Source organism: Dasypus novemcinctus, chromosome 17 (genome assembly GCF_030445035.2).
Source record: "Dasypus novemcinctus isolate mDasNov1 chromosome 17, mDasNov1.1.hap2, whole genome shotgun sequence".
In the NCBI taxonomy this organism is placed as follows: Eukaryota; Metazoa; Chordata; class Mammalia; order Cingulata; family Dasypodidae; genus Dasypus; species Dasypus novemcinctus.
The window spans coordinates 6,790,366-7,323,641 of NC_080689.1; the positions used below are offsets into that span (position 1 = coordinate 6,790,366).

At 48.2% G+C, this 533,276-nt stretch overlaps 3 protein-coding genes, 1 long non-coding RNA gene and 2 pseudogenes across 16 annotated transcripts; 3 read left to right on the forward strand and 3 right to left on the reverse strand.

The window, feature by feature from the left end:
* Nucleotides 1-174,889: 174,889 nt before the first annotated feature.
* Nucleotides 174,890-340,996, forward strand: NPAS2 (neuronal PAS domain protein 2). 7 transcript variants are annotated; one of them, XM_058278198.2, is made up of 21 exons: nucleotides 174,890-175,494; nucleotides 252,811-252,864; nucleotides 272,031-272,179; nucleotides 279,294-279,385; nucleotides 284,291-284,380; nucleotides 293,822-293,942; nucleotides 294,960-295,070; nucleotides 304,815-304,933; nucleotides 305,602-305,684; nucleotides 306,337-306,443; nucleotides 308,961-309,108; nucleotides 311,547-311,631; nucleotides 315,101-315,239; nucleotides 316,447-316,550; nucleotides 318,262-318,351; nucleotides 328,469-328,615; nucleotides 333,949-334,146; nucleotides 335,725-335,909; nucleotides 336,067-336,159; nucleotides 337,673-337,847; nucleotides 339,663-340,996. In XM_058278198.2, the coding sequence occupies exons 1-21, from the start codon at nucleotides 175,475-175,477 to the stop codon at nucleotides 339,834-339,836; spliced, it is 2,484 nt and encodes an 827-aa protein (XP_058134181.1). In that variant the 5' UTR covers nucleotides 174,890-175,474; the 3' UTR covers nucleotides 339,837-340,996. The 7 variants fall into 7 exon arrangements, 6 of the variants coding, with proteins under 6 accessions (XP_058134181.1, XP_058134182.1, XP_058134183.1 ...); XR_011646070.1 differs by having other exon boundaries at nucleotides 174,943-175,494; nucleotides 336,067-336,361; XM_058278199.2 differs by having other exon boundaries at nucleotides 174,943-175,494; nucleotides 336,067-336,150.
* Nucleotides 309,493-343,529, reverse strand: LOC139436739 (uncharacterized). Of its 5 annotated transcripts, none has more exons than XR_011646073.1 (7): nucleotides 343,448-343,529; nucleotides 340,124-340,221; nucleotides 337,398-337,482; nucleotides 319,616-319,754; nucleotides 317,612-318,023; nucleotides 313,926-314,045; nucleotides 309,493-312,918 (listed from the first exon to the last, which is right to left on the reverse strand). It is a non-coding gene; the product is annotated as an uncharacterized lncRNA (long non-coding RNA). The 5 variants fall into 5 exon arrangements; XR_011646074.1 differs by lacking the exons at nucleotides 317,612-318,023; nucleotides 343,448-343,529 and adding exons at nucleotides 339,090-339,120; nucleotides 343,289-343,443 and having other exon boundaries at nucleotides 313,060-314,045; XR_011646071.1 differs by lacking the exon at nucleotides 317,612-318,023 and having other exon boundaries at nucleotides 313,060-314,045.
* A 39-nt stretch (nucleotides 343,530-343,568) lies between these two features.
* Nucleotides 343,569-352,815, forward strand: RPL31 (ribosomal protein L31). The gene is made up of 5 exons (XM_004471752.5): nucleotides 343,569-343,670; nucleotides 344,028-344,134; nucleotides 350,717-350,842; nucleotides 352,264-352,376; nucleotides 352,748-352,815. Exons 2-5 carry the CDS (start codon nucleotides 344,028-344,030, stop codon nucleotides 352,777-352,779), a joined length of 378 nt encoding a protein of 125 aa, XP_004471809.1. The 5' UTR covers nucleotides 343,569-343,670; the 3' UTR covers nucleotides 352,780-352,815.
* A 714-nt stretch (nucleotides 352,816-353,529) lies between these two features.
* TBC1D8 (TBC1 domain family member 8) lies at nucleotides 353,530-468,673 on the reverse strand. Of its 3 annotated transcripts, none has more exons than XM_058278196.2 (20): nucleotides 468,475-468,673; nucleotides 425,551-425,706; nucleotides 401,406-401,524; nucleotides 398,815-399,043; nucleotides 394,930-395,170; nucleotides 386,446-386,653; nucleotides 384,578-384,772; nucleotides 383,587-383,760; nucleotides 382,046-382,196; nucleotides 380,257-380,471; nucleotides 379,306-379,423; nucleotides 376,629-376,914; nucleotides 375,821-375,950; nucleotides 375,551-375,649; nucleotides 374,449-374,517; nucleotides 365,676-365,916; nucleotides 365,043-365,108; nucleotides 356,895-356,984; nucleotides 356,376-356,473; nucleotides 353,530-354,593 (listed from the first exon to the last, which is right to left on the reverse strand). In XM_058278196.2, the coding sequence occupies exons 1-20, from the start codon at nucleotides 468,599-468,601 to the stop codon at nucleotides 354,138-354,140; spliced, it is 3,468 nt and encodes a 1,155-aa protein (XP_058134179.1). In that variant the 5' UTR covers nucleotides 468,602-468,673; the 3' UTR covers nucleotides 353,530-354,137. The 3 variants fall into 3 exon arrangements, with proteins under 3 accessions (XP_058134179.1, XP_058134180.1, XP_071064839.1); XM_058278197.2 differs by having other exon boundaries at nucleotides 425,596-425,706; nucleotides 468,475-468,672; XM_071208738.1 differs by lacking the exons at nucleotides 425,551-425,706; nucleotides 468,475-468,673 and adding an exon at nucleotides 425,472-425,550.
* Nucleotides 468,674-483,811: 15,138 nt separating this feature from the next.
* On the forward strand, nucleotides 483,812-484,643 carry LOC101422527 (large ribosomal subunit protein uL1m-like; annotated as a pseudogene).
* Nucleotides 484,644-505,105: 20,462 nt separating this feature from the next.
* On the reverse strand, nucleotides 505,106-505,904 carry LOC101423404 (four and a half LIM domains protein 1 pseudogene; annotated as a pseudogene).
* Between the last annotated feature and the right edge of the window lie 27,372 nt (nucleotides 505,905-533,276).

The window sequence follows — 533,276 nt, forward strand, 5'->3', positions numbered from 1 at the left end:
ATTATTGTACTTTTTTTTCCGATTAAAAAAAATTAAAATATTTCCATGAGCCTCTAAAGCACCGTGGACCCAACTCTGCCCCCTGTCCCCTGCCCCGGCCAGGGGTCTTGGGGGAAAGTGGGGCGGGAGCCCCTGGAAGGAGAAGGCACGCGGGACCTCCCGACGCCCAGCCACAAGGACGCCCGGGAACCCCGCGGATCTCACGGTCACTCCGTGCCCGGCCCCTGCTGGCGGAGTGGCCCCCCGGCGTCTCTCCCTGCCCTTCAGGTGGGTCACCCCCCACTGTCCAGGGCTGCTGTGCCCGGGCCCTCTTGCTGAGGGTCCCAAAACAGTTGGTGAGCCCGACAGACCAGGTCACCAACGTGGGCGGGAACTGGTGGGGTAAGCTGCTTCAAGTACCCTCTACCGCAAAGCAGGGAGAAAAACAAAGCATAATAAAGGCTGCAGATGCAGGCATTGTTTCGTTTTTATGACTCAGTTTAGGAAAGTGACTGTTTGAATCAGTAGCCCTGGTAGGGTCCCCTGAGCTGATTATTTGGCTGATGAAAAAGGGTTTGTAGAGGAGTTCCTTTTGGAAAGGCGCGTTTATGGACGAAAGGAGAGAAGGCGAATTTCGTGTATGGCAGAGCCATGACTCCCTGCGTGGAACATTCGGGCTTTTCTCTCCGAGGAGAGGGCAACCGTGTCAGCAGCAGCAGCTGCCGTGCACATCTCGGTGAGCACAAACTGTGTGCAGGAGTGGGGGTGTCCCTGGGAAAGCTGGGGGGTCTGAAAGTCACCATCGCTGGTGAGCTTCTTGCTTTGTCAGTAATTGAGCTGTGTGACTGTCACCCTCACCCCCCGTTTAAATTCTGAGATGACTAATGAGAGTATAAAAAGACCTTCTGGAGTGATAAAAGAGGAAAAGAATTTTGCTGGAGCAAATCTCCAATTGCCTCATCTTTTGGTTTCAGTGAATAGTTTCAAGCCCCAAACTGGCAGGCTTTTCACCTGGAAAGTGGTAAATCCGGCAATTCCAGACTTTCCACAGAGAGTGACGTAACCTGAAGCTGATTCCACGGTCACTTTGGAAGCATTCCCAAGGAGTGAGCACGCTCCTGCCGATGTCTTCCGCCGCCTGGAGCCTCTTGGGTGGACCCTCTCCATGAAGGAGGCGACCGCGCAGCAGGCATCTTCAGGACCTGCCCCTGGGTGGTGACCCTGACCCCTCTGCCAAGCCCAGGGGGCGCACAGCCCCCGGCACAGACCCAGGCACCCCGGTCACAAGGCAGCGTGCCCTGATTTGGGAGCTGTTGGAAAAGTCATGTGCGCTGCAGGTGGGTCTCATGAGTCGCGCCTGCTTCTCGTTGAAATCAGGGGTTGGCTTTGGAAGGCGAGCCCGTTGCTCCTGAGCTCAGCCACTGCACAAGCCACTCAGATCCTCATGTTTGCCCTGGAGCAAAAGCGGCTTCTAGCTGTTGAGGCCCAGAGATCAGATACACTTGGACTCCATCACTCAGTGGCCCCCCCCTGAACTTGACCCCCTCTTCCTGTTTCACCCAACAGCCACCCGACCTTGACCACTTACTCCTGCACCACCCAGTGGCTGCCTCCCCTTGGCCACCTCATCCTCACCACCCAATGGCCGCCTGACCTTGGTCACCTTATCCTCACCACCCAGTGGCCACCTGACCTTGGCCACCTTGTCCTTACCACCCAGTGGCCACCTGACCTTGGCCACCTCGTCTTCACTACCCAATAGCCACCCGACCTTGACCACTTACTGCAGCACCACCCAATGGCCACCTGACTTTGGCCACCTCATCCTCACCACCCAGTGGCCACCTGACCTTGGCACGTCTTCATGACGACACCACCTTGTGGCCGTTGATGGGGGCATCCCAGCCGTGGAGCCCCCAGCGCTCACATTCAGCCGGGAGGACGCTGAACTGAACATGACATCGCACCCACCAGCACCTTAGGACCGGCCAGAGATCCAGAGTTTCCCGGCAGAGGAAATCACAGACTTTCTGAGAATCTCATTCCAAAGCCAGCAAGCGGACCATGCCGTCGGGGAGGCGTCTTTTCTTTGTTTCGCATTCGTGTACGTATTTAAAGAGCGAGATCTCAAAATGCTCTGTCCAGTCCACTTTGATTCCCATGCAAAATTTGAAATGTGTTTCAGTGTAGCTGAGCTGGGTCCAGTTCTCAGACCAAGGGGTGCCAGCTCTTATTCAAGTTTTATCAACATAAGATAGAAATCTAATTTGTTCCTAATTAATCATCAGTATAAACATTCTCTGAATTCTGAGGACAAGATAACCTGAATCTGCTACCACAGTCATCTGCTCACATTTTCAAGAAGAGACGGCCAGGGCCATTGACGGGAGATTATTATGATGATTGCCATCTGGGCTTATTTGGATAAAATCATTTTCTCGTGTAGGAGTGCCCTGCTGAAAGTGTGATGTCATTCACTTGAGTCTGTGATTCTCCAGGTCTGGCACATGCCCACCCAGAGCCTGGAGTGATCGGGTCCACCCAAATCATGGGAACGGAGCATGGGAAAGAGATGGTGCGGAACTGGAAACTTGGGGTGCTCCTGCCAAACGAAGGTGGAGGGGATGCCGGGCAGGCAAAACTAACAGATGGCCCTGAAGCTGGCCAGAGTTTATTGAGAATCTGCTCCAGACGAGGCCCTGTGCTAAATTCTGCCAAGGATACAAAATAAGTAAGATATGGCCCTCAATTTGTAAAGCTCTCAGTTCTTTTCCGTGCCTCATGGTCACGGTGCTTTGGGTTAAACCGTGTTCCCTGAAATCATGTGTTGGAGTCCTCGCCCCTAAAACCTCAGAGTGTGACCTTGTTTGGAAATAGGCATTGCAGAGGGAATTAATCGCTAGGATGAGGTCATACTGCATGACGGTGGGCTGCTGTCCAACAGGAAGAGGAGACCCGAAGAGACACAGCGGGAGAAGGTCAGGTGAGATGGAGGCAGGTACAAGCCGTGGAACAGCACGTGTTGCCGGCAACCCCAGAAGCAAGGCAAGAAGGCTTCTTCCCTGGAGCCGCCAGGGAGAACGTGGCCCTGCTGACGCCTTGATTTTGAACTTCTGGCCTCCAGAACTGAGACAGAACATGTTGCTGTTGTTTGAAGCCCCAACGGGTTGTGGTATGTGTTACAATAGCCCAAGGACATGGAGACACCACCGTGTGTGTTGGAGACACCACTGTATATGTGTTGGAGAAACGACGTCTTTGCTGGAACGCACTTGCCTCCTCCTTTAGGAAAGAGTGAAGGCACCAGGGCAGCCTCCCAGGAGCCTCCTGGCTTTTGCTGAGACAGGTGAATTGTCCCTATGACCTTCAAGGGAAGGCAGCTGCAAGGACAGTGTTCATTGTCGTCATTGTAAATGTGACTGGGTACAGGGTGACAGCTCAAAGAACATGCTTGCTCACCTGGTCTTGTGTCCTCTCTCTCCAGGGCCGGCTTGCCCAACTCTGAACCAACGCCGTGACCAGCTGGTGGGACCACGCGATGGGCAAGGTTGGGGAGTCACAGCTGGTTTTCCTGACACCTCCAGTTTTCACTTCCTGTCAGGCCAAGCACATTTAGGATTTCCTTCAATGCTTTCCCCCCGATTTAGACACGCACGTTCTTAACCTGTGCATCCGTGGATGTGAACACGTTGTAGACAGGCTCCCTTGACGATGTTGATTTACTTAAGGTGTGGCCCAAATGCATGGGGTGGGTCTTACTCAGATTCCTGCGGTCCTTTAAAAGAAGAAGGCATTCAGACAAAGAAGCCACGGGGAGGAGCCGGGAGCTGGAGCTCAGTGGGGACCTGGAAGAGGAAGGAGAGGACATCGCCCCGTGATGGGAAAGCCACGGGACCCAAGGACTGCCGTGGGCCAGAGCACTGCCGCCCCGGGAGAACGCGAGCCGCCGGGCCTCTGGATCTGAGAGCCAGGAAATCCTCGTTCATCAAGCCAGAACCAGTTTGTGGTGTGTGTCACAGCAGCTGGGAAACCAAGACACTAAACACTCATTGTCTGTCACCTGCGATGGCACCATAAAGCTCCTTGCTGAAGTGGAAACAAAGGGGCGTCCTGGAGGGAAACCAGTACTGGGAAGTACTAGGGAACTGCCTGCGGAGGGTTTTCTGTAGCCAAGCCCACCCCTCGTACGAGTCTTCCTGCGCCTGTCTAACAGCCCCTGAGTGCGCACGCTGGCTTCCCCGCACCCCTCCTCCGCACCCACCCTGGGGGGCTCGCCGCTCCGTTCTGTCCCATCTGTTCTTGGCTGCGGTATTCACTTCTGACTGTCTCGAGTCCCCAGTGGGACTGGTGGCTCCTTGGGGACAAACCCCTTTGAACCTTGCGCCCTGTGTAGTCCCGCACCATTTGGTCTGCCCTGCACCGTGTCAGGAGCGAAGAGGCCGTGGACACTGGCTCAAAGCCAAGAGGGCGACCCTAGGGTTCTCATTCACCCTGGGACACTTTGGAACGCGGAACTGGACAACAAGTGGGAGGTGTGGAGCTGCCCCTGAGTGTTCCGCGTGCCCTGTCGCTCATGCAGCAGCAGCTCCCGGCGGTGAGGACATCCATCCCATTGTGCGGATCGGACACTGAGGCTTCAGGGAGGGCAGGAGCTAGGCCAAGGTCATGTTGTCCGTAGGCGGCAGAGCCGGCAGGTCCATCTCAGGGCCTGAACATGTGACCGCTCTGCTGACCTGCTCTCTGCTCTTGGAGCCTTCAGATAGACACTCGCCACACCCCGAGGAGCTCCTACGCGGGGACCAGGTGCCGAGGCTGCCAGGTAATCCAGAAGCCTGAGCCCCTCGCCGGCTGGAGTGGGACGGCCGTCAGCATGCTCTGTCTGGCTCCGCGTTGACCTCTGATGCACAGGTGCTGGTGAGAGCCGACGACCCTGGCCCTGGGGCTACGGCCCGTGACCCTGGCCCAGCAGCCCTCCTGCCCGCAGGTTTGGTCCAGGAGTTGTCAGCTTTCACCTAGTTCCGCGGTTGGGGGCTTGTCCCCAGCCAGGGGAACGGGGAAGAGCTCAGGCAGTTCTCATTCTTGTCCAAGGCGGGGATCGCCGTGGTTTGCACAGTGGCCTCTGCGGCCACCTTGTCAATCACCTTGACTGGCAGCAGAGTCCGTCACACTGCAAAGCCGGAGCCCTCCCTGCATGTCCCGAAAACAAAGGCTCCCGGCACATCTGTCCTGCAGTCCACCTGCTGCCCTCTGGCCAGCTCTGCCCTGCTTGCAGCTCTCCTTCCCTACCTGGTAACCAGGCAACCAGAGGAGCAGCCTGAGTGAGGGCTGGAGAGACTGGAGCTTCACGGGGCTGGGAGCCCCCGAGGTCTTCTGGAAATGCACTTAACCCACCGGTCAAGGTAGCAGTGCAAAAATGGAAAAAAGACACAAAGAAAGACCACAGTCTTACATCAAAGAGGGTGACAGGCCCTTCTCTTCACACTACATTTCTAGACAAGTGAGAAGGCGTCCCATTTGGAAATTCTTTTTCTCTGCTACACACACCAGTGCCATCCTCCTGGCACGAGGTTGTTTTTTGCTTTTTTTTAAAGATTTATTTCTCTCCCTCCCCCCCCCCCCCAGTTGTCTGCTCTCTGGAGAGCTGTGTGTTCTTCTGTGTCCACTTCTGTCCTTATCAGCGGCACTGGGAATCTGTGTCTCTTTTTGTTGTGTCATCTTGCTATGTCAGCTCTCCGTGTGTGCGGCGTCATTCCTGGGCAGGCTGCACTTTCTTTCACGCTGGGCGGCTCTCCTTACAGGGCGCACTCCTTGCACGTGGGGCTCCCCTATGCGGGGGACACCCCTGTGTGGCAGGGCACTCCTTGTGCGCATCAGCACCGCGCATGGGCCAGCTCCGCACGGGTCAAGGAGGCCCGGGGCTTGAACCGCGGACCTCCCATGTGGTAGACGGACGCCCTAACCACTGGGCCAAGTCCACTTCCCTGGCACGAGGTTTTAATTGCTTTCTGGGTAGGATATGCCATTTTAGTCATCATAAAGAACATCCATAACCAAAGACACAATCCAAAATATCAGGCGCCTTGACATTTCGTATTGCCAGTCAGTTCTGGATTATGAGGATGACGGACAACGGAGAACGCCCCACGAGGCAGAGCTCATTACACACAGCTTTGAGCAGGCGGCGTGGCTCTCCACAAGCATTTCCTGCCCTACTACATGATTTCTTTCCTTTGTTTCATCATCATTAGTAGGAGCGAACACATAAAGCGCCGACTCTGTGCCGGGCACTGCCTTGATTATGTTACATTTAGCTCCAGTGCCTTGTGCGACTCTGTGAAGTGGGGTTTCGGCGAGGATGCCGAGAGCTGTTTGAAGGAAGGGACCTGGAACCGCGGTGGCTGGGCCAGGCGGGCGCTGGTCTCCTCCGAGCCCGGCTGAGTTCCAGGCGAGGGCAGCATGGTGGGGCCGAGGGCAGCTCTCCGCTGTCCTCCGAGGCCGCCCGGCCCTGCCGCTCGAGCTCCAGCAGCAGGCATGGAGGAAGCAGGCTGCGCTCACGCTGCCTGGAGAAGCCCGCATCCTTTCCACCCCCTCCCTGGAGAGGACTCAGCCACGTGGCCCCACTGCAAGGAGGCAGGTGGGCACGGCCACCTAAGGAAGGGGACAGCAGTGACCTCCACCACGAGGGGTACTGTCTTCTGCCATTTGCATTACAGATAGGGAAACTGAGGCACAGAGAGGTGAAGACACACCTCAAGAACACCGGTCATGAGTGCCGCTGGGATTCTGACATCGTCTACCCCAAGTTCATGCCTTCACTCATCAGGCCAGGCTGGCTTTGTAAGAGGCTGTCACATCTCCACCTTCCACCTCGTGCATCCTCTACCCCAGAGCATCAGAGCCGCTCCCTGCCCAGAGAAGCCGCTTGAGCGCGGGCCTCGGAGAACTACACGGCGCCCGGTGCCTGAGTGGCGTAGCCACCGGGACTCGGCGGGGTGCCAGCCGCCTGCCTGCCGCTGGAAGGGGCTGGGTGGACAGCGGCCACCTCCCGCGGGGGTACCACTTAGAGGATGCAGCCTGAGAGGGAGGGAGCCTCAAGCAGGGGGCGCTCAGGTGCCTCAGGAGGAGGCAGTGGTGGGCTGACGAATGCCGCGGTCAGCACCAGGCAACCGTGTGGGCCCTGGACGCGTAAGGATGCGGAACCTTCCGGAAGAAAGCACACTGCAGGCGGGAGGGCTCCTTGGGCGGGGAGTGGGGGTGGAGGAGGGGGCAAAGGGAACTCCCTCTGCTCGCTCCTGACGCGGCGTGCATGCACGACTGGTGTGATTAAAAAAGAAGACGTCCCCGAGGGGCGGGCTGTCTTGTGCGGAGAGGCCTTCTCCTCACCTGGGCCTCCTGCCGTCCACAGAGGTGCCCCGGCTTCGCCGTCTCCCTCTTCCCGCAGGAGTCTCCCTCGGGCCGCCGTCCCTCCCCCCTGACCTGGTGACCCAGTCCTCCCCCGGCACCTCTGAGTCACAGCATGATCGCACACCTGTCACCTTTTCTGCTCCCTCCAGACCAGCTCACACGCGCCGGAGAAAGTCAATCCACAGTCGGCTGCAGCTTTCTGTGAAGATATAAATATAACGCGACACCGTGACATTTGCAGCCGACTGCCACACTGATTTGGTTTTGTCTGTGATGGTTGCTTTCTCAGGGAGCATTTTCCAGAGCAATCTCAGACCCTGGTTTTGTGCAGATGATTGAAGACATTCTGGAAATTTCTTTCTCGTTAAAGGACCCGTTCTACCCCAGACATCCCAAGCCTTTGAAGCAAAGCAAACACGACCAACACACTCACACGCACACAACTTTTCAATCTCTGCCAAGACGAGTCTCAGGGTAAATGAGCCAATTTGTTGTTCATTTAAATATGAAGATGGGAGAAGTAAGCCAAATGAACCTGCAGGAGAGAACACTGAGCCTTCAACTGGTAAAGAAAAAGCAAAGCTGAATCTGTTCTCATGATAAGTGACGTTTGCACGATTGAACAGAGCCAGGCCTGCGGCCGTGGACCCCTCGACATGTTATCTTTTCATCTGCCAGTGCCCTCGTGTTTCCTGTCACAGAATCGAAACGTGACAACCCCGAGGAGGGGAGTTTCCACTTTGCAAGGCTGCTGAGTTATGCCATGCAGCCAGAGAAGTAGGTCAGTGGGTCACCGTGCAACCTGCACCCAAAGGAAGCTGGACGGCTGCGGAGCCCAGAGCTCCAGTGCCCGTGGGGGCTGGCGGGGACCCTGTGGGAGGCTGGGCGCGGGGCAGCTGCATCCAGGGGCAAGGAGGTCCCTGGGAAAACCGGAGGAGGCCGTCGGGGACCTGGGAGCAAGTGTGCAGGTGGAGCCGAAGGGCCAGGAGGGTCCCGCGCACGTGCCGCCCAGAACGGGGTGCCCACGGCAGGGGCTCGCTGCCTGCTGTGCACGTGGTTCGGAACTGTGTCAGCTCTGCGTGCTGCCCTACAGAGTCGTGGGGCAGCCTGGGGCTACAGGGCTCCACCCTCCACCCAGAGCAGCAGTGGCTCCCCAGAACCCCTGGTGGGGGGCTGAGCATCCAGGTCCACCAAGGAAGGGTGGGTGCTCAGTGGTGCGTGGGGCCCGTGGTCCTTGGCGCCGCTGGGCCGTTCCTTCCCACGTCGTGCTGCAGGTTGGGGCGGGCCGGGGCACCTGCCTGTAGGGCCTCTCACCCCACTCTCCACCCCCAGGGGGGTGGGTCTGGCTGGCCTGCAGGAACAAGCGGCCCCCCCTACCCCCACCCCGCCTTTCTCGTATTCCGTGCATGCGTCTTCCACGCCAGGGGCTTGCAGGACAGCCTTCCCGGGTAGAGGTGTTACTGGATTCTGTCGAGGTTCTTGGCTATGCTGCAGAAATGAATTTCAAGAAAACACCGGGTGAGTTAGGTCAGTAATTTATTCAGGCAGGGAGGGAAGAGAAACGGGAGAAAATAACAGAGCAGGGGCCCAGGTAGAGAGGAAGGGATAAAGGGATAAAAAGGGTTGATTTACAAGCTACAATTCCCCGTTATAGATGATAAATCCCCAGGTTTACTTGTGTGGCCACATGGCAGAGGAAAAATGGCGAGAGCGGTGCACAGAGGACAGGACGGGTCCGGAGGCAAGAGAGCAGGGCGGGCGCACGCTCGGGCCTCACGGTTTGCTTTATAAACTATTAATCATTCCACCCCTTTCTAATGGCAGGGGAGGGGCTCCAGCTGTTGGTGTTTGATTCCCCCACCCATCAATCCCCTAGTGAGGACCCAATGGCCTAGGGAACATCCGGGGCTTTCCTTGCTCCCAGAAGAAGTCTTTGTTCTGGAGAGCAGAATACCAGGGGTGGGGGTCCTCCAGCAGCCATCTTGGGGGTTGCCTACGTCCACGTGGACTTTGCCAGGTTCCAGATCCGTCTATGAACTCCCTATCTTACTAGCCAGCTTCAGAGGCACTGCTTCTGGGAAGCTCACTGCATCCCCCGTGGGAAGCTGTCAGCAGGGGCTCGAGGCTACCCCCGCCCCTCAGCCCCCCAGGTGGCCTCCGTGGGTCCTGCTTCTGTGCTTGGAGCCGCACCGAGCAAGTGTCTTCCTCCCCCTCCCAGCAGCCCGTCAGCGCCCCTGCTCTCCCCGTTCCCAGGCCCACCTGGTCTTAGGCTCCTCCACCGTCCTGGGCACCTCCTGGCCTGGCTGCGCCCCCTTTCAGCCCCCCAGGCGGGGCCAGCCCAGCGAGAGGCTCCCTCCTGCCTGACCAGTCCTCGCCCAGCCCCAGGAGCATGGGCTTGTTTTGCGTTTCGTGTGCTTGCTTTTTACCAAATGGGGGACATTTTAAGCCTCGAGGAAGGGCCTGGACTGGGTGGCAAGGGGAGCTCCAGGGGCTTCCCCGGGACAGGCTGGGGGCGGGGAGCATGGCATCTGCAGCTGCCCCCGGGGGCGGGCATGTGCTGGTCTCCTGGACACTCTCAGCAGTGGAGGGAGGGAGGCTGGGACATCCTGGACCCGGGAGGCCCTCTCGAGGCAGGGGCCGGTCTGGCTTGTTTCCAGTCTGGGACCCTTGACCTTCTCTGGGTGCTTTGGGGGTGACATTTTTTTTTTAGGATTTATTTATTTCTCTCCCTTTCACCCCCCATTGTCTTCTCTCTGTGTCCATTCGCTGTGTGTTCTGTGTCTGCTTGCATCATCTGGTGGCACTGGGAAACTGTGTCTCTTTTTTGTTGCATCATCTTGCTGTGTCAGCTCCCCGTGTGTGCAGCGCCATGGCGGGCTGTGCTTTTTAAACATGGGGCAACTCTCCTTGAGCATGGGGCTTCTCTATGCGGGGACGCCCCTGCCTGTCATGGCACTCCTTGCACGTGGCAGCACTGCGCGTGGGCCAGCTCACCACACAAGTCAGGAGGCCCTGGGGATCGAACCCTGGGCCCTCCATATGGTAGGTGGGCGTTCTATCCGTTGGGCCACGTCCTCTTCCCTGGGCGTGACATTTTGATTAGCAGTGGAGCCTGTAGGCCCAGAGACGCTGGCTAGGGGCAGAAGGGAGTTCCTCTCTCTAAATGAGGAATCCCCCTTCAAACCTGGAGAGAAAGTTCCCACAGCCCTGGGAGAGCACGTTTTTCTGAGATGGGGGTTGGCGGCTGGGGCGGGACCCCTGACTCCAGAGAGAAGAGGTCCCACGGCTGGCACCCCATAGCTCGTGAAGCCTCTGAGGAGGCAGGGATCCCCTCACTCTGACCTCCAGCCCCTGCCCTCGGGGCGGCTGCCCCCAGGCCACCAGCCACGTCCTGGCCTGCAGGCTTCCTTGGCCAGTGAGCGCCCAGGTTTCCCTGGGTAATCACCCTTGTTCTTAGCCTTATAGGGCTTCTGGCACTTCCTAGGCTTCAGGTTGCACAACTTGAGAAGCTGCAGTTTCCTCACAGCTGTTTACCTGCAGGGGCCACACACTGCCCCCAGGACAGGTGGGCTTGGCTTGAGCCCCAGAGCTGGTGTCCTGTGCAACCTTCTGAATCAAGAAAGCAAACCAATGACCTGTCTTCCACTCCGTGATTATTCCTTCCGGGAAAAAAATTCCCTCTTTATCATTATGTTCAGACAAAATTTACTAGGACTTAAAACTGACAATTTCCAGTTTTCATCTCTGATTTTAAGCTCCTGTTTATCCTCTAGCCCCCCCAACTGAATATCTGACGAGGACTGAAACAGAACAAGTAAGGCTCTGCTGAGTTCTGGGGCCAGAGTTGGGGCTCCTGACACAGAAGGGGGAGCCCCAAGAAGCTGTTTAACCCCAGGACAGATGAGTCCACAGAAGGCTGCACCCTGTTTCACAGCACCCCACAAAGCTGACTCGGAGCAAGTGCAGAAAAGAGGCTTTGAGCTGCGAGATGCCATCTCTCTGCAAGACAGACCCCAGCGGGTCCCTTTCCTGGGACCGGCATCGTTCATGGGGAGCCAGGGACCAAAGGCGAGGTGACCTACAGGACAGCCCAGAGAACGGGCCTCCGCTGCGTCTCTGCGAACAGCCCTGGTCAACGGTGTCCTGCGCCGTGGAGCCAGGCACGGAGAGAGGCACCGAGGTTGCCCCTGCCCTGCCTGTCTCAGCCCTTGTCGTGCTTGTCGGAGCGCAGTGGCCTGTGCAAAAGCTGACCTCGGAGCAAATCGCAGCCGTGCCTGGACCTGAGTGAGGCCGGGACGCATGGGTCGGAGAGCACCCTGGCCTGGTGCCCTCCGGCATGCGTGGCTGAGAGCAGCTGGAGCGGGCCCCACGTGCCGCCCATCTTTTCATCCCACCCGCTCAAATAATACCACGCGCCTGCCACGCCAGGCTTTGCGCTAAGGAGGGCGCACGTGCTCTCTTTTATTCCCCACGCCAAACACGCCGTGGTGCGTAGGGCTTTCCTGCTCTCAAGGTGGGGAGCTGGCCCAAGACTCGCTGCTGGTGCTGGAGAGGCAGGCAGGTGACCCTGCGAGGACCCGCTCCACCGCCGTGGCTCCCCGCTCCTTCAGCAAGCCCTCCGCCCCTCCCACCCCACCACCGCCTGGTCCCCAGGGCGTGCCTCCTGGTGACCACCAGGGTCAGTCTTTTACTGTAGCACTTTGCACAAAGACCCTCCACGCTCTATTGTCAGCTGCCTGAGAGCAGGAGCTATTGTTTAGTTCTTTTTATTTCCCCGAGAGACCCTAGTTTAGTGCCTTGAATATGGGAAATGCTCAAAACTTGTTCAAATGAATCGAAGGTGTTCATCTCTCATCTGGTATAGACAAGCCCCATCTAGGGCTCTTGAAACATAAACAGCCTTGATCATCAGATTTTCACCGCGCTGTGCTTGGTGATAGCTGAAAGATAAGAAAGAAACGTACCCCTGGTAGAAGTTGGATAATGAACGCGGGCTTTGTCCAGTGATTTTACAGCATTTGTTGTTTTTGATGCAGTTTGGTGGTTGCCATGAGACCCATCACTCAGGTCACTTGCCATCCCATAGCAATCGCACAGTTTGTGCAGTTGTGCTTGCGATGTGTGTGTCTAACACGTGCAGAAGAAATATTGAGAACGTGCCCCAGTGCTCTTCACCGTACCGCTGCCCTTGGAAAGGGTAAATACCAAATAACCGAAACGCTTCCAGGTACCTTTGGAGAAGAAACCTATGACTTCTGTGCACCTCCTTCATCAGGAAATACCATCAGTTATAATGCGGGGTTCCCAGGCTTCACCGAGAGCCTCAGGGCGGAAGGTGGTCCAGGAATCAGATTCCACTCGCTATGCCGCCTTTCCCCCAACGGAGCATTTTGCAAAATGATAGTATCTTATTACAACCCAGACACATATTTTTAGGAGGTACCGGGGATTGAACCTGGGACCTTGTACATGCGAAGCAGGTGCTCAACCACTGGGCTACACCTGCTCCCCACAACCAGGATATTGACACCGATACAATCCACTGATTTATTTAGATTACCCCAATTTTCCCTTGTACCTGTGTGTGTGTGTGTGTGTGTTAGGTGCTATAAACACTTTTATCACCTGAGTCGGTTTGTGGGTCTACCCCACCACCAAGCCCGAACACAGTTTCAACACCACAGGATCACTGACAAAGCCCTTTAGTAATCACCTGCACCTCCCTCCTGCCCCCGACCCCTTCCCAAACCCCAGGCAACCCCTACTCTGTCCTCCTTTTCTAACTTTTTGTCACTGTTTAAATGTTATAAAATGTTATTGCATTATCAGTTGTCTGTTCCTTTTCATTGCTGAACGGTATTTGATGGAATATGTGTCCTGCATGGTTAACCATTCACCTACTGAAGGTCATCTGGGCTAATTCCAGTCTCTGGCTAATACAAATAAAGCTGCTATGAGTATTCGTATACAGGCTTTTGTGTGAACACAAATGCAAATTTTCATTTATCTAGGATGAATGCCCAAGAGTGCAATTGCTGGGTCGTATGGTAATTGCATGTTTAGTTTTAGAAAACATTGCAAAAATGTTTTCCAGAGTGGCTGAACCATTATAGATTCCTCTATGAGTGATCCAATTTCTCTGCATCCTCGCCAGAATTTGACGTTTTCATTATTTACTTCAGCCACTCTGATAGGTGCGTAGTGATATCTCATTGAGGTTTTAATTTGCATTTCCTTGAAGGCTAGTGATGTTGAACATCCCTCTGTGGGTTGATTTGCCACCTGTAGATCCTCTTTGGTGAAGTGTCTGTGCATGTCTTTTGCTTGTTTTCTAATTGGTTTGTTTTATTACTTTTGAGTTTTAAGTGTTCTGTCTATATTCTAGATGTATTGTCTTTTGTTGGATATTTTTTCGCAGTCTGTAGTTTGTCTTTTCATGCTCTTCCCCCTATTTTTTTCCTAAACGCTTTAGAATTTTGCATTTTACGTTTAAGTCCATGGTCTATTTTGAGTTAATTTTGTATAAGACGTAGGTTTAGGTAGAGGTTTATTTTGGCCTATGGATGTCCAGTTCTCCAGCACCAGTCATTTAAAGGCTCTTCTTCCTCAGGTGAGCTGCTTTTGCACTTTGGTAAAAAATCACCTGGGCATGCTTGTGTGGGGCTATGTCTGGGTTTGCTGTTTTTCCATTGGATCTGGAAGTCTGTCCTTCCACCAAAGCACACCGTCTTGATTACTGTGGCCATATAGCAGCTTAATAGCAGGTAGAGTGAGTTCTCCCTTTTACTCTCCTTTTTAAAGATAGTTTTAACTATGCTAGGGCCTCTGCCTGTCCATGCAAATTTTAGAATAAGCTTGTCTCTGTCTACAAAAAATCTTGTCGGGATTTCCATAGTGACTGCATTAAACAGATAGATCGATTTTGGGAGAAGTGATACCTTTACTATGTTGAGACTTCCAATCTATGAATTCAGTTTCTCTTTCCATCTTGTTGGATTCTTTTGTCAGCATTTTGTAACTTTCAGTATAAAAATCCTCTACATATTTTGTTAAGTGCATGCCTAAGTATTTAATTTTCTTTGGAGCAATTATATATAGTATTATGTTCTAAATTACTGTTCGTTTTTTGTAGATAGAATTGAGATTGATTTTTGTTTGTTGATCAAGTGTAATTGACCTTACTGAGCCCACTTATTAGTCTAGATATCTTTTGTAAGTTTATTAGGAATTTCTATGGAATTTCTATTCATCTGCAAATAGATATCATTTTAATTCTTCCTTTCCAATCCTCACATTATATCTCTTTTAGTTCTTATTTTTGCCTTATTGCAGTGACTAGCACTTCCAGTACCAGGTTGAATAAAAGTGGGAAGAATGGGTGTTGTTGCCTTGTTCCCAATCCTAGTGGGAAAACCTTTAGTCTTCCCCATTAATTACAATGTCAGCTATGTGGTTATTTGTAGATATTCTTTATCAAGTTGAGATAATTCCCATTCATTCCTAACCTGCTGAGAGTTTTATTATGAATAAGTATTGGATTTTGTCAAATTTTTTTTGTTTTTTTTTGCATTTTTTCTTCATTTCTTTTAAATGTTACATTCAAAAAATAGGAGGGCCCTATATACCCCCCAACCCACCCACCCCAATCCTCCTACATCAACAACGTCTTTCATCACTGCAGCACATCCTCTTCACCCGGCGAATACATTCTGGAGCACCGCTGCAGCACATGGACAGTGGCCCACATTGAAGTCCACACTCTCCCCCAGGCCACCCAGTGGGCCACAGCAGGACACACAACATCCAGCATCCGTCCCTGCAACACCACCCAGGACAACTCCCAACCAATCCTGAAAATGTTTTTTTGATGCACCTGTTGATATGATCATATGATATTGCTTCTTCAGCTTATTGATACATATCTAAAATGATTGATTTTTTGATGTCAAACAAGTCTTGCATACCTGGAAGAAATCCCGTATGTTTAATATTGTTTGTGGTGGATAAATATTTTTCTAATTGGATTTGCTTTACCAATACTTTTTTTCATCTGACTTTATGAGAGTGGTTGATCTACAGTTTTCTTTTTTATACTGTCTTTTTCTGGCTTTTGTATCAGGCTAATACTGGCCTCATAAAATGAGCTGGGATTATTCCCTACTGTTCTGTTTTCCAGAAGAGATTGTATAGAATTGCTGCTAATTCTTCTTTAAATGTTTGGTAGAATTCTCCCGTGAAACCATGTAAATGTTTGGGAAGAGGAGGCTTTCAAATGATAAATTTGATTTCTTTAATGGTTATTGGGCTATTCTGATTATCTATTTTATCTTGGTTGGATTTTGGTAGTTTGTAGTTTTTGAGGAATTAGTCCATTGCTTCTAAGGTTTGAATTTATGAGTATAAAGTGGCTTATAGTATTCCCTTGTACTCACGATGATGTCCCCTCTTTCAGTCCTCTGATATTGGGGATTTTTGTTTTTATCAGTCTTGCTAGAGGTTTATCAATCTTATTTTTTCTTTTTTTTCTTTTCTTTTTACAAATCAGCTTTTCACTTCATCAGTTTTCTCATTGTTTTCCTATTTTCGATATCCTTGATTTCTGCTTGATTATTTACTACTTCCTTCCTTTTCCTAATGTGGGATTTATTCTGCTCCACTTTTATTAGTTTCTTGAGGTAGGAACCTAGATTATAGATTTGAGATCTTCCCTTTTTCTAATGTGAGTATTAGTGCCATAAATTTCCCGTCAGCAATACTTTAGCTGCAGCTCACAGATTTTGGTATGCTGTGTTTTTGTTTTTATTCAGTTCTACACATTTTTTGGTGGAAACATATATGTATGTGTATATTTAACACAAAATTTCCAATATTGACCATCTGTACCTGCTTCCTGGTATTAATTACATTCACAATGTTGCACTACCCTTCCCAAGACTGCTTCCTGGCCCGAAACAGAATCCCTGTACCTATGTAGCAGTAACTCCACACTCCCCCCTCCCCAGCCCAGGAACCTAGAATCGACTTTCTGCCTCCATTAATTTGCTCGTATGAGTAAAATCATACAATATTTGCCCTTTTGCGTCTTGTTTAGTTCACTGAACAGAATGCTTTTAAGGCTCACGCATGTGGCTGCATGTATCAGAACTTTATTCCTTTTTGCAGCTGAATGATCGTCTATTGCACGTAGAACTTCAGTGTGTTTACCCCTTCTTCTGTTGAGGGACGGGTGCGTTGTTTCCATCTTTCGGCAATTGTGAAGAATGTGGCCGTGAACACTTGTGTATAGGTAGCTGTTGGGAGTCTTGGTTTTCAATTCTTCGGGGAATGTATCTAGAAGTGGGATTACCAGGTCATTTGGTAATGCTCTCTTTAACTTCCTAAGGAAGTGACAAACTGTTTTCGCAGTGGCTGCACCAGTTACAATCCCACCGACCATGTATGAGGGTTCCAATTTCTCCACATCCTTGCCAACACTTAATCTGTTTCTGTTTTTGTTTTTGTTTTATCATAATAATACCCACCCTAGTGGCTGTGAAGCGCTATCTCACTGTGGTTTTGATCTCCGGTTCCCTAATGACTAAAGATGTGAACATTTTTCATATGTCTATTGGCCATTTTGTTGGAGTGGGGAGGACAGAGACCAGGTTGAAGCAGTTTGGAGATTTTTGTGTCAACAGCAGTTCAGGGTGCAGGGTTTCCAGCATGGAGGCCGAGAAGGGAAGGATGCCTGTAAGTCAAAGACATCTCTTTGTACCGACTGAGGAGGAACTAAAGAAGGAGCAAAAGAGTCTGCGGGCATTTCCACTAAAATCAATGCCTGCGTGACTTCTTTGTCCCCACTGTCCTCTGCGGTCATCTTTCCACCTCTGCTCCGACTCTACTCCTTTTTAGTTATTTAAACCAATTAACTTTGATGATACATATTAATAAAGCTTACAATTTAGCCAAAGTGTACAATCAATGGTATTGACACAGTCATGCACTCATCACTTCAATCATTATTAAAGCATTTTCATTATTTCAATAATAATAAAGAACAGACAAACAAACAAGAAAATTCCTCACATCTCAATCTCTCTGCTTTCACTGCTGTACATAGCTGCTATTCTTGCACAGTTATTTGTTTATTAAGCAGTTTTACTGAGATATATTCACATATCATATGACCTACCCACAGTGTATAATCAATGGTGTTTTTTAAAATGTTAAAAAGTCCTTTATTGTAAAATTGTAAAATAAATAGAAAAATAGATTGAAAGAAATTACAAATTTTAAACGAGAGTGCATGGTCAGGTTAGAGTTAATATAATCAATTATAAAAAAATAGATAGCATAGCAACAAACATTTATAAATGTAAATAATAATTCAAACATAATAGAAATTAATTATAACATAATTCTAATTTTTATATGATGGCTATAACTGTTGGACATAATGATCTCTAAAAATGAAATAAATTATTGGTTTAGTTATTTGATTTCCAGTTACACCATAATTCTTTCTAAATAGTCAAATTCCTAATACTCGACTCTTGACTTCTGGGCTCAACATCCCCGGAGCCCTTATAAGCGATGCTGCTGGATTCATCACAGGATTGTGGAGTGCTCCCAGAGATGCCGCTGCATAGACCATGTGGTCACAGTGCCCCCAGCGATACCCCTGGATTACCCATAGGATCACAGAGTGCTCCCAGCAATGCCGCTGGATTTACCACGTGGTTGTAGAGTGCTCCCAGTGAGGCTTCTAGATTTACCACATGGTCAGAGTGCTCCCTGCTCTGGCCTGTCGTCCCCTCTGAACCGTCCAGGTTCCCATTTTACACATCAGTTAGTGCAAACGTTTAAATAGTGCAATAGCTATTTTTAGAAAGGAATCATCCCTAGAATTATTTTCAGGGTCACTGCCTTTTTAAGGAACATTTGTTGAGAGAAAATAAAATCATCAATTTGGTCTTCCCTGCACAGCAGTTTTAAGAGACATTGGCTATCCCAACCAGCTCCAGAAAGCCTCAGTAAATGCTGGGAAAGAAAAATGATTAGCATTTTTATAGATTTAGTATAATAAAAAAAGTGAGCACATTGATTTTAGTTTGGCCAACTGCAGGTAGAGTTCTCCTGCATGCAGTAGGAAGACTTCATAGCCATTGCAACAAATGTGCACACAGTGTACAACTATCCATTTTTTAAAATACTTTTTTATTATATATATTTTAAAGAAACTTAGATTACATAAATGTTACATAAAAATATAGGAGATTCCCATATGTCCCGCTCTCTACCCCTCCCACATTTTCCCACATTAACAACATCCTTCATTAGTGTTATAATTGGTGAGCACATTTTGGAGCACTGCCACTAAGTGTGGATTATAGTTAACATTGTAGTTTACACTCTCCCTGCACAATTTTGTAAGTTATGACAAGATATATAATGGCCTGTATCTGTCATTGCAATGTCATTCAGGACAACTTCTTAGTTGTCTGGAGAGTAGATGTTGCAACTCTGTTGAGATTTAGGGCCCAACTGGTACATGGAAAGCCCACAGATTTAAGTCTCTTGGACACACGCCTATCAATTCTGGTACTAACTATAGCTTCAAATAGAAGGGACAAGGAGCCACATGTAGGGAAACCACAACTGAGTCCAATTCTGTCACACTGTGAAGCTTAAATTCCCAAGTAGAGCCCACTGGCAGGGCACCAAACTCCTGAGCTATCTGCCCTGCCTATAGCATCTGGATTTCTCCAGAGCCCTCAGGACCCCTGCTATTTGAGGCAATATTTACTTTGGCAGTCAATGAGATCCTGCTGAGATGTGCATAAGCATAACCTCTGGAATGATCTCCCAACTCACTTTGAAGTCTCAGTCATATAAACTCATTTGTCTTTATCCTTTCCCCCTTTTGGTTAAGGTCTTTTTCCAGTTGCGTTGCTAGTTGGTACTTGGTAATAATTTCTCGGTGCCAGGGAGGCTCCTTCCTGGGAGTCATGTCCCACCCAGTGGTGGGGAGAAAGTAATGCATTTATATGCTGAGTTTGACTTAGAGAGAGGCCACATTTCAGCAAAAAAGAGGCTCTCAGGAGGTAACTCTTAGACAACCTATAATACTAGGCTAAGTTTCAATTTCAAAAGTAAATGTTCATAAGTACAATCCAGGGCCTGTCAGTGGTCCATCCTTCACTAATCACTGCCCCTGTACTCAGGAGATTCTTGCTGTCCCATTAGAGAATGTGACAGAGCTCTCCAGGATGGGAATTTGATATTCTTAGAGTTATTGTGTGAATCTCCATCCACCATGATAATACCCCATAAACACTTAAACAAATTCATATGACTTATAGGTTTGCCCCAGGTGAAACTCCTCCCAGGCATCCCCCATCCTTGACACCCTGCACCAAAGATCCTTCCCTGCACAGTTGTAATCCTTCTGTGATCCAAAACTTCAAAAATGAAGCCAACAAAATAACCAAATAAAATTAATAAGAAAATGAAATAATAATGACAATTTTAAAAATAACAAATAAAATACAAATATTTAAAATTAAATTTGGAATAATAAAAAAATTAAAATTAAAATGTTTTGACATGATGTCTTTCATCACCGGAAGTTGTGTTTTCTTCTATGTACAGTGACATTTTCTTCCATTTATTCCCCCAGCATCTAATTTTTTTTCATTTTGTCTTTAAAGAAGCTTTGAGTTACAGAAAAGTTACATACAGAATATAGGGGATTCCCATATACACAACATCTTAATCCATCCCTATTCCCCTTTTCCCTATTAATAGCATTTTACATGTGGATGGTACATTTGTTATAATTGATGTTCACGTATTGAAACATTTGACTTACATTATGGTTTACATTTTGGACCATACACTTTCATAAATTTTGATGAAATTTACCATGGACTGCATCCATCATTGCAAGATCATGTAGAACAATTCCAGTGTCCCCTAAATGCCCCCTGTTGCATCGATTCTATGCCTCCTTCCCCTCCCCTCAGGACCCACGGCAATTGCCAGGCTTCATTCCTTGAAGAACAAGATTCGTAGTTACTTGGAACAACATTGAGGGCTTGATGTACTGGCCTGTCCTCCCTATTAGGCACTGCCGATGCTCTTGAGAGCCCTTCACTCCTCTATGTGAGAACGTAGCAGGTCTCCCAGGATGGGAGTCCAACACCTTCCTGCTCATCATGTGGGTCCCCCCCACTGATACAACACACGATGACAAGATGAACACTCACACACTCCTAGAAGCCTGCCCCAGGTGCGCCCGTGCCAAACGTCCCCCCACATCCAACACCCTAAACCAGTAACCCTCTCCTGCCATATTGCCAAAAGACCACTCCTCGTGTTGCAGCACACTGCCCATTTTTAAGGGTTTTTTGTTGTTGTTGTTTTAAAGATTTACTTATTTATTTATTTCTCTTCCCTCCGCCCCCCCACCCTGGTTGTCTGTTCTCTGTGTCTATTTGCTGCATCTTCTTTGTCTGCTTCTGTTGTTGTCAGCAGTACGGGAATCTGTGTCTCTTTTTGTTGCATCATCTTTTTGTGTCAGCTCTCCGTGCGGGTGGCACCACTCCTGGGCAGGCTGCACTTTCTTTCATGCTGGGTGGCTCTCCTTATGGGACATACTCCTTGCGCGTGGGGCTCCCCTACACGGGGGACACCCCTGCGTGGCAGGGCACTCCTTGCGCGCATCAGCACTGCACATGGGCCAGCTCCACACGGGTCAGGGAGGCCCGGGGTTTGAACCGCGGACCTCCCATGTGGTAGATGGATGACCTAACCACTGGGCCAAGTCCACTTCCCATTTTAAGGGTTTTTTATGTGCGGTGAAATGGAGAGTGCTTTTGACTATTCGGAAATGTGGGTTCTCGTTGCCACGCGGTACCCATAAAATGAGTTCTTGCAAGTATCTTAGGTAATTATCTGGATCTTATTCATTTGAAGGAGTGGATTGAATCGCCCCTATGGGACTATTTGCCTGGAATAGTGTGAGATTTCTTCCCACAGGCTTGCACTCTCTAAAATGCTTTAAGAGTTGGGGGACTCTGCCTCCAGCTGCAGCTGGCTGTACTTTGCTTCCTCAGCCAGCCCGCGCAGGGACGGCCTCTGACAGCCCCACGCTGCCAGGAGGGGCCCCTGGGGTCGGGCTGCTGCCCAGGGAAGGGGCCACACAGCAGAGCGGAGGGCTGGGCCAGCTCTCCCTCCCTCCCTGCCTCTATGAAAGAGGGAACGTCAGGGTGGCATGAAACAACGCCTGTGAGCCCCTGGCACAGTCAGGCAGGTCAGCACGGAAAAGCCCGGCCTAGTCACCCGGTTACCGGTTACCTCCCAGGCATGCAGCAGCAGCCTGTGCTCAGCCAGCGCCTCTACACCCGGGGCAGCCCGGGGGTGCCCGGCTCCCACCTGCACGCCCAGACACCCCTGGGCATGCCCCCGCCTCCCTGCACCCCGCCTCTCGTTCAACCCTACCTCCCGCCGCCCCAGAGGCCTTGCCTTGGGCCAGCCTTCCCCCAACCCGCAGCCTCGACCCCCACATGTCTCTTATCCCCCCACATGCATCCATTTCAGCAGCAAACCCTCCGGCACAGAGTGATGCGTGTTGGAGCACAATCAGATGGGATAGTTCATTCCAGAGGCTGGGAATTTCTGAGACTCCTCCGGATGTAGTCTGCCCACAGCCTCGTTCAGACCCGGAGAGGCTGCCAAGACGTCTAGCTCACATTTTTCTCGCTCTTTCTTTCCTGTCGGTTTCCAGAGAGTTCTCCAAGACCTCTTGTTCCTCTTTAGCGGGGGGCCCTCGAGGTGGCCTTGGTAAGTATAGGAACTGGGTTGGGAGGCTGTTTGTCGCACGGGGCACAACTGTCTTTAAAACCTGGGTTCTGTGTCCCCTGTTAACACGCTAAAGGCTCAGGCACAGCAGCTGCTCTGGCACGACCTCCTCCCCCTGTTAAAATCCAAACTGTGCTCATCGCGTGCAGTGAATGTGCCATGCTAACAAAAGGAGTCGTCGACGTGGGAGGAGTGGGGGGTGTGGGGAATGGGGTATATGGGAACTTCTTATATTTTTTATTGTAACATTTTGTGTGATTTAAGTATCTTAAAAAAGAAGATAATAAAAATAAATTAATTTTAAAACATACACACAGGGAAGTGGCTATGGCTCAATCAGTTGGGTTCCCACCTACCATATGGGAGATCCTGGGTTCACATCCCAGGGCCTCCTTGTGAAGGCAGGCTCACCCGTGTGCCGCGGAGAGCCGCCTGGCCCGCAAGTGCTGCGGCGAGCTGACTCAGCAAGGTGACACAACATAAAAGGGAGACGAGCAAAAACACAGAAGAGTGCACAGCAAACGGACACAGAGAGCAGACAGCAAGCAAAAAGCCACAAGGCGAGGGGGATGAAAGAAAACACAAAAAACCACACACCAAAAAAACCCTCATGCAGGTTCCAATGAGCTTCTACACAATGCTGTGCTTCCCTGGAGGCTGCTTAAAGCCTTGGCCTGCTTGCTCTGGCTATGCAGGACACCTAAGGAGTAACGGGACTTCAGAGGGAGCTTCGTGGAGCCACCCTGGCTTCTGCTGATGGCTTCCAGCAGGCCCTGGGAGGCAGGGGTCAGGGTGGGGGGCCGTTCTGGGCCTGCCTTCCCAGCCGTTGCTCCTCCCCATCCAGGAAGTCTGCAGTGCTGCGTGGATGAGCTCCCTGCCAGGAGCAGGCCTGGGCTGGGGCCAAGAGGGGTGGCTTTGGAACCACTCAGATCCAGGTTCGAGTCCCACTTCTGACAGCCATCTGCTGTGGGGTCATGAGCAGTTGACCTTCCTGTGCCTCAATTTCCCCACCTGTCGAGTGAGGATAATGCTTTAATAAGACCTCCAGTGTCTTGAGAGCTAAAGATAATTGATGCAAAACTTCTTACCACATGGTTTGCCCTCAATAAACGGTAGCTGTGGCTCTAAGAAGACACGGGCCCTGCATTCAGGGCGATGGGGACATCCATAGCACACACTTGGTGGTCCTCTTTGTGCCTTATTGGCATCACTGCAGAACCAGTTTGCAGGAGGCGTTGACTGGCAGGGGAACAGGGAAGCACAAGTCGAAAGAAGAGCGAGGGGCATTGGTGCTGGAGCCAGCGCTTCCACCCAGTGTATCATGGTTTCATTTTCTTGGTGGATAAAGAATCGAGGGCGCCCAGGAGGCTCTACCTTGTTTCATTCCTTCTGTTTGGTCTGTAGTGCTGTCAGGGGAAACACTGGAAAAAGAGGGAGGCAACGAAGCAAATGTGCGTGTGCTCAGTAGGCTTAGAGGACAGCCGTTGGCCCCAGCCAGGCTGATTTCCACCCACAAGTGGAGATGGTTTCCTCCCGACTTTTCTAAGGTGTTTCTTCCTTTTTGGTCCACAGATCAGTGGCTCGCCTACCTCCCCTGTGTCTGTGCACACTGTCTCCCTTACCACCTCCACCCCTTTAGGCCCACCCCCTGGGAGGTGGCCCAGACGAGAACCCCACACTCAACAGGGTTCAGCCACTTTTTTCCCACCTTTGATCTCTGCCTTAGCACTGTGCTCTTCTCAGAAGCTGTTTCTCTCCTTCCTTGGGCTGTGAAAGCTCTTTCACCGATGCATTTGATCTTTGCATTTGGTGGGGGCGGGGAGGAAAGGCTCCTTCACTGGGTCTGCTCCTGGCTTTAGACCTGTTTGGCTTGATCTGTGGGTGCCTTTGATCATCACATCAGCATGTGACAAGGGTTATTACCTGGTGTAAGCAGCCACACCGCCCCCCTCCCCCACCGTGGGCTGCACGGGGAGGGGAGATGGAGATCCAGAGACCCCAAAGAGATGACGTTGACCCAAGAAGAAAGGGCACAGGTTGTTCAGGAGGCAGACAAGATTCTTGGCGGGGGGGGGGGAAGGGGCAGGGTAGAGAAAGCGGGGTGCGGGGAGCCAGAGCAGGCCCTTGAGGAGTGTGACTTGGAGGAGGGGTTTTAGGAGGGCTTCCTGGAGATCCCACTGGCTGCTTCATTACAAGGCTCTCAGGGCATCTCTTGGGCATTGGGTTTGCGTTTCTCCCCTACCCCCCCCGCCCCCCCCCCCCAAGATGACTCCCTCATCTGTTTGCTCACTGGTTTGTTTGTTTGTTTGCTTTTTAAAGATTTATGTTTATTTATTTCTCTCCCCCCCCCCCCGCCCAGTTGTCTGCTCTCTGTGTCCATTAGGGAATCTGTGTCTCTTTTTGTTGCCTCATCTTGCTGCATCAGCTCTCCTTGTGTATTGCACCACTCCTGGGTAGGCTGCACTTTTTTTGCACTGGGCGGCACTCCTTATAGGGTGCACTCCTTGTGCATGGGGCTCCCCTATGTGGGGGACACCCCTGCATGGCAGGGCACTCCTTGTGTGCATCAGCACTGTGCGTGGGCTGGCTCACCACACAGGTCAGGAGGCCCTGGGTTTGAACCCTGGACCTTCCATATGGTAGGCGGACGCTCTATCAGTTGAGCCAAATCTGCTTCCCTGTTTGTCTCCTTTAGAAGGCACTGGACACTGAATCTGGGACCTCCCGTGTGAAAGGCAGGCGCTCCATTCCCTGCTCATCTGCTCATTGTTTGCTTGTTGTCTTGCTCGTTATTTTCACTTGTGATCTCCTTGTTGCTTTTTTGCTCATTGTCTGCTCATTGTTTTTTTTTTTCTTCTCTGCTCATTGTTTTTGCTCGATGTCTGCTCACTGTTTGTCTTCTTTAGGAGGCACCGGGAATTGAACCTGGGCCCTCCCATGTGGGAAGCAGTAGCTCAACCGTTGGAGCCACCTCTGCTCCCTTGTATCTCTTTTGGAGGAGTCAGAGTGCTGGGGCTGGACTTGAAACCACCCGTTACATTCAGGGATAGTTTTATGAGTGAGGAAACTGACGCTCAGGCTGACGAAGTGGTGGCTCACTGGCGACTGACCCAGGCACCCGGTTCAGGTTTGTCCAACTTCAAAGTCCATTTTGCCGCCTGGCACACAGTTGGCGCTCAATCTGAGCTTGTTTGATTCTGTTGGCTTTTCCTGTTGGACCAGTTAGGACCCTGGGGCTGATGAGCCAACTGTCCCAGGGTCAGCCCGCTGTCGAAGGCCATCCTAGGAGAGTCAGGGCCTTGTCCCGCTCCGCACACACCGGAGCTCTCTCCATGCACCATGCAGCGTTTCACCAGTTCCCTGCGTCTCTGTCCACCGTCTCTTCTCACCTGGGTCTACAAAGTGGACCTTCAGTGGGCTCAGCCCTCAGAAGGAGCCGTCCCGTCGGCTCTAGGCCGTCGAGTTCCCCGTCTATTACTCTGCATGTGTGCCCACGTCCCACGTGTTCCCAGCTTGCTCTTTATCAGCGATGGGTTAGTAAGGCTCCCTTCATGGGGTTCTGTGTCCAGGGAGAAGAATGGAAGCTTTGATTTTCCCTGGCAGATTGGCCAGGAAAAAAATGTCCTAAAAGCCAGCATTCTTTAACCTTGATGGTCATGATTCTCATTCCTTATTGGGTTTTTGAACCACAGGGCCAGGTTTAAAAAACTAAGCAAAATATACCCCCTAAACCGAAAAACGGTGAATTTCATATGCAGAGACCTGTGGGAACGAAACCCTCCTGGGAGCAGCTGAGGCCTCCCGCGCTACCGGCTGCTGAGCTGGAGCCAGTGCTGCTAAGGCCTGCGCTCGCCTCTGAGGGAAAGGGCGGTGCGAGGAGGCACGGGCTGTATCTGGGGGAGGGGGGAGGTGTGACTGTCCACACAGGGCCAGGCTTAGGAGACAGCAAAGAGCGAGTTATCATTTCAGGGCTGCTTGGAAGATTCCCTCCACAACCCGAAGGCTTTCCAGCATTGCCATGAGCAAAGTTTGTTTCTTCGGTGAAGAGACGCTCTCCCATCGTGGTGCCTGCATGCCCCGGGAGGGGTGTGTGCCTATGCAAAAGGCGACCTAGTCAGCGATTAGTGGCCTCGTCTTCCACTTGCAGTTTTGCAGGGGGCCCAGTCGTGTGTGAAGCAGTGTGTGTGGGGTGGTGGGAGATGCTGGGGGCTGGAGGGCTGGGCCCAGGGACCTCCCATCACACCACGTGGTGGACTTCCTTTCTGCCTCCTGAAGGCCCAGCCCTGACCCAGCCCCCTCCCCAGCACTGCCAGAGGGCTTAAAAGGCAACCCAGGGGAGCAGGTGTAGCTCGGTGGTTGAGGGCCTGCTTCCCATGTACAAGGGCCTGGGTTCAATCCCCAGTACCTCCTAAAGTAACCCAAAAGGAGTTCATTCCACAGTGCTGGAAACTTTAAAAAAGAAAAGAAAAGGAAAGCTGCCCCAATGAGCAGAGGAGTGACTAAGCAGTCCTGGGTGTGACTTTAGCCTTGTCATTGAGGTTGGAGGTGGTGCAGTTCCATCAATGACTTTGTCCGCCATTTTGTGCCTCAGCTTCTTCATGGCTACGTTTATGGAGCTTATATGTTTCTTGAGCACGTGCCATGCATCAGGCCCTGTCTGGCTGTAATCACCTCCTAACTCCACAGGCTGCTCCTGTGTTGGCCCCACTTAGAAAGGGGGAAGCTGTGAGGCACAGATGGGTTAGCTAGCTTTCCCAAGATTGCACAGCTAGGAGGACAAAGTGCTGCTCATATCTGAGCCCAAGGAACCTCACTTCAACTCCCTGGACTCTAACTGCAGGGGGTGGGTACCCCTTGTCCCTATTCCCAGAGGATGTTCTTTTTTCAAAGTTTAAAAACCTTCCAAATGTATGACCTAGTGCTTGGCTGATGTTCCATCACAAAACCATGCCCTCCCTGTCACTTCATTTCCCGCATGTGAAACGTTACGTTCTCACGTTTTCAGTATTCCTGGCAGGACTTCTCTGCACGGTCCACCAATCCCTCCCTGCCCGGAGGTTGGTGGCTTCCCGGATGGATCCCACGATCGAGAGTCATCCCCAGTGGCATTCTCTGCTCGCCATCCTTGGGGTGGCTGCCACCTGAGGACAGTAGTTGCACTGGAGACTCAGCAGAAAGGGTGCCAGGCAAAGCACGGGACACCCAGCTAAAGCTGAATTGCAGATAAACAAGGAACATGTTTTTAGCATAACTATGTCCCATGCATTATTTGGGATATACTTAGGCCCAAAAAAAGCATTCCTGGTTTATCTGAAATCCAAATTTAATTGGGCACCCTATACATTTATTTGCTGAGTCTGGCAAGCATGTCTCAAAGGGCTTTTCTCTCCCTGCAGTTTTAACCAGCTGAGCACTTGCTTTGTGTGTGTGTGGCAAGCAGGGCATGATCAGCCCTTTCTCGGATGGGTGGCGTGGTGGAGGCTGGGCATTTCAGGAACGGGAATGATTCGCTGCGGGTGTCTTTTGCCTCGGAATGCCACTATTACTTCCCTCCCTGGGTCCTCGAGCTCGGCCCTGCCTGGGTCCCCTTCTCTCCCTCCTTGGGGGTGTTTGCTTCCCCTGGGGTTGGGTGCTGGGCTCTGCCCCGGTGAACCTGCCTCCCAGTTCAGGAGAGGTGGGTGAGGAGCATTCCAGCAACCCTCCAGCACTGGAACCCCATCTGGTGGCCCCTTAACTCGGGAATCACAGGACCTGGGGGTGGGGTCCTCCAACCAGCAGAGAGTGGGGAGAATGGAGAAGTTGACACCAATCAGAGGTAAACGGAGGCCAGGGAGGCCAGGTGGTGGCATTGCCTGGTTCACCTGGAGCCCTCCCAAGTCAGATGTCTCACTCAGGGTTCTCCAGAGAAGGTAGACCCGTCAGGGTACAAAGACGAGCACCATGTGACTGGGCGGTGGCAAGCCCGAGTTCCGTGGGGCAGGCTGCCAGTTTGAACCTCCAGTAAAGGCGATGCTGAAGTAGAGTCTGAGCTCCCCGGGGGAAGCTGGCTGCCTGACGTTGAGGCAGAAATTCCTCTTTCTGATTTCTGAAATCCTCAGTTCTGGCTTCTAAGACCTCCAGCCGACTGGGTGGGGAGACTCCCACACTGCTGAGGACAAACGCTGCCGTTGATCGTAGATGCCATCAGCCACAGATGCAATCGACTGATTAGAGATGCAAGCCCACCTACAAAAATACCCTCACAGTAACAATCAGGAAAGCGCTTGCGTGGCACAGCAACTGGACACCATCGCCCAGCCAAGGGGACACACGGAATTAACCGTCACACGTTCACTGCCAAGAGGCAGGGCTCCGGGAAGCCTCTCCTGGTAGGAACGGTGGTGCAGAGCCCCCCCTCACCCCGACCTTTAGCAGCATGCACACACATGCCAAGGATGACCCGGATGTGTCTCCACGATGACAAGACACGGGACCATCCGCCCTATGTCGGGGCAGGTGAAAGCATCTGTACTGAGCACCTGCTCTCTCCTATGCTACAAAGATGAGAAAGGCGCAGTCCCTGCTTTCAAGGAGCCAGGTGGGAGAGAGACCCGGGAAGAGGGCATTCCCACCCTGCGAGGTGGGTGCTGTGAGAGCCGCATGTCCAGGGCTTTGCGGGTCTGGGGAGATACACCTGGGCCGGCCGCCTGGCCTCAGAGCGTGAGCTCTCTCTGCACGCAGCTGGTGGACACGGCTTCCCTGCACCCCAGGCGGCAGTCCACACATGCCATTTCAGATCAGGAGACTGAGGAGAAGATGCTTTTTAAAAAGCCCACATTTTAGACATTAACTGAGCCCAGCCTACCCAGCTCCTATTGTCCACAGAAATCCAACCCAAGAAGCCCTATGTTCGAATGTGAATTAAACGCATTCCTGGCCAGAGCTCCTGCCATCCCTTCTTCTCTTCCCCAACAAACGCTGTCTGCCTGGGCTGGTTTGGGCTAATTACGGAGCAATAAAGTGCCTGGTTTTTACATATTGGCTCTGCTCAGGGCTGCCAAAAGCATCGAAAGTGGGGCCTGGGTGGGAGAGGGAAACATGTTGTTTCTTCCCCCCATTATTTTACCTACAAGATTCATTTAAGGAGAAAAAAATGGGCTGGTTGCTAGCTAGTTGGATGGGAACAAATTCCTCATTAATTTAAAATATGCCAGCTGGAGAAGGCTACTAGAGTGAGAAAGACTAATGAACAGTGTTCCTTGGAACAGACGAAAGCACACACAGGAACTGGGATGGGGTTCCTGGAAGTTGCTTGGCATAAAAACAGCTCCCCGCTTACTGGCTCTGCAAGGACAGAAGGCTCCGGAGCATCGTCCAAGTAGAAACACAGATTCTCATTCATGTGGCCAGGTCAGCTGGTGATTACTCGACCACGATCAGACGTTGGGAGCCAGGGATGAAATACTGGAGGCTCCTGGCTTTGCCTGGGTGGCCTTGGGAGGGCCAAGATGAAGCTGAGGGGAGCAGGTGCCACTCAGGGCTTATGTGGGGCTGTCTACAGGCAAGATTGAAAGTTTCCCTTGAACTCCTTTACCTTTAAAGCAGGCAGGTCTGTGGTGTATTCAGAGCAGGACGGCTGGTTGTGGCAGCCCCGGCTTGTCAAGTGGCTTAGAGCAGCCCCTCGGTCCCCGAGACCCTGTACCTCTACCTGCAGTGTGGTGGGAAGGGCGTGGGAAGGAAGCGGCAGGCAAGGTGGCCTCTTCCTCCAGCTCCATTGCGCCAGGCCTCCAGGTTACCAGGGACTCCTGGGGGTCCCCTGTGGGCGTGTTTTCTGTCTGCTCAGCCACCAGTTTTGGACCCAGTCCTCCTCATTCTCCGTCCAGGTGATTCGGGCCGAGGGTCAGCCCATGGCTCAGTCCAGGGCAATCAGAATTGTCCATCCTCCTGTGTGTGACTCAGGCTGGACCAATCCGAGTAAGTTCTCAGGCTCTTCTGGAAGTATTGGGAAACAGAGACTCTTTTCAAGGGATCATTCAACTGGTGGAATATAAATTACCTTTGTCTTCATTTGGGAAGAGCCTATTGCAAAAGAAGGCAAAACTAAAATTGAGAGATGGATATCTGACAATCTGGATTTAGGTCGAGCTGTGTCTGAAACCCTCAGGCTTTCAGATTTTTGAGCCGATGCACCCTTTTTCCAGCTTGGATTTTGTTTCTATAATTTATAACCAAATGAGCTATATTTAATCTAAATATATAATCTTGGACAAGTTATATTTCTTTTCATTTTTCCGCACAGGTCGATGGAGGCTAAGGATGTCCTTTGCACAGATGTCGAAGCGAGCCAGCCTAGAGCCCGAGGGCTGGCCTTTCCTTGGCTGCGTTGCCGTTTCATGCCCACTTCCTCTCGAGAAACAGTGCTGGCTAGCAAGACCACTCTACCTCCTCGGAATGGGCATGAGAAAATGGACATGGAAAGGAATTTGGACAATTATACGGGAGTATTTTCCCCAGGAGTAATGGCATTTTAAAAAAAAAAACACCAACTTTTTATTTTGAAGTGATTGTAGATTCCCATGAAATTATAGGAAACAATACAGAGAGATCCCCTGTGCCTTTCCCTCAGAATACCGCAGCGGTAACACCTTGTAGAGCTGTAGTACAATATCGGAACCAGGAAACCAGTAAAGTCCTCCAACTTCACCAAGATTTCACTTGTTTGTGCGTGTGCACTGAGCCGCCCTACCCTTCTCCTTAATTCCTGGAATCCTCTGGTCTATTCTCCATCTCTATAATTTTGTCATTGGTAGTATGCCGTATAAATGGAATCATACAGTATGTACATTTTTGCCTTTATAAGAGGAAGTTTTATTGTTAATTATCTAAATTAGTAGTGTCAGAAAGAGGAACAGATGAGCTCAATCCAACATGACTGGCAGTTGGCAAACTCTAGTGAAGTAAGTGTTCTGATTGGTAAGGATTTCATTTGGATGCTTTTAGTACTTAGCCAGCCAACACTTCAAACATAATCCAGAATAAAACGCATCATTCTCCTTCCCTTTCGCTTTCATACCCCACCTACCTCGTCTCAGCTCAGAAACATCTCCATTAAATACGATTCCCAGTGGAACAACGTTGCCTGGAGAGGGTAGCCATGAGGACAATGCTGAGAAAGAATTCAAAATAAAACTCTGTATGATAATTACCAGTCTAAAGGGGGAAACTTTTCCAATAAAACAAATAAATCCAGCTACAAATGCACTAGCAGGTCTGTGTGAAGAATTCTGTATTAACTGTAAGCAGCCGGCTATTCACAAGGTACGCTGGCGGCGGGAACAGCACAGGGGGCCCGGAGCTGGCCCTTAGATGCCGAAAGCGTTCTCTCTGCTGTGGGCTGCGTGCCAGAGTCCATCTTCATCCTCTTCCGTCTCCAGAGCTGCCCCGCAGTTAACCCGGACCTTGGGCCTTCTTATCCATGAGCAGGAAGGTCGCCTTTTCAGAAGGAAGCTGGATCCTCTAGGACACACATGAACTGATTCACAGGGAGGTCAGGTGGATCCTGGTACTTCTGCTTGTCAGTGTCAACAGTCTGTGAGCATGGTAATTGCTGGGCTATATGCTAAGTCCAGTTTTAGTTTTTAAAGCAACTGCCAAACTGTTTTTCCAGAGTGGCCGTACCATTTTAAATTCCCACCAACAATGTATGAGCATTCTAGTTTCTCTGCATCCTCACAAGCATTTGGTGTTATTATTTTTACTTTACTCTCTTTGATAGGTATGTAGTACTACCTCATTATGGCTTTAATTGGCACTTCCCTAATGGCTAATGATGTTTTCACAGGCTTATTCGTCATCTACACATCTCCTTTGGTGAAATGTTATCTGTTCATGATTTTAGCCCATTTTCTAGTTGGATAGTTAATTATTTTACTTTTGAGTTTTGAGAGTTCTTTATATAATTTAGGTACTAATCCTTTGTTGAAAATATGATTTGCAAATATCTTCTCCCAGTGTTTCACAGAGAAAATGTTTTTAATTTTGACGAGGTCTATGCTTCTATACATCCGCCAATAATACTGTAATGCCTTGATTACTATAGCTGTATAAGAAGAAAGTATTGGGAAGAGTGCTTCTTCCCATTTTATTCTTCTTCATCAAAATATGGCATTTCTAGTACCTGTGCCTTGCCATATGTTTTAGAATAAGCATGTCTACATCTACAAAAAACTTCGCTGAGATTTTGATGGGAATTACATTAAACCTACAGATCAATTTAGGGAGCATTGCCATCTTTGCTAGGTTGAGGCTTCCAATCCATAAACACAGCATGTCTCTCCAATTATTCAGATCTTCTTTTATTTCTTTCATTAGAATTTTTCAATTTTCATGATATGGCTCCTGGACATGCTTTTTTAGATTTATAATTAAATATTTTCTTGTGAATAATTATAAAGGGTATTACATTTAAATTTTTACTTTCCATTTGTATATTTTCCATATATAAATGTAATTGATTTTTGAGTGTAAATTTTGTTCCCTGCCACCTCACTGAATACACTTATTAGTTCTAGGATGATTGTGGGTTTTTTTTGGCAGACTCCTTGGAATCTTCTAAGTAGATGATCATGCTATCTGCAAATAGAGACAGTTTATTTCTTCCTTTCAAATCTGTGAGATTTTATTTCTTATTTTCACTTTATTGCAGTGGCTGGAATTTCCAGTACTATGTTGGATAAGAATGGAGAGCAGACATCCTTGCCTTGCTTCAAAACTTAGAGGAAAAGTATTTCATCTATCACCATTAAGTATGATGTTAGCAGTAAACTTTTTGGAGATGCACTTTATGAGGTTGAGAAACAACAGTTTTTAGAATGACTGGGTGCCGAAGTTTGTCAAATGTTTTTCTTCTATGTCAGTTGATATGATCATATGATTTTCCCTCTTTAGCCTGTGGATATGCTGAATTACATTGATTGGTTTTCAAATATTCAACTAGCAACACACAACTGGAATCAATCCCATTTGGTCTTTGGATTTATATATGGCTAGATTTGATTTACTACAATTTTGTTGAGGAGTTTGATCCATTTTCTATTTCAATTGTTTGCTTTTCACTGTTGAGTTCTGTGAGCTTTTTATATATTATAGATACAAGTTTTTTTGTCAGATATGTAGTTTGTAAATATATTCTCCAGTCTGCAGCTTGTCCTTTCATCCTCCCCACATGGTCTTTTGTAGAACAAATTTTTAAAATTTTGATGAGGTCCAATTTATCAAAATTTCTTTTTATGATTTATAAATTTGACGTCAAATCTAAGAACCTTTTGCATAATCTGCATTTTAATAAGAGACATAGGAAAACGGAAAAGGTTTCAAGTCTCAGGGAAATAACCATCTAATTATGGACTTTCGGGCTGGTAGGAGGAAAGTCAGTCTGTGCCCGCAAAGGGTCCCTTCGCCCCACTATCACCTCACACGCGAAACAGCCTTGCTGGCTCCTAGCGACGTTAAAAAGTGAGAGCTGTGTGAAGGCCACCATGGTAACTAGAAGAGGCACAGGGTCCTCACGTTGCTATGGACGCTTGAAAGCGGGGAGAGTGGACCTAATTAAATGCAACTTCCCCTGGGGAAAATCATCCCCTTCTATGTCTGAAATTTCTTTCCGTTACCATTATCCCAAATGATCTCCGTTCCTTTGAGGTAAAGCAACTTTGATGGCCCATTTTACAGAAGGTGGGGGCGGGGGCTAGACAAGTCAATGGAAATCAGCCGTGACAACCGTAGTCAGCTGAGAATTGTCTTCTGGAATTAGCTGCTGCTCTCAAGAGTAACATAGAGAAACCCCCTGCGTTCATTTCCCAGGGCTCCCGTAACAAACTACCTCAGAGCTAGAGTGCTACAACAACAGGGATTCCTTCCCTCAGGGCGCCAGCAGGTGGGTTCCTGAGGAAGGGGGGCCCGTGCCCCTCTCCTGGCGCCTGGTGCCCGCCGCATCCCCGCGGTCCTTGGCTGGTGGCAACAGAACCCCAGGCTCTGCCTCCGTCTTCACCTGGCCTGGCTTCCTGTGTCCGAAGCTCACTCTTCTTTCTCCTGTGAACACTCCCGTCAGTGGGTCTGGAGTCCGCCCTAAGCCAGTACGGCATCATCTCAACTTGATTACCTCTGCAAAGACCCTGTTTCCAAAGAAGGCCAACTCTACCTGTGCGGGGGTTAGCCTTGCAACCTTCTTGGGGACACAGTTCATCCCACCACCCCTTCAGCTGGCTAGAGCCCCAAAGGACTTTGTTTCAGACAAATCCTGAGATGCCTCATGGATTCCAAGGCAAAGGTTTCTTGGGCCCCAGCTTTTTGGGGCGACATGGTGTCTCTCTCTGCTTCCTCGAACCCTTGGCTCCGTTTGCTGCGCCTCTGGCTGATGCTGTGTCTTGGTGGCCCAGGCTTGCCTCTGGAAGTGCTCAGGACCCATGGAACAGAGCTCCTGCGACGTGCCTCACGGTTCTTTGGGAAGCAACCAGGATTGGCCAGTCACCATAGCAGGGAAAGGAGAGGACTGTTCAGGTCCAGCTCCCAGCCTGTGATCCGCCCTCGCTTACGGGGACCGACCTGGGTTGACCCAAACGGAACTGAGCTGTGGGAAGGGGGTTGAACTGAAGTGAACAAAACAGACCAGGCTAAAACGTTCTCCCATGTTATCGATGTGGAAGCAGAAGCTCCTGGAGTTAATTCTCCACCTAGCTCCAAATCAGTTGACTTGCAGGTTCCTCCTCAGGCAGGTTGATCAGTTCAGGCTGTTCTCTCTGTGGCCACGATGATCACAACCTGCCCCTGAAACGGCCGATTGATTTCAGGGAAGAATTTCTCATTTGGAATTTTATGCCTTAAGGATAATGGCTTTAGCTCGGATGCTGGCATTCAGGCCAGTGGCTGGCCAATGGCACCCATGCAGAGGGGTCTTCAGTAGCAGTGAGACTGTTGGTGGAAAAAGAGAGCATCGAAGCTTAGAGAGTGTTTCTCAGGAATGTTTTTTTTTTTGGTACAAATAAACTGTTTTAATTTAATTATATTGTGATGTCCCAGGATGCAGCTGGCTCCAGGCATGGTGGAAAGCAGAGATACAAACAATGTTTTCCAACGTTACAGAAGCTCCATCTCTCAGCTCTTCCTGTCTGTCACTCTATTATTAAGCAGCCTCTCGCTGAGTGGTAGTAGAGGGGTCACTGGCAGCTCCAGGCTGTGTCTCAGAGCCATGGTGCCCAGGAAGAGAGCATGCCAGTCTCCAGAGCTCCCACACAAGCCCTGAGGTGTGATCTGATTGGCCCAGCTTGGGGCTTGGCCCATGCTGAACCGGTCAGCGTCCTGGGGGTGAGCAGGAGGTTACCTCATTGGCCAGGCTTGGGACGCCTCATCTCCAGTGGGCAGCAGTCAGCCAAACTACACGAGTGAGTTCCTCACAAGAAAGGGGACTCCATGTATTTCAATTCATAAAATGTAAGAAAAAAACAAGTGAGAAAATGACAGAAAGATCAGAGAAGGGTGGTTGTAGCTGTGCGTTGCTCTTTGACAGCTGACGAGTTGCTTGTGCCTTCTTAACAATCTCTGCCTAGTGCCTTCCAGGGTGTGGAATCTTAAGAACGTCCTGTTGTTTTGGGTGCTGGTGACACGAAGGTAATGTGGGTGCACAGTTTACCCCTGGCCTTCGGGAGCTGCCTGGCTGGAGGGAACCAGAGTGGATGAAAGATGTAACGAATGACACCCAAAGACTCTACTTCTGCAACAGCGTTCCATAGAAGCCACACCAGGTGAAGGTTCTGGAATCTAGACCAGTGGTTCCCCAGACTTTTGGGTTGCAAAATCATAACATTCACTGCCTTCCCCTCCAAAGTGGAGAAACAACAAAGGGTTGCCACCTCTTTATTATCTTTGTAAGGATGGTGTAAGGGTAAAAAGAAATATAAGCCTACCTTCTGCCATCATTATCCTTTCATAAATAGAGGGACATTCTATCTCCTTTAAGTAGAAAAGACAATCTCATCGTAAAGAACAGTCCTTTAAACGGGCAAATGTACTGTTTTGGAAAAGAAAACCAGGCATTGTTCATGATTGCTCCTCCTTCCACTGTGGCCCTGTGGGCACCGAGCTGCTACCTGAGCTTCTCATCTGGCGGCCTTGGTATGCGGTGCTCCAGGCCCGGTACGGCCAGTGGGTGAGTTTCAGCATCCTGTTTCACCCGAAGTATTAATCTGAGAGTATTTTCTGAGATGCTCCACCTCCCCTAGGCTGCCTCGGTGAATCCTGCCTGCCTCCACCCGGCCCCCACCCTAGCCCTGGGAAAAAAGCTCGCTCCTTCTGCACAGTCAGGTCCTGGTGAGCAAAGAAAAGGAGGCACAAGACGGGCAGGACGGGGGTGGGAGGCAAGCTGGGGAGCTGGGGAGGTTGGTGGCTGCGCTGTGTTGGAGGATGCCCACCTTCTCCTTTCCCTCAACCATGTGCAGACTGGCCCAAGGCCTGGGGTTCCTTCGTGTCTCCCTGCAGGACCCGAGAGAGAGCACCCTCAGGACATGTGATGCTGAGATGTGGGGCAGAAGGTCACCTAGTGCTGGGTGCTCCCAGGGAGGAGCTGGGAAGACACGTGCCAGGGCGAGGCTCTCCAGACACGGGTGCCTGCGCTCTGAGGTTGGGCCTCCCTCCGCCATGGCAGCCCTGGGTGCTCTAACAGTGAGAGGTACTGGGTGCCACGAAATCTGAGAAGGACATAAGAGGCATGAAGGGGCGTGTGGGCCCTGGTGCCAGCTGCTTCTCGGGAATGCTGGGGTCAACGTCGGGAACAAGCACCTAAAGCCAGGATGTCCTGAGCACAGCACGACAGTGCTCCGCAGTCACGGGGATTAAAGCTTGCTTGTAGAAATAGGTCTCTGGGAAATCCCAATGAGCTTTCACAAATAACATTTTCAGAAAAGAGGGACTTCAGTTTAAACTGGAAAATAAAAGCCTGGGTTTCCATAATGGCTGGGGTTTTTAGGAATAGGCCGCTCACTGTCATCCTAGGAAGGGAGCTTGATCTTCTCCAGCTAAGGCCGGGTGGGTAAAACGGCACTGTCTTCATGAGCAGCCTTTTTGGTTCCTTCAAAAAAGAGTTTCCCAGCACCAGCCAACAGCCATCACAGGAAATGACAATATGGGGAGGGGGAGAGGGAGAAAAGGGGGCGGGGGTGGGGTGAGGTGGGTGGCTTCCCTCCCTGTTTTAGGGATTTTTTTGGAATCATAGGATATCAAATTTGGAAGTTTCCTTAAAGATCATGCAGTGCTTCTCAACTCCAAATTGCACATTACAATCATCAGGGGGAACTTTTGAAAAAAAAATTGATATGTGGTCCCCACCCCTAGAGGTTTTGGATTTTAATGCTTAGAGTTGGGGCCCTGGCATCCGTGTTTGAGAAGCTCCCGTGGTGAGCAGCAGGGCTGAGCAGCGCCGACGGAGGCCTCTCTGACACATTGGCATGCCTTAGAAGATGCGGGTTGTAGAATTTCAGCCCCTACAGCCCAGGACATGTGGACACCTCTTGTCTCAGGAAACTCATCCCCTCCCCTCCCCCTCCAGGCAGCCTCATTGTAGTTCTGGTTGCATCTGTGGGAAACACCTTCAGTCTAACGAGATGGACACTGTGTCCCAGGAGCCTTCTGCTCTGCCCCGCTCCTGCAGGTATTAAATGATATTAAAACACTGTGCTCCTGTCCTGGGCCTTCTCCTGTGGGCCACACACCCTGATGTCTTCAGCAGTCCTCCAGATGGCATGGTTCAAGGCCTGGTGGGCTTTCCTAGTCAATATCCTTCCTGTAAGCACTTAGGGGTGATGTGTCAGGAAGCTCAGAACTTGGGGCAGGGGTCCCAGCTGGCTCAAACCTCAGCCCTGCTTCCCACTATCCATGCCGTTGGCCAAGCCAAGCCTCCCTTGGAATCTTTCTTCATCTGTAAAAGGAAGGGATGACATCCAAGTCCCCATCTAGAGCCAAGGACTTCTAACGGGCTGTCTGTGGTCAGCGCCCAGCTTGGGGAGAAGCAGCAGCTAATAGATAATAAATCACATTAGCACCTTCTACATATGCCATGCTTTTTCTTTTTTACACACATTTTCTCATTAGATACTCTCAACTGCCCATAGAAGTGGGTGCAGGGGTACCTGGAGAGGCTGCCTCACCTACTTCAGGAGCCTTGACCTTGGTTCTTTGTTCTCTGACTTAGCACCTCAATTAGAAAGCTCTTAAAAGAACTGGTTGTATCTTCTCTGTATCTTGATGGGTTCAACAAATATTCTATGGGGCTTTTACTGCCCACCTAGACTTGTTAGGATTCAAAGGCTTCTTCCCACAAGTTTTTCCCTGCCAGTGTGCTGGAGTCCTGGGCCCTGCATAAATATTACTTGAATTGACCAGATCTTACTCCAAGATTCCAGAAGGAATACCTAGTGGCCCGCAGAACAATCTGCCTCCAGGCATGAGGACAAGCGCCATTGCACCACTGGAGGAGGTCTCTTTAGCCCTAGTTGATTACTAGAAACATTCCGGGAGCTTTCCAAAGTACAGATGCCTGGGTCCCTTCCCAGACCAACTAATCAGGACCGTTGCAGGTGGAGCCAGGTGCCAAGTATTCGTAAAGCACATCAGGTGATTCCCACGTGATGGTAGGAATAAGAAGGCTTGAGCTGAAGCTGTGCTTCTCAGCTTGCACAGGCATCAGAATCACCAGGAAGGCTTGCTGGGACCCAGGTGGACGGGCCCCACTCCCAGAGCTTCTGATTCAGCAGGCCTGGATGGTGCTCAAGAATCTGCGTTTCTACCAAGTTCCCAAGTGATGCTGATTCTGCTGGTCCAGGGGCCACACTTTGAGAACTCCTGAGCCAAATGGTCATGTAAATGGTGAGGGGCTCCTTGTCAATGCAGGAGATGGCAGCACATCCTCTGCCTGGTCGAAGTGGTCACAGCGGCAGTGGCAGCAACAAACAATCAACAAATGCAAACAACGATCATTGAGTTCTGTGCATTTTACATACATCGTTCTATTTCATCTTCATGACCACCCTCTGAGATAGTGTTAAGATTTCCATTTCCTAGTCGAGGAAACTGGCAGGGAGAGGGAGAGGGAAAGGGAGACCTAACTCAGTGGAGTAGCTGCATCAAAATCTAGACCTAAGGGGGAGTGAATATAGCTCGTACATCTCCGGTAAGTCCTAAAAAAAAAAACAAAAAAACCTAGACCTAAGGCTCTCTGACTCCCAGATCCACGGATTCAATAATTTCCCAAAGAGGAGATCAAGGTTACTCATGGTCAACCAGCAAGTGAAAGTGGGGTTGGGACCCAGACTTGGCTCTCCTGGCTCTTAAGGCTTCCATATGGTTTCACATCCCATCTCACATGAACTTGCAGGTTAAGGTCAGGGTTAGGGCTACTGCATGTATGCAGGTAATTAAAGACGGCGATATCTAGTCCCTCAGAATTTAAAAAAAGTAAGGAAAAAAATAAGAAAAAAAATAAGGAAAATAAGGAACATTTGCATGAAAACTGATTAACAAAAAGAAAGCTATTTGAAGAATGGAGAGAAGAGTAATACAGGAGCAAACATGGGGTTTTCCAGGAAAGCAAGGAAGCCAGCATGTCTGATGAAAATGGTAGGAGAAGAGGAGGGCGAGTGAGCAGTGGGCAGATCTGAGGTCTTGCGGTTCTTGGTGGGAACAAGCCGCGGGTGGCTGGGTAAGGAACGGAGCGCGGGGCTGACGCAGCTATCAAAATCAAAGTGCGTCCAGGCTTGGGCTGGCCTTCAGGCTAAAGCACGCCTGTCCTTCAGGGGCTCGTGGCCAGAACCCTCTCACTGCTCTGCTCGCAGCATCTTTGCAGCCCCTGGGGAAGTGCCACTTCCTTCTCGGCAGTTTTGAAATGTGCTTGTTTGCCATTCAGCGGCTCTCTGGGTTATGAAGTGTCTGGCTTTGCTTCTCGGCCGGGCTGATGATTTCAGAGGAAGCTTCTGGTTGGGTGAGGAGAGGAAGGGACTCGGGAATTGCGTCTGGAGATGGGGTTCTATCCCTGAGGCAGCCAAAGGCTCCATGGCCAGACATGCCCTCACCCCAACTCAACTGCCGGCGTTCCTGCAGGCCCCAGCTTGCTCTCGGCTCCCCCTCCAAGCCCTCGGGGACCCCCGCAGCCCCCGCTGCTCTCCACACCCAGCTCCGTCCCCACCCTGGAGCTCAGAGGTTTACCAAGCAGGTAAGGTCCTGCCTCTGTTTCCAAATCAAGGGGTCTTGGGAATTTGTTAATCTCTCTGAGTCTGTTTCCTCATCCAGAGAAGGGGGCTGTTGAGAGTAAGAATTCATTTAATGCACGCAAGGCTGCCAAGAAGAGTCAGTTCATTCTCTGTCACTAACTCTACTTGGCACGGTCAGGTACATGCTACAAGTCAATGGCAGGGCTGTATCTCATAGCACCTGCTAGTCCTCCTCCTTCCCCCAACTGCCTCTCACAGAGCATAGAGCGATAATGATTATTAGAATCATATAAAAATGGCTAACAGTTATCAAGAAGTTAGTCTGCCTTTACCATACCTTATATCATTTAATGTGGGAAAAAGAGTTTCACCTGTTCTATTGTAGATGTTGCCTTATTGTAGATGTTGCAGTTGTTCCTTATTATTGTAGATGATGTTGCAGTTCTGATAGCAAACAGCGGCTCGGTAGTTTCGAATAAATAGGATGTGGAAACTAGGGTTAAGGCTCTCAGTTCCAGAAGCTGAGTCCCCTGGTCTCACCTTTATCTCCTCTCTCGTGTCTCCTTCTGTCCTTTATTTTGTAAAGTTCTGCATCGCCTTCCCTTCAAGCCAACCTATCGCTGAGCTGGTTCTCAGCAATTTAATCTTCACATTAAGTCATCGCATCTTCCCACCAATCCCATTCATCCCTCCTCGATGAGGAAACAGCCTTGGAAAGAGTAATTGACTTGTCTAAGGCCACCCAGCTAACGAGTCACATCTAGTATCAGCAAACCCAAGCTTAAGTCTGGCACCACCAGTTCTGTGACTCAGAGCAAGACCCTTCTCTTCTTGGGGCCCCAGATTCTCCATCCAAACTTCACGACGCTGTCACCTGTGTTGAGTGACCTAATGCCTGGTCCAGCTGTGTGGAAACAGAAGCCACTCCTGCTCCCTGCCCGTCCTGCAGGGGCAGCTGGAGGCTGGCACCTCCAAGGCCCCTCTGCCTGGCCCCCAGCCCTGTGTGTGCGGCCAGGGCCCTGCAGAGCCTCCAGCCCCGCCGGGGAGACTCTGCCGTGAGAGGGCACGTGCTGGGCAGGTGCCAGCCGCGCGGCCAGGAGGAGGCGGGCTCTGCCCCCCCTGCCTCTCCCCTGCGCCCGGCCTGGTCCCCAGGACGAGGTCTGCCCTCGCACTGCCAAGAGCCCCTGGGGAGCATGGCAGTGCGCGGGCTCAAGCCATCAGCCTCCAGCTGTCGCAGCCTGGCCTGTGGGGTGGCCCTGCGGGCGTCCGCGTCTCTGGAGCAGCCTTCCCCTCCTCTGTGCTGGCTACAGCGCCGTAACCACTCCTCTCTGTGGCCCCAGCGCCTCCTGGCACCCCCTGACATCCCCGGCACCTTCTGTACTTCCTGGCACCCCCTGACATCCCTGGGACCTTCACCTCCTGGCACCCCTGGCATTGCTGGCACCCTGGCACCTCCTGGCACCCGCACGCTGCTCTCGCCCCAGTGCCCCCCCGCTCAGGTCAGCCAAGCCTGGTGACCTGGGGTGCGGCTCGGCAGGCCTTCTCGAGGCCACTGTCCCGCTCCCATCACCGCAGCTAACACAGCCCCGCAGGGCGCGGGACCGCAAAGGCGCGCCAGGCCCCGGCGTTCTGTAAAGTCTTCGTTTCAGATTGAAACGCCCTGTGCCCTGAGAGAGGCAAGCGCACTTGAAGGCTTTTGGAAGTTTTCTGTTGCTCACCACCAAGTGAACTGGAAGCCGGGCCGCCAAGGGCACCCCTCCCATGGGCACACCCCTCGCCAGGGCTCGGGGCGGGGCGTCGGGGCGTCCCTCCTCCCGCGGGGGAGGAAGGCAGCGCGGCTCTTCCCGGCAGCGCCCTGGCTGGGTTTAAGCCTGGTGGATGTGGCTGCTGGATAATGCTTTCCTCTCGCTGGCTTACAAGCGGTGCCCAGGCACTTGTGGAAATCTTTGTTAGTCATCCCTATTTTTAGCCTTGAGCTGAATCAATTTGACGGCTTCAAAGGAGAGAGACAGAGAGAGTTGGGGGGGTGGGTAACCAGTCTGATATGGATACACTGTTCCACAATTTTCACTTTAAAAATGAACAATGGAGACCCCAGAAGTGGGTGTGATTTGGGGAAACTGATGTAGTCAAAGAAAATGATTTAGAAATCACATTTTGTTTTTCTTATTAATACAGTATTTGTCTTCCCTCTGTCAGATCCTGAGCCAACCACTTTGCCCAGGCTCTCTGGGAAGGTATAGGAAAAGGAACACACAGGGCAGACAAGACATGGGGGAACGAAGAATTCTGGGAGGTGGAGCCGGCCCCTGCCCATGGCGGAGAGGATGAGAAAGGCGTTTCATGTCTCTTACTGACCCCGGGGTGATGAGCTACTTCCCCTACTGGTCTGACTCAAACTACCATGGGAACAGCCTGCACCTTCCGGGAGGTGCTGCGGGAAGACGGCATCTGGCCGCCGCCCGCCCCCCAGCCCAGCTCCTGGGGCCCCTTCCTTGGCTCCGGCACTCTCAGGAGCCAGGGCACTCTGGGGTCCTCAGGGCATGCTCAGGGCAGTGGGCACAGGGCTGCAGGCTAGCAGCCCCAGGGCTGGCTGCTCTAGGGGTAGAAGCAAATCACCGAATTTAGCCCTTCTCTTCCTCGGGCTCCTAAGAATTCAAGTGCATCTGGCCAGACAACTGTTCAAAAGGACAAGCCCACAGCAATAGATTTTCTGGTCTGAAGCCCTTCCTTCTCCTCCCTCCCCAGCCCCCAGCTGCCCCCTCCTCTCTCAACGCGTCACTCCAGACCAGCGCTCCCCTGGAGGCGATGCCAGGAGGTTAGGGGTGCTCGAGGACCCACAGTGGGACGGGGGGCTGTGCAAGAGGGCCTGCTATTTCCCCGTACCCAGGATTTCCCCTTCCAGGCTGCACCGCCCCCCTCGCTCCTTCCATCATTCAGGCTCCATTCCCAGAGTACTCTGGAACCTGGAGGAGAAATTTTAAATCCTCAGGCCCAGGCCTCACCCTGACTCAATAAATATGAGCGTCTGGGGGCAGGGGCTGGGCCCCCAACCATGGTTAAAGGCTCCCCAGGCCTGGAGGTGCAGCCAAGGATGACCCACCTTGTCAGAGAGGCAGAGCTGAATGAGGAGCTAATCCCACCCCCCACCTCTGTGCTCCAGCCCTGGGGGCCCCGCTTTGCTCCCCTCCTCAGTCGCCTCCATCTATGCTCCAGACACAGCTCCCTCTGTGGGAATTTCCCGTTTTCACATCCGTATCCTCTTCTAAATGATACAGTGGTCCAGGGCAGGGGCCGTGTTTATTTTTCCACCCAGCACCCCATCTCCACTCAGTGAGCCTTTGTGTTTCCCACAGGCACAAGTCAATGACTGATAGGCGCAGCCTGCACCTGAGAAATCGCAGTCCAGCTTCCTTGCAGCGGGGAGCATTTTACGGTGGCTGGAGTCAGCCCGAGGCTTTTGAAAGTCTCAAGTCCAGCGGGCCGGAGGGCTGGACAGGGCTCCTTGCACCCTGGCGGTCTCAGCTCGCCACTGTCACTGCTTGGCTCAGTGCCATCTAGAGGTCCTCTGGGCCCCACCTCTGTGGCTCTCAGGGTTGCCTGCACCCCAACTTTAGTCTCAGCCACCCCAGGTGTCTCCTCTCTCAGCCCCCTCCAGTTCCCCAGTTGTGTCCCTCTAAGGCAGAGCTTCTCAGCTCTGGCTGTCCACTGGAGTTGCCTGGACTTTCCTTTGGAGACAGGCCCTTCCCTATGCAGCCCTCGGGGCTCAGGCACGTGGCTCCACTCTGCCCTCTTGACCTAGACTTGACAAGAACTGTTCAGGGTGAGCGTGGAATCTGGGCCAGGCCAACGAGATTCAGTCTGGACTTTTAATGGAACAATTAAAAGGAGAAATGCTCCTTTTTCTGGGATAGCTGGAACTATAAGAGTGCTGGAGTGCTGGCAGCCAGGTGGCCCCCAAGATCAGGGTCAACCTGAGAATGGCGTGAGTACAAAGCAGAGCGATGGTCCACGTGTCCCAAGGACAGCATCCTGGCCCGAGGACTCCCCCCACCCCGGGCCTCTCAGATGTATAAGCAATAAAACACACCCATTATCATCCAGCTGGAGTTGGGTTTCTGAAACATAGAACAGAAAAGGCTCTAGGACAGATATTAATCTCAATGTTCCTTTGTGCTAGCTGTTTAACTCGCTGTCCTCAGCTTTCGCACCTGTAAAATGAGAACAAAACTTCCTACTTCCCATGGCCATTGAGAGAATTAAATAAGAAAGCTCAAGTAAAGTGCTGGCAAGTGGTAGGTGCACAGTAAATGTTAGCTGCCTCCTCCCGGTTCCAAATATAAAACTAAAATCTGGATCCAAGAAACACCACATGTGGCGAGATTAAGAGAAAAGATGACAGTCTAAAAAAATGACCTTTGCTTCAGGAAACATAATAAAAGTTGGCACAAGAAGTTTAGTCAATAAGAGTCAGAAAATGGAGATCTCAGTTCAAAAAATCAGCAAATGTTTTGAGTTATCTTAAAGAAACTCCCATGGCTTAAATACACCAGTAGTATGCATTTATGCCATAGGTTACTCAAGGTTTTAAAAAAGAAGCTCCAGTGACATTTGCCCTGAAGGGTGTGAAAGTGGGGCAGGGAGCGTTAAGAGAGGGGCAAGGGAAGGGCAAACCCCGGGGCTACAGGGCTTTCGTTCCATTCTCTTTCATTCAGGTCTTTACCCAGTAGTGTTCATGTAGGTTGTTGTTGTTGTTATTGTTCCTTTATTAGTAATTTTTTTTTCCTTTCAGGATGTTTACTTTTTTTTTTTTTTTTTTTGATTTTGAGAAGGAAGGTATTTACTTTTCTATCCCTCTGGAAATTCAGAGGGATCAAGATATCAGATATCAAGAACAAAAGTAAGCAACTTGAGTTAATAAAATATCAATTTTGACTGTGATACTTGAAATTCAAGCTGGGCTGAACCCAAGATGCTTGTGGCAGTCATCCATGAAGCAGCTTGTGAGGTTGTGAAGCAGCAAATCAGTGAGGACTCCAAAGCTGCTTGAGCTCTAACTCAACCATCAATCACGCACATATCGGTGATTTGTCGAGCACCTATTCTATGTCCAGTGCTACGCTGAGAAATGTGTGAAACCAAGGAAGCATGAGGAGCTTCAAATCTAGATGGGCAAGGAAGACTCATTTTCAGAAAGTAGATAGAGATTGTTTCCTGGAACTGCTGACTTAAGTACAGCACAAGGTCAAAGAAGGTAGAGATTCATCTCTGCTGTGGGTGAGGAGACTCAAGGTGGATCTTAAAGAGTACATGAGATTTGGATACATCTAGAGGAAAAGGAATGTTATAGAGGCAGTGTGGAAATTAGGATCCAAAGCTTGGGAGCTTGGAGGCACAAGGAGAATGTGAAGACCAATGAGTTGTGTGGCCTGACAGCCATGGTAAGAGTGATGGCTTACCTGGCAGAGGTGGCATCTAATGCAGTCTGGGGGCAGCTGGGTCCTGGGTTAGGGTACCTGCTCAATAGGGCCATTGAAAACCCAAGTCTGTCCCTCTTCCACTGCACCACCGTCCAGCATGTTGCCTTCCATCCTCGGACTGGTCTCCTCATCCCACAGTATGACTGCCACAGCTCAAGGCACAACATACTCAACCACATTCAGACAAAGGGAGTGGCAGGTGACCAGACAGGGGTATGTTACTCTCTCTTGATTAATGAGGGACTCTTAGCAGAACCTCCTGACCAGAAGGTCTCCCTTTATGGGCCTGAAATGGGGACCCTAGCCACACTAGTTACAAAGAGGCTGAGAAAGTGTTATCTGGCATCTCTAGTCTTAACTGAGAATCCAGGCCCCGCCAGTAGGAAAACAAGGGCGGGGGATGGCACTCTGGTAGGTAATCAAGGGGATCTGTCTCGGTGAGCTCAGTGGGGCCACATGGAGATCGAAAGAGGGAATCAGGTCTTAGAAGGCCTTGAAAACCAGGCTGGGTTTTGAAAACCAGGGTTTTGGACTTAGGTTAAGCTAAAGGACAACGGTTCTCAGACTCAGTACCCATAAGAATTCTCTGAGGAGGTTGTTTAAAGTGCACTTGCCTTGGGGACCCCCAGGGTTCTGACTGACAGTGGGGTGCACCTGGGTGGCTGGTTGCCCAATGGGCACCGTGGCTCTGAAGCAGGCCGGGCAGCCTCACGTGGAGAGGGTTCCCTGGTCTTGGTCATGGTGTGGATCAGGAAGCCTGTGGACGGCAGTGGGACCCAACCAGAGGCCATTGTGACTGTCCAGGCAGTCACGGCGGGGCCCTAAAGAAGGGTGTTTGGCAGTGAATGCAGAGAGATGGTTTGCGATTATTTGAAGGAATAAGTGATAGGACCTAGTGGCACCTTAGATGGAGGAAAGGAGGAAGGCAGAGAGCAACAGAGGACAGCAAAGTAATGACAGCACATATTAGTCAAAGGGGTGCTGATGCAAAATACCAGAAATTGGTTGGTTTTATAAAGGGTATTTATTTGGGCTAGGAGCTTACAGATACCAGGCCATGAAGCATAAATTACTTCCCTCCCCAAAGTCTATTTGGAGCAAGATGGCTGCCGACGTCTGCAAGGTTCAGGCTTCCTGGGTTCCTCTGGGCTCAGCTCCTCTAGTTTCTCCACAAGGTCAGCTATAGACTATGAGGCTCTCTAGGCTTGCCTCTCTCCAGAAGGTCAGCTGTAGACTATCAGGCAAACAGCTCTGTATCTTTCCCCAGGGCTCCAGCTTAAGACTTCAGCATCAGACTCCAACATCAAACTCCAACATTAAGAACCCCTAACGCTGTCCTTTGCCATGCCTTTTGTGTGTGAGCCCAAATGATGTGGCCCAATCAAAGCCCTAGTCATAACTTAACCACTCCCAGGTACAGACCAGATTACAAACATAATCCATTATCTATTTTTGGAATTCATAATCACATCAAACTGCTACAAAGCATCACCTAAGCACGTGCGTCAAGCACACGCGTCGCTGAACGCTCTTGGTAGCCCTGCGGGGCAGTCCTTCTCACTCCCCTGCTGCAGGTGAGGAGACCAAGCCTCACTTACTCATGCTGACAGCGAGGAGCAGGGCAGAGTGGAGCCTGATCCCCCCCCTCCTACGTGGAGAGGCCACCCCTGAAGAAGCTACTTCACAACCACCTCCACATTTCCTTTGACAGGTACCCGGTCTCCCTTTCTAAGTCCCTGAGGTACCTAAGCAAGAAGTCATTTTGTTGGTCAGAGAAAGTAAGCTCATGTCTTTGTCAGAAACAATGGCGCTTCCCTTCCTAACAGCACTTCCCCCTTTAGGATGTAAGGTTTTTAAAACCAGTGGGTTTGAGAACAGACTAATTTTTTGAGATTCCTTCCCCCAGGACCTAAACAGCCAGATGTCTGTAAACAAATTAGCTGGAGGTCTCCCCTCACCCTTAAAAAGTGGACATTGTGTTCAACTGGAACGGGTGGCTGGTTAAGTGTGCTAGGAGGCCATGGACAAGCAGAACAAGATGCAGTTGAAATGCAGAGCCTTGAAACAAAACACTGGCCCGCCTGGAAAGCTGGGTTCTGTTAAGCCTGAAGCCCGCACGAGTGAAAGCCTAGTGGCTTGAGACGGTCGCCATCTTCAGCCCTGGGTACGGGCTTTGCTCTGGCACCAGCCGCCTCCGTCGCGCCCATCCCCCTGCCTTCCGAGGCCATCCTCGCCCAGCACTTCCTAACGAGGGCCCCGACAGCAGAGGAGCTGGGGATTCACAACTCCACATCGACTCCCATTTAGTGCGGGAAGGGGGAAAATCACGGTGGCTAGAGGAAGTACTTCCAGAGCTTCACAGTGATGCGGGCATACTAACACCAGGGCCTCGCCAAATGCCGTCGCCTCAGAGCGCTTTAATAAACCCAACAGCTCAAGCTGACCGCTTTCGGAGACAGGTAGAGCATGAGTTACCGGCCAGCTCACAGGGTGGGGGCCCTTCCTTGCGCTGAATTTAGTCCTCTTTAAAGAGCACTGCCTTTTTCTCCAGGCTGAGTCACTGCTGCTGGTAGTTATAGTAACTTAACCCTCAAGGAGACATGATCGAAAGCCACCGCCTGTGATTCATCATTTGCAGGGGCATGCTGGCTTCCTGGGGGTCTATTTTTAAATCTCAATGTGCCTTCCTAAGTCCTAGTGGCTCAGTGTGAAAATCAACTGACACCAAGGGTGAGGAGTAGAGGGGTGCTGCTCATAAGCCCATTCCCCTGGACCCCAGATACACCACCCAGCACCCTTTGAGCCCCTTAATCGTGGGGCCCTTGGGCTAAAGCTGAGGCCATGGAGCTGTCCCCTCACCCCCACCCAGGAATGAACTTCCTGAGTCCAGGGCTGAGGGGCAGTAGGTTGCTTGACTACCCTGGCAGATAGTGTCTCCCTCTGCCTTTGGGGAAGTGGGACCAGAACAGAGCAGGGTACCTTTACCTCCTGCTTCTGTCTAAGCCCAGAGGCCTTTGGTTCTGATTCAGCAATTGGGGCTGGGCTGCAACAGTCGGGGGCTGGAGCAAAGGGCAAGCAGGAACAGTTCTGCACTCCATTCCCAGCTCCACCACTTACTGCGTGGACAAGGTACATAGGCTCTGAGCTTTAGTGTTCTGATTTGTCAAAGGAGGATACTACATTGTGCAAAGAATTTGTTCTGAATATGAAATGACATAAACTCTACCTAATACAGGGTCTTTTAAACTTTTTGTAGCCACAAGTTATGGTAAGGGATAAGGTTTTTTTTTGTATGACCCAGTATATAAATGCGTGTACCTATATATGTATATATGCATATGTGTGAGTATTGGAGGCCATCTTAACTGTTTTTTTTTCCTCCTCTATACTACACATGTTGATTTTATTTGATTTATCTTTAAAAATGAAGATCTTGGCCCACTATATTGATTTAGCAACCTTAACCCATGGATTAAGACCCACTGTGATCAGAGCTGATGTCTAGGTTCTTGACTTCATGGTGAAAAAGAATTCAAGGGCAAGCCACAAATTAATCAGGCAAGCAAAGAATTTACTGGGGAGTAAAGCAAGAGAAGAGAAGAATGCCTTTAGAGTGTAAGGCAGCCATTCTCAAGGGAGAGAAATGTGAAGTGAAATCTGATTTATGGGGGTACAAGGCTCCAGAGTAGGCACTGATTGGCATATTTGAGACAAAACAGGGAAACTCTATTGGGTGATTTGATTCCCTTGGGTGAATAGGAGTTGCTGTCTGGTGGTGATTGTCTTCTGCTATTGCTCCTGGGCCCTGCTAGAATTTGCTGTATGAGGTGCTTGTGAAAATGGATGGGTAGTATGGGAATTTCCTGTTTTTTCCTTTTTTCTGCTGGGTGGACACTACAAGCTGCTTTCCCATGATTTGTTTGTACAGTCTATGGGCACAAGCTGCTGGAGATGTTTCTGTAGCTGATGGGTGAAAGCCTCAAGCTGTGTTCCCACAACTTATTTGTGCAGGTCAGCAGGCACCAGCTGCTTCCTGATAACTTGCTTATGTTAGTCCAGCAGGATGCTGCTCCAGTCTTTTCTACTGGGTGGTATTTGGGTGGAAATTTATTAGGTTTTGTGCCTTTCCTCCTTAGGACCCTATTCTATCCTGCCCCACCCCCATTTGAGAAATGCCCGCTGAGGGAATGCCCAACTGCTCAACAAACCCTGTGGCTTTCCAACGAGCCTCTATGGGCCAGGCAGATCAGGAGTTTTGCAATCAAGTCTGCTTCTAAAAATCTCAGCCCTTGTGTATGCATACCTGCCATACCTCTGGAATCAAAAGGACCCGTATCTTTTTTTTTCCCCGTCCAGGGCCCAGAGGCCAAACTTCTAACCTGATAATGCAACCCGTGCTACTGGAACAGTGGTGACTCTGGCAGGAGCTAGACATGCGTTCACAGCTGTTCTTCTAGGTGATGTGAGGTGTTAAAGTTACAAACGCTGGGAAGGTTTGGTCTTGATCATGGTTTAGAGGAAGGTGTTCTGTCTGCAGCCAGGTGGCCACCCCCTGGGCCTGCTGATCCTCAACCCCCTAAAGATGGTGTGGCAGTTTGAGATTATTTATGAATCCCCAAAAAGATAAGGAGTATGTTTATAAACTGGGCATGATACCCTTTGATTGTATTAGATTCAGCTGAGATGTCTTTGATTCTGTTAGGTTAAGATTAGAGCTTTGATTCCAACAGGTCAGTAGGGTGTAATTCAGGTCAAGTTCCCGCCCCCTTGGTGGGCTGATATAGATGGGCACTCACTCAGGAAGACACACAAGAAGACACGGGAAGGGAGAGAGCTCCATAGACACAGCAGAGGAGAGAACTTTGATCCTGGAGCCCCAGGGAGAGATGACAGAAAGAAACAACTCCTAGGCCAGCCTGCAGTTGAGAGAGAGGAAGGCTGACCCTCACAGAGATCGCCTGCCATCTTGTTTCAACACGGGGCAACTGACTTGGGTGAAACAGCAATGGTGAGTTGGACTCTTTAGGATCTTGTAACTGTAAGCTTTTACTCTAAATAAATACCCTTAATAAAAGCCAACAGATTTCTGGTACTTTGCATCAGCACTCCTTTGGCTGACTAATTCAGATGGTGAGGCAAAGCCCTTCAAGCTGGAACTTTCCCCTCAGGGAATGCAGCCAAGTAGGTCTCTCTGGGAGCAGCAGGGCCTGTAGTCAGCTGCCTGAGAAAGACAGTCGGAAAGGGGTCCAGAAGGAAAAGGCATAGGGATGGGGCGGGGTGTGCGGGAAGGAGCCTCAGCATTCTAGGGGAGGAAGGGATTCCAGCAAGAGAGCCTGACCTGTCAAACACACCACGCTCCTTTGCTAATTTTAACAAAATGCATACCCGTATTTTCAGGGGAAACAAATGAGCAGAATGTAGCTACAGGAATGGAGCTCTCTAGGATACGGTTTATTCAACTTTAATTCAAAGAGCAGCCCAAAGGCAGGGTAGGTGGACTAAGAGCTGAGAGCAGCTGGTGCAGGATTTATTGGAGTAGTTTGTAAGACCGTCCCAGATGATGCAAATCCATTTATTTTCCAATTTGTAAATCAAAAACGTTTGGGGCCAGGTAGGAGAGCTAAATCTGATACTAAGACTGTGGGGTATAAATCAAAAACAGGCTTCTTAAAATTTGTTGTCAGGCATTTAGTTTCTCTCCCATTTCCCCCCACAGTGAGTAGCCGTGCCCCGTGGCTCCCGGTTCTCAGCTTTTCTCTCCCTGTTGCCCTGAGATCGTCACTGCCGTGCCTCAGACGTTCCTACCGAGATCCAGCAGGGCTTTTGGGCTCCGAGTTCTGGGATGCATTTTGAAGTCCTGTCTTTATTCTGGGCTTGGAGAGAGTTACAAGCTCCAGGCTGCTGTCACTGTAGACTCAGGGAAGGCCGAATCGGTAGGATCCTTCCTATGCTGTATTGGCCTTCTGGGGTGGGACCTGCTCGGACAAGGCCAGTGAGGACCTCCCCGTGCCTCTGAGTTTCATAGGATTGTTAATGGTAAGGACGGGAGAAAGAAGGTGGGCAACAAGGACCCCAGCAGAGCAATCACAACAGCCATGACAACAGCATTTATCACACCCTTGAACTTGTGCCGGACACACCTCTAAGCATTTTACATGGCCTAACTCATTTAACCTTCAAAACAGCTCTAAGAATGTTCTGATTCTTTACTTTCTTACAGATAAGGAAATGGAGGCACGGAGGAGGCTAAAGCATCATCTCACTGACTATTGAATCGTCTCTGAACCTTGGTTAGATTCCAGTCTTGAGCCATTAGGTAAACTCAGGGCCATGCAGAGGGAGGAGATGGTCAGAATTCAGTCAGGTGTCCCAGGTCATTTTATGAGGCCAGTTATCACTCTGGCACTAAAATCAAACACAGACATGATAAGAATAAAAAGAAACTAATGGGGAAGCAGACATGGCTCGACTGATAGAGTGTCCATCTACCATATGGAGGGTTCAGGTTCGATCCCCAGTGCCTCCTGACCCATGTGGTAAGCAGGCCCATGCGCAGTGCTGTCACACACAAGGAGTACTGTGCCACGCAGGGGCATACCTGTGTAGGGGTGCCCCATGCACAAGGAGTGCACCCCGCAAGGAGAGCTGCCCTGTGTGAAAAAAGTGCAGCCCACCCAGGAGTGGTGCTGCACACATGGAGAGCAGACACAGCAAGATGATGCAACAAAAAAGAGATACAGTTTCCAAGTGCAGCCAGATAATGCAAGCAGACACAGAGGAACACACAGCGAATGGACACAGCAGACAAGTGGGGGGGTGGGGGGGTGGGAAGGGGAGAGAGAGAAATAAAATAAATCTTAAAAATAAAGAAAAAGAAATTAATAGTCTCTGAATACAGATACAAAAATCCCAAACAAAATGCTAGCAAATGGAATCCAACAATATATAAAGAGTTATGCACCATGAGCAAGTAGGATTTATCTGAGGAATGCAAGGTTGGTTTACTCTCTAAAAAATCAATCAATGCAATACCCTATATGTCTTAGTTACCCAGATGCTGTGACAAATAGCACACAATGGGCTTATGTAAACAATGGGACTTTATTGGCTAATGGTTTCACAGGTCAGAAGTCCAAATCAAGGCATTGGTTAGAAGTCTTGCTCCAGTAGTGTTCTAGCTGGCCATCCTAGGGTTCCTTGGTTTTCCCATCACATGGCAACGTCCTCTCCTATCTTTTCTGGATTCTGTTGATTTCTGGCTTCTGGCTCCTCCCTTCTGCCTTTCTCTGACTCTATCTGAATTTATTTTACTTATAAAGGACTCCAGTATCCAGTTAAGACCCTCCTTATTCAGCTAGACCACACTTTAACTAAAAACATCTTGAGGTGGGCGTATTAACAGTGGGTTTACACCACAGGAATGCAGATTAAGAACATGGGTTTTTGATGGTGCAGAATTCAACCTACCACACCAAATTAATACAATGAAAGACAAAAAAAAACCCACACAACCATTTCAGAAAAGAATTTGTTAAAATTCAACACTCTTTCATGATAAAAACACTCAACCAACTACGAGCAGAAGGAAATTTTATTAACCTGATAAAAAATATTTATGAAAAACTCACAGCAAACATTATCATACTTAATGATGAAAGACTGAATGATTTCCTTTTAAGATCAGGAACAAGACAAGGATTGCTCCCAACACTTTCATTCAATATTTTACTAGAGGTGCTAGCCTGGGAAATTAGGCAGACAAAAGAAAAGAAAGGCACTCTGATTGGATAAAAAGAAGTAAAACTATATTTGTATATAACATAATCTTGTACACATAAAATCCCAATGAATTCACTAAGAAACTGCTAAAACTAATAAATGAGTTCAGCAAGGTTGCAGGATACAAGATAAATATTCAATGCTCAATTTTGTTTATATACACTAGTAATGAACAACCTGAAAAAAAGTGAAAACAATTCCATTCACAGTAGCATCAAAAGAATGAAATAGTAAGGAATAACTTTAACGAATGAAATGCAATACGTGTAAATTGAAAACTACAAAAATGTTTAAAGCAACTGAAGGAATCTAAAGAAAAAGTAATATATTCCATGTTCAGGAATCAGAAGGCTTATTTTTGTTAAGATTGTAGCATTCCCCAAACTGATTTATAGATTCGTGGAATCTCTATCAAAGCCCCATCTGGCATTTTTTGGCAGAAATTGACAGGCCGGTCCTAAAATTTATATGAAAAATGCAAGGGACTCAGGATATCTGAACAATCTTGAAAAAGAAGAACAAAGTTGAAAGACTCAAACCTTCAGATTTCAAAACTTACTACACATTGAAGTAATCAATATTGTGTGATACTAGCATAAGGATAATGGAATAGAACTGAGATTCCAGAAATGAATTCAGATACTTATGGTCATTTGATTTTCATCATGGCACCAAGACAATTCAATGGAGGAAGGAATAGTCTTTTCAAGAAATGGCACTGGGACAACTGGATATAGACGTGTCTTAAATGAAATTGGACCCTACTTCACAACACATACAAAAATTAACTCAAAATGAATCAACAAGCTAAGTGTAAGACCAAATTATAAAACTCTTAGAAAGAAACATAGGCATAAATCTTTGTAACCTTGGATTGGGCAAAGGTTTCTTAGATATAGTACCTAAATACAAGCAACAGAACACGAAATAGAAAAATCAGACATGAATAGTAAAACTTGCGTGCTTCAAAGGACACAAAAGAAAGTGAAAAGACAATGCGCAGATTAGGAGAAAATATATGCCAACCATGTATCTGATAAAGAACTTGTATCCTGAATATATAAATAACTTTCACAATTCAGTAACAAAAAGACAACCTGATTTTTTTTAAGTGGGAAAAGGATATGAATGGGTCTTTTTCCTAAGAAGATATGCAAATTACTAATAAGCACATGAAAAGATGTTACATCATTGGTAATTAGAGAAATGCAAATCAAAACCACAATAAGGGTCTACTTCATGCCCTCTCATAGGATGGCTATAATCAAACAGACAATAGGGAGTGTTGATTAGGATGTAGAGAAACTGGAACCCTCATGAAATTGCTGATGGGAATATAAAATGGTGCAGTCACTTTGGAAAATTATTTGGCTGTTCTTCAATTGTTAAACACAGAATTACCATATTATTCAGAAAGTTCACTCCTAGGTATATATTTAAGACAAATGCAAATATATATCTAGACAATATGATAATATCTTAGACAAAATTGTTTATAGCAGCCTTCTTCAAAACAGTCGAAAATATGAAAATAACCCAAATGTCCACCCAGCGATGAATGGGTAAGCAAGATGGATTTAAAAATCTATACATTAGAATACTAATCGTCAGTGGAAAGGAATGATACACATTACATGAATGAACCATTTATATGAAATAACTACAACAAGCAAATCTAGAGGCAGAAGGTAAATTAGTGGTTACTTGTGTTGGCAATGGGAGGAATGGAGAATGACTGCTAGTGGTTTTTTTTGGGGGGTAGGGAGGATGAAAATGTTCCAAACTTAATTTGTGGTTATGGTTGCATAAGTTTGCAAATATACTGAAAACCACTGAATTGTATTCTTCAAATGGGTGAATAATTGATGACTTTCTCAGTAGAAACCACTGAATACACATGATCCCAATGGGCCATATATTAGAGGCAACCATTTCCATTGATACATCCTGTCCCCTAACACATCCCGTCACCTTCCCACAGACCCCTCTTTTAACTCTGTGTGTTCTATAACCCTTCTTGCCCTGGGACTCCTCTTTGTGGCAAATCTCGTTACCAAATATTAGAATTTTAAAAAGTGCTTAACATTAAAAAAACATGTTTTTAAAACTCTAAAAAGTTAATGAAGCAGAAATGTTCTCCATGGGAAAATATTTAAACGCATTTTAAACTGTAAAATGTGCTTCTAATGGTAGGCATCATGGCGATCATTTTCACACGTGGCCCCAAAGATGCCACGTGTGGGATCCATGTGCCTGCACCATCCCTTCTATACACGGGGCTGGCCCTGCTTCTCTTAGTCCCTGCATGTCCACTTAGCTAGGACAGCTTCACGGCCCTTCTTTAATTTTAATTTTTTGGTAGCATACACACAACACAAAATTTTCCATTTTAACCATTTTCATGTGAACAATTCAAAGACAATTACATTCACAATATTGTGCTACTGTCACTACCATCCACTGCCAAAACTTTTTCATCACCCCAAGCAGAAACTCTGTATCCCTTTAGCAATAACTCTCCATCTCTCCGATCCCCTAAACCCGTGGAGATATACAAAGATTTACGATATACAAATAGTCGCATAATATATAAACATCATGAGGGGCATATGGCTTCATCCCATCATTCCCTTCTAGCTCACTCTGTTTTTGTCCGTGTTTAAGCCCTCCTGACAGGCACACACCCCCACACAGCGACATGGAAACCTACACACCCCACGCACACACACACGTCCACACACCTATGCATCACCCATTTGCGCACATCCTGCTCGGGGCCTTCTCCCTCTGATAACCCCCTCTTCTCTCCAGTCTCTTGCACCCTTGGCACGTTGCTCCCCACACACATTAGGCCAAGGCTCTCCCGTGCAAAAACAATGGCTCGTCAACCTCTGCTTCCCTCCAGGAGCACGTTTCCTGGAAGGGTCACCTGCCCTTCCTCATCTTCTCCTTCATCTTCGTCGTCAACTGTGGCAGTCTGGATCTTGACCCCAAACTGCAAACGGTGCCCTACCCAACCCCTAACCTAAATCACAACCCACTCCCCATCCCGGGTCCCGGGTGCTTCCCTCAGCTTTTATTCTACTCAAATCCCAGCAGCCTGGCACGGACCTCTCCTCGAGAAACCCGATTCTCCTCTCTACCCGCTCCCTCCTCTCCCTGCCGCTGGTCCTCCCCTGGAGCCTCTTATCTCCTTTCTCTGCCACCTCCACCTGAAAGTGCGTCCTCCCTCTTGCAGCCTGAAGCACAGGGCTCTAAATGCAGCAAGCCCGGCACCAATCCTACCTGCCCGCCGGATGTTTCTTCCTGGAGACTGGGCATGTTTTAGTTACCTTGAACCCAACCTGTTCAAAATGGAACTTTTTACACACCCCTTCGACCAAGTACTGTGGTGTAGAAAAGGGACCCTCACACCTTCCTCTCTCTCATCTCCAAACAAGTGCCCAGTTTGGGGCTCCATGTGCATTTGCTGAAAATATCACCAATATTGTTGTTTCAACCAGAAGTGAGTGGAACCACAATGCAGATGGGCCACAAAGAGAACTAGACCCCTGACTGCTACTTTCCTGGGAAAAATATTTATCATGGCTAAAGACTCTCAAACTATTCTGTTTTGTGCCCTAGGAAATGACATGTTACAGTACTGGTAAATACCATCCAGTCATAAACTGATGCTTTGGTAGGATGAACTTTTGTCTCTGCTGTGTGCCAGCTCTCTGCTGCACAATCCTTTGCTCTTTCGCCACATTTTCCGACCATGTGTCCCTCCACGCTCTGTCTGCAGGGTGCTTCTTGGCCTGCCTCTTGTGTGGGTGCAGCACCCAGGAGCACCTGTTATTCAATTTGGAATTTGTAAGCCAGAACTCCAATTCCAGGTGTGCCTCTGGCATGTCGACGGTACTTCTCTTCTGGATCCTTGCGGAGAGGAAATGGACTGGGTTTGTTCTTGTTTTTTTGTCTGTATTAGAGAAGGGGAGGAAGGCAGAAACATATCCGAGTTCCCACAAGTCCCAGCACTTTCAGCAAGAACTACTGTAACAAGAAAGGAAATTCATTTTCTCACCCTAGTTGTTGGTACATGAGTTGTTTATTCATGGAGAGACAAACACACTGTATAATATAAAAAGTGAGAACTTGCAAAAGGGTTTGAAAATGGTGTTTACATTCTTTTAAAGTTCAATCCTGATGTCACAGCAGGAAGGCAACATCATAAAAGTACGAAATGTTCTTTAGAAATAATCCAGCTGCCGGAGCGAAAGAGCAGGCAGGGCCACTGGAGGGAGGGGGTGGCGAGAGAAGAGACAGGAAACGAAGGCGCAGGTTTGAGGAGAAAGAGAGAGCAACCTGCGCTCAGCGCCATACCGCGTAGGCAGTCTGAAGAGTCGAGACACAGCACCCGGAGGCTTACAGTCCATTCAGAGACGTTTAAACTTGGTGACTCTAGAAAGGGGGCTGAAGGGGCACGTCTAGTATGATCGTGGCAGGATTTAACAGCACAATGCGTGCAAAGTACTTAACCCAGTGCCCGGCAGGAATGAGGATGTGGGCCCTTCCAGGAAAACCCAGGGCATCGCAGTCACCATGGGAAGAGGGAGGCTTGGCGCTGTCAGCCGAAAGCAGAAGGCGCGTCTGCTCAGAGCCCTAGAAAGAAGCCGCGGAAGGGCCTGGGTGTTCGGCTTTCTTGTTTCGCTGGCTAGGACCCGGGCCCTTCCGCTCGTCGGGGTACAGCTCTCTATCTGATGGCCGCAGCACCCGAGGGTGGCAGTTGAACACTGAGGAGTGACTCCCAGCAGCCCTCGACTCGGGCTCCCGCTCCGCCTGGCGGCCTCGCAGGGATGGCACGCCCTGGACAAGCACCCTCCGTGCAGGGCGGCGCGTTTCCCCTCCGCCCTTGCCGAGACCTCTGGCCAGCCCTTCCAAGCCACGATGAGGACCGTCCCCAGCCCCCGGCAGAGGCCCTGCCCTCTCCAAAGGGCCCTCGCAGCAGGGTGTTTGCTGAGCCAAAGCCTCTCCCGGGCTGGAAGGCGAAAGAGAGGAAGCTGTTGTTGCTGTCACAAGCCAGGGGCAGTGGGAGATGTGCCTTAGGGCCTGGTGGCACTGTTGGCACACTCAACAGTCCCCGCCTGAGCCCCGAGGACGCGGCTTCTCGCCGAGGTCGGCTGGCCCCAGGGTTTAGAGTTGGGCAGGTGCCCCCGGACCCCACCACCTTCTCCAGGCTTGCGGCCGGTGCCTTCTCGTCACCAGAGTCTCAGAACGGGCACCCTGGCTGCAAGGTAAAGCTTCCCAAAACAGGTCCAGAAGCCATCCAGAACCCAAATTCCTGCGGATACTGGGTTTTTAAAAAAAGTTGAGGCCTCGGACGAACAGTATCGGGATGCCTTGGGGTTTGGGCCAGGAAACCTGCATTTCACTCAGTCCCCGCGGCATTCTGAGGTCCACGGAAGTCTGAGAGCCTCGGAGGCGGCCAGGGTGCCTCTTCTCACTCCCCTTCAGACCGTGACCCCCGAGTGGGGGGCAGACAGGGAGGGTCAGGCTTGCCCCCAGCCTGGGCCATCTATTTGGAGCCTTTGGATGAAAGGAAGGAAAAATGGTGCTTCCACTAGGCTGGCATTTCAGGAAAACCCTCGTTCAAACACCCGGAATTTTGAGGCCTGAAAATAGTTCTTACTTTTGCCCTCATCACCTTCTTTCCCTGTTTAAAATGTAATCCTCGTCAGAAGAAAACTTCGCTCCTCACATCTCTGACATAGTCCCGCACAATAGACCCCGAAAATAGGGCTCCGCTTCTGAGCTGCCTGAATTCCTCCAAAATTAAAATGTCTAGTACTGCAGGCCTGGCCTGTCTATTGACATCCATTTTGCCCCTTCTGTCCCCAAAATAACTTCCCCTTCCCTGCATGACCTCATTTTGCGACGTGTGCCAGGCAGGGAGGCGGCCGCTGTGCTCCCCGCCCCTCCCCAGCGCCTCTTCCTGGGGCTTCCGAAGGGACCCGCGCAGGCTCCACTGGGCAGAGCAAGGTGGCCCCGCTGAGCGCACCCGCCTCTGCCGTGGACGCGAGGACGTCGCCCCTGGCCTGCGCGGGCTGGCACAAACCCTGTGAGATCCAAACAATTAGGGACTTGAACCCAGGGTGCAGAGGGTGACAGCCAGAGCGAGGAGCCAACTCCAGCTCTGGACTGGGAGGTGAAGCGACAGAGAGGCGACCACAGAGTCCCGGCACAGCGGCGTGGCCCCAAGGTGGACTGCGGTCAGGCGGAAGGCCAGCGTCGGGAAAACGGGAATTTCGCGGGCACAGACATATCGCTGCCTTAGCATTGTGGCAAATTCCAGCCCCCGAAATAGCCCGCCTTTGAATCCTCCTGCTGGCACGGAGCCCCAGTGCCCACACCAGGACATGGCAGTGGGGCCGGTCTGCACCCGCCGCGGTGAGCTGGAACAACTTCATGCACTTTGGAAAAGAACATATATGGGAAACGAGTGCCTCTGTTACCACTGCGACGCGGGAAGAGGCAAGGGCTTTCACGGCATCACCTCGTCTCTTGGTGTCTCCTTCTGGGGCTGTGGTCCACGGTGGCTGTGGCACGTGCGTGGCAGAGGCCCGCAGGGTGGGGGTACCCGGGCCCTGCTGATGGGGTGCTCCCTCCTTGATCCCTCACTTGGTGGCAGCATGGCCTAGCCCTGCTGTGGGACTGCTCCAGGGCGGAGGACTCCAGCACTTCTGAAACCATCCTGACCGGACCTGGTGTTCTCCTTCCCACAGAGCTGTCCTGACCATTTCACCTGAGCCCTGTGAAATGGGCATAGGAGAGGGGTGACTCCACCATGGCCCTTTGTTTTGTTTTGCATAGTTTTTTGTTTTTTGCATAATAATGTTATAGAAACTCCATTCACAGTAACACCAAACTGGACACAATGCCAATACTCATCAACAGACTGGCTAAACAAATTAGGATATATTCATACAGTAGAATACTGCACAGCAAAAAAGCAAAGGTAAGGTAGGAAAGGAGGTGTGAGGTAGGGATCTAATTCCATTCTTCTGCATGAGGATATCCAGTTTTCCCTACAGCATTTGTTGAAGAGACTATTCTTTGCTCACTGCATGTACTTAGTACTCTTGTCAAAAATCAATTAGCCATACATCTGTGGGTCTATTTCAGTGCCATGGATCTATTTAGATATCTCAGCACTACAAAACAGCACTACACTGTTTTGATTACTGTTGCTTTGTAATACAATCTGAAGGTGGGAAGTATGAGTCCTCCAACCCTATTCTTTTTCATTTTCAAGACTGTTTTGGCCAGTTGGGGTTCCTTGCAGTTCCATCTAAATTTGAGGATCTGTTTTACCATTTTTACAAAAGAAAGGCTGCTTGGATCTTAATAAGGATTTCCTTGAAGTTGTATACTGTTTTGGCTAATATTGACATATTAACAATACCTCTTCTTCCAATCCATGATCATGGGATGTCTTGCCATTTATATAGGTCTTCTTTAATTTTTTTCAGCAGCATTTTACCGTTTTCAGTATGTAAGTCTTTTGTAGGTTTAGTTAAATTTATCCCTAAATATTTTACTGTTTAGATGTTATTGTAAATGGGATTGTTTTCTTAGTTAAGTCTTTGCTTTGTTCATTGTTATTGTATACGAACACAATTGTTTTTTTGTGGTTGATCTTGTGCCCTGTCACTTTGCTGAATTCATGTATTAGCCCTAGTAGTTTTCTTGTGGATTCCTTTGAGTTTACTACATATTAGATCATGTCATCTGCAAGTAGAGATAATTTTACTTCTTCCTTTCCAATTTGGATACCTTTTTATTTCTTTTTCTGCCTGATGGCTCTCATAAGGCCTTCTAGTACAATATGAATAGCAATGGTGGAAACAGGCATTCTTGTCTTATTCCTGATCTTAGGGGAGAAGCTGTAAGTCTTTCACCATTAATTGCTATGTTTGTGGTGGGTTTTTCATAAATGACCTTGTGAAATAAACAAGTATTTTTCTGAATGGTTTTAATCAAGAAAGGGTGCTGGATTTTGTCAAATGCTTTTTCTGCATCTATTGAGAGAATCATGTGGATTTTTTCCCTTCATTCTATTGATGTAGTGTATTAAATTGATTGATTTTCATATGTTGAAACACCCTTGTAATCCTGGGATGAATCCCACTTGGACATGGTGCACAATCTTTTAAATATGCCTTTACATTCAGTTTGCTAGTATTTTGTTGAAGATTTTTATACTTTTTTTTCATTAGGGACATTGGTCTGTAGATTTCTTTTTTTTTTTTTTTGAGGTATCTTTACCAAGCTTTGTATCAGATACTGCAGGCTTTGCTGGATGAATTAGGAAGCATTCCCTCCTCTTGAATTCTTTGGAAGTGTTTGAGAAGGATTTGCATTAATTCTTCTTTAAATGTTTGGTAGAATGTACCAGTGAAATCATCTAGTCCTGGACTTTTCTTTGGTGGAAGGTTTTTGATTATTGATTCAAGCTCTGTACTTTGTTGGTGTTTTATTTCTTCCTGAGTCAGTTTGGGCAACTGATGTATTTCTAGTAATTTTTACACTTCTTCTAGATTATTTAGTCTATTGGTGTGCAATTTTTCATAATAGTCTCATAGTCCTTGTTATTGATATTAATAGTAATATCACCATTTTCTTGTCTAATTTTAGTTATTTGTAGCTTTTCTCTTTTTTCTTTGTCAGTTTAGTAATGGTTCGTCAATTTTATTGATTTTTTTCAGAGGACTAACTTTTCATTTTGTCTATTCTCTCAAATTTTTAAAATTCTCTATTTCATTTATCTCTATTGTAATCTTAATTATTTCCTTTCTCCTGCTAACTTTGAGTTTACTTTGCTCTTGCTTTTCTAGTTCCTTAAGATATAAAGCTAGGCTATTAATTTGAGATCTTTCTTCTTTTTTAAACATAGGCGTTTATAACTGTGCACTCTCTTTGCTGCATCCCATAAGTTTTGGGATGTTGTGTCTATTAGTATTTCCTAATTTCCCTTTTGATTTCTTCTTTCATTCAATGGTAGTTAAAGAGTGTGCTGTCTAATTTCTATGTATTTGTAAATGCTTCAGTTTGCTATCTCTTATTGATTTCTAGCTTTATTCCATTCAGTCAAAGAGGTTACTTATTATTATTTCAACTGTAAAAAAAATTGTAAAAAAATTTCTTTAGATTCTCCTTATACCATAGCACACGGTCTATCCTAGAGAATAATCCATGTGCCCTTGAAAAAAATATGTATTCTGCTGTTGTTGGGTGAAGTGTTCTATGCATATTGTTCAGATCTAGTTGGCTTATAGTGTTGTTGAGGTTCTCTAGTTCCTTTTTGATCTTCCGTCTAGATGTTCTATCCAGTATTGAAAGTGGCATATTGACATCTCCAACTATTACTGTAGAACTGTCTATTTCTCCTTTCAATTCTGTCAGTGTTTTCTTTGTATATTTTGGCACTCTACTATTAGATGCATTTAAGTTTTTAACTAATAAATCTTCCTGTTTAATTACCTTTAATTGATACATAATGTCCTTCTTTTTCTCTTGTAACAGTTTTTGACTTAAATTCTTTTGCCTGATACTAATATAGTACTCTTTTTTGATTATTGTTTGCTTGAAATATATATATATATTCAATCCTTTTACTTTCAACCTATTTGTGTCTATGGACTAAGATGGGTCTCTTGTAAATAATATATAGTTGGGTCATGTTTCTTTATTCATTTTACCCATCTCAGCCTTTTGATTGGAGAGTTCAATCCATTTACATTTAAGACAATTACTGATAAGGCAAGATTTACTTCTGCCATTTTCTAATTATTTCAAGTCTTATACCTTTTTTGTCCCTCCTTTCCTCCATTATTGACTTCCTTTCTGTTTAGATAACTTTTATAATGATCCCTTTTTGAATCACTTATCCTTCCCATTTATGTAGATTTTTACGATATTTTTCTTTATGGTTTCCATGGGGATTATATTTAGCTACTATTACAATTTAGTTTGTGTTGATTCCAACTCGACTTCAATAGTCTATACATGCACAGAGCCTACATGCCTCCATCCCTCCATTTTATGTTGTTCTTGTCACAAATGACGTTTTTACACATTGTGTGACCAGTAACAAAGATGTTATGCTTGCTTTTTGCCTTTGAATTTTAAGCCTTACAAGAAGTAAAATACAGTATTATAAATGAAAAATAAAATAATGCTGGCATTTATTACTTATTTTAAAAAGTGATTACTTACACCAGAGACCTTTCTTTCTACATTCAGCATTGAGATTCTGTCTAGTGTCCTTTCCTTTCAACCTGGAAGAGTCCCTTTAGCATTTCCTGGAAGATAGGTCTAGTGGTAAAGATCTCCATCAGGTTTTGCTTGTCCAGAAATATCTTAATTACTCCCTCATTTAAAAAAAATTTTTTTTAAAGATTTATTTATTTATTTCTCTCTCCTCCCCACCCCCCCACTCCGGTTGTCTGTTCTCTGTGTCTATTTGCTGCATCTTCTTTGTCCACTTCTGTTGTTGTCAGCAGCACGGGAATCTGTGTTTCTTTTTTGGTTGCGTCATCTTGTTGTGTTAGCTCTCCGTGTGGGCGGCGCCATTATTAGGCAGGCGCCATTATTAGGCAGGCATTATTCTTTTGCGCTGGGCAGCTCTCCTTACGGGGTGCACTCCTTGCATGTGGGGCTCCCCTACACAGGGAATACCCCTGTGTGGCACGGCACTCCTAGCATGCATCAGCACTGCACATGGGCCAGCTGCACACGGGTCAAGGAGGCCCAGGGTTTGAACCAAGGACCTCCCATGTGGTAGAGAGATGCCCTAACCACTAGGCCAAGTCCGCCACCCTACTCCCTCATTTTTGAATGGCAATTTTGCTGGGCATATTATCCTCAGATAATAGTGTGGTATTTTTCTTTCAGTACTTTAAATATGTCCTCCCTCTGCCTTCTGGCCAAATGATTTCTTTTGATAAACTGGATGTTAATCTTATTAAGGATCACTTACATGTGACATGTTACTTCTCTCTTACTGTTTTTAAGATTCTGTCTTTATCCTTGGGAATTGGACAGTTTGATTGTAATGTGTCTTGGTATTGATCTACTTGGGTTCATTCTGCTTGGGATTTGCTGAGCATTTTGTATTTGTTTACAACTTTCATCAGACTTGGGAAGTTTTCTGCCTTCAAATATTTTTTCTGGTTCTTTATATCTCTCTTCTCTTTCTATGCAGCATATATTGTCATGATGGTGTCCCATAGATTCCTTGTGCTCTGTTTATTTATTTATTTATTTCATTCTTTTTGCTTTATGCTCCTCAACCTGGAAAATTTCAATCATCTTGTCTTCAAATTTGCTGATCCTTTCTTCTGCCTCCTCCAATCTGCTCTCAAACCCCTCTATTAAAGTTTTCACTTCTGTTATTTTACTTCTGAGTGTCAGTGTTTCCATTTGTATTTTTTTTAATATAATTTCTATCTTGTTACTGAAATTTTTTGACTATGTCATTTATTTTTTTTTTAATTTTTTTATTTTTTATTGACTTTGTAATAATATTACATTAAAAATATATATGTGAGGTCCCATTCAACCCCCCCCCACCCCCCCTCTCCCCCCCCCCAACAACACTCGTTCCCATCATCATGACACATCCATTGGATTTGGTAAGTACATCTTTGGGCACCTCTGCACCTCATATACATTGGTTCACATCATGGCCCATACTCTCCTCTATTCCATCATGTAGGCCCTGTGAGGATTTACAATGTCCGGTGAAGCACCATCCAGGGCAGCTCCATGTCCCGAAGACGCCTCCACCTCTCATCTCTTCCTGCCTTTCCCCATACCCTTTGTCCATTATGTCCACTTTTCCCAATCCAATGCCACCTCTTCTATGTGGACACTGGATTGGTTGTGTCCATTGCACCTTTATGTCAAGAGGAGGCTCAGATTCCACCTGGATGCTGGATGCAATCCTCCCATTTTCAGTTGTAATCACTCTAGGCTCCATGGTGTGGTGGTTGTCCTTCTTCACCTCCATCTTAGCTGAGTGTGGTAAGTCCAATAAATCAGATTGTAGGTGCTGGAGTCTGTTGAGGCTCAGGATCTGGCTATCACATTGTCAGTCCAGAGATTCAAATCCCCTAAATATATCTTAAACCCCAACATTAACTGCACCTCCAGCACATTAGCATGAAAGTCTTATGAAGGGAGATCCCATCTGAGTCCAGATTCATCACACATACACACCATTTCCAAAGAGGGGCCATCTGCCCTGGTAGTTAACCCCATCGGCCATGACCATAACTCCCATGGGTCTCTTTAGCCCTCAAAGGAACCAATATCTGGGGGTTGTATCTGCTTTATCTGTCTCTCTGACTCTGCTCAGTTGTGCATGAGGGCAAACCTTCTGCCAGCCTCCAGACTCTTTTTTAGAAACTCGTTGCCATATAAACTCATTTCTCCTTTCCATTTCCCCCTTACTTTAGGTCAAACAGCATTTTAAAGTCATGGTATTTTATGTAGACATGGATATTCTGCTGATCCGCATTGAACCTTCCGTATAAGGTCATTTTCCAGTTGCGTCATCAGTTGGTAGTTGATAGTGGTCCCTCGTTGCCAGGGAGGCTCATCCCCGGGTGTCATGTCCCACGCTGGGGGGAAGGCATTGCATTTACATGCTGAGTTTGGCTTCGAGACTGGCCACATTTGAGTAACATGAAGGCTGACAGAAGGAAATTCCCAGGCACAAAGTTGCTCTAGGCCTTGTTATTATTTTGGGTTTATCAGCTCACAAGCATAGTCATTAGTATCAGGGGCTCACTGTTGAACCCTCACTCCCTCCCGGTCCCCACCACTGTACCTGGGAGACTGTCGCTGCTCCCCTAGGGACCACGACAGAGCACCACTGGCCAGGAACCCAGTACCCCCCCTACTGTGGTTTTTAATTGTTGCCACTGTGAGTATATCCAAACATTACCATGCACCCTGGACATATGTTCTGTACAGCTCCCTGTCAGTCATATATCACCTGTCATTGGTATCCCATACCAGTATCCCTCCATTGCCATTGTTGAAACACCCTGTGATCCAGAACTCCCCGAAATTTGAAGCCCAATATAATGTCATGGTCCCTTACTAGGGAATGGCATATAGCGATGAGTTTAAAGGATAGATAAAGAACTTGGATAAAGTTAGATAAAGAACTTAGATAAAGAATGTTGACTTGAAAAAATTCCACATCCTATTTTTTTCTTTTTTTTTTTCCCCCCCCCCCCCCCCCCCAATTATTCAGCTTTTCTTCACAGGAGTCCTAGACCACAGCAATGTATATATATAATATACAGCACTCCCACACATCCACCAGAAAACCTTTTCCCTTCCACAGTGATACTCTTACGCCCTATTCATATCATATTTACTTAAAGTGATGTACAGAGTCTGAGACATTAGCTTTCTAACAAGGTGACATCTGTGTTTACATTATGGTGCATACTTTAGGATACACAGTTCTTTACATTTTTAGTTATCCTATGTTTTACATTATGGTTTACATTATCAGTCTGTCATCTCCTATATGTTATGGTGTAATATTACAAGTTTTATATCCATCCTTGTGTACTCTCAGGAAACTCCTCTCTTACCCCCCATTTACTTTGGTTCCACACATTTAACGTCCATTTTCCCTTCCACCTTGGTGCCCTCAGTGATAGCCAACCTCCGTTTCCTGAGGAGCCACTTCCAGAGATAGATGGAATAGTGTTCAGGGCCTAACTTGCTCAACTGCCCCAATGCCCTGGGAGCCACCCTTTCTCTCGAGGGATACAGTTCCCTCTATTGGATGGCATTAGTCCTCCCCAGGATGTGGGTCCACCCCCACTCTCACTACTTGGGTTTCTACCCCATGGTGTCACCCACTCTGGCAGAATGAGCATTTAGACATTCCCCAGGAGCCCGTCCTGCATCAGACCCTCCCCTCCGAGCATTCTAAACAGGTAACCCTCTTTATTATATTTTGATATGATTTTCTCGGCATTTTACTCTCCACCAACACCTGACCCTCTCCTGGTTCGTATGCTACCCCTCCCTCCCCCCACTTTTGGGCAACGTTACCCACCCGTCCCTCCCCAGCCACCCTCAAACCCGCAAAGCCCCAAGCAAAGGCAACCCCTTGCCCCCCTTTTATCTCTTCTTTGTGTTCATACTTACCACCATCTCGTCTTAAATTCCACCCCTGCAGACATCGGCTCATATCCTTCCTCCACCCTCCGATTTCCTGCAAGCCTATCGTTCAGTCTCTTGCTATCTAGGGCAGCTTGTTTATTTCATATCATTGAGGTCATGTAGTATTTGTCCTTCAATGTCTGGGTTGCTTCACTCAACATAAGGTTCTCAAGATTCATCCATGTTATCACATGTGTTTGTAGTGTGTTTGTTCTTACAGCCGAGTAGTATTCCATTGTGTGTATATACCACATTTTATTGATCCACTCGTCTGTTGATGGGCATTTGGGTTGATTCCAACTTTTGGCAATAGTGAACAATGCTGCTATGAACATTGGTGTACATATATTGGTTTGTGTTCTTGTTTTCAGTTCTGCTGGGTATATTCCCAGCAGTGGTATTGCTGGGTCATATGGCAAATCTATGGCTAGTTTTTTGAGAAACCGCCATACTGTTCTCCAGAATGGTTGGATCCTTCTGCATTCCCACCAGCAGTGGATGAGTGTTCCCCTTCCTTCACATCCTCTCCAGCACTTGTATTCTTCTGTTTTTTTCATAGCTGCCAATCTTATGGGTGTAAGATGGTATCTCATTGTGGTTTTGATTTGCATTTCCCTGATAGCTAGAGATTTGGAACATTTTTTCATGTGCTTTCTTGCCATTTGTATTTCTTCTTCGGAGAAGTGTCTGTTTAAGTCTTTTTCCCATTTTTTAAATGGATTGTTTATCTTTTTATTTTCAAGATGTAGGAGTTCTTTATATATGCAAGTTATAAGTTTCTTATCAGATATATGATTGCCAAATATTTTCTCCCACTGTGTGGGCTCCCTTTTTACTTTCTTGACAAACTCCTTTGAGGTGCAGAAGGCTTTAATTTTGAGGAAGTCCCATTTATCTATTAGTTCTTTTGCTGCTCGTGCTTTTGGTGAGATATTCATAAATCCATTACCTATTACAAGGTCCTGTAGATGTTTCCCTACACTGCTTTCTAAGGTTTTTATGGTCTTGGCTCTTATATTTAGGTCTTTGATCCATCTTGAGTTGATCTTTGTATAAGGTGTGAGATGGTAATCCTCTTTCATTCTTCTACATATGGCTATCCAGTTCTCCAGACACCATTTGTTGAATAGGCCACTCTCTCCCAGTTGAGAGGGTTTGGTGGCTTTATCGAATATTATGTGGTTGTATATGTGAGGTTCTATATCAGAGCTTTCAATTCGATTCCATTGGTCTATATGTCTCTTCTTATGCCAATACCATGCTGTTTTCACCACCGTAGCTTTATAGTATGTTTTGAAGTCAGGTAGTGTGATTCCTCCAATTTCGTTTTTCTTTTTCAGTATGTCTTTGGCTATTCGGGGTCTCTTTCCTTTCCAAATAAATTTCATAGTTAGTTTTTCTAGTTCCTTAAAGAAGGCTGCATTGATTTTTATTGGGATTGCATTGAGTGTGTAGATCAATTTTGGTAGGATAGACATCTTAATAATGTTCAGTCTTCCTATCCATGAACAAGGAATAGTCTTCCATTTATTTAGGTCTTCTTTGATTTCCTTGAACAATCTTGTATAGTTCTCAGTGTATAAGTTCTTTACCTCTTTAGTTAAATTTATTCCTAAGTATTTGATTTTTTTATTTACTACTGTGAATGGTATTTGTTTCTTGATTTCCTCCTGATCTTGCTCATTATTGGTGTACAGAAATGCTACTGATTTTTGCGCATTGATCTTATAACCTGCGACTTTACTAAACTCATTTATGAGTTCTAGAATCTTCGTTGTAGATCTCTCAGGGTTTTCTATGTATAGGATCATGTCATCTGCAAATAATGAAATTTTGACTTCTTCCTTTCCAATTTGAATGCCTTTTATTTCTGGTTCTTGCCTCAGTGCTCGAGCAAGTACTTCTAAGACAATGTTAAATAGGAGCGGCGACAGTGGGCATCCTTGTCTTGTTCCTGAGTTTAGAGGGAAGGAGTCTAGGATTTCTCCATTGTAAACAATAATGGCTTTAGGTTTTTCATATATACTCTTTATCATGTTCAAAAAATTTCCTTGTATTCCAATCATTTGGAGTGTTTTTATCAAGAAAGGGTGCTGTATTTTGTCAAATGCTTTTTCTGCATCAATAGATATAATCATGTGATTTTTTTCCTTCAATCTGTTTATATGGTGTATTACGTTGATTGATTTTCTTATGTTGAACCATCCTTGCATACCTGGGATGAATCCCACTTGGTCGTGGTGTATAATTCGTTTAATGTGTTGTTGAATACGATTAGCAAGTATTTTGTTAAGTATTTTTGCGTCTAGGTTCATTAGAGAAATTGGTCTGTAATTTTCCTTTCTTGTGATGTCTTTGTTTGGCTTTGGTACTAGGGTAATGTTGGCATCATAGAAGGAGTTGGGTAATGTTCTTTCTGTTTCGATGGTTTGGAATAGTTTCAGCAGGATTGGTGTCAGTTCTTTCCGGAATGTTTTATAGAATTCACCTGTGAAGCCATCTGGCCCTGGGCTCTTCTTAGTTGGGAGATTTTTAATAACTGATTCTATCTCTCTGCTTGTGATTGGTTTGTTAAGATCATCAATTTCTTCTTTTGTCAATATGGGCTGTTTATGTGTTTCTAGGAATTTGTCCATTTCCTCTAGATTGTCATTTTTGTTGGAATATAGTTTTTCAAAATATCCTCTTATGATAGTCTTTATTTCTGTGGGGTCAGTGGTGATATCGCCTTTCTCATTTCTTATTTTGTGTATTTGCATCTTCTCTCTTTTTTTCTTTGTTAGTGTTGCTAAAGGTTTGTCAATTTTGTTAATCTTCTCAAAAAACCAGCTCTTGGTCTTGTTTATCTGTTCAAGTGCTTTCTTATTTTCTATTTCATTTAGTTCTGCTCTTATCTTTGTTATTTCCTTCCTTCTTCTTCCTGTTGGGTTACTTTGTTGTTGTTTTTCTAATTCCTTCAAATGTGCAGTTAGTTCTTCAATTTTTGCTCTTTCTTCTTTTTTGATATATGAATTTATGGCTATAAACTTCCCTCTCAGTACTGCTTTTGCTGCATCCCATAAATTTTGGTATGTTGTGTTATCATTATCATTTGTTTCAAGGTAGTCATTGATTTCTTTTGAGATTTCCTCTTTGACCCACTGTTTTTCTAAGAGTGTGTTGTTTAATTTCCAAATCGTGGTGTGAAATCTGGGCTTCTTTCCCTTGCAAATCTCCAGCTTGACTCCACTGTGGTCAGAGATAATGTTTTGTATGATTTCAATCTTTCTGAATTCGTTCAGCCTTTCTTTGTGGCCTAGCATATGATCTATCTTGGAGAATGATCCATGTGCGCTTGAGAAAAATGTATATCCTGCTGTGTTTGGGTGTAGCGATCTATATATGTCTATTAGATCGAGCTCCTCTAATATACTATTCAGATGTTTTGTTTCTTTGGTGATTCTCTTTTGAGATGTTCTGTCCAGAGTTGATAGTGGTGTATTAAAATCCCCCACTATAATTGTAGATGTATCTATTCTTTCACTTAGTTTTTCCAGCGTTTGCCTGACGTATTTAGAGGCACCCTTGTTAGGGGCATAGATATTTATGATTGTTCGATCTTCTTGACAGATTTTCCCTTTGACTAAAATGTAGTATCCTTCTTTGTCTCTCACAATTGTTTCACATTTAAAGTCTATTTTGTCTGATATTAATATAGCTACTCCTGCCTTTTTTTGGTTATTGTTAGCTTGTATGATTGTTTTCCAGCCTTTCACTTTCAATCTCCATGCGTCTCTGGGTCTAAGATGTGTCTCTTGTAGACAGCATATGGATGGGTCATATTTCCTTATCCAGTGTCCCAGTCTGAATCTTTTGATAGGTGAGTTTAATCCATTGACATTCAGTGTTATTACTATCAAGGAATTATTTGTGTTAGCCATATTTTGATTGGATTTGTGTTTGTCATATTTTGTTTGTATATTTATTTTTGTCTTTTTTGTTGTTGTTGTTGGTCTTATACTCTCCTCCAACTTTGCCTTTCCTGTTTTTTCCTTTCTTCCTGCAGAACTCCCTTTAGAATTTCTTGAAGGGGAGGTTTCTTGTTGGTATACTCTTTCAGTTTCTGTTTGTCTGCGAATATTTTTTTTTTTTTTTTTTCTGTGGGAGTCAATGTTTTTTTTTTTTTTTTTTTTAATTTTTTTATTTTTTATTGACTTTGTAATAATATTACATTAAAAATATATATGTGAGGTCCCATTCAACCCCACCCCCCCACCCCCCCTCTCCCCCCCCCCCCAACAACACTCGTTCCCATCATCATGACACATCCATTGGATTTGGTAAGTACATCTTTGGGCACCTCTGCACCTCATATACATTGGTTCACATCATGGCCCATACTCTCCTCTATTCCATCATGTAGGCCCTGTGAGGATTTACAATGTCCGGTGATTACCTCTGAAGCACCATCCAGGGCAGCTCCATGTCCCTAAGACGCCTCCACCTCTCATCTCTTCCTGCCTTTCCCCATACCCTTTGTCCATTATGTCCACTTTTCCCAATCCAATGCCACCTCTTCTATGTGGACACTGGATTGGTTGTGTCCATTGCACCTTTATGTCAAGAGGAGGCTCAGATTCCACCTGGATGCTGGATGCAATCCTCCCATTTTCAGTTGTAATCACTCTAGGCTCCATGGTGTGATGGTTGTCCTTCTTCACCTCCATCTTAGCTGAGTGTGGTAAGTCCAATAAATCAGATTGTAGGTGCTGGAGTCTGTTGAGGCTCAGGATCTGGCTATCACATTGTCAGTCCAGAGATTCAAATCCCCTAAATATATCTTAAACCCCAACATTAACTGCACCTCCAGCACATTAGCATGAAAGTCTTATGAAGGGAGATCCCATCTGAGTCCAGATTCATCACACATAAACACCATTTCCAAAGAGGGGCCATCTGCCCTGGTAGTTAACCCCATCGGCCATGACCATAACTCCCATGGGTCTCTTTAGCCCTCAAAGGAACCAATATCTGGGGGTTGTATCTGCTTTATCTGTCTCTCTGACTCTGCTCAGTTGTGCATGAGGGCAAACCTTCTGCCAGCCTCCAGACTCTTTTTTAGAAACTCGTAGCCATATAAACTCATTTCTCCTTTCCATTTCCCCCTTACTTTAGGTCAAACAGCATTTTAAAGTCATGGTATTTTATGTAGACATGGATATTCTGCTGATCCGCATTGAACCTTCCATATAAGGTCATTTTCCAGTTGCATCATCAGTTGGTAGTTGATAGTGGTCCCTCGTTGCCAGGGAGGCTCATCCCCGGGTGTCATGTCCCACGCTGGGGGGAAGGCATTGCATTTACATGCTGAGTTTGGCTTCGAGACTGGCCACATTTGAGTAACATGAAGGCTGACAGAAGGGAATTCCCAGGCACAAAGTTGCTCTAGGCCTTGTTATTATTTTGGGTTTATCAGCTCACAAGCATAGTCATTAGTATCAGGGGCTCACTGTTGAACCCTCACTCCCTCCCGGTCCCCACCACTGTACCTGGGAGACTGTCGCTGCTCCCCTAGGGACCACGACAGAGCACCACTGGCCAGGAACCCAGTACCCCCCCTACTGTGGTTTTTAATTGTTGCCACTATGAGTATATCCAAACATTACCATGCACCCTGGACATATGTTCTGTACAGCTCCCTGTCAGTCATATATCATCTGTCATTGGTATCCCATACCAGTATCCCTCCATTGCCATTGTTGAAACACCCTGTGATCCAGAACTCCCCGAAATTTGAAGCCCAATATAATGTCATGGTCCCTTACTAGGGAATGGCATATAGCGATGAGTTTAAAGGATAGATAAAGAACTTGGATAAAGTTAGATAAAGAACTTAGATAAAGAATGTTGACTTGAAAAAATTCCACATCCTATTTTCCCCCCCCCCCCCCTAATTATTCAGCTTTTCTTCACAGGAGTCCTAGACCACAGCAATGTATATATATAATATACAGCACTCCCACACATCCACCAGAAAACCTTTTCCCTTCCACAGTGATACTCTTAGTCCCTATTCATATCATATTTACTTAAACTGATGTACAGAGTCTGAGACATTAGCTTTCTAACAAGGTGACATCTGTATTTACATTATGGTTGTCTGCGAATATTTTGAACTCTCCATCATGTTTGAATGCTAGTTTAGCTGGATAGAGTATTCTTGGTTGGAAATTTTTTTCCTTTAGTACCTTGACTATATCATACCACTGTCTTCTTGCCTCCATGGTTTCAGAAGAGAAATCAGCACTTAATCTAATTGAGCTTCCCTTGTATGTGATAGTTTTCTTTTCTCTTGCTGCTTTTAGGATTTTCTCTTTGTCTTGAGCATTGGATAATTTGACAAGTATATGTCTTGGGGTGGGCCTGTTGGGGTTTATGACTTGTGGAGTGCGCTGTGCTTCTTGGATATGTACATCTGTCTCTTTCAGTAGATTTGGGAAGTTTTCAGCCATTATTTCCTGCAACACTCTTTCTGACCCCTTTCCCTTCTCTTCACCTTCTGGAATGCCTATAATACGTATGTTTGAGCGTTTTGCATTGTCATTCAGGTCCCTAAATCCTAATTGGATTTTTTCTATCTTCTTATTGACCCCTTCTACTATCTGTTTGATTTCTGATGTACTGTCTTCCACATCACTAATTCTCTGCTCTGTCTCTTCTAGTCTGCTGATATTTGCTGCAAGTGTATTTTTGATTTCTTGAACTGTGGTGTTCATTCCCATCATATCTGTTATGTTTTTGCGTATGTCTGCAATTTCCCCTCCAAGTGATGTCTTCATGTTGTTAACCTCTTTCATTACTGCATCAAATTTGTCGGTGATAAATGTTCTGAGATCTTTCATTGCTTGTGCCAAGTTTTGCTCCCCTTCGTGATTATTGGTTTGTTGATTGGATTCAGCCATGTTTTCCTGATTATTGGTTTGGTTCGTAGATTTTTGTTGCTTTCTGGTCATCTCTTTATTTTGACGAATTTAATCAGTTCCTTAGCTTCTTTGTCTGCTCTTGGAGGTTAATTAGTTGTTATTTTTGCACAGGTGTTATATCTTCTCTTTGTCACTTTTTTCTTCTTATTCTAGTTACTTGTTGTTGGTTAAGTTCACTTTAGAGGAAAGTATTAGTGTTGGGGAAAGGCAATTGTGTAAGCAAGGGAAAAGTGTAAAGTTGTATTGGTGATGTATGTTAATAAAGCAGGAATATGAGATCTGGAAGGATGGAGGTTAGATTCATGTAGATTGTATAGAGTTATAGCTGTAGGTAGAGTACCTTTTATGAAGTTGATGACTGAATTTGGGAGGAATATGGTATGAACTACACAGCTATTGTTTTCATGAGAGAGGGAAAAAGAAAAGAAAGGTAATAGTTTCAAGAGTGGATAATAGACAGAAAACAGAACAAAGGTATTAGAAATTAAGAGTTAGACACTTTGTGGATCAAAGAACGGGAGGTGGGGGGTGGAATATAGGAGAGACAGTAGATGATAGTGGATATCAAGATGCAGGGGAAGGGGGATAGTGTAGGTAGCCTAAAACAGTTCACACAGAAATGAGGCAGTGGAGGATGGGAAAACCCAGCAAATGTGAGGTGTTCCCTGTAGCACCTATTGTATACTTGAATTAAAGTAAAAATAAGTGGAAGATGAGGGACAAGAGGGAAAGAGAAAACCGAAAAAAAAAAAAAAAAACAAACTAACTATAATAAAGAAAAAAGAAAGGCAAGAAGAAAGGAAGAAAGAAAAAGAGGATGGGCAAACGGTGGGGAACGGATAGGGAGAAGAGAGATACAGGTACACACGTGTCACAATTGCAACACTATCTAAAACAACAACTTCCCCCCGCTTTGCCCTAAAACCCCCCCGTCTGTCTGCCCAAATGGGTCTGCAAGCACCTCCCTTCCCACAAACCCCCAATAGGCCGCCCAGGGCCCACGAACTCCCCAGTACTGCAGATGCTCAAAAAAAAAAAAAAAAAAAAAAAAAATTAAGTAAAATTAAAAAAAAAAAAAAAACAAAAACAAAAAACAAACAAACAAACAAACAAAAAAAAACAGAAACCCCTCCGCAGGCCCGGCTCCGCCCGCCGCGGAGGCTTGGACCGGCTCTGCCCGGCTCCTCACGCCGCCTTGGCCTGGCCTGGCTCCGCCCAGCTCCGCTCGCTACAGCGGCCCAGCCGGCTCCGGCTTGACTATGTCATTTAAAGAATCTGTGTTCATCTGTGTATCTTTCTCAACACTGGAGGAACAATTGCATTTGTTTTTAAAATTAGATGAAATTAGATGAAATTCGATGAAATAAAATTAGATGCCTGGACATAGCTTTTTAGGAGTAATGCTTCCATAACTTGTTAAGTTGCCTTTTTCTTGTTATCTTATTTTTTGAATTTGAAATAAAGTTTGAATAAAAAAGAAATTCTCATTTTGTTCATACATTGTTTTCCTGATTTCCTTTTATTTGTTCACATTTTCCATTAGTTCATTGATCCTACTTTTGAGAGTTGTTCTAAGATCTTTGATTAGTAATTCAAGAGAATGCATTTCCTCCAGAATATTTTCCATCAAATTCTTTTGTCCTATGACTTAACCATACTTTCCTGTCTCCTTATATGCTTTATAATTTTTGTTGTTGTTGTTGAGAACTGGACATTTCAAATCTTATATTGCAGTCACTCTGGAAATGTAATTCATTCTCCCACTCTTCAGTACACCAGACTAAGAATAAGAAGAAAAAATAGAAAGAAAAAGGGAAAGAAAAGGAAGGAAAGAAAGAGGGAGGGGATAAAAGAAAAAATACTGATGAACAGAAAAAACACCCACCTTCCTAAGTGTGTTAAATGCCAGTAGGAAGCCGAAAGCTGATGCATTTAAGGCTAAACCATAGGTCAGTGTCCCTGCTCATTCTTCAGGGATCTACCAGAACCAAAAATATCAAACAAACAAAAGACCAACCAACCAACAAAACAAAACAGGAAATGGAGAAGAGGAGCACTGGCTCCTTAGGTCTCTGTAGATGTTTGTGTGAGGCCAGAAGACACTGTTCTGAGAGTACCTGAAAGTTAGTGTCTACATTGGGCCCTCGAGGATCTGCCAGGCTAAACAACACAAAAAAAGGAAAGCAGACACCCAATCATGAAAAAGGGCACTGGGCCTTTAAATCCTGGTAGATGTTGGTGGAAGGCCAGAAGAGCCCCCTGCTGCAGAGAGGGCTGAGACCAAGGCCAGAGTCTATGCTGTGGCCTCAGGGAACTGCCAGACCAGGAAATGCCCACACACAGAGGGAAGAAGAGGGAAAGAAAAAGAACGTCCAGGGAAGCAGATTTGGCTCAACTGATAGAGCGTCTGCCTACCATATAGGAGGTCCAGGGTTCAAACCCAGGGCTTCCTGACCCATGTGGAACTGGCCCACATGCATTGTGTGCAAGGAGTGCCATGCCACTCAGGGGTGTCCCCTGCGTAGGGGAGCCCCACGTGCAAGGAGTGCGCCCTGTAAGGAGAGCCGCCCCGCAATATAAAAGTGCAGCCTGCCCAGGAGTGGAGCCGCACACATGGAGAGCTGACACAGCAAGATGACACAACAAAAAGAGACACAGATTCCTTGTGCCACAGAGAATGCAAGCGGACACAGAAGAACACACAGCGAATGGACAGAGAGAGCAGACAACTGGGGGGGCGGTGGATGGGGAAAGAAAGAAATAAAAAATAAATCTGAAAAAAAAGGAAAAGAACATCCAAAGAAAAGAAGGTGCCCTAGCTTTTTACCTCCAGGTGGACACTGGCGAGGGGTTGGCTAGCAGCACTGCTGCCCAGAGGCCAAAACTGAGGCCAGGTTCCGTGCTGGTCCCTCAGGGATCCCATGGACCCACCTTGACCCTCAACCCCAACATTAGGAGTTGGTTTCCTCTGCCAGCCCTGGCCCCAGAATCCAGGCTGAATGGTCTCTGCCAGCCACCGCCACGGGGCTGAGCAAGGGGGGCTGGCTCCTGGTTTCTGCTGACTCACGAAGCTGACCTCTCGGCGGCCTCTCACTTCTTCCGGTGCTCCTGCAGTTGTTCGCAAGGCCCATTCTGGTTCTGGGGTGACCACCCAGTTAATCCCAGTCTCTTTTTTCCAGCTCTCTTATTTTTCTTGTTTAAAAAATCTTTCAGTGTATGATCTGTTTGCTCTTAGAAGGTGACAGGATGAGGGAAGAAAAAGAAGAGAAGAGGAGAATAGAGAACGTTCTGACGTTTAGGAAGATTTGTAATGCTGCACTGCTGCTTATCTTCATAATTATACCCTCATATAAAACCTTTGGTCATCTGCTTCTTGAACAGAGCAATAGAGCAATAATAAAAGTAGCATGTATCTTCTGCTCTTCCTTTGCCTCTCGTCCACTTCCTGACTTTAGTCAATAATATTATCCATATTATTTTTACTTTGGACACTGAAATATGTGTATATGTCTAATATTTAATCCTTTAGCTTTACTAATTTCCTTTATCTCCCTGGCTTCATAGATGAGGAATTTACTGTAATTTCTTTCATCTTTACACCTTTGCCATCCCAGTTTTTGTTAATTTTATTATTTCTACATCGTCAGGCTCCTGACATTCACATTGTATTATGTCACTCTAATGCCCCCACCACCTTTAGTCTTAGCTCTAAATCTAAACCTAATCAATGCTTACAGATAGACTTTTGGCTAATTTCCCTAGGCGACTCTCAGTTGGCCAAAGTTCATTTTCTGGTCATTTCCTCAAGACGGGTTCATGGGAACAATACTTTCCAAGTTCTTCCATGTCAAAATTGTTTATGACAGCTTTATAATTATTGCACAACTGGAGTGATCTAAAAGTCTCGGTTTGCAGGTTTCTTGAATGTTTCCTAGGCTCTTCTAATGTTGACCATTGCTTTGGTGAAGTATGAGTTCAGCCTGATGTTTCCCCTTTCAAGTGACTTAATCTTTTATGTTTTCCTCCCCAAATGATGCCTCATTTCAGGCCAGTAACTTTACTTGGCTACATCTCCTGTGGAAGCTGTTCTAAAGCAGGTGGCCCTGGGAAGCGTTGTCATTCAAGTAGTAAGTGACCAAATAGTAAGTAGATTCTAATCTTCATTTCAAGAAATCATCTTGAATTACATTCTAAAATGTATAATTCGTTCTATTGTTTTGGGTTCTCCAGTTTTGTATAGATTGGCTTTCTCTTGCCTGCTGTCATTATTATTTTCTCCAGAATCCTTTTACATACCTTACCTCTATTTCATTTAGTTTTTGCATGGCAGACTTATTTCCTTTGCTTCCCTTAGAGTGTTTTCTGCAGTAACTTTGCTCTTTTTCTCCTTCTGATGGTGTCTTTGTGTGATGGATTAATTTTCTTCTACTTCTTTCCTGAGGCTTCTCATCCTGTCTCATGGCTTCCCATTTGCCTTGTCATCTTTTATTTGAGTTTCTTCATTTGTGCTTTGTGCTTTTCCTTTAGAGAGGGAATCGGTTTTGTTGAGGTTTCTTTGTTTGTTTTGTTTTGTCTTGTTTCTAATTCATGGTGGAATGTTTGATCATAATTTTCATCTCTTCCAAGCCACATTTTTCTGGTGTATGTTCTACTGTCGATTTACTGCTCTGTGTGTTCTATTGTATTTTTGTATCAGATTTATCCCATTTTATTTTTAATTACTCATAGAATGTATGGATTGAGTTCTCCTAGATCAGCTTTGTGCAGGATGTTCTAACCAGGCATGGGGGAAGGATAGCATTCTAGAATTTATAATCCCCAAGGAACTCTCTTTCTGTCTCCACAGTTAGACTGCTTCCTGGCAATGGGTGATTCTTTATAGAGCTCTGCCTCCTCAGCTTCTCTGAATCAAACCAGGTCCATGAGGGTGTCTGCTTCCAGTTCCTTCACCTGCCCGGGAAACCAGGGCAAGGGAGCACCACGTCTTCAGGAAGTGTAGATTTGCTTGCACTTTCTAAGCTCTGCTGCCACCGCCCCCTCCCAGACAGTCCTTGCACCTCTTCCTGTGAGGTTTCCGCTCTTGCCAGCCCTTGCACATGTTCTGGAGTCTGCAGATGAAATTTGTCTCTAAGGTTCAGTGCAAATGAAACTCCTCGACGCCGTGTAGGATTGCCACGAGAAGGAACCACCTCCGCCATCTTCATTTCCAAATTCGATACTTTGGGGGGATTGACACTCAGCTTCCAGAGTGTCCTTCCCAAGGCTTCTAGCAAGCTACAGTTGGAGTCAGGATGGAGGCACAGCCTTCCTCCACTCCTTCCTCCTCCTCTCTGGCCCCTGCAGCACTGCTCCAGCAGGTCATGCGGAGGCATACAGAAGTGAAGCGAGGCACTGAAGACAAGGAGGAGTGGTGGGAATTGTAGAAAAGCGAAGGGCACAGGTGTCATTTCAAAGCACTCAACGCCATTTAAAGGGAAAAGAGTGTGGGCCCCGTAGGACGACGTGCGTGCTGGCCCTGGGGGCGCTGCTCTCTAGCGTGGGCCCAGGGCCCCTCTCTGTCCTCGCGTCAACCACCCTTCCCCACCGTGGCCACCTGCTGCCTGGGCGCCTTCTCCGCCCCTCTGCCGTCCCTAGGGCTAGCACTGGTGCCGGCCCCATCTGTCTCACAACGTGCTGGTGAGGAGCACTGTTACTGGGGTGACCCCACACCCCACCTTGGCCCTGTTCCAGGGTGATATCTGCCTTTGACAGGGTCCTTCTCACAGAGCACGGCCTTGACCCTGGGTGGCTCCGGGCCGGCTGGATGTGGCCGGGGCTCAGGCACTGCCCTGGGTGCCCAAGTTGACTCCAGAGTTAAACTTTCACTGTCCCCCCCCACCTTCCAGTTCTCATTCCCACATACCACAGAGCTTGGGGACAGCAGGGTGGAGCAGAAGGCTCGGAGAGAGACGAGCTGGTTGCGCTGAAAAGAGGAGATGGGGAAGGCTCTCCCTGCTGCCATGTCCCAGTGTGGCAGGGCGCCCGGGTGGGTCTGGAGGAGGCCGAGGGCAGGCCCAGGAGGGGGGCCGGGAGCCCCATGGCTCACCTGGGGCTCTGTGTGGCGCGTCCTGGGCTGCAGCTGGTGGGCGGCTTCCGACCACGCTGGGAGGCGGCGGAAGGCTGGTGGAGAGCAGCCTTGGCCGGGCAGCAGCCAAGGGTTCTGGTCACTGACCAAAAATAAACAGACTCATGAAATCGAGCGAGAACCCTTTCCAATTAGGACAGTTGTGTCAGTTAAAAAAAAAAAAAATGTTCCTGAAATAGGAAAGGAAACAAAAGGCAAAAATCTGTTCTTTTCTTCTCAAAAAACTTTAAGTAGCAAATAAGCAAGGTGTCAGGACTGGAAAAGCCTTCTGTCTAGGCTCTGAGAAAATGAACTTGCCTTTTGGTATAGAGCTTGAGTTAAAATTAAACAGATGCATATGCATAGCTTGCAACAGAAATGATCCTGCAGGCAGCGCCTTAAAAAGAAATTGGAATATTTTTCTGAGTAGGGCAAGAAAAGAGAATCAGACAAGAGTTTCTCCTCTAGAAATCCATGAAAGACAGTTCCTCTCCTTCCACAGCAGAAGGCATCTTCCAGAGCGACTTTCCAAACGGCCTTGTGGTCTGGAGACGGATGGCCCAGAGCTTCAGCTGGACTTTTCTGGACAAGGTGCTCCTGGAGCCACTAGTGACCGAGGCAAGGGCTGTCTAGGCCCGCCCTGTCCACACCTGCCTGCGGAAGCACCTCCATCTTGTCCAGCTCTCCGGGCTGGCTCGCTTCTATGTGAATTTGAATCCAATTCTCAGTCTAGACTCTGCATTCTTGCCACCAAGAACAAGGCCTGGCTCACGGCTGATGCTCAGGGAACGTCAGCTGATGATGAGCCTCACGGCCACTTCCAGGCGTCGGGCTTCCTTCTCTTTCCTAATTTCAGCTGGAGTTGACCTCCAAAGAGGTCCGTTCACTTCCAGTACCTCCCCAGGTTCCACCCAGCAGACGGCCCCGCAGACTGTAGGGTACTAATTCAGAGCGCGTGGATGACACCCCCAACTCCTACCCCTGCTGGAAACACGACTTGCGTCAAATTTACTGGCGCGATGTTGGCAGATGCTAGAGACAGCCTGAGCAGCGCAGAGTAAGGATGCTAATCAGAGTCCCTCACTTTTAGAGTGAACTTGACCCCGCAGGCAAGCACAGGACTGGAGGTCTGTGTGCAGATGCCCCTGGCAGCCGCTGCGAGCAGAGCACACCCGTGCTCTTCGCCTGCCCACACACACAGTTGACTCTTCCCTCCCAGTGGTTACGTTCATCAGGTCCTCACGGGCCCTGCGTTAGCACGGTCATCAGGGTGAGGGCCCTGCGAGCCTCCGGGCACAACATCTTGGTCAACTGATCAGTAACTTTATTCTACGCACGTCTCTGTTTAAAGACACCTTATTTGAAATGCGATGTCGATTCCTTGACATTGACCTCAGTTAGCAGCTCTGGAGCTCAGGCATGAATGAAGCTAAACCACACACACATTTTCTCCATAAGGCACATCAGAGCCTGGGCACCACTTCAGTGCTACACTTGGAGCCATTTTCAATGGCAAAATCACCACCAACGAGCAGGAAAGAGTGAAAAAACGTGGCACTGAATAGTCGGTGGCAAGGACCCTTGTTTACAGTACGAGAGCTGAAACAAGAGGGCAGAGCGTGGCCTTATTTGACCCCAGTTGACGCCAGCTGGGACTATGTGTGTTGGCAACTCAAATGTGGGGCCACTCTATCGTGCCCACAAATGACCGCAAACATGCTGAGAGTTTCAAAGAAATTTTCACAGGCGGGGAATTTGCACATTTGGAACCTGTGAAGGAGGAGGCTCTGTACTTGTTTCATAACCCACAAATTCTCATGCTTTGGTTCTCCAATTAGACAGACCGCTTGAACCGTGTACAGACAACAAGGGTCTGGCTCGACTGGGCCAGGGCAGGGAGGCGCCCATCGTGGGCATGAGGAAGAAGAGGGAGCTCCAGGGCGCCCGTGTGGAGCACAGCTGCCTTCTCCCTGAGCATCCCCACGGAGTTGATTTCCCCCTGAATACAACCTGTCCACAGTCAGGCCCCAAGGAAGCTGCCACCAAAAGACCATTGACCCGAGACCCCCGCTGCCACACGGTGTATCTTCTGTCCATCACGAGCCCACATGTCCCCCGACCCCACCCCAGCACGGCAGCGGCTCTCTTTGGCCGTCTGGCCTTTTTGCCAGCAGAGAGGCCTGCCAGAAATGACAGTCCCCGCCGACATGCCCGTTCCGCTCCTGCCCTCTTGGATGTGCAGTCTGGCTCACAGACACTTTCCTTCTATGCTGCAGCGAGGCCTCTTCCCTCCCCTGGCAGCCCCCTCACTGCTCTCTTGCTCCTTGTGCCACGTAGCCCACGGGATGGATTCCAGCTGAAATCTGGTCAATGTGAAATTGCAGGTATAGGGAGCTGCTCCACGTGGTTGTGGGAAAAGCAGAGTCAAACCTTTCCCCTGCCCACCGCTCCAGTCAGAGATGCAGCCCCGGGGAGCGGCGCCCGCCTGCTCCTGGGCTCTGGTTTGGGAGATGAGTGCAAAGCCTTGACAGTTTGCATGACGTATCCGGTTCCGAGGTCTGCCAGTAATTTTCCAAGGGCCTGACTTATTTTCTCCAAGTTTGTATTTGCTTTAATTTCCATTCAATCCACCGCCTTGAAATAAAATGTTCTTAGTTAGGAATCTGCAGAAGTTCTTGGTTGTGGTGGTTGTTTTTAACAGATTCCAGTGCAAGCTAGCATGTGGGCAGCATTTCAGGGATTTCATTAGACTTGAGGCCAGAACTACAGTTCACAGAAGCCATGTTATGTATGATGCAGTTATCATTTCCATTATTGAAACCCCACTCATTGTCTTCACAGGGAGACCGCTCAAACCTTGCTGAAAAGGGATGTTAGGGAGCCATTCAGTGCACTAAGACAGCGCTTCTAAACTTTTCTAACCCAAGCCCCTTCTTATTAATTATAAATCTCACACTCTTCCCACCCCACCCCAAACTCTGAAAGGCCCCCAGATGAAAATCACTGTATCTTTTGTCTATTTCCTTATCCAAAGAACTTGTTGTGCTTTGTGTAGTTTGTCTGCTCAAATGAATCGTGTTTCCCCGCTCTGTAATCCTGAAATCCCGGGCACTCCCTCCTGGGGTCTCCCGCCCTCCGGCCAGCTAGCCCAGGCTGGAGAAGCAGCAGCACGACTTCCTCAGGCCTGAGGAATGGGTGCAGCAGCCTCGACCCTGCAGGTCACAGAGCAGCCCCGATCCCGAGGGAGAAGAAATCGACTCCACCTTTTGAGGAAAGGAACAGCAATGTCAGGTTGCAAATGCTGTGCATACAAGGAAGAGGGAAAAGAGGAAATATTTCCCCAATCTGCCACAACATTCTTCTGTTAAAAGAGTAAATTATCTCAAACACAGTTTTCCCATGGGGCCTCAATAAAGGTATTCACATTAAAAAATTTAAAAACCTGGTGGCGTGTGGCAGACAATCCTTCACTGCTCTGGTAGAATTAGAATTCGATGGTGTTTTATCAATCTCGATGAGTGGAGTAATATAAAATAGAGATGTTTGGGTCAAAACATGGCAGTCAAACTGGGATTCGCCTGGGCACTTGTTAAAGTGCTGATTGCTGGCTCCAGAAAACCGAATTCAGGAAAGCCAGGCAAAGGCCAGGAGTCTGTACCTCAGCAAGCATCTCAGGGGACTGGATGCAGATCCCGAGAGAGGCTGCTTTAAAGCGGTGCGTGACCCTGCGTGTGCGTGCGTGTGTGTGTGCGTGCGTGTGCGTGCAGGGCAGTAATATCATCCCATATCACAAAACAGCAAACTGAGGTTCAGCCTGGCTAGTTGGGAGGTTCATGGCAGGGCTGAGGCCAGCACGCGAGTCTCCTGGGGCTGGACTCTGGGGTCTGGTTTGAGGGGTGCAAAGGCCTTCCTCCTCTACTTGCTAGGGTGCCGAAAGGCTCCCCATCAGCCCCCCATCGCCTCTTCAAGATCAGCGAGACTTTCCCACCCCCTTCCAAACCTCGCAACACATCTAGAATTACTCGGGCACTGCTGACGTGGAAATGGAGTGAGTGGACAGAGGAGGGAGGGGGCAGATATGGAAACACCTAGAAGGCTCACACCGCAGCTTAAATCGATGGGTTGTGTTGGTTGTTGGCTCCCGGCTTCCCCCTGGGAAAGTGGCTACTTCCTCCTTAAAAAAACAGGCGATGAAAAGAGGGGAAGAGGATAAAGGATGAGGAGGAAAGAGCACTTCTAGGATCATTCCTCTCTGTGCACAGGTGGGTCCTCTTACTCTGAGGATGTCGATGCTGATGATGAGGATGACGATGACGTTGATGAAGTCTGCCATCACTGTACCCATTTTACAGAGTGGGGAATAAAAGCTCACAGAGGCTTCGCCCACACCCCCAGGGGAGACTCAGAACCTAGCTTTTCTGGCTCTCTTCTGAAAAACGACCGTTTGACAAATAGCAGTCCCCAAGTTGCTCTGATTTGGGTGGCTTCTGAAAACCTTGGTTTCCTCTGGAAGGAAAGAAAAGTGAAAAATCAGCAGGATACGTTAAGTCTTTAAGCCGAGTGTGAAAAGTGACACCCCAGGACAGACACCCAGCTGTGACTCTGCGATAGCACATCCCAACCTTATCTGGCACAGACACAAGCAAACACGAAGGCGAGACACGAAGGAGCCGGGTCTGTTCAGAACTCCAAGCACCAGCATCCGGACTCACCTGGGCTGCGGAGGGAGGATCCTCCTGAGTCTGCCACTGGCCGTGGTCCCTGGAGCTGTGTCCCAAGGCTCTGGGAGCATGGCAGATGGACAGGAAGTCTCCAGAAGGGGGCCTGGGGGCCTGGCGGGAGGGAAGCAGGACAGAGGGGCCGCTCACAGCCACAGCGGCCCCTCTGCTGACACAGCCGAGGCGGGATCAGGGCTGCCTGGCCTCTAGGGATAAGATGGGGTGGTTCCAGGCAGGAACCCCAGCAAACCCTGGCCCGTCCCTCCACTGAGGCACGTGTCACGTGTGTGCCTCCAATCACGGGCCCCGGCGCATGGGTGTGAGCACACACACACCACCTCCCATTCAGGTTTCCCTGGATCATCCTGGCTTGTCATCCACTGACAGTTGTGCCATCCTGAGGCCCCCGAAGCCTGGTGCCAGGAGGCTGACAGATGGAGCCAGGGACGGTCAACTGGGTGGTTGCAGTGGCACGGGGGACTGGAGAGCCTGGGGAGCATGAGAGTCCAGGGGAAAACAGGGAGGTGTCCTCTTTGTCCTCTCTGAGGACAGGAAGAGGCAATGTCTTAGCTGGCTGGCACTGCTTAAAATGCCGCCCGAACCAGTGCCTGCCAACCACATGCTCACTCTCTCTCAGTGCTGGAGAGCAGAAGTCTGAAACCACACTGCCGACAGGCCGTGCCCCTCTGAGGTCTGCAGCCAACAATCTGTCCCTGCCTCGCTCCTGGCTTCTGGCGGGGGCTGGCCAGACGCCCACAGTGCCTGCTGCCTCAGTCATCGCAGGGTGCCCTCCCCTGTCTGTCTGTGTCCAAATTTCCTCTTCTTAAAAAAACACTGGGGGAAGCGGATGTGGCTCAAGCTGTAGAGCTCCCATCTCCCACGTACAAGGTCCTGGGTTCAATCCCAGCCTCCGGTACCTCAAAACAAAAAAGGAACACCAGAGGAAGCAGCTGTGGCTCAATCAGTTGGGCTCCCGTCTACCATAGGGGAGGCCCTGGGTTCGCGTCCTGGGGCCTCCTTGTGAAGACAGGCTCGCCTGCACGCTGCGGAGACTGCCGGCCCAGGTGCCACGGAGAGCTGCCAGCCCGCAGGTGCAGCAGAGAGCCAACTCAGCAAGGTGATGCAACAACAACAAAAAAAGAGGGAAGCAAGCAAAAGTGCAGAAGAGCGCGCAGCAAATGACACAGAGAGCAGACAGCAAGCAAGCAGCAAGGGGGGGAGGGGAGATAAATAAAAATAAATACAGACACAGAAGAATGCAAAGCAAATGGATACAGAGAACAGACAGCACGCAAAAAGCCATAAGTGGCGGGGGTGGAAAGGAACACCAGGGGAGCAGATGTAGCGCCAATTGTTGAGCACCTGCTTCCCATATACGAGGTCCTAAGTCCCTCCCATACCTCCTAAAAACAAACAAACAAATAAACAAATGAAAAATCCAGCACTCACTGGGGAGCAGATGTAGCTCAGTGGTTGAGCACCTGCTTCCCACATACAAGGTCCTGGGTAACTCCTAAAAAACAAAACAAAATAAAAACCCCACCAGTCACACTGGCTTAAGGGCCCAATCCAACCCAGCCGGAACTTGTCTTGACTTGTTGAATTTCACGGGCAATGACCTTATTTCCAAGCAAGGTCCCATCCCAAGGAGCTGGGAGAAGACCTCAATATACCTTTTTAGGAACCAATTCAATCCATACCACATGGTGAAACCGTGGAGAGGGTAGTGGTTTGGGTGGTGTTGCCCACAGGTGGGTGGGAAAACGTAGGGGTGGGGGCTGGAGGAGGAGGGAGGAAGGTCTGAGAGGAGGCGGGGAGGGAAGGGTGAGGACCAGGGCAGTGGTGGACTATGGCCCCGGGCTCTGGAAACACCCAGCAAGAGGGAGCTGGAGGGGCCTGCGAGGGCAGCGCATCCGGGGCCAGCGCAGAAACACTGCCTGCCATTCCCTGGGTATTTCTGGCAACAGTTCTGTATCTTTAACCTTTGTTATCTGAACAGCTGCCTTGTGCAGCAGTAACCCAAGGTAAAATTTGATTGAAAAAAGCAAAGTGGAAATCTCTAGAGGGAATTCTGGACATGGGGGCTGGCTGAGGCAAGGTTGGGAGCTGGCAGCTGGACTCAGGCACTGTCCTCTGTCCTCCTGTCCCAGACAGCCAGGCCCCCAGGCCCGGCACTCTTTCTGCGGCTGGCCTAGCCATTGCCTGCCCTGCCTCTCACCTATGGAGGCCCTACTAAGTGCCAGGGGGGGCACATCTATTATTCCACTGAACCCTCACCAGAGTGCAGCAAGGGGTGATGAGCGCTAATATTCGTTGTGTTCTTACCGGGTGGCAGGTACTTTTCTAAGGTTTATATATAAAATTTAGGAACTAAAAGTCCCCTGTTACAGGCGTGGAGATGTGACATTCCAGCTCGAGACTCAAGCCCACCGCCAGCTTCAAGCGCCTGCTCGTTTCCTTCTGCTGTTCTTTGCAGCTGCTGGTTTAAGCCCAGAGGATGTCAGCGTCCACCTGGTCGACCTCCTTCGTGGTCCACAAGAAGAGACCGAGGTCCAGGGAAGCTGAGCCATCTGTGTAAGGTTGCAGAGCTGGAAGGTGGCTTCTTACAAAGGAAACTGTCCAGCCAAGGCCGGGTGGGGCCTAAGGGGGTGGGAGCCAGGAGAGAAAGGAAAGCTGTCTTGGTTCTGCCACAAAGACACACAGTAGTCCGGCTTCCTCACTAGGCAGAACGCTTAATCACGCACTCAGCAGACTTCTACAGGATCGGCCTTTCCCAGCCACAGAGTGATCGATGAGCTCTTAGGAGCTCTGGTGTGGAAGGAAACTTAGAGACCAGCTCATCCTGGACTGGCACCGCTTTGGCACTCTGCCACGCATCACCCTCCCTCCCCAGTGTAATCAACCATTTGTTCCTCCTTCCTCCACCCCACCACTGCTGAGAAGGGAGCTGGAATCCTTCTCAACCAGGAGCCCTGCAAACTGCTTCCATCCAGTTACCAGCCGCATCGGCCTCTCCTGGAAACAAAAGGCAGACCCCTCCCCAGACCTCCCAAATCAGAATCAGCATTTTAACAAGCTTCCAGGGGCTCCACATGCACCCTGGATTTTGAGAAGCACTGGGTTAAATCTTCTGTCCTGCCAAAACACAGATAAAAGTGCTGAAGAGTGATGGTCCAATTACTCTTGAAAAGGCAGTGTGGGCGAGTGGGAAGGTCAGTCCTTAATTAGCTGATGACCTGGGGTACGTCACATAAACCAGACTATTAGACTGAACCTCTCACCACCAAGTTCGACGACTCACTCACACCTGCTGCCCGGTGCTTAGATCATGCAGGAGCTCCGAAAATACCGGGGAAGGCATGTCCTGTGCTCTCAGTTTCCTCCTCCACCAAGGAAGGCGCACTGAACAGTGACTTCCAGCCCCCACGCCCCTGAGTCCGTGACACGCTGTGGACTACCTGGCCACAACACTAAGGGACACAGCGTCATTGTCATCCCACCAGGATAAAAGCCTCTTAATGTTTTGGTTTCTTGCTTCCATGCGAACCACAGTCACGAACTGATTTGATGGGAGGATCTCTTACCTTAGCCACGGGTTAGGAGCTTCAAACAATATTTGAAACATATTGTGAAACAGTATGATCTGGAAGGTCAACAGGTAAAAAAAATAAAGGTATAGCAGAATAGGCACCACAAATACATGCTTTCAAAGTCATCTACCAAGTAACCCGTTAAACTCAAAATACTTAACAAGTAACCAACCAATCAGAAAGCTGCTTCCCATCAGCTTGTGGCACCGGGAAGGCTGCAGTAGATGGCAGGGTTCCATCGGGCCGCAGGCAGGCATTACATGTGATTTACCTGCTAATTACCTGGGGCGCTGACTACAGGGTCTGCCTTCCCTGGCAGGTCTGTTAATGGAAGGTGAAACAATCAGGATCCCCAGGACACCTGAAAGGGAACTGACACTTCAGAGCTGACAGCAGGAGCGGGCGGGTCCCAGAGACCTGGCTCCCCGGCCTGCCGGGAAGGGGCCGTCCCGTCCCATGAGGCAGGATGGCTTACGGAGGTACTTGCCTCAGCCTCGTCCTCAGGCCTCACCACGCATTACTGTCAGTGCCCAGAGAGTCCACTTTCTTCTCTGCCCCTGGGGCCCGGGCTGCCCTTGCCGAAGGAGAGAGAGTTCTGGCCTCTGTTTCCTAAGCCTGGGCCTCAGGGAGCTGCGGGCAGGAGGACGGACAGGGGCTGCCGTGAGTGAAGGACAAAGGGCAGAAGGTCTGGTTCAGACTGGAAGGTTCCATGGGTGCTGGAGACCTAAGCCCCAGCTGGCCAGAGGGCCCCTCCAGGGGGCTGCCCCCGAGGGTGGTCCATGACCTTGTCTGCAGCCAGCAACTTCAGCGTCACCTGGTGGCACGTCAGAAAGGCAGGCTGCGTGGTGGTGCAGTGAGCGCCACCCTCATCGAGGGGCAGTGCAAGAACACGTGGTGGAAGAAGAGAGGCAAGAAACGGGCAGAAAGCCAGCGCGGCTCGATGCCCGTTTTCCTGCCTGGGAAGGCTGTCTGGGACGCTGGCACCTGTACATTCAGAACCAAGGAGGTGGGCAGGCAGGAAATAAGGCTGCTGCGCCCTGCAAGGCTGGCTGGCACTGCCGTGTTTAATCTACCCAGCTCGCTGCTTATTAACCTGATCTGAAGGTAGTGCGAAACACTGATTAATTAAGGGTTCACTTGTGGGGCTCTCCTTAGTCAAGATTTTCTTGATTGAATACAAATGGCTTTAATAAAAAATAAAAACATTCAATAATTATGAGTTAAAAATATTTAGCATGAATACAGAACACACTTTCTTGCAGAGAAGCTGCAAAGAAATATATATGGTATAATAGCTATAGCAAGGATGATGGCAAAATTTACTTAATGTTTACTGCGTGGCAGGCACGTTTAATCCTTACCCTCCGCCTTCACAGATGGAGAACCTGAAACTTAATTACTGAGCATGTGATTTTCTCAGGGTCCAATAGCCAGCCAGAGCACAAAACATTCTTGAACTGAACATCCCTGAGCCTCGGTTTTCTTGTTGACAATAATCCCACACCAACGCTATTAGAAATAAAGACAGTATGTGTAACAGCCAGGTCCATTGCAGTGCTTCTATAAATGAGGAAGAACACAGCTCTTCATCTGTAGCAGGAAGGCACGCGCTGAGAGCCATCCTCTCTCTAGGAAATGGGTTTAACTATTTTGGGAACTTCCTAGAACTAATAGCAGAGAGCCAAGTTACTAATGTCTTCTAAGCTTCTCCCAAAATAGCAAATGACGACTCGAAAACAATATTAAGGCAGAACTGAAGGTTTTCAAAGAGACAAGCACTGTGCTTTCTCTTTTCCCCATTAAGAGGGGTAGGAAGAAACAGAAAGGGTGGGAGGACTGGGAAGAAGCACTTGATTTTTTCAACCCTTTCCTGAAAGCTAGCTGCCAGGACTTCTGCTAGGCTGGGACATGGAGGCCGGCAGCCCCAAACACCCACGTGCCAGGGAAACCATCACCCCATCTTTGGGATCTAGGTGAGAGATGCCATTCTCACTGAAATCCATTTATAATCCTTGAAAACATGAAAAATACAAAGAATATGCCAGGATACTATGAGCAAGTTAGAAAGTCATCAGGATCAATTAACAGGCTGCCCTGCGAAGGGTTTTAAAAACAATCAACTACAGACTCCACAGGCATTAGAGTAATAATAATGAAGAAATTCTACCAAAACTCCACATGCAAAAATTCAGCATTTTAGATGAAATGGACCAATTTCTTGAAAACCATAAGCTACTAAAACTCATCAAGAGGAAAGAAAAAGATAACTTGAACTCTCTTATAATTTAGAGTTTAAAATCTTCCACAAAAGAAATCTCAAGGACCAGATTATTATACTGGCAAATTCTACCAAACGTGCAAAGGAGAAATTACACTAAATGTATACAATATCTTCCAGAAAATAGAAGGAACTCATTTCATGAGATTAATTTGTGATAAATCCCTCAGCAGGTTAGGTTAGGAATAGACGGAAATAACCTTGATCTAATAAGAAACATCAAAAAATCCTCCAACTGCATTGTAGAAGGACCGACTGCTTTCCCACTAGCATCAGGAACAAAACATGGCAAGGATGTCCACTCTCACCACGTTTGTTCAGCTTAGTATGGGAAGTTCTAGGCTCTGCAATAAGGCATATAGATTGGAGGGAAACACATAAAACGTTCCCTCTTTTGGAAATGATAGGATTTTCTACCTAGAAATTTCTAAGAAATTTCCAAAAAACCTCTTATGAATAATAAGTGAATTAAATCAGGCTCTTGAATACAAGGTCAATACACAAAAATCAGTTGTATTTCTACGTACTAGTAATGAGCAGTTGAAAGCCAAACATAACCAATACTATGTATAATAACTCATAAAAAATGAAATATGGGGATATAATTCTAACAAAATATACTGAAAATCTGAGTGCTGAAAACTTTAAAATGCTTATGACAGAAGTCAAAGAAAGCCCAAATAGATGAAGAAACATACCATAATAATGGATTGGAAGACTCAACATAGTAAAGATTCCAGTTCTTTCCAAACTAATCTATAGATATGAAGCAATGTCAATCAAAACCTGAGCATAATTTTTTTAGATATAGACAAGCTGATTCTAAAATTTATATGGAAAGATAAAGAAACCAGAAAGCCAAAAAAAATTTTTTAATGCAAAATAACTTTGGAGGAATTACACTACCCAATTTTAAGATTTCCTATAAAACTACAATAATAAAGACAATATGGTATTGGCAGAAGGAAAGATGGAGAGATCAATGGAATGGAGTAGAGGACCCAAAAATTGACCCAAACAAGCATGAACTGATTTTTGATGAATATGCAATGCAATTCAATAGAAAAATGATAGTCTTTTCAACAAATTATGTTGGAATTCATACCCAAAAACGTCAACTTCCACTTAAATCTCACACTTATACAAAAAGGTAAATCAAGACAAATCATAGTTCCTAATACAAAACATAAAACTCTTCAAACTTTAGAGGAAAACTTAGGAGAAAATCTTAGTGATTTGAGGTTACGTAAAGAGTTATGAGATATGACAGCAAAAATATGATCCACAAAAGAAAATATTGATAATTTGTACTTTATCAAAATGGAAAACCTTTGCTCTGTGAAAATCTCTGTTCAAGAGATGAAAAGACAAGGTATGGACTGGGAGAAAATATCTGCAAATCCCATATCTGCCAATAGATTTGTATCCAGAATATGTAGAGAACTCTCTAACTCAACAGTGAGAAAACAAACAACCCAATTTAAAACCTGGCCAAAGACTTGAAGAGATCTTTCACCAGAGAGGATATATGGATGCAGAACTGGAACTCTTATACATTGTTAGTTGAAATGTAGTGGAAAACAGTTTCTTATAAAATTAATTAAACACCTATCATACAACCCAGCAATCTCATTTCTTGGCACTTAGCCTAGAGAAATGAAAAACAAACAAACAAATAAAAAACCTGTACACAAATGTTTATAGCTGTCCTATTCATAATTACTCCAAACTAGAGACAATATAAACATCCTTCCATGCATGAATGGATGAACAAGATAGTAGGTACATCCATACAATAAAAAGGAAGGCACTATCAATATGTGCAACAACTGTTGACTCTCCAAGGCATTGTGCTAAGTGAAAGGAGCCTTTTGAAAAGGTTCCATACTCTATGATTGCATTTAAATGAGAATCTCAAAAAGATAAAAGTATATTGATGGAGAACAAGTAACTGATTGCCAGAGGTTAAGAGTGGAGAGAGAGTAACTACAGCAAGGCAACATGTGGAAGTTTTTTTCTGGGTGGTGGGTGGTATACAAATCTATATGTTTAAGTTCATGGAATTGTACCTACAAAAAAATCCATTTTGGTGTATGTTAATTTAAAATCAAAAGTTTGAAAAATTATATTTCTTGGGAAAGAGAGAGTTTTTAATAATAAAAAAAAGGCAGATAATATCTTTAATACCCATTGTCCCTTTCTTCTTTTCAATAACAGAGTCCTCTTTCTGGTTGAATTCTGACAGAGCACATGACTGTCCCGCCTCCCTTGCAGCTAGGTATGGACATAGAACTAAGTCTTGTCCAGTGAGATACAAGTACCTCCTTGGAAATGAAGCTCTTGTATCTCCTCTCTCCTTCCCTCTTCTCTTTGAGATGGTGCTGGTCAGCAGCTTTCAATTGCATGGAAGAGGACAACTGGAGCAGATGCCTTTGGCCAAAGGAGGGCTGCCACTGTTGAGTCCATAAAGACCAGCTGGCTGGGAACCTGGAGGACCTCATGCAACAGAGTCCACTTTTCTGCCCTGGACTCCTATAAAAGAGAAAAAATAAACTTCGAAGTTATATGGGCTAATGCCTTCTGGGGTCTCTCTGTTATAGCAGCTTAACTCTCACCATAACTAATACACATATTCATTATAGAAAAGTAAAAGGGATAAAATGAAAGTGCTCCAGAGACTCATCTCCCAAGAGAGATGCACCTTGATCTTCCCCAGGCCCTTTCACTGTGCTGGGAGGGTAATGCTTTAACACAGTCCATTAAAGAAGATGAGCTTGTCCAGCATCATGGTAGAAGCCTTGTGAACTCCGGGGTCTGGGTGGGGGGGCAGGGATAGGGACCCGGTCTCAGTGCCAGCCTAATGTAAGATCTGCAGCCTGGCTGCTGAGAGCCGCATTCCTGCACACCTAGTGAGTGGAATGGGTAAAATTCATAATTAAGTACGTGGTCTTAAATCCTAACCCTGCTTCTTACTTCCTGTGTCACCTTGGGCAGATGTCTCAACCTCTCTAAATTTCAGTTTCCTCTTCGCTAAAATGGAAATGAGTAATCGCACCTCCCTCGTAAGTGTTGTTGCCAGAATTAAATGTGATGATACACACACAGTTACGGCACGGTTTCTGGTACATACTAAGTATTTAACAAATGGGTGCCAGCCAATCATCCATTGATGTGACACATATTAATTAAGAGCCTGCTGTATGCCAAGTACCTTCCTGGGCACTGGGGCCATAACAGTGAGATAAAAAAGAGCCTCACATCCCCAGATCATACCTTCTAGCAGGGGAGACAGATGATAAGCAGAGTTTTAAATATAATAATAGATCTGGTGGGAATAAGATGGCTAGAGAGGGACTTGCTCTTAGCAATATTAGCGTTGGCACGATTGGAGATGTTGAGCTCCTGCTCCTTTCCTCGCATCTGCCAGGGTCCAGGCAGAAAGCGGGGCAGGGCGGGTGTGTCCACAGAGGACATCAGAGGACATCAGAGGGCTTGCACGGAAAGCCGGCCCGATGCACGACTCTGTGAGCTGTCTCAGGCGATGTGCTCCGGGGATTAAGTTCTACTCTGAGCCCAGCTGAAGCCTTTACCTGTGCACCCTGGGGAGGCTCCAGGCAGGAGGTGGAGCCCACAGCCCAAAGACAAGGGCAGGAGGCCTGTGGGGCTTAGATCCCCCGGGGCCCTCCTCCAGGAGCCCAGGTGGGCCCTTGGGGGAGCACTAGCAGAAAGGGCTAGCTTTCCCTAACTAAGCGATGGCAGCCTCTTTCTATTGAGGAAGGATTTCTCCATCCATGGATCTAGAACTGAACCCCGGTTCATCAGAATCGCTTCTAGAGCTTTTAAAAAAAAATTACCCAAGCCACTCACATTCCCAGAAAACATGATTTAGTGCCACTCAGTGACAGAGACCACAGTGACTTTGATGTGCACTTAGGGCTTGGACCTGCTGGCTTGAGAGTCCAGCTTTCATCCTTAAAGCCAATCACAGACCGCCTCTTGCCCCAGGCAGGATTAGTCTGTGATGCCATGTCATTGCAGGGCCAGTTTACCACGGCCCTCCCCGGTGCTGGGGAAGAGTGACCGGGATTGAGACAGAACTAGAAACATTTATGTAGGAGAAGCAGGTTGGCTCACATCCACATGGGGTTCAGGGGCCATGCTGTCCCTCTCTGGCCCAGAATGCTGACTCTTCCTCCTCCTTGAGGTCTCCAAGGTCCAACCAAGCTCCAGGCTCCTTCCTTCCAAACCTCTTCTTTGGCAATTGCAGCTCACAAGAGCCTTTATTTTCCTTGAAATTTGGCCCCTCTCAGCTGTAACCAGGATTTGCAGTTTTTAAAGTACCATTGCTATACTATGTCACTTGAAAGTCACAGCGCCCTGTGAGACACGTATTATTATTATTATTATTTTTATCTTTTACTGACAAGACTTGCAGTCCTTTATTAAAGTGTATTTTCTCTGCAGTGGTCTGACATGTCTGGAAATGACTCTCCTTTGTTTATAAATTAAGATAATGTGTATTGGACTGGTGACTTGTTATTTTTTTTTTTAATATTTATTATTATTATTTTTTAATTACATTAAAAAAATATATATGAGGTCCCATTCAACCCCACCGCCCCCGCCCCCCACTCCCCCCACAGCAACACTCTCTCCCATCATCGTGATACATCCATTGCACCTGGTAAGTTCATCTCTGAGCATCACTGCACCCCATAGTCAATGGTCCACATCATAGCCCAGACTCTCTCACGTTCCATCCAGTGGGCCCTGGGGGGATCTACAGTGTCCCGTAATTGTCCGTGAAGCACTATCCAGGACAACTCCACGTCCCGAAAATGCCTCCACATCTCATCTCTTCCTCCCGTTCCCCACACCCAGCAGCCCCCATGGCTACCGTTCCCACACCCATTTCACATTTCCTCTGTGGACATTGGATTGGTTGTGTCCATTGCACACCTATGTCAAGTGAGGGCTTAGATTCCACATGGGTACTGGATGCACTCCTCCCGCTTCTAGTTGTAGACACTGTAGGCTCCATGTTGTGGTGGTTGACCTTCTTCAACTCCATGTTAGCTGAGTGGAGTAAGTCCAATAAATCAAAGTGTAGGAGCTGAAGTCTGTTGAGGCTCTGGGCCTGGGTGTCATATTATCAGTCCAGAGATTCAAATCCCCTACATATATCTTAAACCCAGCACCAACTACAATTCCAATAAAGTAGCATGCAAGTCTTGTGAAAAGAGATCCCCTCTGAGTCCAATTCCATCACGCAGAAACACCAGCTCCAAAGAAGGGCCATCTGTCATGGCAGTGAACCCCTTCTGCCATGACCATAGAACCCGTGGGTCTCTTTATCCCTCAAAAGAACCAATACCTGGGGTTGTATCTACCTTATCTGTCTCTTAGACTCTGTTCAGTTGTACATAGGGGTATTCCTTCTGACAACCTCCAGACTCTTTTTTAGAGACTCACAGCCTTATAATCTCATTTCTCCTTTCCATTTCCCCCTTACATTAGGTCAAACCGCTTCCCGAAGTCATGTTATTATATGTAGACAGGTATATTCTGCTGTTCCGCATTGAATCTTTAATTCAAGGTCATTTTCTAGTTGCTTCTTCAGCTGGTATGTGGTAGTGATCCCTCGGTGCCAGGGAGGCTCATCCCCGGGTGTCGTGTCCCACACTGGGGGGAATGCATCACATCTACACGCTGAGTTTGGCTGTGAGAGTGGCCACATTTGAGTAACATGAAGGCTGTCAGGAGGAAACCCCCAGGCACAATGCTACTCTAGGCCTTGTGAGACACGTATTATTATCACCACTTTGCAGAGTGAGAAGCCACCACTTAAGAATATGAAATGATTTGCAAAAGTCCCTTAGCTCATAACTTCTTCCAAAGTGTTCTCTCTTTCTACCCTAGCCGGAAGACTCTTTCACGCTGTGTCCTACCACCTAACCTCTTAGTTGCCACAGGCATCAAGGTTGTTAGTTTAATCTTCCTATAAAAATAACATTTTGTGCTTCTCCCATGTTGCCCATTGTGTCAAAGTAGTTCATTCATGATAGTGCCCATTCAAATGACTTTATTAAACAGAGAATGTTGACCTACCAAATAATTGAAAATGATACTACTTAAGAAAAATTTTTTAACATTCATTTTCTGGAAAAAAAATGACTACTCAAAATAAACCACACTTTTCTTCTGTCTTTAGTTTTAAGTTCTATATTTAGAGAGCCAAAACTCTCTATTTAGGGAAGGCTGAACTGGCCCTTATTGGTTGGTTTGCAGCAAGCACAGGAGGTTCAGAAGCAGGGGTTTGTGTCCTGGGGTGTCTAACAATGCCATAAGCTTCTGCATTGGCAGGCATTTAGTAGACGTGCTGAAAAGTCTCAGGATAGCAGCAAAGCACTTTCTCTGGAAGGTCATCGGCCCCATCATTTTTAACTTTTCTTTTGGGAAAATTACAAGTGATTAATTGGAAATACAGAATCATGTGGAAGAGGCACTCAAAAGATTTGCATATTGAATAAAACACACTGTCTTTGCCTCCACCCCAAGATGAGTTTTCAAGCCCCATCACGCTAAAGCAAAATTATCAGAACTCAAAACATTAGGCAATTGTTCATTTCGTTCAGATCCCAAGGACATCAGCACAATAGGCTTGGCAAGAGACATTTCCTATTTTCCTCTCACATAGCTCAGATTTCTTCATCATTCACAGCAGTCAAGCTAAAAAGCTCTGCTGCATAGAGAGCTGGTGGGCTGCCAGCTGCAGCAGCAGGCAGACTGGGAGATACTTCTAATTAGACGAGAGTGGGAGGCTGCCTCAGAGAGAGGTGGAGGGTGATGACTCCCTTTGCACTACAAATGGGAAGAGAATCTGACCCCTGGAGAGGGTTCACAGTGGAGGAAGAACTGCATTCGCGCTGGGTTTCCTGCGAGGGGTTCAGGCAGCAGACCAGAAGGTGGACTCCCCGTCCCCGCTTGCTGAGCTGAAGCTGGACATGGTGAGCCCAAATGGAGCGCCTGCCCCTCAGCGCTGTACCTTTGCACAGTCTCCCCATCTCTGCCAGATGGGTTAGCAGCAGATTAGACACTGCAGAAGAAAATACATGGAAAGATGATGATGAAGCCAGAGCAAAATAAACTATCCAGAAAGTAGAACAGAAAGAAAAGGGCTTAAAAATGAACAAATCAACAGTGATATAGGGGCAGTATCAGGTAGTCTACTATACATATAACTGGAACACCAAAAAAAGTGGGGGGAGGACAGGAAAAAATAAATGAAAAAAATATATTTTTCAAATTTTATAAAAAACTAAACCCAAAGATCCACAAAGCTCAACAAACTCAACAAGAAAAACAAAGAAAAACACATCAAGTCACACTATAATCAAATTCCTAAAACCCAGTAATAAAGAGATAAACTTCAAAGCAACCAGACCAAAAAAAACTCATTTCAAATGCATACAAAGAAACAAAGATAAGTGTGTGGTTGCGGATTTCAGGTTAGGATTTTAAAAACACAGAAGAGAATGAAATAAAATACTTAAATAGTAAAATGGGGGAAGAAAGGTCACTCTAGAATTATATACTCAGTAATGATACCTTTAAAATGAAGACTTTTTCAGACAAACAAAAGCTGAGATACTTCTTTGTCAATAGACCTGCACTTTAAGAAGTGATAAGTAAAATTTTACAAGGTAAGAGAAAATTAGATCAGATGGAAGGCTGAGTCTGCACAAGGGAATGGGAAGTAACAGAAATTCAAGAATGTGGGTAAATATAAAATATTTTTCTTAGTTAAAAAAATAGTATGCTTCAAAGATAATTGACTAAAGCAAAAATAATAACAATATATTTTAGGATTTATAACCTAAGTAAATTAAAATCCATGATAACAATAGCACAGAAGATGGGAGAGTAAAAAAAGAAGGTTTTATGTAATATGGGAAGAAGTATGATATTATGATATCATTTAGAAGCAGACTTCGGCCATTAAAGATCAATATTCTAAACTCTAGAACAAAAACACACATACAAGGGGGTGGGGGAAAGGCATAGCTAATAAGTCAATGGTAGAGGGTTTTAAAAAAGAATATTAAAATATATTTAGTACAAAATAAGGAAGAAAAGAGGAGAAAAAGTAACAAAGTAGTGATGGAGAAAATAAAAAATAGAAAACAAATACCAAGATGGTAAAGTTAAAACCAATCATATCAAAAAGTACATTAAATGTAAATTATCTAAATCTGTCCTATACAACACACTAGCCACCAGCCATCTAAATTAATTTTAAAATAAATAAAATGAACAATTTAGCTCCTCAGTCACATCAGCCGCATTTCAAGGGTATAACAGCCACATGGTTAGCAACTAGCATGTTGGACAGAGCATTTACAATATTTGCACAATCATAGGAAGGTCTTTTGCTCATAACTGATGTAATCATTCCAAATAAAAGCAATAAAGATAAGACTGGGGAAAAATGCAGGAGGCCAGTATATGCTATCTTCCAAAAGAAAAATAAATAAAGATTAAAAATTAAGATAGATCGCAAGTGAAAGGATGGAAAAAGATACCTGACAACAATCGTGAGAAAGGAAGTGTGGTTATATTCCTGTCAGACAAAAAAAGACTTTTGAGCAAGGCATAGAGTCAAGGGTGAAGAGGGACATTTCAAAATAAAAAATAGTTGAATTTGTGAAGATGTTTGCTCCCTGTAGCAGGATTCACAATCCATGAAACAACAACAAGGCATGTGAAACAATGGTTTTTGAAAGCTTTGGGCGTCAGGCAACAAAGAAGCCTGAGAGACGAGCGGACCAGCGGTCATGAAGACTGCCCCACTGGACAGCCCAGCTGGAGTCCAAGGCCACCGGTGGGGATGGGGGCACAGGGGACGCCTGGTAACCTCCCTGCCTGAAGGAAAGGCCATTGAGGCCAGAGCAGCTCGAGGTTCCAAGACCAAACGCCAGGAAAGAGAGAGCCCCAGAGATCTACCGGCAGCAGAGAACACTGATCCATGCGAATGTGTGGAGAGAACCTCAAGAGGATGAGAGGAAACGTTCCCTGGCCCCAGTCAGGGTCAGGAATGGCGCCTGTTCCCAGCAGGGACAGGAAGGAGCTCGTAATTGACAGGGCATGGGGTGAAATGCTCAGAAGGTCTTGCCCCCCGAGCAGGCGAAAATTAGCCCTAAAATGGTTTCACAGGGATATTTGTATGTCAAAATTATCAAATTGTATACTTAAATACGCAGTTTCTTACACGTTAATCATTGCTCAATGAAACTGTTTTTAAGAAAGATAAGGATACATTATAAACAACTTTGCGCCAATAAATTCAACATAGATAAAATGGTCAAATTCCTTGAAAATTACAAATACCAAAACTGTTTCAAGAAGAAATCAGAAACTGGAGAGTTCTATATCTGTTTAAGAAATTGAAGTCTGATTAAATCATTCTCACCAAAAAATTACAAGAACAGATGACTTCACTGAAGAATTTTCTGAAACATTTAGGGAAAAAATAGTGTCCATCCTACTCAAACTCCTTCCGGATCTAAGGGGGCAAACACTCCCCGCGGTATTTCCTGGCCCAGGGTTACATGATACGAAAACCAGATGAAAATATTACAAGGAAAGAAAGCTGCAGACTCCTATCCCTCTTCTTTATCCATATTCTTTCTTAAAGAATTTAGAAAACAGATTTCAGTAATCCATAGTATTATCAAATAGAAAAAAGAAAAACTAACAGATGCAGGAAAATCATTTCATGAAATTTAAAACCCATTTATGGAAAATCTCTCAGCCAATCAGGAATAGAACTGCCTCGACCTGATTAAAGGCATCTGTGAAAAATCCACAACTAATGTCACAGTGAGAGCAGTGACAAGCAGAACAGTTCCTTCCTAATAGAAACAAGGCAGGGGTCCTCTTTCACTACTTCCACGCAATGTGCTGCTTGAGGTCATATTCTGGGCAGTAGAGCAGAGGACAAAAGGTAGAAAAGGCATCCAGACTGGAGAGGAAGAAGTGTAACTGCCATGATCAGGAGACAATATGTTTGTGTACATAGAAATTCTTAGAATCTGTAAAAGGCTCCTAGAACCAATAATTTGAGTTTAAGAAGTTCACAGGAGAAAGGTCGCAGGTCAATAAACAAAATGAATTGTATTTCTATATATTAGCAACAAACTATTAGAAATCAAAATTTGAAAACAATGCCATTTATCATATCATCAAAATAAATAAGAATAAATTTCAACAAAATATGTTAAAGATTTATACACTACCCACTATAAAACATTGCTGAGATAGATTAAAGACATTAAGGAATGCCTAAATAAATGGATAGTCACACAATGTACATGGTAAAAATAACAAAGACATTATTAAAATGGAAATTCTCCCCAAATTGGTCTATGGATTCAATACAATCCTAATCAAATTCTCAACAGACTTCTTTTGTAAAAATTAGTAAAATACTTCTGAAATGTATATGGAAACTCAAAGAACCCAGAATTTCTCAAAGATGTTGAAAAGTATGGTGGAATACTTACATCACCTGATTTAAAGACCCACTCTGAAACTTAGAGTAATTCAGGCAAGGTGGTATTGGTGTAAGAATAGACATATAGAACAACAGAAACAGGGAAAAGTCTAGAAATAGACCCATACACCAATTGATTTTTGACAAACTGGTCAAGGTAACTCAGGAGGAAAAGGAGAGTGTTTTCAGTATATAGTACTACAACAGTGGCATGTCAATGGGGAGAAAATGAAGCATAACCACTTCCTTCCAGCATAAACAGAGAAGCTCAAAACTTAAACAGAAACACTAAAATCATAAAAATTCAAGAAGAAGCATAGGAAAGTATCTTAAAAACTTGGGAGTGAGCAAAAATTTCTTACAACACAGAAAGCAATAATCATAAAAAGAAAAACTGATACGTTACACTTCATCAAAATTGTAAACTTCTACCTATTAAAGCTCATTATTAAGAAAATGAATAGGCAAACTACAGACTCTGAGAAATTATTAGCAAAACCTTTTTTCTGACAAAGGATTAACATTCAAGATGTACAAAACTCCTGCAATTATCAATAAAAGTAAAATAACTCAGGTTTTAAAAGTGGAGTCAAAATATATGAGCATACACTTTATTTAAAAATATATACAGGAAAGTGGATTTGGACCAACGGATAGGGCATCCGCCTACCACATGAGAGGTCCAAGATTCAAACCCAGGGCCTCCTGACCCATGTGATAAGCTGGCCCACACGCAGTGCTGATGTGCGCAAGGAGTGCGGTGCCCCTTAGGTATCCCCCGCATAGGGGAGCCCCACGCGCAAGGAGTGCACCCCGTAAGGAGAGCCACCCAGTGTAAAAAAAGAGCAGCCTGCCCAGGTGTGGCACTGCACACACGGAGAGCTGATGCAGCAAGATGACGCAACAAAATGAGACACAGATTCTGGGTGCCACTGACAAGAATACAAGCAGATACAGAAGAACAGACAGCGAATGGACAGAGAGAGCAGACAACTGGGGCGGGGCAGGGAAGGGGAGAGAAAAAAATTCAAGAAATAAATCTTTCACACACAAAAAATATACAAACGGAAAAGACAATCATTCCCAGATAAAAATCAATATTCTCTTCTTCTTATGAAAGAAATTCAAGGACAACTTATAGAAATAAATAAGAATAAAAGAAAATAAAAAGCATCTGTAATACTGGTGGCAACCAGTAATTTTTCTATTACTTTTAAAAATATACATACTTTTATTTAAAATTAAAAAAACAAAAACAAAATGCAACATACTAAAAATAAAAAAAATTTACTATTGATACTAATTCCTAGGAGTTTGCTGTGCTACCAAAGTCAAGAAATTAAAGAAACCATTAAATAGAAACACCATCAGTAGCCTTAAAAATCTAACTACATGGTGTAACCCCTCAAAAAGCTATACCCTGCATTTCATAAAAGTATTTTCTCTACAAAGAATCTTACCAGCTTTACAAAGATCTGTATAGTTTTATACTGGAGCTAATATCGAGCTGCACTTGAATCCACATTCTTAGCAAAACAACAGCTGAGCACACACGCACACTTCACCCATTGCAGGAGAGCCATTTCTTTTTCACCTTCATCCTCTTCCTCGTCCTCTTTGCTCTCTTCTTTGTCCTCCTCGTCCTCTCATCTTCTGGTTCATTCTTCTTCGAGCCTGTTGGTCTGCCAGGCCCTTCTTTCCGGCTTCTCTTTGGCCCTGGACATGGTCTGCAGCCATATTGCCACATTTCCCCTTTAGCTCAGCTGCTTTTGGTTCCTACAGCTTTTCATCTTTGGCTGACTGTTCAGTCCACAGTTCACCCAATTTTTTTTGCAGTATCCCCAATGGATAGGCCTGGGTGTTCACTTCTGATCCTTGGACAATGTTCAGGGCAAAACAGGAAGAAGGCAGATGATGGCTTTTAGGGGCATTGGGATCTGTTCTCTTTCCTTTCTTATCACCTTTGGGAGGAACATCAATTTTCATCTCCCTGTCACAGCGAGCTTTTCCTTCTGTGCAACTTCTCAACTCTTTCTTCCCCTGCGACAGCACATAGAGAAAAAAACCAAATCTTATAGATATAAACTGGTCTCCTGCTTGGATTAATTTTCTTCACCAAAACAGTGACCATTGCCCAGCGCCTGCATCTCCATGGAAACTATGCCCTTGGCCATGGACAAAGGTCTGCCTATCATGCAAGGCCTGGAAAGCGTCTGGGGGTCTGGCCACTTGTTTCAAATCCTGGTGCAGGGTGTTATATAGATTTTGTTTTATTTCTTCCAGTCTGCTGCAGCTGGTAGGCCTTCATTCCAAAATAAAATTTTTTCAAATGAAGTAGCAGAAAAAAACTTTACAGTTTTGTTACCCCTTCAAGCACAAAATTTTAAAAAGCCTGTGCTGCCATTACCTGCTTCAATCCAGTAGAGTACATCTGAGACCCACAGGCTACAGGAGCTGGAGAAGCTGACTTGTATTCTAATTAAAAATGTACTATGCTTTCTCAACAGCCAGGCCTTTGGCAATCTGATTTGCTTTATTCATTCTTTCCTGTAAACAATTTTCAAACGACATGTAGGCATCTCCATTTCTGAATATCTCCTGCTAATTTATAACAGTAACAGAAATGTACTAAGATTTTTTTCTTTCTTGCCAAAATATATGTATATATAGTGACAGTCTGAGGTTAATTATGAATCCCCAAATGAGAGATTATATTTGTAAACTGGCCTTTTCTCTTGGGTGTGATACCCTTTGAGTGCATTCGATTCAACTGACATGTCTTGATTAAATTATCTGCTAAGATTAGGGCTTTGATTGGACCAGGTCAGTAGGGCATGACTCAGGTTGAGTCCCCGCCCCCTTGGTGGACTGATACAAATGGACACTCACAGAAGAAGATACACAGGAAGAGAGAGAGCTCCACAGCCATGGCAGAAGAGAGAACTCTGATCCTGTGACCCTGGGACAAGAGATGAGCCATTTGCCTGATAGTTTGCAACCTACAGTCAAGAAGGCCTGGAAAGAAACAAGCCCTATTCCAGCCTGAAGCTGAGAGAGAGGAAGCCTGAACCCTCGCAGAGATCTTGCTTCAACATGTGGCACCTGCCCTCAGTGAGACTCTTTAGGGCCTTGTAACTGTAAGCTTTTGTCCCAAATGAAAACCTTTTGTAAGAGCCAACAGATTTCTGGTACTTTGTATCAGCACCCCTTTGGCTGACTAATACACACACACACAGCAAGTAAGCCCAGGAAAACATGCTCAACATCTTCATAACCAGAGAAATGCAAGTTAAGGCTCAATGACACAGCAGTCCATGCCCACAAGGAACACTAAAATAACAAGATTGACAATACCAAGTGCTGGCAAGGAGGTGTAGCGTGGCTAACAGACTCTGCGGTGGCTGACGACGATCCCCCCTCCCAGTATTCAGGGCCTTGTGCAATCCCCTCTCCTTGAGCGTGGATGGGACCCGTAACTTGCTGCCAAGGGACAGACGTGGCAAGGGGATGGGATGCCACTTTGGTGTTCCTATCACATAAGGTTGTAGCTCCCACCTTGCTAGCAGATGCCATCTATTGACTGCCTTGCTGGCTTTGATGCAAAAAGCTGCCCCATGGAGAGACCCACATGGCAGGGAACCAAGCGTGGCCCCTAGCCCGCAGTCCACAAGGAACGGAATCCTGCCAACAGCCACGTGAGCTTGGACGTGGATCTTCCTCTGTCGAGTGTCATATGTGCCCCAGCCCTGGATGATTCCACTTACAGGAAACTCTAGCAAATGCAAACCTCATCTGTAGTGACAGAAAGCAGACCAGGGGCTGCCTGCAACCAGGCAGGCGTGACTGGGGCGGCAACGGCGCATGAGGCTGGCAGTGAGGGGAGAAGGCTGTTCTGTTCCTTGATTGTGACAGGAGCTGAAAGTCACTGGTCAACATCCATTGCACACGTGATTAGATGTAAGTTGTTCCTCGAGACGACTGTTCTCCCAAAACAGGTCTTCAGGGCGGCCATTTGCATAAGCCACTTCTGCTGAGCCCAGGCCAGGTGGGTGTACCTGGGCTGTGCTCCCGGGGACCCCGAGTTTCCCTTCCTGCAGTGCTTTTCACACGTTCTCGTCACTGAGTGTCGATGAGGTGTCTCTTCTGAAAAGTCAGCTGAGGGCAGGGCTTGCAGCCATCCTGTCCTCCCAGTGCCTGGCCTGGAGCAGACACATGACCGATACCTGGAGACCAACGAAACCACACACAGTCCTTTTGCCATCGGGAAGGGCTGGCCAGTCTGCACCGAGCTCTTTTGTGATCGCCCTAAAACTCCCCACCAAAGACTGTGCCTTCCACTCCAACTGAGTTTGCTACAGACACATTTTTTGCCAAGGTCACTCCAGTGGACAGCGGCGAGAGAAGCTGGGGCGCCAGAAGGGGCCAACTCTAAGAACACCATCTCCCCGGTTGCCTCTGCCTGGGCGGAATTCGTCACACTCCACAGTTTCTGGCCCAGCCTGAGAAGAGCTGTGCTGAGCTGCTTTTCATATTTCGTTTTAGGAGAACAAGGAAGGTCCATCAGGGCCGTCCCAGCAGGGACTGGTAATGCCCCCTGGGACCCCAGGCCCTTTGTTCGGCAGCCTGGTGTGTTGTCAAGGTTGTTTGTGTGTCTGCTCTGGTGGAGTGGGAGCTCTGGGAAGGGGGCGTCTAAACCATCTTTACTAGCACTCATTTTATCATCTATTTCTGAATTTCTGCCGGTTGCAGAAATATCATCTAATAGAAATATCATCTATTTCTGAATGCCTGCCGGTTGCCTGTATTGAGCTAAACATATTCCTAACACAGTTTATTGGGCACATAGTAGGCCTTCAATAAATGTGTGCGGCTGTTAGTCTCTGTGGCAGGGAGCTTTGAGGCGGTATCCCCCAGTGTCTTAGCTTGCCAAAGGCTGCCAATGCAAACTTTCCAGAAATGGGTTGGCTTTTATAAAGGGAATTTATTTGGGGTGAAAGTTTACAGTTCTGAGTCTCTGAAATGTCCAAATCAAGCTCCCATCAGAGATGCCTCCTCACCAAGGTCCGCTGCTGGCAGACCCAGAGCCCGGCCGCATGGCGAGGCAAGATGGCGCCTCTCCACCGGGCCTCTGCCTTCTCCTCCAGGCCGCGTTTGCCTCAAGCTCAGCCGTGGGCGAGCAGGCACGTGGCAGGGCTGGCCTCCTCAGCTTTGCCCTGCTCCAGGGGTCTGGCCTCGCAGGGGCCTCTTTCCGTGCCTCTGTCCTCCGTTGAGTCCAGCCTCTGTCCTCACTTTCAGCTTCTCAGGGTTTCTCTCGGCCTCTCTCAACTGCAGCTGATCCTGGGGTCCTTTTCCACACGGCAGGGTAAAAACAGTCGCTGTCTTTCTCTGTGTGTGTGTCTGCTTCCACTTCTCAGCCTATAGAACACCCCAGCAAGAGGAAGAGGCCCAACCTGTGTCACGCCTCACTGACATAGTCCAATCAAAGGCCCTAAATAGATCTAATCAAGTGATCTAGTCAAAAGGTCCCTTGACTGAATCTAATCAAAAGGCCCCCATCTACACTGCATCCACAGGCACAGGAATGGGTTAAAGGACATAGCTTCCTGGGGTCCGCAAAAGACAAACCAGGACACCCAGTTCACAGGAAACCAAGGCTGCCACCATCCAGAACAGCGGCTTCTGCTGGCCTGCCCAGGGTGGCTTTGCAACTAAATAAAATGCAGTCATTTCAAAGATGAAAAGGAGGGCCCAGTGGCAGAGAGACAGCTAGTGCTTTCTGAAAAATCTCCTCCCCTTCTACTTCAGCAATAGAAACCAGATTTTACTAGGGCACATTCCCACCTCAAAAGACTGTTTTTTCCAGACTCCCTTGCAACTTGGTACAGCCATGTGATTAAATCTTGATGAATGAGTTATAAGCAACATTGTTATATCAATTCCAAGATCTCTTTAAAAGGAGCAGGCATGCCCGTCTTCACCCATCCTCATCCTGTTTCCTGGAACAAAGATGTGATCATTGGAGCTCTAGCAGCCATATTGGGCCATGGGGAAGGGCTAAATGTGGAGATGGTTAGAGGGGTGACTGGAAGGAGCCTGGCTTCTGAAGACTCAGTGAACTTCATGCCAGCCCTGAGCTAGCCTCGTCTTCCAAGTTAGAGAGAAATAAACGTCTCTGTCGTTTCACTCTTGTTTAGCCATGGTTATTTTGGGTTTCTATGAAGTCAGCACTCTTTCAGGAGTGAGACTTCAGTTCCATCTTTAGACCTTTTCTCTTTGGCTTAAGAATTTGTAACAAGTTAAAATGCAATTACAGAATTCTGCACATGTGCATGATGGTTTCATAAGATCACAACTTCTGTAATAAAAATGTATTTAATAATAGGGCAGATTGGAGGAAAAACATGCCAAATGTAAGATATGGACTACAGTTAGTAATATTTTGATGATATTCTTTAATAACTTGTAACAAATGTTTCACAACAATGCATGGTGCTGGTGGTGGGGTGATGTATGGGACCCCTGTATGATGTTATGCATGTTTGTTTTGTAAGTTCACAACTTTCACTGTACACTTATTGTTTATCTATGTTCATGTATGAATGATGCACGTCAATAATTTTTTAATGCTATTACAGAGACTTCTACTTGAGTCTGGAAGGTATCCTTTAACCTGAACAATATGTAAATGAAAAAGAAAATCTGCATATGCCAAACAGAGAAGAAAGGCATACATTGTGAGGGACTGGCACCTTACAATTGCTGTTGATGTAGATGTCACCGTCCCATGATGGTTAGGACAAAAGCACACTCCTTCCCCAGAACTGCAAGGCTCTGCACCCGCGGCCTCCTGCCTTCTCTCCAGCACCCACCCTGTTCACAAAGCTCCAGCCGCCTCAGTCCTCGTTCTGATTCTTGCAAGGCTCCGAGCCCTTTCCTGCCTCAGGGCCTTTGCGCTGGCTGTTCCTCAGATCTTCTCAGGGCTGCTCTGTCCTTGTCATTCAGGCTTCCACAATGCATACAATCACCCCCATCTGATATTTTCTCATTTGTGTGTTTATTTACTGAAATGTAAGTTCTACAAGTCATTTTATCTGCCCTCATCACCCCTGTGTCCCAGAACCTCCAGCGTTCCCTGGCATGGGAATCCACGGAACACTTGCTGATTGACTGACCACGAGACTAAATGAGAAGGACCTCCTCTCCGGGAAGCGGCTGCTCTCCTCTCCCTCATTCCTAGTTGTTTCCATTTTTAACACATCCTTTTCTGCATCTCAAAGTACTGTATTATGTGCCTAATGGAGCAATTTCTTTCACTCTGAAATTGCACAGACCAATTGTTCTGCCGTTCTCAGGGGTATCAAAACACAAGCCTATGGTGCGTCTGTCATGAATCATTTGAACATCAATAACAATGGCTTTCTAAGCATTGCCCCTGAGAATAGTTTGTAAGGAATAGGAGATGGAGAGAATGTGACAGCCTTGACCAACCAAGGGGAAGGAGCACCAGCAAGGGGAGAAAGTGCACAGAAAGAGGAGACTGAGACATAAAGGCTAATTGCCAACTCATGGCTTCACACGGTCTGTTAGTTGGGATAAAGGTTCAGCAGTACCTGACAGAAACCCCAAATACCAGTGGCCTAAAGCCCCCTGGGGGTTGACCAGCTGGCTCTGCTCTGTCAAGTCCTCAGGGACCCAGCCTCTTTCTCCCTGGTTGCTCTGCCCGTCCTAGGATGTTGCCCTCCTCTGCGGGGTCCAGGGCGGCTCACCACCAATGCAGCCCTTGGGAGGGGAGGGAAGGCCCCTCCATGCAAGACGCATGCGCTACCTCTGCTCACACCCCACACGGCCATGTCTAGCTGCAAGGGAGGCTGGGAAGTGGGTCTGCTCTCTGCATAGCCTGGGGACCAGCCACAGTAGGGGCTCTACTAACACGGAATTTGGAGATGGGGGTGGGGACAACCAGCAGCTTGTGCCCCACGCAGCATGTCCTTGTTGGGAGGATTTTCACTGAACAGCCCCATAGGCAGGATTTTATATATATATATATATAAAGGTACAGAAAATATACTCATTCACCTTTTTCTGCTAGCCTCTGCTTTCCTGGGAAGTCTGAGGGTGGTGAAATAAAGGAGATCTACCCTCTTTTTCACTCCCACAGTGCCTTGCTATTTGCGCTGGCGTGTAGGCGAGCAGCTTTTTCCCGGATTTCTCCAAGTGTTTCTGGGAACTCACGAGCGTACATGCAAGCATGCGTTTTCCCACAGCCACAGACTCGAAAGCATTCAAGTCCTAGGTGAATGGAGAGGCAAGAGTTCAAAATCGCATACTTCATATGCAACACAACACGACGTTTCAAAATTAACTTGAGTCTCAGCCGCTTCTGTGTCCTGACCGGTTAAGGGCAATGAGGTTCTCCCCCGTCGTCTTCTCATCTCTGGGCAGCTCCACGTCACCCGTTTGGCCCCTTCCCCATTCTGCCATGGGATGTTACTCAGAAAAGCAGCTGCTTTGCGGGCGCTGCAGTCTGGGGGTAAACAGCAGCAGCTCTGTGGGAGGCGAAGGCCGAGGCAGGCCCCGGGCGGGAGGCTGCGGTGTGGGAGGGAGCCCTCCTCCCGGCCGGCAGAGCCGTGCAGCCACGTGGCTTCCAGGCACACCTCACTCGTCTTAAGTGAAGGCTGTCGTTTTCCCAGGGTGTCGTTCAAAGTGAAAGGTGAGCACTCCCGCCCACCATGAGGGGGCCTGGGCACAGGGAGGGGCACACTGGGGCCCAGTTCTCTGGCCAAAAATGGTTTCATAGAAAAATGTGCTTTTCTACTCACTTGCTACTTGAGTCCCTTAATCTACTACTAGACACGTCCTGCCCTTACCTACCTCGGGGTTAAGGAGGGTGTCACACGAGGTGCCACAGCGGTCCCTGAGCCCTGAGAAGCGCTTGCTAGGAGTCAGATGGACCCAGCAGTGAGACAGCTGGACACCCGCGAAGGCCGAGGCCCGAAGACGTCCGGGGGAATGAGGTAAGCCAGACGCAAAAGGACAGCTACGGCAGGGGCCCACGGAGAGGAAACAGAATAAGCAAACTCAGAGAGTCAGAATCTGGACTGGAGGTCCCCGGGGCCTGGGGTCAGGTTAAGGCTTAAATGCACAGGGTCCCTGTTTGGGGGGCTGCGCAAGTGCTGGGAACGGATGGAGGTGACGGCAGCACAGCGCTGTGCATGTAGTTAACAGTCCTGAAATATATAGCCGATGTGGTTAAAAGGGGGAATGCTGGGTCATATACATGGTAACAGAGTAAATTTTTTAAAAAAATTCATGGAACTTCACTACACAATGAACACTAAATTAAATCATGGACTATAGTTAATAGCACGATTATAACAATGTGTTATCATCAGTTGTGACAAATGTTCCACACCAATGCAAGGTGTTAACATTAGGGTAGTATATGGGAATCCCATGTCTCATGCATGATTGCTCTGTAAACCCACAGCTTCTCTAATTAAAAAAAAATACACAGAAAAAAGATCAAGCCCACCTGAACTCGGCGCCCGTGTGTCGCCGTCACCTCCCACGTTTATTAGGCAGCTCTCCAGGGGCGGGGGCTACTCCAGGCCCTGCGGAGCCAGCGACCGACCAGCAGACCAGGCTGGCCCTCCCAGGCTCAAGGTGTCAAGTCAAACTACTCCACTCCCTCAGACTCAGCTCCAAGGTGGCTGAACACGGAAGAACGTCGCAGAGAAAACCCCTGGGCTCTCGCCCACAGCTGCCTCAATCCACGGCGTTTGTAACTGGCTCCTGTTTTCTTACCACCAAAATGGTGTCCTCCAAATAGCCCCAAACTGAAGGGTTTGGGGGGGACTCGGGACTTTCGGTGCTAAAAGCAGGACGTTCTGTGCTACCTGGGAGAATTGTCACCCTACCTCCCCAGGGACGATAGCCTTGCAGAGAAGGAAAGGCAGAGCAGAACCCAAAACCGTCTCTCACCTGGACGAGCGCAATAGCCACCTGCGCGCAGAGCCGCGGGCTTCCCCTGCGCAGCTGTGTTCTCACTCGAAGACCATCAAGGGACTTTCACAGGCTGCAGTTTAAACGAAACACTCCTCCGTGATGTACCGTCTCCAGGGAGATGCAGCTGGCCTGACCACTTTCCCCCAGCTCACCGTCACGCGCCGTCCTGGAGGCCTGGCCTCAGCAGCCCCTGCCCGTCCCGCCTCGCCCCGTCGTGGGGCAGAGTCACAGCGTCACCCAGGCCTCTGGACAGCGGCGCCCTCTGCCTGTCCTGCCGGCTCCGGTGGACAGCACGGCCTCGCCTGCCCCTCTGCCTGGGACCCTGTCCCTGAGGGAGGGAAAAGCTCAGGTGTGGAGCCGGGTGCACGGGGCTGATTTACATCTTCAGCAAAGACAAGGCATCTTTTTGTTCCTCTTATGTCAGAGGAAGAACTTGGAATTTGGAGCCTGGCCTGAGGCCCAATCCTGGCTCCGCCGGCACCCCTCAACCTTCACCACACAAACGAATCATGGGGGGACTTGCTGAGCAGGGTCTGATTGCAGGAGGCCTGGGGTGAGGCCTGAGACTCTGGATTTTCTAACAAGCCCCTAGATGACGGGGAGGCTGCTGGTCAGGGAGGCCCAGGGCTAGTGAGTCTCGAGAGCTAAGCGGCCCTGGTCAAGTCACTTGAACTGGCCGAGCCCATTTCCTCTAACGGGAAAAACAGGAGGTTGTAGTCCTGTATTGGCCAAGGCTGCATTTGACTCCATGTGTGAAGAACCAGCAAACCCGTGGCTCAAACAGGTAAGCGGGTTATTTTTCTGGCTTTGACAGGAGTCCAGGGCTAGAGAGGCCAGAGCGGGGCACCTGCCCCCGAGCCAGGCATCTGCGCTCCTGCCACTCCAACATCCGGGCCTGAGGGCTTCCTCCTCAAGGCTTCCAGACGGCTGCCCCATCTCTGGACAAGTCTCAGGTAGAAAGGAATGGAGCACGGCAAGGGACAAAAGGCCTGTGTTAGCTGGTCTGGGTTGGGTCACAGGGACACCCCCGGCGGAGCACGTGGAGGTGAGCATTCTAGCTGGTCCCATCACTGTCCTGAGCCACAGCAGGGCTGGTCAGTAAGAGAGCAGCGAGAAATGCACAGCGGGTCTCCAGCAGCGACAGCTGCAAAGGTCTAGCTTGTGGGATTGCAGCGAAGCCGAACGAGCCTCGAGGGGGCTCTACGCCCAGCAGGCGCCTGCCCAGAGCGAAACTCCACAAAGGCTACAACCTCCCTTTCTCTCCTGATGTCATCCACTCCGGGAAGGGCTGTATTTATGGTTTCTTCTCTCTGGGGTCCTGACTAGCCCCTGGGGCAAGGGGCTTCTTCCCTTCGGCTTTCCCAATTACCTGTCTCTCCTCGTCTTCCCAGCTTGCCCCTCCAGCCCCTGCCATCCGACCCACCTCTTTACCCATCACCTTGACCTCACATCCTGCACCTGCAGGGCTTTTTTTCCACCTGGCCCTTCAACTGCATTCTCAAAACTCAGAAATACCCCTAACCACTCATTCCAAAAGTGTCTTCTTAGTGTCCAGCCCACTGAAGCTCCAGGCAGTGTTTTAACATCCCTAGGATGTCCCTGAGGCACTCAGATCTCCAGGCTCCCTCCTTCCTCACCACATGCTTACATCCTTCCCTGGTCCTTCTCTGCCTCTGCCTTCAACGCGGTGTTTTCCAAAGTTCTCTTTAGGATGCTGTTCTCCCCACCTCCTCTTCCATAACGTCATGTGTTCCTGGGGGTCTAGACGAGAGGACGGCAAACTAGCCCTCTAGCCAAATTCCGCTCCTCCTCCCACTCCTGTCGCACCCCCAGTTTTGGAAAATGAAGTTTGTATTGGAACACGGCATACCCACTCACTAACACATTGTCTATGGCTGCTTTGCACTACAACAGCAGGCTTGAGTGGTCCCAACACAGACTGCCTGGCCCCAAAGCCTAGGATATTTACTCTCTGGTCCTTTCCAGAAAAAAAGTCACCAACATATGTTCTAGACTTTTCACTACCAACACTGTTCAAAGATCCATGATCTGCCCCTGCTGAAACTCGACCCTTGCAAACAAAGAGCTGTGAAGGGCCCCAGGTTCAGAGTGTCAACAGGTTCTATCCTGGACAGGGAAAAGGCTTTGCGTTTAAAAATCAGTATGACATGGCGGTGGACTTGGCCCAGAGGTTAGGGCGTCCGTCTACCACATGGGAGGTCCTCAGTGCAAACCCCGGGCCTCCTTGACCCGTGTGGAGCTGGCCCATGCACAGTGCTGATACGCGCAAGGAGTGCCCTGCCACGCAGGGGTGTCCCCATGTAAGGGAGCCCCATGTGCAAGGAGTGCGCCCTGTAAGGAGAGCCGCCCAGCGCGAAAGAAAGTGCAGCCTGCCCAGGAATGGCGCTGCCCACACGGAGAGCTGACACAACAAAATGACGCAACAAAAAGAAACACAGATTCCTGTGCCACTGACAACAACAGAAGCAGACAAAGAAGACACAGTGAATAGACACAGAGAACAGACAACCGGGGTGGAGGGGAAGGAGAGAAAATTGAATAAATAAATAAATCTTAAAAAAAAAATCAGTATGACATTCTCAAAAACAAACATACAAACAAAGGAAAAACTGCTCTTGAATTCAGATCATTTTTCCTTAAAATCTGGCTCTAATATCTGGCACTGGTGCACTTACTTTAACCTGGTGCCTTTTCTCCATGACTATAAAGGTGGTGAAATTCCTTAAACATGAGACTCACTTCTCTCTAGTGACCTACAGAGCAATCAATCTGTTCTGTCAAACTCAACATTTAAGTGCTACATTCCTAACTGCTAATCGTTTAAGGTAGCTGTGAAGCAGAATTAATATATCATTGAAAAAAATGTGAGAACCAACCTGTAAATAACCTCAGTCAAGTTTGCTGAAAAATTCAGAATTTTACTCCTTCCCTAAAAGGATACCCCTTTCAGTTGACTACTTCTCCAATTGCTGGAATAGAATGTACATTATGTGACTTATTCAAGTCTGCCAAAAGACCAAATGAATATACACAGATCTCCCTACCAGTGTTGGGATTCCCCTGGAAAATCTCTTTGAACTTTGCTATCTTTTTATAGACAGGATTCAGAATAGTTTCTCGGCATTAGCAAAAACAAGGAGCAGCAGTTGCTTGTCCTTTGATATCAGGCCACTTTCAGACATAAGGATACTGAAGTATTATATATGTCAGATTTAGCATTAATACATAGTGGACAATATCACTGACCTATAGTCTAAATGAAATTTTCATTTTGCTGTTCACCAACTTCACCCTGTCAGATGACCAAGTATCAGTATGACTTCTCTTTGATCCTCAACATTCTTTAGGCAGGGAGCGTATAGACCGATGGATATAGTAAACACACAGATAAAGATTTCAAGTGCTAAGCCCAGTTGCTTCTGTAGTTGCATTTCTTACTCCAACCCAAACATTTGAAGTTGATGAAAACTTCATTACAAGAAAGACAGACAACAAAAATAAATGAAACATAGAATGTGCAAAGGAAACTTTCACAAGACCAGGCAGAACTGATACAAGAGCAATTACTGCTTTGCATAATATCAAAGTGGACTTGAAATATCAAAAATCTCTGGTTCACTGACAGTTATCACAAAACTAAAAGATTAAGATTAAAAGATTAAGTTTTAAGTGAGTTTTTAATTACTTTTATTCTTACCAATTCCCATTACTGTAGCTGAGAAGAATATTTTAAAGTGAAAACTGATTTAATATCATTTAAGGAAAACTATGATGCAACAACTTTTAACAGAGTACCAAACACACAAATTCAAGCAGATAAAAAATGAAGTTGAAATGTATTGATGATTTTGCTAGAGCCAAACCATAACAAAAATCATTTTAAGTGTTTTTATTGCAAGTATTTAAATTTGTGTCATTGGCTTTAGTACATTATCTTTTTCTTTAGATACTTTAAACAAGAAATATTTCATCCTACATTCTATGAGGACAGCATTACCCTAATACAAAGCCAGATAAAGATATCACAAGAAAAAAATTATGGACCAATATCCATTATGAATATAGATGCAAAATTCCTCAATAAAATACAAGCAAATCAAATCCAACAGCACATTAGAAGAATTATACACCATGATTAAGTTTGATTTATCCCAAGTATGCAACGGTGGTTCAACAAAAGAATACCAATTAACGTAATACACATTTTGGAGATCAAGATGCTCTTTACAGCCCATTGTTAGCACCTTGTCCTATTATGGTATTCTGCTGAAGATCCAAACACTGGGCCTAGAGCATGAGAGGAATAGACTGGTTTAGCGTGTTTCTGTTTCCTAGCCAGCAAAAAGTGACTTGTATTCAAAAGGAATTAAAATGGCATTGAAGGGGGTGGGGAAACACTTGATCAACTCATTTTATGCAGGAGAGGCATTCGACAAAATCCAGTGCTGCTTCTTGATAAAAACAAAACAAAAACACTTAGAAAACTAGGAATAGAAGGAAACTTCCTCATGATAATGTACATATATGAAAAAAACCACTGCTAACATCAAACTCAGCGGAGAAAGATTGGAAGTTTTCCCCCAAAGATCAGGAACAAGACAAGGATGCCCACTCTCACCACCATTATTCAACAGTGTGCTGGAAGATCTAGCAAGAAAAAAGAAATAAAAGGCATCCACATTGGAATGGAAGAAGTAAAACTTTCCCTATTTGCAGAGGACACGATCCTATGTATAGAAAGTCCCAAAAAATTCATAACAAAGCTACTAGAGCTAATAAACAAATTCAGCAAAGTGGCAGGGTATAAGATCAACATGCAAAAATCAGTAGTGTTTCTATACAGTAATAATGAACAATATGAAGGGGGAAATGAAAAAAAAAATTCCATTTGAAAGAGTACCTAACAGAATGAAATATCTAGGAAGAAACTTAACCAAGAATGTGGAGGACTTATATATGGAAAACTATAAAACATTGCTGAAAGAAACCAAAGAGCTAAAGAAATGGGAGGATATTTCATGTTCATGGATTGAAAGACTAAATATTGTTCAGATGTCATTTCTACCCAAAATGATTTACAGATGCAGCACAATCCTAGTCAAAATTCCAACAGCTTTCTTTGCAGAATCAGAAAAGGTAATCATCAAATTTTTACAGAAGGGTAAGGAGTTCCAAATAGCCAAAGCAACTTAAAAAAGAAGAACAAAAGTAGGAGACTTGCTTCCTGGTTTTAAAACTTATTACACAGCTAATCAACACAGCGTGACACTGACACAAGGACAGACATGTAGACCAGTGGAATTCAATTGAGAATTCAGAAATAGAACCTCACATCTATGGCCAATTGGCTTTTGACAAGGGGGCCAAATACACTTAATGGGAAAAGCATAATCTCTTCACCAAATAGTGGTGGGAAATCTGGATGTCCATATGCAAAAGAATGAAGGTGGACCCCTACCTCTCATCATATTCAAAAATTAACTCACAATTGACCAAAGATCTTAATATAGGAACAAAAACTAGGAGAAAACATAAGGAAGCATCTTCAGGGACCTTGTGTTAGGCAAAGGCTTCTTAGATTTTACACCTAAAGCACAAACAAGAAAAAATAGCAAAATGGGACTACATCAAGATTTAAAACTTTTGGACATCAGAGGACCTTATCATGAAAGTAAAAGACATCCTACAGAATGCGAGAAAATATTTGGAAACCATACATCTGATAAGGACTTAACACCAGCATATATAATGAACTCCTACAACTCAACAACAAAAAGGCAAATAATGCATTTAAAAAATGGGGTAAGGACTTGAATAGATATTTCCCCAAAGAAGATATACAAAAGACCAATAAACAGATGAAAAGAGTGCAACATCATTAACCATTAGCAAAATACAAATCAATACCACAATGAGATACCATTTTACGCCCACTAGAAAGGCTTCTAGTTAAAAAAAAAAAAACAACGGAAAACTACAAGTGTTGGAGAAGATGTGGAGAAATAGGAGTTCTCATTTATTGTTGGTGGAAAGATAAAATGGTGCAGCCGCTCTCAATGACAGTTTGGCAGTTCCTCAGAGAGCTAAGTATAGAATTATCATGTAACCTGGCAATACCTCTACTAGATATAGACCCAAAAATATTGAAAGTAGGGACTCGAACAGATATTTGCACATGGATATTCACAGTGGCATCATTCACAGTTGCCAAAAGATGGAGGCAACCCCAGGGTCCATCAACTAATGAACGGATACAATGTGGTATATCCATACCATGGAGTGTTAGTCAGCAGTAAGAAGGAATGAAGTCCTGATGCACGCAACATGGATGAACCTTGAGGACATTATGCTGACTGAAAGAAGTCAGACACAATAGGACAAATATTTTATGACCTCACTAACATGAAATTAGAATAAACAAACTCATAGAGTTAGAATCTAAAATACAGGTTACCAAGGGATAGATTGAGGGTAGAGAATAGGGAGCTAATGCTTAATTTGTGCAGAACTTCTATTTAGGTTGATTGTAAAGGTTTGGAAATAGATGGCACTGATGGTAGCACATTATTGTGAGTATAATTGACAGCACTCAGCTACATAGGTGAAAGTGGTTAAAAGGGGAAACGTCAGGTCATATATATTACTAGAATAAAAATTAAAAAGATACAAGAAAGGACTGCATAACATAGTGAACCCTATTGTAGATGATGGACAATAGTTAATAGTACAATCGTAAAAATGTTTTTTCATGAATTATAACAAATGTACCAACCTAATGCAAGGTGTTAATGATAGGGTAGTGTATGGGGGGAAAAAATACACCCTAACATAAATTATGGACAATAGTTAATAGTACTCTTTTAATAATCTTTCATCCATTGTAACGATTGTTTTAAAAATACAATTATAAAAAAGTGCTATCATCAATTGTAACAAATGTTCCACACCAATGCAAGGCAGTGGGGGGGGCGGTATAGGGAACCCTGTATTTTACACACGACTGTTCTGTAAGCCCACAGCTTCTCTAATGAAAAGATGAGAAAGAGCGCCACTTGGCATTAATGAAGGTGTGTGCCTCCTGTGGCGAAACAAGCTCTTGAAGCCCGTGGGCCCCCGCGGACCTGCCTGGGCTCCTTTCACTGGCCAAGCCCTCGTTGAGCTCACCAGGCCCCAAGCCCCTGACCCCTCCCAGCCCCGGCTCCCCCACCCAGGGCTGCCCCCTGCCCTGCTCTTCCGCCAGCCCCTGGCCCCCTCTCCAGGCAGAGACCCTTCCCTACTGCATGTCGTGGCAGCAGCGCAGCATCTCTCGGTTCCTCGCAGGCGGAAAGGCGGCGACAGAACTCCCTTGCGGGGCTTTTCGTGGGGACTCAAGGAGACACCGGGTCAGGCTAGAACCCGAGGGAGGCTCCATCCGTGCCAGTTTATCTTCCCCTCGTTACTTCCCACCTGGACGGTGGGTCCGTCACCCTAAAGGGTCTCCAGGCCTCCAGCCGCTGCCCCCGCCCGCCCGGATCTCCCGCCCTCGGGCTCCCCCGTGGTCTTGCACGCTGCGGGTGTGCGGCCATGCCCCGCTGCCCACGGGCCCCCCGCCAACTTCCTCGGCAGAGCCCCTGGAACAGGCGCCGTTCCGGATACACACACGGCCTCGCTGCCCTTCGTTGCCTTCACATCCGCTCCTTGCTCCAGTGGCTCTGGGCTCTTTGGGGAGACCTGAGCCGGCCAAGGAGGCTCCCACCTCCAGCCTCGACCGGGAAGAGCCAGCCTCTCTCTCTGGGCTGGACCTCTGCTGGAGGGCTGCCCCCTTGCCCTCCGGCCTAGGGGAATAAGCCAGGCCCCGCTCAACACGCATCACACACTGTTTTTAGGGCCGTCGCCCCGAACTGCTTGGGCAGAGATTGTGAATATTTCCTCCCCCGCTAGACAACAGGCCTGTGGGAACCGGGCTCTGCTTCCCATCTTCTGTTTCCCCAGTGCCTGGCTCAGAAGGAGGGCCACTGAGTGACACTGAAACCCGGAGGAAAGGAGAATCCTGGTTAAGGAAGGAAAGGCACAAGTAAGGGAGCCCTGGGTGCTGTGTGCGAAGAAGACTAGAATTCCAGTTTCTTCCCAGATCATGGGTAAAAGGTGTTGGGAGAGGTTCTACCACGTGCTTGCTCCGCCAGTGGAAGACGACGGTGACCCATCAGCACGAGGACGGGGCATGGCCTCTGCGGCCCTGGCCTGGGCCATCTGGAGTCTGCTCCGTCCCCTCTGCTGCCCCATGTGTGGAAAGCTCCTCGACTCAGGGGCAGGCACGGGCGCACAGTGGGTGGCCTGTGCTTCCAAACAGCCCGTCATCACTGACATCGTCCTCGAGATGAAAAACAAGCCAAGACTTTTCAGGTTTTTGTTTTTAAAGATTTCAGATCTTTCCTATAATAACCCTGTCCTCTGAATGTCTGCGTGTTGCCCAGTTTCACTTGAACTAGTTTTCATTGATGACAAAGTGTAATTTTTTTGTTCTATTTTAAGGACATGAAAGACAGTTGCAAAGCCTTGGAAAACATCCTAGAAGGACAATGGAAAAAGTCAATTCCCTCCAATAACTTGACTTGCCCTTTCATCCCTCAGATTCCTGGGCACCTGCCGCTTGTCGGGACATGTGCTGGGCGCCAGGGATGCCAAGTAAACAAGGCGCCGTCCGGCCCGAGGACCTCACTGCACCTCCCCCGGAAGCCTTGCTGAGCCGCTGGCAAGGCCTGACCACTCTGCAAAACCAGACCCGCAGCACCGCGGAGGAGGGACACGCCAGGCCCTGGAAGCGACTTTCCCCAGTGACGGGGGAGCGAGTTGACCTTTCAAGGGCTTGTTTCTGACAAGGGCTCTATTTTTCCCTCTGTCTACACCACAGGCTGGCGATAAACCTTAGCCTCATCAGGAGGCAATGGCCACTCAAGACGGGCTCTTTCATCTTCAGGTTTCTGCACATGGGGAAGAAATCGTCTTTGTTACACGGGGGCAGTAGTCTTTGGCTCCCATGAGCTCTTGTTTGCATTTACACTATGGTCTGCAGTTTCAAAGTGCTTTATTTTTATTTTTTACTTATTTCTCTCCCCTGCCCCACCCCCCAGTTGTCTACTCTGTGTCCATTCTCTGTGTGTTCTTCTGTGTCCACTTGCATTCTTGTCAGCGACACCGGGAATCTGTGTCTCTTTTTGTTGCATCATCTTGCTGCGTCAGCTCTCCGTGTGTATGGCGCCATTCCTGGGCAGGCTGTGTTATTTTCACACAGGGCAGCACTCCTTGAGGGGTGCACTCCTTGCGTGTGGGGCTCCCCTACATCGGGGACACCCCTGCGTGGCAGGGCACTCCTTGCGCGCATCAGCACTGCGTGTGGGCCAGCTCACCACATGGGTCAGGAGGCCCTGGGGTTTGAACCTTGGACCTCCCATGTGGTAGGCGGACGCCCTATCCATTGAGCCAAATCCGCTTCCCTCAAAGTGCTTTAAATCATGCCCTGCCTTATCCCATCCCATAAAACTGTTATCAAGAAACAGAGGCTCAGGAAGTGTCAAAGGTTTGCCCTTGCAGCTGTGAGGAGGGGCTCTGGTGTGGGTCAGGCCCTGCTCCCTCCAGGTGAGCCCATCTTCCCACCTGTCCAGGAGTAGTCCCTGGGCCCCCATGGCGGCCAAGGCACCCGCTCCCCCGTCAGGTTACAGAGCCTGTGCTTGCCCTCTTACACTTCAGGTTTGAAAACAAGACTTAAAAGGGTAAGAGGAGAGCTTGTGATGTCCCAGCAAATCCCTCACCAGCCTTGGAGAAGGAAAAGGAAACGATCAACCTGCTGAGTAGCGCCCGAGGCTCTGAGGCTGGCTTCCCTCAGCCAGAGCTTCGGAAGGGGCTGAGGCTGGGGCCCCCGGGGGCCCTGGGCACAGCAGGCAGGTCCCCAGAAAGGCAGCCGCGGGCAGAGCGCTCGCCGCCACGCTGCCCTCGGCTCCTGTCCGCTCCCCAGGCCCGGGCCACGCTCCCGTGTTTCACACGCCCTCCTGGAGTCCCACCTCACGACTTCCTCCCACAGAACTAGAGACTCCTCCAGCTCTGAGCTGGGGGGTGGGGGGGCTGGCAGCCCGCCCTAATGCCAGCCGTAATCACCCCAAAGGGGAGACCCTCGCTTAGAAACCAGGACGTCTTCTTGGAAGTGGAGAACAGTATTGTCAAGCATAAATAACAAGGAAATCCCGCACGTGTCTTTTGTCTCAGGCCTCCACCAGAGGGACAAGGAGAGAGAGGTGAGCAGAGCAGCCCCTCGGGCACCCGGCTTGGGCCAGCCTCTTGGGGGGCGACCTGGACTTGCACGCGTACAAGTCAGAAGGCTTCTCGAGCAACTGGCCACCTAGATAGGCTTTTCCATCCTGGGGTTTCCATCGAAGACCTCAGCAAAGCCATCTTCGGAAAAATGTTCTCTTCTGTTTACCTCATCCGATTTGCTTAAATTAATTAATCTGCAATTGTCCTCGCAGCTGGAGGATGGGGAAGAGTTTCTAAGAATTGAGTTTCTTCTAAGAACATGAGCTCATCTGCTTATTTGATTTGTCAAATGCAGCAGGGGAGTATTTTCCCTACACTTTCCCAAGATTTATTACAGGTCTACTAATTTATTCTCTGTTAAATTGGGCGTCTCTAACCTGAGAAAGTTGTTAGAAAATAAGTAGAAGAGAGAGACGCGTGATCATACCGTGTGAATAGAGTTTACTCGAATCAATTGAAACTTTTAACAAAGTCTTCCAGAATTTTAAAAACACCAGTAAAACAATGGAGATGGAGCGTGAGATAATGCTGGGACCAACACCGGGGGTGAGCCTTCCTCAGCGACATGCCATCAGCAAGCCAACTCCACCTTAGTGCGCCCTTACCAAGCGGGCACAGAGTCAGGCATGCTAATTCACACGTCAGGGGGGACGAAGTCAGGTCCTGGTGGGACGACACCAAGCCCCTTCGTAGGTGGCTTCTCAGGACAGGCAGCGCTGCCCCCTCACGTCCAGGCATGGGGGAGGGAGTAGTGGAAAGTGGTCAGGGCAGAGGCCGGGAAGCCAGCCTGGCAGGGTTCAACCAGCTCCACCACTCACGGAGGACCTGGGCAGGTAACTTCACCTCTCTGCCTCCATTTCTTTACTGGTAAAATGAATATAATGGGTGAGAAGAGTGCTTGAGCTAACATATCTGAAGCTGTCTGGACAGTGCTGACATGTGCTGGCTAGTAAGCTATGCCCACGATAACCGAACCTAAGATAGTAAAGCACTGCTAAGAAGAGGGGCTCTGAGAGGCCCTGTAATGAAGAGATCACTGCATGCAGACATGACACTGCTATGGTGGAATTTGGTGTCTTTCTCTTAAGTATTTGGAAATTTTTTTAAAAAGTAGACTAGTCCTCAAACTGGTTTAGGTATTAATTTGCCTTGTAAACCCTTTTCCTTCGTGGGAAGTACAAAAATCATCACAAATTTCAAATCTTTGGGTTCTGAATTATGGAGATTTTGTAGGTTCCAATTTTGCCTGGTTTATATATGAGAGAGGATTTTGAAGCAGGGATGTGATCGCCATACACCCCAGAAATCACCATTGAATGGAATTTTCTTAAAAGATGCAGCTTATTGATTTTATTTTCACTATAACAGAAAATATGCCTATTATAGAGAATGTGGAAAACTCAGAAAAGTCAGTAATACAAAAGGAAAAGTAACTTGTAGTACCAGCTTCTAAGACAATTACCACAAATGTTGTGGATGGGTTTCCTTCCAGTCATTTTTCCATAAATAGATTTTACAACTTTTGTTGCTTTTATCCGACGGGAGTCACACTAAATATAAGATTTGCCATTTTAACCTTATAGCACAAGCACTTTTCCATATTAGTGCAATGCTGCAAATCTTCTCATATAACCAAGACCTCTTCCATTATAGATGAAAGTACAGCCCTGCTCTTTCCCCTGGGTGCATGGGGAAAGAGTGTGGCCACAGGCACAATAAAACTAGGTGAGTTCCCACCATCGTACATTCATCAGCATCTCAGTACAGGAGTTAAATTATACATGCTAAATGCTGTTTTAAATTGATAATGGAAGTACTGGTGTCCAAGGGGTCAGCCCGGTGGAGATGGTAGGCTCATGTGTCAACCTGACCAGGCAGTGGTGCCCAGATGTTTGGTCAAGCAAGCACCAGCCTAATTGTACTGTGAGGATATTTTGTGGACTTAAATCATCAGTGAGTTGAGTGTTGTCAGTGACTGATGACATCTACAATCAACTGAGGAGCTCACCTTCAGCAGAGAGGCATCTCATCCAATCAGCTGAAGGTCTTAAAAGGAGACGTGATTTCAGCAGTCAGGGAGAGAATTCCCATGTCTTCTTCAGACAGCCAGCTTCTCCTTGGGTAATTCCTCAAGGACCTTGGAGTCCCTGGCTTGCAGCCTGCCCTACAGCACTTGGACTCGTGCAGCCCCCATGGTTGTGTGAGATGATTTTATAAGTCTACTACCATGTATGGTTCTCCCTGTTGGTTCTGTCTCCCTAGAGAACCCTGACTAAAATGTGGAGCCCACAATGTTAGACTAATGAGTTGGCTCGGTTTTGTTTTAGGAGACAGGGAGTTCTCAGTGGCGTCAGATGCAGATCTAGAACAGCTGAGCACAGGAGTTAGGCCTCCTCAGCTCTCACACAGCGTTGGCTCTTAATGGGTAACGAAAGAGAGAAGCAAGGGTGGGAGGGACTTGAGCACACAGATCAAACACAGTTCTTCAGTCTGCTCAGGCCTCCCAAGACGTGAAGAGGAAGCTAAACATCCACGCTTTAGTTTCTAATTCAGCTCCTGAGTAATTGATCCTTAGACATAAAGAGGAGCAGTGACACATTTGTGCAGAGCTGGGGAGAAATAAAACATCTTACCTCATTTTTAGTCTAAGGGAAATTTTTTCCTCTCTTCATACGTTGCCTTCAAAAACATTTTATCAGGGAGTGGATGTGGCTCAAGCAGTTGAGCACCTGCTTTCCACATGGGAGATCACGGGTTCAGTTCCCAGTGCCCCCTAAACACAACAAACAAACAAATAAATGAAAAATTAACTCGGAGACGATGTGGCTCAGTGGTTGAGGGCCAGCTTCCCACCTACAAGATCCTGGGTTCAATCCCCAGCCAAAAAAGCAAAACAACAATAACAATAATTTATTGTAGGAGTTTAGTTTTTTTAATTAACAAATCAATTTTATTGATACATATTAATAAAGCATACAATTCATCCAAAGTGAACAATCAGTGGTATAATCACATAGTTGTGCATGCATCAATCACCTCAATCATCATTAGAGCAATTTCATTATTTCAATAAAGTATTAAACCAAACACAAACAAATAAGAAAATTCTTCACCCCTTGATGTCTCTACACTTCCCCTGCTATATATAGCTGCTATTTCTGGCTATTCTTACAAAATTATTTATTTATTAAGCAGTTTTATTGAGATATATTCATATATCATATGCTCAATCCAAAGTGTATAATCAATGGCTTTTTAGTATAATCACAATGTTGTTATGTTAAAACAATTTCATTACTCCAAAAAGAAAAACTCCACACCCCTCAGCACTCCTTCTCCAGCCCTAAATAACCTCTAATTTCATCTTTATAAATTGATTTATATTCACATTTTAGATAAGTGGAATCATACAATAAGTAGTACTTTGTGTCTGGTTTCTTTCACTTAGCACAATGTGGTTTTTTTGGTCTGATATTAACATCTTGTAGTGTTAGCATACATTTACCCATATTCATATTTCACATGCAGTTTTACTATGCTATATAGTTCCATGTTACACTTTTTTGGCTTTCCTTTTAGTAATATACATGACCTTAGACTTTCCCTTTAAACCTTTTTCATACCCACATAATAGTACTGCTAGCTATAGACATCATATTGGGCTTTCACCTTTTCTATCCATTTCCCAGATTTACACACATCCTTTTTACCAATTCTGCACAAGTTAACCCTCAGCTTTCCCTTCTCTAACATCATTCTATTTTCCGGTGACCTATATTCAAGTTATTAACTCCATGAGATGACACAGTACATTTATTTCATAGTAGTGCAATCATACAGTATTTGCTCTTTTGTGTCAGGCTTGCTTCACTCAACATAATGTCCTCCAGGTTCATCCATGTTGTCATATATTTTATGACTTCATTTTTTCTTACAGCTGCATAATATTCCATCATATGTATACATCACTTTGCATATCCATTCACTGGTGAATGGACACCTAGGTTGTTCCCATTTGTAATTCTTTTTTGGACAAATGTCTATTCAAGTCTTTTGCCCATTTTTTAAGTTGGGTTGTTTGTCTGTTTTATTGTTGAGTTACAGCACCTTCCTATATATCAAGGATATTAAACCTTCATCAGATATGTGGTTTCCAAATATTTTTTTTCCCATTGAGTTGGCTGCCTTTTTGCCCTTTTAACAAAGTCCTTTGAGGTGCAAAAGTGTTTAATTTTGAGGAGGTCCCATTTATCTACTTTTTTCTTTTGTTGCTTGTGCTTTGGGTGTAAGATCCAAGCAACCACAACCTACCACAAGGTCTTTAAGATGTTTCCCTACATTTTCTTCTAGCACTTCTTTTGGTCCTGGCTTTTAAAGTTAGGTCCTTGATCCATTTTGAATTGATTCTTGAATAAAGAGTGAGAGAGAGGTACTCTCTCATTCTTTTGGTTATGGATATCCAGTTCTCCCAGCACCATTTGTTCAAGAGAAGGTTTTATCCTGTTAACATGGACTTGGTAGGTTTGTCAAAATCCAGGTGACCATAGAGGTGAGGATTTATTTCTGGACTTTCAATTCTATTCCACTGATTGATGTGCCTGTTTTTATGCCAGCACCATGCTGTTTTGACCACTGTAGCTTTGTAATATGTTTCAAGGTCAGTCAGTGAAATTCCTCCCATGTCACTCTTGTTTTTTAGAATGCTTTTGGCTATTTGGGTGCACTTTTGCTTCCAAATGAATATGGTAATTGCCTTCTATTTCTGTATTAGGCTGTTGGAACTTTGATTGGTATTGCATTGAATCTATAAATCAGTTTAGATAGAACTGACATCTTCATGATATTTTATTCTCCCAATTCATGAACATGGAATGTCTTTCCATTTGTTTAGGTCTTTGTTGATTTCTTTTAGCATCGTTTTGTAGTTTTCTGTATATAGGTCCTGTACTTCCCAACTATTATTGTGGAGACGTCTATTTCTTCCTTCAGTTTTACCAGAGTTTGCCTATATATTTTGAAGCATCCTAGTTAGGTGCATAGATAATTATGACTGTTATTTCTTACTGGTGAATTGTACCTTTTATTAATATATAATGGCTTTCTGTATCTCTTATAACTTTTTTGCATTTAAAGTCTGTTTTGTCTGACATTAGTATAGCTACCCCTGCTCTTTTTTGGTTACTATTTGCATGGAATATCTTTTTCCACCCTCTCACTTCCAGCTGGTTTGTATCCCTGGTCTAAGGTGAGTCTCTTGTAGGCTGCATTTGGATGGCTAATGTTTTTTATCCATTTTGTCAGCCTGTGTCTTTTGATTGGGAGGTTCAATCCAGTCACATTCAATGATATTACTGTAAATGCATTACTTACTTCCACCATTTTATTCTTTGGTTTTCATATGTCATATCTTTTTCAACTGTCTTTTTACTCTTTTGGTTATCCTTTTTTGCTAGTCTTTCTTCTATACTCTCCTCCAAACCTCTCTCTCCTGTCTTTTTCTTTCAGGCTCTAAAGTTTCCTTTAGTATCTTCTGCAAAAGTGGATTCTTTTTTATGAACTCTCTTAGTTTCTATTCATTTGTGAATATTTTAAACTCATCTTCATATTTGAAGGACAATTTTGCTGGTAAAGAATTCTCAACTGGCAGTTTTTCTCTTTCAGTTTTCTAATTGTATTATACCACTGTTTTCTCACTTTCATGGTTTCTGATGAGAAATTGACACTAAGTCTTACTGGGCATCCCCTTTATGTGATGGTTGGCTTCTCCCTTGCTCCTCTCAGAATTCTCTCTTTATCTTTGACATTTGACATTCTGAGTAGTATGTGTCATGGAGTAGGTCTATTCAAATTTATTCTGATTGGGGTACACCATGCTTCTTGGACATGTAAAGTTCATTTCTTTCATGAGAGTTGGGGAATTTTTAGTTATTTCATCAAATATTCTTTCTGCCTCTTTTTCCTTCTCTTCTCTTTCTGGAATTCCCATGACACATACGTTGCTATGTTTCATGTTATCATTCAGCTTGCTGAGCCCCTGCTCAACTTTTTGCATTCTTTTCTCTCTTCAATTTCAGCTGTTCTATTTTCTGAATCACTTATTCTTTCTTCTATCATTTCAAGTCTGCTGTTGTGTGCCTCTAATGTGTTTTTTATCTCGCCTATAGTGTCTTTCATCCCCATGAGCTGTTACTTTTCTATTCATATTTTTAAATTGTTCTTTATGCTCACACATTGTCTCTCTTTTTTTTTTAAGATTTCATTTATTTCTCCCCCCTCATAGTTTGCACTTGTTGTGGCTGCTCATCTTCCTTGTTTCTATAGGAGGTACTGGGAAATGAACTCTGGATCTCTGATATGGGAGGGAGGCGCCTAACTATGTGAGCCACCTCTATTTCCTGCTTTATTGTGTCTCTTAATGTTTTTCTTCTTGTGTTTTTTTTTTTTTTTTTGCATCATCTTGTTGCATCAGCTTGCAGTGACTGCCTCTGCATCAACTTGCTGTCTTGCTTGTACTTTTTAGGAGGCACTGGGAACCTCCACTCCCTGCTTCATTGTGTCTCCCATTATGTTTTTCTTCTTTTGTCTCCTGTTGCATCAACTTGCCATGCCTGACCATTGTTCCAGCTTGCTGTCTTCTTTAGGAGGTACCAGGAATTGAACCAGGGACCTCCCATGTGGTAAGCAGGAGCTCAATTGCTTGAGCCACATCCACTTCCCTCAATGCCTTCTTGATGTCCTTTATCTCTTTAACCACATTGTCTTTCAATTCATTAATTTGATTTTGGAAATTTATGTGCATCTCGCGGATTGTTTCAAATCCCCACCTCTTCTGGGGCTTTGACATATTCCTTTCCTTGGGCCATTTCTTCCATTTTCTTAGTATGGCTTATTATTTTTTGCTGATGTCTAGACATCTGATTAGGATGATGAATTTACTCAGATGCTCAATTTCTCTTTCTTTCATAGGGATTCAATGGTGGGAGGCTGTGTTACTGCTATTCTTTGATTCTTTTTTAAACCTGTTCTGGGTCTTTAGGATTGTCCCCATTAGTTGCTAAAACCTGGACCCTGGACTCAGATATGGGTTGCAGACCTGCTTCCTGGGGTCTTGGGGAGGGAGTCTGTAACGACCAGGAAAAGCCTCTCTTACTTATTTTTAATTTCCTCTTGTGCACTTCCTTGGTCTTCCAGCAGATGGTGCTCTTTGGCAGGCCTCTCAGTTCAATGCCTGGATAGAGTGTTTGCTGCAATGTGATAGAGGTTCCTGCTTGGAGGCAAGGTTTCAAACTTTTTCAGAGGCAGTTCTTCAACCTTGCTGGCAGCCCCCTCCATTCTCCCAAGTAGGAAATAATTCCAAGCCCCTCTGCATCCTCAACAACCAGCCCCAGTCAGTAGAGGAGACTGAGAGAGTCCCATCTCTTTAGTACAGAGCCAGCTCCAAGGCAGACAATGGTGCAGCCCCTCCCAGACTGGAAGGGCTCATGGAACATAGCAGACCAAATTTTTGGGTCAAAAGCTGATTCAGCCTTGGACTGTGTCCCTCATTCCCCCTTTTGCTGGGAAGGTGGATCTCTGGGGCCCACTCTGTCTGTAGTGGCCAGCCCCGAGGCCTGAGAATTCAGGTGTCTATAGTGTGGGGAGGGTGGCAGCAGTAACAGCTATGGCTTTTAACTCACAGATCTGACATCATGAGTCTTTTCCTTTGTTCCTCTCTTTTCTGGGTGGTGTCCAGCCCTTCCTTGTTGTCCTACACTCTAGAAGATTTTTTTCCAGGCCATTTCTGTCTGTCCTTTAGCTATTTTCTGAGAGAGAAGGGAGTCCTGTGTATTTCTAGTCCACCATCTTCTATTAATGCCATGAGTTAGTTTTAAGAAGGAGGAGGAGGTAGTGAAGGAGAGAGAGAGAAAGGAGAAGAAAAAGGAAAAGGAAAAACACCCAGAAGCCATGGTCTTCTTTAAGTTTCTTCCTGCCTTTTGGGCTGCTAAGAGTGTAAGGATGGGGTTCACACACATTATTTCACGTAATCCTCCCAACAGCCTAGTGGGGTGGGTTTATCATCAACATTTTTCACTAAAGGAAACCAAGGCTAAAAAGGTGAAGGGATCTGAATAAATCACACAGTTATTAGTGGCAGAATCTGGGCCTGAACAGGGTCTTTGAAACCCACTGCCTTATTTTGCTCTACACTTACGTTGCCCCCCACCAAAGCACAGTCCCGTGTTGGGCTCTTATGTCTTTTGAAGAATAGTGGTGAATTAGGGGAGAACCATAAACTAAATGGTATGTGAGTTGAGCTCTACCTCAAACTATGTGACACTAGGCCCAGCCTTTCCTGTTATCCTGAGTTCTCATTTGAAAGGTGCACGAGATCATCGTGCACATCCCGTTATTTCTGTGTGATTCTATAATGTGAACACCTAGGTGAAGTTATGTGAAGTTCTGTGGTAGGCATAAAGGAAGTCCACATACCACTGAGAAGGTAGTGCCCTCCCAAAGGCACTATTTGGCAGCACTCTATAACACCTGCAGCTGAGTTCTAATGGGCATGTGGGGTTTTTTTTTGCCAAATCCCTACTCGGTGAGAGATAAAAGATAAGCTTTGCATTTCACACTTTTATCTCCATTTCACCAGGTCTGTTTGTGAAAGAACTCTAGGCTATGGACAGGGCTATGCTTTCTTAGACTCTGTTCCACCATTCATTTAACAGGCAGTTATTTACATTGACCACCTGCTCCATGCTAGCACTGGACCAGGTAAAGAAGATAAACCCATGAATTACAATTTGATTCTAGCCTCCACAGGGCTTGCCTTTGAGGAGGGGAAACTGCCATGCAAAGAAATGATGGAGAGGCAGGGCTTCCAGAATGGCAGATCTGAGGTTGTCCAAATAGACTGCCACAGAAGCAACCAAAACACTGGCAAAATGGTCCAAGTGAACTATTTTTAGACCTATGGACTTTCACAAAAGGCTTGTAACAATCTGAGAAGCACTGATGCGGGAAAAAGCAGCTGAACCTCAGTAAGAACAGCACAGTCTGTGCCACAGTGACTTCTTGATCTACGCCCATCCTTCTCTCCCAGCTCCACAGTAGCCTTGACAACCATCAGCCTCACCACCGTAATGGCTGTGCAAACGAGCAGCCCTGCAGCCTCCCGGGAGAAGACCAGGTTTGGAGCATCTCAAAAAGTTTCATTCCCAGAGCACCGCCCTGCCTCTTGCCTGGGCCTTCCCTGGAAAGTCCATTCACGGTTTTGTTGCTCTGACCTGACTCACAGCTTGCTCTGTGGTAAAAGTCTGACTCTCAATGCATTTGTTGAAAATAACTAGTAGCAATTGTTTAACATTGCAACTGCCTGAAGCTTCTATACCATTTGGAGCAAGTAAGAGCTTGACAAAACATTTAAAAGGGAGGTCTGCAGGAAGAGGTCTGTGGAGGTTGAAAAACTCTGAGGGATTCTGTTTCTGGGGACCTAGAAGGCTGCACTCGTGCACAGGTTGTGCGCATGCCTAGAAAACACCCCAAAGAGCCCCAAACTCTCATCTCCTACTGATACTGAGGCCCTGCACAAGCAGGAAGTGATGGATAAGGCAATATTAAACACCCTGAACATTGGAGGCATGCCTCAACACACACCCAGAGTCCCCTGGCAAAGGGTGGAAGACAAATTGATTCAAGGAAATCTCTAGCTAATCATTTGCTGACCAAAAAGCTAACCAAATAGAGATTTCAGGGGCCAAATACTACAGGGAATACAGGTTTTAATAAATGAGTCCAAGAAAATCATTAAAAATATAAACAGCAGCAATGACAACAACAAAAGAAGTTTTGGATCACAGAAGGGTCACAACTGTGGCAGGGGAGGATGATTGGTGCAGGGTGTCAGCGATGGGGGATGCAAAGGAGGAGGTTCACTTGGGGCATACCTATAAGGCATATGAATGTGTTCAAGTGTTCATGAGGCATTGTCATGGTGGGTGGAGATTCACACAATAACTTTAAGAATATCAAATTCCCATCCTGGAGAGCTCTGTCACATTCTCTAATGGGACAGCAAGAATATCCCGAGTACAGGAGCAGTGACAAGTGGAGGAGGATGGACCACTGACAGGCCCTTGATATTGATGACTGTATTTATGAGCTTTTACTTTTGAAATTGAAACTTAGCCTAGTATTATAGGATGCCTCAGTTACCTCCTGAGAGCCTCCTTGTTGCTCAAATGTGGTCCCTCTCTAAGCCAAACTCAGCATATAAATGCATTACCTTCCCCCCAGCATGGGACATGACTCCCGGGGATGCAGCTCCATGGCACCATGGGATTAGTACCAAGTACCAACTAGCAATACAACTGGAAAAAGACCTTGACCAAAAGGGAGAATGGATAAAGACAAATGAATTTATTTGGCTAAGAGACCTCAAAGGGAGTCAGGAGATCATTCTAGAAGTTACACTTATGGACATCTCAGCAGGATCATTGACTGCCAAAGTAAATATTGCCTCAAATAGTGGGGCTCCTGAGTACTCTGGAGACATCTAGACACTATAGGCAGGGCAGACAGTTCAGGAGTTTAGCAGCCTGCCAGTGGGCCCTACTTGGAATTTATGCTCCCCAGTGTGACAGAGATGGACTCCGTTGTAATTTCCCTACACATGGCTCTTCTGCCCCCTCTATTAGAACCTAGAGTTAGTATTAGAGTTGATAGGTTTGTGTTCAAGAGACTTAAAATCTTTAGGCTGCCCATGTGCCTGCTGGGCTCTGAATCTCAACAGAGTTGCAACACCTACTCTCCAGTTCATTGGATGGCTTTTATAAACGGGATTTATTTGGGGTAAATGCTTACAATCCCAAGGCTGTGAAAAGTCCAAACTGAGGCACCATAAGAGATGCTTTCTCACCAAAGTCAGCTTCTCTTGATCCTGGTGTGTTGCCATATGATGAAGCAAGATGGTTGCTGCTTTCTGTCAAGGTTTCAGCCTACCCTTCCAGTATCATTGTCTCTTTTTTTTTAAAGATTTATTTATTTATTTAATTCCCCCCCTCCCCCGGTTGTCTGTTCTTGGTGTCTATTTGCTGCGTCTTGTTTTTTTGTCCGCTTCTGTTGTCGTCAGCAGCATGGGAAGTGTGGGCGGCGCCATTCCTGGGCAGACTGCACTTTCTTTTCACGTTGGGCGGTTCTCCTCACGGGCACACTCCTTGCGCGTGGGGCTCCCCTACGCAGGGGACACCCTTGCGTGGCACGGCACTCCTTGCGCGCATCAGCACTGCGCATGGGCCAGCTCCACACGGGTCAAGGAGGCCCGGGGTTTGAACCGCGGACCTCCCATGTGGTAGACGGACATTCTAACCACTGGCCAATTCCGTTTCCCTCATTGTCTCCTCTTGAGCTTCTCCATGGGCCCAGCTTCTTGGGGCTTCGTGCTTAAGCGATCCTGTAGTCTGCTCTGTCTTATGGCAAGATCAAACATGGTGTCTTCCTTTTCCTGTGTCTGTCTGAGTGAGTCTCTCTCTGTGTTTCCTTTTATATCGGACTCCGCAACAGAACAGAGACTCAACCTGAGTCAGGCCACTCTGATGTAGTCCAATCAAAATCCCCAAATAGCTCAAGTAATCTAATCAAAGACCCCTCAAAAAATGTTGATGCAATCAAAGGGTATCACATCCAGAGGAATAGATTAGTTTACAAACATAATATTTCTCTTTTTGAGATTCGTACAATAATCTCAAACTACCACACTCTTTATAAAAGCCAACCCATTTCTGGTACTTTGCATTGGCAGCCCTTTGGCAAACTAAACAATCAATAAAGAGATAGAAGCTATTTTTTAAAAGATCCAATTCTGGAGTTGAAAAGTACAATTACTGGACACGATAGAGTCCCTAGAGGGGCTCAACAGCACATTTGAGCTAGCAGAGTTAAGAATCAGTGAACTTCAAAAAAATGTCAATTGAAATTATCCAGTCTGAGGAACAGAAAGAAAGAAGAATGAAAAAAAATAGACACAAAGAGGGACATTATATAATGATGAAAGGATCAATCCATCAGGAAGATATAATTATAAACATATATGCACCTAACAACAGAGGCCCCAAAAAATGCATGAAGAAAAACTGACAGAATTGAAGAAATAGACAATTCAACACTAATACTTGGGTTTCAGTTTCCTAGGCTGTTTAAAGCAAATACCATGAAATGGGTCAGGTTAAACTATGGGAATTTATTCACTCATGTTTCAAGACCAGGAAAATTTAGAAATTGAGGCATCATCAAGGCGACGCTTTTTTCCCAAAGATGCATTTTTTGAGTGGCAGCTGGCAATCCTGGCTTCTGTCACATAGCAAAGCACCTGGCAGCACCTGCTGGTCTTTTCCTTCTCCTCTGTGTTTTATGAATTTCAGCATCTTGTTTCTTGTGGCTTTCTCCCCTTCTGTCTGAATTTCACTCTGTTTATAAAGGACTCCAGTAATAGGATTAAGACCAGCCCTGACTGAGATGGGCCATGCCATAACTGAAGTAATCTCATCAAAAGGACCTACTTACACCTCCAGGAGTAGATTCTATTTAAGAACATGTTTTTTTCGGGGATACATATACCTCCAAATCACCATACTTGGAGACTTCAATACCTCTGTTTCAATAATGAATAGAACAACAAGACAGAAATCAACAAGGAAACAGAGGACTTGAAGAGTCTTTAAATCAACTAGACCTGGCAGACATATACAGAACTCTCCACTCAACTAGAGCATAATACATATTCTTTTCAATGGCAAATGGAACATTCTTTAGGATAGACCATATCTTAGGCCATAAAACAAGCCTCAATAAGAGTAAAAATCATATAAAAAGTTATGTTCTCCTACCACAATGGAATTAAATTAGAAATAAACAACAGGGAATTTGAGAAATTCACAAAAGTGGAGATTAAACAAGAGAAATGAAAACATATGTCCATAAAAAAATTGAACATGAATGTTCATAGCAACATTATTCATAATAGCCAAGATGGAAGCAACCTTGATAAACACATCAACAGGTGAGAGGATAAGTAAACCATGGCATATCCATATGAAGGAATATTATTTAGCAACAAAAAGAAATAAAGTACTGATACATGCTACAGCATGGACAATCTTTGAACACATTACACTAAGTGAAAGAATCCAGACATGAAAGACCACATACTGACAGTCTCATTTATATGAAATGTCTTAAATAGGCAAATGTACAGAGACAAAAAGTTGATTCGTTGTTACTGAGGGCATATAAATTAGATTTCAAAAAAGCTGTATAGAAGGAGTGAAAGGATAATGGCAAGCTCTGTGATAAGAAAGAAAAGGAGAGAAGCTGGAGACAATATTTGCTCTTCTTTACATTTTGTCTTGTCCGTAATTCCATGCCAAATATTTCTCTGCTCCCAGCAATCTGAGTGCCACAGAGATAAGAGGGAACATCATGCCGCAGAGCAAAGGGGATGAAGGAGTTGACTTTGGAGTTGGGATGTCCATGATGACTTATCTGAGAGGCAGAGAACATTCCAGATGAAGAAAAGAGCCCATACTGAGGAATGGAGCCTGGCAGGGATGAGATGTATCTAGGGAAAGTGGAAAGGCGGGGGTGGCTGGAAGGAAGGATGTGGGAGAGAGCAGCCAGACAGGGAAAGAGCCCAGGAGACCTGGCAAGACATGCTAAGGAGCCGAGGTGCTCTCTTGGCCAGGCAGAAGTCAGTCCTGGCTCTGAACATGAGTACCCCGTACAGCTTTGTGAAGGCTCATGCTGGCCTCAGAGCAGATGTTAATTTGAAGGGTGGAAAAGGCCAGGAGAAAGCGAGTGGCTGCTCTGACCTAATAAGAAGGCAGCCATCAAAAAAAACACATTCTTTGATAGTCATTCATTTATAAATTAAAATACATTGATGCCTATGAAGGGTGCTATTCAATTCCTTAAACCAAAGTGTACATCACTACTTGGATAAAAAGGCTTGATAGAAGCAGCTGTAATAAGAATATCATAAACAGAGAGAAAAAGCACTTCTCAAAATCCCCAGAGTTGTATTTCATTGGATACATTTAGAAGTTCTATCATTAAAATAAGTTTAAATTCTGTGATGGAAAGAAATGTCAGTGTCTTCACTGCTTTAATGGAAAGGCTCATTTTAGATGCAAGGAGTTGCTTTGACAAGTGAAGGAAGCTGGGCACCTCTAACTTGGGGAAGAGGGTGTGAATTTTGTAGGCCCAGTGGCTCTGGGAGACAATGGCCTTTATTTTTCTAAATGCTAAATAGATCATGGAAACTTATCACACAAAATTAAATAACATTGTGAGCATTAATAACCTTCCACTGGCCAAAAAAAGTGTGGACGCCAATAAATACAAGGCTACAACAAGACTACTGCCATCTTTTATAAAAGCCAGATTCCCAGGGAAACTAAAATTCACCAACGGGATTGTATGGAAGCTAAAGCAGGCATTCTCACTGCAGTAAACCCAGAAATAGAATTCTGACTGCTTTGAAAGAAAAGAAATCAGCTGTCAGAAAAATGCTGTTAAAGAGCCGAGCACATTCTTCAAAGTGAGGTAGCAAGACAAGGGAAGCAGAAGCATCAGGAACTATCATTTCCCTAAAGAGAAAGAGAACAACGTTAGACTCATGTTTTGATTTGTTCTGGTCAAGAACAGAGCACCACTTGAACGGCCTCAAGAAATGGAGGAATATTGATAATACTGTAATACTGTCCAGCGCTTTTGTGCACTTACCAGGTGCCAGAAACTGTCCTCAGCCCTTTCACTTCTCATTTCAGCCTCACAGCAGCCCTATGAGGTTGGCAGTCAAGGAAACCAAAGTTCAGAGACAGAGGGCCTTGCCTGAGGTCACACAGCTTACATGTGGCAGAGTCTCTACTCACATCCAAGTGTGATAGAAAAGCACTAGACCGCTAGGGTAAACTGCCTCAAGTTCTAAAACACACATGCCCTGGAGTTGCAGCAAGCAAACCTACTCCTAAGGACCTGGTGCTCAAAAGGAAATGGACAGCCAAAAACGGCACTGGGTGGACAACCAGCCTAGAGAATCAGAAGGATGTGTCAGAAGTTATCAACCTCAGTCCTCACCCTGCACCCCAGGCCTGTGTTTGCTTTGATGTCTTTTCTGGCAAGCCCTTGGCCCCAAAGCTCAGGTCTCCCTACACACCTCTTTGTCCCATCTGATCAGGCCTTGGATCCTGATGGTGTCGCTGTGATTAATCTCAGCCACAAGTACAACATGCTAAGTCCCCTGAGTCCTTCTTGAGTGTGGAGATGCCTGGGAGACCCTCAAAACCATGATAAATGCTAGGAAGGAGGAACACAGGTGATAGGGAGGAGAGCAGCAGGACTGAGTGGACACTGGGGCTCCAGAAAGGCCCTCCCCGGAAGTCCCACTTCAGCAGAGACCAGGAGAATGTAGAGAGTGTTCCAGATGGCAGCATGACCAGGGACTCTACGGCCCGGTGGTGCGTCTCAGGGCAGGAAACGAATCGGGGCCTCAGCGCTGCAGGCCAGGTGGCGGCTGGTGGCACCGGGAGGAGAGGAGGTGGCTCCAGAGCGGCCCTGAGCCCCGGTGGAAGGTTGGATTTTATTCTAAGCCCGCTGGCAAGCCACTGAAGGATGTTAGCAGTCGAGAAACACGATGGAGTCACCTTTTAATTCAGATGGTCGGGCTGCTGTGTGGAGAAAAGCGTCCGAGGTTGAAGCTCGGGGGCCGTGCTGTGCTTTCCGGCGGCTAAAACCAGTGACCACACGACGTGTTGGCTTAAACACCGGGAAGTCCTGGCTCCCGGTTTTGAGGTTAGGAGAAGTCCAAAGGGTCAGCAAGGCATGCTTTCTCCCTGAAGGCCGTGAGGCTCGGGCTGCTGCCGGGATCCTCGCTCTCCGGCTTTTCCAGCCCATCTCCGGGGCTGCAATGGCGTCTCCTCCTTCCTCTTCCGGTTCCGCTGACTTCCGGCTCCGGCCCCCCCTTGGCTTCTTTCTCCCTCTGTTTATAAAGGTTTCCAAAACTGGGCTGAAGTCCAAACCTGAATGCTTGTGGCCACAGAGTCGCGTCTTGAGGGTCTTATTTCCGATGGCCCGCGGGTCCCACCTGGGTCCGCGGTTAGGGCGGGGGCGGTGCCCAGAGGGTGCGTTCAGGAGGCGTTTGCGGGGAAGAGGGCAGGACAGCAGCGGCCGGTGGCCTCCCCGACCCCCGGGGCTCGTCTCGTTCCCACCTCCTGCCTCCCCCAGACGCTGCCTCTGCGCCCCCACCGCCTTCCTCCCGACCCCCCACCCGGATGTCCCAGTGCTGGTCCCCGTGATGGATGCAAGTTGCTGGCTGTCCTGTTTCAGAAGGACTGTCCTTTATTTTGACATTTCATTCTTCCTATTTTTATTCTGACCAGTGTTAAAACATCCTTTCATTTATGAAAGTAGAGTGGTAACTGACGGGAGTTAGTTGTGTGTGTGTGTCCTTATGAGACAAAATAAAGTTAGTCACCCACTTTCCTTTCCTTCCACACAAACCCTCCTTTTTAAAAAAAAAAAATCAGAAATCCTGGGGTCTGGTGACCACTTATCTCAGGGGTAAAGTCCCGGCTCCTTAGGCTTGCCCGGGCTCTCGGCAGCCTTGCCTGCACCCACCTGTGGCTCTCCAGCATCCTGTCTCCCCACTCTTGTACCCTCCGTTCCTGCCAAGGGATGGGGCCTGGGCTCCAGACCTCGCCTCCTGGACTTTCCTCCTTCCCACGTTGCCTCAGCTCAGGGCACGTGCTTCCTCCTCTCAGGCAACTCCCTCCTTCTCTTAGCACAGGGTTGGTTCCTCTCCTGTGGCAAATTTATCTTTGCTGCATTCCTGCTGGGTCCCCAACCCTCTGCTCCTGGGGGCTGCGACTCCCCGCGTTGCTGCCCCCCACCCAACACACGCAGCCCTTGGGAGGCGACCCCTGCCTCTGCTGCTTCCCTCCCTGCAGTGACAGCCAGGAGAGGAAGCGAGTCTCCAGGCTGGAAGGAGGTATGCAAGGTCTTAAGGAGGGAACGTAAGTCACCACCACTCCCCCTTGGTTCTCCAGTTACACAACCCCAGAGCTAAGAGGCCACTTCAAGGAATTACAGGGACAGTAATTTATGCAAATGAAAGCGGAGAATACAAAAGTTGATAGTCTCCACCTGTCAGGGAGGTCTTGGAACACAGTTTTGATGATTCTAGGGCAGTAGAAATAGTTCTATGACATAATTGTAGTTATGCAAGCTAGAATCATGATACATTTCCTTTAAAACGCAGATTTCGGGGTATAAATAGATGCATTCAAGAGATTAGAAAAGAACTTCCCACACAGGCATACCTGCTCCCCCAGTGAAGCAGCCTTTGGGAGTTTAGGAAGCTTCATTTTTCTCAAGGACTAGTGACTTGGCCCCAAGCAAGAAGTGAAAATAAGTGAATAAAAATAAAAGGCCAACGTGTGAACAAGGCAACCTTGTACCTAGCTCCAGATTATACGCTGTTAGAAATACAGGCTTAGTTCTAGTTGGGGAGGTAAGAAAAGAAGAGTAAACAAGGCCAAACTGCATAAATTTAAGTTCTTCCGTAAACTAGACCAGGAAGGCATTGTCTCTTGTGAAACTCAATGCCCTTTTCTTGAAGACGTAGTGATAACTGCTCAAATATAGAGCCAAGAAAGTGATTTTCTAAAAATATTACTATACACAAACCTTGCTCAGGTGAGGACCCCCTGCCCCTCGGCAGTGCACGGCAGGCTGCTTCCGGCCGGGGCGTGGGTCGTGGTTCCAGGGTGCAGCCCCCTCGGTCCCAGCTACTGCCCAGCCTCTTGGCTGCATCCCGCTCCCCAGCACCCATGGGTGCAGTGGTCACCCTTCCCCAGCCCCCCTTTGGATCTAAAGCTTCCGGCTTCTCCTTTGCCTCGCGCTTGCCCCCGGCACCCTCCACGGGCTGGGTCTTCCCCGTGGCACTAGCAACCTGGTGGTGAACTCTGCCTAAGCCTCCGTTGCTTTATCCACAAATGGGCCCTGCCTCTCTCGTGAGATCGCAGAGAGAGACGATGAGGCACTGGGGGGGCGACAGCGCCACAAGGAGGCTGCATCGTCGATGCCTGAAATGCTGTTTCTTGTCCTTTTAAGACGGGAAGACTTTGTCTCTGGCTTCCTTGCCAGACCTGCATGGTTCTGATGAAGCCGAGTTGGGTGGCTATTACACAACAGGCTCCCACGCACGAGTTCCTTGGCGGTGCCCGGCGCCCTGGTGATCTCATCTCCTCCTCACAGCGGCGGCTGAGGAGTGTTATTACTCTCCCCGCTCCACCAGGGAGGAGAGGGAGCTTGAGGAACTTGCTGGCAGTCCCAGAGCTGAGCAACTGAGCAATGGCACGGCTGGCTGCAAGGGGACGCGGATCTGATTCCACAGCCCACGTGGAGCCGCCCCGCGACAGCCAGGGCAGAAGCAGCTGCCTTAGGGCTGGGGCCTCTTTAACCCCCTCAGCTCAGGCAGGCCACAGACCCCTTGCTGTGGGTGCTTGCTTAAGAGGGGGCCCCCCTGGCATGGAAGATTCACCAAAAACAATACCAGAGACCAGCAAGGATGCCAGATTTAGAAAAGCCAATCTCAACCCCCAAACACACACCTCAGGTGTGAACAGCTAGCCTAATCGTGCCCGGTTACTCAGAACCTGTTCTGCTAATGTCACCTCAGATGTTTGTTTTTGCTTTCAAGGTGGGTGGCCTTGTTGGGACAAATTATTTTTCAGCTTCCACAGGTCAATGCAGCTTTCCCAGTTATTGAAGCTAATCTGCTGCGGTGGTTCTATCACAAGGCTTGCCCCGTGAGCTCAGTGCCTTCGTCCTGACTGAAACTCTTCAGCTGTAGAAAAATTCCTCCTCAACTTAAAAAAAATAAAATAAATCTAGTTGGTATTTTGCCAAATTTGAACAGCAACCAGAAAAGAAGGTCAGATTTTAAAAGAAGCAACACAGGATGGGACTGTAATTAAATTCTCTTTGGGCTGGGTAGAGATGATTCATTTCAAGTACATAACATTCTGGAAAGCACGTGACCAAAGGTATTTTTCTAAATAACCTCAAGTGTTAGTCAAGTTATTCTTTAAATTACATGCCAGCAGCATCTCTGAACTGGTATTTTGTTTGGCAGGCACTGAGCTACCACCATAGCCTGGATTTTCCTACTGGCAGACCCTGGCCTTGTTTTGACAGCCGTGCCTGCTGCTCTCCACTTTTGCCTGGGAGGATGGCTCAGCTGCTGAAACCCAGGGAGGGGCGTGCTCTGTGGGCTCCCTACTGTGCGGTAACCTCTGCTTGGGTAGAGGGTCTTCTCTGGGGCCCAAGGAGCTGGAACGACCAAGGCCCTCGGTGTGATCAATCCAGAGCCTTGGGTTTTCTCCAAATGGTGGCACTGCTGGAAATCTAGCTCTTCCAGAAAGCTCTCATCAAAACCCACCACAAGACCCCAGGCAACTCTGTGCCCCCAAACCCCTTTTTTATAGCAGCAGTCCCCCCATCCCACCGTGCCACACGCATTGTCCAAATGGTTACCAAGCCTCTTAGGGTTCTCCAGAGAAACAGAACTGACGATTTAGATTAGATAAATAGATGATGGATGGATGGATGGATGGATATGTAGACAGATAGACAGATAGATAGATAGAGTACTGATTACAAAGAATTGGCTCACACAACCATGGGGTGTGAAAAGTCTGAACTCCGCAGGGCAGGCCACAGACTAAAACTCTGGTAAAGGTGATGCCGAAGTCCTTAGCCTGAATTTGCCAGGGGAAGCTAGCTGACCAGAAATTCTGGTAAGAGCCAGTGCTGAAGATGAGTCCAAATTCCTCTTCTGACTCCTAAGATCCTCAGATCTGACTTTTCAGACTTCAAAGTGATTATATGATGACACTCCCCCATTGCTGAGGGCTGTCTCTTTGTGGACCGTAGATGCAATCTACTGATGATAGATGCAAATCCCACCTCTAAATACTCTCGTATTAACAATCAGGCCAGGACTTGATCAAACAGTGGACACCCCAACCTCACCCAGTTAATCCATGGAATTAACCATTGTGCTAAGTTTGCCATCACATTAGTACCCGGTGGCTCTGCCACCTGGACACCTCTGCTTGGTCCTGGCATAGTCACCTGACCCAAGCTGAGCTAGTCAGAGCCAGTAGTGGCCACTGATCTCAGAAAGAGAGGGAGAAATTATCAGATGGGCAGAAAGGAGCAGGCCTGAAAGTCAAGGGAGAGAGTTCTCATGGCATCTAGGTCCATGGTGCTAGTTTTCCCTATGCCAAGCTAGCCTCAGGTCCTGCCGACACCAGAATACCCTTAAAATTAGATGTTCTTCTCCCTTAAGCTAGTTCCAGTTTAGTTTCTGTCACTTGGAAATTAATAATTTCACCCAACTCTCCTTCCTTCACCACCTCACTATGGGTATTTTATTGACATCCCTCACTGCATAGCCATCTTGTGTTCAGGTGGTCTCACCTTAAGCTTGATGTATTAAAATACAAACAATCAAATATCCACACCCCAAAGAATTGTTTGTTCTGCAAAAAGAATTTGCTGGAAAGGGTACTGTCAATTACAGAATCCTACTGCTTTAAAAATATTCTTTTGAACCCAAATTGTCTAAATTCGGGACTAGTAAAATGAATCATGAAATATCCATGCAGTCAAAATAAAGAATGCAGTGTGTACATGTGCTGAGAGTAAAAGTCTCCAGGAATATTTCATGAAAAGCACAGTCATTTCGTCTGTATATTTTGTTGCCCTGTAAATTACATGTGTGTGCAAGTATGTGTGCATGGGCCTTGGCATTTATACATCTAGGTGTTTGTTTCTAATTTCTGGAAGGAATCAAGGAAAGTTCACAATAGTTGCCATTTTGAAGAGGGACTTGGGGAAGAAAGGAAGGAGATTTGTGCTTTTCTTTTGCACTTTATTGTCTTTCCATTTCTCTATCGTTTGACTCATGAAATGTGAGTGTGTATGTGTGTGCACTTTTCTTTCTTGTGCTCATCTGCTTTCTATTTAAAATGTAAACTCTGTATTGTTGGAAATAGATGGGTTGATTTATTCCTAAGTTTTCAGGGACTGATTTTATGTGCTGAGCAGAGCCCATATTCTGTCTGTACTTGCAAGCTCCTAAAAAGTTTTGTTTGTATCTCTCCCACCCATAGGGTGCCTAGTATGATCTGCCAGGAAATCAGAGCCTTTCTATGTGTTTTGGGACAGTGATGGGGCAGGTGGCAATGGGGGCAATGGTGATGATAATGAAGAAAATAGGGTTGTTGATACCTTAGAGGGCTGCTAGGGCTGCTTCCTGGATAGTGAACAAAAGCTTTTACTTGTCTACCAGATGGCCTTGATCAAAGGGCTTGGGCCGACCGTACACTATGGCTCCATTCTGATACTTGTGGGTTTTTGAAGGTCCTTGGAAGGAATGAGGAGGTTGGGATTCAGTGCATAATTTTTACTTTTCAAAGCTCTCTCTTCAGCCCAGTCTTTTTCAATGCCAGTTCTGGGGAAACAGTAAGCCTAAGCTCTTAATACAGAATTGATTGAACATAATCAGTTCACTTCTTTTTATGACCTAAAATGTTCCTAGCTATGTACTTCTTTTGGGAAAATTGAGAAAACAGTCACTTGGATTATGTTCTGACCCTGCAACCCTACCTTACAAAATCAAGAAGGAGTCAAGGTTCGCGGCAGCCAATGTAGCAGGTAACAGCCCAGCAAGAACTGTCTAGAGAGTTCCAGGCAACATCTGGAAAGCACATGCTACCTGGCCCACCCACTAGAATCTAGGCTGCACTGTCCAAAATGGTAGCCACTAGCCACTAGCCACACGACTATTTCAACTTAAATTTAAATAAAATTTAAAATCCAGTTCTTCAGTGATACTAGATATAGATCAGGTGTTCAATAGCCACTGTATCAATCAGCACCAGTTAGAGAACATCTTCAGAAACACAGAGAGTTTTATTGGGCATTCCTGAGAGGAGATGATTGTGAGATGGGCCCAGATATCGGCCCACACAATATCGAGAGGGGTCCATATTCGTCAGCCAAAGGGGTGTTGATGCAAAATACCAGAAATCTGTTGGCTATTATGAAAGGTATTTATTTGGGGTAGAAGTTTACAGAAGCACACGTTATTTCTCTCACCAAAATGTTGTCACGTGTTGCACCAGGATGGTTGCCAACATCTGCAAGGGTTCAGGCTTCCTCTTCCTTTTAAGGCTCCACGGTCCCAGCTTCTTCTAATATTAGCTGTAGGCTGGTATAAGTCTTGTCTCTCTCTCAGGGCTCATTTCTCTCTGGGCTCAGGTGCTCTGGTCTCGCCACAAGGTCAGCTGTAGGCTATCAGGAAAACAGCTCATCTCTCTTCCTAGGTGTAGCTGAGCGAGAGGGTTTCGTCCTTGCTCAGGCCCAAGAGTCGGGGGGGGCTTGCTCCTGCCGAACCACCGACGGGGGGTGCCCCAAGAGGGAGCACCGGTTCTCCAGGTGTGGGGGACACACGGTTGGGGAAAAACCACAGAGACCGCTTGAGCGCAAGAACAGGTCTGCTTTATTACGGAAGTACACTTAGCTATATAGGGTTGGGTAGAGGGAGGGGCGTGATGAAGGGAGGGTTGGCTAAGGGGCGGCTGTGGACAGGCTGAAGCTGATGGATAGACCTGAGGTAAGCAGTTACTGGGGAAGAGGGCAGATTGTGGGTTGGCAATATGGGCGGGACTGGCGGGAAGGACGGTGGGGGGGCTGGAAGGGGAGGAGGGGTGGAGAAAGGCAGCAACAATTGCTCCTTTTGTTTTTAAAAGGAAATAGAGGCAACAAGTTTTGGTGCGCACTGTGGGTGTGAATAACTCGGTGTGCGCAGCAACAAAAGACAAGGATTATGAGGAGGAGGAGGAAAAGGAGGTTATAAGGACGGGCACTGGAATAGGACAAGGGGTGGGGGGAGACCACGAGGACCGGCTGGCTGTGAGCGGACGACATAGCATCTGGCCAGGACGCATGTGCCCGCCATTAGGGTCGGCACACGCCGGTGCCTGGCGCGCGCCGAGCCTTGCCAGCGAAACAGGCTCGTGATGTCCCCGGAACCCCTGCCCGAGGGGGAGGAACAGTTGGGGAGAAGTGAGGGGAGGAAGACAAGAAGCTATAGGCGTGCAGTCTGGAGTAGGTGGTGCGGGCGGAAGGGGCGGGGTGGATGGCTGGGGGGGGACGCAGCGGTGGTGAGGCATTGGTAGTGGACTTGTACAAAGGAGCTGAACACTGCATTGGCTTGATCTTTGGCAAGGTGGACTATCCTTCTGATGGCCCAGGGGCCCACAGTGAGGGCTAAGAGGATAATGATAAGGGGGCCTAGGAATGGGAGCAGGTATGGGAGGAGAGAGTAGAAGAATGCGGAGGGGTAGCTCGCATTGTCGCATTCTCTTTGGCGTCGCTCCAGGCCTTCGCGGACCTTTTGTAGGCTATCCTCTGCGAGGCCGGTGGTATTGGCGTATACACAACATTCTTCTCCAAGGGCGGCGCAGAGGCCCCCTTCTTTGAGCAGGAGGAGGTCAAGGCCGCGGCGGTTCTGGAGAACGACCTGTTGGACGGCTTCTCGGGCAGCGGGGGTGATGGTGATGCTGCGGGTGGTTGCAGATGGTGGACTGTCCTTGGTTTGTAAGAGCTCAAAGAGGGGTTGCATCTGCGCTGTTGTGATGGGCAGTGCCGAGCGGAGCCAATTGATTTGTCCGCAAAGTTGTTGGAGTTCAGTCAGCGTCATCTTGTGAGAGACATGAATTTGTGGGCTTGTGGGCTGAATGAAGTGATGAAAAATGAAAGCCCAAAAATTGAAAAGGAGGTTGGAGGTTTATTTTGTCTGATTGCACGGTAAGTCCGAGGCTTGAAAGGTTTGTCATCACTGCAGAGAGCAGGTCATTGAGGAGCGCGCTGGAGCTCGCTGCTAAGAGAAGGTCATCCATATAGTGGAGAATGTATGTTTGCTCTGGATGAAACTTTGAGCGCAGCGGCTCAATGGCATGGTTGACATAGAGCTGACATATGGTTGGGCTGTTCCGCATACCTTGCGGTAGCACTCGCCATTGGAATCGAAGCGCTGCGCCCTGGTTGTTGGTGCGTGGGACTGTAAACGCAAATCGCGGACAGTCTCGCGGGTGAAGAGGAATAGAGAAAAAGCAGTCCTTGATGTCGATGGTCGCCGTGTGAAAATGCTGGGGGACTGCGGTGGGATGCGGGCATCCTGGCTGAGGTGACCCCATTGGCTTGATATGCTTGTTGATTTCGCGGAGATCGTGGAGAAGGCGGTAATTGCCGGTGTTCTTTTTGCTAATGACAAAGACTGGTGAATTGTAGGGACTAGTGGATGACTCTATATGCCCTGCTTGTAGCTGCTCTTCGACGAGGGCAGAGAGAGCTTGCAGCTTGTGAGCTGGCAAGGGCCACTGCTCGACCCAGATGGGCTCCTCTGTGTCCCATTCCAGAGGGATAGGGTCAGGTTTTGAGATGGGAGCAGTGGCCCCTAGAAGGGGGGGGGGGGGTAGCGCAGCTGAGAAGGCTTCTGTGGTGATTCGGGCCTTTAGCTGGCTGAGGACATCTCTCCCCCATAAGATGGTTTGGACAGACGAAAGGACGAGTGGGCGAATTTGGCCTTCGTGGCCTTCTCGGTCACTCCAAAGCAGAGGCTGGGATGTTTTCCAGGAGGTGGCGGCCCCAGTGGCGCCGATGACTTGAGGGCCAGTTTCCAGGGGCCAGTGATTGAACGCAGCGACTTCGAAGGGAACACAGGAGACTTCAGCGCCGGAATCCAGGAGCCCATGAAGCCATTGCCCATCAATTTTGAGCTCTAGTGAGGGTCTCTGGCGGCGCGTGATGGGCATTGTCCACATTATGGCTTGGGAATTCTTCTGAGGGCCTCTTGGGGGTGGGGCTGAGGCCTGCCCCGCTGGGAGTTTAAAGGCTGCTGGGAACTTTGGGTGGAACGGCAGTCGCGGGCCCAGTGATATCCTTTCCCACAACGCGGACACGGCATAGAAGGGCCCCTTGGCCGTCGCATTGGCGGGTCTGAGCGAGGCGCTGGGCCTGGCTGGGAGCACTCGCGGACGAAGTGGCTGGGCTGGCCGCACCGAAAGCAGACGGAAGTGGGGCCGGATGAAACAGCCATGGCAGAGGCAAAGGCAGTAGTGAGTGTTTTGACTTGTGGGTCGACGTCACGGCAAGCAAGGACCCATTCGTGCAGAGCCTTGTTGCGTATGGGAAGGACTACGGCCCGGAACGGCGCAAGGCACCCGACAATGACTAACTCTTTGGCTAACGCAAATTGGGCATCCTCGCTGGAAATGCTGGGAAGGTCTCATTGGAGTCCTGAAGCAGCTGCGCGAGCTTGGTGGGCTGCTTGGTGGAAACTAGAGAGAATGACCACTGGATGAGGACTTTTACCCGGTGCCAAAACCCTGGGTCAATTTCGAGATAAGAACGAGGGTTTGCATAATTGTTGGCGCCCGTGTATGCATCGGAGGGATCGAGGACGCCGGCCTGGGCATTTTCCACGATTTGCCGGTCAACAGCCGCTTGGTAATGGGCGCGCCATTCAATGAATTGAACCGGCGTTAAGATGGCACGGGCTAGTGCAATCCAGTCATATGGGAGAACGAGTTGGGTCCCCAACTCCTCAAGTAGTTGCTGCACATAAGGGCTGCCAATTCTGTCTTCCTTTACAGCTTTGCGGAGGGTCCTGACCTCTTCTGCTGTAAAGGGTAGCCAAGTTTGGGGTCGCTGCGGCGTGAATCCGCGGCTGCGGATTCAGCGGATACAGCTGGGGGGTTTGAGAAGACGTGGCACCGGGGACTGATGGAGCAGCCAAGGTAGGTGAAGGGCTATTGCCGTGTGGCGGCGGCAAGGGATAAGCGGAACACAGGTGAGAAAATGGCGGCTTAGCGGCTTCCAGGCGACAACAAGATGGCGGCGGGACCCTTCCGGGCGCCGGCCAAGATGGCGAAGCTGCGACATCCGGCAGCGGACAAGATGGCGCGAGGGGTGCTTCTGGTTTAGTGGAAGATGGCGACCACGCAGTTTCCGGGCCCGAACCGGATGTTGATTGGGCAGGAAGAGGTGGGTAGAGGCGGGAGGAGGAGGACACCGGCAGAGAAGAAGCCGGATGTGCGCCATCTTGGGCAGAAGTGGGGGAAGAAGGCGGAAGTCCGCCATCTTGGGGAGCGGCAGGAGTGGTTTCTGTGTGCTGCGGGGAGCTCGGGCGGGGAGGTTCGCTCTCGAGAGCAGCAGCAAGTTGGTTAGACAGAGAGTCAGTGTCAGCGGGCTCATCAGGATCACAGTCTAGAGGCCGTTTGGGAGAAGCTTCATAAACGGCTTCGGTCGGAGCGCCAAGGAGACAAGCGCGAATGGCAACGAGAACGGGTAAGAGGCCTGCTGGGAAGGTACGTTTCTCGTGCTCCATGGCGGAGGTGACTCGATCTATGAGTCGCGAGTATGTGTCCAGGCTCCAGAGTTGGCAGGTGGCGAGCCACGGATTAAAAGGGAGCAAGAGATCCCAGTACTTTTGGAGCTGCCACAAGGAGACGTGGACTCCATTGGCATCGAGCAGGGCAGCGAGGGCTCTGACTTGCGGTGCCTGACGCAATGACAAAGAGGCGCCCATGACGGGATAGGGACAGGACGACGGCGAGGGGTCCCTTGGGGCTCGTCCGGGCGAGGGGTCCCTACCTGGAGAGGAGGACGATCACAGCAGCAGCAGCAGCAGCAGCAGAGAGGGGCGGGGGGAGGAGCTGCCACGTTGGGCGCCAGTTGTAGCTGAGCAAGAGGGTTTCGTCCTCGCTCAGGCCCAAGAGTCGGGGGGGCTTGCTCCTGCCGAACCACCGACGGGGGGTGCCCCAAGAGGGAGCACCGGTTCTCCAGGCGTGGGGGACGCGCGGTTGGGGAAAAACCATGGAGACCGCTTGAGCGCAAGAACAGGTCTGCTTTATTACGGAAGTACACTTAGCTATATAGGGTTGGGTAGAGGGAGGGGCGTGATGAAGGGAGGGTTGGCTAAGGGGCGGCTGTGGACAGGCTGAAGCTGATGGATAGACCTGAGGTAAGCAGTTACTGGGGAAGAGGGCAGATTGTGGGTTGGCAATATGGGCGGGACTGGCGGGAAGGACGGCGGGGGCTGGAAGGGGAGGAGGGGTGGAGAAAGGCGGCAAGACCTAGGGCCTCTGCCATGTTTGATGGAGCCTTCTCTCTTTCCTCATGTATCTGCTTTTCGTGTATTTACTTCCCAGGGCTCCAGCATTAAAACTCTAACTTTCTTCTCTGCCTTGTCATTTTCTTTCAGGGACTGGACATCCTACTGACGTGGCCCAATCAAAGCCCTAGTCATAATTTAGTCAAGTAAAAGTGAAACCTCTGAATTCAATACAATCTAAGGGTATCACTAGCCCAGAGGAACAGACCAGCTTACAAACAGAATCAGTATTTCTTTTTGGAATCCATCAATAATATCAAACTGCTGTATTCCACCCTCTGAATTCCAAAATGACATTACAATATTCAAAACCCAAAATCAGTAACAATGCTAAGTCAAAATCATCTCACAATCAGTTTAAAGAAATACAGTTTGTCATGGGGCAAAGTCCCATCTGGCTGTAAACCTCTGAACCATACAAAACCATTTATCTGCCTCCAATACACAAATGGACAGAAAAAAGATAAATATTTGCATTATCGTCAGGAGAAGTTGGGAGGGAAACTTGAGTCATGGTTCTAGAACAGTTCTGAAATCCTGCAGATTATACTTCATTAGATGTCAAAGTCTGAGAGTCATTCTTAAGATGATGGTTTCTTCTTCCCTGGGGCCTCACGAGGACCACCCTTTCCACAGGCTTGCCCAACAGCCATTCTTGGTTCCACCCTCATCAAGCATCTGGGTGGTGGCCAAGCTTCACACCTTCACCTCCAAGTACCTTGGGGTGATGGCCACACTTTCCCTGACCTCTGGGGTAAAGTCTTAGCCCCTCTAGTGTAGTGAAGTGAAGACAACATTCTCCCTAACCTTTGGCATACAGGCCCAATCCTCTCAGAGCAACAAGTTGGTGACCTGGTCTTCTCTAATCCATGGGGGGCAGGCCCACCCCTCTCAGACCTATGGGGTGATGGCCTTAACCTCCCTAGTCCTTGGGAAATGTGCTGCACACTTTCTGTACCCTGAGGCAGCAAAACTCTCCCTGAACATTGGGTGGGAACATCTATTCTCTTTAACCACTCTGGCAAACTCACCCTGTCTGTACACATGGGTGGGGTTCCTCTCTTGGCCCAAGGCGATGTCTTAATTCCAGATCTCAGCTTCCATGATTTTCCTCTTTAAGCTGTTTCCCCTCCCATTTCTGCTATCGATGTCCATTTTTGTCCAAGCTGACAGTGGTTTTGTTCATACAGCTCTCTCAAAAAGCTTGTTGGTTTAGAATGCAGGAAGCAGGGGTCCAAGCTATCAGACAGTGAGACTTTCCACAAGTCTTTCCAAGATAACTGCATTTTCAAACCTGATTTACAAGTTCCAAATTTAGGTACGTCCTCAAATGGGGCACTGTTGTCTGGGAGATTGATTTGCAAAGCCTTGGAATTTACAGAATCAGATTCTGGTTTCTTTGTGCCTGACAATTCAGCAATTGCTCAGAGTTATGTTTTCCTCTTCTTAGCATATTAAAGTAACCTGGAAAATGTTTTGTAGAAATGTGTACACTCCAGCTCTTAAAATTAAAGTTATATTTTTTAAAAGTAAATTTTACTTACTAAAAAATAAATAGACAATACAAAAGTTCCAATGTGCCAGAGGCCTCACTCCACTTGCTGATACCCCTTCCCAAAAGACTGAGCTCCTTCAGGGGCCTGACCAAGCTGCTGAGCCCAAGCAAGGAGTGGGCCAGATGAGGGAGACCTGTCTCCTCAGGGCAGGCCTTGGGGCCATCCCAGGAAAGATGTGACTAAGTTTAGGATGAGTTAGGGGCTTTGTCTTCCCCTGCCATCTGGGTTACTTATGGGCTCTTGTACTTATGTCCATCTTGAATGGCTCTCATTTCCTCAAAGTTTAAAGACCTTGAAATCTTGAACAGATTCTGCCCTGCTGGAATTTAAGAGCACTATTTTCGCCTCTTAAGAACTGGGATGCTGGCTGTAACCAGGTCGGCCCAGGAACGGCACCTCTGTCTGTGGTTTTCCTGACCTCAGCTTGCCTCCTGTCTCTCTCTGAGTCTCTCAGAGGGAGAGGCATTGATGTGTTGGCATTTTAACAGGAAAGGATCCACTTCAGAGCAGAGTTGCCTTGTATCAAAAGATAATGCCCCCCAAGAAAAAAAAATTGCAGACCAAATTCTCTTATGAATATTAATGCAGAGATCCTTAACAAAATACTTGCAAACTGAATCCAACAGCACATTAAAAGATTATACACCATAATCAAGCAGATTTTATTCCAAGTATGCAAGGATGGTTCAACTTAAGAAAATCAATTAATATAATACACCACTTAGCAAATTATTATCTCTCCCCTGGCTTTAGCTGTTTGAGCCTTCTCTCCTCCGGCATCTATGAAGCTCTCTCTTCCTATGTGTCTTCTTGAGTGACTGTTTATATAGCCCACCAAGAGGGCAGGGACTCAACCCTGAGTCATACCCTACTGACGTGGTCAAATGAAAGCCCTAATCTTTTATCAAGTAAACTTATAGCCTTTGAATCAAATACCATCAAAGGATATCACACCCAGGGGAACAGACCAGTTTACAAACATAATTTTTCCCTTTTGGGGGGATTCATAAATAGTATCAAATTACCACAGACCCTATCTCACACCATACACAAAACAATTCAAAATAGATCAAAGACCTAAATGTAAGAACCAGGACTAAAATACTCCTAGAAGAAAATACAAGGCATCATCTTCAGGATCTTGTGTTAGGCAATAGTTTCTTAGACTTTACACCCAAGCACAAGCAATAAAAGAGAAAAATAGATAAATGATACCTCATCAAAATAAAAAACTGTTATGCCTCAAAGGACTTATCACAAAAGTGAAAGCCAACGTACTCAATTGGAGAAAATATCTGGAACTCACATATCTAATAAAGTTTTAATACCCACAATATCTAAAGAAATCCTACAACTCAACGATAAAAGGACAAACAACCAAATTTAAAAATAGGCAGAAAGACTTGCATAGATATTTCTCCAAAGAGGATATACAAATAGCTAAAAAGCACATGAAAGGATGCTCAACATTGTTAGTCATTAAGGACATGCAAATCAACACCACAATGAGATGCCATTTCAGTCTACCGCCATACCACCCTGGATGCGCCAATCTCGTCTGATCTCAGCAGGGTCAGGCCTGGTCAGTACTTGAATGGGAGATGCCATTTCGTACTCAATTGAGTTGAGGGGGGCAATGAGGAAGAGAGTTTTGATCAAGGGATGGAGTTACGTTACGTCTATATCCTGGGGGTCCCCAGAGTTTGAATGGTTTAAAGCAGGGAAGGATTTTAAACTTGGATAAACAGTCTGATTTATACTTTTCAGAGATCACCCTGGCTGCCGTGGGGTGAGGGGAGAGAACAGGGGCCCCAGGGCTAGACCCGAGCAAGTAGTGGTGCGGGCACGGCCCTGCTGGAAGATTAGATTGGCAACCGTGGAAGGAGTGGGAAGAGGGCAGACGAGCGAGGTGCTCAGGTGGCCAAGCCTGCAGGTGGCAGTGATGACCTTGGTCCTGGGGCGGGCTGCGCTTCCTGCCCAATGGCCACATGGTCCACATGCCAACCTCCAGCGCCGAGGGTAAGCTGAGAGGCGGAGCGGGGCCTGGCCTCTCCGTTCAGCTGCTCGGGAGTTCTGTTCCATGGAGCATCTTCAGGACAACACGGTCTTGTACAGACGTGGCGGGAGCTGCAGGGCATGCAATGTCTTCTTCAGGGAAACCTGCCTAGGGACCAGCTGAGGACCGTCTCCCACCCGGTGCATTGCTGGGGATGCGTAAACCCAGGAGTTCGCTTTCTCTCTTAGTAAGAAGGTCAGAGAGAGGGCACAGCCCGGTTCACCTGCTCTTCAAAGTCACCACAAGCATGAGCTCTCTCTGCCTCTGGAAAGGGCCACGTTTTGTGTGTTGACTTGTTTTTAGGCTTGTCGCTTCATGGTCACAGGAGGATTCCACGGCAACGCGTGTAGTTTCAACAACATCCAGCCTAAGGAGCGGGGCATGATACCTCTGCAGTTATCCAGCCGCTCACAGATACTGGCAGCAGGCCTACCCCGCCGGGGGACTGCCCACCTGGATGCCAGAAGCCTAACTCCGCCGTGCTCCCCGCAAGCCCGCGATGCTCACTGAGGGGCCGGGGCCGGGTGCTGGACGCGGGCGGACAGTGGGGCTGGCCATTCTTGACCGCCAGGGCGTGGTCTGGATTCTTCAGAGCAAGCGGCGCTTTGCAGGCACTTGTTGCCTTAGAAGTCTCCCTTGCTCTCCCTCTCACCGGGACAGATCTACTCACCATGGGCTTTCCAACAGATTCCTTTATCAAGAGCAATAGAAGAGAATCCCTGAACTACTCTGACCTTGAACTGCTCTCATCAGGGTGGTTTGTTCCCCAAAGCCTCATAGCATTTCAAGTTGCTGGTTTGGGACAGAGTAAAATGCACAAAATAATCCAAGAGCAGAACAGCTCACTGTCCCGTGGGAATAATGCGCAGCACTAGTGAGCGCCTGCCGCTCCCTGACCCCAGGGTCCTGGGGGCACGGCACTGGAGGAGGGTTGGGGGGTGGTCCCCTTCTCTCAGAGAAGCCTTTGGGGCTCCTCTGGGGTTTTCACCGGCTGGAAGCCCCTGGAGGCCTGGCCTGGGTGAGCCACTGCTGCCTGCCTTGGGTAGAATTTGTTGAATGAATGAATGGATGAATGGCTACAGCTCCCTGCCCATCCCCTCTCCTGGCCTAGCTAGTCTTCGTTTCCCCACAAACAGCCTCTGAGATGAGGATGCAGGTTCAAGGAGTTTATTGGGGAAGTGCTCCTGGGGACACAGGTAGCAGAGCGTGGGATGGTACAGAGAAGGAAAGCAGGCGAGAAAGGGAAATCAAGGCACCTCCTGCGGGAGCCTCGAGCCCACTGGAGCCCTCGGGGTAGCCAAGGCCCGGCGTTACCCCACCTGGGGTTCTTTTTTTTTTTTAAGAAGTTATCTCCTTTATTTATTTTAAAGATTTTATTTATTTCTCTCCCTTTCCTCCCCCCTCACCCGGTTGTCTGTTCTCTGTGTCTATTTGCTGCGTCTTCTTTTGTCCGCTTCTGTTATTGTCAGTGGCACAGGAATCTGCATTTCTTGTTGCATCATCTTGTGTCAGCTCTCCGTGTGGGCGGCACCACTCCTAGGCAGGCTGCACTTTCTTTCGCGCTGGGCGGCTCTCTTTACAGGGTGCACTCCTTGCGCGTGGGGCTCCCCTACACGGGGGACACCCCTGCGTGGCACAGCACTCCTTGCGCGCATCAGCACTGCGCATGGGCCAGCTCCACATGGGTCGGCCCGGGGTTTGAAGCGCGGACCTCCCATGTGGTAGACGGACGCCCTAACCACTGGGCCAAGTCCGCCGCCCTGGGCTTCTTTTCTTTGTTTTGTTTTTAGCATTGCTTTTATTTTATTTTATTTATATTAAATTGTCTTTTTTTTAAAGACACATAGATAAAAAATGTTACCTTGAAAAATATAAGACGTTCTCATATACCGCACACCCCGCCCCCCATTCCTCCCACTTCGACAACCCCTTTCACATCGTGGCAGCGTCATTACACTTGGTGAATCCATCTGGGAGCACTGCTGCCCCGCATGGCTTATAGTTTACATTGTAGTTCACGCTCTCCCCCAGTCCAACCTGAGGTCTTGCGATCCGGGTCCCACCCATCACTGGTGGAGCGCTGCTCCCAGGCCTCAGCGCTCTGCTGCTGCCCACCTGCCCCGCCTGCGGGCAGAGAGAGTCCCAGGACAGCCTGGGCACAGCCTGGGGCGGCCGAGAAAGGGGCCCCAGTCCCCTTCCTAGAGGCTGCAGCTGGCCAAGCCTGTCCTGAAACCTCCCGGGGGCACATCCAGGCTGGCCGGGGCCAGCCCTGCCACGGGGCGCAGCTCCTGCACTCGGCTTCTCAGCCCCTGCTCCTGTCCACCAACCTCAGTCAGCGACGGGGGCCAAGCCGACGGTCATTGGATGCAGCCTGGGAGCCTGGTGGGCACGGCGGCCAGCGGATGAGGGTTAGTTCTGGAGCGGCTGCCAGACGCCAGGTCTGCGGGTTCCTTCTGGGAAGCTGCGGGAAGCTGGAGGCCAGAGCAGCAGCGAGGAAAGAAAACAGCTGTCGGCAAGCTTGAAGCTCCAACGAGCTCCTTTGGGTGAAACAATCAATACTTTGAGGAAAGATGGATGCTCAACGAAGGGACCCACTAGCTCATTCATTCATCTGTTTTGGAACTGGGGCAAAGCGTTGGGTTAACTGTGCTCCTTGGCCCGTGGGACGCTGTGGTCACTGCCTGGGTCGAGCACCGCTCTTGTTTTGCCTATCAATTCCCTTTCCCCTTTCGCAGTCCTCCGTCCTTCCCGCCCTCTTAACTTGACACTACCTTTTCTTTTCAAAGGTGCTCACTCTGGGTGGGCCCCGGGAGGCCAGGCGTGTCTGGGGGCTTTGTGGGCATGCGCCTTAGTTTGTCCTGCCTCTGTTCTTACTTTCTTCCCTCTTCAATCTGCAGTGGAGGATATGAACTGGGACTGAGTCAAGACCGACCAGGAATACGATGTCAGTAAAGAGCAGAACTCCCCGAGGCAGCCAGGCCGAACCCGGGAGAAACGCCAGGGCCTGAGCCACGCGTCCTCCCACAGTCCTCCCATGTGGGACCCGGTGTCCCCACGCCTGGCGCACCTGTGACCTGCTGCTAAATGCACGTGGCCCAGGGGCCAGCAGCTCTGTATTCAGGTCACCAGGTAACGTGCCCTACTCCGTTTCAGGGTGACTCCGGCTTGTCATCCTGGTTTTCTGTCCTCCTGGAGGGGATTTTCTGGGCCTCCCCTTGCCTGCCCCATTCTCCTCTTCTCCCAGGCTCAGGAATGACCCTGCTGGCCCTGCACTGATTCCACAGGCTCCAGCCCCCAGCCTGCAGCACAGTTCCACCCACTAGGTCCCCCTGTCTTCAGCTTACCTACCATTATCAACGGATGTCCTTCCTGTGAGAAGAGAAAACCTCCCTGCTCTGTTGAACTCAAGCATTGTCAGGAGATTTAGCGTGGCCAGTGAAATGTGCACAAAAGTGGTATGTTCCTCTTGGAGAGAAACTTAAAAGCTGGCATGCTCTTTGCCGTGCACTCTTTTCCCTCCTCCACAATGACCACCAGGTGGAGGCTTGAGATTGAAGATGGCAGGAATCAGAGCCACAGCCAACGCATGGAGGACATGCCACAGGATGAGAAATGGGTCTTTGCCATGGTAAGTCACTGAGATTTGGGGGTACTTGTTATAGCAGCTTATGCTATTCAGCCTGGCTGATACCCTCTCCAGACCTGAGCTCCTGTTTCACAACTTACTACTCCCATTGGGGTTCCTATGGCTGATCAGTAATGTTTGCTGGGCACCTACAGTGCCCTTGACACTGTACTTGCATTCTCATGGTCAGTGAGAGTTCAAATTTCTTGCCATTTTGCAGATGAGGAGAGTAAAACCCAGGTAACTTAAGCAAATTGCCCAAGGTCACAAAAGCGGCAGAGCTGGGATTGGAACACATGTCTGACTCTTCAGCCCTGGCTCTTAAAACCATGAGGCTCTGAGACTCAGATTTCATCCAGAGCTGACAGTAGGCCTTTCTCTCACCATTTTGCATCATGACACTTCCCAACATCATCCCAAGGCATCTGGCTCATGACCTGCCAGTGGCAGTCTCATGCCTACATGTCCTCCTACTGCTCCAACTCTGCTAGGACGCCCACCCCGTGTCCTCCCTTTTCACTCTGGTGGAACTTGAGGATGCTGAGAACCTGCTGCTCTGCCAGACCCTGTCCTCCCAATCTTCCTGCAGATGGGTCCATCCCCAAGCCCTGGCCCCTCCCTGAGGACTCTGGTCCCCAGGACTTGACCAACCTCAACAGGCTGGCCCTGCCACTGACCTAGCTCTAATTCAGACACCAACCCTCACACTACTCCAACTCATTCTTCTACTCTGGCCAACCGTCTTCCACCACCACTAAATGTGGACATTTTTCATGTTTTGTGCTCTCCATATACGGTCTCTGTCAAAAATTGCATTGGCTCCCATAACTTCAATTCTCATTTCCATACAGATGCTTCCTAAACTGATATCCCCATCCTGACCTCATGCCTGAACCCCAGTTTTGCCGTTCACCTTCTGAGGCCACCATCTTTCTGGCACCTGGAGACATTTTCAACATTTCCAAAATGAAGCTCATCATCTTTTCTTGACTGCCACTCCAATTGAGGCCTCCTGTTTCCTATAATTCTAGTTAGAACACCACCAATCCCTTCATTATTGTTCATTCATTCATCAAACATCGCTGAGCACCCACATTCTGTGAGACCAAGAATGACTCGCTTGGTTCTTTCTCTACTCCTCACGTCGACTCTACCACCAGGTTCTGGCGAGCCTAGCTCAGAATCATCTGCTCTAGTCATTCCTTTCCTCTTACACTCGCAATATACCTCAAGCCGACCCTGTTCTCTGAGCAATTGTCACGCCTTCATTCCTGCCTCCCAAGCCTTAGGCTCCCCTCTTTAATTCTGTTTGTGTCTAGTTGTACTGGGTTTTCCTCTGTTTCCTTCGTATACTTCCTAGTCTTTGATCGTTTGGTTCCTTTAAAAGGAATGCTGTCCACTTGTGCAATCAGAATAATTTAGTCTCATTCTTCAGAAGGGGAAATCAGAAATATGAATCTCCATCAAAGAAGGAAATTAGTTTTAAATTGAAGGGAAATGATGAAACAAGTCACTTAAACTGAAAAGCACTTTGTTTATTTGAATGCTGTACTCTGAAGTTTCTTTGTCTTACTTTTAAGGAAGCTAATATATAACCTAGTGAATCAAAGAGCTTTGTTTAGCCAAGTAAGCTGTCTGAAACACAGGACTTTAAATCAGATTAAATGCTCTATTTGCCATCGTAAATTCAGGTTTTATATTTCTCTGTGGTGGTTTTCTTTCCACTCAGGAACTAAGAAGACTCTCTTGCTGGAAAATTGTCTTTTACTGGACTATATTTCTTTGCCTAATGAATTAAGAATCATATTGCTATAGATTCAAGATTAATGAGACATGCTTTAGATAACTGTGGGAAGTCATAAAACATAATTTTTAATTAGTTGTTAATCTTTACTTCACCCGAATCAGAACTTAACATGAACTTATTGTATATATATTTTCTTTTTTCCTGGGTGAGGCTAGCCCCCTTTATCCTCTAGTTTACTAAAAATTAATATGATTTCCAAACATTGAGACTGTCTCTTTGTACTCTTCATTGCTCTTGAACACTAATAAAAGTTTTGATGTCTTCCGGCAGTCTCTAAACTTAAAATACAACATGGAGGGGTTGTGTCTTTTTTTTTTTCAATATTTCAACATACCCCACCCTACCTCCTCAAATCTCACTTGACTTTTCAGGCTAGACCTGAAGCCTACCATTTTCCTGAGGACTCTTTTTTTTTTTAACTTGTAAAATTTTTATTAAATTGTCTTTTTTAAAAAAGATACATAGATCACAAAAAATGTTACATTAAAAAATATGAGGTTCCCACCTACCCCACACCCCACTACCCCACTCCTCTCACATCAACAACCTCTTTCATCATTGTGGCACCTTCATTGCATTTGGTGAATACATTTTGGAGCACTGCTGCACCACATGGATAATAGTTTACATTATAGTTTACACTCTCCCCCACACATTCATTGGGTTATGGCAGGATATATAATGGCCAGTATCTTTTAAAAAGATATTTAATGTGACTCAGGAAAGTTACATTAAATAGCCCATAATGTTCAGAATATGTTCCTTGATGTCTCCTGGACCTTTGCTACATTTATATTTAAAACAAAAAATTTCATACCTTATCATGAAAGTCTACCATTTATAATGGAGATTTTCTCCACTCTCAAAAACATACCTTCAAATCTGGAACATGACTTTCCATGTAACACATTCTATGGGAAAATTCTTTTCTCCTTAATTCAATTTATAAGATGTTTTCAGTACTAATTCTCTGAATTAAATGTTCAAAATGATACAACTACATTTGTAACATTTACTACACCTCATTCTTGCAATTATTTCTTGTAAACAAATATTTGTCTGACTTACTGCTGAAAGCTTTTGCACATTCATTCCAAATGTGTCTTTTATATGATTTATCTGCCATAAGAGTATTTTTAGGACCTTCTGCCTCCTGCTTGTATATTCTGATCCCTTTTTTTCTCTATTTTTTTTTAAATGTTACATTCAAAATATGAAGTCCCATATACCCCCCACCCTCCTCACCCCACTCCTCCCACATCAACAACCTCTGTCATCAGTGTGGCGCATCCATTGCATTTGGTGAATGCGTTTTGGAGCACTGCTGCCCCGCATGGATAGTGGCCTACATTGTAGTTTACACGGCTTTATACCCTGGAGTGTTGGGAACTTAGCATCCTCGACACTTCCCTGGAGACTTCAAGGGGCTGAGACTGGCCATCGGCACCTGGCATGCTCCCATCTCCTGGTGGGAGGAAAGCCCGCTCACCTGGTGTGACCGTCAGGAGCACGTGCCCCGCGACCCGCCTCCCTGCAAACCCTCCCCCTAGGTGCCCGCACAGCCTGTGGGCATGGCACCCGGTGCCCCCCAGCACAGCCCGGTGGCTTTCCAGCCAGGCCTCCCACTGAGAACAAGGGTGGAGCAGAAGCGGCTGGAGAAGCCCTGCAGGCGGGTGGGGAGGATGTGCCACACGGAAGCCACCTGCAGGGCGCAGTGTGCCAGGGCCCCGCAGCACTCCCTTCCCAAGGGGGCTGGGAAGAGGCGCTGCGTGCTGGGCAGGACTGAGGGGGAGTGAGATTCCATAACTGCTGGGGAGAGTAAAATAAAAGTAAACTGTCTCACCTACACTGGTTCTCTTTTCCTGCCAGCAGCCGAGTCTGGCTCAGGTTGGAAACCATCAACTACTACAGAAACAAGCAGCCCAGGATGCAAAGCAGGCGGAACTGCTGGAGACTCACCAGAGTGGTGGCCGCCTTCTCTGTCCCCAGACACCGTCTGCAGACCCAGGCGAAGAGCGCTTTCTAGGCCGTAGCGCGCTAGAGGAACGGGAGCTGTTCTGCACCATCCTTGTCCTTCTCCTATCACAGCTAGGAGAGCTTCTCAAGCAGGAATAGCTCGATCAGGGTGTAAAGATGGCAGGATGGCATCCTGTGATGCCGCACGAAGGATAGCCCTCTTCGGTACCTGCTTCCCCATCTCCTGCCTCGACAACCTCTCCGCACACCTGCTGGGCCCTGGCCTCTGACTCTCGCCCCTCTCCTCTGGGGACCAGCCTTCTCAGGAACGTTGCCGCGGGCTGAAGCTTCCATCCTGGGGAGGACCCAGCACAGGGGGATGCTGCCTGAGCCTCCAAGGTTTGGTGTCAGCTAGGCCACCTAGATCCACCGGCCACTCCTTCTCTGGATCACCTGGGTGAGCCCCACAGAACCCCTCTTCCGTTTATTCACTGGTGACATGAGGTGACGCATGGAAATGCCAGCCTGGCGTGAGGGCCGGTGGAGCAAAGCCGGGGACTATTCATTTTTCCAGACAGATGCTTCAGAGCATCCGCCCCTCTTATGGGCTGGTCGGCATTTTCTAGCTCCCTGGAGCGTCGAGACCCTCGGCAGGGGTTCTTAACCTTTTTTATTCCACGAACCCCTTTGCCCATCAGGTGCAAACCACAGAATACTGCTGTAATTTATTGCATACGTTCACAAGTGAAGGAAATGCTAGATTTCAGTTAGACAACAGAGAACGTAAAGATAATAAGTTGTTTCTTTTCAGTTCAAGCTCACGGACCCCCTGAAATCTTTCCACAGGTCCCTTGGGGGTCCATGGACCCCTGGTCAAGAACCCCTGCTCTATGGCCATCTTGCCAATCAGCCCCATGTGGCAAACAAAGAGTGCCCATCCATTCCTGCCCTGCTCCCTTCCCCTGCCCGTGTGTTCTTAAGCTAGAACAATGGAATAACGATGGTGTAACTTGGCAAGTTGTAAGATCTCAACTGAAAATGCAGTGTCCTACCTACCAGGCACGATGGTGGTATTAACACATGGACACTTCTGTAATAGATTTGCGAATAACTTTCAAAGTCACTAAAGAAAAAATTTTATTTAGTTCTTGAAATCTACACGAGCCCTTTGTGCAGACATTCACACGAATGGGTCCCCCACCCCAACACCACACCTCCCACCCCTTCTGCTCCTGTGCACATCATCACTGCAAGAATAAGGTATGTGGGAAAAGTTCTTCCAACTCAGAAGTCACAAGACCAGAATTGGATTCTGGAGCTGCTGTGTTAGTTCAAACCACTCTCTTAATCTCTCTGACTTTCAGGTTTCCACCGAGGACACTCAAACCCAGCCTTCAGGACTGTTACGTTTGCAAAGATATTACAGTGGCAAAACCTATCAAAAACATAATGCTGTCACTGCTATCACTTGTCTCTTTCAAAAATACCCATAATTCTCCTAAAACCTCATGGTTTTTATGAAAAAGCTAAGCAAAGAAAGCATAGAAAGAACAGCAACACTGTCATGAGATGGCTTTCTCAAGCTACCCACGGAACTCAAGAAGCCACTTTAGACCCTGAGGTGGCTCCTAAAGGGCTCCATCTTGGAGGAGCAGCTGCCATCTTCCAAGAGCCAGCACCATGTGGGAGAAGACCTTGGCCCGGGGTGGGGGTGGGGGGTGGAAGAGAAGGCAGGAGAGGGGCTTCCAGAGTCCTCTGGATCACTTAGTTGGGGGAGAAGGGGCCATGAGCCTCTGCAGACAGAAACCCAACAGGTGACAAGGGTCTCTGCTGGCTGGTGGGCCCGGAGAGGTGCCAGGTCAGCCCATTAGACCCTGAGCTAGATAGTCTCCTTTCGATGTCTTCACCAGTGGCCAATCCCAGCTTCTCCACCAAGGCGCTCCTTCTGTGCTCTCCAAAGCAGGGGCCATACATGGTCACAATCAGCTAAAAGATGTTGCCTTTGACCAGCACGGGACTGTCTCTTCATTCTCTTGCCCCCCACTCATCCCACCACGTGTTGGTCCATTTCCTGCATCTGCACTATCTGCCCACCTATCAGAAGCCCTGTTAGAGACAGTGGATTGACTTCTTCAGGCTCCATTCCTGTCCCATTCTAACTTGCCTTCCTGCACTGAAAGAGCTAGAAAGCTGGAGTTTATATTTCCCAGATTCCTCTGCAGCTAGAGTTCTGGGAGACACTTGGCAACCACAGACCGCACACAATCGCTGGCGATTTAGATTCTGAACCAATAGACAGATCTGCCTACAGGTGCCAAAGGGGGCCAAAGAGGCTTGACCTTGGGGCCTGACTCGCTGGCGTGATTTTGGAAATGTTTCCTGTAAGTTTACTGTAGAGCTTTTTCTGTCCTTCCCCAAAATTCTGAAGACTAGCTCTATCCCTTCCTAGAGATCTCTTTCTCCTGATAGAGTTAGAATGGATTCTGATAGCTGCAACGAAGAACCTGGACCAACTCCAGTGACATTTTGAAGATTCTTGCAGGGGAAAAACAACCTATCCTAGTGTACCATGGAAGCTGTTGCTTAGAGAAACGTTCAAGGAATGTTTTTATGAAGCGATTTTTTAAAAAAGCATAACCTGGCATCAGTGGGTTGATATATTATCATGTCTAGTGTCTAATGAAAGGAAATACAGCCAAGACTTCAATAAAACATCCCTTGGCCTCAGACCTTGAGCTGAAAATAGTTTAATGTACAGAGACAATAAGAAAGAAAACAGCCACGGAAGCAAAGGGCACAATTACATTTGAAAAGGCTCCTTTTCATTTACCTTCTGCATGAAGCAGTTTTTCGTGCTAATTCCCTGCCTGTTACAAATGAAAATTCACAGTCCTAGTTGGGTGGGCGGGAAGGAGTGGGGGAGCGGAGGGAGAGCAAACCATTTCCCGGGTCCTGGGGAGATCAGCAGCCCCGTCCACCTTGGGGTTAATTCCAGAGCTGGGACCCTTCTCATGAGCCTCCTGGTGCCTCGGAGCATGGAGACGTCACCTCCTTCACTACAGACGCCACTGCGGGGGGGGGGGGACACCTGTGATCCTCCACAAGTTTTGTAAGATTCTTCTTGGACATTTTTCGGAAAAGACATTTTAGATTTCTGTAGGGAAGAATCATTCTCTGCAGGGAAAAAAAAAAGGGTTTCTCTCCAGGCCCGGCTGCATCTGCTGCGGCAATGCCAATGCACACGGGGTTGGAAGTGGCCGCGGTGACCTGCGGAGGCTCAGTCTCCAAGCAGGAGAACAGCACGCTTTGCCCAGGACCCTCTCCCTTCCAACGCATGAAGCCACGTATGAAAAGATGAGACCACTGTGGGCCTGGGGGACGGAGAGATGGCTTTTCTGTATGAATAATGGGGAAAAAGAATGACTTCCTGTCTGAAAATTTAACTGGGCTTATGGATGTCAAGCTGGACGAAGTTCTGCTTACCACTAGGAATTTAATCTTAAAAGTTGCCAAGCCGCTAACAATCGTAGCAGAAAACTACCATATGGAAAAGTTATCAACACGTCCTTTTAGAAGCAGAAAATCACTGCCATATTTTTAAGTATCCAAAAAAAAAAATCCATTAAACTAGTTTCTGGGCATCTTTCCTCCCGGTGGGTTAACAGCCTTCCTGTGTAGGACGGAGGGAGCTACTCGTAGGCTAATTGTGGGGGGAGGCCAGGACTCTGGCTTGGGAGCCCGGGCGCAGCGCCCACGCCGGCCCAGAGGCCCGCGCCCACTGGCGCTCCAGATGGGAGTGCCGCTGCTTTATTCGGGAGAGGGCACCGGCCGCCAGGGCCGCAGACAGGGAGGGGTGTGAGAAGGACGGTCTCCCCAGTGGCAACTGTAACCTTCGCCTAGATCAGACGGTCAGAGTGGGAGGTGCGGGGAGGCGGGTGCCTCGCGATTTAAGGCAGTCTTGGAGTTTTTGAAATTGGTCTTTCTCTTCCTTTTCTTTCTTTGGCGACAGCGCACGGTGGTTGGCTGTGAACTCTCTTTTCAGCTCTCCCAGGTTGAACGCCAAGGTGTGGTGGCTAATAATTGCTTAATGGGCCATCAGGTGGAAGAGAGCTGCTCTTTGGGGTGAGCGGGGGGCCATGGCGGGCACACGCCTCAACCGCCACCATCTACTGAGAGCCGGGGGCTGCGGGGTGTTTGGGGTCCCCGGGGGAAGCTGGGGGTGACAGCCAGTGGTCACCCAGCGAGCGGCGCTCCACGCCTCCCCCGGGGCTGGGAGAGGCAGTTGTTTGGAAAGTCTTTGGACCGAAGGGCCACAGTGGACATTCCAAGTGGAAGAGTTCTTCAGCTGGTGGCTCAGAACAGATTGCAAATCGTTGACTTCCCGTGGCAAAGTCCCGCTCCAGGAGCGAGCGTCCCCAGCCCAGCACTGCCAGGGCCCTGCGCTGGGAGCCAAGAGCAGTGCCTGGGGCTGCGAGTCGCCGGAGCGGCATCCTCCCAAGGCCATCACCCTGGGCTGGCTGCCACACGCCTCTGCCCGTTAGGACAGTGACGCCTTAAGCCCAGGCACAGGGGCCCTCCAGCTAAACACAGCTGCTCCCGGTTCCTTCACTTCTTCCTAGTGAGGACTGAGTGTTCATTTCTTTGAAAAGATAAGAAATGAAGCAAGAGAGGGAGGGAGAGAGGGAAGAAGGAGGGAAGGAAGGAGGGAGGGAAGTGGGAGGGAGGGAAGGAAGGAGGGAGGGAGGACCAGCTCTGGATTGCCCATGATTGCTTCAGATGAAAGAGGAATCGTTTTCTTGGGAATAAGGAAGCAAAGTGCCTAGATCAAAAAGTTTGAAAGCATATGTTGCTGCGTGGGGATAATAAACACACACGTACAGGACGAAACCATTGCCTTCTGGGGTGAGAGCCGGAAGCCGTTCACTTGTCTGCGCTGCGCAGGGAGATGAATCTGAGGCAGGGAGTCCTTCGGGTTCCACTACCTCTGGTCAGACAGAGGGATTTCCATCTCTCTCCCGCAACAATCTCAGGAGGCTGCGGCGCAGCAATCAAGGGAAGCAAGAGGGGTGTTCATGATTACTTCTTAAAAGGCGTGCCCCTGCAGGGAGCCCTCTGCACCCGGGCTCGGGTGGTAAGGAGTCCTTGGCCGGGCCCTTCCCTGCCGAGGACGGAGTGGGATGATTCATAAGACCGGATGCCTGACACCAGAGCCAAAGGGGTGGCCGGGGGGGGTGGGGGGGGCGCAGGAGGGGCTGGCCCCCGCGGCATGCCCCGCCGAGCTCCCAACAGCCCGTTCTAAGAGGACCACACTTATCGCTGTACTCAGCCCCGGCTTCCTCACCCACTTTTTCTTATTATCTCATTTAACCCTCACCACTAGCACCACAACCTGGAAAGCTCTTCCCAGCCTCCCTTTCTCAGACTCGGAGTAGTGACGAAACCTGCCTGGGCTGGCCCAGCTAACGTGGTGACAGCAGGACAAGTCTGCGTGGCCTTGCCGCCGAGGTGTGCAGTGCACAGCCTGCACAGCTGAGTGGGAGTCCTGGTGAAGGTTACATTACCTAAGGAAAGGACAGCAGCAGCACGTGAACAGGGGTCCTTTACAGCCCATCTTTTCACCACATACTTTCCCGCAGTAGCATGCGAGCTCAGGTGACGCGGCTCAGGAGGAGGCACCAGGTAACACTACCGTGTGCCTCTGTGCCATGTCCCCGCTCGGAGACCGCGCTCTCTACGGCGTCAGCACCTGCGCTGAGCTCTGACACAAAATGCCCCGAGTGGCCTCTTGTTCCCCTTTGCCCAACACCCCTGACCTTGCTTTCCTTTTACTCAATAGTCAACGCAGTATTTAAGTGCTGCTTCAGTGATTTCTCAATTCACTCGTTTGATTTCAACAGAATTTCCAAAAGTTCATGATCGGCCGCGGCCAAACCCTTTGTGTTGGCAGATATCTGAAATGGGACAGTCCTGGCGATCCCAGGGCTGACCTGGGTGGTACTAAAGAGGAAGGGCACATGGCTGGGCCAGGGTTCTCCTGGAGACAAATGAGAGGACGGGCGTGTGGAGCGAGAGGCGAGGAGGATCCCGGGGGGCTGGTGAGGGCAGGGGCTCGAGCAGGACAAAGTAGGGCTGGGAGCGAGCAGCCTGGGGGCGAGGCGCCCCCTCGGAAGGAATCGCCGGCAGGAGCGGGAGCAGGAGCAGGAGTGAGGCTGCATGCAAGGAGCAGGTGCCATTTGAGGGGCGCCCTGGTCTGCTGCTTGCACTGTGAGGACACACCGCAGGTCCCTCATCATTAAAATTGGAAAATACCTACCTCGTGAGCACTAAAGGAGAATGCGTTTAACACCTGGAGCACAGTAAGAACGCAATAATCTAAAAACAGTCCTCCCACAACCAAACAGGCCTCGAGATTATGCCACGGAGGAGAGGAATTCCTAGCCAGGGTCCTGTCCTGAGCCTGCGAAGTCCAGAAGGGGTCGTTTGAACTGAGCAGTGTTCCAGTCCTCCGCTCGCTTACTGTGATATAAAATGTGGGCTTCTTAGTGTACTTGGGGGCAGCCTGAATTTTTTCTTCTTTTTCTTCTTCTAACTGGGCATCAACATTCTATGTGAAATGTCCTTTTCAGGAAAGGTAGAACAGTCATGACTTTAAAAATACGGAAACTGTTAAAATGGATTGCTCCTGGACACACTACAGCTTCCAGCGCATGAGGTTAACTTAAGAGCATGAAGCACAGCAGGGAAAGGTTGTGAATTTTGCACGTTGGATCCGTTCTCGCTGTCTGTTAGGATGTAGGAGCTTTGCCAGCTAAATTCAGGTTTTCAGGCCTAAGAATGAGCAGGCGATAGAGTTGTGCGGGGGGCGGAGCCTTGGCATAAAGGAAACATGATGTGGAATGAATAGTATCTTCACAGATACGTGTGACCATCACCACCGTCCATTTTAGAATGTTTTTATTACCCAAAAAGAAACCACGGAGCTTTCATCCTCATCCCCCAGCCCCCTGGCAACCCCTGCACACACCCAGGGCAAGAAATGGACTCAGAAAGGCCCAAGGCAAACTCAACTGTTAACCACAGACTGTTCTATTTTTTTTCCTCTCCCCGTTCCCCACCCCCTGTTGTCTGCTCTCTGTGTCCATTTGCTGTGTGTTCTTCTGTGCCTGCTTGCATTCTTGTCAGTGGCACCAGGAATCTGTGTCTCTTTTTGTTGCATCCTCTTGCTGCGTCAGCTCTCCGTGTGTGCGGCACCACTTTTTTCATGTGGGGCAGCTCTCCTTGAGGGGCACACTCCTTCCACATGGGGCTCCCCTACATGGGGGGCACCCTGTATGGCACAGCAATCCTTGTGTGCATCAGCACTGTGCATGGGCCAGCTCACCACACGGGTCAGGAGGCCCTGGGTTTGAACCCTGGACCTCCCATGTGGTAAGCGGACGCTCTATCCGTTGAACCAAATCCACTTCCCAACACAGCCTGTTCTAAAGGTTCAGTAGAAACTGGACCAAGCACCGAAAAACAGCCATACACACAGCCAGTCTACCCCAAAACCTTAGGCAAGAGAGAGAAACTGACAGCCAGGGCTAACGCAGCAGAAGAATCAAATGTTCCCTCTTCTGGTTGTGCAACATGGTAGTTTAAGATGCTCCAAGGTGCAGGTCCCTGAAGGAATCTTTGAACAACTAGTGAAAACTGACAAAGTCACCTTCTCAAAATTCTAACAGTTAAAGGGTTGCAGAAAGTGGGTGAGTGCCAAATCAAGAAAACAAGCCCTCCCTGGGCAGGTGTGCTGCTGACCTGTGCTCCCATTGTGGATCTCAGCCCTATTCCAGGGGGGACAGAACAACCCCTCTGCACATACTGGTATGCCTGTAGGTGCAACCCGAGGGACTGAACCAGGATATGCCCCTCTGGTTCACCCTTCCAGAACGTGCCTGGAAGGCAGAAGCAGCTTGCAGACAGCTAACGCAGCATAAGAAACAATTAAATAACTCAACCTGGAGCAAAGGATTGCCAGTTTTCAGATGTACAATGGAGCATTTTACTCATGGTAGAACTTTTTCAAAATCGGAGTCAGTGTTCTCCAACCCTGCCACTGCTTTATCGGTCAGGTTGATGTAATATTCCAAATCCAATGTCATTTCAATAATGTTCACAGCATTTCACCAGGAGTAGTTTCCATCTCAAGTAACCACTTTCTCTGCTCATCCCTAAGAAGCAACTCCTCACCTGTTATACTTTTATCATGAGGTTGCAGCAATTCGGTCACATCTTCAGGTGCCACTTCTAGTTTTCTTACTATTTCCACCACATCTGCAGTTACTTCCTCCGCTGAGGTCTTCAATGCCTTGTAGTCAACCACGAGGATTGGAATCAATTTCTTCCAAACTCCTGTTAATGCTGATGTTTTGACCTCCTCCCATGAATCATGAATGTTCTTAATGGCATCTAGAATGGAGAATCCTTTCCAGAAGGTTTGCAATTGACTTTGCCCAAATCTGTCAGGAAAAAAAAATCATTATCTATGGCAGATATAGCCTCATAAAATGTATTTCTTAAATAATTAGACTTGAAAGTTGAGATTACTCTTTAATCCATGGGCTGCAGAGTGGATATTGTGTGAGCAGGCATAAAGACAACATCTCATTGTACATCTCCATCAGAGCTCTTGGGTGACAGGTACTCTATCAGTGAACAGTAATATTTGAAAAGATCTCAACAGTGGGCTTAAAATATTCAGTAAACCGTGTTATAAACAGATGTGCTGTCATCCAGGCTTTGTTGTTCCATTTATAGAACACGGGCAGAGTAGATTTAGCATAATTTTTAAGGGCCCTAGGATTTTTGGAATGCTAAATGAGCACTGGTTTCAACTAAAAGTCACCAGCATTAGCCCCTAACAGAAGTCGGCCTGTCCTCTGAAGCTTTGAGAGCCAGGCACTGACTTCTCTCCAGCTATGAAAGTCCTAGGTGGCATCTTCTTCCAACATAAGGCTGGTTTGACTACATTGAAAATCAGTTGCTTAGTGTAGCCAACTTCATTGATGATCTTAGCTAGATCTTCTGGATAATTCGCTGCAGCTTCTACATTAGCACTTGCCACTTCACCTTGCACTTTGATGTTCTAGAGACAGCTTCTTTCCTTAAACCTCATGAACCAGCCTCTGCTGGCTTCCAACTTTTCTCCTGCGGCATCCTCGCTTCTCTCAGCCTTCAGAGAATTGAAGGGAGTTAGGGCCTTGCTCCGGGTTAAGCTTTGACTTAAGGGAATGTTGTGGCTAGTTTGATCTTCTATCCAGACCGCTGAAACTTTCTCTGTATCAGCAACAAGGCTGTTTCCCTTTCTTATCCTGTGTGTGTTCACTGGAGTAGCACTTTTGATTTCCTTCCAGCATGTTTCCTTTGCATTCATAGCTTGGCGAAAAGTTGGGCTTAAGAGGCCTGTGTCAGTTTTTGACATGCCTTCCTCACTAAGCTTAATCATTTCTAGCTTTTGACTTAGAGTGAGAGACATGCAACTCTTCCTTTCACGTGAACACTTAGAGGTCATTGCAGGATTATAAATTAGCCTTAGTTCAGTAGTGCTGTGTCCCAGGGAATAGCGAGGCTGGAGGAGAGGGAGAGAGATGGGGTAGGCCAGTCAGCGGAGCAGCCAGAACACACATTTACTGCGTTCGCACCTTACACGAGCGTGGCCTGTGGCACCCCAAAACCACTACAAGCATCACATGGAAGGGCACTGATCCCAGATCACCATAACATGTCCTAAAAATGAACAGAGGGTGACATACTGTGACAACTACCCAAACATGAAACAGAGGCACAAAGTGAGCACGTGCAGTTGGAAAAATGGTGCCAGACGCGATAGACTGGCATTCACAAAGCTCTCCTTTGCAAAGGAAGAAATCTGGGGTGACAGGCAAAGCACATGCTCATTAAAAACATCCAATGAGGTCATCTTTATTGTAGGATCATGTTCACCATCAACACAAGTGTTAGACTGAGGCCATCGATTAAACCTTCTTTCTCACCAAAATCATGCAACAAAGCATGCTGGTGAAATAATACTTGTCCATACAGGAAATGCTTATCTGCTGCCTACTTGGGAGGAACTATAAATAGTTCCCTGGAGAACATTTTTCTATAATTAGCTTTTCACTTCACTTGAACTATGTGCAATATACTTCATATCACTCAGTGTTCTTCCTGGGCAAAGTACAGGGCAGATTATGCATTTGTTCATGTGTAGAAGCTTGAAAGCCTGAATACAGTAACTAATCAAACAGCGTTGCTGGGAAGCCAGAGCATTTACAAAGAGGTAGAAATGGAAACCACTCTGGGCAAGTAACTGGCAGCGCACATTAGGGTCGATATGCAGTTACAAAGAGACACATGTACACGCTTTAAATTACCTCTTCTGCACTGATGTTGAGTGAAATGGGACACGAGAGCTGAAAACAGCGAAAGACAATGGCCATCTGTGTGTCAACAGAGCTGTTTTCTGCCCTTCGCTTCAAGGGTGCTCCTGGGACCTGCTGGCAAAGCGCATGTCTCCATCGCCCGTCGGCGCCTCCGCAGATGCAGGCGAGGAGCTTACTGAGTTGAAGTGATTTCTTCTGTGTTGCGTGTGCTTTATCTCCAGCTCTACAATTAATTCTGAAATCCCTGTGGCTAATTGCAGGAGCTGGAAAGCTCCTCCTCTCCTGCTTCTTTACGGTTCACCCCCATTCGCTTCCCTTGGACCTTCCTTTCTCCCCAGCACTAGACTTCTCTTCCATTCTATTTTTCACAGGCTTGGAGGCCAGTGTACCTTCCGCATCTTCCAGGTCCATCCATGATGGCCGGAAGTCGAGGGTGGGGCAGCTTAACACCACCTTGGAGCACTCACAACTTTGACCAAGTGTTTTCCCGAGAAAGCACCCCCGTTCCTGGGAGAAGGTCCACACCCCACGTCCAAGGTGACCAGGAGGGACAGCTGGCCAAAGCATCCCGCTTGGGCTGGGCTGCTCTGGTCCCCCGCCCGAGGCCTGGCCCTTCATCAAGGGAACCCGGTTTAACGAGCTCGTGTCTACAAAAGGACCCGCCATCCAACCCACCACCACAACCCAAACAGTGCCCTTGGAGAGATGCCAAGGGCAGGCACACCGCCCCACTGACTTGATTGCCTTCTTGAAAGCCTCGGGACCACGTGTTGCTCTTTTGCCTCCCCCAACCCTTCATCCTGGAATTCTGTTTCCAGCACTTGGAGGGTAGCCACTTCAGGGATGGAGTGAAGATATTATTAACTGACGGGCTGGGGGGAAAGCAAGAGAAAGCCGGGACGAAATCTGTGCAGCGACGTATGTGGCACATGTCTGCTTTGGCATCAGTTCATTACACACCCAGATCCCATGGAAATCGTGAATGATGCCACGAACGGCTTTGCACTGGCACCCGACGTAGCCAAGAGGCGGGGCGGGTGGGAGGAGAGCCTGGGCTCGTTGGTCATCAGAGCCAGGTTCAAACCCTGCTCTGCCAAGTACGTGCCATTTGACTGAGGGCACCTTGAGCCTCTCCTAGTCAGATTGCTTCTCTGTAAACTGGAAATAATAAATCACTTCCTTATGGCCTCGTGGAGATGGAATGTAATAATGTAAATCCTTGGCACATGAGTATTATACAAACATGACCATCACCACAAATGTTATTTACCAAAATATCATTCTTAAAAAATCCTCTTAGAAGAAAAAGAAATGGGACTGAGACATCCAAATTTATTGTTTGAGAAAATGTCCATGAAGGGACTGCCTCAGGGGGGGTAATAATAATAAAGTTTCTTCTCAACTGCTGTTTTTTTTTTCAGATTTCCTCCTGCAATTAGCTGGTGGGGATTAGCTGAGGGAGGCTGTGGAGTTGGTCACCTCCATACTTCCCCGGTCCAGTTTTCCTCCTTGGGTTGTCCCCGTCAACTTTGAAAGGAAATCTTACTGCACGCTTCAGTTTCCCACCCACGTGATCTAATCGGCACAAACCCCAAGTCTAGTCTTAACTCTACCAGCAGGTTGCACAAGGCATTGATTGTCTCCTTGGGCCCACGAGGGCACCTGCTACCACGAACGAGTCACTGTCCCTCTCTTTCCACTGCTAGGAAGCTTCTGGAGAGGGAAAACGGTCTAATTCTAACCTTGATACTTAGAACACACGGTGAACGTTCTTGGAATTTTCTTCTGTAGGCGCCCATAAACCCAGGGCTCTGATGCATTCAGTCGCAGGTTAGGGGGGTTCGGCGCCTCCTTTTCTGTCTTCTACTGCCCCAACTTTCCCTCCTGCCACAGACGCTATATTTTTCTGCCTTAGCAGAATGCTATTTTCCCTTGAATTCTGAAGTGAAAACTGATACTTCGAGGTCAGAATCCACAAATGGGCTTGGGGCAGTCACACAAAAAAGGCCTTCTTAGCTCAGGACGTGTTAGAGATGGTGATGTCATCTGGCAGACAGCCGTGTTCTTGTTATCTAGTCTAGAGTTTGCATTTAAATCACTGACCGTGGGCAACCGTTGTGGGTCCCAAGCCCTGGGCTAGCCCGGCAGTTACTGTAGTAGCTCACACATTGCAATTGCTCCAGTGTAGCACTGCAAACAGACCCCCATCGTCACCCAAGACCTATAATGAGAATTTAATTGGATAAATAATGTTAATTAGGATTATGCCACAAATTTAACTTCTATGATGGAAAAGACTATCCAATTAAATTGAAAAAAAAAACTTGGAGTTTTCTCATTGATATCTTCACAGATTGATATAAATGATGCCAATGAAGCCTTTTGCTCCTCCCATCCATCGATTTTGAGTCTTTGAAAATCATCTCGGTCTTCTGGATCCACCACTCTAGCACTCAGTCAGTAAAGCCAGGCTGTTTCCGAGGGCTAATGGCAGACCACGGAGGAATTTTCCAAAACTGGCAGTGCATCTCTGAGTCTTTTTTTCCTCCATGCCAGTCATTTTGAACACAGCATAGATTGTGACCGAGCTTGGCTTTGTTATCTGGTTAAGGAAAACCTGCTAGCACCAGTAACCCTGCTTCCAAGAAGTCCATCCTGAGTCCTTCCTTTGAGCTTTGGGGCATTTTGTCTTTTGGCACTAGCCTTCCTTGACCCCACATCTACCCCTGCCTCCACACTGTAAACTCTTCAGGGACAAAAAAAACAGCCTTAAACATTTCCCTTGGTCCTTCACAGGCCAAGCCCAGCCTGGACCATGGCCGGCCTTTCAACAGAGGCCAAGTGCATAGAAAAAAAATGACCGCAAACCTTCCTCTTCAATTCTCCTCCAAATCTGGGGGGAAGGGAACATTCTTCTGGGGACTCGATCGTCCCCCAGCCCTGACTGGGTTCCGCAAACTCCACTACCCCTGTGACCAGAAAGGCAGCCTACACGGGTGGGATTCACGCCACGAGATGGGATGGAGTTGGAATAAGTAGGACAAACACACATCATCCCCATGATGAAGCAGCAGAAACGGCCGTTTTACTCAGCTGTCTTCCTGGGCAACAGAGAAAAACAAAAATGCTCGTTGTCCTGCGAGGGATCCAGGCATCCTTTCTGAACGCAGGTGCAGTTTCCTCAAAGATCACTTAAGGATCCTTCAACTAGTTCCCGAAAGGGCGTACAGAGGGGAGAGCTGGAACCTCTTTCAAAGCAGGAGAGGAAGGGAGGTGGCTTTAAATGCTGCATGAAATCCGGTTAAAAGTACACAGCTTTATCCTTCAGCTGGCATTAGTCACGGGCACCCTTTACCGGCAGGGTGAAACCTACTTGCTCCGGGGGACAAGGAGGAGGTCGAAAAACAATGCAAAAGAAAACCCATTTTTAAAAAAATACCCATCTTTTGGGAAACGGAGGGACTTCAGAACTTTGAGGTGCCAATTATATTCTCTTGCAAAGCCCACCCAAGTCAAAGCAGCTGAAGAATGACCGCTTGTCTTACCATGCTCAAAGCTCCTTGCAGCTGATTATTTTTCAGGAAGAGAATTAGACAAAAATAATACAAATGGGAAATAAAGAGAGTGACCTACTTTACGGGGGGGGGGGGGGGGGGGGGGAGAGGAGCTCTGCGCGAGCGTTTTGATCTAATTGACGGTGTGGGGTTGCATGCCCAAATAAGGCGTCCGCGGGTCGCGTCTGAGCCCGAGAGGGCCCGTCTTGAGTTGGAGAGCGGAGAGGAGGAACCCGGGGCCCTGGAGACGGGCGGGGGCGACCCCCGGCCGCCTACCGAGCTGGCACTTGGAGAGGGGGAAGGCCGAGGAGACGCCTGGCCACAAAAAAGGCCGAGCGGGGCCGCTTTCCTTCCGGGGCCCGTGGCATCTGGAAAGGGCGGCGAGCGCGGCGGCGGGCCCTGGACCCAAGTGACGTCAGGGAAGGGGTGACCTCCAGGCGGGGGCTCCGCTCGCCTCCCGCGGGCTCCTCCCCGGGCGCCTCCGGCCGCTGAGCGCCGCCGCCCGCGGGCTGGAGGGAGGCTGCGGGCTCGGCTGGGTGCGCGTCGCCCCTCTGCACCCACTCGGGCCTCGGAGCCCCTCGGCGCAGGGGCCAGCAGCTCCTGGCTCCCGGGACTGTGTGTCTGCGTCGGGGTTTGCGGGAGCCGGGGTGCAGTCCTCCCTGTGGCCTCGCGCGCCTCTCTCTCTCCAGCTTCTCCTTTTCTTGGATGCTCGCCTGTCTCCTCCCACGGAGAGAGAGGGAAAAAAAAGGTCACGTATGTTTGGAAAAATATGTAGGTCAGTGGAACATTTCCTGCACGGGTGCAAAAGGAGAGGAGGGCAGCGGGGGAGGGGCGGGGAGGCCGCGCTGCGCTCCGGGCGCGCTTCCCGCCGCCGCCCCGCACCCCACGGGCCCCCGCAGGGCCGCGGGGCGGCCAGCCGGCTCCCTGCCATCCTTGACCCATTTTGCGCCCCGGCCACCTTCGCCGGGGAAGAGGCGCCCGGCATGGCTCCCCGGCAGCCGCGGCGGTCCTCCCGCGAACGGCGCTCAGCCCGCGCCTGGCCGCGCCCGCCATCCCGTCCGCCCGCCCCCGCTCGGCCACCGCGGTGGTGGCCCCTGCCGAGCCGGGCCCCGCGCCCCCGGGTGGCGCTCCGCGTGTAGATCTGCCCTGCCAGGGCAGCGTGGAGGGGGCGGCAGCGCGTGCTCGCTCCCCCTGCGCGCGCGGGACGGCGGGGGGCGGCGGGCAGGGCGCGGGGCTGCTCTGGGGCGGGGGCGAGGGGTCCTGCCAGCCCCGGGGGACAACTTGCCCAGGACCGTGGCCGGCAGCCCCCTCCTCTCCGGGCCTCCCCGCGCCCCGGGTGCCCCCCGAAGCACTATTCACCCGCCCCGCTCCCCGCCCCGCGCGCACCCCGCCCGGACCCCGCGCCCCAGGCCCGACCCCGCCGCGCGTCCCTCCCAGGCCCGCAGAGACAGTGGCGGCCTCGCGGCGCGCGGGGATCCCCGCCTCCCCGGGATTCGGGAGGTCTGGCTGTCGGCGCGCGGAGGCCGGGAGGAGGAGGAGGAGGAGGAGGAAGAGGAGGAGGCGGGGTGGGAGAGGGAGGCGGGCGGAGGGAGCGGGAGGAAGAGGCGGCGGCGCTCCCCGCCGGCTCTGCGTGCGCCAAGAGTTTGCCGCGCGAGCAGCCGGCCTCCCGCAGGAGCCGAGGGACCCGCACGCCCGCCGCCCCGGAAGGCGGCCGCGTAGCTTGGAGACCCGCGGCGGCGGCGGCGGCCGCGAGAGCAGCGCCTCCCGCCGCCGCCCGGGAGCGGCTCGGCCGCCCGCACGCCGCCTGGGCTCCCAGCGGCGGCGGGAGGCGCGTCTCGCCGGCCCAGTCCGCGCCCGGCCCCGCGGGGGCCGCCCCGGCCCGCTCCGAGGTAAGGGGCCGCGCGACCCGGGCCGCCGGATGGGAGGACGTGGGCGCGGGGGCGCCAGGCGCGGTCACCTGCTCGCCGGTGCGGGGGCCGCGGGGGCTGGGAACTGCGCGGCGCCGGGGGCCGGGGGTGCGCGGAGCTTGGTCCGGGCCCCGCGGGCTCCCGCCGCCGCGGGCATCGCGTCCTGCAGGACCTGAGCCGCGGGGGCGCCGGCGAGGTCCCCGCGCGTCTCGCCTCGGGAGACGGAGGACGAGGCGACCGCACCTCGGGAGCCGGGGGACATCGTCGGGGCGGAGGGGGGCCGTGCCCCGGGACAGCAGCCTTCGGGGGCGCCCACGGCGCCTTAACGAGCCTCCCCCTTCGTGCGCCCTAACGATGCGTGGGGAGCGGGGACCCCAGGAAGGCCCCGCGGCCCCTCGAGCTCTCCGGGTACCCGCGGCGGCACCGGCTCCTGGCCGGGTGGGGTGCCGGGCCTGTCCCCCGGGCGCCTAGAGCGCGCGGAGCCTGGCTCCTCGCGCCGCCCCGCAGCCCGCAAGCTGCCCGGGTTGGGTGCCAGCGCGTTGTTTCGTGGGGCCGAGGTGGGGGCACACCTTTGACCTTTCGAAAGAGCCGCCCTGGGTGGGTCAGCTGGGGGGAAGGAACAGGTCGCGGAGCTAAATTCCACGCCACCCCGCCTGCAAACAAACCCCCACCCCTCTGCCAGCCACTCCTTAACTGCTCAAGGTAAGAAAGTTTGTTTTCAGCCCTGTGATTCATAAATAATTAGTATGGTTGATTAAGCAAGATGGAAACCTTAAAAACACACGCACTTCCAGAGAGGCTGAAACTCCCGAGGATGTAAGCGGGAGGCTTGAGTTCCGAAAGTTTAAAGCCCTCGAATTCAACAGGTTTTGCAGCAGGTTGGTTGAGAAGGGGCTGAGGGGAGAAGGTGCCAAGTGACTCGTCTTTTCAGCCGCCCTTTGGGTATCCAGCCCCACATCCAGGAAATTGGTTCGTCTGCTTGCTCAGGGGTGAAATTCTGAGTAGTTTTAAGTTAACTTGTAAGTTGGGGCGAGCTGGTCAGTCTTGGTCATTTAGAACCTAGACCTGGTTTTCCCTGTTAGCACTTCCCGGGTGATTGGTTTGGAAGCACAGGTTCAGCCCTGCGGACTCTCCTGGTCCCCTAGTCCCCATCTGGCGGGTCCACTGGGTAGTTCTCACGTTTGCATTAAAAACAGGAGCTGCCCTCCTTGGGAGGCACGTTCAGATTTCAAGGGCAAGTATTAGCTTTATCTTTCTGCCACCCATTTCCTTAAAGGAAAGCGCTTGCCAAAAATAACCCCCATTTTTATTTTAAAAACAACAACAGCTCCCAATTAGTATAGATATCATATTTAAAAGAGTTATTCTGACTTGGGCCTCAATTTATCAAAAACAAAAATCCAGTGTTTCAGTACACAGCAAAGCTAAGGAGAGTGGAAGGATGGGCATTTTTAAGCGGTATGCTTCAAAGATTTAGTTAAAAATAAAAGGTGAGACATAAAGACATTCAATAACTATCTTCCACCTCCCAGAGAGATGTAAAGTGGGGCTTAGAAGAATTATAAATCCGCTGCGTTCAGCTATTTTCTTTTTGGAAATCGATGTCTCTGTTTATTGGCTCATCTGTCCCACTTGCCCCGTGGAGAATCGGTTTTATTCTCCCTACTCCCCAGAGAGACTCCTGGAGCAGGGAAAGAAGGGAATGCATTCTAGAGGAAATATGTTATTAATAAAATGTTATACCCCCTCCAAAGAGTTAAACATTCTGAGAAAGGAAGCAAATGAGGCCTGCCTAATTAGCGTAATGAAAAAACTTCTCTGGTATGATGAGAGAGTATTCAGATGGAGACCAAAGAATTCATCCAAGCCTTCTTCATGCAGAAAATAACAATTGCTTTAGAGATCATTTGGTCCATTTAGAAGAGTTTGGACTTTTTTTTTTTTTTTACTATTTCTGGTGGTTTAATAATGAAAATGGTAAAAAGCAAAATTCATCTGATATGTGTTCTTATTAAGTTGAATTCACCTTATTTTCTGAGCAACTTTCTTTTGTCTTTATAGTTGGCTTGTAATACTGTTACTTGATTTTAGGTAAAAGATTCAAAGTTAAAGAATTTTTTTTTTCAGATGAAAATAATGCACGCGTACTTTTTATATCACTGTCTTTGCCGGTTTTTTTTTTTTTTAATGTCCTCCTTTTTGAATCTTAAGAACCAAAAGGGCTAACTCCCTTGTCTTGACTTTCTCTACATGTTTTTCCCTTAAACGAGCCCTCAGTTTTTCTTTCCTGATCACGATACAGCTAATTCCATGCACCGAGTGCCGTCTCTTTCCCAAAAGAGGCCATTTGTGCAGTGATGGAGATAGCTCATTGTCCGGTGGTTGAGATAGCCCCGTGCCTCAGTCTTTGGGGCTGCTTTTCGCCAGCCGTTTAGCTGGCTGCAATACGGCATCTCACTGAGTTTCACATTTAAATCCTGGAAGTGATACTTGATCCATTATTTGCTTGTGGGAGTGTTTGAATAGCACCTTCCCAGTCTTCCTTCCAGGTGTGGCAAAGACTGGAGGTCAGGCCCCTGGCGTTCGTTCCTGCTCCCCACAGCACCTCCTCCCTCTGGAGCCCTGTTTGGAACTAGGAGCTGGTAAAGAGTGTGGGCCACAAGCTGGATTCTCAGGGATGCTTACCCAAAGAGTAGAAATCTCTGACGGGTAATGGGGCACTTAGCTCAGTAATTCCACGGAAAAGCTGATGATGACTAATGCTACCATAAAGCACTAAGTCAACATGCATTAAACAGGAACATGTGTTTTAAAAAAGGGGAGGGGGATTGTTATGCAGCCTTGAGCTAAGGCAGTACTGTTTCTCACCTCACTTCTTGGACAGATCGGGGACCACTTGGCATTTGAAGGGAAGTGGTTTCTTGGGCAGAGTTCCCCCAGAGATGACTTGAACTTGTGCGGGTGATAAGCTAGTGGTGTGGTTCCATTTGATGATTCAGAATAGAAAGGAGAGAGTTGATCTTCTACACCCGTGTGAAAAAGAACAGGAGGTGAGGGCAGGGCCCAGAGCATCTCGTCCTCTCCTGCCCCTTGGTAAGGCCGATTCTGGTTCAGTAGGGCTGGGCTCGCCCTGGCTTCCAGATGCCCCGGAAGCTGCGGCACATTTTGAGCAGCAGTTTCTGGGACATACCTAATCCGAGTCAGGGTAGCTGCACTGAGCATCCACTCTTGGGGAGGCCCAGTGATACCAAAATAAAGACGACAGGTCCTCCCTGCCCTGGTGAGGAAGAGAGAGGTGGAGCGAGATTCTTTCTAGCCTGGAATTGGGGGTCCTGAGCAGGAGAGCAGGTGCCCCAGGAGAGGGAATTTTCTAGTAGGGCTTTCACCTTGACCTTCGTCTCATTTGGTGGTTTGGCAGGGGATGTAACACAGATTTTGAAGTCAGACAGACCTGGAGTAGCCTCCCCGCTTAGCGGCTGTGTGACTTGGAACAGATCCTTGATCTCTCTGAGCTTCAGTGCCCTTGTCAGAAAGATAATGCAAAGAATGTGCACCTCTCCAGGTTGCGCGTAGGATTAGAAGTAAAGGACACAGGTTTGGCACGGCACAAGTGATACTTTTGGTCACTGTTAGGTGAGAGAGAGGAGGCTTGCCGGCCAGGAGGAAGGGAAGGTCCTGTAGTCGTGGGTTAGAGATTCAGCTGGGGTAACCAGCAAACCTGAGGCCTGCAGTGGAGAACCGTCTGGGGCTGGAGGGCAGGCAGCTGTGGAAGTTATTCTGATGCAAAATGGAATTATTATGAGCATGCAAATCTTGAGCCTGCCCCTGCCCCTCCCTGGCTTCTGGTTACCCTTGTTGACCTCCCTTCCAGCAATATCTGTACCCGGAGGCTGTTTCAGGTATTTGCCCCGTAGGTTCTGTAGATCCAGATGGACTGGGGTACCTGGTGTCCCCCAGGCGCCCCTTGAAAAAGGAGTGCCCAGGGCAGAGCCTGCTCCTCTCCTCTGAGGCTGATGGGTCTGGAGCCTGGTGGGGACTTCTAAAAAAATTAAGCCCATCAATCTGCCCTTTTTGGTTTAGTGTGAGTTACCTGAAATTAGTGCAGGCTGTGTCACAGCTCACCTGGCGTTCGTTTTATGCTGCAGGCCCTGAGCTGTGGGTGAGCAGCACAAAGTACTGTCTTGTGAGACACGAAAACGACTGCTCCTTCCAGCATCTGCGGGAGGTGGAGGCCCCAAGGCAGTGGCTTCCTCCTCCCTGATCTTAGGAGGGTGAAGTGGGGGGCTCCAGCTGCTTCATGCAGAGTCACCCCACTTTTTTTCTTTTTTATATTTTGGGGTTCCACTTACTATCTGAAAAGGAGATTTCGCTGCTACACCCCCTCCCTCCCCTAACATCACAAGTCAAGTTCTAAGAGAGTGGCAATGGCAGTTTGATATTTGGGAGAAGGAAAAGTAGAGGAGCGTGAGAGAGGGGGCCTGGGGTGGGGCGTGCAGCTGGAGGGCGGGCAGCACCCTGAGCCCTCACATGGGCACGGGAGCAGTGGTGGTGCTGGAGCTGGGAGGTGGGACACAGAGACCCATTTCTGGGGGCTGGGCGGGTCTGCTGCCCGGGGATTGCCTGGGGTGGGCATGTGGGCCCTGCCCCGGCCATTAGAACATGAGGGGAGGGGCCCCGGGAGGCTTTGGGGCAGTTCCCCTGGCTCTGAAGCAGGCGAGGACCCCCACCCTTTCCTGTCCTCCGAGCGCTTGCTCTGGCACCTGTGGCCTGTGAGTGGGACAGCCATCAGCTCACACCTGACCTGCTGGGGGAGGCAGGTGCCTGCTGAGTGATCCACGCAGAAGCACCTGCTTCAGACACCCTCGATCTCCTGACATACCCCCCACCCCAGCCCAAGTGCTTAGGTTTCCTGCCGGTTGCAGCAAAAGCATCTCAGGGGGTGCATGGCTCAGCTCTCCTCCCCTGGGGGGAGTATGTGCTTCTGGTCACTTTCTGTGCGTTGTCTAGACAGACCCCTGTGTGTCCATTTTCTTTTTTAACAAACACGACTCATTTTATGCCAACACTTTAAAAAATTGAATAACGCTGCATAGAGACTTTTCCTTTTGTCATACCAACTTCATTCTTTAAGGTTATGCAGCATTATTCAGAGGAATGGAGGAGCCATAATTTATTTAACTCCTCCCTATTGCTGACCACTCACTGTGTTTTTGTCCACTTCTTCACTATTACACACAATGCTTGGTTTGGGGTTCTTATCCATCCATCTCCATGTACGTGTTCCCGTGTGTCTGTGTGGGGCGCCTAGAAGGGGATTCCTGGGTAAGAGGGCACAGCTATTTGAGAGATCGACAGGTGCTGCCAAGTGGACTACCGAAGAAGCTGTGCCTCCGTGCCCTCCCGCCCTGCCTAAGGGTGCCTTGTCCCCGTGTTGTTACCAACACTACATAGTGTTCGTCTTTCGAGCCTTTTCTGGGCATTTTCACACCCTGAGTTAGTACTATTTCCAATTTTCTATTCTGGTTCTCTGCCTTAACCTGATTTAAAATTCCATGTGAACATCATGTTTATGGCTCCATAATAGTCCGTGACAAGTGCTTTGCTATGTTCCATTGGTTTGTGAGGAAGCAGAAAGGAATACTCGAGGTTGATACTCTCCCTGAAAGTTATGGAGACATGATCAGCCTTGCAATACCCAGGAAAGATTTTCCACAGATGGGGTAGGTGTCCCGCCATGCCCCCCAGCAGTCCCTTTCCAAGAAGCCCCTGAGGAGACAGCCTTCCGGACCCTTCTGGTCCAGTCAGGGGGTGGGCAGATGGACGGACGCTCGCCCCCGAGCGTTTCTCAGCAGCTTTCTTGCTTCCAGAGTCCACAGAATTTACGATCTGACACATTCTTTCCCTGCACGTAATTGTCACCTATTTTGTGCTGCACATAACTGAAATGCGAGTTTGCAGTATTGTTGGGAACTTTTAAATTCTGCAGTAGAAGACATGAAAACAAATGGGGTGGACAAAACCCAAAGAAATGTTAGTCACCGTTCTGGGAAGTCCACGTTTGAGAAGTCCCAGTGATGCACACAGAGGACTTCCGGTCCTCTGCCCGCGTGCCCACTCCTAAGTACTCATGTGCGCTGGAGGGAAACCAGGCATTCCCCGGGCTTCTCTAGTAAGGGAGAAAAGGGCGAACCAGCAAAAGGAAACAGCTCTTTGGAGGAAACAAGACGCCATGCAAGAAAAAGATACTTTACGAACAGATTCTCGGTAGGCTTCCTGGGGCCTCATGAGGCACCCCGTTTAGCTTTTTGGTCTTTGCCATGTGCACTGAAGCACCCCAGATATCTTGACAAAAAATGGGATTATCAGCCACTAAACTGTGTGCAATAACTTGACAGGTGTTAGAGGAAACTGAGACCAGGAAGAAATAAGAAGCACTGCCATCACTTTTTATGGGTGTCTGTATTTTTGTTATACAAGCACGAACATACTTTTCTCCTGAATTCAGAGAAGAAAATCTAAAGTTTCCTGGAAGTTCCCAGGGACAGGTGGATCTTGTTTCAAATCTGGTCTTGCACCTGGGCTGACAGTGCCTTTGGAGTCGATGCACAAATAGTCCAGTTCAGGCAGCAGACTTGGCCCAGTGGATAGGGTGTCCGTCTACCACATGGGAGGTCTGCGGTTCAATCCCCGGGCCTCCTTGACCCGTGTGCAGCTGGCCCATGCGCAGTGCTGATGTGTGTAAGGAGTGCCCTGCCACGCAGGGGTGTCCCCCGCGTAGGGGAGCCCCATGCACAAGGAGTGCGCCCTGTAAGGAGAGCCGCCCAGCGCGAAAGAAAGCACAGCCTGCCCAGGAATGGTGCTGCACACATGGAGAGCTGATACAGCAAGATGATGCAACAAAAGGAAACACAGATTCCTGTGCCACCGACAAAGAAGACACAGCAAATAGACACAGAGAACAGACAACCGGGGTGAGGGGGGAAGGGGAGAGAAATAAATAAATAATTCTTTAAAAAAAAATAGTCCAGTTCAGGAGAATTTAGGTTTTCTTTATTGTTACGTGGAGAGGTCTGGAGTTTCTTTTCTTGCAGGGCTAGATGGCTTCAAATTCCCATGTCCCACTGCCCAGGATAGAAGCAGGTGGCCGCGCAGGGCCGCAGGCGGGGGGAGCCATGCTGACCGGCCACCTGCTGGGGGAGTGAGGGACAGAGAGGGCTCCTGTTTGGGAGACGTTTTTGGGTTTTGTTTTTAAAGATTTATTTATTTATTCCCCCCCTGCTTGCAGCTTGTTTTGCTGTCTGTTCTGTGTGTCCATTCACTGTGCATTTTTGCTGTGCCTGCTTGTCTCCCTTTGTTGCGTCGTCCTGCTCTGCCAGCTCTCTACGGCGCGCGGGCCAGCCCGCCTTCACAAGGAGGCCCGGGACGCGAACCCAGGGCCTCTCCTGTGGTAGACGGGAGCCCGACTGATTGGGAACCCCAGTCTCTCTCCTTGTCGCTGGGGAAACCCTTTTGAGGAGTGGGAGTCAGGGTGAGCTGGTCTGGCTGCCTCATCTCGCATTTCCCGCGTTTGGACCGCGTGCCTCTGTGCTGCCCGTGAAAGGCCGCCTGCCGCGGCGTCATCGCTTCCTACCTAAAAATGCCCACTTCCCTGGAGATCGCCACCAGCCTATAAAAAATATGAGAAAGATGTAGTCCGGGTTTTGGCATGTTTTGGGGTGGGGGTGGCGGACTGATGGGTTGGGTGGAAAACTGCCAGAGAACGACTGCTGTGCGCCCTGGAATCTCGGTTTCTCTGAAGACCTTCCGGCCGCCCCAGAGCTTTCCTTGTGGCCGGGAGGCTCCTGTTTTATGGCCTCTGCTTGCTTCCTCTTCCGTCACTGTCAGAGAGATCCGCTGTGCGACTTTGTAGGCTTTTATGGTCTCTCAGATAAGAGAAGTTGCTCCCCTTTCCATTCATCTATATCCCCTGCTGATCATCTCTTGGATTTATGCTTTAAGACTAACTGATTTCTTCCCACTCGAGTGAGAGTGAGCTGCTTGGGTTTTCATTGCTCCCAGACTTGCTGGCACAGTGCCCACCCTTGGCCTCTGTCTCTGCTCCCCGTTGAAGAGTGGGGAGGTGGCCCGGTTCCAGCTGGTCCAGATGATGGACGCACGTGCCACCTGTCACTTTGCCTCTTCTAGAGTCCACAACTCACTTCCATAAACCAGGCTGACCAATGGCAACCTCTAAGGAAGCCTCTGCCCTCTCTTCCTGGCTTTCATTAGACCTGAAAGGGCACCAGCCACGTCGTGGAGACGGTGTCTAGGAGCAGGATGGGGCTCCCCAATTTGGAGAGCGCCCTGACGGCAGAGCATGGCCTCTCCTGCATTCCACCTCTCAGCCCTGGCTTTTCCAGAACCTTGGGCTTTTTGCCTTGTTTGGCTGTCTCCCCCCTCACCGTGCTGACTCTTGGAGCTCCCATGTCCTCGAGGCTTCCGGGATGCTTCCGGAATGGCTTCAGCAGCTGCTCTCCTCTGCTCCAGTCTTGAACCATCTCCCTGGTCGACATGTGTGCATTGTTCTTCTCATGATCAAGCCTGGGCCTTGTGAGCCCTGCTGTCCCCTTGGCACCTGGTGCAGGACAGCTACGTGGTCGCCCCATAACCTTGAGGGAGGAAGGACCTTCCCTGGTTCCTGTTGCCAAACAACAGGCATGGCCTACTCCAAGTGGCGTGTCCAAGGAGGTGGCACCAGCACCCTGTGTCCTCCCCAGAGACCCCTTCCCCAGGTGACCGGAGCAACCCGAGTCCACCTGCCCACCTTGGGTCAGTCCTCTGGTCATCCTTGTCCCCTGAGTTCCTTAGAAACCTGCTCCAACGAGCTAGCTAGACTCGATCTGACCTGGCACGCGTTCCCTCCTCCTCAGCCAGCACTGGCTGCTGTTGCCGCACAACCTCAGGGGGCACCATTGCCTTTGTGTTCTGCAAAAATAGCAATCTCCTGTGCAGTGAAGCAGCATGTCCTTAACGTTTCTTGAGTCTGTGCCACTTTTATTTGGACTTGTTCTTTTTTGGTGTGTGAGTGTGTGTGAGCACGGAAGTGTGTACGATGGGAGTCGCTCGTTTCTCTTCCCAACTGCAGGGAGGGTTTTCTTTCCCCTTATGGCTCCGTGCTTGGACTCGTGGCCTCCTCTAAGCCTGCTGCTTGCTGCTCAGGAGGCAGGCTGGGAAATGTGGTGGTGCCCAGAGACTGAGCCATCCTGCTCACGGTTTCAAAAGCATCACCTGGGAAGCGGATTTGGCCCAATGGCTAGGGCATCCGCCTACCACATGGGAGGTCCAGGGTTCAAACCCAGGGCCTCCTGACCCATGTGATGAGCTGGCGCACGCGCAGCACTGATGCACATAAGGAGTGCCCTGCCACGCAGGGGTGTCCCCTGTGTAGGGAAACCCCACGTGCAAGGAGTGCGCCCTGCAAGGAGAGCCGCCCAGCGCGAAAGAAAGTGCAGCCTGCCCAGGAGTGGCACCGCACACACAGAGAGCTGATGCAACAAGATGACGCAACAAAAAGAGACACAGATTCCTGGTGCTGTTGATAAGAATATAAGCGGACACAGAACACACAGCAAATGGACACAGAAAGCAGACAACTGGGGGAGGGGGCGGGGAAGGGGAGAGAAAGAACTAAAAATAAATACATCTTAAAAAAAAGGAATCACTTTATTTATGTGCACAGGTTCTCTGAAGTTGCATTGCACAAATTAGCTGTTCCCGGTTGCCAGCTCTCTAACCTCTACTTTGTGTCAAGAAGTCTCCTTCTGTTTCCCCCTGGCCCTGTGTGGAAGGACTTGTTTCCACGAAGCAGGGTCCCTCCTTCCCCATCCGCGCTGCGGTGGATGAGCTCTGCTGCATCTGCCTCGCTGAGGTTGGTGCTCCCCAGCAGCTCAGGCTTGGGCAGTGCTTGAGTTTATTGCCTCCTGCTTCCCTGATCTCCCAGTTTTAAAACAACTCAGCTCTTCCTCAGGTGAGCTCATGTTGACCTCTGACCTGAACTTAAATTTCACGCAGCCTCTTTAAGTGGTGCAATGAAGACAGCTGGTGGTCAATAGTAGGAAGACTTGGTGCTGGGCTGTGTCCCGGTGACCTTTGAGAGTCACGCTGACCCTGAGGCTCAGTTTCTGTACCTGTTGCAAAAGAGATACTATGGCTGAAGTGTGAAAATCAAGAAGAGAGAATGTTTGTTAAAGAGTTTCATTAAAAAACCAGCAGTATCAATCATTATTACTGCCCCGAGAAGTTTATCACCCAATCACCCAGCTGGGTAAATGCCAGCCGAAAGGAATTTTCTTTAATGACCCTTTGTTTTTTCTGAGAAGGTACGTGTTAGCAATTAAAAGCACAATATTTCCAGTGTTCTCCTGAAAGTGAAAGTAATGGGAGAAAGTGAATTCCTTAAACCGTGGAAGCCAAACACTTCGAATCCTGTTTTGGCAGTTTGCTTTCTGAATTTTTTTTTTTTTTTTTTGCCATTTATAAGAACAAAGTACCCTGGTAACCTTTTGTGTCTGAGAACTCGATTTCAATTCACCGTGTATTCCCATGGATTCTAAGCTTTTATGAGAGGCGTGGGCCTTCCCATCGTGATGAATTTGACATGTGCTCTTCCGTGTGACCTTTCGTTTTTTCTGGAGAGGCTTGACCGGCAGAACTGGGGCTCAGCTCCTGCCACCCTAAAAGGCTCCCGTTAGTTTCCTTCTGTGTCAGAATCCCCTAAAAGCCAAGGATCACCTGATTTTCCGTGGAACCAGGAATTTGTCTTTGAATGGCAGAATTAAGAAAACAAAACCAACAGAGGCTGCTTAATGATCTGGCTTTGAGACGAAGGAGGGGCCTCGGGGATGAGCTGCTCAGAAGGCAGAGGGACATTTCCCTGGTCGTGGCGCTCAGGGAGGCAGGGCTGGCCCGCTGACCCCATCCGGGCATTGTCTGACTTCCTCATTTCTGCCAACACCTGCAGATATTTCTTAACCTGTAAAGTCAGGAGCTTCTCAAGCTGAAATCCTGCAAGAACATAAAAAGGAGGCTTTCCCCAACGCCCATCCCCCTTGTAATACTTGAATTCGCTGCAGACTGAACTGCCAGCTTTGCCCTGAATTGTCTTATCTATCGTCCTGCTCTCCACAATCTGCTCTTTTGACATATGTATCAGATAGGGAGGTTAGAGTACTGAAGGCCTGGGTACAGGGAGAAATTAGCCCAAGGTTGGATACGGACTGTCCATTTTTGTTTTGGGAACCAGCTCACTCTTTTTGGCTTTTGCATCTCTCTTTCCTTCAGATGAACAGAATAAATACACAGAACTCACTCATGCCTATGATTAAGAAAACTTTTAATGGTGCTTCTTATCTGTAGGGGTCAGAATCAACACCTGCACCTTTTTAAAAATCCCTTCTTGCCATTCTGTGGACATCATGTATCATTTTCCCTGATGAGTTAGGCAAGGTAAAATCCCATTAGGCATTCTGACTAGGGGCCCATTAGAAGGGAATCTGTGTTCACCTGCCACATATATTAGCTAATTGGATTCGACAACTGTCTCTTGCGGCAAACACTATTTAGTTCCCAGTTTTCACGCAGAACACTTAGGTTCAGAGAAGTTAAGTGACTTACTCAAGGACGGTCAGCGCCAGCACGTGAATTTAACCCTTTCAAGAAGGACCAAAAATAGAAGAGCCAGTTTTTATTTGCTCTTCACACAATGCCACTTTCGAGAAAATAGAATGGGTACAAAATAAATTAAGCATGACTTCTTTTGCTGAAAGCTTAAGTGGTTTTTCTCAGGCTGTTGGGTTCATGCTGGGGTAGGAAACAACTCCAATTTGATACCCATTGTCAGTCCAGCCTTAGGAGGGAGAAGGCTGTGCATAAAGGGTACAAAAGAGGGAAGCTGGCGGGAAAGCCTTTTTTAGAGCATAATCGTTATTTTGTTCCTTGCTATCTTTTAGTAGGTAACCTGCTTTTCCGAATTATGTCTTTTGCTCTAATAGGGGCTATTAAACCAGGACACTCGTTACGGCTTTCCTTATTTTCTCTGCAGTCAGGTACATCTTTCTTCAGCTGAGTTCAACCAAGAGGTCAGTGTGAAAAAGTGGGGGCCGCCTCGTTACCACATTTGGAAGGCACCGTTTCACCTGGTGTCATCCGTTCCGGGCCTCACAAGACCGGAAGCAGACTTACTGCATTTGTCTCCTAGGAGTCACCCAAGGACCCGGAACTTGTCCCGGCTCCCCTCGCCACCCCCTGCCCCATACCCTGACTTGAGCTCTGTGTGCAGCTCGGCGGGCACTGTACTATAAAAGAAAATACATGCCAGCAAAGTGGTAGGCTGAGGCTTGCTAGCAGCAGGCTTTTCTAACATCATGGCACCTCGGTTCACTTACTAAGGGAGGGTGGCCCTCCTCACTTGTTAAGGACCGTCAAGAAGCACCCCAATCATCCGTGTGGGATCTAAGCCTCCTCTAGATACAGAGGTGGAGTGGACATGACCATCCCGGGGTCCACAGGATGGAGGAATAGAGTACAGATTAGAGTGGACTTACTGATATTCTACTATGGAACTATTGTGATTAGTAATCAAAGAAATTGTAGCATTGATATTGAGAAAGTGGCGGTGGTAGCTGCTGAGGGCAGGGAGGGGGAAGAAGAGATGTGATTGATGTGGGGGCATTTTCAGGACTTGGAGTTGTCCTGGGTGGTGCTGCAGGGACAGATGCGGGACATTGTATGTCCTGCCATGGCCCACTGGGTGGACTGGGGGAGAGTGTAAACTACAATGTAAACCATTATCCTTGCAGTGCAGCAGTGCTCCAAAATGTATTCACCAAATACAATGAATGTCCTACGATGATGAAAGAGGTTGTTGATGTGGGACGAGTTGGGGGTATGTGGGGACCTCTTATATTTTTTGAATGTAACATTTAAAAAAAAGAAAGAGAAAAGAAAGAAGCACCGCAGCCCTCTTCTCTCTTCCTCTCCCCCAGCTTTGCAGCCTCTTGGGGGTGGGGCCATGAGGATCGTTTTCAGGTTCATTGTCTTCCTGCTCCTGCCATTTGTGAAAACAGAAGCGAAAACCCCAAATAAACACTGGTAAGATCATTCAGTTTGTCCTATGATTGACATACACGTGCACACAGAAAACCAAATTTGTTCTTGAGCCCATGCTGAAATTTGTACCCGACCCCCATAGAAGAGGTGTGGCCACCAGAGGCCACTGCCCTGCCCCGAGCAACTTCTGTGGCTTTCTTAGAGTTGTTTGAGGACTTCTGTCTGGGTTGTTCTGGTCTGTATAATAGTTTCAGAATCCTTTTTTTTTAAAGATTTTTTTATTTATTTCTCTCCCCCCACCCCATTGTCTGCTCTCTGTGTCCATTCAATGTGTGCTCTTCTGTGTCCGCTTGGATTCTTGTCAGCGGCACTGGGAATCTGTGCCCCTTTTTTTGTTGTTGTCATTTTGCTGCATCTGCTCTGCGTGTGTGCAGTTCCACACCTGGGCAGGCTGTGCTTTCTTTGCACAGGGCAGCTCTCCTTATGGGATGCACTCCTTGCGCGTGGGGCTCCCCTACACGGGGGACACACCTCTGTGGCACAGCACTCCTTGCGCGCATCAGCACTGCATGTGGGCCAGCTCCACACGGGTCAGGAGGCCCTGAGGTTGAACCCTGGACCTCCCATGTGGTAGGTAGGTGCTCTAACAGTTGAGCCAAATCCGCTTCCCTAGTTTCATAGAGTTCTAGGAAACAGACACTCTAACCCATGTAGGTAGGTTTTCCAACTTGAAGAAATGGCAAGTTTAAACTGGCGTCTTGAAGCTGCAATGGTAGTGGGAGGGTGGGCTCAGGGTGACTTGCAGAGGCCAGCTGTGGAATTGATGTGGTTAGGAGTTGGTTGTGATTCAGGAGGTATCTCCAAGTGCCGGTTGTGCAAGTCAAGGGTAGGCTACCCCGGGTGAATTCCCTTCTTCATCAGTTCATCGCCTGCAGCTTGGAAACCCCTCCCTGGTTTTACCACATGGTAGCTTTGCTTCCACTGTGAAGGCAGGTCTCCTGGCCACCGGATATCAGGGGAGAGAGTGACCCAGGGCTTGGTGAGAAGGTCCTTCCCAGCTTCTCAGGTAGGGAAAGGTTTTGGTCAGAACTGTGAAAGAACTTTGAAAGAAACGCGAGGTGAGGTCTGCACTATTTGAAATGTGGCAATTCTGTTAGTTCAGGGGCACATTTCTCAAGATTGAGAATTAAAACCAAGAATTCCTTTGGGTGCTTTAGTGTAACTCAACTGGTAGCCACCTTTGCATTGCCATTTCCAGTAAATTCAGATGCTGCAGCCTGTGGACTTGTACAACAACAAGTCTCCATCCTCCCAGAGTTTATCAGCGGTCTCAAGCAAATCTAGTACCTCAAGGAGATATTTTTCAGCCAAAGTAGAAACCTGAATTCAGGTAGAATAGATAATTCATTTGGATAATCTGAGCCTCAAAGTGAATCTACTTTTACCCTCTGTCTAAAAAGTTAGATTACAAAATACCGTATTTATCTGAATGGCCTATTTCCTTCAATCTGCCAAACCACAGATGGCCTTTTTTTTTTGGACAAACACTTTACATTTCACTGGTACACTTTCCTCTTTTGGAAACTATCAAGAAACTTCTGGCAGCCTTGGGGGTTAGCTTCCAATGTGAGTGACCATAGCCATGCGCGTGGAAGAGGCAGTATACAAGAGAACCTCATCCTTCTTGTGACAAAGTCTTCCTCAGGTGTGCGGCCCTGAAAGAGGGGAGTCAGGGACCCTCAGCCTGGAAGACCTTGGCGGTCAGGTGGCTGGAACCATCCTTTTCTGGATGGGGAAACTGAGGCTCTGCCCCTGTGCAGAAACAGGCCTGCAGCCTCCCCGTCGTGAAACCACCTTCTGCCTCCTTCCTCCTCTTTCACCCCTCTTCCTTGCCCTGTCCGCCTGTCACGGGAAGGGCAAGTCCTGAGGATGTCATTGGGCTGGCTCGTTTGAGGATCCCGGGAACTGGATGGCTGACAACAACGATCCCAATGGGCTCTTCAGGACTGTAGGGGCTGAGTTTAATTTATATCCCCTGAAGATTAACGCGTGCAGGCCGTGAGCTGAGATGGAGCGAGCCACGGGGCCGGGTGGGGAGCCCTGGGCCTTTCCTGCGAGCCCTGGGGAAGCGTTTTATTCCCTCTATCCACTGAGAAAGGCCCGTCCTCCAGGGGGGATGTGGAGATGGTCAGATGGGGTGAGGAGTGCGAGAGCCCGTTGAAAACTTGACGTTGTTTACGAAGTGGAATGGGTGCCTCGGTCCATTGCTTTGCCGTGACTTTTTAATGTGCAAAAAACTAAGATTACATTTAATTAGATAATTATACCTATTGTTGAATACAAATTTATTTCGTGTCCCTCCAAATGTTTTTCTCCTTTCTTTTTTTTCCCCCATTCTTGTAAAAAAAAATTGGACACCAGGCATGTCTAGAATTTTTATTTCATATTAATTAGGAATATTGGTGCTCGACTCTTCAAGTCCGTCTTTTTCTATAGACTTTCTTTGAGCAGTCATGAAAACAACTCTCACATGTTTAAATAACACTTTTTAAATTCTTGACAGGGTTTATGATGGAGTAAAAACTGCTCATGATTAGTAGATATGAAGTGTGTTAAGGAAAACTTTTTTGCATGGATGTCCAGAGAGTTTATATTTTTGATCGATTACATGAAAACCAAATGCTAACGCTGTTGCCAGAATTTCTCTAGGTTCTCGCTAAGCTACAGAAAATGAATTTTAAGAGCATGCCAGTCCAGTTAGGCCAGTCATTTATTAAGGAACAGAGAGAGGAGAAATGGGAGAAAATAACAGATTAGGGGTCCCAGGTAGAGAGGAAAGGGGCTGGAAAGAGATAAAAAGGGCTAATTTACAGCCTGCAAGTCCCCTTTACCGAGCACAGAGCCCCGGGTTTACCTGCCTGCTGGTCCGGGGAGGGCAAGGAAAGGCAAGGGCAGGACTGGTTTGGACTTTGTGTTCGCTTTTTAAACCATTAATTATTCCACCCCCTTGCTCGTGTAAGGGGAGAATCCCACTTGTTCGCTGTTTTGATTGATCACCCACTTCTCAGTCCCCCGGGGAGGGCCCAACGATAAGGCCCCTGGAGAATTTCCCGGGCTTCTCCTCGATTCTGGAGGAAATCCTGTTCCGAGTGGAGGTTCTCGCAACGTTCTTCCAGCAGCCATTGTAGGGTCTCCGTGGCCACGTGTTCGGTGGTGGCAGTTTTTCTGCCAGGTCGCAGATTCGCCTCTTAGTTCCCTTGCTGGCCTGCCTCAGTAGTGTTCTTGTGTTCACCTCCCCAGTCCTCGGGGCCGTCATCGGTGCCATTCCCTCTTACGGGAATACCCCTCCTGCCTTTGTCAGCTGCCGTTCCTCGTTCCTCGGCTCTGGCTTCTTAAGTACTTTCCCTGAGGGTTCCTACAGAAGCTCTTGCAGGCTTTTTTCATGGCAGTATCTGCATTTTACAGTTTCAAAATGATCAGCTTCTGTGGCGACCCCCCCCCACCCCGCACTGTCGGCTCTCTGAAGTGGAGATCAGCCCTTTTCTCTGTTTTTCAGGAGCTGCTGTTTAGTAAACGTGCTTCATCTCTATTGAGCTGAATCCAAGGCCATTGTTCATTTAACTGAGAGCCAGTTTTTACAGGGACCTCATCCAGTCCTCTTTAGGACGCTGAGCTCATCATTTGACTAAGTGCTCTTCCCAGCCAAGGGCCAGTTCCCTGTCGTCTCGGGCCCCATTCCTTCAAACCCTCTTGTAGCAGTTTGATATGGTTATGAATTCCAAAAATAGATATTGGATTATGTTTGTAATCTGGTCTGTACCCGGGTGTGATTAAGTTATGATTAGGGCTTTGATTAGGCCACGTCATAAGGGGTTGAGTCCCCACCCCTTGGTGGGTGGGACTTACAGATAGAAGGCATGGCCGAGGACAAAGTGGAGGGTTTTGATGTTGGAATTTGATGCTGGAGCCCCAGGAAGTAAGCACACAGCGGGAAGAGAAGCAAGGTCCAGGAAGAGAGGACCTGGGCCAGGAGAAGAACACAGAATACAGACAGTTCCTTAGATGCGGCAGAAACCCCAGGGAGAGAGACAGAGCTGTTCACCTGATAGTCTACAGCTGACCTTGTGGAGAGAACAGGAGCTGAGCCCAGAGGAACCCAGGAAGCCTGAACCCTGGCAGCCATTGGCAGCCATCTTGCTCCAACACGTGGAAATAGACTTTGGCGAGGGAAGTAACTTATGCTTTAGGGCCTGGTAACTGTAAGCTCCTACCCAAAAATAAATACCCTTTATAAAAGCCAACCAGTTTCTGGTATTTTGCATCCGTGCCCCTTTGGCTGGCTAATACAGCCCTAATGCTACCTTCTGTTGACTGCTTTCTCCCAGAGACACCTTCTGTCTAGAGCTTTTCTTCTTGTCTTTATACTCTGCCGCCTGATGGTCCTGACACGTTAGAGTTTAAAATCTGGAGTTCCAGATTCAGTATCCCAGAGCACATCAGATGCCCGTGAAATCACAGGCCCTCGGTGATGGGGGAGGGAACCCTGAGAGACACGGCCATCAAGGAAAGCCACATTTGCTGAGGGAAAAGAACAAGGGACCAATGACAGCCTGATTCCATTTCAGTTCAGATAAAAAAGAAAAAGTAGAAAGAAAAAGGACAGGAAGGCTCTGTCAAAATGGGAGCTGGCGGGGCGTAGAGCGCCCTGGGCTGCCGGGTCTGGAGTCCAGCTCTGGGCCTTCCTGTCGGCTCTCGACCTGACTGCACGACTTGGGCACGTCGCTGAAGCCCACCGCCTCCGCCTCCTCGTCCGTACAGTGGGGAAAGCAAGAGCGACCCCGGCATAAGGGGTCTAAGGATTCGGAGGCAAAGGCCCTGGACCGCACTGGCACGCAGGCGGCCAGCTGCGACTGCCACACGTACGTCACTTGTGTGTTCGTGCCCAAAATGCCTATGCGATGTGGGGACAGTATAAAAAGCTAAAAGGAGGAAGGAAACCTGATCCCTGCCTGTTATCTTGATGTCGGCCCGTGTCGGGAATACACGGGGCCAGTGACACACACACACCTGGGTGCACACCCTGGTAAGCCTCAGGGTGCCAGGAAGACTGGAACGCGATGTCCTTAGAAAGGTGAAGCGCAGACCTTTGATTTATCTCGAGGTTGTAAACGCTGAGATACCTGGGGCCCTCTGGCCCCTGGAGATATTTTATTTACATTCCAGAAGGTCAAGGTAAGAACCCGGGATCCTTTCCATCCTGACTCCGACTCCGGGGAGCAAAGTTTCCTCTCCCTCCTTTCTAGAGGGCAGGGGAGGCGGCTGCTTCTTGTGGAGGAGACCCGTGGTTCCAGCCCTCCTGCAGTGTCGCCTGCCGCCCCTGTGGCTCTGGGCCGGCTATGGGGCTGACCCTGGGTTCCTCTGGCTCTCGGTCTGGTGGAGGGCATCAAAAAAGACACTTCCCAGTCCAGGCCTCCTTTTCCTCTGGTTTTCATGTCAATGAGAACAGCACTGGGCCGGTGGGGTGACGTCTCAGCACAGCGGGCCTGTATAACTGGGAGCTTCTCGGGCCCAGACTAACCTTGACCTGGCACGGGTCTGAGGAACGCTGAGTGTGGCTACCATCCGGCCGGGGACCTCGCCTGAGCCTGCCTTCAGCACAGGCACCCAGGACGTGGAGGAACAGCCAGGATTCCCAAGTTGTGGCTGGCGTCTTGTTACGGAAAAGGACAATTCTAACGAAATGACTGTGTCCCACGCTGCTCCTGAGAGGAGTGCAAAGTGCTGGCATCTCCTGGTGATTCCCCTTTGGATCAGCCCCATCTGGGCATTTCGTCCATTTTCTGATCAAAGTCCAAAGTCTCTGTGTTGCTTGAGCTTTAATCATTGGCCTTAAAGCCTGCGTGCGATTGCCCACGCACGTTAAAATCAGGTTACGGCCAAACTGGGTTCTATGGGGCGAGGGGGAAGTGCAGCTGAACAGCTGCCAGAGCCTGCTGCGCTGGAAGGCTTCGGACCACCTCGGGTAAAAGTTAACTTAAGCACTTTCCTTCAGTATGAGTTTTCAGTATGCCTGAGATATTTTATCCTATATCCTGATTTTAGTTACTCGTTGAAATAATCCTGGCCCATGTTTTCTGTTCTCTTTAACGCTTATTTCAAGCAAGAAAAGAAAAATCATTTAAGTTGAAATATTTTCCGAACTCCAGCCTTAGCTTTTCTTCTTTTAATGTTTTATTTTGAAATAATTGCAAACTTATAGGACAGTTGCAAACACAATACAAATCCCATACAGAGAACTCCAACATACCCACCAGATACCAGATCCACCAATTTTAACATTTTGCCACTTTTGCCCTATCATTGTGTTTATCATCCTTTCACCAACCTATCTATTTTCTGAAACTTTGAGAGCAGCTTGTACATGTCATAATCTTTGTGTGCCTAGTACTTCCGTGTCCATTTCCTGTGAATAAGGATATTCTTCACTTATGTAAGTGCTGTTGTCAAGTTCAAGACATTTAATGTTTCTATAAAGCTTTCAGTCTGTATTCCATTTTTTCTTCTGTTCCAAGAATGTCCTTTTGAACCTTTTCTCCTCCATTCTTAGGTCCCATCCTGTATCATGTTGCATTTAATTGTTATGATCTCTTTGGTTTCTCTCTTTCTTTTTTGCACATTGTGGAAGCTTATATACAGCGTGAATTTCCTCATCCCAGCCCCTCTCCAGCTTACCACTCAGCGGGATTAACGGGGTTCCCGGTGCTGCACCCCTCATCACCATGCATTACCAGAACGGCCACCACCCCAGACAGAGCCCCTCACTCTTTTGGATTAACTCCCATTTCCCCTACCCACACCCCTGGTAACCTGACTCTATTTTTTGTCTCTGTGAATTTTCATATTCTCTGATACTTTCTTTATGACTACCATGAAGCTTAAATTTAGCTTCCTAAATTTTTAACAATCTCCTTTACTTTAATACCAACTTCAAGACTTCAATAGTAGACATTAACACGTGCCTCTACCCCTCCGCGCTCCCTGCATTTATGTAATTCTTGTCACGAATGACATATTTCTACATTATGAGTCCCAAACTGTTGATTTATTCATCTATTCTCTGTATTTGCCTTTTAGATCCTGTAGGAAGTAAAAAGTGGAAGTGCAAGTCAAAATACAGTGGAACTGGTGTTTGTATTTACCTGAGTCATTTCTTTAACTTTATTGAAGGCCTTTATTTCAGTCAGTTGCCTAGTGTCCTGTCCTGTCAACCTGCAGAGCTGCCTTCAGCACTTTTCATAGGGCTGCTGGAGTCACGGTGAAGTCCTCAGCTTTTGTTTATCTGGGACTGTCTTAATCCACTCTCATTTTTGAAGGACACTTTTGCTGGATATATAATTTTGGCTGACAGTTTTTTGCTTTCAGCACTTTAATATGTTTTCCCACTTGCTTCTTGCCTCCATGGTGTCCAATGATCAATTGGCACTTCATCTTTTTGAGTTGCCCTTGTATGGGACATGTTGCTTCTCTCTTGTGGCTTTCAGAATTCTTAGCCTTGACACTGGACAGTTTGATTACAACATGATGTGGCATGGGTCTGTGTGGATTTATCCTGTTTGGAGTTCATCGAGCATCTTGGATGTGTAAAATCACGTCTTTCATTAAATTTGGAGAGTTTTCAGACACTCATTCTTGAATATTCTCTCTGCCCCTTTCTTCTCCCTCTTGGACTTCCACAGTGCATTTAGGGGTATACTTGGTGGTGTCCCACCTGTTCTTCAGCCTCTGTTCACTTCATTCTTTCCTCTTTCTGCTGCTCAGACAGGATGATTGCAATGGTCTTATATTCAAGCTCACCGATTCTTCCTTCTGCCAGCTCCACTCAGCTGTTGAATCCCTCTGTGGAATTTTAAATTATCTTACTGTGGTCGTTAACTCAGTTTGGTTTCTTTACAGAATTTTCATCTTTATTGATATTCTCTTTGTGTTCACTTACTGTTTTCCTGATTTCCCTTAGTGCTTTGTCCATGTTTTCCTTTAGCTCTTTGAACATATTTAGGAACATTTTTAAAAGACTTTGTCTGGAATGTCCTAGGCTTAATCCTCCTCATCTATGGTTTCTTTTTTTCTCTTTTTTTATTTATTTCTCTCCCCTTCCCCCCTGCCCGCCCCAGTTGTCTGTTCTCTGTGTCTATTTGCTGCATGTTCTTCTTTGTCCGCTTCTGATGTTGTCCGTGGCACGGGAATCTGTGTCTCTTTTTATTACGTCATCTTGTTGTGTCAGCTCTCCGTGTGTGCAGCACCATTCCTGGGCAGGCTGCATTTTCTTTCGTGCTGGGCGGCTCTCCTTACAGGGCGCACTCCTTGCGCATGGGGCTCTCCTACGCAGGGACACCCCTGCGTGGCAGGGCACTCCTTGCGCGCATCAGCACTGCGCGTGGGCCAGCTCCACACGGGTCAAGGAGGCCCGGGGTTTGAACCGCGGACCTCCCATGTGGTAGACGGATGCCCTATCCACTGCGTTTCTAATGCTTTAATCTTTTCCTTCGCCTGCACCATCACTTCCTGATTCTTTGGATGTCTTGTAATCTTTTTATGGAAGGCGGACATTTCGATATTTTGGTGTGTTATTGCTAGAATTTAGACTCTGAGGTGTCTGCTACTTAAGCTTGTATCTAGCTAGTGTTATGACAGAGCTTTCCTTGAATGGTAAGTGCTAACACAAAAGAAAAAAGGAGGAGGAAGAGAGAAAGGGAAGAAAGAAAGCTCCTTTCCCAGTCATTGCAGGCTGACTGTAAGTGTGCTCCATCAGGGTCTAGTCATACAATGGGTTTAGAGAAGAGCTCCAGGCCAAAGCTCAGGGGCCTCCTGGCCCTTTCTATTCTTGCCTCTTGCCTTGGGCATGAGTGTGTGGTCCTCGAACTCCCCGCCTTCACATGGCCCAACGTCCACCTTCCCTCGGGCGCTGCATTGTATGTCCTGCTGCCAGCCCTTCCTTGTCCTGGGCAGGACCTCTTGACTGCCCTCCTAGGTGTCTTGTTGGAGAGCTCTGAGAGCCACCTGCTACATTCAGGGCACGTCCTGGGATGGACACCACCAGACAGAATGGGCCAGACCTAAGCTCCCAGTATGTGCCCAAGGGTTACCCTGCTCCCTCCAGAGCCAGACCAGGGATCCAGACTGGGAGCCAGCGGCCGGCTCCACACTGAGCTGGGAGGGCTGGGGAGGGGCCAGCCTGGGTGCCAGGAGGCCCAGCTGTTTTCCAGTGGTCTTTCTCGTAATTCAGCACTTGCCTGTCATTGCAGTCCTTTAGCTGTGTTCTGGAATTTTTAGAAAGCTATTTCCGCTAGTTCTGGCTGGTTTTTCAAAGCTGCTTTGGGGGGACCTTTCTCTTTTCTATTACATTTAAGGCGTTAGGTGACATTTATAAAGATGAATGAAGGATCCCTTTATAAAGGAAAGTGGGTGAAGTTTATAAAGGATTCCTGTAGAAGGGAAGCCCCGCTTCCATGCCTTCCTTTACTTCACCCATTAATTAACTCTTCAGCTAATTTGGAAAACAGGAAGAAGCTGTCCTGATAACCCACAGGAGAACAAGGAGTTCTAGTCCTAATGTCTTAGGTTTGCCCAGAGGGAAACAGAAGTGGAAAATTCCGGAAAGTAGATACTCCAGGAGGAGATGAGAGAAGAGAAAAGCAAAACTGCCACGGAGATGCCTGGCCTGGTTTGGAGTCCTTGACACACAGATCCACGGGGCCAGATTAGCCCTGCAGTCTTTTCACATTTTTAATTCTAAGCCGAAGACTGTGTGGTTTGTGCCATGAACCCCACAGAGAGCCAAGGCACTTGATTTCCCGACACTGGCCACGCTCCCACCGCGCCGAGTCCAGTGCTGGGTGCTGGGAGCGCACTGAGGGTGGACCACAGGGCAGGGGAGTGCGTCGCTGGCGCTGCAGGTACAGGAGGGGAAGGAACACGCAGAGACGCGCCGGCCCAGCGGCAGATCCCGAAGGGGACGCTCGATGCAAGTCCTTCCTGTCGATTTCATGCCTTTCCCTGTAGATCTGGTACCAGATGCGTGCAGGGGACCTCGGGGGTTGGCATTCTGGATCCGCGTGTACTTCCTCCCGAGGCCTTTCAAGCGGGGTATGCCTATTCCTCAAAAGCGAGAGGAGAGTGTTTTGTGATTGTATGCGTGTTGCACTCTTTTCCAGAGCTCTGATTGGCCCTTTCACTAAAATACTTAATTTTCCTTATGCCGCTTGAGTTAGAGACAGAGATGGAGAGGCAAGGATGGGGCAGGAGAGAGCTGTCCCCGCGGGGCTCTGGCCTGCTGTCAAAGGCAGCGAGGCGTACCTGTTGGCCTGCGGGGTCCTCAGGCCGTTTGGTGCCCCAGTGGGGGGCTGGGGGGTGGCCCGTGCTGAGGTCATCTACCATCACCCCTGGTGGGCAGCCGGGTCCTTGATCAAGAGGCAGGAGTGGCATCCCATGCCTGCCTTCATCTTGGGGGTGCAGCCAAATTCCTTGACATGGCTCCCCGCTCTGGCTGAGGCCTTTCTGGCCAGGAATGGATTCTTCCAAGTGGCTCTGGAATTTCCATCTGCTCCTTTTTTCAGTCTCTTGACACCCTCCCTGAAAGTTTGTTTCCATGGCTTCCCTGCCTGGGCCCGAGGCTTGTGGAGGCTGTATCGAAACAGCTTAGCCATGTCCCTTCCAGGCCTCAGAGGAAGGAAACCGTGTCTCTCGATCCCCTCCTGGCATGTTCCCAGGCCGGCTGGCCTCTGAGGTCAGTTCTCCTGCTCCCTTGTTTTATTTTCTGTGTATATATGTATGTGTGTTTGCTCTAGTGTTTAGGGAAAATTCTTAGGTCTCTGCATTATTGACAGTCAGAGGAGACCCTGGAAACTTTTACTTTTCTAGAACCTTAAAAAAAAAAAGTCTGCGGAGTTTAAAGCCTGAAGTTGTACATAAAATAAATTTAAAGCATTTAAGTTATATAAATCAGCTTTTGCAATATTCTGTAGTCTCTTGAAAGACATCTGCGATGTTCTAAGGAGGCTGGTTTCTAGAAGGCCTCTGTTCTGCCTTTGTATGTGTGTGCACTTTTAAGTTAAATGACATCCCTCTGAGTGTAGGAGTTAAGGCAGAGCTGTCAAGATTTGTTTCCCTAATAACAACTCTTGTGCCATTGACTACCAAGAATAACATTATGCCTTTTTTAAATTAAAAAAAAAGAATATTTATTTTTGTCCCTGAAAGAACAACAATTATTCATGTTCTTAAGTTATTTAAAGTATTTTGATGAATTCTAAGAATAAGTCATTTCGAGGTTCAGTGGCACAAAATAAAAATGCTTTCTTAGGTCCTCCCCCTGAAATATGGTGGTTGGTGGGTCTTGGACTTTCCATAATCAACGGCTAACATTTTAGGGAGGCCTTACAAGTGCCGTACCCCGTTGAAAGTGATTTAAATACATTAGCTTCTATAAACTCATCTAATTCGTACAATAGCCTCTTTATAGCTTGCAGGTTAAGGCTCAGAAAGGCCTAGCCACTTGTCCCCCATCACACAGCACAGTTTGGACCTGTGCCTTCAGGGCCAAACTTCACACTCTGTCACGCTGCCACTGACCATATGTAAGAAGGAAATCTTTTGAAAGAAAATAAGGCTCACCCGATTGTGGTGAAGAAAAGAATTTATTTTCAGTCTTGTAAGAAGAGACACACAACCAGAAAACGTGGCTGGTGCCCTGAACAAAGAAAAATGACACAATTTATACCCCTAAGCCTAGCACGCCAGCCCTTCCTCTGCTTCTCCATAGCTTGGATACTTCAGAGGTTACAGCCTATCTGAGAAGATCTAACTTTCCTGCGCAAAAGTTTTTGATTAATCACTTCCCCCATCACATTCCAACTATTTTAGCTTTTACCTGCTCCTTTTGCCAAACAAGGAATGGAATTTAGTGCTGAATTGGTATTGACTTAGCTCTTTCTTGTGCATCCTTTTTACTGGCTATAGGACTGGCTTAAGCTGGTTTCTTTTGTTCCTGCTTAACCGGGGAGTGGGAAACTGAGGCAGTAGGCTGCCAGGTTACATTAATTAATATTTTCTTCCTTTATGTGAAAACTAAACTAATTTTCATTTCTTACACATAGAAGGTCATTCTTGTTCCCAAAACATAAACTTGGAAAGAATAGAATCATCCACCATACGCAGTCTTTTTTTTTTTTTAATTTCTCTCCCCCCACCCCCAGTTGTCTGCTCTCTGTGTCCATTCACTGTGTGTTCTTCTGTGTCTGCTTGCATTCTTGTCAGCAGCACCCAGAATCTGTGTCTCTTTTTGTTGTATCATCTTGCGGCATCAGCTCTCTCTGTGCAGTACCACACCTGGGCAGGCTACATTTTCTTTTGCACTGGGCGGCTCTCCTTATGGAGCACACTCCTTGCGCTCCCCTATGTGGGGGACACCCCTGCGTGGCACGGCACTCCTTGCGCGTATCAGCACTGCACGTGGACCAGCTCATCACATGGGTCAGGAGGCCCTGGGTTTAGTAGGCAGATGCTCTATCCATTGGGCCAAATCCGCTTCCCCCATATACATTCTTAACACAGCCCAGAGCACCTCAAGTTTTTGCAGTCTAAAAAAGCAAGCAGATCATTAGACTTTTCCCTGGAATTTGCTCTATGCTCTTACTGATGTGCTCGCGGCTGCTGACTGGCTAACCACACAACTAAACACGGCAGTAAAAAGCATCTGTGATTATCTTCTCACGTTGTAGCTCCTAATGAGGTTATTTATGAACGAGGACACCTTTCCCTAGGTAATTCAATCCCTATAGCAATAGACATTAACCAAGCCATCTTAGCTCCTCTACGGCCAGCCGGGGGAGGGTAGACTAGAAAGCCGGATTGGTGCGCTTGGCCTGCCTGAGTGTCCAGAAACCTCCAGAGAAAAGAAGGTTCTGCACTAAGGGGCCCAAGACGCCTGGCAGGAGAAGTCCCTCTTGGTTAGGGAAATAATCCAGGAAGCCCCTGTGCAGGTGCAGGGAAAGCCTGTTGTGCTGCAACGCCCGCTCGATGGCCTCAGTTCCGGCCCCTGGTCGAGGCAGCCAGGCGTCACTGGTTGTGTTGGTCCAGAAGGGAAGGGTTTCTCCAACACGTCATCCTGCACTCATCTGGGTGGGCTTCCTCCCAAGTAACGAGAAAGCCTTCGCGATCTATGGAGACCTTTTGAAAAAGGCTAAGAATGGTGCTGGAGTGCCTTCTTTGGGCGCATGACTGGCTGGTTCAGTGGCTTCAAGAACCACTTCCGTTTCTCCTGTGCTTGGGAAGCAACAAAGACAGATAAAGACCCCAAGAGGATATTGCCTCCTCGGCTTTAAAAGAAAAAAAGATTGGTGAATAAGACCATCCCTGGACCATAGTTTGGATTTTAAGGAATCTGGTTTCTTTGAAGTTGTCCTGAATGATATTGCAGGGGCAGATGCTGGGCATTATATATCCTGCCCTAACCCACTGAATGGACTGGGGAGAGTGTAAACTACAGTGTAAACTATTATCCACGTGGTGCAGCAGTGCTGCAAAATGTGTTCACCGAGTGCAACGAATGTGCCCCGATGATGAAAGAGGTTGTTGATGTGGGAGGAGTGGAGGGTGGGGTGGGGAGTGGGGTATGTGGGAACCTCTTATCCTTTTTAATGTAACATTTTTTGTGATCTTTGTATCTTAAAAAAATAATAATAAAAGATAAAAAAATAATATATATTTTTTTTAAAAAAAGAATCTGGTCTCTTTTAGAAGTGACGTCTTGAAGACCTTTCCTCTAGAGGGGAAGCACAAGCTCCGGGAAAGGGGGCATGAAGGACGGCCTTCCATGATGCCGTGGGCTGGGCTGGTGGCCACTGGCCTCTGCTCCTATTTTTAGTAGGACTGTTTCTGATTTCCTCACAGGGACTGCACTAGAGGTAGATGATCCCTCGGGTCCAGGCAGCTTTAAAATCTATGTGTCAGCTGTAGTCTACTCACAACATTATGATACGTAATAAGCTTGATTTTGTCATATGTCTGGAATGCCATAGTGCATATCCTAACCATCTATAGGAAGAAATGAAAACGGGAAGATTCCTTACTTTGCCCTTGTACAGGGGTTCTTAACCTTCTCTGTTCCATGGACCCTTTTGCCAGTCAGGTGAAAACCATGCGCCTCTTACTAAGTCCACACTATACAGTGTATTATTTCATAAATATATTGCATATCCCCACAAGAAAGATGTTTATTTGAATTTCAGTTCAAGCTCATGGACCCCTTGTTAGGAACCCCTGCTCCAAAGCAAGGCTGTGAAAGTTTTCAGGTGTTAGAAGCTCTCTCAGGGCTTGAGTTTGTAATAGGGAGGTTTTGAGAAACCAGGGAGAGGCAGGGGAGAGGGAGAAGAGAGAGCAGGGCCAGCTTCTGGCCAGTCTAGAAGACTGTTGTCTAGAAGAATGTGATGTTGACTGGAAGAGGTGTCACAAGCCAAAGGAGAGGCAGAGCTCATTCCGTGATGGTCGGGGGAAATGGTTAGGCATTTTGAAGACACAAATCTAAAATCTTACACCTCACTTTACCCAATATAGGCTACTTAAAATCCCACCTAGATTTAAGTTACTTTTTTTTTTTTAAAGTAGGAGAAAATAGAAATGTTAGTGAAACTCTCTGAACATAAAGAGATTTCTGAGAGGAGCAAAAAGAACTCATAAAAGGAAGTATTGACAGATTTGACTTAAACTGCTCTACTTCATAATAAGGTAATCAAAATTAAAATATGGGAAGCGGATATGGTCCAACAGATGAGGCGTCCACCTACCACATGGAAGGTCTGTGGTTCAAGCCCTGGGCCTCCTTGACCCGCGTGGAGCTGGCCCATGCGCAGTGCTGATGCGCGCAAGGAGTGCCGCACCACGCAGGGGTGTCCCTTGCGTAGGGGAGTCCCATGCACAAGGAGTGTGCCCCGTAAGGAGAGCCGCCCAGTGCAAAAAAAGTGCAGCCTGCCCAGGAATGGCACCACACACAAGGAGAGGTGACTCAGCAAAATGATGCAACAAAACGAGACACAAATTCTGGGTGCCACTGACAAGAATACAGGTGGACACAGAAGAACACAAAGCAAATGGACACAGAGAGCAGACAACTGGGGAGAGGGGGCTGACGGGAAGGGGAGAAAAATAAATCTTAAAAAAAAAATTAAAAGATAAACTGGCAAGAATGTTTGCAAAAAAGAATATCTTCAGTATGAGGACAATTCCTAGAAGCAGAATTTAAACTGAGGCTCACGTGGTCATTTCCTGCTGTTCTGCCTGGAGAAGCCCCTGTATTAGAGTCTGTCACAAGTGTGGCTTCCTGTCCCCTCCAAAGTCCTCGGCCGACACCCTGACACACAGAGTGCCTGGCGTGAAGCGCTGGCCTCGAGGAACCATTTGGTGGGAGAGGGCTCAAGAGAGGAATGACAGGGGGGTGACAGGAGCTCCACGGTCTCCAGAAGTCAGAAAAGTGCAGCCGAGACAGTGTGGCATCGTGTTTCATCAGTCTCGTGATTGGAAACATGGAGGAGGTGCCTCTTGGGGCCGTGCTGTGGCTTCCTTCTCCTGGCGTGAGTGTGGAAGGCCACGGGGCAGCGAGGGTCCCCAGCCCTGTGCGGTTGCCCTCCTAAGGGACGATCCCAGCTGAAGAAAAGGCAGACGGCAGTGCCGCTGGTGTTAGCGACACTCTGGGGACAGAGAGCTCAGAACAGCCTCGTGTGGTTAAATAAACTCTGCATCCACTGGGTGAAAGAACGTGCAGCTGTTGAAAGAATCCTTTCTGGGGGCTACAGAGTGCCTGGGAGAAGGGGCGCGACATGATGTGCAAGGTCAATTCCACCTGCTGTCAGCGACACAGGCTACGCCTACACCCGGGGAGAAAGGCACAGTGTGAACAGGGACGGTCTTGGGTGAAATTTCGGGTTTTACTCCTCTGTGCTCTCCATACTATCGAAACAAATTCTTGTTTACGTGGGGCTGGGGGTATGGGAGAAACACTAAAAAAGTGATCTTCAGTGAAGGGAAACAAAGGAAAGAAATCAAAGGCCTGCTGTAAATAGACTCGGGTGGGAATAGAGGCCCGCGTTAGCTTTGGGGGTTCTTGCAATAACCAAACCGAACTAGGTCGGTGGGGTTGTTCCCCCCAATTTCGAGAAGAGGCTCACGCAGCTTAAATAGCTTGAGTTACGCAGCACGGGAAAAGAAATTGGAAGCCCTGGGGATGGCCGTTTCTAAACACAAGTTATTTTTTGTCGTGGTAACATATATACCATAAAGTTCAGTGGCATTAATGGCATTTTAGTGCTGTACTACCATCACCACCATCCATTAGCAAACCTTTTTTGTCGCCCAAAACGGAAACTCAGCCCCTTAGGCCATCACTCCCCATTCCCTTCCCTGGCAGCCCCGGTGACCTCCGATCTACTGTCTACGAATTTGCTGCTGCTAGATTTTCCCATCAGTGGGAACCCATGCCCTGTTCGTGCTTCTGTGGCTGGCTTAGCCTGACGTCTTCGAGGTCAGCCGTGGGGCTCACGTAGGGGACTTGGCTCCTGCAGCCGAGCAGTGCGGCCTTGTACGCGGGGGGCACGCTTTTCTGCATTCACCTGCTGACGGACGCCTGGGTGTTTGGCTACTGTGAATAACGCCACAGTGGGTAGTTAAGTGCGAATACCTGTCGGAGCCGCTGCTTGCACTTCTCTTGGGTGTGCCCCTAGACGGGGGAGTGCCGGGGCGAATGTTAATTCTGCGTTCAGCCTTCTGAAGAACTGCGGAGCTCTCTTCCACCTCAACTGGGTTCCAGGCTCCCCGCATCCTCGCCAATGCTGCCTTCCCAGTGCTTTTCGGAACGGCCACCTTAGCGGGCAGGGAGGGCGCCCCGGCCGTTCTGTGGGGCAGATTCCCCCGGGGACCTCTTCCCACCAGTGCGAGGACTGGGCCTGATTTTACAGGCGTTTGCCCCCTCCGCCATCAGGAGGTGCCCGGTGGCCTCTGCCCGCCCGCAAGCCTGCCCCCCTCCAGCTAAGGAAGGGCAGACGGGAAATCTGCGATGGGGCGGCGGCGAGACGTCGTGGAGGGACCTGAGGCGCAGTGGCTGCCGTCACACGCCACCATGAGCGCTGGGAAGACAGGCTTCCCTTCCTTGCGCTAGCCTTCTCAGGGCTGCCGGAGGATAATGGGCAAACAGGAAGAGCAAACCTTTGCGGCTCGTGCTCTCTTAGCACCGGCTCCAGGCGCAGGCGTTCCGCTGGCGGAAAAGCCACTAATGGCTCTCGATGAAATTTCACTTATTATTTTTCCACATCGCTTAAGAAATTAAGCACATCGAAGCGTTCATTAGCGGGCTGAGCTTCCTAAGAGGCGCAGGGATCATCCGAAACGTGACTTTTAGTGACCCTGTCTTGTAAACTCCTTCTTGCACGTGAAGAAGCCTGTGTGCCCCCTGCAGACGCTCGGGAGGCTGTGGACTATTTCAGAAGACTACCATTATGACTAGAGTGAGTAAATGGTCGCCGTGGGCATAGAGCGATCGAGACCTCGAAGGAGGAGACTCTCGGCTTCTGTCTGAAAGTTGCTGAGAAGAGAACAGGATCTAAACTGTAGGGTGAGTTATAAGTCCTTAGCTTAACGATGTCTTCACTTTGTTTCTTCAGAAACAGCCTAGTATCTAAGTTTGTCGTTATTAGAATTCTCTTAGTAACTGTCCCTCCCTCGGGGTCAAGGTCACCTTGAGGCTTGTTCCCCCGCTTCCTCCCGGGGTTTGCTCACCAGGCTCTCTTTGTGCTGTTTGCTGGGCGAGGAGGGCGCAGGTTTGCCGTCGTGCTGGAACGTCACCCAAGAGCTCATGCGTTCACGGAGGACAGGGCTGTCATCTGTGTGTTTAAAACCTCCGGCCTGCAACAGTCTCCTTTTATTTTTCAGTTGGTCCTAAAAGGTCAGTGGTTCAGAACGGGCCTCTCCTGCAGTTCGCAAGAGGCCGGTGAGAGCCGAGTGGAAAGCAGCGCGTCACACCGTCCGCGTCCGAGGCTGCGTGCCAGGGAGGGGGCGGGACGGGGTGTAAAACAAGAGCCGAGGCTTGTGGAACAACAGGGGGGGGCCCCGCGGCTGCAGCAGGAGGTGGAGCCCCTCAACCTCCGGGCTCCCGTCACCCGCTGGTGGGAGGGGTCTGGACGGAGATGGGACAACCGCGGGGCCACGCGGGGAGGGCACCGTCGGTGCGCAGCGGAGGGGCCGTTGTGCCGATGGCACGCCTGCCTTTTGAGTCTGCCCGGTGGCCCCCTGCGGCCTGGGCTGCTGCCCCCAGGCCTGCGGCGGGAGACCTAGCGGGGTTCCGGGCTGGGGCTTTGCCTTCCTCGTGCCTCCGTCTAGCAGGAGGGGCTGAAGCCAACTCAGATTCCCAGGAGAAAGTTCTGGGAAAAGGTCACGGGAGCAGCAGCAGAATCCAAGGAGAGAGCCTGGAAGGGGGCCGCAGGGCTGGGACGAGGAAGCCCCTCAGCCCCTGGGCGAGCCCAGCCCCCCAGGGGGGAGAGCATTTCCTCTGGCCTCCACGAGCAGCCCCAGGGAGGGTTCCGAGGGATGAGCTGGTCACGGCCCTCCTCCTGGGCCACGGCGTGGTGTCGCTTATCATCGGAAGGACAGGGTCACGGCTCGCCCTCAGCATGGGCTCCAATAACCAGCCACAAGGGGGGCCCTTTGCGAGGCTCGTGGCACCTGACTGCGTTTGCCCCTCTCTCGACTCGTGCCACCCCCCAGAGCGGCCACCGATGCCCGTGGCCGGTGAGCACCTGGGACGGGTGAGTGTAAACCACATAATGGGTTTCAAAGGTTGGGTAGAAAAAAGGACCATCTCATTCATCTTTTTTTCCTAACGATTCTATGTTGAAATGATAGAACTATGTGTATTTGGGTATTAAATATACAGTTAAAATTACTTTCACTGTTGCTTTTATTTTTTTCCCTTTTCAATGTGGCTCCTGGACATTTTAAGTCACACACTCGTATTTGGGGCTCGCGTTTTCTATTTCTCGTGCCATCGCTGTTAACGTTTCTGTATTGTTTGCTCCCGTGGGAATGGTGCCTTTCCGGTCACTGTCCCCTGGGCCAAGAACTTCAATTTTCCTCCGGCTTGTCTCCTCGAGCCTCAGTGCGTGTCCCTTGGCCAAGGAGGGGTGTTGTGAGCGAGTCTTTTTTTACCCTCATGCTTCCCAGACAAAAGCAGCCTAAATTGTTTAGTCTGCTCCTAGAGGCGCAGGCCATGGATGAAGCTGGGGCCACACTAGCTCCCGGGGACAGCTGTGAGCGGCAGGTGCCGCAGCACGGGGAGCGGACGTGGATGTGTGTGTTGAGCTCGCACCTCTGTTGACCCCTCGCACGTCTGCATCCAGCAGTGGGAAAGCATTTCCGAGCATCGGAGAGCAGGAGTCCTTCGCCCACTGTAGGTGTCACGTCGCCTCCCTCTGTCCATCCATGGCCTCACTCAGCAAGGAGCCCAGTCCCCGCAGGGGTGCTGGGAAGACACAGGGAGCCAGCCCATCCGGGTCCCCACGCTCGTGGCAGCCCCAGCCTCTGCTGCCCTGCACACCTCATGAAAAGGTGGCTTCTAGACCAATTTTAGCCAGAACTCTTGCAGGGAAAGACGCGTGCCCCGCATGGGGGTCTCAGAACTGCCCGGCTTGAATGGGGCAGGCTGGGGTGGGGGCGAAGGCATGCCATGGAAACCTCCGATCTAAATCCTCCTCCCTTCCCTCTAAACACGTGCTTGTTGTTATGTCTTTGGGTAGTATGTTTTGATGAGACCAGTTAGCGCTAAGCTCCCTACTTAATCCAGCAAAATTAAAAAGAGCTTTGACATATTAAGAGAAACACATCCAAAAACAAAAAAAGAAATGGAGCCAGGCCTGCCTGGCTTTTTAGGGAAGATTTCTCTAGGACAGGCAATAGTTTTCACATAACTTTCCCTAAGACACCCTAAGTATTCAGTGAAAATCAGGCAAGACCATAACTTAGAATTCTCTTCAGTGTCAGATACTTATTTCGTTCACTAATTACGAATCTTTCTTCTCCTGAATTAAACGCGTTGCTGATTTGGCCGAGTGCTTGAGAACTGCTTCATTACGCTGCTGCCCGCTTAGCTAGCGACAGCCCGTGTTGTTTGCTCTTAGGCCCTCGTGCTCCTGTCTCGGTCGCAGTGACCCAGTTAGAGGCACCGACTTTACCTGCCAGTGGAAGGTGGTAGGAGGGTTTTTTGAAGAGCGTTTGGATGCATTCCATTTAGACCTTAATGCCCTAAATTAGGGAAGACTCTGCGTGAGGGCAAAAAGGAAACTTTCCCCCAGGATGATCTCAGAGTGATTTTTAAATTGATTTTTGTAGAGAAAGGAATTGAAAATAATAATGCTCATGGAATCAAGACCACTGAGCGTGCTGTGATGGAGTGGAACTCCGTGTGCTGTGCCTGCTAAAACAACTAGGAAATCGGAAGCAATGTAGAAAGAGTGTCTGTGTGTGTTTGGGGAGGGGAATTCAGGAGAATCAAAGGGGATCAAAAGGAAGCCTCTCCTGGGTCAGGAGAGGACCGAGTAAGAGGGAAATACGTCCGTTCTGTTTGGCTGTGACCTTTTCAGTTTAGTTAGGAGCCATAACGCATTTCAGAGTGGGTGCTCAGAAGACACCTGCGTTTGGGCTGGGATTAGTAGGTTTCTCAGAATGGAGTGGGGTGGGAAGGCCAGGACTTGTGAGCACAGGTTTGAGGGGTGGTCATTCCCAGAGACCCCCGAGCTTTCGTTCACGGAGGACTCCCCTGGAGCCACTGTGTAGCGGGGGCCGGGGTGGAGTCATAGCGGCTGGGGCTCTGTTCTCGGTATGAGGCTGGCTCGTGAGCGAGCCCGCCAACTGGGTGGACACTCAGTGTGCTGGCTGCTGCCCTCCCCACTGCAGGGACACGGCCGTCCTGCCAGGTGACTCCGCTTTGTCCCTCTGAAATAACCATTTGCTATATTTTCCTTATCTGTATTTGGTCTTCCTTAACATCTTTTTTTTTTTTTGGACAATTTAAGCTGCCTCCCTGCCTTGAAGAACAAATATGAAAATATAGGCATATTTAGTAAGAGTGTATGTTAACATGTTTAAAAAAACCCAAAAAACAATAAAAAGCATGCTTTTAAAAGTTTTGCCATTATTGATGACAGGTGAGTGGGAAATCTGGTTCTAAAACATCCCCTTCTTTAGGAATGAGGGGGAAAGTTGGTATTCTAGAGGAGGAAGTAATGCTGGTTTTTTAAAACCTGATTTATTTCATGCTAGCCAGTATGTTTGCCTGGTAGGCCCAGGCAGAGAGGCAGCGGGAGTTAAATCAAGGGGAAATGGGGCTTGTCTGCTCTCTTTGCCTCTAAAAGGCTCTGGCTGTAACCCACAGAGTTTTTCTCACCATAAAAATCACTGGCCCCTAGTAACCCCTAGGCTAGATTCTGACTCAATGAGTTTACTTATGCTGAATACTTGATATCAGTGAGATCATACGATATTGGTCCTCTTGTGTCTGGCTTATTTCACGCATCGTGATGTCGTCAAGGTTCATCCGTGTTGTCACATGTACCAGGACTTCATTCCTTTCTGCGGCTGAACAATATTCCATTGTGTGTATAATATGCCGTTTCTATTTGGGACCGTGGGAAAGTTTTGGTAATGGGTGGTGGTGATGGCGGCACAACACCGGGAATGTCATTAACAGCACCGAATTATGTATTTGAATGTGGTGGAAAGGGGAAATTTTAGGTTGAGTGTATGTTACTAAAATACAATAAAAAAGGAAAAAAATTCCCTGGAACTATACAACACAGTGACCCCTAAGTTAAATCATGTTCTATGGTTAATAGTACAGCGATAAAAATGTGCTTTCCTCAAGTGCGAGAAGTGTCCCACACCAGAGGGAAATCTGTTTTTTATGCATGATTGTTCTGTAAACCCACAGTTTCTCTAATTAATTAATTAAACAAACGAACAAAGGCACAGGTCATCTGCCTCAGCCTCTGCCTTTGAAGAGTTCAGGGTGTTATCCTTCTTTTTTTTTTTTTTTTTTTTAAATTTTTTTATTTTTTATTGACTTTGTAATAATATTACATTAAAAATATATATGTGAGGTCCCATTCAACCCCACCCCCCCACCCCCCCTCTCCCCCCCCCCCAACAACACTCGTTCCCATCATCATGACACATCCATTGGATTTGGTAAGTACATCTTTGGGCACCTCTGCACCTCATATACATTGGTTCACATCATGGCCCATACTCTCCTCTATTCCATCATGTAGGCCCTGTGAGGATTTACAATGTCCTTCTTGAAAAACTGACAAGTGAGACCTCGAGAAAGTGCTTTGCCAGGCTCATAAAGGATGGCCGTGGTTAGGCTTGAACTCAGAGTTCTCGCTTTAGAATTGCGAAGCAAAGTACACCCCTTTGAAATGCATACCTGCTTGTATTATTTCCTTAATTTCCTCTCTGCGCAAGGAAAGCACTATCAAACTAAAAGTTTTGCTTCGTGGGTGTCTATTTGCAGTTCTCTGTGTTTTTGCTTTCTCTTTTGGAGGCTGTGCTGATGTCGCAGGGCTGGAAGAGTTCAGTGTGCTGAGCAAGGCGCACTTCAGAAGGCGGCAACGAGAACCCCCATAACAGCACGTAAAAATTAATTACGGAAGAGAAATACATCATTAGCATCAGGTCTTATAATAGGTCCCAGTGTGACTATAATGTGAAATTAATTACTCCCCACGTAACTTTTTAAAAAATCACCCCCTCAGTAGTATGAAAATAGTCCTAATTACCTACATCACTTGTTTTACGTTATTAAGGGTATCGCTTTATGCGTCAGTGTCCTTACTTGGTTCTTCTTTGGACTTAAATGTAGCAACCCCTTCCCCACGGTGAGGTCATTTTCCTGCAGAGTAACATACTTGGTAAAACTAAGGTTGTTAAGGTCAAGGTCTCAGAGAAAATACAGTGTTGGAATAAAATAGCCTAAATCCATTTGTTTGTTATTGAGCAGCTCCTTTTTTCCAAAAACTAAGATGCTGGGAATAGAAGGTTGGGAAAAGTGGGAGCTTTAGCCTACCGTGGAGAAGGACAGGGAACCGATCACACCAGGCAATGCAGAGCGTCACATCGTGGCCCCTGCTGGGGGCCCAGCGTCAGGGGAGAGGGCGACGGGGAACTGGATCCAGTCCAGGGGACAGGAATGGCCTCTGTGACCAAGGCCCAAGGGGATGGGGAGTAGGATTCGGGGTGGGAGCTTGCCAAGCAGCGGGAGCAGAAGTGCAAAGGCTGCCGTGGACTTGAGGTGGATGAGGCTAGAGGGGGCCCGGTGTGGCTCTTTGGTGCTTTGCTCTGGATGCGTGGAAAACAATGACAGGTTTTTCTCCAACTTCTGTTTTGCTTTGCAAGTATAACCAGCTCCCTTATCCCCGCTACCAAGAATTCCCATTCACATTTTATCACACCTGCCTTATCACACTCTCTGTATATATTACTATTTTTTATCGAGTACGTGAGAGTAAGTTGGAGATAGGATGCCCTACTGTGCCTCACTACTTTGAGGACTCTCCTATGCATGTGTCCACAAGCCAGTCAGCAAGAGAGGGGCACCTGGCTCTGATGCGGTGTCACCTTCCAATCTGCGGACCCCACTGGTGGGTCCCGACAGCGTGCTTGTTGGGTGCTGGGTCCAGTCCAAGACCACACCTGCCTGTGGTTGGCTGCGCCTTGGTTTCCCCGGGACAGTGCCTGCCCTTCACCTGTCTCTCGTGACGCAGCAGTTTTGACGCTTACGGGTCATTTTCTTTCTCGAGTGACCCTCAGTTGGGGCTTGTTTGATGTGTACCAGTGATGAGGTTCTGTGGTCTTGTCAGGGAGGTCCCAGGAGAATCCAAAGGCCATGATGTCAGTTCGTCCTGCTCCTGGAAAAGTTCATGTCGATCCCTTGATTAAGGTGGTATCTGCCAAATTAAGGTTAAATCTGCCAGATTTCTCCAATGTAAAGTTGCTCGTTCTCCTTTATAATTAATAAGTATCTTGTTAGATATTTTAAGGCCATCGCAATATACCCCCTGGTTTTAGTATCCATGGATGCTTCTGGCTTGAAACAATCTTTATTATGGTGGTTGCCAAATGGTGTTTCTAATTCCATCTTCTTTTCTGTGTGTGTTAGTTCACAGTCTACTCTGAGGGGGAAATTTCTTTCTTCCTCATTCATTCATTCATTCATTCATTCATATCAGAGTGGATTCATAGAGTCCTATTTAATCAATGGGTTATAATTCATTGCTATCACATATTTTGATCCTCAGATAGTCTCAAATTTGACCAGTGGGATCTCTCTGAAGTTGGCTTTTGGCATGTCCCTGCCATTTCTTAAGCACTTCTTATTTCGAGCAAAGTAAGATATTCCTGTCTGATCTTGTACTTTCCCTGCTCCCTCCCTGGAACCTGGCTCTTTTTGGTGACAAGTGGTACACTGGAGACTTTTGAGCTGGAAACTGGCTTGGTCTGGCCTGACTTGTATTTTAAACTCCTCCTCTGGCCGCCCCCGAGGAGGGCATTGGAGGGAGAGGCGCGAGTGGACACCTGTTTGGCTCTGGTCCAGTGGGGGCCACGTGGCCGGGCAGAGGGAGGAATGGAGGTGAGGTGGGTTTTAAAGCTAGAGTTGACACCTTGGGTGGTGGGTGGGATGTGGGGTGGGGGAGCGAAGGAAAGGGAGAATGGGTCACTCCTTTCCTGGAATGAGAAAGAGGAGGGGAAGGGAGGAGCAGATTTGGGTAGGGAAGATCAGAACTTCCACTTTGGGCCTGGGCTACTTGAGATTTCTGTGTCAGCCAAGCAGTGAGGTGCAGGTGGCGGTGGACGGACGTGGCGTCCAGGACCCAGGAGAGAGGCCGAGGCAGAGCTTAGCCTAGAGCTGGGGGGCCCCACCACACTTTGAGGACTTCTTTGAAAAAGCACAACGCCATGGTTGCCTCCCCCAATAGGCTAGACTAAAGGTCTACAGCGGTTGTCACAATTATGCTAAGGGATCTGGACTGAACTGTGCATGTGTTAAGAAAAAAAAAAGAAGAAAATGTCTATATACATATGTATACACACATGGGCATGTCTCTATATGTGTTACTTAAAATACTTGGCATCAGAACATACAGTATCTCAAAATTAAGATAGACAAGGGGTTATTGAAAACTGAAAGTAAGCTTTCACGATGAGACGTAATGGTGGCATTCCCGCAACCCATCAGATGGGTACAATGAATTTTAAAGGGAAAAATGCATAGCAACCAAGGAAGGCCAGGGTCGGAGCTGCTGCAAAGCACACGCAGAGTTTGGAAACACATGTGGTTTTGTCCCCGAAGGCTTGCTCGTCAGGCAGCCCGGAAGAAAGGGGTCTGGCTTTCATACATGAAACTCATTCATGGCGGAAGATACGGGTGTTGTTTGTTTGGGCACCCCCGTCATGTTGCCAAGTTATTTTTTGTGTCTAAGTCAGAAACGGCTGGCTTTGCTGCTTTTCGCTCTGACTTTCACTTGAAAAGCTAAGTTGGGAGATTTCACTGCCTCTTACTTTACACCGAGGACTGCAGGGGACAGTCGCCCGGCAACGAGGGAAGCTGGCTGGGCAGGGGTGCTGTTGGAGGCGGGCGGCCGCGGGGTGCGCGGGGATGGAGCCCGGCCCGACACTGCTGTCCCGGGGCTCCCCTCCTGGGATCCTCTTGCATCCTTGGCAGATGAAAAGACGAGGCTTCCAGGCCGCCGTTTTGCACGGAATATTTCACATTTACCGTAGGCCTGTTTTTCTTTTCAGCCCATCAGCCCGCGCGCTCTCCTTTTTCCCAACACCTGAAATACCTATGGGGCCTGGTTTTCGCGTCGAGCCAGTTTGTTCCTCCGGGGAAGGCGCTGTCCTCACTTGTGGCCCTCCGCCTTTTAAGGGTGACGGGATGGAGCTCCCACTTTGGTCCTCACCTTGCCGGAAGCGGCAGCTGCTCGGGACACACGTGACTCTCCTTCCACTGCCTTTCAGGAGCATTAGTAGTAGCAGCTGCTTTCAAGTTGTTAGTGAAGCAGCAACTAGTGTTGGTGGGGTATAGGAGAGTCACCCGGTCTCGTTAGGCGGGCATCTGTCCCCTTCTCTGCCAGGGACCCTGGCTAAGCCAGAGCAGCGGGTGTGACGGCCCCCGACTCATCTGGGTGTTTGGGTGCCCCCGAAAGCCTGCAGAGGGGGCAAGCGAGGGCCCAGCTTCCCAGCTGGTGCACTTGCAAGATGCCCCAGTACCCCTTGCTAAGGCCACTTGGCCAGCCAGCCCCTCTGGTCGCTGCCACCCTGGGCTGACGTTGGTCTGTCGGGAAGACCCACGAGACCCTCCCCGGGTTAGGGATTGTGGCTCAGAGGGAGAGGATCTGGAAGGTAGAAGTGAGCGCGGGTCGGTGGCCGTGCTGCCCGGGCACCCGCGCGCCCTCCTCCTGCGTTCGGCCGTTTGCTCTGTTTCTTCAGCGTCCCAGCAGATGCGGCTCTCGGCCTGTGCTTCTAGGGGGCAGGATGTCTAAGGGACCTGAGCAACACTGCGGAGCTTGGCCCTTCTGAAAGCTCTCCTTTGAGTGGCATTTCCATTCTTCCTCCTGCCAGTCTGAACACAGGAATGGGAAATCTGGAAGTCCAAGAGTTGCATATTTAAGTACAGCTGGACCGTTTTCACACCAATGGTGAGGGATTTTTTTGGGGGAGCAGAAATTTTACAGCGTTGCCATTTTAACCGGCCTGATTTTAATCTCTTCCTTCTGTGAATTCTAATAGCTCCTGCTACCTCCCCAGTGCCCGGGGAACTCCCTGAGTTGGCTTGGTGGCCTGGTTATTCCTTCCTGAAGGAACGCTTTGGATGCAATGTGTATTTTAATTTGACACACTACCTAATCTGAGCCGAGCACAACCACCCAGGACTCAGGAATTGCCTCAGAGGAATGAGTGCACATTTCTATCACATCGAGATTGGTCTAGTTGTAAAAAGGCCTTGCTGAGATTTCATCAAGTTGGGTCAGGTGCTGCGGGTGCAATGTCAGTAGCTAGCGGCCTGGTGGGAATCCGGTTTACTTCGATTATTATGATTTAGCATCATATGTCTTCGGAAGTTATAAATAATTCAGAGCACATATGGGATACCTCTTATCTTTTCTGGCTTGTTGATTTATGTGTAGTTATTGTGCTCAATAAAACACAAAATGAGGAACAGGGCTCCTCTGGACATCAGCACATTTTGTGGTTATTGCTTCGGCCATTCATCAGGGTTATTTCTTTTACATTCTAGACCTGGTAGTCCATCAAAATAAAATATTAAGAGGATGCTGAAATTGCTGAGACGCTTCCTTGCTATTTTCCAAAATATACTGATAAAATGAGATTCTGTGCTTTTTAAGAAGGTAGAGATAAAACCTCTACAGCACATAAAGGTGATGAGTTCAGAGGTGGGGTCTCATTTGTCATCCAGCGAGTCCCAGAATAAGTATCTCTGTGAGAACCCTGCTTCGTGTCTGGCCTTGAAGCCTTGGAACCACTCCTGAGGCATGAGCACATGGCCTTTTCTGAAAGGTGGGTGCCAAGTCATTTCTATTGCTTGTACATCTACATAACACAAAATGTGGCCCACCACCACCTTATCCTCTAAAGTAGGACAAACACGAAGAAAGGGGTCTTGGGAGGGATCAAGGCTGTACCTGAGGATTTAGGGTGAAAATATAGATAGAGCAGCAGTTCTCAAATTTGGTGTTTGTTTTTTAATTTATTTCTCTCCCCTTCCCCGCCCCCCCCCCCCCCCGCACCCTGGTTGTCTGTTCTCTGTGTCTATTTGCTGCGTCTTCTTTGTCCGCTTCTGTTGTTGTCAGCAGCACGGGAATCTGTGTTTCTTTTTGTTGCATCATCTTGTTGTGTCAGCTCTCTGTGTGTGCTGCGCCATTCCTGGGAAGGCTGCATTTTCTTTCATGCTGGGCGGCTCTCTTTACGGGGCGCACTCCTTGCGTGTGGGGCTCCCCTATGCGGGGGACACCCCTGCGTGGCACAGCACTCCTTGTGTGCATCAGCACTGCGCATGGGCCAGCTCCACACGGGTCAAGGAGGCCCGGGGTTTGAACTGCGGACCTCCCATGTGGTAGGCGGACGCCCTATCCATTGGGCCTAGTCCGCTTCCCCCTGGACCACTCTTTGAAAAGCACTAATATAAAGTAGTTGAACTAAGGACATTCTTGGGGAGCCCTGAACCCAACTATAAGCATGTTCTCTGAGCCAAGAGGTTGGGAGCCGGGGGAGGAGGTCTGTTGCTCAGCGGGCTCATGCCTGGCCTTGGAACAGACTCCCGGCCTTTCTTTATCTTTCCCTTCACACTGGACACAGCCAGGCCCCCTTTCTGCTTAGGACGGTGTCCAGGCCCTACTCACTGGCCGTTGTCTGCTTTGGCCTTCCTTTCCGCCCTCTGTCGTCCTTTGGGGAGCTCCCGTGGGCCTCTTGGCTCCCTGACTCGTGACTGCTGATGGACTCCGCTTTGTCCATACTAGGTTTGGCCTTGTCACCTCGGGTCAACTCGGGGATCCTGGTCACCCAGACCACTGCCATGGCAAAAATTAAAATAGAAAGGCGAGTTTTCGCACAACCAGAGCCCTGGTCAGACACCCTACCTCTCGGCCTAGTCCTGGAGAAGAATGTAGAAAAGGGGCAGTTCCTGCGGCAGATCCTGCTTCCATCAGACTCACCACCTGAAGGCCCGTTGTCCAGGAAGGACAACTGCCGACTTCAACGCGAATTCAGTTTCGATCAGCACTCTCTGTTCCAGAAGGCCCAGCCCTCGAGCGCTGCTGTAGAGGGAGACCTTGAGCTGCCTCCACTAAAACTGTCAACAGTCCCAAGTGCTTGTGTGGCCCCTGGCCTGATACCTGCCCAACCACCCCTCTTCAGCCTCTCCTTCCGCCTCACTGACTTTGAATCCGGCCTGTGTCCCAACCCTCAGCCTACTGCCCTGTGTGACCCGCCCAGCCCCGCCCAGTGCCTTTCCCCTAGGAAAGGACAGCTTCTCCCCTCATCGCCTGACGCTGGTCTCTGCTGCCTGACCATGCCCTCTGCTGGAACCCAGCTGTGCCACCCACGAAGGCAGGGGGATTAGAACTGCAGTGAGCAGTGAGAGAGCCCGAGAAGAAGGGAGAACAGAGAACAATCGGTGCAAAGCCTTCCCGTCCATCTGCTGTTTTTCTCTGGGCACTCCTGACACAGTTTGTCAAGAGTAGGCCACACATGAGTCACTTGTTTGCTATGTGCTCTTCTTCCCCACCCTGTGAAAAAAAATGATAGGAAAGAGTTGTTCCAGCAAGCTTTGCCCCAGTCAGCAGGCCCAGATATTTCCACCGAGGCATCATTCTGTCTGGCAGTCTCAGATAGGCAATCTCCCCATGGTATGTTGCGCTCAGGAAAGCAACAGAGATGGTGCATGCTTGCTTTCTGAAATATGTGTGAACCTGAATGCAGGATGGTTTGATTACTCACTTGCCAAAAGGAAAATATTTCACAGGATATTTGGAAATTTCACAGTGCCACGAGGAAAGGCATTGGAACATCTGGTAGATGTGCATCCTCTCCATTCATTTACCCAAGGATTGAAAAACATTTATTGAGTACTATTATGTGCCAGATATTAAGACATCTGTGACCAAAACAAAGGCCCTTGCTCTCATTGTACTCACATTCCAGGCATTAACAAATCATCATCCATTCTCAAAATACTGGGTAAAATGAATATTTTCCCCAGATTTTCAATGGCCATTTTGGTCATTGTAGCTTCTATATAGTTTCATACTTGCTTTAAAACTTATTTGTCTGATACTAACAGAGCTACGTCAGATTTCTTTTTTTTAAAGATTTTTTTTTCCAAAGATTTATTTTTTTTTCATTTCTCTCCCCTTTTCCCCGCCTCCCCCAGTTGTCTGCTCTCTGTGTCCATTTGCTGTGTGTTCTGTGACCACTTCTATCCTTATGAGCGGCACCAGGAATCTGTGTTTCTTTCTGTTGCATCATCTTGTGTCAGCTCTCCGTGTGTGCGGCACTATTCTTGGGCAGGCTGCATTTTCTTTTGCGCTGGGATGCTCTCCTTATGGGGTGCACTCCTTATGCATGGGGCTCCCCTACACGGTGGACACCCCTGCGTGGCATGGCACTCCTTGCATGCATCAGCACTGCGCATGGGCCCGCGCCACACAGGTCAAGGAGGCCTGGGGTTTGAACCGCGGACCTCCCATGTGGTAGGCAGATGCCCTATCCATTGGGCCAAGTCCGCTTCCCAAGATTTATTTTTTATTTCCCCCTTTGTCTGCTCTCTGTGTCCATTCACTGTGTGTTCTTCTGTGTCTGCTTGTGTTCTCATTAGGTGGCTCCGGGAACAGATCCTGGGACCTACCCGAGTGGGAGAGAGATGATCACTCTCTTGCGCCACCTTAGCTCCCTGTTCTGCTATGTCTTCTTACTTTCTCTCCTCTGTGTCTCTTGTTGCGTCATCTTGCTGCACCAGCTCTCCATGTCGGCCGGCACTCCTGCGTGGGGCGGCTTTCCCGCACAGGGCAGCACTCCCACATGGATGGCATTACTGTGTGGGCCGGCACTACGCATGTGCCAGCTCACTGCATGGGCCAACTTCCCTCAGCAGGAGGCCCTGGGCATTGAACCCTGGACCTCCTATGTGGTAGACTGGAGTGCAGTTGGTTGAGATACATCCATTTCCCCAGATTTCTTTTGTTATTATTTACCTGGTATTTGCTTTTTTTCTCCTTTTACTCTCAAGTTTTCTGTCCTTATATTTCAGGTATGTTTCTTATAAACAGCATTTACTGGATTTAAGAAACTCCATTCTGAGGAGCTTAAAAAATAAAAGCTGGAGACATTTTTCATACATTTTTTATGATTTTTATGTTTTATTTTTAGCCATTTTATATGATGCCTGCCGTTTGTCCCACTTTTTCTACTTCCTTTCCCCCACCTCTTTTCCTGCCCTCTTTGGGATTTTTCTTTCACTCCCCTTTGCATTATTTTCCTCTACTTACTTGAAATTTATATAGCCATGTCTTCTTTTGAACGATTACCCTGGTATTTAACATGCATACTTGACTGACAAGAACTTTTCTTCTTTCTCCCAAATAACATAAGGAATCTAGAATAGCTCATTGTTTATATGATATTGTTGTTCAGTATTTTAGTTCTCTTTTTTTGTCCTCTTAAATTAGTCATTATTATTGTTGTTGTTTTATAAAGTGCAGTATTTTCCTCCAGCATTTCTTTGTGCCTCTCGGAATTCCCACCTGAGGATATTAGAATTTATTTTAGTGAGGGCCTGTTAGTAGCAAACTCTTATATATTTTTTCCTTTATCTGAAGTGTCTATATTTTATCTTAATTCCTGAAAGATAATTTTGCTATGTATACAGTTCTAGGATGGTGGTGATGTTTTCTCAGCACATCAAAGTTACTGTTAACTATTTTCCTGCCCTCCGGCCTCAACTGTTGAACTTGCAAAGTCTGTTGCCAGTTTAGGCAGTCAGTCTTTTCTCTGGCTGCATTTAAGATCTTTTCTTTGTCTTTTATATTTTTCAATTTCACTATTATGTCCCTAGGAGAAGATACATTTTTTATTCATTCTGCTTGGGATTGTTGTGCTTCTTGAATCTAAGGATTGCTGTTTTTAATAAACTTTTGCAATTTTTTTCTTTGGACATTGCTTTTTCCTCATTCTCTCCATTATTTCTTACTTGAACTCCAGTTTGACACATTAGATCTCTATTAAACAAGTCTGCCCTTGTTTCTAAATTCCTTTTATATTTTCCATCCTTTTTTCTCTTTTCTGCAATGTAGATATTCTTAAACTTTACTAATACTCACTTCATCTGTATCTCTACTGCATTTTGACCTGCCTATTGAGTTTTCTGCTTAGATTATCCTGTTCTTCTCCCAGAAATTGTTTCGTTTTCAAATGTTCAAAATGACTTAGTTATTTATTTTTTAAATAATACTGTGTTCCTTGCTTATATTTTCGACTTCCCGTTTATATCTTTAAACTTGCTTGGCATACTGACTTTAGAGTCTGCGGATGATCCTTCTGGTATCTGAAGTCACTGTGAATCTGATTTTGCTCCCTGTTGTTTCTGATGGCCCTCGCTCATGGTATCCTTTTCACTTAACCATTTTATGAATTTTGACTGTGAGCTCATATTCCTTAGAGCTTGTTCTGTGAGAAGTTTTTGAAGTCCGTGGTGAAGTTACTTTCCTCTTGGCAGGATTTCTGTTTGCTTCTGCCGTGACTCTGGCTGCTGGAGAACCACTTTAGCTCTTAAGAGTTTTCAAGCCCTCCAGTGGGAATTTGGGCCTGAAAACTGACATGAAGTGCGGGTGGCAATTAGGGCTATTTCGGGGAGATTGTTTTTCCCCTCGAGGATAAGAAAGGCACAACCCCTTGCTGGCCCTCTGTGTGGGCAGGTTGACTGCTTCCCCCTGCCCCGAGAGTAGCTCTTAGAGACTCGAGCTTCAGGTGAAGGTCCCCTGTTAGACTTCCCATCGTGGAGGGGCTCTAGACCTTCTTACTGGCCGCTGCCTTATCCCACCCAGCCCCCATGTCAGAGTGTCCTCTTTTCCGGGGAGAAAGCCGGCTTGAGCCTTGTTCATTCCCAGGATTCCCACTTCCACCTGTGTGTGGCTTGTGCAGAATACTTCCTTCTCAGCTCAGCGGTGAGGTATTTTCTAATTTCTTCTACTTGCTTTTAGTAGAGTTCAGCAGGAGATTCCCTGGGGTGCCTGCAGGTAATCCCTGTTCTGTGCTGTGCAGAAGTGTCTGCAGGTAATCCCTGTTCTGTGCTGTGAAGGCCAAGCTTGTCTCCAGTGATTCCAGCTTCTCTGGGCAGCTGCTCAAGCAAAGGATGGCGTGGATGAACCCATGCCCCATCCTCTGTGGTTCAGCCCATGCCCCACCCAGCATGAGAGCAGAGGGCCGTAAGGAGACCCCCCGGTGTGGTTGTGGTGATACTGCAGGTGATGCTTCCTGCGAGGAGGAGGCCTCCCCCTTCACCTTGGATGAGGCTGTGCCACTCTGGCGGCACCTTGGGCTTGGGAAGAGTCAGGTCCTACAGCCTTCAGTTACCGCTTTCCTCCAGCGTCCTCCTGGGTGGGTCTGGGGGTGTCTGGCCCCACTGCACCTGGTGTCCCACTGCCTCGTGGGGATTGGGCCATATCTCTCCCACAGCCAGTTTTTACGAATAAAGCTTTCTTGTAGCTGAGCCACACCCGTTTGTATTGTCTTTGGCTGCTTGAGCACTACAAAAATACTCACTAGCTGGCCCTTAACAGAAAAGCTTACCAGCCCTGCCCTGAAACTCTTAACTCTTCCTCAGAGCATCCTCTCTCGAGACTTTTCTCTCCTCATTAACCGCACTTGCAGTCTTCCCAGCTCCCACCCTCCTTTCCTCAGCCTGGCTGCAATCTGCCCTTTGAAACTCTAGAAGTGCGTCTCTGCCTGTTAAAAGACAAAGTGTAGCTTGCCCGGGGAAACCCTCCCTAATTTAGTTAGACATTAACCAACCTGCTCCATCAGGAAGCTTCCCCCACCCTGGTGGAGATCGTCAGCTTCAGGCCCCTTTGGGGAAAGCAGAGAGTTTGCCTCCGTCCCCTTTATACATTTCAAACAGCAGATACAGTCTTGGAAATAAATCAACAACAACAAACCGGTGTGAAACAATGTTTTAGTCAGTTAAATGGCTCTTAGTGGCACTAAAGACACTCTCCTTGTAAAGTAGTAAATTTTTTTTTGAAGATGAATTTATTTATTTATATTCCCCCTTTCCCCTCCTCCTGCCTGGCTTTTTTTTTTTTTTTTTTGCTGTCTGTGTTGTCTTCTCATTTTCTCTCCTTTAGGATTCACCAGGATTCAATCCTGGAGGCTCCTGATGGGGAGAGAGGTTCCCTGTCACTTGCGCCACCTCAGCTCCTGGTTTTTGCTGTGCTTCACCTTGTCTCTCTTCTGTTGCGTCATCATCTTGGTGCGGGACTTGCTTGCGGGCACTGGCTCAGCACGCAGGCATTTGTGCAGGCATTCACGCAGGCACTGGATCACCGCACGGGCACTCACGTGGGCACTGGATCACTGCGTGGGCATTTGCACTCACCACACGGGCACTCGTGCTCACCACGTGTTTCAAAGTACCCAGAACGCTGCTCTGAACTGGAAGTATTCTAACGTTAGCCGTGACCACCATGGGTTATTTAGTCTTTCCGACCTTGTATTCCCACCTGCAAAATGGAAGCCACAATAACATACGTTCGTCTGGGGATTTAAAGCACCTCAAACCGGACATGTTGTAGGAGCCATGTAAAATGGCAAACAGCTGCTGTTTCCTGGGGTTTCCTTAGTATTCCTTCCATACCTCCCTTTCCCTGCCGAGGCTTAAACTTCCCTTTTAAAAAAGAAACGATCTCTAGACGCATCTAGAACCTGGTGGCGGTGCTGAGGATGGTGGGACTTGGCAAGTCCACCCACTCAGCACTCCCTGGGAAGCCCAGAGATGTTTGTGTGAGTTTTCTCTTGCCTGAGAACTTCTCCTTCCCTAAGCCTCAGCCACTGCTTCCAGGAAACCCCAATACTTACCTGCTCTCTCACTCCTCATCGTACCTTCCAGAGCTTTTATTATTTTAAGAGCAGAGGGATGGAAAACAGCTTCCCACTGCAATGAGCCTGAAGAGTGGGCAGGACTCCCAGAGGCATTTTTCTAGCCGACCTCTGTGAAATCTGTGCTTACCTTTCTTTTTTTGATGGCCGGGAAGTAGCTTTTTGGCGGGCACCAGTCAGGTGAGGGCAGTGCTGGCAAAGCCTCCACCAGCGCAGGGCCAGCGCCTGCCCACAGGCCCCCCACTGGGGCGTCTTCACCCCATAGCTGTGCGGGACACCACCGCGTCTTGGAGCTCATTGGCGTTACTTGGTAAAGCCCCACTTCCTGGAGATACTGATCTTGCGCGGGAACACACGTGGCCTGTGGACACCTCGGTCACAGGCTGCTTGCTTTGAAACTTTGTGTGATGGGCAGGACGGCTGGACGAGGTGGGCCCCGGCCACCAGCCCTGGGGCCGCCCACGCTTCTGACGTCTGGAGCCCGCTTTGGGGAAAGCACGAGGTCAGCCCTGAGCTGCAGAAAGTAGCTTCCTTGGTGGGGAGCAGCCCTGGCTGACCTTGGAGACAGCCCTGTCCTGTGTCCACGTGCTTAACTCTCAAGTGGCTCAGCAAGTAGAGGAGTGAGACGCACACAAGGGCAGGTAGCGAGAGGTTCATTATACTAGGATTTGCCGGTGGTAGAGGTGTGACCTCTGCTTGGCCAGGGAATTGGGCATGCGTATATGGCAATTATTGCCCAAAAAGATAAAATAAAGCAAGACATTGGCTTCCTGCCAGCTTCTCTTCCAGTCCTGCAGCGTATCGTAGAATTTGGGTTGTCCCTGGGCAGGATTCCAAGCCAGGGACCTGAGAAGGTGGGCAGCCCGTGTGGCTGCCCTGGGCCTCCTGCTTGGTAGCTTGTCTGCCAAGTCTGTCTCTATGGAAATTGGGCGCAGAATGCGGGACTTGTCGGTCGGTGGAAGAGAATGACTTTACACCCCAGCCGCCCATGAGGGGACCGTGGCAGTGCGCTTCATTCCTTGGCATGAGAACAGGGCCTGCCAGCCTGGGATGACTGGCAGAGTTGCTTTCTGTTAGTTTTGTAGACCCGAGGTAGTTTCCTTTGGCATTTTAAACGGAGATTTAAAGCTTCTGGAATCTGCCAGCTCACCTGGACTTGAGGCCCAGATGAAACAGCACATCCTTTTTTGCTTAAATGCAGAACAATAGCGGGCGGCACAAAAGCTTTCCTAGGGCTGTTTTTCCTTTGAAGGAACAGAAGGACGGATGAAGGGAAGGAAAAAAAACACCCGCCTGGAGTCAGATCCTGCAGAAGGCCAGTTTCTAGCCACCAGCCCTGAGACAGAAGGGGCATGGGGCTCCGTTAAGACCGCGCGAGTGCAGGGCTCTGGAGCTATTTTTAATATCAAAAATGGTCTAAGTCCCCAGTGGACCCAGTGACTCGCCTTTCTCTCCATTTGCCATGAATGATTTCTTTTTCCCTGAGCAATTCAGAGCAGGCCCCCCAGAGGCAGCTGACACAGGATGGGATGGCCAAGTCTGCATGGAAATGTGCCCCCTGTCTAGCTGGTACATGGAGGAACGCAGGGAACACCAGATACTCTCTCCAGCATTTTTCCAGGGTAGACAGGATGATCAGGGAGTGTGAACCAAAAAGGACTTTTGAGCTGGAACCTGGGAAGGAAGCACATAGAGGAGCAGAGCAGCTGAGCCAGAGAGAATTGAGCCCTGGGGAGAGAGCCAGAGCCAGTCACCAGAGTCTACAGCTGCATTTCTGGAGAGAGCAGGGCAGCTGAGCCAGGAGAGAAATGAGCCCGGGAAGAGAGGAACCCTGGAAGCTGAACCTGGCTGACGTCGGCAGCCATCATGCTCCAAATAGACTTTGGTGAGGAAAGTAACTTAGGCTTTATGGCCTGGTATCTGTAAGCTCCTACCCCAAATAAATACCCTTTATAAAAGCCAACAGAGTTCTGTTAGTTTGCATCAGCACCCCTTTGGCTGACTCATACAGAATTCAAAGGCCGTGGCTGGTTTCATTTGTGGAACCAGAATGGGATCAGAATATCTCGTGTCAGAGAATGGCTGCAGTGACGGCCTCTGCCCAAGCCTGCTGCCTTTGACGGCTTCCACGACCCTGTGCTTCACGCGCTCCACTCTTTCTCACTTCTGCTCAGCCCTCAAGAGAAGATGAAGTCAGGTATCCGTCTACCTGTTATTCCTATGGAACCTGGCCTCACCAGTGTGGCCTGCTCCAGGCACTGTGAGGGACCCAGGAATCTGTATGTATTTTTAGTGGCTCTCAGGCAATTCTGGCCAGGTTTGGAAACTATAGCCTCAATTATTTATTTTCATTAGAGTGGACTTACTGATATTCTATTCATGAACTATTGTGATTAGTAATAAAAGAAATTGTGGCATTGGTGTGAAGAAAGTGGCCATGGTGGCTGCTGGGTGTGGGGAATGGGAGGAAGAGATGAGATGTGGGGGCATTTTCGGGACTTGGAGTTGTCCTGGGTGATGCTGCAGGGACAGTTACTGGACATTGTATGTCCTCCCATGGCCCACGGGGTGGACTGTGGGAGAGTGTGGGCTATGGTGTGGACCATTGACCATGAGGTGCAGCGGTGCTCAGAGATGTATTCACCAAATGCAATGAATGTCTCATGATGATTGAGGAGGTTGTTGCTATGGGGGAAGAAGGGGAATAAAGGGGGTGGGGGGTATATGGGGACCTCATATTTTTTGAATGTAATATTAAAAAAATAAAGACAAAAAAATTATTAATTTCCATCAGTGGTAAATGATAGCGAGCCCCGAGTGTGCTTGGCTGAGAATGGAGTCATTCAGATCTGTTACTGTTGGCAGTAGTTGTAGGTATGCTTGTGGGACTCCTGGGATTTTAGGAAAGTCTCACCTGGCTGAAATCCACCTCCTTGGCCATCTCGCCTGTCTGGAAAACACAGCAAAACAGAGCTGCCCAGCGGAGCCCATGAGGCACTCTGGGAAGCCCCTCCTGCTCGGCCCGCCAGGCCTGCACCTCAACCGTGGCTCTCTGGAGGCGGTTACTGCCCTTCAAGCGCACAGGGAGAAGCGCTGCGAGAGCAGGGTCTGCAGCAGCTGGATTGCTGCACCCAATGACCAGAAGGGACAGGAAAATGAGAGAAAGGTGACAGGAGAACCAAGGGGGTTTGTGTTCCAGTGGCGTTTGCCTCGCAGGCCCCCTGTCCCCCCACCACAGGAACCCCCGAGACCAGTGCTGGCCGCGTTCGTCTTGACGAGTCTCAAGCAGCAGGAAAGATTTCAGCTTGTTCATTCGATTCTGCTGAGGAAGGCAGGGGGCTGTGAGCACCACCCGGGGCGTGCTTCATCCAGAACGGCCGAAAGAAGAAGTCTTCCTGGAACAGTTCCTTCCTGATGAGGATTTGTTTTCCTCGACGGCAGAGCCGCACAAAGGCGGTTCAGCCAGCCGCGTCTGATCTTCAGCAGCCCCCCTCGTGGGGTCTCCAGCAGCCTGGACTTTCATGGGGTCTTTGTCACGTGAGAGTGCCTTGTGGGGATTGTGGCCACTCTTTTGCACAGCCTACACACTCATTTCTTGGTATTTTCACACTCTGTAGTTGCCGTTCAAACCTCCAGTGGGAAATTAAATATAGTGGGGGAAAGCGGACTTGGCCCAATGGATAGGGCGTCTACCTACCAATGGGAGGTCTGTGGTTCAAACCTTGACCCTTGTGGAGCTGGCCCACGCGCAGTGCTTATGCACTCAAGGAGTGCTGTGCCATGCAGGGGTGTCCCCCGCGTAGGGGAACCCCACGCACAAGGAGTGCGCCCCGTAAGGAGAGCCGCCCAGCGCGAAAGAAAGCGCAGCCTGCCCAGGAATGGCGCCACACGCACTGAGAGCTGACACAGCAAGATGACGCAACAAAAAGAAACACAGATTCCCAGTGCCGCTGATAAAGATAGAAGCGGTCACGGAAGAACACACAGCGTATGGACACGGGGGTGGGGGGGGAGGAAGGGAGAGAAATAAATTAAAAAAAAAAAAAAAATATATATATATATATATATAGTGTGCTTCTTGGTTCTGGCATTATCCTCTTAGGGGACCCCATCCTTTTGCTAAGGTGCAGCGAGATATCAACAATTTGATTTTATCCCAGTGAACATCTTTGTCAGAAGCCTGCAAGACCAGGAACCAAGTAAAACGAAATTGCCAAACAGTAAGCTTGTGAAAACACCAAGTGGAATGTGCTGGAAATGCTTGGAGTTTGGGGACTTGAGGTTTTATAAATTACTTTTGAGAGCGCCAAGCCCAGAATGCTGTATGTCTGTGGGCCCTAGGGACTCCCGCCTGGATGGCAAAAGGTGGCGACGACTCGGAGTGGCCCTGTGTCTGCGAGGCCCTGGCAGCCGCAGAGACGGGCTGCCCCCGCGGCGGAGCGCAGCCTCCCGCAGCCACGTCAACGGCGGAGACCACGCCAAGTCCATCGGCCGCCTGGCTGGAGGAAGACGAATTGAGAGAAGGGTCACAGGGGCCCCGGAAGGTCACGGGAGGTGGGGCTCCACGACTCTTACACCTAATTGAGAGCTCCCCAGACCATGGGAACTTCCAACCACACTGACAACTGGGCAGGCCCTGGGAGCAGCTGAGCAGGGGAGGCCAGCAGCCCAGCTTCCCGGTGTCACGTGAGGAGGTGAGCACAGACAGCGACGCCAAGCTGAAGAATGCCCCAGAGACGTGGCTGCTCAAGAGTTCTTCAAGAATTCCACCTGGCTCGAACCGTCATCTGCACCATCCCAGGGTGGGACACCAGCTCCGCGGGAACTGCCACCTCCAGTTATCTACCCGCAGAGTCAAGGTAACCTGGTCTTACTTGCAAGAAAAATTGTCTGATGGTGTCGATGTTGACTTTGTAGATTCTCATCGCTCCCCTGCTGGACGGGTGTGATGTTTACCTGCTTGAGATGCGTCTGAGCCCAAATCATGTAACTCATGCTTTAACGGTTTACCACCGATTTAAAAGAATAGTAAGTGCTGTGAATTATTTAGGGGAAAGTGTTCTTGAAGGTGCCAGAGAAAATGTTCTCCAGGGCTTCTGTTGGTGGCCACAAATGATTTGCTTTATTTCTTTTTTTTTTTTTTAAAGATTTATTTATTTTTAATCCCCACCCCCGCCTGGTTGTCTGTTTCTGTGTCTATTTGCTGCGTCTTGTCTCTTTGTCCGCTTCTGTTGTGGTCAGCGGCACAGGAAGTGTGGGCGGCGCCATTCCTGGGCAGGCTGCACTTTCTTTTGCACTGGGTGGCTCTCCTTACAGGGCGCACTCTTGCGCGTGGGGCTCCCCTACGCGGGGGACACCCCTGCATGGCAGGGCACTCCTTGCGCGCATCAGCACTGCGCATGGGCCAGCTCCACACGGGTCAAGAAGGCCCGGGGTTTGAACCACGGACCTCCCATGTGGTAGACGGACGCCCTAACCACTGGGCCAAGTCCATTTCCCTGCTTTATTTCTTTATAATGTTCGAGGTTTTGTGAGTTGTGTTTTTTCCTCCAAATCTATGGTCATAATCTCTCTTTGTGGGAAAAAAAAAACCAGATCTGTTTAGGAAAAAAAAAAAACAGGAATGAAATGCATTACATTAAATGTCTGAATGAATGGGCTGCACCTGTTTTATCGTCGAGAGGGCGCTACCCGCTGCGCAGATTTTCTCGTTCTTGGGAAGGACGGAGAGGACCATTCAAAGGTGTTTGCAGATCCAGGGCTGCAGTGATATGTTTGGAGTCCACTTGTCTGGCCCTCCCCTTTCTTCTCCTGAAACCTCTCAGCCAGGGGGCGTCCCAGGAGCCCCTCCCCTGGGAATTGCTGGCCTCCCCCAAACGCAGCCGCCCGGCTGCAGCGCCCGGCTCAGGGGTGCCGGGCCAGGCTAACCGGCTAATAGAGTCTGGCTTCATGGGGCTCACAGGCCTTCCATTGTTCCTAGGTTGAAAACAGCCGTGAAGGAGGAGCAAGGTGTGTGTTCCTGGCAGCCGGGCGAGTGAGTCAGCGCCGGGTGGCGGCGCCGTCCTGCCTGCCACGACCAAGTCTGAGGAGATCTGGCCCGAGAAAGGGGCTTCCGGGGCAGGGGGGACGAGACCCCACTCCTGTATCCGATAGCTCAGGGCTGTCCCTAGGGGCCAGGGGCACCTAATGAGGAGAAATGAGAAGTCCCCTGGAGGAAGGGATGTGGTCTTGGGCTCAACAGGAAGAACTTTCTAGTAAGGACAGCAGGAACTAGAAGAAGCTGCCAGAAAAAGCAGCACGTTCTTCCTCTGGAGGAGCCGGGCCAGGCCCTCACGGGCGGGCCGTGGGTGGGATCATCCCTGGCCTTCAGCCCTGGGTATCCACCGGAATCACCTGGGGAACTGGCCCGGAGAGGCTGCTGCCGTGGTCCTGGGTGCAGGCTCGTGAAGTTGTCCTGGCCTCCGGTGGAAGCAGGTGACCTCCTCGGGCAGCTCCGTGGGAGGGCCTGGCCAGGGCCAGCCTGAGGCCTCAGCACCCCCCCCCCACCATGGAGCTTTCAGAGCCAGCAGCATCGCCTCCATGGTCCGATAAGCAGGCCCCAGCCCCGCCCGGAGCCCCCAGGATCAGGACCCGCACCTTGAACAGATCTGTACTTTGAACAAAGGCACATGTCGCTTCTGAGCTTGAGGCCTCTGCGCCCTATGGAGCACCCTGCACCACCTTTCCCCGGGATCTCCTCGGAACGTGGTGGGGAGTAGCTGGATAGTGGGGAGTAGCGGGGCAGTGAGGAGTAGCTGGGTGGTGGGGGAGTAGCTGGGTGGGGGGGGAGTAGCAGGGCGGTGGCAGCAAACCCTGCCTATGGGCTGAACCTCGAGGCAGGGGCTCCACACACGCTGGCGCTGCCTCCTGTGGGCCCAGCCCAGGGCTCCCTGGGGCCGTGGGGGCGCTCCCCGATCTCAGCTTTCCCATCCTGCTCCCCCATGCTTGCAGAGGCCCTGTCCTGAGCCCGGGCCCAGTCAATATTTGATGTGCTGGGGAGGAAGGAGGGACAGGGCAGCGCGGGCGCGGGCCCTTCTGCCGCAGCAGCCCATGGCCACGTGCGCCCCAAGACCGGCGCCGAGCTGCCTGCTTCCCGGGTAGTAGTTCAGGGCCTGGTGGGGCCGCTCCGGCACGGAGGGTGCGACGTGGCGAGAGTAAGGGTGACGGGAGAGGCCCCGAGGCGGGGCAGGCAGCCTGGGCCTGGAGCTGGAGGCCGGGCGGGCCCCACACGCGCCTCGTCCCACCTCCAGCCTCTGGCTGGGGAAGCGTTCACCTCCAGCGAGCAGGCAGCGCCCCTCGCGGTGCTGGGGCCCAGGTGGAGAGCAGAGGCCCCTGTCGTCAACCAGGTCCTTCTCCCCAGGCTGGGGAAGGGTCAGCGCTCCCCCAGGGGCCCCTCCTCCGTCCATGCTCCCCGTTAAATCCATGAGGAAACTGAAGCAGAGAGAGGTGGAGAAGACCCCCGGGCCGGGGGAGGGCCTGTGTCCACCGCGGGGCGAGGCCAGCAGGGGCAGGCAGAGGCCCCAGGGGCCACCAGGTGGCCTTGACGGCCGTGCTGCTTCCCCCACCTCCTTACAGTCCAAGTCCTTTCCCCTACCCCGAGCCTGCAGCGCGGCCCGTTAGCCAAGTCAGCCCTGCCGCCCCGCGGGCGCTGGAGCGTCGTGCTCAGGAGAACCAGGAGTTTGAAGAGGAAACCGTCGGCGGTGACGGTGGCCAGAGCCTCCGCCGCCTCGTCTCGGCGCAGCGCGTGCCCCCAGCTGGCCCCAGCTGCCCGTCGGCCCGAGGACGGAGGGCGGGGTGAGGGGCCTGGGAGTGGCCGGCTGGTTCCCGCTGACCCTGTTCACTGGGCGGAGGGAGAACAGGAAAATCCATGCCTAGCCTGGGTGCCGGGTGCCAGGTGCCCCACAGTGCTCTTATCATCCCTGGCCCATCCCTTGTTTAGTTTTTTAACTTTTAATTTTGAAATAATTATAGATTCGTATCAAGTTCCAAAGTTGGGATAGAGGTTCCTGCACCCTACACCCAGTTGTCCCAGTGTCTCCATCTTCTTACAATCAGGAATTTGACATTGTGACCATGTGAGTGTGTCGTTCTTTGCCATAATTATCACGTGTAGATTCCTGTAACCTCCACCACCTTGGTTTAAAAAAATATAACCGTGGGGTCCTCACAGACAAATGTGAAGGCTGCTGCTGCTGTGCTGTGCTGGCGGCGTGAAGGAGCTGCTGCGGGGCCACGGGCTAGGGGCGCAATCAGATGCCATTCTAGGGTTCTCTAACAGTGACCCTGCGTCTTATTCTGCCTGTAATAGAGTCATTCTCACATATAGGTGTGCAGATATAGAGGGAGACGGAGGTAGGGGTGGGGCAGATGATATGCATCAAAAGGCTACCAAGGTCTCGAGTGCACTGGTCGAGAAAAGGCTAGAGGAATATTTCCATCCGGAAATCCACAGGAATTGCTACTATACCTCTTTAATATTACATTTCAGTTAGAGGGGAGTGGACGGAGCTCAAGTGGTTGAGCACCTGCTTTCCATGTACAAGGACCCGGGTTCCATCCCCTTCCCCTTTTAAAAACAAAATAAACAAACAAAAAAAACCTGACTCCACTGGGGAGTGGGTGTAGCCCAGTGGCTGAGTGCCTGCTTCCCATGTATGAGGTCCGGGCTCCAATCTCTGGTACCTCCTTAAAAACAAAAAGTTCAGGTAGAAGGATTCTCTCTTAACTGACCCCAGCCCCAAACAAAGGCCCGGCTGGGATCCCCCGGGGCCGGGAGTGCTCATGGTGCCTGAGCTGGGGCCAGGCCATCAGCAGGCTCAGTCCGAGGGGTGCACCGAAGGTCCCGGGGTCAGCCTGTGGTCACCGCCTCGGTGTTCCCAATTGAGCACGTTGGGCCCTGACGGGAGGATGGAAATCAGGTCCTTACCTGCCTCTGACTCACTTGTGGAGAGGCAAGTCCGAGGCACACACAATAGCAGCATAAACCTGAACTTCAGGTAGCCCCTGCTTCAGGAGATTGAGGATTATGTACCCAGTGTCCAGAGGAGCGAACCGTCAGAACGATGCGTCATCGGGGTACAGTCACGGATGCGGAATGCTGGGCTGTGCGGGCCGCTCCTCTCCTGGGGTTCTTAGCACTCCTCCTCCTTGTCCACCTGGGTGGCCACCTGTGCAGGAAATTCTTGCCCGTTAGAATACTTGGCCTAAATGGCCATCTTCAAATAGTTATAAGAGCGCCTGCGTACATTCCACAGTGGACTACTTCATCCAGAGGCCAGGGAAGGTGGGTAATTTCCCCAAGGTCACACAGCTGGGCAGAGGTGGCGCAGACGCTGTGTCTGATTAGCCCTTCCCACTGATTTAGGCCCATCACATGCAGAGCAGTCTTTCCATTTCAGCCCTGGAGTGGTGTGTGCTGCATGAGCATTTTTTGAGTTTGTGAAAAGAAAGGAGAGGAGCCGCCTGGGCTCTCCTCTTTGCCTTCTCCTTAGAGGATCCGCTCGGGCTCTCCTCTTCACCTTCTCCTTAGACTTAGAGGAACCACCCAGCTCTCCTCTCCGCCTTCTCCTTAGAAATGTCCCAAGGGCGGAACCCAAGTGCTTGAGGGAACTCGAGCTTTGCAAACCCAGAGCTATAGCTCCAGCTCCATAGGGCATTTTGCAGGCTGCTTGCTTTACGTACTTGTGTAAAACCACTATGTTTTTCGATTTTTAAGTTTCCACGAGGCTGTTCTTCCTGAATGAGGGCTTACAAGAGATGGCAGGGGTACTTCGGAACTTACCAGAAAGCAGACAGTACCTTCTGAAGATGTAAAAGCCATTGCGTTTGTCTTTCTGTGACCAAGAGATAAGAGAAAACAAAAAAGGGAAAGCATGCCCTCTTGACAACTCATGGTATTTCCCTTTCTGAGATTTATGAGTTCTTCTGCCCCTTGGGTTCTCGCCATAGGATAGTATAAATCTCTGTGTTACCACTTGACACAGACCTACACACACATGAAGTGATCATGTCTAAGGAAGCTTTTTGTTTTTGTTTGTAATATAAGTTTTCCTGACCTCCCAAAGCTTGCAAGCCAAGCCAAGCCGACTCCTAGATGAATCTGTCTAGGATCGTTCTTACATAGACTTGAACTTGGTTTCTTCTCTAGAGCAAGGCAGAATGAAGCTTTAAGCCATGTGAAGGCAGAAAGCATAATTCAGAGGTGTAAATTAAGAGTATGGGTAAAGAAGGGAGAAAATATTTTTACAAGAGCAAGTTAGAAAGAACTTAGTCCTTCTTACTGCTGGTTTATTTTAATATATTTTATTTTTAAAAAGACTATAATAGAGAACTTGACTTTAATGAAAAATGGCCTAAGATTCTTTACCTTTTTGTTCTTAATGAAAGAAGGAATGGATTACAATGAATATATATTGCTTTTCCCTCAGAAAACAATGGGGAAATTTTAGAGTATTTTCTTTTTATTTAAACCAGATCTCCTTTTGTTTCATTTTATTTATTGTTTAGTTGACTTTCTTTTTTTCAAACCATTTTAAAAAAACGGAATGTATTTCCGTTTATAGAATCTGATTTGTGAATATGGTCATGGAATGATGAATTCTGAATTATTCTGTTCTGAAGAATCGGATAGTTCTTTTCCCAAGATTGAAAATTGAGCCCATTATGGGGATTGAAAACCATATGACTTTATTCAGTTAAAGAATACAACATAAAGTAACAGTACAGCACCAAATTAAGTATGCTGAATTGCCTACTTAAGTGAATCAGCCATGCTTTGCGATAATGCCGCTGTGTAAATAAATGTGTTGACTGCTACTGGTAGTGGATTGGACTAATACATAGCCAATTAATTTTAATAGCGTTTCACTTTCAACTTTAAGTTTAGCTAAAAATGTAAAATTAATTACTTAAAATAAAATTTAAAGGAAGAATCCATACCTCTTGCATTTTACCCAGCAATTCAAAGTTATAAAAGCTAGTTGTGGTCCCCTGGCATCCAGGTGTAGGATGCTTTGTTATGCAGATTCATTGGTGGTGATTCATTTTGCATTGTACAAGATCATTAGTGATGGCAGGATTCACCGCTGCCCCCTCAAATTAGTGGCCCCTGAGCCACTATTACATTTAAAGTACAATTCAATTCACAGGAATGTTTCTCTCCAATAGTTCTTCAGGAAGTACTATTATGCAAGTTGAAGACCCGGGTACAGGAACCATTGGCTTGCCAGGAGCCTTTGCAGGATCCCTGGGAGCAGGTGAATGAATACCTCTGGAGTTTAAAAGGAAATAGAGTTGACATCAGCGGTTAGGAGCTGCTAGGGGGGGCGTAGAGGACAAGGCCTTTGGCAGTGCCCTGGATGATGAGGACAAGGAGGGCTGAGGCTTATTGGGCTTTCACGCTGTGTCTCTCCTTCGAGGTGCTAAAGAGGTATTACAATTGTCTTCAAGTCTCACAGCCACCCTAGAGAGGTGAGAAACTGAGGCAGAGAGACTCGAAAATTTGCCTGAAGGCGCTCAGCTAGTTAAATGTCAGGGTCAGCTTTGAATTCAGGATCTCCCTGGAGCCTCACCTTCTTATAGTGGATCCTCATCTGTCACAGCCAGTGGTGGCTCTCCCATGGCACAGCGTGAGCAAAGGCGGGAGGGAGGAAGAAAAAGGGAGGGAGGACGTGCCGCAGAAGCAGGGGCAGGGGAGGACATGGCCACTGCACTTCGGTTTTTGAAAGTACTGACCAGAAGACTCTCCAGATAAGGTAATTTTCTGAAGCGGTTGGATGCATCTTTCAAAAGCCATGGGTTTTTAGATTTGAATGTTGTAACGATTGCATGAGAAACCTCCTAATACATTTGCTATAGAAATGATGTTAAGAGGACCAGTGCCTAGCAGTGTAGAAGATTCCATCCCAGCCGCACTGGCTTGGGCTGCAAAGGCCACTGCTAACTTCAGTCTCACCCTTGTCGGCCCCTGGTCCAGGGGCCCCAGCCGAGACGTTTAGGGGTGAGTCAGAGCCCTGGGGTGCAGGAGCTGGCCCCGGGAGCCGCAGCCTCTGGGTGCGCGCTGGGACCTGCTGGGCAACCTGGCTTCAGGCTCCAGCCCCTGGGCGTGGGTTCGAGCAGAGCCTGCGCCTCGGGGGAGTTTCCCCCAAAGCAGCTGGTGCCTTTTCCAACTTGCCAGCCAGAGAGGCCCTCGGGGAGGCCCGCCCTTCTGGACGGCCCAGGGGACTGGGGCACCGTGGGAGCAGTGGGGGCCCACGCTAGCAGCAGCCTGGCACTCCTGGTCAAGCTCCACCCCCCAGTGAGTGTCCAGCCACCCCTGGGAAGTGGAGGGTTGAGGGGGCAGAAGCTGGAGACTGGGAGGCAGCGCCCCTTGCCCGGCAGTGCTGCTGCAAATCACCATGACAGCGTACCTGTGCAGGTGAACCAGGTTCTTTCCTTGAGGTGAAAACGGATCGATTTGTCTTCAGTTGCAGGGAATTGGTAGTGGGTATTTAGTCACTCTTTTTCAACAGTTTTGTTTTATTCTTTTTCCCTCTTAACCACGTCCCCTCTCTGCCACCCAGGCCAACCCAAGCCCCCGGGCAGAGCCGCGCCTGGCATCTGGGGCCGGCCTCGCCCTCTCCCCGTGTGGCTGGCTGGCTCGGGCCCCGGCCCGCATCGTTAGTTCACTGCCGTCGCCTCAAGATGGGCAGCACTGACCTGCTTCCCCGCCCGCCACGTCAGGCCAGGCCCATGTGGCACCGTCCACGGGGACAGCAGGACAGGGAGCTGTCCGGGCCGTGCAGGTGGCAGTCTCCGGAACGGGTGCTGGTTTAATCTGCTTGTTCTGCTTTTGATTCTTCTAGAGGGCCGGGGCACAGTGCGGGGGTGATGCCAGGACAGGGCGGAAGGGCTGGGACACACCTGTCCCCCGTTTGGCCTTCTCACCAGGCATGATCGTTGTGCCAGCGGATCAAAGGCCCGAGGTTCTCTCCAAACTTTACAGACAGGTGCCTGCACAGATACCCTCCTGCCCCGCGCGCTGCATGCTGCACACCTGGGCTGAGCCCTGAGCACACCTGCGCTGGCCCAGGGCCAGGAGGACAGCAGCCCGTGTGCCCTGAAGGCTCTGCCGCCCAGGGGGACGTTGGTGAACAGCCAAGGCCACGGCAGCAGAGGCAGGGGGTCTGAAAATGTGCAGGCTGAGCAGTGAGGGGAGATGGTGGCGGGGGGAGGGGGGGGGTGGCACAAGCAGAGGAGGCCGCTGTGACAGTGGACGGGGAGGGATGACAGGCCTGGGCATGCGGCTGAAATCCAGGCCAGCGGCCCGGGGCTTGGGGCCTGGGACCTTGGATTCCGCTCTCTGACCTGTGGCAAGTGCACGTTGGCAGGTGGGCAGGTCCCAGCCCCAGTCCCTCAGGCTGATGCCCTGATTCACTGTTTTTGTTCTTTGCCAAAACATTGTATTCCTGCTTGTGGGGGTAAGATAAGTAATATCCATTAGAGTCCTCCAGGGACACATGCTACCGCCAGGTAGATTAAGAATGTTGATGCATAAGAAAGTCTTAAGGTGTAGCTTAGTTTGTGGTGTGATTTCACCGACTCATTCATTTTGTGAGCAGCAGGATGCGGCAGGAAGGGTGAGCTGGGCCTGGCTGTCCAGGTTCTGAAAGGACGAAGGACCCGTCTGCAGGACCATGCTTGGGACCCCCCCACCCCCCAGCTCCCTGAAGCCACCACTGAGTGCTTCGGAGCTGGTGGTGAGAGGGGGATTTGGGCCGGGGGTGAATCGTTCATTCATCGGGGTTGCTTCATTAGACGTTTTTAAAAGGAGAGAACTCAGTCTTTATTTTTTTTAAAAAAGAGAAAATTCTGCCTGTCATTTCTCTTGCAGCTTCCCCAGCATTATCCAGGGGCAGAGTGAAAGACACAAGGAAGCAAGCGTCGTCTAAGATGACTTGAATTTAATTAAAACCCAAATATCTGAAAGTACAAAATCAGGAAGCTGGGTTTCTAGCTCTGCTGGAGCAAAACCCAATTTGCCTTTAAAATGTGTAAAGATCAGACGTTTCTAGAACTAGACAGTCCCCACTTGCTTGAGGAGCAAGACTGTGGCCACCAGTGGTTTTCTCGGCACTTCGGCCAGTGTCTGCCGGTGTAGGTTCCTCCACTTGTCCGCCTGGCACTGGCGTGCTGTTAATGTCTTCCTGTTCTTAGCCACGTCTTGTCTTTCCGTGGGCTTTGGAGGCCCACTAAGGGCAGGCCTCGCTTTAGACTCTGTGGCAGGGCCGTAAGTAGAGGTGCTAGGGACTCCGCAGGGAGAAGCTCCCAGCACCTTCCAGCCCTGCTTCTCGGAGACCCCTGGCCGTTCCTGCAGACGGCAGCGTGGGTGTCAGAGTAGAAGCAAAGAATTCAAGAACACAGGGAAAGCTCCTGCGAGGCAGGGGGCGCTAGACTAACTCACATCGTCGTTATTGCCCTGGGGAAGCTTTGGTGGTAAGGGCCAGTGGCGTTGGGGGCAGGACCAGGGCGGTGAGAAAAGGGAGGACGTTGCTCTGTGCTGGGAATGTCTCTCTCCTCCCTAGTGGACGGGGCACTGCCGGCTTTGCCACTGTGTGAGCGTCTTCCCGGGCCCAGTGCCCTGCGCTCCTAACGCATGCTGCACCGGGTGGACTTCCCTCCACGTTGCTGGCAGCATGTCACACTCCCCCTGGACCTCCAGCAGATGCTGGCTACCCTCCTGCCTTCCATGCCTCGGTGTTCTGGGTCTAGGAGGGATAATAAAGGCATCAGGCCCCGGGTATCTTACGGGACTCGCAGGCTGGTGGTAAGGGGCTTGCCTCGGAATGCTTGGGGGTTTCAGCTCAGCCTTTGTGGGGCGGGTGGGGGCTGCTGGTTTAGCAGATGTGCCTTCCTGTCCTCCCACTGTGCCACCTTGGAATTCGCTCTTTGTCCCGTGCATTGGGTCCACCAATGTGGCCCGGCGTGGGGGGTGGGGCGGGCGTGGCAGACACTGCTCTGCAGATTGGGGTATCGTTGTACCGGGGGGGCCGGGCAGAAACATCAATGGGTGCCAGGCCCCCGTGGTGGTGACTGCCGGGCCAGCTGGGCCTGCCGCAGCACGAAAGAGCCTGAATGAAAGAAAAACGCCTGCGAGTCAGGGACCCATCAGACAAACCGCGATGCAGCAGCTCAGCTTTCTTTTAAGAATGGGGACTTGGCACCCTCGCCCCTGTGGGTGTGTGGCTCTGTCTTAGTGCGGATCGATAACACTGACATCTGCTGAGACCTCCAGGGAGATTTTGGGCATGGGTCCAGGCTCTGATGGGGTGCTGCTGCAGAAGAGCTGGGCCTTGTCCACACGCTGTCCTGTCAGGGTTCTTGGTTCGTGGGGAGCGAGGCTGCTGAAGGGGTGCTCGGCACCTCTTCTGACTGGTTTGCCTGGGGTGTGTAGCCTTTGCCAGGTCTCAGCATGACACGGTCGGGTGACTGCTAGCAAGGGCACACTCCCCAAGGGTGGCTGAAAAGACCCTGTGCTGTTCTAGTGCAACCACGCGGCGTGCGGGGGCCTGGGCAGGGGCTGGCCAAGCAGAGGCTGGGATCAGAGGCTGTGTCATTCTCAGCCGGCCCGAAGTGGCCACAGGGGCGGGGGGATGGCAGAGAGGAACGGCAAAGGAGGGGCCAGGGCCTGGACAGTTTCTGCCCCTGAGTGTGTCTCCATGTGGCACCGCACAGGCCTGTCCTTGGACCCTGGCCTTGGGGAGCTCATGGAAGGGGCATGGCAAAGGCTACCTGGGCAGATGTCCTGGGAACTGTGGTATCCTCGGGAAATTGAGCAGAGCTGCAGCCGCGAGGCTGGTCATGGGACGACTTGCAAGCCTCCAGACGGGCCCTGCCATCTTATGCCCCAGGGCCTTTGAACGAACTATTCTTTCTGCCTAAACATCTCTTTTACCTGCCCAGATAGTTCATGCTCCAACTCCAAACCCTGCGACTCCTGCTAAAAGCGATCGTTTATTGAGCCGCCACCCTGTGCCAGGTTCAGTTCTAACTGCTTTACGTGTATCAGCTCATTTCAGCCTCATAATCTTGTGAGACAGGTGTGACTACTGCCTGCCTCGTGCGCACGAGGAAACTGAGGCACACGTCTGTGAGCCTGTGGCACTCCCGGACCTGAGTGCCCGCTTTCCTGGGGACCGAGTCGGCACCCCACCTGGTTTGGAGGGTCCTGGCAGCAGCCTGAGCCCACCCCTCTCCCAGCCCTGTCCACCTTGCATTGTAGTCCAGGATTAATAGGCCCGGCTCCTTCCCCAGCCCCTGAGCTCTGCGGGAAAAGGGACTCAGTAGTCCCAGAGCCAACCGGGGAGCTTGGCTGGCATTGGAGCCTCGGTGCATGACTGCTGTAGGAATCTGTAGGGCACAGGCACAAATGGACGAAGGCTGCCACTCCCCCGCCCCTTGCCGGTGGGGAGGGTCCCCGATCTCCCATCAGACTGTGCCAGGGGGGAGCAGGGAGCAGGCATGGTGACCCTGCTACAGGGCAAGTTGAAGTGTCCTGGGTCAGCCTTCCAGGGGATGCCTCCTGGGGGCAGCACCCACTCTCTGGTGGTCCTAAAGGCAATGGTTCCTCAAGTGAGTTGTACCATCCAAACCAACAGGAGAATCTTGTTTTTCACGCATAACTTTTAAAAGTGAATAGATGAGGGGAGCGGATGTGGCTCGAGTGATGGAGCTTCCGCCTACCATATGGGAGGACCCGGGTTTGATCCCTGGGGCCTCCTGGTGAAAAGGAAGAAGAGTAAACATGCCTGCGCGGCGAGCCCATGCAAGTGCCTGTGTGGTGAGCCAGTGCCCGCACAAGTGAGTCACGCTGCAAGATGATGACACATCAAAAGAGAGACAAGGGGAGGGTCAAGGTGAAGCACAGCAGAGACCAGGAACTGCGGTGGCGCAATTGACAAGGAACCTCTTTCCCCATCAGAAGTCTCCAGGATCGAATCCCAGTGAATCCTAGAGGAGAGCAAGTGAGAAGACAACACAGACAGCAAAAAAAGAGCAGGGCGGGAGGAGGGGAAGGGGGAAAAATAAATAAATAAATAAATAATCTTTTTTTTTTTTTTTTTAAGTGAATAGATGAAATCTAAATACAGTTCTGCTGGCCGGGTGGAGCGGGGCGCTGGGGAGGGAGCGCGTGCCTCGCTGTCCTGCCAGGCTCGTGAGCTGCATCAGCAGAGGTGGGGGCAGACGGTGCATGCTCTGTTGAAACCTTAGAGAAAAGCAGTTCTATGATGGAAGAAGGGGAAGAGATGTTTTCTCCCCAGGAAGGTCCTGGCATGTCCTCATTTTCGATACGTGGCTTCTGAGCCCTCCGCGGCAGGTGAGAGGGTGGCGAACGTGTCTTGCCTGGGCTGCTACACACTAAGCACCGCTCTACATAGGCAGTAGCGCCTCGTGGAGTCCCAGGTCAACTCTGGAAAGTGGCATTATCTGCTTCGTTGTACAGGTGGGGCTGACAGTTCCCAAGGCCACCCCTCTCTGTGAAGGAAAAGAGGGTGGAGGGCGTTCACACCCAGATCTGGTCGCACCCTGAGTCTCGGTGCTCCCACAGATCACCGTTCATGTGAAACATCCCGTATTTCTATTAAACATTCTTTGACACTCTGCACTTAAACTGAAAATGTCATGGCCTGGGTATGCCACACTAATTTGACTCCTGATTTCAAGGCCATCTCTTGATTTTGCACTCCTTGCACACTGGTGTCCAGTTAAGATGTGTGTCCCGGGGCATTTGGTTGAGCAGTTCCACGGAGAGGACGGAGCAGCATTTTACGGCTTCACTTTGGTTCTCCTGTGGCAGCTGAACAGCAGTTCCCAGCACAGGCTTCTCCCTGACTCAGCTCCGAGGGTGACTCATAAATCTCCCTTCTCCCCTTGCTGCCTTCTGCAAGCATCCGTTGTCCACACCCTGACCACACACTGTCTCCACTGCACTTCTCGGTTTGACTCAGGTTTTGACACCGTTTGGTCGGGAGTCTTTACGAAGGGACCCCTCCCAAAAAGGCATCTTCAGTGGATAGAACGTAAGTGTCAGGATTGGAAGAGTTACCCCTCAATCCTGATATCAAGATCATTTCTACTTTGGAAATTCTTGGCTGACCAGACTACGTCCTTGTAAATTTATTTAATAGCAAATTTTCTAACTCTCTCCATCCATTCCTCTGTGGCATATGTCACCATTTCCCTGAATAATGAATCATCAGACCCTGGGAAAAAGGAAAGCGTCGGGGAGAGAGCCATGCCTGGGCCTTCTAGAACTAGCTGGTGCTGTCGTCCACTTACGGTTACGGAAGCTTCATGAGGCAGGGGTCTTGCCTCAGTTTCTCCTGGGAATCCAGCTTGGTGAGGACTCGGTGAGTCCCAGCTGCCCAGGAGCACGCTCGAGCCAGCTGGCATGGAGGTGGCAGCTGCCCACTTCTGCCTTCCAGGCGGGCCGTGTGTGGGAGTGTGGTGAGAAGGCCTTGGTCGAGGGGAAATGGGGATCGCGGAAGCGGGCAGCTCGCAGGTTTTCATTGTCTGTTTCCTTTAGAAAATCTATTTTCCCGCAGTGAATGAATCATTGCCTCCGAAAAGATGTTCCTTGGAGAGGAAGAATTAAAATATGGAAGTTATTTCCCAGCCTCCCCCACATGACAAAGAAGAAAAGGAAGCCTGCAGTTCATCAGGGACTGTTTTTGGTTCTTAAAGATAATGAGAAAAAATCATTGTCAGATACAGACACTAAGCTAAAATGACACAGGGCCCCTCCCCAGGGACTGACGGAGAGGACATCGGGCAGATATGCGACTGACAATACATAAACCCCAGTAGACTGGGGAAATGTGTGTGCCTGTTTTTGCCTCTTTTGATAGCAACTTGTTCCTATTTTCAATGGTTTTTCTTTTTTTATGAAATAAGTCTACCAGATTTGATTAGCATGGTGAGGCGGAGTATTGCAACTTCCTGGCTAACTTGGGACCTGTAATTCAAACCATTTCTCAGCCAGTCTGAAATCTTTGAGATTTTATTGTGTAAAAACATTGCAACACAACAGGCTAATGGTCACCGTTTCGGGGAAAATTTATGATACTGTGACCCGCTGGACCAAAAATTCAAAATTAAAAGGCACCGAAGAGGAAAACTGAGGTGCCAGTCTAGTGATTTTTTAACAAGGGCTGGCAAACTACAGCCCGGGAGTCAAATCCGACCCTCAGCCCGTTTTTGTAAATAAAGTTTTATTGGAACACAGCCATGCCCACTCATTTACATATCACTGGCTGCTTTTGCACTAGGATCTCAGAGTTGAACCCTTGCAACCGAGAATGTGTGGCTTGTTACCAGGAAACGCTGTCAACTCCTGCTTTGGTAGAATGACCTGCCTTCTCTGTCACCTGCATGGGTCCTTAACGCTCCCGTCTCACTGTGGACGCGCTGTGGGACCTGGGCAGGTATGACGTGAGAAAAGAGCCATGCTGCGGTTTGCCGGGGCCGGGCGTTCCCATCGGCTGTCTAGGAAGTGGCTGCAGGAAAGAACGTACGCGAGCGACTGGAGCAGGAGTGTCACCCGGGCAATGCAGTGCTGCTTGCAGGTCTCGCTTTTGTCTTTCCGTTCAGTTAAAGTCAAGATAGTTCTCGAGGGCTCCTATGGGAAGGAGCCTTCATCAGCGCCACCTGTGTTTATGCCAGGCCTTCCCCTCTCCTAGCCTCAGAGCCTCGGAACAACCTGCGGAGTTTCTGATAGGTTCTTGCCGGGGACCACGGGCAGGGCCACCCCTCCAGGCAGCGCCGCAGTGTGTGCACATGTCTTTCTGCCACATCTGCACACACATACATGTACATGCATATACACATACGTGTGCATGCATGCACGTATACAAACACGCCTGTGTACACATGCACACACGCATTTTCAACACTGACTGACAGAGGGGAGCAAAAAGTCCTGCCCACCCAAAGACCTTTTATGGACTTGAGTGTCCATAAAATCCTGGGCATCACTATCGATGCTGTTATTAACAGCAGCCAACATTTTTGATGACATCCTTGGGCAGGGCCTGTGCTGGAGTTTCTCATCGGGGCTCATTCTCTTATCACAGCCCCACGAGGGAGGCCCGTGTTATCCCCGCTTCACAGCTGGGGCCTGGGGCTGGAGGAAGCGTCCCCTCCCAAGGCCACTCGGCGATGAAATGAACAGCCAGGAGTCCAGCTCCGTCTCCTTTGCCCCTTCCCCAAGGTGCTTTGCCCCTGCCCGGGAAGTAGCTCTGCCGGGTCATTGTACCAGGGGATGCTGGACCCAGGAGCTGTGCTGCTCCCCTGGGACTGCCGGCCCCGCGGTGCTCTCCAGGGTGCTGGCTGCGTCCCGCCTCGCTCAGCGTCTCCCCCGCCTGCTGGGCGGCAGCCGCGGGTGGTTCCTGGAGACGGGCATGCCGCAGGCCTCCGCAGTGCCCTGCCTCTGGGTGCCTCTTGGCGTGGTGAAGCTCTCGCCCAGCCACACGGTCCTGCCTTTGTCCACTGGGGAGCCCCTCTCTGAAATCTGGGATCCCGTGTTGTTTTCGGCCCCTCATGACTTTCTTTGCTGTGCAGAGAAGGTGTTCACTGCGGGTCAAGGTGGAGAAGAAGGGCTGAGGCCAGTGCGGCCTGCCTTCGCCGTGCCGCGCAGCCGCATCTGAAAAAAAAAAGAGGAATTCTGCCAGGCCCGGATGCTCCCGAGCCACCTTTTTTTTTTTTTAAGATTTATTTTATTTTTCCTCGCCACCATTCCCCTCATTGTCTGCTCTCTGAATCCGTTCGCTGTGTGTTCTTCTGTGTCTGCTTGTGTTCTCATTAGGCGGCTACGGGAACTGATGCTGGGACCCTCCAGTGTGGAAGAGAGGCGATTACTCTCTGGTGCCACCTCAACTCCCTGTTCTGCTGCGTCTTCTTATTTTCTCTCTCTGTGTCTCCTGTTGCACCATCTTGCTGTGCCAGCTCTCCCTGTCAGCCGGCACTCCCGTGCGGGGCGGGTTTCCCATGCTGGGCGGTATTCCTATGCGGGGGCCATTCCCGCGTGGGCCGGTACTCCACAAGGGCCGGCTCGCCGTGGGGGCCAGCTCGCCCTCACCAGGGGCCCCTGGGCATCAAACCCTGGACCTCCTATATGGTAGACGGCAGCTCGATTGGTTGAGCCACATCCGTTTCCCTCGAGAGCCTTCTGTGCGCCAGGCTGGGCCTGCTGCACGCCCGCGTACGGGCTGATGGGCCTCTCTGTTTCAGCCTTGTGCAGTCTGCAGGCGGCATTGCCTCCTGTTCAGAAGGGGGGACCCAAGACAGTTTCAGGGACTTGCTCAAGTTCGGAGAGCAGGTCGGTTGGGATAGAGATGCACCCAGCCTGGCTCTGGGGTCCGCAGCCCTTCACAGCCTCAGCAGGCCGTGGGGGAAGAGAGCCCCCGTCCAGGACACAGGGGCCAGTGCCGGGGACCTGAGCAGGCCACCCCACCCCTCTGGTGGCACTGCCTGGGTCCCATGCCACCTTCAGAGCTGCCTGGGGGGCAGGTGAGCTTAGGCTTTTGAAGGACCCTGCCAGCTGTGGAAGGAGCACGGGACCACCTTCCCGTGGAGCCGTGGGGCCATGCCCGGCTGGGCCCTTCCCTGGAGTCAGCTGCACAGGCAGCGGCTTGTGCTTTAATTTTTCATCATCAGGATATAGTTGTACCTTCCAGGATCCTTAGTAAGTACTGGATCTGTCATGGCCGTGGAGAGGTTTGTGGAGTGACTGCGAGGCGGCGCCGGGGGAATTCAGGGTCTGGCCCTGGCCGTGGCCCCCTCTGCCGTCCCCGCTTCCTTCCTTGCTCCCTTCTTCGCTCCTCATACATTTACTGAGCAGCTGCTATGAGCGAGGACCTTGGCCAGGCCTCAAGCACTGGGTCAAGTGCATTCGTTGGACCGGATCCTCGCCATCAGGCTGGGCAGCCTCGTCCGAGTGGCTGCTGAGGCCCACCCCGTGCCGGTTGCTTGCTTTCACACGGCCTTCCCTGCTAGGTTTCCACCTCCTCCAGGGCGCCTGCAGCCCTGGTCTGCGGCTCTGCTGCAACCTCCTAACCGGGGTCCCTGTTTCCACTCCCTCCCCCCTCAGCCCCTATTCTCGATACAGAGTGACCTTGTTGAAATAAAGTTGGGGGAAGCGGGTGTAGCTCAGGGGTTGAGCTCCTGCTTCCCATGGATGAAGTCTGGACTCAGTCCCCAGTACCTAAAAATAAATAAATCAAATAACACTGGGTTCACATCACTCTTCTGTCCAGACTCTCCAGTGCCTCCCCATCTTACAACCAAAGCCACAACCCCTCCCGTCTCCCCGGTGAGCGCCGCCCAGCCTCTCTGCCTGCCTTTCCTGCCCGTCTCCCTCACTGACTCTTTCTACCACGCTGGCCTCGCGGCCGCGGCTCCTTGCCGTGTTGGGTGCTCTCCGCAGGGGAGCCTCCTTGCTCCCTCCCTGCGGTCCCCAGGCCGCAGCTGAGATAGCTTATCAATCCTCCACCCTCTGAAACACAAGAGCGCCGCTGCCCGACCCCTCCGCAGCGCTCACTGTTTCCCTTATTCGGCTTTGTTTTTCTCCACCAGGCGACAGGCTCTGTATTTACTTAGTCACCGGCTTCTCGTTTGCCCCCAGGGCCCTCCCCACATCAGCCCTGCGAGAGAATAAGAGTTTTATGGCTGTGGGGCCCTCGTGGCCCAGGCGCTCAGTGAACTGCTGAGTCCCTGCATGTCACATGTTGACATTGTTCAGTGCTTCAGGAGTCACGCTCCGCTGCCTCTTCCTGGAGCTTGCCATCTCAGAGGCGAGGCGCCGAGAGAGGTGCCAGGTACCCGGCAAGAGGCCTCCACACTGTCCGGGTGTCGTTCTCCCCAAACACAACGCCAGGAAAAATCCCAGCAGGCATTTTATAGAAATGGATGAACTCATTCTGTAATTTACATGGAAATGAGAAGGAGCCAATACCATCATGAATGAGAAGAACAAAGTTGGAAGCCCACACAATGTACTTTCAGTGTAGATGTCAAGAATTACTACAAAACTTACAAGGTTTAAGATAGTGTGGTATTGGCAGAAAAAGAGACACAGGCTGCCCAGATAGGAGACATAGGAAAGTTTATTCAAACAGCATGTGAGCGCTCAGTATTTTTTTTTAAATGCTTACATTGTTTTCAGGGAAAGTGCCTCTAAATTTAAAGCAATAGATCCAATTGTTCCTCTGATAAAAGTACAATATTTAAATATCAGAGGGTGAAAACACAGGGAAAATAGTGTATTTTGTGCTTCTTTTCCAGATTAATAATTGGATCCACTGCTTTAAATTCAGAGATCCTTCACCTGAAAATGGGGCTAAAAGTTGAAGAAAAACATATTGCACGTTCCTTTGTAAATGTAACTAACATAGTATTAAAACAAGTTCACCACCGCCTCCACCAGGTAACCAGGTCAGCATCAATGGGGTAAGTCATGTGACTACCCTTGATGTGATGGGATGAAAATTAAAAGCTGCTCATCAAAATACAAAATCAAGATAGCAAAAAGGCCAGCCATAGACTGGGAGAAAATAGCCACAGTGCAACCATCTGCCAAGTACTTGTATCTAAAAGAGCTAAACTTCTATAAATCAGTAAGAAGGACAAATGGCCTCAAATGGCCTAATTTAAAAAATAAAAAGAAAGTAAAGGGGGAAAAAAGCTAAAACATGAACAGATCCCTGAAAAAGATGATTTACAAATGGTTCATAAGCACATGAAAATATGCTCAACATTATTAGTCATTAGAGAAATTAAGACAGACAATACTAGATGTTGATGAGAATATGACGCTACTGGAACTCATACACTACTACTGCAAAGATGAAATCGTGCAGTCATTTTGACGAATAGTTTGGCAGTTTCTAATGAAGGAAGCATGTGACTACCTTATGCTCCAGTAATTAACAGCTTAATATATGTACCCACAAGAAGCAAGTGCTTATTTATTTCCATGTATACTTTTCACTCAGTTAAGGTGCTGTAGCAATTTGATATAGTTATGAATTCCAGAAATAGATATTGGATTATGTTCGTAACCTGGTCTGTACCTGGGCGTGATTAAGTTATGATTAGGGCTTTGATTAGGCCTCATCAGTAGGGTGTTGAGTCCCCACCCCTCCATGGGTGGGACTCACAGATAAAAGACATGGCAAAGGACGGAGTTGAAGATTTTGATGTTGGAGTTTTGATGCTGGAGTCTTGAGCTGGAGCCTGGGCAGTGAACACACAGGAGAAGAACACAGAGGAGTAGAGATGGCTCCTTAGACATGGCAGAAACCCCGGGGAAAGCCTATTAGAGCTGTTCGCCTAATAGTCTACAGCTGCCCTTGTGGAGAAAGCAGGAGCTGAGCCTGGAGAGAAATGATCCCAGGAAGCCTGAACCCTGGCCAACGTTGGCAGCCATCTTGCTCCAGCACGTGGTAGAGACTTTGGTGAGGGAAGTAACTTACGCTTTAGGGCCTGGTAACTGTTTGCTCCTACCTCAAATAAATACCCCTTGTAAAAGCCAATAGATTTTGGGTACTTTGCATCAGCACTCCTTTGGCTGACCCCTGCAGGTGGTGTCTGCCCTGTCTTCAGTTCTGAAAGTATTCTCTTATCTGTAATTAGCATCTTGAGGGAGCTACTTGGCGACTATGCAAATATCCTATTTTTCCTCTAACCTTCGTCCACTAATTTCAGTGTCCATTGGCGGATTTTCCCTGCAACAATTACTACCCGGTGCACTGGTGGTGATTTTCTATTCTCCTCATTCCCTCTGCGTTGATTATGTAGCATTCTTCCGTAAGGGACAGCTGTCTTCTCCCCATGACATGCTTGTTTATCTAATTCGTTATTTGATTCAGCATGGACTTGTGAGTGTTATCTAATTCTAGGAGTTCTCGAAACCCTTCTTTCTTTTGCTCAGATTGCTTCAGGATCCCCTCTCAGGCCCGCAGATCTTCCAAGTTCTCATTGTCATGGTTGGTCATTACTTCTCAGGTTACTAGTTACTTGGGGCAGTTTCCTGTCTTTCAACCCTGGGGTGATGTAACAAGGTGAAAAAGACCCCCGGGAAACCCAGGCCTGGAAGGGCCCTGGGAAAGGCCTCTGCTGGGCCCTCTGGGCAAACTCTGTCCAGTCCTGCAGTCTCCACCCTGGGCAGATGCTGTAAATGGGTGCCCTGCCTCCGCGCTGGGGGGGGAGGGGTAAAGAGGAGGTACCAGGGCGGCTGAGGAGGGAGGGAGGGTCCTTATCCCCATCAGGGCCTGGCCGGCCCCTCCAGGTGTTAGGGCTCTGCTGCTGCCCTCTCCAGGTGGGTGCTCGTCCCCCTTGGTTCTCTTACACCCTGCCCAGGCTTCACAAAGGCACCCTAATGAGTGTCATAAGTGTCTAAGGCAATGGAATACCTGGCTGTCTGCAGGGGGCTGCTGCTCCCTCCACCTTTCACCCTGGGGTCACCTCATCAGAGCTTCATTTCTCAGATTCCAGCAGAACCGCCTCTGTCTTCATTTCAACCCATTTCCTCTTCTCTGGCCCTCTGTGGCTGAAAAAAAAAAAAGCTGTTCAAAATCCTTCTCCTTGGAAACTCTTCATTTGTGATGGTTAGGCTATTGTGTCAACTCAGCCATGTAGTTGTGCCCAGTTGTTTGGTCAAGCAAGCACTGGGCTAACTGTAATACAAGGGCATTTATGGACTTTAGTCACCATTGACTTGACTGCAGTGGTAAATCACAGATAACTGGTTATAATTACATCAGTCAGGGAGATTGCCATCAGCGATGAGTGATGCTTAACCCAATCGTTTGTATCCCTTAAAAGGGGGAGTGGTTCCAGCATTGAAAGAGAATTTCCCAGCTCGTCTTGGACGGCCAACATCTCCCAGAACTCACCAAGAACCTTCATTGGACTTTCATTGCAGCCCCTGGTTGCAGCCTGCCTGTGGAACCTGGCCTTGTGCATCCCCACGGCTGCATGAGAGACTCTTAGAGAATCGCATACTACTAACGTATCTCTTGCTGATTCTGTTTTCCTAGAGAACCCTGACTAATATGTCATTTAATTGAGAAGAGTGGTTGTCAACCCTTAAACGTCTCTATTTTTCCTTTAACTTGACCTTGCATTTGCTAGAGGTTTATCTTTGGGCCCTGTTCAGTTCTCCACACTATGAAGTCAGGAAAAGGGTGACTCAAATATGCAAAATGCAAAAACTGTCATTGGGGAGCAGATGTAGCTCAGTGCTTAAGCGCCTGCTTCCCATGTACGAGGTCCCAGGTTGGATCTCTGGTACCTCCTGAAAACAAACAACAAACGAAAAAACTCTCATCAGGGAGCGGATGTGGCTCAGTGGTTGAGCACCTGCTTCCCACATACAAGGTCCTGGGTTCAATCTCCAGTACCTCTTTAAAAAAATGCATGGGGGAAGTGGTGGGAGACAGCAAGGGATGTGACAGAACATTCAGCATTCAGGACACTGAGTGGCATCTGGGGCAGTGCCAGGCGCTCACTGGGATAACACGCAGAGCCCTCTCTTCAAACAAGGTGCAGCTCCGTCACCTGCCAGGAAGGGGCCAGGAAGTGGGTGTCAGGCATCCAGGCTTCGTGGTTAAGGAGATGCTTAGGGGTGGGCAGAGATCAGCCGAGACGGTGTGGCTCTTGGTCAAGTTTGATGCTTGCTTTTTCACTAAGCAGCTCTGGTCCTCCAAAGAGGATTCCAGAACCTTGGGAACGCAGGCTGAGATGCAGAGCTCTCCTCTAAACATGCCGTGTCTCAGGGCGTCTGGTAAAGGACTGAGGTGGCTGGCCCCTTGCTCCCTGCCGGCAGCCTCTTCCATTCAATGTGCAGCAGTGAACAAGTCCACCCCGTGTTTTTGGTGTCCTAACGCTTTGATCAGGTTCCATCTGGAAAACCTTAACCGCTGCCTCTTTGCAGGTGCATGAACCCCACTGGAATCATGACACAAGCTCCAGCTGCTGAAGGGCGTGTCTCTTTGCTGAACAGGGCACGTAGGAAGACGGGAGCTATGGCTGCAGAAGCCCTCTTCCTGTCCCTCTGCACACGGGAGACCAAAATAGCAAAACTGAATTATCTCGGAGAAAGATGCATTTGCCACATTAACGTTGTCTTATTGAAAGCTTTAATTTTTGAAACAAATTGTTGAACTGCATTTGCATAGTGTTCGTTTTGAAGTGCTAACTTTAGACCCTCCGTTTTGGGGAACAGACAAGTGTGGGCAGGGGTGACTCAGCCTCCCTGTGCCTCCACCCTCCTCCCAGTCACACCCTGCCTTCTCAGCCCTCAGCAGGTCCCAGCCTCCTCGGACACCTTGAAAACGTTTGCGCTTGGTGGGCAGCTCGTGGGGTGCACCTCCAGGCGGGGGGCTCTGGGGAACGTGTCAAGGAAAGAGTGACTCGTGGCCGTGGGTCTGAGGGTTGAAGGAATGACATGTCTCGATGTGGCCAAAGAGGGATGTGGGGTGAATGGGGCCGAGGGGCATCGAGCCAGGGGCCTGGGAGAGGAGAGCAGGGGCTCTAAGCAGGGAGGTGGTCGCCAGTGGCTTTGGGCTGCAAGAACGGTCCTGGATTTTTATTTAACTGTTTGCATCTGTGTACCTTGACTATTTCCAAAGTGTACATGCCTTAAGGAAAGAACTGTGTGTGATGCTTCTCTGGGGTCTCGTTGCTCTGGGCTGCATGTAAGAGGAGTCTGTGTATTTGAATGAGTTGACAAATAAATGCCGCCCCCTTCGAATGGCAGCAGCAGCGGCAGCTGGCTTCGTACAGAGAAGAGTGAATGAGGCGTGGGGTGATGTCACTAACAGGTCAAAGCCAAAGGAAGTGCTTGTAGATTTAAGGCTTGAGATAAACAGATCCTCACTGAGTTGGGTGCAAGCAGCAGTTCTCAAAGCATGGGCTGGGGACCCCTGGACCTGCAAGTTCAAAGCAGTTGCCTTCTTACTAGTACGTTTTTCTGCTTTTTTGGTCTCTCTCTCTCCCGTCTGCCAGATGCTGCTGAAATGTAGTTCCTCCATCGCTCTGACTGCTAAGGGCGTGTGTGTACATGTATTTAAAGTTCTCACTTTTTGCCCATGTAAACCAAAGCTCCTTTGGTCCTCAGTGATTTCTGAGAGTGAAAAGGGGGGCAGAGACCAAAAAGGTTGAGAACTGCCTGCGGGTTGGGTGAGACCAGAATGACTGCAGCCAGAAAGTTTTGTAAGGAAGGTCTAGAAGCAGGTTGGTAATCAATCATCTGTTCTTTTTTGCAGGAAAAACTGCCTAGAAAATCTAATGGATGAAGATGAGAAAGACAGGGCAAAGAGGTAAGCAGGGCCGTCTCCCTGTGGCAGAAGCGTTGCGTGGGTGTCTGTCATCTGAATCTTGCTTGTCCTCACTCAGTGTGAATGAATGCACCAGCTGGGGGACATTCTCCAGGTACACGCTGTCCTTGGAATGTTGCAGTGCTCTAGTCAAACTTTTTTTTTTTACCATCTCCCTTCATTTTGTTCCTTAGCCTAAAAGTACTAGTTGGCTGGGATTTGCTGTGTGGTCTGTACTTTTTACACATTTATGTGTTAACCCTGCTAACCTCATCTTCTTTCAGAGGCCTCAGGCTACTGCTTTTTCGGGACAGATATTGCTAGGCAAGATAGCCTGGCTGGAGCCAAACAGGCTGGGTTCAAGTCCTGGCTCTGCCATGGAGGAATGGGGGGGTTCAGTCGTGTCCCCACAAGAGGCATGCTCAGGCCTCCACCCTGGTCATGTGGCTGTGGACGCGTTGGCAAAGAGGACCTTTGAAGATGTCGTTAGGCAACGCGTGCCCGAACCGGATGAAGGGGCCTGAATCCAATCTGGCTGAAGTGCTTAGATGCAACGGGGATTGGACGTGTAAGGAGAAGCCTTGCGGAGAAGCCAGAAGCTGGAAGGGGCTCCGGAAGAGAAGGGAGACACCGCCGTGTGTGTCACTGTGCTATGGAAAAGCCGAAGAACCCCAGAGGTGGCCGGCCAGCCCGATGATGCCAACCCCAGCATGGGTTTCATGGGAAACCAATGGAAGAGTTGTCTGGCTTTGGACAATGATAGTAGTAATAGTTACCACACAGTGAGGACATGCTCATCATCAGACACTCAGTTTCCTCTTCTGTAATTGGGATAATGTATGCACCTTGCACTGGTGTTGGGTCAGTGAGAAAAGCTGCCATGGTAACTGGCACGTAGGACCTATTATATATGGACAAGTTCATTCCAACATTGAGCCTTTGTTGACTGCCTACTTGATAAGGTGGGGCCATAAAGTTGACATTTTGAACAGTCAAGAAGGGTGGGATGTCATCAATTTCATGCTTCATCTGAATCACGGGTACTGTGGGAAGCTCTGGTTTCCAGCCTCTGAGGAGCACGTAGTGATGGAGGAGATGGGTGGGAACTGGACAATTCCGGGCATGATGACAGGCACCCCTTAGAGTGCATGACCACGGATTGTCTTCTTCCAGGAAAGCCTTCAGCACAGGCCTGCCGGCTAGCCTCCTTCCTCCAGACTCACTGATTGCTGCTTCTGCCAACATCAGCGCATAGTAGGTGACTTAGTTTGCCAGGATGCAGTGGCAGATACCACACAATGGGTTAGCTTCACAGGGATTTATGGGCCACAGATTTGAAGCTAGAAAAAAAGGCTATGTAACAGTATAAAAGGACCTGCTGGGTACCTGTGGAAGAGTGCTGTGTACCAGGGTGACAGGTCCTACTGGGGAAATGTGGAAGGAGCCGAGAGCCGGCTGGTGGCGCTGCACCTTGCTTGCCTGCCCTTCGCTGCCTAATTAATTCTGACAAACACTTTCATCTCCCTGAGCCCCAGTTTTCTCACCTCCTGCGGCAAGCTGAGTAACGATTTCTGCCCTGCCTTCCTCTAAGTTATTTTGGGGGAATGAGCCCAGAAAATACAGTATGAAGCTCTTTTTCATTGTTAATCACTTAATGTAATGAAAGTGCATGACACTTTGCACTAACCCATTCCTAAGTCAGCCTTAGCATTGGAAAGAACAATTCTGACCAGCATTCCTTGGTGCCCCCTGTGGCCGCCGGGCCTCCTGGTTTGATGCACTTTTGCTCATATCGTGTTCTCAGCTTCCTTTGAGGTGTGCGCCCCTGCTATTTCCTTTTTACAGATGAGGAAACTACGGCTCACAAAGGCTAGGTAACTTGTCAAAGATTGTCAAGCTGTTCAGTGATGGAACTGGAAGTTAAATACAGTGTTCCTCAACCTTAGACTCTGCCCTTAACTACCAGACCACAGGAGAATCTCCTCATGTGAAAACAAATTGAAACGGTGTGCCAGGCCCAGGCCGAGAGCGGCAACCCAGTGTGACTTGGGGCCCTCAGGAGTTTTACTTTCGCCATCTTCTTCACTGTCACCCTTCCAGGCCTCCCAGTCTTGGCCCTGCTTTCCTCTCTACCAAGAATAAATGAAAATGGATGTTTGGGCTTTATAGTACTCAGAGATCAGCAAATAGAGCTGTTCCCCCAAAATCTTGACTAAAAGTTCTCCGAAATAGATTGTCCGCAGCTTGTTTTCCTTCTTTCCGCATCTCTGTTTGTTTGGGGCCACGGCCTGCACACCCCCAATCTTTTCTTTTGGAAACCTCGGCACAGGAAGTGAGTGCGCCGTGTTGAGGGGCTGCTCGCCCTTCCCCTGCCCCTCGTCCTCAGTGGGTGGTGGCTCGGAAGGGGCGGCTGTGCCCAGCTCTGCCAGCCCAGCCCCTCAGCACAGAGGCAGGCCCTTCCTGACACTTGGGCAAACAGCACACCAGCCTCAAACCAAAGGCCGTGCCAGCCTGCAGCCTCAGTTGTGCGGGTTTTCCCGCAGCAGCGTGGGAGGCCTCTGCCGGATCCCGCCCGGAGGCCTGAAGTGAGTTGTTCTCACGCACGCGATATTTTTTGACGAGATTGGAAATGTTTAGCTTGACCAGAACTCTCACTGCCCCCAGAAAGCACGCTCTGTGTCAGGCCAGGCTTTCAAAGGGATTTAGGTTTTAGGGCGTTCATGGATAATGGGGCATAGTTGGATCAAGTATTCCGAAGCAGGGCATGGCTTTGCTCTCTTCTTTGAATTTCCATGTAAATCCAGTGAGTGTGGGCTGCCTTATGTGTGTTCAAAACTACATGCTGCTTCCTAGCTGCAAAAGCATGGAGCTTGTGCTTAAGAAGGAAACAGTTAGATGGAGAGGCATTGGAATTCTTAAATCAGAGTTCCCGGCTTCCCATTTTATGTGGCATCATTCCAGGTCTTTCTAATTCTGCCGTGACCATCCAGGAAGAGGTTTATGTAGCGGGAGGTACCCAGGCTTCTAACCAGACAGGCCACTTTTACTTTCTTGCCACTTTTACTTTCTGTCCTTGGACAAGTTACTAAACTGCCCTCAGCCTCAGTTTCTCCTTCTATAAAATGGGGGTGGTGACAGTTGCCCCTTCGTCCCACGGCTTGTCCTGTGTTAAATGCAGCTGTGGGCAAGCGCCTATCCCAGCAACGAGCCCTGGGAGCCCTCACCGCCTGCCCAGAGCAGTGTGCAGCCATCGCCTGTTCAGTCTTCACAGCACCCCGAAGGAGGAGCTGCTATCATCCCCAGTTCACAGCTGAGGACAGTGAGGCGGGGGGCTCACAGCCGGTGGCGGTAGGCCGTGCTGGGGTTCAAGCGCGCGCGTGAGTTTCTGGAGCCTGGGCTCCGGCGCCTCTGTCTGGTTGCTTCTCATGGTGCTGAGGAAAAGGAGGCTGCTCCTTGTGACCCGCAAGCCAGTGCCCACGGGGTTGGGACAGAAAACGCTGATAGGAATCCTCGCTTTCCAAAGGCAGCAAGTCTCCACCACTCTACAGCGATGTAAAATAGTTTCCTCCCCTTCTGGAGAGCAGCGATCACCTGCTGCCTGTGCAGACGTTTCATGGGCACCTCCTCCCTTAATCCAGTATGAGGGAGCTAATCGGGGGAGCAGGCGTGGCTCAAGCCATCGGGCACTCGCCTCCCAGGTGGGAGGTCCCGGCTTTCGTTCCCGGTGCCTCCTGGAGAAGGCGAGCAAAACACTGAGCAGAGAGACGAGAAAACCACCTGGGGGAGGGGAGGAGATAAGTTAAAAATAAATAATTGTAGCCTTGATGTGAAGAAAGTGACCACGGTAGCTGCTGAGGGTAGGGAGTGGGAAGAAGAGGTGTGATGTGGGGGCATTTTCAGGACTTGGAGTTGTCCTGGGTGGTGCTGCAGGGACAGATGCTGGACATTGTATGTCCTGCCATGGCCCACTGGGTGGACTGGGGGAGAGTGTAGACTACAGTGTAGACCACTGTCCATGTGGGGCAGCAGTGCTCCAAGATGTGTTCACCAGGTGCAGTGAATGTGCCACGATGATGATGGAAGAGGTTGTTGATGTGGGAGGAGTGGGGCGAGAGGGGTGGGGGGTATATGGGGACCTCATATTTTTTTGAAGAAGAGGGAGAAAAGAGATAATATAAAATAAATAAAGTAAAAGATTAAAAATAAATATATTAAAAGTATGGGGGGAAAAAAGAAAAGGAGGTACTCAGCATTTGTTAAAAGTACGTGATGCTCTGCCTCCATCACCGCGTGCGCTTTAGCCAAGGGTGGTGAGAATTTGGCTGCACTGCCCTGTGTTAACGAGAATCAGGAGTCAGAATCAGGCAAGAGAAGCTGTTCTTGGGATTCTCGATAGAGTGAATGATGATTCAGAAACAACAAAACAAATAATTTAATGTTGACCCCAAGCTCGATTCTCAACCACCAATAAACTGTGCAGGCCTGAGGGAGAGGTTTGAATACTACAAACAAGCGGTCTGCATATGCTATTTTATTGTGGTCAAACACATATACCATAAAATTTGCCATTTACCTTTAAAAATGTACGATTCTAAATGTGCATTTTGCTGTCAACACCGTAATCTATTTCCAAAGCTTTTTCATCAACCCAAACAGAGCCCCTGCCCCCATTACCCTGTAACTCCTCACATCCCCCTCCCTGAGCTCCTGGCAACCTCTAAGCTATTATATTTTCGGTCTCTGAATTTGCCTGCTCTGGATTTTTCATAAAAGTGGACTCATCTAGTATGGGTGTTTTGTGTCTGGCTTATTTCTGTTACCATAATATTTTCAAGGTCCATCTGTGTTATAGTATGTATTGGAACTTCAGTCCTTTTTATGGCTGAATTGATATTCCATTGTATGGATATACCACATTTTGTCCATTTATTCCTTTGTTGCTGAACTCTTGGGTTGTTTCCATCTTTTGGCTGCAGTGAAGAATGCTGCTAAGAACATTGGTATGGGGAAACGGACTTTGGTCCAGTGGTTAGGGCGTCCGTCTACCATATGGGAGGTCCGCGGTTCAAACCCCGGGCCTCCTTGACCCATGTGGAACTGGCCCATGCGCAGTGCTGATGCACACAAGGAGTGCCGTGCCACGCAAGGGTGTCCCCCGCGTGGGGGAGCGCCACGCGCAAGGAGTGCACCCGTGAGGAAAGCCGCCCAGCGTGAAAAGAAAGAGCAGCCTGCCCAGGAATGGCGCCGCCCACACTTCCCGTGCCGCTGACGACAACAGAAGCGGACAAAGAAACAAGACGCAGCAAATAGACACCAAGAACAGACAACCAGGGGAGGGGGGGAAATTTAAATAAATAAATAAATCTTTAAAAAAAAAAAAAAAAAGAACATTGGTATGAAATATCTGTTGGAATCCCTGTTTTCAATTCTAGGAGTAGAATGGCTGGGTCCTTTGGCAATTCTGTGTTTAAGTTCTTGAGGAACTGAGCACATACAGTCTTGTAGAAGCGAACGTTTCAGAAGGAAGCACGTTAGCCACCTGGAGGCTGGCCATCTCCTCCGCCTCCCCCCAGGTAGAAATCGAAACAGGCAGTTGGCTGATGTGGCTCAATGTCTGGGACCATTCCCACCTGTGTCTGATAACTTAGCCAAGCAGCAAGCAAGTGGGAGACACAGAAGAGGATGCCTAACATCGCCCACCCCGCCCCGAGGGCTTCGGCAAGTTAGGGAGGCCTTCCAGAAAACAAGCATGATGGAAGCCAGTGGGTCGGTCACTGCAGCAGATGTGGGCTTCATTCAGCTCCGCAGCATCTGTGAGCTCTCCCTGACCAGCCGGCTGCTCACAAGCCTCTTTGGTGGAGAGCAATAGGATTAAAAGGAGAAAGGGCTCTCGCTTCACTGGTGCATTTCTTTGGATGTAAATCCCATAGTTCTGAAACTACGGCGGTGGCCAGCTTCGAGGAGCTCGGCTCCACACACTTGGGGAGCACGCCCCGTGTCCCTCGTTGGGTGTGCGTGCTCCCAGCTGGAGCCTGCCTGGCTGGTTTTGTCTGACTGTCCCTGAGAGACTTTTGATTGGGTTTTACGTACATCATCATAAGCTCCGACACAGGGAAAAAGTGGCAATGTACATTATTCTGGAGGCTTCCTTTTCAGTTTGGTTTTAGTGAAGAAAGCTGGCTCCTAGGCACGGCAGGCATTAGGCTAAGGCAGAAGTTAACAGGACACACGCTTCGTTTACTTTAAGCTGTAATTTCCAGATGAGTGATTCTGTGTTCAGAACAAAGGGCAAGGAGCTCTCCCAGCAGGCAGAATGCTCGCCCTGCCGTGGCCCGGTAAACCTGCGTGTGGCAAGGGGGCCTCACTGCCTGGGCGCCGGGCTTTCACTGGTGTGGCCATTTGGCTGACAAGAAGAATTGTTCGACTGGGAAGTGGGTGGCTGGTAGGCTTAGAAACTGGGTAAGTCTTAGCTCTCAGAGACCCAGAGCTCCCTCTGGGGCATCCAAGGGCCAAGGGCAATTAACTAAGAACCTCTCAATAAATTTCAAGTTGAAAGAGGCTGGCCAGAAGTCCACCATCTTGAAAATGCCAACTTTCTTCAGAAAAGGCTGAACACACCCCTTTAGAATTTTACTGAGAAGTTCCTAACGATTGGGCTCCCGGTAAATTCTCCCTGTGTGACTGGTAATTAAGCTTGTCTCTGAAATTAGGCCAGCTTCCCAGTGGGCGCAGCCATTTTCTGAGAACTGTGGTTAAGATAAAGATGGCCCTGTTACGTCTCGGGAGGAAAGAACTGCCTCAGCCGTTCCCGGTCATTCCCAGAAGGCTCCGCCACATCCCTGCTGTGGAAAACATATCCGCTTCCCAAATGCTCAGCCGTGCCTCGAGGTGAGGGTGGCGCCAGCCAGGCCAGTCCTGCTCCTCATGGGGCAGCTTTTCTCCCCACACACAGAGGCTGGTGGCGTCCTCTCCTCAAGCTCTTGCTTAGGCTCCTGAGCTGAGAGGTGGCGCGAAACCCCACTGCCTGGGTGCGCGGAGGTGCTGGCGGCCCTCGTGGAAGAAGGATGCCTGTGCCTCTTCCCCAGGCCAGCCCAGGCATGCGAGGGGCTCACACTCACCTCTCCTGAACCCTGCTTTATGTCACCTTTCTCAAAAAATATTCTGAAGAACTCTTGTCTCCAGGAAATGCCTCTGAAAACAAGATTGGGCAGGGCTGTTGACATATCCTTCCTTTGGGAGAGTTTCAGGGCTCATGAGCACATGAGAGGTGCTGAGACTGCACTTACGTAACAAACCCAAATCTATTCAATTTTATGTAACCCCGTATTTGGAAAAATTACCTGGAGAAAAAATAGCAGTAACAGAATAATCTTCTCTGGCTGTGGCCCTTCCCTTTTCCTTAGGTAATTCTTCTATGATTTTCCATGGAAGAGCCTTTGAGCAACACTGTCCTATCCAACAGATATATTGACTTCTCATCATTTTTGTACATCCCCTTATACATTAAAAAATGCCAAAACAACATTTGAAAAACCCAGGGAAGTTTAAAGAAGCAAGCCAAGATCATCTATAATCTTTGCGCCTGGAGATAGCCTACCACTGCTAATATTCTGTGTTTCCCATCAGACTTCTTACTTTACTTTGTTCCCACCAAATTTTAGCAGAAATTCTCTTATGAGCTTTTTGGCAATTGATCAGACTCTGATTCGTTCAGCTCTCCCGCGCAGGGCTCCCTTAAGTTGAGAGTTTATTTTGTGCCTAGGGCGTTGCTTGTCACAGGTGTCTCGCAGAGGTTGACCAGAACACCTATGTGGTATGTTTCAATTCTTCAAGAAATCCAAGTTCCCTCAAATACCCCCAGCCCTGTTTCAGACCCTGGAGGCAGCAAAAGCTGGATAAGACCTTGTTCTGATTAGCCCTCTCATCCAGGTTCAGCTTGCTTGGTTGACAAAACTCAAGACTCAGAAGTCCTACTCTTGCACCCTTATCAGTTTCTGTTCTCGTCCTATAATGTGAAACTACTTACCAAAATTAAGATATGCCAGAATTCTCACTCTGGAAGGGGCTTTAGGCACCTGAGAGTCTGTAAGCGTCAACTATTTTACTTACCTGTTGTCGTGTACCCTGAAATGTAATGGTTGAAAGCGGTGGCATTTATTCCACTTGTGGTTCTGTAATTGGGGTGGGGCTTGGCGGGGCTGTTCATCCCCGCTCATTGTGGTGTCAGCTGGGGTGGACTGAAGACTCTGGACTGGACGCCTCTGGAGACGTTTGCACTCCTGTGTCTATCGGTTGACGTTGTTTGTCAGCCAGGACCTCCCTTGCCTGCAGCCAGAACACCTGCACACAGACTCTCCTCAGGGGACTGTGGCTTCCTCACAACACAGTGGCTGGGTTCAAGGGCGAGAGTCACGAAAGAGTGCCTCCTGGGAGCTGTGTCTCCTCTTCCCACCTAGCCTCGTTAGATGCCAGCCCATGTTTAAGGGTGAGGGAAATTAGAATCCACCTTGGATTGTGGGGTATTTCAGAGGGTTTAAAATGATCAGTTTTCCCACTTTATAAGAGAATATTGGGGTCCGCAGAGGTATGAGTGACTCGCCCAATCTCTCCTGGGTTTGGGTAGCAGAACCAGGATGACAGGTCACATATTCTGATTCCTCATCTAATACCTTTTCAGCTAGGACACATCATCCCAATTCTGCAGCTGTCAACCGCTCTTCAACTTCCAATGATGATTGTGAACATGAAAATAACACTCCTTATAAAATGCCTTTAGCGTCTCGTCATGGGGACTCACTAAGGGTAAAAAGCCACTTTTCACCGACCCATATCCTTCTTATACTGCCTGTTAAAAACCCAGCTGCTCTTGGCAGCAAGGGGATGTCCAGTGGTGCTTCCACCACCAGTTCTGGCAATAGATTTCGCCTTCCTTAGGAAGCATGTGATTGTATCCACCGGCACTCCATTTGGTCAATTGAATTTGATTCAGAGATCATCCTCTATTTTCCCCATCAGGATGTCCTCTTTACTCAGTTAACAGACTTGTTGGGGCCAGTTTACAAGATGGCAACTCTGTAATCAGACATCCAGAAAAACAGCCTAGAATGTAGCACTGCTGGGTGGGTATTAGAGAGGCTTGAGTGAAGGTGCCGCTGGCTGGCCGGTCTGCACAGGATCAGGATGGAGGCCCGTTTGTGCTGGCACCTGCTTCTCTTTCTCTTCACTGGTTTTAGGCTCAGTCCTGCTCAGGCTCAGATCTGAAGGATACAGAAATTTTAACTCTTCCCCTTAAGGAAACCCAGGATTTGGGGCGATTTACCACTGTCCATGTGTCCATGAGAACTTATGGGTGAGAGAGAGGGCCGAGGACAAAGCGGGGTCTGCGGTCCACATCTGTGTACACATTTCCTCTGCTTTCCTGCTGCGGGGCCCTCCAGCTGGCTGGGGGACGAGCCTCTCCTTCCTCCTCTGTGTCCCCAGGCTCCTCGGAGGGGCCAGACCCCTTCTACCTGCCACCTGGCCCGCTGGGCAGGCGCGTTTGAAGGCCAGCCTTCCACGCTAAGTGTGCGCACTCGTGACCGTCTCCCACTGTGCAGGAGGGACAGGAACCCCTGAGCACAGTGCCGCAGTAGACACCCACAGAAATCCCCCGCAGAAGGACCTTCAGGGAAAACCCAGGGCTGTGGCTGTGTGCGCGCTGACGTGTGCGTGCCTCCCTCCACGGGGCTTTGCCTTGGGACCAGGAGCCTCCTCCAGCCTGCTCTTCTCGGTCCTTTCCTTCCTTGAGTCCTCCAGGTGCGCCACGGACGCAGCGCCCTTGAGGGCCAGGGTGGCTGTGCTCTGTCTCACGTCCTGAGCCACAAGCACAACCCTCCTCTGGACTATTCCAGAGTTCTGGGGGCTCCCCTTCTGTCCTGTACCCCCACACGTCCTAGCCAGGCCATTTGGGGAGCCCACATCTCCCCTAAGGGTGTCGGGACGCGTGGAAGAGCATAGTGGTGTTGGACTAATAGAGCTCTTGCTGTGCGGTGGCACTTCCCTTTGGAGGCTTTTCTAATGCTGATCACAGCTGAGTGTTGCAGGGAAGAAGGGCCTGCCCAATTAGTCTGTTGACCTCCTCTGTCTCCAGAAGCCACCCAGAAATGGGTTCCTTCAAGAGTCTATTCCAACTATTGTCCAGCTCACCCCAGGGAAAAAGGCGTTGCTTACAGTCCCTGCCTGAGCTTTCAGAGTCCCCGTTCCCCACCTTTGGATTCCTCTGGGTTTTTCACAGACTCATTCTTAAACAGTATGAAAAGATAGATGGCGGCAAGGTGGAGGAAGCCAGTTCCACCTGTCCACCACGTTGAACACGGCTACCAAACCTGGGCAGAATGCAGGGGCGGCTACTCGAGGCTCTGCAAAAGTAAATAGTAGGGGCAGATTGGGGGAGAAGACCAGAATTTAGAGAGCCTGTCAGCTTCCCATTTTCCCTCCAGTATTCCCCCAGCCTAGACAGAGGGCAACCCCAATCCCACAAGTGGACCTTGGCACTGACCCAGAGAGGACCACCAAGGGCCCCTAGAGAAGCAGGAAGGGCTCTCTTCACGCTCAGATTGAAATCTGTGTTTTTTGTTCTTTTTTCTGTTCTCTTGTGCCCTCCAAGCAATCCCTTGGCAGTGGCAGCGGTGAGAGCAGCAGCAGCCTCAAAGGGGGTTGACAGGAACCTAAAATGCTAAAATGAGGGGAACTTCTGCCTTCAGAAGTGCTGTGGCCCCAAAAAGCCATGTTGCTTCTTCCCTCCCCCCCCTCCCTCTCCCCTCCTCCTACCCCCTCTTCCTCCCCCTCCCTCCCTCTCCCTAATGCTTGGCCTCCTAGTAGAGGCTCAGTTGTAGGAATGTGAGGCTGAACAGAGTAAAGAAAGAACCAGCTTTCTGGCCAGAGGAATGAAAAGAGAAGCCCTCTCATACTAGAAAGTTCTAGGGAGCATGCAGAGTAGAAGAACTCAGGAAAACAACCCTGTAAGATTGTTTTTGAATCCCTGGGCTCACCTCCAAGCTGAGCGTGCACAGACGGGCTCCCACAGTGCACCACAAACTTTCAAGTCTGCACTTCGGGTCGACCACCGCCCAAATCCAAGACCATCCCTGCTGGACAGATCTGAGTAGCGCTGTGGATTTCTCTTCAGCAACTGTGGAAGCCTTCTGGAAGTAGCACGATATTTTTTAAATGTTGAAGAAAGAGAAGTGTCAACCCCAAATCCTGGATCTTGGGGACACATTCTTCAGGAATGAAGGTGAAATGAAGACATTCTCAGATGAAGTAAAACTAAGAAAAGAATTGCTAAAGGAAGTTTTTCCAACCCTAAAGGAAGTGATGCCAGTGGAAACTTGGACCAGGAGGAATAAGGGACGAGTAACAAGACTGGTAAATATCTGGGTAAAAGTAAAGTGGCGGTTTACAGTTGAAAATAGAAAGTATGATATAGTCTGATGAGGCTTTCAATATATGTAGATATAATATGTAAGAGAACTACAACATAAAGAGGAAGGGTGAATGGTGGCAGAAAAAGAATTTGATAAAATTCAATGTCTATTCATGATATAAACTCTCAGCGAATTAGGAATGAGGAAATTTCCTCAATCCAATGATGGGCAGCTAAAAAACAAACAAACTACAGCTAACATACCTAGTGGTGAAAGACTAAAAACATTCCCCCTCGATGAGGAACAAGGCAAGTACATGGTCTCACCACTCCTGTTTAACATCATATTGCAGTAATAAGGCAGGAGAAGAAAGAAGAGGCATTCTGATTGGAAAGAAAGCACTCAAACTACCTTTATCCAGAGATGACATGATTGTGTTTGTAGAAAATCTCAAGAAACCTGCTCACACAAAACCTGCTAGGATTAATGAATGAGTTTAGCAAGGTCACTGGAGACAAGGCCAGCACACAAAAAGCAGTGCTAGCAATGAAACTAACAGAAACCAATATTAAAAACACAGTGTCATTTATAATTACTCCTAAAGAATGAAGTACTTAGATATAAATCTAACAAAACATCCACATGATATATATATATGAAAGCTACAAAATGCTCATAACAGAAATAAAGGAAGAACTAAAAAAAAAAAAAGGAGAGACATAATGTGTTAATGAATTAGAAGATTCAACATAGTAAAGATATCAGTTTCACCAGATTGATCCATAGACTTAATGCAATCCAATCAAAATTCCAATATGACTTTTGTAGATATTACCAAGCTGACTGCAGAAATTTAATGGAAAGGCAAAGGAATGAGAATAGCCAAAACAAATTTGAACAACAAAAAAGAAATTTGCAGAAGTCACTTTATCTGATTGTAAGACTTAAAATAAAGCTGTTGCCACCAAGTTAGTGTGGTGTTGGTGGAGGGATAGATCAATGGGACAAAATAGAGACCCACATAAATATGGTCAATTGATTTCTTACAGTGTTGCTAAGGCAATTCAGTGGAAAAAGATTAGTTTTTCAACAGATGGAGTTGGAACAATGGGACAATCATATGCAAAGAAAAAAATAAACCTTACATATTATTTTTTAATTAACTCAAAATGGTTTATAAATCTCGATGTAAAATGTAAAACTCTCAAACTCTTAGTAGAAAACATAGGAAAAAATCTTCTTGGCTTGAGGTTGCGTGGAGGGTTTGCAGCGCTGGCACCAAAAGTATGATCCATAAAAGAAAAACTTGATAACTTAAACTGTATCAAAATAAAAGATTTTTATTCCATTAAAGACTATTAAAAGAATGAAAAGGCAACCTACAGTCTGGGAGAAAATACTGAGAAATCACCTATCTGACAAATGACTTGTATCCAAAATATATAAAGAACTCTTAAAACTCAGCAATAAGGAAATAATCCAGTTTTTAAATGGGCAAAGGACATAGACAAATGCTTCCCCAAGGAGGCTATGCAGGTGGCAAGCATGTGTGTGTACAGGAAGTCAGCACTGTTTGCCATTGGAGAAATGCATACTAAAAGCCTGATGAGATACTACTCCATTCTTCTCAGTTTAGCTAAAATATGCTGGCAGTGGTAAATTCCCAGAAGGATGTGGAGCAACTGGCTCACTTCTACATTGCTAATGAGAAGGTAAAATCATACAGCCGCTCTGGAAAAGTTTAACATATTCTTATAAAGCTAAACAGATACTTTCCATATGACCTAGCCATCCCACTTCTTGGTATTTACTTCAGAGAACTGAAAACTTACTTTGATGCAAGAGCCTATACACAAATGTTTCTCTCTGCTCAATTCATCACGGCCAAAACGGAAAAAACCCAAGTTTCCTGCAATGGGTTGTTATATAAACCAACTGTGGTACATCTGCACAATAGAATGCTGCTTAGGAATGAAAAGGAAAATGGTGTCAATAGGTATGACAACTTGGATGGACCTCAAAGACTGTGCTGAATAAAAGATGCCAGGATCAAAATGTTACATCCTGTACGATTGTACTTAGATGACATTCTTGAAGAGACAGAAGTATAGTGACAGAGCTGCCCAGGTTGTGGGCAGTGGTGAGGAGGAGGGAGTTTGGGGGGTGATAGAACGTTCTGGATCCTGATGGTGGTTACATGAATTTATTCTTGTGCTAAAATTTATAGAACTGTCCCAAATGAAAAACTTAAGTTCACTGCATGTTAATTTTAAGAATGAAATGTTTCAAAAATACATGTCATCAGCATTGCTTTCTGGGACAATGGAAATGGACTGAAACTCATTTGCCTCTGACTCCTGTCATCCTCTCTGTGGCTCCCCATACCAGGGTTTTTTTAGGGCTGAACCTGGGGCTCAGAGGACCTACAAGGAGAGGGTGCTGTTGCACTGCTGGGTGGAGAAGCCTCCTCTGTCCTTCCTGGCCCTACAGTGGGTCCCTCTTCCTCCTCTCCTGATGTCCTAACCAGTTTTCCTCTTCCAGGCTATCCTTCAAGACCTTGTTCCAGATTTATCACGAAGCTCAGACCAGATAGCTTGGTCTGAGATTTAAGAGTGTTCCATCTGCCCCACTCTTCTTGTCCATGCTCATCTCATTTTGCTTTCCCACATTGTCCCCAACTCTCCTGTCAAATTTGACTGCCACCTTTCCTTTGGACTGTGCTCTCACCACCTGCCCATTCCCCCATCAAGGCCATCTCAGATGCCTACTCCTGTCTCAGGACGTCCCTGACCACCTCATGTGACTGGTCTCCTTCCTTCGTGACCACCCTTGGCAACTGCTTTAAACTGCTCACTTAGCCCACATTCCATTCTATTGATGTACAAATTCTATTTCTTCCTCTCGACTCTAAGCTTCTTTGAGAGAGGTACCAAGTTGCATTCATTTTTGCCTCCTCCGTAACAACTTTATCTAGTGCTTGTCCGCAGAAGGCGCTAAGCCAGAGATGAAAAATGAAGAATATTCTTTCCTGTTTCTAATTGCCAAGACCTGAAAGCCCCATGAGAAGTGTGAGAAGCCTCGTCCTGATTGATGCGCTGGGGCTAGAAAGGTGCCCTACCCCCACACCATCCCTTTTTTTTTTTTTAAAGATTTATTTATTTATTTAATCCCCCCCCCCCCCCCCCCCCCGTGGTTGTCTGTTCTTGGTGTCTATTTGCTGCGTCTTGTTTCTTTGTCCGCTTCTGTTGTCGTCAGCGGCACGGGAAGTGTGGGCGGCGCCATTCCTGGGCAGGCTGCTCTCTCTTTCACGCTGGGCGGCTCTCCTCACGGGCGCACTCCTTGCGCGTGGGGCTCCCCCACGCGGGGGACACCCTTGCGTGGCATGGCACTCCTTGCGCGCATCAGCGCTGCGCATGGCCAGCTCCACACGGGTCAGGGAGGCCCGGGGCTTGAACCGCGGACCTCCCATATGGTAGACGGACACCCTAACCACTGGGCCAAAGTCCGTTTCCCCCACACCATCCCTTGAGGTCTGTCCATACTGAACTTAAGAAAGGGACTCTCAGGCTCTATGCCATGGGTCACTGTCGGCCTCAGTCCCCCACTGTGTTCATTCGATGGGCTTGGTGTGCCTACAGAGAACAGCTCCCTCATCTAAATCCTACCTGGTCATCACCTGTCGGCTGGGGCCTTTGCTGTAAGGTATCCTCACTCAGGAGGCATGGCTGAGAGAGACTTCACCATACTCCTGTCCGTGTAGAAAAAGAAATGTGACAAGTTTCACACTGACTCTTGAAGCTTCTTCCTGGCACTGACATACATGCACTTGTGCTTGCATTTCATTGGCTACAGCAAGTCATATGACCACACCAGCTGTCCAGGGACAGGGCAGTGCAGTCCTGTGTCTAGAAGGAAAACTACAAATACTTGGTGAACAGCAGTACTGACAGACATGGTTGTCATGCTTTCTGTCATGTCCTAGGCCACGGTGGTGAGAAGGACTGCTCCTCCTGGGAGCTGGAGCTTGGGCCGCAGTCTTTTCCCTTCATTTTTTGCAGTATCCTTCCCCGTGGGGACACTCAACAGAACACATAGTCATCCCGGTAAAGCATCATGCTGTTTCTCTGTAGGGTGCATTTAGTTTCTGTGCTATGAACTTAAGCAGCTAAAGTTAGTAATTCTTGATTGTTTGCTCCTAGACCATTGGGGGCAGGGCTCCCTAAGACAGCACATCACAATGACTTTAGGGTAAGATAGGCGCTGAGGCAGTAGGGTGTAGTGCGTACAGCATGGGCCCTGGAGCCAGCCCACCCAGCTGAATCCCAACCACTACTTCCTAGTTGGGTGATGTGGGCAAGTTTGCAACCTCTCAGTGCCTCAGCTTCTTCACCTGTCAAATAGGAACAGAACCTACCTACCTTAAAGGGCTGTCATTGGGGTTAAAGGAATTAGTGTATCCAAAGCACTTAAAATAGTGCCTATTCCGTGGTAAGTGCCCAGCATGTGTTACCTATTATTATCCCAAGGTGTCCAATGGCAGGCACTTAGAAAAGATCACCGTGGCACTTGGAGCCCTGCATTTAGAATCAAAGGCTGAGACTTGCATCCACAATGTATATATTCTCACATACACACACACTCTCTCTCTTCCTCCCTTTCTCCTTCTCCCTCTCTTTCCCTTCAAGTCAATGATAAGACAATCCAGTTAATAAGTGGGCAGAAGGTTTGAACAGACATTTTTCCAAAGAAGATATATGAATGGTTATTAAGCATGTAAAAAGATGTTCCGCATCTCTGGCCATCAGAAAAATGCAAATTAAAATCACAATGAAACAACCCGACACACCCACTAGACTGATTGAAGTTAAGAAGACTGATCTAATCACATGTTGGCAAGGGCGTGGAGCGAATGGAACTCTCAGACGTTGCCAGTGGGAATGCAGGAATGATAGAGCCACTTAGCATAAGAGTAACGTTAAATGTACATTGATCGTCTGGCCCAGCAATTTCACTCCTATGTTTTCACCCAAGACAGATGAAGGCATATATCTGCACAAAGACTTGTACATGATTATTCAGAACAGCATTACTATTTCCTTTTCATTTTAAAAACAATTTATTGAAGTATATCATTCATACATGAACATAAGCACTAAGTGAATAGTAAAAGTAGTGAATTTACAAGACAAACATGCGTAACATCATACAGGGCTCCCATGTATCACTCCACCACTAACACCTTGCTTTGGTGAAACATTTGTAACAAATTAAGAAATAGGATCATCAAAGTAGTACTACTAACTGTAGTCTGTATCTTATATTTGGTGTATTTGTTTTCCCCCAACAGACCTGGTATTATTCTTAAAGTCCCCAAATTGGAAGACACTCACATGCCCATTAACTGGTAAATGGATAAACAGATTGTGGTGTAGTCATAAAATGGAGTACTTCTTGGCAAGAAAAAGGAATGAAATAGTAATATATGCAACGACATGGATGGATCTCACAAACCATGCAAAATGCAAGCTCAAAGATTATGTGATTCTATTTATATGAAATTCTCGAAAAGGCAAAGTTGGAGAAATAGCACATCAGGGTTGCCTGTGGCTGTGGGGCAGAAGAACACCAGCAAAGAGGTGTGAGTGAGCTTTTTAGAGCAGGAGAACTGTCGTTGACCCTGATCTTGGTTGTGGTTACACAATTACCAAAACTCATCAAATTATACACGTAAAACGGGTAAATCTTACTGAACATAAATCATGCCTTAAAAAAAAGCACACCCAGAAGCTAAGGCTGATGCAGTGTCTTTCACACGCTTGTCCGAAGTGGCTCGCATGTGGCGAGCTCCCTGCCTGCTGGACAGACTCCCGGCCTGCTGGACAGATCCCTCCCCCATGGCTCGCAAGGTCATTCCAGGCTTGTTTTGCTCCTCTCGCCTAGATCTGTGAATCCAGCTGATGCTGACCGATTTCCAATGGGCCTCCCAGCGGGTCCCAGGCACAGCCCGACAGAACAAGCTTGGGTTTCTGGCACTGATGATAGGAGCCTTCGTCGTAGTCTCTGCCAGGCGATATTTGTAGTCATTACGCCCATTGAAGAAGAGAACAGAGCAATAATGAGCTGGTGTTATCGGCTCACAAATAATTTATAATGGGCAAACTAGGACAGGAACAGAGCTTTTTTTGGCTAAGGGGGTTGCACGTCACTGTTTAAATCTAGGCCAAAAAATTATTTATAATGCAGAGACAGTCACTCAGCAAGTTAAAAGGTTCCTTTCTTCCCTACCGTGTGTTTGAACGCTCTGCTTTCTACCCTGGGCTAGCAAAGAGGCATTTGAGCCTCTCATTCCTCTCCCTGCAATCAGTCAATAATTGTGAGAGAGCATATGGGAGGAAGCAGGCCTGCCTAGAATCCCTGCAGGAATTTCAGGTCTTCCCAAAACGCAAGAACAGATAGGAATGGGGGAGAAATTGGGGTAAAGTTCAGATTAGTGACCACGGTTTTAGGTGAGATAGGGAGAATTGCCCCAGGTCTTATCAGGAAACAGGGCAAACTAAGGTCTAATCAGAATGGAACAGGTTGTCAGCCTCTGTGCTGAAGTAAAGACAGGGTGTGGATAATTAGGCAGCCTAGGAAAAAGCTATTTGGAGGGTGTCCCTGTGTTCCCAAGCCCGTCTGGGGAAGCAGAGCTTCTTTGGAGACTGGTCGCTACCCTGAGGCAGGCACATCCCCCTCAGGGACACTCACAGACTTGTCAGAAGCCGCCGGCACCCTCTGCCCTGCTTGCCCCTCCCCTGGTGGCCTCCTGGCTGCTTCGCTCTCCCAGGACCCTGGAGCCTGGGCCCCAGGAGTGCCCGGTCCGGCAAGTGGATATGCTGGGCAGGCCCTCCAGTCATGGCCTCTGTTGCCCCTCAGTGAACTTTCCGGAACAAGCCTGTCTCGTGTGAATTTGGGAGGGGTGGGCAGCTTTCCCGGCCCCGGAGGGCCTTTGAATAAGCTCACAGGCAGCCCCCAGACCTGGGGGTCACTCGAGATCAAGGAGCCTTGAGAAGCGCTGGTCCCAGATTTCCTCACAGGAACCCTGGGGCTCCTCCTCCGAGGCGCCTTGGCGGCACCCCAGGGCTGGCAGGGCTGAGGGGAGAGCCCGTCCCCCAACCTGAGCAGCTCCGCTTGTGTCTCATCTGTAGATGCTCAGCATGTTAGGTCGTCGTCCAAGGGCCCGTTGCTCTTAGCAGCTCAGCAGCCACCTGCAGTTGCTGACCCGTGTTGGCCGTGGCTGGGCCTGGCTCGTCCTTCCAGCAGAACACTCAAGACATTTGTTTTACCCCCCCGAGGCTTGGCACCAGAGGGCAGGGGGCTCTGGGTTGGAGGGGACGTGGTGTGGTTGTGCCGTCAGCTAAGAAAGGGGCTCTGTGAACCCCTGCGGGCTGCACCCATCCTCATGAACAGCCATGTTTGTTCTCTGAAGGCTGAAGCTCTAGAAATAGGGGGGAGCAGCCTCTGGCGACGGAGCTAATCTGTGTAAGATTTTTCATCTGAGTCAGAACTTATTATTAACGCTGCTTCTCTTGGTGGCCAAGAGTCTAACAAAACATTGTTCTGTCCCGTTTACTCAGTTCTGAAACGCAGTTGACGTTGCCCTGCCTGAAAAAGCTTTGATGAAGTGTTCGCCGCAGAGCATGCTCTGTAGGCAGTACCACAGTTTCACAGCAAAGCCTTTCTGGAGTGGAATGTTCTGGTAACCTGATTGCTTTACGTTCACAGAGCTTCTCGAAACAAGTCTGAGAAGAAGCGTCGGGACCAGTTCAATGTCCTCATCAAAGAGCTCAGCGCCATGCTCCCCGGCAACGCGCGGAAAATGGACAAAACCACTGTGCTGGAAAAGGTCATTGGATTTTTGCAGAAACACAACGGTAAAGGTCACGCGGCTCTCGGGCTTCCTTCCGCTCCTGCCCTTTCCGTTTGGGGATGACATCATCCCACTGAGTCCTCTGTCCCCACCGTCAGTCATCGTTTCGGAGGCACTTTTCCCTCTAAAGTAGCCCCGTCTCCAGCAGGTGTGAGAGGGGACATGCACCTCCCCTGTGGCTTTTCTCGCCAGAGGAGAGGCTCCGGGGCTGCCTCCCGGGGCGCTCGCAGCCCCGGCAGGGGCAGGTAGTAGCGGAGCCCCTGGCGTTCCCATGTCCGGAGCGTGTTTCTCACTCTGGACGGAACACATGTGATGCCTCAAGCTCTCGTTTTCCACTGGACCGAGCGGTGCTGTTTTCTCCATCCATCGCCGCTACCACCTCCCTACTTTTTGGGCTTCTGAGCTACACCCTGAAAAGATCAATTGGAGATAAATGATTTACTAAATGGCAAATCGTTCTTTCTTATTTGAGATTCATCCACATACCATGAGGTATAAGCATACCATCCAGTAGCTTTTATGTCTTTGCTAAGTTGCTCAACCATCACCATTATCTGGCTTCATCGTCACCCTAAAGGGAAATCCCACACCCATGCCCCCCTCCTTGCAGATCCTGGCAACCCCACCTCTGTTTTCTGTCTCTGTGGGTTTGCCTCATCTGCATATTTCACGTAAGAGGAACCGTGCTGTCTTGTGCATGGCTCCTTCCATTTAGCACTCCTCTTGCAGCAGGGATCACTCCTTCATTTCTTTTCATGGCTGAATGCTATTTTACTCTGTGTATATCTGTTCGTCAGTTGATGGACAGTTGGGTTGTTTCCTCTTTTTAGCTATGAATAGTGCTGCTGTGAACGCTCAGGCTTTTGTGTGAACATATGTTTTCCATTCGCTTGGGTGTATATTAGGAGCGGAATTGCTAAGTCATGGGGTCACTCCATGTCTGACTATCTGAGGAACTGCCAGACTGGCTGCCGTGGTGGCTGCACCATTTTACATTCCCACCAGCAGGCGTGAGGGTTCCGCCTCCTCCACATTCTCACCAACTTGCTCTGGGGTCCTTTTAAGTTGTTATTAAGCATTCCTGTGGCACACAGAAATGATACCACGTTGTCCTCTTGCTTTGCATTTCCTTTAATCATGTTGAGCTCTTCATGAACTTTTCATGTGCTTCATTGGCCACCTGTATATCTTCTTTGGAGAAATGTCTATTTGAATCCTTTGCCGTTGTTTTAATTGGGTTACTTGTCCTGCTGTTGCTGAGTTGTAAGAGTTGTGTATATATTCTTGATATTAGACCCTTCTCAGATAAATAATTTGCGAAAGTTTTTTCCCGTTCTGTGGTTTGTCTTTTTATTTTCTTAATGGTATCCAATGTACAAAAGTTTTAAATTTTGGGAAGTCCAATTTATCTATTTTTTTTCATTGGTTGCTTGTGGTTTTAGTGTCGTACCTAAGAAACTGTTGCATCTATTTTTTTCCTAAAAGTTTCATAGTTTTTGCACTTATCTTTAGGTGCTTGATCCATTTTGAGTTATTTATTTTTTGTCTATGGTGTGAAAGAGGGGTCCAAATTCATCCTTCTACAGGTGGATAGCCAGTTGTCCCAGCACACCAGTCTTTGTTGCTTTTAACTTTTTAATACCTTCCTAAGAGTCTAACACACATATGGAAAATACACAGACCAAACTGGATGGTTAAATTAAGTTATTACAAGTAAACACAGCTGGGAACCAACATCCAGGCCAAGAAGCAGAAACCGCCTCAATAGATGTCCTCTGCTTTTCCCAGGGGTCACCTCTGCTCTAGATTCTAATACCATAGACTGGTTTTGCCTGTTGGAGGACTTATTCCAATGGAATCCTGCATTATGCGTGTGATTTTGTGAGACTCACCCATGTTGTCCTGGTGTCACAGTCAGGTTGTGTTTATGTGTCCCATCATATGAATCTCCTTGTGTCTGTCCTTTGCACGGGTCTCTCCCTTACATCATCCTTTCTCCCTTTTACTCTCGTTCAAACCCTTTTACATGTAGCACTGGACACCCTGTGCTGGTAGCACTGGCCACCTGTCACACACGTGAGGATGATACCAAAAAAAGATAGAGATTAGTTGGGAGGATTCAGGAGCTATTAACAAGCAGGAAGAGCAGGAGTCTTTTTATTCTTAACCACAGCACCAAACATAATAAAGTCAGAAATGTCACAATTATTGAGGAAATAATTATAGTTCCTCTGCACTTACAGTGATGCTTTCCTTTCACTGAACATTTCTCCAGACAAATGATTTCATGGAAGAGGGCACAGCTAGGACATGGAAAGTTTGTTATACTTGTTATTCTTTTATTATTTCTTTGATAATTGTATGTATCTATTAAAAAGTGTGACAGTAATGATATAACCTCCGTTTTTTTCCCCCAAAGCTGCCCAGGAGAGTGCAAAGAACATGTTAATTGCTTATGTTAAAAGTCAGGAAGAACAGTCAAGTGGGAGTACAATAAAATGTTGCAGTAGTGTTAGGTTGCTGCAATAATTGAATCAGAATAGTTATATTTCCTAAATAATGAGTTAGCCAAGTGAAATAGCAGGTTGATTTGATCACCAAGATACTCTCTGCAAATTACTCAAACTAGGTCAGTGCCGCTGAGAGGCAGGCCAGCTGTTAAATAGGACAGCTGGGATCAAGTTCATCAGTGTGACATTTATGCTGGGCTCTGTCCGCCTTGGAATTACAGAACTGTCAAATCTGGGACCTGGAGAGGATCAGTCAGCAGAAGCAGAGCCTCCTGCCACCAGGAGTGCCTGCTCCGTGCCCGCCTTCTTCATGAGTCTTCTCTGCACAACCCGCTTAAGCGCAACGAGGATGACTCCAGCGTCTCACGCCTCCCCCGACTCCATGTCTGAAAGAAGGCAGAAAATCCATGGCAGATTTTATGGGGAAATACAGTGGTTGGACCAAAATTTGGATTCAAGCAGGAAAAAGTCGCTCTTCCTTTGTACTCCCAATTGGCACAGACTCTTTGGGCATCTGGAATAAGTTGCAGTGGTCCTGATTTTTTTTCCTGGCTTACTGGGGCCAGGCGCTGTTCTCAGGGCTCTGGGTGCAATAATTCATCTGAGCTTCACAGCAGCACCTTGCGTTAGCACCATTTCACAGATGAGGCATACTGAGGCGCGAGCTCTAGAACCGAGGTGGCCTGTCTCCAGATCCGCGTTCTTAACCGCCCCGCCATACTGCTTCTCCATAGAAGGGGATTGATGAAGCTCCTGTAGACACTTACATTAGAGCTTGTATGTCCATTTGGACTCTTGGTCCTCAGCTTTCGAGGCCTTTTAGAATCACCTCAGGAGCTTTTTAAAGATACTGTAACCTGGGTATCACATCCTAATACCTCAGAATCTCTGGGTAGGGAGCTCCAGTGGGTCATCTCAGTCTGCAGGCGATGACTAGAGACTTTCAGGAGTTTGGAAACCAGTTGATGTCAAGTTGCCAGCTTGAAATCAGCCAGAGTGGAAGTATTTACACCACAGAAATGGGCAGCCACTGCAGATCAGGTCTTTTCGTGGTGGGATGGAGAGCCTTTTACCAGCACGTAATGGGGTGAGAACCAGGCGTCAGTATTTTTAAAGCTCCCCAGGGGATTCTGGGGTGCAGCCAGCTTCTAGAACTGTGGGTTCAGGATGCTTTCTGCCTTCACATTAAAGGGAAATCACGTGATAAGTAAGGGATGATGGGTAGGTCCAGGTTATATTATCATTATTTGGCTATTTCCTCAATACTCTTTCAAGCATCCTTATTTTCTTCTCAGCATAGGAGATAAATCTTGATCATGATATGTACATTTATTCTCTTGGAAGTAATCCAAATCAGAGTAAGGCTCTGACCATGTTTCTATGTAGAGGGATTTTGCATCAACAGTATCTTTTATAAGAGAGAATCCCCTAAATTATGCCGATTGCAGGGCATTCTGGATTCTCATCCAGCTCCGTCTGCATGCGGCTTCTGCAGGCCGGGCTGCCTCTGGGTTAGCCTCTTCCCGTGTGGCTCCCAGGCTGATTTAATACTGTTCTCTCCCACCACCAAATTCCAGTGCTCATCCGTGTCCCTTTAGCATGCAGGATGAGGAGTATGTCCCGGTTGGACAAGGGAATATTTATCCAGCCCAGCAATAGCCTTTCCAGGCTTTTCTTTAAGCATGTACTGCTCCTTGTGCAGGCAAGCCAGGAGTAATTGAGGTTGGCACTCTGGGGCACTGGGTGCACTCTAGTGGAATATTTGGGATTGGCCATAATGGAAATGCTTTCCTGTATAAATCACTCCCAGTGGCTTTGTTTCCCTCGCTGCTAGAATCCTCTTGGCCACCCTCTCTGCTGCTGCTGTGTTATACATGCCTTAGGATGTCCGTCCCACCAGGTACTGGTGAAGGCATGATTAGAACTCTATGTTTCATTCCCCGTGTCCCATGTTTTCTTTTAACTTGCTTTGGGACATCATATTCTTTACCTATTAAAATAATTTAATGCTATGAATTGAGCCTTAACATCCAAGGACTATAATCATATTGTTGAAACTCAGAGTGATGGAAATGTGTTTTGGGTATCATCATGCAGGTGTTTAGGAAGTATCCAGACACATGGAATGATCAAAAAGGTACTTAGGTAAAAGAAAGGGGCCTGGCTTTCTTGTACTCCGCCATTAAGGCAAATCAACTGCTATCTCAGTGAAATCTGGGCTGCCAAAAAGGCTGTTCAGGTTGATCCTAATGGTCAAAAAGACTTTTACAGATGAATGTATGTGCTGGGAAGAAGTGCGAGGCTGCTTATGTGATTAAATCTTTAGGGTATTCTGGCACCATCTCTTCCTAACTGCTCACCCTGGTAGCCTTTTGTTGGCATTTCACCTCCTTCCTGGCTGTGGCTGGCACGCAGAATGACCTGTGGCCACGACCCGCATGTGGTGCCCTGCCCCTGCCTCCCATGATGCATCTCCCCACGGGCACCCTCTGGCAGCATGGCGGCACCCAGCCCTGGCTGGTCTCCTCACTTGAGGGTCCTCAGCCCTGGGTCTGCCAGCGTGCTGCTGACTGATGACTCAGCAGTCTCCTCTCCTGAGTTTCTTCCCACGTTCAGTCACCAGAGGCTGCCAACGACTCTTTGGGGCTCCTTTAAAATCATGAAAGGGGGTGGTGGAAGTGGCTCAAGCGTCTGAGCGCCGGCTTCCCACCTGGAAGATCCTGGGTTCAGTCCCCGGGGCCTCCTGAAAACAAACAAGCAGCAACAGCAAACAAACAACAAGCCAATAAATGAAAAACCAACTCAGGGGAGCTGGTGTGGCTCGGTGGCTGAGCACTGGCTTCCCACACGTTAGGCACACGGTTCCTGGCCCTGGTACTTAAAAATATGAAAGAGAAAACAATTTCATATGCTCAGAGAAGCAACTTGTTCTTTCTGAAATTGCACAGGAAGGAACCTTCCCCACAGAACTGAGCATTGCGGGAACTTTGGGGCACTGAACAAGTGAGGTTTACAGAGTCCTGTGCATGGAGCAAGCCCTTCACATCACCTTTCCTTACACGTAACTGCTGAACCACGTACTCTCCAGCCTCGGTATAAGAGTGCTGAAAGCATAGACTTTCTCTTAGTTCACAATTGACAGATTATCTGCTGGAACGATTTTCTCTAGTCACTTGTTAAACAGGTTAGTTTTAATCTCTGAGGTATGTAATATATATGTACTTAGTTTTTCTTAGCACTAAGAAAAACATCCTTAAAGAAAGCTCTTACTACATAAAATGGAATAAAATGATGGTTTAAGATAGAGGAAGGATAAATTGAAGGGAAAACGTATTTGTAGCAGTTTGATATTATTGATGAATTCCAAAAAGAAATATTGGATTATGCTTGTAATCTGATCTGTACGTGGGCATGATTGAGTTAAGATTAGGGCCTTGAGTGCCCACCCCTTGTTGCATGGGGACTCACAGATAAAAGGCATGGCAAAGGACAGAGTTGAGGGTTTCTGATGTTGGAGTTTTGATGTTGGAGTTTGATGCTGAAGCCTTAAGCTGGAGCTCTGGAAAGTCAGCACACAGAGGAAAGAGAAGCCAGCCCCAGGAAGGAGGGAGCCTTGAAGCCAGAATAAAGCAAGCCCCAGAAACGTAGGAACCCAGAAAGCCTGAACCCTCGCAGACGTTGGCAGCCATCTTGCTCCAAATAGACTTTGGTGAGGGAAGTAACTTATGCTTTATGGCCTGGTATCTGTAAGCTCCTACCCAAATAAATACCCTTTATAAAAACCAACCAGTTTCTGGTATTTTGCATCAGCACCCCTTTGGCTAGCTAACCCAAAATTCGATATTGCATTTCAACTATTGATAATAATCTTATCAAAGATCATTACTAAGCTAACAAATCATTCTTTTAAAAATGCAGAAGAACTAGAGTCTCCAGGAAGTCCTATTAGGCCAATGACTATTGAATTTACAAACGTGGGTAATGTCTTCAGCATCACATAGCTGTGGGGAACAGGTAACTGGTACATCAACCCATGAAATTTAGGAAAAGAGTAAGTCTGGCCACTGAGAGGCCTGTATTTGTATGGCACACTGTACCTCGGTCCCTGGAAATGCTGAAAAATGTGTTACATTCTGCATAGCCCCAGTGGGTTCTTTACCACTGGCCAAAGATGTTTCTGGAAAATCCCAGGTCTCTGAAGTGCTTTGCTTCTCCTTGATCATGAGGAAGCCCCCCAAGAAGGTGTCCTGCCTTCCCAGGCTTCGTTCTTGCTGCTTCAGCAGGTGGCACTTTCCTACTTCTGACCGCTCATGACGGGCTCTGTCACACAGAAATGCAAGGGTCTGGTGTCCGCCACATGGGGGGAGGCAGTCTCCTCCCTGAATCCTCATTAAAGGGGTGTGAGGGCATCGTGAGCATTTTCAGGCCCATTGCACCCGAAGTTCCCAGGCCTTGGAAATCAAGGGAACGTGTTTCCTCCGATTGGCTTCTTTCACTAAAGTACAAAGACATTTACGTGAAACTGCGCAGAAGCAGGGTGTGCTTCATTTGTTAAGTCCAGCTTCTCGGTCCCATTGCTGTGGACACTTACTTGTTTTCTTTTTTCAGAAGTCTCAGCGCAAACGGAAATCTGTGACATCCAGCAAGACTGGAAGCCTTCATTCCTCAGTAACGAAGAGTTCACCCAGCTCATGTTGGAGGTGAGCGTGCGCTTTCAGACGAGCTGCCGCGGCTGCAAATTCAGATGTGCTCCGTGTCCCAGGTCAGACCCTGTGCCCCAAGTAAGCCACTGTTCTTGACCCAGGAACGGGGTCTGGAAACACACGCCCCAGCCAGGCTCACGAGCTCTTGCTTAGTCTTGGCTTCTGAGTTGGGCGATGGAGGCAAGAATCCCAAGTGAACTTGATAGGGAGCTCTTGCCGCAATCACTGCTGGGAGAGCGCCCTCCTGCCCTCCCAGCCAGACCACCCCCATCTGGGGAGTCCTTGGAGGTCCCTGGAGCAAGGGGCAGGAGGGAGGGCAGATTCCATCAGCCCGCGCCATCCTGCGACTCAGAGCGTCTCCCCTTTAGAATGCAGTCGCAGTATTTTTCCCACAGTGAAACTACAGTTCGACAGCAAACCTTCTTTTGAAGCGTGCTTCTAGCTTGAGCTTGTATCACGTCAGCATGGCGTGTCGACCACAAGCGAACCCCGTGCCTCTCCACCCAACACACGCCTTCTCTGCCCGGGAACGTGCCCACCATGGAAGGTCAGGTGCCCGTGCCATCTCGAGGGCCGTTTTCGTGAAGGCCTTGCTGGCTGAGAGGGTGGCTATCGGCAGCAGCGTGTCCTTACGCAGGGCTGAGACTGGTCTGTTTCAGACGAGGACGGGGCGCTAGGAACACATCTAACTGGTGTTCTGCCCTCTCAACTGGGGACAGGGCCTTGACTCAGGGTGCAGGACAACCTTGGGGGGTGGAATGGGGTGGGGGGACAGTCCCCAGATGCTGCATGGCTGCACCCTTGACCCGGGAGAGAACTGCCACAAATGAGCTCCGGAAAAGGAAGTCGGACGCTCACTTCATGCCAGCGGTTACTGTAGGCTTTGGAGAGCGGCTTCTTAGGCTGTAGCTTTCTATACCTAGTCTTATATGCCCATACAAGGCTGCTGTAAACTTCCATTTACATAGATTAACTATGCAGAAAACAAAAAGTACTTGAGTAAGAAAATGCCAGAATGAAGCTGTCCAAATATTATGAAATATAAAAGCATTAATGAACATTTGCATAAAATGAAAGATACTTAAATCTACATGGCAACTATATTTAAAGAAAATACAGAACTTTCTCCAGAAGCAATGCATTTTAAGTATGTTAAATTTAGAGCAGCTTGTGAAATACAATGTTGAATTAATGCATCAATATGCTACTTAACATACATTATTTTATCTCCAAATTCTTAGGGAAAAGTCGATAAAACACATAGCCCTATAGCATCCAGCCTCTTTTTAAGCGCCTATAAGGACAACTCTTTTGGTTCCAGTGAGTTTCAAGATGTCAAAAATGTTTGAGGAACCAAGGCTTTTATAAAGTTAAAAGTGAGTAAATAGTTGAGCTGGAAGGAAACTGGACTTTATAGAAAAAGAGGGTTCTAGATTTGTATGGCTACCCTTGTGGGCTTTCCATGCTCTCACCAGGGACTCCCTGAAGGAGTGTGAAGGAGAGCCATGCCAGGGGAGCGCAGTGGATCTGCAATTAGGCCTGCTGGGTGTGACGGGCCTTCTGGGGGAACTGCAGCCCAGAGCGGGCTGGGAAGGGCACCAGCTGGAACTTGTGATTGCCTCTGACCACAGTAGGCTGCTCTTCTGACCTTTGATTCTTCGTTAGACACAGGCACAGTGCTAAGTAACTGTAGCCCTGGTACCTCCTCCCTGATGGTCTGAGCCCCAGGCGTGCCATCCCTCTGTGGGGCGAGGTGGTTGTTTTCCTCTGTGGAACGTCTTTGTGGACTGCAGAACCTTCCACTTTTTCTGAGCATCTGAGGAATCCAGACGCCATGTCTTGGTCGACTAGGGTGTCCTCCTTTCTAAATGAGGTCAGAACCCATCATGCCCAGGAACTGCCGGTGGCTTCTGGGTGTGACTCCTTCTTTCCCTCTTCTCTCCAGAGACATACAACCAGACTCTGGGAGAACACATCTGGTTGGGAAGCTTGAAATAAAAATTACTTGGTTGCAGACCAGCCAAGCTGGTAAAGTACCAGCTTTTCCGCAAACGCTGGTGAAGATGGTGGCGACGAGCATTTGAGCCATAGATTCAGGAGGAGAGGCAGCTCTTGTTGGGTGGGGATTCGGGAATTGGTGGTAATCCTGAACCTTATTCAGGGACGTTCCAGGAATCTTTTCTCTTAGGCTAGACGTGGTTCTGGAGAACATAAAACATTCCGTCAGATTCAGGAATTTGATGGGAGGGTGTGGGTCCATTTTCCCTCTGGTGCGTGGTGGATGCAAAATTCTGCATTATTGTGGCTTCTTTGCTAGAGTCCCTGAAGCTCCTGCCAAAAGCACCCCTGTGTAGATGGGGGCACAATGCTTTGCAATCACATGCCATTGAATTGCTCTCAAGTGATGCCGATGGGGCTTCTAAAACCATAGCAAGAGCTCTTACAGCAGTGACTCAGTGCCATCGAGTACATTTTGATAGAAAATGCCAATGAGCTGATGAAAAGTTATCTTCTGTCTATAAATATCTCCCGCTTTTTAACACCCACTTGGCTTTAAGAATTCAAGAGAGGGACGCAGGCTCCCTGTGCGCGAAGATAATTTGTATGACTCCTGTTTTCCTCGCTTTCCAATCTGCTTTCTCCAGAAAGGACCAGCGAATGCCACCAACAGTGCCCCCACCCCTAAAATAATTCGTCTGCAGGAGGGCTACAATTGTGGTTTGAAAAACAACTTAGAAAAAACGCTTGAAGGGGGAAAGATGGAAAAGATAGTAGGGTTTACCTCTTTGTTTGCCACGCCCCATAAATCGAATCTGGGTTTCTCCGCCTCTGCACCATTGATGGTTTGGTCCAGATGACCCTTTCCTGTGGGCCGGCCCTGTGTATTGAAGGATGTCTAGCAATGCCTGGCCCCTACCTACTGGATGCCGCAAGTACCACCCCCCACACCTAGTGACAACCAAAAATGTCTCCAGATTTTGCCAGATAGTCTCGGGGGGTGGGGGGGGAATGCTTCCAGCTAGGAACTACTGATGAAATCCAACAGGATGAGGTCAGGTTAAGAAATGTGCTTGAAGGTGCTTTTCAGTCTTGCATCCTCCGGCATGTCAGTGTAAAGCGATGAATGAGCCTCGTGTTAATTTTCCTGGGGAAAAGAATTCTCTCTCACTTTGGTGCTTTGTCACCAGTGTCCCTCACACCCGCTGAGCGAGGATTTCCAGTTCCTGCTGAGGTGCACTTAGCCACATCCCCCTAAGTATCGCCCTTTTGAGCACACTGTGGAAGGATCCATCTGAAGGCATAGAAAAAAGCTTTCCAGAGCTTTTTAAGCTCATATGGCCATTTTTCTTCTCAAATATAGAAAAACTCCCAGATTTGGGGAAGATAGTATTTCAAAGATTTAGTCAGTAAAAGGACAGTGACAGGCTTACAATGAAGGGCACCTCAGCGTTTTATTCCCAAAGGTTTGCTCTTTGGCCAGGGGGCTTCGTGTTGGTCTCTTCCCTCTCCCCAGTGCCCTCCGTGTGGCCGGGGGCCATCACAACCCCACTCCCTGCTGAAGTATTTAGCCTGACGTCTAGGGACACAACACTCAGCCGTGTCTAATGATGAGCATCCCTGCCAGAGTAAATTTTGAGGAATCTTAAAAACAAAGCAGGATAATCTAGACTGCCTTCAACATTTTTTTAGGAGGTACTAGAGGTCAAACCCAGGGCCTCATACGTGGGAGGCAGGCGCTCAACCACCAAGCCACATTGGCTCCCTACCTAAAGCATTTCAAGCACCTAGTGCAACTCACCTAGCTTGAGGGGGTGCCCCGTCGGTGTTTTAAAAGAGTGGACTTTCCAGCCTTCCTGAATTGCCTGAGATGCAGTTTGGCCACAAGCGTCTCCTGAGCTCATTCTTTTGACTTCCCTGGAGGTACCGTGGATGTTCTCTGAGAGTGGTCCCGTCCGTCGTTATTTTCCCTCCCGTGATGGATGTACACAGCGCTCCCTCCTGGCCACCAGGCTGGCGCTCTGTCTTAGTGCACTTATTTGTTAGGCTGGGAGCTTCCTGAAAGCTTTGCCCATGAACTCAGAGGGTCTCGAGAGGTGGGGTAGGAGTGAGGGAGGCAGAAGATCTGACCGATTTCTTTTACTGGTAACTGGCATTTCTGATTTAGCCCAAGAGTGTGCTCGTCTTTATAGCTGCTTAGGTACTCGCCCTGGCTAGAGCTTGTTTTCTGGCACCAGGAGGTGCCATTTTCCACTGAGCCTTTTTTTTCTATTTTTTTAAAATGTTACATTCCAAAATATAAGCAGTCCCCATATATCCCCCACCCCTCTCACCCCACCCCTCTCACATCAACAACCTCCCTCATCACTGTGGCACATTCACTGCATTTGGTGAATACATCTTGGAGCACTGCTGCTCCACATGGATAATGGTTTACATTGTAGTTCACACGCTTCCCCAGTCCACCCAGTGGGCCATGGCAGGACATAGTGTCCAGCATCTGTCCCTGCAGCACCACCCAGGACAACTCCAAGTCCTGAAAATGCCTGCGCATCACATCTCTTCTTCCCTCTCCCCACCCTCAGCAGCTACTGTGGCCACTTTCTCCACATCGATGCGATTCCTTCCATTACTAGTCACAATAGCTCCATAGTAGAGAATCAGTAAGTCCACGCTAATCCATACCCTGTTCCTCCCTCCTGTGGACCCTTTTAACGCTTTTACGAGCACTTGGCCTGGCTGGACAAACTCCAGGCGAGATGCCGCATCCCCCACAAGTCACTCAAAGCCCCGAGGTCGCCCAGGAGACACGGAAGTGCGGGACGAGGTCACTGTCCTAGGCCCTGGCGCCCTGCGCCCTCCCCCGCAGAGCCTTGCTCAGGCGCCGCCGCCCCTTCTCCGCAGGCGCTGGACGGCTTCGTCATCGCCGTGACCACCGACGGCAGCATCGTCTACGTGTCCGACAGCATCACGCCGCTCCTCGGGCACCTGCCGGTGAGTGCTCGGCCGCCAGCGGGGCGCGCGGCGGGGGCGGGGCCAGGGCAGCAGGGGGCGGGGCCAGGGCGCGGCGGGGGCGGGGCCAGGGCCTAGAAAGTTCCAGACGAAGGCCAGGCGGCTCGGGTGGGGGCGGCGTGCGGAGGGCGGGGCGCGGGCCCTCGGCTGGGAGCCCCCCGGCTGGGGGAGAGCCCGCGCGCCCGGGCAGGCTCGAGCCCCTGGAGCGGGAACAGCGGCTGGGGTCGGGTTGTGGGTGCCGCCCCCAGGACGCCTCTGAGGGGGCGGGAAGGTTTCCACGCTGGATGCTGGACCTTGTGGGCCGAGGAGGCACCGAGCAGGCAGAGGGGAGGGGCCTGCCTGTCGTCTGAGGGGCGCAGGCTGGGTGGGTGCGGCGTGTCCAGAGGCGGGGGAAGCAGCCCCTCCCTCTCCCTCCCCCTCCCCCCCTCCTTTCTCCTACTCTTCATCCCTCTCCCTCCTCCTCTGCCTCCCTCCTCCTCTTCCTCCTCCTCCTCTCTCCTCCTCCCCCTTCTGCTCCCTCCTCCCTCTTCCTCCCCCTCTGTCTCCTCTTCAGTTCTCCCTCCCCCTTCTCCCTCCCCTCCCCCTCCCCTCCTCCCTCATCCTCTCCCTCCCTCCTCCTTCCTCCTCCTCCTTTCTCCTCCTCCCTCTTCTGCTCCCACCTCCTCCTCCTCCTACACCTCTTCCTCCTCCTCCTCCACTCCCTCCTCCTCCTCGGTCCTCCCTCCTCTCTCTGCCTCCTCCCCCCTCCTCCCCTCCTCCCCCCTCCTCCCTCCTCCTCCTCCTCTTCCACTCCCCCTCCTCCCTCCTCCTCTGCTCCTCCCTTCTCCCCCTCTTTCTCCCCTCCTCTCCTCCTGCTCTCCTCCTCCTCCTCCCTCCTCCTCTGCTCCTCCCTTCTCCCCCTCCTCCCCTCCTGCTCTCCTCCTCCTCCTCCCTCCTTCCCGTCCTCCTCCTCCCTTTCCCCCCAGTTCTTCCATCTCTGAGCAGGCCATGCTGGTTCCCTGCTCAGCCCCTGATCAGGATAGTTGACCTCCTGAGTCTGCACTGGTCTGGGGACGCTGTACCCTTGGGCCCATCCTCCACATCCTGCCATTCCATGGTCCGTTCCCAGGGACCCCCGACCTTGCCTGAAGCTCTGGCAGGAGCAGCATGTGTGCGTGAGCAGGATAAAGCGTCCCCTCTGCTCCCAGCAAACCCAGCCAGACCGCCATCCATGCCAGCCGCCCTGTGCCCCGGTTTATGTGCTGGGGAGGCCGCCGCGCGCCTGCGTCCTGTGCACGGGGAGCCCCGGCACAGGGAGGCCCTCGTGGGGACTGCGGGCCCCTCCCCTTCGCCGTGCCTGCCCAGGGTGCGGCATGGCCTCGCTCCGTGGGCAGCCGCTGCCTCTGCCGGCTGGGCCAGCCCAGCTCTGCCCGTGGCCCTGAAGTCCACTCCTCCTAGGTCATGTTTGGCCTTGGGAACCTCCCCCCAGCGTCTCTGCAAATGCCGCTGCGTGGAAACCGGCGCCCCCACCTCGCGCCCTCTGCAGGTTACTGTGCGTGGTCTGGGCCACGTGACGCCAGGAAGGCAGTTTTGACTTGGCACGTGGGTGCCCTCGCTGTCTGCCATAGTCTAACTTTTCGGCCCATTTCCTCACACCAAGTGTGGGAGGCTGGGGGATTCTCCCCCTCCCCCTGATTGGGAAAAGGTGTGTCCTCCCTGGGCCCTACCAAGGCTACCTGGGACCTCGTATGTGGGAGGCCAGCGCTCAACCACGAGCCACATCGGCTCGTCTGAGTTGGTGTGTGTTTATTTGTTCTTAAGAGGTACTGGGAACCGAACCCGGGACCTCCCAGTGGGAAGCAGGCGCTCAGCCGCTTGAGCCACATCCGCTCCTTCACCTTATCTTTAGTCTCGGGCTAGGAGAAGCGTGCTGAGGCTGCACGAGGAAGGCGAAGCACCCGCCAGCACCCGCCCGGCTCTGCAGCTCAGTCGAGGACGCCGGGAAAGGGGAGGACGTGGGCTCTTCCTTGGAGGCAGTTTGGGTTTTGTATAAAATGGAAGGACTGGGCAGTAGTGGGCACTGATGGAGAGTAACCAGATGCACGTGGAAACAGGATTCGCACTCTTCTGCTCCACGCTTTTCCCATTGTCCGATAGGCCTGGTCGCCATCCGTGGCAGAGGAAACTTAGTAAGTCGGGAAGTCTTCTGATCTGAAATTATGGAGCAAATAATAAATGATCTCCTAACGCTGAGAAGGGCCAGAAACTTCTGTGTCTACTTTGCCATTGCTCCTTTATTAAGTATCCGGGGATAGGCTCGTGCCAGACACAAACACGCACCGGGCGAGCTGGCCCTCGAGCTCCCCCGTGGAGGTGAGCGGGCACGGCGACCCCCACCTTTAACTGCTACTTATTTTTAGCTGATGTTTTCCGGTTTTCACGCCCCCTTTTGTGTTCTTTGCAAGTGCGGCAGGCAGGGACACTGTGGAGGGAATTCTTCCCTGGTGCCTTCGCACCCCCTGCCTGAGCCGAGGAGATGAGCTGGGACCAGGCCTTGTTGTCCCCCTTACAGTGAAGAGACCCACGGGGGCCAGCCATCCAGAGTGGGCCCGGCTCAGCCAGGGGCGCCAGACGCGCAGCCCGAGCCCCAGCCTGCTCTGTCTTCCTGGGCCGGGGGCTTGGGCTGCAGTGCAGGAGCTCTGCTCTCCGTTGAGTGCAGTTTGTTAGCATTTATGCATCACCCAGTCTGTACCGAGCACCCGTCCACAGGTGCTGCAGGATTCAGACAGCCCTCCAAGCCTGCCTTCCCTTCAGGGTCTGCAGTTCTGTTGTGAGATTTCACCTGTCAAGCCATTAGCACATAACAGGTATTATAATATCTGTTTACTGAGCATGTAAGGACAGAGGGAAACATCCCTGAAATGCTTAAAAAGGCATAGAGGGGAAACAGATGTGGCTCAAGCAACCGGGCTCCCATCTACCGTTTAGGAGGTCCAGGGTGCAATACCCAGGGCCTCCTGGTGAGGGCGAGCTGGCCCGGGTGGTGAGCTGGCCCATGAGTGCCGGCCCATGCAGGAGTGCTGCCCACTGCCCCGCGCAGGAATGCCACTCCACGTGGGAATGTGCCCTGCGCAGGAGTGCCACCCCACACAGAAGTGCCAGCCAATGCCGAGAGCTGTTGCAGCAAGATGACGCAATGAAAAGAGATGGAGGAGAGACAATAAGAGATGTAGCAGAACAGGGAGCTGAGGTGACACAAGAGAATGATTGCCTCTCTCCCACTCCAGAAGGTCCCAGGATCGGTTCCCAGAACCACCTAATGAGAATACAAGCAGACACAGAAGAACACACAGCGAATGGACACAGAGAGCAGGCAACGGAGGTTGAGGAGGAGTAAATAAATGAATATTAAAAAAAAAAAAAAAGGCATAAAGCCCGTCTAGCCCTGCCTGGCACCGAGTGTGGGCTGTGCCATGGGAAGTTAGTACTTAACCTGGCTCAGAGGGGGAAACTGAGGCACAGAGAGGTTGAGTCATTTACCCAGGGACCCAGCCAGCAAGTGGTGGAGCAGGGGCTTGAAGTCAGGCGTGTGGCTCCAGAGCCAGGTGTTCAACCCCTATAAAGGGCAGAGTGAAGCTGAATGTTTCAGCATGGTTGGGTGGTTAGGAAGAGAGAGGAGGGGGAGCTGCAGTGAAACGCAGTGGCCCATCTCCACGGAAGAAGTGGTGACAGGATGGTGAGTGAGGCCACAGACCCAGCAGCATCATCCCTTGGGCCGTCGGTGTCACGTCCTCTCGCCACCAGGCTCTCTGGGAGCCTGCTGTCCCTTCTGTGGCCTGGGAATTAGAAGCTGTGGGTGAGGGGACATAGAGAGCAGCAAGAATTCCGCGCCTCTTCTGAGGCCGCCAGGCTTAGTCTCTCTCCATTTCCTTCGTAAGAGACTCAGATGTGGTGAATTCACGCGATAGACTTTGTATAGCAGTTTCCTGATGAGCTATCCTAGAGCCTTCCTTTCCAGCGTGACACAGAAAAGAAAGAGGAACACGCTCTAAGCAGCAGAAAGTCATTTTAAGTCTAAGTGATAAAGTCAAGACTGTCAAGTTGTGGCAATGCCGGCACATTTTGGCCTTCCTCCCTATCTACAATCAAAGGCACAAAAGGGAGAAAGGCATGCTCAGCTAGGTGAGCCTGCTGATGGAGAAGGCCCGGGGCCCCAGGGGAGGGGCTTCTGGAGCAGAGCCCTGTCGGGGAGGCCCAGGGGACCTGTGTCCCAGTGTCTTGGACAGAATCGAGAGAGTGTGGACAAGGCAGACTCAAATGACACCCCAGGAGGCATAATCCGTGTTTCCTGTCTGGACTTGGTTTGATTTTTTAAAAAGCTGAGTTCGGGAAACGGACTTTGGCCCAGTGGTTAGGGCGTCCGTCTATCACATGGGAGGTCCGCGGTTCAAACCCTGGGCCTCCTTGACCCGTGTGGAGCTGGCCCATGTGCAGTGCTGATGCGCGCAAGGAGTGCCCTGCCACGCAGGGGTGTCCCCCGCGTAGGGGAGCCCCACGTGCAAAGAGGAGTGCGCCCGTAAGGAGAGCCGCCCAGCGCTAAAGAAAGTGCAGCCTGCCCAGGAATGGTGCCACCCCCACTTCCCGTGCCGCTGACAACAACAGAAGCGGACAAAGAAACAAGACGCAGCAAAAAGACACAGAGAACAGACAACCGGGAGAGGGGAGGGGAATTAAATAAATAAAAATAAATCTTAAAAAAAAATAAAATAAAAAGCTGAGTTCCTGGATTGCTTTTCTGATTTGTTAGTGAATATGATGTGCACCTAAGGAGATGAGCCCCACTGAGCTCTTTTTTTTTTTTAAAGATTTATTTATCCCCACCCCCACCCCGCTGTCTGCTCTCTGTGTCCATTTGCTGTGTGTTCTATGTCCACTTTTATTCTCATCAGGTGGCACTGGGGATCTGTGTCTCTTTTTTTTGTTGCGTCATCTTGGTTTATCAGCTCTCCATGTATGTGGCACCACTCCTGGGTGGACCGTGGTTTTACACGGGGCGGCTCTCCTTGCGCAGGGGCCAGTCCTTGCACAGGGGACACCCTTACAGGGGGCATCCCTGCATGGGCCGGCACTCTGTGCGCAGCAGCACTGCACATGGACCAGCTCACCATGCGAGTCAGGAGGCCCTGGGTATTGAACCCTTGGACCTCCTATATGGTAGGCGGAAGCTCTATCTATTGAGCCACATCCGCTTCCCTTGGTGAGCTCTTAAAACATCACCTCTGTCCCCAGTCCTGGCCCAGGGCCCAGGGGCCTGAATATCTACCAAAGAGGGACTGACGGGTAAAGGGGCTGCCATGCTGGGAGCAGCTGCAAACAGCTGGGGGGTGGAGGGATGGCTCAGGAGTGAAAAATACCTGCACGAGTGACACAGCCTCCGAAAAAGAAAATAACCCGAGTGACAAGTGCTCATGAAGCTGGAGAGAGCTACCTCTGGTTCATGCTGGCTCTCCAGGCAAAAACGCTGGCAAGAAGCAAGTGCGGGATTCAAAGGGGAATCTGGAGCCACGTTCCCATGCCAGGGTCCCAGCAGGGAGAAGAGAGCACAGGGAGGGAGAAGCGGCATGCAGCAGCCTGGCCGAGGGTGGCTGGGAAATGCTATCTCCAGGAGCTACCCCTCTGCCCTTCCCTCCCCAGCCCCCCTCACAGTCTTAAAGAACCAGCTCAGCCCAGGGCATCTTTTCAGAAGTGGCTCCAAGTTAGAGCAGAGCTGGGGGGTCTCCCTGTTTCTCAGCATGGGCTGAAAGGCCCTGTGTCCCCAGTGAGATTTATTTTATATGCAGTTTGATTGTTATGTATCATATAATCAGAAGTGCATTGAAAAGTAGTGATTGTGTGCTGTGACTGTCACACAGCCGTCACTGAGGTTACAAAATGGAACATGTCAGGACGTAGCTGCCCCTCTCCTCCTTTCTCCCCACGCCCCACCTTCCACCTAGCAGCTACCGTTTTCTTGGCTTTTAAGGTCGTTTCCTTCCTTTTCTTTACAGTTCTGCCAACGTGGAATTCATGGCTGAATACTATAATTTAGTATTGCCTTTTCTTTAACTTCACGTAAAGGGAATCATAGAAAATACAGTTTGGGGACATGTCTGTGAGCCGCATCCATCGCACCCCGTGAAGTGTAGCTGCCAGTTTTTCTTTGCTCCATAGGATTCCATCCCAAGCGTCCGCTCCAATTCCTGCATTCATTGCACTTGGGAGCCCTTAGAAAGTGCGTCTACGAACATTGCCTATGTTTCCTGGCTACCGTTGGCAGGTGCCCCTTAGAGTTGACGAGGTGTAGGCTCGCTGCATTGTGGAACGTGTCCATCGGCCCTTTCCAGACAATACCTGGCGCACCTGTGCTGGTTGCGCCAGTTCACTCTCCCCCAGCCAGCAGGAGATCACGTCCCCAGAACTTGGCATGGTCAGACTTCTTAGTTTTTGCCAATCCAGTGTGTGGCAGTATCCTAGGGGTTATAGTTTGCTTTTCCCCTGGTTACTTATGAGATTGCATGTCTTTTCCTATGTTTGTTGGCCACGGGCCTCTTCTTTTGGTGACACACCTGTTCATGTATTTTGCCATTTCCTACTGGTTGTCTCTTTTGACGTGTGTTGCAGGGCTTGGACACTAGTGAGCTGGACATTAGTTCTCTGCCGGGCGTGTGTGTCCTCACTTGCGGCCTGCCTTTTCCCTCCCTTCTGGGTCTTTGGGTGAGGGGCAGAGATATCCCTTCTTTATAAGTGGTGCTTTCCAAGGCTTCAGGAACTTCCCCATGCCTCAGTCGTGAGGCTGCCCTCTCTAATATTTTCTGAAAGTGTTTCTAGTTGGCATTCAACTTGATTCTGAGTCTCAACAGAATCTAAACCTGCCAGATATCCAACTTCCTGGTCCTCCAGGGAGCTCAGCGCCCTGACCTGGCCCCTCCCCGCCCCTCATTGGGATGAGGCCTCGCCAGGACTTCCCATCCCCCTGCCGACCTCCGGCCAGACCTGCCGGGCCCCTCCGGAACCTCTCGGGACTGAGTGCCAGCCCCCCAGCCGTCTCCACCAGCCCGCATGCATGTGCTGCTTTGCAGGCTCAGGGGTAACTGGGGGGATTAACCCGGACCTGCTGGTTCAGAGAGAGCAGAGGGCCGTCCCCTGTCCTGCAGCCCCTTCTGGTGACCCCCGGGCTCTGGAGGTTCCTCGAGGGACCACGTGGGCCATGTGTGGCTGGGAATGTAGGACACACGTTCACAGGTAAAATCAGAAGAGGGCCAGATCCGTGGGAAAGCAGCCAAGGGCAGAAGGCGAATTGGGGGCAAGACCCTCCTGCCTGAGACGTAGAAGGAGTGTTCTCGGTCACGTGGCTCCGTTGTGGGAATGGCCGCTGCTGGCGCGGTCCCTCCCCTGCCTGTGCCATTGCGAGGATTTTCATACGCACAGGGTAGCTCATTCAAGGGCCGTTTCGAGGGAGGATGTGATTTACTCTCCCAAGCGCTAGGGTTTAAATTTTCAGATTATGATCGTTGCAGTTGGTTTTTCACATGTGGAAATGGCTTAATAGCAACGTAACGGCAAAGGCACGCCAAGAGCTTCCTCGTGGTTCCGTGCCCTTTCCATGAGTCAACTCATCCTCCTCGCGTCCCTCCAGCGTCTTTCCTCCCCCACCTCCATCCACTGCTTTATTCCCGGGAGAACCTGGAGCTGCAGGTCCCGCCATTGCCACGCTGACCCGCCAGCCCTCTTCCTCGGGAGGAGCTTGGCCAGGCGACCCTCACAGTTGAGGGGAGTTGGGCTTCCATCCAAGCCCTCCAAGAGGTCGTGGAGGGACTGACCATTTTCAAGTAGACAAAAGAGGGTTTTTTTAGGAGGTACTGGGGATTGAACCCAAGACCTCGTGCATGTGAAGCAAGTGCTTAATCACTGAGCTACATCTGCTCCCCAATGAGAGTTGATTTTTTTGTTTGTTTTTAGGAGGTACCTGGGACCTCGTACATGGGAACTAGGTGCTCAACCACTTTAGCTATATCCACTATCCTGAAACATTTTTTCTTAAGATTTACTTTATTGACTTATTTCTGTCACACACACCCCCATCATTATTTGCACTCACTCTCTGCTCTCTGTCTGTTCATTGTGTGTGCATCTTCTTTTTTTAAGGAAGCACCAGAAACTGAACCTCCTAGGTGAGCGGGAGTCACTCAGTGGCTTGAACCACCTCTGTTCCTGCTTGTTGTGTCTCTCATTGTGTTTCCTTGTTGCATCATCTTGTGTCATCTCATTGCATCATCTTGTTCTGTCACCTTGCTGTGCCAGCTCACTGTGTTACTCATCTTCTTTAGAAAGCACTGTGAACCAAACCCAGGACCTCCCGTGTGGTAGGCAGGCACCAAGTGCTTGAGCCACATCTGTTTCCCCTGAAAGATTTTTAAGAAGAGAGATAACTGTCAACATTAGTCATCTTCTCAAATACTAGCAGCTTAGAGTATAATCAAAGAGGTTTTGTTTGGATGTGAGAAAGAAATTGGAGAAAGCAAGAATGCTAAAATGAAAGCACCGGCTATTGGGAGTGTTGGCAGAGCCTTGTCCCTAGAGATTTAGATGGGGTGTCCAGGCTAGGAACCTGGAGCCACCTTGAGTTCTTCCTCTCCCTCCCCCTCTCTTTCCACCAGTCCCCAAGCCTGCCCACTCTCCTCACATCCACTAAAATGGCGGCTCTAGGAGGGAAGAGATTGTTGCTAGTTTTGTTCACTGTTTCTCTCCAGCGCCTGAAACAGCGGCTGGCATACCGTAGCCCTTGGTAAATATAGGTTGAATTAATGTTGTTGAATAAATTACCCTGGAATCTGACTCCCCCTCTCCATCTCCCCTGCCCCATCTCGGGCCATTCAAGGGATCTCTTCAAAGTGCAGGCACCATCCTGCCCCTTTTTAAAATCAGTGGCTCCAGCTGGCACACGCACAGGCTTGACTTCTCAGAGGCCTTCTGTAAGCAGGACCCTACTTCCCTTGCAACCTCCTCCCATCGCTGCCCCCCTCCCCTCTGCCGGGTCCTCTCCCTCACCTCCATGGCTCAATGTGCGATGTCTTCAGAGCTCCTCTCCAGCACGCCTTCTGAAAACTCACCCCTGGCTGCAGGGTGGGCTACTCGGGCAAGAGCAGGCTTGTTTTCTGTGTGCATTTGTGACAACTCTTACTTCTCTCTTGGGCCCCTGGGCAAAAGCACCTGCCCATGGAGCAGGTAAAACATTTCGATGGCAGCTTGAATACCTATTGAGTGATACCTATTGAGTGTGTTTTACAGAAAATCAGATCTCGAGCTTTTCATTTCAGAAATAGGCTCTGAACTGTCATGGATGTTTTTGCTTTTGTTTTTAATCTTGGCAAGTGTGGACCTTTTGTTCTTTATTTTCTTTTTTAGTCGGATGTCATGGATCAGAATTTGTTAAATTTCCTTCCAGAGCAAGAACATTCAGATGTTTATAAAATGCTTTCTTCCCATATGCTGGTGACAGATTCCTCCTCCCCAGAATACTTAAAATGTAAGTTTGACTTAACTGGTGTTTACAAGAGAGAGTGATCATAATTTTACTTTTGAAAAGAGGTTAGAATGAATTAAGAAGGGAGGACTAATTTTAAGAATAATTTTCCTTGTGACTCAGAACACTTCCAAGATCCTTAGAGGTATATTTTAAGTTTAAAGCTAAAACTGGAGTTTGGAATATGTAAGACATTTAGCTTTATGTTGAAAATTTGAGAGCATAGAGTTTAAGAATAATAACTTAGTTTGCATGAATGACAAGCGATTTCTTTTTTTTTTCTTACATGAGAGTCTATGTGTAATAACTGCAAAAATCAGTGAACCATCTGCTTATCTGGTAGGACACTATATGCTGGATTTGTGTAATGCTAACGAACTCGCTGAAAACTGAATCATTAGGTCAGAAATCCAAATTCTGAGCTCCTGAAGTTGTCATTTGGTTATTTATATACATTTGCATTTTTATGGGATTTTTTAGTTTTTATCAAACTCTTGGCAGTCTGGCTAGAAGATGGGCCTTGGTGCCCTACTGGCACATGTGTCACTTAATGGAGCCCATAAAATGACATTCATAGAGGTAGCAAAGGTGCCTGGCACTGTGCAAGCCTCAGTGCGTTTTCCGTGACTAACTTGTCTGGTCGTACATCTGATTTGATTTTAAAGCTGAGCAAAAAGATTAAATTAAAGAGAGACGAGCTATGTGCATAGCTTTGTTTTAATATAGCATATCAAAGCAACCGGCACTAATGGGTGCTGATATAACCAACCACAGACATCTGTGACCAAATTAAGACTAATTGGGTCCAAATACGGGAAGCAAAATGTCTGAACCGTGGAAAGAAAACCCTCTGCTTATAAATCAGCTTATAAATCAGGTCCCAGGTCCATCTTAATGAGAGGAATGGCCCGGGCAGCCGCAGGACACCCCCGGAAGAGTTTTCAGGAAGACTTACTTGTTGCGTCTGGTGTGTGCAGTGTTTACATTCCTTTCCTCCCTTCTTTTTCTTTGATGGTCCAGCTGACGATTTGGAATTTTATTGCCATCTTCTCAGAGGCAGTTTGAACCCAAAGGAATTTCCAACTTATGAATACATAAAATTCGTCGGAAATTTTCGCTCTTACAACAATGGTAAGCTTCAATTGTCCTTTAATTGCTACACTGTCTTTTGTCATGCAAACGGACTCGTGGGAGCCTAAGAATCCCGTTGGGAAGAGGAGGGGAATGTGGCTGTTCCTATGTGCGTGTGGATTTCGGTGTCCCCGAGATGGTTTCTGTGCTTGTAAATGTTCTCTCCCTCTTGAGAAGAACACACGCCCGCACCTGTTTATGCCAGCGCCCACGGTCCCACTGAGATGCTTGTTATTCATCTATTTATTTTCAGCCGATGGAATAATCCTGTACTTGTGAGGAACAAGGCACAGTTAATAAAGAACAGGCGCAGCCTACACGTGCAGCCAAACAGGCCTTCCGCGTGACGTGGAGACCCATGACCGTGCTTCCTGCGTTTTTACCCTCCCTCCTCCCGTGCTGCGGGCAGCGGGCATCCGCGCTCGGCCCCGCAGGTGTCTGCCCGCTAAGGTTCTGGCTGCAAGGTTAGGTGGCCGTTTTCCCATCAGCCGGCATGCCCCATCGCGTGAATGATCCAGCAGCATCCCCCAAGCAGTAATGCCTTGGAATCACCCAGATAACTCATGGCGCACGCTGTAGCGACATCAGCTCTACACTAGACTGAAAAGCACGTTGTTACCTTTGACCCCTCGAAAATGGGAACATGGGCCTCGTGCCCAAAGTTCAGAAACAGAAATCCCACGGGATCCCCGGGTGTGGGCCCGTGCAGAGGCACTGGGGCTGTGTTTGCTTCGCGCCGAGCGAGTGTCTTTGGAAGAGCTAGTGTTTCCCCAGACCCCAGGGATGGGGACAGCAGAAGAAAGGGTCGACGGGGAAGGGTGGAAAAGAGAGAAGAGGAGGAAAAGACCAAAGGAAAACAGATCCAAGAGAGGAGCCGTGGCCACGAGGGCTGGGGCCGGGAGAGACCCGGGAGGAGAGGGCAGCCGCGCTCACTCGTGCTGCCTCCGTCACTCTTGTTGGACTCTGGGGCTGGTTGTTGGGTCTGTGAATTGCAGTCACATTCGTCCCCACGTTTCCATTAGAAGCAGCCAAACTGATGGTCCTGACTCTGGAAAGGCCAGGGCTTTTCCTTCAGCCTCAGACGAGCCCCTGCTGTACTTTATTTGTGGAACTGTCCACGCTTTGCTTACGTGGCTCCAACTACACTCGCAGCAGCCTGACCCCGCCAGGGCCAGGGCCAGGGCCAGGGCTTGCGCTGGGACGCTGGGCTCCCCGGCACGACCTTGGCGGCCTCTAGGGGAATCCGCCCATCCAGGGCTTACGGTGCCCGGGGAGTTGGGAGTGGTGGGAAGTCCGCTTGCCCCAGTAGACCCCTAGATCTTGGCAGAGTGCGAGGAAGGCCAGCCTGTCCAGGCCCGAGCCAAGGCCTCGGAAAGACTCACCCGGCTTCGTGGGCCGAGTGCTTCCTGGACCACACAGGGAATAACGGCCACTCGGTGGGCCACCGATCACAGAAAGGGGCCCAAGCTGCCCCTCGCCTGAGCGCCGCCCCGGGGAGAGGGGCTGGCTGAATGCTAGGCAGCCTGCAAAATGCAGGTGCCCAGGCCTCACCCTCCGGGTTCTAATTCGGGACACCTGAGGGTGGTTCCCAAGAATGTGCAGTTTGGAAAGGACCCTGGGATCCAGTTGCCCACGGTCATGGACCTCAGGAAACACGGCCAGCGGTGCCTGCGCGAAATCAGAGACCCGGCCTGTGATTGGCTGGCGTTTCCAAAATCTCGTCAAGGTGCTGCTGAATATCACTACGAAGTTTCCTGTCATTTATCACATTTTCAAAGCTTTCAAGGAAACAGGCAGTCTTAATTTGGCATACCTGGGATTTTTTTTTTTTTAACTAGCTGGGTCTCTTTTTTTTCTTCAAGTTGAGACAGTGTCTGTCTGCCTGAAAAAAATGTGTGGAAATTATGTGTGATTTTATTTTTTTTGGAAACTGTTATTGCTATAAACATGCCGCATTGAAAGTGGAAATTTTAAAACCCAGAGCGTAGACTTCTCTCCAAAGCCTGTTGTGCAAACCAGAGTTAAGGTGGCTTTCTTTAGACAGGAGCTCCCAAATGTAATTGTGGAACACATGAAATATAATTCTAACTTGGATTAAAATAGACGGCAAAAAAAAATGTCCAAGACAAATGAATTTCTAAGATTGAGCTGTCAGAAATCGCCAACATTCAACTATTTTTTTATCTCTAAAATATAATTGAACTTAATAAAAGAAATCTTCTCATATGATCCTTATGTTCACTTCTCAGTAAACATTGAGCAGTGAGATAATGCAAATACCTCACCCAGTGTTGCCTGCTGAGTACGAGGCATGGGCTCAATCACGGATCACCTCCCAACAACCCAGCAGGGTTGTGCTCTCGGTACCATCCCGTCGTTATAGAGGAGGAAGCTGGTGTGTAAAGGGTTAAGTCTGAGGCCTGCGAGCAGGAAGAGAGGGACACAAACGCATCACCAGACTCTAAGCCCTGAACCCACACTCTGAACCCCAATGCTTTGCTGCCTCCACAAACCTATGTAGACATTAGCCATCTAGAGGCATACTGTAGGCCAGCACCTGCTGCCTGGCACTCTGCTGGCACCTGTCGCCCACACCCGGGTATCTCAGGCCACCCCATGCAACTCCCCCAAGTCCCAAGACTGGCACTGAGTTTTTAAATCATATGTAAATTGCAGAAGAAAAATGACCATGAACATGTCTTGTTTTACCAGAATACCTGCTCCCACCTCCGAAGAGCTAAGTAGGAGTTGTGACCTTGGCCCATGGCAGGGAGAATTGCCAACATGTGTGCTGGGCTGTCTGGTTTCCAGAGCCTTGGCTGGTGGCATCTTAATTTGATGCCTGTGAAGGAAATATCTGGCTCTCATTTTCAGCAAGGGTGGAATGGAAGGGGCAGGGCCCCTTCCTCGTCTGTGTGCCCCCCAGCCCCGGCCAGGCCTGGTGCAGGCTGTGCCTGGCTCCCCATAAGTGCCCAAGGGAAGTCTGTTGACCAGAAGTGGGAAGTGCGGCCCCTGGGGCACACGGCTGGTGTGCCATGCGGTTCCGATGAAAGCAGTGCTCCTCCCCGGGAGCTGGGAACAACTCTCCTTGCCTGAACCCAAAGCTCACCCCAGGGGTAGAGGGACAGCTTCCAAGAGGGCTCCTGCTACTTCTTTGGCCATGACTCCAAAGGGAAGACACTGCAGGCAAAGGACCCTAAGTGGAAACGTGGCTCCAGGGCAGAGACCAGAGGGTGAATCCTTGAGCCCAGAGGGCTTGGCGTGACGCTGAGATCCTGTGAGCGAGGAACTATCTGCTTGCCTGCTAGCCCGGATGATTGCTCAGGAGCCGTCCAGCCCCGTTTCCCAATGTCCTTTGGCTTCGTTAGTGGGAATCTGGGGGGAGAGGAGGGACAAAGGCCCCTTGCTCTTGTTAACGCGATGAAACCATCTGGTTGGGCAGCTCCAGACTCCCCCATTGGTTATGCCCTGACCCTCCGCCACGGCCCCCTGCTCACTTGGGTTGCGTCAACAGCAACCGTTGCCCAAATAACTTGAGCAAAGTGGAATTTTCTCCTCCTTCCATGTGCCCACAGGCTTGTCACTTCTTAGGACTTCATCATTCACCACAGCTGCTCCGGGGGGAGGGGAGCCAGGCTTGACATTTTTAACCTAGATTTTTAATAAGCCTGAAGAAACAGGCCCTGTGTCAGGAAATGGGACAAGCGAGTAGCCTTTCTTTGAAGTGTTTCCCGGAGAGCGGGTGCTCGCCCAGTCTGTGAACAGCCTCCTGGAGGAGACTGAGCTGGGGCCAGGCCCAGAGCTCACCGCCTCCCCGGCGAGAGCAGGTGTCGGGCCCCTCGAGCTGGGGGGGGGACGTGAACCAGCCAGGAGCAGCAGCCCCTCTACTATATCTGCTCCACACGTCAGCTGCTTCCGGCAGAGAGCTGAAGTGAAATTACTTTATTCAGGGCTGTGCTTGTCCCCTAACAGATCCTTTAAAAAAGATGCTTTCAAACAAATACACCATCCCATCCTTTTTCCTTCTCTCCTTAAGTAGGGGAGCCTGCGGCGTCAGTCTCCAGCCACACACGCCCGAGCTCCCCTCCCCGCCCATGCCCACCCGCCTGGGCCCCCCACCCCTGCTCTGACTGGGCAGTTGCTGGCTGGCCGGGAAGGGGGGCTGTCCCTGCCTTGAGCTTTGCTCCTCCCCCCGACTTGGATTTCAGTGTGTCTCACGGAACTCCAGAAAGCAGCATTTCAAAAGTCACTGGTGCGGTTCCAAATAGGTCATCTCAGCAAACATTCCACTCCAGGCTTTCCAGAAACCACACACCAGAGTATAAAAGTTTCCCTGCCCTCGTTTTACCTACTTGCCGCTAACCACATAACCAGATTTGAAAGGCTGGCAGAAGCGGAGGCTTCTCAGCTGGCAACCCTGGAGGCCATATGTTCCGCGCGATTTCGGAAGGTTGCCTCGTTTTAGGAGTTGCGGCTTTTTCTTTGTTGTTTTTTGTTTGCTGAGCTGTATTGATTGAGATGTCTTAGTTAAGAGAACAAAGCCCTGGCGCGCCGGCGGTGAGCTGAGCTTGGCACAGGAAGGGCCGCTCCGTGGACAGAGCGTGTGACCGCCACCCGGGGTCCCGGAAGCCGAGTGTGCTGTCCAGCTCCTCAGGGAAGCGTCCCATCCTCCCCGGCGGTGGCTGTCGCTGCCAGCTCAGATGGCAGAGGAGGGAAGATCACGACAAGGAGCAAACTGTTGTTCATATTAAAGGATGCTGTCCTGCACGAGCCCCTGGGCGCCGGGTTACGACAGAGCCGTGAGGATTGGGTCAGGCGTGTGTCAACCACATCGTTCTGCTTGTTTCCACCTGGGTCCGGGGCACGTTTGTACAAGTTGCTTGATAATTGTGATAAGAAAGTGAACAAGGGAAACGGACTTTGGCCCAGTGGTTAGGGTGTCCGTCTACCATATGGGAGGTCCGCGGTTCAAACCCCGGGCCTCCTTGACCCGTGTGGAGCTGGCCATGCGCAGCGGTGATGCGCGCAAAGGAGTGCCATGCCACGCAGGGGTGTCCCCCGCGTGGGGGAGCCCCACGCGCAAGGAGTGCGCCCGTGAGGAAAGCCGCCCAGCGTGAAAAGAGAGAGCAGCCTGCCCAGGAATGGCGCCGCCCACACTTCCCGTGCCGCTGACGACAACAGAAGCGGACAAAGAAACAAGACGCAGCAAATAGACACCAAGAACAGACAACCAGGGGAGGGGGGGGGGAATTAAATAAATAAATAAATCTTTTAAAAAAAAAAAAAAGTGAACAAGGTATCCACGTGCAAGGGGTCCTAGAGGTGGCTCATTTCCCTGAGCATACAGAGACCCTGGCCCTGGCCACACCAGCCACTCAGTGGACAGCTTGTCGGCGCCGTTATCGAATTCCAGCTCGGCCACCAAAAATGCTCATTTTAATGAATGATACCAAGGAGAAAGGAATATTTCAATATTAGGCATGTTTTCCCATTAGAATAGGTTTTTTTAAAAGTCGAGCCAACCACCAGCCTTCTCATGCAGCTCCCAGTTTCTCTCCAGCATCGTTCATCCTGCACCAAAGAGGACGGGCAGAGAGAAGGGAACTGGCCGTGACCTGGGTGCGTCTGTTGGGCTGCCGCTCTCCTGAGAACTCAGGCTCTTCAGGAGGCATTTGATAAAGCACCCCCTGCAGAAGAGAAAGAAAAGGCTGGGAAGAGCGCCTCATTAGTGGAAGATGACTTCTCATGAATGTGCAAAAACTGCTCTTCCTTCACCATTCCACAGCCTGCAGCTCAAAGGTTTTGGATGTTTTATCACAAATGGGCTTCGGGAGCTTGGTTCTTCCTTTGGCCAACCACCGTCACTCCTCGTTTCACACCCTGCCACCCTGCTGGCTTTGATTTTTGTTTGCTGCAAGAATGCCGAGAAAGCTACTTGTCACTTTCCTTGTGGAATTTAGTGTTGCCCTACAGCTGTTGCAAAGGATTCAGCAGCAGCAGGCATCGCAGAGAGAATATCTAACGTCTAGACCTGCTGGCTGAGCCAGTTCTGAGTGGAAGAGCCTCTTTCTTCATTTCTTTTTCCTTCTTTACTGTCAACCAGTGTTCCCCGCCACCATGTCTGCTGCTTCCTTGCGCTTTCGTATTCCCTTTTGGGACAAGTTCCCACAGCCCCTGAGCTCTCGCTGCACCTCTGCTCCTCTTCGCCTCCTTGTCATGACTGATCCGGAGGCTCGTGTTGGTCATCGGGCAGACTTAGAAGCCAACCTCGGGAGCCAGATGCGACAGGCATTGGTCAGTCTTCATCTCCGGAGAACGGAGAACCTTGGGCTGCCCTTGGTTTGGGAATCCCAGGAACGCCAGCCCAAGGCAAAATTCTTTCAGGGTCTCTGAGGCTAGAGACGGTGATAGAAGGTTCCAGGGCAAAGAGTGGGCTCGATGCCTCTGTGGACTGTTTGAACATGATGCCGAAAGAGAGCGTCTCTCCAAGCATGCGAGCTGCAACGAACGCTTCAAGCATTTTCCATGAGTGCTGATGGCCACACATCCATTTGCTGCAGTTTTCTCACCCAGTTCCCCTTCTGACCGGCGGCGAGGCATCACTTAGGCCCTGAGCCAGCCACGGGGCGGTGGAGCCCAGAACCTCGCCCTGTGGGCACCGACGTGTGGCTGACGAGTGAACCGGCCCCAGGCAGCACCAGGTCGAGCTGCCAACAGGAAGCCACCTGGCAGGCTCGGGGTCTGGGCACGAGGCGCCACCAGGGATCGGTACTTTTCCCCAATGGGGCCCTCAACAGCGGTTCTGAAGTGAAATGGAAAGTCATCCCACGGGAGACCCATTCCGTCACCAGACACTGAGACTGCACCTGCTCCGCACTGGTGCCAGAGAGCAAGGCTCACTCCTGCCTTGGAAAACCTGCGGAGCTTTTGGCAGGATTAAGATGCATTTTGACTCTTCCGGGGACGGTTCCTTGAGGCGTTCGGGATGGCCCAGTGTTTGGCGTACGGTTGTAGGCTACCCTACGATCCTGCTCCTAGCCAAGCTAGGCTCTCCTGGACCCCGGGGGGTAGAACTGTTTACCTTTATACCAGGAAGATCGGGAAGCACCAGAATCTGCATGTGGTGTGTGCCCAGGCCGGCTTGGAGGATCGTGCTGTAAGACCTAAAGTTCTTAAAAGGTTATCTAAAACAAAAAAAAACACATGTCAGCAGAGCCTGTGGTGGATCCATGTGTGCTAAAGTGCAACGGGATTGCGTGTGCTTTCCTGACTAGGGAGCAGAAAATCGTTGGGAAAGTGCTGAGGGCACAAGCACAGAGTCAGAAAGCTCAATTTGAAAATATGAAACTTCTTTGAGAAAAAAAAATCCCTTTTGAGTAAAATGACTCTAGGGGAAAGAATGTGTCAAGAAAGCATGGCTTTTTTATCGTGTGTGTTTTGGAGTGGCAGAGAGGGAGAAGTTTGGGAGCCATCAGACACCCTATCAAACAGGGCTCCTCTGCTGAAGCACTTAATCCTTCCGAGCGGCTGGGGCAGCCGGTGGTAATTAGATTTATTTTTTCTGTTCCTTAAATTGAAACAACGAATTAAATCCTTAATTAATGTGTTTGAACTACCTCGGGATAAGAAGTCCCAGCGAAGTTAGTCTAAGTGCTAAATAGTCCTCCGAAGTCCCAGGCAGGCAGCACCTTCACTTCTGAAGCCTGGAAAGCTGTGGGAGGACTGGGGGGAGGGACTGGTGACCCCACAGGGGAGAGGCGGGCCGCAGAGCTCCGCAGGGCAGCTGCTTCCTTCCCACCGCCCCAGGCGCTGCCCCTTTGGAGAAGTGGCAAGGCGCAGCGAGTCTCTGGGCAGGTATTTTCTACTTCAAGTTCATGCTAGCCCCCTCCTCCCCCTGGAATCACCTGCAAAGGTGCTTGCCCACAGAGCATGTCAATTTAGTCGCCGAAAGGATCCTTCAATGAAGGCAAAACATTTAGAGATAAAGAAGCTTTCTCTCGGGTTCCCGGGAAGTCCTCGGAAATACGGTCATAAGATCTTGGTGTTAGGAAAGCGTGGGGGGAGCCTTATTAGGTCATGATCTGGCTGCCGATGTCTCTTAGAGTCAAGCAGAGAAGATTGCACATCTGGGAAATTTTATAATGGCTTTTTTTTTTTAATTATGCAGATGTTCACCCCTGCAGACCTTTCCCTCCTGTGGAATGGTTTTCCTTTCCTTTGCTAAGTGTCTTGGCTCACTCTGTAAATTAATCTTCCGTGGTCTAAGGCCATTAGTAACAGATGTGAACTCTCTACAGGCCACTCCGGTTTTACTCCCTTTACGTTGATGTCTAGAAATGTTTATTAGTATTTCTGTGGATGGATTCAGAGAATAGGTTTGGTAAACTGTTAGTTACTCATGCTAGTGAATAGAAGACCACAATATAAAATCATTTAGAAACCTATAAATATATCAAATAAAAGAATTACTGGAAAGCTCAACTCCAGAGATCTTGCAGATTTCATGTTATGCGGCATGTAGTTTTCTGGTGTTCAGTGTGTTCAGAGTTAAATTGGAAAACACTGTGTTGAAACCTGCAAGTTCAGAAAAGTTCAGTGTATAATCAACTATATTTTTAAGAGAAAATGCAAATCTTTTCAGTCTTCCAAAGGTGAGATTATCTCCCGTTGTGGTTCTCCATGCCGGCCGCATGTTAGTAAACCCAGGAGCTTTTCAGAATGTCAATTCCTGAGCTTCCGAATGAGTTGGTATGGGTTGGGGCCTCAGTAGCTAATCTAGAAGGTCTCAACCAGGTTTGAGAATTCCGTGTGCATGGTAAACGTGACTTTCCTCATATTTAACAGAGGTCTTTTTCCTACCTAGTAAAATGCACCTAAAAACAGCAGAGCTTTTCTCTGGCCAAAAAGTGAATCCTTTCTCTCCAGAGTCACCCTGGAGACAGGTCTGTAGCCTCCCAGGGCAGACGGCTGCTGTGGTCAACTCGTACCACCCCCACGAGGCCCCTGGGGTCTGGTCTCAGCATGGGAGCAGGTGTGCACCTGAACAGTTCCAACATGGCACTTTGAGTCAGCACCAGGGCAAGGTCCTGCTCTGCTGTCACACCCGAGGGCCCTGGGCTAATTGTAGGACCTTCTGAGCCTCAGTTTCCTCATCTGTAATGCCTGGCCAGCCTTGTGAGAATAACCTGTGCACGCTGTGGAACCAGCAGTTTGTGTCTGGCCCCTCCCTTGGAGTCATCAGTCCAGAGGCCATGTCCCCAGTTTCCAGCCTGGGCCCCTAATGGGGTGGGGCAAAAGCTCTTGGGTCCCCGGTGTGCTAAAACGGGGACCAGTGTATGCCAAGACCCTCCTCCTTTCCTGGGGACCATCAGCAGCGGGAACGGTGAAGCTTCCTTAAACCACTGACCGGAGCAAGCATTTGGCCTTTAACGCAGACAGAGGCTGACTTCTCAGTTGGCAGGATGTTTCTTCCTCGCATGATCATTGCCATGGGACTAGCGGAAGGGAACGGTGATGTAGTACGTTGATGGCAGATGTGGATTCAAATCTCCGTGCAGCCACTAGCTGGCTGTTTGGCCTGTGCACCTTCCTCACCCTCTCTGTGCCTGTTTTCTCAACTGCACCATAGGGGGCGATAGCAGCACTTAGCGCGGGGCAGTCGTACGGAGCCGGGCCTGGCTGGCGGCCTGGGCTGGGGCCGACTGCTGTGGGACGGCCGGCTGACCTGGGCTCCTCTTCCCGCAGTGCCTAGCCCTGCCTGCAACGGCTTCGATGGCATCCTCTCCAGGCCCTGCCGGATGCCGCTGGGAAAGGAGGTCTGTTTCATCGCCACTGTCCGCCTGGCCACACCGCAGTTTTTAAAGGCAAGTGTGTGGGGAGACTGCATCACGCAGGAGCGGTAAGACCAACTCACATTCAGTTCTAGTTAATTAATTGTCTTTGTTGGAAAGCTAAAGTGCCAATGAAGTTGTCACTGACTTTAAAAATCGGGAACATCTGCCTTCTGTACTTAATAAGTCACCGCACGTGCTTTTCCCCCTACCGCCGATTTCCTAAGAGTTCTCTAGTGGGAAGGCAGCATCCGTTGCTGCTCAAATGGGAGAGGTGCCTGCCTGTAACTGCAGGGCCCTGAGCCTTCACTCGGGGCAGGCGTGGACGAGAACGGAGAGTCAAAACTCAGCACCTAGCTGCGTGCTCTCAGCCGTGATTGCTTTTCCGTCCACAGCATGAAGGCTGAATTAAATTAGCAAGTCACATTCAGAGGAAAAGCCATTTTCCACATGTCTAGATAATGGGAAGGGGGGGGTGTGTGTGACATTTTGGCTCCTCGGTATTTTTTCCCAGCTGGTGAAATAAATTTAGTATCAGCTAATACTGAAATGAGCCACAGATGAGGAGTCTCGGTCCAAAACAACTTGGAGACACATTCTAAATGATTTTAACTTCTGTCACCCACCCTGGATTCCTCTAGAACAATCCAAGGCTGAGCACCTGGCACCCCAAGCCACATTTTTTTTTCCTTCTAATACAGGAAATGTGCATCGTTGAAGAACCTTTGGAGGAATTCACGTCAAGGCATAGCTTGGAATGGAAATTTTTATTTCTGGATCACAGGTTTGTAAAGCGAAAAACCTGTTTGGGTTGGGTCCTTTTCCAGTGCTTTTCGCCTGAGCCCTGCGCTCCTTGGCATTTGAAGAGGGCGCTCTGGCCATAGGAAGAGCCATTCCAGGCCCGAGGGGAGGCGGGCGTCCCTCTGCGGCGCTTGTCGCGCCCGGGGCCCTGTTCTCTATTTGGGACCGGCCACTTCGGGAGGCCTCACGCCCTCCTCGGAGCCCCCTCCGGGCCCCAGTAAGCCCTCCTATTTCCTTTAGCTCCCTGTGGCTCCTGTAGCCCCACCTTTTTTCCTGCTTTTGTAACATTACTCATAGCTTAGAAGCTAGAGCTCCCCTCTCTCCAGCCCTTATTTTAACTACACTTTGGTCTTTGGCTGATCCAATCAACAGTTGGTTTCGGCTATTCAGTAGCGTTAACGTTTGTTGTTTTTGGGGCCAGATGAGGCCAAGGGAATGGAGCGTGAAAACGCCAAAAAAAATGGGAGTGCTCGGGAAAAGCCCCCCTCGCCGGTCTGACCCCGGCAGGGCTGTTTCCCCCCTTGTTCTTGAGAAACGAGGCTCCCTTGTGGGGCCTTCCTGGGGTGGACGGGCCCCGCGCTCGGTGGCGGCGGCGCAGCGCGTTGGCTGACCCAGAACGCGCTGTGCTCGGGCAGAGCCCCTCCCATCATAGGATACCTGCCTTTCGAAGTCCTGGGCACCTCGGGCTACGACTACTACCACATCGATGACCTGGAGCTCCTGGCCAGGTGCCACCAGCACCGTGAGTACCGCGTCCCCGGGCCCCAGGGCCAGGCCGGCCCCGCCGACCCCCGGTCTGCTCCGGGGTGGGGGACCCCTCGTCTTCACCTGGAACTGGCTCGGGCGCTCTGCCCGCCCCACCCACCCCCAGGGCCTGCCCAGAAAGGCAAACTGTTTAATCTTAATTAAGAAAGGAAAGTGATTTCTCTGTTCTGGAACTAATGTGATTAGGAATGGAAGTAAATGTCGCACTGAGATGGAGACAGTGGCCGTGGTAGCTGCTGAGGGTGGGAATGGGAAGAAGAGATGTGATGTGGGGGCATTTTTAGGACTTGGGTGGTACTGCAGGGACAGTTACTGGACATTGTGTTTCCTCCCATGGCCTACTGGGTAGACTGGAGGAGAGTGTAAACTATGATGTGGACCATTGACCATGAGGTGCAGTGGTGCTCAGAGATATATTCACCAAGTGCAATGAATGTCCCATGATGCAGGAGGTTGTTGTTATGGGAGGAGTGGGGTGAGGGGTGTGGGGGGTATATGGGGACCTCATATTTTTTTAATGTAACATTAAAAATAATTTAAAAAATAAAAGTGATTTAACGAAAAACAACAACAACAATTAAGTTCTGCAATAGCCTGTGAAGATGGAATGCCAAATTCAGGTAACGCTGTGCTTTCCTGAGCGGACACATGCTGAGGACAGACACTGGGCCAGAGGCTGCACAGGGCCCAGGACATAAAGGATCAGATGGGAAAGCCAGAAACAGATGCTTGTAGAGGGAGCTGTGCACTGGATTTCGGGGTCCCCGAGGAGGACCGTTACCCAGCTGGGGCAGGGGGTTCAGGGGCCACTCTGGCTGAGGTATGGGGAGGGGGAGTCTCAAGCATCCCCAGCTTTTTCCAGGCTGCTCAGCAAACCACCTGGGGGGTTAGACAGTGGGCTTGACCCCCGGCTGGCTTCCCCCGGCTGGGGAGCGTTCCGGCCGAGGCATCCCTGGGCTCCTTGGCTTTCCCAGCTCAAGACGCCGTCCTCTCCTTTCTCGCCTGGGTTCCATTGACTTCTGAGTCCCCGCTCTTCCTCATAGCCTTTATTTAAATATCAGATTAAGACCCATCCTGATTCAGTCCGCCACTCCGTAACTAAAAAGAATATCTTCCAAAGGTCCTATTTACAATGGGTTCACACCACAGGAATGGGATTAAAATTAGGGATTTTTTTTCCAGGGCACATAATCCACCACACCCAGAGTTCTCACTTAGCAGGAGGAGTCAAGAATTTACCTTTAAAGCTGTAGTTTTTGGTGCCAATTCCTAGCTTTGAACAGCCACATCTCTCCTAAAGTTTACCTGTGGAGCCCGCTACGTGAACTGACTGCTGACAGCGTGCTTACAAAGACACGCGTCGCGAGTCCTCTTCTACGCTGTTCTTGTTGAAGGAGGAACATGCTTGAGTTCCATCAGGATCTTTAAACGTTTAACCCCTTGTTCCTCAAGGGCGTTCTTAGAGACGCTGCCTGGGTGTCTCGGGGACTTAGACATGTAGAATCTTAGCACCAGGCCTCCAAGATCATTTCAACAAGGGAGTCACCTGCACACCAAAAGTTGCAGAGCACCACTGCTTTACACCTTTGTCTGCTCTGGCCCTGTGAATGGAGAAAATTCTCTGGGTGGAAGAATTGCCCTCAGCGTCCGAAGGGCTTTCCGTGTGGGCTGCAGTGTTTCCCCATGACACAGGTTAGAATCTCCCGCTCTGTTGTGCCCACGCTTGTTCTCTGCAGAAAGTACATCCTCCAAGGCCTTTTGTCTGTTTAGTCTCCTATGATTTCTCTTGACTGTTTGCAAAAAGAGGTGCTAAATTCCAGGCACTGTGGAAAGAGACTCATCATTTTTCTACTTCCTTGGACCCAAAGTCCTGCCCTGCCCGGGCTAACGAATCTCACCAGCTTCCATTCCATCCTGAACATGCCCAGAGAAAGTCCCCGGCAGATGGCTTTGCAGGTGGCCCCATGCAGCCCTGAGAGCAGTGGGATGGCGGGGATGGACGGCATCTGGAGCAGCCTCTCTTTATTTTAGAACTGTGGACACTAAGTTTAAGTGCTGGCTGACAGCCTCAGAATTAGTCCAAAGGTTGCTGGCTGTCAGTTCTATTTTCAGCCCAATTCTTCTAGTGTCTAGGAACTCTTTCCTGTGCTCCAAAAACATTCCACCTGCAGCAGAAAGAGGAGCCCCAGAAAAAGCTGGGCCTCCTTCTAATTAAATTGCTACTTTGAAAATATGTTAGCATTTCTTCCCAGACTTGAGGATTCTCTTTTGATGTTTCTGAGCATTTGGTAAAGTATCCTGATGACAGTCCTCTTGTTAAAGAATTTATTCGCGTTTACCATTAGAATGATACGCACTTAAAATACCGTGAAACGGAGGAAATAACCAGTGTTTGTTATTCTCCTCTTTTTTCCCGTGTATTTTAACAGTAACTTTTGGAGAAGATCATGTCCGTATTAACACATGCTATATGCAAATACATTTTCTACTACAGTGATGCAGTTTGGCAAGGGGAAGTCATGCTGCTACCGGTTTCTGACCAAAGGCCAGCAGTGGATCTGGTTGCAGACTCACTACTACATCACCTACCACCAGTGGAACTCCAAGCCAGAGTTCATCGTGTGCACGCACTCGGTCGTCAGGTACGGCGGGTGGCCAGGGGGGCGGCGCTGCTGGCGGGGGGCGTGTGCAGCCCTGAGGACTGAAGCAGCTTCTGAGGCTCGAGCTCAGACTTGAGTTCTTCAGCTGGGCCTGAACTCTTCTCCACTTAGCAGAGTCATTACCAGAGCCCCGCTCGCCCGGCGCCCTCCTCCCGGGCCGAGAAGCCTTCTGAGTTTTAAATTAGGCCCTCTGAAAGCCTCGTGAAAGCTCTCAGGCTGCCAGGCTCTCCCTTAGTAAATTACTGCTTCACTGACCTACTTACATATTTTTCCCCTCCTCCAGACCCATCCCCCAGCCTTCCCTTGATACTGTCTTGAGAAGAAAATTAAAACGTGGCCTCTAAATAACTCAAACACATACTCCCCTTTATTTTTTAATTAAAAATTTTTATTGAAGTGTATCATTCACACTGAACATACGTGAACAATAAATGTGTAGTAAAAGTTGTGAACTTACAAAACAAACATGCTTCCAGACTCCAGTACATCCCCCATCACCAACACCTGTATTGTTGTGAAATATTTGTTACAAACAATGAAAGAGCTTCCTCCTTCATTATGACTAGCTATAGCCCATATCTTACACTTGGTATATTTTTCCCCAACTCCTTTGATTATTAGCACCCTGAATTAGTATTATATATTTGTTATAGTTCATGAAAAAGCTTTCTTCTGTTTGTCCTATTAACCACAGTTCATCTTCCACCATTGACATCCCTGTTATACAGCCCATGCCTTGTACAATCTATTCAAAGTGTACGCTCAGTGGCTCTCGTTTTCATCAGAGTTGTGCTGTCATCAATTGTCATCAGTCAATTTTAGAAGGCTTTCATTAGTCCAAAAGGAAAACTCCCACATCCCCCTTCTGCCTCCCCTTTTGGTGTCCCTTAGAAATGCTATAATTTCTTCTTTGCCACTGCTGCAAAAATATTACAATAGTACTGTTAATTATCATCAGTAAGTTACATTAGTTGTAATTTTCCCATGTATCACCATATTCTTAACATTTGGTAAAAGAGGGACATTCTTAGGTTTATATTATTAACTGCAATCTTCATCCACCACCGAAACCACTGTGTTGCACAGTCCCTGGATTATCCTCTAGCTTCCTTTTAAATGACATTGACTTTATTTTCCTTACTCTTTTAGTAAGTTTAGTAAGTAAGGCTATTTTACTCACTTTATTTTTAGTGCTTACGAAAGCGCCGCTGGCACCTGAGTCAGCATCTGGAAAGCAGCCAGGCTGCCTGCGGAAGGGGGTTCCTGGTGGCCTCTGGGGCCCCCACGTTCCGGGGAGCAGGGACTCAGTGGAGGCGGCGCGTCAGTCGCAGCCTCCTACGTGAGCGTCCCCTGGAGGGCCGCGCTTCCCAAAGGGAATGGAGAAATGTCGTTCTTTTCTGTTTGTGATTTTTGTTCGTTGACTCCGGGAATTTTGAGAACATTAATCATTTTAAACTAGTCTAGAGAAGAGTGTTTGAGGGGCGTGAGAAAGGAAAGTCCACGTTCTACGAATGTGCGTTACACGCACACACACCCCGACGAGGCTGCTATTCTAGATGAGAAATGCTGCTTTTTCTCCACCAGTTACCCCGGGTCAGCCCACGTTTCATGCCGCCTTCGGGGGTTGGACCTTGAAGTCCCAGCGCAGCTCCGGGCACTTGAGCAGCCAGTGGCCTCCGCATCCACGGCTAGTCCGCCAGCGCCCCCCGGCCTGGGCCTTTGCCGGGGCCGCCTTCCCGAGGAAAGGCTGGACGATAGGAACAACCGTCCCTCGCCTGGGCTCCCCGCCCTCCTCCTCCCAAGTCTCAGAAACCCAGGAGCAAACAGTGAGCTGAGCGGGAGAGTGAAGGGAACGAGCGCTCCGGAGGCCCGAGGGTCCACGGCACACGCCGAGACCCCGACCCTGCTGTGTCGCCACAGCCGAGGCGAGCGGGAGCTGGGCTCAGCCGCCACCGGGCTGCTTGGCACCGGGCGGTTCCAAGGGCGCCACAGGGAACCCGGGACCTGGGCCTGGCTAGTTCTAGGTTTGCTTGGGAGAAAACTGAGAAATGTAATTACGAAGTGGTAAGCACCCCACAGTCCAGGTTGAGCAGGTTTTATGAACAGCTTCTAGTTATTTAGAGACTTATCCTGTAGATGAAAAAAATAGGCTTTTAAAGGCAATTATGTGCAGAGGGAAAAAAAAAAAGATAAGGAGAAAGGAATCAAAACCGCCTAGAAAGGAAGACATTGCAAACGTGACAGCAACAACTGCCCCAGGCAAGGCGGACACGCAACGTGCGAAAGGCACCCCTTCCACCCGCTCCCTGTTTGGGCTCGCGAGCTGGGAGCGGGTGTCACATCAGGCATCTTTGGGTATCTGGCAGGCTGGCGTTTGGGGGTGCCCTGCCTCCAGCTGTGCTCCCTTGATTTCCCTCCAGTTACGCGGACGTCCGCGTGGAGCGGAGGCAGGAGCTGGCCTTGCAGGACCCGCCGCCTGAGACCGGCCGTGCCCCGGCACTGAAGGTATGTGGCTCCCTGCCAGCGCGGCCCCTAGGGCCCGGGTGCTCCCGGGCTGAGGGCGGGGTCTGGGCACCCTAGAATCTTCCACGCGTGGTGATGAGGAACGTAGCGACGATGAAAACAGAACCTTTTATGTTTATTGAGTGTAGGCCGTGCTCCCCGTGCTGTTCAAGGTGGTTTGGGGGCATTTGCTTATTTGCCCCTCACAGCGTTCCTAAGAGGCCTTCTTCACACAGGGACCCGAAGGGCACCGAGGGGCTCGCTTTTTAACCCAAGGAGAGCCAAAGGTTCCCAGGCCTGGTCAGAAGCAGCCTCTGACTGAAAGCGCGGTGGGCCGGGGAAGGGCTCGATGGCCGCTGGCGTTCCCCCCGCAGACAAGAAGGCTCCTGAATGCGGGTGGTTGCTCCTTCGGGCCAGGGAGGCGTGGAACGAGCTGAGCGCCCCTGCCCTGCCCTTCCCGCGGCCTGTGCCGGCTGTGGCGCTGCCTCCAGGACCAGACATGGCGCGGCGGGGGCACTCACAGGCTTGCGGGTTCACGGGCGCTTTGTCGTCCTGAGCCCGGGGCCTTGGCTGGCGGCCATGTAGGAGCCCGCTCCACGGCAGGTGGATCTGCTATGAAAAGCGTTTCTTGCCCCTCACGGAGCCCGTGTTCGCCCCCCCCCCCACCATCTTGAGCTCCCAGGCTTCCTCCCTCCCGGCTCCTCGTTTGTCAGACAGTGCACAGGAACCGTGGGGGCTGTCTCGGTGTCCTGGCTGCTACAACAGACACCACGCAATGGCTTGGCTTCAGCCACGGGAGCTGACTGGCTCACGGCTTTGGAGGCCGGAAGGCTCGCTGCCTCCTGGGTCAGAATCTTCTGGCTGGCCGGCGGGCTCGGGGCTCTCGGCTCTTCCATCCGTGGCGAGGCACGTGGCAGCGGCTCCTCCTCTCCCTTCCGGGTTCCTTGACTTCCGGCTCCGGCTGCCCCCCCCCGGTGGCTTCTCTCTCCGTTTGGTTCTCACTCTGCTCATACAACTCCAGGAATCGGGATGAAACTGAGGCCGATCCCGTGGTGCCTCGGCTTAACTGGAGTCACATCTTGAAGAGACCTTGTCCACGATGGGTTCACACCCACGGAACACAGATGGAGACCACGAGCGAGTTCCGCCCCCCACAGGGACCTTCTGCAAATAGGGGAGAACCCTGTTCCCCAAGGTCGTCCTCCAAGCACACACCGATGTTGGAAGAAAAAGCCATAAAGCAGGAGGATAAGACACCACAGAGTCTGAGATCCACCGTGATTTCATATCCTGCGAAGAAAGAAAAAATGCTACCGATTAATCCATGGAAGAACAACTTCTTACCACTTGTAAGACACATCCCAATTTCAGATATGTTGAGATGTAAGGGCCCCTTAGACTAGACGAAGCCCAGGTCAAGTTCCAAGGTACCTGGTGACCAAGATTCTGGGGCCTTTGGCCAGAGGCTGTGTGGCTTTTCTGTGATCAGACGCGGGCCTCTCTGCTCCATGCAGGGCTGAGCTGGGAAGAAGAGAAACCACCGTCCACGACCAGGGAGCAGCTGAGTGTCTTTGCAGAGCCTGCCCTGCTGACGTGACCCACGGGGGAGCCTATGTGGTGATTCATCACCAGCCGCTGTTTGTGCAAGTGTTTCTTCCCCGGCGCTGACACATCATACATCACGCCTCATGTCAGAGAATGGAATTAAGCTGTTCATAGGCAGCTGTTAGACACACCCTGCATTGGCGCCGACCGACACGCCTAATGTTTCTCTTCATATTGCAAATTCCCCATTGATCCTCCTTTGGGAATCCTGGGCCCAAAGGAACGGCTGCTCCTAAAAATGCTCTGTGTTCACACTCATAAATGTTCACACTCAGGATGCCAGCGTAGAGGGCCCCTTTCAGAGCAAAGGCTCGAGGACACGGCTTTCCAGAGTCTCCATTGTAATGATCAAGTTTGTTCTCTTATTAAAATTTCACCGACTGATACTTTCGTAAAATGCAAAATCCTATGCTCGACGTCATAGATAGCGATGACGATTCTACAGGTTCGCTCTCGCCTTGGTGCTTATCCTCCGGGGACGGGGACACATGCTTCCCAAGCAGCCCCAATCTGTGGCCCCCACGCGGAGTGGCACTGATGTGGGGGAGACTTGGGGTTTGAGGCAGAGAGTCTCAGAACTTGGCATTTACCATAATAAATCCTGGCGCGTGTGGGAATGCTGTTCTGTACAAAGGCCTGTAGGTCCCGCATCAGTCATTTCGGCCCTGCTCGCGTGCACGCGTGGTGCTCACCTTTGCTGGAACTGTGACCCGCGAGACAGGGTGGCCACAGAGACGCCGCCCACAGGACTGAATTCCCAGGCCCGGGACACAGGTCAGCCTGTCAGCTGCTCGAGCGTCGCCGTCCTTCTGCTAGAAGAACATGCACAGGATAGTAACCCCGAATACCTGCTCATTCCTTTGGCCTAAAAATGACCATGGCCCTTGTTCTCATGCACCTGGAGCACCTAAGCCATGGAGAGTGAGAAGATGCTCCCTCAGTGTTGACCCCTCACACCCTCTTTGAGGCTGAAGCATCCTAGGAGCCCGGGCCAGAGAGGAGCCAGGGTCACGAGACAGGCAGCGCTGCTGCCTTCCCCACCTCCACTGCTGCGCCCTGAGGTGGCAGGGGCGCCAAAGCGGAGAGCAGCGGGGAGAGCGCCCTGGCTGCCCGCAGAACTGGCTTCAGGACACGCGTTAACAATGCAGTGCAGGGAAGTGGATTTGGCTCAATGGCTAGAGCGTCTGTCTACCACACGGGAGGTCCAGGGTTCAAACCCAGGGCCTCCTGGCCTGTGTGGTGAGCTGGCCCATGCACAGTGCTGATGTGTGCAAGAAGTGCCCTGCCACGCAGGGGTGTCCCCTGCGTAGGGGAGCCCCATGCGCAAGGAGTGCAACCCGTAAGGAGAGCCACCCTATGCAAAGAAAGTGCATCCTGCCCAGGTGTGGCACTGCACACACAGAGAGCTAGCGGACACAGATCACACAGCGAATGGACACAGAGCAGACAACGGGGTGGTGGGAGAGAAATAAAAAATGTTTAAAAAAACAACAACAATGCAGTGCCAAACAACCTTCTCTAGAACCTTCCCCTCTTCTGGGAGAGCCAAGATCCTGAATGGTGAGGTGATAATTTTAAGGAAAAAAATAAAATGCAAATTCAGTCATGAAAATCTGAAAAATCATAATGTAACATGGACAAGTGTGATAAATACTGCTTCTAGGCTACAAGCCCCTCAAAGAGGCACCTCCCTCTGTTACCTTCTCTCCCTCTCTTATACACACACATATTAAACACCCAAATGTGTTTGGAATTCTCTCCAAACAGCGGCAGTGTTTCTCTTACACCCTCACAATCTTCCTCTGCATTGGGTGATTCGCGCGCATCATCTTGAGGCTGACGTGTGGACTTTCTGCCCATGTTCCAGGACAAGGGCTCAAGCCTGGACCCTCCACGCTTCAACGCCCTGGACATGGGGGCCTCAGGCCTCAGCACCAGTCACTCGCCATCCGCGTCCTCGAGAAGTTCCCACAAGTCCTCGCACACGGCCATGTCAGAACCCACCTGTGAGTGTCACCATCGGGGGGGGTGTGGGTCCAGGGCACCCTGCTGGCTCCCGGGGGCAGCATCTCCCCCAGGCTCGTAGGTGGCATCAGCCACCACCCCCAGTGTCCTGCCTTCAGGTCGCCTCACCACGTTAGTGTCTCCACACGCTCATGAAGCAAAGGCTCAGCAGATCAGGGCACAGAGAGGAAGACTCAGAGCAGGTGAAGGGGCAGAGCAGGTCAAGGCAAAGAGCAGATCAGGGCTCAGAGTGGATCAAGGCCCGGAGCAGATCAAGGCCCGGAGCAGATCAAGGCCCGGAGCAGATCAAGGTGCAGGGCTGATCAGGGCTGAGAGCAGATCAAGGCCCAGATAGAACAAGGTGCAGATAGATCAGGGCTGAGAGTAGATCAAGGCTTAGAGCAGATCAAGGCCCAGATAGAACAACGTGCAGATAGATCAGGGCTCAGAGCAGATCAGGGCTCGGAGCAGACCAAGGCCCGGAGCAGATCAAGGCCGGAGCAGATCAAGGCCCGGAGCAGATCAAGGCCCAGAGCAGATCAAGGTGCAGCGCTGATCAGGGCTCAGAGCAGATCAAGGCCCAGATAGAACAAGGTGCAGATAGATCAGGGCTGAGAGCAGATCAAGGCCCAGAAAGAACAAGGTGCAGATAGATCAGGGCTCAGAACAGATCAAGACTCAGAGCAGATCAAGGCCCAGAGCAGATCAAGGCCCAGAGCAGATCAAGGCTCAGATAGATCAAGGTGCAGATAGATCAAGGCTCAGAGCAGATCAAGGCCCAGATAGATTAAGACTCAGAGCAGATCAAGGCCCAGAGCAGATCAGGACACAGCACAGATCCGGACCCAGAGATCAAGACTCAGAGCAGATCAAGGCGCAGCGTAGATCAGGGCTCGGAGCAGGTTAAGGCACAGTGCAGATCAGGACGAAGCACAGATGCAGGGCCAACCAGCTAGCAGCTCCTGTTTGATGAGGGCGGGGGTTGAGCCCGGTAGAGGACGTGCAGCTGGGGACCCTTCCTCGTCTCCCCCACCCCCAGAGTGGCTGGGGGCTGGCCGAGATGCTGGGCCTCACTGTGGCCCTTCCCCTCGCGGCGATGTCCCTCATCACGGGGCGGCCGGGGTGGTCGTGCCCTCTGCGGGACCTCGGGGCTGGAGGCTAGAAAGCGGCTCAGTGTGTGGCCGGGGCTGAGTCGGTTCTTTCTTGCAGCCACCCCGAGCAAGCTGACGGCAGAGGCCAGCTCCACGCCTTTGCCGAGGTCGACCGCCCTGCCCCGAGAGTCGCCCGGGCTCGGCCAGGCAACCACAATGCCGGTACGTGGGTCAGCCCGACCGAGGACAGGCCACGTGACAGCAGTGTCACTTAGAGATCGAGTGTGGGGTGGGAGCACTGGAATGTAATTTTCAATGATTTTATACCCAGACTAACATGGATATATATCCATCTCCATAGAGTACAAAATTTAAATGATTTTCATAAAAAACTCACAACTTCACATCTGGGGCCTCCCTCACCCCCAGGTACCCCGGGAGTCCACGGGTAGGATCCTCCCCTCCCAAGTACTCCAGTGAAAATATCCGAGAAGCGCGGTGTAGACGATAACGCACCCCTCCTGTATCAGGCAGTGTCCCTCGTATGTGCCAGCCCTCTCCAAACCTTCAGGGACAGGCCTCTGAGAAAGTTCATGGCCGCGTGCAGAGTCCTCGGCACACGGCGTTCTGGTCATCGACTGCTACGTAACAAACAGCCCAAACCTAGTGACACAAAACCGTCTTCCAGTCACGGTCGCGGTTCTCTGGGTCGGGAATTCAGAAAGGGTGCAGTAGGGGACGTACCCTCTCCGCCCCGAGATCCTGAGGCCTCGCTGGTGGTGGTGGCTGGAGCGGCTGGGGGGGGGGCAGCCACGTCCCAGATGGCGACGTCATGCACAGAGGACGCATTTACAGCAGCCTCTCAGGGCCTCGGCCTCTCTCAGCCGAGTGCCTGGGTCCCCGGGGGCCCCGTCAGGCGCATGCTTTCTACGGGCGCTGGGCCGAGGCCGCGCTGCCCCCTGGGGGCCAGCCTCGGGGTCCCTCTTGGCCGTGCTTGGCGGTCAGCAGTCACCGGTCCAGCCATCGTCAAGGGGAGGCACGCAACCCGACCTCCTCTTTTAGATGGTAGGAGCGTAGAAGAATTTTAGGGGCTACATTCAGATGGTGGCCAAATACGTTATACCTGCCCCTTGCTGGCCTTTTGGGGATGGGAGTCACCGTGCCACTTCCCCGCGTGCCCTCGTTATTAAAGTTAGGTACACCATGCTCCGAAAGCTTGGGTTACAAATTAAAAAGAAAATAAAGCAAATTTTAAGAACGGAAAAAGGAATAGCTTGGGTTACCAATTTTCCATGAGTCAGCCACCTCTGCGTGCTCTTGGAAGCTGTCGTTCTTCCCGAAGGCTGCTGTCCCCTCCCCGTGGGGCAGGGAGCGCCAGCCCTCTGCTGGGATTTCGCACTCAGAGCAGAGGGCCCCTTTTGTCATTTCCTCTGCTGTCGTCCAGGCTGACACTGTCCATCTTGGCTGGTTTTCAGTGTCCCCTAGGGACTGCTGAAAGTTGTGTGGTAAATTCAGATGATTCCTTTTGCTTTTCTTTTAAAAACAAAATAGCCCGTGAAGCGGAGGATTTCATTTCTGGTGTCCAGCCCTTGCGCCCACAAGCCATCACTCAGCCGGGGAAGGAGTCGAGGAGGGAGGGGCCTGGAGGGAGCGGTCAGGCTGGGGCAGGTGGCCGCTGCTCTGCACAACACACTGCTGAGGAAGGAATCGCAGGTCCCGAGCCACCCTGGGGCCCGCTCAGGCCCCCTGCACCCAGTCCCATTCCCTGCATCCCCGTGTGGGGAGCAGGCTTCCCCACCCTTTCCCCAGAGATGATGCCGGAACCTTCCAGAAGCCTTGCAGAAATGCAAGTGCAGAAGGGCCTCCTCCTTGGGCCCCCACCCCCGTGTCGCCCTGAGGCAGCGCTGGCTAACGCCTCCCTCTCCTCCCCCAGGCTCCCCTGCCTTCCCAGTCCTCCCGGGACCTGGCGCCCCAGCTGCTGCCTCAGACCATTTTGCACAGCCCGCCCGTGCCCATGTCGCAGGTGAGTGCGCGACGCGGGGAGAGGGACAGCCTGGTGGCGCCTCCCAGACGGTGTGCGTCCGCCCTGGGCTTGGGGCTGCCTCCGTGCTGCTGAGTAGCTCACCCCCCCCCCAGAGCCTCGAACCTGGGCCCAAGATGGGGCGCTTGGTGCCCCCAGGGCTCAGGGGGCCGCGTTGAGCCCGCACCTTCGGAGGCCCCCACCCGGGTCTGGTCTTGTCCAGATACAGCCCCACGTTCTTCTCTGGGCCTGCTTTCCAGTCATTTTAATGGACTCTGCTCTTCCCTTGGCACTTTCCCACGCTCCTCACTTTCTACTACCCCAGATTGGCCGTGATATTTCAGGCAAGGGCTGAGTTAGAGCGAATGTCACAGGAAGACTCTCCAAGGATCTAGAAGCTGTGACTCCGCTGCTATAAATATCACATGGGTTTTTAAAAGCTACGTCTTGCTGAGTCATTCAAGCCTTGTTGCAGCAGCCTCGGGCGCGTTACTGCCTGGGCCAGCCCACGAGCCGGGTGTTAGGGAAGCGGAGGTGACTGCGGACCCCCTCGTGCTTTAGGGCAAGGAGGCGACTGCAAACGCCCTCGCCTTTTAGGGCGCAGTGCTCAGGTGAGCCCAGGCCTGTAAACACGCATGCCTGGCTGTGTGTTTTCACTGAATCGTTAAGAAACTCTTCTGCTGTGGCAAGTCCCGGTGGCTTCCCTGAGGAGGCGACCCCCGAGCTGGGTGGGCGGTGGGTGGAGAGAAGACACACGCTGACACTTGCTGCTTGCTAGTTAGGCCTGGTTAGTGATGTAAAAGCTACTCACCCCAACGCTACTAACTAAAATGTCTATCTTCAGCCTCATGAGGCAACAAAAAAATCAGGATCATCTTTTCCTCTTCTAACTGCCCAGGCGTATTTGGTATTAATTAGTAACTTTTTCAATCCAGAGGCTCATGGATTCCCGTCACCCCGCACCTTGCATAATAAAGAACGCCCGAGTTTATTAGCCGTAAGGGAGCAGCTCGGGAATTCCAGTGTTTCGTTTGTTCGACTTCGTTTTACTTAATGGCAACCGCGCTTGGTTTGTTCGAGGTACTGGACTCACTAAGAAGCATAGCCTTAGGGACAGGCTTGGGTAAAACAGACCTCTGAGTCCGGCTTCTCTTCCCATGCCCACCCGTGGGCAGCAGCGGGATTCTCTGCAGCTTTCCCCCTCTCCCTTCGCCTGTGCTGCCCCGTAGCACCCCGTGCAGGGAAGGAGAAGAATAAAAGCCCCCACCTGGAAAATGGTCATCTGGGTCACCGGCGCTTTTCCAAAAAGCTTCTTTTGCTTCTCACTGTGTTTCTCAAATGTTTCCACGTTAGAGTAGATCTCTCTTCTTTCTCAGAAGTGGCTAACGACGGGTGTCCTAGAATGCCTTGGAAAAATAAGAAAAATCCTACAAGTGTCTGACACTTGTTCCGCGTGGCGCTGGCTCCGCTGGGCCCCGCAGACTGGCCGGCCCCCACGGCGAGCAGCCCCTGCCTCCTGGCGCCGTGGGAGGTGTGGCGCCTGGGCTTTCCGTGTCCTGACCTCGTAGGGCCCACCACAGAAACTCCGTGTGCTTTCCTTCCCCAAACGCCTCATAGAGCTGCTTGTCTTTCCTCCTCAATCTCATTCTTTCCAAATCCCAGCCGGGGCTTGAATCACCTTCTGTGAGGCAGGCGGTCGAGGCCCAGGACTTTTAAACTCATGCTCAGCGGCACATCCTTCCTTTTGGATGAGGTCAGATGGCCAAGCCACCGATGGGGGCCGGGGGGCATGGCAAAGCCTGTGGACCCAGCCCTGAGAACCTGGTTCACTCTTGGGCCCCGTCACCGTCCAGCTGCACCGCCTTGAGCGGCCGCCTCCGTCTGTGGGATGGGGTGACGGGGCACAAGGGGCTTCACACGTCCGCCTGCCAGGTCAGTGCCTGGCACAGGGGGTCTCAGCCAGTGGCAGCACCTGCCATTCCTGTTGTGGTTTGTTCTTATGGTGGCCCTGCTGCTCCAAAAACTGCAGTCAGTTATCCCACCCTCCAGGATGGCTTGTGGGGTCCCCTTTCTCCCCCGCCCCCTCCCGTGCAGATTAAAGGGCACAAAAGAGGCTTCTGGGAGCCTCTGAAAAGACAGTGGGTTCCCCAGGACCGGGGGCCTTCAGGGTGGAGATAGAGGGGATGGGCTGGAGCCGCTGTGAACGAAGTAGAGGGGCGGCCCCCAGCCCAGCAAACTCGTTTTCCTCAGCAAACAGGAGGTGCAGGGGCTCCAAGCCCTCAGGGATGAGGGAGGGCCAGCCCGGGGCGATGCTGTCCCACACTTCCTGCCAGGACAGAGCCCGGCGGGGAGTGACGGGCGAGCCGGGGCGCAGGGCTCCCGTGGGGCATCCCAAAGCCGGCCGTGCGCGGGAAGAGGCGAGCAGATGGTTGCCCTCCTGCCGGCCTCTACCCGTCATCTCCGGGCTCGCGGCAGGTGCCTCCTCTTTCCTCTCCTCGGCCCGTTTCGCACGTTGTGGCCCGTGGGCCTGGGAAGGCGAGGGGCCGCAGGTGGGTGGGGAGAACGGGGCTTCCATGGAACATACCAGCAAATCAAAGCCCATTCACCTCTGTGGGTGGTTCCATGAGCAGCCTGCCTGCTGCCGGACTCAGGGGTGGGATAATGACAGGGCCAAGAAACGCCAGCGAAGCTGTCACATACAAATGCCCGTGCCCCCGAAGTGGGGGGAGAAAAAGGATTCTCTGATGCCCTGCTTTGGGCGTTCACCTCCAAAACACATTGTCCGACTGAGTCTGGACTCTTGCAAAATCGAGCCTCTGTTCTCTGGCCTTCACCGGCTGCAGCGGAGAGAGTTAGGGCTGCAGAGTCCGTTGGGCCTGCTATGAGGTTAGAATCCAGCCGAGAATGCTCACCGTGGCCCCTCACCAGTCGTGGGGCTGCTTGGGTGTTCTTAGAAGGATAGATATGGGAATGGAAGTCAGAATGTGGACGGCGGATCAAAACAGCAGCAAAGCTCCAGAAACATCACTTGACAGGCTGAAAGAACCAGGAAAAAGATCTTCCAGGGTTTAGGACACCAGGTGAAGCCTGGACAGCACCCAGAGGAGGAAGGGACAAAGGAGGGAACCGTGGGGACAGGACTGTGAGCTGAAACCAGCGGCCGCTGTTACCAGCACCCTCCCCACCCCGGAGTTCTCGGGCCTCTGGGCCTGTGGCCACAGACAAAGGGGGCTCCAGGGATCCACCGCCCCAGGAAAGGGCAGAGAGAGGGACACAGCCTAAGGCTGCCTCAGCTTGTGACCCACAAGTTTGGTCTGCTGTGTCCCACCAGCCCGCACCGTGGTTTGCCCTGGGAGCCGGCACAGGGCTGGAGAAATCCCACCACTGCGACCTCCCTCTCTTCTAGCCTGGACTGATTGTTGAGGACGTACCACCCCAGGAAAGGGAAGGAAAGGACACAGCCAAAGGCTGACTCAGCTTTTGACTTTCAGATTTGGACTTAGGTGTCCAGGAGCCCTTCCAGGCCAGGTGGGGCGCACTATTGTTTCCTTGGGAGCCCAAAAGGGGCTAAAGATAAACCACCTTCCCAATCTCCTTCTCTAACTGGGTCTGATTTTTGAGGGCTCAGAGGGGAGTGGAGGTATTTCTACCCAGGAAAGTGAAGGGGGCTGCAGGAGAAGGCTGGAGAACTGTCTCAGAGAAAGTTTGAATGACAAGGCTCTCAGCCTCCAGGCTGGAAGCTCTATCACCTTGATCCTGTCTGTGTTGTAACAAATACACTCCAACCAGGCATTGAACTGAGAGCCGCCATCTGTTGGCAGACCAAGGAAGCACATGTGAGAAAATTGAAAATAAGTAAGAGGCTTTTTCCCACCTCTACAGCCTCCCTCCCAAAGGCCCTAGGAATTGAGTCTACAACCAATAACTGGGTCCACAGCCAGTTTTGAGCAACCAGCCGGGACAATCCTAACAATCCAGGTCGAGCCAGGAATCAAAGAGCAGTGGTAACACAGAGCCTCCTGCCACTAAATCCTACAAAAGAAAAAGAAATTGAGCATCTGAGTAGGTAAACTACATCCTATTTAGATGCCTAGACATCAGCAAAAAATTATAAGCCATACTAAGAAAACAGAAGACATGGCTCAAAAAAAGGAATATAAAGTCAAAGCCCAAGAAGAGATCCAGGATTTGAGAGAAATAATTAGCAAGGTGGGCACAAATTTCCAAAATCAAATTAATGATTTGAAAGAGAATATGGCAAGAGATAAATAACATGAGGAAGGCATTGAGGGGGGTGGATGTGGCTTAATCAGTTGGGCATCCACTTACCACACGGGAGGTCCTGGGTTTGGGTCTTAGTGCCTCCTAAAGAAGATAAGCAGGCAACCATAGCAAGAGCTGGATGTCTGCACCTGCCACAACAAGAACTAGATGCCCTACAATGAGAGCTAGACACCGCACCCCACTTCAACCAGCAGACGTGTAAAGCAGATGCTGCAGGCCAGTGGACATCACAGCCCGTAGGGAGCAGATGTGGCTCAGGCCACTGGGCATTCGCCTCTCATGTGGGAGGTCCCAGGTTCAGTTCCTGGTGCCTCCTGGAGAAGTAAGCAAACAATGAGCAGACAGACAAAGAGAACCATCAGGGGAGGGGGAGATAATAAATAAATAAATAAAGTAAAAAATAAGTCTTAAAAAAAAAAAAGGGCATTGAACAAGCTCAAAGAAGAATGTGAAATCCTGAACAGAAAAGTTAACAGAGCTCATGGGAATGAAGGGCACAATAGGTAAGATCAAAAACACATTAGAGGCATACAACAGCAGGCTCAAAATAATAGAAGAAAGAATAAGTGAGATAGAAGATAGAACAGCTGAAATTGAAGAGAGTAAAGAATGGGAAAAATTGAGCAGGGGCTCAGTGAGCTGAACGACAATATAAAACAAAATAGCATATGTGTCATGGGAGTTCCAGAAGGAGAAGAGAAGGGAAAGGGGGCAGAAAGAGTACTGGAGGAAATAATATCTGAAAATTTCCCAACTCTCACAAAAGAAATGAACTTACATGTCCAAGAAGCCCACCATACCCCTGTCAGAATAAATCTGAATAGACCTACCCCAAAGCACATACTACTCAGAATGTCAAATGTCAAAGACAAAGAGAAAATTCTGAGAGCAGCAAGGGAGAAGCAAACCATCTCATACAAGGAACACTTAGTAAGACTTAGGGTGGATTTCTCATGAAAAACAATGGAGGCGAGAAAACAGTGGTATGATACAATTAGTATGCTGAAAGAGAAAAACTGCCAGCTGAGAATTCTTTATTGAGCAAACTTGTCCTTCAAATGTGAAGATGAGTATAAAATATTCACAATCAAACAGAAACTGAGTTTGCAAAAAAGAATCCACCTTTGGAGGAAATATTAAAGGAAGCCTTAGAACCTGAAATAAAAAGACAGGAGAGAGAGGTCTGGAGGACAGTATAGAAAAAAGAATAACAGGAAGGATAACCAAAAAAGTAAAAAGACAAAAATATGATACAACATATGAAAACCAAAAAATAAAATGGTAGAAGCAATTAATGCATTTACAGTAATATCATTGAAGGTGAATGGATTAAACTCCCCAATCAAAAGATAGAGGCTGACAGACTGGATAAAACACCATGAGCCATCCATATGCTGCTTACAAGAAACTAACCTTTACACCCAGGGATACAAACCAGCTGAAAGTGAAAGGTTGGGAAAAGATATGCTTTAAAAAGTAATGAAAAAAAGAGCAGGGGTAGCTATGTTAATATCAGACAAAATAGATTTTAAATGCAAAATATTTTTAAGAGATAGAAGGCCATTATTTATTCATAAAAGGGACACTCCACCAGGAAGATATAACAGACATAAATATCTATGCACCGAAACAGGGTGCCCCAAAATACATGAGACAAACTCTGGCAAAAGTAAAGAAAGAAGTATACATCTTTACAATAATTGTTAGAGACTTCAACACCCCACTCACATCATTAGATAGAACAACTAGACAGAAGATCAACAAGGAAACAGAGAACTTGAACAATATGATAAACAAGTTAGACCTAACACACATATACAGAATACTGCATCCAAACTCAGCAGGTTATACATTCTCCTCAAGTGCCCATGGATTTTCCTCCAGGATAGACCACATTAGGGCACAATGCAACTCTCAATAAATATAAAAAGATTGAAATTATACAAAGCATCTTCTCACATCATAACAGACTAAAACTGGAAATCAATTATAGACAGGAAAAAAGTAACCACAAATGTGTATAGGCTGAACAACGCACTTCTAAATAATCAGTGGGTCAAAGAAGAAATTGCAAGTGAAATTAGTAAATATATTGAGACAAATGAAAATGAGACGCAACTTATCAAAACTTATGGATGGGGAAGCAGCTGTGGCTCAAGCAATGGAGCTCCTGTTTACCATGTGGAGGACCCAGGTTTGATCCCCAGGACCTCCTGATTTAAAAAAAAGAAAAAGAAAAAAGGCATTCCAGACATGCATGGTGAGATGCAGGCCCCAGTGCAGCACGGAGATGCGCAGACCCCTGCACAGCAAAGTGACACACCAAGAAGACGATGACACAACCAGATAGAAAAAAAACCAAACTTATAGGAAACAGTGAAAGCAGTCTTTAGAGGGAAATTTATAGCCCTAAATGTCTATATTAAAAAAGAAGAAAGAGCTAAACTCAAAGATTTAACTAAGCAACTAGAGAAATTAGAAAAAGAACAGTAAACCAATTCCAAAGCAAGCAGAAGGAAAGAAATAATAAAGATTAGAACAGAAATAAATGGAATTGAGAACAAAATAACAACAGAGAAAATCAACAAAACCAAAAGCTGGGACTTTGAGAAGACCAATAAAATTGACAAACCTCTAGCTAGACTAACAAAGAATACAAATAAATACATTCAGAAATGAAAGGGGGGAAGTTACGACTGGCCCCACAGAAATGAAAAGGATCATAAGAGGATATTATGAGAAACTGTATGCCAACAAACTAGACAACCTAGATTAAATGCACAAACAATCTACACTGATGTTACAAGAAATACAAGAATTTAACAAACCAATCACATTTAAAGAGATTGTATCTGTCATGAAAAATCTCCCAGCAAAGAAAAGTCCAGGGCCAGATGGCTTCACAGGTGAATTCTACTATGCATTTTGAAAAGAACTAACACCAATTCTGTTTAAACTCTTCCAAAAAAAATGAAGAGGAGCCAAATAACCCAACACATTTTATGAAGCCAACATCACCCTAATACCAAAGCCAGATAAAGATACTACAAGAAAAGAAAATTACAGTCCATTCTCTCTAATGAACACAGATGCAAAATTTCTCCAACAAAATACTTGCAGATTGAATCCTACAGCATATCAAAAGACTTATACATTTCAACCAAGTGGGATTGATTCCTGGTATGCAAGGCTGGTTCAGCATAAGAAAATCAATCAACATAATATACTACATTAACAAACTGAAGGGAAAAAGTCACATGGACATCTCAGTCGACACAGAAAAGGCATTTGATCAAATCCAGCATCTTTTTTTTGATAAAAACACTTTAAAAGATAGGAATAGAAGGAAAATTCCTCAATCTGATAAAAGGCATATATGGCAAACCCACTCCAACATCATACTCAATGGGGAAAGGCTGAAAGCTTTCCCTCTAAGATCCGGAACTAGACGGGGATGCCCTCTGTCCCCATTGTTATTCAGTATTGTACTAGAAGTCTAGCTGGGCAATTACACAAGAAAAAAGAACTAATGGCATCCAAATAGGAGAAGAGGAAGTAAAACTTTCACTGTTTGTGGATGACACTTAGAAAATTCTGAAGTTTCCACAGCAAAACTACTGGAGCTAATAAATGAGTTCAGAAAATGGCAGGATACAAGATCAACACACAAAAATCAATAATGTTTTTGTACACTAGTACTGAACAATCTGAGGGGGAAATAAGGGGGGAAATTCCATTTACAATAGCAACAAAAAGATTCAAATACCTAGGAATTAATTTAACCAAAGAATTACAGGACCTATATGCAGAAAACTAAAGAAACAATGCTAAATTTTAAAAGATCTAAACAAATGGAAAGACGTTCCACGTTCATGGATTGGAAGAATAAATATCATGAAGATATCACTCTTACCCAAACTGATTTATAGATTCAATGCAAATCCAATCAAAATCCCAGCAGCCTACTTTACAGAATTAGAAAAGGCAATTACCAAATTCATTTGGAAGGGAAAGTGCACCCGAATAGGCAAAAGCATTCTAAAAAGGAAGAGTGACGTGGGAGGAATTTCACTGCCTGACCTTGAAGCATATTACAAAGCTATAGTGGTCAAAACAGCATGGTACTGGCATAAATATAGACACATCCATGAGTGGAATAGAATTAAGAGTGCAGAAATAATCCCTCAACTATACGGTCAACTTATTTTTTGACAAATCTACCAAGTCCATGTTAATGGGACAAAACAGTCTCTTCAACAAATGGTGCTGGGAGAACTGGGTATCTATAACTAAAAGAATGAAAGAGGACCCCTGTCTCACTCCCCACACAAGAATCAACTCAAAATGGATCGAAGACCTAAATGTAAAAGCCAGGATCGTAAAACTACTAGAAGAAAATGTAGGGAAGTATCTTCAAGACCTTGTAGTAGGTGGTGGTTTCTTGGACCTTACACCCAAAGCACACGCAACAAAATAAAAAATAGATAAATGGGACCTCCTCAAAATTAAACACTTCTGCACCTCCCAGGACTTTGTCAAAAGGGTGAAAAGGCAGCCAACTCAATGAGAGAAAATATTTGGAAAACACATGTCCAATAAAGGTTTAATATCCAGGATATATGAAGAGATGTTACAATTCAACAATAAAAAGACATACAACCCAATTTTAAAAATTAGCAAAAGACTTGAATAGACATTTGTCCAAAGAAATGCAAATGGCAAAAAAACACATGGAAAAATGCTCAATATCATTCATGATGAGGGAAATGCAAATCAAAACTACAATGAGATATCATTTCACACCTCTCAAAATTGCCACTATTGAAAAGACAAGAACTACAAGAGTTGGAGAGATGTGGAGGGATAGGAACACTTATTCACTGTTGGTGGGAATGTAGAATGGTACAGCCACTGTGGAGCACTGTTTGGCAGTTCCTAAAGAAATTGAGTATAGGTTTGCCACATAACCCTGCAATACCACTCGTGGGTATATACTTAGAAGAACTGAGAGCAGTGACATGAACAGACATCTGCACTCCGATGTTCATAGTGGCATTATTCACAATTCCCAAAAGGTGGAAACAACCCAGGTGTCCATCAACCGATGACTGGATAAACAAACTGTGCTGTATTCACTTGATCAAATATTATGCAGCTGTAAGAAGAAATGAAGTTAGAAATCATATGACAACATGGATGAACCTGGAGGACATTATGTTGAGCGAAGCAAGCCAGACACAAAAGGAGAAATACTTTATGATTGCATCACTATGAACCAAATATATTGTGTAACATATTGTATAATTCAAAAAAATATTGTATGTTACCAGTTCATTGAATTGAGAAATGTCTTTATTCAACAGTGTTTTTATTTTTTAATTGTTTATATTTTCAGTTCTTAAATGTACAAAATAAAGTTTTAAAAAAGGATTCCACAGGAAAAAGATGGGCAGGAGTTTCTAAGACATGAAAGAAAAGATAGTAAAGAATATGGTTTGTTTAAAATGTGATTTATCTATTCAACAACCATCATGGAAGCCGATGCAATGAATACCAGGTACTTTCCATTACTGATTCATGTAATCTTTATGAATCCTATGAAGGTAGATCCTATTATCTTAATTTTTACCCATAAAGAAACTGAGTTTAGTTATTGTGCAAGATAAAAAAGCTGGTAAGTCATGGAAGCAGAATTCAAACCCATAGCCCTGTCCTTAACCGCATACTCCATTCTACTCATTTAAAAAAAATAGCAGCAAAGCTCTGTCTGCAAAGCTGGATTAACTCTTTCGTCTGTTTGTGGTTTTTTGTTCGGCTTTCCGCCTCCACCTTGCAGTTCTCGGCGCAGTTCAGCATGTTTCAGACCATCAAGGACCAGCTGGAGCAGCGGACGCGCGTCCTGCAGGCCAACATCCGCTGGCAGCAGGAGGAGCTGCACAAGATCCAGGAGCAGCTCTGCCTGGTCCAGGAGTCCAACGTGCAGGTGAGCCTCTGACGTGCGCATGCGCCAGCGCCCCCAGCGAGCCGGCAGCCTCCGGGGCCTGGCCCGCCTGAGCGCACGCGCTCGTTGTATTAATGCACGAAACGACAAGGGGAACTGCGCCCCCTCGCATGAGTTCATTGTATTAACGCACGGAGGGCATGGCGCCTCCCATGCGTTCGTTGTATTAATGCACAGAGAGCACGGGGAACTGCGCCCCCCACGCGCTCGTTGTACTGATGCACAGAGGGCACGGGGAACTGCGCCCCCCACGCGCTCGTTGTACTGATGCACAGAGGGCACGGGGAACTGCGCCCCCCACGCGCTCGTTGTACTGATGCACAGAGGGCACGGGGAACTGCGCCCCCCACGCGCTCTTTGTATTAATGCACGGAGAGCACGGGGAACTGCGCCCCCCCACACGCGCTCGTTGTATTAATGAACGGAGGGCACGGGGATCAGCGCCCCCCACGCGCTCTTTGTATTAATGCACGGACGGCACGGGGAACTGCTCCCCCTCCGCCACCCCCGGCAGGTGCGGCCACCCTGGCAGGCGCGACCTCCCCCTGGCGGCTGGTCCCCTCACCCCGCCGTGCTGCCCCGCCGCCCGCGTGGCCGCCTGTGCGGGGCCGGCCGCGGGGGCTGGGGGCTCCTTCCCCCCGAGAAGGGTAAATGGAGGGGGCGGGGCCCCCCCGGAGGCCGCCGCCCCGCTCCCTCTGAAGCGTCCGAGAGGCTCTCTAGAGGAAATCGCTTTATAGAAGGGGTTTCTCCCGAGGATCAGTTCTTTCTTAGCAAGTGTCAGTGGTGACAGCCCAGGATTTTTCTCTTCCGGGAAAAAAAAAGAAAAGGCATTCTTGGGGGCCAGGCTTCCATGCAGATGTCGCTCCAGCTCCACGGAGTTGCGCGGAGACTGTGCACACCCCTTCCGAGAGCAGCCTGGGGGCCGTGGCCCGGGCGCCGGCGCCGCACCTCCGCCCCTGCCCGCCGCTCCCCTGAACACGCGGCCCAGCGCGTGGGAACACCCCGGCAGCCCGGGCACCACCAGGGCACAGCGGCAGAGCACGTGCTGAAGGGGACATGGGGTGGAGGAGTTTGTGGGCGGCGGAGCCGGCTGGCCCCCCAGAGGGGGCCCTCGGCCTTCCCACAGGCCCCCTGCCCTCTCCCCGCCCCAGCATGGCCCTCACTCTCCTAAGAACAGGGCCCAGCATAGGGCCACCCGGTCCCACCCCACTCCCAGCCAGGTGGACAGGTGTGCTTGCAGGTGCAGAGACGGCCAAGACACTCGGAGGGGCTGCTTAGCGCAGCTTCCCTCTCCCCGCCGCTTCAGCTGCACCCAGGAAATGGATAATGGCCTGTGTCCGCCATTACAGTGGCATGCAGGACAGTTCCAGTGTCCCCAGAATGCCCCATGTTACACCTGTTCTTCCCTCTCCTTGCCCTCAGAACATCTGGCGGCCACTGCCTCTCCATCAAGGTTACCAGCTCTTCCATTGCTAGAAAAGTAGTGAGTCTCCTTGGGTCCATAGTTGCACCCCCCCTTAGGTTTGCTCATTCCCCAATCTTGAGGATTTGGGATGGTGACGCCCACTCTGCTTCTGACCGAGAGGGGGCTCAGGCCCCGTGGGGCAGACGGATGGAGCTGTCTTGCAGCTGTAGATAAAAATGGAGTCGTGGAAGTGCCACCGTCACTTTGACTTACTACCCAGCTGGAATCGTTCCCCACTGAGCCTGGGCTGGGTCAGGAGCCCGGAACTTGCTTGACTCCATTTACTTTAATGGGATTTTTACACTAACAGGAAGGAGAAATGGAGCCAGAGACTGCTGAAAGGCAGGCAGGCGTATTAACATCCTCCTTTTATATTTCCTGCCCTTTCAACATTAAAGCTGAATTTTAAAATAACAGGGAACATCAGGTGATCTTTTCACGCCTCGTGCTGAAGGATTGTTTTTCTCCCTCCGGCCCACTCCACCGTGTTAACCCCCAAAGCACCAGTGCCACAAGAGCGCCCCCGTTCCCTAAGGGCTGAGAGTGGAGCTAAAGCCCAGAGAGCAGCCCCCAGGGCATGCCCTCCCCGTTTTCATCCCAGAGACCTTATCTTGGTGGAATTTTCCAGAGAACATGGAAATCCACAGAAAGTGAAACCAGAGAACATTCCCCTCGCAGTCTGCCGACTTGCTTTTTGCAAGTTTAAAGACTTTATTATATTGAGAAATACTTACCCATCCCCCAAAAAAGGTCTTTGTTTAAAAAAAACAAAAAACTTGTGTGACAAGTATAAAAATCAGCAGGAATAAATCAATCCAGCCAAAAAGCAAGTGAGGAGTGAGGTTAAATAAGAATGCCAAAATGCCAATAATGTTGATCATTCTTAGTGATGGTCCATAAGGGTGCATTATAGTATTGCTCTACTTTTGTGTACTTCTGAAATGTGCTGTAATAAGTATTTTTTTTAAGTAAGCAGATAAGAATAATAAAAAATCTCATGACTGTAGAACTAGTTCTTGAAAATTAGAAATTTTTTTTTTCCTCTGGTAACTTCTCCACTTGAATGAGGGATCAGTTTTTTCTGGTGGTTTCTATAAAATTGGCCCCAACACCCTCTTAAAAAATCATCTTCTTAAGCCATAAAATTCTACTTGATTGTGGATAAAGCAAGTGTGGCTGTGCCCAGCAGCACGCCCGGGTATCCGATACAAAGTCCTCCATCGGATTGTGGTGGGCTTTTCTACTTTAATTCATGGTTTGGATCTTTTATCAAGACAGCATGTGCTTGTGAAGCTTGCTAAGCGTAACTTTTTCAAAAAAGCTCAGTCACATGGCAGCGGTCCTCTAGGGAGGCTGGTGTTGGCCCCTAGATGGGGTCAAAGTCCTACTGAAAGCCTTTGTCCCCCTTTGGGACAGTGGGAGGTGCAGGGTAGCTGCGTCCTGCTCTCCTTTTGTAGGAGCATGTGCTCCCTCTGCTGGCTCTTCAAAGGACACCTGTAGCAGTGGAAGATGACATGTGGTTTTGCTTAGTTTTTCCATCCATCCATCTGCCCATCCACCCATCCATCCATCCATCCATCCTTCCATCCATTATATACCAGACACATAGTTAGGCACTGTGCGGCTACAAAGACAAATATGACAAGATTTGTGCTCTCAAAGTATATAGTCAGGTCATAGAGGCAGAGGAAGCAGTCTGCTTAACACAACACAACCTAACATAACACAGACAAAATAGTTTGCCATTCTTTGAGCAGAGAGCTCAATTATTTGTTCTTTCATTAAAAGTTTGTTCATTACATTAATTCACTTATATATAAATAGTATTTATATATCCAAAAAGGCAAAGGAGCAAAAAGCTCCTTTTGAGATTTTAAATAGAATTGTTATCGAACATTTTTTTAATTGAACACTTACTTTGTTTCAGGGACTTTATATGCATTAATCTCACTGCTTCATGAGGTATGTGCTGTTAATGTCACTGTTTTATTAATGAGGAGACTGAGGTCCTGAGATGTTATAAAAGATGCCCAACATTAAACCACTGGTAGATGGTGGAGTTGGAATTTGACCTGAGGAGTAACTGATTTAAGCTAGGTTAGACTGCCTCTCATCAATAAAGGCTGTGTGTATTTGCACTCTTATCAGAAGGTGAATGGTTTCCTACCAGAAAAATGTGTGCATGTGTCTGGTTATTGGGTTTTTGCTGCAGTAAAGTGACCTCACTCGACCTACTATAAATAAGCCATATTATAACAGGTAGCTGCTGAGACTGCAAAAAGTGCCAATCGTCAAACATGTGGGTACTGAATTTGAGCCAGTGGAGTCCCAGAAAGTTCTTCTTAGCTTCTGCAGTGACAAAGAGCCCCCATTCAAACAGGCAGGATTCTCTGTTGGGGCATGAGTGGCAGGAAAGGGAGATCAAGTGGTGCGGCAGAAGAGGCAGTACGTGGGAACTAGTCCCAGCTCAGCTGCCCACTGGCCCCGGGCCTCTGGGACCTGGTGCACCCCAGCTATGAGCTAGACTTCCCGCCTGCGTCTCCCCCACGGTCCTGCAGGCCCTAGTTCCATGCCAGCCCTTGCACAGCCCCTCTGTGGTTCAGCAAATGCGGCCCAGCCTGTCCTGTACTCCTGTGCTAGCTGTGGTGCTGCGCCGCACAGGGGACGTGAAGACTGGGGTTAAAATGCCAGAGTGCCTGCCCCCTGGAAGGCCTGGACCCGAGTGGAACATCGCGTGTCAATTATCAAGCTACAGATAATGTCACTGGAAGTTTTAATTGTCCTAGAGGGACTTTTGTTAGAAGAGCTAGTGACAGACCTTTAAGTTATTACATTTATCAAAGTTGTTCTTAAACCTTTAGGATCAACTGATAGGTAATATTTTATTTATATTTCTACTCATTTAATCTAAAAATAAAGCTTTCGATTTTTTTGTATACAATTTGTTTATAAGTTTAACAAATTCTAAATAAACAATATCTACCTAAGTCACTACTTTACAGAGTTAATACAAATCTTTAAAACATTTAAAGTACCTAACAAGGCAAACTTTTAAACCTAAGAAGTAAAATCTGATGTACTTAAGGATTCTTTTAAATCAAATTTATATGAAATAAATTAGAGTTCTCATCAACATTTAAACATGCTTTGCAGACTTCATCAGATTCTCAAAACTTCCCAATTAAAATCACCAGGCTTATCTATCTCAGGCTTTTAAATGTTTAAACCATCTTAAATAGCAAAACATACAGAGATCGTCATATTACAAGACTTACTTTTAAACAAAACATTCCAGTCCGTGGATTTGCTGTGACATCATCACCTCGGTACTTACTTGCTTTCTGGGACTGCAGCGTCCCTTTACCTACATCAGGCCACGGGAGCAGACTTGGTGTCTCAGACTGGGAGAAATGGGCGGGAGATTCCCATGCATATGTGGGCACAGACTGGTCACCCGGGGCCAGCCCTCCTGCGCAGGCCACAGATCAGCCAGCGCTTGGCCCCCTGACCTTTCTAGCCACAGGACAGTTCTCCCTTCTAATGAGACGCAATGAGCCAACCTGGACTTGATGAAGTTATTTATGAAGCAGTTTAATTCACACTGTTGAAAAGCTCAGTGCCTAGATGTAGCCTTCATGGAGGCAGGGATGGTGCCTCTCTGACCCACCACTCTATCTCCAGTGCCTGGCCCCATGCTTGCTTCATCACAGGTACTGGACATCTAGTTGTCAAGTGAATGAACCCTTCCCAGACAGATTAGTCAGAGCAGGCAAGAAACTCAGAGGATCGTGGGGCAGAGAACTCAGAGGGGCGTGGTCACGGAGCAAAGGCATTTCTGTTTTGCTTCCAGATGTTTCTGCAGCAGCCGGCTGTATCCCTGAGTTTCAGCAACCCCCAGCGGCCCGAGGCCCAGCAGCAATTACAGCCCAGGTCGGCTGCAGCGTCCCAGCCACAGCTTGTGTCGAGCCCCCAACTTACAGGGCAAATTGCCTCTGCCCAGATCACAAACCAGCACCTGCTTAGAGAGTCGAGTGGGATATCAAACCAGGTAAATGCACTTTCTCCAAATTTGGGCCTTGCCGTTAGAGCAGATGTATGAAGACTCACTTGATACCCGAAGCCTACTGAGTCGATCCATTACAGACCTGCAATTGTTAGGGTGGAGGTTTTTGTTTTTCTCTTTTTCCTTCAGTTTGAAGCCACAAGCGTATCAGCTTCCTCCTGTGTGTTGTCAAGGTCCACCTCAGTTCCTCTCTTGCCTTTAAAGGCATCTGGCAGCTGAAAATTTCAGTGCTGGTCCGGAGTTGGGTTGAAGGTAGACGTGGACATGCCAGACACACCCACAGGAGCAGCCATGTGGCCTCCTCGTTGCCCCATCATCCATGTGACGTCCCAGCCTGTGCACTGCCCCTTTCCCCAGGGCCTCCAGCTCTGCCAGGTCCCCCAGATTTCCTGCCACACGCATCTCAGCCATCACCACTCCCTGCAAGTGCCCCGTGACCTCGCAATCTGTCCTGGTTACCAGTCGAGGAGAAGGGGGTTGAGGAGGCCCGACCCCTGCTGCTGGAAGTCCACAGAGGGGAAGGCAGGACACAGTGGAGCTTCCCGCGCTTCTCAAACCTCTTCTCTTCACAGACGCTTTTGAGGGCTCACCAGGCCCCAAGGAACAGAGATGATGAAGAATAGTCCTTAGCTTCAAGGGCCTTCCCACCTAATGGGGCTCAGGCACTTAGGTGAACTTACAGTGCAGTGCGGATAAGCACGTAGAGAGGGTTTAGTCCATCTTACCCAGCTGTAGGGGGTCTAATTTAAAATACAGCCTTTTGAGTCTAAAGCTCATCAGAAAAATTAATGGGTGAGAATAGCCAAGGAGAGCTTTGGAAAAGGAGAAAACTGAGACAGGACTTAAAGAATCTGATACTCAAACATTTTTTTTAAAAAGCTGTAAGAATTCAAGCCACCGCATAAATGGACAGTGAGTGAAACAGAAGAGAAAACCCAAAGGCTAACCTAAGCACATCCCCTCATTCACTTATTATTTCATTCAACAAACAGTCCTGAGCACTCACGGCATGCCAGGCACTGAATTCTAAGCATTGAGGTACAGCAGGGACCAAAACGGTGAAGTGGGTGGGGGAGAATCTGTGACCCAAGTGGGGAGAAGAACAAGGGAAAACTGGAGTACACCAAAGGGCGGTGTGGGAATGCTGTGGAGATGGACAGTGGGCTGCAGTTTTAACTAGGGTGGCCAAGAAGGCCCCGCGGAGAGGGCAACCTGTGGGCAAAGACCTGGAGGGGCTCGAGAATGATCCATATTGCTAAGAGCATTCCAGAAAGCGTGCCTGAGGCAGGAGAGGCCTGGGGAGTTGGAAAAGCAGCAGGGAGTGAGTATGTCAGGAGAGCAGCGTGCCAGAAGAAAGGAGGCCAGCTCAGCACATGTGGTGCCTTGTCCCAAGGGAATCAACCCAATGGGGGAGGCAGACACGAGCCAGCTAACTCAATAAATAGCCCATGGGCCCCAGGTGAGAGGCACAGCCCGGCTGGGTGGAAGGAGGAGGTTCTGGCAAGTTCTTCCAGAGCTGACGCTTGAGGTGAGTCCTATTTTCTCATTAAAATGATGCTGCAGGGCCCCAAGCCAGGGCGGAGCTCACAGATCCTGCAGAGCAGCGGCCCGGCAGCCGGTGGCCTGACTCCCCACTTCAGTGCCCCCACCGTGCTCCCGACTTTGAGCCTGACAGCCCCTGCTTCTGCCACCCAGGACGCCAGCCCGTGCCAGCCCGGCCCGGACTTCAGCCACGACCGGCAGCTGAGGTAGGGGGCTGGCCTTGAGGGGCTTAGAGACCCACACCCAAAGGCCACCGCCGCCAGGACTCGACAGGAGAGGGTGGTGGCCCAGGAAGGGCGGCAGGGACAAGTGTGTGCGCCGCACTCCGCCCCGTGCCGCTGAGCCCCCTGTCCTCTGCTGCAGGCTGCTGCTGAGCCAGCCCATCCAGCCCATGATGCCCGGCTCCTGTGACGCTAGGCCGCCCTCCGAGGTCGCCAGGACAGGACGGCAAGTCAAGTGCGTGGGGCCCGCGAGCAGGAGGGACGCAGAGGAGTGCCTCCGGCTGGCCCGGGGCTGGCGAGGGCTGGGCACGGGCCTGGGCTGGGGGCCTCGCTCTGACCATGCACCGCACACAGGTCCCCGGGGCCGTGCCCTCCGGAGAAGTCCTTCCTCATAAAGCTCTTCTTTCCACACGTCCCACCGCAGGCTGTTGAAGCAGGTGACACCTTGAAACAAGTCCTCATATCCCCAGTTTGTCACCTTCAGATGTCTTGATGCATCTTAAGCCTCCGCCCTCAGGGCCATCCCCTAGTAGATGTACCCCCTTCCTCAGGGGCCTCCCCCAGCTCCAGCCGACACTCAGGGCAGCAGCAAATCCCACTGCGGGATGTTGAAACCCCAGGCAGGTAGGGCCCCCCATCCCTGCTTCCCCAGCCCCTTCTCCACTTGTATGCCACCCCCCACGCAGCAGCAGCTGTGCTCAGCTGCTTATTTTCTAGGGACAGAGGTTGCTGGAGATACATGGGAACACAATTTAGAAGCTGCTGGGAAAGAGTCTCTTGCCCTTTGAAATGAGGCAGAAATAGAAACGTCTCGCAGGCGTCTTCATGGGAAGAGCGCTGCTTTCTTTGTGGCAGTGGCTCGGGAGGTAGGGAGGCCCCTGGCAACGCCTGCTGTGCCAGCGAGGGCCCCTGGGCTGCCTGCCCAGAAGCCCTTCCTCCTGTGGCTCCTTCAGCTGGGCTGGGCATTTCCGAGGGTCAGGGCTGCAGGTGCACTCTACACTTAATCCGGTAAAAGCCGCGAGGGAGGAGCACTCTCCGTTTTTATCAGTGAGCAGATGGAGGACTGAAGAGGTGCCCGAGAACCAGGCCCTGCAGGGCTCAGGCCCCCAGCACGCACCCGCACAGCCCCTGGGTGATACTCTGGGAGACCTGGCCCCCGACACTTCCAGGCCAGCCCTCGGTGTCTTGTTTTGGCCCTGGGGCGGTATACCCTGTGGGAAGTCTTCTTTAGAATTCTCTGAGTGTCTCAACTAGGCAGGGTTTTCCTGTTCCTTGTTTTTGCCTGTTCTTCCTATGTTCTCCCAAATAAGTGGAAAGCAAGGTTCCTGTTAAATCCCTTCCTAGCGATGCTAAAAATGCAGTAAACTAGGCAAAAAAGAAGAAGAAGAAAGAAATTCTTCCCTCTGCCAACTCTAACTGCCATTTCTGGTCAGCCCAGTAATTCCTACCCTCCCATCTCCCCAGCAGACTCACCCAGACATGACTTGGCAGCTCCATCTTCCAGGGTGTCAGGGTCTGCCTCTCACAGATGCTGCTGCACGGGAGGTTACAGACGGCCCTGGAGAGAGAAATGACCTCTCTAAAATACAATGCAAAGTGGACTTTTCTGTCGTGTCTCTAAACATCCAATCCCTGTCTCTTTCTTCCAGAGCATTCCTAGCAGGCCTTGCTCCCACTCCTTGCTGGTGGACCCTGCCAGCAGCTCTTCTTTCTCAAAAGCTTTCCCCTTCCCATGTGAAACCCAACAGGTACCCACAGAGCCAGGCCGTGTTTGCAAATCCCGACGTGCACACCTCCAGCAGCAGCGCCTCAACCCCCGTCCTGCTGATGGGACAAGCGGTGCTTCACCCCAGCTTCTCCACCTCCCAGCCGACCGCCCTGCAGCCCACCCAGGCCCAGCAGCAGCCGCAACACTACCTGCAGGTGGGAGCCAGGGCGGGGGGAGCCTGGTGGTGGGGCCCATGTAGGCAGGGCCACCTCTAGAGGCCTTTCCCCCCTGGCTGGCTTCCAAGGTTGTTCTAAGAGCTGCCAGGGCAGACAGAAGCCCCAGGAAGAGTCACCTCTGCTTGTTCCTAAAGCTTAGATAAAATGTATAAAGCTGGTACATGTGGGGTGAGAAATTAGGAATCTGTTATTATGCTTTATATGGTTATGGACTTAAAAGGTCCATTTTTAAAAAGTACTTTCTATTAAGATTCTGCATCTTAAGATTTCCCTATCTTTTAGAGCAAAAGTCAGACATTGATTACAACATTTGTCGGATTTGTCGATATGTTTATAGACAGTCTCATACAAAGATAAAATTAAATCACATTTAGGTAAAGATTTATCCAACTGCATTAATGAACACAATAATGATCCCTGAAATTGGGGCTTTCCAGGAAAATTTAGGGTGTACTTCCACGTGGCCACTACTTACAAGGCAGAAACGACTTCCAGCAGCTGCCCAGTGTACTGGAAGGCGGGTGAGGGCCCCAGGTGTGGTGGTTGCCATGGTGCCCAGCTGTCCCTCACCCTCTCCCCAGGGCGTCCCTCCTTGTCGGGCCCTGGCCCTCCTGCCGGGCTTCCTCCCCTGGCTGTAACAACACCAGGCCGAGGCGCGGCCTGCCAAGCTTGGACACCTCCAAAACCGTGGGAGAGATGTGTGACTAAGATGGAGTTCTGGAGATGTAATTCAGTGCCAGCATTGCCAAACCACCTGTGGTAGAGTCTTAAAATCAACTTGACCCCAGCCTAGTAGGAGTCAAGCCAAGGGTTTTACTTTGTAGATCCTGTCTGTTCAAGGACCCAGACACGGTTTGGATGGGAAGTGGTGAAGGGAGAAGGCAGTGATGGCGTGGGAGAGGATCGAGGCCTGCACGGGGTTCTTTGGTTGCAGCAGCCAGAGCGCGTGCAGGTGCCTCTTCTGTGCCACATGCCCTCCTAAGGATGCAAAGAGCTCTCAGGCATCCTGGCTGCTCCGAGCAACCTCCCAGTCCAGGGTGGGGACACGGGACACCACAGAGCAAGGTCACTTAGCACAAGCTGGCCATGTGCATGACGTGCTGAGGGAGCCAGCTGGGGGTTAGCGCAGAGTGAGAGCCTATAGGGAGGAAGGAGGCTGATGACTGGGTTGGCTCGGGGAGCACCTGAAGGGTGGGAGACCGCAGGGGAAGGAACACTTACCAGAGGCTGAGGCAGGGGGCGCCTGGGGCAGCTTTGAAGACAGAGGGTGGACTGCGTTACTTGGCGGGGAGATTTCATGGAAGAGAATCATGGGAGATAAGATCACAAGTCCCAAAGTCAGGGTTTAACCATTTGAAGCTTCTGAACTTCAAATTAGAATGTTTCCTAGTAGATGCTGGTGAGGGCAGTGTTTGGAAGGAGCAATGGGGCCAGCGGCTGTCAGTGAAAAGGATGCAGACTAGATGTGTATTTGTAGCCTGCACTATCGAGGATCCACGAGTGGTCCCAGCTTCTGGCATTCAGAACCGTGCCTGCTCCACCCAGGTCATCTGAGGTCACCATGTGCTTGGGAAGCCACTCCCCACAGCCTCCTCCTGGCCCTGTAGGAACCCCCAGTGTGGGAGAGCTTAGAGTCTTCCCCGCCCCAAACCCCAGCACCTACAGGCCTACAGCGCCACCTCTCCCCCTTGGTCCCCCAGCCATCTGAGGAGGTCCGCTACCATCTAGCCATGCCTGCGTCCCGCCCCCTGGTTCTGTGCACTCAGCACCACCTCTGGATCCTTTTCTTTCCAGGTACAGACACCAACCTCTCTGCACAGTGAGCAGCAGGACTCGCTCCTCCTACCCACCTACGGGCAACAGCAAGGGACTCTGGGCTATGCCCCTCCTCAGCCCCAGCCCCCACACCCGTCGCGAAGGGTCAGCAGCCTCTCTGAGCCGTCGGGCCTCCAGCAGCCGCCCCGATAGCGGCTGGACACCCTGCTCGGGGCGCAGTCAGCTTTAACCAATGGACCAGGCCGGGGGGCCCGAGAGCTGGGGAGAGAAGTTTAAGCTAGACCGCTGGCTTCTGTGCACACTGTATACATTTCAGGACTCCTCAACGGTAACCCCCTCCAGGGCGCAGTGGCTGGCACGGTGGGAAGTGGAGGGGAATACCGGCCCTGCTTCCCTGGCCACCGCTGCGCCTGGGCACACTCTACAGCCATACTCGGACCTGAGCCCGGGCCCCCACACGGCGGCGTTACTCAGTTTACCTTTGGAGACAGCGCTTCTTGCTGCAGCCTCCCAGGAGTGCCCAGGTCACTCTTCTGATGGTCTTTCCTTTGCAGTTGAGAAGCACTGCGTCAGAGATCTGTTGAAGAGAGAGAATAAAGAGATTATTTTTCATGATTTTTAAATGGTTGTTTTTGTTTTAATTTGCACAGCTGCATGGAGGAAGTAATTTAGGCACTTTCTGTTTTAAAAAAATAAGGTCTCCCGACTTCCTCTGGAGAACACAGTAGCCACAACAGCCCACCATTCAGACAGCAAAGCTAGTCCTTCGTAGCCAAGCCCTCTGGCCTAAACCCTCGTGGAACTAGGCTTTCACCCGGGGCAGTTCTATTTGTTCCCTCTAAATGTAACACTGGACAGTTTCCTGTTTACTTCTTTAATTGCAACTTCAAAAGGCTGATTCAAAGCAAAGCACAATCAAGCAGCTGATATTCCAGAATTCTGTTGAGAGCTCTAACAGGAAGGGAGAGGTTTCACAAGCTAAGCAGGCCTGGGGGCTCGTGGTCCCCGGGGATCCCCGTGGGTTGGCCCTTTGAGTGAGAATGCTGCATCTTTCTACGTTATCTTTTGTGAGAAGACCAAGGATTGGATTTTCCTTTTAAAATGCACTTTGCTTTTTTTGTATGTTTTGTTGATGTTTCTAAAAGATTTTATGTAATTATAAGAGGAAGTGTAGTGAACTGTACAGCTGTTGTAATAATGACCTATTTCTATATAAAATAAAATTGTATGGATTATGTGTAAATTATTTTGTATCTGAGACACCAGTTCCTTTCCCAAATATAAAAGTATAAAAGTTTTCTTGTGTTTTTCTGTGAGTGCGCATTTTGTAATAAAGTATCTAATTTGTACAATTTCTTCTGGAGGCAGTCTCTGTCCCTGCTATCTGCGTATGCATACAACTTTTCATCAGTAAACATATTTTAATTTCAAGTTGTTTCTAAAGCTAATCACAGCTGTGGAAGTTGTGGAAGTAAGCCACAAATAAGTCAGGTTAATAGTGTTAGGTTTCTGTTTGTTTTTAGTTTTAGTTTTGTCTTTTTAGTTTTTGGTGTTAGGTACATTAGCTTATTGGATCCCTGACTTTTATCTTTAAGGTGGTATCAGGAAAACAATGGTTGACTGTAGAAATGGCAGCCCCCGCCCCCCCCCAAAAAAAAAAACCAGAGAAAGAAAATTCTCAACCCTGTATACGTAATTATTCCGTGGAGATGGCCCAAACTCTCGCCACCAAACCATTCAAAGCCCACAACTAAATTCATCTGAGCTGGAATTCCATAGGCACCGCCTGCCAGCAGTTAGATATCAATGCTTTGGGAAGGCAGGTGTAACACGTTTGCACGATGTGTTGTGGGGTTGGGGATGAGGCTACACACCGAGCAGAACCTGTTAAGAGTCACCCAGGAGGCTTCTGCCAACCAAAGACATCCCCACGCCTTCACACCTTCCCAGGAAGTTACATTACTGGTCTTGAGGCTGCGAGGATTACTGAGATGGCAGTGCTCAGCAGTGCTCTTTCCAAAATCCCAGGAGACCTGAATTCCTTTCTTTGCCCCATTGCTACAGCTCTGTGCCTCTGTCTGCTGCTCTGTGAAACAGACACATCTCACTTCTGAGTAGGATCAGTTTAGGATGGTGTAAAAGTGCTATATAAATGCTACAAAACTGAGTTTTGTTAGGCACACAATTCAAAATTTTTTCATGCTCTGGGAATGTTTACTATTTGAAGGAACCAGAAATGAACAGCTTTTTAAAACAAAAAGTTTATGTGAAACTGGATGATTTTTTTAATTGGACTCTGTAAATTCAAATGTTTATATGTACGATTTTTTTTTTGAAAAAGAATGTGTATTTGTCTATCAGAATCCTCACTTCTAAGTAGAACAAGATTTTTAATAGAAACAGTTTGTTTATTGTCCTAGGAGTTTCTAAATAGAAGCCATTAAAGGGTGGAGTACACCATACTAATTTAATTTAGCTTTGCTTAAATCTTACACATGTTCAGAATTTGGATAAACTTAAAAAATTCTTGTTTCATAGTATTTACTTAAACCTACATTCATCATGGGAAGTTTAATCTCTAAGCTTTTGATTCATTTAATTTTGCTCATTAAAAGACTTTTGCAACCCTGTCCTATTTCCAGAAAAATCATGACTTTTCTGTTTGGAAAACTACTGTAAAGTCTCGGCTCATGAGAAGGGAATGAACTGTGTGGAAAACACCAAGTTTGGAAAACACCAAGTTTTAGAATATTTTCTAAACAACTCAAAAACAACAAAAAAACTAAAATTTAGTATCTTCTGCATCTAATGGCAACTGAAGTTCATGAATTTAAAAAATGTATGTATATATATGCAAAATGGTGAATTGGCCAATTATTAAGACAGTTTTAAGCCATGACATTTTGTACCCTTGCCTAAACTGTCTGGTTAAATTTGAGTGTTTAGTACAAAATTGCTTTGGATTCTATTTGTGTGAGCACAGCCTGAAGGTTTCAAAGACAACATGAGTACTCTAGAGAAACACCTAATTTGGATTTTCTTAGAAAAATGCAGTATATGGCTTTTTGGACAGATGCGCATGAACTTCGCACAATACAGATGTGCGATACAAACAACAGCATGCCTCTATCCTATAAGCATAACACAGTTCACGGAACAGCCGAAATATATAGCCTTAGGGATCTGCAAAATAGCTCTTTTTCCAGGAAAAGGCACATTAGAAATAAAAAATCCTCTAATATTTTTATGCCTAACAGCCAATGTCCGAACTTACGGGGAGAAGAGGGGTGACCCCTTCAGTACACTTACTCAATTAACACATGCCTTAAAATGTACACTCAAATGTCAGCCCTCCACTTTATAGTTAAAATATCCTGAATTTAACTTGGATGTGACTCAATTTCCTTAAAAGCCACGTCTCCCAACATCCACCTCTCCTTCCGTGGTGCCACAACCCCCACCTACACACCCGGAAACTCTTTACCTCCACGTTGGTAAATTCATTTCTGCCTGAGGGAGTTTGTGCACAGCAAGACACATTCACCTCCATTCTGCACCCCCGACCCACCCTTGCACCTGGCCAATCGCGACCGCCCAGGGCATAACGACTCCTGGGCTGTCGCCTCCCGGGCTCGCCGGGGCACCTGAAGGGCCGGAGCTGCGTCTCAGTCATCGCGACCCGCATATCCTGGTCCCTACGGGAGGCCGAAGGGCCAGGGGTTCCTGTGAGCGCTCCCAAGCCCACCCACGAGGCGCAGACCCACGCCCCTGCTCGCCCCGGGGTGGGGGGGGGAGGAACGAACCCGCTAAGGGGCACCGAGGGGAGGAAAGCGCGCGACCCTGGAGTGCGCAGCCGCGGCCAGCCCCCAAGGCCAGGGTTGCCCCTCCCTCTGGCGCGCACCGCTGACGTCACACCTCGCCTCACCCTAGCCACAGCCCTGGTCCGCCGGAAGTTGTACTTGAGGCCGGCGCTTTCCTTCTCCCACAAGCCCTCGCGCTCTTCCTTTTCGACCTGGTCGACAGAGAGTGAGTACGGGCGGCCGGCCCCGGCCTTAGGGATCCGGCTTCATCCTCCCCCGGGGTTATGCTGGTCGGGACAGCGGGGTCCTTCCTGAACCGTTCCGGGGGGACGGCACTTCGCGCTGCGCTGCAGGGTTCCTGGAGCCTGGCAGGGAGGGTGCCCGGGCTTGGGATCGCAGGGGTTTCTGGGGCGCCGAGGCTCGGGCCGTGGGGTGGCCGGGTTGGCTTTGACTAGACTTGGGGCCGCGGGGGCCTGGCTGGACGCTCCGCACCCGGAGGCGCCCCGAGAGTTGCAGCGCGAGGCCGCGCCCGGGAGAGGGGACTGGCCCGCTCTGAGCCTCCTTGCTGGCCTGGGTTTTCTAGATGGCTCCCGCCAAGAAAGGTGGCGAGAAGAAAAAGGGCCGTTCTGCCATCAACGAGGTGGTGACCAGGGAGTACACCATCAACATTCACAAGCGCATCCATGGAGTGTGAGTATCCCTGCGGTCGGCCCGACGTCTGGCTGGTGGGGGGCTCCCGTACCCGGCTTTCTGCTTGCGGCTCTCGAGAGTCTGCCTCATCGTTTAAAGGGCGGGTGGTCAGGAAATGACGCAGATCTTGAAAAGCTCTAATATGTGTTCCATGGTCCCTACTTCAAGTTTATAAGGTTCAAAGTGTATAGGATTGCTCTGAGGTTAATGACTGGAAACTTGAGATAGGTAGAGATAACGTTTTGGAGAGAGGCAGTTTTGGTGACAAAACATGAACATCATTTTTCGAGGTGCTGTGTTTTAATTAAATCTGGGCATAGTATAGGGTAAAAGATCTGTATGTGAGGGAAAGCAAACATTTAAAAATGTCTGTAGTCACTAGTAAAGTTGACCAGTTAATTTTTTTCTTTTTTTCCCTTATTAATCACCAGTTAATTAAAAAGCTGTATCCAGCCCAGAAGGTGCAATGTTAAACGCGATTGCGCCAATTATTTGACCCACCCAGGTGAATTGAGTTTTGATACAGAAATGAGAGTGCTAAAAAGAGATGAGGGCAATGTGTGTGGATTTTTGTGATACATGGAATATAGGAACTTCCTTTAAATGTAATAGTTCTGGCTCAATTTTTTGTGGGGGGGTTTTTAGTTCATCAGCATAGTAATTGCTTTCCCTCTTCTGCACTTGGTGCTTATTGCTGAGTGGAGACCAAATCTCTTGTTGAATGTTATTTGGTTTTAATAGGAAAATGTTATACAATGAAATATTCTATTCAGGCGCCAGCTCGTGGAGAAGAATTTCTTATTTAATTGTGCAGTTTCATCTCATGACAACTAATTTTGCAGGGATTTAAATGTTTCACTAGGCCCACATTGGGCCTACCATTTCAGCATTGCGTTCACAGCCAAGTGTGGGCCCTTGGTGAGCATAATGTGCTTTCTTATTTGTAGGAAGGGAAGGTAGGCAGATATTGAGGTTTAAGATAATTAAAATTGCCAAGTGGATTTGGAGGCATTGTATGCTTTATTAATATGTATCAATAAAACTGAATTGTTTTTAGAAAAAGTGCCAACTGGAAAGTAGGGCATGGGTGGAGGGGGGTGCTGCTGCTTTAAAGGCCACACAATGAGACAGTTGTGACCCGTGCCTCTATCTGGTGGGGGAATTTTTCCAGGCATTTTGTACTTTGCAACAAAGTCCTGTGTGAGGATTTTCATTATACTAAGTCCTTTAGTCATTTCTTATTCCTCCTTCCATGCAGTGCTTGATTTGTTTGATATCCAGAGAATCGCAGTTTGTGTTTTCTTCCTATATCACTGATCACCACCGCAGTCTACTTTGTTGATTCCTCCTCACATCTCATCCTCCTTACATGGAGGGTGCCAAGACACAGTCCTTCTCTTCTGTGCTTGGTAGTGGCTTCAGAATTTGTTTTCAGGTATATTCTCTTTGCCTCCTCTGAAATCTAGAGTTATGTATCCAACTGCCTTTCAGACATCTCTGGTGTTTAGTAAGCATCTCAAATTTTACATGGCCAAAACCAAATTCCCAGAGTCCATCTCCACCTTCAACCTTTTCCTGTTGTGGTCTTCCCTATTTCATTCGATGGCTGCTTAGCAAATCCTGTTGGCTCTACTTTTGGAATACATCCAGAATTTGGCCATTTCTCTCACCTGGGTTAGAATAGCAGCTCCCTGGTCCTGCTTCCTTCTTCCTTCCTCAGACATACACGGTCCATTCTTAAACCTGCCATTTGCTTCCCAGCTCCTTCAGTTAGAAGCCAAAGTTTTTGTAATAATCCCACCTGAGCTGGCCCCCTTATTTTCTTATACTGGGCATGCTTCTGTTTTAGTTGTGAATGATAAATGGGGTCGAGTTAGGAGACTGCAGCATTTTATTTGGGATACCAAAGTTCTTGTGCAGCAAAGGAAGCCAGAATGAAAGTAGCTTCAAGTTTCTAGAGATGGCATTTAATTTTTATAGACACAGAAAAGGAGTTAAGTTGGCCCCTATTGATTATTGAATCAGTGCTTGTCCTATAGGGGTGGGTTTAGGGCAGGTGGACTTTATTTTATATTTGGTTAAACAGTGAGCTAGGGGCTTGATTGGGTATCTAGATCACCTGACTTGGGGAGATTTCAAAAGATAACAGCAGTCAAGAGGGAGTTCAAAGAGGAGGTTGGGAGTGGGTTTTTTGGTTCTAAGGGTTCCCTATGGCTTTGTTGTATAATTTTATCAATTTCCCCCTATTGGTCATTCCCTCAGTTAAAAGGATTTGACCAAAGATGTTAATTTATTTACCACTAAAAAGCCTCTCTTTCAGTGCCGATTTTATGAGATATCTCTGAGGAAGGGTCCCTATAGCCCTAAAAGCCAACTAAAAAGAGACTCAGACCAATCAGATTCCCAGAGGTATGTAAGGTGATTTGGCTGCTTCTGTAGCATGGTCTTTTGCTGCCACTATCTCTTGGTAAATATCCTCTTGACTGTCATTTACAAACACACAGCTCTGAGTTCCCACTAGTGCCCTCACACCTCCTTGGGAAGCCAGAATATGGTCTAATGCTAATCAATTCTGTAGAGTCATGTTCTGACAATCTAATACTTACTTCCATCAGCTAGTGAGCTGGTGGCCTGCCATAGGTGGGGGATAGAGTCTCTCAAGCTACTTTTTCTAATACCGCCTGGAACTTTACAGTGTATCTGCCAGCATAGGTGATAGCTGCCCTAGTGACAAGGGGAACAATACCAAGAACAGAGCACCCTGGGAGTTTAGCTTGAGTTATGGGTTTTTCCGTGATCCAGGTAGAGCTGCTTCTAGTCTGACAACAGTTTCATTACAGGTTTCTATAGTATGGGAAAAGGTTATAAGAGTTCTGTTTCTAATTTTCCTTTTTGAAAGCTTATCATAAGTAGACATTGGGGGAACAGCATGAGCTATATGACAAACCAAATTACAGGTAGAAATTTGTATGTCTTTTGTCCACATACAAAATAATATCCTTAAAGAGTTTAATAAGGTTTTCTATTGCTTTTAAAGAATGGTGAATGGGGTATGAACACCAAAGGGAGAATTGCAAACATCATCTTTATTGATAACCTGTTGTCTGAGCTTCCATTTAACCAACTATTTCCTTTGCCTGACCTTTAGCCCTCCAGAAATGTGTGCCTTGAGTGGAATAAATTGTTATTAAAACCTTGTGCTAGAACGACAAAGATTTATGTTCAAGGTAGGATACACAGGTTAGAAATAGGGTAAAGAGGAGGCCAGAAAATCATGATGAAGATATAGGGTATTGCGGATGGAGATTGGGCCCAGCAAAGAGTATAAGATGAATAAGAATGTTTAGATGGTGAAAAGGAAGAGACAATAGAATTCAGGCATGTTTTGATCTGTGATCTCGAGTGTCATTTACTTGTTTCAGCATCTTAAAGAAGCTGTCTATATCAGATGCCATCTGTTTGTGGAATCCTTGTGTAAATTTTAGCTTGAAATCTGAAATGGGAGCCACCCTCCTGGGGCTTGGAGCAGTTGTGACAGGTGGACCCCAGGGGTCAGTTTCCTGTCATTTACTGCTGCAGTGGGGGGTGAGTAGGACTTGATAAGGCCCTTTCCACCTAGTCCTACAGCAGTCCTTCACTGGTGTCTCCCAGTAAATCAAGCCTCCGGGTTAAAGGCCATGTAGAGTCCACTGTAGAGGAATCTTGGGAAAAGCAGCCTAGCTCTTGAGTGTAGTGGATTAGTCCCTTAGAATAACAAACAATTCACATTATAATAGGTCGGGGGTCGGTGAAGTAGGAGAAATAATAAGGCTCAAGGGTTTTCCCACTGTGGTTTCATAGGGAGTTAGCTGCTGTTTGCCTTCAAACCTAAGGAAAGAACCCTAGGCCAAGGTAGAGGGGGGACTCAAGGTAATTCCATTTTAAGATACCATTCGTTCTTTCCACCTTTCCTCACAGTTGAGGATGGCAGGGACAGTGAAGCTTTTGGTTGGTGGGTGAGGCCTTGCAAAGTTCCTTAATAACAGTCCAGTAGATGGGGAGCCTCTTGCTTGAGAGAAGAGCAGGAATTCCCCAGATGGAGGAATTCAAGTCCAATAGTTTTTTAGCTACTGTGAGGCCAGTGGCAAGGAAGAGCCTTTATGCACCCAGAAAATAGACATACAGGGACATAGTTGTGTCCCGTAGAAGGGAGTAGCTGTATAAAGTCCATTTGAAGATGTCCAAAAAGACCCTGTCTCACCATTACCGGCTTTGCTAGGGTTATTTTCATAGGTAGGACATAATTATATATCTGTTAAATAATTATATATAGTCCTCCTTTAAAGACTTTGTTGTTGTTGAAGGAGAAGCTCTGACCTGTAGCTTGTTGGATGCACTTTCAGAGAAGCATCAGAGTAATGCAGGTATAACAGACGAGATTTTCCTTTGTGGCATGTGGCTTTTTTTTTTTTTTAACAAGTAATGAAAACTATGACCAGGTGCAAATACCACATTGTTGTCTGGTATTATATCATGCAGATCAGTATTAGGACACTCTGGGCGGTAATCTATAGGAATTTTATATAATCTCAAAATACTTGTATGAATATTTTACCTTGAATTTAACCAACAGAAAGTTAGAAAATTTCTATTTCTAGCACCTCTTTTTGTAAGATTAAAAAAAAAAAAACAATCCTTCGTGATTTTCCACGGGCCCTCTGCAAAATCCTAGACACGGTTTAAAATTAAAAAGATGTCATTTAGAGTTTGATTTTGAGAATGCTTTTTAATTTGGTATGAATACCATCTGAAGGAAAATACACATCAGATAAACAGACACAAATAGAGCGCTTATAGCTTCAATTAAAAATTATTCAGTTCAGCCTCTTAGATACTGCTCTGAGCTTGGCAGATTAGCAGGATTCCCCAGTGAGTGGAAGGGGCCTGAAATGTGCAGGTAGACCTGCACTGAACACAGACAGCATCATGGGTAGAAAGGAGTGGCAAGACTGGCAAACGGCTCACCATGTGACACAGGCTGGAGTTGGCTTATTAGGCCTCCTGGATTCCCAAACCCTGCTTCTTTAAAGAGAAAATCAGAGTGCTGGAGGGAGTAATAAAATGAAACCAAATGGAACATCTCTTGATAGATCCCAAACAGAAGTCCCAAATAAAGGCCGCTGAACTCCATATAGATTACAGAGTTCAGTTACAGGAAAGGGTTTACCTGAGGAAGTGGAGTCTTGGGGCTCATTCAAAGTTTTGGTGCAGCAGAGGAAGCTAGAATGGAAGTAGCTTTGGGGTTCTAAGGACATTTTTTTTTTTTTTTTTTAGACATTTTTAAACATTTTTTTAATATACATTTTTAAAGACATTTTTAAAAAGTTAGCTTGACTCCCCTTGATCGGATGAGGGTTTGTCCAAACAGGCAGGGTTTGGGACAGGTGGGCTTTATTTGGTATCAGGTGAAAGGTAATTGCTTTTCTTCTTCCAATCGTAATTCCAATTAGCACCTTGCCAAATCTTTAACCATCATATTTAAACTTGCAGTTTTCCTATGGCTTCCTCTTCCTTGATTCCATTTGAGAAACACAATATTTTATCTAAGCTACATGAAAAATGGGGTTTTGTCTTATTTTACCTTCTACTGTTATTCCTAGCACCTTTTCTTTGTAGAAGGTGAGGTATTGGGTGAAGTGATGTGAGCTTGCTTGATGGGTTCTAGAAATAGCAAAGTGAGTCTGGAGCAAAGGGAGCAAGCTAAGAGAAGTGGTCAGGTCCAGGGTGAGGTGGGTGGGGGCCAGATCTCTGGCCATGGGGAACGTTTGGAGCAGAATAGAGTCACTCTCACATGTTTTATGTGTTAAAACATTTTTAATCAGATTTCGTTAAGTTGCCATCATCCAACAAGTGTTAGGCACCTATACCTACTCTGTGTCAGACACTGTTTTGAGGTTACTAAGGTGAAAATTTTGCGTGGCCCCTGCTGTAATGAAGTCCACGGATTTAGGGTGCTGGGGCTGTTTGGTCTCCATCCCAGTTGGAATGGACTTAATCCAGATGCGTGAGCACTTCAGCCTGTAGAAAAGTTGTGCTTTTTCATATTTCTCAGTTAAGCTGAAAGCATGAAATTTAAATGAATCCAGGTACCCTCATCTGAATGAAGAGTTGTGAACAGACGTGTTAATGCATGTTACAGCTGGGACAGTAAAAATCATCTTAAACTGACAATAAGCAAATTACATTTTTCTCTGATGACACAGTATTTACCTAAATATGTTTTTTGAGTGTGTTCTAACATTCTCTTGATTGTGGTCTTTTTAGATGGGTGCTATTAAGGCTTGGGGGGGGGCGGTTATCAGAAAAGGACTGTGACCGACCTCTGTCATAGACAATATAGAGCCCTTATTCTATGTCATGGCAACTACAGTATGCCCTTTGTATGTCCCAGTTATTCTGCTTGCTGGGTATTACACTGGTGTGGGAAAAGGTTTTTCCTTAGTTTCAGGTGTATTTAGATTTGTTTTGTGAAGAACAGGACATATGTCACATTTCATTTAATGTTGTATTCAATTAATGAGTGTTTTTATGTTTAAATCTTAGGGGCTTCAAGAAACGTGCCCCTCGGGCCCTCAAAGAGATCCGGAAATTTGCCATGAAGGAGATGGGAACGCCAGATGTGCGCATCGACACAAGGCTCAACAAGGCTGTCTGGGCCAAAGGGATAAGGTATGAAAGTGCTCTAAGATGAGCTTTTTCAAAGGTGGTACTAGTTTGACCAGCTCTTTGTGCAGTCCACTTAAGTTCAGTAATTTAGTGAATGCGTATCAAAGTACAGAGTAGAATAATGTGGCAGGCTCAAAGAGGCAGGGCGGCTCCTCGGTGTGGCATTTTAACTGAAACCCAAATGAAGAAGCCAGCAGTGTCAGGTCTTGGGGCTGCACAAAGAGAATAAACTTGGGCTCTGGGAACAGAGGTTAGTAAAGCTGGAGTGGAATCAATGGCTTAAACAGTGAATGGGATTGAGAGTGCAGCAGGGGCCAGACTATGTGGGATCTCGTAGGTCATGGTGAAGAATTTGGATTTCTCTCTAGGCATAATGGTAAGCCATGGAAGCAGTGGTTCTCATCCGAGGGGCAATTTCATACCGCCACCACCCCCTACTAGGGACATTTCTTGTTATTGTTCTGGCATCCAATAGTAGAGGCCAGAGATGCTACTGATCATTCTACAGTGTACACTATACCCCAATAGAGACTCAAGCCCATATGTGACCCATGCCTCCAAGAAACCATGATAATGCTTTAAGAATAAGTGCATCATTTTCCCTGACCATAGTTCTGACTGTTGGTTGCTATAGCCACATACCTGTTTTGTAAGGTGTGCTCAGTAGGAGGGGGGTTTATGGCATGGGGGATGCCATGAGGTGCCCATGTGAAAGTGGAGACAGGGTAGAGGAATGGTGGTGGCATGGACTTGATGGCTGGGAGTGGGGTTCAGGAAGGGTAGGTGTGAACTTGTTTACATTAGGTGCGATTTAAAGCCTAAGACTGTGCTGATGGGCCAGCATTTCAAGGGCTGGCAGAGTGTCCAATAAAGGAACCTCCAGGGAGTTTCTGGAATCCAGAGCCTAGGACACTTGTAGCGTGCCCTTGGATCAATAAAGGAAGTAAAGTCAGCTGGGGTGCTGCTGAGAGGTAGACGATAGGATAAGAAAGTTGTGTGGATAGAGCAGGGAAATTGAAAATACTCCAGCATGTTCAATATAGCCTGCAGAGTTGTTAATGTTTCTCCAAATTTAAATTCGGCATAGAGAAATTGAAATTTCCTATGACCAGGTTTCTGTGATGGCGGTAGAGTGAGAAGCCCTAGTAGTGCCTTCGAATCCACGGTTCCGGGATTGTTGAGTGGAATAGGGGGTGCTGCCAAGTAATTCAGGCGTGCATCCTGAGAGGACCACAGTTGGCTCTGCCTGTGCCGGGTGTTTTATTTTCCAGGGAACTGATAGACATCTACTGGCTGCTCAGATTACAAAGTTTAAGGAGCATGTTAAAGTTACAGATGCAAACAATGGAAAGTATGAACACATCTGGTGGCTATTTTCTTGAAGAGAGGCATTGACTTTAGCAACACATTTGTATTTTCACTAGGAATGTCCCGTATCGTATCCGTGTACGGTTGTCCAGAAAACGTAATGAGGACGAAGATTCCCCCAACAAACTCTATACATTGGTCACCTACGTACCTGTCACCACTTTCAAAAGTAAGTTTAATGCTGCCCCACAGCATTTAGTTTAGAAAAAAGTCCTTGGCCCTTTTATAACCGAATTCAACTGTTCAACAGCAAATACTTCTTGCTAATCTATATGCTTCGCAAACTTCCAGGAGGGATAATACTTAGCGTACTTTTAAAAAATTAACTAATCGTGTGGGGAAAATACAAAAGGGAAAAAAACTATAGTCCATTTAAACACATGGGAAAAATAAAATTGTGATTATATCTGTTAAAATGTCATTTAGGAAGTGGAATAACTATTTGCCCTAACTCTTCAAAAAAGGAATTTTTGGGATTCAGAAGTTGAAATACGATGTGTGGGGTATATGAAAATTGACTGGCTGTTATTTCTTTTGCAGACCTACAGACAATCAACGTGGATGAAAACTAATAGCTGATTATTAAATAAAATGATAAAAGAACTGCACTCAAGTGTTTGATTTCCCTTTTCTAAATGCAATACAATATGCTTGTATCACTATCCTAAAGGGGATTCCAGTGTTGGAATCATGCAAAGATAACCCTTTGCCCCTCCCACCTCCTCCCTGAGTTTGACTATTAGGATGGGGTCTAAGCAACAGGTTTTTTAAGGTGGTTCTGAAGTGCATCCTGGCTTGAGAACCACCATCTAGGGTGGTTGGGAAATTATAATAATAGTGTTTACTTGGATATTTCAGTAATGACAATTTTCCATCTACTAGCATACAGAATTCAGTTGCCATTTGTAATAGACATAACAAGCAACTCTAAAATGATAAAATCAATAGCATCTTATTCTAAGCGTCTGTCTGGATCTTACTAATGGCACCTGTCAAACAGTATAGACTAGTCATAAAATAATTGATTTGCCTGGGTAACAAGATACATTTAACTTATTTTGTAATAGATCTGTGAGGCGTTTATAGTTCTTAATGTGAAATGTCAACAAAAATCTGTTAAATTCAGCCTTAAAACAGGTGTCTTGGCGATTGTACTCCAGGAGGTAGACCACAGGCATTAATGAAATACCAGCGATTGGGGCCTGCCCTTTGTGAGGCTCTACTGGTGGCCACCCTCACTGCGAGCATGGCCGGGAGGTGCCAGGGAACATGGCTGCTCGTGGCACAGTGCACGCCTTCAGACGCAGAAATACAAAGGAAAGGAAAAGGAGCAATGAAAAATTTCTTATTAAAAAACTTGGAGGCCAGCATTTAAAGCATGGTTTGTACACATTTTTTTGAAAGGACATACAAAGTGAATACAACCAAATATATTAAATGGTTCCAATTACCAGCATTGAAACAATTAGTGCAAAAAAAGAGAGCCAAATACAATTGCAGATAGAGGCTTTTAGATCTTGAAAGTGAATTTTAAAATCTCCCATTATTCCTAGTGAAAGTGAAAGCTTGGGGCTTTTGCTTCTGGGTTGATATAACATCCAGCTCTTGCCTCTGAGGAATAAAGTGAGCATCACAACAAAAGCTTCCACTTCAGCAAATCTGATAAAAGTGAAATTGCAAGTCAGTGTCAAGAACTAATGTATAGATACCCTAGAGCACTGACAATCTGTATTTGATTTCTTAGAATAAATAGAAATGCTGCATCTCTTTCCCTGGCCACAGTTTCTGCTCTATCCAGATCCCCAGTTTGTAAAGTACTCAAAATGAACTGAGACCTGGATTTGTGGGCTGACAACCCAGGAGCAGCCCGCCGCCAGGTGGTGCTTTGGTATGGCAGATTCCAGTGTGCTCCACAGCACCTGCGAGCTCGCTACAGGACATTCAGCTTGAGTTCAGGCTGTGACTGGCGGCTCATTTCACAAGTTTTGAGGCTGTACTGATTGATCTTGGCGTTTTCAAGTTTGGGCTTAATATCTAGTGGCTTTTCAAAGAAATTTACTAATGACTGTTCAGTCAGAAGTGATGCTAAGATATGTTCAAGGGAGACACTCCAGGCCCCTTCTGCCCCCTGGGGAAGTGCCTGGGAGTCCTGAGGAAACTTGTCACTGTCAGCAAACACCGAGTCCTGGCCGGGAGAAGGCGCTGAAGCCTGCAGGTCCTCCCCACCGTCGTGGGAGCAGCTTCCGGAGCTGCTGCTGCGCTGGCCCACCTCCCCAATCTGCAGCAGCAGGGTGGTGACTGTGGCGATGGCTTGATACAGATCATTTTCTTCTGGGTCTTCATGGAACATACTGTACAAAGTTTTACAGAACTGGATAAATTCTCTCTAGAATTAAAAAAAAAAAAGTTAACATATGGCAGCGTAACCAGGATGTATGTATATTTTTTTCTTAAAACTACTTAGTTCTTTGAGAAAACTAATACTTTTTTGAAGAAACAAAATGAAAGAAAAGATAGGTTCTGCCCTTTCACTATGAAAACACACTGTTAACACAGCGATGGGATTTCAGCACATGGGGAAGTGCTATTTGTCAAAACAGCAAGTAAGCAGTAAGAAATACAGAGGCACACCTCGGAGATGGCGCACATTCGGTTCCAGATCACCATAAGAAAGCAAACATCAAAAGAAGTCATTTTTTTTTTGGTTTCCCAATGCATATAAAAGTTACGTTTCCATAATCCCGTGGTCTACTAAGTGCAGTAGCATTATGTCTAAAACTGTATGTACCTTAAAGTGACAGACAAGAAGTGAGAACATGCTGTTAGAAAAATGCCACGAACAGACCTATTTGGCAGGGTTGCCACAGACCTTCAATTTGTAAACCCAATGAGCTGAAGTACAGTAAAGCAAAGTGTGCCCGTGTAAGCCTTTCCAGAGGAAACACACCCCCTGCTCAGCAAGTCAACTGGCAGAAAGGACCCCCAAAGCCACAGCTGTGCACAGCAAGGTATGAAGAAGTTCAAAGCTAGGGTTTATAAGAGAAACAAGTTGGGAACAGCTTAAATATTATGATTACATAAAGTGATGGCTTCTTCATCTGATAGGAATACCACACATCAACTAAAGGTAAATTTTTAAATGATGAAGAACCCCGCTACTCAATGCTTTCTCTAATTATATTAACACCCCTGCCCAGATTGAGAATCTGTCTGCTGTGATGAGAAAAGCTTCAGGTAAGATTTTGCTACAGTTACTCTAGGAATAAAAAATAAGGTTAAGAACTACAAATTTAGCCAAATATTTTATGATTTGGGGGAATAATTCAATTATTTTGAAGTAAATGAAAGCAAGTATTAATGTGACCCTAATTTTGTTTAAAAATATTTCTATAGTTAATTTAAAAAAATAAAAACATGTTAGCTATACCAGAATGTTAACACCAATTTGGGTGATGACAATTAACTGACTTGATTAATATATCCAAGGAGTAGAATGAAAATCTGGAAGCAACTCCCCAATGAAGCATTTCTCAAATATGCCATGAAATACTATTCCCACAAAGTGATTAGTGATGAAAAGACTGAGAACATCACATGCTAAAATCCCCTCTGGAAGACAGAGTAGCCGTTAGTGCTGAAAAGATCCAAGACCTCTAATATTTTCAACTTGAAGCTATATTTCCCAAACGTTGGGAGGATTAAAAGCCACCACCTACCACCATGACATGGCACTTGTGTCATATCAAGGGTATGTCCTAGAGTCAGTGATTTCAAGAAAATGGAGTGTCCACATTTTTTAAGGGAGTATACAGTCTCCACAGTCCCTAGGTCTCCCCAATAAATACTGCTTTGCCCACAGGGAAGAAATCCTCACGGCCTGAGCAAATGAGCTTGATACAGTACAGAGTCAAAGGCACGAAGTGTGTGGCAGCCTCCACTTACAAGAACTTGCAAGATCTGGATATAAAATATATATACCTGGATGTCTATGAACATCTGAACTGACCCCAATTTAAGTGTTTCCTAGTTAATCACCACCATGTTCAGCTCACAGAGGTTATAAGACCCTTTAATTATGGCTTGGAGATGAAGGGGCCAGACCTAAGACTGAAGCCTTACACCTAAGAAAATCATTTGGCACAATTCTTAAACAGGATAAATTCCATACCTGGCTCATTTTGGGCAACTCTTTCTCAGTTTTATCTTTTTCTTTGGCTAAATCCTTAATCATCTGCTTCAGCTGTTTTTGATAATCAGCCGTATCACCTTGAGACAAAGGAAGATAGAATACATAACTCAATGTAAATAAACTCAGTGAAAGTAAAAGGAAACTGCCAAAGGAGGGTGGGGTAAGGGAGCTGAGGACGGCACTAAGGCGCCTGGAGAGCAGGAGCCTGGCTGCTTTCCAGTGACAGCTGACTACAGGTGGGGTGTGGGAGCTGACTGGCTTCTCAAGGATCCAAAGAACACGAAGCAGGAAGACTAGACAGTGGGCCAAGGGGCAGTTAGCTGGCAACACCAGGCAGGACCTGCAAGGGTGTGGTCTCCGAAAGCAGGGCTCAGTTTTAAAGCCCAGGAGGTAGGGAACAGACAAGCCTGCTACGAGGCAGAGCAGACGGGGTCAACCCCAGGGCCCTCCACTGATGGCAGGGGTCCTAATGGGAAAAGAAGGAGAAGTGGTACATGCCATTTGCTATCCCCAAAACCAGAGGTCTTGACGTCGACAGCAGAGGATTCTTTAATGGTGACTGACTGTCTGGGTCATTTTCAGTGAGTGCTTAAAAAAAGGAAAGATTTAAATTGAACACATTTTCCTTTGTAATCAAAACTTACAGTAACTTAGCTTTTTCAGTCAAGGAAGAACTAAAGGTTAAACCACCAGTTCCCAGCCTGTGGGTTGCAAGCAGCTGAGCAGAGTCCATGAACCTAAATGCACACCAGACATTGGCTACGTGAGTAAATAAAACATCTTGCAGCCAGCTGTGCCTTTTCCAAATATATGTACATGTTATTAATACACAAATTCATAGAACACTGCTGCTGTTAAGATAGGAAAAAATATATAGTAAAACCCCAAATTTCTAAAATATTTTTTAAAAAACCTTTACTGAATTAAAAGGAGCGTTTTACCATTAGGCATTTGCTTGAAACTAAAAATACAATTATATCAGAACCCTCATACCCCTGGTAGGAATGTACCAAGGGCAGTCACTTTGGAAAACAGTCTTGGAGTTCTTCAAAAACAGTTAACACCGTTACCATTTGATCCAGAAATTCCACTCCTAGGTATATATCCAAGAGAAATGAAAATATATGTCCACCTAAAAACTTGTACAAACACGTTCACAGCAACATTATTCACAATAGCAAAAAAGTGACAACAACCTAAGTGTCTAACAAGTGATGAACAAACAAAAGTGTTATATCCCTAGAATGTACTAAATGCTATAAAGAGGAATGAAGTACAGATGGTGCAACATTGATGAACCTTGAAAACACGATCCTAAGTGAAAGAAGCCACAAAATGGCACATACGCTATGATTCCTTTACATGAAATGTCTAGAATAGGCAAATTTGTAGAGACAAAGTAAATTCTCCTTCCTTCTAGGGCTGGGGGGACTGGATGAATTGGGGACAATAGCTAAAGGGCACAGGGTTTATTTAGGGGGTGATAAATTCTAAAACTGACTGGTGATGGTGGCACAACTCTGGATATTCTAAAAGCCACTGAATTGTACAGTCTAAGTGTTAGGTAAATTGTATGGGGTGAATTATAGCTCAAAAACCCTGTGTTTACCAAATTGGTGTGTGTGTGTGTATGGAGGATGAGGGATAAAGAATCCTCATATTTTAAAAGGTTGGAACTTCATCATTTATTGGATAAATCAAATGCAAAATTTAGTTATGATTCAAAAAACCTCCACGAGATGGCACCAAAGCTTTGACAAACCACTCCCTTACCTACTTGAGAGGTAGGTTTCTGGGTTTGTTTTTCTGTTGGTTAGTTTCATTTCCTGTGAGGAAGATACTCCTTCCCCCCCCTCCCCGCCCCCCAATTTAGCCCTAAACAAGTTATAAGCAGATGTAAACAGGAGGAAGACTAAAAACCCTGCGCTTGGGGCAGTCACGATGGTAATGGGTTTCCCCGGTACGAGCCTCAGCTCAGTGTGCCGAGGAGAAATGCGCACACAAGGCACCAACAAAACCCTGTACTGGCTGAACGGACACACAATGTCATGGGAACAGAGGGAGAGCAACTGGCTCAGGGGCTGGGCAAGTGCCCACAAAGGAGGCAGATGAAGAATCAAACAGTGACAAGGAACTGGGGAAGCCAACCACCCACCAGGCAGGGCGCCCCGAGCTCTTCACGGCGCACGCAGAACCAGTACGGCCAGAGGTGCACACGCGGGGTGCTGGAGGGGCACTGAGGTTTTCACCGCCCCGCTTCAAGTACTGCACTAGTCAAGTGTGGTTTACATCTGTTATCTAAACCCCCATCACACACTTGACTTAACGTGGTGGGTAACCGCTTCACAGACACCGCCAGCAGGATGGCTCTCTCTTAGAGACTTCCATTAGACAGGGCACAGGCAGGTTTCACCTTCTGTGTCACTGTCATTCTCCTTACTTTCTCCATCACTTTCTAACGGGGTCCCTTCTCGGCCCCATTCAGGAGGGGAAAGGCTAGTTCACTCAGTGGCTTGTCTCTGCTGGAGACACATGCTGCCATGGACAGAGTGGCCTTCAGGGGCAGCAGAGGCAGTACTGTCATCAGAGCAAGGCCATTCCCCAGCAGAGTTACTTCCTGTGGAGGCGGGATAGTGACCGCCGCTCAAGCTCCATTCAGGTGGAAACAATCAAATTATAACGGTAAGGACTTGCATTTGGCTTAATTAGGAATTCTGATATATCCAAGTCATGGATAAGAAAATCAACTAAGGTATCCGGCTTGTTTTTATTTATCTACTGTAAGGAAATCACTTGAGCTGTAACAAGTACTAGTGGCAGGGGTCATAATTCCAGTGTCTTTGTGGCTTCCTGACCCCTTGGACAATATGCCAGAGATCTACAGAACCTAGCTTTCCTTTTGTTGTAAAAAGTCTGTGGCAACCTTTTCATTACACAAACTTCTTTTAGGAGGTTTATGTTCTACACATTCAAGTTTTCCACAATCATCAGCAGCATTTTGAACTCAGGATCCCAATCCAAAGCAAAAGGAAGATCTCCAGCTGCCCTTCAGCAATCAAAGGTACCTGCTACCATCGGTGTGCAGGATGTGTGTCAGGTGGCGTACCTGTCAGTACTGCCCAAGTGGCTGAACTGGAATGCAAACGATCATTTCTGTATCCCGTGAAGAGCTGACCCTTGCAAGCTGTGGCAGAATGACTCACTACATTTTTAGAATCATCACCTCCTGCGGCTGACAGATCAGAGCTTGCAAGCTATTAGGGAGTTGCAGATCCTGGCTGAGGCGCTGTTCTGCTCAGCTGTCTGCATTCCACCTGGTGAGCCTTCTTCACGCACGCCAGTTCCCGTTAATATTTTGGCCCACATGGCATGTAGGGATCCTACAGTTTCTTGGATTCTAGTAGATCATTTGACATATTGGCGCTCTCAAAAGCAGAGATTATAGAGTTCAACTTCAATATTATTTCCTGTGTGGTGGGAGTGACAAGAATGTCAAACTGCTCTTAGGTAAACAGGTGTAATTGTGTGCTCAGTCTTCAGTCCTGCTGACGTTATGTCAAACTCATAAATACCACCCCATTCCATAACGCTAAGGTTTCTATCCATAGCAAATATTCAAGGAATTGGTGAAATCTGTACACATCTGTACCTTGTCATCTTATCTGCAGGCCTCCTGACAAAGCAGACAATGCTGTATGTTTCCAGCTGTATTGCATACATTCAGAAAGGTGGTCCATTCCAACTCAACCAACGTCCAAGAGAGGTTTGTATCACGGACAACAAAAAGTGTATCACGACACTTTTTGTCGAAGTGTCAACAAAAAAGGATGAAACGTAAATGAAACCTTAGCACATGCAGGACAAAAAAACATGACGTTTTCGCATTAGTCTTCCTACTTGAAATGGCTCTATGTGGTTCCCAATGAAAGGTCTCTTTAAACAGATTGCCACCATCACTGAGAAACTGGACACGAAGGTAGCAGCAGCAAATCACGTTCCTTTCCTCTGCTTGATGGAAACTCCTTTCCTGCTACTATGGAGAATATAAATGGCTCGACTGCTTTGGTTTGAACTTGCAGAGTGTGAGCTCCTTCCTCTCTTTCACTGGCAAATATAATGTTAAATTTTGAGGGATAATGACACTGGATTTTTAATTCAATCAAAACTTTTTCATATTCATATTCAAAATAATCAACCTTTCCCTCATTCATATGCAGATAGTGCTGTAACGAGCATAATAATTACATTTTAGGACTTGAAATTATAACATTGCTTATTAATGAAACACTTATAACCTCATTTTTTCTAAGGTGAATGTTTACTTTCAATCTATACTTGGTCAGTCCATGTAAATAAATTTTCATGTGCTCCTTTAATTTTTGATTAAGTCATTCTGGCTTCAACATTTTAAGTCCTTTTCTAAAACCATTAACTATCCTTAACCAAATTGCTAAGTGAGAATTAAGTACGTGATTTTCCTTTTAACTCCACTTCTTGACAAACTTCTTCCTTTAGAGAGCAAATCCAGTTAGGGAATAAGACCTCTGAAAGAAACTTCTATTTCTTCAAATAAGCTGAAAACAAAGACTAGAGTGGCTCAGACTTTGTTAGAGTCGACGTTTTAAGAACATTATTTGATGTGGATCCAGACTGATAGGCCAAACTTGTGGCAAGCTTTTCAGTAAATAAAATGATGTAACCCTTCAAACTCAGTGTTTTCAGAAGGAATTCTTAATGAAGTGTCACTGCCGCCCCACTCTCAGTACACAAACCTACAGGAAGTCTATGTCATTTGTTTATGTGTTCATTTACTATTTCCAATACATCATTCTCAGTAGTTTTCGTTTTTCTTTTCCTTTTGATGCTTCTTTGTAAGGAAGATAATGTTCTTCTAAGAAGTTCTCTTCTGGAAGTCCAATTAGTTTAATTAGCTAAGCAAAATTACCACTATCTAAAGATTTGGCAATCTGTAATAAAAACTTTTGACTCAATAACCTTCTGAAATACTGCTGGCCTCTCCCTCACCTGACATGGTAGCCAATCATCTGCAATACTGCTTTCCTACTTCCTTTGCCAAACAGTGTTGCAATCACAAGTGTTGCAAATAAGCCCTCCAGGAACTGTGAGGCCATGGGCTCTGGTCCCTGTGGCTTCCTGGGCTGAGTCAGTGGCCTGGTGCCCAAGCACACAAAAGGCCTTTGTTTGGTGCACCCGCCTGCGGAGGTCAAACCCTTCCCTGCACCTGAGGGTGCTTTGTGCAAGGTGCTGATGTGCCTTGCCGGGCTCCGGTGCTTCTTTGTCAGGTAAGGAAAACACTTCGGCTGAAAAGAATTCTTGGGGTGTACAAACAAAAATTACATACATTTCAGGAGGATCCCAGAGACAGCCAAAGTACATGCAACCCCAGGTAGTGGTGCTCCTGAAGGTACAGAGACACCCAGCTCCTACGGTCATGACGGATGGCTCTGGAGTTCGGTGCCTTGCCAGTGGGCCCTACTTTGGAATCTGTGCTCCTGAGTGGACTCAGATGTGATCGCTCTATACATGCCACTTCTGTCACTTTTACTGAAACTGTGGTTGGCGCTGGGGTTGGTGTATGCCCAGGAGACTTGAATCTCTGGACTGTCCATGTGCCAGCTGGGCCCTGAGCCTCAGCAGAATTGCAACACCTACTCTCCAGTTCGTTGGACTTAACCCAGGTCAGCTAACAGGGAGGTGAGGATGGTCTACCTCCACACCAGGGAACCGAGAGAGTCTACAACTGCAGGCAGGAGAATCCCACCATCAGCCATGTGGGATTGAAGCCCACTCTCAATTTAGAGGTGGAGTGGGCATCACCATCCCAGGGTCCACAGGATGGAGGAATAAAATATGGATTAGAGTGGACTTACTGGTATTCTACTATAGAATTGTTGTGACTCTAGCAATGGAAGAAATTATATCACTGATGTGGAAACAGTGGCCACAGGAGTTGCTGAAGGCAGGGACAGGGAAGAAGAGGTGTGGTATGGGGGCATTTTCAGGACTTGGAGTTAGCCTCAATGATATTGCAGGGACAGATACAGGACACTATATATCCTGCCATAACCCCCTGAATGGGCTGGGGGAGAGTATAAACTACAACATACATAACTATAATCCATGCTGTGTAGCAGTGCTCCAAAAAGTATTCATCGAATGCAATGAATGTACCACACTAATGAAAGAAGCTGATGTGGGAGGAGTGGCGGTTGTGGGGAGTGGGGTATATGGGAACCTCTTATATTTTTTAATGTAACATTTTGTGTGATCTATGTATCTTTAAAAAATATATAATAAAAAAAAGTTAAAAAATTAAATTTATTTAAATAAAAAGTACATAAATGTACTACAGGTCTTCATGGCCTCGGGAAATCCATGTTTTTAAATACAGGTTAGAGGTTGTCTGCATTCTTAAGCAGATTTAAAACAAAACTTATCAAAAATTCAAATATTAAGCATAGGTAAGCAAAATAGCATACTGAGTCTGGATTTTAACTTAACAATTTAAATTCTGAGAGTCATACAATGTACTAAATATTACAATCATATATGTTCAAAAAGAGTTGGGAAACCTGAATTTCTGAAGCCATGAAGGCCTACAAAGGCCTTTAATGAACTAACTTATTTTTTAGAAATACATTTATAATTTAAAAGCTAACAAGCCATTGTGAAGTCAAATTAAAATCATATATCAATGTCAGCTGGTAATATCAAAAGCCAATAATGGGAAGCAGATTTGGCTCAATGGATAGAGCATCCTCCTACCACACGGGAGGTCCAGGGTTCAAACCCAGGACCTCCTGACTGTGTGGTGAGCTGGCCCACGCTTAGTGCTGATGCGCACAAGGAGTGCAGTGCCACGCAGGAGTGTCCCCCATGCACAAGGAGTGCGCCCCGCAAAGAGAGCCACCCACATGAAAAAAGCACAGCCTGCCCAGGACCGGCGCAGCACACACAGAGAGATGACATAGCAAGATGATGCAACAAAGAGAGACACAAGATTCCCAAGGCCGCTAACAAGAATACAAGCAGACACAGAAGAACACACAGCAAATGGACACAGAGAGCAGACAAGTGGCAGGGGAGGGTGGAGAAGGGGAGAGAAATAAATAAATAATAAATCTTTTTTTTAAAAGCCAATAATAAATTTAAAAATATATCAAGTACGGGAATTCTATTTTACTATACGAAAATTTCTTATTCCAAGATAAAAAATTTAAAAATTCAAATGTATGGGGAAAATACACCTAATGTAAGCTATGGATTATAGGTCACAGTAATATTTTGATGTTCTTCATCAAATGCAACGAATGTTCCGCAACAATGCAAAGTATTGGTGGTCGGGCAGTATATGGGAACCTAGTATGTTACACATGATTGTTTTGTAAACTCACAAGCTCCCTAATTAAAAATAAATAAAGGGGGAGGGGATAGGGCATATGGGGATCCCCTATATTTTCAGCATAACATTTATGTAATCTAAAACTCCTTTAGAAGAAAAATGCATAAATAAATAAATTCAACAGTAATTGAATAGAATAAAACTAATCATGTCCTATTTAGGAATACCTGATATAGACATAGAAAATGATGATTGTGAAAAAAGAAGGATGATGGTAATGATGATGATAAAGGAATAATTATGCATATCCTCTGCTAACAGTAAAACATTTGTGAAAAATAAAGACAAATTAAATAAAATTCAATAACTTATTATGCCATAAAAGGTGACCTTTACAGAGGCTGAATGACTTGAGCTAAAGTAATAGTGAGTCTGTGGAAAAGTCTGTGTGGCTGCTACAGAAGGCTCTGGGAATAAAGTGCACAAGGGATTTTACGCCAGTTCACAAGCGGCTGAATCCAGAAGAGCACCCAGACAGCCCCCCAATAACGTCCTTGGACACTGCCAAAGCTTTAAGAGCCACCGTGGGCTTGTGGCCTGGAAGGCACCTCGGCCCCCAGCCACCGAGCGCCCCTGGGGCAGTTCTGCCAGTGTCACACACCACCAGCACGGCACTGGAGTCCAGGGACCTCTGGATTCCTCTATCAGTGTCAAAGACCCAAAGAACTGCTCAAGGTGGCCTTGTTCTTTTTACTGTCAACACCAAGTCTGATCTTACAGGTCACAAAACTGCTTCCTTTGCTCCTGATGACAGCTGCTGAGATTTGAAGGAAGCATGGCCTTGCATGCTGGTAAAATGAAATGGTCCTTCAGAAACAGCAGCCCAAGTTCTCCATCTACTAAAGAAAGCCAGGTCTGGCTCCCCCGGTCCATAGGCCAGTGGTCCTCAAAGTGTGGCCCCCAGGTCAGCTGCAGCAACACAGCCTGGGAATGTGCTAGAAACACAGGCTCTTGGGCCACATCACAGACCTAGCTGGTCAAAGACGCGGGTGAGGCCCAGTCACCTGCATTTTAACAAGCCCTCTGGGTGATTCAGGTGCATACCCAAGTCTGAGAGCCACTGTGGGTCATGTCACACAGGACTTAAAACTGTGAACAGCAGCCCTCAAACTAGAAACTTCTGTGACTTTGAATCCTGATGAAATTTGGAAGTGCTTCAGCATCAGGGAACACAAAACTAGACAGCGGGGAGAGCCACGCCTTCTCTCCGTGGAATGTCTTACCTGGAGGGACATGAAGCCTATATAAAAGTTTAATTTTTTCATTCATTTCTCCATTATACATAATATCTGCAAAAATAAGACAGAGAAAGATTGAGTAGATGCAAATGGTGAAAGGGCTTTTGTCACGACACAAATGCGCCGCAGGGAGAGAACCCCACGACCTCAGTCCTCGCAGCCCCCAACGCTTGCTCTAGGTCCCAGGCCGGGGCCCTGGGCCCGTCTGAAATGAGCATTTTCAAGGCGTTGACTGGTGATGCCTGAACAACAGGCAGCCTAAGGGACGGTGTCCAGGCTCATTCCTTTTGAAAGCTTTTGATTTCAGGTGAACAGGTCAGGGACAGCCACACCACCACACATGCCTGCCAGGAGCAAGGTCACAACACCCCCCAAGGTCAATGACGCCCAGCAGAGGTCCGCCCTGCACTCCCCCCCAACCCTCCCCCCCAACAAGGAGGCATCAACGTGGTCGTGAAACGAGCCTGCAGAGGGACGTCTTTGAATCTTGAAAGTGCGTCAGGCCAGGCGCGAATGCGTGCCATAGCGTGCACCTGCCTCCTACACAAGCCGCTTTGCCTGCTGCCCACAGACTCGTCCCAAAGGCACTCACTGCGAAAAAGACCCGCAAAGGCCCACCTAGGCAGCTGACGACTCCTCTGAACTCGATGAGTCGGTCCATGTTGTCGTCCAGGAGTCTGAAGGTCCTCTCGGCGAGGACCTCAGTGTGGTCCCCACAGGTCCACGGCGAGACCAGCTTGAAGAGGTGTGCGAACTGCTGGGGGTCTATGCGGTACTGCTCCGCGTAGGGCCGCCCGGGGTCGTGGCGCTGCACCGCGGGGCTGGGCTGCTCCCAGTAGCGGCTCATCATGTGCTCTCTCTTAAAAACCAAAGGGAAGAAGGGCTCGTGGGAGACTCCGCGCTCAGAAGTCCAAGCTATCATGGTGGCCGTCCCTCAGGGCTTGCTTCTGCCTCTTAAAACTACTTTTATTGCACAAAGGTAAAACCAAGTTCCTCATAATTTCATCACTCTAATCAGACACAGAGGAGGTTTTCCTTGGTAACTTTAGTCCTTACACACAAAGCTATGTAATTTTGACATTGTTTTAATTATAGAAGAGGTATAATTTTTATCTCATATTTTCACTTAAAATCATTATTTGGGAGTCAAAAAAGTACGAGACAAATCTATAGAATTCCACAGGAATTAGAAACGCTGGTCACCAGGGGAGGGGTGTGTGGAGGGCAGGGACCCAGGGTGGAAGTGACTTTGTACAGTATGCTCTTTTATACTTCCTGGATTTGGAAACCACGTGAATATAGTGCCAATTCAAAAATTTAGAAGGAAAAAAAAAAAAGGTGTTTTAAGTCTGAAGAAGAGACTTAAGACCAAAGCAGTAAAACTGCCCTTATCTATTACCGAGAACCAAGTTAGCCTCTTTAGACCGCCTCGTCTAGCTTAGCACTCAATCACCCCTTCGGACATCTCAATCTGCAAAAGGCTGAAAAGTTCCCAGTGACCACAGGTTCTTAATAATTTCAATACCCCCCCGTCCACAACGATAGGATAGAAAGAAATGCAGATGCTGTGAGGCAAGCAGTACCCTTGTATGAAAACCAAATGCCACTGATAATTTACTGCCAAAGCCTTTAAATAGCTTTTCCAGACTCATGAAATGTTTTGTGTATGAAACAAAGATGTAATACGTTTCCATTCCCAAAAACCCAAGGCACACTATGAATTTCCATGTATATTTGTACATATTACGATGCTAAATATAAAATGATACCCAGAAGAAAACGGTTGTAATACAAAAGGCAAGGGTCTAACAGAGCTCAGACCACACAAACTAACCAAGACAAAAAGAGGCAAAGGAGACGAACATGTGACTCAAAGAAGCTTACAACTGGCCAACACTTATGAAATGGTACTCACCTCGCTAATACGCACACACATTTAAGTTAAAATGAAATGCACTTTTCTACCAAACTAGCAAGTTTAAATGCTGGGCAGGCGCAGAGTGTGGGGAAATGAGCATTCTTAGAATTGGAACCGGAAAAATTAGTAATTTGGAAGGTACATTAACAGTATAAACTAAAATTTGGTCTGTATATTCCCCCTCTACAGACCCATTCTACAGAAATAACAGCCCAGCTGTGAGATAAACACAGGATGCACAGTCCAGCACTGTCTATAGAACAGCAAAAAAAAATGGAAACATAAATGCCCCTGGATAGGGGAATGACCACACACAATGAAACTGTGTAGCCACTGAAAAAGAAAAAAAAAAAGATCTAGATACCAACCTAGAAAAAAGGTGCAGGATATATGGTTAATTGGGGGAAAACACAGGCCATTCTGTGTCGCTCAATCCCAGTTACATGGACAAGAGGGTGTGTGCAAGGGTCTGGTGTGTGCGCGAGTGCACTGCACACACGTGTGTGTCCACAGGGACAAGGGGAACGTCAGGACACAGTCACAGATTGTCTGTACAAGGTGAGACTGAAGGGACAGCCAGGGCGAGGCCCTTCCATTTCCTTTTTTTTTGCTTAAAACCTCTTTTTTCAAATGGGGAGAATGGATAAAATTCTGTTATTTTGTTTTGTGTTTTTTTCAAGTAAATTGTGAAATTAAAAGTCTTACCAAGTATATGGACATAAGCAAAGTAATATTAAAATGCTCTCTAGGGCATAATCTAGCACAAGTGAGTGAATTCTCCCACCACTGAGTCTAAGAGGTACTGCTTCAAGTGTGGCTGGTTCCAGGAACAGTGTATGACATGGAGCCTGTCCTCACACTGCTCACATCCTACCTGGAGAGAGAAGACCAATGAAGCTGCTCTCAATTTGAGGGGACAGATGTCACAAGTCTGAATTTAAGGATTAAATTACATAAGGAAAAATAAATTTCATTAAGCACCATCGACATAGTTCATTTTTTAAGCAATTTTATTGATACATATTAATAAAGCATAAATCCATGCAAAGTGTACAATCAATGGTATTTGGTAAAATCACATAGTTGTACATTCATTACTTTAATCATTATGAGAGCATTTTCATTATTCCAATAATAATTTTTAAAAAGATGAAAGAAAAACTCATCAATCTCTCTATGCTTCCCTGCTGTACATAGCTGCTATTCCGTTTGTCTCTCTAGTTGATTGGATTTATATTTTGTAAAAACAGTCTTACATATGCAATAGTACCCATACTCATATTTCACATGAGGTTTCACTATTCTATATGTTAAAATTGTTTAGTTTTCCTTCTCATAATATGCATGTCCTTAGACCTTCTTTTTCAACCACTGTCATACCCATAAGCTAGTTACAAACACGAGGATGTGCTTTCATCATTTCTATTCATTTCCAAAGATTTACAACCACCTTTTTACCAATTCTCCACAGATTAACCCTAGCTTTCCATTCTCTACCCTCATTCTATTTTATGGTGACCTATATTCTAATTACTAACTCCATGAGTTTATGCAATGTATTTAAAAGTCCATAATAGTGCAATCATACAGTATTTGTCCTTTTCTGCCTGGCTTGTTTCACTCAGCATAACGTCCTCCAGGTTCGTCCATACTGTCATATGCTTTATGACTTCACTTCTTCTTACAGCTGCATAATATTCCAACATATGAATCTGCCACAGTTTATTTATCCATTCGTCAGCTGATGGATATCTGGGTTGTTTCCATCTTTTCACAGTTGTGAGTTAACGCCCCATGAACACTGGTGCGCAGATGTCCGTTCCTGTCACTGCTCTCAGTTTTTCTGGGTCTATACCCAGTAGTGTTATTGTTGGGTCACACATTCCTTAGGAACTGTCAAACAGTCCTCCACAGTGGCTGCACCATTCTACAGTCCCACCAACAGTGAATAAGCATTCCTGTCTCTCTACATCCTCTCCAACACTCGTAGTTTTCCAATTTTTTAGTAGTGGCCATTCTAATAGGTATGAAATGATATCTCATTGTAATTTTGATCTGCATTTCCCTAATCACTAGTGATATGGAACATTTTTTCATGTGTTTTTTCAACATTTGTTTTTCTTCTTTGGACAATTGTCTATTAGAGTCTTTTGCCCATTTTTTTAATTGGGTCATTTGTCTTTTATTGTTGTAGACCTTTTTACATATCATGGATATTAAATCCTTACCAGACATGTGATTGCTAAATAATTTTCCCATTGAGTTGGCTGCCTTTTCACCCTTTTGACAACGTCCTTTCAGGTGTAAAAGTGTTTAATTTTTTAGGAGGTCTCATTTATCTATTTTTTCTTTTGTTGCTTGTGCTTTGGGTGTAAGGTTTAAGAAACTACCACCTACTACAAGGTCTTCAAGATGTTTTCCTGTATTATCTTCTAGGAGTTTTATGGCTATTGCTTTCATTTTTCAATTGTTTTAAACAAATCAATTTTATTGATACATAATATTAATAAAGCATACAATTCATCCAAAGTGTATAATCAATGCTATTTGTTGTAATCATATATGGTTGTTGCTTTTATATTTAAGTCCTTGATCCACTGAGTTAATTCTTTTATAAGGTGTGAGACTGAGGGTCCCCTTTCCTACTTTTGGATATGGCTATCCAGTTGTCCCCAGCACCCTTTGTTGAATAGAGAGCATTTTAATCTTTATCTGGTTTTGGTATTAAGGTAGTGTTGGCTTCATAGACTAAGTTTGGTAGCATTCTTTCCTGTTCAGTTTTTTGGAAGAGCTTGAGCAAGACTGGTAGACTTCACCTGTGAAGCCATATGGTCCTGGGCTTTTCATCTTTGGGAGGTTTTTGATGACTGTTTCAATCTCTTTATTTGTGATTGGTTTGTTGAGGTCTGTTTCTTTTAGGTCAGTGTAGGTTGTTCATAGTTTCTAGGAATTTGTCCATCTTGTCTGCCTGCACTGCCTTGTTTTTTGGCGTACAGTTGTTCATAGTATCCTGATGAGCTCTCTTATTTCTGCTGAGTCAGGAGTAATACCCCCCGCCCCCATTTCTGATTCTATTTATTTGCATCTTCTCTCTTTTTTTCTCAGTCTAGCTAAGGGCTAGTCGATTTTGTTGATCTTCTCAAAGAACCAACTTTTGCTTTTGCTGATTCTATTTTTTGTTGTTGTTGTTCTTGATTTCACTTATTTCTGCTCTGATCTTTACTATTTCTTTCCTTTGGCTTGATTTGGGATTAGTTTGCTATTATTTTTCTAGTTCCTCTAAGTGTGCAGCTAGATCTTCAATTTTACCTTTCATTTTTAAAGTAATCATTGAGAACTATAGATTTCCCTCTCAGCACTGCCTTTGCAATGTCCCATCTCAAGATGTTTACTGAATTCTCAGGCAAATTCTTCTTTGACCCACTGATTATTTAAGAGTGTACTGTTTAATCTCCAAATATTTATGAATTATTCAAGCTGTTTCTTTCTTTATCCTCTGTCCAGATCTTCTACCCAATACTGAGACTGGTGTATTGAAGACTCCAACTATTATTACAGAGACATTTACTTCTCCCTTCAGTTTTGCCAGTGTATGCCCCATGTGCCTTGGGGCACCCAGATTAGATGCATAAGTAGTTATTTCTTCTTGGTGAACCGCTCCTTTTGTTAATAAATAATGATCTTCTTCATTCCTTATAACAGTTTCGCACTTAAAATCTATTTTGTCTATTATTAGCATCACTACTCCAGCTTTTTTTGGGTTACTACTTACATGGAATATCTTTTTCCAACCTCTCAATTTCAACCTGTTTGGGTGTTTATGTCTGAGGTGAGTCTCTTGTAGACAACATATAGATGGTTCATATTCTTTTATCCATTCTATCAGTCTATTTCTTTTGATTAGGGAGGAATTCAAGCCATTAACATTCAGTGTTATTACTGTAAAGGTGTTACTTCATCCATTTTGTCCTTTCACTTTCTGTCATCATATCTTACTATTGTCTTTTTACCCTCTAATTTACCCTTCCTAATAATCTTCATTTCTGAACTCTTCTCCAAGTCCTTATTTTTTCCTTTCAGGCTACAGCACTTCTTTTAGTATTTCTTGTAATTCTTGTCTTTTGGTACATACTCTTATCAGTTTTTGTTTGTCTGTGAAGACTTTGAACCCACCCTCATTTTTGAAAGACAGTGTCGCTGGAATCATAATTCTTAGCTGGCAGTCTTCCCCATTTAGTACTTTAAATACATCATACCACTTTCTTCTCACCTCTATGGTTTCTGGTGAAAGGTTGGCACTTATTCTTACTGAGGTTCCCTTATAGTGATGCTTAGCTTTTCTTTTGCTGCTCTCAGAATACTCTTTTTCTCTGATATTTGTCATTCTGAATAATAGGTTTCTTGGAGTATGTCTATTGAGATTTATTCTGTTTGGGGTGCATTGTTCTTAAATATTGATATTTATGTCTTTCATAAGGGCTGGGAAGTTTCTGTCATTATTTCCTCAAATATTTTTTTCCATTCTCTTCTCCTTCTGGGACACTGATAATGTGGATGTTTGTATGTTTCACACATTGTCGTTCAATTCCCTAAGACCATGTTCCATTTTTTCCGTTCTTTTCAATTTCTGTTCTGTCTTTTCCAGATTGGATACTCTGTCTTCAAAATCACTAAATCTGTCTTTAAGCAATTCAAATCTACTGTTACGTGCCTCTACTGTATTCTTAATCTGTGTCATTCATCCCAAAAGCTCTGTTAATTTTCTTTGCAGTCTTTCAAATAGTTCTTTGTGCTTACCCAGTGACTTCTTAATATTCTTTAACTGTATAGTCATATTTTCCTTCAATTCTCTGAATTGATTTAGGATTTTTGTGTGATTATCGTTGATTAGTTGTCTTAAATCCTGTATCTTGTTAAGACTTCGGTTTGTTCCTTTGGCTGGGCCATCTCTTCCTGTTTCCTACTATGGCTTGTAATTTTTTGCTGATGTCTAGGCAGCATCTGAATATGTTGGTGAATTTACTCTGACGGTCAATTTCTCTCTCTTGCCTAATGTTTTCTTTTTTTCCCACAGCTCTGGTTAAATTTATTCTAAGTCTTTCCAAATGTCCAGCTCAAGCTCTCAAAATCCGACCAAGGACTCCCTAATGGGGCACAGATTTTTCCCCAGGTGTGGGGCTAAAAAGACCCAAAAGCAGTTTTTCTCCTTGCAATTTCATGGCTGGCCAGCAGATGGCACTCGTCAATAAACTTTTCCACAGATCTGTTTCTTTCAACCCTTGCTTTTGCACGTTTCTAAAGGTGTGTCCAGAGCAGAAATGCAAAGCAGGCACTACTGGCCAAATTCACAGAAGAGAAACCACTGTCTGCTGGCCAATGCTCCCTCCCTCCTCCCTTGTAACAGGTGACAGGGAGGAAGATGTCTATTCCCCCCATTTGGCTGCAGTGAGTCAAGGGTTTTATCCACGTTTAATGTCTTGAAGGTGGGGGATGGGCCCTTCCCGGCCACCACAGGGGCTTGACAACCCACATTTTTATTTCAGGTTCTTCATCTCTGCCCTTCACCTTCTTGGAGGTTGTGCAACACTGTCCTGGCCTGCTGATTCCCAAAGCAGGTCCATCAGACAGATTTTGGCCCTTTCTCCATTGTTTTTGTGACAGAGGTGAGCCCTGCCTGCCTACTCCAATGCTTCCCGGGACTCCTCCATGATTCATTTTTAATAGGAAAGAGTATTTACAAGAAGCCAGCCAGAGCACACCATGTCTTGTTGACATACAGAACATTCAAGCCTGCACACTGCAGGCTAAGGAAGAGGGAATGACCGTGAGGCACGGGTGAAGCGTGGACTCTTCTCTAAGAGCCTACACATATTTATAAAATAGTGTAAGGGTATTTCTATGTGGCCCTTTCCCTTGGGAAATAAAATGCTTCAAAAGACGAGAAGTGCACATAAAGCCCAACTAGAGAGCACGATCTACCACAGTACTTAAATAAACGTCTAAAGTAGGACCACTGAAGTCACAAAAGAGCAGACAAGGTCAGGTGTGGGGATCTGGACCAGGACGAGGAGCTGCTGCACGGGCCGAGGGGCTCGGCCGGCCTGGCAGGGAGGGCTCAGGCACCGCCACGCACAAATGGAAGGAGGCGCGTCAGCCACAAGGCTTTTACTTGGCTTTCCTTTGCAAGTGTATTTTGAAAAATAACTTACATTTATAGGGGCGTGGCTTTTTGTTGTTGTTGTTGTTTTTGTATTTGGTTGTAGGTAAGAGAAAACCCCTAAATTTAAAAAAGACTTTTTAAACTAAAAAACCTATCATTTGTTCACTTGCTTTTATATTCCTACTATTTCCTATTTTTCTTCCTCGAAGGCCAAAGAGGTCGCAGGGACTGGGGCACCAGGGGACCACTGATGTCCTGTTTCTTCTTATGCAGCAAAGGAAATGATAAAATTTGTAAGCAGGTGATTTAACGGGAGGCCCTGAGCTGTTCTCGCCATGCGTCCTGCTTATTACACACGTGGGGTGCTGGGAAACTCCCCGCCGTGGCAACCCATTTCAGCGACGGCAGGCGATCGAGGCGCTGCTTCTGAAAGCCTAAGCGACTAGTCATTACTATTTCCATGACTGTGGCGATCGGACATGCAGGGCTCAGAACTCTTACTACAGAAAGTCCTGGAGGCTATACTCCTTTCAACACTGAACTTACTTTTTGCAAATTTTTTCTTCTCCTTCACTGTCAGGGTATCAACAGCAGATCAATATGTCTGCTTTTTCCATTGTATTAAAGCAAGAACATTTCCAGGAAGATGTTTGAAGATGTTCTTTACAGGGTGATTTAAGTAGCACAACCTGGGAACCCACCTAAATATCCAAATATGAGAAATATGGCTTCATATAGTAAGGATTCCAATATGACAGATTATAAAGTAATGGAAGAATAATAAAAGCTAAATGGCAACATGGAAAAGTATAAAAAAGCAACACCCAAGGAAAAGAGAATAAAAGCTGGCATGGACACCAGGTACCCGAATATACAACTATGTCTATGTGTATTGTGGACCCTGAGACATTACAGATGACGTGAGGGGATGAGCTGGCTAACGGTCACGCTCTGCATGGGGGAGGCAGGCCAGTGCCCATCAGAGCCGCGCAGGAAGTGCAGGTCGCAGGCACCAAGGACGCTCGGCAGAGCCCGGAGCTTTAGTGCTCGGGCCATGCATTGTCTGGGCGGTCCAGAGATCACCCAGCCACTTCCTCCCAGGTGCCTGGGCTCCAGGTAAGACGCCAACGCCCTCTAAGCAGAGGGCTGCTGATGGGAGGCGGAGGCTTCACCGCAAAGGCGAGGGGCTGGCGTGGGCAGCTGCAGCTTCTGCCGCCAACCAACGGGCCAGGGCAGGCCCTGGGGGCACCTGCGCGCGCCTGGGCAGGCCTGGAGCAAGGCCTCCCACTCCCTCTCTTCCCAGATTTTCGTACCTTGAACAGGTCATAGAGTTCCTCTAAGTCTTCAGGAGGGATGGAGACTTCTGGAATAACAACGCGGAGCTTAAGGAAAGAAAAAGCCAAAATGAAGCGAATCATACCCTGCACCTGGGAAGGCCCCGAGAAGGGAGGGGAGACCTCCAAGCTGGGAGTACCAGGCACGCCGCGACGCCAATGCCCCTTAGGAAACGGCTCCGGTGCCACCACAGCTGCTGCTCCTTCCTGACCAGGATCACTTGACAGCGTCTTTCTCAGAGGTTTTATCCTCAAATTCTTTCTAATTCACATGTCAGTGCTCAGGACAAATGTATTAAATTAAAATGGAAGGGAAGTGGACTTGGCCCAGTGGTTAGCGCGTCCGTCTACCACATGGGAGGTCCACAGTTCAAAGCCCGGGCCTCCCTGACCTGTGTGGAACTGGCCCATGTGCAGTGCTGATGGGTGCAATGAGTGCCCTGCCATGCAGGGGTGTCCCCCGCGTAGGGGAGCCCCACGTGCAAGGAGTGCACCCCATAAGGAGAGCCGCCCAGCGCGAAAGAAAGTGCAGCCTGCTCAGGAATGGTGCCGTACCCTGGAGAGCTGACACAGCAAGATGGCGCAACAAAAAGAGACACAGATTCCCAGTGCCGCTGATAAGGATAGAAGCGGTCACAGAAGAACACGCAGCGAATGGACACAGAGAGCAGACAACTGGGGAGGGGGACGGGGTGAAAGGGAAAGAAATTTAAAAAAAGTAATCTGAAAAAAAAAAAAAAATTAAAATGGAAGTTTAAAAGCCAGCAAAGACAGAGCTAGGACAGAAGCTCCACTGCAGGCCCCCTAAGTCTGGCACTTTAAATACTGAACCTATTTAAAGGTAGACAGTGTCCCCATTGCACAAATGGGGAAACCGAGGCTCAGCGTGGTTAATTTGCTCACAATATGTCTGACACCGAAACCCACGCTACTTCCACAACAAGTCACCCCTATTAAAAGTCTTTACGTCAATGCAAAAAAAAAAAAAAAGCTGGCACTCTCACAGCCCGAACGGGCACGCTCCACCCCCAGGTGAAGGCCCAGCGCCCGAGCCACCCCCGCCGGGAGGCCCTGCCCTTACCACATTCTGCTTGGTGGTGTCCTCATGGCCCTGGAGCACCCTGATCCTGTGCCGGCAGCGCAGGTGCTCGATCTGCTCCACGGACTGGGCTCCAAACTTCTGCAGGAAAACCAGGGGCCCCTGGTGCACGGGCTCCTCCTCCTCGAGGCACGCCCTCCCTCGAGGCCCAGCTCCCACCCAGCAGCCTCCTCCCTGGGGCCAGGCGTGGGGGACGGGGGTGGACGCAGGGCTGCGGGGAGCGGCGCAGGGCTGCGGGGAGCGTCCAGCGACCTCATAGGCGTCCCGGATCAGGTCGGCGATGTCCGTCCCTGGGCAGGGCTCCCGGTCGTCGGAGGAAAAGGCGTGGTGGCCGCCCACGGGGGGCCCTGGGCTCTCCTCGTTCCTGATGTGATCCAGAAACCTGCGCGAGGAGCCCCATTAGAGCCGGGCAGCACGGGGCGCCCCAACCAGCCATGGCCCCTCGGCCTCCGTGCCCCCGAGGGAGGCAGCGGCTGCGCTCCCCAGTTTAGAGAAACGGAGAGGCCCATGAGGTCACGCTCGTCGTTCTGGGCTCCGTGGGGTCCGGGGCTCCCCAGGGCGATAACGGACCACGCTGGATGCACCTGCACAACTCAGCGCACAAGGCATTCTTAACGGGGACCAGCCTTCCAAATGCCATCCAAACTGTCCTCAGCGCCCGAGAACCACATTGCAGGCAGGGGCAAGCCCGCGCGCCTTTCACTGCGACACACTGGCACCCACACAAAGAATGTTGGAGACGTCCAGCAGCTGCTCGAGGCCACCACTTCCCAGCGTCCCTCAGCTCCACCCCAGGTGACAGGCCCCCTGCGTCCACTGAGACTCGCGTCCGAATCTTCTCAGAGGACATTTACAGCTTCCCTCTCCCTGGACTCCCTCACTTGGGGGCAGGGAAGATGGCACCCTCGGCACCCGGCGGCGGGCGCGCGCAACGGACGGGCTCAGGGAAGGCCAAAGGGGAGTGGCACGTGGCGGAGCGGGGCTTGGGGGCCCTGCTGCGGCCTCTTCCCGGGGTGGTCCAGGGACGGCCGGCGCCCACCGGGGACGTGGCCGGACCCACCTGCTGAGGACGGTCAAGGCCTGCCCGTCGTCCCTGCAGCCGCACAGGCCCTCGGCGTTGGCGTCCAGCACGGCCAGCCCCAGCTGGAAGATGGCCTTGATGCCGTCGTAGAAGAAGCAGTCCACGACGTTCACAGCACTCGCCAGCGGCATGATGCTGAGGAAGAGTGTGAGGAACCAGGAGAGGGACACGGAGGCCAGGGCCGCCAGGTCGCCCAGGTGCTCCGCCAGCGCCGGCAGCTGCTCCCTGATGAGCTCCTCGAAGACAGACTGGTCCACCTGAGCCCCTGCAAAGGCCCCGAGCGCCGTCAGCAGGAGCGAGCACCAGGCTGAGACCCCAGGGAGCGGAGCGGAGCCCAATGCGGAGCTCCGAAGAGGCCCACGCTCAGTCCACTGCTTTTCGACGCTCTGACTGAGGGAAGGCGGTGGGGAAAGAAGTTTTCAGAAAAATGGTACTGGATCAACTGGACAGCTGTTTGGGGAACAGAAATTCTACCCCCTACCTCACACCATTCAGGAAAAATGTATTTGATAATTTAGAAATTGTCAACTATATGAAAATATATAGGCCAAAATATAAAAGCTAATGCTATGAAACTTCTAGAAGAAAATACAGGAAAATAGGAAAAATTTCTTTTCAGGCACCAATGATACTGACTACAGAAAAAATGTAAACTGGACTTCATCTAAATTAAAGACTGCTATTCTTCAAAAGACGCCATTAATAAAATGAAAATGCAACCTTCAAATGCAGAGAAAATGTTTACAATGCATACATCTTATCAAAATCTTTTATCCAAAATAAAGAACTCCTACAACTTTGCAATAAGGCAGCAACCCAATTCTTAAAAACTAGGCCAAAGATTTTAACCAAGACTTCAAGAGAGAAGGTAAATGACCAGCAAGCACAGTAAAACATACTCAACATCCTTAGTCATCAGAGTATGAAAATTGAAACTACCATGATAGACCACTTCTAACCCACTAGAGGGCTAAAATTCAAAAGACACAATTCCAAGACTTAGCAAAGAGGTGGCGCTGGCGTAAGAGCATATTTCATGCACTCGGGGAGACTGGCAGCTTCTTATAAAGTTAAACACACATCTAATACTCTGTGACCAAGTAACTCAACTTGCAGGTATTTACACAAGAGAAATGGTCATACACATTCACAGAAAAGAATTCTACATGACTTTTCATAGCAACTTTATTAATAGCCCCAAACTGGAGACAACTCCAACGTCCCTCAATAGGAGAATGGATGAACAAGTGACCGTGTGACCACAGAGTAGAATATTGCTCAGCAATGGAAAGGAACCAGCTCCAGATGCACCCACAGCACAGCTGCCTGCCACAGTTGTGTGGAGGTACCAGACAGAGAGGAACACTTTATCACGACCTTTCAGTCAAGTTCGACAGCAGCCCAGATTGATCTACCGGGATGGAAATCCCATCAGGGTTTGCCTGTGGCAGGGGTGGGCCAGGGGCTGACAGGGAAGGGGCAGAAGAGGATTTTCTGGGGCCAGGGAGAGGTCCCCTGTACGGGAGGGGTGGTCCCTCAGGTGTGCCGGTCCCGGAGGGGGTGGGCAGGTCACGGTGGGGTGAACTGTCACGCCTTGCCCAGCGCCTCCCTGCCACTCCGTATACTGCAAAGTCACCTGCATGACACAAGGTGGACAGGGAGGCAAGCCGAGCACCACTGAGGCATGCGTGGGCCCGGGGAGCACAGGGTGCACCTTGGGGGCAGACACCCCCAGATGCTGGGGTGCTACTCTTCATAGCACTCTTGCCAGTGTCCTGAAGCTGTCACCAAGAGCAGCCACCTCCTTTCCTGCCAACGCCCCAACTCCTCTGCCATCCCCCGGCCACCCTGGGAGCCCCCAGGCCTCCGTTCTGGGCGCACCCACTAGGCATCCCCTCCCTACCTTGTCCTCTGCACTGGTGGAGTCTGTCCTTCTGTTTCTGCTTTCACAGCTGTCACCTCATTTTAGGCCACCCCCAACTCTAATGTGGATTACTAAAAATGTCCCTCCAAGTATCTCCACCAGGAGGTGCTAAGCCATAGAGACAAATCACAACCAGGTGGCTGGAGGCTCAGTGTGCAGGGGGCTCAGTGGCTCACGAGCACCCAAGCGGACACACAAGCCTCCCTACCCTCTCCTTAGGCGGGGGCAGGGGGCGGGCACCAGGGCAGGATCCCAAGGCCACCTCTTAACTGGGGTCAGGCCCACGCTCCCCGCCACTGGCCCGGCGTCAGCTCCTCTCCTCTGCAGGAGGGACCACGTCCCCGCAGCTCCTGGGGTCACCAGGAAAAGCAGCCCTCGCCTTCCAGGCCCAGCAGCAGTGCAGAAATACTTGTAGCTTTTTCTACTTGCTTATTGCACCTGGGGAACTTTCCTTTCCTTCTCACACGTCCCATGACCCATCTAATGTAATTTACTTTACTTTAACCGAAACTCACAGATGTTTGTAGCAAGACAGTGCTCGGTTTACCTTATTCCACCATTTTGCCAGAACTGCGCAGGGAATCACGAGTTCGTTTTCCAAGTTCAGGAGTCAGACAGTGTGTGCAGAGACTAGCTGAGTGGCACAGGGATTCTCTAAAGAAGGCCCATGACAACACCGTCCCCAGGCTCTGTCACCGCTCCCCAGGGGCGGGGGCATGAGGGCGCAGTTACCTATCACGCGGTGGTTGAAGTAATCGGGCAACATCCGCTCACACACGGCCACCAGCAGCCAGAAGGCTTCCTCCTCCTTGGCGTAGAGCAGCAAAACAGAGGTCAGGATGTTCATCGACTGCAGGGAATAGAGGGGGGACAGGTGCCAAGCAGCCCCCGGGAGGCCACAGTGACCACGCACGCAGGTGAAGACCGCAGATGGGAGCCCCCGGCACACCCCGGCCCCACGGAACCCGTGCACCTCTCAGACGTCGATGTGGGCAGAGTGAGCACAGCGACTGGCCCTGCCCTCACTGTCCCCATCTGGTAACGTGGGGGTGGCTGTGAGCACGCCCCGGCGTGGGTCAAACACAGCCAGCGTGTCGTAAACACACGCCCCGGTGTGGGTCAAACACAGCTGGCGTCTTTGTAAACACACACCTTCGCTCACCCACCGGTCCTGCTTATTCACAGCTAAGCAAAGTCTGAAATCTTCTATTTTTAACTGTCAGCAGCTTCTCTCATCCAGTCTGGTGCTGGGTTTCTGGTTGTTTTAATTGACTGGCTTTTGTTCTGTGCTTCTCACTCCATCCCTCAACTCGGAAGTATTCCGAGGACATCTTACACCCACTGAGAGCTGTCCTAAACGTCCTTTTCCTCCCTAAGCAGCACTGCCTTTTTTAATGCAATCCCTGCATTGCTTTACTCTGCAGCAGTCTAGAAAGAGTAGAGCCCCACGGAAGGACCTGGTCCCATCCCAGAGCGGAGGCTGGAGAAGGGCAGTGGGGTTGAGCTCTGCCTGCTGTGGACGCCGCTCGGCGGGGCACTTCCCTTTCCGGCACAAGGCAACCTTTTCACTCGGGCGACACACAGACGACGTCCGCACTCAGCCGCCACGCCTCTGGGGGCCGGTGCCCGCGCGGAGAGGCACAAGGCCCCGCTCCAGGGGGCCCCTGCGCCCGGGGCGCTCACCTGGCAGTACCCGATCTTGGGGTTCCGGTGGGCGTAGGCGGTCAGGACCCTCCTCAAGGCAGCGATCCCCGTCTCATTCTGGAAGGCGGGGTGCTCCGGCAGGGAGCGGTGCAGGTCCCTCTCGATCTCCTCCGTCACCAGGCAGCGCTTCCCCATGGACGCCTCCACCAGTTGCCCGTAGTAGCCCGGATGCGAGGCGAGGTCTGTGACCGCATCTGCAGGCGACACGTCCCTTTGGAGGGGGATGACGACGGGGACGGGGCCATAGCGGGGAGGGGGCTCGTCCCGTCCAGGGACCACGGTGGCGCCTGGAGACTTGAAGGACGTAAGCTATCCCAAGACCACGCACAGCCCAAGGCTTTCATCTTCCCGGTGGGGCCCGCTCCAAAACAAAACAAGAGAAAAAGAAACAATGGGGCTTTCCTGAGAACAGCCTTGACAGAGGGGGAAAAGCTCGTGGGAGAAATGGCTTTATTGCTATGCCTTTTAGGAGCAGCATTCCCTAGCGGCAACCTTCCCGCCTTATTTGAACGGGAACTGCTTGAGCCCCTGGAGGGGCCACTGCGCTGAAGGAGCGTGGCTTCACTGCACGCCCAGGTGGGGAGAGCGGACAGAAGGCCCATGGGCTCGCGGCCATCGATGGTGGGGGCGCCTGCGGGAGAGCCGGGGTGAGGCCTGGGCTACTGGGGTCCCAGTGATGCCATCTGCCCCAGGGAGGGAGCAGCAGGGGGCCCGCTCGGCCTGCAATGCCGGAAACTCTGCACGTGGCAGTCCACGCGCCTCCCCCCACTCCCGGCCACAAGGCCCCACGCCGGCCCATCACCAGGACGCTGACGTGTAACCATCCGTGTTTATGCTAAAAGCCGCCGCTCCTTCAAGAGCTTACAGGGCTGTAGACAAAGGAGATGTGCCACCACCAGGGGAGTCACCTGTGTGCGGGACAGCAGCTCCTAAAAAGTCTGTGTGTGCAGTCAAATGAGAGCATTTGACTGTATATAGACTTTTTAGGAGCTGATTTGGCTCAGTGGATAGGGTGTCCACCTACCACATGGGAGGTCCAGGGTTCAAACCCAGGGTCTCCTTGACCCATGTAGAGCTGGCCCATGTGCAGTGCTGATGCACTCAAGGAGTGCCATGCCACATAGGGGAGCCCAACATGCAAGGAGTGCACCCCGTAAGGAGGGCTGCCCCATGCGAAAAATGTGCAGCCTGCCCAGGAGTGGCGCCGCACACACAGAGAGCTGATGCAGCAAGATGACGCAACAAAGAGACACAGATTCCCAGTGCCACTAACAAGAATACAAGCGGACACAGAGGAACACACAGCAAATGGACACAGAGAGCTGACAACCAAGACAGGGGGCAGGGGAGGCCTGGGGATGGGGAAAGAAATAAAAAATAAATAAAAAAAAAAATAGTCTGTGTGTGGCTGTGTGCAGAAAGGAGAGCTGGAAGGAAGGATCTGCAGGGAACACATTGGGGAGACTTTCCTGTTTCATCCATCTCCAAGCTCACGTCCACAACGTGCCTTTGCTCCCCGAGGTACTAACAGGGTCCTCGTCACTGTGTATAATGAAGATCATTCAGCCCAGACCCCCGGCCGGGCGGGAGGACACGGCAGCCCAGTGGCCACAGCCCTGACTCCAGGGCCCCACTAAAGCAGCCCAGCTTCTGCTGGGAATTTCACAGCATCAGTGCCTCCTGCACACCCACAACGCTCAGCCCAGACCTCTGCTCCTGGGTCAGCTTCTCAGGTCACGTCTGGCGTGAAGACCCCAGAAACGCTTACCTGAGAATAGGAGCCAGAGTCTGCCACGCAACGACTCGGGGATCCCCATGGCGACGAGCTTCCGGATCTTCTCTGTGCGGAACATGCACACGGTTCTGCCGTATTCCGCAAAGTGGTCATTCCACAGGCTTATTTTGATCTGTTCCCTGGACTGGAAATGGAAACGTTCTCAAGGTACCGAGAAGTCTGTCCCACCCCCACCAAGCCCAGCCACAACCCACAATAGAGGAGGTGACGCCTTTTTAATACTGAAATCGACAATCACGGGTAATGGAACCTATATTTGTTCAACCAATATTTTCGCACCTCTCCTAGGCCCCGAGGAGGTGAAGAGGAACACCAGCCTTTAAGATGTCCAGAGCCCAGGCAGCATTTACTACGACAAAATTTACTTTCCTTGACAAGGCTAGTAAGAATATGTATGTATAAATACAGAAGGAGCAAGAGGAGAGGGGGCACAGGGGTGGTAGAGGGCACGCGGACACCAAACTAGCTCAGGGGGCCATGGGGATCCAGGAGAAAGGAGTCACCCTGAGCTTCTTGGCAACCAGGGGAAAAAATGAAACCTGAGAAAAAAATCACATGAGTCCCATTTATCAGCAATGACAAAGATACTACTTCCCCAGGCACCCGAAAGGACTTTATGCTAGCCTTGGTGGCAGGTATTTTTGAGTTTCTTTTTAAAGAGGACGTTTATATATGCTTTTAATTACCTGCATTCTCCTATAATGGAAGAAAAGTACCCCTGTGTTCAATATTTTCATGAACTCTGTCAATAAGAATTAACTGAGCATCCAGGTATAAAGTGCACCTTGAATGGCTAATAACGATCAGTCCTGTGGAGCCACGATGCACCCCAGGGGGACCAGAGAAGACAGGGTAAGATAATGGGACACATGGGCGTCCCGCCCTCTGTGGCATTGTTTCAAAGTACCATTCTCACTCAGTTTACCTTATGACCCATGACATTTGCCTCAAATGTCTACAAAGAGGAAAACTAGGAATCAATGTAAGAAAAAATATTTTTAAGTCCATAATACTGCAAGACAGTGTCCTCTTGTCCAGAAGACAATAAAGAAATACCAAAACCAGGAAAGAACACAGAGACCACTAGAGAGGAGGAGGAGGAACGCGCGGGAAGACTCCTTCTGCGCCCAGGAGCCCACATGACGGCCAGGAGCGCCTCAGGAGGCGGTGCAGCCCTTCCAAGGACCCTCAAGGGTGCTGAGGTGGGCCACCCACCCCCCCGGTCTGCCCACAGCCTCGGCCCACCCAGGCTCACTCACGCAACTGGCATCACTTGGCCCCTGTCACTTTCTGCCAAAGGGAACACAGGGAGCAAGGGCAGTGACTGCTCCAGGATGCCTGGAGACCCAGAGCCACGGCCGCTCCCCGGCGGTCCTGGCAGAACTGGCACCCAGATGCTACCTTCCAAAACCAGCCTGACAGGTGGGACTCTGCACGGCCAGGCCCTGCTCCAGCCCACGCCCCTCGAAGGGGCAGCTTTGCAAGTGCCCAAAGAGGACAGCGGCTTCACCCACCAGTGGGGAGTCAGGGCTTTGGCTGCCGGACTGCTGGAAGGCAGCCAGCAGGGCCTCGGGGTTGAGCAGCGGGCACTTCTCTCTCTCGCTTTCCTTGCTATTTGGAGAAGACACCAATTCAAGGTCTCCAAACTTGTGGTCGCTGCACATGCTTGAATGAAACACAGGTGAAGCCTGCACAGCACAAAAGAAATGAATTGCTTTTAACTACAGGGCAATTTTTGTTTTATGTTTGGATGGATGTGTATGGGCAGATTCAATGTCCCTACCTTTTTAGGACTTAAGGGGTAAAAGACAGGTGAACAGGTGCAACGGGACTGGAGCCAGGGAGGCTGTGCCGCCCGGAGCCTGGCGGTGGCCAGCAAGGCACGTGGCGCTCGGCAATGGAGCTCCCCGTTCGCCCCCTAAACTCAGGGTGGCCATCTCCAGGAAAGCGCACCACAGCCGAGAAGGGCCCTTCTCCTTTACCCACTGCCGCTCCGTGGAGGGCAGGATGTGGAAGAGCAGGGGCCTGGGTCCATCTCAGCAGCTGTCCCCCCATGAGGACAACGAGGGGCCTGCCTTGGAGCAGGTTACATCTGCCCCCAAACAACAGCATCCCCTCCAACCTGGGGGAGGGGGGCCCATCAATTCCTCCAAACTCTGAGGGGGTTGTCAACCCTCTAACTTAGGAGGGGAGTGTCCCAGGATCCCCTCTAGCCTGTGTGGGAGGGGGCCCCATCCACTCCTCCAACCTGTGGGGGGTCCAGCAACCCCTCCCATCTGCAGGGAGATGTCTATCCACCCCTCTAACCTGGGAACACCCACTCAGGGCCTCCAGTTTACCAGAAGTAATAGAGGCCATCTGACACACAGCCCCAGTAACTGGTGATGTCTTTTTCTCCTACCCCGGTGGGTCATCTTTCCATGCACCCCCCTTTGGAGACCGCTGCCCTAAGGGGTGGTGAGGAAAGGGACCTCCGGTCTACGCCCGGTGGCTGAAGCCCCATACCACGTCCTCGTCTGTCGAGGTGTCGTAGCGCGCGGGGTGGCTGGCGTGGACCTGCTTCAGCCTCACGAGCAGCCGCTCCACCAGGGCGTCCCTGTCCTTGAGCTCGATGAACTGGAAGGCCATCTTGCTCCTGATGCTGACGATGATGGGGCTGGGCAGCAGGCTCGTGTCCTCCATCTTCTCAATGCTCACCACCTGTTTCCAGAAATCCCGCCCAGAGGCACAGCCAGAGAGAGAAGAAGGCTCTGAGTTAGAGACCCAGAAGGAATCCCAGGCTAACGACAAGGCCAAACACAGTGGCACGACAGCACAAAAGCAAGGAAGGCAGCCACTGGACCTCCTGCTCACCTATTCAGTGGGGTCATGTGTCAAATGAAGATCTACTGCAGAGTAAGGACCAGCAGTCAAAGATGACGCATATCAAAGAGTTTGGGTTTTGGTTTTTTCAGGAGGCGCTGGGAGATGAACCCAGGACCTCGTTCATGGGAAGAAGGTGCTCAACTACCTGTGAGCTACATCTGCTCCCCTGAAAGAGTTCTGAGTTTTTCCAAAGAATGGTGCTGGTCAACACGCACGTCACCAGTGGCAAGAGCATGGTGGCCTCGAGGCTTAACAGAGCTGCTGGGCACACTCCCAGCCAGCCATGTCCTGAACTCAAAGGACTTGGCTTCTCCCACCTGCAAGGAAACTCAGGTCGCCCCTCAGTCCAAAAAAAGAGAACGACAGAATTTTATAGTAGGAAAGACCCAACATGGCAGTCAAGGGCCACTCAGCCCCTTGGCCCTCACACCCCGCCCTTCCTTCCTCCCTCCTGAAGGCAGCAGAGGTGCCACAGCCCTCCCAGAAGGCGCCAGATTGAGGCTCACCTCCCGGCAGAGGCTGGCACCCCTGTCCCCCGATAGGGACACTGTCAGCGCCATGCTCATGGCTTAATTTTTGTTTTCTCCTCCAGAGCGCTCCACCAAACTGCTGGAGAACCACCCTCCACCTCTGCCCATGCCCCCCCCCCCTGGGGTTGGTGACACCAGCCAGCTGCTGAGGCTCCAGGCAGACCCTCTGGCCAGTGGGCCTCTTGGCCCGACTCAGACTCAGCCGCAGGCTGGGTGTGGCTGTGCCCAGGGCCCCTGATCTGTGACCTGGGCGGGGGACCACAGGAGCCCCTCCCTCTCTAAGGTGTGGCTGGGGCCAGCACATCCGCCTGCTGTGCTTATTTTTGGTTGTTGTTGTTTTGGGTTTTGTTGTTGTTCTTACGAACTTCTTCCCCACAAACGTATTTTAAATGTGTTTTTCTGAACAATTTTTAACTCTCAACTAAGGTTCCAAGAGGGTATAAAAGGGAAGCAGTTTGCCATTCATTTTTAAACAGTGATTTTTTTTTCAGGTTGCCCTTTTTCTCTTCTCTTTTGGTGGGTGAAAGTGGAGGGATTTATTCCTAGGAGCTTTTGGCAAAGCTCTGTCAGACATGTACTTTTTTTCTTTCTTAGGAGGTACCAGGGATTAAACCTTAGACTCAGTACGTGCAAAGCAGGTGCTCAACCACTGAGCTACACCAGCTGCCCGACATGGACTTTTTAAAAACAGTTTTATCAGAATCCTGGCAGGTCAAGTACCCTACTTCACCAATCAGTTCCCTGCAAATTCGGGTTGTGTAGCAACAGTAGAACAAGCCATCGGCCAAGCAGGCAACGGTCAAAGCCGAGCTGCGCTCCCTCGGGAGCTTGGGGACCTAGACCTCCCTGTTTAGAGGGCAAGGCCGCGCTGCGTTGCCGTCTCCTCTCTGCGCGAGCCCACGGCAGCGGTCAAGGCCGGCTTCGGGACGCGCAGGCCAGGGGCCGGGAGGAACCCCGCAGGCGCGAGGCAGCGGCTACCTCTCTGAGTGGAAGCACGACGGTACAGCAGCCGTCCTCCCTGCTGGCGAAGCAGATGTAACTGTCCGAGGTGAACATCCGCCCGGCGGTGTGGCAGCGGCTGAAGGGCGTCCAGAGTGCGCAGTCCAGCACCGCGTGCAGCTTCTCCTCCCGCGGCAACCTGAAGAAGGCCCGGAAGAACTCGTTCTGGGCTCTGGCTTCGAGGTCCCTGGGGAAGGAAGGAGAGAGAGGAAGAGGAGGCAGGGCAGCGAGGGGACACACTGGACTGCCAGGGAGAACACCGGAAGCCCTCACACCCCTGCGCCCCGCTGGTTCCTGAGCACACCCCATCACACCCCACAGTAGCACAGGCTACCTCTGCAACAAGGACTAACAGGCAGCACCTGTTGCCTCTGCACAAAATTAATTTAATGAACTTCTCATGGACCAAAGTAAGCATTCCTTCCCGGACTGGTCACATTGGGAACAGACATAAAAACAACTGTTTTAAGTTCACAGTATCTGTAAGAAAAATATATTAAAAAAAATAAAATAGTATGGGTTGGGGGAAAAAATACACCAAATGTAAGATAAGGACTATAGTTGGTAGAAATACCTTGACGATGCTCTTGCAAAGTTTGTAACAAATGTTTCACATCAATGCAAAGAGTTGGTGGAGGGGTGATGTATGAGAGCCCTGTGTGATGTTACATATGTTTATTTTGTAAGTTTGCAATCTTCATTATACACTTACTGTTTATGTGTGTTCATGGATGAATGATATACTTCGTTAGAAATTTTTTTTTAAAAAAGACAATTCTGATTTCAGCAAAAACAAAAACAACTGTTTAAGAATCCAAGCACCAACAGGCAGACGATAACAAGTGCTGGCGAGGACGTGGTGAAAGCAGAACCGCACCCTCCCGGTGACGACGTAAGATGGAGCAGCCACTCTGGGAAACGGCCTGGCAGACCACGTGACCCAGCAATCCCACTCTATCTGCGAGAAATGAAAACGCACATCCACACAAAAACCTGGGCACGGACGTCACAGCAGGATCATTCATAGGAGCCAAAAAGTGGAGACAACCCACACACCGCCTGCCGACGAGGGGACAGGCAGAACGCGGTCGAGCCATACAACGTAAGCCTACTTGGCCATAGAAAGAAACGAGGGGCCGAGGCGGGCTACAACGTGAAGGGACCCGAAGACATTGTGTCGCGTGAAAGAAGCCAGCTATGGAGGGCCACGCACCGTATGAGTCCACTTTTACGTACAGAACGGGTACGTCCACAGAGCTTAGGGACTGCCTGGGGCTGGAGAAACAAGGGGAAATGCAAAGGGACGGCTCCCGGTACAGGACTTCCCTGTGGGATAACGGCTGTACAACTGTGAATTTACCAAAAACCACTGACTGGTGCGCTTTGCATGAACTGCATGGTGTGAATTACACCTCAATAAAGCTGCCTAAAATACCATTTAGATCTGTGCCTGGCATAAACAATGAACATTAGCTAATATAATCCTTTAAAAAAAGACAATCCAAGTAAGTATCACGGAGAGAAGCCCGCTCAGCACCACATCAGTGCTGACCACAGAGAAGGGTGCTGAGATGGGATCCCCACCCCAGGGACCCCCATACCCTGATTGGTAAAGCAAGAAAGCAGCCAAATCACAGATCTGAAAATGCAGGTGAATGTGTCATAACCCAAAACTCCAGTAGAGGAGAAATTCCAAAAATATCAGGTATATTAAACAAGGCTTTTTAAGATTTTTATTTCCCCCCTCCCCTGTTTCCCATTGTCTGCTCTCTCTGTCCATTCACTGTGTGTTCTTCTGTGTCTGCTTGTATTCTCATTAGGCAGCTCCAGGAACCGATCCTGGGGCCTTCCGGAGTGGAAGAGAGGCGATTACTCTTTTGCACCACCTCAGCTCCCTGTTCTGCTACGTCTTCTTATTTTCTCTCCTCTGTGTCTCTTGTTGCGTCGTCTTGCTGCACCAGCTCTCCGAGTCAGTTGGCACTCCTGTGTGGGGCAGCATTCCTACGTGGGCCGGCTCTCCACGTGGGCCAGCTTGCCCTCACCAGGAGGCCCTGAGCATCGAACCCTGGATATGGTAGACGGGAGCCCAATGGGTTGAGCCACATCTGTTTCCCTAAACAAGGCTTTCTAAAAACATTTAGATGATAGAATCAGCACATTGCCTAATATCATAAATATGAACTCTTGGCTTTCTCATTAGCCATGTGACCCTGGAGGAGATGTCCCTGCATTCCAATTTGACATTTATAAGATGGAAATAATACCTGTCCTTTCTGCTTCAAGGTGTTTTTGTGAATATCAAATAATGTCTACAATATTTTTAAAGAGAAAAATGAGATTAGAAGTAGCATGTACAATATGATCTCGTTATTTAAAATTTGCAGAAAGTACCAGGAGAAAGGACTTTCTCTAAAGTGTTAACAGTGGCTCTCAGTAGTGGGATTCCTACTTTCTGCTTTTATTTTGTTCAAATAGTCTCCATAAGCACATATCTTTTTAAAATAAACTATTTTCTTTTGGGGGAAAGAAAAACTTGAAAATATTACATAAAGGCAAGTCTTAAACTTTACACTCTGGGCTACGCTGCAGCACGGGTAATTGTCTCAAACCCAACCTAGCTGCAGAAGCTCCCGCGATTCGACCTTACCAGATGCCCCTTCTGCCCCTGTTCTCCTTCTACGAGCTCCAAACCTGCCACACCATCACATGACTGTCTGCCAGGGACACATCATCCAGAAACGGGACAGCCGACAAACTTAATATCAAACCCACCCAAAGAGAAAATACACCCAAGCCCAGGAAGTACTCTGGGCACAGAGAGAAATTATTCCTATTTCACGGATCATCACGGTTCCAGGCATGGGCGAATGCTGCTGTCTGCAGACGCCTCACTCAACATGGACTCCTGCTTACCAAGTGGCCAGAGTGTCTCCCAGAGGAGCCGGGAGGACATGGGAAAGCACCGCGAACGCTCCAGAAGATCACAGCCTACGAGAACGGAAGGCACAGTCCCTCAAGATGACACCTAGATCTCTGAGAGCTGACCTATGTCCAAGGCGTTTGCACTCTGGACAGCTTATAGCCTTGTCCCCAAAGCTGGCTGCCACGTTGTTCTGGTGAAAGTAAAACCATCACTTATCACCTGTCCGTATCTTACACGTAAGGTTCCAATCGCCACTGAATTCACCTGCTTCCTTTCCTTTCCCGGAGAGACTTGCCTCTCTCTTTAGGAGATGACTGAAGCCAAGTTGAACATGGTAAGAAGCTCGAATCAGCACCGGGAAGGTGAAAGGACTTATTTTTATCTTGCACCCCATCGCTCTAATATAAGAAGGTGTTCTGTTGGCTGAGGGAGATTAAAAACAGTTTCGTTTCCACATTCATCTGCTACCCCCGCCAGTGAACTCAGGTCAACCAGCTTTCCTGTGGGCTCTGAGCAGCCCTGGTATTTTTACACAAAGCCGCCATCCTCCTCCCTGGGCTGTTCTCTTTTCCAGGGTAGAAGTCTGTCTCCTGCACATTCAGTCGCCAAAGACCAGAAACCTCAAGTTATAAAAAAGAAAGCAGCAGGAGGGGCTTTCCTCCACGCTGAGTGTATCTTCCTTCCTCCCTCCTAGAAAGTTCCATTCCCACTGCACTCTTAACCCTGTGGTATGCACATGGTATTTAGAGCTCCATCATAACAAAGACGAAGCCACACTGACTCCAGAGATGAGACACGAGCCCTGAATGGAACCCCGGAGGTGACCCCTCCCGATCCTGCAGGCCTGGTCTGAAGCAGCTGGGGGTCCGGACGTGAACTACCCCAACTCCTTCTTCTGAACCGCGTCTGAAGTAAAGCCCATCCGCCTCAACGTGCCTTTCAGGCCTTGAGCTGCGGCACTGCAGTTCTCACTGATGCCTCCACTTTCCTTCTGCAGAGAAGGCCAAGGGACATCAAACATGAGCTAGCACTCAGGGAGTGGGAGCTGATGGCCAGCCTGCAGGACGCCCTTGAGGAGGTCCTGAAAGAGCCCGAAGCCTCCACCGTGCTCACGACCCATGTCCCACACTGCTGGTGGCCGGGCCCCGGCACCTGCTCCGGGGAAAGCGATGGCCAAAATCAGAGTCCTTTTCATGACTCTGCAATTCCACAGAGAATAAGTGTGGGTTGATCAGAACATGGCATGTTGCTGACCCCAAAATAAGCAGGTGCAACTATGCATGATGAGCACACAGAAAATTCCAGACCAAATGCAAACATTTTTAAATTTCAGGTGTAATCCCTAAGGAACATAAGGGTAGGTCATTCTTTTCCATCTCTGCAAACCCCACAGTAGATTTCTCTTTCCTAGAATAGGTAGAGAATCATCATGAACAGGTTTTCCTCTTTCTTTCCCATCAACTTCAGAATGCTTTTGCAAAGGCTCCTGTGGGGCACTGCCCACCTCTGCCTACCATCCTTGCACACATGCCAGCCTATTACATGTCAGGTTTTCAGAAGCCAAATGCCGCCCAAACTCGAGCTCTGTGCCAGGCCGGGCAGGTCCTCTGCGCTACTCTGTGCCCTCCTGGAGCAAGGCACACAGACTCGGTTCCCTGCTGCCAGCTTTCCCCAGAAAGCAAGAAAACAGAATTCTAGTGGCTGTAAGTTACATGCCCACCCACAGACCCGATGCATGCGAACTCTGGAAAATGCCAAGAATTAGCAATCTAGAAACAAGTCAAAGCCAGAGGCAGATGCTTTTCTGCAGAGCCCAAGTCTGCACACAAAGCCGTTTATTTCTCAAATGGGGTCTCCACAGAACTTTCCTCCACGACTCTCCAAGGAGCTGCAAGGAAATGGAAGGACAAGGTTCCCACTCAGCAGTGCGTGGGGAGCACGCGGCAGGCCTTGGGCTGAGCCATGCCTACCAGCCCCCTACCGCAAAAAGAAGCTGTCACCCCACCATCCCTAACTTCAGGATAGACACTTTCTGGCTGAGAATTTCAGGACCACTCCCTTTATTTTTTCATTTTTTTTTTTTTTTTTTAAGATTTATATTTTTATTTATCCCCCCCCCCCCGGTTGTCTGCTCTCTGTGTCCACTCGCTGTGTGTTCTTCTGTGATCACTTCTATCCTTATCAGCGGCACCAGGAATCTGTGTTTCTTTTTGTTGTGTCATCTTGTTGTGTCAGCTCTCCGTGTGTGCGGCACCATTCTTTTGTGCTGGGTGGCTCTCCTTATGGGGCACACTCCTTACACGTGGGGCTCCCCTATGCAGGGTACAACCCTACGTGGCATGGCATTCCTTGCGCACATCAGCACTGTGCATGGGCCAGCTCACCACACAGGTCAGGAGGCCCTGGGTTTGAACCCTGGACCTCCCAGGTGGTAGGTGGATGCTCCATCAGGTGAGCCAAATCCGCTTCCCAAGGCGCACGCCCTTAAAACCTCCCTCCCTGTGCCCCTCTGGGAAGCCCTGACCGCAGCCGCTCGGCCTCCTGCTGGACCCCCATATCTAGCCCAGGTGTCGTCCTCTTTGTCCTCATCGGCAGAGCAAGAGGGCCGGCCTAGATGACCTCCCAGGTCCTTCTGGCTCTGGCACCTCCGGCCCAGCTCTTGTGGAAACAACGCACTGATCTAGCTCCTGCTCCCAGGGAAGTGCTCCTTCTGTGCCACGAGATCCCAGGGCATGGGCAGAGCAGGCCTTACATAAGACCACCAGCCACCGGCCCGCTGGCGGTGCTCCAGACCCCAGGCCCTGGGAAGCAAGTGGAGTCGGAGCAGCAGGAGCCTGCACACTCGGTCCTTCCGACTCTGCCCTCGGCACGAAGACGCTTTTTCCTGACCTTGGTGGGATTTCAGGTTTCCTGAGTCATTACCTGTGTATAGGCACACGCCTGTGTGTCCAGGACAGAAGATCCCAGGTGAGAACGAGCGTGCCTACACGTTGGAGGGAGACATCCAAGCGCAGCGCCTGGGGCAGCGCTGAGGAGCCCAGCTCGGCCGGCCCCGGCCCTGCCAGCTGGCCTGCAGGTCTCTCCTCTCCTTTCCGACGGTCCCCAGTGTGGCAAGCAGAGAGGGAGCAGCTTGTAGAACCCACGTGAATTCTAACACAAATGGCGACGGCCAACGCTGATGACTTTACTTCCAAAATAGCTGATTTTAACCAGAAGTGTCTTCCTCATCTTTCCTCATTTCTGTCCAAAACCAAAAACGTCACATCCAGCAGCGAAGGCTGAGCAGACCCAAGGAACGTGGGTGGAGTTTCTTGAGATCCCAGCACCCACGAGGTTGACGGCGTCTCCCAAGCCTAAAGCAGTGTGGCTGCCATGCACACACGCGTGTGCACACAGCTAAGGAGGTGAACGCGTACACGAGCCCGTGATCCACTCAAACAACTGAGACTTGCTTCTTCAATGCTCTGGATCTGTGGCTTTTCCCTTTTTAACAGATTTTTAAAAGCTGCACTAAAGGCTCCAAACTACTGCAGAGATACCTGAATATGGAAGAGTAGGGCTCCCCATCCTGGGTTGTTTGCCTTTTTAAAGCAGGTGCTAGTCCTCGAAGCCCAAGGCATTGCCTTTTACTCAGCTGTCCGTGTTCAGATTTAATGCTGGCAGGGACCTCTGGAGGGAGAAGAGGCACAGGTGCGTGGTCCTTGTGTGTGCAAAGACTCTGCCCTCAGAGCTGCTCTGACATCAAAGGATGGAGGCTGGTAAATGAAGCAGGGGACCACTACCTGGAGGGGTGTACGGGGCACAGGACAAGGTGGACACCGGCACATACTGGGGAGGTTTCGTTTTATAGCTGGAACAGATCAAGTCTGTATAATTCAACAGTTTCCAGAAAAACACATGCCTGATTTCCATACTGGACCTTAATCAAAACTTCTTACCTTCAGTGCAGTCCTCAATGAACGATGAAATTACTGGAAAACTATTTTGTAGGATACATTTTCTCCCTATGTTCTCAGAGGGTACTTCTAAAGAAGAGTGTGACTCCAAAAATTTTTTTAATTGAAAAAAAGAAAAAGAGCAGATGCCCCCCTAAGATTGAGCCAGACAACATGGTGGTTAGCCTGGCACTGAGAGGGACACAGATGTGGCCGGATTGGAAGTGAGAAGACTCACAGACTGCACCCAAGCATCCCCTTCCAAAGAAGAGCCATGAGCAGAGAACTGTCGGATTACCAAGGAGACACAAAATCATTGGAAGTTCTCTGGAATTTTTTAAAAATCAGAGTATTTGTTAACTTGCCTTATCTGTGACTATACGTGACTGGTTTGGAATTTATGCACACAGCAGGGTCTTTAATTCTTTTTAAATACATGACACCTCTAACCACGCTACCATTCGGGAACCACCGATTTGAAAGACACATTTCCCCAGAAGTTCACAGAGAAGACAAAGAAAATAATACACATGTTTAAAGAATAAGAGATGATTTTTTGAAAAGACCCTTCCTGCACAGTTTCTGAATACTAAGAAGCATCCAAAAGAACTGAGCAGCAGTCTTCCAACCTACATGTAAGAAACTGAAACTCAGAAATATTACTGATGGCCACACAAAAACCTCTAACCCTGTAACACTATACTGTCTCATGAGCAAATGCATATATCTCTGGTGATGTTTTTGTCATCTTTTTGGGTTATTTTCAAGAAAGTTCAATAAAAAATAAGGCAGTAGGAGGAACTTAAAACAGACAAATAGTATAATTTTTAAGAGTGAGTAGAAATATGGTAATTAACAAAAACGCCCACTGCTATTTCATCTAAAACCATCCAGCCAGGGTCGCAGACTGTCCGCAACTAGTTTTCAAAGGAGACCTTTGTAACAGTTCACCTCTGCGCCAGCTCCACAGCTCCCAGGCTACCAGTGATGAACCACAAGGCCAGATCACGATCGTGCTTCCAACACCCAGCTAAACTTCAGACAAGAAAGCTGAACTTTCCTTCCTTAGAGTGACAATTCAAGTAGCCACCTCATATTTTCCAAGGCCCCATGCCTAGGATCAATCTGGGGCACACAAAAAGTTACAAAGAATATTGACCGACACTGTTAGTAGGGCATGTTTCAGATGTCAGCTTGGTAACCAAAGTAAGTCTAGCTCTCCTGAAAACTTTTTCTACAAAGTAATTTAATCTGAAAATACAAAATGTCTTCATGTTCCCTAGTAAAGCAGCTGCTTTCCAGATTTCCATATGGGGCTACCTAAATTCCATTTTCTGCAGGTTATTTTATGAAAATCAATTCTAAATAAAATCAGAAAAAAGAGGGATTGGATGCAGAAATCAAAGTCAGCTCTATAAGGGGAATGAGTAATAACATTTCCAATTATTATATCTTTATCGAGACTAAGTAGAAAATTTTGGATTATGCCATGGGGAAAATTTAAACCTAGCATCACTAAAGCTAACAAAGCACATGCCAATGAAGGCAGAACCTAAACCTCAAGCCCCTGGGCAGGCAGGAACACCTTGCAATTGAAACTCCTACCTCTTGGTGATCTGGCTTGGCTCCTGTAGGTCTGGATCAAGGTCAAAGCCCTCGTTATCCAGCAGCCTGCGGAGCGTCACGTCCGCCAGCTGCTCCATTATCTTGAAGACCTCCTCAAGGTTCAGGAACATGGAGAAGTCGCGCTCCTTGTTTTGCGTGGTGATTCGGATGGTATCCGTCAGGAAGACGTTGGACGTTCTTTCTAACTTCTGGATATCAACCCAAGGGACTACAAGCTTAACTGTAAGAGAAGAAAGGCAAATGCGTATTTGACTCTGAAATTTGAACCAAACTTGAGTGCATCCTCTAACAAGTGTCTAAGGCTTTCCTTAAACCAAAATGCAGGATGGGAAGCACAGGAATTGCTTGGCAGTTGTCTGCTAAAACACAGCTTGTTCTCTAAGGATTTTAGTTTTAAAAATTAAGCACAACTTTCCGAGTTGCTGGCTACTACACGTTTATAGGGAACATCAGTCTAAATAGCAAGTTAAGGCATAAACGATTGCAAGAATATTTAAACTTAAACTATTATGCAAATGTTTTTCAATCCACATAAATTCTGGTTTCAAAAGCAGCATTCATGATATAAGAGCTAAGGGAAGTGGATATGGTTCAAGCAATAGGGCTTCCGCCTACCATATGGGAGGACCTGGGTTCAATCCCTGGGGCCTCCTGGTGAAAAAGAAAAGAGTGCCTGCGCGGCGAGCCAGTGCCTGTGCAGTGAGCCGAGGGCCCGCATGAGTGCCCTCATGGTGAGCCAGTGCCCGTGTGGCAGGCCAGTGCCTGCAAGCTGAATGCCCACGCAGCGAGCTGAGTGCCCACATGGCAAGCAAGTGTCCACGCAAGTGAGTCACACAGCAAGATGATGACACACAACTAAAGAGAGACAAAGAGGAGAGTCAAGGTGAAGTGCAGAAGAAACCAGGAACTGAGGTGGAGCAGGTGACAGGGAACCTCTCTCCACATCAGAGGTCCCCAGGATCGAATCCCAGTGAATCCTAGAGGAGAAGAAATGAGAAGAGAAGACAAAAGAGAAATAGATACAGAAGATCATACAGCGAATGGACACAGACAGCAAAAAAAAAGCAGGGCAGGGGAGGGGGAGGGTAAGGGGGGCAAAAAAATAAATAGCTAAGGAAAAAAAGGGAACAAAAGAGATTATTCACCATTTGGTTGAGAGAAATGGGCTTAGCATTTAGACTGTATCAAATAACAGTTGTTACAAAAGAGTCTTAGAAAACAGAACACGTAGTTTTTATGAAACTCTTCAAGGTAATATGACACAAACAGTGCATTTTAAAAACAAGTGTTCTTTTCTCCAGAAATGTTTCCAATACAGCAGTACTAAGGTGTTAATCACAGAAAACATGAAGCCTTACATTTGACTGGCTATTTTTATCAGAGACATAACAATTTAAGATGATAAAAGCTATCCAACACTAGGAATCATTAATTTTTTCCACACTTTTTTTCATGCTAACAGGTTTAGGTTTAGTGACAACAACTGAGAAGTGATGCAAAAGAGTTCATTTTCGGGAAGCGGACTTGGCCCGGTGGATAGGGTGTCCGTCTACCACATGGGAGGTCTGCGGTTCAAACCCTGGGCCTCCTTGACTGTGTGGAGCTGGCCCACGCACAGTGCTGTTGCACGCAAGGAGTGCCGTGCCACGCAGGGGTGCCCCCACATGCAAGGAGTGTGCCCCGTAAGGAGAGCCGCCCAGCACGAAAGAAAGTGCAGCCTGCCCAGGAATGGCGCCGCACACACAGAGAGCTGACACAGCAAGATGATGCAACAAAAAGAAACACAGATTAGATTCCCATGCTGCTGATAACAAAAGAACACGCAGCAAATGGACACAGAGAACAGACAACTGGGGGGAAGGGGAGAGAAACAAAAAAAAGTTCATTTTCCTCTTCAAATAAAGTAGGGGATGATTAGGTGCTTGTATTACTCTTTCCTTCCACTTTTCTGTAATAAAATATATCTATGTATTGAAGTCTCCAATACATCTTTAAAGGCCCCATTTTGACATCAGGCTCGAGAATCAGCTTTCCCAGCTACTTCTAATTATTTTCACAAAAACCTCTTACACACATATGCGCATACCCCATCCACACTGCCAACATTCAATTATGAAGTGTCTACTTTGTGAAGAGCCCAGCACTTCCGAAGCCAATTCAAATACGGAGAACAGACTTGTAAACAAATCAATTACCACTGATCTGATGTGACCCCAAATAGACACACAAATACGGTACACATTAGACGGGAGCCAGGGAAAGATTCCTGGAGGTGCTAGAACCTGAACTGGGTTTGGAAGGATACACGGGAGTTTCCACATGGGCCTCAGTGGGGGGAAGGGGAGTAGAGATGGGGATCAATTTTGAGAAGCGGTTCACAAAAACACATACAGATGGCAGAGCTTCGGGTCCCCCGTAAAGACTAAAGACGTGCTCCACTCGCAGCCCCAGGTCTTGCAGGCATGAACCCGCCTGTAAACAGGCTCTCAGAATAAGTTCCCTATTAAGGGGGCCAGGGTGGGGGTGTGAGCTCTTCCTAGGGAAAGCCTCCGAAGACATGATGCAGTCAGGTGAGGCCAGACAGAAGCAGGTGGACCTGAACCCACACGCCCCGAGTCCTCTTAAGCGAGGAAATTTGGCAAAGTCAGGAGAAACCAGAGGACAGGACAGAGAGAAACACAGTGCCATGTGGCGGGGACCGAGATGGAGCCACCATCCGCACACAATAGCTGCAGCAGTGAGCCTGGCTGCCTGGATGCTGGACCTGTAGCCTTCAAGCTGCGAGCCAGCAGATTCCTGCCGTTTGGGCCACAGTGCAAGGCATTTGTTACAGCAGCCTGGCAAACTAAGACACTAGGCCAGGGCACATGCCAAGGGTGGGAAGGGCTGTGCGAACAGGTGCATGGACTGGAGCATCAAAACTGAGGCTGGTGAGACGGGGACAAGGAGAATGCCATGGGCAAGCAGCTGGCTAGAGCAGACATTCTGAGGAGGCCCCACCACTGTTTCAGTGTGAAACACGAACATAAACGCACCAAGTTATATAGAGATATGGACTGATAACAGATAGATATGGTAGATGCATATGGACAGACATAAATGGATATAGATGGATATAGATACAGTATAGAGAGATGGATACAGATAGATAAGACAGAGAAACATATCACATTACCAAGCATGAGCAGCTCAAACAATATTTGGTCCCAGAAGAAGTTTCAATGGGATTTTTAAATTTTTTTTTTTTAATAAGGAGGTACCAGGGATTGAACCTAGGACCTCATTCGTCCAAAACAGGCGCTCAACCACTGGGCGATACCCACTCCCCTGAAATTGCAATACACAACTGACAGCTGTGGCTTTTCCTTTCATCTTGGAATCCCAGGGCCTGGCTGGGTACACAGCTGATTCAATGTTTGAACGTGAATTGATGCTTGAATCATAAGCCCAGGAGAAGAATTTCCTTTCTAGAAGCAACTGCCTCTCTAGCCACTCTTTCAAGGGGCAGAAGTGACCTTCACGGCTGGGAATTTTTAAAATGTTCCCTGTGTTAAGAAGCAGGAATACGTTCTACTCTTTTAGAAAACACTGGTCATCAGTTACGATTCTGTGTTCCCAAAGCAATATACAGTAGTAAAAAGCCTTTAGTCGCTTTATGGAACCACATGTCAATGTTTCTAAAAGCAGTAAAAAAAAAGAAACTCCACATAATCAACCCCGATACTGAAATTAATCCAGGATCGCCTGTTGTCACCTCAACTATGTTTTTAAATCCCCTGTGACCTTTCCACGGTGGTGACTTGTCTTGGCACCCAGGGCTAATCAGCGGGCTCTACCCTGACGTCAGCACCAGCCTCCACTTACGTTCCTTGCCCAGGAAGAAGGAGTAGAAGCACAGGTGGTTGATGCTGAGGTACAGCCAGCCCTGGCGGGGCACTCTGCCCTTCCAGCAGCAGCAGGAGTAAAATGTGACCAGCTTCTCCGCCTCCGGGAAGTTAAACCTGGCCTCGAACTTCACCAAGGCCTCTCGGAACTTCTCAGGCTCCTCTTCCTGCTCTGCGAGTTTGCTGCTCGTCTCCTCGGCAATCAGTGCCTGGCAACCCAGAAAAGGCCAGTGAGAAGGGAAAGGGGAGGAGGGGACCAAGGACGCGCGAGCAGCGGAAAACAGAGGCACGCACGTAAGGGATGACCTGGTACAGCCGGAAACGTTGCCAGGGTGGAAAAGAAACGAGCCGAGAGTCAGGAAACTCAAGGCCAAGTCTTGCCAGCCACGAGACTGGGCACATCGTGGACTTCTAAGCCCTTTCAGGCATTAGTAATTTCTAAAAGTTCCCTGCTCTTCCCCGCAGAGATGCCAGGTGTGTGGACGCACTGCACTGACCTGAAGAACATCCCAAGTGTGACAACAGACTGTTCAAAAACTAACGATGTCTTCCTCCTCAGGCTTAAAGTTTGGGGTATAAATCTAACAACTGCCCGATAGCGAGACACCTCAAGCATTTCGTCACCACCATTCTATAGTAAAAGAAGGTCCCCAGGAAGTCAAAAATACCTCCAAAGCACTCCAGGTATATGAGGGGGCAGGAGAGGAAAGAAAGTATCTGAATCTACAATCATTCTGCTGATAACATAATAATAAGGGTCTATGATGGTTAATGTCACGTGTCAGCTTGCCTAGGTGAGGGTGTCCAGTTGTTGGGTCAATAAGCACTAGCCTGATTGTGCCATTAAGGTGTTTCATAGATGGATTTGCATATATGGTCAGCTGATGATGTCAAAGGCTGACTGCATCTACAATCAACACAGGAATTTGCCCTCAGCAGTGAAGGCGCCTCATCCAAAGAGCCGGCGGTGTGAAAGCCAGAGCTGAGGAGCTCAGGGGTCAGAAGGAAGAGTGTCTGCCTCTCCTTCGGCCACCCAGCTTCTAGGGAACTCAATCTCACCTCACTGAAGGTTCCAGGTAGCAGCCTGCCCTACAGAGTTCAGGCATGCCAGGTTTCAGAATCACCTTTATTAGAGTTTCCAGCTTTTGGCCTGCCCCATGAAGTCAGATGTACCAATAATCCTCATGGTCACATGAGCCAATTCTTATAATAAATCTCTTAAAATGCATGTACCTGGTTCTGTTTCTCTGGAGAACCCTAACTAATACAGGATCCTTTCTAACCCTGGGGTGAGGTGGTAGAAGGGCCTAGAATTGACGCTTGTGGCCAGCTCCAAGAGGGTGGGAGCCAGCAGGCTCCTCAGAACTTTTTCTTTTAAGGCATTTCAGTTGGAAGCTTTTCTAAAATCATTATAACAAAAATGAATTTCCTTCCTCCAAATTAAGAAGAGAAACCCCTAAGTTAAAGCACTACTACCACCTACATTAGACCAAGAAGAGGGGTGTAAGTGAAAAATCATGGTGAAAGGGGCATTCGCTAGCTCGGCATGGTAGGTGGTAAGTGACAGGTGAGCGTGGGCGAGCCATGTGACCCAGGGACCAAGCCGCCGTCAGTCCCAGCAGACACGGTGACCCGAGAGCGTGTGCCGCCGGGCACTGCCTGCCTGCTCCCCCACCCAGCTGGACCCCCACGGCCCTCCACAAGCCAGGAGGCCACAGGCTGGAGGCAGGAGCCTCTGCTGCTTACCGGGTGTCACAAGAATCCCCCAATGCAAAAAAATAAAAAACAAAGCCTTCCATTTTGTTCTTTTAAAAGGGAGGATTCCGCTCTGACATCCTTACTAAAAGCAGACCATTTAGGGTATTGGAAAGACAAGCTTCTTGAAAATAAACAAACAAACAAAATCAATGGTCTGGGATGTTTTACCCTAAGGGAGGAAAACATATTACCAGCAAATGTGTTAGAGAGTTTAATGAGAGCTGAATTCAGAACGAGAAAAGCTCTCTCTTTTCCAATAGGGTTTTTAAAGCACCGATTCCCAATTTTGTTAGTTCCATGAGAGCAAGTTACAGAAGGCTCGAACTCAGGAGTCATCCACTGAACTTCAGATTCTGCCTTCTCAATGCGCATTGGCTTTAATATAGTTTAATTAACATATTTTTAAAATAGGCAGCCACATACCACTATTAGGAGGAGGAAAGTGCTAAGTCCACAACATAAAGAGGGACAGAAATCACAACTGAAAAATGTTGGGAAAAACTGATTAAAGCAGGCAAATAATATTGGTGCACAGGATAAAGATATATCTTAACAGTATATTTTTTCCCTGAGATTAAAAAAAGGGCCTTTACTTCTGTAAAGCAAAACAAAAAAAAGGCCCAAGAATGAAGCCAGTTTTTAATTTCAAATATCTTCTGGAGAACTGACTCTGCAAAGTTTGACAGCCAAAAAGTACAGATTAGTGGAGGAAACTATCAGTATACAATCAAAACTGCTGCACTGTTCAAATGTTATAAGAAAGTATAAGGAGGATGGGAAAAGGGGTAGAAATAGTCAACCCAAGGGACTTACCTTTACTTTGCCTTTGACAAAACTAGCAATGTCTTCTTTGTTATCAAAGACAGACAAAGTATGGAGGAGATTTTGTTCCAGCCAGTCCCAATGCTGGCTTATTTCCTCTAACGTTGCACCTAGAATAGAAAAAGATATAAAGATTAAAAAACAAAACAAAAACAATTCCTAAAACATGAACTCACTGTCCAAATGCCATGTGTCTTGTCAATAAAACAAGTCATGTTAATAAAACCTCTTGGTTTCTCCATCCTGTGTACCGAATACTAGCCGAAAAGGGCCCTGGCCTCTCTCCACCAAGCCTGGGGAACGTGCAGGCCACAGCTCCACTGCCAGGTGGGTGGACCAGCTGGCCCAGCACGTCATACCTGGACCTCTTCTGTGTGCTTCCTGCCAGGCTGGCTGAGGCAGGGAATTCTGACCATCGCGGCTCAACTGACAGAAACTTTTGTAATTACACAGCTACTCCAACATGAAACAAGCCCCGAATCGTGGACAGATTCTGGACTGTTTCTCAGAGATTCGTTGTCAGACCAAGGTTCCCTCTCGACAGACTGGGGGTCGCCTCACAAAGAAAATGGCTTTGTGGTGAGCCACTGGTACTGTGTACTGTTCACAACAATATCCTTTAAGCACATACATATAAAAGAGGTTTTATGGTACATGATAAAACAAAACCACAAAAGTGTTAAATCATAGACAGTATAAGTTCATTTCTTTCAAAGGCAAAACAAAAAAAAGGTATTATTGAAGCGGTCATTGAGCAATGCCATTACGAAAACGCTGGTTGTTTTAGTTGTCATATTCTGTCACCAGGAGCCTCCTAGTCGTTTCCAGTCGACAGTGGTCACCCTGGCAGCAGGGTCTGTGCCCCACAGAGCAGACGCTCAGTAAATTACCCTGACTTGGGGCGAGCACGGCCCGGGATGGGAGAAGGCAGGTGTGTATCTGGTATGTCTACTAGGAAATAAACAGACACCCAGCTAGGTGGCCACATGTCCAAAACGGAAAGCAGAGGCTATTCTAACCCCAAAGAAATTTACTGCTCCCAGACAACGAGCATGCAAAATAATCTAGCAGTCAGACACGCCTCACGCAGAAGCCAAGGACGCCTCTGGGTAAATGGAACTCTCCCCCGAATGTAAACTTCCTCATGCAGGATGGACTTGCAGGTTTGGAGTCAGTGGGCCTGAAGAGCATCTGTATTAGGAAGCTTGTTCTGAGTGGGCAGTGTGGGAAGGAGCAAACAGAAGTATCTGAGAGAATACTGACTGCACAATTGTAAGCATGGCGTTGCCAAAGCAATGTCCTCCTGTCCTCCAGAAAGTTGTATCCTTGGCAGCACTGGATGGACCAGCCCCAAGGCTCTCTCTACCCAACCTCGGTGCCCACAGGTGAGGATCACTCCAAGGGGCTTGGGCTGGTGACCCTGACCAGTCACCCCTCAGCCTCTCCTCCTTGGTCTTGTAGCCCAATTTGGGGGTTGGGAGAAGCTAGTTCTGACATGGCCACAGTTCCCCTGCTCTAGTGTACAGAAATCCCTGGTTCCTTCAGGATTTTTGTTTGTTTTTGTTTTGGGTTTAATTTAAAATTTTAAAACAAAATCCAACCAAGCAATGCCAGTCTCCACATCTTGACTCTCGTAAAGATTCCAGGTTCCTCAGCATCTGCAACCAGGAAGGTTGAGCTCTGCAGTTTCAGTGGGTACAAGATCTATCCCGGACACGGGAGGTGCTATGCCCAGACTGACGGGAAGATCCTCTTGGAATCCCGGACACCACCACGAATTTGACACCTCACCTTCCCATATGCTATAATTAGGTTTTCCAGTTTCTTAATGCAAAATGCGAATTGGCATTTAAGAGGAACCCTCGGCAGATAAACTGGACTGTCCTCTACAGAAGAAAGCATAAAAAGGGACAGTTGGAAGAAATTCAAAAAAGGAGAACTCGCCATGCAGTCAAATTCCAGAGGGCATTCACTGGTGCATCTGCTGATATTACGCCCAAGAGGAATCAGAAACCCGAAGTTAGAAAGGCTCAGCGAGAACAAGCCATCAGGGCTGCTGAAGAAGCAAAAAAGGCTAAGCAGGCACCTAAAAAGACAGCAACGGCTGCTGCTCAGGCTCCCACAAAGGCAGTGCCTAAACAAAGCCTGTGAAGGCTGCTGCTCCCCAAGTTGGGGGAAAATGCTAAGTTGGCAAATCAGATTTTTAAATAAAGATTTCACTATAAAAGGAAAAAAGATTCCAGCCTTTCTCTGTGCAAACCAAGGATGCAATGCTTGGTCACAACACACGCGGAGTGGCCGACGCTGCGGCCTGCACCTGGTTTGCCTGCGCAGATGGTATTTCGGGCGCTGGTCACAGGAACGCACCCTACACCTCGTGGCCAGCACATCACGTGATGACTCTCAGAAGAGGGCTGCTGCGCTGCCACTGAAGCGGGTCAGCGTCCACAGGCGCCACGGGATGGAGCAGGTCTCTACTCCTCCCTGCACTTTAAGGCCACCTCTCTCAAGGTCCTTATCCTTTACTATCCATTATAATAAAATTAGTCAGATGATTAAAAAACAAGTGGGGAATGAGATACCATGCCACACCCATTAAAACGACAGCTATTTTTGAAAAACCGACTGTAACACGTGTTGGAGAGGCTGGGGAGAAAGAGGAACACTCATTTGTTGCTGGTGGCAGTGTAAAGTGGTGCAGCTACTGTGGAAGACTATTTGGCAGTTCCTCAGGAAGCTAAGTATAGAGCCACCATATCACTACTAGAGATATACCCCAAAGAACCAAAAGCAGGGATTCAAACAGATATTTGCACACATCAACTTCATAGCGGCATTATTCACAATTGCCAAACCAAGTGTCCATCAACTGATGAATGGATAAATAAATGTGGCAGATACATACAATGGAATATTATTCAGCCAAAAAAGGATTGAAGTCCTGATGCATGCAACAACATGGATGAACCTGGAAGACATCATGTTGAGTAAAAAAAGCCAGACACAAAAAGATAGATACTATATGACCTCACTGATTTGAAACCATTAGAATAAGCAAAATGAGATTCAGAGTCAGAATCTAGAACGTAGGTTACAGGGGATGGGGCAGAGTGGGAAGTTAAGGCTTCACATGTACAGGAGTCCTTTTGGAATGATGGAAATGTTCTGGTAATGGATGGGGGTGATGGCAACACAACATTGGGAACACAACAGCATTGCAGTATGTATCTGAATATAATTAAAAGGGAAAACGTTAAATTGTATAATATGGTAACAAATAAAAATTTTTTAAAATCCATGGAAATACACTACACAAACAGTGAACCCAAAGTTAAACCATGGACTTTAATTAATAGTACGATTATTAAAATGTGCTATCATCAGTTGTCACAAATGTTCCACACCAATGCAAGGTGTTGGTGGTGGGGTGGTGTATTAGTCAGGGTTCTCTAGGGAAACAGAATCAGCAAGAGATATCTGTCAATAGTATGTGATTCTATAAGAGTCTCTCATGTGGCCACAGGGATGCACAAGTCCGGGTTCCGCAGGCAGGCTGCAACCAGGGACTGCAAAGAAAGACCAATGAAGGTTCTTGATGAGTTCTGGGAGATGTTGGCCATCCAAGACGAGCTGGGAAATTCTCTCTCTCAGTGTTGGAATCACTTCCATTTTTAAGGCATTCAGCTGGTTGGGTTGAATGATGTAATTATAACCAGCTAACTATGATTTACCACTGCAGTAAAGTCAATGGTGACTAAAGTCCATAAATGCCCTTGTATTACAGTTAGCCCAGTGCTTGCCTGACCAAACAACTGGGCGTAATTACCTAGCCGTGTTGACACAATAGCCTAACCATCACAGGTGGTATATGGAAATCCTGTATTTTATGCATGATTGTCTGTAAACATACAACTTCTCTAATAAAAGAAAAAAATGCTTAAAAAACTAGTGGGAAATAAATTTAAGAGGGGTAATTTTATTTGCCTACTATCTTTGTCTAAATGTTTTCATTTAATGAAAACAAAACACAACAAAAAACAAAAATAAAAACAAAAACAACCTTGGAGGAATGGGTAAGAATAAGAGAGGAGAAAAGGGGAGAGGTCCCACCTCCGTGGTCCCAGAACCCTCTCCATGATTTGCAATGCAGATGGCATGAGGAAATGAAGGCTCCAATGCTTATTCAAGGTAACACATTGAATGAAAGGTAAGCCAGGTCTTCCACAACACATTCCACTTTTATCTTTTTCATTTCTCTATGTCCTATGGCTTGACTCTAAAAAAGCTACTTTGTGCTTGCACAGAAGGGGAGATTCCTATCCCTGCAATCCCATTTTCCTGAATGCATCTTCCTTGATAATAGGTAAAAGGTTTTCATTTATCCTTATACTAAGCTCAAATAGTCAACACAGTTAACTAAAGACAGACCTTCCCGCAGGTATCTTCCTCAAATGGTAACTTTAAATTTCCCAGGATTACATCATAATTGAGCCCCAACACAGTAAACTACTTTGAGACAAAGTCATCAAAAAATTAGACTTTGATTCTTTAAAAAATTCTTCTATCTACTGACAGGGAAAGATAATTTTTAAATAAAGCCAAGCCCACACCTTGAAAGTCAAAATGAACACACATACAAAATTCCATCACTGAGCCACGTTAGGTCAGTTCCTGAATGCGAGGTATAATTTTATCCCTCTTCCAACAAAGACAATATAGTGAAACTTTTCCACCCTACTGTCTTTGATTTCCTAAACAAGTTGCCAAATGGCAGGGAAATTTTCCAAACTCTAATTTCCTCTGCAGGGAAGCCTTATGACGTGCTTTAAAATAGTCGTAAATCAAGGCAAGCAGGTTGTACACTGGTGACCCCTCGAAGGACTAAAAAGGAAAGACACTCAAAATACACAACACACTGAAGCTCAGAATCTACACCATAGCATTGTCTTTCAAATAACATGAAGTAGCCCATCAGAAAATAGCTTTTTCAAAAAAGTGAAATAGAATAGCAAAGAAAGAACATGCTACTTGTAAGAGTAAGTGGTTAGTGGAGTTATTTGTTTCAGTTATGCACACACAGATAAATATTTCTTCATGTAGGTTATGGGGGAAAAAAAAGCTTGACAGCAACTGCATTACAGATATACAAGTGGTAGGAAAGTGAAAATTAGAAAATAAGATGGTGAGAATTTGCCATCCATTGAAGAGACAGGCTAATAAAGTAAAGGCTGCAGATTTACTCAACACTAGAGCAGTATCTCAACCACTTCTGCTGCTGCTGGCCTTCCAAAATGCAGAGAGAGAACTGTCCAAAACCAAAATGTATAGCAGTACTTTGTTTTGCCCAATTAGCAAAATTCTACCCAGTTTCATTAAGCCCCTTGTAGCACTTTGATATAGTTATGAATTCCAAAATTAGATACTGGATTATGTTTGTAATATGGTCTGTACCTGGGCATGATCAAGTTATGAGTAAGGCTTTGATTGGGCCATGTCATTAGAGCTTTAGTGGGGTGGGGACTCACAGATAAAAGGCATGGCAAAGGACACAGTTGAGGGCTTTTGATGTTGGAGTTTTGATGTTGGAGTCTGATGCTGAAGCCTTAAACTGGAGCCCTGGGAAATAAGCTCACAGAAGAAAGAGAAGCCAGCCCCGGGAAGAGAGGAACCATGAGCCCAGGAAGAAGCAAGCCCTGGGAAGAAAGGAACCTTGAACCCAGAGAGAAGCAAGACCCTCAAAGGGAGGAACCCGGAAAGTGGACTAGGCCCAGTGGTTAGGGCGTCCGTCTACCACATGGGAGGTCCGCGGTTCAAACCCCGGGCTTCCTTGACCCGTGTGGAGCTGGTCCATGCGCAGTGCTGATGCGCGCAAGGAGTGCTGTGCCACGCAGGGGTGTCCCCCGTGTAGGGGAGCCCCACATGCAAGGAGTGTGCCCCATAAAGAGAGCCACCCAGTGTGAAAGAAAGTACAGCCTGCCCAGGAATGGCACCGCACACACGGAGAGCTGACGCAGCAAGATGATGCAATTAAAAGAGACACAGATTCCCGTGCCGCTGACAACAGAAGCGGACAAAAAAGAACACGCAGCAAATGGACACAGAGAACAGACAACAGGCAGGGGGAGGGGAAAGAAAGAAATAAAATAAATCTTTAAAAAAAAAAAAAGGGAGGAATCCAGGAAGCCTGAACCCTGGCAGACATTGGCAGCCATCTTGCTCCATCACGTGAAAATAGACTTTGGTGAGGGAAGAAACTTATACTGTATGGCCTGGTATCTGTAAGCAACTACCCCAGATAAATACCCTTTATAAAAACCAACCAATTTTTGGTATTTTGCATCAGCACCCCTTTGGCTGACTAATATACCCCTTTATGTTGCAGAAAGACTTTCACTTTCTAAGAAAATGAGACTCTAGTATCTTAATCTTTACTCACACAGTACACCAGAAACCAGACTTAGAGATACTTGTGCAAAACTAAAACACAGATCGTTGATTAAGACCCATAAAACAAACCACATGGATAACATATGAATAGCCAACTCTCTGTGTCGCTGGAACGAAGAACCACCCGGATAGACAAGGACAACTTTTAAATGACTACCATGAGACAGGTGTTTTGTTAGGGATCTCATATACTTACCATCAATTTAACATCACAAAAGTAACACGAAGCAGGCATCCCTGTGCACATCTCCCAGGCAGCCCCTGAACCCCAGACCAGCTGAATCTAAGACCACATTCCACCCGTGACACCCCCGAGTTCCGTGGCAGCCCTGGGAACTGGGCAAAAGGTCGCTCTCAGTAACGCAGTCACTCTGAAACTCACACACAATGTTTATCCTCTTCGATTTACCCAAAGGAATGCTCAGGAAACAAAACAAGCATCTCATTGTCTATACCTACAGCTTCTGCGTGAACACAAGCTATGAATAACTGATCCGAGCTTCATTTTAAAAAAACAACTGTTCTCTCCACGGTTACAATAAATATCTAATTGAATTAAGTGTCTTCTACAGTAATCTAAAATTTAATTTACAAGGAAATGGGTAATCCACATGCACTGTTCAGACCTGTTCCTTCAAAACGGCAAAATCTTCTTCTACTTTCCAAACCCTAAATACCTGTTGTCAGAATGCCTGGACTGAAGGTCATTCAACCATAAAGGAAATAGTTCAAAAAGATAACCATGAAGGCAGAACTACTCCAAAATTTCACTCAATACTCATCCTATACAGAGTAACTCAAGAGCAAAGAATCTGAGTAAAAAACTCAAATAAGAAAAGAAGTTTGAAAAAAAAAAAAAAAAAGAAAAGAAGTTTGAGCCAAAAGCCATTATTTTTCAGAAAAGTCACTAACATTGAATCTGTACATCTAAAGCAATTATCTCTACAAAAAGAAGTAAAAGTTCAATATCAACATCACATTAATCATGATTAGTGGGACTTTTACCAATGTGTATTTCTCACTATATAGGTTACGAAAATAAGTTTCTTTTTACATAACTCCTGTGCCCCTGTTTGCCTACAAATTAAAGTAATAAGTTCCTAAAAATACTCACAATAAGTGAAAACAAACAGTATCATTGACACTAAAAATAAAACAGATTTTAAATTTGTGATTGTGTATAGTGATTAAAATATCCTCACAATAGTACCATTTAAAAAAACACCTCTCAAAAATAGGTACAAGTGCCTAGAAAAATTTAGAACACCTTAAAAGACAGCATCTCTAATCAGGAGAGAAATAATGGAACTTTTAATAAGTGATGTTGGGACAGAGTCACTTAGACAAAGACTGAAGTTGATCCATACCTCACTCTGTACACCAAGAAAAAAAATCCAAATGGTCAGAGCTATAAATGTAGAAAAGGAAATACTACAAGTGTGTGAAGATTTCCCCTTCCAGCCACGCTGGAGTAACTGGAATTGGATTTGCACTCTTGCCCTAAACAACTAGAGAACCAAACAAAACAATAGTTTTCAAAGACCAATAAACACAGAGTGCAGATCTCTGAGAGAAGGGTAACAAATGAGATGGACCCAGTGAGCACCCTTGCTCACTTCCTGGAGTCTCTAGGCTGCAAGGCAAACAGAAAAGACCACAACAGAGACGAGTGGTCTCACTGCACTGGGGAGACAGAGTTGGGAGTTCAAGGAGGCTAGAATTTGAGGGACCAAGTGCCAGCGAAGAGATGCACATGCACATGCTCACACAGAAGGCCAGCTCTGGACCTCTGCAGAGGGGTCCCTTAAATCTTGCTGGTTGAATAATGGTATACACAAGCATGTGAGGAAATCTCTGAGGCCAGATTTTCCAAAAAACCACCAAATGGGATCAAGGAGAACAATCTCTGGAGCTCTCATAAAGCTGGGAAAAATTTGTGGTCCCAAAACTGGGAATGGAAAGACCTCCTAGGACATGGGCATTGAGTAGAGTCCCCAGAAGGCTAGTGCCTCAGTAGTGGCAGCAAATTAGCCAATATAAAGCCTAAAAGCAAGCCTCAGAATGACTGAAGAGATTCCAAGTAGCTTAACAACATTCCAGAACAAATCCCCAAAATATTTAAAGGAATAAAATTAAATTAAAAACCCAACACCCAACAATGGAAAATTCAAAATATCTAGCATCCAGGGAATGAATGGCTCAATTGATTGGGCTCCCATCTACCATGTGGGAGGCCCTGGCTTAGAATCCTGGGGCATCCTTTTAAAGGCAGGATTGCCCGTGCCCGCAGGGAGCTGATGGCCAACACCTGCACCCTCAGAAAGCTGATGGCCCGTGCCCATGGAGAGCTGATGCAGCAAGATGATGCAACAAAGGGAGACAAGCAGACACAGAAGAACATGCAGCAAATGGACACAGAGAGCAGACAGCAAGCAAGCCACAAGAGGGGGGAATAAATAAATAAAATTAAATTTAAATTTTAAAAAATATCTAGCATCCAATCAAAAATTACCAGGCACATACACACACAAACAGAAAACTACAAGGGCTGGAGAGGATGAAAAGAGATAGGAACATGTAGTCACTGTTGTAGGAATGTAGAATGGTACAGCTTCTGTAGAAGGCTGTTTGGGAGTTCCTAAGGAAGTTGAATACAGACTTGCCATGTGACCTGGCAATACCATTACAAGGTATATACCCAGAAGAACTAAAAGCAGGAACACAAATAGACAACTGCATACCAATGTTCATAGTGGCATTAGACATGATTACCAAAAGGTGGAAACAAACCATGTGTCCATCAACTAATGAAAGGATAAACAAATTGTAGTATATACACATATGGCAGTTTGATATTATTTATGAATTCCAAAAAAATATATAATTATGTTTGTAAACTGGTCTGTGCCTCTGGGCATGATAATCACTGATTGTATTAGATTCAGCTGAGATGCCTAATTAAATTATGTTAAGATTAGGGCTTAGCTCCAACCACCTCATTAGAATGAGACTCAGCATTGAGTCCCAGCCCCCTTGGGCTGATAAAACAGACACAAAGAAAATAGCACGGCAGAGGAGAGAGCATAGTTTTAATGCTGGAGCCCCAGGGAGAGCACCAAGCCATTTTCCTGATAGTTGATAGCTGGCCTTATGGAGACTGGCCTTATGGAGAGAACAGAACAGCTGAGCCTGGAGACAAGACCCATGAAGAGAGAGAATCCTTAAGCTAGCCTACAACTGAGATCCAAAGAAGCCTGGACCACAGAGCCTTAGGAGGAAGAGGAAGGCTTAACCCTGGCAGAGACGAGCAGCCATCTTGCTCCAACACATGGCAACAGACTTTGGTGAGGTAAGTAACTGACTTTTTTTTTTAAGATTTATTTATTTATTTACACCCCCCCCCCCCCCCCCCCCGCCCCCGTTGTCTGCTCTCTGGGTCCATTTGCTGTGCATTCTTCTGTCTGCTGGTCTTCTCTTTACGTGGCACAAGGAACCGATCCTGGACCTTCCAGAGTAGGAGAGAGGTGCTTGATCTCTTGCACCACCTCAGCTCCCTGGTCTGCTGCATCTTTTATTGTATCTCCTCTGTGTCTCTTTTTGTTGCATCACCTTGCTGCACCAGCTCTCCACTTGGGCCAGCTTGCCACGTGGGCCAGCTCACCACATGGGACAGCCTGCCTTCAGCAGGAGGCCCCAGAAATCGAACCCTGGACCTCGCATGTGATGGATGGGAGCCCAATCACTTGAGCCACATCTCTTTCCCAGTAACTTACTCTTTATGGCCTTGTGACTGTAAGCTTCTACCCCAAATAAATACCCTTTATAAAAGCCAACAGATATCCAGTACTTTGCATCAGCACCCCTTTTTGGCTGACTAATACAACACACAAATGAATATTATTCAGCTGTAAGAAGAAATGAAGTCGTGACGCATATCACAATGTAGATGAACCTGGAGGTCATTATGTTGAGTGAAGCAAGACAGATACTAAAGGGCAAATATTGTGTGATTTCACCATGATGAACTGAATATAATGAACTCATGTTGTTAATAGCTAAAATATGTCACCAAAACAGAATGATGTTAAAGAGAATGAAAAATGAAGATTTAATCTGTGCAGAATTGGTGAAAAGTTGTTTGTAAATCTCTGGAAATGAATAGAAATGGTGAAAGCACACCACAGTGTTTGTAAATAGCAGTGCCAATAAATGGGTATTATAGTGGTTCAAAGGCAAAGTCTAAGGTCGTGTATGTCACTAGAAGGAAAGCTAAAAAATGGAAAAATGGGACTATATAGCATAGTGATCCATCTTGTGACAAATTTATATGGTTAATAGTGCATATATAAGAATGTTTTCCTCTGTAACAGAACAAATGCACATTAATGTCACAAGATGCAAATTAAAATATTTATAAATATTTATAGAGATGGAAGTATATTAGCAGTTACATATTGCAGGAGAAGGATAGAGAGATTGAGACTACTCAGGCATAGGGAATTTGTTTGTTTTCTTTTGTTTTGGAGTAATGAAAATGTTCTAATATTGACTGAAATAATGAATGCACAACTCTGTGATTATACCAAATGCCAGTGACTGTATACTTTAGATGGATTGTATGGTTCATCAATTGGTTTCAGTAAAATATTAATAAAAGAAGGGCACAGGAAGAGTCAGAGACAAAGGAGAAGGCGATGCGATGGCAGAAGCAGATATTGGGTTGATATGCTTTGAAGAGGAAAGGGCCAACATGAAGGAATATAAGGAGCCTTAGAAACTGAACTGCAAGGGAGTGGATTCTCCCCTCAGAGTCTCCAGAAGGAACCAGCCCTGCGAACACACTGACTTTAATCCAGTGAAAATGATTTTGGACTTCTGATATCCAGAGTCATAAGATAATAAATCCAAATTGTCTTAAGCCAAAAATTTAAAATTTAAAAATTACCAGGCATGCAGAAAAATTTGACCTAAAGCCAAAAGAAAAATGAATCAACAGAAAGAAACCCAGAAATGACATGTATTAGTAGGCAAGGACATTTGAACTGCTAAGATAAATACACTCTATATGTTCAATAATGGTAAAGTTGAGGAGATGAAAGATAGAATAAACACCCAATTCAAATTTTTAGGGATGAAAAACATAGTATCTGAAATGAAAACTACACTGGGTGAGAATAAAAATAGATTAGACAAAATGAGAGCCACTGAGTATACACTCTGGATAGAATATACAGGGCATGGGACTGTAGAACACAGTGAACCATGGGGTGGAAGATGGACTATGGTTAACAGCGCAACATGAGAGTGTTCTCTCATGAACTGTAACAGATGTACAATACTATACATAGTGTTAATAATAGCAGTGTACGGAAAAAATATACAAAGTGTGCGTTATAGATCATAGTTTGAGATGTAATAGTCTGGTGATGTGCTTTCATAATCTGTAACAAATGCTCCTCAACAATGCAAGGTGTTGGTGAAGGGGTGATGAATAGGGATTCTGCACATTATGTGTAATTTTTTTATAAGCTCACTTCTTTTAAAAAAAAAAAGTAGAAAAAATAGATTATATATTGCAGAGAAAAGATTAGTGAATTTGAAAACATAACAGAAACTAAAATGAGAAAAACAGAGATAAAAGGATTAGTAAAAACAAAGAACAGAAAATCAGTGAGCTATGGAACAATTAGTAGTGGTCTAAAATATGTATAACTGGAGTCCCAGAAAAAATGGGGCAGGCCAGAGACCAAAAAAAAAAACTGAAGAAATAATGGCTGAATTTTTTTCATATTTGATAAAAACTATAAACTTACATGCAAGAGGTCAACAAAACCCAAGGAAAAAAAAGTCTGAAGAAAACCACACTAATGTGGCACATCATAATCAAATTGTTCAAAACCAGTAACCAAGACGAAAGAGAGAGTATTTACAGAGTAATGGTAAGAAAGACAGCTGCCTTCTCGTTAGAGACAATGGAAGCCAGAGGATATGGGAGGCATCCTTAAAGCACCAAAAGAGAAGATGGATGAATTCCTATCACTTGAGACTGGGAAACCATTCCTAACTATGATTTAGAATCAGAAAACATAAAAGAAAAGGAGTTCTAAATCCCACAATATCAAATTAAATTAATTTTAAAACTTTGCATACCACAACCTGCAAACAGCAGTAACCAAAAGCAAGGCAAACTGGAAAAAAACTGTAATTTCAGATCTCAGGTATTCTTAATATGTAATATATAGTAGATATTCCTAATTCAGAAAGAGTGACTAAATATTGAGGGGGGAAAAACATTGAATTTAAAAATTAGGTGTGGGACATGAACAAAGTTTCTGACACTAGCCCTTAATTATGAAAGATTCTCAACTTTCTCACAGTAAAAGGAATACAAATGAAAACTATATTGACACACCATAGCTTCTCTAACAAGCTGGCAAAAATCCAAAAGTTTGACAACATATCTGATGGAAAATCTGGGAAAAGGGACACTTTCATACAATGCTAATGAAAATTTGGAAAAACAATATGACCCCAATGGAGGAAGACAAATTTAGCAGTATCTTTAAAAAAACTTTATATGTATTTACCCTTTGATCCACAATCCCACTTCTAGAAATCTATCCCAAAGATTCACCAGTAAACATACAAAATGACTTACTTATCAGGCTATTCGCTGGACATATGTCAGGGCAAAAGGTGGAAAGCAACCCAAATGTTCATCAGCAGAGGACTGGCTGGAAAAAGCATAGATTTCTACGCAACAAACACCTAAATAAGAGCATAATCTCTACACTCTGAGAGGAACCATTTCCAGGCTCTAATGAAAAGTTTTATGGCAAAACAGAAAAGAATATAAGTGACGTTTGTGAAAGAAGGGTGTGGAGAATATATATATATATGTGTGTGTGTATAATATATATATAATATAATATATATTAATATATATATATGCCTATTATATATTTGTTTATATTTGCAAAACAAAACAGTGGAAGGCTACCCCCAAAAAAGGAGGGTTGGTTATGGCAGAGGGAAGGATTCTGAGGAAAAGGGATGGAAGGATGGCTTACATTATTTTATAGGTTTTACAGGTTTAGTCATGAAGGTGTTTTACATGTTTTAAATATCGAGTTAAATCAATAAGGGAAAAAAGCAATCCCTGACAATTGTTTAATAAAAATTCAATGATAAATTTAACTTATCAGGTTACTGAAATAATTATTGAAATAATTACATAGAAAAATATCTAATACAGTATTTTGACTGTTCATCCTTAAATATATTCGGACAAAAACTCAAATTTCACTCAGTACTCGTATTGTTAGTAGCAATATTCGTGTTATTTTGAAATGATAAGTGTGTGTTTATAAATATATTCTGCGTTATATATCTACATTTACATCCATAACAATATATATAATTATGTAATGTTAACAACTAAAATTTTAAGTGTAAGATAAATACAAATATAAAATCAAAGTTTAAGTTAATTTAAACCATGCAGTTTTGTAGTTGGAAGGTTTTTCCAAAGCTTTTCTTCCAAGCACCTGCACACTGCTTCATAGCTCGGGCTTCCTTGAACAGCCCCAGCAGCAGTCGCAGCCCAGAATCGCAAGAGCAGCCTACCACCCAGACTGCGGTAAAGGACAGGCGCTGCTTGGAGGAAGGGCTGAGGACAGCGATGACGCAGGAGACGTACAAGATAAGCAGTTATTAGCTCGTCAGCCACGAGCACTCAGAAATTAACAGGAGCGAGATAAAAACTCACAGGAGTCACAGGAAGGGGCTCTAATTGGCAGAAGATGGCATGATTTGAGTATCAAAAAGCAGCACAGCACGCAAGTGAAATACACTGACTACATAAAAACACTTGGCTTACAGTGTTTATTGCATAATTACTTTAACGTTCCATATGTCTGAAGATTTTCATAATAAAATAAGGGGAGGAAAAACCTTGACTTCCAACTGATATTAAAAATGGAAAGGGATAGGAAAATAGAGGTAGAGGGGAAAAAAAACTAAAATGAAACAAAAAATAATCCACTGTCCCCACTGCAGATAATCAGGGCACCAATCCTCACACTAGCAACAGGCAATATGAAAGGGGAAAATTAAGCATTTTCCCTATGGTAACAAAAGAGCCCTAGTTGATGAGGAAAAGTTCTTCTTTAGAAACAAACCCAAGCTGACAATTCTGGAAGGACTGTTCGAGTTAGAAAAATCACCATTTTGTGATCCACGTGGAAAGCACTGATAAAACCACTGGATGAAAGGTTTTAGGGCGCACAGCACAATGAAGGCTGCAGGATGCTACCTGCCTCCTGCTACAACGCAATACGAACTATGGAACCACCTATTGAGTATTCTTCCTAAAAAATGTCAAACCTGAACTTAATTAGACCTTTACAAGTAACTTCCTGTTTTCCCGGAATATGAAGGACAGAGGAACAAGTTAAATGACACCTTGAGGAAGGAAACAGACACAAGTTGCACATGGGACATTCTACATAAAAACTGACGCACATAGGTGAAAAAAGGAGGCGGCTTTCTTGATTAAGAGACTTAAGCAGGGAAGCAGATTTGGCCCAATGGCTAGGGCATCCACCTACCACACGGGAGGTCCAAGGTTCAAACGCCGGGCCTCCTGACCCATGTGGTGAGCTGGCCCACGCACAGTGCTGATGCGCACAAGGAGTGCCATGCCACGCAGGGGTGTCCCCCGCACAGAGGAGCCCCAAGTGCAAGGAGTGTGCCCTGTAAGGAGACCTGCCCCAGGCGAAAAAAGTGCAGCCCGCCCAGGAGTGGCGCTGCCCACACGGAGAGCTGACACAGCAAGATGACCCAACAAAACGAGACACAGATTCCGGGTGCCACTGACAAGAATATAAGCAGACACAGAAGAATGCACAGCGAATGAACATAGAGAACAGACAACTGCGGGGCGAGAGAGTAATAAAAATAAATAAAGAGACTCAAGCAAACAAGGCATATGGTTCTAATTGGCTCCTGATTAGCACAAACCAGATTTATGAAGGCATCTATGAAGCAACCAGGGAAGCCCAAGTCAGGACCAAAGATAGACATTCCCAAGGAATCAGCGTTCAGTTGTCAGTGACGATGCCATTGCAGCTCTAGAGGAAGGGCCACATCTGGTAGAGATATGTACTGAAACACGGAGTGCGTGGCATCGTAATGTCGAGGGTTTGCTTTACAATCCCTCAGGGGCAAAAGGCCAGGAGAAGAAGGGCTCAAAGCCAGGCTGGGAAAGCCTTGACACACAGGCGTCTGCCCGGTAAGCGGGGGTTTCATTACTCTATCCTCACTACTCTGGGGTCTGTCTGAGAATCTTCATAATAAAAAGAAATTATTAAAACCACATATTAACAAAACAGGCATGAACTTGGATACATAACCCCTTCCTCTGAGGAATGTAAAATCTTATCAAAAATCCAGATCTAAGTTAAAATCAGAAGAGAAAACAGGGCTCTTCAGTACAGGGCAAGAGAATGGGGAGAGAATTTCACTCCCTCCGTTTCCTTATGAGTTTTTTTTTTAATGTCAAGATCACTCTCAGCTCCAAGCAATTCAGGCATCACGGTTCTAGTGTGCTTCTCGGAAGCCAGAGAACAGCAAACCTGGAATCAGCCTTCTGGGAAGACTAATCTCCAAACCCGGAAGCCGGCGCCACCTGTCAGGTACACCTTGCCAGGATCACACTGGCCAAGCCTGCGGGGGGCGGGGGTGGACCTGCTATGGGGCCGCATGACCGCTTTTACACTCTGGGATCTTTTGTGATCATTAAGGAACTTTTCATAAAATGTTACTCACCAAAATCTTATTTTGAAGCCCATATGCTCATCTCCTTATCTAATAAAAATCAAAGGGATGAAACGAGATGTTTGCTAAGAACCCCTCCCAGACGATTTCCTACAGTCAAGCTCTATGCAGAAGTTGGGCAACCGGTAAAAAAAGAAAGGTTGATTCTTCAAGGCTTCAAAATACTTTTTCAAACATCACAGTCAACCTCAAAAATGAAGCCGTTTTCCCAATACCTGTAAGCAACATCCCCAAGGAAGGGCACCTTCGGTGAGCTTAGGTATTTGCACGTACGCAAAACCACTTGATTTAAAATAGTCAGAGCCTGGTGATGTAACCCCATAGCAGAGAAGAAATGCTGCCGACAGCACCCCTCAAGACGTTTCTGAGTGCAAACCCCATGTGGAAAATTCCAGCCACTGTTTTCCTAAGGAAATCCCAAGCAACCAAAAAGAAGTGTGGTAACTCCACGGTGTGACCTTGGAGTGTTGACCCAGAACGAGTTCTGGTTTCCCTCATCAGCGCTGCCCCCCAGCTCTTCCTTGAGCTGCACAGTGAGTTCTGTTCCTGAACAAAGATCTGCAGGGCACATTAGTCTGCCACCCAGGCACAAAGGTCACTAATCTGATCAACCCCGCAACACTTCCTCCCATATAAAATTCTCTCTTTCCAAAGACAAAGCAAACAGTGATGCAGAAGGGCAAGAAAGTGCCAGCCATGGTCAAGGGCAGCAGAAAGAAGGGCCTGGTCAGAGCACCTGCCAGCGTCCCCACGCGGTGGGCGGATGTGGGTAGGGACCCGGCCAAGCCTCAGAGCTCCCTCGCCAAGGCCAGTGTTGTAACTCCCGACCACATGGTGGACAGCCATAGATGAGGACAGCACAGGCAAGGAAAGCAGTTTTTAGACTGGAAGGCCTAATTCCTGTGATTCTTAATTATTTAAAGTATGTGCTGCTTTTGGATCAGTAAACATCACAGCTTCCTTTACTGTTCTGCGAAACTTCAGAATGATGCTTTCTCATTTTCCAAATCTGAAAGAGTAACCCAGATTTTTCCAACTTCATACATACCTGCCCCCAAGATTCAGCTCCGCCTCCACCCATCCAGGTGGGCTTCTCCCCCCCTTCTCTGCTTAACAAGCCCTGCGCTCCGCAGGGAGGGTGCTGCTGGCACCCTCACTCACTCCAAGTCTGCGCCTTTCTTTTTTTGTGCAGCTCTGCTGCCCCACTCTGCTCAGGACAACCAGGCGCTTCATGCACGCACGTGCCACGAGCAGAGCCACAGAACTCCACAGGCTCCTGGGATCTGAACTCAAATCCTTTTTTTTTTTTAAAGATTTATTTATTTATTTCTCTCCCCTTCCTCCCCCCTCCCCAGTTCTCTGTTCTCTGTCTCTATTTGCTGCATGTTCTTCCTTGTCCACTTCTGTTGTCAGCGGCATGGGAATCTGTGTTTCTTTTTGTTGCGTCACCTAGTTGTGTCAGCTCTCCGTGTGTGCAGTGCCATTCCTGGACAGGCTGCACTTTCTTTCACGCTGGGTGGCTCTCTTTACGGGTGCACTCCTTGTGTGGGGCTCCCCTACGCGGGGACACTCCTGCATGGCAGGGCACTCCTTGCGCACATCAGCACTGCGCATGGGCCAGCTCCACACGGGTCAAGGAGGCCCGGGGCTTGAACCGCGGACCTCCCAAGTGGTAGACGGACGCCCTAACCCCTGGGCCAAGTCTGCTTCCCTGAACTCAAATCTGCAGACACGAGCACTACTAAAAGGCCACTTCTGTCCTTAGCAGGACACCTACCATGGCCGCCTCTGAACAGGAGCAAATGAAAGAGTCCCCTTAGTAATCAGAGAAAACAATCCACCTCCAGGTCTCAATGAATCTACATTAAAAGGAGTCGAACTCCGGGAAGCGGCTGTGGCCCAATCAGCTGGGCTCCCGTCTACCATATGGGAGGCCCTGGGTTCATGTCCCGGGGCAACCTTGTGAAGGCAGGCTCGCCCACATGCCACAGAGAGCCACCAGCCTGAAAGCACTGCGGAGTGCTGCCAGCCCCCAAGTGCAGCAGAGAGCCGACTCAGCAATGAGACACAACAAAAAAAGAGAGAGAAAGTAAAAACACAGAAGAGCATACTGCAAATGGACACAGAGAGCAGACAGCAAGCAAGCTGCAAGGGATGGGGAGGGAATAAATAAAAGGAGTCGAACTTTTGCATTACCAATTCCCAGGACAATCTACGGAGATAATTCAAAGTCTGCTCTTCACCTTGTTTGTTCTGCTTCCTGAAAAGTGGGAGAAAACAGCAACTCACCCCACATCTGTGGTCATGGTAAAGTATTAATAGAAAAACATGCACCAACAGCGCCACAGCCATAGCTTCTAGAAGCGCTCAGACAGCACTGGGAAACAGCTCCGTTAGTGAGGCGCAGCCTGGACATGGCCTGCAGGACAAACCATGACAAACAGGGCCAGGCCACACAAGCAGGAGCTGCCCGAGGTCTCCCTGCTCATCCAGGCCCCTCGGCCTCGCCTGAGGCCCGGCCCTAACCGCACGTCATCCTGGCTCTGAGGCAGGGTGAGCGCCCGCATCTGGGCTCCCCGGGCTCCTTGTTTCTACCGTGCACCCAGCTTAGACCTCTCATTTCAAAAGGAAGCCAGAGACTCGCTCTGCAAATCCTTGTGGCTCCGCGGCCACGGGGGCTCGTGACGGCACGCCGGGCTCAGGCCCATGTCCCGCCTGGCGCATCCCCCCCGCCCCCGGCGCGGCACAGAGAACCCGAGTTGCCTCCCTGCTCTCACTCCCTTCCCCTCCTTGAGCCCAGTGGCACCGTCTCCTCCCGTCTGTCACCACGTTTCCCACCGATGGCATCCCGAGAGCCATCCGCTGCCTGCCAGCGCCGGCCTCAGCACCGGGGGCTTGGGGGCGAGCAGGACCCACAGCTTTATTTTCCCTGGGGAAGCAAACAACAAGCAAGCGAAAGAGCTGCAGCTTCTGTGGGGATGGCTGGCGTGGCCGGAGGGCGGTCAGGAAGGCCTCCGAGGACACGGCCGCCGTCTCGGCCACCCCCTCCGATCTCGCCACCAGGCCCGCTGTAAGCACAGGAGCCAGTGCTGCTTATAACGCCCTGCAAGGCTCTGGTCCATGTAGGTTTCCAATGTAACACCACCAACTTATCTGTCTTCTCACCCGTAGTCTTCCAGACCTCTTCTACCAAAAGGTTGTATTGTTTACCCCCCAAATTATCTACCTACCTCTTCCACACCTGCATTAAAAAACACAAACGCTTTCATCTCAGAGGCGCTCCTAGGCGCCCCATACTGCCCTGCGAGCAGCCGGAGCGAGTGAGAACAGGAATGAGCATCCCAGGCCACTTGTCCTGCTCGCCCCACATCCCGGGGTCACCCAGGCCCTTCCTGCAGTTCTTGCTGGCGCTTTTTATCTGAAGCTTGAAACCCAGGGCAGCGGCCCATTCTCAGACACTCATGACATAATAAAATATTGAATACGGGCGAGTCAAGGCACAGGGCCAAGAGCCAAAGAAACTCCCAGAGGAGGCTTAGCGTCTGAATCAATACCACAGGCTCGAGACAAACATGTCCCACCATTCTCTCTCCCTTAATAAAGACAAACTGCACGAAAATAAAAATTTCTTACTCTAAGGATCTTCTGGGGGCAATGGGACGAAGAAAGTAAAGCAGCTGGAGCCCTGGCCGCAGTCAGCCCTGAGGCTGAAATCTAGCTGAGTGGAGAGCAAAGGAAGCAGCTCTTGGCTCAAAACAAGGAGAGCCTAGGAAATAAAGCAGGTAGGATTCTGCACCTCTGGGCAGGGCAGCTGGTGCAAACCGGTGCTGTCTTCACGGAGGGCCATTGGGAAATCTAGCTAAAGGCACGGCAGACGCCCACCCCTCTGGTCCAGCAGCCCCCTCCCTGTTAGGTGCTCCGAGTGTCCTGTTCCCTCTGCGTTCCCAGTCCTCCCTGCACTGCAGGGCCATTTCTGACGTCTTCTCCGTGTTCCTGGTGCCCTGAAGGCCCAGTAGAGAGTGACGCCTCTCCCTCACCACCACGGAACCGACACCACGCACGCGTCCGGCACACGGCAGGCCCCCAACGTTTCAAACGACTGCACTTTGAGCACTGAGATGTGCACAGAAAAATCTAAGGTTTTAAGATGGTGAAAAGTCAGAATCAGCTAGCGCCTAAGAAAGGGCTTTGGCATAACCCGCCACAGACCACAGGATTGAAGGAACCATGTGGGCACGCTCCGTGGAGCCGCGAATCACAGGAGTGTAGACCACTGGGGAGGGCAGCAAGGTGCTCACACACCCCATCCTGCAGCTCCCCAGAAGACAAACTGGGGGGGAGACAAAAACCCAAAAAGTCGCCCAAAAGCCCAAATCGAGAGTCTTTGGTCTGGGGAAGGGTGGACCCGGGAACCAGGGGCGAAGGGGTCTGTGCCACCTCCTCGCAGCCCACCATCAACCCACTCTGGGGAGGTTAGTGCACGGCAATCTGACCCCGCTGGCACCTCCACCTTCACCCCCACCTCCCTGCGCCCACCAGAGTGTCACCCACACAGCGACGAGCACAGCTGCCCCCTGCTCTAACCCTGCAGGGCTGCCTCGCAGAACTCAGGCCTACAGCCCACCCTCCCGCATGCTCAGCCTGTCCCCCCCCCCACCACGTGGCCCTCTTCCCAAGGCCCCACCTCGTCCCACCTTGGGGCTCTCCATGTGCAGTTCCCCCTTGAAGAAGCTCTCCCGCTGCCCTAATGTCTACTTCACTTCCCCTACGCCTCCACTCGACTGTCAGCGTCCTGGGCTCGCCAAAGTCCATGCTCTCCACCCCCTGCCCTCCATCTCCCTTACTCCTCTAGCCCACACCTGCTGAGTTTGCCTTCAAAACACAGCAACTGGCAGCCACGAGACTGACTCGTACTTGGTCTGTCTCTCTGACTAGAATGTGCGTTCCCTGGCAGCGGGGATCTTTTGACTTGTCCACCACTGCATCCCAATGCCCAGGAGGGGCCTCTGACACAGTCACTGTTCAGTTAGTATTTAGTGATGGTAGAAAGGCTAGAGGATGACACATGGCATAGATGTGCGATCTGAAACCCAGGGGGTGGCCCTTGGCAACAGACTAGATATCCCTTCTCCAGCCAGGAGGGGAGACCCTTTAGAACAGAACACTTGGCAAAATCTCAGGAGAGAGACAAAAACCAGGTATTCCAACCAAGACTACAGCTTCTGGCAACTCAAGTGTCCTGCAGCCACTTCCCCAGGCTATACAAAATGGATGAAAGGGAAAACACTCAGCCCTCAATTTACAGTTTAGAGAGAAAAATAAACTGGTCTTGGATAAGATGGGAATAAAGGGGAAAAAGTCATACTCGCTGTGTTAGTGCACACAAAATGTCCAAGAACGCGATGCCCAAGCATGAGATGAGAGGAAACCAGTCAAGTACTTGGCAGCAAAGGAGGATGACAAGTGAACCAAGGTGTTCCAAAGACACGTCTGACCTAGAAAACAGAACATTCAGGGAAGAAAAGGAAGTTCTCACAAATGCTCATGCTCCAAAACAACAACACAAACCCAGTAAAACAAGAGCTCAAAGGGGAAATGATGAAATAACTGAGGGAGACAAAAAGGGAGATTGGAGACCTTCGAAAATGAATCAAAACAGCATCACAAGAGAATCAATAAGTAATTAAGAACAGCAAGGTGCAGAAAGTACTGCTGAAAACTGAATCACTAAGAGAAAAAGGTTGTTAACATCATGGAAACTAAAGAAAAAAAAAGACAGAGAGAGCCAGGCGGAAATAAAAAAGCAGGTAACAGCAATCCAACATAAAGATCGCTGGTGTCCTTGAAATGGAGAAGTCAACAAATGGAAAATAAAATGTAATACATATGAAAATGTTATAAGAAAACTTCCTGAAACAATGAAAGAAATCAATGTGCAGACTGAAAAAGCACATCATGTCCTAAAAAAATCTAGCACAATGTGTTCAAGGCAGTAGCAAATTCTAATCAAGTTACTCAACATCAACGATAAAGTCAGAATTGCATACAGAAAAAGCAAATCCCTCACCAAAGGGGAAAACAGACTCAACTGAAATGTTTCCTGCTGAGGCATTCGATATCAAATAAAAGATCCCAGAGCCAAGAGCGATGGCCATCTAGCTCTACCACGTGGCTAAAGACTATCACACCCGGCCAGGTGTTGCTCAAGTCCAAAAGCAAGAGGCACACATTTCAAACATGAAAACATTTGGGGACTATGACACTCACGAACCCTTACTGGAGGGAACACAGGAAATCCAGCCAATTAAGAGATGAACCAAAATAAAAGACTCTGGAGTTGTAACTGAAGAGAAGCATTATATCAGTTTAAATAGGGAACTGTGCCCAACGAAGCTGGAAAACATGCATACAGGACAGAACGGTAATTACAATGTAAAATTAATAACCAAATGAGAGATGGAGGAGGAAGGGGGAAGAAAAAGGACACTGACTGTCCTGCAGGTGGACAATCAATGGACACTGTTAGAACTGAAACATTCTTTTCAAAAAGCCATGATTCTAACCTTGGAATGTTTTCAAAATCCCTTAACGTTAGGTGAACCTTGCATAAAGTCAAGTGTGTTGTGTTAAAGAAACACTTACCTGCAGTTTAACATTTCTTTGTTTTTACTTCAGTTTCTTTCCTTTTACTGAAATCAAGTGAACTTAGAACTCTCACTGTCAAGCAGCATTGGAGGCGGCGCACATTTTCCCAAAAGCACTCGGTGCACCTCCCTACCTGCCTGTGTGCCTTAGAGAGCTGTCGGGAACGATGGCCACCTAAAGTGAAAAGACTGTGCTTGAGTGGCTAGGATTTGGGGCAATGGTATTTTCCTCTTAGAACTTTTCTGTGTCAACTGATTTCTTTATATTGAGCATGCATCATTTTTTTTTTCATTTTACACAAACCCAGAGTGATTTATCTAAAATTCTTTTTTTAAAAAGGAAACAAAATGGACTGGAAATAAACATGCCAAGCATTAACAGTGGTTAATCTTGGACAGTGGGATATGGATGAGAATTTTCTTCTTTGCACTTTTCTGCATTTTTCGGGGGAGGGAGGAGGATTCAGTATTATTAGAGAATGTAAAGTAGTGCTGAAAGGTTATGGTAGCTGATAAAATGTTCAGAGAAAAAAACAAAACTTAAACCTCTCTATGTGCATATGCACATATGGAGACAGAGGAATGACTACCACTGGCTACAGGGTTACAGGTTTTTCCATCTTTCTTATTGATTATTTTTGTTTTTGGAAGGTGAGAATTTATTATTTGTGAAATGAAAAAGACACACTTTGGCAGTGTTTTTGAGCAGAAGGGGTGTCTCAGGATGTGAGGCTCCAGGGCCCTGTGGGGTTCACGCCGTAGCCGTGCACCAGGTGGGCACCTGCAGGGAGAAGAGGAACCCCAACGGAGAGGACAGCTGCCTTCTCCCGTGGCTGGCAAGCCCCCCAGCCCCTAGGCACAAAGGAACAAGGAGCGAGGGAGGGCCCTGGGATGCCGCCCCCAGACTTTCCCCATCCATGATGAGGGGGAACGACCCGGGAACACATGTGTTAGGTCCGAAACAAGAGGAAGCCGCCTCAACTCAGTCGATCAATGAGGGCCTAGAACGACACAGCGATCAGAAGCCTGACACGCCCAAGCCATAGCCTTTACGTGCTTCGAATGGTTAAAAATGGTTAAAATGACAAAATCAGTTCATAAAAGCAGAGGAGGTTCTACAAGGGGTTACCTGCAGCTTCACGGACATGCAGACACTCGGCATGCTTAGACCGTACGGTCTGGAACATTCCAACCGGAACAAAACTCACCAGTGGCTACGGCCCAGTACACGTCTGATCCGCTCAGTAACTCACCACATGCTACGGGAGAATAAACCTGGGACCCGGGAACTTGAAGCAGAATTCGGAAGGGAGCAACCCGGGCGTTGGAGTCCAGCACGGCGTCCAGCGCGCCCACCAGGCGACCTGAAAAAGAGAAGAGAAGCGCACCTGAGCCAGGGAGCAGCGGGCCCGCCCGCCAGCACACTGCTGCCCACTCCCTCAGCCGAGGGCCAGCGCAGGCTAGACCGGGGTGGCCAGCCCCGGGGCCAGCTCTTCCACAAGCCGCCGTAGGAACGTGAGCGCCGCAGGCCTCGGGCCCATTTCCCCAACACCCAGAACGTGCATTTACAAGCACAGAGCATGCATTTCCTAAGTTGATGAATAAGTGACCAGATGGCCATGGACAAAGTCATTTAACCTAGCCAAGTGTGTTGACTTCTTGGCATCAACACGAGGCAATGCAACCCAGTAATCGCCGAGTGGGGGATCGTTCTGGAGTTTGCATCCAGCCTCACCACGTTCGAGCTGTGTGACCCTGGGCAAGTGACTTCTCTGTGCCCTGGTTTCCTCAGCTGTAAAATGGAATAATCGCAGCATACTTAAGTCACTGGGTAATTGTGAGTATTCAATTCAATTATTGCCTAACCTGTGTTGCCTATTATTATTAGTTTTGTTATGATATCATTTCAAATATGGGAATAATCCCTGCCTCCTCCAGAAAGAGGGACAAATAAGAACAGAGAGGCTTTCACAAACCATAAAGCACCTATAGTAAAGGATTATCATCCTGCTATGGTATATAATATCATGAATCAACAGCAGGCAAAAAAAAAAAGAAAGACAGCATCTGCCCCAATCTTCTATCAGCAGAGATCAAGATTAAGCCCCCTCACTTCCTAACTTTACACAGATTCCTTAACCAACAGACCCCAAATAAGTATCATGTAGGATGTAATGTGTTTATTAATGTGGGCTGTTGTTTTTTTTCAATCTCAGAGTTGAAAGTTCAATGCAAAGAATCATCAGGGAGTAAGTTACTGACCTAATATACTGCCACACCTAAATAGTGTTGTATCTATTTCCTATAAAAAAAGGGTATCCTCCTACATAATCACAAACATCAAAAATCTGAAAATAATACTGATGCATTCCAACCATTTAATCCTCAAATCCCATTCAAATGTGGATAAATGTCCCAATAAGTCCCTTTTGCTACAACAATCCAGTTCAGGAGCCTCCACTGCCTTACTTATCGTGCCTCTTTAATCTGGATTGGTTGAGAGTGGTTCCTCAGTCTCGACTCACCTGGCCTTGACACTCCTGAAGATTACAGTCCTGCTCTTCTGTAGAATGTCCCTCAGTCTGGGTTTGTCTGATGTTTGCTCACAACTAGATTCAAGTTTTAAATCTTTGGCAAGAATCACAGAAGAGGTGCTTATTCTTTTTTTTTTTTTTTTGTCTTTATTTATTTTAATGTTACATTAAAAAAATATGAGGTCCCCATATACTCCTCCCCCCATAACAACAACCTCCTCCATCATCATGAGACATTCATTGCACTTGGTGACTACATCTCTGAGCACTGCTGCACCTCATGGTCAATGGTCCACACCATAGCCCACATTCTCCCACAGTCCACCCAGTGGGCCATGGGAGGACATACAATGTCCAGTAACTGTCCCTGCAGCACCACCCAGGACAACTCCAACCCCCGAAAATGCCCCCACATCACATCTCTTCCTCCCACTCCCTACTCCCAGCAGCCACCATGGCCACTTTCTCCATACCAATGTCTCATTTTCTTCGATTACTAATCACAATAGTTCATGTATAGAATATCAGTAAGTCCACTCTAATCTATACTCTATTCCTCCATCCTGTGGACCCTAGAATGGTTGTGTCCACTCCACATCTATGTCGAGAGGGGGCTTAGATTCCACATGGATGCTAATTTTTTCCACCACATCCTATGGGGTGGCAGACAATTTTGATTTGTCCCATTACTAGTAAGACTCACTTGGATCACCTGGGCTTCTATACTGTAAACTTATTCCTTTTTCTATTTGTAATTCCCTTTGCTAATCCTCTTTCCCTTTGCAAAGTTCTTGGAGGAGTACCTTGAAATTGCAAATATCTCCATCCTCACATTTTCAGTGTATTCATTTAATTATATCACAATGGTCTCATGGCTTCCTGCTTTTATTCAGTGGGTTACTATCAGTTACTGTCATTTATTTTGATGCTCAAATCATCCCAGAATTGATCCTTTAAACTGGTTTCTGTGAACTTTCGACTTTCTCCATCACTCTATGCATTCTGGCACACTAAGATATTCTACGCTTCAAGCTTCACCTTGCCCTTTTCCTGCTCCAGCCCTAGAATCAGCCATTTCTCCAAGGAGCCTGGTTCCTTTTAATGGGAAACGATTTTTACAAGCCAGCATCTGAAAACTAGGTGTACTTACTGCTATTCCCAGGCCCTCCGGTGAACAGAGCCAAGGAATACATATGTCTGTGTAGGCGTATACACACACACACATTTACATGTTTTCATATGTATATTTATATGAAAACTGTGCGTTCACACCAATACCTCTGTTTTAGCCTCCTAGACTGCTCAAGAAAATACTATGCAATGGTTTGGGTTTAAACAAGGGGAATTTATTCAGTCATAGTTAGAGCCTGGGAAAAAGTCCAAATCAAGGCATGATTAAGGCAATGCTTTCTTCCCCAAGACTGTGGCATTCTGAGCTGGCTGCTGGCAATCCGTGGACTTCTGCATGTCCCATGGCAGCATCTTCTGGTCTTTCTCCTCTCTTCTGGGTTGTTGATCAGATCCCTGCTTCCTGAGGCTCTCTGTGTATTTGTCTGAATTTCATTCTTTTCAGTAATAGGATTAAGACCCATCCTGACCGAGGCAAGCCACACCTTAACTGAAGAACCTCATCAAAAGGTCCTACTTACAATGGATTCGTGCCCACAGGAATGGATTAGATAAAAGAACATGTTTTTCTGGAGTACACACAGCTCCAAACCACCACAACCTCCAGTTACCATCTAAAAGCACAGTGTTCATTCCTGTTTCTTTTCATATTTGCAACTCTCTTCTCCAGTCCTGACAAACCTGGCTTCCATCATTCCTAATATACTTACTTACTGAGGAATCATTCTGTTGCTACCACTGTCCCCCACCCTCACAGTGCCCCCCTCCCCCTACCCAGTCACCAACTGCTCCCTGCCCAACCGATCACCTTGACTTACCCTCTCAGTGGCTGCAAGAGATGAAGGGAGAATGGGTACATGAGTAGTGTTTTTTTTAAAGATTAATTTTTTTTGTTATTTATTTCTCTTCCCTGCCCCCCCCAACCCTCCATTGTCTGCTTTCTGTGTCTATTTGCTGCATGTTTTTCTTTGTCTACTTCTGTTGTTGTCAGCAGCACGGGAATCTATGTTTCTTTTTGTTGCATCATCTTGTGTGTGTCAGCTCCCCATATGTGTGGCACCATTCCTGGGCAGGCTGCACTTTCTTGCGCGCTGCGTGGCTCTCCTTATGGGGTGTACTCCTTGCATGTAGGGCTCTCCTATGCGGGGGACACCCCTGCGTGGCACGGCACTCCTTGCGCGCATCAGCACTGCGCATGGGCCAGCTCCACACGGGTTAAGGAGGCCCGGAGTTTGAACTGCGGACCTCCCATGTGGTAGACGGACGCCCTATCCACTGGGCCAAGTCCGCGTCCCGGTACATGAGTTTTTATAGTAATTATTCCTAAGCGTGTCCGCTTGATAAAGGAGGTGCCACTTTAACAGAGAAACCAAGCAGTGTCTAGAAGAGCTCTAGGATTAGGAACAGACTGGTGGGGGAGGGGGGCGCGGGGGAGTGCTAGATTTGCATTTGGGGAACATTTTGCATAAGACAATGTATTCATCAGTCAAAGCGGTGCTAATACAAAGTACCAGAAATCTGTTGCCTTTTATAAAGAGTATTTATCTGGGTAAATGCTTACAGTTACAAGGACCTAAAGAGTACGACTCCAGGTTACTTCCTCATCCAGTCAGCTGCCACGTGTTGAAGCAAGACGGCAGGTGATGTCTGCGAGGGCTCAGCCTTCCTCCTCCCTCTTAAGGCTCCTAGGTCCAGCTTCTTCCGATTTCAGCTGGAGGCTGGCAGAGGGCTCCTCTCTCTTCCTGGGGCTCATTTCTTTCCAGGCTCAGCTGTGCTGCTCTCTTCACAAGGTCAGCTGTAGACTATCAGGAGAATGACTCATCTCTCTTCCTGGCCCGCAGAAGCCGTGTCTATGGAGCTCTCTTCTCTGTGTATTTCTCCTGTGTATCTACCTCTGTGTGTCTACTTGATTGTTTAAATCGCCCACAAAGGGGGCTGGGACTCAAACTGAGTCGCCCTAATGACATGGTCAAATCAAAGCCCTAATCTCAACAAAATTTAATTAAAGGCATCTCAACTGAATCTAATATAATCAAAAGGCTGTGAGACATCAGAGAACAACAAAAGGAGGTAGGACAGGTGCACAGTGACTTGGCGCAGCTTCAGACAAGTAAAGGCTTGGTTTTCTCCTGGAAAATTTTTTCCAAGTTGTTATTTACAATGCCACCTTTTACAAGGTCAGTACACTAAAGGTAACTGAACAGTAAAGTAGGCAGAAACTGCTTTACATAAAGAGGGAGAGTCCAAAATCCAACTTTCTATAGAGAACTCACAGTTCAGTTTTATTCAGAGCAAAGAAAAGAGAAATCTTTGATCATACTGGAAGAAACTCAGCTATAAGTTTGGAATCTGTACTCAAACTACACATGCAATGAGGACAGGATGCTGCTAACATAATTAATTTGCTACTGCATTTGCCTACTATTTGTCTAATATTAACAGTTACAACAGAGCAGGGCAACTAGTACTTGGAAAAATCTTACAACCTTACAGAGTCAGGCACACCTCACCTCTCTTCACACCACTGGTTCTCTCTGCATACCTGAGTCTCCTCCTCTTCAGTAAAGTCATTTTTGATATTGAAGGTCTTGTGAATCTCTTCAGATTGGCAACAGTCTCACATGTAACATCAAGCAAACCCATGGTATTTAAGGAGTGTGCAACCAGAATAAGTTCAAAAAGTGTTCCCTGGTCAACCTTGAGGAATTCTTGGTCCCAAATGGGTATTGTCTGCTTTCCTTTGTTCTCTTCCTCCTCAGGGGAGGAGGGCCATCTCTGTGGTGGGTGCACCCCTGAATGGCCTTTTCTAATATTGACACTCGGTGGAGGAACTGGGTCATCTCCATCACCCGTTCCCAAATCTTCCAACGTGGGCTTATAGTCACAGATGGTTCAGCAATTCTACATCAACGTCAAATCTCTCTCCACCAGAGCTCCACAACTCGTTTGAAGACATGGGTTTGGTTTCGAGGAAGCAGTGTGCCAGAGGCTGACGAGAGCAGCACCGTCAGGACACAAAGAAGGAAAAGGCAGAGAACAAGGCCACCACCACAAGTAGTGTTTTTTTGATCAAAAAAGCTGTGATTTTTCTCTTCAAGGCTCAGTAGCTTTTGAAATGTTGCTGGACATTTTATGCCACATGACTAACCCAGCCCATTCAACTGGCAGGCAGGGGGACAGGAGAGCAATTGAAAAGCGAGAGCTTTTCTTGGGCACATCAGAGAGCTGAGGTCTCAGGGCAAACCACACCCTGAAACCTGTAGCTAGAGATGAGTACAGAGAAACATAGCCAAGATCTGCTGAGCTGAGGCAGAAGCCACTGGAGCCTATAAGTGGGAGGAACACTTAAATGGTAATTCTGACAGATTGCTGGAGGCTGAGTGTGGACCACCAGGTTGAGAGTAAGAAACTCCTGGGGGCTGAGGTCTTAGGGGAGCCCCACTCTTTCCTGTGTACCTTACCAGGTTCTCAGGGAGAAGAGTCCAGAATGACCCCTCATAGCTCCAGCAGAAGGAAGGGAAAGAAGAACGTCTGTGGAATGCTCTCAGAGTGTCCTCTCTAATGAAGACTTATCCCTCAGGGGCTTACTATAGCAGCCTCAAAAGGCCATCCCTCCCATTCTAGTACCCTCTACCCATCCTGTCTAACCCATGGGAGGAAAAAGCCAGGCCCCCCATAAGACTGAGACTTAATTATAAGATTAAAGAATCTTCCCCCTTCACCATACCAACAAGGGCTCCAAGAGCTGCCAAATAGACTGATGAGGGGGAAGTAGGGAAGCACAAGACAAGGGGAGACTAGAGGAATTTGAAGTCTCCAGTACCTACAGCTGCAGTAAACAAAAGGCCTACTCAGTTCCCATCACCCAGTACATCATGTCTGACTTCCAACAAAAGTACAAGGTATGGTAAAAGGCAAGAAAAACTGTCCGAAGAGGAAAAACAAGCAACAGAATCAGACTCAGATATGACACAAACATGCAAGCAGGGAATTTAAAATATATATGGGAAAGTGGACTTGGCCCAGTGGATAGGGCATCCGCCTACCACATGGGAGGTCCATGGTTCAAACTCCGGGCCTCCTTGACCCATGTGGCGCTGGCCCATGCACAGTGCTGATGCATGCAAGGAGTGCCGTGCCACTCAGGGTGTCCCCCTCATAGGGGAGCCCCACGTGCAAGGAGTGTGCCCCATATGGAGAGCTGCCCAGCACGAAAGAAAGTGCAGCCTGCCCAAGAATGGCACCGCACACACGGAGACCTGACACAGCAAGATGACACAACAAAAAGAAACAAAGATTCCCGGTGCCACTGATAAGGATAGAAGCAGTCACAGAAGAACACACAGCGAATGGGCACAGAGAGCAGACAAATGGGGGGGGGGGGGGGAGGAGAGAAATAATATTTTTTTTAAACCTTTAAAAAAATAAAATAAATATGATCAGCAGGTTAAGGAAAAGAGTAGAAAACAAGCAAGAAAAGATAGGAAATGTAAGCAGAGAGATGGAAATTCTGGGAAAGAATAAGAAAGAAATGCTAGAAATCAACAATACCATAACAGAAATGAAGAATGCCTTTGATAAGTTCATCAGCACACTGGGCACAGATGAGGACACAATCAGTGAGCAAACAGATAGGTCAAGAGAAACTTCCCAACTAAAATACAAAGAGAAAAAAAAAAAGACCCAGAACAATACAATATCTACAAGCTTAGAGGACAATTTCAAAAGGTGTCACAAACATGTAAATGGAATACAAGATGGACGAAGAGAGAACAAATATTTGAATAAATGGCTGAAGATTTTCCAAAATTAATAACAGACACCAAGCCACAGGTCCAAAAAGCTAAGAGAACACCAAGCAGGATAATTACAAAAAAAAAAAAATCATACCTAGGCATATCACATTCAAATTGCAGACAACCAAAGATATAGAAAATCTTGAAAAAAGTCAGAGGGGCAAAGACACATCTTACCTATCAAGGAACAAAGATAAGATTTGCACTGGACTTCTCATCAGAAACTATGACAGCAAGAGTAGAGTGAAATATTTAAAGTGTCAAAGACTAAACCACCAACCTAGAACAGTCAATGAGACTATTTTTCAAAAGAGAAGTATTCATATAAACTTTCTCAGACAAACAAAAACTGAAGGAATTCATTTCCAGCAGAACTGCCCAGCAAGAAATGTTAAAAGTTCTTCGGAAGGAACAAAAATGACACAGGTCAGAAATTCATACCTACATAAAGAAAGAAGAATGTTGGAGAAGGAACGCCTGAAGGTAAATAAAATCTTTTCTTTTTCCTTTTCTTAATTAATCTAAAAGATAACTTTAAAGTAATAATAGTAATAATTATTGGATGATTATATCACAAGGATAAGTAAAGTAAGTGACAGTAATATCAAAAAGGTTAGGAGGGAAGAATTGGGAATATTCTGTTCTAAGGTATCTGCACTAAACATGAAACCTATCGTGTAATCTGAAAGTGGACTTAGTTAAAAATGTACATTGCAAACTCGAAGGAAACCACTAAAAATTTTTTAAAGTATAATTAATATGCTAGGAGCAGAGATAAAAAGGAATCACATAAGATGCTCTATTAAAACCATAAATGGCAGAAAAAGAAGGGTAAAAAATAGAACAAATTCAATGAATAAAAGACAGTTACAAACACGGTAAATATTCATCCAATTATATTAATAATCACTTTAAATGTGAGTGGTCCCAATCTATTAGCTAAAACAGAGAGTGGGCAGAGTAGATGAGAAAAACAAAGACCTACCTACATGTCTACAAGAAACCCACTTTATGAAGACTCAGATAGGGATGGAGAAAGATAAACCATGCTAACACTAAAGAAAAGAAAACTGGAGTACCTATATTAATTTCAGACAAGGCCGACTTCAGAACAAGGAAAATTATCAGGGATAAAAAGAGATATTATGTAATGATAAGCAGGTCAATTCTCTGAGAAGACGTAGCAATCATTAACATGTATGCACCTAACAACAGAGCATCCAAATACATGAGGCAAAAACTGATAGAACTGCAAGGAAAAGTAGAAATATTCCCTATTACAGCTGGAGATTTCAACACTCCCCTTTCAATAATTGATAGATCGAGCAAGCAGAAAAACATCAAGCATACAGTTGACAAGAATAGCACTATCAATCAGCTTGATCTAACTGATATTTATAGAATATCCCATCCAACAACAGCAGAATAGGTTAAAGAAATACTCAGAAAGCTCACATGGATCATTCACTAAAATAGACAAATTCTGGATCATAAAACACACTTTAACAAATTTAAAAGAATAGAAAATACATAAAGTATGCTCTCAGACCACAATGGAATTAAACTAGAAATCAATAGCACAATTCTAAATAATACGTGGGTCAAAGAAATCTCAAGAGAAATTTTAAAATATTTTTTGAAAGTACAGGGAGTGGAGGTGGCTCAAGTGATTAGGTCCTCCCTTCCACATAGGAGGCCCAGGTTCAGTTCCAGTGCCTCCTAAAAAAGACAATAAGCAGACACAGAGAGAACACAGAGAGCAGAGAGCGAGCCCAAACAACAAGGGGTTATTTTTTTTTTTTTAAAGATTTATTTATTTATTTAATTTCCCCATTTATTTATTTATTTAATTTCCCCCCCTCCCCTGGTTGTCTGTTCTTGGTGTCTATTTGCTGCGTCTTGTTTCTTTGTCTGCTTTTTTTTGTTTCTTTGTCCGCTTCTGTTGTCGTCAGGGGCACAGGAAGTGTGGGCGGCGCCATTCCTGGGCAGGCTGCACTTTCTTTTCACGCTGGGCGGCTCTCCTCACGGGCGCACTCCTTGCCCCCACGCGGGGGACACCCTTGCGTGGCACGGCACTCCTTGCGCGCATCAGCACTGCGCATGGCCAGCTCCACACGGGTCAAGGAGGCCCGGGGTTTGAACCGCGGACCTCCCATGTGGTAGACGGACGCCCTAACCACTGGGCCAAAGTCCGTTTCCCAAGGGGTTATTTTATTAATAAAAAAATTAATAAAAAAAGATGAAAATACAACCAACGAAATTTGTGGGATGAAAAGATAAGTGTTCAAGGAAAATTTATAGCATTAAAGTAATATATTAGAAAAGAAGAAAGATCTAAAATTAATAATCTAAACTTCTACCTCAGAAACCAGAGAAAGAAGAAAGCCTAAAGCAAAGAGAAGAGAATAATATTAGAGTAGAAATTAATTAAATTGAAAAAGGAAAAACAAGAGAGAAAATCAACAACCTTTTACTGATCTTTTAAGAGTTCAATAAAATTGATAAATCTCTAACCGGACCAACCAAGAAAAAGAGAGTACACAAATTACCAAAATCAGAAATCAAAGAGATTATTGATCCCAAGAACAGTAAAGGATAATAAAGGACTACTATAAACAACTGTGTCCAAAATTGATAACTTACATGAAATGAACCAAATCCTTCAAAGACACAAAACACTAAAACTCACAAAGGGAGAAACATCCTGTGAATGGACTTCTCTATATTAAAGAAATTGAAATAATTAATAATCTTTCAAAACAGAAAGTACTAGGTCCAAAGTTTTCACTGATGAATTGTACCAAACATTTAAGGATGAAATGACACCAATTCTCCACAATCTCTTCCAGAAAACAGAACTAGGGGAAACACTTCCTATCTCATTCTATGAGGCCAGCACACCCTAATACCAAACCAGATTTTACAAGACATTACAAGAAAGACATTAAAAGAAAGGAAAACCACAGAACAAAATCTCTCATGAACAAAGATGCAAAAATCCTCAACAAAACATTACCAAATTGAATTTAACAAAGTGTAAAAGAATTCTACACCACAAACAAACGGGATTTATTCCAGTTATGCATGTCTGGTTCAACAGTCAAAATTCAATCATTGCACTCTATCAAATCAATACGTTAAAGAAAAAAATTATATGATCATTTCAATTGATACAGAAAAAGCACTTGAGAAAATCAAATACCTATTCATGAGTTTTTAAAACCCTCTCAGCAAATTGGGAATCAAGGAAAACTTCCTCCTTTGATAAAGTACATCTTTACCAACTGGATACAAAAAACCTACATCACATCGCACTTAGTGAGAAACTGGATACATTCACCCTAAGATTGGGAATAAAGTCAAGGATGTCACCTCATATCCCTCTTTTGCAACTTTGTACTGAAAGCCTAGCTAGTGCAATAAGACAAGGAAGGGACATGAAAGGTATGCAGATTGAGAAAGGAGAAATGGAACTGTCTTTTTTCACGAATGGCATGCTTATCTGTAGAAAGTACCAAAGAGATGGCAAAAAATATATACTGTAACTAATAAGGGAATATAGCAAGGTCACAGAATACAAGATTAATAGACAAAACTCAATTGTTTTCCAACACATCAGCAATGGAACAAGCTGGGATTTGGAAAAAAAAAAAAATTTAATGCCACTTACAATAGAATATGGTATCTTATTCGATATAAAGCTAACAAAACATGTACACGATCTATATTTGGAAAACAACAACTCTGACAAAGAAAAAAAAAGAAGATCTAAATTAATGGAGAGAGATTCCATAGTCATAGATAGCAGACTTGGTATTGTTAAGGTGTCAATTCTTCCCAACTTGATTTATAGATACAATGTAATCCCAATAATGATCTCAGTAAACTATTTTTGTAGATACTGACTAATTATAAAGTTTATATGGAAAGGTAAAGGCCTAGAATACCCAACACAATACTGAAGAAGAACAAAGTTTTAAGATTCACACTACTCAATTTCAATAAAGTAATCAAGAAAGCATGGATAGCACTGGTGATGAGAGGCACATAGATCAATGAACAAAATGGAGAGCCCCAAAATAGATCCATAGAAATATCATCAATCTTTGATTGATATTACACAAATTGTGCTGTAACAACACGACACTCATATGCAAATAAATGAATCTACACCTAAACCTTACATATTTCACAGAAATTAACTCAAAATGGATTTTAGACCCACACAACTTTTAGAAGACAACATAAGAGAAAATCTAGGTGACCTTGAGTGACACCAAAAACGCAACCAAAGAAAAAGATTAAGGTGGGCTTTACAAAAATTAAAAACTTTTGCTCTCCAAAAGATACCTAAAAGAATCAAAAGCCACGGAGTAGAAGAAAATATTCCCAAAATATATACTGATAAAGTACTTGTATCCGAAATATACAAAGAAAACATAAAACTCGAAAAAACTTTTCAAGTTTAAAATGAGCAAAATCAAGGACAAAAGATCTGAACATCTTGCTCAGGTATATAGACAGCAAAAAGCATATGACAAAATGCTCAACATCATTTGTCACTTAGTAATTACAAATTAAAAACAACAGCAAGATGTCACTGCATATGTGTTAGAGTGGCTAAAATCCAAAACACCTATTCCACTAACGCTAGTGAGCATGTAAAGTAATAGGAATTCTCATTAATTGCTGATGTGAATGCAAAATGGTAGAGTCACTTTGGAAGAGAGTTTGACAGTTTGTTACAAAGCTAAATATTAACTTACCAAACAATGCACAGATATTTCTGCAAATGATCTGAAAACTTAGGTCTACACAAAAACCTGCTGATGAATGTTTATAGTAGCTTTATTTATAATCACCAAATACTGGAAGCAATATGTTCTTCAACAGATGAATGGATAAACACACCACAGTGCATCCCTATAATGAAATATTACTCCACGCTAAAAAGAAATGAGCAGCTTTCAGTAGAACTTCATGGTGCTGTCAGGCACTCCAGGGTTGCCATTTCCCCATGGAATCTTTGAACACAAAACTTGACAGAGCTACTTCCTCAGTACTCCAGAAACAGTTAAATGGCTGCAGTAACTCTCCAAGTGCCAAAGGAAGAAAACACAGCTTTAGAAGTGGTAGAGGCTCATGGCATCTTTGGAGGTCCCTCCCCACACCCTCCCCAGGAGTGTGCAGCCAGCCTGTGCTCTCGTTGTGGGGTCTGGCCGTGCTCCAAAGAAAGCAGAGTCACTCCTATGTGCACCACAGTCCACCTGTGGTGGCCTGAAAGAATGAACCATGACACGTGTTCTGGATCACCCTCCCAGAAATTGCCCTGCAGAGAGAAGCTTGAGGACAGTTAAACCAGGGTAAGAAGCAAGTAATACAAAGCAGCCTGGGGAAAAGAATTACTTTCTTTAAGACATACAGTAGAACAATGGAGAGGGGTCGACAGTCAATGTCATGTGAGGTAGAGGACACCCATATTCCTAAGGCCACAAGCTGGCACAGGTCCAGGGAACATGCAGACCCAGAAGAGACAGAGGACCTGACAATTCATTCTCATCTCGGGCAGATCCAGAGAGGAGCACGAAACTCTGAAAGAGCACCAGTCAATGTGGGAAAGGTGTTTTTTGCATTGGTTGGTTTGTTTTGGTTAGATCCTAGCACTCAAGGACATCTCTGTCACATCACTAACTAGATAGAAACTTAAGAAACAGACAGTTCAGGGACTAAAATTCCACAGATAATTAAAATGTCAAAATGTACAGTGTACAACAAAAGATTACAAGTCAAAGAAACAGGAAGTGATGGCCCAAAGGACTGTTCAGAAGCCATCATCAAAGACCAGACTTTAGACATACTGGACAAATATTTGCAAGTCAATGTACTCTTAAACAACCAAGGGGTTAAAGAAGAAATCACAAAGGAAATTAGGAAACATCTTGAGGTGAACAAAAATGAAAATACAGCATAGCACAACTTATAGGATGCAGCAAAAGTAGTCCTGAGATGGAAATTTATAGTTTTACATGCTTACATTAAAAAAGAAGAAAGATTTCAAGTCAGATGCTTAACCTCAAAACTGGAAGAAATATTATGAACTAAACATATTGTATAAATTCATGGAGTTAATAACTACAATATGGGACACCAGAAAATTAGAATGAGGTTAGAGAATGGAAAGGTAAGGGTTAACTTGCATAGAATTCATAAAAAGATTGCATGATAATCTTTGGAGACGAATAGAAAAGGTGAAAGCACAACATAATGTTTGTACCTAGCAGTACTAGTATTTGGGTATGATTTTGGTTTAAAGAGAAAGTCTAAGGTCACAATGTTTTTTATCATGATTAATATCAGGCAAAAAAAAAAAAAGCAAACTGGAAGAACTAGAAAAAGAGCAAAGTACACACAAACCAATCAGAAAGAAGGGAATAACATCAAGATTAAAGCAGAAATAAATGAAATAGAGAATTAAATTTTTTTCAAAATTCAACAAAACCAGAAGTTGGTTCTTTGAAAAGAACAATAAAATTGACAAACTTTTAGTGAGACAAAGAAAAAAAGATTACAAATCCAGGACCAGATGGGTTCACAGGGGAATTTTATCAAACATTCCAGGAAGAATTGATACCAATCCTGCTCAAGCTCTTACAGAAAACTGAAGAGAAGGGAACACTGAACACTCCCTAATTCATTCTATATGACCAACTCCACCCTCTTACCAAAGCCAGATAAAAAGACCACAAGAAAATAAAGTTACAGACCAGTATCTCTTATGAATATAGGTGCAAACATTTTCAACAAAATGCTAGCATACCAAATCCAACAGCACATTAAGAGAATTATATACCAATATCAAGTAGGATTTATCCCAGGTATGTGAGGGAGATTCACATAAGAAAATCAATTAATAGATTTTAATAGAGCAAAGGGGAAAAAAACCACAATTATCTCAATTGACACAAAAGGCATTTGACAAAATCCAGCACACCTTCTTGATAAAAACAGAAAATTAGAAATAAAAAGAAATCTCCCCAACATGATAAAGGGCATATATGAAAAAATCCATAGCTAACATCATACGTAATGGTGAAAGACTGAAAGCTTTCCCTCTAATATCTGGAACAAGGACACCTGCCCACTGTCACCACTGTTATTTAACTGGAAGTTCTAGCCAGAGCAACTGGGCAAGAAAAAGAAGTAAAAGGCATCCAAATGAAAAAGGAATAAGTAAAATTTTTCCTATTTGCAGATGGCAGGATTCTATATACAGAAAATCCTGGGAAAGAAAAAAACACAACATAGCACCTAGAGCTAATAAATGAATTCAGGAAAGTGGCAGGGTACAAGATCAATTCCCAAATATGAACAGTTCTTCTATACGCTAGCAACAAACAATCTGAGGAGGAAATCAAGACAAAAATCCCATTTACAATATGTAATGGACTTGTACATAGAAAACTACAAAACACTGTTAAAAGAAATCAAAGAAGACCTGAATAAATGCAAGAACATTCCATGTTCATGGTTTGGAAGACTAAATATTAAGATGTCAATTCTACCCAAAGCAATTTACAGATTCAGTTCAATTCCAATAAAAATTCCAACAACCTTCATTGCAGAAATGGAAAAGCCAATTATCAAATGTATTCAGAAGGGTAAGAGACTCCAAATAGCCAAAGCCACTAAAAAAAAAAAAAAAAAAAAGAATGAAGCTGAAAGACACAACTTAACTGATCTTAAAACTTATTACATATACACCAAAATCAAACCATCATGGTCCTGACACAAGGGCAGACATATGGACCAATGGAATCAAACTCAGAGTTCAGAAATCAACTCTCACATTTACAGCCAACTGATTTTTGACAAAGGGGCAAAGATCACTCAACTGGGAAAGAATAGTCTCGTCAACAAATAGCGCTGGGAAAACTGGATTACCATTTGCAAAAGAATTAAGGTGGACCTCTACCTCACACTATATACAAAAAGCAATTCAAATGAATCAAAGAGCTTAATATAAGAGCCCAAAACTATAAAACTTCTAGAAGAAAATGTAGAGAAACATCTTCAGTCCTTGTGTTAAGCAATGGTTTCTTAGAATTTATACCCAAAGCAGAAGCAAAAGCAAAAAAAATATATAAATGGGACCTCAACAAAATTTAAAACTTCTGCACCTCAAAGGACTTTATCATGAATGTAAAATGACAACCTACCCAATGGGAGAGTATATTTGGAAACCACACACCCAATAAGGGTTTAATATTCAGAAAATTTAAAGAAATTCTTCAACTCCACAACAAATAACTCAATTAAAAATGGATAAAAGACTTGAATAGACATTTCTTCAAAGATGATATACATATGGCAAAAAAAGTACATGAAAAGAGGCTCAACATCATTATTCATTAGGTAAATGCAAATCAAAACCTCAAGGTGATAACACTTCACAACCACTAAAAAGGCTACTATTTAAAAAAGGAGAAAATTATAAGGGCTGGGTAGGGTGTGGAGAAACAGGAACACATTGATTGCTGGTGGCAATGTAAAATAGTGCAGCCTCTGTGGAAGACAGCTGGCAGTTCCTCAGGAAGCCAAGAACAGAATTACTGTATGACGCAGCAATTGCACTTCTAGGTAGACAGCCAGAAGATTTTTAAAGAGTGACTCAAATAGATATCTGCACACCAATGTTCATAGCAGCATTATTCACAATTGTCAAAAGACGGAAGCAACCCAAGTGTCCATCAACAGATGAATAGATAAAGAAAATGTGGTATTTACATGCCATGGAATGTTATTCAGATGGAAAAGGAATGAAGCTCTGGTACATGGGACAACATGGATGAACCCTGAAGACTTGGTGTTGAGTGAAATAAACCAGACACAAAAGGACAGCTATTGTATGATCTCACTGATATGGAAATAATTACAGTAAGCAAACTCAGAGTCAGAATCTAGTTCTGTTACCCGAGGGCTGGGGTCGGGATAGGGAATAGGGAATTAAGGCTTGAAAGGTACAAAGTTTCTATTTGGGAAGACAGAAAACTTTTGCTAATGGAGGGTGGTGCTAGTGGCACAGCAATGCAATTAACAGCACTGAATTTATATTTGAATGTGGTTTAAAAGAGGAAAGTTGAGGTTTTATGTGTTACTATAATATTTTTTAAAAATCCATGGATCTGTACAACACAGTGAACTCCAAGTTAAACCATGGGCTATAGTTAATCGTACAATTATAAAAATGTGCTTTAGTCAGTTGTTAACAAATGTAACACACCACTGCATGGTACTGATAATAGTTAAAATGTAATCCCGTATTTTATGCATTATTTTTCTGTAAACTGATAAGTAAAATTTAGTAGACCCAATATAGAATCACCCACACTAAGCCCACATCAGCAGAACCAAAAACGTAAGCTAATTTCTATTTCCTATAAATGCTTACTCAGAAAAGCAAATTTAAATACAGCCCATCAGTTATCACCAATTAACTTCTTTGTTCCTAAGCAACCAACTGCTCCCCACTTTGTAACACTCCCCCCTCCAGTAAAACAGGAACGTCACACGTCAGCCAATCAGAACGTTTCCTCACTTGCTTTTGCATTCGCCCTGTGTGAAGGAGTCCCTCTTCCACTCCCTCAGCAGAGCTCCCTTCTACTTTCTGAATGGCATGCTGCCCCATTCATGAATCACTCAATAAAGCTGTAAGATCCTGAACTGGACAAAGAGTTGTTCTTTTATCCAAACCCACAACTTCTGTAATCAAAAAAAAAAAAAAAAAGGAGAGTTGAAGATAACTGATGTCATTTAGGCAATATTTATTATCACATTAAAAAAAAACACTGACGTTCACATTGTGTTTTCTTTTAATTCTCACGACCACCTGTGGGGGATGTAATTTTGTGTTGCCATTTTACAGATGAAGCAACTAAGGCTCTGAACAGTCAAGGATCCGTTTCCAGAGCCCATGTTCTCCTTCACCAGTCCACACCTGTTTAAGGACAAAGCAATGATTTCCAGAAAAGCTCCAGCAGCCACAGGTGCACATTTCCCTCTACCTTCGGTCGGATTTTCCTCCCAATGAGGCCGAGTCTTTGGAAGGAAGCCCCTGGGGGCGGTGGGCACCTGGGCACAAGGCCCCCCGCCTTCCCCTCCGCAGGCAGCTCCACGCGCCTGCCTGGCGCTCCAGGAAATCCCTGCCTCGGCGAGCACAATGCTCCTATTTTGGGGCCATCACAACCCTGGCTGACATAGATGTCGTCGAGTGATGAGTTTTATAAATTAGGGTCCAAGGCAGCCTACTAATAATTCACTTCTAAGAGATAGCACTGCCATTCTTTTGCTCTGGCAGGACTTGAGGCACGTGGACAGTGCCAAGTTTAAAAGGACAGCTACAGCCACGGGACAAACAAGGACACTCAGAGCTCCTTCCCACTGCTCTGTGGTTTTAGACCCATGCTGGAAAGTGCTCTGCCCACCCCCCAGAAAAAGCATTTCAATGACAATCAGAAAACCCGAAGTCTCTCTTTCTCTTTTGATGCACTAAAGAAAACCACAATCACAGGTCTTGCCACTGGCTTTCGGTTCAGAAAAAAATATTTCTGATCAGGTCTAGGACGACAAGTTCTGTTACTTGAGCCAAGAGCTTCGCATCATTGCATGCACGTCGCGGACACATGGGGGGAACTCACAGCGCCACGGTGCCCCAGAGCCCAGCTGGGAGGCACCACTTTGTGCAGGTCAGGGCTGTTTGGCTGGGCTACTGTCATCATTCTTCAGGCTTGGGGAGAAAAGCAAATTAAGAGCCAGAACTAAGGAAAAACCTTTAATAATGAACAGCAAGAAATAACCAGAAAGGGTGACGTGAAGTCCTTTCTACTAACATTTAAAAAGGTAAGATAACATCAGGGTCATCTGCAACTTCAACATTAGAGCCCCACCTATCCAAAATAGAATTGGTAATCCAAATTACTGAACCTTAAAGTGTTTTTCAAAGCATTTTATATTATTCAATACACCTTTTAGGGAAGCAGATGTGGCTCAACTGATAGAGCATCCACCTACCATACAGGAGGTCCAGGGTTTGATACCCAGGGCCTCCTGGCTGTGTGGTGAGCTGGCCCACACTCAGTGCTGCCACAACAAGGAGTGCCATGCCATGCAGGGGTGTCTGCCGTATAGGGGAGCCCCACACGCAAGGAGTGCGTCCTGCAAGGAGAGCCGCCCTACACGAAAAATAAAAGCGCAGCCCGCCCAGGAGTAGCGCCGCACACACGGAGAGCTGACACAGCAAGATGACGCAACAAGAAGAGACACAGATTCCCGGTGCCAGAGAATGCAAGTGGACACAGAAGAACACACAGCGAATGGATACAAGAGAGCGGACAGGGGCGGTGGACTTGGCCCAGTGGTTAGGGCGTCCGTCTACCACATGGGAGGTCCTCGGTTCAAACCCCGGGCCTCCTTGACCGGTGCGGAGCTGGCCCATGCGCAGCGCTGATGCGCGCAAGGAGTGCACCCCACAAGGAGAGCCGCCCAGCGTAAGAAGAAGTGCAGCCTGCCCAGGAATGGCACCGCACACACGGAAAAATGACGCAGCAAGATGACGCAACAAAAAGAGACACTGATTCCCGTGCTGCTGACAACAACAGAAGTGGACAAAGAAGAACATGCAGCAAATAGACACAGAGAACAGACAACTGGGGTGGGGGGTGGGGGGGGTGGGGGGGGTGGGGGGGAGGGGAGAGAAATGAATAGATCTTTATAAAAAAAAAGAGAGAGCAGACAACGGGGGGGGGGGGTGTGAGACGGCAAGAGAAATAAATAAAAAATACATCTTAAAAAAAAAAAATACACCTTTTAGTGCAGACCCCTACAGAGAGCTGCAATTCTCCACAGAAACCTGGAGACCACGGCGCTACGTTCGGGCAGAGCAGCAGGTCCCGCGGCAAAGCTGCAGGGCAGGAGCCCCGGCCGGCTCGCCCCTCCTGCCTCGCCGGCCGACGCGGGCAGCCCGTGCCCACCGCGGCTGACGCTCGAGGCTGCCCAGCCCGCGCGGGCACGGCCGCCAGGGCGCGCTGGCCCCGGTTCCCGAGCGCAGGACGGGCAGCCACCAGCCCGTCACCTGCGCACCGTGTCCCGGGTTCACAGAGCAAGGCCAGCCGCACAACGGCCCCTTGTGTTCTGGGGACGCCGGGAGGGCTGGCCGGGCAGGCCGAGAACCCGAGCGGCCGGGAGGGACGCCGGACGGCCGGGCGACTCGTGCTCGGGTTAAAGGGGGGAGAAGTTGTCTCCTCGTCCCTCAACAACTGAAAACGCTAACGGTCAGAGGCTTCCACAGGGGGCGGCTGCGGCGCACGCGCGCAGGCCTCTTCTGAGCCGCGTTCCTGGGGGGCGAAGCGCCAGTCCCCCCGCGCACGCGCGCTCGGCCGCGGGCTGGGCCTGGCCCGCTCCGCCAGGCGCCCCCCGAGCAGCAGCCCCGGCGGGCCCAGCATGGCCCCTTCTCCTCACGCGCGGCTCGTGGCCGCCAGGGCGAGGCGCCACGCGCGACGTGACTGCTCTGAAGGCCTGACGGCAGAAGGCGGTGGCCGCAGCCAACTCCAAACACGGGAATTTCCATGGCTTTACGACAGGCGCTTCAAACGCGTGTTGCTGGGGCGACAAGGAACGCTGTTTCGTGACAACTGCCCTGGGGTGTCCGCTCAGCCAGCCCGTCACTTGATCTAAGCTGGTCTTCAGGCAAGATGATTATGTACAGCAATTATAGTTAAATCCTCAGTGATGGGATAATTGGAGGTTATAAAATGAGAGGCCAGGGACACAGTTGGAGGAAAAAACAAGACTTACAGAGCTTGGCTTTGAGATCCCACGTGGCCTTCAAATGCCATTTATGCCAGCTGCCAGAGAGGCAGATGGACAGGGACGGACAGGGACGGACGCCTGCTCTACCCCCACTGCCCAGCGCAGCACAGCCCATCACCTCCAGCTCTTCCCAGGAAACTGAGGTGGAAATCTCAGCCCTTCCAAAGGCTCTGAAATCAGACCTCACTCCTCCAGGGGGTTCCAGGTCTTTCCATTTGGTTTGGCTCTTACAGACTCCCCCCTGGCTCTCACTTTAACCCCTCAGATATCAGTAACTCCTAATCCATGGACACTAACCAATACCCATTCTATGACGCCTACAGAAAAGTCCCCAAATTCTAGTACAATGACTCTACGGTGAAATCAAAGGCAACAGCAGGGACAGTATTACCTCGCCAGTTTTTGCTATTTAAAAAAAAAAAATTTACTTTAGCAAAACGTTTCTTATCTCTCAACCTTTGTTGAGAAAGCACCTGCCTTGGGTCAAGAATTTTTACAACCTGATGCACTGGGTACCTGTGCGAACTGTTAAATTATTCAGACTTGCATGGAGAGTTATCATTTTTTATATCCTGTTTTTAACAAGTCCAACAGGTATTACCGCTACTTCCAAAATCACATTGTCAGAGAACCAGTTTTAAAGAATACCTTTTTCAAAAATCTCCCCTAAAAAATTAGGTCTAGTCTCCATTGTCTTCTTTTTTTTTTTTTTTTAAAGATTTATTTATTTATTTAATTTCCCCCCTCCCCTGGTTGTCTGTTCTCTGTCTATTTGCTGCGTCTTGTTTCTTTGTCCGCTTCTGTTGTCGTCAGCGGCACGGGAAGTGTGGGCGGCGCCATTCCTGGGCAGGCTGCTCTTTCTTTTCACGCTGGGCGGCTCTCCTCATGGGCGCACTCCTTGCGCGTGGGGCTCCCCCACGCGGGGGACACCCTTGCGTGGCACGGCACTCCTTGCGCGCATCAGCACTGCGCATGGCCAGCTCCACACGGGTCAAGGAGGCCCGGGGTTTGAACCGCGGACCTCCCATATGGTAGACGGACGCCCTAACCACTGGGCCAAAGTCCGTTTCCCTCCATTTTCTTCTTAAAGCAATCTTTTTCTCCTAGATTACAACTGTAGGAATAATACATTTTTATAATAGAAATTTTGGAAAATATGTAAAATAAGAAAATTAAACTTATCTCACATCCCTCTACTTAGCAAATAACCTCTTGGTATGTACCCCTCTATTCCCTTTTCTAAGTCATCTGTTCCCACACTGCGGACACTGAAGATTGAAGTGAAAAACAAGACTGAACATGAGAAACGAAGAAAGAATCCTCCTTTCAAGATCAGAGACAGCTGCAGAAAGGCTGTAAAACTTGTTCAACAAGACTCACAGTCAGTATACCAGACCAATCTAACCATAAATGCAGCCTGCTGCCTGATAACACCTAGTTTTAGGACAGTTCCGCCTCTACTTTACAAACCACACTTTTGTTTAATGGCCCCAGTGCATAATTAAGGCAGGAAATGGCACTGGGAGGCATTTCAAATACAGAAACTTCTGTGTGATTTTTTAAATGCCTATTGAACCCCTACTATGTGCCAGGCACTCTTAAGTTGATTAATCCTACCCCCAGAATGAAAATATTATCAACAATTGCATACTGAATCCAGCGAGGCCACAAACCATTCCATTTGCCCTGAAAGTATGCAAGTATACCAAAAGCGCTTAGCACATCGGGTTTGGCACAATTTTTTACAATATCCTTTACACCTTTGCAATAAAGCCCACACTTACTTCTGACTTTCATTTCAACATCTCCATCCTGTATAACAAAAGAGTATCTCCAGACATTAAATTTTATCTATTTGCTACAACTAAATGTTAGATGTTTTCAACTACAGAAGCTTCCTTATTAGAAGGACATGTGTAAGGGAATACAAAAGCAAGGGCTGGGATCCTTTACCGGTTCCCAACACTTGACATATCTTGCTCATTGTGTGCCCTTAGTAAATATATGTTCAGTGAATGCTTTGAATAAAATTAAAGAACACAGTTCTTTAACTCACTTAAAGGAAACTTTTTTCTCATGTGCTACAAGGAGTTGGAGTTTTGTTCACTGTGGTTTCCAATCTCAAAATGTGATTACTTAAGGCATGCCAACTGCCACCCTCTTTCATGGGCTTGCAACATATCAACAGTTGCCTGGCTCTGTTACACTACTCCACTAATCTTATCCTAGACTGGGCAGAAGATAAGTGTTTCAGAAACTAAATTTACCCCTGGGATTTACTAGCGTGTTTTTTTGGTTTTGCTTTTAAAAGGAAGAAAGCACTCAGCACAGAAGCCTCAGCTTGCACTGTGTGTGTACTCCACAGATGCTGCCTTCTCAAGGGTCATACAGATGAGAATTTAATCGTTAAGTCTGAGAGCAGAAAAAGCAGCAGAGCAGAAGAAACTGGAGGGTAGAGAGAGCAGGCTCTCTCCCCCAGGAAGAGGTGTTACGTCCCATGGAAATAAAGCAGCAAATCTACTGCCATCTCCCACTGTCGGCTTCCCCATCATGTAACATTAATGTAGACCAATTCTGCAAAATGTTTCCCATCAATGTGTTCCCAAAGAACATGCTGCCTTCTTCTTCAGGTTCCCAGACAGCCTTGGTCCAGGGCTGAGCCATGTGTGGGTCACGACAGGGTCCAAGGCAGAGTCGGGGAAGAAAGGGAGAGAATAGGAAATGACAGCCTGCACCTGTCTCGAAGGCCAGCGGCACAGCGCATCCGTCACCTCACGGGGACAAGTTACCTACCCTGACTTCAGAAAAGCTAAAGTGGGCATATCAGCCAACACCCCTGAGCACAGAAACTGTGGGAAAAGTAAACTGCAAGGCCATAATTTAGAGAAAATCAAATAAAATTCAAATTTAATACGATGGAATTGAGGAACTTTGGCAGTGACCGATTACTTCCTCCCACACGTGGATGTAGCTTTATTACAAGGAGTTTTCCCCTGGGAATTCTCATCTTGAAATTTGACAAGTCCATTTAGGAAACTCTCCTGCACCCTTGAAGACGCTGACTCCAGAGGAGACGCCAGTGCACAGCGCTTGTTTGTAAAATGCTTCTGACATTCATCCTGCAGTACCAGCACACGGATAACGATGGAACCAGCCCATTAACGTCGCTGCCCCGTGCCATCTCATCACCTGGCTTGCAAGTTTAAAGCACAGGCATGCCGGAGAGGCCAGCTACCAAAGAACAGGGTAAGCTGCTCAACAAGAAAGGCGTATGAAATAAAAGGACCCCAAGAGACAAGCATCTTTAGCACGGTGTTAACGAGTCAAGCTCTAAAATACTTCTCTTGATACCAAATTAATGAGCCATAAAACTAAAAGTCAATGCAGCCAACTAATTTTGTGTTCCCCTATTTCCTGTTGGGAAATGGGTGATATTTATTTCATACAGGTGAGGGGGCAGGACAGTCGCATCTTAATATTTAACTGGTTTCCTAGAGCTGGGTAGATGTCCCCAGTGCCCAGAGAAGGACCAAAGAGATAAAGAGACTCAGTTCCACAGGAAGCCCCAAAGAACCTGCAGGCAGTCCAGACTCGTGAAGTAGGATGTTGCTCTAGAGTTACAAGGTTCTGGGGTGAAATCCTGACTCTGTCCTTTGTTAGCTGTGTGGGGTGAGAGAGCATCTCTGCCTCCACCGCCTGTTTCCTCGCCAACGCCATCGCACAGGTGTGCACTGGAGGTTAAACAGAAACACGTGCAGAGCTCTGGTCCAATCACCACCCACTGCCAAGCCTGCAGGATGGACCAGTGAATTCCACACACAACACGGAGAGGGAGCGCTTCACACACACCAGGAAATGGCTCTCAAAACCGCCCCCGAGAGACTGACCACCTCAGCCAGGTGCTCCTTCTGGACCCAAGGTGGATTTCCTACTTACAGCCATGCAAGTTGTCATTTATTTTACCTATGGCCTTGATCTGTCAATAATCTAAGCACAGCAGAAGAAAAATTCAGGGAAAAGTGTCCAGACATGCAAAATTGATGTCAGTTGTTCAGGTGAATAAGAGTTTAACTTTCAGAAAGACTGACGTCCTTAGAATTTCTTGATATAGAGAGGGCTGGGAGAGCAGCCTTTCCCACGGAAGCTGGAGTCTGCACTAGAAAACTTCCTCGTGCTTGACGTGAACACAGTACTTATCTGCTGAAGTCCTTGATATGGCCCATGGCCCTCTTATCATTTTCATCATTAGTTGCAAAGTCACGAAATGGTGAAGACTGAGCCCACTTCATCAGGGAGAATCTCACAGCTGCCTGGCAACACTGCCTCCCCCACGGCTCACCAGAATCCCCAGGGATGCTAAACTGGTCCAGGTTGTGTGGCCCAGGCCTTAGCATGCTTTTTAAAGGCTTATTTATTTCTCCCCACCCCCTCATTGTTTGCACTTGCTGTGTCTGTTCCTCCTCGTGTGTCGTTAGGAGGTACTGGGAACCGAACCCAGGACCTCCGATGTAGGAGGGAGGTGCCCCATCACTTGAGCCACCTCTGCTCCCTGCTTTGTTGTATCTCTCATTGTATTTTTCTTCCTGAATCTTCCTGCAAGGCAGCCACCTGGGGAGCTTTCAAAATAGGGGTGCATGCCTGGGCCCCACCCACGGGAGTCTGATGTAACTGGCTGGGGGGCTGTCTGGGCATGGGCACATGAAGGCCGAGATCCATTGTCCCAGGACCTTCTCTCTCTCCCTCTTCTCCCTCACTCTCAACCCTGTCACTCTTGCCCTTAGGCTGTCATTTCATTTCTCTAGTTATTCTCACTTTGATGGCTACACAGCAGTGGAACCCGCCTGTCGCCCCGTTTCTCCTTCATGCATTCCCTCTCCCCTCCACCCACACAGTTCTTCTGAAGCAGATCCCTGAAAGGAGACCATTTCTTTGGACACATCACTCATCGCTTTCGGCCCTTCATGTTCTTATCTAAAATGAGGATTAGAATCCCTCCCGCTGGGAAGCAGACATGGCTCAACTGACAGAGCATCTGCCTACCACATGGGAGGTCCAGGGTTCGATCCCCAGGGCCTCCTGACCATGTGGTGAGCTGACCCATACGCAGTGCTGATGTGTGCAAAGAGTGCCGTGCCACACAGGGGTGTCCCATGTACGGGAGCCCCACACGCAAGGAGTACGCCCAGCAAGGAGAGCCACCCCGTGTGAAAAAAGCACAGCCCACCTGGAAGTGGCACCGCACACATGAAGAGCGGATGCAGCAAGATGACACAACAAAAAAGAGGTGCAGTTTCCCAGTGCTGCCGGATAATGCAAGTGGATGCAGAAGAACACACAGCGAATGGACACAGAGCGGATAACAGTGTGGGGAAGGGGAGAGAAATAAATAAAATAAATTAAAAAAAATAAAAAAAGAATCCCTCCCACAAGGTGGGGTGTGTGACGAGGCCTCTCTCCTCCAAACAGCCGAGAATGACCAAGTCAGCCACCGGCTGTGAGGAACAGCGGCCCCTGGCCTGGCTGTGGGGCTCCTGCAGGGCTCTGTTGAGTAAGTCCCTCCCGGCTGTTCACGCGGGGTCCCTGGCTCCGGTGGGGAGCAAGCAGCAGGGCTGCTGGGACCCCGGCGGGAGGGAAACCCTCTCTCAACATCTGACCCACCCATGCTCGAGGGTCCCCTCGCCCTTGCCCCCTCCTCAGCCACCGCTTCCCAACACACATCACCGCAGCGCCTGGGAAGGGCCTTCCATGTCCCTGTTCTTACGAGACGCACTTGCTGCCTCTCTCCCAGCGCAGCTGAAGATGAGCTACCGGGGAGTGATGTGGCTCTGTGGTTGAGCACCGGCTTCCCACGCACAAGGTCCCGGGTTCAATCCCCGGCCCCAGTGCCTCCAAAGAAAAAAAGACGAGCTACAGGTTACTCCACAGGCTGTCAACCCTGGCTGAGCACGGAACCACCTGGTGGCCTTTCAAGACCATGTTGCCCAGGTCCCACCCCAGGGATGGCAGTGACCTGCGGTGTGGCTAGGATGGAGGTCACAGATGGGGAGGGGTGTAGCTCAAGCAGTCGAGCGCCCACTTCCCACGTACGAGGTTCCAGGTTCAATCTCGGTACCTCTTTTTTTTTTTTTTCAATTCTCTCCGGGTTCTCAGCTGTGCAGCCTCAGTGGAGAACCACGGGGTGATTCTATAATTTGCACAAGCAAGTAGGGGCCTTTGTTACCTGATGAAGCTGCCCACTAAAATCTGCCAAGAGAGCCTAACGCACAGGTGAGAATAAACCAGCTTACAGTTAAGAAGAACCCACCTATCCGTCTCCTGAGTAAAGTAACAAAACTCAAAGGACAGGGGGCCTGTGCAGGGTGCAAACCTTGGGTGAGGGCCTCCAGAGAAGCAGTGTCCTGGGCAAGCTGGGAACAAACGCCAAGGACCTGTGGGCGGCTGAGTCACCTCTAAGCTTTCCCAGGGCTGGGACCGGGGCACGGGGACCGTGGAGGAAGGCGTTCCCATGGGGTTACCGGTCAATAGTGGGGGACACACACACTCACACACACACTCCAGCACCTCAAAGCAATGCTGAGAGTCAGGAACTAGACCTCAAATCCTCAGAGGCGTATCCCCCTTCCTAGAGTTAAATATTCAGCATTTATTTGCAGGATTTTTGTGTGTTCCTGGTGGTTTGTTTTGTTTTTATGTCTTAGTCATTCTGAAATCCAGCAGCCCAGAAATACTGAATGAACCTGCAGGTTAGAGGATGGCACTGAGTATCCCAACCTAACAAATCCTAGGAAAGAGCAAGTCTCCATATCTCCTGCCGGAATATACTAAAGCATCGCCATTCACCTAGGAGCTTTTTTTGAATACAGAGAAAAAGAATTCCAAAGGCTTTCCTTTAAAAAAGAGAGAGCAACACATGGTTCTTTCCCGTCTAACACTGTTAGCAGCTTGTGCCTAGTTTAGCACAGGCCAGTTCAGCCTCCGCACCCCTCCCCCGAGACAGTGGGCTTAGGAGAGCCACACCAGCTGACGCGTCTCACGCTTAAAATACTTGCCAGTGACTGCCATAAGCTCCTTCCCACTCATTCCTTCCACGTAATCCTCACGCCCTAGACACAGGCACAATATTTTTGTTTTTGTTTTCTCATTAGAGTAAATTATAGGTTTACAGAAAAATCATGCAGAAAGTACAAGAGTCCCATATACCCACCCCGCACACACACACCCATTTTTTCCTGTTATTAACATTTTGCATTAGTGTGGTACTTCTGTTACAAACGATGAAACATTATTATAATTATACTTTTAACTAGAAATTCATAGTTGACATTAGGGTACTCTGTATGTTGTATTGTTCTATTGGTTCTTTAAATGTTTATTCTGGTAACATATATACAACCTACAACTGTAAAATTCAGTGGTGTTAATTACATTTACCATCACCACCATCCATCACCAAAGTCACCCATCATCCCACACAGAAACTCTGTACAATTTAAGCATGAAGTCTCCATTCCCCAACCCCACTGGCCCCTGGTAATTGGTTTTCTAGTGCCTGACTCTATTAATTTGTACCCTAATTATTTCACATTGTTGCAGCAAAGCCAGGAGTTCTGAACAACAGAGAAACCCAATACAACTCTCGGAGATGTGAAGGAACAGTTTAACTACACGCGGGCCCAGACGAGAGTCAATCTCCAAATTCTGAGCCCCATTTTTTAGTTTTCATAGGTTTATATAGGCTTTTATGTAGGATCAGCATGACTTTTGCTCATTGGCTAATGCATTGCTAGGCAAAACTTTGCAAGCGGGGTTACAGAAGCAGAATGCAGGTGCCAAGTTGCAGGCTGATTTACAGAAGCAGGGGAGAAGTGGTTTGTTAGATTGCAGAAGCGGGAGCAGGAGTTGCTCTTTGGATATTTTCCTGTAAGGCCATGTTTTCATGGGCTGATTTACAAAGCAAGGGCAGGAGTTAGGTATTTTTCTGCAGGGTTATGCTTTTATTTCTCAACAACATGAAGTGAGATCATACGTTATTTGTCTTTTTGTGTCTGGCGTATTTCACTCAATATTGTCTTCAAGATTCATCCATGTTGGCACATGTATCAGAACTTCTTTTTTATGGCTAAATAATATTCCACAGAATGTATGTACCACATTCTGCTTCTCATCCGGGATGGGCACAGTTTTATCCAGATGAGGACATGGAGGTTCAGGTTGGTTATAACCGACACAAGGTCACGCAGCACATAGGAGGAGGAGCTGGGACTCAGCGCAGGGCCACCTGCTGCTCTCAGGCACAGACCACCTCGTGTTCTGGTCCCAGCAGGGAGGCCAGAGCAGCTGCCAGGGCCACACGCTGTGCTCTCCGCTACACCCTCGCACAGCAGGGCACGCGCCGCGATGGGGCCCTGGCAGGAATATGGTGGCCCTACAGCGTCTTCCCCAGCACTTCGCAACTGACATGACCCTCCTCAGAAAATGTCGACAACCCGGCCCATGCCATCATGCAGATCCCTGAACTCAGGATCCCTGGAGAACAAAAGTCTCCCAAGAGGAGCCCTGGCACCTACTGCCAACAGGCCCACTCCACTGCTGGGCCCAGAAGGCCCAGCTGACTTTCTGCAACTGAGCCTGAGCCCAGGAACTCTTTGACTCTCTTATTCAAATGAGCAGACCCCCCAACCTCGGGTTGGTTCTTCAAGAGTGAATCCCATATCCTGCAAGAAGGGCTGCAGAGAAAATACGGGATGATGTGAACACGGCTTCCTGGTGAAACATAGTTTCTACGTAGGATGGTCCACCTGTTGCCTATACACACCACCTGCTGCAAGGTGAAGGCTTAACCTGTCCCAGTCTGCCACCACCAAGGAGATGATTACCAGCGATGAGTTACTTGCTCTCAACAAAGCTAAAATCACCATCTCCAACAGCTGGAAAAAATTTGAGAAGCCGGACCATCCAGCCAAGGCCAGGGGCCCACAGCCATCACTACGCAGAGGTTTCGAAGCATTGACCCTTATAACACTCTCCATGGGCCTTCACCCATCCCGGGGTAAGTACTGAAGATGCCATGGAAAAGAACCAAGATCTGCTACTTCTTTACTTACTAGCTGGAGGGCTAGGAGCAGGTCATTTTTTTTTTTAATATAGGTAGGTCAGAGTTTCATCCCAAAGCGCGAAAAGTCAAAGTACAGAGAGTGGCACAAACACCTTTCCCAGTCCCAACTTTCCTCATCCAACACACGAGGCTCTGACCCACTCACAAGACATGAGGCTCAGAATCAGGAACAAGCCTGAGCTTGAACGATGACGAAGACAACACGAGGCCCCTACTGCAGCTTCTACCGCGCAGCCACAGTGCAAAAGCAAGGCATCCTCAAAAACCTGGATCACCATGCATCAGACAAGAACCGCCAAGGAAATCACGGCACACACACAACACACACAATATCCTTGAGAGGCACTATCCAAGGTTACTATTCCATTAAGTGAAAATCAATAGGCAAAACTGCACACACAGAATGGGCTCGATTATATAAATAAAATCCATGGGTAAAGCTGGGAAATCCACTCACAAAGGTTATCTGTGGGATTATGGGTGGTTTGTCTTTTTATTCTACATTTTCCCCATGCTCTGTGATTAGCGTTTATTTATAAAATCGTGGGAGAAAGTATATTTATATTTGTTCTCTAATTTAAAGAACCAAGCCATGACTGGTAACATTTTTAACTAATACGATCTTGACTATTTTGTTCCTTCCCAAGGATGTAATTCTCAAGGATAGCAGCTCTTGTGATGATGCATTACACAATACTGTACATGCAACCAAGACAAACTTCTGGATCCTACAAGATTTTCAGTGTTAGAGGCTTTAAAATAATTTTTTTAAACAAAATAGTACTCTCAGATATTGAAGGTTGGCCCACGTGTGTTTTTCATCCTGTATATGGCTCACACTAGCACGCCACTAGCCCTTCTCAGTTGTGCCAAATTTTGGTCAATGCATAAAATGCACTTCTCTACAGCTGGGAATCTATATTTGTAAGAAGGTGCTTGTTGGACCAAGCACGAGGCTGAGCAGGACGTGAAGCAACACACCATGGGCGTGAAAACTGCTGCAAAGGAAAGGGGAGTGGCATGGAGTAACAGCCAGTTCCCCCCCCACCCCACCCCCGGTGCTCCCCGACCACACCAGATCACGGCTGGGACCGCGTAACCCGGAGCGGGAGAGTCAGCAAAAGGCCTGTGCGGCGGGTGAAGGGTGTGAAAACCAGCAGACTCTGTGGTTACAGTAGGCGCCACCTGGCTGCAACTGCTACTAGCTGCTTAGCTAAAACTCTAGTAGGGGAACCAGATTTGGCTCAACAGATAGAGCGTCCACCTACCACATGGGAGGTCCAGGGTTCAAACCCAAGGCCTCCTGACCCGTGTGGAGCTGGCCCACACGCAGTGCTGATGTGCGCAAGGAGTGCCCTGCCACGCAGGGGTGTCCCCCGCGTAGGGGAGCCCCACGTGCAAGGAGTGCACCCCGCAAGAAGAACCGCCCATGCGAAAAAAGTGCAGCCTGCCCAGGAGTGGCGCCACACACACGGAGAGCTGACACAGCAAGATGATGCAACAAAAAGAAACACAGATTCCCAGTGCCACTGATAAAGATAGAAGCGCACACAGAAGAACACACAGCGAATGCACACAGAGAGCAGACAACTGGGGGGGGGGGGAAGGGGAGAAAAATAAATTTTAAAAAATAAAAAAATAAAACAACTCTAGTAGTACTCAAAGTATGCCAAAAGGGCACTGGCGTCGCTGCTCTGGACAAAGTATCTCAAGCATCCAGGACACAGGGTTGAGAAAATGACATTCCTGATTTTCAATTTGCCCCACAGCAATCTGTGAAAGCTTTGCATTTTTGAATTTCTTCATCCTGTGATCCTGACAACAAATTCCTTAGAGAGAAAACAGAACAAAATGCGTCCAGGCCGGTGTGCTGTTGTGCTGCAGGTCTACCTTTTTACCAAGAGGAGGCTCTGCTACTTCAATAGCCAGCGCTTTGTTTAGATCGGGGATGGGGCTCACAGGCTCAGCGCTGACCCCTGGCCCCTCGCGGGCCGGAGGGCACCTTCCAGAGCCACGGACGGCCTTGCCTAGGCTTGGAAACACAGGGTCAGAGGCCACCCAAAACAGCAAGCGAGAGAAGGCGGAGGACACACTCACCATAAAGTAATCCCTAACAACAGAACAACAACTCAAACCTTCTTCCTTTCTTTACGCATATTCATGAAAGTATTTTCATCTTTACATAAATATGGTATTTAACTGCTACTGGTCTAGGAAAACTCCATTTGCTAGTTCAAGGCTCCATAATAAATGCTTTCATTTCTGAAGGCTCCTGTAAGGCTTGGCTGTCAACTAACCAATACAAAAATGACCTTGTTTTTATTCCCCAAATCCTGAAATACTACAACTGAGAACAACCCTACAAAACTTCAGGGAAAACTGCATATTGACGTGATATACATTGAGATGGCTGAAAGGAGTGAACAGATTTGGTTGGTACGAGGTGAGTCAAGGCTCACCCCAGGAGCAGAGACCCTCATCCCCACAGAACTCGCCACAAGCCCAGGCTATTTGTGAATCAAAGCCAAGGTGACAGTTTTTGGCCAACTTTCTTGAGGACATGGTCCCTTTTTTGGTACGGCACGGGTCTACCAGTTGCCTGGAAAGTACTCACAGATTATTTCTTGGGAAGCTGTAGGAAGAATAAAATAGTACAACCAGAGAGTCACAAAGGAGCCGAGGGAACAAGAATCCTCTTCAGAGTATTTGGAGATACATTAGGACTTCCCCACAGATCCGGGCAAGAAGCCAAGGAATCCCCCCAAAATGGGCTTACGAGCAAAGAGCCAGAGCTCACACCTTCTCCAGGCCCCTAGAACTAAGGTCTATCAGGAACCAAACAGTCTCTCCGAGAAACACGACAGGATCACCAAGGAAAAGGTTCATAACATTTGTGTGGCAATTAATTTCCTCTCAGCACATGGTATTTTTATGCCTGTTTAAAAAACAAGCAGTCTCCAATGACAAATACATTCATCATCCAAACAATCGAGAGGCTTTCCGGCTGCAGCTCTGCCAAAATCTCTTCCAGCCAAGAAGCGCAATCCGGCAAAAGAGCACCCACTGAGCCCACCGGGGCTCCAGCGCCAGAGTTCAGATTCCGAAAACACAACCCCACATTCCTGAGCCTACTATTCACGACCACTCCTTTCTAAGACTGTACAGGATGAACAATTCAAGAAAAATGGTTGAAAACACATATCCCACGTCTTGAGCATCCAGATCTGCATACCGTTCTTACAGATGTAGTACATACCTGCAAGGTCAGGAACTTGAGAAAACAGCCACATAAACATTCACCCCTGCCGCCACCCGCCGCCCCCCCCAAAAAAAAAGCATCCTTCCCAGAATCTTTATTTCCACAAAGCATGATGATATAGTGTCGTCCATTAGGAAAGACTGTCTACCATACCATTTTTGCTTAAATGTTTATTTCTGTTCTGGAGAAAGTCTCGAGTGAGTCCAAAGCTCCCACTCCCAGTAAACCTCTGCAAAAAGCACCCTAAAAACCACAACCCCTCAGAGTCAGAAATAACTCATGTCAGGCCATCATCTTTCCTGTCCTTACAGGACAGCATGAAAGAGCTTGCAGAGACTAGGTATAGAAAGATGCACTTAGGGTGGACCATGACGCTGCACAGCCGGGAGGATAAGGGAGGCTAAGGGCATTGTTTAAAAGGCCATCCTCTTTCCTTAGGTCAGAGTCAGGCAGGGTAACCAGCATGCACATCTTAAATTCAGAGCCATCCCTAAGACTTACTTGACTTCACAGCTCCTCCTTCATCTCCTGGACATTTTAATTACTGGCATTACCAACAGGGAACCAAGAAAATCATCCTCTTCCCCTAAAGATGCTATTATGTTATAATGCTTTGAGAGTAAGACTTCTCTACCACAAACATCTAGGTTATGCAAATTTGGACTTTTCATAAAAACTTGTTGACCAAATGCTGACTGATCAGTTTTATCATTAAAAAAAAAAAAAAAAAGATAGGGTGCCTTGCCACCAACAGCTTAGCAAATCAGATGGGCACAGTGGACCTCAGCTTGTAAGACCAAGTGGTCTAGACAGAGCTTTATATGCAGACTAAATGAGGCAAAGTAGGTGAAAGCCCTGTGAGAACTGCAAAGCAATAAGCAAAATGACTGTTCTATTGTTACAAACTTAATAAGCAACAAAGTTTTAAAAAAAAATAAGGCTGGAAGAAAAAGGCATTACAATCTGACTGTACTTCCTTAGAGAAAATGAAGATGGATAATGCTAAGTAATAAAGACAGACAGGGTCAGCTGTAGACGATGGCCACATCTTTGGGTGGGCACATCCATAATCCCTCCCTGCAAATCCGGGCTGGAGTCAAAAAGTTGGCCCCAAGCTGGCAGCAGGGAATTCTGAACCCCATGTGTCCCGCAAGATGTGACCTTGAAATGGCACAAGTTCCACTTGTGCGCTTTGCAATCTCTCAGCTCACTTCACACACCACCTGAAAAGAGGAGACCTGGATTTAGAGAAAATACAGGTCCTCAGCAGACAGAAAAGGCCTAGGCGCACGCCCAGTCCCGTAGAATCACTGCAGGAGACGGCAGAGGGGAGGGTCCGACCAGCCTCGAAGAGGCTCTAGGTGACGAGAGGGTCCCACGGCACTGACCGTGACTGTGAGATGAGATCCCAGCTCCTGACTCCCACCCCCAGCGCTTCCACCACTGCCATTTTCACTTTTTTTTTAAGATTTATTTTTATTTATTTCTTTCCCCTCCCCCCCCCCCCCCAGTTGTCTGCTCTGTATGTCCATTTGCTGTGTGTTTTTCTGTTCTTGTCAGCAGCACCGGGAATCTGTCTCTTTTCGTTGCATCATCTTGCTGCATGAGCTCTCCGTGTGTGCGGCGCCACTCTTGGGCAGGCTGCGCTTTCTTTCGTGCCTGGCGGCTCTCCTTATGGGGCACACTCCTTGCACATGGGGCTCCCCTACACAGGGGACACCTCTGCACGGCAGGACACTCCTTGCGCGCATCAGCACTGCGCATGGGCCAGCTCCACACGGGTCAGGAGGCCCTGGGTTTGAACCCTGGACCTCCCGTGTGGTGGGGGGACGCCCTAACCATTGAGCCAAGTCCGCTTCCCTCCATTTTCACTTTTGAGAGCTGAGGACCACCACACGTCCACACACCCAGCTCCGCCGCTCCACAGGCGATGGGGAGGAGAGGCGGATGGTAACGGAGCACGGCGCTAAGCACCGTCCTAGGTCCTCCAGGTGCAATTCTTCTCCAATTACTGCTCCTAAGAGTCTTACTAGTCAGGTGGTCTTAGCTCCATCTTACCGAAGGGGAAACCAGGGCCCCAGGTCATGCAGGTAAAATACAAGAATGCTTTCCTTTTCTCCTTCTAATAGTCTTACCTTTTCCCCAGGACGCTTGAAGAAATTAGGTATAATTGAGGATGTGTTTAAAAAAAATCAACCAAAACCAAATTATCTTTAAGCCTTTCACCCCATATCTTAGGAAAAACAAAACCACCTGAAATCTCAAACAGTTCAACATTAATCTGAAATGCCCCCAAATCAAAAATTTTTTTTTAATGAACTGCAATGTACCTCTCAACAAGCTCCAGTTCTCTTTCTTCTTTTTAAATTGTAATTTCTAATCTTTTTTTTTTAAGATTTTATTCCCCACACACACACACACAATTCTCCTCGTTCCCCTTGTTGTCTGCTCTCTGTGTCCATCCGCTGTGTGTTCTTCTGTGTCTGCTTGAATTATCATTAGGCGGCTCCAGGAACTGGTCCTGGGAACTTCCGGAGTGGGAGAGAGGCGATTACTCTCTTGCACCACCTGAGCTCCCCTGTTCTGCTACGTCTTCTTATTTTCTCTCCTCTGTGTCTCTTGTTGTGCCATTTTGCTGTGTCAGTTCTCCATGTCAGCTGGCCTGTGCGGGGCAGCTTTCCCAGGCAGGGTGGAATTCCCACGCAGGGTGGCACTCCTGCGTGGAGCTGCATTCCCCCGTGGGCCAGCACGCCGCGTGGGCCAGCTCGCCCTCACCAGGAGGCCCTGGACCTCCTGTATGGTAGACGGAAGCCCAATAGGTAGAACCACATCCATTTCCCTGTAATTCTCTTTCTAGTCTCCAGACAACCTTGATGGGAAAAGAAGTCTAGGGTCTCAAGAGCCAGGCTGAGGGGATGAAGGAAGGAGGAGCTCAGGGCGGGAGGCTCAGTCCCGGCCAGCTGGGTACAGTCCTAGCTGAACTGCCTGGCAAGTCCAGAGGCCAGGAGAGATGAAGAATCAAAGCCAAATCTAGGGTCTCAGCAGACGCCGGCCCAGAACAAGGGGTGGGGGGAGCGGGTCTGGAGGAGCTGGGCTGGGCTGGCAGGGGGCGGGCAACCAGGCCAGAGCAGAGCCTCCAGTGGGGCCGGGGTCCACCTATCCTGCTAGAAAGGCCTAAACCCCAGCCAGTAAGAGAAAATAGAACAAGGGGGGCTCTGCCTTCAGATCAGTCACTGGGCCTCTTCCTGCAAACAGAGGGCTGGGGGTCCCCAACGCTCACCCCCTGAGCCTCAGGCATGCAAGGACCAGGAGCGCCAGTGATGAAAGGGGGCCCATCCTCGCGATCGGAAGACCAGAACCCACAGCTGCTGTGGTTATTTTAAGTATGAAAATGAGTCCACTTCATTCCAGCCAGCCTACGGAAGGCTGCGGGGCTGGTTCACAAAGGAGAGCACACGGAAGTGCCTGGAAGCCCTGGCTGGAGCAGGGCTTTGCCACAGCTCCCCGGAGCTCAGTAGGGCTCCAGCGGAGCCGTGAAGACTGGTGTCACCCTGAGACCCAGCAACGAGCCCCAAGGGACCGAGGCACGCTAAAGACGTTCCTGCAGGGGCCGAGTATGCTAAAAATTCGCCTGCAGGGCCCAAGAGTGCTAAAGACACTCCAGCAGGGACAAAGTGTACTAAAGATGGCCCTGCAGGGCCCAAGTATGCTAAAGATGCTCCTGCAGGGACAAAGTGTGCTAAAGGTGCCCCTGCAGGAACAAGGCGTGCTAAAGATGCTCCAGGTGCCTCCATTCCTGAGGAGAAAAAGGAGTCAGAAAGACTTCCAGGCAGCAGGGGCTGCTTACTTCAGTTCTGGAGGTCCTGCCATAGAGCACACGGATAATATGCTTGAAGCAGGCAAGAATCCTAACAGCGCTGAGGCCCTTACCTCCTGGACTAAATATTTCCATTTTTAAGGGTAAAGACTGTAAAAGTCAACGCCATACAGTAAAAGACCACAAGGTGTTTTAAGGAAGTTTTAAAGGATACATGAGGTAAACATACTTAAGGGGATTCGTAGGGTGGACTTGAAAATTGCAGCCCTAGGTTAATTTCTAGAGTAATTTTCAAGCTCCACGGGGAGAGGCATTTTATTTTATACTTGTGCATGCCTAGAAGAGAGCTGGGCGCACAGAGGCACACGGCAAGTCCCTGCTGAATGAACCTCTTCTCTTAAAGTTCAATTACACTCATGGCCTAGCCTGACACTGCAGCGTGTGCACGGATGTTAAAAAGTCCTGTGCTCGGGAAACGGACTTTGGCCCAGTGGTTAGGGCGTCCGTCTACCACATGGGAGGCCCGCGGTTCAAGCCCCGGGCCTCCTTGACCCGTGTGGAGCTGGCCATGCGCAGTGCTGATGCGCGCAAGGAGTGCTCTGCCACGCAAGGGTGTCCCCCGCGCAGGGGAGCCCCACGCACAAGGAGTGCACCCATAAGGAGAGCCGCCCAGCGCGAAGGAGGGAGCAGCCTGCCGAGGAATGGTGCCGCCCACACTTCCCGTGCCGCTGAAACAAGACGCAGCAAAAAGACACAGAAAACAGACAACCGGGGGAGGGGAGGGGAATTAAAATAAATAAAAATAAATCAAAAAAAAAAAAAGTCCTGTGCTGACATGTGTACAACTTGGAGAGGGGTGGGACGAGAGGCTGTAGACCACCTGTCCTGCTGGATGTGGCAGCTGAAATCCCAAAGACTTCAAATCTCCAGATCCCAGGTTATAAAAATCGCTGGTTCAATGACAATAGCCCAGGGTGGGTAGTTTCAGCCTCACAAGAGTTATTTACACAAAGCTTACCAACAGGAACTAACAGCTGGGCTGGCACGGCAGCCAGACTACAGCTAGTCCATACAGCAGGCAGGGCTGGCGTGAGAAATAGCCACAACACTTTTTCTAGGATTTATTCCTGTTTCCTACAAAATTTCCACTTCCAAGACCACAAAAACCATGTCTCAAGCGGGTCAGCTCATCTCAATTCTACCTCAACGTGCACTTATTCAACAGCTATTTATCAGAAGCGGTCCAGGGGTGAGAGCCGCTGTGGCGCTGGAGCTAAGCGGGCAGCAGGTGGCCCTGCACCCTCCCTCCCTGTGCTCACTGTCCGCTTCCCTGGGCACAGATAATGCCACGAGGAGGTGACATTATCCACCCTCCAGAGAAAGGACAAGGGTGGAATGAGACCATCAGGGCTGGCGGAATTCAGGCTGGGCAGGGGTCAGGTGAGGCACCTCCGGTTCAGGCTGAGACCTGAACCGGAGAAGAACTAGCCGGGCAGAGGGGAGGGGGAGAGCCACCCAGGGCAGGGGGGTGGCCAGGGGCAAGGCCAGGGACCTGCAGGGGAGGGGAGATGGTGGAGGCAGTGGAGGGGCTAGGCCAGGCAGCACCCAGGACGCTGTTAAAATAAGCTCAAGGCTGCTTTTTAAAACAACTGATTCAAGTTAAAAAGCTAGGGGGTGGGAGCGGATGTAGCTCAAACGCTTGAGCGCCCGCTTCCCATGCAGGAGGTCCTGGGTTTGATCTCCAGTACCTCCTCAAAACCAGCAAATGAGAAAACCAACTCTCACTGGGGAGTGGATGTAGCTCAGGGGTTGAGCGCCTGCTTCCCATGTATCTGATGGTCCTGGGTTCAATCATCCGGACCTCCTGAAAAAAAAAAAATTAGAGAGAAATCTGTCCTGGAAATTGTATCAGATGTGCTGCTCTCATTTTAAATAAATTCCTCCTTTATCCAATGCCACCAGAACGTCCAGACAAGCTCAGAAAACCCTTATCCATTCACTTCTAGTGAATGAGTTCTTCAAAAGCTACAAACCTCTCCATCACTGTCGGCTATCCCTAAGGAGCCCTAATTATCCCGAAATGGCCAGCCTCCACTGCCCCACCGCCCACGTATTTGTACTTCATATTATTTCCTGAAGTGACACAGCCAGTGCCTTGTTTGATTACCTAATTACAAATACACTGCCCTTATTATGCGCTCATTAAATGCATCCGTTGGAAACACCTAAGCCTTTATTAATGGCTTATCAGCCCTTTAAAAATGTATCAATTTTTACCCATATAATTGGAGCACTGCTATTTTTTTCCAGTTTATGCTTCAGAATTGTAAAGACGCCAAGGAAAAAACGAACAACTCCTTGATTTGTGGAAAACTCCTTTATTTATGCTTTTGGAAAATAAGGGCCCAAGCATGTCAGACACAAGAGTCAGCATTTGAGGAACTCTGCACAACTCTGCAGACTTTCCCTGTTGGCAGAGGTGAGCTCCACCGCAAGGGCGGCCACCTGAGCAGGACAGCTGCCGGGGTCGGGCAGAGAGCGAGAAACCCTGCACCTGCGCGGCTGTGCCCATCTCCCCCTCAGCAAGCCCCGCCCCCCTCGGGAAGCCACCCCCGCTCTTGGGGACACTTCCGAAGGCAGTGGACCATCACTCTGTGCTGCGTGAGCCCTCTCACTCCTGGGGGGTGCCACGGGCAAGAGCCCCTTTACCCACTAGGATTTAACTGCTCAAAGAAGCCCCATCCCAAAGGCTGCAAAATGACTTTCCTGGGGCAATTCTCAGCACAAACTTCCTATTTAACGACTTGACCTGTTCGTTATCAAAAATGCCTTTTCTCACAGATAAATGGATGTTCCTTATGCCCTCCATTACAATGCAAACTTCCTTCCACCTTTTATCTAAGAAGCCCTCTTGTTATCCAATTGTTGACCTTTTGGGGAGAATAACTGCAAGATTATACTGAAATGTCCATAATAAAGCACTGGAAAACAAAATCCTTTGGAGGGGCAAATCTGGTGGTGATATCTGGTCTTTAGAGTTACATTTAAGGGAAACGGACTTGGCCCACTGGTTAGGGCGTCCGCCTACCACAAGGGAGGTCCAGGGTTCAAACTCCGGGCCTCCCTGACCCATGTGGAGCTGGATACATGCACTGCTGATGTGCGCAAGGAGTGCCCTGACACACAGGGGTGTCCCCCGCGTGAGGGAGCCCCTCGCTCAAGGAGTGCGCCCCGTAAGGAGAGCCACCCAGCGCGAAAGAAAGTGCAGCCTGCCCAGGGATGGCGCCGCAACACGGAGAACTGACACAGCAAGATGACACAAACAAGATGACGCAACAAAAAGAAACACAGATTCCCGTGCCGCTGACAACAGAGGCGGACACAGAAGAACACACAGCAAATGGACACAGAGAACAGACAACTGGCGGGGGGAGGGGAGAGAAATAAATAAAAATAAATCTTTAAAAAAAAATAAAATAAAGTTACGTTTAAGTCCCTCTTTTATGTGTTGCAGAGAAATCGGGGGGGGGGGGGGGGGGAAGGGGGAGGCTGTGATGCGGTGTTCTCTCTGTCCACTGCCTCCCAAACCCTAACTTCTCCTACTCTTTGTTCTCCCCGAGCCGACTGCACTTTTATCACATGTATTCCCATGGGTTAGAGACTCTATACAAGTGAACACTGCATAACTTCACTTCCTCTCCAGGGTAGCAAAATCACTTCTATCAGGGAGCTTTAGAAACCGCTCATAATACTGAATGAATTCAGCTGCACCACATTCTAACAGGAGGAAAAGGGTGCCGCCTTCCTTGACTGCCCCAAAGCCCAGGATTTCCTTCTCCAGAGAGGTCCCAGGGGTGGTAACGGCTGCCACGGCAGTGTGGGCTTTTTCCACTTGAAAAAAAGGATCAAAAAAGCCGGGAGGCGGACGGGTCCGTTTCCCACGCAGCCCCCTTCCAGCTCTCCCCGCTGCTCAGGCGGCCAGGAAACGAGGACGCCTCGCCGAGAGAGGGCAGTTCCTGTCCCAGGGCTCAGGAAAGTAAGTCTCTACGCCCACCCCACTGTTAAGAAAAAAGTGGGGGGGAGCACGCCTCACCCCTGTATTTACCAACAAACGTCTACCGACCGCACGCTGTGTCAGGCACCGTGCAAGGTAAAATGCTTGCCCTCACAGAAGAGCCATTCTAGTAGAAGGAAACAAGGGGCAAAATAAGTAAGTAAATTACATTCTATATTAGAAAGTGAGAAAGAGTTGTGGAGAAAAATAAGGCTGGTGAGATATACAGGGAATGTGTGTGTGTGTATAGGAAGGCAAATTAGAATCCTCAAAGAAATGAAATGTATGTCTAATGGGCAATTTTTAAACATGTTATTCTAAAAGGAACAGAGGCCTCATATGCTTAAGCATCTACTATCTAATAACAAATCCAGCATCTCAATGAAAGATACTTTTTAATTACTGCTCCCTTACATTTCCTTTCTGATCCCTCTTAGCCACCCCTACCTGCTTCCCTCAACTCCAAACTGAAGCCAAGAACCAGCCAGAATGCTTATCAATTTAGCTTCCATTGCTGCACCATTTTCAGAGAGAAACACATTCTCAATATTAAACCCTTGAAATAAACTGCTAAAAATCTGGCAAGTTAGAATCCTACATCTTCCACAAACCACCACCACCAAGAACTGCCCCCTGTGTTACCTCGGTGCTGATTTTACAACATTCACAAACAGCCCATTAAGACGAGACCAAGGGCAGCTGTGGTAAGTCAGGGTTGTTCAACCTGCAGAGCAATGCTGTTTGCCTCCTGGTTGAATGCCCCAGGGTGTCCGGCTACCCAGAAGGTAATCAGTCTTTCATAATCAACAGGTTCGATGTCTCCAGGAAATAAGGCAAAATGTCCTCCATCCTCTTTTTGGGGGGCCATGGGGAAGTTCCTCCTTTTTTTGTGTAATCTTGCTGCCTTTAAAAATAAGACACTTCTGTATATTTGCCTTAAGCCGAAATCAAAGTATACAACAAGTAAGGCCAAAACTACAGGTAGGGAAGAATATATGCCACCTGTGTGATCTTAAGGGCATCCAAGACAGACTCTGGACTTCAGAGCCAGGAAGTCTCCAGAAGGAAAGCTGGCTTCGGCCCCTAGCAGGCATCACGCATGAGGCTTTGCCTTCCCCGTCTGGACCCACCTCCCCTGCTAGATGGTGAGTAACGGGCCTCTCCGCTGCCGTGCCCAAAGCAGCCGCACAGCGCATTCTACAGATTCAGTGTGCAGTGAACTAAATGAATGAATGAAAATGTGTGCCCGACAAGCTGTCCTTTTATTTCCCATTTCAAATCTTCAGATCCTGTCCCTGTTCTCCACAAAGGAAGCCCATTTATAGGCCAGATTCCGTGTACAGTGCCCTCAAAGAACTGGGGGACAAACCCTCCGCTGGCCTCTCCACACCTGATGTACCGGGCAGGGCGCCACCACCTCCATTTCCCCAGGGGCCGCCTTAAGCTGCTCGGGGCCGACCAAGGCGCCTCGGGCCTCCTGCCTCCCCCGCCCCCACCCCAGCAGGCACACCTGCTGCCCGACCTGCTCCACTCCTCCCGTGACACAGGTCACCCTCTAGCCCTCCGCCCGCCGTCAGGAATTCCTGACAACTCCTGCCGGCTGGCCGCGGCTGGAAGTCTGGTAACCTCTAACTAACCCAACCGCTGCTCACCGTCCAGGTCTAAAGTCCACTGAGGGTAACTCCCCTTGTCCTCCGTCCTGCTGTTTCCCCACCAGACCCTACACCACAAAGACACAAGAGCAGAAAGGAGACACGACAATTAGCTCAGAGACCACAACAGGGTCCCTGGAACTTTCCAGGCCCTGCTGGGTTATAACAAGGGATGTGATGGTAAGATCTAAAGCCCCACTGATTTCATATTCCGAAATCTGAAAATCTCATATAGATCCCCTAAATATTAACACAACTGAAAAGGTCTCAACACATTCTGACCTCTTTAAACAGGTGTCCTAGCTAATTCAAGCTGGCTTCAGTTCTTCCAAATGCTTGTTTTTCGGAGTGTTTGGGATCAGAACTTTTTTTTAAATGGTCTCTTTTACAGAAACTTTGCCAAGTCAGAGTTTTGACCTCCTATCATTCCTTGGAAGAAACTGAACGGGAACAAAAAATCGCTGCCGTGGTCCATCTTGCTCCTAAGATCAGGAGCTTCGGGGTTCTCGGGTGCCTCGGTTTCCCCTCCAAGCACGGAGACGGTTCCCGGGCCGCCCCGACCAGCCCCCGCCCGCCCGGGCCTGCTGCGTCCCGCCTGCAGGTGGCCGCCAGTCTCCAGTCGCGACACCACCTGGAGGCGCCGGCCAGTCCAGACGGCGGAGCCCGGGGCGGCGGGTGCGGGGCCCGGGGCGCGGCGGCCTGAGAGCCCCGCGGGCCCCCGCTCTCCCCGGCCGCTCCGGCCAGACTTGCCCCTGCGACGTCCCCCGGGTCGGGCGGCCAGGGCACCTGCCCCGCCCGCGGGTCCACCTCGCCCCGGCAGGGCCCGAGGCGCGCAGGAGCAATCAGGGCCCGCCGTGGGTCACCGAGCCGCCACCTGCGCCCCCGCCCGCGGGCTGGGGCCCCGCGCCCTTACCCGTGAGGCGGCCGCCCCCGTCGCCGTGCCCGCGGCGCCGCTGCAGGACGAAGTAGCAGTTGCTCTTCTGGGTCACCCAGAGCTTCAGCGCGTTCTTCAGCAGCACCTCCTCGGGCTTCAGCCACATCGCGGCGGGCCCCGGGCCCCGGGTCACATCACCCCCGCCGCCGGCCTGGCCAGTCCCGTGCGGGAGGCGGCGGCGGCGCACGGGGACCGCAGCCCGCGCCCTGCGCCCTGCGCCCCGCGCCCCGCGCCCAGGACAGCGGCGCCTGGCCCCTGAGTCCCGCGCGCGCAGCGGGCGCAGCTGGCCCCGTGGACCCCGCGCGCGCCCCGCGCTGCCCCGCGCGCCGCCCCGCCCCGCCGGCTCCGCCCCCGGCCGCCCCGCCCCGCGCACCGCCCACCCCCCCCGCGCCGCCCCCCCGCGCCGCCCCCCCGCGCCGCCTGGTTTCCGCGCGGCGGCCGCTCCCGCGCCCGGTTCCGGAAGGGCGGGAGGGAGGAAGTCCAGTCCCCGCGGCCCGGCCGCCTCCCCCCCGCGCCCGCCGCCCCTCCTCCCCCGCAACCGGGAGCAGGCGCGGGACCCGGCCGAGCATCCTTTGCCCCCGGTGGCGGCGCGCCCAAGTTCGGCGCTGCGTGCGCCAGGGCTGGAGCTGCGCCCCGGGCCCCCAGGTGTGTCGGGAATGACAGCGCACCCAACAGAGCGGGGACCGTGAAGGAACAAGGAGAACCCGTGGCTTTCCAAGGCAGCAGCAATTCTTTTCCTTCGTGGACTGCTTAGCACACGTTTTTGTTTTCCCAATTTCTATTTTTTTTTTAAAGTTACTTAGATGACATAAATGTCACATAAAAAAATACAGGGGGTTCCCACATTAGCACACATCTTTGATGTTCTCAGGGGGACCGGTCAGCCGCTGGCGGAGCAGCGGTGTCGTTGCACCAGGAGGCCAGCCTCGGGCGACACGGTCCTGGTTAGGGCCTCCCCGGGGGTCCCCTACCCAGGCATGACATCAGGCACGTTTGTGCTGAGGAAAGCTAAAGCTGGAAACTGCGGAGGAGGTGATGGTGCAGAGGAGTTAGGTGATATATGGAGGAAGGACTTTAGGATTTTTTAAACGAGCGTTGCCTCCAGCTGGGGCAGGAATAGACCAGGGGTGGCTGGGAGACCTCGGCCATCTCCACGGGGATGCCCTTGAATCCCACACCAGCAAAAGAGGAAAAGAAAACCTCCGTCACAACGTTGCCCCGGGTTTTGACAGGGCTCTGACAAAATGTGGTCATGAGAACAGAACTGAAAAGTGGAAGTACAGTCATCCCGCCACAGGACCCCTGGGAACGGAGTCCCCGGTGTGCAGGGGACCCTGGCTTGGCCCGGCCTGGTGAGAGGCCAAGGCTAGAGCCGGGTGCCACGGGGAAGAAACAGAGACAACCCGCCAAGGCGGGCAGCGAGGTGGGAGAAGTCCCTGGCTCAGAGGCTGGAAGACCTCTGGCCAATATCGGCTACGTAAAACTGCAGAAAGAAGTCAGCTCTAGCCAGTCGGGGCACTGAAGCACATGGAACAGTCAGAGATGACAAGTTAAGAGTCCTGGGCACCACCTCTTCCTCTCCCCCTGCCGGGCCCTGGGATTGCAGAGGTCAAGGGGAGATGTGCCCTGTCCTAAAGGAAAACTGGCTCAGAACAAGGTGGTGGGTGTGGTGGTGGGAGTGTACCAGGGGCAGTTCCTGGGGGGGTGGGGGGTGGCTAGGGAAAGCCTCAGAGGAGAGTTGAAGTTTCACTGAGGCTTGAAAAATAAGTATGTGTTGGCCCACAGGTCAGGTTGGGGAAGGCTTGTCCAGGGATTGGATCAGCACCTGGGGCATTGCGGTTTAGGCTCGCCTCTGGAGGAGGCAGCTAGGTCAATCCCAGTCCCACTCCTAGCCATCTGTGCACCCTTGACCTTGGGCAAGATACAGATCTCAGTGAGCCTCAGTTTACTCATCTATAAAACTGGGATATGCGAGTACCTCCTTTACAAGTACTACCCATTATATAATATTTTTAAAGCACTTGGAAGACACAGTGAGAACTCAGTAAATGGCAGCAAGTATTATGAATGTAAAAGACTCCTGGAGGTGAAACTGCACACACTTATGCGCATCCACCCATATTTTAGATGTTATTGCGCTCTTCTCACCAGCCTGAATTTGAGTATGACAAGGGGTATTCAACATGGAAAGGGGTATGAAAGCAGTTGGGAGAAGAGGGGAAGGGACATGTGCTTGGCCTCTCCCTGCTCCCACTCTCCAAGCTCCTGCCTGAGCCTCCCGTTAGCCAAAAGTAAGGTAGCCCATGGGACACGGTCTGCCGAGGCCAGCCCGCTGGGCGTGGAAAAGGGCGAACAAAGCTGGAGAGGGGATCTAGAGGGCCAAATGAAGACTATCCAAGAAATGCCATAACAACTTCCTACTCTCACTCATCCGATAGAACTAAGGCAAGAGAGAAATTATAGACACATATCTTAGTCTTCTGGCCGCTAAAACAAATGCCATGCAATGGGGTGGCTAAAAACAATGGAAATTTATTGGCTCAGTGTTTTGAGGCCAGGAGAAGTCCAAAGTCAAGGCATTATCAAGGCGATGCTTTCCCCACAAAGGCTGTGATAGCCTGGGGCTGGCTGCTAGGATCCTTAGGCCTTGGACTTCCACCGAGTGTCAGTGCACACGGAGGCTTCTCCTTTTCCTCCGGGTTCCACTGGCTTCCAGCGTCTGCTCCTCCACGTGGCCTTCTCTGAAACTCCTCTGTTTATAAGGGACTCCAATAATCTAAGACCCATCTTGTTTCAGTTGGCCACAGCTTAGCTAAAATAACATCTTCAAAAGGTGCTATTTACAGGAGGCTCACACCCACAGGAATGGGTTAAGTTTTAAGAATGTGTGTGTCACCCCCTTCCCGGGCTACATAATTCAATCTATAGCATTTCTGGTTTCCCTCCACAATTAATACTCTTTAAATCTTAATAGAATTATCACTTATGTTATCTATAAGCTTCCATTAATTGCCATTACTTACTAAATGTACTTGTTTTCAGGTTTTCAGTTATTTAATTTTTTAAACATTGAGCAGTATATACTTGTTGAAATGGTCAATTGCCTTTTGAAAACTACTTTGAACTTCTAGTTGGTTTGGCTTTCCAGCTTTATGACTTCTCCAAATTGTGTCTCCTCTTCCAAAGAATATGCGTGCTGGGAGGGCAGACGTGTGCCCACCTCTCACAGCCTGCTGGTCAGATGTGTGCCCACCTCTGACAGCCTGCTGGTCAGATGTGTGCCCACCTCTCACAGCCTGCTGGTAGAGCAAAGGTGCCCTCTGTGTGGGCTCGTACATCCTTACCGTAGTGTAGTTCGTCCAGTGGGCTCAAGGCGCTGCTCAGAGTCCAGCCATGAAATGCCCAAGAATAAGCTAGCAAGTTACAAGAGGTCAGTTAAATCCGCGCACATTCCCTGAGTGCGTTCCACAGACCAGCGCCAGGCGGAGCGCGTGGGGCACAGAGACGAGCAGGGCCTGCGTCCTGCCTCCAGCTGCTTCTGTCTCCCTCGGGAAGGCAGGCTCCCCAGGAAAAATAACCTTAATAGTGCTTTTTATAGTTTCAAAAATTCCTCACTTATTTCTCACAATGAATTTAAAATAAAGAAGAGTAGTCGTATTTGACCAATGAGAAAACTCAGACACGTCAAAATTTAGTAAAATGTGCCCATTTCACACACCCGGTAGATGGCAGAACCAAGATTTTTCCCTAGGTTTTTCTGAACTCCAAACCAATACTTTTTCCATACAGGCACATTTGAAGTAGTTTTCCATCTTATTCCTGGAAGCGCAGTGAATCACTTCATTTTTTTAACATTACTTTCAATAAAGATTCGAGCAGACCTGGATTCAAAATTCTGCTCCCCTACTTCCTAGTTGTGTGACCTTGGGCAAGTTCCTTAACCTCTTACAATTTCATTTTCTTCACCCGAATATGTGTCTCACTGAGATTTTATAAGGCTTCAATGAGGGTAGACTTTGTGACGCCCCTTCTGTGCACTGTGTACATCTTCTAAATGAAAACTGCTATAACTACCTGGGCTCATCAAAGTGACCCTAGGCCCAAGCACAGCTGGGACATTGCTCTCCTCTGTGGCTAACTTTGAAAGTTCCTTCCATCACGAAGGCTGAGGAGTTACCCCAGCATTCTCCCTAGCACAGCGAGCCAAGAGCAGACACGAGCAGAGGCCACTGGACTGACTGGCCACTGCTAAACCCAGGAAAGGAAGATAAAGTCAGAAGTAATAACCCATCTTCCCGTAACCACGATTGCAATCAGAACCTTAGTCAATTTGGTTTTGCACAATTTGGCTTACCTTTTTGGTCAGGATTGGTAGCCGCCACTAGTTTGAAAAAGGTGAGGATGACACATCTTGCCCCTATACACTCAAGGAAGATAATTTCCCCGTTCAGCATAGCCTTACACCCCTAGCCTAAGGGGGAGTTGTCTTAGATGCTTGGAAATGAGCCAAAGTGATTACTGGGTGTTTTTTCGGCACAGCACGCTGGTCTTGGTATTTCGTTGTCATGGCTATTTTACAAGTTTGTAGGGACAGAGGATAAATTGTAGATTTTTGTCTGGCAGAAATGCAAATTAACCTCTGTTCACCAAGGGAATAGATAATCCCAAAGGTTATGGTCTATGGCTCTGTTAGAATTAACCCGTTTCGTATCTAAGTCAGCCATCTCTTAAATTGCCTATATATACTTAGTTTCTCAAATGCTTGTAACATCTTACTGGTCCTGACATCTGACTTGTTCCTTTATTAATTAATGAGTCGAATAAATCTTGGACATGTTTTCATTTTATATTTGCATGAGTCATGATTTTACCTTTTTGAAAATTATACTTTAGCAAAGACCAAGATGAAATCGATAGAAACATTTGAAAACTTCTATTCTTGCAACTTCCCTTGCAAACCCACAATTCAGAAACTGACATTTCTTTTTAACCAAAGCAACTCAGTAGAAGCACTGACTTATTAGACTCATTCAACCAGAGAAAGGTTCTCAGGGAAAGCCTTCTAGACTCCAGAGATGGGTCCAGCTTTCACTAAGTTTATAAAATAAGAGGGAATAAGACTATTTAAAAGGCTTTGTTAAAATGAGGCTCAAAGGCAGAGATTTCTCTTAGAGTCCAGAGGAAGGAAAGAGGAGAAGGCAGTGAGGCCAGGCAGAGAGGCCAGGCTGAGGAGGACAGTTGGAGGGTGGCACTCGAGAGGGGATAAAAGAGACTGGCCAATTCCATGTATTTCATAATCAACAATATACTGCATCATTTCGTTCCTTATCTTTTCTTGTTTTTCAATTAGGTTTTTTTTCTCTCCCCTTCCCAACCCCCCTTTTTAAAAATTTTTTATTTTTTAAAATTTCTCTCCCCTTCCCCCCCAACCCCTGCCCCCCGTTGTCTGCTCTCTGTGTCCATTCGCTGTGTGCTCTTCTGTGACCGCTTCTATCCTTATCAGATAGATGGGAATCTGTGTTTCTTTTTGTTGCATCATCTTGTTGTATCAGCTCTCTGCGTGTGCCATTCTCGGGCAGGCTGCACTTTCTTTTGTGCTGGGCGGCTCTCCTTATGGGGCGCACTCCTTGTGTGTGGGGCTCCCCTACGCAGGGACACCCCGTGTGGCATGGCACTCCTTGCGCGCTTCAGCACTGTGCATGGGCCAGCTCCACACGGGTCAAGGAGGTCCGAGGTTTGAACCCTGGACCTCCCATGTGGTAGGCGGACGCCCTATCCATTGGGCCAAGTCTGCTTCCCTTCAATTAGATTTTAAGTTCTTACATGTTATGATGATGATGATGATAATGATGATGATGATGATGATGATGATGATGATGATGATGGGGAAAAAACACTTATGCTCACATGGTAAAAATAGTGAATGAAACACATTAAAAAATGTCTCCCACTCACTGTACCCCAGTCTCATCTCCTCAAATACACATGATCATCAAAATTTTACATGCCCCTGGATATATATGTTCTTTGAAGGCTGAGACCTCGTCATGTAATCTCTGCAAAAAGGTGTGGTGGCCCCGTGGTCAGGCCTGCAGAGAGGTGAACTCCTGACCTTTGACCTTCAGGACCAGCTCTGCCTTGACCCCTGTCCCCTCAGAACAGAATGTAGGAGGGGAACGGGGAGGCTGAGCGCTCGCCTTCTGGGTGCTGCTCTAGACAAGGGAGAAAATCAGAAGGATTCCAAGAACTCATACTCAGGGAGGAGGAAGAAAGGCAAGGAAAGAACAGAAAAACCCAAATTCAGTGGCCTGGGGTTTCCCAAAGTTGTTTTGTTTTGTTTTTATTCTGTTACCGTATATACAACTTGACATTTCCCCTTTTTATATTTCATATACATATTTCAGTGCTGTTGATTACATACACAATGTTGTGCTGCCATCACCACCGTCCAGGTAGTGTTTTAACCTAGTAAACAAAATCATATGTTGGCTACCAGATTTACATTTTGAAAATTCTTTTAGTTTATATGTCTGTTTTAGTTTCCCAGCTGCTAAAACAAATGCCCTACAATGGGTAGGCTTAAAATAAATGGGAATTTATTGGCTCACAGTTCTGAGGCTGGGAGGCGTCAGCAAGGCAATGCTTTCTCCCCAAAGACCTTTGCTTTCTGGGGTTGGCTGCGGCGATCCTTGGGTCCTTGGCTTTTCGGTCACATCAAGATGACCTCTCCTTCCTCTTCCTAGGTTCATTGACCTCCAGCGCTTCTTCCGTTGGCCTTTTTCCTCCTAGAGCCTCTAGTAATAGGATTATGGCCCCAACTCATTCAGTTGGCCACACCTTACCTAAAAAGAACGTCTTCAAAAGGTCCTATTTACTGTGCGTTCTCACCTCCAGGAAAGGATTAAGAGCATGTTTTTCTGGAGAACAAAATTCAACCTACCACTGATGCATAAACATCTCTGTGCTTATCTAAATAACAGCTTCATGGAGATACGGTTCACACACCACAACACTCACCCTTTCAGTGGCTTTTAGTATATTCACAAGGTTGTGCAACCATCACTACTAATTCCAGAACATTTTCATCAAATAGTTTAAAAGAAGCCCCGTACTGATTAGCAGTCACTCTCATCCCCTTTTCACCCAGCCCCTGGGAACCACAAATGTACTTAGTGTCTCTAAATATTTGCCTATTCTGGACATTTCATACGAATGTAATCATATAATTTGTAGCTGTAGCAGGCTTCTTTCACTTTGCATAATGTTTTCAGGATCCATCCATGTTGGATCCATTCCTTTTTTATATAACAGTACTCCACTCCTTTTTATGGTCAAATAGTATTCCATTATGTGGATATACCACATTTTACTTATCTAGTCATCAGTTGCTAGACACTTGGATTGTCCCACTCTTTTGCTGTTATGAAGAATGCTGCTATGAATGTTTCTGTACAAATTTCTACAAAAACGTACATTTTCAATTCTTTCGGGTAATATCTTAGGAGTGGGATTTCTGGGTCTTATGGTAACTCTATGCTTAACTCTACAAGGTACCTCCCAACTCTTTTCCAAATCAGATGCACTGTTTTACATAGCAACTATTTTACATAGATGCACTGTTTTACATAGCAACACAGGAGGCTTCCACTTCCTCCACGTCCTTGCTAATCCTTGTCATTGTCTGTCTTCTTTGTTACAGCCATCGTAATTGGTGTGAAGGGGTGTCTCAAAGAGGTTTTGATTTGTATTTCCATGTTGGTTAATGATGTTGAGCATCTTTTTCATTTGCTTGTTGGCCATTTGTATATCTTCTTTAGAGAAATGTCTATTTAAATCCTTTGCCCATTTTTAAATTGGCAAGTTATGATAATTCTTTTTAAATATTCTAAATACAAGTCTCTGATTAGATATCTGATTTGCAAAAAATTTTCTTCCGTTTGTGGGTTGTCTGTCCACTTTTGGATGGTGTCCTTTGAAGTCAAAATTTTTGACTTTGTTCATGTCCAATGTGTCTATTTCTTCTTTTTTATTTTCTTTTTTTCTTGAGATACATAAATGACACAAAATGTTACATTAAAAAATATAAGAGGTTCCCATATACCCCACTCCCTACCCTGCCCACTCCTCCCACATCAACAACTTCTTTCATTAGTGTGGTATATTGATTTCTTTTGATGAATACATTTTGGAGCACTGCTACACAGCACGGATTATAGTTTACATTGTAGTTTATACTCTCCCCCAGTCCATTCCGTGGATTATGGCAGGATATATATTGTCCTGCATCTGTCCCTACAATATCATTGAGGACAACTCCAAGTCCTGAAAATGCCCCCTTGGTGTCATTTATCTCTTTAGCCATATTGTCTTTCAACTCCTTAATTTGATTTTGGAAATGTGTGCACATCTCGCTAATCAGTTCTCTCAAATCTTAGGTCTCTTCTGGGGCGTTGATGTGTTCCTTTTCTTGAGCCATGCTTTCCATTTTCTTAGTATAGCTCGTAATTTTTTGCTAATGTCTAGGCATCTGATTAGGATGTAGTTTACTCAAATGCTCAATTTCTTTCTCTTTTAGGGATTTAGTAGTGGGAGGCTGTGTGTTACCACTGCTTTTGATTTTTGGCTTGACCTGGATTGTTAGGATTGTCCCTGCTGGTTGCTCAAAACTGGGCTCAGGACCCATCATTGGTTGCAGACCGGCTTCCTAGGGCCTTGGGGAAGAAAGCTACTTTTTAATTTTCTCACATGCGTTTCCTTGGTTTGCCAGCAGATGGCAATCTTTGGCAGCTCCCAGTTCAATGCCTGGTGGAGTGTATTTGCTGCCACACAGACAGGGTCAAAGTGATAGAGCTTCCTGTCTGGAGGCTAGAGCCTTGCCATTCAAACTTCACCTGAGACGGTTCTCCAGCCTTCTCTGGGAGCCCCTCCCTTTTCCTGGCTAAGAAATATTTCCACTCCCTTCTGAGGCCTCAACAACCAGTCCCTGTTAGTAGAGGAGGAGAGTGAGAGGGTGGTAAATCTTTAGCCCCATGTGGGCTCCCAAAGTGAACAACGGTGCGGCCCCACCCGGCGGGGAAGGGCTCCTGGGACACAGCAGACCAAGTGTGTGGGTCAGAAGCTGAGGCAGCCTTAGGCCGTGTCCCTCCCTCTCCCCTTTCCTGGGGGGCTGGATCCCTGGGACCCCCTTTGTCTGTGGCCACAGGCCCAGAGGCCCGAGGACTCTGAAGTGTCTGCAGTGTGGGGAGGGTGCTGGCAGCAGCGGCTGGTTTCAGCTCACAGCCCTGTCCTCGCGGTTCCCTCCTTTGTCCCTTTCTTCTGGGCGGTGTTCAGGCTTCGCCTAGTGTCCTAAACCCCAGAAGATCTGTTTCCAGGCTGTTTCATCCTGTCCTCGAGGTGGTTTTCTGGAGGAGAAGAGAGTCCCATATCTTTCTAGTCCTCCGTCTTCCCGGAAGTGTCAGAACTTGCTTTTAATTTATTCATTACCACGAGGCTGGACTTTATCTCCCTTGACAATTGCAAAACACTTTGTTACTGCTGATGGGAAAGCTAGTTCTTGGGTGCACCCTGTTGAACTGACCAGCTAACACGACTGACCCCAGTATCCTCACGGAAGAAAACGTGGCCACAAGGTGCTCATAGAGCTGAGAGTGGCTCGTACCTGATGCAAAGAAATAAACCTCTGGTGGCAACACCTTCCCGGACATGGCAGCCCCAGGGCTTCTGATTCACTGCTCTAGAACCCCAGGGCGTGGGGCTGGCCTTCCAAGGGAGGCTGGGGGCCTCTGAGGGGCCCTGGACACGGGGGACGTCAGCTGCACTCGGGGACCTTCCGATGTCCCCACTGGATTAAAGCCACCGTGGTTCACGCAGGCAGGGACTGCTGGCGCTCACCCCCATCCAGTCCTCCCTTCCTTCTGGGCTTCAGTCTAGGGTGTATTTCCCAGCCTCCCTTGTAGCCAGGAGCGGCTGTGAGAGCGATGCTTGCCAGTAAAAGTTAGAGGAAGCTCTGGGTGCCGTTGCCAGGCCGCGTCTGGCAAGCCTGCCACCAGCCCTCCTCCGTGCCCTCGGCCCCTTCCCTCTAGCTGCGGTGGCCCCGACGGGAGCCTCTTGGGAAGGCAGGTATGGGACCTGGCATGTTTGCCATCAGCGCAGGCCCCTGCGGCTTTGGGGAGCACAGCCTCTGCCGCCCTGGAACCCCTGCGCGGGGCCGTTAGCGAGAAAGAAGTGGTTTGCATCTTGAGCTGCCCCAGCTCGGCCTTTTGCCCAGGCCCACGCTAGCCCAGTGGTCACTGCCCCTCGTCGCCATGACCTCAACCTCCTCTGCTTCTGTCACCCTCCATTAGGGTGCTCATCCTCTCCTGCCTGGACCAGCCCCGCAGCCCCCCGCGCTGGGGGATGAAGGGCAGCCCCTCGCCCGGCTGGAGCCCCCGCCTGCTGGAGCCCCCACCTGCAGCAGCCCCCACGGAGCTCCGTGGGTCCCCAAGGGGCCTTGAGGCCCGTTTCCCAGCACAGGCCCTGCCCCTCCCTGCTGGACGTCCAGGGCTCTCCCCAGAGGCTCGCCACCCCTCTGGCTTTGGCCCCTGCCCCTCTGTTTTTGCTCCAACACCAGAAATTCTGTCTCTTCAGGGGCACAGCCAGGCAGGGCCACCACTGCCTCCAGGCCAGAAGAGTGGCCCGGGGCCGAGATGTCCCCTCCAGGGTCAGCGACCTTCACTTCTCCTTCCAGGCTCAGTTCCCTCGGCCCTCGGGGGGAAAGGCACCCAGCTTCACCAAGGGCCGGGATACGGGCAGAGTCCAGGCGGGGTAATTCCCTCTGCAGGCGGCTGTCGGCCTCCAGGGGTCCCGCCACTGGCCCTCTGCTGAGCGGGGCGGGGGCTCCCCAAGGGTTGCCTGGGAAGCTCCGCGTCCAGCTCCTGCAAGGAAGGATGCCTTGCAGCGGAGGGCCTGCCGGGGGCAGCCGCGGTCTGGGGCGAGCAGGGGTGGAACCGACTTCCTAGTCCAAGAGCCTCCCAGCCCCCCAACCCCCCAGCCCCCAGCCCCCCAGCCACCAACCCACGAGACCCCGGCCACGAGCTCACGAGCCCCCTAGCCACCAGCCCTCCAGCCCCCAGTCCTCCAGCCCCCCAGTCCTCCAGTCCCCCGGCTACCAGCCTCCCACTCCCCAGCCCACGAGACCGCAGCCCCCCAGCCTCCCAGTCTACCAGCTCCCCAGCTCCCCAGGCCCCAGCCCCCCAGCCTCCAGCCCACGAGTCCCCCAGCCTCCCAGCCCCCTAGCCCACCAGCCCCCCAGCCTCCCAGCCCACCAGCCTCCCAGCCCCCAGCCCCCCAGCCCCCCAGCCCCTCAACCCACCAGCCTCCCAGCCCCTCAACCCACCAGCCCCCCAGGCCCCCAGCCCCCCAGCCCCCCAGCCCCTCAGCCCACCAGCCCTCCAGCCTCCCAGCTACCCAGGCCCCCAGCCCACGAGCCCCACCAGCCTCCCAGCTCCCCAGTCCCCAGCCCACGAGCCCCCCAGCCTCCTAGCCCCCCAGCCTATGAGCCCCCCAGCCTACCAGCCCCCCAGCCTACCAGCACCTCAGCCCCCCAGCCCCCCAGCCCCTCAACCCCCCAGCCCCCCAGCCCTCTAGTCCCCCAGTCCACCAGCCCCCGAGACCCCCAGCCCCCAGCCCCCAACCCCCAGCCCACTAGTCCCCCAGCCTCCCAGTCCCCCAGCCTCCCAGCCCCCAGTCCTCCAGTCCCCCAGCCCCGCACCCCACCAGCCCCCAGTCCCCCAGCCCCCCAGCCAATGAGACCCCCAGCCCCTCAGCCCACGAGTCAGAGCCACAGCTATGAGCAGAGCACACCCACGGCACACGCATACACATGCACACAGTCCAGCACACACAGCACTGCACAAGCATGCACATGCACGCACATGCACACGGCACAGCACACACAGCACACAGCACACACAGCACACGCGCACACCGCACATAGTACACACACAGCACACACAGCCCAGCACACACACAGCACCGCGCACAGCCCACGGCAGCCTCTCGTCCCCAGCAGCGGCGATGCTGGCCCTGTTTGGGAAGGCAGCCCCCCCCGGACCTGGAGGGCGACAGAGGGGCCTCAGTCGGGAGAAAAGGTGCCCAGATGAGCTGCTGAGTCAGTGAAAGGGCCTAAGAAAAACAGAGAAGGCCCCCAGCAGGGCCCCACGTGGTGGAAACTCCCTCGGGCTCCACACGCAGCTGCCTGAGATCACAGGCGTTTGCCTGCCTTCGGTACCAGGCAGGAGGTTTTGATGACTGAGACCCGACCCTTCGGCCACTGCTCCCGACCCCGTGGGGGTGTCATCCCTGAGCCTCTGAGTCAAAGAACCAGAGCAGCAGCCCGGCAACCTGCTCAGCGGAAACGGCTTTTATTTATAAGAAAGACAAGCAATTTAGGAACTATTTTCTAAATTATTAGTGCTAGCAAGCCATTTAGATTTTAGAAATGACATCATTTGTCCCAACTGAGTCAACTGACTCTTGAGTGGCGAGTGGAGATGGGAAACCGTGGGGCCGGGAAGCAGGTGGCGGCTCCAGCTCAGCGCAGCCACTGGGTACGAGGTGCTGACAACCCCTCAGGCAGGCTGTTTGGGCGCCTGTTCGTTTTTTGGGGCATGCGGCTCTGCCCCCTATACTTCTCCCAGATCCTGCTGAGGCCTTCCTTGGAGGAGATGTCAGGTCCCTGCCCTGGTGGGACTGGACACAGGACGATGCCCCAAAACAGGGTGGCAGCGTCTAGTATCTTTTTTTTTTTTAAGATTTATTTTTATTTATTTCTCCCCACCCCTTGTTGTTTGCACTTGCTGTGCCTGTTTGTCTTTCTTGTTTCTTTAGGAGGCACTGGGAGCTGAATCCGGGACCTCTGATCGCTTGAGTCACCTCCTCTCCCTGCCTTGTTGGGTCTTTCATTATGTTTTCCCTCCCTGTGTCTCTCGTTGCATCTGCTTGCTGCACCTGCCCATTGCATCAGCTTGCTGTCTTCTTTAGGAGGCACTGGGAACCTCTGCTCCCTGCTTTATTGAGCCTCTCATTATGTTTTTTCTTCTTGTGTCTCTTATTGTGTCAGTTCGCTGTACCTGCCCATTGTGCCACTCAGTGTCTTCTTTAGGAGGCACCGGGTTCCCAACCAGCGACTTCCCATGTTGTAGACAAGAGCCCAGTCACCTGAGCCATATCGGCCTCCCACAGTACCTTAAAATAACTACCAAAGCTCAAACAGGGAGACCCATTAAATTCTTTTGGGGGTGGGTGTTAACGCTGAGGCTGAGATTTTCCCATCCTCCCTGATCTGCTTTGAACACCTCCTGTCGTTTAAATAACTCAGTGAGGGCCTGAGGCTCCTTCCCTCGTGAATCTCTCCTGCAAGTCCTCAATGTCGAATTTCACGGTCCATCTAAGGCCAAGGGCTGGCCCTGTTTGCTGCCTTTTGTTGCTGGCGTTCAATTCTGTTCTAGCGGAAAACGACCCTTTCCTGCTTCCCCGCCACATGCGAGGCAGCAGACAGACAGACGTTTGCCCTCTCATCAGCTTTTAATGAGTCTGCCGGAATGAGCCTCCCTGGAGGCCGGCCGATGGGGAGTGTGTGTCTGCTCTGAGGTTCACAGCCACACCAAGGCGGCTCAGACCCGGCTCCTTTATCAAATCCTGGCCATCAGACAGCCGGTGGGTGTCAGGGAGCCCCTTCCGCAGGAGGAAGCCACCAGGAGGGGCCGACTGGGGGGCCAAGGGGAGCTGTGGGGTTGGGTGTGGGGCAGAAGGCTCAGGGTGGGGGGTGAATCCAGAGGGCAGAGCGGGCCGTTTCAGGCTTTGGGCACCATCGGCCTCAGGAGAGGGACTTCGCCAGGTTCTAGACAGGTGTGTGTCCAGGTGCCTTCAGCCCCCGGTGGACCGAGCCAGGGCCAGGCTGGGGTGTGGCAAGCACGGCACCCAGATCCCAAAACTGCAGGCAATACTTCCTCTCAGGGCGACCCTGCTCCTGTGGGCGCTTCGCCCAGCCCTGGGTCCTCTAACACACCCCTGGGTCCTAAGCACAAATTCCCCCTCTTTGCCTAATGCTTGAACTGCTTCTTTTATTTGCAAACAAAACTCTTAACTGAGGCAAGAATCCGGGCCCCTTGGCTGCGCCCCTCCCCGCTTTCCATGACAGGACAATCTAGCTGTTTCATTAAAGAAAGCAGTAAAATATTCGAGCAGAAAGCATTTCACTCTTCGGGAAGATCTCCACATTAGGGTTTTTTGGACATCTATTTGGACAGATATTCCGACTGCAGTTAACCCATGCCGATTATATAAATTTGTGTTTATTGTGTTGATCGTGTTGGGTCTCTTTCGCTAGAACGAGAGGGCTGCTGGTTTCCCCTCTGCTCCCTAACGGACGAGACGGCGCAGGGTTGGACTTTCCTGCCCCCGAAGCACCAGCAAAGCAGCTGCAGCCTGGAGGACTCAGCGGGGCTCAGTTTTCCTCCCACCCTGATCATGAGAACAGGTGCCATTAGACGACGCCTGCAGTTTACCCTGTACCCCTGAGAGAGGGACCCTGCGCAGCTTCCACCTTTTTCTTAGCTCCAAATTTTCCAGGTTCAGTGTCTTGTTTGATGAAGTAACCAACCACCAAACCACTTTGCTCCAGCCAGTAAGGTCTTATGCAGGACAAAATCAGACCTCCTTTTGACAGATAACTGAAGAAATTACTATAAATGTTCAATAATGCAGCATTTTGTCTTCCCCAAGTCCCCAAGGCTTAGCAGTGGGAAAATCAAATCTACCTGGCAAACACTCAGCTGCTGGGCTGCCCACAGCATCCTGTGAAGGGCCCAGGAAGGGGGCGGCTAAGCGAGCATACTAATATTTATTTCTACCACCTAATTGTAGAATCTTTAGCAGTGCCTTCTTCACAGGCCAGGGGAGTGATTCTATTCACTATTTCCCTCATAGAAAGTGTATGACCGAATTTTCATCCCAGTATTCCCATTTTATTTGCCATCCATGATTTATAATGGCTATAGGAAAATGACAGATGATGGCTAGTGTACTAAGTGAAGTTAGAAATAAGATGCAGCAATCATCTGGAAAATCTGATGATCTGGCAGGAAGCTAATACTATACATATACATTTCCCCCTTAAGAACGGGGCAAAGTATGGTGCCTGGAGAGCTCCGGGGAGGGGGCTTAGCCCTGGACACTGGGACATGGATGGCGACTATAAAAATGGGAAACTTAGTGCACTTGGAGGGACTTTGCTTTAAAAACAAAAAACAAAAGCTCTTATGGCAGCAGCTGTAAGATGCCTCAGTTGAGCCCTGCAAAGAAAGCAAGAAAAGGTCCCAAAGTAAAAGCATCAGATGAGACAAAGGAAGATATAGGAAAAATAAAGCCATGCACCTGTAGGGAAAGCGAGCCCGAGGATGAGGTCTATTTAAAGCATGTATACCCGAGGCAGACACACGAGGTGGAGAAAGCTATTCACTTGCTTAAGAACTTTCAAATTCTGGGCTTTACCAATCCAAAGCAAGGTGTTTTATCTTGATCTCACACTGGATATGGCACTGGAGAAGAAGAAAAAAGGGGAGCCATTTGCCAGAGTTCTTAATTTTCCATATTCATTTACTAAGAGATCAATAAGTTTCCTGTATTTATAGGAAATGCCTCAGAGATTAAAATAGCAGAAGAAAAGGGAGCTGCATTTGCAGGAGGAACTGATCTGATCCAGAAGATTCCGGCTGATGAAATACATGCTGACTTTTATGTAGCCGTCCAGAAATAATGCCCAAACTTAATCCATTAAAGAAGAAACTGAAGAAAAGGTTTCCAAATCTTATACGAAATTCCATTGGCTGTGACATCCCCAAAATGCTTGAATTATTTGAAACTGAACAAGAAATTAAGGTAGACAAAGAAAGGGAGAGTTTTCTCAATACCAAAAAATGTCAAGTGACCAGATAGCTACCAATCTATAAGCAATCATTAATGATGTCTGTGAGCGCGGGCCACTGAGTTTGGAAGCCTCCATGGTATACACCTTCCTTCGTGGTCCAACAAGTCAAGGTTTGGTACTAAAGGTCAGCCCGTTGTTGCCTAACAAAGTAAAAACTAAGGGAAGTAACAAAGATGCTTAAAAGTCTTGAATTGTGAAGTTATTTTCTATGCATTAAAAAGTTACGGAGAAGGAAATGAATGTGGCTCAAGCAGTTGTGCTCCTGTCTACCATACAGGAGGTCCAGGGTTCGATGCTCAGGGCCTCCTGGTGAGGGCAAGCTGGCCCGCGTGGCAAGCTGGCCCATGCAGAGTGCCGCCCCACGCAGGAATGCCACCCCGCACAGGAGTGCCAGCCGACGCGGAGAGCTGGCGCAGCAAGATGGCACAAGAGGAGACACACAGAAAATAAGAAGACAGCAGAACAGGGAGCTAAGGGGGCACAAAAGAATAATCGCCTCTCTCCCACTCCAGAAGCTCCCAGGATTGGTTCCTGGAGCCACCTAATGAAAATACAAGCAGACACACAAGAACACACAGCAAATGGACACAGAGAGCAGACAATGGGGGTGGGGAAATGGTGGGGGGAGATAAATAAATAAATAAAACATTTTTTTAAAAAGCTACAGCAGGGAGTAGATGTAGCTCAGTGGTTGAGCACCTGCCTCCCACATACGTGGTCCCAGGTTCAATCCCAATACGTCCTTTAAAAAAAAAGCTACAGAGAAAATTTGCAAAACCGCATAATTTCTAAATTTGGTGTTGTCTTGTTTCTTGGTCACCATACTTTAAAATGAATTTTAACACTAAAGAATCTCAGAAAAAATTTTTAAAGTAAGGAAATAAAAATTTCTCTGCATCTGAAAAAAACACCCAGAGCTGCCTTGGCTTGTCCCCAGGGTAGGGGTGGGAGTGTGGGGGTGAATTTTCCTTCAAAAGAAGCCTGCCCTGGAGTCTCTACTTGAGATAGCTGCCCAAGACCAACTCCAGTGGGGGCAGAAAGAACACATTGTCTACTAAAAAGTTACACACCTCTTTCCTTACATTCAAAAGAAGGGATTCATTATATGCCCACAAAAGACAAAACACACCAGATCTTTAAGGAAATGGTTTCACTTAGGCTTTTACAAGAGGGAGAATGTTTATAAATTTGGAACATCCCAAAGGAAATTCAGAAGGGTGTCGTCTGTGAGTCTTATGAGGTCATGAGAAAGAATAGACAGCGAGGCTTAGCTAAGTCGCCTGGGGAAGGCTGGCTCTTGGGGGTCAGCTGTTTCTCAGAACTTGAAAGGGAGGGGGGACTTCAGAAAGCAAGAAGTCGGGGTATTTCTCAACTGCGGCTGTTTTGTGGGAGCACAGGGCTCAGGTCAAGTTCCACACTGTCATGCCCTAAATGGCAATATTCGTTGACATTTTTTCAGATTTGTCTTTCAAGTCACAGCTTATCTCTGATTTACTACTGAACAGAAGAGGTCAGCCAGGCAATAAGCTGCTCCAGTGTATTTCATCGTTCTTCTGGCTCGCATGTGGGCCAATCTTGCCCTAATTTTCTGTAGTTCTTTTTTTTTTTTAAGATTTTATTGATTTATTTATTCAACCCCTCCCTCCTTGTTGTTTGAGCTCACTGTCTGCTTTTTGTGTCTGCTCATCTTCTTTTTAAGAAGCACTGGGAACCAAACCCAGGACCTCCCATGTGCGAAGGAGGCGCCAATCACTTGAGCCACTTCCGCTCCCTGCTTGATGGGTCTCTCATTGTTTCCTTGTGTCTCCTTGTCGCGTCATCCTGCTGCATCATCTCGTTGCATCAGCTCACCATGCCAGTTTGCTGTCTTGCTTATCTTCTTTAGGAGGCCCTGGAGACCCAACCGGGGACCTTCCCATGTGGTAGGCAGGTGCCCAAGTGCTTGAGCCACATCTGCTTCCCTCTGTAGTTCTTGTTCTCCAGTTTTCTTTTGCTATTTTTGGAAACTGGCAATTTTATGGCAAAAATATTAATATGTGTTTAAAATTTCTATCATAAGTAAATCTCTCGTTCCCGTTACCGACACTAGCCCAGCGTATTTGGCTGTAGGACTTCTGTGACTGTCGGCTGGTTGTCTCAGGTTCTGGGTGGGGCCTGGGGTCACACGGGACAATGACCCACAGGCGTCACTGGCGATTTCAGGAGAAACCTGTGTCGGTGCGGCTGAGGAATGGTGTTTTGTTGATTTTTGGTTTTGTTTTTTCCCTGTGAGGGTATTTTACATCTTTTCAGTCATGTGGGAAATCCCAGATGGAAGCTGGTGTGTTAACTGACCCCCTACTTCCCATTTATTCCAATGCTTTAAAAAGTTTTTTGAAATATAATTCACATAGTATTAAACTCACCCTTTCCAAGTGTACAATTCAGTGATTTCAGTATTTTCATATGGTATTTTGCAACCATTATCACTATCTAATTCCAGAACATTTTATCACCCTAAATGAAACCTATGCCCTTCCCTTTACCCCCACCTCCTGGCAGTCCCTAATCTACTTTTCTTTTTTAAAGGATTATATATAAATTTCAACTCTTTTTTAAAAAGTTTATTTCTTTTCCCCCTCCCCCACCTCCCCCCCTTGGCTGGTTTTGCTGTCTGTGTTGTCTTCTCTTCCCATTTTCTCTCCTCTAGGATTCACTGGGATTCAATTCTGGAGACCTCTGATGGGGAGACAGGTTCCCTGTCAGCTGTGCCACCTCAGTTCCTGGCTTCTGCTCGCTTCACCTTAAGTCTCCCCTTGTCTCTCTTTTGATGCGTCATCACCTTGCTGCGTGACGACTCACTTGTGCGGGCACCCACTTGCGCATGGGCGCTCATGCGGGAGCTCGTGCAGACACAGGCTCACCATGCAGAGCTCGCACAGGACTGGCTCACCGCATGGACACGCTTTCTCTTCTTTTCACCAGGAGGCCCCAGGAACTGAACCCAGGTCCTCCCATTGGTAGGCGGAAGCTCTATCACTTGAGCCACATCTGCTTCCCTAATCTCCTTTCTGTATCAATGGATTGGCCCATTCCATATACTGCGTGTAAATGAACTCATGTAATATATGGCTTTCTGTGTCTGGTTTCTTTCACTTAGTATAGTGTTTACAAGATTCATCTATGTTGTACTATGTATCAGTGCTTCATCCTTTTTCACTGCTAAAAAATGAAAAGCATTTTGTTTATCCATTTATCAGTTGATGGACATTTGGGTTGTCTCGACGGCCTTTTGAATCAGATGTAAGCTTTATTGGGACTTATGTACAGGAGAGAGTCTTTTTTTTAAAACATTATTTCGTATATTTAATAATAGAAAGTATAAACAGTAAAAAGAAAAAGAAAACAGTTGAATAAAAGCATCCATTTCTCAATTAAATGTACTGAATACATATAAATTTCTTTGGGGGCCATACAATATGTTACACAATATATTTGGTCCATGGTAATGTAATCATGCAACCTCTTGTAGTTGTCCCTCTGGAAACATGTGGCCTCCGAAGTAGCCGGGGAGGGGAGGGAGAGAATGGAGGCTCTCGGGTGGGAGGTGTGGTGGACGCGGTCCAGGTGCCAGCCGCCAGCCACCCCCTCGAGCCCCCCTTCCCTGATGGGAACTACTCCCTTCTCCCAGAGGCACTGAGCCCCTCCGTGGACTGGGAGGGGAAGGTTGGCGACGTAAAGCGTGGCGCCTGCCACCGCGCTCTGGGAAACGCTGCTCCACTCGTCTGTATGCTTCAGCCTCGACTTCCCTGTTGACGGGCGCACAGGAAGAAGCTTCTCCCCTGCGTGGCTTCCTGCTGCGCCACATGGGCTCAGGGCCAGCCCTCTTTGTGAAGCTGGGGAGGGCAGCGCTTATTCTGCCTCGCGTTTATACTGCCATCAGCGGCATGGATTTCCATTAAAAACATGGAAACAACAGTGTGGCAGTGCCTCAAAGTTAAACATAGGGGAATGGGTGTAGCTCAGTGGTTGAGCATCTGCTTGCCATGTATGAGGTCCTGGGTTCAATGCCCAGTGCCTCTTAAAAAAAAAAATTAAATATAGAATTACCATGTGACCTGGCAATTCCACCCTTAGGTATATACCCCAAAGAACGGAAAGCAGGGGCTCCCACAGATACTTGCGCACCAGTGTTCACGGCAGCATTATTCACAACTGTCCAAAGGTGAGAGCAGCTCAAGTGTCCATCAACTGATACATGGATAAAAAAATGCAAAGTGTGATATATACAATGGAATATTAATCAGCTGTAAAAAGGAATGAAGTTATGATACATGCTACAACATAGATGGATCTTGAAAATATTATGCCAAGTGAAATAGCCAGACACCAAAGGACAAATATTGTATGATTCCACTTGTATGCAATATATACAACTGTCAAATTCCTAGAGACAGAAAGTAGACTTGGTTTCCAGGGGACCGGGCGGGAGGGTGTCATGTACCCCGCAAAAGACAGGGTCTCAGGCGGCTTTCCTGCAGGTGTGGAATAGGAGCTGTATGTGTAAGCAGGAACCTTTGAAGATGTGCTTATTAGCGAAGGTGTGGCCAGCTGAATGGGCGGTTCTTAATCCACATCACTGGAGGCCTTAGAGAAAGCAGAAACTGGAAGCCAGAAGTCCAAGGAGTCCACACAGAAGGAGCTGGAAATCCATGGAAACTGGACGAGCAGACACAACGAGAGAAAGATGGACAGAGAGTGGTGACAGCCAAGGAGCCCCAAGGTTGCAGCACGCCAGCGCCAGAAGGCTACAGGCTCTGGGGAGAAAGCGTCGCCTTGCCAGCACCTTGATTTTGAACGCCTCGCCTCTGAAACCAGGAGCCAGTAAACTGTTGTTAAGCCAACCCGTTGCACGGCCTGGCAAACTAAGTCAGGGAGTTGTTGCTTAGGGGGTACAAAAGTTGTATTTGGGCTGATGCAGAAGTTTTGGTAGTGGGTGGTGATGATGGTAGCACAACACTGTGAATGTCATTAACACCACTGACTTGTACACTGGAAATGGTTCAAATAGGAAATGTTATGTTTCGTAGATGTTACCACAACAGAAAGAATAAAAACAACAACAGAGGAATATGGGGAAGACGCATGCCAACTTACGTTTTATTTCCTCAGAGCTCAAAATTAGCAGGAGCAATTGAGGAGACCAGAAGGCTTCCCTGAAAATCAGGCCGGTGATAATACGTAAGAACGTGGCTCTGCCTGTGTACAGACAGGCAGGAGTCCAGAAAGTTGTACAAGTCCATACGTTAATGAAGCCAGCATCTACCCAGGATTATTTAGTGTCTGGACCTGCAAAAAAAAAAAAAAAAAAAAAAAGGAGGGGTAATGTCACGCTAATGGCCAACACTTTCTGTTTTCCCAGAAAGAAGAGAAGGTCCTGGGGAGGCCGGCCCCTCAGGAGGCGTCGTGCTCTGCAGTGGCACCGCATCAACAGTCCCGAAAGACACGTTCATATTTGACACAAAAAAATCCATGCCAGCCTCCCGAGCGCGGGGGCCGCCGTTGTGCTTCACCGGAGTGACTTACAGCCTTCTCAGCGGCTCGCGGCCTCCGAGGCGAGTGAGGGCCCCTGGGCATGGGGCGCTGGGAAAGGCCACAGCAGGCCGGGGGGCTGGGGAAGGCGCTGCGTGCCCCCTGACCTGGGGGACGCGGGAGGGCCTGGCGGGGAGCGGCCTCCAGCCACCAGTCGGGGCCGGGGCAGCCTGGCCGGCCTGCGAAGGCGGCGGCGGAGGGCCGAGCCCCAAGGCCGGGGCCCCGGGAGGGAGACCCACCCGCGAGCTCTGCCCCTCGGGCCCCCGGCAATGCCCTGTGTCCCCCTCTCCCAGCACCCTGACGCCAGAGGGCCCCCTGGTTCCAGTCTGGCACCTCCTCAGCCACCGAAGATGTCCCCTTCCCACTCCAAGGCTGCGGCCGGTCACCTGCGAAGGAGAACGAGTTTATCACCCACCGACCTGGGCGGCCGTGATGGGGGGTCGTGGGACGTGGAGACGCCCGGGTAGCCCCTGGCCCCTGCCGGCGCGCTCGGGCTCACAGAGGGCCAGGGGGCTGCTCGGGGCTTGTTGACCTGCTGGTCCCGAGGCCGAGACAAGAGGTGCCTTCTAAGGTGTGTGCCCGGCGACTGAGCATCTTCAGCGCCGCAAGACAGGCGAGAAGGAGGAGGGATGGGCTGGAAAACGAACACCGCTGGGTTCTGGTCTATAGCTGTGAGGAGCTGTGAAGAGAGAAGGCAGGATTTCCAGAGGCTTCTCTCTCCTCTTACAAACTCTCCCCAAACAACTTACCCCACTCAGCTAACATGGAGGTGAAGAAGTTCAACCACCACACCAAGGAGCCAAGAGCGCCTACAACTGCAAGCAGGAGGATTGCATCCAGCATCCATGTGGAATCTAAGCCCCCTCTTGATGTAGATCTGGAGTGGACACAACCATTCCAAAGTCCACAGGATGGAGGAATAGAGTATGGATTAGAGTGGACTTACTGATATTCTATTCATGAACTATTGTGATTAGCAATCGAAGAAAATGTGGCCTTGGTGTGGAGAAAGTGGCCATGGTGGCTGCTGGGGGTAGGGAGTGGGAGGAAGAGATGTGATGTGGGGGCATTTTCGGGACTTGGAGTTGTCCTGGGTGGTGCTGCAGGGACAGTTACCGGACATTGTATGTCCTCCCATGGCCCACTGGGTGGAATGTGGGAGAGTGTGGGCTCTGGTGTGGACCATTGACCATGAGGTGCAGCGGTGCTCAGAGATGTAGTCACCAAATGCAATGAATGTCTCATGATGATGGAAAAGGATATTGTTATGGGGGGAGGAGTAGGGTGAGGGGGGTGGGGGGTATATGGGAACCTCATATTTTTTGAATGTAACATTAAAAAATCAAATAAAGACAAAAAAAATTTATAAACAAAACAAAACAAAAAACAAATCTCCCCAAACAGCCCCTCATTTTAGGGGAGCTGGAGATGACTATGTTTCATTACCGGAGGCTGTGAGGTTGTTTTCGGTGTCTGCTCTGGGACCTGGTATTTCCCCATCACTGTCCAAGGGAACTCGCAGGACCCCACAGTGGGTTAAATTGGATTATAACCCAAATCTGGCTGCGCTTTCCAGGCAGGCATTTTTTTTTAATATACTTAAATTAAAAAAAAAAAAAGATACTTAGATTACATAAATGTTACATGAAACATGTAGGGGATTCCCATATGCCCACTCCCTCTCCCTCCCCCACTTTCCCACATTAACAACATCCCTCATTAGTGGAGTACATTTGTTACAATTGATGAACACACGTTGGAGCATTGCCACTAAGTGTGGATTAGACTTTACATTATAGTTTAAACTCTCTCCTGCACAATTTTGTAAGTTATGACAAGATAAGCAATGTCCTGTATCTGTCATTGCAACGTCATTCAGGATAGTCCCAATGTCCTGAAAGTGCCCCCATATTACATCTATTTTTCCCTCTCCCTTCCCTCAAAACCTCTGGTGGCCACTGCCTCCACATCAATGATAAAAGTTCTTCCATTACTAGAATAACAGTAAGTCTATAGTAGAAAAATGGTAAGTCTGCTCTAGTTCACCGTCCATTCTGCAGACCTGAGGATTCTGGGATGGCGATGCCCACTCCACCTCTAATTGAGAGGGGACTTAAATCCCAGAGATGGATGGGACTCTCTTGCTTGTAGTTGTAGATGCTCTCTGTTCCTTGGGACGGGCATTGTCCATCATCCTCTCCTTGTTAGTTGTCCTGGTTGAGGCCAGTGACCTGGAGTGTAGGTGTTGCAACCCTGTTGAGATGCAGACCCAACTGGCACATGGACAGCCCAAAGGTTTAAGTCTCTTGAACATACACCTATCAACTCTAGAACTAACTCAGGGTTAAAATAGAAGGGGCAGAAGAGCCATGTGTAGGGAAACCACAGCTGAGTCCAACTCTGTCACCCTGGGGAGTATAAATTCCAAAGTAGGACCCACTGGCAGGGTGCTAAACTCCTGAGCTGTCAGTCCCAGGCAGGCTCATTGTCACCCACATCCGGAGGCCAAGGTCGTACAGCTAAACCCTTAAATGAAAAACAAAAAAGCAATTGCAGACACAGTGAAGTCCTGGCACGTGCTACAGCACGGGTGAACTCTGAAAACATTCTGCTGAGTGAAATAAGCCAGGCACAAAAGGGTGGATATCGTATGACTCCACTTCTACAAAGTATCTATTAATAGAATAAGCAAATTCATGGGGACACAAAGTACATTAGAGGTGAGCAGGAGCTGGAGGGAGGATTCATTGCTGGGTGCGGACTGTTTCTGGGGTGATGAACAAGTTTTGGTCATGGATGGTAGTAACGGTAGAGCAACATTGGGAAAGTAATGAATGCTGCTGAACTGTACACTTAAAAATGGTTAAAATGGAAATTTTATGTTATATATCTGTTACTACAACAAAACGAAATGAAAATTTAAAATGCTAGAAGCATTCCCAAATAATATGGATCAGGTTTCATGGAGAAGAAAGGGAAGCATCTACAATGATGTTACACTAGAAAACATCATTAAGGCGGCAGACTTGGCCCAGTGGTTAGGGCATCCGTCTACCACATGGGAGGTCCGCGGTTCAAACCCCGGGCCTCCTTGACCCGTGTGGAGCTGGCCCATGCACAGTGCTGATGCGCGCAAGGAATGCCCTGCCACGCAGGGATGTCCCCGTGTAGGGGAGCCCCACGTGCAAGGAGTGCGCCCCGTAAGGAGAGCCGCCCAGCGTGACAAGAAAGTGCAGCCTGCCCAGGAATGGTGCCGCACACACGGAGAGCTGACACAACAAGATGACGCAACAACAAGAGACACAGATTCCCGTGCTGCTGACAACAGCAGACAAAGAAGAAGACACAGCAAATAGACACAGAGAACAGACAACCGGGGTGGGGGCGGGGTGGGGGAAGGGGAGAGAAATAAATAAATAAATCTTTAAAAAAAAAAGAAAGAAAAGAAAACATCATTAAAATCCTGTGTGGCATCTCCCCCCAAGGCTGGCCCAGTGCTGACTGTCCTTGCTGCGAATTACAAACCTGTCCTACTAGCATCCACGACCATGGCAGGCTCGCTTGTTACCTTGTGTATTAGTCAGCCAAAGGGGTGCTGATGCAAAATACCAGAAATTGGTTGGTTTTTATAGAGGGTATTTATTTGGGGTAGGAGCTTACAGACACCAGGCCGTAAAGCATCAGTTACTTCCTTCACCAAAGTCTATTTTCACATGTTGGAGCAAAATGGCTGCCGACGTCAGCCAGGGTTCAGGCTTCCTGGGTTCCTCCCTTCCCAGGTCTTGCTTCTTCCTGGGCTCAGGGTTCCTCTCTTCCTGGAGTTGGCTTCTCTTTCCTCTGTGAGCTTACTTCCCAGGGCTCCAGCCTACGTCTTCAGCATCAAACTCCAACATTAAAACTGCAACATCAAAAACCCTCAACTCTGTCCTTTGCCATGCCTTTTATCTGGGAGTCCCCACCCACCAAGGGGCGGGGACTCAGCACCCTACTGACATGGCCCAATCAAAGCTGTAATCATAACTTAATCATGTCCAGGTATAAATCAGATTATGAACATAATCTAATATCTATTTTTGGAATTCATAACCACATCAAACTGCTACACCTTGCAATTGGGTAAAATGTCAGACACTTCACAGTGCCTGATGAGGTGGTGCCCTCCCAAGGGAAAGTAAGCACAGCTGTTTTACCAACTTATCAGCTTACCTTATCAGCTTGCATCGTAGGGTCACCCCTGAGCTCACACCTGAGCTCAGGAGCTGGGTCTTGGCTAGACCCAAAGTCCATGACTAGTTAACCCCTGAATGTACTGATATCAAAGACTAGAATGAAAGTTAATATTTGTCCAGCCTCAGTTTACTGTGTTTTGAAGGCCAGCGGACTGGTAATTTTTTTTTTTTTTGGTACACCTTTCATTTAAAGAGGATTCTGTGACTTAATTTTTTCCCTCCCTGAAAGCAGTGACCCCCATCGCTGTTTGCAGATGAGGCAGCATAGGGAAGCCTTCATCTTCAGAAGGAAAGGAGAATGGAGAGCAGGGGTGAGCATCAAGCCCCTTGCGACGGGGAGCAGCTCGGGCTCAGGCTCACTCTCCAGGAAGCTTGGGGAAATTCTGCCTTCCTCTGGGTCCCCCTGGCTTTTCCAATTTGGGAAGATTCAAACTAGACAAATGCTGGGGAGAGACAAGACTCATTAAAAAACATGCAGTTTTTAAATGAAAAGAGTAGACACACAACTTGGAAAAATTTCAGACAGTACAGATGCTTGCTAAATAGAACATCTAAGTTCCCACCGCATCCCACCGTTTGCTGGGTGCTCCACCAGGCCCTTTTCTCTGCGTATCTGGGGAGAGAAGAATACATGTATAAGGGAGGCTTTCGGTGGCTCAGAGAGGCGTCCCAGGGGCAGTCAGTGGGAGAGTGTCTGAAAAACTCTTCGAAGGAGAATCCAGAGTCCATTATAGGACGCAGATCTTAAAGAAGAGGAGACCACACTGAGTTGGGCACTTTAAGTGGGTGAAGTGTATAGTATGTGAATTATATCTCAATAAAATGGTTGTAAAAACCTTTCAAAATTAGGTTTCAGTCAGTAAAAAGAAAAGAGACATTCTTTTAAAACCCAGATATGGACTTACGTTTTTTATGTATTTGTTACTTTTAAGAGCGAAAAAAAACATGGAAAAAATTAAGGAAAGTGGATGTGGCTCAGGTAATAAGGCCTCCGCCTACCATATGGGAGGACCCGGGTTCGATACCTGGGGCCTCCTGGTGAAAAAGAAGAAGAGAAAGCGTGCCTGTGCGGTGAGCCAGTGCCTGCGTGGTGGGTCGAGAGCCCGAGAGCCTGCGTGGTGAGCCAAGTGCCCACATGGCGAGCCAAGTGCCTGCACAAGTGCCCATGCTGCAAGCCAAGTGCCCATATAGTGAGCCAGTGCCCATTCACGTGAGTCACGAAACAAGATGATGACACAACAAAGGAGAGACAAAGGGGAGCGTGAAGGTGAGGCTCAGCAGAAACCAGGAACTGAGGTGGCACAATTGACAGGGAAACGCTCTCCACACCAGAGGTCCTCAGGATCGAATCCCGGTGAATCCTAGAGGAGATAGACAAGAAGAGAAGACAAAAAGAGAAACAGATACAGAAGATCACACAGCAAATGGACACAGACAGCAAAAATAGCAGGGCAGGAGTGAGGACAAAAAAAATGAAATAGTACAGGAGAGAATACAGCGAAAAGAAAACCTCTACACTTCTGTTCTCCAATCCAAAAACATCTGTGATGGGTGTCGGGTGTGTGTGCAGCCTCTGCAGAGGGATTCTACAGATAAATAAACACACAGATTTTGGCCTTTTAAGATAGGAGAGATTGCATAGGGAAGGGAGAAACCTGAAAAGGAATCCCAATTGTTTTTGTGTTTTTGATTTCTTAGCCTGGGTGATGGGCATAGAGGTGTTTGTGATGGTAACGGATATACTTTTTTATATGCCTAAAATGGTTTGTTCTTTTTAAAGGGAAAGGGATTAGAAGGAGATCAAAGCCATCCAGCAGAATATTTTTGCATTCCTTAGATATGTATTTCTTTGATAGATTCATTCAAAGGAGTGTTAAATTGGGGTCATTGCTTATATTGGAAGTAGTTATATATCTATTAATTGCAGTTGATATTCTGTTTTTGCTTATTTTGAAACAAAAGGGAAATGATGGGTCATCCTTAGTGAAGGGCTCAGACCACAAGGCTCTGGTGGTGACAGCGGCACTTGTCTATCGCCCTCTAGTGGTAATGAGGTGTAGCCTCTTTGGGAGCCGCTCTAGAATTTGCCCTTGGAAACACCCCAGACGCCCTAAAAATACTGATATTTGGTTCCCACTCTGGGAGATTCCGATTTAACTGGTCTTGGGCGTGGTCTTGGTGTCTGGACCATTTAAAAATCTCCTCAGGTGTGAAGATTGCAAATCAGCATCCCAAGATGATTTATCACTTAGTTCCCTCAGCAAATATTTACTGAGTACATATCCTATGCCAGACACTCTTCTAGGTACTAGGAATTTCAAGTAATTAAGACAGATAAGGCCCCTGTTTGCCTGGAATTTATATTCCACTGAGAGGAGAAAGAAAATAAGAAATAAAGATCAAGAACACTCTCAGGTCATGATGAGTGGAGAATTAAATGAGGGTGGTGCCAAGGAGACTGGTGGGGTAGCTCCTCTCCTGGTGAGAGAAATCTCTGGGGAGAAGCTGAGAGCAAGGACACAAAGGGGTTCTGGCAGCTGAAACAGAAAGTGCAAATGTCCTGAGGCCAGAATGCGTTTGGCATGTTTACCAAACAGGAAAAAGTCCCAGACGTCCAGAGCACAGAGGAAGAGGGAGAACTGGTTCAACCTGAGGTCACGAGTCAGGCAGGGGCCAGCGCGTTTGGACTTTGTAACCTACGAAAGGGGTGGGGATTTTATTCCAGTGCAACCAGAGGCCCCTGGGCTTTTAAGCAGGCTAATAACAATCTGTAAGCCTCCGATACCAGCAGCACTGGCAGTTCGTAAAGCAAATACTTCCATATACCTTAAAACCATATATCTTAAAAATACTTCCATATATCTTAAAACTGAAGCTTTGTCAGCAGATTTTTTAAAGGGTGTCATATCCAAGATGGTTTCTGTAGGTAGCAGTTAATTGATTATTACAGTTGTTCACGTATAACTTAAAAGAAGCGTTTGCAGCTCCGGGGTCCCCAGGACCTCCTTTGGGTTATCAGCTGTAGTTTGTTACAATGAGCAAAGCACACAGGGTGGTGTCGTGGAGAGACCAGGGCTCCACGGGCCCTCCCCCAGCATCCCAGTAGAGCCACGGGGATGGCTCTTACTTCTCCCAGGAGGAGCCTTGCCAACCAGGGGAGCTCCTCTGAGCCTCCGGGTCCAGGGCTTTTGCAGGGGGTTTGGCCATGTGGGCGTGGCTGGCTGCAGATTCCAGTCCCTCCAGAGGTCTAGCTGTGGCCGCGTGGCCCAAGGCTCCCCCATCCTAAGTCACACTGTTGGCATGACCGTGTGGCAGGGCCCAGGGCCTCAGGCATACAAAGACATTCTTACCTACCAGGCAGGCCATCCCAAGGCCTTAGTGGTCACTTTCCAAGAGTTGGGCAAGGGCCAAACCTCGCTTTGGGCAAGAATACTCCTCTACTGCCAGGACATCATCGTGAATTTTAAGTTAAGGAAGCTTTGTCATTTGTCTGATTGATGTTTTTCAAAGGCCACCCTCACTGTTCTGTGGGAAATGGACTATAAGAGAGCAAGAATGAAGCAGGGACAGCAGTTAGGAAATCCCATAGACCCATGAGAGTCAGTTCATTACCAGCCTTAGAGTTGTTGGACATTTACTGAGCATTTATTGTGTGCCAGGCCCTGTGGCAAGGGCTTTACATAACTATCTCTTCTTTATTTTCAAATGAAATTGTGAGCTTGTAACATAAAGGTTTTTTTCTTTTAAAGATTTATTTTTATTTATTTCTCTCTCCTTCCCCCCTGCCCTGCCCCACCCCACCCCACCCCGCCCCAATTGTCTGTTCTCTGTGTCCATTGGCAGTGTGTTCTTCTGTGTTCACTTCTATCCTTATCAGCGGCACCAGGAATCTGTGCCTCTTTTTGTTGCATCATCTTGCTGCGTCAGCTCTCCATGCAGCACCATTCCCATGCAGGATGCACTTTTTTTCACGCTGGGCAGCTCTCCTTGCAGGGCGCACTCCTTGCATTTGGGGCTCCCCTACGCGGGGACACCCCTGCATGGCACAGCACTCCTTGCGCGCATCAGCACTGCGCATGGGCCAGCTCACCATATGGGTCAGAAGGCCCTGGGTTTGAACCCTGGACCTCCCATATGGTAGGCAGAGGCTCTAACCATTAAGCCAAGTCCCCTTCCCCATGACTATCTCTTGTTAGTGCTGCAAGGCTCCTTGGGAGACAGGCCATCTAATTTTTTTCACCTCAGAGAGAGAACAACCAGCAGTTCAGAGGAGACTTGCCCAAGGCCACTCCCCAGCTGAAGGCAGAGGCTGCCCTAGACCGGAAGCCTCTTGCCTCTTGCAGCGCACTCAACAAAGACGTTGGTGTCACCAGGAATTAAGGGCGAGCCTCAGGTCCACTGCAGAGGAGAGGCCCAGACCTGGAGACCCACCCTTCAGACAGAGAAATCTACCTTCAAGCAACTGAGGCCTTGGATGGTCTTGCTAAACTGCCCATTTATCACGAGGTTCAGAAGTTGTGGATTTGCAGAATAATCCCACATAAAATACAGGATGCCCATTCACCATCCCACCACCAACACCTTGCATTGATGTGGAACATTTGTTACTCCTGGTGACAGCACAATTTTTTTTGTAACTTTTTTTTATTAAAATATATCACTCGTACATAAACATACATAAACAATAAATGTATGATAGTTGTGAACTTACAAAACATATAATATCAAACATATATAACATCTCACCCTACCACCAATAACTTGCACTGTTTTAAACCTTTTTAATTAATGATTAAAAAGCATTGTCAAAATATTACTACTAAACAAAATATTTTTCCCCTAACCAATCCAATCATTATTATCTTTATATCATTTATCTATGAACATACATAAACAATAAGGGTATAGTAAAAGTTGTGAACTAAAAAGCAAACACGCATAACATCATACAGGGGTCCCATATATACTCCACCAACACCTTGCATTGTCATGAGACGTTTGTTACAAACTATGAAAGAACACTGTCAAAATCTTCTACTGATCATAGTTCTTATCTTACATTTGGTGTGTTTTTCCCCCAACCTACCCTATTATGATTTTTTAAATATATTTTTTTATGACAGAAGTTGCAAACTTATAAAACAATCATGCACATGTGCAGAATTCCCAAACAACACCCCTCCATCAACACACCACAATGTGGTGTGTCATTTGCTACAGATAAAATATCATCTGATTATTGCCATGTCCATAGCGTACATTTGGCTCACTTTTTTCCATACTGCCTCAGTATCAACACAGTACCTCTTTTGCATAGATGCAAGAATATTATATTACTAACCACAGTCCATAGGTCACTCCAGCTGTATTTTTCCCATGCTTCTCCACATTCCCAACACCGTGCAGTAGTGATATACATTTGTTCTAGCTCACAAAGGGCACTCTTGCATCTGTACCATCAACCACAATTCTCATCCACCTCTTGGTTTACTGTGCTATCCAGTTCCTAGATTATTCTCAACTATTCTGTCAATTGGCATTTACATAACTATTTTCAGTCACATCCCCATCTATAAACTAGCTGTTACTCCCTGTGTGTTACCATCCATTCTATACATTTCCACACTTTTACAGTAAAGCTAATTAAAACTTCTATATACATTAAACGTCAGTAGTCCACTCAGTCCTTCTCTTATCTCTTTTAAGAATCCACGACCTACCACCAGGTCTTGAAGATATTTTCCAATAATTTCTTCTAGAAGTTTTATGTTTCTTGCTTTTATTTTTAGCTTTTTGATCCATTTTGAGTTAATTTTTGGATAAGGTGTGAGATAGGGGTCCTCTTTCCTTCTTTCAGCTATGGATGTCCAATTCTTTCAGCACCATCTGTTGAATGATTGTTCTTCCTGAGCTTTGTGAGTTTGACAGGCTAGTCAAAACTCACTTGACCATACCTGTGAGGGTCTGTCTCTGAACCATTAATTTGGTTCCTTAGGTCCATTGTGTCTATCTTTAGGCTAGTACCATGCTGTTTTTATCACTATAGGTAGGTATTATGATTTAAAATCTGGAGATGAGGGTTCACTTTTCCTTTTCATGATGTTTCTGGCTATTCAGGAATCCTTACCCTTCCAAATAAATTTAATGATTGTGTTTTCAATTTTTTTCTTTAATGCCAGTGGAATTTTTATCGGAATTGCATTAAATCTGTATATCAATTTGAGTAGAATTGACATCTTAATGATATTTAGTCTTCCAATCCATGAGCATGCAATGTTCTTCCAGTTATTTAGGGCTTTTTTTATTTGTTTTAACATTGAGTTGCGGTTTTCTGAATATAAGTGTTTTACATAATTGGTTAAGTTTATTCCTATTTGAGTTTTAGCTATACATTTTATTTTCACCACTCTTTTGACACTTTTAGTTACTTTTATTGATATAATCTTCATTTCTAGATTCTCTCCCAGGTCTCTCTCTCCTGTCTTTTCTTTACGCTCTAGCATACCCTTTAGTATTTTCTGAAATTCTGGTCTCTTGCTTAGAAATTCTCTCAGTTTCTGTTTATCTGTGGATATTCTAATTTCACCCTCATTTTTGAAGGACAGTCTTGCTGGGTATAAGATTCTTGGCTGGAAGTTTTTCTCTTGTAGTATCTTAAATATATCACACCACTGTCTTCTTGCCTCCATGGTTTCTGGTGAGAAATCAGCACTTAATCTTATTAGATATCCTTTATATGTTATGCATTGCTTTTCTCTTGCTGTTCTCAGAATTCTCTCTTTGTCTTTGACATTTGACATTCTGATGAGTATGTGTCTTGAAGTTGGTCTATTTGTATTTTTTCGGATGGGAGTATGTTGTGCTTCTTGGACATGGATATCTATGTCTTTCAATAGGGTTGGGAAATTTTCTACCATTATTTCTTTAAATATTCCTTCTGCCCCTTTTCCCTTCTCTTCTCCTTCTGGGACACCCATGACACATATGTTTGCACACCTTTTGCTGTCATTTAGTTCCCTGAGACCTTGTTCAATTTTTTCCATTCTTCATCTCTTCTTTTGTATGTCCACTTTCAGAGGCCACTTCTTCAAGCTCACCAATCCTTTCTTCTGCCTCCTCAAATCTGCTATTATATGATTCCAATGTTTTTTTAAATTTCATTGATTACACCTTCCATTCCCATAAGATCTGCTATTTTTCTATGTATGTTTTCAAATTCTTCTTGTGCTCATCCAATGTCTTCTTAATATCCTTAATCTCTTTAGCCATCTCATTGAATTTATTAAGGAGATTTGTTTGAACATCTATAATTAATTGTCTCAACTCCTTTATGTCATCTGGAGGCTTATCTTGTTCCTTTAACTGGGCCACATCTCCCTGTTTCTTGGTGTGGATTGTAATTTTTTGTTGGTGTCTTGGCATCTGGTTACTAGAATATTTATTCTAGGTGCAGTTTTTCTCTTTGGTTTAGGGCTTCCTATTGTTTCTCCCTTGCTGGTTGTGCAGTAGGAGCCAAGCATGTAGTTGGTGCTGTAAGCTGTGGAGGCTCAAGCTGCCCTCATTGCACCAGGGACCAATGATGCTTCTTCCAACTTTCTCCTTTGCCAGCGGTAGGGACATTGTCACAGCTATGTGGAATAATCCATGTGCAGGCCTAGACTGCAGTTGCCCAGAGACACTGATGAAGCTTCACATCCCTTTCTCCCCCACCCAGGGGGGATGGAGCTGCAGGTGTGGGCAGCAGTCTCTGCAGTGCAGGTTCAAGATGACCACAGTTGCCCCGGTAGACTTCTGATTTTCAGTCTGTGCCAGCCAAAGTTCTCTGCAGTTATCTGTATAGGCTGGTGCAGGGCTCCTCAGCCTCCTCCCTGCCAGAGCGGGACTGAAGCCTAGGCGGGCTGCAGGCTGATCTGCGTGAAGGAAACTGGTTTCTGCCGACACTGAGCGTTTCAGTCGGCCCGGCTTCCCCTCGGGCTGGAGGCAGAGTCAGTATGGTGGCTTCTGACCTCTTTCTGACTTGGGCTGGTTCTCACCCCAGCTGTTCCCAGGGTTATTCCTTACCATCCGAGTCTACCAATCAGTAGCTGAAATCGGCAGCCAACATATCCTCCTCCCCTGTTTCTGGGGAATGGAGCTTCCAATTCCTGTCACAGAACAGCTCCTGGGGCAGCTCGTGCCCTCAGAGTAGGACAATCACTGGCCTCCATGGCTTGGCCAGTAATTTCCCGGAGAGGCTGGCGCAGGTCCCCACAGCTCCCTCCCTGCTGGAGGTGGCACCGGGGCCAGGCTAGACCTGCAATATGATCTGGATGCAAAGAAGCCAGTCCCCACCAGCACTGGGGTCCTCAGTCCGCCCCGCTCTCCCTCATGCCAGGCACGGAGTTCAGATGGTGGCTCCTGGCCTCTTTCTGACCTGGACAGGCTCAAACTTTAGCTGTTCTCAGGATCATACTGTAGCTCACTGAGTTTCCTCATCATAGCTGAAATTGGTGCCCAACCATCTCTTCCTCCCCTGTTTTGGGGAAGTGGAACTTTCAATTCCAACCACAGAACAGCTCCCGAGGCGGCTTGTGCCTCCAGTGGAGGATGGGCACCGGCCTCTGTGGCATGGAGTGCTCTACTTAGGAGTCTTCTCTGCAGATGGGTGGTCTCCTCTTCCACTCCTTCAAGCATGTTGCAGGATGCCCTTCTGGTCTCCTAGAGCCCCCAAACAGGTGCTTCAGCTAGTTCCAGAGAGCTCTGGGTGTTTGCTAACTGCCCTGTAGCAGGAGCTGACTCTAGGAGCTCCTTACTCCACCACCATCTTGCTGGTTCTCCTGTGATAGCACATTTTTATAATTGTACTGTTAATTCAAGTCCATGGTTTAATTTAGGGTTCCTTGTGTTAGTGTAGGTCAATGGATTTTTTTAAAAAATTTTATTTTGTTACATTATACAATCTAACATTTCCCCTTTTAATCGTTTTCAGATATATATTCCAATGCTGTTGTGTTCCTAATGTTGTGCTGCCATCACCCCCATCCATTATCAAAACATTTTCATCATTCCAAAAGGACCCCGTGCCCGTGAAGCCTTAACCTCCCATGCCCTATCATCACCCCACCCCCTGGTAACCTATACCCTAGATTCTGACTCTGAGTTTGCTTATTCTACTGTTTCAAATCAGTAAGATCATACAATATCTGTCCTTTTGTGTCTGGCTTATTTCATTCAACATGATGTCTTTTAGGATCATGCATGTTGTCCCTTGTATTGGGATCTTCAATCCTTTTTCTGGCCGAATAATATTCTATTCTATGTTTACGCCACATTTTATATATATATTCATCAGATGATGGGCATTTGGGTTGCCTCCATCTGTCGGCAGTTGTGAATGATGCTGTTATGAACATCGGTGGTTGTACATCATCTTTTTTAAAATTTAAATGCTGCTTTATTTCTGTAAGGATATACTGAAATGTTAGATGACAATAGCTAAGGGCAAAATGTAGAAATGCAGCATGAGTTTCTCTAACCACTCCTAACAAGAAGGTCAATACGTATCATCATTACGCATTTACTGTTGATATTTTCTCGTTATGCTACGAGATTTAATATAATTGTGTAGAACACAGCAAGTAGGTGATGCTGTGTTTCATGTAAGCGTAGGTGGAAATCCAATTCTACCTGTGAGAATGGTGGCCTTCCCACACCCTGGAGATCAACTAAGCTACTAGGAAAAATCCTAGAAAAATTCTAGGAATCACAAGCACCGGGATTTGGCAGTCCTTCTCAACACAGGAACAAAGAGCAGACAACTACTACATTACAAGGGATTCAACACGTGAACAAAGAGCAGACCACTGCATACAACCACTGTGTTTCAAGGGATTCCTCTCAAGCTGCTCTGACTGTCACATCTGTGTCGATGGTCCCTCTGGCAGCTGCTCAGCTCCCCCTCTAGAGTTTCATGGTTACTTCTGTAGGATGAATCTCAGTTTTGAGGGGGCCAAAATCAAATCTTTCCTTGCAAGTTACAAAACACAAACTATGTTGCTATGAATCAAAACAAAACCAAAAAAACCCTATTATTAATTAAAAAAACAAAACACGGAAAGGACAGCAGGGTTAGTTTTGCTAAACATCCAAAAGGATTTGCTGTGCCGATGTCCATCAGAAACAGGCTCGTTTTCTCAGATGGGTCCTTCCCGTTCCAAACCACCTGCACATTTCATGCTTTAAAAGTCAGAACCCTCCAAGAACATACCACACAGGGGAAATAGAAGGTTAGTACGGAGCAAGTTCAGTTTAGAGTCAACAGCTAAGTTCAAACGTTAATTTTCAGGAAATTCGTTTTAGTCATTCGAAAGCACAGAAGACCAGCAGGCAGGGAATAGACTGGATGAGGAAGTTCAACCGGGCATTTCGGGACACCTTTTCTGCCCATGGAACTGGGCGGGCAGCCAAGTTGAAGCAGTCGCTGCAACTCTTGCATGGCATGACTACACGTGTGGCGACACGGCGGGGGCCCACGTGAGCGGTGAGAACCATCCCGGTGGGGGAGGGCATCCCACATGCTAAGGGCCTGTTCTGCTCTGTGATAAACATGCTGAAGGCAGTCTATCGAAATGTCCATCTTTTCGTTGCAAGCAGGAGAAAAACTAAGTCGGCTGCCGAATTGCTGTTTCCTTAATTGCTTCCTAAAATGACCACTGGGTGCCCTTTCTTTATTAATACTGTAAAATGGGAGCCACGACAGAAGGGGCAACTTCAAGGCGTTGGAATACCACTCTTGCCCTGTGGATGCGGGGGACTCAAAGAACAAGACTCAGGTTCCACTTTACAGGACAAGAGCCCTGTCAATTTACAGCTTTTTGGCACAGTCGGGGTGATAACTTGCTGCTCATGGAAAACAAAGCGATTGTTGGCCAGATTCCCAGAGCATATTCCACAGTGGAAGCAGCAGTCGTGCCAGGATTGTCCCTCACGGCCCACCACGCTGGAGCCTTTGCCAAACCCGGCGATGGGGCTCTTGCATCTGTCTACTTTTTGGCCACTAAGCTCCTGTAGTGATCCACGCAGCAATCCTGGTCCTCCATGGCCCAGCCAGCTTCTCAGAGCAGGTGACACACACGAAGCCCTCGCCATGCCAGGGCACATCCTGGCGATTCCTCCAGAGGTGACGGCCTTGTCGCACGTCACGCCACGTTTGGCAAACCTGTCCTTGTGGCAAGTCACGCAGTCGAAGGCCTCCCCTTTCAGGAAGAAGCTTCCAGCCCCGATGACCTGCTTGCTGTGGCTGCAGGTGACGCAGTCTTTGTGCCAGACGGTCCCCTTGTGCTCCGCGTTTTGACCTCCTGCCACGACCGACTTGAAGCCCCCTGTGTGCTTGGGGCAGTCCTCCCGAGTGACATGCTTGTCGCACCGGATCTTGTTCTGCTGGGCCACGAAGGTCTCATCGGCCAAAGGGCGAAGGCACTTGGCACAGCAGAAGCTGGTGTCGTGCCACTGGCGGTTCTTAGAGTGCGGCTCCTTGGAATCCGTGCCAGCGGGCTTGTGGCATCCACACAGGTGTGGGCGCAGAACTTGTCGAAGCCCTCCAGGCAGCTGGGGTGGCCGTCCTTCCGCAGGGCGTCAGTCGTGGCCGTTGTCTTGTTCGCCATGGTGCCCAACTGTAGCCGGAGGGACCCCACGCCACATGTGTGGACTGGCTGTGGTCTACAGGGGCTGGATGCAGGTATCGTGGAGAGCAACTTCCAATGTGCTGCTTAGGGATGCTCGTCCTTGCAGCTGCCTCAGAGGCAGTGACGGTGGCAGCGGCTGTGGACTGGGCATAACCTTCCTTCCTTCCTTCCTTCCTTCCTTCCTTCCTTCCTTCCTTCCTTCCTTCCTTGCTCCCTCCCTCCCTCCCTTCCTTCCTTCTTCATTGTCTTTTTTTAAAAAGGTAGTTTACATAAAGCCTTACATTAAAAAAATAAGAGATTCCCATATATCCCACACCCTACCCCACCCCTGCTCCTCCCACATCAACATCCCTTTTCATCAGTGAGGCATTCACTGAATTTGGTGAATACACCTGGGGCACTGCCATACCACACGGACCATAGTTCACACTACAGTTCATGTTCTCCCCCAGTCCATCCAGCGGGTTATGGCAGGATATATAATGTCCTGCATCTGCAATTTCATTGAGGACAACTCTAAGTCTCAAAAATGCCCCATAACACACCTCTTCCTCCCTCTCCCTGCCCTCAGCAACTCCTGTGGCCACCATCTCCACATCAATGATACAATTTCTTCCATTGCTAGAGTCACAATAGTTCTATAGTAGAATACCAGCAAGTCCACTCCAATCCATATTATATTCCTCCATCCTGTGGACCCTGGGATGGCAATGTCCACTCCACCTCTAAATTGAGAAGGGGCTTAGATCCTATGTGGCTGGTGGATGTCATTCTCCTGCTTGCAGTTGTAGGCTCTCTCAGTTCCCTGGTGTGGTGGTTGACCATCTTCACCTCCCTGTTAGCTGACCTGGGTAAGTCAAATGAACTGGAGAGTAGGTGTTGCAACTCTGCTAAGGCTCAGGGCCCACTAGCACTTGGACAGTCCAGAGATTCAAGTCTCCTGAGCATACACAAACCCCAACGCCAATCACAGGTTCAGTAAAAGTGACAGAAGAGGCATGTGTAGAGACATCACATCTGAATCCACCTCCATTACAATCAGGAGCACAAATTCCAAAGTAGGGCCCGCTGGCAAGGCACTGAACTCCAGAGTCATCTGCCATGACTGTAGGCCTGGGTGTCTCCATAGCCCTCAGGAGCATCAGTACCTGGGGTTGTATCTACTTTGGCAGTCTCTGAGATCCTTTGGAGATGTGTGTAAGCGTGACCCTTCTGATGACCTCCCAACTCATTCTGAAGTCTCTTAGCCATATAAACTCATTTGTCTTTACTATTTCCCCCTTTTATTGAAGGTCTTTTTCTAGTTGCATCACCAGTTGGTGATGGTGGCATAATCTTTTGAGGCAAGGCTATTATTTGTAGCAATGACCTCCAAAATGGGTGTGAGCATCTCAGAAAAGTTCAAATTGATCCAGGGGAAGCAATGGAGGGCAACTGATTTAGTGGAAAAGAGGGAATTTTAACCCAGGTGCCCATAGCAGGGGACATACATGAGCAGCGAACCCATTTTTCCAGAAGACCTGCTCAGAGCCTTAGCATTTGGACACCTCCGAAAGATACCGGGGGACCTGTTTCAGCAAAATGAGAGCATAGACCCAGACTGAAGAACACACAGGATTAAGAAATGGGATTCAGAGCAGAAAAACAGCAAAAAGAGGTCCCAGGAAAATAGCTAACTAATAGGTCTAGAAGGCACAAAATGCAGATCGGTGCTGAACAGGGAATAGGAGGGCTGGAGGACAGAACTGTCAGTTAGTGACAATTGGGAAAATTAGAAGGATCTGCTGCAGCATCTGGACAAATATGTGTGGTAAGTACACAGAGAGCAGCAAATGGAAAAATAAGTAATTATAAACTCCAGTTTGTTTGTTAAAGAAAGCATAATTATGACACATCATCTGGCTTGGAAGTGAACAATATTTAACCAGTTGTCTTGTGTAAATGCCGACTATTGATCTCACTAAAAATTGTGTTACGACCTCATCTGGAAGATGGAGAGGGACAGCCACTACCAACTACCAAAATCCAAGTCAGGGGTTAATACCTAAAGGTAGTCAACCAAGAAAAGGCAGCACAAATATATTATCTAGATAAAATGGGGGTTACTAAATACCAGAAGAAACAACTAAACGAGGTGAAAGTGGTTGTCTCAGGAGGATGGACAACACCTGGGGAGGACTAGCCCGGGAGCGGCTGTTCCTTCATTGGTGTGGAGAAAGTGGCCATGGTGGCTGCTGGGGGTAGGGAGTGGGAGGAAGAGATGTGATGTGGGGGCATTTTCGGGGGTTGGAGTTGTCCTGGGTGGTGCTGCAGGGACAGTTACCGGACATTGTATGTCCTCCCATGGCCCACTGGGTGGACTGTGAGAGAGTGAGGGCTATGGTGTAGACCATTGACCATGAGGTGCAGCAGTGCTCAGAGATGCATTCACCAAGTGCAATGAATGTCCCATAATGATGGAGGAGGTTGTTGTTATGGAAGGAGTAGGGTGAAGGGGGTGGGGGGTAAATGGGGATGTCATATTTTTTTAATGTAACATTAAAAAAACAAAGACCAAAAAAAAGTCCTGTTCGAGCCATTTGATCTTTTGTGCCCCTATCCGTTTGGAAAAACAAAAATCAATGTTTTAACCAATTAAAAAGAGAATGGTAAAAATAAAAATTACTATTTTTTAAAATTGGAGAAAGAATGAAAGAGAGCTATCCAAAAAATTTCTAGGAAGTAAAAGATGACAAGTGGAGTGAGTAGAATTTATTTATGTTATATGAAATACCTTGGACTATTCTATTGTAAGTGCTATTGAAAATGCTATTTCTATGGATTTGAAAAAAACTGTCTGTAAGGGTTTTCCTGGGACCACTAGCAACATCTGTCCCTTCTTTTATTGTGTGAAAGACCGCGGGTTTCATCATATCCCTAGGAGCCTTTGGCATTACAGGGATCCCTGAGACCCCCTGGAGGGACTGGTCCAGGGGAGGCAAAGCGAATGGGGCTGTGGGTCCCACTTCAACAGAAGAGCTCTCCTTTAGTCTACATTTTGCTGTTCTCCATAGGATTTCTTATCAAAGGGGGAGCTCTGCTGCTGAAAGAGTCTAAAAGCCACTGTCAGACTCTTAAGCACACAATGACCTTGTGCTCGAGGAAGGATTCTATTCTGAACTCCAGGAATTCCGCCGATCCCAGCCTCGCTGAGCACTGAGCACGGAGCTCTTCATTTAGCCAAGGGGTGCCGGGTTTGGCAGAAGGGTGGCTGGGTGCCTGGTCCCTCAAGCTCTGGCTCAACGTCAGCAGCAGCAGGTCAGGAGCTCAAAGTTCTGTGGCTGGCGGTCTCCCACGTGGGCAAGTTCCTGGGGAGGGGGCGGGGGCCTGGTGACGACATCAGGGCCCTCATGCATTCCTGGTCCACAAATCTCTATAACCCGGAGATAAGAGCTGCCGAGCGGGCAGAAAAGAAGGGCCCGGCTCCTGGCTTCGCAATGGACGAGGGCTGGCACTCCAAGGACTACGGCACACTGTCGAGCCCCGTATCTTCCCTCTGCCCATCCGGAGCCGTTGTCCACCCTGGTACCCGCTGCCCCCTGCCAGGGAGCTGGCTCACAGCCTACGCCCACACCAACAGGCTCACTGGCTTCCAGGGGGCTCTTGCCAGTGGGGGCCTCCACTGCCCTACATGGCTCTCTCCTTCCAGTCCCTTGTCTATCTGCCCTGGCTTCTTGCCCTCTCCCTTGTAAGTCCCCAGACGCCTCAGGATGGTGCAGTGTGAGGAGCCACCCGCTCCTGTCGGGACCTTGGCCAGCACGGCTCCGAGGCAGTGAGGACAGCGAGGAGCCCAGCTGAGGCTGGGCGACGCTGTTACCAGGGCGACACGGAGCGTTTTCGTGGGATGGGTTTTGCCAGGTCCAGGTCCGATGGGCCGAGGTTCTGTTAACCGCCAGCCGCCTCGTGGTTTAAGAGCGGCTTGGCTTGTCAGAAGCGGGGGTCAGGAAACGACCGCCGGGGCCGGTCCTCCTGTTTCTGCAAATAACTTGGACTGGACTTTAGGTGTCGTCTGTGTCGGGTGTCTCTGCGGCAGAGCTGAGTGGCTGCCGCACGGACAGCAGGGACTGCCAAGCCGAAAGGAAGTGCTAGCCGGCCCTTCACACAAGGGGTTTGCTGACCCTGCTCTAAGGCAGCGGTTCTAAGTGTGGCCTGAGGATGCCCGAGGAGTTCAGGAGGCTGTGACGTCAGCCCTGTTTCATCACCATAGGAGGACAGGAGCTGTCGTTTTCACGGGGTCGACATTGGCGTGGTGGGTGAAGCTGCTGGCACTTTGGCAGCGGCAACAAGTTGTTCTAGCAATTGTTGTATTCTTCCCAGGGTGCACTCTCAGTAAGAAAAGCAAAGAAGCCAGTTTCATGTAACAATGTCCTCGATGAAGCAATACAAATGATTAACTTTACGAAATCCGACCCTTTGAGTCTTGTCTTTTTAATATTCTATGTGACAAAATGGGAGCCCTGCCCGAACCACTCTTGTTTCATCTTTAGTTGTCTCAAGGAAAAACACTTGTGCAATTAACTTGTGAGCTGAGTTAGCCACTTTTTTCTTTCTTTTTCTTTTAGAGATTTAGTTCATTAATTTCTCCCCACCCCCTGGGTGTTTGCACTTGCTGTGTCTGTTCTTCTTCCTTGTGTCTTTAGGAGGCACCAGGAGCCAATCCTTGGACCTCTGATGTGGGAGGGAGGTGCCTAATCGCTTGAGCCGCCTCCACTCCCTGCTTTGTCGTGTCTCTCACTATGTTTTTCTTCTTGTGTTTCTTGTTGCATCATCTTGTTGTGTCGGTTTACTGCGCCTGCCTATCACACTAGCTCGCTATCTTCTTTAGGAGGCACCAGATCTGAACCAGCGACCTCCCATGTGGTAGGTGGGTACCCAGTCACCTGAGCCACATCTGCTTCCCCACTTTTTTCTTGAAACATCATTTTTACTTGAAAGAATAATGAACAAACTATGGCTATTCAGATTCTGGTACTTGATATTTTCTTGAAAATTAACAAACAGAGTCTATCATTTCAAAGAAAACAACTTATAGTAATAGTTGCCAATGATAAAATTTGAGTTTTCCCATAAAAAATTTTTTTAAAAGATTTATTTATTTATTTCTCTCCCCTTCCCTCCCCCCACCCCAGTTGTCTGTTCTCTGTGCCTATTTGCTGCATCTTCTTCTTTGTCCACTTCTGTTGTCAGCGGCATGGGAATCTGTGTTTCTTTTTTTGTTGCATCATCTTGTTGTGTCAGCTCTCTGTGTGTGAGGCGTCATTCCTGGGCAGGCTGCACTTTCTTTCGCAGTGGGCGTCTCTCCTTACAGGGCGCACTCCTTGTGCGTGGGGCTCCCCTACGCAGTGGACACCCCTGCATGGCACAGCACTCCTTGTGAGCATCAGCACTGCACATGGGCCAGCTGCACATGGGTCAAGGAGGCCCGGGGTTTGAACCGCGGACCACCCATGTGGTAAGTGGATGCCCTAACCACTGGGCCAAGTCCACTTCCCGCCCTTCAAAATTCAGATTTTGGAAAACTTGTATCTGCCACTGGCAATTTGACAACTTTCCAAAACTGAAAAATCTTGTCTGATAAGATCTGTGATGATATTGATACATATGATAGGCAGATATCCTATAATGAAATGTGTTAACATTTGGAAGATTTGCATAGTTCAGTGAACAATATTTTCCAAATAATGAACGCATGATATTTCAAGAATCGAGCTTGGATAAGAGATATGCTCAATGTGCAAGACAGAGCAGGGTTTTATTAATAATGTAATAGTGTAGGAAAATTCATCGACATCGTTTCAGATTCCCCACCATAGTGGACTTTTAAGAAATGACCACATGTTGAGTTTTGGTGGAGAATCAAAAAAGACAAGATACCGGCCACCACCTGAGCCAGTGATTTATGTGCTAGGCACTTGGCCAAGCGCTTGACAGCTATGACCTCATTGACGATGACTCTGAAATCGGTACTATTAGACCTGTCACTTACAGGTGAGGAAATGGAGATCCAGGTCTCTGTGCATGAAGCTGGGAAATGGCAGGCTGGGGACAAAATCGAGCTGCCTGGCTTCAACAGTCAAAACAGTAAGCTCCTCCCTGCCAGCCCAAGAGTGCCGGCCTGGCAGGGGCTGTGGAGCCCCAGAGCCAGTGAGCACCCCCAGGAGGGGCTGGGGAGGTGTTTGCTGAGCTGCACCCCATCACGGGTCCCAACCAGACTGGTCTGATTCTGATGCTCGCTGGGTTTGAACCTGGGACCTTGCACGTGGGAGGCAGGTGCTGTACCATTGCGCTACATCTGCTCCCCAAGGATTATGTTTCTGTTGTTGGTTTTAGGAGGTGCCAGGGAAGCCGGTGCTCAAACCACTGAGCTACACCCACTCCCCACCAGGACTTGTGAAGTCTCTTGAATGTCCTGAATTGGGACACTATAAAAATCCCAAATTGGGAAGCGGAAGTGGCTCAACTGATAGAGTATCCGCCTACCATATAGGAGGTCCAGGGTTCAGTACCCAGGACCTCCTGGCCCATGTGGTGAGCTGGCCCATGAGCAGAGCTGCCACGTGCAAGGAGTTCTGTGCCACGCAGGGGCACCCCCTGTGTAGGGATGTCCCATGTGCAAAGAGTGCGCCCTGCAAGGAGAGCTGCCCCATGTGAAAAAAGCGCAGTCTGCCCAGGAGTGGCACCACACACATGAAGAGCTGACACAGCAAGATGCTGCAACAGAAGGAGACACAGATTCCCAGTGCCACCTGACAAGAATGCAAGTGGGCACAGAAGAACACATAGTGAATGGACACAGAGCAGACAATGGGGTGGGAGAAGGGGAGATGAATAAATAAATAAAAATAATCCTGAATGATTTATACCTGTGTGTGGAATATGGACGTGCTTTGGGGAGAATCAGGGAAATGGAAAAAGCTTTCTAATGCCAACACATTCACAGAAGAAGACTATTAATGTAATGGGCAGAAAAGCAGACGTTTCACCGCAGCTGGCTCCTTCCTTCTTGCCTCTCCCAGGTTTTCTGAAAGCACCACTTGGGAGGAAGAAGCAACAAACCCACCACAAAACCCCCCACACACAGCACGGGAGGGGCCTTCAGTTGCTAGGCCACGTAGCTCCAGAAAAGGGGACTGAAGCTGCTCTCGACGAGCTAGAAAAGCAGAACCCCTGGCCTTCCTTTCAGTCTGGGGAGTTGGGAGATAAATGGGAGATTTCAGAGAGAGTCCATAGGCGGGTGTCTGAGTGAAAAAGAAAAAAACCCAATCATGCACTTCAAATAGGGGTTTTCCTTCTTTCAATAAAATGATTTTCAGTCCTAAAAATATTACTTGTTTGTTAGAGAAAATTTGGAAGCAACATGAAAGTAAAAAGAAAATAGTAAGTCTAAAGACAATCACTCTTTATAACTTTAAGCATCTATGTAAATAAATGCAATTATACAAAAATAAATGTGTATAGACATATATACAACATTTAGTTTGCTTTTTGCATTTAGCCTCAGGTATAGGAATGTTGCCATATATTTTTTAACTCTTTGGTTTGAAATCATCATAAATTCACAGGAAGTTGCAAAACAAAAAAAGTACAGAGAGGCCCCAGGTACCCTACACTCAGGTTCTCCCAATGGCTACGTGTCACATAATGAAAGCACACTGTAACAGTCAGGAAACTTAGTACAGTGTGTGTAAGGAAAGAGGAGAAGTAGGAAAAGGGAGACAATGGAGGAGGATCAAGGGAAAATGGCCATCAAGACTACCTAGGGGCAGTGGAGAAGCACTGCCCACAGCCTGGTCACCGCACCCACTGACCCTCCTGGCAGTGCCCACTCGGAAGGCGGGGTTTTCCTTCCCTCTTCTGCATAAAGGGACCGACTTTCAAGTCCTCTTTTGCATGAAGTCGGGAGGAGGAAAAGCTGGAAGCCTCTGTAAGATGACTCTCGCACCACAGGAGGCGTGACCCGTGGACTGGTTTGAGCCGCCCGCACACCACCCGGAGTGGGTGCTTTCGCCCTGCATCACCTTCTCCTGCTATTCCACAGCGAGGCCTTGAATTCCTTCTCCTGACTGTCGAGAACCTCCTGCCCCGGGGTGCGGCGTTCTCTGAGCCCTCCCAGCCCCCACTGGCATCAGCTCTGTGCAATTTTTATCACACATGTTGTAGATCTGTGTAGCCACACCATGACCCACAATCACAACCCTGAACTATTCTTTCACCACTGGGCTCCCTCGAGCTACCCCACAAGAACCTCCACCTAACTTCTGGCAACCACTCTTCTGTTCTCCATCTCTACAATTTCAGGGCTTTAAGAATGTTGTATAAATGGAGCGAGACATTAGGTGACCTTTTGAGACTGGCTTTCTTTCTCGGCATACTTCCTTTGAAAGCCATCCAAGTTGTTGCATATATCAATCATTCATTCCCTTTGTTGGCCCCATTTGGCAAAATGATCCAACTGTGACCCAAGTCTGCAACCCAGCTGGTGCCAAAAGGTCTCCCCTACCCTGCTCTCAGATAGCCAACCCCCCACCCTCTGTCCTGAAAGACAGAACATTCATTCCAACATGGACACCTCATCCTCCCCAACAGAGTGAAAGTCAGTGCTTTTTCACTGTTCTCACTAAGACCCCACCCCTAGGCTAGTAAGAGAAAACCCAAGTCAGTTGAGTGGGCTGAAGTCTCACTTCAGACCCCCACCATGCCAGTGATCTAATAAACTTCTCTGCCTGAACTTTGGTCTATCTTTGAGCCTCACTGAACTGGGATCTAATGTTTTGTTGCCGAAACCCTGGAGGTCTCGTTGGGGCAGGTCAACTCCACAGCGATCCTCGACCCTGCCATTGCAGCTTCACCAGCCAACACCAGACACTGATTCGTATTTGGGTGAGTCCTGGGACCTCTCCAGAGGATCCTGCCTCTTTTTCAGTCACCTGCCTCCTTTTCTCCAGAAATCCTGATCCTCTTGGGCATCGGGGAACTGTCCCATCACCTGACCTTCTGGCTCTGGAGACGCTGGGCTCCAGGTCTGGTCACCTGCCTAACCAGTTTGAGAAGAAGAGATCCAAGGATGCTTGCATCTCTTCTCCCATACCCTCTTTTCCACAGAGGTCCTTGAACGCAGCCTCCCCCCTCACCAGTATCCAACGCAATGACAAGCGGTCTGGCTTTTCTCCTCTCTCCATAGAGAACCGTCCCTTCCTCTGACAATCCTGCACCACCTGTCAAATCTTCCTTCTCTGCAGCTGACCCTCTCTTCATGCATAAAAAATCCTTCTTCCAGCCTCAACCCCTCTGATCACGCCCCCACCACAAGCCCCTTCAGCACCCTCCTAACCTACACCTCCCTTTCCCCTACACCTCCCCCTGAACCCACTCCCTTCTCCCCACCTACCACCCGCTCTCCAGCCCAACTCCCCGCTCTCAATCTCCCTTCCCCATCTCCTGTCCTCCCTCTCTGAAAAGCAGAGAGCATTGTGCGCGTTCGCGACCCCTTCGCCCTCTCTGAGCTCTCATCTCTTATTGATCTGGAACACTGAAATCCCTGTCATTGCTGCCTGACAAACCCCAGTATCCTGTCCCTCTTGCCCTGCAAATATCAAGCCTACGATTATTCACTCTTAGAAGAAAGCCTTTAGGTTACTCCTAAATTTTAAGTCTGTCTAAGTGTATTCCTAAAAAGTAATAATTCTAAACACAAGTGTTAACCATCTATCTAAACTGCTAAATTAAAACTTAGCTGCATTTATACTGCTCAAATATCCCTAACTGGTTGCTAATTACTAATAAAAGTATTTCCAAAAACAAGCTTGCATATTACAAGCAATAATGATTTTTTTTTAAATCTTAAAAGCAGTAAAATCAGAAATGAAAAATAAACAGCTTAAAAATAGCCATACCAGGGAAGCGGACTTTGGCCCAGTGGTTAGGGCGTCCGTCTACCATATGGGAGGTCCGCGGTTCAAACCCCGGGCCTCCTTGACCCGTGTGGAGCTGGCCATGCACAGCGCTGATGCGCGCAAGGAGTGCCCTGCCACGCAGGGGTGTCCCCCGCGTGGGGGAGCCCCACGCGCAAGGAGTGCGCCCGTGAGGAAAGCCGCCCAGCGTGAAAAGAAAGAGCAGCCTGCCCAGGAATGGCGTCGCCCACACTTTCCGTGCCGCTGACGACAACAGAAGCGGACAAAGAAACAAGACGCAGCAAACAGACACCAAGAACAGACAACCAGGAGGGGGGAAATTAAATAAATAAATAAATCTTTAAAAAAAAAAAAAAAAAAAAAAAAATAGCCATACCAAAAAGGTAAAAATTATGAGTCAAGCTATTGAGTTTTATGTTTCAGTCGATGTGTCTTAAAGTCTTTTTGTGTTTGTCTGTTTGTTCAGTATCAGTGTATATTTTGATCCCTCTGGATGGTAATATTAAATTAATAAACAAAAATTCTTAAAAGAGCTCTATTCAAATGGCCAAGAATTAAATAAGCACTTATACTAATAAGTATGGATGCTAATAAGATAAATTAGCATTATATGTGTTAAATCTTTAAAATGATGAAAATTGTAAATTTTGACTAATGAAGTTAGTATAAATCTTTTTAAAAAATTGTTTTTGCCTAAATTAAAATGGATAGTTTATTTTTCTTCACAGAACGGGATAAAGAATGTGAAACTTAAATAGATATTGAAAAAAGTAAAAGGTTTGTGAAAGTGCTGACTGAAATTTGATAAGTGTGTTCAAGAAAGTACGTTTTGTCCTAAAATAAGATGACTGGTTTTCATAAAGCAGAATGGGAGAATGTAAGACAAAACTTGAATGCACATAGCAAGTTGTAGAAGATATTGTAAGAGGTAGAATTAAGTAAGGGAATGTGTGTTTTGAAGATGAAATTGTCTTCAGATGAAGTAACTATAGTCTATGTGATTATGAATACTAGTAAGTTTGTAAAAGCATTGTTTAAACTGAAATATTTAAATAGCCAATTACAGAAAATCATTATTAAACAGAAACTGAATTGATGCTAACAATAAAAAATAACTTCATGACAGAAAAACTTGTCAAAAGCCATTTCAATCTGCATATTAAAGTAGTGATAAAGATGAAGCAGGCATGGCTCAACTGATAGAGTATCTGTCTACCATATGGAGGGTCCAGAGTTTGATCCCCAGGGCCTCCTGACCCGTGCGGTGAGCTGGCCCACAAACAGTGCTGTCTTGCGCGCAGGGAGTGCCCTACCATGCAGGGACCCCTGTGTAGGGGTGCCCCATGTGCAAGGAGTGCGCCCCGCATGAGAAAAAACACAACCCACCCAGGAATGGTGCCGCACACACGGAGAGCTAGCACAGCAAGAAGACGCAACAAAAAAGAGGCACAGTTTCCCAGTGCCACCGATAATGCAAGCGGACACAGAAGAACAGACAGCGAATGGACACTAAGAGCAGACAATGGGGGGGAGGGAGCTGAAGGATAGAGAAATAAATAAAAATAAATCTTTAAAAATAATAAGAAAATAAAGTGGTGGTAAAGAGATGATAATATTGATTCCATTGAAAATCTTAGGTTTTTATAAAATAATGGAAAAATATCTGTTAGTTAATATAATCATGGTAATTGTTATAAGAAGTTTGCTTTAAAACAGTTTCCAAAGTTATTTTAGTAACTTAAGTATAGAAAATACATAATTTGGTTAAGGCCAAGTTAAAAAGCAGAGATGTCAAGTTACTCAGGCACACCAGCAGGAGTGCTGCCAAGTTTGAACAACCTTCTGAATCTGCAAAAGAAGAACTGGTAAATTTCAAATGGAAGAGAGTGGCAACATTTAGAAAGAATCCAGTGGAAATGTCAGAACTGGAAATAAAACATTCTAGGAACAGTGTCTCCCTTTTGCAAAGCGGCATTGACTTGTTTAAGAACCACTGATTTGCCTGTATTCTGAATGAAGTAAAGAGAGTGAACGGGAAAGCTAGCATCATTTGCACTTAATAATTAGCCACAGAAGATTTCAGTTTTAGCTTTAGTTTAAAATTATGTGATTAAATATTTTGATTTCTAAAAAACCTTAACACTTAACCATGTTGGTTTAAAACTATTTTTAGGGAAGCAGACTTGGCCCAATGGATAGGGTGTCCGCCTACCACATGGGAGGTCCACGGTTCAAACCCTGGGCCTCCTTGACCCATGTGGAGCTGGCCCATGTGCAGTACTGATGCGCACAAGGAGTGCCATGCCACACAGGGGTGTCCCCCGCGTAGGGGAGCCCCACATGCAAGGAGTGCGCCCCGTAAGGAGAGACGCCCAGCACGAAAGAAAGTGCAGCCTGCCCAGGAATGGTGCCACACACATGGAGAGTTGACACAACAAGATGACGCAACAACAAAAAAAGAAACACAGATTCCTGGTGCCGCTGATAAGTATAGAAGCAGTCACAGAAGAACACACAGTAAATGGACACAGAGAGCAGACAACTGGGGGAGGGGGAAGGGAGAGAAATAAATAAAAATAAATAAATAAAAAATAAAAGTGGAATGTTTAAAAAAATAAATAAATAAAACTATTTTTAGGGAAGCAGACTTGGCCCAGTGGTTAGGGCGTCCGTCTACCACATGGGAGGTCCGCCGTTCAAACCCCGGGTCTCCTTGACCCGTGTGGAGCTGGCCCACGCACAGTGCTGATGCGCACAAGGAGTGCCATGTCATGCAGGGTTGTCCCCTGCATAGGGGAGCCCCATGCTCAAGGAGTGCACCCCGCAAGGAGAGCCGCCCATCACCAAAGGAAGTTCAGCCTGCCCAGGAGTGGAACTGCACACACGGAGAGCTGACACAACAAGATGACGCAACAAAAAGAAACATAGATTCCCGGTGCCACTGATAAGGATAGAAGGGGTCACAGGACACAGCAAATGGACTCAGAGAGTAGACAATGGGGGGGGGGGGAGAGAAATAAATTAAAAAAATAAATCTTAGAAAACAAAACTATTTTTATTGCACGTTCCTTGGACATAACTAATTTTTTCCTTACACATTTAATACCTCACACTGGGCAGGATCTAGCTACTGGGTTCTCCTGTAATTAGTTTATTCAGAAAGAGTGCAGCAAACGTGCCTTCTGAAAACAAGAAATTGCCTGGCACAGTTTGTTTCACTAATTCATTTGCCCCTATGTCCACAGACTGAGTATTTTAGTGTAGGGGCTGGTTAGAAGAAAGCATTCAGCCTGTTACAGGTAACAGACATTCCATTCCTTAATCAGGCAGTATTTTTCTCCCTGTTAATCTCATAGTGCTTTAGTCACCTCAAGTGTTCGTACTTTACAAAAGCAGGAACATCTCATTTGTCTTTGTAAACCTTTTTCAGCTCCATTTTTGTAGTTGGGGTTTAAATATTTTAAGGGGAAAGAAGTATCTAAGGGTAGAGAAACAATATGGACTATTCGAAATGGCCAGCTCTACGTTCAGAACTGTGAGCCCCTCCCTCACTGGGAGTGGGGGATATACTGTGTTTGGGCTTTTTTACAAAGCAGAAAATAAAATAATGACTCATGCTAAAAAAAAAAAAAAAAAAAAGAAAGAAAATATATAAGATGTGTTTTTATTGTTAAGAAAAAGAAAGTAATTTTGTCCAAAGATAAAATGATTACTTATTAAGAAAGAGGAAAATGTGAGACAAAACCTGAATGAATATAGAATGAAAGTGCAAGAGGTTCATGGAGAAGAAATTTTTGTGGTTAAAGTTAAGTGAAATTTATTGGGTTTATCTATAAAGTTTTAAAAGTTGTAGTATCAAATAGTATACTAATGCAAAATTAAAATTTTGTTCTTTCTCTGTTAAAGTAACAAAATTTCTTAAATCATTGGCCTGTTTTAATAAAAGTTTATAAAGAGTTTTCCTCTTGAATAATCAATATACAATGGAAAAAGTCTGTTTTTATAAAAATTGCTTTTTATACTTTAACCCTTATCATTTCCTTGGTTGTTTAAGAAAAACAAGTCATCACTTTTAAAGGACCATGATGTTCAAACCTAATAACTTTTAATGTTTTGCTTTCTCAAAATCAAATCCTGAAAAATATCTTTTTATAATTCAAATTATTGCAGAAGATTTATTCTTTCACGTTGAAAAAAAGTGAAATTATAAAATAGGTAAGTACATTTAAAAATGTTTGAGAACTGTTATAAAATTCAAAGGGATTCTTTAGCCCTCTGTTAATGAAAGTTGTATGAGTAAAATGTTCATATGAACACTTAAAATTGTATAAAATTCCTGAAAATTTAACAGTGTTTCAGGATAATATTAGATAAAAGTATAATGTTGTTAATCATGGCTTTAATATTTAAAAAAAATAGTATGTGTCACAGAAACAACCTCTTTGCCTGGATATCAAGAAGCAGATGCTTTAACTTGTATTTATCTGATTTGCCCCACCTCCACTAAAGAAGCAGCTCTATGGCTGCTGAAAGAGAGTTGCCATTGAGGGCTGCCAGGGGTGGTACATAATAGTAAATTGTGGTAAATTAAAATAACACCACTGTTGTACACAGCAGTCCCAGACATTGCTAGTTTGTTGTAAGAAATTAATATCCTGTTATGTCGCTATCACTTTGTTTTAAAACTTGCTAAGGCTTTCTTCAGTATCTCCTTAGGCAAGTCAAGCCAGCCTGCATTCACCTTCATGTGAGAAGGCCGATGGTGAATTTTACAGTGCTTCCCCAAGGCCATGTGCATAACCCCACCATCAGTCCTGATCTGGTGGCAAAAGATCTGGTTGCATAAAAGAAACCTGTGGCTGTAACCCGATTTCATTATATTGATGATATTATGTCAATGAATAATTCTTTTTCAGAATTAAAAGAAGCATCAAAAACGATTGTATCTTAAGAGCCTGAGATGAGCAAACAATTGGAACAAGCTACAAAGTCCTTGCTGCTCTGTTAAACTCTTAAGTGTTGTTCAAGTATTATAATATCAAGTAATATAATGTTTACAATCAAGTAATATAACGTTTTCCCACACCACAAACTTCAAGACAATTAATGGCCTTTTGGGAGTTGCTGGGGGTACTGAGGATCCTTCATCCCCCATTTAGCTCAGATATTAAAGCCATTGTATGTGTTAATCAGAAAAAGTTGTGCATGGAAATGTGAAAAATCCCCTGCAGGCTGCTTTTTTAAAAAAAATGGTAAAGAGAATAATAACACCAACTCAAGCAGGAAGCGGGGTGAACCTTAACTTACCCTGTGAATTGGATGTAGACAGCACCAATGCTGGTTTTAGATGAAGTCTGTGGTGGAGACAGCATTCTAAACAAATACCCCTTGAATTTTAGACACAATTGTGAGAAGGGGCCAAAGTACGGTACAGTCCCTTAGAGAAGCAACCACGTGCAGCATAGCAAGCCCTGTTGCAAGTAGAAGGATTAACCCATTAGTGTCCAGTCACTCTGAAAACTGCCATCCCTATCCAGGAGTGGATTGCAAATACTAAAAACAAGACAGAAACAATGAACTGTTGTGCCACCCTCTGTGGGGAAGGGATCTGTGAAAAGACATCTAAAACATCTGCCAGCAGCAATAGGAAGCCGTCTGTCATATCCCTGCCCACTTCTCTAACACCCCTGTCAGGACTGTTAAAGCAGATACCCTCGTGAAGGTCCAGAGCCAGACCACTGAAACCCAGAAAGCAGCGAAGTAGCTCCACAAGGGAAATGAACATCGAGAATACTGAACACTTCTAGCTGTCTGTTACTCACCAACAGCTCATGAGCATCACCCACAAGTGTCCATTGTGCTCACTCCAAAAACTGCGACATCACTCCCCTCCTGCTCTTGGAAGAGGCAAGGTATGCTTTCACAGCCGCAGACACTGTATTGAGACTCTTGCAACCAGCCAGCCACTATTTGCCGCCTAAAAAACCTAAATGCCCTTTATAAGATGCCAGCCCAAATTGACAGTAACCAAGAAACTATATACCAGTCACCTCATGAAATCTTAAACTATGAACCAGAATATTGCTTGAACTTTTTATTAAAAAATGTTGAAGTGAATGGCCTTCTAATAAAACAGATACAGGATGATAAATAATCCTTACAACAATGAGCGAAGTTTAAATTCAGCACTGTGGGCCAGAGCCACGCTCCAGTTAAAATGCTAACAAGTCCAAAGCAGGCACGGAAGTTACAAGTTAAAGTGCCAGCCACCCTATGGTCCAAAAGGTGAAGTAATAATAATTGATTGTTGCCTATGCCTCAAACTATACAAACTGGGGAAAACAAAATCATTTTAGCCATAAGCCTATGCAGCCCTACTGGCTGGAAATCGTAAATCCATGAAAAATAAAAATCACTCAAAAGTATTATTATAAAACCACAGTTAATAATCTAAAGTCTCCTATTCCGCTAAAACTCTCCATGTGTCTATGTCAACTCTTTTATGCCTAAACAGATTTTTAATATACTTACATACCGTTAAACCTATCAAGTTCTATAATTTCACTGTCAACCATTAATGTTACATGGTAAGTTACCACCACTCTCTTAATCCTTCTAACCCCTCTCATATTAATCATTAATCCTTCTCCTCAGACTCTTGGGAGCAATAGCCTCATAGCCAGTTCTTAATTTCATGGCTAATTCCTATCCTTACCCCACTTACAACTCATATTCTCCTCATACCAGTAGGTCCATACATCTTCCACGCAATAACTCAGTTTATCCAAACAACCGTCTGAAATGTCACCCACAATCATGTAGATAATCTTTTCCTGCTGCAGAAAATATAGTACCAGCTGCTGAACCAAAAACGATGCCAAAAAGGAAACAACAACCGAATCCCACAACAGCAGGAAGCAGCTCGATGAATTGTCACCCCAATTCCCGCTCTCCCTCCCTACCCCTTAACTATATCAAAAGAAGCTGGGAATGTTGGCCCCATTTGGCAAGATGATCCACCCGCGACCCCCCACCAGCAACCCCAGCTGGCGCCAACAAGTCCCCTCTGCCCCAATAACAGAGAGCTAAACCCCCACCCTCTGTCCTGAAAGGTGAATGTGCGTTCCGACATGTACACCTCGTCCTGCCCGAGACCCCTCCCAACAGAGTAAAAGTCAGGGCCTTCTCACTGTTCTTGCTAATACCCCGCCCCTAGGTATTTAAGAGAAAAACCTAAGTCTCACTCCAGACGCTCGCCATGCCAGTGATCTAATAAACTTCTCCACCTGAGCTTTCGTCTGTCTCCAAGCCTCACTGAACTGGGATCTAACACCTTTTTAATTAATGAGTAGTGTGCCTCAGTGTGATTTACCACGTTGTTGCACATGATTGATAAACAACATTTTAATGACTGCATAATATTCTCACATCTTTGGAGATGCCAAAGATTTCCTAATTATTGCCCTATTGTTGGCCATGTAGGTTGTAATTGACAAAAATAGGTGCTACGGAACATCTTGTTCAGAGTTTTCTGACTCTGATTTCTTTAAGATCAATTCACAGAAGTAGAATTACTTAGACAAAAGAGATAAACATTTTTCAGCCTCTTAATGCATATTACCAAATTACTTTTCCAAAAGATTGTAAAATTATATCTGTGTCTATATCAGCACCAGCAAGGTAAAGATTGAATTAAGAGATTTTCCTAAATTACAAACTGAATAATAACAAAGGTGAAACTTGCTTTCTGCAAAAGCTGTACTCTAAAAAGTCATTGTATTCGTCTCCTGGGCTGCTGGAACAAATGACCCCAAACTGGGTGGCTGAAATTTATTCTCTGACCGTTACGGAGGCCGGAAGTCTGAAGTCAGGGTGCCAGCACGGACCTCTGGAGACTCTAGGGAAGGATCCTTTCTTGCCTTTTCCCAGCTTTCGGTGATTGCCAGCAATCCTTGGCTTACAGATGTAGCCCTCCAATTTCTGCCTCTGCTTTACACGGCCGGCTTTGCTGTGCGTCTCCAAATCTCCCTCTTCTTATACGGCCATGAGTCATTGGGTTTAGGGGCCACCATAATCCAGCATGACCTCAGATGAAGAGAACTTACTTCCAAACAAGGTCTCCTGCACAGGTAGTGGGGACCAGGGCTTCAACCTATCTTCTGGGGGCAACAATGTAATGCTCTACAGTCATATAAAGCACATTTTTGCACAGAGGATCATATTTTCATGCATTCCATATAGCAGAGAACCTTTTCATTAAGTTAGTAATCACTCATTAATTTCACGGTAATTACCAAAAGAAATGTTAAAAGGGTTGCTGCTGGGGAATAAAATTTGGAGTAGAAAGGGATGAGGCAGGGAACAGCTGCTTTTAATTAAAAAACTTCTGGACTATTTCCTTTTTTTAGCTATGTGCATGTGTTACTTTGATGAACATTCTTTAAAAAACTGGTAAAAAGCCCTTAGGTGACTCTAGTCTCAACCACTACTGCACAGTTAACAAAGAGCATCTGTGAAAAATTGCATCTAAGGTCTCTGGCCAACTCAGTGTTGATAAACCAATGTAACGAGCCAGCCCTGTTATAGGACCAAGCTGCGCTGGTTTGGGAATGCCTGCTCTACAGCTATCTTTGCACAATGCTGCCTTCTTTGTGAGCAACACGATTGGCGCAAAACTGCCCGTGGCACACAGGCACGGTGCAAAGGTGGCCAGGAGACCGGCACTGGCTTTGGTCTGGGCCTTCTCTGGATTAGTTTGTCGGCTACCTCAGAGAGACTGACCACTGCAAGAAAACCAAGCCCAGAGAGGAGACAAGTAAAGAGTTTGAGAGAATCCATAAAGCTCCCATCTGAGAGACCAAGTCCCTGGCATGGATGGTTCTGAGCCTGCCACGGACAGGTAGGGCCCACTAACCCCAGGTGAGGGCTCTTTCGGAGGCACTGTCGTCAGGTTGCACCAGAAGTTTAAATTAAGTCAACTGATGGGGCCCCTTGTTATACTGTTAGTAATACTAGTTACCTGACTTTGTGAGTAGAAACCGAATCCTAAAGGTGTCTTTTCCACATAATGCCAAGATCTCTAAAACATACTGATTTCCTCTTAGTATTAACAGTTGAAGATTTTTGGCAAAAAATGCTATTCTCTTGACTGCATGTGTTCAGTTCATAAACGGTCCCACACTCATCACGTATTAGTATCTCTAGCCCGGGAAACAGGAATGAGCTCTGCCTGCCAGTCCCTGGAGTAGCTGGAAAACGCCAGCCGGAGTCTTTGGCCAGTGGCGTGGCAGGGTCCAGAATACCATTTCTGTTTTGGAGTAGGCAATGGGTCTTGACAGGGTTGAGTGTATCCTTTGTAAATCCAAGACATCCTCTTGGACCCAGAAAAGGGAAACTGGAAAGAAGGAGGCAGGTTTTGGTCCAACTGAGGGGAGCCACTGCCGCCTGCTTCCCTGAAGGAGGCTGGAGTGCAGGGAGCAGGGCACGTGGGCCCGCCAGCACGTGCGGTCGCTTGGCCTCATCTCCTCCTGGTGGTCAGGCATGCTGGCTCAGCAGCGGCCAGCCGAGATGGCTCAGAGCGGCACCCAGCCAGGGGGCTCCAGGCCCCCTGAGTGTTTGGGTTTTACACCCTGTTACAAGCCCCTGGCTGACGTCCTGTTGGTGTTGGTACAAGTGTGGCGTGAGGAAACCGGGAACTAAATTATGGGATACTATTACTAGAGCAAAAAGCACCTACAGAGTGGGCGAGAGTAGTAACAATACCTATATCTGACCGAGGATTCCTATTCAGAATATATAAAGAATTCCTACAAATCAATAAGAAAAAGAGAGAGGAACATAAAAATGGATTAAAGACTTCAACAGAAACTTCTCAGAAGAGATTACCAGTAACGAAATTGTTTTAAAAGTAGTGTTTTTGTTGTTGCTGTTGCTGTAGGAGGTTCTGGGGATTGAACCTAGGACCTCATATATGGGAATCAGGTGCTCAACCACTGAGCTACATTCGCTCCCCTAAACATTTTTATGGGGATGAATGCACTGATTATTCTAAAAGCCATTGATTGCACACTTTGGATAGATTGTATGACATGTAAAAATACCTCAATAAAACTACTTTAAAAAATAGAGTTCGGATACAAAATGTCCAGTAACCTGTGAAAAAGTGCTGAGCTTCATTCCACTTCAAGGAAATAAAAATTCAAAGCACAACCTAATACCCACTACACAGTCCTCGGAATAAAGGGACACATGAAATGTGGGTGACTGTGGAGCAACTCGAACTCTCACTCGCTCCCGGCAAGCGTGTAAGTTAGTCCAGGCACTCGGGAAAATGGCTGGGCAGTACTGACGCTGACCATGCACGTACGTAACTTGTAACCCAGCGCTTCTCCTTCTGTGCATATAGCCAAGGGAAAGAAATACTTAGGTCGATAAAAAGACATTTACTTGGCTGTTCAGAGCAGCTCTATTCCTTAGAGTCTCACACTGGAAACTATCCACGTGCCCATCAACAACAGAAAGGATAAATAAATTCTTGTCGACTCACACAGTGGGCTACCATACAGCAGAGAAAATGAGCTACAAGTTCCCACGATATGGATGTATCTTGATGTATCTCATGAGCATGATGTTGAGTGTAAGGCGCCAGGCACACAAGAGTACCTGCTGTAGGACACCATTTACATAAAGTACAAAAGCAGGCAAACTAACCTTTGCTGTTAGAAATCAGGGTAGTAGCTACCCTTGGAGGAGGTCAGTGCCCAGAAGGGGTGTAAATGGGGGTTTCCCAGGCCACTGTGATGTTCTCAATCTTGCAAGAAGGGGCGCACATCCAGAAAATGTGGCTGCTGCCCCACTGTTTTAGTTTTCCAGAGCTGCTGTTGTTAGGCCTCAAAGCAAGGCCTTTGTGGATAACCAGAGATGGCATGAAGAAAACTTCAACACGAGAGCTGGGCAAACTCACGTTTATTATGTCTGCAGAGGTAAGGAGCCAAGGCCAGTCCAAAGTGACTCAGACCTGACTCCCTGTGCTGCAGTTTCACTCTTGCTTAAATACCCAAGTTACTATTTAGCATTTGCTTTGATTATGCATTAGTTTTTATGCATATGGATGAACACACATAGTTGGTTATATAATTGTACGATTAGTATGTTTAGGAAATCATGTTTGCACATACATTGCATGATCAAGAAAGGGGCGGATAACTCCACCCCTGGGTGGGAATTTTACTATGTTAATTAAGCAAGTTGAAGTGAGGACATCAAAGGGCTACTTCTGCGCAGGTCCATGTTCTGTTTCTTGATTGGGGTGATGATTACATGGGTGTGTTAGCTTGGGACAATTCATCAAGTTGTACAGTTTTGATATATGAACTTTCTTATATGTATATTATACTTAAATAAAAAGTAGAAAGGAAAGGAAAGGGAAGGAGAAGGGAGACAAAGAAGGAAAAAAAGAAGAATTAAGAAGTTCTTGCATTTTCCTACAGCTCCAATATTCTACCTTCCAGATCTTGAAATCTGCTAATAACTCATTACTGTTTGACAATGATGTGTTTGACAATGACGTGTTTACTAATAACATCTTCTCTGAATTAGGTAGGTCCAGACCAGTCCATGAAGCCCAGGGTTTGACCATTACACCTAATTTTGAGTTCTATGTTCGTTACTTACGAGGTTATATCAGAAAACTAAGAATCTGTGACACTGTGGCCAGAATCTCTCTCCTAGGGCTGTTGTGAGGATGAAATAATGGAAGGCCCAGCAGCAGCTCATTGCAGCTGCTCAGAACTGTAAAACTCTCTTTCGTAAACTTTACACTTGAACATAAGCCCACAGCAACACTGGGTGTACTGCCAATGGCAATGCCTTCATCCAACCCAGTTTTACCTTTGTCATAATTTAAGTTATTTCTAAATTATCACGAGTTCTTTTTTAAAAGCTATAACCCAACATTTTTTACACCATACTTGTTTGCAGTGGAATTTGATTCTTATTACAAAATTCCATACTTTCCAATGTATAGTGAGGACTAAAGGAAGGTCACAGCAATGCGTTCTCAGGGCTTCTCTGGAAGGCTGGATGTCAGTGTGTCATGCCCAGGTCTCAACTGAAAACAATCAAATTCTGTGACAACATTCCTGAGTTCTGTGCAGCTAAAATGGTGCCTGTGGGCTGAGATCTAATCCCATCATGGTCAGCACCTGAGGTTAAGGAAAGGTCCCTAGATGGTGACAAGGTGGCCCGCATATGACAGACAAGGTCAGAGGTTGCCCCCAAGCAAGGTGTTTTCTCAGGCTTGGGATTTAATGAAGAAAGCTAAGTAGAGATGTGTTGTCACTCGTTCACTCACTGATTCATTCATTTATTCGCTCACTTAACTAATTCATGGCTTCACTGCCTGCTGTTCCTGGGACAAGGCAGTGAGCAAGACAAGCAGGGCCCACATTTGTGGATTTACTGTCTGCTCGTGGGAAAACCTCTGAGGGAAGGCTGTGTTGGGTGGAGTGGGGAAGGAGCCAGGGGGGACGCTCAGAATTGAAAGTGCGGAGGGATCTGAAGAACCACCACTAGAGGGCGGGGAGGAGCCAGGCCTCTCCTTCGAATCCCACCTAGGACAAGCAACCTTCTCCTTGACGGCTCCACTGCGTGTCTAATGGTGGTGTAGAAAGAAACCTTCTTCTGGAAGGAAATAAGGCTCACCTGATTGTGGAGAAGAAAAGAATTTATTCTCAGTCTTGCAAGAAGGGGTGCACAACCAGAAAATGTGGCTGGTGCCCTGAACAAAGAAAAATGACACCATTTATACCCCTAAGCCTAGCACGCAAGCGCTTCCTCTGTTTCTCCATAGACTGGGTACTTCAGAGGTTACAGCCTATCCGAGAAGATCTAACTTTCCCACGCAAAATTTGTGATTAACCGCTTCCCCCATCGCATTCCAACCATACCTGCTCCCCTTTGCCGAATAAGGAATGGAATTTAGTGCTGAATTGGTATTGACTTAGCTCTTTCTTGGGCATCTTTTTTACTGCCTATAGGACTGGCTTAACCCAGTTTCCTTTGTTCCTGCTTAACCTGGAAGTGGGAGACTGAGGCAGTAGGCTGCCAGGTTACATTAATTAGTATTTTCTTATTTTATGTGAACACTAAACTAATCTTCATTTCTTACAGTGGAAACTAGTGTTCTAGCGTCTCTAAAAGGAGTATCCCCAGGAGTAGATTTGACATTCCAGATTGGGGGTGGGGCCAGACAACAACGAGACTAATAAAAGGCCAGTATGGCTGGAGCAGGTCAAGGGAGCAGTTATATGATCAGTGGGAAAAGTGATGAAGGGAATGTCTTCTTTAGAAGAAGAAAGTTTTCAAAGTTTGCATGTGGACATGTGAGACTTAAAGAATCTAAAGTGATGGCACTTATCCCAAAATACACATGAATATGTGCCAGAAAGAGGGTTGCAGCTGAATAAAAAACAAACTAGAAAAGGAAAGGAAGCACAAAAACAGCTAATGGTGTGGGAAAGGGATAAGCTTAATTTTCACAAAGGGGCAGCCGGAGCCAGCTCTGCTGTTTGAGCAGATAGGGTAGGGGTTCTAGCGGCTTTGGCGCACCAAGAATTTGAAAAGTGGCACCGAAACAAGGAAGGACCAATGGGGAGAAGTGGGGGTGGGGCTAGAGTGGGGAGAGCCAAAGGTGAAGAGCTATGGGCGGGGCCAGTGGTGAAAGTGGGACCAATTAAAAAAGTGCACCAGGAGTGAGAGGTGCTGAGCCTGCCCAGCCCGCAGGAGTGGGGGGGGGGGGGGGGGGAGAGGGGGTGGTGGGCGGGGGGCGAGAATCAGACCACGTAAGCTAGTTGGATCTCTCGGATAGGCTGTAACCCCTGAAGTACCCAATCAGTGGGGAACAGGGGAGGGACCCCGTGTTAGGTTTAGGGTATAAATATCACTGTTTCTTGTTGTTTGGCTAGCCAGCCATTTTATTCAGGTCGTGTGCCCATTCTTGCAAGATCATTAATAAAATTATTTTCTCCTCCACAATCTGGTGAGCTATGGTTTTGTTACAGGTGCAGCTTTCTTTCTAACAATAGCATCTGGATACTTTCAGGCTGAAACAAAACATCAGTTACCGTGGGGGCCCTGAGACCATTACTCTAGACTAGTAAACTCAGTCCACACTCATGGCTGTTCTGGGATGCACCTGGCATTGTCTGTCAATTAACCAACAATTTCATCAAGCACATCAGTGCAGGAATATGTGGAAATAACAGATCCCTAATTACAATGATAATGTATAGGGAGCTGGAATGTCCCAAAGAGCTGGTGGTGCCATTCCCTAATTCACAGGCGAATTACTTGCTCTAAGAAAATAGAGGAATTATGGTCAGTTAAATTATGTACCCCAAAACCCATTATTTATTCTTAATCTGCATTCATGTGGGTGTGAACCCATTATAAACAGTACCTTTAGAAGATGCTATTTTTGGTTAAGGTGTGGTCAACTGAGGCAGGATGGGCTTTTCTTTTTTGGGGGTGCTTAATTCCAATGACTGGAGGCCTTATAAAGAAAAGAGCAGGCCCCGGGAGAAGCAGCAAGTCTGGGGGAATCCGGAGGAGAAAGGAGAGGATATTGGCATGTGATGAGACACAGAAGTAGAAGCCAAGGAACCCCAAGGATTGCCAGCAGCCAGCACGGGGTCACTTGTCTTGGAGAAGAAAGCAAGCCCTGATTTTGGACTTCTCCCTCACCCATAGCCAATATATTCCTGTTGCTGAATCCGAACCAATTTGCGTTATTTGTGATAGCAGCTCTGGAAAACTAAAACGTATGATCTAAGCCTACTTTCTTGAATTAATTAAATCTCTTCTTTTCCTATTGTACTTTTCTTTATCAATATTCAAATCCCTGACAATCAAATCCAGACTGTTCATGTATTCATTCTGTCCTTCATTTAACAACTATTTCGGGGCACTTTCTAGCTTTTATGCACCGAACAAAGTCCAGGCTGATAGAACCCAATCTCTGGCCCTAAATTATGACACGTTCATGGAGTGCTGACATGGATTTAGCCTGCAGGGCATACACAGCCTTGGGCATGCGTATTCCATATGAAGAAAAGGCTAATAGCTCCATCTGAGGAAGGAAGGCGGGGTACTTGACAGGAAGCCAACTATTGCAGTGAAGGAAGACACTGGATGTCTCCGGAGGAGGGAGCGTCACCGAGCTGCTAATATTCTGGCCGTCTCCACGCCTTGTTTTGAAGATGAAGCTGCCCTTCCTTTGCCGGAGGATCTAGCAAAAGAATGTAGGCAAGGGAAATAGACATACAGAACTTTCTGACTGCAATCGTGTGTAGACCACAAGGGTGACAGTGGTCACCGACCGCAACACACTGACGTCATTTCAAGACTTGGGGGCATGCCAGCGTAAACCCAAACACCACAGGCGTCACCACCTCCCTTGGCGCCCTACGCTGTACCCTTGTGAGTAACACATAAGCCTGACGTTGCTGACGGTTCATGTGAGTTCCGTCCAGAGCCTGTCCAATCCTGCAAAGCTAGGTTTTAGCAGATCAGGTTTCTGTTTCTGTTTATGCAAGAGAGGACATACTGTGATAAAGAATGTATGTTTCCTTTTGAGTGCTAGCAAGGCATCATAGCCACCCAGTGGTAAGAAAAAACAAATGCCAAAACACCGTCTCTCCATTCGCATCTCTTTCCTTGTCTCTATTGACATGTATCCAAATGAAGGGAGAGGTTGTTGGGTGAGGAGATAGGCGAGCAGGTCCTGCTGGAGTCTCTGGTTGCTGCAAACAGTTTGGCTTCCTGAAGCCACAGTTGTGAGTGTGGGGCCTACTAAGTATCCTTAGGCACGGCTTCCAGCTCACACATCCTACCATCCTACTAAAGATTGTGAAATGGAGAGTCTTTCCTTAACCTAAGTACCTGAAGATATTTCAAGGATCTGATTAAGAAAGGGGAATATGCAAATACAATAAAGGGCCTGGCACACAGTAGGGCAACACACAAAAAATTTTTTTAATGACTCACAGGAGAATAGGGTTATAGTAGAAGACAGCGTGTAGGGAAGCCAGCCCCTGCTGCTGTTGTATTATAGAGTGTCAATATGCTCTGATGGGAGAGTAACGACAACTCAACAGGGAAGAAAGAAATAGAAAAACTTTAAAAGGAAGATGAAAGAATTCACAAAGCATAGCTGTCTGAGGCCACTTTGCGTAGGGTAAATGGTTCTCTACCCCAGATTAGCACTTGGTGTCTTTACTATGGCATAATATAGTAACAATGACAATGAGGTTAAACGGTGTTCTGCAGAGTCTATCTAAAAAGAAAGGGAAATTTGCGATCTGTTTGGGAGAGAAAAAGTTTCAGTGAACTATTTCAATTACTAGTTGTAAGAAACCAAGATTAGTTTAGTTTTCACATAAAAGAAGAAAATATTAATTAATGTAACCTGGCAGCCTACTGTCTCACTCTCCCACTCCTGGGTTAAACAGGAACAAAGGAAACCAGGTTAAGCCAGTCCTATAGGCAATAAAAAGATGCCCAAGAAAGAGCTAAGTCAATACCAGTTCAGCACTAAATTCCATTCCTTGTTTGGCAAAGGGGAGCAGGTAAAAACTAAAATGGTTGGAACATGATGGGGGAAGCGGATAATCACAAACTTTTGCGTGGGAAAGTTAGATCTTCTCGGATAGGTTGTAACCTGTGAAGTATCCAGTCTATGGAGAAACAGAGGAAGGGCTTGCGTGCTAGGCTTAGGGGCATAAATTGTGTCATTCTTCTTTGTTCAGAACACCAGCCACCTTTTCTGGTTGTGTACCCCTTCTTGCAAGACTGAGAATACATTTTTTCTTCTCCCCAATCAGGTGAGCCTTATTTTCTTCCAGAAGATTTCTTTCTTACACTAGTAAAGTCAATGATCAGATTGAGTTGATTTTCCAGTGGGGTTCCAAACCAAACTGACAGGGTGACAACTGACCAGGAGGCCTTCTGAGGCCACCTAGCAAATGCCTCTGGGCAAAATAGGGGGGGAGGGTTTGGTCTATTTTGTTCCCTGCCTTTGAGCAATGCCAACAGCACAATAAGTGCTTAGAACAATAGCATTTGTTAAATGAATGATCAAATACTGCCAGAGATGAGGTGGGTGTGAAGGAGAACTACCTAGAAGGGTAGGGAGGACAAGTTTGTACCTGAGAGTTGGTTTCAGGGAACATGCTGGAAACTGGTTCATCTTAATCTTGAAAATGCTTCTACAGCAAGAAAAATGAGGACTTTCAATTTTGAACCAGTTTCTCAAGAGTCCAAGCATGACCGTTTATATTTGCTGCAGTTAGGAATGTTAACTGTCAGGATCTTTCTAGAGGGCAGTTTAGCAGTCAACTGAGGA

Excerpts from the sequence above, each read along its gene's own strand:
- NPAS2 (XM_058278198.2), top strand. The coding sequence starts at position 175,475 with ATGTTTGGAAAAATATGTAG. Across the intron at positions 284,381-293,821 it reads CGCTCCTCGGGCACCTGCCG|TCGGATGTCATGGATCAGAA; the intron begins GTGAGTGCTCGG and ends TTTCTTTTTTAG. Across the intron at positions 316,551-318,261 it reads GCCAGGCAACCACAATGCCG|GCTCCCCTGCCTTCCCAGTC; the intron begins GTACGTGGGTCA and ends CTCCTCCCCCAG.
- RPL31 (XM_004471752.5), top strand. The coding sequence starts at position 344,028 with ATGGCTCCCGCCAAGAAAGGTGGCGAGAAGAAAAAGGGCCGTTCTGCC. Across the intron at positions 344,135-350,716 it reads CACAAGCGCATCCATGGAGT|GGGCTTCAAGAAACGTGCCC; the intron begins GTGAGTATCCCT and ends TTTAAATCTTAG. Across the intron at positions 352,377-352,747 it reads ACCTGTCACCACTTTCAAAA|ACCTACAGACAATCAACGTG; the intron begins GTAAGTTTAATG and ends TTTCTTTTGCAG.
- TBC1D8 (XM_058278196.2), bottom strand. The coding sequence starts at position 468,601 with ATGTGGCTGAAGCCCGAGGAGGTGCTGCTGAAGAACGCGCTGAAGCTC. Across the intron at positions 375,951-376,628 it reads GCCTTGACCGTCCTCAGCAG|GTTTCTGGATCACATCAGGA; the intron begins GTGGGTCCGGCC and ends CTCCTCGCGCAG. Across the intron at positions 375,650-375,820 it reads TGATCCGGGACGCCTATGAG|AAGTTTGGAGCCCAGTCCGT; the intron begins GTCGCTGGACGC and ends GTTTTCCTGCAG.